The following is a 576,716-nucleotide window of genomic DNA, read 5'->3' on the forward strand; positions in this document are numbered from 1 at the left end:
ATCTTGCCCTATCAGGTTTTCCTTAGAGCAAAGCACAGCAGTGAGAAAAGGTGCTCCTTCCAGGTGGACAGACACAGTGTGTGGGGTGAAGAGTGTCTTAGCTTTACCAGTCTCTGAGGATGCAGCTATAGAACCCAGTCCCTAGATTTACCTGTCTTGGCCACTCTGGAAAAATCGGAGTATCTTCTGAGTAGACATGGCAATCCAGGCACACAGGAGGCCCTGACGCTCTCACACCAACAAAAGGAACATTTTTATTCCGATGGGTTGTTTAGTAGGAGTGTTTTTGGGAGGCAGGGGAAAGAGAAAGCAGGTCTTTTGGTATGCTGGAAATATCCTAGAAACAAAAACTGGATGACTAAAAATTACAAATTTTAATGCTGCTGAATTCAAAGGCACCGATCTTCCAGCAGAGAAGCTCTGGTGGGTTCTACAGAGTGGAAGCCTGAACCCCAGCTCAGGTGAGTGCTGTGGGAAATCACCAACTCAGTCATTTTATAGCTTTGGCCATCAAGAGAAACATTAATAATGCTGGGGGATTTTAAAAAGCAAAAGGATGTTCTTTCTTTCATATTTAAATCTCTATGATGTAGGACAGAGTAAGAATGCTATGTTCGACAAATTAATTAGCTTTCAACTAGCCTTCTCTTACCAAATGAAATATTAGCCTCGAAGAATAACATTAATACAGAGTCGTATGGAGTAACACTAGCAATGATCTATGGCGATTTCAACCATTGACATGAGTCATCTTTTTGACAATTTGGCATTTCATAATGGAAATCAGCTAGGATTTACTCAGGGTTTACATTATGCTATGTTTTTGTCAGAAACTTTGCAAAAATGGAAAATGTTTAGATTCTTTAAGATGAAGCCTTGACAACCAACCACATCATTTATTAACACTGTCCCCTTGGGGCGCCAGGGTGGCTCAGTCGGTTAAGCATCTGACTTTGGCTCAGGTCATGATCTCGCGGTCCAGGAGTTCGAGCCCCGCGTCAGGCTCTGTGCTGACCGCTCAGAGCCTGGAGCCTGTTTCAGATTCTGTGTCGCCCTCTCTCTCTGACCCTCCCCTGTTCATGCTCTGTCTCTCTCTGTCTCAAAAATAAATAAACGTTAAAAAAAATTAAAAAAAAAAACACTGTCCTCTTAATCCACAGGAATCTAAACTTACAAACTAGCATCATTCTAAAATACCTGTCCAATTGACCTCTTAAAGTAGTCTTTCATTTTGAAGACACCTGCATGGCCACTGTCCACTAGACATTTAGAGTTTTTTAAAAGAGAAAGAGCAATGGAAAAGAGAAACACTGCTGAGGATTATTAAAATAACAAAATCTTAATGAATTTTGATCATTTTAATAAATATATATCAAGAAAACCTCACTTTATTACAACAACACAGTCATATACAAGCATCTATCATCTAAGTTTTCAACATCAAATGTTTATCAAATATTGAAAATAAAGGACAAAACATTACTAGACTATTTAGCCATAACACAAGAACATGTTTTAAAAATTGGTCCTTGTGGACATTGTCCAAATGATCCTACTCATACACTGTATGAATGAGACCTATATTTAATATTAATAGCAATAATAAAAAAGCTTTATCTTGGAGAAACTGGGAGGACGTACTTATTTCCTCCATTTGGCATTTGGTTCCTGTGAAGTATTGTTTAAGGAGGCCCGAGTCAATCAGCAACCTTGGAAACTGCAATACAGTGTGGAAGAAGTTGGCTGGAGAAGGGCAGACGGTCAGAGGGGCACTCTGAACACGCTCTTGCAAACGTACAAATTAAAGAAATCACTGAGAAACATGTTGACCAGATACATGGTAGCTATTGCCAGCTGAGTCCCATTTCTCCAAAATAACTTTCCAAAAACTAAAATCTTTACATTCTTTAAGATTAAACCTTATTGATCACCACATCATTTATTAACATTGTGCTTCTTAATCAACAGCAAAAGTCATATATAAAAAACCACATGCTTTCATAATCTAAACGAGTGAAATGATGCAAAACAGATTAAAGTATAATGCATGCCACTGGTTCATGAACTTCATTGGACAAGAAAACAAAACAAAACTAAACAACCCAAAACCCAAAAAACCCAAACCCCAGCAACAGACCGTTGCCATAGAAAAAGCTCAAGCAGCTTAGTGCTGGCTTCTAACAGCTCTATTGTTGCCCCCATCCCTTTCTAAAAATGCCAAATCCAAAAGCAATTGGGCATCAAAAACAAAGAAAGGATAGAGATGTTGAATCAAAAGTTGAACGCAATAGTTTCGAAGTTAACGGTTTCCAAACGATATTGATCCACCCTGTGTATTTTTTTTTTCCTGTTTGTTAAATCCCTGCTGTAACTCTGATTTATCCTTAATTTGCACATTGGCAAAAATTAAGATAAAGTAAGGCACCAAAAATCGCCCTGTATAACACCTCTCTTTAACAGCCGAATCACCCATCACAGGCAAGCCAGGAACTTGCAGGGATCACCCCTCTACACATATTGTTGATTGCCACCCCAAGACTGGTGTTTCATTATGTTCCATCCTCTTTTCATCCGTCACGCAAGACTGTTAAATATAAATACTTAACGGCACCACGAGGCCACTTCATCTAGCTCCCTGTCTTCAGTCTTTTATTCAGAAAAAAAATAGTCACGTAGAAGCAGGCATCTTTTGCTGGTTGGTTTCCTTACCAAAATAACTACCTAATTAGTTGGCGAACATGTTGGAAGTTTCCTAGCTAGTGACAGATTCCTTGGGGGTAATGGAAAGATCACAAGGGCACACTGCCCCCAGGCTAATCTACTGACCTTTTCCATAAGAAAACTAAGGTCTACTTTTAAGCATTAAGTCAGCTGGTTTTTGGGCAAAATCACCACATTTATAAGTAGCTCGCTGATGCCTACTATACAGATGTTTTATGCAATCTGCTCTCCAGGCATTAAAACGACACGGCATGTTCATGGCATAATTTTATCAGTTGTACAAAACTATAAAATCCATTCAAAATAAAATTTATGAGAGCTAATTGATCATGCTGTGCATGCTTCAGAGTTTCGGTGAAAAGATGGCTCATATTTTACTCCCTTTGCTGCAGCACAGTTTGTTACTTGGTGAAGGCTCCTTTTTCCTTAAGGATTTTTTCCAAGACTCGCTCACATTGCTTTTTTCATTATATGCAGTCTCAAAATAATCATAAAATTGGCCTTTGCACTCAAAAGCCAGGTCATTTCCCACAGGTTCATGGCTTATGGGGCCACCATCCCTGTTGGTGTCATGATTTGCCTTCTCATCACTTAAGGTGGCCTTTTCCTGAACACCTAGCGACCTGACATTAGTAACAAAGATTTCATTGGCAGGTATCTGGCCATCACCCTTGTAAATAGGTGCGCTGCCTACGTCAAAATCCACCTGGTGGGAACAACTCGGTAAAGGTAGAGGGGGAGAGGAAGAGGAGGATGAGGAGGAAGAGGGGACAGTGGTGGAGGCACTTCCAACGCTAGCATGGACAGAAAGGGGTACATTTAGGTAGTGACCACCACATTCTTGGTAAAAGCAGCAGGCATGAAATTTTTCACACTCCTCTTTGGCCATCCGTGGTCGTTTTCGGTAGGGACAGTCTTGAGCCATGAACCACTCTTGAGCAGAGGTGCCATTGAAAGAGCAGGCAGGAAAGCACCAGTTACTCTGCATGATGATTTCTCCATGGATCCTTTTCATCAAATTGTTTATCAGGACAGATCTTCGCAGGTATACCTCAGGATCATCGATAAACTTTAGCTTTTCTAATGACATATAAAGGATGTGGGCTCGTTCCTCAAAAATTGAGATGGTCTAAAAGTCAAAAAAGGAAGAGAAAACTTAGGTCATGGGCTACAGGAAAATGTCATCACAGTACATTTCTTTCTTGGTAGTCTCTGGATCTGGGAATACTGGGCTCCTGTTTCTCCCAAACTCATTTAGGGATGCTGTCCCTGGTGTTACTAATGTCTCCCCCCCACCCCCATTCCTGAATCCCTGGTGTGGTCAAGCACCTGGGAATCCAGTCACAATGGAGACCTCAGCAGGGGGAGGTCAGGTTGTTCGCTCTTATATGGCCCTGTGAGGGAGATGCTGAAACACACAAATCTACACTGCTAAAAATCAGGAGAGCAGTTTCTCGGGGCGGGGGTGGGGGTGAGGGTGAGCAGAAAAGTAGTAACAAGAGGCACGAAGAGAGGTTCTCAGTTGCTGGCTATGATGTTTCTTGATCTGGGTGCTAGTTACATGGGTATGTTCACTATGTGAAATCCATCAAGCTGTACCCTTAAGACACTTGTGCTTTTATGTGAGTGTATACAAACACATGCATACGCGCACACATATACTCATACATTACATGGGAATAAATGTCTTTTGAAAGATGGCAAAATGCAGGTCATAATAAGTATACTTCAAACCCTGGCCAGGAGCATGCGAACTGCTTTCAGGGCTGTCCCTGTGGGTTTAACACTTGCAATTATCTTTGCTTGAACGAGGGACAACAGCCTTTCCCCTGAAAGGATCTGTCAGTTGAAGGGCCAAAGTAGGCTTCCTTCTGGAGCCAGGCAGGAGAAGAGATGCAAGGAAGAAATGAGAAAGACTCACTTCTGAGCAGTGTGCCACCATCACCATGTGATGATTGGTACAGAGGCAACTAGAAATTCGCTGCAACCATAACACAAAAACGAAAGAGGAAATAAACAGCTTGTGTCCTGGGGGCCACCTCTTCCAGGCCATAAAAAAAAAAAAAAAAAAAGGAACTGTTAGCATGACCTGAGGAGCTATGAACAAAGCCAGCCCAGGATCAAAGGCAGGAACTATACATTCAGAGAAAAGCTCAGCACCTACCAATGCATGCCGAGGTCATTATGAGCAAGGCCAAAGCCAACACCTTGAAGGATAAGCTTGTGGGGTGGTGGGGAGATGGGGTAACAGGAGACAGAGAGGAAGTGCATCAAAAAATTAAAAATCCTCTCCATGTTTCAGACAACTATGCTTTGGCTTATACCCTCCCTTTTCTTATTTTTAAGTTCATGCACTTATTTCGAGTGAGTGAGCAGGGGAGGGGCAGAGAGAGAAAACCCTAAGCAGGCTCTGCACTATAAGCTCGAAGCCTGAAGTGGGGCTCGAACTTGAACTTTATGGAACCGTGAGATCATAACCTGAGCCAAAATCAAGAGTCAGACGTTTAACCGGGGCCACCCAGAAGCCCTGGGGTTATACCCTCCCTCGATTAAATCTGTAGATAGTTTTTAAAGGAGGATAACCATAAAGAAAAGAAATGGTATTTGAAAAGCTTAGTGGCCAGTTTCCTACTTCTTATGTATGCAAAAGAGTGAGCTGTGGTCTTTTCTTGGGAATGAATTACATATTTTAACAAAGTAAACATATGCAGCCAGTGTACAAGTGCATGTTTCTACTTCCACGCATGCTTTCAACAGATGGGGAGTCCACCTGTAAAGGGTCCTGAGAAGCCCTGGGGAACCGCTCCCAGGTGGGCACCCACAGAAGTGGCACTGGCCACTGGAGCTAGAGCTTGGGGAAGGGGAATGTCAGGATAGAACAAGTGCTTTTCTGTGCACACGTGAAAGCACACACCATTCATAACCATTAATGCAACTTAAGAAAAATCAAATCATTTGTAAAAAAGATGTTCCTTGGATTATGTAATTTTGTTATTTCTGGGTAGAGGAGCTCCTGCTGGCTCTTTCCTCAATTCCTTGTGAAAATAACACAGGACCCAAAAAAGGGACAACGATTAATATGGCTCTGCTGAGAAGTGGCTCATTTTCATTGCTTGGGTGGAACAATTTAATTTCTGGAAATGGATCAAGCAACTGTTACTAAGTATCTTAAACTCTTAATAAAAAGAATGACTATTAAAAAAACATACTTTATGGCTACAGCTGCTGAGTGGTGGGTGAAAATCCTCTTCTTCCACATACTTCCTCTTAAAGTATGTGATCTTGGATGTTGTTATAGGATTTGAAATTCCCCTGTAATGTGATCCTGTGGTAATAAATCAGATATGACAAATGACATGCGGTTTGCCAGACTCTCCAAACAAAATACTTTCCTTTAATTTCCTCATAGAAGATAAGTTGGCTACGTATCTGTCTGTACATGTGGTGATTAAAAATAAACATTTGTCTTAATGGTTGCTATCATACAGAATTGTGACACAGGCTAGGCAAGGATTTCGAGGTGATTATAAAGGAAAATGATCTATTTCAGCATTTACTAAATACTCAGAATCTTAACTGTATGCACAAACAGCTAAATTCATAAAAGGAAAGAACAGTATTTGTTCAAAGTGTTTAATTAAATCCATGATAACATAACACCACTGCTCAAATGTATACATCTTTAACTGTCAGCACTAACAACCAAATAACTTTAAAATGTTATTGGCTGTAGGTAAGGAAGCAAATGACTACCTGCATATTAGAGTTATAATTTTCTTTCTTTCAATAGGTGAAATTAAAAACTTTTTAATTTAAAAGTAAAATTTGGGCTATCCAAAGTCTTTTTCCTCTCAAAAACGTAGTATGTCAGCCATGAATAAAAGTAGGGTTTAAATTTTAAAGAACAGAGCTTTTAATCCAAAACAAACTTCAAAGAGTACTTATTTTACATTATAGGTTTTTTTTTTAAGGGGTACTACACAAAAACCCAAGGAACTTACCTTAAAATATAAGAATAAAGAATCAGGAAGAACATATATCTAGATTTCAAAAATTTTCCCCCTGAATATGAAAGCCAGTTGTGTGCTTAATAAAAAGAAGAGACACACAGCTTCTGGCCCAAAGTGTAGATTCCTTTATGTCTCATGGGATAAAGATTTCATTGTCAAGCTCACCAGGACTTGTGTAGCTCTGAGAGAGCCATGCAGTGCTACAGGGTGAAAAACCAAAACCCAAACTCAAGAGTTCCAAAATCTGGTTTGGTTCTTTTAAAAATATAGGTGCATGACTTATACACGCAGCAGCAGCTTGTGTAGCCTCAGGTCTGAATGCAACTTGAGTATCACGTCTGGTCCCCTCCCAGGAGCCCTGGGCTCACTTATGAGAGGTGTACAGGCAGCCTGGGAAGTCCCTGGAACATGAGCTCTCTCAGCTCAGAAGGGCGCCCCAGACACCACCCCCGCCCACTAGTCTGGCAGCTGAGCTGCAGAGGGCAGCAGGGGAAGGTCAAGGGCAGTACCTGCCAGTGGGGGACCGGCTCCCCGGTCTCCCTGCAGAGGAGCCTGTGCTGGCCCAGGGGGGCTTGGGCCTCCGTAGCTGTCAGCCTCCCATAGTGTCTGGTACCCAGCAATTTCAGCAGCTCCTTCCGAGACAATGGGCTCGCAGAATCTATTCATGGACAGAACCAGAGTCATCTCTGACAGCCTCAGATCTAAAAAAAAAAAAAGAAAGAAAGAAAAAGAAAAAGAAAAAGAAAAAAGGAAAAAAAAAGAGAAAAGAAAAAAAGAAAGAAAGAAAGAAAGAAAGAAAACAGCCCTAATCAAGAATAAGCCAGGGAATGGCCTTGGCATTTTCATTCCTTTGCTTTGGGAAACTTTTACTTCTCAGTCCTCCCCTTCACCCTGAAACATTTGATTATTTTTTCAAAGAAAACCTCAGCAAACTCTCTTGCTGCTATTAGCTCAGCCTCTGTGTTCGGCAATCTGCATTTCATGGGCGGATCTTTAAAATCCCATTTCTTATTGTTCTCAGATTCCCCTCAGCCCTCTTTGAGACAGCTGCTTTGCCTCCTAACACATTTTCCCCCTGACCTTCCCGCACAAAATGTACCCCTCAGAGGCAAGTCCCGGACCCTTGCGCTTCCTTTCTATTAATAAGGCAAAATCAATTTTCTAGTCAGTCCCCAGAGAGTCTCCTTTGATGAAATCCGCTAATCAATCAAAAGGAAAGGGTGGGGAGGCAGAAATCTCCACCATTAATCCCTACTGATGCGCTCAGGTTTGGTCTGTGTGGCTGGGCCTCTTGTCTCCTTTCGGCTGGGCCAGCTCCTCTACAACATTCCGGGGCTCCCTCCACTTTCTTTTCCCAAAACGAAGCAGACAGAGACACACTTGGTAGTTGTTTCCACCAGCCCTGATCGGCCTGAACTGGATCTGCCTCCAGTCAAAACACTGTGAGATGAAGACAGAAAATTGGCTCCAGTTTCTAGCCGGGAGTTGCAGCCCCACAGGAGCCAAGCACAACATCAACGGAGCAGGCAGAATATTAAACAGGAGCCAGGGCTTCAGGGCCAGAGGCAGCCGGCAACTCTTTCCTCGGTGAGGCCCAGACACAAGGCAGAACTTTCCAGGAGGCACCACACCACTGCCCTCCTCTCCAGTTCGCGCCCCTGCCTAGGGCCTGCGGGGAGACTGGGAGCCTCTCTGCTCTGTGATGCAGCGCTGGGCCCCTGCTTAACTCAGGTGGACCAGGCCACTTCCAGCGAGGCTCAGTGTCTCCACTTGGTCCTGAGTAAGGCTCGAGGCAAGGTGAAGAGTGAGTTCAAGGGGGAAAAGGATTTGATACTAAAGCAAAAAGACCTATGGGCCAGAGATCAGTGGTGAAGGCAGAGAGGCCTCAGCACCTTTATTAGCTGCCAATTCCTTTACAAGACCTGAACCTCCACTATCCCACTTTGCCATTTAAAGAACTGTCACAAGGAGTGATGTCAGGTCTGCTTTCTGAAGACTGATTGTCTCAAACATACGCCAAAGGTCTACTTCACGTTTTCCTTCTCCAAATTATACAGCTTGTAATGTTTTGGGGAAAGGGTGAATCTCCTGCTGTCTAGGAGACTGTGATTACCTACATGTTATACGGAGGGTCCACTTCCAGGTAACAGAAGGAAAAACACCAGGGGAAGGGGAAATAGCTTCACTGAAGAGACAATGTCCTCTGGCTAACAGAGCGGCTCTTGGCAGCCAGGACTCCATTCTTTGTTCGGGCTTCTCCTGGAGATCCTAAATTCTGTCCCAACCTCACTGAACAATGAAGCAAGGCCTTCTGACAGACAGGGGGAAGTGTCCACGTCCCTGGACTGGAAGGAGGACCCAAATGATTTGGGCTGCTAAATGACCTACCACTTCTCTTTTACACTGTCCTCCCTGCAAAGAGGCAGCAGCAAGGACTTAGTAAACATTATTAGAAGAAAAAAAAAAAAAGAGGTGTTTGATTAATTCTCTAAAAGGCAATAGTGGGACATACCATTTATTTTGCTCTTGAGTCATCAAAAAATTTAGGGCTACCCTGATTTAACAAACGAAGCTGTTCTATCACCCCTCAAACTCGGCAACCAAACAAGCTATCAAGCCTCACGATGACAGATTCCCTGGGAGACTCTCATAAATGGTCTAATTTCTTAACCTATGATAACAGACAGTTGTTTCAGTAAATGCTATTCCAGGAGCACGCGAGTTATATAGCTTTTTCTCGGTCAGTAGCCCTTTCTCGTTGACTGCAGTGGTGGTTTCCAGCTTGAAATTCACATTCACTTTTGTGCTGGATTCTGGGAATAAGACCCAAGCTTTTTGTCTGTTGAACTTTTATTACATAAAACCAGAGGAGGGTTGACAAATCCACTCCTCTTAAGAAAGCATTTGTAGGCCCCTAGAAGCAATTACCTTTGTTTAATAGGACATTATATGGGCCCTGTGCTGTTTTATGTTCCTAAGAGTTTGTTTACATATTAATAACTTATTGTTGTAGCTTTTTTGGTTAAGGATTTCAGTGTTTCTACTTGTTAGTATTGATTCCAACACATGAAATTCTATCAGTTACACATTTGAACTTGAAACACGGCATAGTTGTCTTATCTTGGCTCTTTCCTTCGTGAAATCTAATTTCTGTAAGTTTTTCCTTTTTGAACTGGAAACCTGTACACACAAATATGCTGAGAAGCTGAGTTCCTTCCATAAGTGATTTATGTAAGTCTGAATAAAATATGAGTGACTTTGGATTATTTGGGGGCTGGGAGAAGATTCTGCAATGGAGTCTTCCTAGGAAGTCTATTTAGAATTTACACCAGGATGTTAACAAATTAAGAAGGCAAGTTCAATGTTCAGGAAGAATTGGGAGTGTGCGGTGCTAAGCGCTCATGTTTCACACGACTATTTGTATTATACGTGCAGATCCAAACTGTCACTATTCTCTGTACGATGAGATTTACATTGTAATTCTGCTACTGAGTTCAGAAGTTTAAATCCACAAATTCATGTGCTGTTATTATTAGATATAACCACAAAGATGTACATTTATGGTAAGATTTGTATTTTTTAACATCAGAGGTGAGTGGATTCAAAAGAAGGTTGTTAAAGTGTGTTTTGTCTACACATGGGTTTAAAAAATAAAAAGGTCCTAACCTCTTATTCCCAGGTTCCTGCAGGTCAGTTTTGTCACCCACCTGGACGTAGCAGAATGACACCTCACGCATTCCCAAAAGGCTAACGACTAAAATGTCGTGCTTTTTCAGGAAATATTCATAGTAAAGTTACCAGGCATTGCTATACAATTTGGTTTTTCCAGATGACTTACGCATGCTTCTTCCTCAGAGCCATGATAACGCTCATAGGAGAGGTAGGCACATAGAACAGTGTGGCTACAGGTTCAGCAGCACCTTGAATCTAAGAGGGGCTCCTGGTCATTCTTTGCCTCCCCCTCCCCCTCCCCAGCATTGGAAATTAGAGAATATTAAAAGCATCACAGCAGTTAGAGATCTGATTCCCACACTGAAACGCAGAGAAGGGCTGGTATGTTCAATGCTGCCAGTCTTAAAATGTGCTGCCCAGGTGGACCAAGACCCCACCCCACCCCCAACCCGACCTCCTCCTTGTCCTTAACAAGATCCCAACAGCTTGTCCAGCTGCCGCTGCTGCTGGTGGTGGTGGAAGGGGCTGAATGGGTGGAATAAAATCCTTCAACCCTTCCGAATAGACAGATGTCGCTTTTCTGCCACTCGCTGCAGTACACCTGTCTGCCCTAGAAGTGCATTTCTCAGCTGTAGCTTCGAGAGATCAGGAGCTTTAGGTCAGGTCCTAGGGCGAGAAGGGCCGGTGCTGGGCCTGAGGGGGAAGATGAGGTGTCCAGGTGTCCGAGCCCTGGCGCCAGGTCTCCCCATCTCAGGCCCAGGGTCGCGACTTCTGGAGAACCGACCCCCCTGCAGGCACCACGTCCGGGAGACTCCGGCACAGACACACCCCAAGGGGTCGGTGCCTGGGCCCCTGAGCCCCTTCTCACGTAGGGAGCAGAGCCCTGCTGGCCGGCGGCCGCAGGAGAAAGTAAACAACACCCCAAGTGTCTGGGAACAAAGGCAAGTTGTCTTTCCACGGTGCGCGAGCCGTGCGCCTCTCCTGAAGAATAAGAGCTATTATTACTCTTTCTTTCTTTTCTTTCTTTCTTTTTTCTTTTTTTTTTTTTTAAACAAGTTTCCTTCTAAGGGAAATAAACACCAAAGGTAGGATTCCAAGGAAATGACTCACAGCGGCTGGCAGGGCTCTGGCGAGGCTGGCCCCGTCCCCGCGCTCCAGTCCGCAGCAGATGCCTGCCCGGCCCTCCCTCCCTCCCTCCCTCGCCGGCCAAGCCCGCTCGGAGCCCGCGGCTGCGGGAGCGCCCGGCGCGGCCGTGGGACCCGGGCGGCGGGGACAGCGCCCGCACCTCCCGCAGGCGTGCGCTCTGTCCGCGCCACCCTGGGCCGGGTGGTGGGGGGCGCCTCTCCGCCCGCCTCCACGGCCCCAGCCGGGCACTCCGGAAAGTTGCTAGGGCCCAGGAGGCGGGAGGGGAGGAAGGGAGGAGAGAGAGGCGGAGGCGTGGACCAGGCGGGCAGCAGCCGAGTCCGCCGGGGAGGTGAGCTGAGGACAGAGGAGCCGCCGCCGCCCGCAGCGAGGCTCGGCTGCCTGGGAGGAGAGTGCGGGGGCGGAGGTGGCGGAGGACAGAAGGTGTCAGCTCCTGCAGCTCTTCCCTTTTCTCGAAGACGCGCGCTCCTGACATCCACAACCCCTCCCTCTCCACCTGCCCAGCGTCGCGGCGACCAGACCCGGGGGCATCCCTCCTACTGACCCCCCGTCCCCTAGGGAAAGGGAAGGAGCGGCCGCCGCGGGCCCTGGGGGCTCACCAGGGCTGCCATCCCCACCCGCTCGCCGAGTCGGCTGGGTGCGCGCGGGCGGCAGCGGTTCCCGCCCCGGTGAAGGCCCCGCGGCGCAAGCCAGCCCCGGGGAAAGCCCGCGCCGCCTCGGCGCCCGGCGGCGTCCCGGCCCCCGCGCTGCCCGGGTCCCGCTCCGGCCGGTGCGCGTCCGCTCGGCGCCCCCGGCGCGGCCCTGGTGCCGGGAGGCCGCGCGGGTGCCACTCGGCGCGCGAAGACTCTGCCCGCGGGGACCGGCCCTCGCCCTCCACCCGCCCGGGCCTCGCCGCCCCCGCCCGGCCCGGCTCTTACCGCGGGGTCAGCCGGGAGGCGGCGGCCGGAGCGCTCGCGCTGCCGTTGGTCCGCTCCGGGCTCGGCGCCAGCCCGGCCGCCGGTGCACAGTCGCGCGGGGCCCGGCCCGGCGGCCCGGTCGACGGTGGACGCTGGTGTGCGGCGGGCGAGGGTCCCGGCAGGTCCCGCCGCCGCGACTGGGGCGCCGCGCCGCCGTCGCTGCAGACGGTTATGGTAATGAGCGGCTCTGTCTAGCGAGGAGCGTGTGAAACCCGTCAATCCTGTTTGCCATTTCCCCGTGGATTTCCGAGGAGAGGTTCTGCAGGATGCCCCCAGGGTGAGAGAGGGAACATGACAAGCGCGCCCGCTCTCCCGCCCTCCCTCTGCTCCCGCCGCCGCCGCCGCCGCCGCCGCTCCTCAGGCAGCACACGGGGCGCCTTCCCCTCACCCCCACCCCAGCCCGCCCCCTGCCTCCTTCCCTCCTTCCCGCCCTCCCTCCTCCCTCTCCTCCCCTCTCTCCCCTCCCCTCCCCTCCCCTCCCGGTGCCCGGGGACACGCGGGCCCAGCTCCAGCCCGCAGCCCAGACCCCACGCGCTCCCCGGCTCCCGCCCTAGCCCTGGGGGCCCGGCTCCAGCCGGATAACGTATTCACTCTGCAACCTTCTGAGATGTCTTCTTTTTTTTTTTTTTATTTGGTTTGGTTCTGTTGTTGTTGTGTGTGCGTGTGATTTAAAAAAAAAAAAAAAATCTGTGCCTTTCCCACCCTTTGAAAAGACTTTCTTCTCCTTTGCCACGGCAAACGGAGATGAGAAACAGATGTCTTTGCAGGACCAAGCAGTTATTCTCCCCTCGCCGCCCGCCCCCGCCCGTTCCCCTCCGGAGCTGCATATGTATAAAAAAGCAACATGGGTCCTACTGCAACTTGAATTGGCAACTCTTTCTGGGTGGGGAGCCTCGAGGGAATACCTCCAGGAAATAAAAAAGTAATAAAGGACGTTGTCCTTGGTCAAGGGAATGTAATTTAAGCCCCGGAATCACATTATTCTGCAAATAGTAATTTTCCCCTGTATTAGTCTCAATTGGAGTTTGTTTTTTGAAACATTAATTCATAACTTCTGTCTAGGGACTCCTCCATAGTCGAGATGGGTCATTTCAGGTGTAATGAACACAGAGGCTTGGAAGGCATAGACCTAATAAAATCCGGGGGAAGGCACCTGCACAAAAGTGTTACAAAGACTATAATGTTTGTTTACTGCTACTATGCCAGATGTGCTAAATATAACACTTCTTTAAAACAGTGATCCTCCGACTGTGAAAAACCAAACCTCTTGCTGCCTGGCTCCCTAGGAATCAAGGAGAGGCACAGACTGAAAATCAGAGAGGGAAGGAGTAAGATCAAGGACGACGATTAGCATCTGCAAATTGAACTCTATCTAATTTGCATGTTTATTTCTTAGAATTGTAATTAAATTTGTGTAATAAATGTTTTCCATTTCATTTGTACACTTAAAATTTGGGTGACTGACATGCAGTTAAGTGAATTTCTTTTCTTTTTTAAACAAATGTAGTTTATTCAATAAAGCGGCAAACAAATATTAGACATAATTAGAACTAATCTACTTTGAAGGTATTTTTGTTGAACTTTGTACACTTAAAGTCTCTCAGAGGTTTTAAGGGTATTAGGAAGCTGAGAGAAGGTAATTATGCTGAAAACAGCCTAACTCCACAGATTTCCAGGAGCATGATTTCATTTTTTCCAAAAAGACATTTCAGGGTTGCATGCCTCAAGTTGGGAATTGGGCAGCCATCTTGGCTTTATTCTGAACCATATTAAAACCATATTAAATTGCATTGGCTCTGAGCACCTAGGTGGCTCAATCAGTTAAGCGTTTGACTTCAGCCCACGTCAGGATCTCAGGGCTCACGAGATCTCATGAGTTCGACCCCTGCATTGGGCTCTGTGCTGACAGCCCAGAGCCTGGAGCCTGCTTCGGGGTCTGTCTTTCTGTCTCTCTCTCACTTTGCCCCTCCCCCACTCATGCTCTGTCTCTGTCTCTCCCTCTCAAAAATATACACTGAAAAGTTTTATAAAAATTGCATCCACTCACATAGGACACTGGCCATTATGAGAATAATTGTAAAGGCGAGGGGGCCCCTGGGTGGCTCAGTCGGTTAAACATCTGACTCTGGATTTCGACTCAGGTCATGATCTCACGGTTCCTGAGTTCGAACCCTGCATTGGGCTCTGTGCTGACAGTGTGGAGTCTGCTTGGGATTCTCTCCCTCTCTCTGTCCCTCCCCTGCTCATGCTCTCTTTTCTTTTTTTTTTTTTCTCCCTTAAATAAATACACATTAAAAAAAAAAAGAATTGTAAAGATGCCATTTTGTGCAATCATTGGGTGTTGCATGCCCAGCTTATGGGCAGAATATAATTTTCATTCGGGTAGAGGGAAGAGGGCAAGGAAACGCACAGGGCATTTAAAGCAGTGTGAGTACTTGAAAATCTGTATCAGTACCTACAACTGGTTAGTGTCTAACTCAAATGAAGAACTAAATGTGAGGGCTTGGAGGCATGGCTTATTATTGTTTTTATCTTCCTATATTAAAGTTTTATAGCATTTAAAGGACTGTGGGGAAATCCCCACATACACTTGGCTCTGTCAAAATACATAAAACCAAAAGGAGCAAATTAAGCATAAAATTGAGAAATAACATGAGACTAAGTATCAGCATGGGTTGCTTTGGCATCTTCTGGAGCTTTGGCTCTGAGAAATGAGCCTTCTGGGAAATTGGCATTGCCCTTGGGTCGGGAGGGCTCTTGGCTTTAATGTTACAACAAAATGACCTCACAACACAAGTATGAAATCATTGTACTTCACAGCACCCTTGTGGTTTTGAGTATGAACTTGATCGTGTCCTGTTCAGATATGTTAGGTTAGCATGTTTTACTAAACAGCTTTCCCTGCCCTAATTTTTAATCTCAAGCTTAATGTTTTCTGAGATTCAATGCCCAACTGTTGACAACATGAACTAATGTCTACAAGCAGAAAAGTCAGTCAAACCTCCATGGAAGGAGAAATATCACTTAAAAGTTTAAAGTGAGTTTCTTGTTGAAGATGGCAAAATGGGAAGATCCTGAACTCACCACCTCCCACAGACACAAGGGATCCACAGCTAAGTGTGGAACAATCTCCCCTGAAAAGAAATCTAAAAACTGGTGGAGTAACTCCTTTGCATGGGGCCAAAGAAGAGGGAAACCACATCAAAGTGGTAGACCAGAAGCCCCATCCCTGGTACAGTGACCCACAGTCAGGAGGGAACTCAACCCAGAGCTTCTGCCGGAGGGTTGAAGTGTTTGTGCTGCACATCAGGCCTGAGTGGGGAAGGAGCAGAGAGAGTGGGAGCGAGAAAATCCCACGCAGACTCCATGCTCAGCAAAGCACGGATGCGGGGCTTGATCTCATGGTTCATGAGCTCATGACCTGAGCAGAAATCAAGAGTCAGACACTTACCGACTGAGCCATCAGGATGCCCTCATCCCAGCTTCTAAGGCTGGCGTCTGAGAGATGACCCCTAAAACGTGTGGCTCATTGCCACCAGACCTAGTTGGCCATGGTGAGCTGAGAAGCAGCTCTTAAAGGGCCGTTGCACAGACTCACTCACCCCAGGGCCCAAGGCAGAAGCAACCCTTTGAAAAACAGCCAGACTGTATGTGAGTGGGACACATTTCCTAATTTTAAAGCATTGATCTGGGGGGGAAGGGGCCTGCTGAGATATTGTCCAGGGTTGGAAGCTGGTGGGTTCCACCTTCTTCCTCTCCTTCTGCCTTGCTAAAGCTTGTCACTGCCACTTGTTTTCCCCTTTCCCATGGGTGCCGTCTTTATACTGCAGCCAGCGGGCACCATTTTGCATGATCTCCCTCTGCCTTGCTAAAGCTGGCGAGCACCATCACTTTTCCCTTCTTTCTTTCCCTTTTTTCATTTTTCTTCTTCCTCCCTCTGTAATTCTTTTCCTTTTTCCCTTTTCTTTCCTTTTCTTCCTTTTCTTTAGCAGGTGCTGTCTTCTCACTCCCCCTATGCTTTGCTCCAGCCAGTGAGCACCCTCTTTACGCTCTCCCTCTTGCTGCACTTACAGAGCCCCAGTATCTCCCGGAGGGGAGCTTCTACATCTGGTGCTCCAGTTTTACATTTGGTACCCCAGTGGTTGTGGCTACCACCCGGAGAATGGCCGTTGATTGCCTGGTCCTGGTGGCCCAGGGGTCTTGCATTCTTGGGTCCCATGGGGCTGCAGCAATTGGAGTGAGAGTTCCTGGCAGACCATCATTCCCAGCACACTGCACAAATCGTAGATAGAAACACTCCCAGTCTTTCTTAGCATGAGGCCTATTTAAGCAAATAGGTCACAGGAACTGTGACCTGAGGGGCAGGCTTCTGGTTTGCATACTTACAGTAGCCTATGGAGGTGCCCTCAGGAAACAGAGGCCAGTGGAACACAAACTTTGCCCTCTCCCTCTGCCTCATGCCAGCTTGCTGATATCGTCTAGAAAGGAGTTTATACCCTGTCTAGTGCCTTGATTTTTGTGGCTGCTGCCAGGGGACATTTCTCCAGGGCCTGGCTCTGGTGAACAGTGGAGCTTATACTTGCTTCATGTCCCACAGGAATGGAACCAACCAAGAGTTCTTAAACAGCTGCCACACCCAGGGCCCAGCAAGAGGCCACAGACCCAGGAGCTCAATCTTTCCATAAAAGAGGCCTATTAGCTCATCATTGTTGTAGCACGAAGGGCAGGCTTCAAATTAAACACACCTCTAAGGGATGACTATAAATATTTCCGGCGACTTCAGAGATGTGAGCATCATCTTTGCATTCTCCCTCTGCTGTGCTCCAGAGCTCGAGCGTCTCTTGGAGGGAAGCTCGTACACATGTCTGGCACCCCAATTTTTATTACTTGTGCCCTGGTTTTTCTGACTGCTGCTCATGGGATACCCCCGGATTGCTGAGCTCTGGTGGGCAGGGGATTTGCATTCCTGGGTCCCAGGGGATTGTAACAACCAGAAAGACGGTTCTTGGCAGACTTCCACCTCCAGGACACAGCACAGACAGCAGACTGAACCAGACACCCAGTCTTTCTGTGAAGGAAGACTAGTTGCTAGTCCTGGAGCTTTGGCTGTAGGGGCAGGCTTCAGGTTGGGCACACATCTAGAGACTTTGGAGGTGTTCTTAGGGCACATAGGCCATGGGACGCCATCTTTGTGATTCCCTACTCCCTCACTACAAGTCATTAGTCTCTCCCAGAAAGGAGCTTGTACACTTGTTTGGAGCTCTGATTTTTGTAACTGCTGACCAGGGGACGCCTTCAGATTGCTTGGTTCGGGGGGCCCATGGGGCTTATATGCTTATGGTCCCACAGGCCTGCATACATGGACATTCTTTAAAAGCTGCTGCCCAACAGCCTAGCTTCCAATAAGCCTGAATCTGGATGCTGACTGACACGCTCTCCTTTGGGACACTGACTAGCCTTGGCACCCCCTCAACTACTGGGACCTATTAAAAATAAAATAGGTGACTTCAAAAATCACAAAGGTTTGGGGTGCCTGGGTGGCTCAGTCCATTAAGTGTCTGACTTTGGCTCAGGTCATGATCTCACGGTTCGTGAATTCAAGCCCCGCATTGGGCTCTATGCTGACAGCTCAGAGCCTGGAACCTGCTTAGGATTCTGTGTCTCCCTCCCTCTCTGCCCTTCCCCCACTCTCTCTCTCTTTCTCTCAAAAATAAATAAACATTAAAAAAATTTTTTTTTTAAATCACAAAGGTTTGAGAGACAACCAAGAGCTAGGGCAGGGTTGAACAATGTTTTATCTCTGTACGAGGCCAGTCCTTCAAGACTAGGAGAGGTGACTGTTTCATCTAATGCATAGAAACCAACATAGTCGAACAAAATGAAAACAAAAGAAAAATATGTTCCAAAAGATAGATAAAACCTCAGAAAACAAACTTAGTGAAATGGAAATAAGTAATTTACCTGACAAGGAGTTCACAGTAATGGTTATAAAGATGTTCACTGAACTCAAGAAAAGAATGTATGAACACAGTGAGAACTTCAGCAAAAAGATAGAAAACATAAGAAAGTTCCAAAAAGAAGTCACAGAACTGAAAATACAATAACTGAACTAAATACACTGGAAGGATTCAACAGGAGACTAGATGAAGCAGAAGAAAGGACCAATGAACTTAAAGATGGCAGAGGAACGGACCCAAATAGTGTAACAAAAAGAAAAAGTGAAAAAAGAGGTGAGGATAGCTTAAGGGATCTATGGGACAACATCAGGGGGACTAATATTCACATTGTAGGGGTCCAAGAAGAAGAGAGAGAAAGAAGTGGGAAACGTATTTGAAGAACTAATGGCTGAAAATGTTTCTAACCTGGATAAGGAAACAGACATTAAGATCCAGGAAACCAAAAAAAGATGAAACCAAAGAGACCTGCACCAAGACACATTACAACTAAAATATCAAAATTAAATAGGAGAGAATCTCAAAAGCAGCAAGAGGAAAGCATCTTGCTATATACAAGGGAACCCCCATAGGACTATCAGCAGGTTTTTTTAGCTAGAACTTCACAGGCCAGAAGGGAGTGGCACAATATATTTAAAGTGCTGAAAGAAAAACATTTCCAACCAAAAACGCACTACCCAGGAGTATTATTATTCAGAATTTAAGGAGGGATAAAGAGTTTTCCAGTCTAGCAAAAGCTAAGGGAGTTTATCACCACTAAATCAGAGAAGAAATGTTAAGGGACTTCTTTACGTTGAAGAAAAGGGGGTGCTAATTAATAACAAGAAAACATATGAAAGTATGAATTTCACTGTAAAGGTAAATATATAGGAAAGATAGTGGATTAGACACATATCAAGCTAGGTAGAGGTTAAAATAGAAGACAAAAGTAGTAATAACTGTAGCTACAATAATTAGTTAAGGGACATAAAAGATAAAATGATGTAAAATATGACATCAGAAACAAAATCATGGGAGGCTACGTAGTAAAAATGTATGACTTTAGAATGCATCTGGGCCTAGTGATATGCAGTAAGATCCACTCTCATGAGGCTGGACAGTGAGCTGCAGCTCCCAATCAGCCATGTTATCATGAGGGTAAACAACTGACATATTTACAACCATTCTGTACCCAACCACCTTTTATACAGTAGTCAATCAATTACATAAACTATGCAACATTTTATTATAAAATCAGCTTTGTGTTAGATGATTTTGCCCAACTGTAGGCTAATGGAAGTGTTCTGAACATGTTTAAGGTAGGATAGGCTAAGCTATGATATTTGGTAGGTTAGGTGTATGAAATGCATTTTCAATTAATAATACTTTCAACTTCATATTGGGTTATTGAGATGTAACCCTATTATAATTAGAGAAAGATCTATACACTGTTATGAGTCTAAGTGAAGCAAAAAACTATAGTAGATACACAAAAGATAATGAGAAAGGAATCTAAGCATAACACTAAAGAAAATCATCAAACCACAAAGGAAGAGATCAAGAGAAGAAGAAAGGAAGAGAGAAACTACAAAACAGCCAGAAATCAACAAAATGCAATAAGTACAAACCTATCAAAAAGTACTTTAAATGTAAATGGACTAAATTCTCCAGTCAAAAGACATGGAGTAGCTGAATGGATAAAAAACCAAACTCATCTATATGCTGCCTATAAGAAACCAGATCTAAAGACACACACAGACTGAAAGTGAACAGATGGAAAAATAAATCCCATGCAATGAAAACCAAAAGAAAGCTGGGGTAGCTGAATTTACATCAGACTAAATAGACTTTAAAGCAAAGACAACAAGAAACAAAAAGAAGGGCATTACGTAATGATAAAGAGATCAATCCAACAAAAGATGTAATAATTGTAAATATCTATGTAAACAAAAGAGCACCTAAATATATAAATTAATCTTAACATACCTAAAGGGAGAAATAAGCAGTAATACAATAATAGTAAGGAAATTTAATACCCCACTTACATCAATGGATAGATCATTCAGCCAGAAAATCAGTAAGGAAACATTGGTTTTAAATGACACATTAGACCAGAGAGACTTAACAGATACATACAGAATATTCTATCCAAAAGTAGCAGAATACACAGTCTTCTCAAGTGCACATGGAACATTCTCCATGATAGAACATATGTTAAGCCACAAAACAAGCCTGACAAATTTAAGAAGATTAAAATCATATCAAGTATCTTTTCTGACCACAATGGTTTGAAACTAGGGGGTTTCTCAGTTATAAGAAGAAAATTGGAAAATTCACGAATATGTAAAGAATAAGCAACATGCTATTGAAAAACCAGTGGGTCAATAAAGAAATCAAAAGCAATATCAAAAAGTACCTTGTGACAAATGAAAACGAAAATACAACATACCAAAATTATAGGAAGAGAGGCAATTTCACAGCGATAAATGCTTACCTCAAAAAATAAGAAAAATATCAAATCAACAAGCTACCTTTATATCTACCTCAAGAAACTAGAAAAAGAAGAACAAATGAAGCCCAAAGATGGAAGAAAAGAAATAACAAGACCAGAGCAAAAATAAATGAAATAGAGACAAAAAGACAATAAAAAAGATCAATGAAACCAAGAGCTGTTTCTTTGAAAAGATAAAAAAGAAAAAAAAAGACAAACATTTTGCTAGATTCACCAAGAAAAAAAGAGAGAGGGCCCAAATAAATAAAATCAGAAATGAAAAGGAGACATTACAATTGATACCACAGAAATACAAAGGATCAAAAGAGACTACTATGAAAAATGTATGCCAACAAATTGGACAACCTAGAAGAAATGGATAAATTCCTAGAAACTTACAATCTTCCAAGACTAAATCATGAAGAATTAGAAAATGTGGATGTACCAATTACTATTAAGGAGATTGAATCAGTAATTTAAAAACTCCCTACAAATAAAAAAAGTCCTGGACCAGATGGCTTCATCAGTGAATTATACCAAACATTCAAAGAACTAACATAAGGGGTGCCTGGGTGGCTCAGTCGGTTGGGTGTCTGACTTCAGCTCAGGTCATGATCTCATGGTTTGTGAGTTTGAGCCCCATGTTGGGCTCTGTGCTGACAGCTTAGAGACTGGAACCTGCTTCAGATTCTGTGTCTCCCTCTGTCTTTGCCCCTCCCCCACTCATGCTCTGTCTCTCTCTCAAAAAAGTAAACAAAAAAAATTTTAAAACAACCAAACAAAGAACTAACATAAATCTTTCTCAAACTGTACTGAAAAATAAAAGGAAAAAACACTTACAGACCCATTTTACAAGGCCAGTATTACCTTGATACCAAAACCACACAAGGACACCACAAGAAAGGAAAATTACAAGTCAATATTCCTGATGAGCATAGATGAAAAAAATCCTCAACAAAATATCAGTAAACAAAATTCAACAATGCAATAAATGGACCATACATCATGATCAAATGAGGTTTATTCCAGGGATGCAAGGATGGTTCAATATCCACAAATCAATCAACATGATACACATTAACAAAATGAAGGATGAAATCATATGATCATTTCAATAGATGCAAAAAAAGCATTTGAGAAAATGAAATATCCATTTATGACAAAAATTATTAAGAAAATGGGTATAGAGTGAATGTACCTCAATGCAGTATGAGACCATATATGAGAAGCCCATTGATAACATCATACTCTAAGATCAGGAACAAGACAAGGATGCTCATTGTCACCAATTTATTCAACATAGAATTGGAAATCCTAGCCACAGCAATTAGGTAAGTAAAAGAAAGAAAAGACATCCAAATTGGAAAGGAAGAAGTAAAACTCACTATTTGCAGATGACATGATATTATATATAGAAAACTTCAAAGATGTCACCAAAAAATTATGGGAATTAATAAATGAATTCAGTAAAGTTGAAGGATAATCAACATACAGAAATTGGGCACATTTCTATGCACTAATAACAAACTATCAGAGAAATTAAGAAAACAATCTGGGGGTGCCTGGGTGGCGCAGTCAGTTAAGCGTCCGACTTCAGCCAGGTCACGATCTCGCGGTCCGTGAGTTCGAGCCCCGCGTCAGGCTCTGGGCTGATGGCTCGGAGCCTGGAGCCTGTTTCCGATTCTGTGTCTCCCTCTCTCTCTGCCCCTCCCCCGTTCATGCTCTGTCTCTCTCTGTCCCAAAAATAAATAAACGTTGAAAAAAAATTTTTTTAAAAAGAAAACAATCTGATTTATAACTGCACCAAAAGGAATAAAATACTTAGGAATAAATGTAGCCAAAGAGGTGAAAGATCACTGAAAACTATAAGATATTTATAAAGGAAACTGAAGAACACCCAAATTAATGGAAAGATATTCTGTGCTCATAGATTGGAAGAATCAATATTGTTAAGATGTCCGTACTATCCAAAGGAATGAACAGATTCAATGCAATCCTTATCAAACTTCCAGTGGCATTTTTTAAATAGAACTGAAACAAACAATTCTAAAATTCATATGGAACTACAAAAGAACCGAAATAGTCAAAACAATCTTGAGAAAGAACAAAGCTGGAGGCACCATGTTCCCCGATTTCAAACTATATTACAAAGCTATAGTAATCAAAACAGTATGGTATTGGCATTAAAAACAGACACATGGATTAATGGAACAGAATAGAGGGCCCAGAAATAAACCCATACCTATATAGTCAATTAATTTACAACACAGGAGAATATACAATGTAGAAAGTAGTCTTTTTAATAAACGATTTTGGAAAAATAAGACAGCAAAATGCAAAAGAATGAAACTGGATCGCTATCTTACACCATATACAAAAATTAATTGAATATGGATTAAGTATTTGAATGTAAGACCTGAAACCATAAATTTCTAGAAGAAAACATAGGTGGCAATCTCCTTTACATTGATCTTGGCAATGATTTTTTTGGATTTGATACCAAGAGCAGAGGCAACAAAAGCAAAAATCAACAAGTGGGACTACCTCAAATTAAAAAGCTTCTTCAAAGCAAAAGAAACCATCAACAAAATGAAAGGCAACCTACTGAATGGAAGAAATTATTTGCAAATCCTATACCTGATAAGGGATTAATATCCAAAATATATAAAGAATTCCTACAACTCAATAGCAAAAAACAGTTTGATTAAAATATGGACAGAGGGTCTGAATAGACATTTTTCCAAAGAAGACGTACAAATGGCTAATGCGTACATGAAACACCACTCATCACTAATAATCAGGGAAATGCAAATCAAAACCACAATGAGATGTCACCTCACACTTGTTAGAATGACTTATCAGAAAGACAAGAAATAAAAAGTATTGGCAAGAATGTGGAGAAAAGGGAACCCTTGTACAACGCTGGTGTACATGTAAATTAGTGCAGCCACTATGAAAAAGAGTATGGTGATTCCTCAAAAAAAAAATTAAAAAATATGACTACTATATGATCCAGCAATTCCACTTCTGGGTATTTATCCAAAGAAAATGAAAATATTACCTTGAAAAGATATAGACACACCCATGTTCATTGCAGCATTATTTCTAATAGCCAAGATGTGGAAACAATGTAAGTGCACATGAATGGATAAATGGATTTAAAAAACTGTGACATAGGGGTACCTGGCTGGCTCAGTGGGTAGAGTATGCAATTCTTCATCTTAGGGTCATGAATTCAAGCATCCATGTTGTGTGTAGAGATTACTTAACATAAACAAACAAACAAATAAATAAAACTGTTATAAATCTCTACATCTATTTAGGAAAAAACCTGGATATACACACATACTGGAATATTATTCAGACAAAAAGATGAAATCTTGCCATTCACAACAATATGCATGAATCTTGATTTTATGATAACTAAGATAAATCAGAGAGAGAAAGAGAGATACTGTGTGATCTCATTAATATGTGGAATAAGAAAAAAAAACAATCTCATAGATGTAGAGAACTGATTGGTGGTTGTCAGAATTAGGGGCTGGGGGTGGGTGAAATGGGTAAAGGGAATCAAAGTATGCAAACTTCCAGTTATAAAATAAAAAGTCATGGGGAAGTAATGTACAGCATAGTGACTATAGTTAGTAATAATGCATTACATATTTGAAAGTTGCTTGGAGAGTAAATCTTAAAGGTTCTCATCTATAAGAAAAACATTTCTGTAATTATGTATGGTGACAGATATTAACTAGACTTATTGTGGTGATCATTTCATAATATATACAAATATCAGCTTATTATGTTGTACACCTGAAAGTAATGTAATGTTGTATGTCAGTAATACCTCAATAAAAAATAAATAAAAATAAAAATTTTAAGTGAATAAGTGGTGGCTATGGCATAAGAAAAGAACTAACTATAAATCAATAATGAAATATTTGAAATGAGTAAATGTAATTTATGAGTTGCAATATCCAACCCAAAAACTATGATGTCATTAATTTTTAGATATGTGTGTATGAAGTTCCAAGACAGAAATCGGATTATAAACCTTAAGATATCTTAAACTGCAAATTCACTGAAGACAGTGAATAGAGTCAACAGAGTGCCAGACTTAAAACTACTGAAACCCATTCATGAAAACTTTTTGTCATTTTTTTTAAGTTTATTTATTTTGAGAGAGAGAGAGAGAGAGAGAGCATGAGCAGGGGAGAGGAGCAGAGAAAGGGACAGAGAATCTCAAGCAGGCCCTGTGCTGTCAGCCCTGATGTGGGGTTCGATTCCACAAACTGTGAGACCATGACCTGAGCCGAAATCAAGAGTCAGACACTTAACCAACTAAGCCACCCAGGTGCCCCAACTTTTTATCATTTGAAAGGGAGATTTCCCAAGTAAAATCTGACTCTTTCAGACTACTGTGGACACTGCCCAATTGGATTAATAAAAAGTCAAAATTACTGGCTTTAAAAAAAAAGTGTAACATTTTTTACAACAAAAACAGGGGTCTATATTCAATCTCTCCAATTCCCCTTCTCTTATTCTCAAACTTTCTCTAATTATGCTTTTCCATTCCATCCACTGAAACTGTTATTGTCCATGTCATTAATGACCTCCATGTTGCTGAATCCAAAACCTTTTCTTGGTTCTCATTTTCCTTGACCTGTGTGCAGCATTTGACCGAGCTGATCACTCTCTCTTCCTTGAAATACATTTTATCCTGCTTGCATGGCAAACATACACACCTGTTTGCCTCCCACGTTATTGGTGACCTTCTCTATGACCTCTGAATGTTAGAATGCTTTAGGCTCAGTCCATTGAAAGTTGCCAATATCTTTTAGCCACTCTCTTGTGGATCTCATCCAGTCTTATGGCTTCAAATACCGCTTATACTCCGATGATCCCCAAATTTAGTTCTCCAGTCCTAACCTCAGTCTTGATCTCCAGACTCCTCTTCAATGTATAATGGACATCACAAGATTTACAGATCCAAAACGGAACCCCTGATTGTCTATGCTCCTTCAACTCTGCCATCCTTAATATTCCCCATTCCAGCTAATAAACCATACTATTTTATTAGTTGCTCATGCAAAAAATGTTGGAGTCATCCTTGACTCTTTTTTTTCCCTTTATGCCCTACATCTAATACATCAAAAAATCCTCCAGGTTCTACCTTTATTTTATTTTTATTTTTATTTTTTTATGGAGCAAGGGTTTGAACTCTTTGAAGACTTATTTATTTTTTTCAGGTTTTTACTTAAATTCCTGTTAGTTAACATACAGCATAATATTAGTTTCAGGTATACAATATAGTGATTCAACACCTCCACACAAAACCCTGTGCTTATCACAGCAAGTGCACTCCTTAATCCCCATTACCTATTTTACACATCCCCCTACCCACCTCCTGTCTGGTAACCTTAACGCTTTGCTAGAATGATCGTTTTTTATCATCCCTGGTCCAATCCACTGTGACCATCTCTCACCTGGGATATTCCAACAGCCTCCTAACTGGCCTCCCTACTTCAGTCTTTGGCTCTTTCTGTCTCAACAGAAAACAATGTCACTTTTGCTAAGATTTTTCCTAAGACCTTTCATTTCATTCAGTGTAAAAGCCAAATCCTTACAATGGCCTCCATAGGCTGGAAGTATCTCTTTACTTTTCTTTTTTTTTTTTTCTTTTCAGAACTATTTTTTTAAGTTTATTTATTTATTTTGTGAGAGAGATTGAGAGAGCGCATGTGTGTGCGAGCGGGGGAGGGACAAAGAGGGAAAGGAAGAGAAAGAATCCCAAGCAGGCTCTGCACTGGTAGCAAGAAGCCCAGTGCAGAGCTCAATCCCATGAACCATGAGATCATGACCTGAGCCTAAATCAAGGGTCTGACGTTTAACCGACTGAGCCATCCACATGCCCCTCCCTTTACTTTTCTGATCTCACTCGTCTCCAGCTACTCAGGCCTGTGCTTATTGCCACAGGACACTTGCACTGGCTTTTCCTTCTTCCTGGAATTCTCTTTCTCCAGATAGTGGCACAGATCAGTATTCTACCTTTTCCAAGTCTTTGCTCAAAAACCACCTTCTTAACAAAACCTGACCACTTTGCTTAAAATTCTAATCATCTCCATATCTTATTTTTGACCACAAGATTTATCACCTTCTAATAGGCTCTATATTTTATATATTTATTCTATTTATTACTATCTCTGCCTACTAGAAATTAAGGCCCATGAAGGCAGGGATTTTGTCTTTTTTATTCACCCCTATATCTCCAGCACAGAGACTGACACACTGAAAACACTCAATAAATATGTGTTGATTGAGCATTATTGACTGACAAGTTTCACATTTGTACAGAATCCCAAAGGCTAAAATAGAGCCACTAGAGTCTATAGTATATAGAATGGTGCAGCAGGCAGTTTGTTTTCTCACTAACTCCTTTGTGTCTTTTAGTGTCTTCTAGAATTCTCTGGTCCAGTGCTTTTACCTGCTTTGCAGCAGTCCAGGACCTGAAGATGTTCCAAGATCTTCAAGCATCCAAATGGTTTTGCGCTGATTTGCCTGCCTGAGGGTCCCCAGTACGATACCTCATCCAAGTGGATGGTGGTGCTCTGGACCAACCCTCCTTTCCCCCAGTGCAGATTTTCATTCATTGCCAAGATGCTTGTCCTAAGCTACAGTCTGAAAATTACGAATTGTGTAAAGAATTGCTCTCCAGGATCCTGTAACATCACTTCTTGGCAAAGCCACCCTTTCAGAAGCCAGGAACTCCTCCACTGTCTTTCTAAACCTACTTCAAAATTTGCTCAGAAACACTTCAATGATTATGTGCATTTTATTTTATTTTATTTATTTTTTTTTATAAATTTTTGCTATTTTATTTTTATTATTTATTTATTTATTTATTTTGGGGACAGAGAGAGACAGAGCATGAACGGGGGAGGGGCAGAGAGAGAGGGAGACACAGAATCGGAAACAGGCTCCAGGCTCTGAGCCATCAGCCCAGAGCCTGACGCGGGGCTCGAACTCACGGACCGCGAGATCGTGACCTGGCTGAAGTCGGACGCTTAACCGACTGCGCCACCCAGGCGCCCCTGATTATGTGCATTTTATATACAAGCATTGAGCTAGGCACTGCAGGTGAAGTATAAATGAATAAGATACTGTTCCTACACTTACAGAGTTGTCAATATTGTGAGTAGCAAAAGATAGGCATAGAAATAACGGCACTATTTAGTAATTCAGGGCATAGTAGATGCCATGGGAGCTCAGTGGTGGGACAAATCAAATCCAGCTGAGAGAAGCCAGAAGACCTACTTAAGAAATTAAAATCTGAAGTTGACTTTGAAGGATAAGTAGGTTCTCAATGGGTGGACATGGGGTATAGATGAAAAGTATTTCAAGTGGAGGAAACCATTTGAGGAACATAGGTTGGAAAGCAAAGGGCATCTTTAGTAAACATTCCAGTTTTACTAGAGTGATAAGGTACGTGAAAGTCAAAGGTAGATGCAGCCATATGAAAACAAGCGTTGAACAACGAGATGAGTTTGATTTTAATTTAATAATCAGTGGGGAACATTTTAAGTGTTTGAACTGGAGAATGCCAGGATCAAAGTCAAGTTTTAGGAAGTGTAACGTGCAGTGGAAAGCAGTGTCAGGAAGCTATTCCAACAGTCTAGGTGAGGGAAAACACTGGTTTGTGTTAGGGTAGTAGCCCTTGATGGGAAGGAGACAGATGAGAGCTATCGCAGAGTTGGAATCTTTAGGGTATAATCACTGATTGGTTGTGGGGAAGGGAAGAGTGAAAGATGACTCTGGGGTACCTCATTGAGTCACCCTGTGGCTAAGTGAACCCATAACAAATGAAGGGAATACAACGTGTTGGTTCTGGCTATGCTGAGAATGAGGTGCTTATGGAATAGACAGATGGAGGGGTCTGGTAGACAGCTGAATGTTCTTGTCTAGATGAAGACAGAATTGAAGAGCAAATTATAAAAATTTAGTATTATTTCAATAACTACTGAGGTTGAAGTCTTAGGACTTAATGAAATAGTTGAAGACGTTACAGAGCATTTAAGAGTAAGGGGTTTAGGTTAGCACCTTGACAAATCTGATAAATGCATTTATTCAGAGATGGAAATAATATTTTGGCTTAGTGTGTGAACTCCTCAGGGATATTTGTATTAATGATATAAAAAGACTTTTGGCAGGGCGCCTGGGTGGCTCAATTGGTTAAGCGTCCGACTTTGGCTCAGGTCATGATCTCGGGGTTTCTAGGTTTGAGCCCTGTGTCGGGCTCTGTGCTGACAGCTCGGAGCCTGGAGCCTGATTTGGATTCTGTGTCTCCCTCTCTCTCTGCCCCTCCCCTGCTAGCTCTCTCTCTCTCTTTCTCTCTCAAAAATAAACATTAAAAAAATTTCTTTAAAGACCCTTTGGGCTTAAATTTGAAAGAAGAAATTTGGGATGGAATAGTAGATTTGGGATAGCAAGCAGTCTCTCCTAGGTGTCCTGACGTCATAATACAATCATGCCTGTATGCTGTGCTTCTTGGTGTGGTTGAAGCTATGGATTCACCATTACAGGTGGAAAGGGATTTGATAATTCATCAGAAAATCCTGAAATAGTCTCTGAAAATATATAAATCATTGATAATGAGCTTGGAGTGTTGTATCTTTCAGAGATATCTGTGTTTTAACAGGAGTCTCCTAAATATGACATAAACCTTAATTGAAGTGATTAATAATTAATGACAAGATTTCAGATATAGTACAAGCCAACAAATATTATTTCTGAATGGAAATCACACAACGTATATGGTCCCTTGTTCAAGGTACTATTTTGGAGGGCCTATATTAGTGAATAGGTAGGAACAGTTTACAGCAAACATACCAATTATTTCTAAAGAGATGTTTTTCTAACATAGTTGGTAATTTTTGCAGTTATAAACATTTCTATTGAAATACTTTTAATGCTGTTAATATTGTATTAGCTGAAAGAGTGTGGCAATTGGATGTATATCAACCTCAACATTTATCCCAAGGCTTCAGAGAAAAGATGGTCCATAAGTTTGGTATAAAAGGTGGGTGGGCCTGGATAACCAGAGAGGAGGAGGGAGGAGCCTTCCATCTGAGCAAGGGATGGTCAAAGTGTGTGTGTGTGTGTGTGTGTGTGTGTGTGTGTGTGTGTGTGTGTGTTGGGGGGTGGGTTTAAACTTCTTACATAATAAATTGAGATGATAAATAAATAAGAAAAATGAAGATATGAATATTTTCTAGGAATATCACCTGTTTTTGTTCTATTTTTGTTTTCTTCCAAAGAGATTTTCCCCACCCATTTGCTTTCATTGGGAGGAAGGGCCTATACAGTTTTTCCTGACCCCAAATCTAAACACATAGGTCCACACTGTGCCAGAGCACTAGCTCAGAAGTATGATTTGTTAAGGAAGGAGACGTAGTGTTTCATCCAAAACCTGAACACAGATTTTGGTGAAGTCCCAGAGAGGCTATGCAGAGTTGTGCAAGGGGATGCAGACCTAGACAGCAGAGTGTATCCCAGCTAATCTTAAGCCTGTTTTATTATTTTATTTTATTTTATTTATTTTATTTTATTTTATGTGCTTTTTTAAGTAATCTCTGTGCCCAACATGGGGCTAGAACTCATGACCCCTAGATCAAGAGTTATATGTTCTACCAACTGAGCTTATTTATAAATTTCACTATATAACAAGGGTGGGCTCCAAAATTCATAATTTTGTCATCCTGTTAAAAAAGACATAAGCCGAGGAGAATGAGACCCCAAAGAGGGGCAGTTTGTGGAGAAACTGTAGCCACTTATAATTTGATTTCAAAATCTCTTCCCTTTCCTATTTGCCTTATCTGTACACTGTTATAAAACAGGTAAGCTGAACATTTTATGAGGCTTATTGCTAGAATAGCAGGATATATTTATGATACTATGCCATCACCCCAAGAAGCATTTATTAAGTGACTAATAGTTGCATTGGCACATGGACAATTAATCTAACATGGTTGTTTCAGGAGCTGGAAGGTTTGTAGGTATCGGCAGTATTTTCTTGGGCTCATCCTTTGCCTTATATCTGTGTAATTTCTAGAGTTCTTTTCATCTTAGTGTATAGATATTCTTTTTTTTTGCATTTTTAAAAGATTAAAGCCTCAAATAAGAGTTTTGATAGCTAACTAAGGCAAGAATATAATCTAAGTAAGTAAAAATTTAAGCTATGTAAAAATTATAGAGATTTAAGTGTGATCCTAATTACATTTATTAAATATTGTTCAATTTGTTTTAAGTATGATACTGTCTCTTTACTAAAATAATCAATACTGGGATTAAGTGAAACGTGTGTACTTTTCATAAGCATGTTTGATTTTGAAAATCAATTGATTTTGAATTGTGGGTCACACAATTTATAAACAGAGACCTAGGATAAGTAAGTCAGTGTTATGAAGACATAAAGCTCTAATTAGGAGGAAAATATAAAAGAGATACAGCATGTGGTGATCATTCTTCCCATCTGTAGGCATTAGCCTTGATTTGATTTAGAGCTATTTCGTATCATGCCCATGTACACAATGCTAATAGAGTAAACAGACTGTATCAGTAACCTGTGTCAGGAAAGGGAATAAGGAATCATGTTCTGGCAGGGGAATGCTTAAAGACAAATTCATGTTTGAGCACTTCATTTTGTATTTCTGTCTTCTGCGTGGTATAAAATGTACAGGCATATCAAAGTTCATAACAAAAACTGCTTATGCCATTAGGAAGACGTATTTATTTTCAACAGTGTAAAGGGAAAAGCACACAATTGGAGTGGAGAGAGAGAAGGAGACAGAGAAAGAGACAGAGAGAGAGGAGACCTGCCGCAGACATCACCTGAGTGGGAAATTACACATCCCGCACACACACGCACGCTCTGCACACACATGCACAGAATTCATTTCTGACAATTTAATTGTTTAATGGTAGGACTAACAAGGAATCCTTTCTAAAGTAATGGCATATAAAGGCTTCCTAGTGAAGTTAATATTCCTGCTGCATTTGATGGGTGTTTCCCATTTGTGCAGTTCTGCCCTAACAGAATCCTCCTGGTGTTTGATGAGGGGAGGCAGGAGGGGCCATGGTGTCTGGGTTCAATAGCAGAATCTGGAGAATGCCTGAGCCTGTGACCTTACCCATTAAAGCAAATAAATCTGGGGCCACGATTGGCACCAGAGCAATTGCTCACATCAGTTGTAATGCCTTGGCTTACAGTCCAAGGCTCTGGTCTTCTTGGACCGATGGCTGGCTGTTTTGAGCACAGAGCCTTTGCTTACATAGTTGTCTGTTTTGCCTTAGTTCACTAGAACCAGGGTTTGGCAGTCATTTGTGCTGAGGTTTTAGGACTTCACTTTGACCAGTCTTCTAGATAATGAAATGAATGATGTCTCAGATGCTAGGATTTGAATTCTCATCTGGAGCCACAGTCTCTTCTCCTATTTCCTTACGGTTCAGACTTTGCTCATTTCTGGGCTTTAATTGGTTCCCTGGGTGGCCTGCCTGTTATAGCCATGTACATAACAATGGATGCTCTGTGGAAGAATAACTGTATCTTAAGAAATATAAAGTTCCCAAAGCAGACCCTCATTTGATAGTTTCCATTCTTAAATCAATACATTTTATATTCATTATTCTGGTTACTTGGCTTTGAAAAAAAAGTTTCATTGCCTGTATCAGAGAAAGCTAGTGGTGGTGGTGGAGATAGAGTTTGACCACAACAGAGAAGCTGGTTTGCTCTGGAGCGTGGTTTCCTGTTGGTTGTGGAACAACTCCCATGCTGTCTGCTCCTCTCACTGGAGCTCTGTGTCTTTCAGTCTAGGAAAAGGCTTAGTAGGCAGAATTGAAAACGACAGACTATTTTTAACACAAGCTTTATATCCCACAGTTCTGGTTCTTACTTCTATTATCATTACTTATTCATAGACTTTTATTCCCAAATATCATTACCCTTTACAGTAATAGGATCAGCAAAGCAACCACTTAAAACAAAACAAACAAATGCAGGAATCCAAGTCTGCTCACAGAAACATTTCCCCCCTTCTTGCCAGTTCTCTGCCTCTCTCTCTGACTACCTGGGGGAGAAGGAGTACATATCAGTCACTCAGAAGCTCTGCTCCTTCAGAAATATCAGTGGAACAGAGGGGCTTGGCAGTAGGTAATGAAATGAAGGCACAGACAGTCTAAGGAAACAGAAAGGAGGTAATGAAATCTGAGAAAAACAAGGGAGGGAAAAAGGAGCGGAGGAAGGTGGGAAGCAGGAAGAAAACTAAGAATACAGTGTGTTCCTGAAATTCAGTTTCAGCAGAGGCAAACCCATCTGAAACAGATCTTATTTAATTTACAGTGACTCTGAAGCAGGATTGTGTAATTATTCCCTATCTAGCAACAACAGCTATATGTCCTGAGGGCCTACTATATGCCAGATGCTTTCTAAATGTTATTTGATTTATACAACTTTTCATTTTTTTAAGTTTATTTATTTTGAGAGAGAGAGAGAGAGAGAGAGAGAGAGAGAGAAAGCGCGAGCAGGGGAGAGGCAGAGAGGGAGAGAGAATTCCAAGCAGGCTCCATGCTGTCAGTGCAGAGCCCAAGACAGGGCTCAATCTCACAAACTATGAAATCATGACCTGAGCTGAAATCGAGAATCAGATACTTAACTGGCTCAGCGATCCAGGTGCCCCTAATTTTTTTTTTATTTTAGAGAGTGTGAGAGGCAGCGTGAGTGAGCAAATGAGTGTATGTATGTACATGTGCACTTGAGTGGGGGAAGAGGGGCAGAGGGAGAGAGAGAGAATCTTCTTTTTTTAATTTATTTTTTATTTTATTCTTTAAGTTTAAATCCAAGTTAGTTAACATACAGTGTAATAATGATTTCAGGAATAGAATTGAGTGATTTATCACTTACATATAACACCCAGTGTTCATCCCAACAAGTGCCCTCCTTAATGCCCATCACCTATTTAGCCCATCTCCCTACACAACACCCACCAGCAACCCTCAGTTTGCTCCTTGTATTTAAGTATCTCTTTTGGTTTGTCTTCTTCTCTGTTTTTATCTTATTTTTGTTTTCCTTCCCCATGTTGAGAGAGAATCTTAAGTAGGCTCCATACTCAGCATGGAGCCCGATGTGGGGCTTGATCCCATGACCCTGGGATAATGACCTGAGCCGAAATCAAGAGTCAGATGCTCAACTGACTGAGCCACCCAGGTGTCCCTATACAACTTTTAATAGTGGGCATGACTGTCTCCATGTTACAGTTAAGGAGACTGAGGCTTAGAAAGGCTAAAAGGCTTGTCTAAAGTTGTATGTGTCATTTGGGTAGACCTGAACATCAACTTAGATGGTATGAATCCAAATTCTCTGCTCATAACCAATACAATTTTTTCAGACTGACTTCCACTGTGTCATATGTCTTGCATTTTATTTGGTCATTTGTCTTTCCACTCATATATTTATTTATTTATGAATACACCACATTGTTCCAGAAATGATTTAAGATGGTGTAAATGCCTCAGAGCTATGCACATATCTAAGCAGCTTACACATGGTTAGGACAGTCTATGGATTTGTTGATTGAGCCATGCAACATCAATTGCCAAGGGTTTAGAGTTCTTTCAATGTGGGGTCCTCTTCCTTTTTTATCTTTAAAAGTAGGCCAGCCAGAAACCCATCTGTGCAGGAAGGCGTGGATACAGGAACCAGAGTCAGGGTTAACTAATCTCCTAAAACCTTTTCTAGAGACACTTGCTTCTCTATTACTCTGGTTTATGGGAATTCTTTCTCTTCAGTGATTACTTACATAAATGTGAAAAGTGAATTGGCAGGAGGAAGAAAGGGTAACATTATCAGGGAGTAATCTGGCAAATACTACTTCAGCCAGGTGTTCAAGGTCAACATCAACAGTAATAAGTCATGTTGATAGCATGTATTCTTGATCCATTGTATTGAAACTAGCACTTTATGGGGCACCTGGATGGCTCCGTGTTGGTTAAGCACATGACTTCAGCTCAGGTCATGATCTCACAGTTTGTGAGTTCGAGCCCTGCATTGACCTCTGGGCTGACAGCTTGGAGCCTGGAGCCTGCTTCTGATTCTGTGTCTTCCTCTCTCTCTGCCCCTCCCTTGCTCATGCTCTCTCTCTCTCTCTCTCTCAAAAATAAATAAACATTAAAAAAAAAAAAAAGAAAATAGCACTTCACCTCTGTGATCCTCCTCCCAAAAACCTATAACTTCAGTCTAGTCATGAGAAAAACATCAGGAAAAATCCCAATTAAGTGACATTATATGAAATACCACACCAGGAATCCTTAAAACTGTCTAGGTCATCAAAAATAAGGGAAGTCTAAGAAACTGTCAGCCAAAAGGAGCCTAAGGAGACAGGGTGACTAAATGTTATGTGGTGTCCTGGAACATAAAAAAGACAGTAAGTGGAAACTAAGGAAATGTTAATAAAGTATGGACTCTAGTTAATTATAATGTATCAGAATTTGTTCATTAATTGTAACAAATGTGCTATACTAATGTGAGGTGTTACTAATAGGGGAAACTGTGCAGGGAATATGGGAACTCTGTGCTACCTTCTCAATTTTTCTGCAAATCTAAAACTGTTCTAAAAAATAAAGTCTATAAAAATATTGACACACACACACACACACACACACACACGAATTGACCAAGATTATTGACAGAACCAATGGAACGACCAGAAGTAGAATGTATGTCTCTGGCTTGAAAAACCTGACCCAACAATTGAGATAGAGAGCTTTTCCTTGAATTAACTGCAATTTAGTTTCCAGTTGGTCCCTGGATTTTTTATTACCAGCTTTTGAATATCTAAAGAAAGGATGAATAAATGCCTCAAGTGAATAAATGCCATGGCAGCAGACACTTATGGAGATTTACTGCCTCTAGGATGAGGATAATTCAAATTGGGTTCCAGACCTTTCAATGTCACCCTGCCTGCACCTAGTTCACTATTCAGAACCCAGCAAGAGTTCCTGAATTACTCCAGAAACTGATCAAATAGTTAATTCAATTCAAAACTCTAATGCCACTAAGAGACTCTTAAAAACTGAGAACAAACTGAGGGTTGATGGGGGGGTGGGAGGGAGGGGAGGGTGGGTGATGGGTATTGAGGAGGGCGCCTTTTGGGATGAGCACTGGGTGTTGTACGGAAACCAATTTGACAATAAATTTCATAAAAAAAAAACAAAAAAAACCTCTAATGCCACACCCTGTTTAGCTTACTATTTGTTGGAAACTCCCAATGTCTTATCCGTAGCCATATCGGTGACTATGTCACCAATAGAAACCACAGATATTTGCATATTGCGTTACAGTTGCTGTCGATATCTCAAAATATCATTTACACTCATCACTACTTTGAAATTATGGTAGAATTAGATTTGCTCCTGTATCTTGATATTTAATGCATTAATAAAGAACTACGAGTATTACTGTAGCAAACATTTAAAAATGTTTTGATAACTGTATTTTCATATCATTGGTTTCCTCTGTAATTCTATGGAGCTTTAAAAATACAATTTTTTAAAAAGACAATTTTTTTCTGAGAAGGGGTCCAAAAGCTTCCGTAGATCCCCAAAGAGGCTCATGGCACAAAAAAAGATTAATCTTTGATATAGTGGAAAGAACTCTGAACTAGGACTCATGAATCCTGAATTGTGTTATCTCCATAAAATCTCTTGACCTCTAGATTCCTCATTTTTTTTCACCACTGTCCACCTTAAAAACAAATCTGAGCAGATCAAATCAGATACCACATAGGGAAACGCCTGTAAATTGCAAAACCATGCACTTGTAAGGAATAAATGTTATTATTATGTTTGGCCATTAGATAAAAATGACTTTTTACCAAGGTTTTAAATGTAGTTAATTGCTAGGAATATTTCTCACTCAATGACTTAGACCACGCTTACATGAGCAAAATGAAGTGGAAAATTGAGTCAATTCTCTGGCTAATAATTCTTGCTAATAGTTTGCTACATTTGCCTGCAACATCCAGATAATCAAAGAAAATGTGTTTTAACTCGAATTATCAGCATAGCTGTATCACATTTCTCAACTCGACTTTGAATGTATAGATTCAAATGCCAAAATTGAAATTTCTTAATACCAAGAGGAGTAGAATTACTTTCAGGCCCCTAGTCTAGTGATACTACTCCAGATGTGCACACTGAAATACTTCATGTGTTTTATAAAAACTGTTGGTTCTTTGTGCATCAGGACACGTGCATATCATTGCTTAGAGAGTTCTTCTGTTTTAGGTAAACACTTTCAATTCCATATGTATTCACAGACCCTAAACCACTGGGACTTCTGTATGATACATATGTCTTAGGATAATGTCTTTTTAGACCCTCAGTAGTTTGTGAGTGGGGAGCATTTTCAATGAAAAGGCCGGCCTACCCTTGTTTTATAGTGTCTGAATCCTAAGCAATCTATACACAACTATGTGCAGTCATGCTTTAAGGAAACTTACAAACCAAACTGTAAACTGAAAGCACTTTTGAATTAGCCAGAAGATCAAGTAAGGAATTCAACTAGAAAATCTTAGTGAGTCTCATCCCTTCCACCCTCTGCTATAAAAGTAAGTTCATTCACTCAGTCTAAAGAAATGAGCACATTTTCTTTCTCTGCTATCTCTTCCTACAACTTGTCATATACAACCAATACAAATGTATAGGTTCAATTTGATTCATGATGCAGTTATGTTGAGAAGATATACTGAAATTAAACTGACTTGCTGGAAAATACTTCCAACAAAAAGAAAATCCATTTCTGAATTAGGTCACATTCTGAGATACTGGGGTTAGTGATTTAACATATGGATTTTGGGAGGGGATGCAATTCATCTTGGAACACACACACTAAGTGTTCAATACATATTTGACACTCTAAGTTTAAAGGTAATATGCTTGTGAAGAGCTAGAGGGGCATCACTTCTTGAGATGAGACACACGGGTAAGCTTCAATGACAGTGTAACTATGTATATAACTCAGCAGCTAAACCAATACAGGCCTCTATTTCAGGATGGATAGTTTCTAGCAGTAGTTTTTAATTTTTATTCTGAAGTATCTCTAACAGTGTCCTGGGGTTTTATCTAAAAAAGATCTACATGAGTTACCCTGGGGTAAACTTGACTTTCTACTGTAAAGATGGGTCCTGCTTACATTATAGTTTCTCATTCCCTCCGGAACACATTGGTTTTGGTTATCACACAGTTTGAGGAAGGGGTCCCTACCACCTAAGGACTTAATGCTTCTGAGAGTATGTCGGATGCAGGGAGATAGACCACTCTTTAATTGAAATAAGTTGAGGGAATATGTTTAACCCAGATTGAGATTCCAATTCAAACTTAAGAACTTTTTTTTTTTTACTAACTTGTTTTCCTTTACTTTTAATTGAAGATACCAATATCCATAGTTTAAAATGTCAAAGTTCTGTAAGACTCAACTAAACCCAATGATTTCTATCCCATCTCTACCCATCTTCAATTATTGCTACCTAGAAACAACCACATGTGACACTTTAGGTCTTTCTTTTGGTACTTACCTTGACATTTCTAAATAATATTTTTTAATGTTTATTTATTTTGAGATGGGGGGCATAACCAGGAGAGAGGCAGAGAGAGAAAATCCCAAGCAGGCTCCACGCTGTCAGCACAGGGCCCAACAGGGGGTTTGAACCCATAATTCATACGATCACGACCTGAACCAAAACCAAGAGTCAGAAATTTAACCGACTGAGCCACCCAGGCACCCCTCTAAATAACGTTTTAAAATGTTCCTTCCTTATATTTTTCATTTTAGTTATATCTATTCTTGGCTGCCTACCATGGAAGGTGAGGCTTGGGTTCTCTCTGAGGTGTCCATATTCTTCCCTCTTCTCACCTCATTTTCTTAATACATCATGATTTTTTTGGTTAGTGGAATATTCATTCAGATTCTTATGTTAATACTTTGCAAAACTAGCCATGTAGTAAACTATAATTACATTTCTTTTTTTTTAAGTTTATTTATTTATTTTGAGAGAGAGAGTCAGAGAGAGAGAGAGAGAGAGACAGAGAGAACGAGTGCGGGAGGGGCAGAGAGAGAGGGAGAGAGAGAAAATCTTAAGCAGCCTTCCAGCTCAGTGCTGATCTTAACTCGGCTCAATCCCACGACCGTGAGATCATGACCTGAGTTGGAATCAAGAGTCAGACGCTCAACCAACTGAGCCACCCAGGCGCCCCTACATTTCCTTGTTTGTAAAGCTTTTCCCCCTCTCTTAGATTAATAATTGCATGGGGCGCCTGGGTGGCGCAGTTGGTTAAGCGTCCGACTTCAGCCAGGTCACGATCTCGCAGTCCGTGAGTTCGAGTCCCGCGTCGGGCTCTGGGCTGATGGCTCAGAGCCTGGAGCCTGTTTCCGATTCTGTGTCTCCCTCTCTCTCTGCCCCTCCCCCGTTCATGCTCTGTCTCTCTCTGTCCCAAAAATAAATAAATGTTGAAAAAAGAATTAAAAAAAGATTAATAATTGCTTGTTATTTTTTTCTTCTTACTTTTCTATGTATCTGTCAATAATGCACCTGCAAATTCACTGCCAGAGTATAAATGTCCTTTCAATATGCTCAAATATATTCTCTCCTCTTTTTTTTCTTTTCTGTTTTTCTTCCCTCTCCTCCTCACTCCTGCCCCCACCTCCCACCTATGCTCTGTCACACACATGAGTGAGGCATCCTTCCTGGATGTCATTCTTATCCAATCAGAGACCCTAGTTGCTCTCTAGGCCTGCTGTCTCCAGCTGTCATCCTGGGTTTTCCATTATCATCATCTTGGGGTTCCTTTACCTCCTTGCTGTGATCAATCCCTTCTCCCTTGTTTTTTAAATCCCATATATTCTTCTAACTTCCTTCTTTCTGATGGATTACATTTTTAAGTGCTTGCCAAGAAAAGGCACATAGGAAGTACATTTTCTGAGACTTTGTGTGCCCGCGGTCAATTATTGTCCCTCTTTTAGGGTGCTGGAGCTGGATCCTGTAAACACCTTTCCTTTGCCAGCCGAAGCAATGTTAGGTTTCATCAATAGAGGGCTCTGGAAAGACACTGCAAGGTAGGGCACAGAAAAGGTCTTCTCTTCCTAGTTCCCATGGGTAGCTGTCAACAAGGGTGCAAGGAACTCATTGGTACCTGCCCTCCAGCAATTTCTCCTCTCCCCTCCAGCAGGTGCCTCCAGTTCTTCCAGTGGTGACTTCTGCTAAGCCAGCTCCATCCAGCTCACTCCTGTGGGTGACATCCTACACATTGGCTTCAGTGTGCCACACCCCAGTGGGCAGTTTCCCATGCAGCTTCGGCCCAGGGCACCCCAGTGAACTTCTCCACCATCCCACGGGCATCAGCAGTGCCCTGTATGAGGAGGTCCGGACCTCAGCCTTCGGGAGAGGAGGGTCTTCCAAGTTTATTCCTTCTTTGTTTTGGGGTACTCGGCCACTACACTTAGTATTCCTATATGCTTTAGGGTTCTCTTTTACCATGTTAATCATCTTCTACTAATTAATAATTCTTCATATTAAAATTTCCCTGCATCTAACAGATCCACTTTGCACATCTGAAAATGTCTCTATCCTCTTATTTTCTTATTTGATTGAACACTTGGTTGGGCAGAGAATTCTGGGTTGAAAATAATTTCCTTCAGGTTGAATACAGTTGCATTTATTTCTAGTTTCCATTGTTATTATTGAGAAGTTTGATACTCTTCTGGTTCCTGTTCTTGTTGTATAGGACATTTAAAAAAAGCGAGGGGTACCTGGGTGGTTCAGTTGGTTGGGCGTCCGACTTCAGCTCAGGTCATGATCTCACAGTTCGGGTTCAAGCCCCGCGTCAGGCTCTGTGCTGACAGCTCAGAGCCTGGAGCCTGCTTCAGATTCTGTGCCTTCCTCTCTCTCCCCAACTCACGCTCTGTCTCTGTCTCTCTCAAAAATAAACATTAAAAAATTAAAAAAAAAAAAGCTGGGAGCGTTTAGGATCTTCTCTTTATTACCAGGGTTCTGAAATTTCATGATGTGTCTTGGAGCGGGTAAGGTGCTGGGAGTGATCTGGAAATTCATGTCACTGAGTCTTAGGATATTTTTTTGGATTATTTCTATAATGGCACCCTCCTCTTCATTTTCTCTACTTATTCTTTTTGGGATTCCTATTGCATGCATGTTGGACATTGTACACTGGTCTTCTAAGCTTCTAAATTTTCTTCCCCGTTGTCCATCTCTCTCTCTTTTTCTTTCCAGGAGATTAAGTCTATCTCACAATCTTTCTCTGCTATTGTGTATTGAGTTTGGGAGCGAGGCACTAAGAAATTGTATGGGAGCCTTTGTGTGAGTGGTCGAGTGGTTGTGGTACTTCTGGAACGGTGGTCTTCATTAGAGGGGGCCCTGCTGGACAGTGTCATAAGTGCCCCCAGCAGTCAGTATCTGTGAGGCTCTCGGTTTGGTCAATTTTCCCAGAGAAGAATCTTCCAGTCTTCTTTTCGGGGGGTATCAGCATGGATGCCAGCATTCTAGGGAGCCAAATTAAAGAAAAGCAATGAAATTCTCACCTTCTGTATGTAGACTTCCATTATCAGGCAGTATCTCTGCCCTTGGCTTCCTGATGTCCTATGTCCTGAGCCACTTGATGGAGCTTCTTCTGAGAGCAAACCAGTCCTGCCCTGGGATGAAAAAAGGTAGTCACTGTGTGGGGTGAAGGAGGGCATCTGAGAGTTCTAAGTTCTTCCTATACAGACTTACCCTATCCTTCCATTTTTAGCCCCACGTGACCAGCACTTTGAGGTATATAATACCTGAAACTTCTAAATTATTTCTAAACCATTCTGGGGTTCTTTACTGTTCTGGGTTATCCTACTTTGCCTTGTGCTGGTTTAAAAGTTTCAGCTTCTCTTATCTGATAAGTATTTTATACTCAGCTGTTTACTTTCTAAATTCTACCAGGTTATAATGCCCTCTCCTTTCTCTTTCTTGTTGCCTTTATTGATTTGTGTCTTTTAGGAAATCCATTTATTTCATGTTGTGAGATTCTGGAACGAAGTAGAGGTGAACACAGGTGTTCAATCTGTCATGTTTGATGAGAAGTCTCTTTTGCTCCTTAAGTTTCATTCTAAGGGATGGGATAGGAAACCATTTTTCCTGTTAGGCTTGTGGGGTTGAACCAGATGGAAGTGTTACATTTTCTGAAAGCAAAGCTTACTACTGAGAAAACAGAAGACTGGAATCAAAACATGAATATAGAATATATGTGAATGAATATAGGATATAGACATTTACGACCTCAAGCATCAATATTTACAGCAAATTAGAAATTCACTGAATTAATAGATGAAAAATATAATCAAAATAGCCAAAATTAAAAGACATTTATATATTTCACAACAACATGCTTCTTGATATGGATGGACTGGCTAATCTCTCCCAAATCTCAAGAGATGATAATTGGAAACAGAAAGTTATGCCCTTGATGTATCTAAATAAGTTTGTGATCTAAATTATTCATAAAAGAGAAAATTGGCTCATTAATTTCTTTCTTTCTCAATATTCCCCATGTTTAGAGATTTCTATTTATTGTCATTTCTCTCAGATTTCAGAGAAAGAGAGAAGGAGAGACATGAGCAGAGGGGAACAGGTTACACACAGTGGCAGATGTCCTCTTGGACCCTTAGGGTCACTCATCAGCAAATGTACACAGCCACCAGCAATGTGTGAAAACTGCATGAAAAGGTCTACTTCTCCTCACTCTCAGCAAGAATATCAAGTCATTTCGGGGCGCCTGGGTGGCGCAGTCGGTTAAGCGTCCAACTTCAGCCAGGTCACGATCTCGCGGTCCGTGAGTTCGAGCCCCGCGTCGGGCTCTGGGCTGATGGCTCAGAGCCTGGAGCCTGTTTCCGATTCTGTGTCTCCCTCTCTCTCTGCCCCTCCCCCGTTCATGCTTTGTCTCTCTCTGTCCCAAAAATAAATAAACGTTGAAAAAAAAATTAAAAAAAAAAAAAGAATATCAAGTCATTTTAAGTTCCTGGATTTTTATTTAAAATGGTTTTTTCTTTGTACATTTGCCACAGATGTAACAATTTTCAAAAATGTAAGCCAATGTTCTTTTACATTTCTTTTAAACATGTGAAGCTTACTGAGGTCTTTACTCTCTGAGTCAATATTTCATTGCTTTAGAGAGAGAGTGTATACCAGCTACAGACACAAACTTATTGCTCAGTTCTGACTGCTAAGTTTTTGTTTGCTTGGTTTTTGCATCTTGAAATGAGAGATAAGTTTTAAAAGCCAGACTTGGTTGAGAGCTAAGTTTCAAGATCTCCCCTCATTTATCAAAACAAAAGCTTGGAGACCTGAACATAAAGTTTGGCATGAGTGAACATGGACTGTGAAACAAAGCTGTGTCTCCCTTCCCCGGGAAGGAATGAATAAGGGGGAAGGATGGAACTGGAGGAGGGAGGAAGATTCAGGAGGTGCAAGACTAGGGTGGTGATACTCTGAGATCCCTGAGAAAGGACCCAGCAATCCTATGCCTGTGCCTCAGCGGTACAGTGTTCTGTACACGTGAGGCTGCAGAAACCCCAGGGCAACTACAGTCGGGGCCAAAGAGACTGAGAATTGCCAGGCGTGCACTTTGGGTTACGAAGGATAAAGTTCCATCTCTTAATTGAGAGTAAGGAATACCATCAGCAAGTTCGTGGCACCTTCCAGTTTTGTCTTCTATTCTCAAACTGTTATTTTTAAAAAATAATTTACTGTCAAGTTAGCTAACATACCGTGTAGTCTTGGCTTCGGGAGTAGATTCCTGTGATTCATCACTTACATACATCACCCAGTGCTCATCCCAACAAGTGCCCTTCTCAATGCCCGTCACCCATTTTCCCCGTCCCCCGATTCCCACCTCCATCAACCTTCAGTTTGTTCTCTGTATTTAAGAGTCTCTTATGGTTTGCCTCCCTCTCTGTAACTTATTTTATTTTAATAGTAGTAATAGGTAATATTAAAGCTTTCTAAATCAGCTGTGGGCACTCTGCTAAGTACTTTACATGGATTAGCTCCTTGTTTTGTTTGTTTTGTTTTTGTTTTTTTTCTATTGTAGTCCTAAAGCACCATTTCACAGAGGGGCTGTGGAGATTTAAAGACGGGAAATACCTTGCCCACAAAGCTTGTCAGTGAGTGGTAGAGCCAGGACACGAATCAAGATCTAGCTGTCCAAGCTCTTAATCTCTCTGCAGAGCTGCCTCTCTGGGACCCACGTCTTTTTTCCTCCCCTCCCTCGGAGCCTTTCTGCTACCCTCCTCCTCCTCCTAAACCAAAGAGGGTAAGCTCTGTAACTAACCATCTGTAGTAGTTCAGAGTCGGGCTGATTGCTGTGTACAGAGCATCCTGACTTAGGATGGTTCGACTTGGGATTTTTGGACGTTATGATGGTGTGAACATGATATGAATTCAGTAGAAGCTATACTTCAAGTTTTGAATTTTGTGCTTTGCCCAGGCTAGCAATATGCTGTACACTTCTCTCTTGTGATGCCGGGCGGTGGCAGTGAGCCACGGCTCCAGGTCGGCCTCATGCGTACCAAGGGCGAGCAACCAATACACATCCAACCATTGTGTATTCACACAGCCATGCCGTGTCTCACTTTCAGTATTTCAGCGTTCAGTGTTCAATAAATTACACGAGATATTGAACTTTAGTACAAAACAGGCTTCCTGTTAGATGACTTTGCCCAACTCTAGAGTAAGAATACTCACCCTAATGTGAGTCTTCCGAGCATGTTTAAGACAGGTTATGCTGAGCGGTGATGTTTAATAGATTAGCTGTATTAGATACATTCTCCACTTAGGATATTAAAAAAAAAATTTTTTTTGATGTTTTTATTTTATTTTTGAGAGAGAGACAGAGTGGAGCAGGGGAAGGGCAGAGGGAGAGGGAGACACAGGATCTGAAGCAGGCTCAGGCTCCAAGCTGCCAACACAGAGCCCAATGCGTGGCTCCAACTCACGAACATGAGATCATGACCTGAGCCAATGTCAGTGCTCCACCGACTGAGCCACCCAGGTGCCCCAACACACTTATGATATTTTTAACTTACAATGAGTTCATTGGGATGTAGCCCCATTGTAAGTTATGGAAGATCTGTACTTGAAACTCATTTACACTAAACTATAAATATTTTTTGACCTCATGAGGTATAAGCTACATATTGTAAAATTCACCCGTATTATGTCCAATTAAATTTTAGTAAGTTTACTGAGCTGTGCAAACATACCTGTAATCCAGTTTTAGAACATTTTCATCACCCCTAAAATTCTCTCATATCTATCTATAATATATGCCTTTGGCTCCCCCAATCCCAGATGGCCACTAATCTACTTTCTGTCGCTATAGATCTTGTCTTTTCAAGACATATATTTTATTTAAGTAATCTCTACACCCAACATGAGGCTTGAACTCATGACCCCAAGATCAAGAGTTGCACACTCTTCCAAATGAGCCCCGAGACAGGCACCCCTGCCTTTTCAAGATATTTCATATAAATGAGAGCATATGTGCCGTGGTCTTCTGTGTGTAGCTTTTTTCCCTTAGCGTAACATTTTTGAGATGTATCAATTCGTTCTTTATTTCTGCTGAATAGTATTCTGTTGTGTGGCTGTACTCCATTTTGTCTGTCCATTCACTGGTTGGTGGACATTGGAGTTGTGTTCACTTTGTGGCTATTGTGAAAAATGCTGCTATGAACATTCATGTGCTCATCTTCGTGTGGACATATCTTTCATTTCTCTTGAGTAGATATCTGGGAGTGGAATTACTGGCTCGTATGGTAAGTTTATGTTGGGCTTTTTAAGAAATAGCAACTTGTATTTTATTTGCATCTCTGAATGTGAATTTAAAGACTTTCCCCTCAGAGGATTTCAACCATCAGTAAAGAATGGTGAGATTTATAAAGTTGAAGAGTTAGTGGGCTCTCACTGTAGGGAACTCTGACTTTATTCTCTATGGATGCTTTCTAGAGTGCCCGAGGCACTCACTGAAAATGGGCCATGTGCTCTCTTGCCACACCGTTCCTTTTTATTTTGGATAAGCTGGCATATGACGCTGAGGTCAAGTCCTGCCTGCTGTGAGGGCTAAGAAAACTTCTGGAAGGGCTTAGCGCTTCACAAGACATTCATCAGCAAACCTTCTCCCTCCGGACACACTGGTAGCCTACAGATTGAATTCAGCCTGCAGGCATGTATTATTGGCTCCCACAAAGTTTTAAAATTTAAATCTGAATGCTTATAGATTGTTCATGTGTTCCCCATTGTACTCATATTTCTCATTACTCGTTATTGACCAACATAAGCACAACACTGGACCCACACTACTTGCTTGCAAAATTTACCATCAAGTTATAAGGATGGGGATTAAGGAGGGCACTTGTGATGAGCACCAGCTGTTGTATGGAAGTGATGAATCACTAAATTCTACTCCTGAAACTAACATTACACTGTAGGTTAACAAACTGGAATTTAAAGAAAAGAAAGCAAAAAAAAAAAAAAGTTTAGCAATTGAGGCAGGGTGGTATTTGGTGAAAGAATGGAGATGCAGATCAATGGAAACAAACAGAAACACACCCACTCTTACGCGGTCAATTGATATTTGATGAAGGTGGAAAGGCAACTCCTCAGAGAAAAGAGTCTTTTCAAGAAATGGTGCTAGAAGAGTTGGACACCCAGATGCAAAAAACCCACAAAAAACAAACGAAACAAAAACTGAACACCTCTTCCTTTAAAAACAAAAACAAAAACAAAAACAAAAAAACAAAAAAAAAACACTTTTAAGAGAATAGAAATATTTACAAAAACATTTCTCCTAAAGGACTGGTGACCACATGACATATATAAAGAACTTTGAAAAAGAAACCCTCAATAATAAAGAAACAAATTACCTAATAAGAAAATGGGCAAAAAATTTGAACAGACATCCAGACATCACACCAAAGGAGATATGCAGATGGCAAATCAGTCCATTAAAAGATGGTCAATGTTATTAGTCTCTAGGGAAATGCGAATTAGAATCACAATGTGTTATCATTGTATACCTATGAGAATGGCTAGCATGAATAACAAAAACACTTTTCGATATTAAGTGCTAGCAAAGATGCAAAGCAACTGGACCCTTCATACATCACTGGTGGGAATGCAAAATATGACAGACCCTTTGAAAAACAGTTTGGCACTTACCATATGATCCAGAAACCCCATTCTGATAGGTATTTACCCAAGAGAAATAAAAATTTATGTTCACATACAAGTAATTATAAATGCTTATAGTTATTTTATTTATAATCAGTCAAAACTGGCGGGGGGGGGGGAATGGCCATCAACTGGTGAGTTGGTACAAAAACTGGTACACGCACATCCTGGAATACTACTCAGAAATAAAAAGGAACAGGCTACCAATAGACGTGATAGCACGGAGGAATCTCAGATGTGGTAGGCTCAGCCGAAGAAACCAGACTCAGAAGCTTGAGCACTATGCAAGTCCATTTATATGACATTCTGAAAAAGGCCAAACCACAGAAAAAAGACTGGTGGCACAAGGGGGTTGAATGTGGGGAAGGGATCGAATGTAAAGAAACATGAGGGGTGCCTGGGTGGCTCAGTGGATTGGGCATCTGACTTCGGCTCAGGTCATGATTCCGTGTCGGGCTCTGTGCTGACAGCTCAGAGCCTAGAGCCTACTTCAGATTCTGTGTTTCCTTCTCTCTGCCCCTCCTCTGCTCATGCCCTGTCTCTCTCTCTCTCTCTCTCTCTCTCTCTCTCTCTCCCTCTCAAAAATAAATAAACATAAAAAAAAAACATGAGGAAACTTTTGGAGAGAAGGAGATGCTCTGTGTCTTGATTGCAGTGGTGGTTATGTGACTGTGTCAAAACTCATAGGACTGTTCACTGTACATTAAAAATGACAAATCCCATTGTATATATTCTTTTTTTTTTACCTTTAGAGACACAGAGAGAGAGTGTGAGTGGAGGAGAGGGGCAGAGAGAGAGAGAGAGAGAGAGAGAGAATCTTAAGCAGTCTCCATGCTCAGCATGGAGCCTGATGCAGGTCTCAAGTCCATGACCCTGGGATCATGACCTGAGTAGAAATTAAGAGTCGGACGCTCAACTGACTGAGCCACCCAGGCGCCCACCCACACCCTGGCCACTATATATATTCTTAAATTATTCCTTAATGAGCATGAAAACAAAGCCCATAGGACTACTTTCAACTCTAACATGTATAAGATAGTAAGCTAACAGTTGCAGCTAACCTTACAATATGGAGACAGTATCTCTTTTTTATTTTCACTAATTATTAAGTATTCGTCGTGAGAAAAGGAAGGTTACCAAACTGAGCTTATAGAGAAGACGTTCACAATTGCTGAGTATCCCCCTTAGCATGAACGTCAGTAAAGCTTTTCTGGTCAATTTATAGGCATGCTCACATTTTTACCTCCCTAATATAGCTGTTAAGAATACAGAATCTTTCCAGTTTCCACCTCAACGATGAGCATTTGTCATTTAAGTCTTCTGGTGTGCATGCAGCATAAAGTCTGTTGTATCACTTTACACCTTTTGTTATTTCTGACTACAACATTTACAAATCATGTTTAATCCTGTTTGCCCAGAACATAACAATGAGATACTAATATATACATATAAATATATATACATGTATTCTATTCACACTTCACACGCTTATAGTAATAGAAGCGACTTAATGCACTTCTGTCCTTTGAGGAAGCTTGTGGTAAAACAGGAGAAACATTATGAATAATTAAAAATAAGATATTTACTCCAGGAGAAAGATAAATCTTTGAGAAATCTCTGCCAGCAGAAAGCTTCACAATCAGGTTCCAGATCCTTATAAATAAATTGCTAGTCTCTTCAAGTGTCAAGGGACTTTACAGTCAGACATTAATGAGATAAAGATGCTCAGCTTGGTCATTAAGGGGGAGCAGAATGAGGACTGAGTTACTTCTTGCTAATTCTTATCATGCTTCAGTGTCGGCTAACAAGTAGGTTCCGGATGCTTAGTGTGGGGCTAAAACTAGAGTTATAAAAAGCGAAGGAGGACCTTAGGCTAAAGAATCAATTCTGAGAGATTCCATTTCAAAATATTCAGACCTTAGGAAATTAGTCTTTCTTCATCATAGAGATCTGATATCGTTTATGTGTTTGGCCATTTGGCCTATCACGCTTTTACATACTATTACAGAAAAGTCTGTATTGTTCTATTATTTTGTTGGCTTCTAAATCAGTCAACTATGGAAAACTAACATAGTCTTTTAATGGGACTATATTAATTAAAATTTGTGATACTTGGATAAGGACCACGTTAAAATTTACATGTCCTTCCCTCATTCTTTACTTCATTCTAATCTTCCTTCATCAAACATTTATTGAGTGGTTACTATACCAGACTCTATAATTTCAAGATAACTCAAAAACACAAAAAACAAAATCCCTGACATTAAGGAGAGTCTCAATCTATCAGGCAAAGCATATAATTTGACAATTATAAAATGATGTGACAATTTATACATCAGGTATGAGGGGAGAATTTCCTTACCTCAGTACTGTCTCTCACACACACACACACACACACACACGCACATGTGCACACATGCACACATGCATGTTTGTTTGAAATGACCATTTCATATCAAATTTTAAAGAATAATTCTGAACCATTGGAGCGTTTTGAAGCACTAGGGTTACATACAGATAAGATCATTCTCATTGTTTTTGAATGCAGATACAAGAAACCTTACTTTCTAAAAAGTCCATATGCTTTTGTGGTTGGTATTAAGAGAAAATGAAAGTAATGAAAACACTTAAAATCTATTTTAGATGAAATAGTCATTTGTTTTTGGTGAAAATAAAGACAGGTGGACATTTTTCATATATTTCTGGCTAGGAATAAAAACTGGTACAACCTTTCTGGAGGGCGATATAAAGATTTATCAGAAGGCTTAAAAATGTACATACTGTGACCCAGCAAGTTTATCCTAATAGCTGAGGATGAATGCAAAGATTCTCCTAGTAATGCATACACATTTAGGATCGTTATGTCTTTTTGTTGAATTGGCCTTTTTATCAGTAGGTAATTGTCTGGCTTTACTCCTAAGCACTTTGGTCTGGGTAAGATTCTGTCAGTGGAGGGATACAAATAAATTCTTATTATAAAAAATGGAAATCTAGAAAAACGTCTTCTTTAACTTACCATTGGAAACAGTTGCTCGGATTCTGCTTGAGCCTGAGCAGGTACATGTTAGCGATAACATGTATATGTAGAAGTAGCATTCTATTATTAATAGTCCGAGATGTATGACTTGTAATTAGGCACAAAACAAACAGTAAACTTCAGACATTGTTTATAATCATATTAGGGATTTACTACCATATAAATTGTGTCTGTAAAATATATATGACTTATGCTATCCCATTGGATACATTTTATTGCTTTCCTATGGTTGTGTGCTTTATCTATTATTTTTGAGCATCGCTTTGAGTTTATATATAGCATTTAAAAATCATTGCTATGAAATAACTAAGCAGAATGCCTGACACAAAATAGAGAAGGTGAGCTACAGTGCTGTCCTTAGACCAAATTTTCCCTACCCAATTATCTGGATATTTTGATGAAAATTAATTGAGCTCAAGGTTGTGCTGACACCTGGTGTCTAAATATATGTGAAGATAGTTTTGCAAAGTTAAAGAAATCCAAATATGAAATAGCCACATCTGCCTCACTGATCCAATGATCTGAATTTTTTCTTAATTGTATTCAATCACCCATTTCACTTTCTGTTTGCTCTCACACTATGTGCTATAGAAAGATGTTCATGTTCCAAGTAACAAAATCATATCATAAAAGTAGATCTCTTTAAAAAAAAAGATGGCTGTAAAGTCTCTGCTATGCCTCCCATTAAGAGATGGAGTCTAGTTTCACTCCCCTTGAATCTGGGCTGGTTATGGTGAGTTGCCAGGTAACAGTTGTAGACCCCCAAAGACCACAAATACACTCAAAGTCTGAAGATGCTTGAAAGTAGACTCCGCACCTGAAGTTTTTATGGGCTACGTCAGGATTTAGCCCCAGGTTCAAGCTACTTCAGAAGAAACACTTAAAATATTTTCAGAGGGCAGGAACAGGAAAGGGTGATTGGTAAAATCACCAAGTGGAGAGGGAATGATGCATGGATCCAGTCAAGACTTAGTTGGCCCTAGAGGTAAATCTAATTCGCCTTTGGGAGGCCTCAGAATGCATCTGTGAGGATGAGGCCTGAAAATCTGTATTTTTAACACTCCTCACTTTCCAGGTGATTCTTAAGCAAGTGAAAATTTGAGAGCCATTGATACTAAGAATTGAAAACCCCGAGCCTTTTTCCTGTCCTTCCCTCCTCTACTTAACTTCCCAAATGCCCTTCAAGACCTTTCACTCTGTTGCTGTCAAAGAGAGAACCATTCAAAACAAGATCAAAGTCAATGAGAGAATCAGAAAGAATTTTATTGGGAGTAAAGAGATTGTGTTTGTAGTGTCAATGAGAAGGCAACCATCCACTAATGGTTTTCAAGAAATAAAGATTAAACAATCTTGAATAATATGAACAACCAAATTCGCTTTCACCTTTTAAAATTTCCTATGTAGCCAACTGATTATCTGTACAGGGTTAAAGAAGGTTTGTTATTTAGAAAATGTTCTCAATAACAAAGTAGGGTGAAATTAAGAATCAATTAAAAGAGACCACAGAACTTTGAAAAATAGGTTAGTGGTTAAAGTTAGGAGGGAAAGCTGAGGAGCTATAGCAAGCCTCCTAAAGATGGCATACTCTAAAATCATACTTAAATTCTTTTCTGAAACAATAAATCCATGAACCTTTCTGTGATTATATTTGCAAGTCTGATACTCAAAAGGTCGTGTATTTCCTTCCTTCTGTAGTTAGTGCAGAGAAACAGTAGATTGCATTAAGGTCTTAGTAATAGATGGTCCCAACTGAATGAATACGGTCCAATTCTAGGCATGCTTCTTGGACATGTAAACATGAAAATTTCTTTTAAAATATTTTTTTTGGGCATTGAGGAGGGTACTTGGGATGAGCACTGGGTGTTGTATGTGAGTGATGAATCATGGGAATCTACTCTTGAAGCCAAGATTACACTGTATACACTGCATGTTAGCTAATTTGACAATAAATTATTAAAAATAAAATAAAATATGTTTTAAAAGTTGAACTTGTAACTATTAACACTGATTTAAAATGTTATACCTATATAGCAAGTACATATAGAAAAACACTCGGGTGAAACCTGCTAATTTTTCACGAATATATAACTTATCTTTTATTAATCAGCTTTGAGTTGTCACTCTCCTGGTACGTGAGATTCTTCTCTGACTGGTCTCAACTAATGAGACTAAACAATCACAACTGATTTTCCACATTTCCATATCATTTCCAATGATTGTTCATTTTTTTCTTGCCTTTCTCCCTTATATAAATGGCAGAGGGGCGGCAAGGAAATATGTACTCAGGATTGATGTTTATAGTTAGAAGTTTACAAGAGAGGAAGCATCTTCTCTATCCCTATAGAATATTCTCCATGCAGTTGGGTATCTCAGATATAGCAGAAAGGTTTATATATTGGGTACTTCCTGGGAATTTCCCTAAAAGTCTGTGTCAGTTATATTCTCCTTCAGATACAGAGTTTAGCAAAAGAGATCTTACAACCAACTTTTAAAAGGCTACCTCTTAGAATAATTAAGCATATAATAGGATTATTATATAATCTTGGATTGTCTTCACAGGAAGTATACAATAGTTGATGGGAAAGAAAAATCAAGCATGCTAATAATTAACAATACTGTGTTCTCATAAATTATTGGCAGATATTGGGGCATTAGTCTGAAATTAGCAGAAATTCTTCTGCCCCTTGCCTGAAAAATTTCACTCTCTCGTTGATAGTGACAACCTAACAGTCAACATAGACAATGCATCAAATTACACATATAGGGGTGCCTGGGTGGCTCAGTTTTAAGCATCTGACTTCGGCTCAGGTCATGATCTCACGGCTCATGAGTTCGAGCTCCATGCCAGGCTCTGTGCTAACAGCTCAGAGCCTGGAGCCTGCTTTGGATTCGGTGCCTCCCTCTCTCTCTGTCCCTCCCCTGCTTGCACTCTGTCTCTCTCTCAAAAATAAATAAACATTAAAAATTTTAAAAAAATTTACACATATAAACAATGTGCTTTAAAAAGTTGAGTTAGAATTCTATATAGGTCCAAACAGTCTTTCCAACATGATGCCTTTGTTCAAAATATTTCAAAAACTCTTTCAGAATTTGAAAGCCTCCACTGCATTCTTCAAAATATGTTAATTACTGTTCCTTGAAAATGGGTTTGGTCTTAGGGAAATCCCTAAAAATATCATTTAGAATCTAGAATTGTGAATAAGATACAAGTTCAAACTACAGGTTAAAGCTAAATCATATCCCTCAACAGTAGGGTAGTAGATTATCTTCGAGATGGCTGCCATCTTTTATCACATCTGCTACATTTGACTTGTACCTGGATAGACCTTTGTCACTACATAAACCAATAGAGAATGGAGGAAATGACACTCTGTGACTTCCAAGGCTAGGTCATACAAAGGCCACACACTCTCCCTCGTTCTTTTGGGGCACTTGCTCTTGGAACCCAGCCACCATGCTGCTGGAAACCAGGAGAGTTGGTGCATAGGTGTCCCAGCAGACAGCACAGTATCAACCACCAGGCACGTGAATGAGCCTTCAGATGATTTTAGCCCTCGCTCATGAATCATTTCCAGTCAGTGAGTTCTCCCAGCTGACATTGTGTGGAGCAGAGATGAGGTGTCTCTGCTAAGTTCTGCCCAAGTGGCAAATTCATGAGTAAAAGAAATGATTGTTGTTCTTTTAAGCCACCAAGTGTGGGGTGGTTTGTTAGCGATAGAGATCTGGAACACATCTTGGTCCCTAGGGGTAGACAGCAGCTGAAACAAAACCTGAAACATGTGGCACTGGCTTGGGGACTGGGAGGTGGGCAGAAGCCGGAAGGGCCTCAAGGAGAGGATTTGCAGGCACCTAAAGGCCCCAGAGACTGTCAGCAGGGGCTGAAAAGAAATTGAGGAACATGTTATTGGAAAGAAGACCTTTCTTTTACAGTGATGAAGAGTTGTGCCTGAAGTCACCTTACATAATATGGAAACTAGTCAATGTACCTAATGCAGTCAATGACCTAGTTAAGGAGATTTGCGGGTGGAGTATTGGGATTGCTACCTGACTTCTCAGGGGCTACACATTAGAAAAGAGGTAAGAGAAAGAACGATTAAATTTATAAGGAGCCAGGAATTGCTGGGTATGCTGTTTCTCATTTTCAGCCTCTCCAGATGGTGAATGATGCTCAAATTAAGAAATAGCTTCTGGGAGGGGCGCCTGGGTGGCGCAGTCGGTTAAGCGTCCCACTTCAGCCAGGTCACGATCTCGCGGTCCGTGAGTTCGAGCCCCGCGTCAGGCTCTGGGCTGATGGCTCGGAGCCTGGAGCCTGTTTCCGATTCTGTGTCTCCCTCTCTCTCTGCCCCTCCCCCGTTCATGCTCTGTCTCTCTCTGTCCCAAAAATAAATAAATGTTGAAAAAAAAAATTAAAAAAAAAAAAAAGAAATAGCTTCTGGGAAAATTAATGGTGTTCCAAAAAAAAAGAATGTGGTCTAAATATGAAGCTAAGGTCATGACTGAAAATCTTTGTTAAGACCTCAGACGTACTTAAGATGGTGCTTTATAAACCTTTTCAAACAGGTAAAAATCTTTCTTAAGATCGTAGGGTGTCATCTCATCGAGAGGATGTCTGTCACAGAGGTTCCTAAATGGAGAAGGGTTTTTCTTAAAGAGATCTGTGATGAGGCTTTTACTGCATGGAGTGGATTGGAAATTAATACAGAAAAAGCCACTGCTGGGACTGAAAGGAAGAAAGATGGTACAAAATGAAAAGAGGCCATTGGAGCCTTAACCTTCGATGGGCAAAAAGTCTGATAAAACCACTCAGCTGCAAGCCTGGGCTTCATTGAAAGGAAATGAAGGAACCTAAACAGAACCTAAAACCTGATGGCAAAGAGTAGGAAGAAAGTGATGCTCCATGATTGCTGAGGCAGCTCATAAAAATGCCATGCACTTCTGCCTTGTTCTCTTGTGATGCTTGTTTTGGAGACCAACTGCCAGGCTTTGTGGAAGCCAAGGCCCCAGCTAAGGTCCCAGATGACAGCACCAACCACCGGGTATGTGGATGAGTCTTCAGATGATTCTGGCTTCTATCTATCAAGCAACCTCCAGTCTTTGAGTCACCCCAGTTGATGCTGTATAGAACACGAAGAAGCTCTCTCTTCCATGCCATCCACAAAATGCAGGTTCATGAGTGAATTCATGGAGTTTTTTAAGCCACTTAGTTTGCAGTGCTTTCTTATGCAGCGATAGGAAACGAACAAGGAGACTGGATACAGAAATTGTGGTATATCCATACAATGGGATATTATCCAGCTATCAAAAGGAATAAAGCACTGATACATGCAACAACACAGATGAATCTCAAAGATCTTATGCTGAACAAAAGGAGCTGGAAATGAAGAGTATGTACTGTATGATTCCATTTATTTGAAATTCGAGAAAAGGCAAAATTAATGTAAGATGAATACATTGACTGGAGGTTGCTTTGGAGTGAGACTAAGAAGTGATACAAGACAACACTCTTAGTGGATGGAAATGGTGGATGGTGTGATAGAGGTGTGTTTATAAAGGTACAAACACTGGTCAAAATTATACAACTATTTGTGTATTTCAATGTATGTAAAATTTACCTTAAAAACTCAAAAACAATTAAAAAATTAAGGGAGTGTGGGAAATATGTATATATATAGATAATGTAGATATATGTATGTAGAATATATAGATAATGTAAGAGTGACAAAATGTTGGTAACTATTAAATCTGGGTGAGCGGTACATGCAATTTTTTCTATTCTGTTTACTTTGTGTATGTTTTAAATTTGCTGCCTATGTCTACATGCCTGTGCTCAATCAGCTACCCCTTCATCCCAATTCTCCAGAGAATGTTTATTTCCCTTTCTAGATTGCATACATGTATTAGATCCTTGTTGAATCCTTTTTGATGTGTCCCCGTCCCAAAGAAGAACCAACCATTACAGCATTTCTGAGCTCTTGGCATCATTTACAGACTTCTACCATTACATCTTTAATGATTATTTTCCTTGCCTTCTTTTCAGGTCTGTTTCCCTCTGTCAGAACACATGCTTCATTTGGGAAAGAACCATATGTTATTTGGATTTTTATCCCCGTGATAGATACAGCCTTTTTTACCCCCTTAAGTTTATTTATTTATTTTGAGAGAGAGAGAGAGCGAGCAGGAGAGGGGCAGAGAGAGGGAGAGACAGAATCCCAAACAGGCTCTGTGCTGACAGAGTGGAGCCCAACACGAGGCTTGAACTCAAAAACCGTGAGATCATGACTTGAGCCGAGATCAAGAGTCGGACGCTTAACTGACTGAGCCGCCCAGACACCCCTGAGATGGAGACAGTCTTAAACACATGGGAGGGGTTTAATAATTATTTGTTAAATGACTCAAAGCCCAAGCAAAAATAGTTTTCTTTGATATTTTACTTCTATCAAATAAGAAAAAAACCTGATATCACAAAAGCGACAGTATAGATTCAGACTATAAATGGTTAAAGTCCTCTGTAAATTATGAAGACTCCCACAAAGAAGACTTTATGCACACACAAATATACACTCTCTCTCATACTCATGCTTCTAGTCTGAAATCCTGTCACTTGTAAAGTTCGTACCCATACTTAATAAATATTCTAGGGTGCAGTTTCTTATGCATATAAAACATACCTCTAGTGGAGTGTAACATTTTTTTGCTGCTTTCAAATTCTCTCGGTATCTACATGTGTGTATGGTATGCAACAGACAGCAACTTTCAGTTAACAGAATGGGTGGGAAACTGCACTGGGGTGAACATCTGCACTGGACTGTTTAAGAGCAACTATAGCAAAATACTGCCCGTGGCTGAAAATAATCCTCAAGATTTTTGTTTTGTTGAAACAAAACTTTTGCTTAAAAGCTTATAAACAGACAAAATTGAGTCCTCGCAGTCATTTTGTGTCTCAAAGAAAAAGCAAGGTAAGTGGTATAAAATATAGAGTCATAAAGTAAGCCCTTATCACATTCTGACTCTCTATAGATAATTGTGTAGAGGCTCAAATGTCACAGAGTAAGAGGATGTTAGGATAGTTCAAAAGGATCTAGAAGATGGAAAAGCTGGAAAACGGGATTTATGGATGGGACTAGTATTATGTAGGACAAAAGTTGCTGATTTAATAATGTCCCTCAAGCATATGAAGTTACTATGCCAAAGCTCACAATTTCCTTTGTTAAGCATGAAAAGATGGATAAAGAAATAAAACAACATAAACACTTATTAAGTAAGTGCTAGATAACCTGAGTCAGGTCACTTAAAACGTATAACTCTGTGCTGATTAAGTCATATCGCCAGGTGAAAAATAAGCCCAGGTGATTAAAAATTTTTCCAAAGACTTCTGGTTTCAGCTCCAACATGTAGTGCTTGGACACTGTCATTCATATTCTTAAAAACAAAAACAAAAACAAAAACAAAAAGCCAAGAAACTGAAAATCAATACTTTTCTTGTTTGGAAATGAAACACACTTCTAAATAAAACCTGGGCCAAAGAAGCAACTCAAGCAAAAATAAAATTTTAAACTAAATGAAGATGAAAAATACAACTTATCAAAATTTGTGGGCTACATGAAAGCAATGCTTAAAGGGAAATGTATAGATTTTAAAAGCATATAGTAGAAAAGACGGAAGATCTAAAACCAATCATTTAAATTTCCACCTTAGGACACTAGAGAAAGACCAATTTAAAACTAAAGCAGGCAGAATAGAAGGCATAATAAAAATTGAACTGAAATCCCTGGAATTGAAAATAGGAAATGAATGCAGAAAAGCAAAAGCAAAAGATGGTCTCAGAAAATATCAGTAAAATTGATAAACTTCTAGTTAGGCTAGAACAGAAATGAGAGAGAGAGAAAGAGAGGGAAAAAGAGGGCATGAGGGAAGGAGGGAGTGAGGAAGGCGAGAGACACAAATTATTAACATCAGGAGTGAAAAAAGGAGTATTACAACAGTTGCCATGCACATGAAACAGATAATAATGGAATATTGTTAACAGCTCTGTGTCTACCAATTTGATAACTTAGATGAAATGGACAAATCCCTTGAAAGACACAAAGTACCAAAACTCACATAAAAAGAAACAGATAATTTAAATAGGCTTTACTCTATTAAAAAATAGAATCAATAATTAATAACTTTTAAGAAAAGAAAGCACCAGGCCCAGATACTTTCACAGACAAATTTTACCCACATTTATGAAGCCAGCATTACCCAGATAAAGACATCACAAAGAAGGAAACTGCAAACCAATGTTTCTTACAACAGATGTAAAAATCCTCAACAAAATAGAAGCAAATTGAATACATAGCAATATATAACAAGAATTATATAACATGACCAAATGAGATTTGTTCCAGGTATGCAAGGCTGGATCAACCTCAGAAAATCAATCAGTGTAATCTATTTCAACAGGCTAAAGAAGAAAAATCACATGATCATTATCAATTGATGCGGAAAAAGCATTTGACAAAATCAATACCTATTCATGATTAAAAACTCTCAGCAATCTAAAAACAAAGGAAAACCACCCCAACTTGATAAGGAACATCTACAAAAGTCTACAGCTAACACATTTAATGGTGAGAGACTGGATGCTGTCTGCCTAAGATTAGGATGAGGCAATGATGTTCTCTGTCATCATTCCTATTCAATGTTGTACTGGAAGTTCTAGTTAGTTCAATAAGTAAAGGAAATAAAATATACACACTGGGAAGGAAGAAATAAAACAGCCTTTGCTTGCAGAGGATGCAATTGTCTATGTATAAAATCCCAAAGAATTGATAACAACAAAAACTCTAGAAACTAATAAGTGAGTACAGCAAGGTCATAGGACACAAGATTAATATACAAGTATATTGCTTTCCAAAAAACCAGTAATGAGCAACTGGAACTTGAAATCTAAAAAAGTACCATTACCATTTATAATAGCACTCAGGGAAAAGAAATATTAGGCATAAAGCTAGCGAAGTATGTGCAGGATCTATATATAGAAAGCTACAAAACTCAGATAAAGAAATCATCTAGAGGTCTAAATAAATGAAGAGATATTTTGTTTCCTGGATTAAAGACTCAATATAATTAAGATGTAAAATATTTCCAAGGTGATCTATAGATTCAACCCAATCCCAGTCAAAGCTGCAACAAACTGTTTTACAGATATTGATGAACTAATTCTAAAGTTTACATAGAAAGACAAAAGACCTAGAATAGCCAACACATTAATGAAGAACAGAGATAAGTGTACTCAGAGTATCCAAAGTCAAGACTTACTATAAGGCTACAGTAATCAAGACACCATGGCATTGGTGAAAGAACAGAAGCATAGATCAATAGAAAACAATAATGAACCCAGAAATAGGCTCATATAGTATAATCAACTCATCTTTTAAAAGGTAGCAAAGGTAATTCAATGGAGAACAGAAAGTCTCTTCAACAAATGGTGGTGATATAACTGGACACCCATATGCAAAAAAATAACCTGGATGCAGACCTTATGTCTTTCAATTTTTCCCCTCAAAATGGATTATAGACATAAATGTAAAATGCAAAACTATAAAACTTCTAGGAGAAAGAAAAGAAAATTATCCACCCACAGTGATGAAGGTACGTCAAAAGGACCCAGGAGCCAAATGAAAGGGTTCCCAATTGCCAAAGCCGGAACAATTTGAACAATGAAATAAACATAGTAGTACACACCTAAAGCATAAAATATCTGTGAGTCCCTATTGATATTAAATAAATAACTGAATAAACAAATGGGAGAAGAGACAAATCTTCTGTACAGAATTCCAAATAATATATCTAGATACTTGGCCTTCAAGACAGTAGAGTGTAACTACTTAAGTAACTCCTCAAGAGTGGGCACACAGAGACTTGCTTCCAAAGACTGAAGAATACAAAAGGAAAAAGGAGTAACTTCATGGTGGGGAAACCTGACAAACACTACCTTAGCCAGGTGATCAAAGGTCAATGTCAACAGTGATAACTGATGTTGGTAGCATGATAAATGCATTGAAAATGACACTTCCTGTGGTCTTCCACCCAAAACCCATAACCTCAATCCAATCATGAGAAAAACACTGAATTCTAATTGAGGGACATTCTACAAAATACTTCACCAAATACTCACCAAAATACTCCTCAAAACTGTCAAGGTCATCAAAGACAAGGAAAAGTGAGAAACTCTCAGTCAAGAGGAGCCTAAGGAGACAGGATGACTAAATGTAATGTGATGCCCTGAAACAGAAAAAAGGTCATTAAGTAAAAACTAAGGAAATCTGATTAAATGATGGATTTAGTTTACTTAATACCATATCAATATTGGTTTGTTAATTATAACAAATGTACCTTACATTTGTTAGTAACAGAAGACACTGGGTGCAGGGCATATGGGAACTCTGGTATTATCATCTCTTTTTTTCTGTAAACCTAAAATTATTCCAAAATAAAGTTTATTTAAAATTATTTAAGTTTAGGGGTGCCTGGCTGGCTCAGTTGGCAGAGCATGTGACTCTTGATCTCAGGGTCATGAGTTCAAGCCCCACACTGGGTGTGGAGCCTACTTAAAAATAATAAAATAAAAAAGTTTATATTGGCTTAGTATTGTTTTCCTATTAAAAGTTATTACTGTGTCAGAAATACAGGTTTTATCAATTAATGAACCAGAAATCACAGAGGCTATGGTGTTTCATAAGTCAAATTTCATGGTTAAAAAAGAAATCTTTTCATTTCAGGGGTTATGAAAGTGTTTCTAAAATGTACTTGTATAATTTTTCTTGCCTTGGTAAATAACACACATTAAACATAAACTTTCTTGGATGATTCCATGCAATTAAAATAAATAACTATAAAAAAAAGACAAAAAGCAAAACACCACCCCCACCTCCTACCCAAATGATTGTATGGAATTAAAATAAATAAATACCAAAAAAAGAAAAAAAAAGACAGTAAGCAAAACACTACCCCTACCCTTGCCCAAACTCTATCAGACAGATTCATTAATGTCTGTTTTGGCCCGGATACTGTTTCATGAAGCTGTGAACAAGCTTCACGACCTATGAACAGGTCAATATATTGTACTGAGAACCCCCAGTCCCGTGAGAGGCTGTGTGGGCTCTTAGCTCCTGTGACTCAGTCATTCCAGTGCTTCGCATGATGCCCCAAACCCCTTCCAGTCTTTACCTCTCTCCTAAATTCCAATCCTTTTGTTTCCAAATCATCGATATCTTCCACACAATGTCATCGGCCGTTTGTTAACAGCACAGCTTCTTCTCTGGACTCCTTTATTTGGTGGTGTCACCCCTCTCACCTGCTCCTCAAAACCACTCTATTTCATTCCATCCCTTCACATGTCACCCCACACTCCAGTTCAATCATTCATCACATTCCAGAAAATCTCCCTGTACAGTCTCACAAATCTCACTTTTTTTTTTAAAGATTTTAGTTTTTTAGATAATCTCTATACCCAGCATGGGGCTCGAACTCCCAGCCCCGAGATCGAGAGTCACATTCTGTACTGACAGTTGCTCCTCACAAATCTCACTTAAAAAAACCCTCTCTACCCACCTAATCTAAGGCTGTTGGTATTATACTCTATATCTAGTGAGTCAATATTTTTAAAACACACGGATTTTTAAAAAAAAAATAGCTTCCTAATTGATCTATCAGACTATCCTTAAACTCACTCATTTATGGGGTTGAGTCCAAAAGTGTTTGGACTGAATTCAAGGTTATTTATTTATTATTTTTTAAACAGTCTGGCTGCCATCTTGCCTCTCATAATGTTCCCGGCGTCTTTGCCTTAATCCTGCTGAGTTATTTACTCGCTGCTGGATTTCTTCCTCCCTTTTCTCTGTTATTTTTCTAATGTTCTTAGTGCTTCACTTCTGTCTCTAGGTTTTGATGCCTAGGTTTTAGTTGCGTCTCTGGCATTCAACCCACCACCTCATCTCTTGGGTCACAGTAAGTGACCTTGTGTCTCTTAGTTTGGTCAAGTTGGGGAGACAAGTATTTTGAATTACTCTTAGTAGCCTTAAAAGCGCTCCTACAAATAACTTCTTCAGGTCGTGGTGGCAGATGGTGTTCCTGAGACCTACCTCATTCTTTGGTTTTGGTTCCCCCCAAATCAGGTGTCAGACATAGTCCTTCCACATACTGTATGCAAGTTTGTCCCTTTGGCCATAGCACCACCACATTTGTCTTAGTTGCTGGCTTGGAACCATGAACTTACTCATTGGTGTTAAGGTAGGTGCTGCTGCAAGCACAAAATAGACCTGAAATCGGTAATAGCTCAAGTACACAGTTCATTTCTTGCCCGTGTAACACTTCTTCTTCTGAAGAAACTGTTGGCTGGTGGGAAGGTGATTCTAGGATGTAAGCTCCTTTCATTTTGTGGCTCCACCGTCCCCTTGGACACTCGTCATCATCTGCAACCAGCTAAGGGATGGGGAAAGAGACCCTGAAGGAGGCATTTGGCCTACAAATGAGGCTTATTACTCCCACTCACATTCCATCTGGCTAGAACTTGGTCACATAGCTACAAATATTTGCAAGAAAGGCTGGGAAATGTAGCGTGTCTCCAGGAAGAGGAGAACAAAGATTTTATTAATTTTTTTTAATGTTTATTTATTTTTGAGACAGAGAGAGACAGAGCATGAAGGGGGAAGGGTCAGAGAGAGAGGGAGACACAGAATCTGAAACAGGCTCCAGGCTCTGAGCTGTCAGCACAGAGCCCGACGCAGGGCTCAAACTCACGGACCTTGAGATCATGACCTGAGCCAAAGTCGGACGCCTAACCAGGCACCCTGAGAACAAAGATTTTATTAAACAGCTTACATTTTCCCTAAGGAAGACATCCTCAAGTCCCATCCGGTGATTGCAATGTTTTCCAAGTCCCATATCTCTGGTGACGCTCTCTCTTTTTCATCATGTTCAGTGACCTGGGAATTTAAAGACAAGTTAACCTGCTCTCCAACTCCACCAAATATATAATGTAGAGCAGGAAGTGGCTAAATACAATCACAATTCTCAATTGAAAAGGGGAATAATGAGAAACATACATCAGCCATCGATTCACAGCAATGAAAACCCCTACTTCTCTCTAGAATAGTTTTTTATTTACTCTGGATCTATCCTGCCTTATCCATTATCTCTGTGGCCATCTGCTCTAGCTTCTGAGAAGGTTTACATGCTATGATTTCATTTGAAGCAGGCCTTGAGAACTACATGTCTCCTTCCTGGGGGGTTAAACAATTTTCATGCACATGCTTCGTGAACATGCAGTTTACCTGAGGTTGCTCTGAATGTGAGGCAACACTAAATAAATCTGATCTTTGCCACATGGTGAGTCCCTTTGTTTAGTTGTGCAGTCTTTTTTTTTTTTTTAATGTTTTATTTTATTTTTGAGAGAGACAGAGACAAAGTGCGAGCAGGGGAGGGCAAAGAGAGAGGAAGACAGAGAATCGGAAGCAGGCTCCAGACACCGAGCATATCTGCACAGAGCCCAATGTGGGGCTTGAACCCACAAACCGTGAGATCATGACCTGAGCCAAAGTTGGACGCTTAACCAACTGAGCCACCCAGGTGCCCCACAGCTGTGCAGTCTTGACAGGCCTTTCTTACTGAATACCACTTTTGGTCTTTTGTCTTAGTATTTGGGGTTCAGAAGCAGTAAACATTTTAAGCCCCCAAGGCACTTAATCTCTGGGCTCTCTCCATTCCCTTCAATCTCTGCATGAAAATCATATACTTCCTGCCTGAGTTTAGTGCTTTCCTGTAATATTTTTCAGCAGAAAACATCTTGAATAAGCTGTTATTCTGGCTCTTTGCATTCATTTCCCCTGAACTACAGGTTCAGTCGTCACATGACCCCCTTCCAAGCGTAGCAGGCAACTGTTCCATCAAACGTTTTGCCCCTGAATACCATGGGTTCCAGTTTCTGCCTGCTGCTAAGCCCATGTAACATATTGCAAATGTTCATTCTCACAGACCGTCTCTGGAAGGTCCCAAATTTGTTTTGGTTTTGATCATTTGTAGTAACAAGTGGACTTTAAAATGTGTAATGGCTCAAATACAATGGAGGGTTTTCTTCTTATTTATGTTAACATTCCAAGGCAAATATATCTGGTTGTCTCTTTCCTGTGAGGTGACTCAGTGACCCAGAATCGTTCTAACTCGTGATTTTGCCATTTCCTTGGCTTTCTGTTTCCTCTGTATCCAGCCAGTGGGAGGTGAAAGGAGGCATGCAAAAGGCACATTTATTTCTTAAAAAGCCTCTTGGAAATTGGTGCGCATCCTGTTTGCTCATATTCCACTGGCTAGAATTCAGTCATATGACCATTTCTAATTTCAAGGGAGGCCAAGAAATGTAAAGTGATCATATGACACAATAGAGGAAAACATGGATTTTGGTAACAGCGGGCAGTTTCTATCTTAAAAGGTTTGTTTGGAAAGTCTTCCCTTAGATATGTCAACATAGTATGTGCCTTCATTTTTTCCTCTAATTAATATGTTTATGAGATTTATTTGGCATTTAATTGCATAGAAGCATTTAGTGTATGATTTTATTATAATTCATTAAAAAGTACGAATCAAGCAAAATCTTTAACATATTTACTGAGACTTTTTATTTTTAAATTGGGAAGACCTTTACTTTCAAATGGGAACCGTGGAACATTTTGATGATCTGTGGAAAGAAAGAGTTGACTTAAATATTATTTTGCATTCCGGATGTCAAAAGAGTTACTACCAATTTGCAATTATATACCTGAATTCTTCTGCAATGATTAAATATAATTTAATGATTTTCTAGTTGGAATGCCGATGTGCCTATTCTGGAATTTCACTTTATATCAATTGCAATTCTGTGAAAGACAGTAAGCCATGACCCAAACGAATATCACTTTTTTGGAGTAAACTCATAAGCAAGTCTATTATTTTTGCCCTTCAACCTTAAATGGTTTAATAATGGAAGCGCAACATATCTGGGGGCAGGGGATGAATTCCGCAGCAAGTACTGGGAAGGGATACAAGTTCTTCAAACTTAGTTTAGATTCAATTATGAACCCATTTATTTTAAGCAGAAATGTTTCATGTTTTCATTGTGTTTCACTAGAGGCAACTCTTGCAAAAAAAAAAAAATAGTTAAACCAGGGAAATTGGGCATTGGTGTTGTACTCTTAAAAAAAGTTAACTAAAAAAGGCTCCCAGTTAATTTATGGAACTAAGGATTCAAAGGCAGAGATTAGATAGCGTAACAACGTTAATTTCTGTCAGTTTTAGGAGCATTGAAAGTTTAAAAGTTCTTTTCAATATGGAAAATAGTGTTTGTTAAGTGTGTTTTTATAAAATCTTTGTTGCTGGAAATAAAATGGACATGGGAATGGAATATGAAAAACATATCTAAACTCAGGGTCTTTGGGAAAATGCCTAGAAAAAAAAGAATTGAAAATCAACAAACTGCTATTGTCAAATACAAAATGATTTTGTTAAACAGATTGATTACACCACTATGAAGTAGGACAAGTTCACGGTAACTCAAAGAGCAAGCTAGGGAACAGGGTATGAGTACACAGAGTCCAGCTAAAGATCCTGAGATCCTTTTAAAGCCACTTCGTTTCATTCTTGATTTATTTGTGAACTTTAAAGGAGATTATTTTAAAATGTTTAAAGTTGTCTGTAATCTATTTTCTTTGGAGGTCACATTTGACTTAGAATTAAAGAAAATGACTCAAACATTTTGATAGCAATATTTTATAGCACATTGAAATGAGAATCCTTTCAAACTGGAGATCTTAATAACATTTACATGTATCGATCCAATATTTGCTTATGTGATCGACATTATTTTGGGTAAAAATCCTATTAATGCTTATTTGTCCATGGTAAGAATCAGGGCTGATTTTTGAGCACGCTCATCTGAGAAGACAGATGCTCCCCATTCCAGGTGAGGGCTAAAAGGTGAAGAGATTTCTTACAGAAAGGTGAAGAGAAGGAACTTTTAAGCCACACAAAAATTTATTCTCTGGAAAACCAAACTGCCATTAAAATCTCCTTGGATTAATAATTTTAACAGTTTGTATATTGTTTACAGAGAGGTCAGCAATTTCTTTATGTAATACAATTATACAAAAGGGAAAAGGCACCGAGACAATCGGTGGGTAGATAGTAGAAAAGTAGACATGAGAATCAAACGCCACATACAGCACATTTTCAATTACATGAAAATGATTAAATATAAGCTCATTCTATAAAATGGGTCATTTCATACACGCATCTGTTTATATTTCTGACCCCAAAAGCAAATGAATTCTGGGACGATAGTACAACACTGTTGATAACCATACAGACACTTGTATATGTTAATAAGATCCATTAACGGTATACAGTCACTAGAAAATATGCTGGAGACAATTTAAGACCAAGGGAAATGTTAATCAGCAGTGCATTTCTTCAGGTTGTTTAACAGAGTTTTGCTCACAGAGCATTTAGACTTCATCACACTGTTATATCCATTATTAGAAAAATAAGTAAGAAAGCTCTGTAGAAACTATACTATTAAGGAAGCTTCTTTGCCTCAAAAAAAAAAAAAAGAAAGAAAATAGGAAGAAAGGAAAGAAGCAAAGTAAGGGATATTGAATATAAGATTCCGCTAACTGAATTTTCCATACAAATTACATTATTTTGAGAAATAAAGCACAATGCAAGAGTACTGAGCAGTGCTGAACATCATGAGTTTTAGAAAAGGAATAGATCCTAACATTTATCAAGACCCTTAAAGCTCATATAGTAACTGGTTCTTCATCAAGACTAACTGAACTGAAAAGGAACTTGGATAACACTTCTTCTTTCAAAATTCTAGTAGAAATCCAGCCAAAGGTTAGCTGTCCTCTCTATGATAGTTTTAAAGATTCCTCAAAATTGTTGCCACTATATTTTCACCACAAAAACAGAAATCATCTAATTCAAATTATGCAGAAACATTATAAATGAACTTTGTAATGCAAGCTGCTATTGGAAACTTTTCTCTTAGTAAATTTAAAGTAATTATTTATAATTTCAAAATACTGTTAGAAGTATCACCATTATTTTCTAGCTGTGCTTCAAATATTGTTTAAATATACTTAAATACTAAGCGAGCCGATTTATATGCAAAGCTACCCTGGTTTCCCCTCACAAAACAAATGTGACGTAATTATAGAATGTCGTAATGTCGTAAATGTTCCCAATATTTATTCGGAAGGACTGCCCCAACAGAAACGTGCCATCTCCACGCCCTCCTCCAACACAAGCCTTCCTATGATGCCATGGTCTTTACTTCAGTTTTCCTTTTTTGAAATTCTGTCTGGTTATCATTAAAACCACAGCTTTTTAAGCGTTCCTCACAAAAATTAAAAAACAAAATGTCCAAGCAAGAGAGAGAAGACCAAAAGGAGGGAATTGGAGGAAATTTAGGCCATAATGTCCTAAAATCTCATTTTTGAGAAGTTGGCTTCCACTCCATTAGGATTAGAATCAGGGTTTATGGAGGGAGGTGGGTGGGGATGGACAAGATGGCTGATGGGCATTAGGGAGGGCACTTGCTATGATGAGAACTTGGTGTTGTATGTAAGTGATGAATCACTAAATTCTACTCCTGAAACCAATACGGCACTATATGTTAACTAGAATTTAAATAACTGAAAAAAAAGAGGATCACTTGTAGGTATTAAAGTTGCCATCCTACACCAGGGCTCTAAGATATTGTTCTTTTAGGCTTTAGGGGTCTTTTCTCCTATTGGTAGTTATGTATTAGTTTCATCAGCACTAATGAAGGTTATGAACAGGAATCACTGGTGAGGACCTACCCCCAGCGTATAAAAGGTTTGGTTGTTACTGAAAACAATAGCGTGTGGAGGACGTGAGCACACTCAGAAACCGACAGACAAGTGCTGGTAAGAAGTTCACAGCCACCCCCTTCAACCAGATGTGAGGCAAGATAAGCAATCAGTCTTAGAGATATGGGAAAATTCCTATTTTTTCTCATTAGCACAGAATAGTCGTATTTAATATCAACTGCTTAGATTTATGGAAATAAGCATTCCAGCAATATCTGAATCTATAAACAAATTTCGTAAGATTATTTTTTCAGTGTATAATGGGGTATTGCATTTCATGTATTGGGTATTCATTTTAAAAACAATGTGTCAGGTGAGAGATCACATGTTAAAGGAATAAACAGAAAGGTAGTAAGGGTTTTCTTTTTAAAGTAGTCTTGAATATTTAAAAGACAAGCTCAAACATCAAATACTGATCAGAATAATAAAGAAAAGGGTGTAGAAGGAAACTCAAATAATAGGACAATTTAAGATACAGACTGTCAGACTGACATTGAAATAATGTCAAAAATCTTGCAAAACTATTGCCATAGCAGTGACTTTGTTTTCAGTTATTTAGAAATATTTATGTGCTAACGGTTGAGATTCCATGATAAAATTATGCCAAACTTTTGTTAGATTAATAATCAAGTTTCCTTCTCTGCCCCCAACCCACACAACATCCTAGAGTACTTCACACTCGTGGAGGCAAAGTACAACAATAATCACCAGAGCAACAGCTAACCTCTAGTGGCTACATATGACCATGCTTTGCTCTCTCTAGTCTTGGACAAAACCTGTCTGATCCCTGTGACTAAGGGAAAAAAAAGTCCAGGTATCACTTTTCGATAGGTATTACTCAGCTTTGATGAACTCTGGTATTTAATGTGAATGCACATGAATGCAAGTGGGGGAGAAAGGCACAGAGGAAGAGAAAAAGAACAATTTTAAAAAGAAACATTACCTGTCTTAAATAAGTAAATAATAAATACAAATAAAATGAAACATACTTGTCTAAATGTGGAGAGAAAGAACAAGTTTCATTTTTGATAATGGGCTAATAATTCTAGTCTATTATACACTTTCACATTAAACTTGCATTATGACCAGACCAAACACAATGATACAGCAGCAGTTACAAAACAGCCCAATTCCATACCACATTATTTCAAATACTCAATTAGCTGCATTTTTCAGTGGGTTAATCACAGATCTTTGTTGGGGGAAAAAACTTCCAACATGTAAAATATATTCATGCAAAATATTACACCAGAGAAGAAGGTACAGCGACATTTTAAATGACGGAAAACAGAAACTCAGATGAACCTAATACACAGCATTTATCTTTAGAGACGAGAAAGACCTGAGGCTGCTGTATCAACTTGATATTTGAAATAAAAGATCCTAAGAAAGAGCAAAAACCATCAAGGAAATAGAGATTAGACAAGAGGTGACAGAAACACTGGTGTTGCCAGTGAAGAATCCAGGATGAGTGTGAAGACAGAGAAGCCATTTAAGATGACAATAAAAGGCAACAGACCTTATTCTACACAGGAATGAAAAATGCCACCACCTTCAGCTGTTAACTACAAAACTTACCTACAGGTCAGTCTCATTTCAAGGAGAATACTGACAGAGAGAGACAGAGAGGCAAATATCTCCTCAGACTCTCTGCCTTATATTTATCACTGTAAAGGCAGTTCACAGGGAAATATTTGAATAATAATCCAAAGTAATTTTCAGGAATCATAAAACCAACATAATAGAATTTATTATACCAAGGAACACTTTGAAAAAGTTATGTTGAATGTGAAAGTACAGGGACTCATGATTAAATATCGCTTTTAATGTTTTTATTAAATATTTTTCTTTTTAAGGAAGCACAAATAAAAGATCAAAAGCACTAATCCTAGTCTTAACGTCACTCTTATTTATCACAGTTACACTTAAATTTAATCTGTGGATGCTGAAACATTGCTGTCAGTAATTCTCTATCATGAGCTCAATATTCTACACCAAGGTAACTCAGGCAAAATTTCCGGGGAAGCTTAATAAAATACAGATTCATAGGTTTCACTCCAGACCAAATAAAACAAAAATCTCTGGAGGTGGGGCTTTGGAATACAAATTAAGCTCTCAAAATAATTCTTAAAACACACGATAGTTTGGGGCACACTATAGTTGTTTCAAATTTTGCCCTTGGAGAGAATATATTCCCTGATGGCAATCTAATCTGTGTTTATTCTTTAAGATCCAACTAAAGGGTAATTTTCTCCAGGAAGATTTTTCTGATCCCATGTTGTACTCCTCTACTAAATGTGTATCATTCTGCGGCTATCTTCTCACCTTCGGATGCAAGCTTTGTGAGGGCAGAGACTTTGTCTATCTTATATACTATCTCTGCATCTGTAGCACTTAGAACAATACGTTGCACATAGTAGGTGCTGTTATAAATATATGTAAAATAAAGGAATAAATAAATCCATGCACTGCATAAAATTCATAAAAAACAGAGACCTATATAACAGTATCATTGATTTCTTCTGTAGGAAATTTAGCTCGATTCAGTATTTATTATGTGCCTACTATGAGCACAGGGCACATAAAGATAGTAAGACAAGGCATTAACTCATATTAAGGGAGAAAGAAAAACATATAATAAAATAAGCTGTAATGCGGTTAAACCTTAACAATGAGTATGTAAGAAACATAAATAAAGTACAATGAGAGCACAGAGGAAGACAGAAGTCATTCCTCTCACCACTGATATGGGCGAGATACCTGCTAAAGGATACAGGATATCTCCTTCATGGGGTAGAAAGGGGATCATATACAATTAAAGTATCTTGGATTCCCAAAACTGGACAAGGAGAACAAATTGATTAACATACTTTCAGAATATAAGCATAGGCTAAACTTGTGGAGTAAATTAATCTCCAAGTCCCTGGAAATCAAAGTCATCTACAAACTATCACACAGAAGTACCATTTATATCCTGAGAAGAAAAAAAAAAAATCTGATCTTCTTTTCTTCTTTGTCTTGTATTTCTCTTTCCCAAGCTCTGTTTTGTTCTTCTCTTTTTCCAGTTCTGCCATTCCATTTAGGTGGGTGGCATTACTGGTGAATATAATGTTCTGTTTTTCTTGCAACTAGTAAAAAGGGGTGCGATTGCAGTATGTGTAGTATAGGTTTTAGAGTAATTTACAGCTGGATTCTAATCCTCGATCTACTATTTGCTTACTGGATGACCTTGGGCAAGTCTGCTTAACCCCTATGCTGCAGTTTCTTCGGCTATAAGATGTGAAAATATTACCTAGTTCATAGCACTGTTGTGAGAATCAAACAAAATAATAAGTTACTATGCTAGAACTTAATTATAGAAGTTACCATTATCTTATTATACATTTTGGTGGGCACAGATGCTACTTTAAAGTTAATTTAAAAAATGTCTCATAATGTATTTAACTTTCTGCTCAATATGGAGTTTGGTGACGATAATGATGGCTACCTCCAGTGCAGGCCATAGGTGAACCGGGAATGGTGAATGGAAAAAAACAAAACAAAACAAGAAATAAAGGCTTTTGGATAATAATTATCAGTGTGAAATAATGTAATAACTATCAATGAGAAAAATCTCTATGAATTGACCATCTAGTCCTTGTGGGCAAACGGCAATTTTATGTGGGTGGATTTGTGTCATTTCTATTCACACCTGGAAAAATTTGATGACTACTGCTCTTACTTCATCTAAAATTTATACCTTCAAATAGCCTCTCAGTTCACTTGAAAAGCTATGATATCATTTGGTTTCCATCGTCATCTTAAAGACCATCCTTAATTCTATGACCTATTCCCCCATTGGTGCTATCTTACTTTGCGGTCATTGATTATGCTTCTGATTCACTTGATAAATAAATGAAAATAATGATGTGGTATTGAGAAAATGATTTAACATGTAGCCCTGGTCATCTGCACTAGGCTGGATGAAACCACCCTACCAGGCCCTACACCTAAGCATGCATATGCTAATCAAGGTAGCTTAGATGTTTTCTTATTGGTTTTTCCTTGTTAAAATCGTGGTCCAATTTATTACTTTTGTCACTAAATACTACATTATTGAGAATTCACTGGATACATAGCAGTAAGATAGTCAAACGGATTTCACACAAAATGTGGACAGTACAGAAGACACAAGGTTACAGAAGAAAGCCTCTGAAAGGTAAGAGGATAGTATACTAACCAAATTTTTTACTGATTTGAAACACACTTTGTTTCCTGGGCAGTAATAAATGACTACGTTTTGCAGCTCATCTGGGAGACAGATAAAGCCTCTAATTCCAGGCTCAGAAGCTCCCTTGAATGCCAGTCAATTGCCATATTTGGACTATCTCACTTTATTAAAGAACTTAGGGGGTTTTAAGAGAACAATAAGAAAGTGGGTTGTCTTTCTCACAAGTTTCTGAGACAACACCTGCTGCCCACCAGTGGGCTCCTATTTGCTGTAAATCACTGAGATATAAGATTTTGCCTTGATGCTTTCATGCAAATTTAAGCACACAAAAGAGCAGTAGTACTGTCTTGTACATTAGATTCAGTAGAGTGAAGTGGGTCTCTCGAGACCTATTTAATCTTTTTCTAAAAGAATAGACAAATTTGGGGGAGTAATTACTCTAAGTTGTGTCAATCCACAAGGTACAAAGATATATATTTTGCTGTGTGTGGAGGAGAATGGCAGCAAATAGCACCCAAAACCAAATTTAATTTCTGGTAAATACAGAGAGGAGAAAAAACAATCCATAAACTTGATCAATGGGTTTCTAATTAATTAGTTATCTGAAAAAGCCAGGGCACCTTCACCTTTTCGTGTGTGTGTGTGTGTGTGTGTGTGTGTGTGTATGTGTGTGTATGTGTGTAGTATGCATGTAGGTGTGTGTGTATACAGATACACGTACACATAATTCATAATCTTTGAGGACTTGGCAGCTGGGGTGGAGGTAGGGTCCTTCATGAAAAGTTTTAAAATTGTTGATTAATTTTTAAGTCATTGGACTTGATATCTACACCAGATAACCCCATAAAGATAGATCAAAGCACATGCACAATTCTGGACTGAGTCTGCAGAAAGACAGATTTAGCAAATAACAGCTAGTTAGGTCTTTCCGTCAGTGAAGGAGAAAGCACCACACTGGTCTCATAATATGTTTGATTATTGATTAGGCTTTGTCACAGCTACAAATATGACTCTTCTCATTAAGAAGATCTCAGTTCTTAGCAATGCAGTCCGTTGTTGTGAAGCCAGAAGAGATACTTGTAGCATTGAATGCTTAAATCCAGTTTCCCAGTAAGGTCTGCGTTCCCTAACCCCACCCCACCTTTAAATCTCTTTCCACTGTTGAAAATATGTATGCGAGAGAGTTCACCATTTGATGCACATTCTAACTTTATAACTTAACTCATCTATAAAAAAACCTGGAAAACACTTATTAGTGTAACAATAAAAGAATAGATCTTTCCCTTTAATGCAACTCTGTAACATACATTCTTAAACCTCATGTCACCCAATATGGCATTTGTATTTTATCTTCTAATTCATGTTATGAATGCATAGAGCTGCCATTTTTTAAACTAAAAAATATTAGGAGTTCACTGTCTTTTTGGATTTCTTTTAAGGCCTTTTCAGTAGAGCCAAGCTGATGTGATAATGTCTATGCATGGTTTTGTTATTGTGGTAATAACAGGTCCTAGCTTACCGTAATATATAGTACTAAGTTGGGTCTGGGAACAATGGCATAGTGCTTTTTGGTAATTGGTAAATAGTATGTTTTTGTCTAGTTTAATTAGAAATCAGAAAGAGAGAAAGAAAATATTTTTCATATATACAAAACATTCTATTTAATAAAGTATATGCATAAAATTATATACTGGGTAAGAAGCGAAATTAAAAAGAGAACAGCTTATAATATTCCTGATTAATAAGAGTTCTAAATATAAAAACAACAAATGGAAACGCCTTGCCATTTAAAAAAATTAGCACATTATACAACTTTTACAGACTTCAGAGGAAATAAAGATCTTGTGACACTGTTCTGAGGAATCTTTACATTTATAAAAATCGAAGGCCTAATTTTGCAAATACAACTTTCAAGCTGTATGAGCAAATTTAACTTACATGAAAGGCACAGGATGACATCACGTTGAAGAACGTATCTGTAAATTTCATAAAATCTAGTCACAAGTCACTAGAAATTTCATAAGGAATCTCAGAACTGTTTTTAATATGATGTTCTGACTCAAACTGAGAACTGGAGAGTCTTTATATCACAAGTACAAATTCAAGAGTGAAGAAGACTGAGAGAGAACAGTTTCTTATTTGAATGCTACCTGCTTTATGCAGTGTTGTTTACGAAGTTCTCAGAGCAGATAATTAAAATTAAAATTCTCCTGAACTTGAATTGTTTTCGATTTTCAACAGCTTATCTACTATTTTTTTTAGTTTGTAAAAAATGTATTTTCACGTTACTACAATTTTAAAGAGTCAGTCGTGGAAAGAAATGTTAAAGTCCTGCTCTATTAGCTTCCTACATTGGAATACAGGAATACAGAAAGTGCTTTCAACAGAAAGTTACGTAGTTCTACAGGACAACCTGTCTAAAAGACTTGCAAGGGACCAGTACAGGGACTGGGTCTCTTTGGATCAGGCAAAAGCAGAGGCAAATGAAGAAATGAGCTTTTTTTTCCAAAGTGACATATAAAAAAAATTCCTTTATGAAAATGAAGACTCGCTTGCACTTAAGATTTAGTGCTATTAAGAAGAACTGAGGCACAAGGAAACTAAGTGCACAAAGGAAAAATATCTGAAATGAAAGTGTTTTCTATGTAATTGAAACCCTTCGCCGTTAGATATGCCTCATGACAGAGCCGGAGACGTACTTCTTCAGATTAAAGAACATTACCAACCCCAGGGACAAGCCAGTCAAAATACGTGTTTCCTGGTTAGCGTTTGCGGGGGTGGGGGCGGCGGGGGGGGGGGGGGGGGGAGAGGACACTACAACAGTGTTGCAACTAAGGATTCTGATTTTAAAAAATCGGTTACGATTTTGATTTTTCATGAAAGTCCTGGCTCTTTGCTAAAGTGAAATTAACTTCAAACCAAAAGCATGTTCTTAAAACTCTGGAGAACTGTTAACTGTGATGATGTAAGTTTCTCATTTCCCAAACAAGCTCTACCAGAGACACATCTTTTCTTCCTTTATGTCGGGATTAGACGCTCTTTCCACACAATTTAAAGCATTCTGGTAGAAGGTTGAGGATGACGCTTCAAAGAACAGCTCTTCTAATGGTGACTAGGTAAAAACAGTAATGCTGCAATCAGAAATAATGCTGCCTTGGACTGTAATTGCTTGTTTATCCTATTCATCATGACTCTAGTAACGCATGCCATCTACACACTTGCTGTCCCTTCGACTCTTTCATTTCAGTCCAGTGATTGAGCTCCTCTTCTCCAGAGCTGTTCAGACCTAAAGAAATCCAGCCTATCATCTCTTTCCTTTTCATGCTGCGCTTGTTATACACAGACAGTATGAGTGTCACATCAGAAAGTTGAAACAGGGCCACTTGAAAAACAAATGTTTCCTTGTATACTGGATTAGGCTGCCCTCTGCGGATGGATGTCTTGCATTTGGACATCTCTTGACCCATGGAATTCAGGAGAGTTAATTTAACATACGTATCTAAGGAAAAAAACAACAACATACCACAAATATCATTTGAAACAAACTCAAGACACCTTACTTGTGACATCTGCCGAGAACATTAAGTATTTATACTTTATAAGGATATGGTGTATACCATGTTTCATGGAATTTCAACTGATTCCATTTTGATGTAGATGCTTATTCAATGTGCCAAGTACAGAGAATGCTAGGTAGGCAGAAAATCTTTTGTGGGTCATAATATCTTAACCTCGCTATTTCTACGTTATGGTTAGAATTTAAAGGTATACCTCATAATCCTTCCTCCACCCTCCCACCCTCCGCTTCCCCTCTCTCCCAGCCCCGCTCCCCAGCCTTGCCCTCCCACTCCCACCCCTGTCCAACCCCATCCCCATTTAGCTTCACTAAGCAGGACGTCATAGCATTAATAAACACTTAGCAAGCTCAATTAGCCACAACACTGTAAAGCATTCCACTGTGTTTTCAGAGAATAAGAATAAACAAACAAATAGAAATGAAGGCAAATGGAAAAGAGGAAAAGAAGACAAGAATGCAAAGATGACATCAAAACAGCTTAGGATGAAATGTCAAAAAAATCTCTGCATGGATGTGGTTTTTAAATATATTTTAAAAACATTTAAAAGGGCCAAAATGAAGCCAAATGCATTAGGGTTCAAAGTTTAGCAAATCAAGTAAAACTTTCTCCTGGTTTCATGCAAGAGTACATTTAATGTGCTTTTTGGGTAGTTAAAATAAATACTACAGGGATTCTTTTTTGGCATAATTGAATGTGAAATTTAAAGTATGGTATTCTTAACTATTTTCATGAATTAGAAAAAAAACTGATGTGATGTTTCGTGTACAGGTGAAACATAACAGTTCATCGCCTGGTTATTTGGAAGATAAACCCTCTCTTCAAACAACTGTGTTTTCAAGTTGGTTAGACTCATGCAAATGACCTTCAGCATGGTGATCCATCATGTGTACTTCATATCAAAATTTCAATTAATTTTAATGACAATTGCAATATTTCTCATGAAATATCTATTATATGAATCAAAATACAATAAATGAAAAATAAAACCTTTAATTTAAAAAGTTTTGCTTATTTTATACATACTCTGAATACCATCATCCATAATCAGAGATAAATTCTAAGTTAGTTTTATTTAAAGTACCACAGATAATAAATGTGCATTTTGTTTTGGAAACCAACATGGTGGACAGCTTCACTGCTGGCAAGTTTTAGGGTATTTTGTTTTTGCATGAAAAGACAACATCCAATTAGCCTCTACAGGAACTCACCTCGGATTATATAAACCTGTCCACCTATCAAGTGTTTTAGACAACAGAACAGTCCATCTGACAACAGGGGGTGGAAAGCAGTAAAAGAAATAATGACCAGATGTCAATTGTTGGGTGAAAGAGGGTCAAAGGTTAGAATTAAAGAGGAAACACTGTTCACTGGGGTGGAAGAACACAAAACTTCAGCATTTTAATTGAGGCAGAGGGCTGAACAAAAGGGTTGCTGGGTAAATTTCATGGAATGAGAATTTTTAAGGTCATTGTGTAATCTTAAACAAAAATTACACTGTTTTAAAGGGGGACATCTTTATAATGATATCCTCTTGGTCTAAAGCACATTGAACATAGAATCATGCAAATTATCAGACTATAAAAGACTGAATAAAAGTCATTATATAATTATTATTATGCTAAGTTTTGAAGTCTACCCATGCAATATTAAATATTTCAAATACTTCTATTACTTTCAATGTGATATAAAGTTAAGTTAAACAAAAGAAAATAGAACTGTCAAAATTTTTGCTCTTGAATGTCCCCATGTTTCTTTCGATTATTCAGTCGATAACACAGTTCAAGGCCTACAACCAGGTATATACAAAGGGTCACCGTCTTATATAATGTATACAGTATACAACAAACTGATACATTACTTTATAAATACTCCACTTCTTACAATTAATTTTAATGTTGACTTTTTTACCTACTAGCTGCTTCCCAGTTAACACCATTAACCACCCTGATGTTGACGATCTAATTCCAAAATAGAATTGTTCTATTTTAAATTGTTTTATTCTATGAATTGTTCTAACTAACGCTCACCTACTCTAAGTTTGGATGCATTATAACCTCTCACCCTGTGTATTATCCACCCCCGCTGTCTTCATTTTAGCTCTGGTTAATGTTTCTCTGTTTCTATCAGAGTGGGTACAGCAAGGACAGAAAGGCAAGCATGCCATTCCATTCTGCTATTTTTTAGTATTTCAAACTGAGTATTTGTCAAAAAATCAAACTGTTAGGTAAAGCACAAATGGCAAACTGATAGCTGCTGGCCGGATGTAACCCCACATACTTATTTTGTTTATCTGTCACAGTGTTCAGAAGTTTTCGATTTGAATGTCTTGAGGCTGGGCATGCATGCTTGCATCTGGCATGTGCCTCACCATGCTCCTTATCTCCTGCCTGCAAAGTTTGTTCATTTAAGGTACTTTCCAGGCCAGGCCACATGAGTTTGCATTCTAAATAGGTATCAATAAAGATAACCCTGGCCACACTTCCAAAGTTGTTTATTCTAGTAATTGCTTCCTTCCCCCCTCTGAATTGGGGGACAATAATAATTCCATCCCTCTTTTATGCACCTTCGTCTGACTTCAGTCTTAGATAACCCTGTGAAAGACACAACCTTAATTTCACATATGAGGAAACAGACTTAGGGGGAGTTAGGTTATTCATCCAAGGGTAGAAATATAAACATAATTTTGGCCTTCTGACTTTTAATTCAGGAAGAGATACATTCCATGATGTCTGTAAGAAGCAAGGTTTCCAATATTAGGGAAAATCAAATATATTTTTATGACTTTTCACTTAAGTTGAAAAGACAATGTTTAGGACATTGGGAGGTAAAGTTCATTTAATTCAAGGGTAGAAAAAGTTTCCCCTCCAATAATTATTTAATACTTGGAGTAAAAGATGGCTTTTAAGCAAGTCTGTGGGAAATCTTTAAGCAAATGTAAGGTGGCCATTACTAGTTAAGATTTCCTTTCAATTGTTTGGGGCACTAACAGCCTTAATTTTAGAGAAGTATAAAGAAGCTGCTACATTCCTAGCTTATTTCTACAGATATCAATAAACATTTAGGGAGGTGTACTGACAGTCTCTCTGTACTCCCATAATCCGCCCCCATGCCCGTGAGCGGGAAGAGAGACAAGGAGAGGGGAGTGAAAGGCATAGGGACCAGAGCAGAGGCATACCTTCTCACTTTCCTTTCCTAGTGTCTAGGGGAAATATCAAACTATTCCTTATTCTGTTTGTCCTGGTAAAGGCAAAGCCACGCCATTTAAGAAAAGACTGCAAGCAGTACCGATTTATAATATTAAGGGAGGAAAACTGTGAAGAAGCAGTTTCTTCTTAAATTATCATAGGGGAGAAAAGAGAAAAAAATATAGAAGTATAAACATTAGTTCATAGTACTGCATGCAGACAGAAAATACAACATCAATCTTAGGTTGACAACAACAGCCATACAGATTCCTGTGATCGTATCTGTGGAATATTCTTAACTTTAAACAAAACCTGTAACTTTTTCTAGCACTGGAAGATAATGGCTATGGTAGGGATAATTTATTCGGCAGGCACTATGAAAAATTAAAAGTCTTGTCTCCTTACAATTAATATTTTGAATTTCAAATTTTTCTACTTCCCAAATGACTGGAAATAGAAAGCATGAAACAGATTAGCTGATGATTATTACACCATTTCATTTTGATCAGTTAAGACTAAATGATAGGACTGAGGCCCTTAACACTGAGAGTCCCATAAGTGCAGAAAACAGAAGAATTAAAAAAAAAAAATTTTTTTTTTTTTTTTTACTCACTGGGTGGTCTGTTTGCTGCCAAGTTTTTGAAGTGGCTGCCTTTTATCACTTCTGCTGATAGTCTGCCAGTTGTGGCATTGTAAAGCAGGCCAATGAGGATTTCTGGAACGGAGCCATGTTCAAGAGACTGGCATGAGGATGTACTTTCGCTACAGGACATTTCTGACATGCTCATTTGGGAGTCACAGCCCTGTAATCAAGAATGAAATCTTTATAGTATTTTTAAAAAAAAGAAAAAAAAAAGATATATTAAGAGATACAGCATAAATGCTGTGTCATTACAATTGGGTAAATCACAATAAAGACACAAAATTTTGCTGCAAGCAAAATTCCCAAAAAGCTAGATTCGAAGTGTTGTTCTTAGCATATTTTAGTCTCTGGATCTCTTTTCACTACACAGCAGTCAAAGAAATAATAGCACATGAGTAGGTTTCATAAATCCCCATGTATTTATATACAGATCAGAAAGGACAAACTTCTTAAACTCATAGGTGTCAGTGAACTATTTTTGGAATGTGAAAAATTGTTGTTTAAAGACTTATTAACCTTAAAGACTGACACAGACTTAGACTCAATTACATTAAGCATAAATGTCTTTACTGTGTCTTTAATGACACAGAGTGGAAAACTTTGATTAAATAAACAAGACAAAAAGTTCTGCTACTTGTAAGTCAATATGTAAAACTGAGATATAGAAAGTTTAAAAGGATGGGAAATTACTTATCATGCAAATAATAACCAAGAGAAAATTGGTATAGATAGATCAGTATAAGTCAAGGTTAGCTTAAAGGCAATAACCTCTACTAGAGAGGAAGAGGAAGCTCAATTTGAACTTTCATTTTACCAGGAAGATAAGGTAACCCCAAATTTGCAAGCACTTAGTAACAGGTGCTTAAAATACAGAAAGCAGAATTTGCCAGAACTAGAAAGAGAAGTAGGCAAATCAACAACTAATGGGGATAACTTGAGCATACTTCTTTCAGTAACTGACCAAACAGATAGACAAATAAATGCAGTAAAAATGTAGAAGATTTGAATATCACAATAAGCAAAACTGACCTAAGGGTAATCTGTAGAACACCGTACCCCACAACTATGAAATATACATTTTTTCAAGCACACAGTGGTAGTTTTACAAAACTAATTACAAAAATAAAGCAAAGAGCAAAGATTTTTAAATGGCAGAACTCTTGCAGGATAGGTCTTTTAATCAGGCAGAAATCAAAACTATCTTCTAGTAAAGAGGTTAAGTGCCCTATATATTTGGAAATAGCCCATGGTAACTAAATGATAATGAAGACAAGTTATCTGAAAAGAGTAATAAAAATGAACACTGGAGAGCCCAATCTAAGAAGAGAGAAGGCACAAAAAACAGGAATGAAAAAGGAGACATCACTACCTATGCTATGGATTATAAAAACATAAAAGGAAGGTAAAAAAAATTTTCTTCCAACAAATTTGAAATTCTGATGAAATGGATAGATTCTTGGAAAACTACTACAACTAACCAAAATGCACACAAGAAGAAATAAAATATCTAAATAGTGTTACTGAAAAAATTGAATTTATAAATAAAAACCTTTCCAAAACAAACAAAAAACAAAACTAAAAAACTTTAGGTAGATGGCTTCACTGGTGAATTCTAATTAATACTGCTAATCTTATGAAAACTCTTCCAGATGGGGAAAGAGGAAACACTCTCCAGTTTTACTTCAAGACTCTAGCAAAACCTTAAAGACAAAGCCTGACAAGGACATTATTTAAAAAAAAAAAAATTACAGGATTTTCTCATTCATGAACTTTGATTTCAAACCCTAAATAAACAACTGGCAAACCAAATCTAGCAATATATAATATCATACTTAATAGAAAAATTTTTGGATGTTTCCCCTTTGAAATTGGGGATGTGACAATAATGCCAACCATTACCACTTCTAGTTAACATTGTAGTGGAGATTCGACTCAGTGAAGCCTTACTAAGCCTTACTAGCCTTACTTAGCTTACTAAGCCTTACTAGCCTTCTAAGGGCAAGAAAAGAAAAGAAGGGAAGGGAAAAAGAAAAGAAGAGAAGAAAAGAGAAGAGAGGAGAAGAGAAGAGAAAAGAGGAAATGAAGGAAAAGGAAGTAAAGGAAAAGGAAAGAAAAGCTATGAAAAAAAGATTTGGAGGGGAGGAGATAAAACTCCTTATGTGCCTATTATGTAACTATGTGTACCTGAAATCTAAACAAGTGCACAGATGAATTACAATTGCATACAAAGATAAAAATTATAAATCAACACATTGTTACATACCAACTAAACTTTGAAAATACAATTTATTCAAAAATAGCATCTGTTAGAACATAAGATATAAAATATCCAGGAATAAATGTACAAATGATATGTGAGGCCTCTACACAGAACACTATGAATATTACTGAGGCAAACTGAGAAGTGCTACATAGATATACCACATTAATGTATTAGAAAGCCCAATTTTGTTATATCCTCTCCAGATTGACCTGTAGATTAAATGCAGTAACAGTCAAAATCTCAATAGGTTTCTTTGTGGAGCTTGACAAACTAATCCTAAAGTGCTCATGATATACACATACAATGCAGGATTATTCGCCCTTAAAAAAGAAGGAAATCCTGCCATTATGTGACAACATGGATGAACCTGGAGGACATGAGGCTGAGTGAAATAAGCCAGGCACAGACAAATACTGCATGATTCCACATACATGAGATATCTAAAAAAGTCACACTCACAGAAGCAGAAAGCAGAATGTTGGTTGCTGAAGGGTGGGGGTAGTGGAATGAAGAGGTGCTGTTCAATGAGCATAAAGTTACAGTTATGCAAGATGAATAAGTTCTAGAGGTCTGCTGTACAACCCAGTGCCTGTAGTTAACGATACTGCGTTGTATACTTATGCATTTGTTAAATGGTGGACATCGTGTTAAATGTCCTTTTTACCAAAATATAATATAATATAATGAAATGGCATGAAATAAAAATACATGGCAGAATGCCCTGTTCTACTGAGTATCTACTGACTATCAAAATTTATTATATAGTTACATCATTTAAGACAATGTGACAAAAACAATGTACAATAGACTACCAGAATAGAAAGACCACAAATTAACCTAGGCATACACAGACACTTAATTTACAAGAGTGGAACCACAACGCAGTGGGGAAAGGATCATAATGAATAGCGCTAAGACAACTGGCTATCCACCCAGAAATCAATGAAAACTAACCCCTACTTCAAAACATGCCAGAAAATCAATTCTGAATCTAAATATAAAAAGAAAAATGATAGGGGCACCTGGGTGGGTCAGTCAGTTAAGCATCTGACTCTTGATTTTGAATCAGGTCGTGATGTCACAGTCTGTGGGACTGAGCCCTGCGTGGGGCTCTGTGTTGACAGTGTGGAGCCTGCTTGGGATTTTCTCTGTTCCTCTCTCTCTGTCCCTTCGTCTCTCTCTCTCTCTCTCTCTCTCTCTCAAAATAAATAAAAAAACTAAAAAAAAGCAAAATGATTAATCTATATGTTAACATAGGGGATCATATTCATGATCGCAGGGTAGGGAAAGACTTCCTACAGAGGTTACAAAAGCATTAATCATAAAGGAGAAGTTTGGTGAATCTGACAAAATTAAAATTAAGAATTTCTAAGCTTCAGCAGAGACTTTTAGGATGGCAAAGAGGCAAACAATCAGTTGTGAGAAGAGGTCTACAACACATATAGTTAACAATCAGCTCAAATCCAGAATATGTAAAGAACACTTATAAATCAATAAGAAAATGACAACGCAATATAAAAGTGAGGAGACATCTGAACCAGCAATTTCACAGAAGAATAGCCAATGAAATATATGAAATGTTGTTCATTAGTAATCAGGGAAATGGAAATTAAAACCATGAGGTGTCAATACACAACAAACAGGCTAAAAAAAGAGTGTGGTGAGTTCACAGAGCACTGGGAACTTACATGTTCCTCTGGTGGTAAAGTAATGTGGCTTTTAAAAATGTTAAAAATACACTTACCTTATGACATGGCAATACATACCCATCAGAAATATGTACCATGTTTATCAAAAGCCATATGAAAGAATGTCCATAGCAACATTATTCACAAGGGCCCCAAACAGCCGAAAGGATAAATAATCTGTGGTGACTTCATACAATATAGCAACAATACTGTACATATACAGCAACGAAAACTAATTATAACTACATTTACAAACATGACTTAAGAGTGAAAAATGCTGAACCTAAACGGATATTTGGCTGTGTAATTTCATTTATGTAAATTTCAAAAACAGCAACCACACACACACAAAAAAAAAACAAAACAAAACCAAAAACAGAAGAACAGACAAAACTGAACCACAGTATTTCCACTGCATGAATAAGTGGTAATACTATAAATCAAGCAAGCAAGTGATTAATATAAAAGTCAAAATTGTGGTTAACTCTAGGGGTGGGGAGAGAAGGTACAGTGATTGGGAAGGGCATGCTGGGGCTAGCTGCGGGTACTGGTAATGTTTTAGTTCTTGCCCTGGATTGCAGTTACATGGGTAGTACATTTCTGTTTTTCATACTTTTCTAAAGTGTGCTGGATTTCAGAAGACAAAGGTTTAATGAAAGAATTATATGATACAAGTATATAATATATACACAAATTAATGTACAGTGATACAAGTAAACATTTAAGACTTTATTTGAAGATTCCTAAGAGGATTAACTCCACAAGTTCCACAAAAAAAGATGATAACGCTTTTTTCTATAATGGACTTCCATATTTAAAATATATTAGATGTAGATTTTCAGATTTAAAAAAAATCTAAAAATGTTTTATACAAATCCTCATGTCTGAGTCTACAGTTGGCTATATAAGTAATTAAGGAGAATTAATACACACCTGGAAACTGAATTAACTCCCTGGACTAGTATTTAGATGGAAAAGTCTCATCTTTTCAAATTTAACTCTAAATCATAGAGGAGAAAGTCAAAAGGAATATACATCTTGTATTTCTAAATCATGGGTACACAAAACACATAGTTTGGTATGTTTTCATGACAGTTGGAGGAGGAAACATAATTTTAGTAAGTTTCAATTAGGATATATCATCACTTATGAAAATAGTGTCAAAAACATGCTCAAGCACATTTGGTGCATTTGCTACATTAGGCTATTACACTAGCAGCATCTGTTAGAATATTGTGAGATACATTTTTCATAATATAGTATTTTTCACATTAACCTACTGTCAGATATAATAAGATGTGAATCTAATATTTTCTTATTAACACAGAGGTCACATTGCCCATTTTGAGCAACAAAGCAATGTACCAAGAAAGTCCTGGAAAAGGCTTTTCTTGCTTCTAAGGAAAACAGCCAACTTCAGTCCTCACTTTACTGCTATAAAAATGTCCTTGTCTCCAAGCCCAACAGAAAAGCAAGAGTGATAAGATCCTTGGTGATCACATTCTATTTTAGTAAGCCCCGCTGAAATACAGTAGTGTTTAACACAAAAAACAAAACCAAAAACCAAAAACCAAAAACAAAAAACCAAACCCCAAAACCCTCAACAACCACTATTGTCTAAAGGAATTCATTCTGAATTTATTTAGCACCTTAGGAAAAGTGCCAATCTCAAGGTCCTCCCATCGCCATCGGTGTAATGCCTATCCAATACTGGCACAGGTGTGGCAGTCCAAGGAGATCACGGAGCACATCAGAAACAGTGTTGAGTAACTATATAAACAGACTAACTGCAGCAAAGGCAAATTAAATACAGATACTACATACCCCAGTGGCATCTTTCCTCTCACTGTCCCTCAGGGCATACTGCTCTGTTCAGTGTGTACTCAGGAATCTCTACTCTCTCTGCAGAACCCATCATTAATTTATAATTGGGGCTTGCCCAGGTTGAAGTGACTGCAGGTGATTAACCCAAAGTCAAACAAATCCCAATCATAATTAGGTCTACTTAAAGGAGTCGTCCCACAGGCTCCCCAAAGTGAAAGTATATCTTCTTTCCACCTAAGATAGTTTTTTTTTTTAATTTCTTTTTCATACTTCCTCTCCTTCCCCCTGAGTCCTCTGCCCTAGGGTGGAGGATTATAAGCAATTCTGTGAAAGTAGAAAAAAGTCTATTTAATTTTTCAGAGAAATGAATAAACTCTATATAATGTTTACCATAAGCAGAATTAGTGCTTATGACAGCCATCACACATCCTTAATGGTGTCAATAGGTTAAAATTAGGTGGGAGCTTGCAAAGATAGAGGAAAAAAAACCCTAAGATTAAAAAACAACATAATTCCTATTAAGGAAATGTACTGGGCTTTTTATTAATACTAAACTGATTCCATCTTACTTGGAACCACTTAAAGTATTTTTAAAGTAAAACTGCTGAGCTGAGCAATGATAATTGCTATAAATTTGAGTAGTTTGTTGAATTTATTTTCACTGTGGCTGGAAGATATTCTCTAGTTTTTAATGTAATTTGCACATGAAAGCGTTTCATGACACTTTTCTGAAAATGGGGTGATGAGGGCACAGAGGGTGCTGACGTGTGACAAGAAGGAAGTCACCTACTGCAGGGTTGGAGCCGGCTGGTGTCAACTCTAACAGCACCTTCCCTCCTCAGGACCCTTTCCCAGCCCCGGTTACTCAACTTCTATCAGGCTAGGTAAGCCAGAGGCAATTGCAGCAAAGAGAAAGCAAGAACAGCATAACCGCTCCAAACCTTGCCCCAATCCAGTGTAAAGGAGACCCATGCTGTGTTCTAGTAGCGGTAAAGACACCAAGTGACTCCAAAGGATAACTTACAAGTGAGCTGGGGATGGATGGAGAGCTGAAATTTCAGGGTAGTGTTGGAATCAGGATCCTTCTGGTTGCAAGTGACAGAAAATTCAGCTTTAACTTAAGCAGAACAAGGGAATTTATTGGCATCTGTAACGCAACAGTGAGTAAGGTAGCTTCAGGTACTCACTGATCTACACCTTAACCTTGGTCCCTAGGAACTGGTTCTCCTTATCCGTTTTTCAGCTGTGTTCCTCAATTTGACTTTACTCTCAGGTGGACACTTTCCTTCCTCGTTGCCAGGTAGTGTTCAGCAGCTCTGAGTGTTGTAGGAAAGAGGAAGGCAGCATCCTGACTGCTTCAAGCAAAACTCCAGAACTTGCTAGTCAGGGCCCATGAAGATTTAATTCCAGCGCTTTGGAATAAAGTTACTTCATCAGGAGTACAAGGGCAGGCTGGTCTCCCAAGCAAGATCTGGATACTGTGGCCGCAAGAAGAGACATGTACGCTAGGTTGTTTGTGTCCGCTTTTCCTCCGCTTGGCCCCTCTAAGAGGATGTTCTAAGAGGAACATCACCCATGCTACTGAGGAGCTGCTTATGTTGTTGCTGTTGCTCTAATTGTGACTACCTCCCTCATGATCTTTGCTGGGTTCGGTCTGCAGTCATCTGGCTTGCAATAGCCAAGCAGGAGGAAAAGTGGTTCAGTGAAAGGGAATGTTACTACACTCCTGGAGCACAGCCCTGACATTCAGGTTAGATAATGGAGAGTGGAAGGAAAAGTGGTAAATACGCATTTTCTCTTTCATAAAGTTTTTTTCATATCAACACTGAAAACTTAATGCATTGAGGTTTAAGATAAAAGGAAAATTAATTGTAAAATAAAAACAAAATATTTTATATTAACAATACCTGACTACAGCATCATGTAGAGATGGTCATGCAAAATTCCTGCTCTGATTAAGATGTATGTATGGGTACACACATGTATGTACATATATGCACATATTATTTTTCTTGCTGCATTCAATATGAACATATGTAATTTGGCATTCTTGTATATATGCTTGTGAGATTGGCTTATAAAGTTTATAGATTTTTCTCACACTGTCAAATAACTCTTATGCCATATAAACTATTTCAGAGGATGCAAAGGAAAAGTACTCAACTTCTCTTTTGAGACTTGTATAATTTTGACATCAACTAGACAAAAAGAACATAAGAAATTACAAACCAATCTCACTTACAAACATACATGCAGAAATCCCAAATTAGAGATTGTTGAGTTTAGCAAAAATATATACTTATGCACATATACATATATAATCATATACATACACACACACACACATATGTTTTTTATCAAACTGGTATTATTCTGGGAGAGTTATTTCTTCAGTGAAGTTGGGGAAAACTTGCCTCTGAAACTCAACCATCTTTTTTTCTTTCTCTCTTTCTTTTATGAGAATCTTTTTGACTACTGATTGAACTTCTTAATAGTAGTAAGATCTTTTCTATGATCCCTAAATCACTTTTTAGAAATCTGTATTTTTCAAGAAAATTGCTCATTTCAGTAAGTTTTCATATTTGTTTTCCTAGAGTTGTTCTCCTTATGATTTTAAAATTTCCACTGAATTGGTGATTATGTTCTCCTTTTCATTTAACATATTGTTTCTTTTTTTTTTTCCTTATCAATATCTCCAGGGGTTTATCTACTATATTAGTAATTTCAAAAAACCAAATTTTCTTTCTGTTAAACTACTTTACTATTTTTCTTTCAATAATTTGTTTTTGTTTCAAACTTCTTCAGGTGGAAGGATCTGCACTCTTTTTTACCCTCTTACAAGTATATTTAAGGCTATCCATTTCCCTCTAATATTGCTATAGCTGCACCATACAAATTTAATAATGTTTTCATTTGTTTGAGTTTAAATACTTCTAATTTCCATTATGTTTTTTTTTCCTTTGACTCTGAGTTAATTTAGAAAGTTTTTTGTTTGGGGGTGCCTGGGTGGCTTAGTCAGTTAAGCATCTGACTTTGGCTCGGGTCATGATCTTGTGGTTCATGAGTTTGAACCATGCATTGGGCTCTGTGCTGACAGCTTGGGGCCTGGAGCCTGCTTTAGATTCTGTGTCTCCCTCTCTCTCTGCCCCCCACCCCCCCAACTTGTTCTCTCTCTCTCTCTCTCTCTCTCAAAAATAAACTTTAAAAAAAGGAAAATTTTTTTGTTTGAGTACCTAAATATACAGAGTTAAGGGGTGGGAGTGGTAGGAAACAGCCTCTTTTAACCTCACCTTCTAATATGCTACTTCTCAGTTATGGAGTTCTAGCTAAATGGGCCTCTTTGCTATTCCTTGGAGCATCACACATACTCTGGGCTCTCAAGATTAGCTGTTCCATCTTCTTACAATGTTCCTTCCTCACATACGCACATGGCTAACTCCTCATTTCTTCCAAGTCTTTGCTCACGTGTTACACTCCCAATGAGTTTTATCCTACCTCTTATTTAAGTAAGCTTCATGCCCAGTGCAGAGCCCAATGTGGAGCCTGAACTCATGCTCCTGAGATCAAGACCTGAGCTGAGGTCAAGAGTCAGATACTTAAGCTACTGAACCACCCAGGCACCCCATCCTACCTCTTATTTAAAATTATACCTCCTTGAGACCAAAAGTGACAAGTAAAAAGGCAAGAAACACACAAGCAGTAAAAATGAATATTTCTGTAAAAATCAGTCAAGGAACTCACACACAGAAAAGGATATAACATATAATAACATATACCTAAAACATGGGAAGGCGAGGAGAAAAGAATGTGTTGAAACTTGAACCATCAACCTAATATAGACTGCTATTTGCAGAAGAGGTTATATACAAACCTAAAGGCAACTAGATATCAAAACCCACTAATAAACATGCAAAGAATAAGACAAAGAAATTCAAACATGTCACTAAAGAAAACCAGCAAAACATGAAAGAGAAAGACAAGAAAGGATCAGAGAAAGTCTCCAGAAACTATGACAAAACAAGTAATAAAATAGCAATAAATATGTATCTGTGAATAATTACTCTGAATATAAATGGATTAAATACACCAATCAAAAGATGTAGGGAGTCAGAATGGCTTAAAAACAAACAAACAAAAAACCCCAAGATCCATCTATATGCTGCCTACAACAGACTCATTTTAGACCTAAAGACACTTGCAGATTGAAAGTGAGGGGATGGAGAAGCATCTATCATGCAAGTGGATGTCAAAAGAAAGCCAGAGCAGCAGTACTTATATCGGACAAACTAGACTTTAAAACAAAGACTGTAACAAGGACACCATATAATCATAAAGGGGACAATCCAACAAGAAGATATTATAATTGCAAATATTTATTCACCCAGTATGAAAGCACCCAAATATATAAAACAATTAATAATAAACATAAAGGGACAAATTGATAATTATACAGTAACAGGGGACTTTAACACTACACTTACATCAATGGACACATCATCCAAATAATAAATAAATAAGGAGACAATGGACACACTGGAGCAGATGGGCTGAACAGATATATTCAGAACATTTTATCCTGTAACAGTAGAATACACATTCTTTTCAAGTATACATGGAGCATTCTCCAGAATATATCACATATTAGGTCACAAAAGAGGCCTCAATGAATACAAAAAGACTGAAGTCATACCATGCACCTTTTCTGACCACAATGCTATGAAACTAGAAGTTAACCACAAGAAAAACATCTACAAAGACCACTAATACATGGAGGTTAAACAACATGCTACTAAACAATGAATGGGTCAACCAGGAAATCAAAGAGGAATAAAAAAAAAATACACGGAAACAAATGAAAATGAAAACACAATGGCCCCAAACCTTTGGGATCCAGCAAAAGTGGTCCTAAGAGGGAAGTATATAGTAACACAGGTCTACCTCAAGAAGCAAGAAAAATCTCAAATAAATAACCAAATTTTATACCTACTGGAGCTAGAAAAAGAACAACAAACAAAGCCTAAAGCCAGCAGAAGGAAGAAAATAATAAAGATTAGAGCAGAAATAAATGATATAAAAACTAAAAAAAAAAAAAAAAAAAAAAAGAACAGATCATTGAAACCAGGAGCTGACTCTTTGAAAAAAATAATGAAATTGATAAACGTCTACATCTAGCCAGACTTATCAAAGAGTAAGGACTCCAATAAATAAAATCCCAAATGAGAGAGGAGAAATAACAACCAACACCACAGAAATACAGACAATTATAAGAGAATATTATGAAAAACTATATGCCAACAAACTGGACAACCTAGAAGAAATGGATACATTCCTAGAAACATATAAACTACCAAAACTCAAACAGGAAGAAATAGAAAACTTGAACAGAGAGATAACCTGCAAAGAAATTGAATCAGTAACCAAAAAATTCCCAACAAACAAAAGCCCAGGACCAGACGGCTTCACAGGCAAATTCTAGCAAACACTTAAAGAAGAGTTAATACACCTATTCTCAAACTATTCCAAGAAACAGAAAAGGAAGGAAAACTTCCAAATTCATTCTATGAGGCCATCATTACCCTGATATCAAAAGCAAATATAGACATAACTAAAAAAGAGAACTACAAGCCAGTATCCTGGATGAACACAGATGCAAAAATTCTGAAGAAAATACTAGCAAATGGAATCCAATAATATATTAAAAAATTTATTCACCACAATCAAGTGGGATTTTTTTCTGGATTGCAAGAAAATTTGCAAAACAAACAATATGATCATTTCAATATATGCAGAAAAAGCATTTGACAAAGTATAGCATCCATTCATGATAAAAACCCTCAACAAAATAGATTTACAGGGAACATACCTCAACATAATAAAGGCCAGCTATGAAAACACCCACAGCTAATATCATCCTCAATGGGGAAAAACAGAGAACTTTTCCTCTACAGTCAGGAGCAAGATAGGATGTCTACTCTCACTTTTATTCAACACGGTACTAGAAGTCCTGGCCACAGCAATCAGACAACAAAAAGAACTAAAAGGCATCCAGGGGTGCCTGCCTGGCTCAGTCAGTAGAGCATGTGACTCTTGATCTGAGGGTAATGAGTTCAATCCCCACGTTGGGCAAGGAGCCTACTTAAAATAAATAAAATTAATTTAAAAAATAAAAGGCACCCAAATCAGCAAGAGAGAAGTAAAACTTTCACTACTTGAAGATGACACAGTATTATATACAGAAAACTTGAAAGACTCCACCAAAAATCAGCTAGAACTGATAAACGATTTCAGTAAAATCCCAAGATACAAAATCAGCGTACAGAAATCTGCTGCATTCCTCTACATCAATAATGTAGTAGGAGAAAGGAATTAAGGAATTAATTAATTAATTAATTAAGGAAATTAAGGAATCATTCTCACTTACAATAGCACCAAGAACAATAAGATAACTGGGAATAAGCATAACCAAAGAGGTAAAAGACTTTACTCTGAAAACTATCAAACACTGATGAAAGAAATTGAAGACAACACAAAGAAATAGAAAGACATACAGTACTCATGGATTAGAAGAACAAACTGTTAAAATGTCTATACTACCCAAAGCAATCTACCCATTTAATGCAATCCCTATCAAAATATCAACAGCATTTTTCACAGAACTAGAACCAACAATCCTAAAATTTGCAGGAAACCACAGAAGATCAAATACTCAAGGAAACTCTGAAAAAGGAAAGAAAAACAAAGCTTAGAGGCATCACTATTCCAGACTTCAAGTTATATCACAAAGCTGAAGTAATCAAAACAGTATGGTACTGGCACAAAAATAGACACATATATCAAGTGAACAGAATAGAAAACCCAGAAATGAACTCATAATTATATGGTCAATTAATCTTCAACAAAACAGGAAAGAATATCCAGTGGGAAAAAGAATGCCTCTTCAAAAAATGGTGTTGGAAAAACTGGTCAGCAACATGCAACAGCATGAAACTGGACCACTTTCTTATACCATACATTAAAATAAATTCAAAAAGGATTAAAGACCTAAACGTGAGACCTGAACCCATAAAAATCCTAGAAGAGAACACAGGCAGTAACTTCTTTGACATCAACCGCAGCAACTTTTTAGATAGGTCTCCTGAGGCAAGGGAAACAAAATAAAAAATAAACTATCAGGACTACATCAAAATAAAAACTTCTGCACAGTGAAGGAAACAACAAAACTAAAAGGTAACCTAAGAAATGGGAAAAGATATTGCAAATGACATATATGATAAAGGGTTAGTACTCAAAATATATAAAGAACTTATAAAACTCAACACCCAAACAACAAATAATCTAATTAAAAATAGGCAGAAGGCATGAATAGGCATTTCTCCAAAAAAGACATCCAGATGGCCAACAGACACATGAAAAGATGCTCATCATAACTTATCATTAGGGAAATGCAAATCAAAAGTACAATGAGATATCATCTCATGCCTGTCAGAGTGGCTGAAATCAACAACACCAGAATACAACAGGTATTGGTGAGGATGTGGAGAAAGAGGAACCCTCTTACACTGTTGATGGGAATGAAAACTGGTGCAAAAACTCTAGAAAAAAGTATGGAGGTTCCTCAAAGAGTTAAAAATAGAACTACCCTGTGATCCAGCAATTGCACTACTATGTATTTAACCAAAGAATACAAGAACACTAATTCAAAGGAATACATGCATCCCTATGTTTATAGCAGCATTATCTACAATAGCCAAATTATGAAAACAGCCCAAATGTCCATCCATTGATGAATGGATAAATGTGTACACACACACACACACACACACACACACAGGAACATTACTCAGCCATGAAAAAGAATGAAACCTTGCCATTTGCAATGACATGGATGGAGGTAGAGAGTATTATGCTAAGTGAAATAAGTCAGTCAGAGAAAGAGAAATACCATATGATTTAACTCATATGTAGAATGTAAGATATAAAACAAATGAGTACAGAGGAAAAAGAGAAAGGCAAACCAAGAAACAGACTCTTAACTATAGAGAACAAACTGATGGTTACCAGAAGGGAGGTGGGTGGGTGGATGAGTGAAATAGGTGATGGGGATTCAGGGGGGCCCTTGTCTTGATGAGCCCTGGATGATGTACGGAAGAGTTGAATGTCTGTATTGCACACCTGAAGCTAATATTACACTGTATGTTTCTAACTGAAATTTAAATAAAAACTTAAAAAAAATAAAATTATGCCTCCTTTCCCACTAGCATTCCTGATTCTGCTCACCGTTTCTTTTTTCCCCCCCGTAATACTCATAACCTTCTCACATACTGTATTCTTATATTTATGTTTATTCTCTCTCTCTCTCTCTCTCTCTCTCTCTCTCTCTCTCTCTCTCTCCTTCTCTATAATGAGTTAAGTTCCATGCAGGTCAAAATTTATTTGTTTTTTTCATTAATGTACACCAAATAGCTAGAACAATGTCTGACAAAATATGTGTGCAACAGATATATGTTGAATGAATTTCTGATTTCATTGCAATGTGGTCAAAGAATGAAGTTTATATGATATTGATTCTTTGATATTTGTGGAGACTTCCTTTGTAGCCTAGCATATGGTTGACGTTTGTAACTGCTCTACATATGCTTAAATTTATTAAGTTGAGGTCTCATATATAAATCAGACTTGTTAAGTGTTACTCAAATCTTCCATATCCTTACTTGTATTTTTCTGCTTGCTCTATCTATCTCTGCTTATTTAGATTTTCTACATGTTTAACAATCTCTTTGCTCACCATCAGTTCTTCCATCTTTTTTCTTACTCTGAATTCAATGTTCTTCTTATAAAAGTATAATGCTTTAGTAATTATTCCAGCAATGATCTACAAGTGGTAAACTCTCTTGGCCTTTGCCTGAAAATATCTCGAGTTTGCTTTCTCCCCGAAATGATATTTAGGTGGTGATAATATTCTAAGTTGGTAGTTCATTTGCCCTGGCACCTTAAAGATACCATACCACTGCCTTCTGGTCCTTACAGCTATTGTGAAGCCTTCTGTTAGATGAATAGTTTTCTTATATTTTCTCTGTGGTTACTTTCATCATTTTGTCTTTGGTGTTTTGTCCTCTCCCTTGTAGCTTTTATAGGCGTGCATTTGTTTTGATATTCCTGTGTAGGACCTGTCTTTTCTCAATCTGATGATCTAAGTATTTCAAACATTGCCTCTCATTTTCTATAGTCTGTCATTCTGCAGTTCTTATAAGAAAATATACTTAACATTCTCCTTCCACCCTCCCTATTCCTTACACTCTTATTCATATTTTTCATTGATTCTATTTTTAATGACTCTATTTTTCATTCTGGAAGTTCCATATGGTCATTATTTAAATCTGTCTTCTTTTCCATATTGTCTTGTTCTTTCCTTGTGGTTTCTATTACTTCCTTAGCTCTTTATTCATTTAAAACATATTTGTTGTATAATCTCTTTCACAGTGTTCTATTAGTTTATGTCCTAGAGATGCCAATATACCTATCTTTGGGGTCTACTAACTATCATTCATGGTGGATCATTTCTTTGTGCTTGTATTTTAAAAATGTGAATCTTGGGGGGATTATTTTTTTTTTTGTAGGAATTCTGTATGGCCTAGGTTGACTACCTGAACAAAACAGAATGTCATTTAAGGAAAAGAAGTAATAGGGCTATAGCATACTGGTAGAAAATTAACAGTGTCCATCACACCATCATACCTAATATTTATATTCTCAGTTTGTTTAATGATTTTGAGAATCACTCATATTCATCTCACAGTCGTGATTTATTTGTGACCAGAATTCAGCTTAGTCGCAAAAAAAAATTAAATAAGCTTATACTGTTTCTTCTTACTAAAGGAAACAATACAACAGAAGCAAAACAGCTATCTGGGAACTCAGCAGTATAAAATTTTATTGAATGCTTGTTCTTTTCAAGGCACTGTACTAGGAAAGAGATTCACTGATTTGAAAGCAGACTATAAAGAATGCCTCGAGAGGTTTTATGGGGGAATATAGGTGGATATGACTAATTCTGGGATACCAAAAACTCTATTCCTGAGAAGAGGTATTTGAAGTTGGCCCGAAGGAGGTTTCAATAGTCACGGTGAAGGGCATTTCAGAAATAGAGTTTGAGATAAGGCCCAAACGTAGACAGCATGTTTGGTAAGTGTAAATTGATCTGGTATGGTTGGTGTATGTGGGGAAAGGGGTAGAAAATGTAGCTAGAAAGGAAAGTTGAAGCCGTATTTCAGTCACTTAGCACTATTTCCATCAGAGACGTGTCACATGGCCCTGTAACTGTTATTTTGTCTGTCTTTCCTACCAGACTGTAAGTCCTTTGAGGGCAGAACCTTTGTTTTATTTATCTTTACATGTCCCCAAATGTCACGCAGCAGGCATTTAATAACTACTGTTGAATGAAAAGAAAAAATGGTGAAAGGCATGAAATGTGATGGTAAGAAAAACTGGGCCTGCTCTATAAGCAGTGGAAAGTAGGAGAGGTATTTTCAAGAGGAGAGTAACATGCTCAAATCCGGGTCTTAGAAAAATAACCCAGGGCCAAACTGAGTGCTTGGGCAGGGGCACAATTTACTCTGTTGTGCTAGTGATGGCCGAGTCTTTTCTTGAGACCGCAGTCATGGTCTATCTTTATGTATATTTTATGTCTTCAAGCAAAAAATCTGCGATTTTTTTACCTTGTAGCAAAACGTAAGACTTTAAAAATCTGCTTTATAATATTTTATCTTAGAGATCTAGAAACATGTTATAGTGGCAGTAATCACATGAGATTTCAAAAAAATTGGGGGGGGGGGGCGCCTGGGTGGCTCAGTCAGTTGAGCTCCTGACTTCAGCTCAGGTCATGATCTCATATAGTTTGTGGGTTTTAGCCTCATGTCATAGGCTCTGTGCTGACAGCTCAGAGCCTGGAGCCTGCTTCAGATTCTGTGTCTCCCTTCCTCTCCCTCTCTCTCTCTCTCTCTCTCTCTCTCTCTCTCTCTCTCCCTCAATCTCTCTCTTTTTTAAAAAATTTTTTAACATGTATTTATTTTTGAGAGACAGAGAGAGACAGAGCATGAGAGGGGGAGAGGCAGAGAGAGACACACACAGAATCCGAGATTTTTTTTTTAATGTTGACTTATTTTGAGAGCATGTGTGTGAACGAGTGGGGGAGGGGCAGAGAGGGAGAAAGGGGATCCCAAGCAGGTTCCATGCTGTCATCGCAGAGCCTGATGCAGGGCTCAGTCTCATGAACTGTGAGATCACGACCTGGGCCAAAATCAGGAGTCAGATACTTAACTGACTGAGTCACCCAGGCATCCCTCACGTCAGATTTTTGTAACCTAACAGCTTCAGCACATATTAAGAACTATGATTTTTGTTTCACAATTAATGTAGCTGACTTTCTTGTCTTCTTACTGGTCTGTCACATTTCTGAAAATTGCAAAAGCTTTCTCTGAGATGTCTGAGTCACTGGCAACGCAATTGGGTTGCTAAGGTAGTAAGGACTGTACCCTAGAAATTCCCTCACATATGCATGTGGGGAGGCGTGAGCTTTTTAAAACTGGTCACTAAGCTTACAGAGTGCTAGAATCACAGTTACTCCTATGCAAATTAGTGTATTCCAAATGTGTTAAATGTTCCCTTTAATTACTTTGTTTTAAATGAGATGATTTGAATCTGTGTTTTTAATAGAAAAATATATTTTTAACTACTGGGAAACTGAATGGAATGACAACTAGAAAACAGCAACTCCCTCCAAATTATTTCTAAATGCCTTCTAAGTTGTGGATTATATTCTAATGTCCATGTGCTACTGGTTTTCCAACTGTGGTTAGTGGAATCTATTGAATTTCGCTTTGAGAATAGAATTTTATCTATTTAAAAATGAAAATAACAGTAATATATGCACATAAATGAGCATTAAAGAGGCAGTACAATGCACTGGTAAGGAAAGGAAAATTCTGGAGTCAGATGATCAGGGTCAGTCAGTTATGGGAATGGAACTGTTGGGTACAATATTTACCATCTCCACCTAAAAAATGTGGAAGAATAGTCTACTTCCTTAGTGGTTATACACTTGTTAACATACAAGAGAAGAATGCATTTATCTGTATTGCAGGTTTCATTCAACATTGCTTGCATTTTGGACTAAACATTTCTGTTTAATTGAGAAATAGTTGGGGATTGCAGAGTAAGCTGTTTAAAAAGAAATACCATTTCTAACTCCTTAGCTGTGTGAATCACATTCTTCTCTATATGGTGTAATTTCAAAAAAGAAATAAACTGTATTCAGAGCCAAAGTAAGACTAAAATGTATTATCAGCAATTGTAGGTAAGCTCTGACATTTTGCCATCTGTGTGACTTTGGGCATTTTTAAAAATTTGCTCAAGACTCAATTTCCTTATCTGTAAAAGTAAGATAGAACTAATACTATCTTAAAAATTTTATTCTAAATATTTTGCTCATTAAAACAGCTCCATTCTTTTCAGTGTTTGATGTTGTATGAAAATATTATAAGATTTCTGCTTGTAAAGTATCGCTATTATCTGCTTTATATATTTAGGTTAGAAATAATATTTCATTTGAAACAAAGGGTGTGAATGCTTGAGAAACCATGTACTACACTATCTTTATATCTTTCTGTTTGTGAATGGTCCATTCGATGACCAAATTTTAAACACTGTAAGACTGTGCTGCCCCCTGCTGATCTGGTTTCTCCAACATATTTTGAATCTTCTGAGAAGTCAAAACTTAATACTTTAGTATAATAGTTAAGTAACCCTAAGGTAGGCTAGAAGACTATAATAATACAGACGGGAAACTATTAATGTAGCTCTAAATAATATATGAAATTTGTCAAGATACTGAAGTACAATCTCATGGTGCGAACAAATAAACATAGTAATATGCTCCCAACTGTGTCATCTTTAACAAATTTAGATATCCCATTCCAAATAACCACTATAATTGCTATTGTTTAAAGTGCTGCTGACACCTTGTGGAAAATTAGCAAAATATATACATTTTGGCTTAATTGATTTTTTAATATTTTAATGTCTATTTATTTTTGAGAGAGAGAGACAGAGACAGAGACAGAGAGCGAGCAGGGGAGGGGGAGAGAGAGAGGGAGACACAGAATCCAAAGCAGGCTCCAGGCTCTGAGTTGTCAGCACAGAGCCCAGTGCAGGGCTGGAACCCATGGACCGTGAGATCCATGACCTGAGCTGAAGTCGGTTGCTTAACCGACTGAGCCACCCAGGCGCCCCGATTTTGGCTTAATTTAAATCCTCAATAATTATTTCCCTGATTCTTTCACTGAATTAACACCAACTTGATCTTTATTTCCCTACATTAGAATAGCATTTGTACTTTGACTAGTTGCAACATACTAAATTTATACTTTTCATGCTAGAAATCTTGGGCATCTTCTCTCTTTTAATCTCACATATACAACCAGACACATCTTGGTGATTTTTCCTCCAGAAATCACCCCAAAATTGGCTCACCCTTACTATGAAGTCTCCTCTAATAGAGTCTTATCACCTAGTAGTGTAAAGAGTACTTGACAAAAAATCAAAGAGGTAAGAACAATGCTACCTGTTATTAGACCTAAAACATTCAGTAAATTACCTATTGAGATCTAATTTTTCCTCATTGTAAAATAGAGATTCTTTTTCATGTCCTGTCCAGCTATAAGATTACATGAGTTAACATATAATAAGTGCTTCGAAAATAAATCACTATAAGATAACTTCATTTCTATAATGCAACAACATCTTAGTTAGCTTTTCTATGATCTATGTACTCTGCCATGGATGTATGGAGTTGGAAATGGAGGATGGGAAGAATGGGAAGAGAGCAGGCACAGAAAAAAATCTTCTATGCTCAGTTAGGTCAAGCTCCATGTCCACTCAGTCTGTTATTTACTTTTGATTCTTTGAGCTTTGGCCTTACAGCTCTCCTCTATAATGTTCTTAGGTCTTACTTAATTGGATGACCACTTTGAGTCAGCTTACCAGACTCTATCTCCATGCCAGAGGAAAGACACCAGACACTGGTAAACAAGACTTCTACAAAACTGGCTTTGAGGGACACCTGGGTGGGTCAGTCAGTTAAGCATCTGACTTTGGCTCAGGTCATGATCTCACAGTTCATGAGTTTGAGTCCTGCTTCAGGTGAGTTTGAGCCCTGCTTTGGGTAAGCACGAGCCTTGGTGTGGGTGATCCCCACTTCTCTCTCTCTCCCCTCTGTCCCTCATAGGATTCTCGTTCTCTCTCTCTCTCTGTCCCTTGTTCACTTGTGCCCTCTCTCTCTCTCAAAAGAAAAAAAAAAGGAAAAAATTGGCTTTGATGATGATGTACCTCTTCTCAAATACAGTTAAGGGCAGAATGGTGAAGTAAGGACCTCTGAAAATCTGCTCCTTCATAAAAGTGACAAGCATACTGGCAAAAATTGTCAAATCAACTTTTTCAGAACTCCTACTTAACTAAAGGCCTATAATAATCCAAGGAGTGTTTGTGTAAGAAAAATGACTGAATATCAGTGAGAACATCAAGCTTTGTGGAATTTTTAGTGTACCCTATTCCCATCCTCCACTCCCTAGTACCATGGTAGTCTTAAAAACTGACAGTCACACATCCCTATGGTAGCTGTTAAAACCATCAGCCTAGCAGACAGTGGAGTGATAAAGAAAAGGTTTGGAGCTTCCCCAAAGCCCGGTTCCCAGAGAACTATCATTACTTGACTTGTCTGACCGGTCCCTGAAAAGCTTCATTCTCAAGCTTTGTTTTGATTTGAACGTACTCAGAGCTTGATATTTATGTACAGTTCAGCTGTATCCTAAGGAAATTTGTTGGAAACAATTAGTGGCAACTGCTTAACATCACAGCTGCCTGAGAAAGCAGTACTAGTTGGGGCTAACAAGAGGTTGATGAAAAACACTGAAAGGAAAATCTTAGGAATGAGAAGTTCATGGGAGCTTTGATAAACTCCAAAACATTCCTAGAAATCAAAAGTCCACGCACATGTGTAAGGCTATGCATGTCCCAGAAAGACCTGGGAAGGTCCTACATTCACTGCTAGCTGACTCTGAAGCTTGGTGCATGCACAAAGTGAATAGTTGTGCATGCACAACTATGAACTTGCTGGAGCACTGAAGGCATGCCTAACACAAAAATGCTGGGAGATGTTATACAGCCACTTAAGGAAATCTTGGGAAGGGCTGGGAGATTTATACAAGGTATTTAAGGAAATTGTGGTCCAATAGCTGGCTGACAGCTAATCTAACTGAACAGACTCCAATGGATGGACATGACAAATACTACAGATCTTACAGAATTAATCCAGGAAAATCACCAAACAAAGAGCAAAAACAGCAAAAACAGCAACAACAAGGATTTCCAGAATTGGAACAATATAGTATTTTTAAATATCCACTTTTTCAACAAAAAAATTATAAACCATAAAAAGAAACAGGAAAGTATGGCTCATACAAAGAAGAGAAACTTTCCCAAGTGATTTCAGATAATGACTTAATAGATAAGCCTTCAAATCAGATCAGTTCTTTTAAATAGGTTCAAAGAACTAAAGGAAACCATGTCTAAAGAAATATGAAAACAATGTCTCACTAGAGAATATCTATAGAGACAGAAATTATTTTTAAAAATCGATATTCTTGAGTTGAAAAGTATAAAAACTGAGATGAAAAATTCAATAGAGGAATCAACAGTAGATCTGAATTGACAGAAGAAAGAATTAGTGAATCTGGAAAGAACTCATCTGAAATTATGCAGTATGAGCAGAAAGAAAAAATGATCAAGAAAAAGAAAAGAGCCTCAAAGATCTGGTGGAAGACAGCCTCAAAGGTCTGTAAGACACCATCAAGCATTCCAATGTATGCATAACAGGAATCCCAGAAGGAGAGGAGACAGAAAAGTATAGAAAACATCTGAAAAATAATGACTGGAAACTTTCCAAATTTGATGGAAAACATTTAGTATGCCACATCCAAGAAGCTCAAAAAATTACAAGTAGGATAAATTAAAAGATATCCAGTCTAGCCATATATAGTCAAACTGTAGAAAGTGAAATACAAAGAGAGAATCTTGAAGGTAGTGAGAAAAGCAAGTCATTTCATACAAGGTATCCTTAATAAGATTATAGCTGACTTATAAAAATCATGAAGCCAAGAGGAAATGGATGACATAACCAAAGGGATGAATTCAACATCTGGCAAAACTATCCTTCAAAAATGATGGAGAAAGCAAGAAATTCCCAGAGAAACAAAACATGAGATAATTCGTCACTAGTAGACCTGCCTTACGAGAAGTATTAACAGAAGTCCTTTAGGGTGAAATAAAGGGACACTAAGTAATAACTCAAACCACAGAAAGAAACAGAATCAGTAAAGGTAACTATATAGATAAATATAGAAGACAATATAAATGTACTTTAGTTTGTAAAGTTGTGGTGTAGGGTGAATAATGCCCCCCTCAAAAGGTTCTAACCTCTAGAACCTATAAATATTACCTTATATGACAAACGAGACTTTAGTTGGGGTCAAGTTCAGGAGCTTGAAGTGAGGATATTATCCTGGATTATCTGAATGGACCCAATGTAATCACAGGGTCCTTATAAGAGGGAGGCAGGAGAGTAGGAGGCAGAGAGAGAGGGGAAAATGTGAAGATGCTATGCTGCTGGCTTTGAAAATGAAGGAAGAAACCCATGAAGAAATGAAGATGGCCTCTAAAAGCTATAAAAGGGAATGAATGAATGAATGAATGAAGAAGGAAAGAAAGAAAGAAAGAAAGAAAGAAAGAAAGAAAGAAAGAAAGAAAGAAAAAGAAAAAGAAAGAAAGACCTTTCTTTAGTGCTCCCAGAAAAAACACAGCCCTTCTGATATATTTTGGACTTCTAACCTCTGGAACTGTAAGATAATAAATTTTTGTTCTTTTTAAGTTTGTGGTAATTTGTTACAGAAACAATAGTATATGTATATATAATATATATATATGTATATGCATGTAATATATATATATGTAATATAATAGTATTATAGTATACTAATAGTATATGTATGTTTATATATAGTGTATATATATGTAATATAATAGTATTATAGTATACTAATAGTATATGTATGTGTGTGTGTGTGTATATATATATATATATACTATATATAAAATATAATAGTATAGTAATAGTATATGTATATATACTATATATATGTAATATAATACATAACTCTTTACTATTTAAAATACATGAAATAAAGAATAAGTATAATCTAATTTAGATTAATACCAACTTAATTTCAATAGTATACAAAAACTTTAATAAATAGTTCCACTCCCTTTCTCCCTCCTTTATGCTATTATTGTTGCACAAATTATATCTTTATACATTACAAATTCATCAACAAATTTTATACTTAGATTATTTTAAAATAAGATGTTAATTGTTATCCCCAAATATACCATTAAGAACTTAAAAAAATAGAGTAAAAGAAACAAGGCAGTTAAAATGGTATATTAGAAAATAACTATTTAACATATAAGAAGGCAGTAATGGAGAAATAGAAAAAAAAGGCATAAGACATATAGAACATAAATAGTAAAATGGCTGTTTTATTAATCAGCAATTATATTAAATAGTCCAATCAAAAGGGAGGGGTTGGCAGAATGGTTTTAAAACACATGACCCAATTACATGCTGTCTACAAGAATCACAAGTTAGATTCAAAGACACAAACTGAAAGTAAAATGCCTAGAGAAGATATACCATGCAAACAGAAACCAAAAGGGAGTTGGTATGCTTATACTAATGTCAGACAAATAGACTATAACATAAAAATTAATACTAGAGACACAAAAACATTTTATAATAAAAGAGTCAATCTATCAAGATCATATAATAATAGAAACATATACGCACCCAATAACAGAACCCCAAAATATATGAAGCAAAATCCAACAGAATTCAGAAGAAAAATAGACAATTCAGCAGTAGTGGTTGGACACTTCAATACCTCATTTTCGATAGTGGATAGAACTAGACAGAAAATCAATAAGGAAATAGAAGATCTGAACAATATAAAGCAACCGTATCCAAAAGATATGTATGGGACATTCTATCCAACAAGAGCAGAATACATATTCTTTTCAAGTGCACATGGAACATTTCTTTATGGAAAGGCCATATGTTAGACTAAAAACAAGTCTCAATAATGTAAACCCTAAAGTCATCCAAATTATGTTCTTGAATCAGAAAGAAATTAAATTAGAAATCATTAACATAAACAAACTGGAAACTTACAAGTATGTACAAATTAAACAACACAATCATAAATAACCAATAGGTCAAAGATGAAATCACAAGAGAAATTAGAAAAAAAAAAATGGAATAAAACCAAAACATACCATATCAAATCCTATGGGATGACATGAAAGCTAGCTTAGAGGGAAATTTGTATCAGTAAATGTATATATTTAGAGAGAAGAAATGCCTCAAATCAAGAACCTAACTTTCTACCTTAAGAAACTAGAAAAGAGAACTAAACTCAGAGCAAGGAGAAGGAAGGGAATTATAAAGACTCGCATAGAAAGACGAGAAAAATGACAGAGAAAATCAACAAAACCAAAAAGCTATTCTTTGAAGAGATCAACAAAATTGATAAACCTTTAGCTAGTAAGACCAAGAAAAAAGGGATGGGACTCCAATTACTAAAAATAGGTATAAAAGAGAGGTCATCGCTACTGAACTTCAGGAAGTAAAAAAGATTATAAGGGAATATTACCTACAATTAAACATGTTAGATAATCTAAATGAAATGGAAAAATTCCTAGAAAGACATGGACTACTAAAATTGACTCAAGAAGAAAAAGAAAATATGAATATACCTATAACAAGTAAAGACTGAATCAGTAATCAAAAACTTCCCAAAGTAAATACCAGGCCTAGATGCCTTCACTGGTAAATTCTATCTGTTGTGGGTTGAAAGTGTCTCCTACAAAGACGTTCAAATCCTAATGCCTGTTACCTACAAATGTAAAATTATCGGGAAACAGGGCCCTCTTATTAAGATGTAAGTTAATAAGTGGTCATACTACAATAATAGGTGGATCCCTAATCTAATATGACTGGTGTCCAATAAGAAGAGAAACAGAGACACAATGACACACAGGGAGAACACCACGTGAAGATGGGGGTAGAGACTGGAGTGATGCAATTACTTCAGGCCAAGGAATGCTAAGGAGGGCAGTCATCACCAGAAACCAGGAGAGAAGCATGGAACAAGTCTCCCTTGGAGCCCTCAGAAGGAACTAACCCTGCCAACATCTTAAATTTGAACTTCTGGCCTCCAAAACTATGAGAATAAATTTCTGTTGTTTTATAGCACCAACCATAAACTTTGTTGTGGCAGGCCCAGTAAACTAATACACTGCCAAATATTTAAAAACTCTTCCAAATAATAGAAAAGGAGATAATATTCTCCAGTTCATTCCTTGAGGCCAATAATACCAAAGCCAAGAATAGACATCACAAGTAAAGAAAACTATAGATCTAGATATCTTACGATATCACAAAAATCTTCAATAAAATATTAGCAAATCGAATCTAGCAACATATATAAAGGATTATACATGATAACTAAGTGAGATTTGTTTTAGGAATGTAAAGTTGGCTTAACATACGAAAATCGGCCAATGTAAAACATCATAGTAACAGAATAAAGGACAAAAACCACATGATCATCTCAACAAATGCAGAACAAGCATATGACAAAACCAAATACCTTTCATGATAAAAAACCACTCAAACTAGGAATATAATGGAATGTTCTCAACTTGATAAAGGGCATATATGAAAAACTTATAGCTAACATCATACTTAGTGCCCAATGACTGAATACTTTCCTCCTAAAAACAAGAACAAGAAAAATGCTCTCACCACTTCCAATTCAACATTATACTGGAGTATCTATCAAGACAATTAGTAAGAAAAATAAACAAAAGGCTGTTAAAAATAATTCTGACCCTGGGGCACCTGGGTGGCTCTGTTGGTTAAGCATCCGACTTTGGCTTAGGTCATGATCCCATGGTTTATGAGTTCAAGTCACACTTTGGGCTCTGTGCTGACAATGCAGAGCTTGCTATGGATACTGTCTCCCTCTCTCTCTCTCTGTCCCTCCCTGTCATGCCTTCTCTCTCTTAAAAACAAATACATAAACATTAAAAAAATTATTCTGACACCTGTTAATACAGCAAGGAAGACTTTGCAAGTATACCTTGGAGATATTATGGGTTAGGTTCCAGACTACTGTAAAAAAGCTAATATTGCAATAAAGCAAGTCAAATGAATTTTTTGGCTTCACAATGCATATGAAAGTTATGTTTATCCATACTGTAGTCTATTAAGTGTGCAACAGCATTATTTCTAAGATAACAATGTACATACCTTGACTAAAAAATACTTTATTGCTAAAAAATACTAACCATCATCTGAGCTTTCAATGAGTGGTACTCTTTTTGCAGGTGGAGGGTCTTGCTTTGATATTGATAGCTGCTCAGTGATAAGGTCCTGGTCGCCAAAGGCTGGGGTGGCTCTGGCAATTTCTTAAAATACGACAATGAGGTTTGCAGCATCCAGCGACTCTTCCTTTCATGAATGATATCTCTATAGCATGTGATGCTGTTTGACAGTATTTTACCCACAGCAGAACTTCTTTCAAAACTGGATTTTAGTCTTCTGAAACTCTGTTGCTGTTTTATCAACTACATTTATGTAATATTCTAAATCCTTGGCTGTCATTTCAACAATCTTCACGATATCTTCACCAGGAGTAGATCCCAAGAAACCACTTTCTTTGCTCATCCATAAGAAGCAACTCCTCATCCATTCACGTTTTATCATGAGATTGCAGCAATCCAGCCCCATCCTCAGGTTCTACTCCTAATTCTAGTTCTCTTGCTGTTTCCACCATATCTGCAGTGACTTTCTGTACTGAAGTCTTGAACCACTCAACGTCATCCATGAGGGTTGGAATCAACTGCTTCCAAATTCCTGTTAATGTTGATATTTTGACCGCTTCCCACGAATCACAAATGTTCTTAATGGCATCTAGAATGATGACTCCTTTCCAGGTTTTAAATTTACTTTGCCCAGATCCAACAGAGGAGTTAGTCTCTATGACAGCCATAGCCTTATGAAATGTATTTCTGAAATAATAAGGCCTGAAGTCAAAATTACTCCTTGATCCATGGGGTCCAGAATGGATGCTATTAGCAGGCATTAAAACAAGATTAATATCCTTGTATATCTCCATCAGAGCTCTAGAGTAACCTGGTACCATTGTGAACAAACAGTAATATTCTGAAAGGAATCTTTTTTTCCTAAGCAGTAGGTCTCAACAGTGGGCTTAAGATATTCAGTAAACCATGTTATAAACAGATGTGCTGTCATCCAGGCTTTGTTATTCCATTTATACACCACAGGCAGAGTAGATTTAGCATATTTCTTAAGGACCCTAGGGTTTTCAGAATGGTGAGTGAGCAGTGGCTTCAGCTGCATTAGCCCCTAACAGAGTCAGCCTGTTCTTTCCCAGTACATTAAGAAATCTGATGCAGTGTGGCTACCTTCATGGATTATCTGAGCTAGATCTGGAGAACTTGCTGCAGCTTCTACATCAGCACGTGCTGCTACACTTTTCTGTTACAGAGGCAGCTTCCTTCCCTAAACCTCAAGAATCAATCTCTGCGAGCTTCAAACTTCTGCAGCTTCTTCACCTTTCTCCGCCTTCATACAATTGAAGGGAGAAAGGGCTTAGCTGGAGAGTAAGCTCTGGCTGAAGGGAATGTTGTGGCTGGTTGGATCTTCTATACGGACCACTCAAACTTTCTCCATATCAGCAATAAGACCGTTTCACTTTCTTACCATTCATTCGTGCATTCAGTAGAATAGTGCTTTTAATTTCAAGAACTTTTGCTTTGAATTCGCAGCTTGGCTTTTTGGTGCAAGAGGCCTACCTCTCAGCCTATCTCACCTTTCAACATACTTTCCTCACTGAGCTTAATCATTTCTAGCTTTTGATTTAAAATTTTTTTTTTCAACGTTTATTTATTTTTGGGACAGAGAGAGACAGAGCATGAACGGGGGAGGGGCAGAGAGGGAGACACAGAATCGGAAACAGGCTCCAGGCTCTGAGCCATCAGCCCAGAGCCTGATGCGGGGCTCGAACTCACGGACCGCGAGATCGTGACCTGGCTGAAGTCGGACGCTTAACCGACTGCACCACCCAGGCGCCCCCTAGCTTTTGATTTAAAATGAGAGATGTACACCTCCTCCTTTCACTTGAACACTGAAAGGCCACTGTAGAGTTATTAACTGACCTAATTTCAATATTGTCGTGTCTCAGGGAATAGGGAGGCTGAGGAGAAGGAGAAAGATGAGGGAACAGCTGGTTGATGGAGCAGTCAGAACACACACAACACTTATCAGTTAAGTTTGCAGTCTTCTATGGGTGTGGTTTGTGGTACTCTGAAACAATTACAGTAGTAATATCAAAGGTCGCTGGTCACAGATCATCATAACAAATACAGTAATAATGAAAAACTTTGAAATATTGTGAGAATTACTAAAATGTGACACAGACATGAAGTGAGCAAATGCTGTTGAAAAAATGGAGCCAACAGACTTGCTCGAGGCAGGGCTGCCACAAACCTTCAATTTGTAAGAAACACAGCATCTGGAATGTTGTGCAGATGCAATAAAAGTGCAGTGCAATAAAATGAAATATACCTGTATTCAGGACTATCGAAATAGGTGTCAAGACTATCACAACTGGAGAGAAAGTTTAGGCTCAGCTCCAAATACAGCAGAGACAAGTGGGGATATAGAGCCAATGAGTAGAGTGAGGGGGTCAGTGAATGAAAATTTGCAAAAAGAGAAACCAAGGATGGGAAAATTCTTACTAAACTGACTTAACAGCATTTCTACTGGCAGGTCAAGGACTATTACATCAAGGTGGGGTGAGAAACTGGATCAGATATGAAAAGTGGGGGGGATTTGCACTGTACTGACTTAGCAGGACTCTTTGCTAAGACTGGATTGTGCTGGGCTGGTCAAAGACAGGACCACCGTCAGGTTTGAGGTCTAGTCAAAAAGAGGGCTCAGGGGATCCTGACTAAACTTTGTTCAAGAAGAGTTTTTGTCAAGGCATTCAGATTGTGGCGGGGAGTGGGGGAGAAGGAAAATTTTCTCTATTCATAGATGACATGGTCTTGTATATAGTAAATCCTAACATAACTCAAAAAACAAACAACAAACCCTGTTAGAACTAATGAAAGCATTAGTCAAGGTTGCAGGATGTGATCAATATACAAAAAGCAATTGTATTTTTATACATTAGCAATGAACAATCTGAAAACAAAATTAAGAAACAATTCCATTCGCCAATAGCGTCAATGAGAATAAAATTCTTAGAATAAATTTAACAAAAGAAGTGTAAGATTTATACAGGGAAACAAAACATTTTTTGAAAGAAATTAAAGACAACCCAAATAAATGAAAAGTCATTTTCTGTTAATAGACTGGATTAATTATTATTAATATTTTTTATTATTTTTAAAATCATGAATTTCATCTTTTATTTACTTATCTTTAAAGTAATCTCTATGCCTAACATGGGGCTCAAACTCACAACCTCGAGATCAAGAGTCCCAGGCTCTACCCACCGAGCCAGCCAGGCGCTGCTGGAAGGCTTACTAACATTACAACACGGTAATACTTCCCAGAGCAATCGACAGACTCAGTATAATCCCTATCAAAATTCCAATGGCAGTTTTGGCAGAAACGGAGATGCCAATTCTAAAGTTCATGTGTAGCAAGGGGCTTACAGCTAAATCAATCTTGAAAAAGGTGAGCAAAGTTGGAAAGACTCACATTTCCAAGTTTAAACTTAGTACAAAGGTACAGCAATCAAGACAGTGTGGTACTGGCATAGGGTAGATATATAGATCAAGAGAATATAAATGAAGAGTTCAGAAATAAAACTTGACTTTTGTGGTAAACTTTTTTTGATGAGTGCCAACCCAATTAAATGGAAAAAGAGGAATCTCTTCAACGAATGGTGTTGGGACAACTGGATATCTCATATGCAAAAGAATTAACCTTAACTCCTACCTTACACCACATAAAATAATTAACTAAAAACGGATCACAGACCAAAATTTAAAAGGTAAAACTATAAAATCCTTAGAAGAAACACAGGAGTAAATCTTTGTGACCTTGGATTATGCAATGGTTTCACAGATATGACACCAAAAGCACATACAACAAAAGGACAAATAAACAGGACCTTCTCAAAATTAAAAATTTTGTCCTTCATAGGACATCATCAAGAAAGTAAAAGGACAACACACAGAATGGGAGAAATATTTTCAAATCACTTATCTGATGAAGGACTTGTTTCCCAAGATATCAACAATAAAGAGACAAGCCAATTCAAAAACGGACAAAGGATTTTAATAGAAATTTCTCTAAAGAAGATATACAAATGGCCAATAACCACATGAAAAGATGCTCAACATCATCAGTTACTAGGGAGATAAAAACCAAAACCACAATGAGACTGCTTTACACCCACTAGGATGGCTAATATATATATTGGTCTTTTTCTGTCTCTCTCTCTATATGTACACACACACACACACACACACACACACAATAAGAAGTGTTAGAGAGGATGTGGAGAAACTGGAACTCTTACTCATTATTGGTGGCATAGTAAAACAGTGTAGCTGCTATGAAAAACTGGCAGTTTCTAAAAATGTTAAGCATAGAGTTGCCACATAGCAATTACGCCACTAGGTGTATACACAAGAGAAATGAAAACATATGTCCATACAACAACTTGTACACAGATCTTCATAATGCCATTATTCATAATAGTCAAGAATACAAACAATCCATATGTCTATCAGTTGATGAATGCATAAAAAATGCTGTATATTCATAAAATGGAATATTATTAACCCTAAAAAAGCATGAAGTGTGGATACATGCTGAAACGTACATGAACCTTGAAAACATCACCTTAAGAGAAAGAAGCCAGACACAAAAGAGCGTATATTGTATGATTCCATTCATATAAAATGTCCAGAAGAGGAAAAACCATAAAGACAGAAGGCAGATTAGTGGTTGCCAGGGGCTGTGATGGGTCAATGGGTATAGGGTTTTCTTTTTGGATGCTAGAAATAGCTTGGAATTAGTGGTGATGTTGCACATCTCTGTGAATATTCTAAACACACGATTTGTATATTTTAAAAGGGTGAATTTCATGGCATATGAAGTATATCTCAAAATAGTTGTTATGAAAAATTATTTAAGGGCTCCATATATCAGAATGATACAATTTTAGAAATAAGCTCAAAGAAATTTAATCCAGTGGTTTTCAAAAAACTTACTAACAGTACTCTTTGAAAAAAATAAAATCTTATTCCAAGTTCAAACACATGAAATAGATAGATGTAGCGTTCTACTGGAATGCATTCATTTATTTATTTATTTATTTATTTATTTATTTATTTATTATGTTTATTTATTTGTTTATTTATTTAGAGAGAGAACATGAGCAGGGGACGAGCAGAGAGACAGGGAGAGAAAGAATCCCAAGCAGGCTCCACATTGTCAGCACAGAGCCCGACGTGAGGATCAAACTCACAGTGAGATCATGACTTGAGCCGAAATCAAGAGTTGGATGCTTAACAGACTGAGCCACCCAGGAATCCGGGAATGCACTTATTACTGAGTTCTAATTTACAACAGGCTATTTTGATATAAACAAAATTTAGACAGTAAGTTGTGGGCAACAGTAAAGTCATGTATTAGGTTGGCATCCAGTGTTTGTGTTTCATTTTATTTACAGTATCAATAAAGTCCTGATGAATTATGAACTACCTTGCCTTGCAATATCAGAATATTAATCCATTTAACTGACTGAGAAAACTGAAAGATAAAGTTATGGAAAATTAAACTTTTCAGTTAAGTCAGTAATGGTATCTAACAATTACTTACATTTTAAAGAATGTGTGGCCTTGAATTTACAAAAATCATTAAAACTACCTGATTACTAGGTCACAGCATAAGCACTGACTAGTATTGACCATAATGCATCAACTTAGTAAAACTGTTTTGGGCAGACATGGATTGGACCACATTAACCAACATATCAATACCAAGGTACAATGTTCCTAAGCAAAGACATAATTACAAGAATTTCAAATATACAGAGAAATAGGACAGGAACAGCTTTATTAGTGAATCTACAGGGGAAAAAAGTACATAGTGTGGATTAACATGTTAATAGCTTCCAGTGGATTAAAACTGAGTACAAAGCAAGTGTTTGTACTGATTTTTACAATCTTAAATTATACTCTCATTTTAAAATGAAATTTGAAGCAAACATTTCCAGAATCCAAAAAGTATTTCTACAGAACATGGCTCAAATCTACCTATTCTACCTAATTATGCTTATTTTAGAGACAAGAAAAGTCAGTTCTGGAGAGGCTAAATATTTAATTTCTCAAAGTTTTATATCCAGCTATTCTACAGAAAATGAACTAGTTAAGGTTTGGGATTCTGAACTCAGGATTCTTAGTGCCATAGTCACATCTTACTACCAAGTCTAAATTCCCCATTCAGGTTTTCTTTTGTTTGTTTTTAAAAAATTTTTTAATGTTTATTTTTTGAGAGAGAGAGAGAGAGAGAGAGAGAGAGAGAGAGAGAGAGGCAGAGAGAGAGGGGGAGACACAGAATCTGAAGAAGGCTCCAGGCTCCGAGTTGTCAGTGCAGAGCCTGACACAGGGCTCAAACTCATGCATCACGAGATCATGACCTAGGCCGAAGTTGAACGCTTAACCGACTGAGCCACCCAGGCTGGTTTTCAAGGATCTCTATTATCTTGATTCATTCTAATATTTTTTCCTCCATGATTTGTAAGAGCAATGAGGTCCCAACATTTCTACTGGAGAAAGATGGGGAGCAATTATTGGAGGTATTAGTGGGGGTGTGCCAACAGCTCATCAAGAAAGCAAACAAGAGCTGGAGGCTGTGTCCTGTGCATTTCCCTCTCAAACGTGGGGCCTGCAGCCTCTTCCTCTTGAGAGTTTCTATTATTATTTGAGACGGCTTTCAGTGGGGACTGACAGAAATTATGGAATACGATAAAGTCCCCTCAAGCCTACCCTTAACACTGACACAGATTTATTTTTTATAAAATTTTGAAGTACTTCCAGAATCCCTGACCCATTTCTGTACAACATGTTTCGGTGTGAAGCTCCTGCCATCTGACTGCATCATCCTTTCCCCTCAGCCGCGTTTTCCACTAGGAATCATCTTGAAAGGCCTGCTCATTTACTGAAGATTTTCAACTGGCTCACAAACTGCCTTTTTACCCCAATCTCTCTTTGACTTAAGGTGCATTAAATTTCTACATGAATGACCCTTCTAATACCTCTGGGCACTAAGTTGTTCGATTTTTTCATTTCTAATGATTTCATCCTTCCAGTCTCATTATTTCTTGGATCTTATTAGCATCATCAGAGGCTGTGGTTAGGTCTTCACCAAAATGACTAAGTAAAAATCCCAAGTGCATTATAATTAAGCACAAGCTCTTATCCATCTGATCTGATTACTCAACTACTCTCACAACATCACTATGATTGGACCTCCAGTCTCCTGACACCATACTTTCTGTTCATCAACCTCATTCTGTACTCACTTCCTCCCCCATCAACTTTAACCTCCAAGATCCATCATTTCAATCATTCTCTTGCCTTAAACTTCCTTGCTTCTCTATTCAACATATTCTACTGGCTGGCAAAATGCTAACCTTGCATAAACTTGACAACTCCTTCACTGTACTGGGGGTATGACCACACAATGGGGTGGACTGTAACTTTGTCTGGGTCATCATCTGGTTATATATTTAAATCTTGTTATACTTTTCTAGTAAATTATTTTTCCATTTTCTCAATGATTATAAATCTTCTATTCACCTGACCCCATCTGTTTTCTCCTTCCTTATTTTTGTCTCCTACACACACTCTCTCTCTTTCTCTCTCTCTCCCTCCCTCCCTTGTGGAATGTTCCTCAATTTTTTTGCCAAAATATCTACAAACTTTTTTACATCCAGATCCTCTGCTTCTTTCTTACCACTGTTCTAAGAGAAAGCATTTCTATTTCAGACCAATTTCTCCACATGTCTGGACTCTATGTCCTCAAACTTTCTTAAAAATATGGTGTGCCTCTATTTTTCTCATATCCTAAATATTTCTCTTCACTGGATTATTCTCACCCATATTTAAACATGCTTACGTCTCACTCATATTTTTTAAAAACTTTTTTTAGATCCCAAACCTTCTTCTAGATACTCTATTCTCTGTCTCCCTTTCTTTTCTATCTTTTCCTCATTCAGTGTCAGACTTGGTTAAAGAGTTTGACTACATTAGCATCATACACTCAGCTCCCACTCATTTCTGAGCTCATTATGCTCCCACTGCTCCACCAACACTACTCTCATTAAGATCAACTAGTGAGCACTTCATGTTAAATCTACTAGGTTTTAAGTGTCATCTTAGTCAACCATTTAGTAACATTCAATAGAGCGAATTACTCTTTCTGTTTGAAATCCAATCGTTCCTTGGCTTCTGTGATACCACTCTCTCTTGAACCACCTTTTCTTTTCTTTTTTCTCTTCCTCTCCTTTCCCTTTTCTTTTTTGTTTCTTTTCTTTTCTCTTCTCTCTCTCTCTTTCTTTCGTTTTCTATTCCTCTTCCTAGTTGTGACAAAGACTGCTAATTGTCCACAAAAATCTATTCTACTTCCTTCTGGGCACCTGGCTTCAAGGTTTTTCAGCTTCTCATGGAGTTATGTATGGACGTGTGACTGAAAATGGAATGTAAGTAGGAAAGACACATGCTTCCTCTACGTTGGAACCTTTAGACATTGGGCAAGCCTCCTCTCTATCTTCTTTTTACTTTTCTCATCACTTGGAACCCAGATATAGTGCAGATCAAGCTTTGAACAATAACATAATGGCAGTGCCCTAGAGTAAGAGTTGGTAAAGTACAACTTGTGGGACAAATCTAGTCTGTGGCCTGTTTTTCTATGGCCTGGAAGCAAAGGATAGACTTTACATTTTTTAAGGTTGTAAAAAACAAAAAGAAGAAAAAAAAAGATGAAGACACGTGACAGAGACCATATGTGTCTGGCTAAGCCTAAAATATTTACTATTTAGCCCTTTACAGAAAAAAAGTGCTGACCTCTATCCTAGGGGATAGGTGGCAGAGAAACATCATGAAAGAAAAACTGACTCCTGAATGACCATGTGGAGCAGAGGCTCCCTCTAATCGGATCTGACTGGCAGGCAACTAATGTGGGTCTATCTGCATTGTCTCTATGGAACTTGAGGGCAGGGGATTTGATGCTAATCTGTTGATGCTAATACTGCTTACTATGTCGAGGATAATAAAGTCCTTTACTACCAGCATCCCTGTGGCAGGCTAATTTATCAGCTAGAGTAGGTTAAATTCTCAGCCTCTTCACAGTTAACAGTTCTACCTTTTGTTTTAAATATCTTTCTTTGAATCAACATAGTTTTCAAAAAATTCCTATGAGAATCTTTAAAGTATTTAGACCATTTACATGTAACATTATCACTGTGACATCATGTTCTGCTGTGCTTTCCACTTTTACTATCTATTGATTTTTCCTTCTTACTTTCACATTGTTTTTGATTTTTAGATATCAACTTTATTGGAGAATAATTTACATGCAATGAAATTAGTGTAGCGATTTTAAATGCACAGTTCAATAAATTTTTATAAATGTACACATTTTTGTGTAATTACCTCCCAATATATGAACATTTAAATCATCACAAAGTGTTCCATTGTGCATCTTCCCAATCAATCAATTCTCCCATCCACCCCAAGCAACCACTGATCTGATTTCTATCACTATAAATTAGTTTTCCTTATTTTAAAAATTCATACAAATGTAATCATATGGTATATACATTTGTGTATCTGCCTTCTTTTGCTCAGCATGTTTCTGATATCCAACCATATTGCTGTATCAGTGCTCATTAATTTTTATTATTGATTTGTATTTCATGGTAGGACTATTCGATATTTTGTTTACTCATCTGTTGATGGGTACCTGGAATATTTCTAATTCTTGGCTAATACAGCTTCTATGAAAATTCAGATACAAATCTTTGATAAAATTTTTTCAAATTTCTCTCAGATAAATACCTAGGAATCTTATGATAAGGGTAAGTTTAAAAAGAAATAAAGTGATTGTACTATTTTATATTCCTACCAACAGTGTATGAGAACTCCAGGCACTTCACAGCCCCAGCAACGCTGAGTCCTTTTTAATTTTGTTATTGTTAGTATTTTTAATTGTTAGACTTTAAAATTTTAGACATTCCAGTGATTGTGTAATAATATCTCCTTGCAGTTTCAATTTTCATTTTCCAAGATAATTAATGATACTGACAACTTTTTTCATCTGCTTATTGGTCATGTACATACTTTCTTTTGGGAATTATGTGTTCACATTTTATGCCCATGAATTATCATACTGTTTATCATTTTATTATTGTGTTTTATTCCTTCTATATCCTTGATACAAGTCAGACATACGTGTTGAGAATGTTTTCTTCTACTCTGTGAAATTTGTTTATCTGTATACTTAATACTTTTTCTGAAAAATAAAGAAATCCATCCTACTTATAACATCATCAAAAACAATGAAATACATAGGAATAAATTTAATCAAGGAAGCGAAAGTCTCTAATCTGAAAACTACATGATATTGATGAAAGAAATCAAAGAAGACACAAATAAATGGAAACCTGTGTTAATGAATGGGAAGACTTAATATCATTAAAATGTCAAGACTACCAAAGTCATCTATGGATTCAGTACAATCCGCATCAAGATTCCAATGGCATTGTAAACACTTGTAAAATTTATATGGAACCATAAGAATCCCAAATAGCCAAAGAAATTCTGAGAAAAACAGAAAGCTTCACATACTTCCTGATTTCAAGCTATACTATAAGGCTATGATAATTAAAACAGTATAGTACTGGCATAAAAATAAAGAGACCAATGGAACAGAACTGAGAACCCAGAAATCAACTCAAACATATACAGTCAGCTATTGTTTGACAAGGGAGCCAAGGATACTCAATGAAGGAAAAACAGTCTCTTTAATAAATGGTGCTGGGAACACTGGATACAGGCACACCTCATATACACGTGTATTTATATAATCTCACTTACATGTAGAACCTAAAACCATTGAACTCATAGAAAGAAGACAGTACAGTGGTGGTTGCTAGGGACTGAAGGGTACAAAAAATAGTGAAATGTTGGCCGAAGAGTACAAACTTTCAGTTATTAGATTAGTATGTTCCAGGCATTAATGTACAGCATGGTGACTATAGCTTACAATACTATATTGTGTACTTGTAAACTGCCTTGGGGGTAGAGCTTTAATGATCTCACCATAGCACCAACAAAATTCTAAGCTTATGAGGTAGGAAATGTATTAACTAACTTTATTGTGGTAAGCATTTTGTGCTATATGTATATCAAGTTACCACAATGTATGCCTTAAACTTACACGTTATGTCAATTCTGTATCAACAAAGTTGGGGGAAAAAATACAAAAATCTCAGGAACAGGTAACAGGTATAGTTAGATCTGTAACATGGAGGAAGATTCAAGCCAGCTATAGGAGACTCCAAAGACAGACCAGGAATTTGTTGGTACCATGGAGAGTTCCATGGCTCAACTTGTTCCTCTGTCTTTAATCCCAGAAGGCCAGAAATTACACCTGGTTGCAATACTCTGAATTTTATACCTGGTGGCCATTTTATAGACACCTGTAAAAGATAAATATCTCAATTATTTGTGACATAGAGAATGGTCACATGTTATGCATTATTAGCCAATGTAAGTTAGCTGCTATCATCATCATCTCTGACCTCACTGAGGGACTATCAAGTGATCAATAATTTACAAAAATCTATTAAGTCCAAGCAAGATGAGGAGGGCATCCTCATAGACAAGCAGCATACCAGCCTGGGCAGGGCGAGGACTGTGTCTTTGCTGGGAGCGGGGCAGAGGATATGAAGTGGTGACACAGAACCCGGATGGACAGCTAGTGGCAGCTACCAGATCCAGCACAGAATGAGGAGTGGTCTAGCCTGGGGTGTAAGAGCCCCCACTAGCTGGGTAGGAATGACATCCTGCTGAGGGCATTGAGGGGTAACAGAGAATAAGCTGTCAGAGCCTCAGCAGGGTAAGCGTATCCATTCAGAGAAGTGGGTCAATATGAGGTATCAGACTCTCAATAGGGTGAGGAGGCTGTTTCCACAGAAAGGAGGTCCACTAGGGGGTGCCACAGCCCTAGCAGAGTAAGGCAGGTGTCCCTGCATCAGGGGCAGGGGGTGGGGCAGACTGGAATAGGTGTTAGAGGTCAAGCACAGTGAAGACCTTCTATGAAGGAGGAGCAAATGGACCCAGGGTTTTGGAGTCTGAGTTTGGGGAGAAGGGTGTGAAAATAGAGTAGGACATGGCTGTAGTGGAACATGAATTACCTATAAAAGGACTGATCAAATAAATTAATGCATTAAGGACAGTAGGAGCCAGGCTTCTCGCTGTCAAAGGAGTAGGTACACATTAGAATGAACCCGGTGGTGCAGGACAGGTACTGGTGAATTCAGTATGAATGCATGGCTTTCAATAAACAGAGAAATAAATATAAATGTAAATATGAATGCCTACACACACATTTGAGAGAATAATACTACTCAAAAAGAGAATAGAATATTTCATGTGTCTTGTCTCTATGAAAAAGTTGTGTAAACCATGAAAGACAGTATGATCTTTATGGTACTAGTGTAAAATGAAAACTTCAAAAATTTACATTTCTTTCATATTTTATAACAAGTTCTACATTAATATGACTATCTACATCCAAAGGGAGAAATTTTTTTTTTTAAAGTTATCTGTGTATGAACATAAGGAAAGGGAAACAAAAATCATATAAAAACAGGGAGGGGGACAAAACAGAAGAGACTCATAAATATGGAGACCAAACTGAGGGTCACTGGAGGGGTTTTGGGAGGGGGGATGGGCTAAATGGGGAAGGGGCACTAAGGAATCTACTCCGGAAATCATTGTTGCAATACATGCTAACTAATTTGGATGTAAATTGTAAAAAATAAAAAATAAAAAAAAGACATTAAAAAAAAGTTATCTGTGTATCATGTTAACAAGGACAAAATGAATTGCAGAGATAATGAACTGTGTGGATTCTCACCAAAAGGAAACCAAACTACTGTATTTAATTTAACAGGTAAAACCAAAGGGGCAGCAGTAATGAAGGTGTGATGCTGATGATAATATCGGTACAGCTAAGAGTCACTGAGTGCTTACGAAGTCCCAGCTACTGTGTAACTACGCTAGGGCATTAGGAAATGATGGCTTCAGTTTAAATTTACGAACACCTTCAAGTTTCAAATTTCCTTTCTTAAACTTTAAAATGGTAGTAACAATTCTCTTATGCCACAAAACAGACTATTTGAAGATTAGTTCTGATTCAAATGTTGGATGTTATGAATAACTTAATGACAAATGAAACAGCAAAATATGATTTATATGTTCATTACAATATGAATATAGAAGGATATTTCTGAGAGTCTTAATTGACTTCACAATGAATTCTCTTGTTACCTGAGTTATTCCACATGATGTTATTACTGTTGTTTTTGTTCATATCCTCATAGAGCATTCAAAGCAGTTTTCAGGAAATGAAATGTTAAGAGCTATAGAAATAGCAGTGCTTTTTATTTCACTTTATCACGATGTGTACTATTTTAGAACAAAAATTTTTTATGTTATTTTCATTTTACAGCGTGATCTGAAGATAGTCCAAGTGGGACTACACTATATAGAGATGGCCTTGAGGACTCTTAATAGGCCACATGGCATATTTTCCCAAATTCACGTTCCTAAAAGACCAATGAGGCCCAGGAAATGCTGAATTTGTCAATTTCTAAAAAAAAAAAAAAAAAAAAAAAATTTACTTCCAACATCTTCAGTGCTACAATAAACTGTTTAAATAAAACTGAATCTAAAGAAAATTTAATCTGTAACATTCCAAGGTTACATATAATGAATGTTTTTTGGTAAAATAGTTTTTCTCATGGCCATAATGAATTTAATCCCCTTTAACATGTTTTTCGTATTTTTCTTTTTTTTTTTTTTTAATTTTTTTTTCAACGTTCACTTATTTTTGGGACAGAGAGAGACAGAGCATGAACGGGCGAGGGGCAGAGAGAGAGGGAGACACAGAAACGGAAACAGGCTCCAGGCTCTGAGCCATCAGCCCAGAGCCTGACGCGGGGCTCGAACTCCCAGACCGCGAGATCGTGACCTGGCTGAAGTCGGAGGCTTAACCGACTGCGCCACCCAGGCGCCCCTCTTTTTTTTTTAATTAAAAACATTTTTTAATGTTTATTTTTTGAGAGACAGAGAGAGACAGCATGAGTGGGGGAGGGACAGAGAGAGAGAGGGAGGCACAGAATCAGAAGCAGGCTCCAGGCTCTGAGCTGTCAGCACAGAGCCCCACACGGGGCTCAAACTCACGAGCCATGAGCTCATGACCTGAGCTGAAGTTGGATGCTTAACTGACTGAGCCACTCAGATGCCCCTCATCTTTTTCTTTTTTGAAAACATGTCAAGCTTCTAATGAATCAAGGAGATAATTTCAATATTTTATAATATATCTGAAATATAAAGTTTTGAAAAAAGCCAAAGGCAATGAAAGTTAACACTTACTAGTGTGTATAATAACCATTTCTTCCTATTCAGGCCTATTTCAAAATAATTTATAGAAATCCAAGTTTCATTCCAAGTATCTGAAATAAAACTACTTGTACTAAAGGTGATTTTTAATAGTCTAATTGGCTGCAGTTTGAGCAGACAGTTTTGGAAAAATATTTTATACTATTAATAAGTAGAGTTTTCTTAACGATATGGTTAGCTTCATGTTAAATCTTATCAGATGTTCCAAAACTTGGCAAGGACTCATTTTAGTCCTATGGCTATCCAGGAAATAACAGTGAAGAATGAGATGTGGAGATAAGATAGATTCTATAGGACAATGATGATCAATGCTATTCAGGCACTAGTGCCTCCTGCAGAGATTTTTAAAGATATGAATAGCCTGGCCCCATTCCTTTAAATTTTTGATTCAACAGGTCAAAAAGAAGTCTATTCATCTTTATTTTAAAAACTCCCCAAGTCATACTAGTGTAATCAGGCTTAAGAATCACCATTTTCAGAACTGAGCTCATAGCCAATTAAGCAGATCAGAAAGACTGTTTAACACAGAACTCAATTCCTAAAACAATATGCAGAAAAGTATGCTGAATTCTGAGATATTATCAAATTGATTAAAATAGGATTTCACCCATGGTATGTCTAATCACTAAAGTTTTAGTAATTTTATTTTCAAGAAATTTAAATAAACACGATATTGGACATTAGCTGGTTATCTCCTTAGCATCCATTTATCACTTCCTTTCAATAGTGAATGTACTCCTTTCCATCTCTTCTCTAATGTAGTTTGGAAAGTGACCCATTGCCCAACTCTAGGGCTTAAGCTGATCAGTGCAGCCCATCCCTGTGACTGGTTCTGGGATGGGCATGTAACCTAGTGGGACACAAGAAGTTTCAAAGGGCAACTATGTGCAATCTGATTATGAAGTTGACACACAGAAGACAGAGTGTGGAGGCTAGAGGGTGGTGGAAGGAGCAGAAAGAGAGAAATCAGGACTTCAGTGGTGCTATTTCGGTCACTGGATCAAGCCATGTCTGAAGAGAGGGCTACTCTCTAGAAGGTCCTTTACTGCTCAAGCCATTTTGAGTTAGTTTGCATTCACTTGAGACTGACTGAATCTTAACAGATGCAAATATTTACTCAGTGTAATCTCTGGGTCTTCATAGGTAATTTCAGTTAATTACATGAGGGTGTGGAATTTTCTACAAAGGGAACTTTTCATATTTTTACTACAATTTCACTGACACATTTTTGTAATTCTACTCCCCTTTTTTTTTTAACTTTTATTTTAGAGAGGGAGAGCGTGTAAGTGGAGGAGAGGGGCAGAAGGAGAGAGAGAAAATTTCAAGCAGTCTCCACACTCGTGGAGCCTGACATGGGGCTTGATCCCATGACCCTAGGATCATGATCTGAGCCAAAATCAAGAGTCGGATGCTCAACTGAGTTAGCCACCCAGGCACCCCTCCCTTAATTTTTTTTTTTGACTGTCCAAATAATACACACTTAAATACTTGAAAAGGAAGCCAAAGACAATAAAAGATGAAAAGATCTGATGAAATACAGAAAACAGACAAAACTTAACCCAAAATACATTCCTCAACCCACTCATATCCACAATGTTTTTTTAAAAAACATTTTCTATTCCAGTGGCTTTGAAATGTTAGTGTATTTAATGACCCCTTGGGGAATTATTTAAAAGAAAAATTACCAGGGATTCTGTGATTACTAGTGATTTTGATTCAGTGATTCAGTGAATCTAGTATTGAGCCCCAGGAATTGACACTGTTAAGAAGTATTCCAGGAGATTATGACACAAATGACTATGAGAGTTCACTCTGAGAAATTCTGATTTTTATACTGTAGGGAAAAATAAATACTATATGTGAGCTGTAAACTTCTGCTTGCTTTATTTAACAGAATATTAAGACAGTTGTTTACTGGTGAATAGACTACTTTTATAAATCTACCTTGAAAAAAATTAATGGTCATATACAGGATCTAAGTAGAAGCCTATTCATCTAAAATCTAATTTTAATTTAAAATCTAATCAGATTTTAAATATGAAATATTATATATTCAGAAAGAGGAGAGAAACTTAAAGGCAAACTCATTCATTTTATGAACTTTCTTCCAAAAAGGTAAGTTTATGTTACAAGCATAAATGTGAACTCATGTGAACTCATGAACACGTAAACTTAAAGCCTGCTATCAACGTCCTTGGTTGTAAGCCACAGTGAACATTGTTGGTTTCCTACACAACAGTTATTCTCAATCTGTATAGTTTTAAAAAGCCTTTTCTTCTGTGATTGTTCCTTCTTTAGAATATTCCCTCTATTTAAAATGTATATACCTTATTAAATCTTCCTGAAAATACTAATCAGAATTAGTTTTTACTTTTCTTCTCATCTCTGCAATATGTACTCTTCCTGGAGGGTAAATTTTTGTTTATCCTGGGTTTCCTCTTTCCTGTTGGAGGCCTTCTTCAGAGTCTCCTGAGCTATGACTGTCTCTTCATATTTAAAAATGCATCACTGGGGGCGCCTGGGTGGCTCAGTCGGTTAAGTGCCCGACTTCGGCTCAGGTCATGATCTCGCGGTCCATGGGTTCGAGCCCGTGTCAGGCTCTATGCTGATGGCTCAGAGCCTGGAGCCTTTTTCGGATTCTGTGTCTCCCTCTCTCTCTGACCCTCCCCCATTCATGCTCTGTCTCTCTCTGTTTCAAAAATAAATAAACGTTAAAAAAATTAAAAAAAAAATAAAAATGCATCACTAAAAAGCTGATAAAACACTGTATACTTTTAAACACAGTTTGTTCACTGATTGGTAAAAAAAAAAATGTGATTAGATGTGGACTAGGTAATTTCTCAGGGGAATCTCTAAATATCACTATGAGGTGGTCTTAGCTTGGAACCACTGAGTTTTCCAGAGAAGAAATCCATGATATTTACTGCCCGGATATAGTCACAAGCCTGGCACTATTCTTCATGCCAGAGAGAAATATAACTGCACTTTTTACTGGCTTGCAGTGGACTCTCACTTTTAATCCCTAGACTCATGCTATCCTCTGCTGTATCCTGAAGTAAGTATGGTTCTGCAGATCAGATCAATTCTCTCCTTCTATATGCACTTTTCACTAGATTTCCTCCCTTCTGCTCAATCAGCTGCCAGCCTCCATCCACACTGTTTTCCAGAACCTGATTGCTCACATCTGCTGATGCCTTCATTCCAGTTCTGTTTGAGCTTGTGGGAATAAATGTCAATGTGTGTGTGTGTGTGTGTGTGTGTGTGTGTGTGTGTGCGCGCGCTTATTTTTTTAACCAAGATACTATCATTTAAGTAAAGATTACAGGAAGAAGAGGAAAGAGACAAATGTGGTTAATCCACTATCTTTAACTCGAGGAATAAACTAACTATTCCTTGTATTTTCTTCTGGTACTGCCAGTTTAGACAAACTTGTTTAATATATACTAAGACTTGTCATATATTTAAGTTTTTTTTTTTTAATTTTTTTTTAACGTTTTATTTATTTTTGAGACAGAGAGAGACAGAGCACGAATGAGGGAGGGGCAGAGAGAGAGGGAGACACAGAATCGGAAGCAGGCTCCAGGCTCTGAGCCATCAGCCCAGAGCCCGACGCGGGGCTCGAACTCAAGGACCGCGAGATCATGACCCGAGCTGAAGTCGGACGCTCAGCCGACTGAGCCACCCAGGCGCCCCAAGTTTTTTAAGTCCAATAATATTTTTATAAATTAAGAACCTGAAATCAGAAATTGTGATAACTGGACAAAGCTAAGTATTTAGGAAAGACTTTGCTATGCAAATTTATTATTTAAATAAGATTTAAAAGAGAATGTTTATCCCGAGAGAGCAAATTTTTTTATACTTAAAAGCAAAACTTTACTTATAAATTACCGATATGCAATTATAAATAATGTTAATCATTAGATGATATTAATCATAGCAAATCTCTGTATGACATTTGATTCACTATCATTCACTGCCCCTTGTTGTTGACATTACATGACTTGCTTTAGACCAGAGGTCAGCAAACTACATGCTCAAACTGAATGCTGCCTAGGGCCCATTTTTTTACAGCCAGCATGCAAGGAATGGGTTTACATTTTTAAAAAGGCATTCTAAAAAAAGAGAGAGAGAAAGAGAGAATATGCAACAGAGGCCATTTGTGGCCTGTGAAACCTAAAAAAATGAACTCTCTAGCACTTTATAGACAGTTTGCTGACCCTTGCTTTAGACACGGAAATGTCAGTGGAGGTGGCATGTGTTAATTTTAGGCAGAAGCTTTAAGGAACAGGGATTAGTTTGCTACATCCTCTGACAACCCGCAAAGTTTCAGAGGTCTGGATCCCAGAGAGAAGACAAACGAAACAGAGCCATAACCAACCTACAATGGACACGCAACACAGTGAAAAAGAAACCTTTGTTGTTTATAAGCCATTAAAAGTTTCAGGGCTTTTGTCATCTCAGAATCACCTAGGCTAAACTGCCTCGTATGCTTTGCTGATGTCATATGAGTTATCCAACATGACTGAAAATAACAAAATTACACTTATTGGAAGAATATTTATAATTCAGACTTTTTTTTTTACCTTTATTTTTGAGAGACAGAGACAGAGCACCAGTGGGGAAGGGGCAGAGATAGAAGGAGACCCAGAATTCGAAGCAGGCTCCAGGCTCCGAGGTGTCAGCACAGAGTCCAATAGGGGGCTCAAACCCACGAACTGTGAGATCATGACCTGAAGTGAAGTCGGACGCTTAACTGACTGAGCCACCCAGGTGTCCCTATAATTCAGACTTTTAAATAATTATTCAAAAATATATCTCTAAAAAGTGGTATCTTTTTTTTTAACGTTTATTCCTTTTTGAGACAGAGAAAGAGAGCATGAGAGCATGAACGGGGGAGGGTCAGAGAGAGAGGGAGACACAGAATTGGAAGCAGGCTCCAGGCTCTGAGCTGTTAGCACAGAGCCTGACACAGGGCTCGAACCCACAGACTGTGAGATCATGACCCAAGCCAAAGTCGGACGCTCAACCGACTGAGCTACGCGGGCGCCCCTAAAAAGTTGTATCTTAAAAACATTCAAGGCCTGAATTAGATTTAGCGACTTGTATTGTTGGATTAAATGCTTTTTACACTGTTGGATTAAAGGACTTTTACCTTTCTCTTTTCCAGATTGCTAACATTCTTCCTCATTTTGAAACTTGAAAAACACAATATAATAATTTTTATTTATGGACTAGCACCAAATGAAGATTACTACTGACTTAGAACACTAAATTTATCCACACATAAATAAGACGAAATAAACCAAATCACTTAACAGTATCAAGGTCCTACTTTGTGCTAGATGATGATTTCAGTTCTGTACATGGTTTCTCTCCTTTACTTGCTGCACATATTCTGAGGCAGCCATCATTGCTACTAGCTCCTTTTACGAACAAATGAATGAATGAGGCACAGAGGGGCTGAGTACTCACCCAAGAACACAAATCAGGATGAACTGGGGAACCAAGATGTGAGGCCAGGGACTGCAGAGCCTTTGGGCTCCCAACCTGGATGGTACACCAACCCACCCAAATACAAATGCACACTTTGTCTTGGATGTCTAACAATTTCGACATTAAAACTGTAGATTCCCACTACCCAGCAATTCTTTAGTCTTTTATGAAAAATCACAAATGAGTTAGTATAGAGAAAAATTTTTTATAATGTGAATACAGCTTAAGGGATAATGCCAGGGGCACCTGGGTAGCTCAGTCTTAAGGTTAAGTACCTGACTTCAGCTTAGGTCATGATTTCACGGTTCATGAGTTTGAGCCCTGCATGGGGCTCTCTGCTGTCAGCATAGAGCCCTCTTTGGATCTTCTGTCCCCTCTCTCTAGTCCTCCAGCCCCCCTAAATAAATACTGAAAAAGGGACAATGCCGGCTTTCATTTTAAAGAAAAATATACCCCCAAATTAAGCTGACTAATATGAATAATGTACTTATAATACAGGCTATTTTCCATGAACTAGATAATATCTTATTGTTTGAAAAATAAACCAAATTAAAGTTCAATTAGCTCACTCTATTTTTTATTGTAGATTATGGAAATATTAATATAATTTGATTATATATAAATTATATGCTTTGATGATATATCAGATAATTTAAAAATTATGTGTACCAAACTTATTAAGTCTTTAGTTCCTAATCAGCAATACCAGCTTCTTCTACTAGAAAACATGCAATTGGTACCATTCTAGTCACCAGCTGCCCAAAGTGACAGACTATAAGAGGACCACTGTAACCACTAGATAGATAGAGTTTATACGAACATTCTAGGTCTAAGATTAGACAAAGGAAAGATAAGACATTGTTTTTTTTTGCAAGACAAGAGAGTATCTTATACAACGTTATTAATGGCAGAATGATTCATATTAAATTAAGGATAATCTATTTTATTTCAGGTTAACAACTAGCATTTCTGGTCTACAAAGGTTTTCCCATAGATCATCTCCTTTACTCATCCCAACCTTGTGAGGGAGTCAGGTCATATATTCCAGTCGTATCTCAGGCACTAGCATGTACACTATGGAGAATTAGGCTTTTCCCAAGAATAGCTTTGCATGCACAACCCTTAAAAATGTGCATTTCCCTTGAGCAGGAGCTTCCAGTAATGAATAAGCACACAACGTATGTGCAGGACTATGCTCATTTTCAGTGACAGAAATCATTTAAATATATCTGCCTAATAGGAACAGCATCAGGAACTGATATTCAGGCTTATCATGTACTATCAGTTTTTGACCAGAATTATTCTTTGCTCTGAGTAGAATTAAGTAAAATGTAACTGTCAAATGGATATTTTTTTCTGGCTCCTAACAGGTCCCTACAGAGTCCATAGAACAAATGTAATGATTAGACTGAAAACTCACTAATAATAGATTTCCTTCAACCTTAATTTTTAAAAATTCATTTCTTCTGTCCTAGGCCTGCATTCGGTATTTAAAGTCGTATTCCACCATAAGAACATAGATGCATCAACTACAAAACTGCTTCTTTTCTACACTAAATTTCAAGTTTTCTGGTGAAAAAAACATTTTTGTAATTAGGATTTTTCAGCTCTCTTTAAATTCACACTCTATGCCTAAATAGACATTACTCTGAAGGTAGCATTAAACTCTATCAACTTCAAAATAAATGTCACAGCAGATAAATCCACAGCTCTTTTGGGAGACGCATCTTCAATACTAATTCAGATGAAAAGACTATAAACAATATAATTACCACTGGTTGGTTTCTAAAATATATTCTGATAAAATACATTTTTTTATCTACCATGTTTCAAAATTAGAACCATTTTAATAATTTTTCCAGTAAGAACCTACTATTTGAAATTATCTGTCAAGATTTTAAATGTGAAAATCCTAAAATTAAAGATTTGGGTTTTGAAACAGATTTGCCCACTGGATACTGCCCTGTTATTTAATATGAACATGATAGGGGAAAATGACTAAGAAGAAATTAAATGTTGCTTCTGTTTGCTATTTCTTTTATCTGTAAAAGGTAGGCCTCAAGAATAACCTCACTCAATGTTATTATTCATTATCAGCCACCCACCACATGACCAATAAGCACAGTGGATATAACTATTCTATTATTGTGCAACAACCCAGGAAAAAGGGAATTGTTCATGGTAATGTAGTAAAGTACACCTGTAAAGGAAAGTATGTATAGCTTCTGGTTGGTATTAGTGAAAAAGGCATGCATTCAGGGTGTCTAGCATCTAGACGCTCCAAATGAAAACTTTTTAAAAAATAATGGTCACTATTTATAATTTGAACTATTTATAATTTACAGGAACTTTCCAAATGTTCCTGTAAAGAACACTATTTTATCCCCTCTTGCTCTATTTAATGCACTTTAGAGTGTTCTTAATTATAGAATATGCTGTCCTCTTAAACCTAAATTTATCTGTCATAATCTTTAATCCACTCTAAATTGATCAAATAGTACTGTCTTTCCATAAAGCATTTGTTAATTTCTCTCATTAGTAGTGCAAACAATTGAAATCAGGATGTTGGAAGAGTTAATTGCATAAGATAAAATACAGCAGAAAAGGAAAATAATACCTGTACTTTATGCTTAATTCTTCAATTTTCTGGCTCATTTTTGAAAAAAATAATACAAGAGCGAAGTACAGGCTGGTCCTCAGTAGTGTATCGTTTAGCACATGGAGGCTTCAACTCAATGAATCCTAGGTGAGTTGTTTGCTGTTCCCTATACTCGATATGCAGAACGAACAGTTTTAGCTACTAAGATTCCATTTTTTCCCCACTCAATTTTTCTGCATGTTCAAAATTTCTTGAGACGTAGGATCTAAACTTGACTTCTTTTGACCCTGTAAACTAAGAATCTGATTTAAACAAAAAGATTCCTTTTGTTTTCTAATTTAGATTCTCTTTCACTGAAAAGATTTATCTAATAACAATTCTTCCCAGACTAGAGCTATTCCTCTCTACTGATAATATATGCTTACCTACTCTGAATAACTGTCTCTAAATAGGTCTGTAACTATTTAGTTTTACACTAAAGTGAGCCATGACTCATACTGGTGTTATTGTCTAGGGAACTGAATTATACACAGGCAGCTTTCTCCTTCACGTAGTAATTTTTAACTGTGATCATTAGTTTATCATGAAGCTCTATTTTTAATTGCTTTAGGATTAAGGAGTGTAATGTACATTTTCTAAATGTAGATTCTTCACAATGGTAGTATGTGAATGTCGTGAATATGAAAACAGGTGAAGCTAAGTTTTAGAAGACACTTGCTAATAATACAGACTAAAGTATGATTCTTAGGAGGACACACATTTCAATTACAGAGTATAAGTAATAATTTACCTGTCTTAAAAATAACAGTCACAGTATAAATATCAAACTAAATTAATTCAATCTATTAACAAAAAGATAGGCTATTTTTGAGACACAGGAATTTTAAGAATTATAGGTTCTAAGGTACCTAAAAGAAGATCATCATTTTAGTAAGTCATAAGGAAGTCTGAAAGACTGTGGCATTATACTCTTGAATGGGAAATTACATAAGCATATATGTCTCTAGTTGATTATTATTTAAAAATAAAACACTCTGTGATGTGTTCCTATTTAATTACCCTACGAGTATACTCACTGGATTCTAAATCATAAAAGATTCCTAACAGGGCTGTTTTGATACCTAGCAGGGAATAATGAAATAGACCTTAGTAAGAATTTTTAAATGATTAGGCTTACCTGAACATGTTGACGAATCAATTTAATAGGTATTCACTGAATACCTATGTTCTAGGTTCTACGACAAGTAAGTATAACTAAAACCATACAAATCAAACACACACAGTCTCTATTCTTAAAGTATTTAAAATCTAGAAGGGCACAGAACAAGTTCAATAACAAGAAAACCTATGACTAGCCACAAAAACAAGCATCAGAGGCAACAAGTCAGAAATAATAGGTACCACATGCACCTACTCATCCATCCATCCATTCAACATTCATACAGCAATAACCACTACTAGATATTTGGTATACAAAGATAGGTAAGATTGGGGCACGTGGGTGGCTCAGTCGGTTGAGCATCTGACTTTGGCTGAGGTCATGATCTCACGGTTTGTGAGTTCCAGCCCCACATTGGGCTCACTGCTGTCAGTGCAGAGCCTGCTTTGGATGGATCCTCTGTCCCCCTCTCTCTCTGCCCCTCCTCCACTCATGCTCACTCTCTCTCTCTTTCTCTCAAAACTAAACATTTAAAAAACAAAGATAAGATCAACTAATTTAACTTTATATTAGAAACAACGTAACAAATTTCTATAAAGATGGGATTTCAATTAGACTTTATATAAAATCTGAGATTTAAATAGATTCAAATTATAATTGGGTTTGACATTTCAGAGCAACCTAAATGAAGGCAAATCCCTGATGATATTGGCTACGTCTTTTACTTTAAGACATTATGTTCCTCCTTTTCTGAATCTCTTCACTATGCCTTCTGGTACTCCTGATCTATGATAAACTCCTCCAGAACTTCAGGTTCTTCTATGAACCCCCCAGTGCTTTACTTCAACCAAAATCCAATTCTTCCCTGAGGATACATCATCCTCTGCAGACTTATCCATCCTGGTTATTCCCTCATACCTGAAATGCCTTAGGGTCAAAAGCAAAGTTCTCTGCTGCTTTCTCAAACATTCTTCCTCTGAATTTATAGACAAGAATAACTATTTTTCTTTAAGGCTGATATCATCCTGTCTTCATAGATAGTCTGTCCTGGGCATTTCCTTTGCATTCCTCAAGAACACTAATCTTTCATTCAATCTTCTTTTGTACTTTACTTTCTGCCAGGATCTTTTGTGACTTCAGTGTGCAGGTGGATAAGCCAGCCACCAAGAACCTGGTCTCTCCTGACCAACTTATCCATCTCCGGCGATTGTGCCTCTTATTCTATCTCAGATACTCACTCTGGACCCTTGTCGTCCATCACTGAAATTAACTGAAAGCAGTCTCCTCTCTAACTACATTCCCCTGTCATTCCACACTTCTTCAACTCCTCCTGTCTCATCTGTTCCTTGATATCCTTGGGATTTTCAGTCCACCAGCCTTTCTCCTTCCACTGCCTATCAGTCCCTTTCTAGCTTTACTTCCGTTTTTCTTCAACTGAGATTTCACGGTCCACAATTTAAAACATGTCTTAAAAATACTCTTAACATTTTTGCCTCTCATCATCCCAAATGTATCGGTTAACCCCCATTTTCAATTTGTTCCCTGATACTGTACATCATCACTGATTACATCGTTGGCATCAGTATTCAAAAAAAATTTTTTAATGTTTTATTTATTTTTGAGAGGGGGAGAGAGAGACAAAGTGCGAGCAGGGGAGGGGCAGAGAGAGAGGGAGGCACAGAATCAGAAGCAGGCTCCAGGCTCTGAGCTGTCAGCACAGAGTCAGACACTTAATCGGATGAGCCACCCAGGCACCCCATTGGCATTAGTATTTAAGTGTGCCCATGTTTCTCCTAACCTCAAAAACATCTTTCCTAAAGTCCTCTTCCTTCCTACTTCCATAGCCAAATTTGGCTTAAAAGTTGTCCCCATGATTACCACTCTAGTTTGGATTCTGCCTACCCTCTACCCCATCCAAACTGGTCCCACTAAGGCTACCCATTACCTGAATATCCTGAATTCAACGAGCAGTTAGTTTTCTTTTTCTTTTTCTTTTCAATGTTAATTTGTTTTTGAGAGAGACAGAGACAGAGAAACAGAGCATGGGTAGGGGAGAGGCAGAGAGAGAGGGAGACACAAACCCACAAAGTGGGCTCCAAGTTCCGCGCTGTCAGCACAAAGCCGGACACAGGGCTTGAACTCACGAACTGTGAGATCATGACCTGAGTTGAAGTCAGGTGCTCAACCAACTGAGCCACCCAGGAGCCCCTCAATGGGCAGTTTTCAATACTTAGATTATCGGTTCCATTAGTAGCATTTGACAAAGTTAATTATTCCTTCCTTCATAACTGATTCTTGGCTCTTGGGATATTTTAGTATTTCTTTCTTCCTACCTTACCCCTCCTTTCTCCAGTCTTTAAGTCTAGGAGTTCCTGAGGATCTCCTTCCCTCGGAGACAAGCCCACCCACTCCCACATCTACTTACTATAGATGCTATGCATTCACACAGAAATATGACATGGAGCCAGACTGAATGGAACACAGATGTCAAGGCACATGTTAAGCGCCCTCTATTGCTAAAGCTTAAGTTTCAACACACTTTCTGTGGTAGGAAGTCCAAATGAGCTCAGCTGGATTCTCTACTTAGGGTCTCATGAGACTGAAATCAAAGTTTCAGCTGGGCTGGGCTATTATCTGGAGGCTCTGGCCAAGAATCTACTTCTAAGCTCATTCAAGGTGGTAGCTGAATTCAGTGCTTTGCAGCTATAGGACTGAAGTCCCCATTTCCTAGCTGGTCACACTGCATACATTATGCTAGTTAAATAGTGTCTGTATAGGAAGGGTTGTGAGAGAAAGAACAAAGTCTCATTATTAATAAATCATAATAAAAAATCTAATATTATTAAGAAATCTAGTAGCTGAATGAGAAATACAACTGGAATTAAGAAAGGGGGAGAGGTGGGGTGCCTGGGTGGCTCAGTCGGTTGTGTGCCTGACTTTGGCTCAGGTCATAATTTCACTGTCTGTGAATTCAAGCCCCACACTGGGCTCTTTGCTGACAGCTCAGAGCCTGGAGCTTGCTTTGGATTCTGTGTCTCCCTCTCTCTCTGCCCCTTCCCTGTTCGTGCTCTGTCTCTCTCTCTCAAAAATAAAAAAAAAAATTAAAAAAAGTGTGGGGGGGAGATGTCATTCCAGGCAACTGTTATACAGAGTAATATGGTGTTAAAGATGCAGGTGAAGAAAGTAGCTGGGGTTATATACCAGGAAAGAGTGCCATACGAACAAAGATGAGTACATGAGAAAAGTTCCGGTAAGAGGGGTACACCGGGGCAGGAAGGGTAACTGGTAACATTCTAGCTGTTGAGTCTGGCTTCAGAGACGACTAAAACAACTAAATAATAAACCATATGGCTATTTCAACATTTGTCAGTCAGTGTTCTTATCTGAAAACACTGGAAGCTAACATTAAACGGAAGAGTAATTTATTAAGGGAATCAGGATGACTAGAGAATAGGCTTATGGGTACGCTTCTCAAGAACAAAAACTAAAACTACGCTGCAGAACTGGCCCGGTGAGGAAATTGTGCCACTGCTCCCCATGGACACTCATGTGCCAAGGTCTTTTCTCTCCTGCAACAGTCACTGTCAAGCACACATACTATTTCTGCACCAGCAAAGCTAATTCAGAATTACTACGGACTCTGAGTATCAGATTCCTCCACCATCAGCCCATGCAAACATGATGTGAGTGCAGCCCCTGCTTCTCTGTTCAGTCTGTACTGAGGTTTCCTGGACACGAATAGGACTAGAGCGCCTCGTGAGCGTGGCTCTGCCTGAGCTACCAGTCAGGCTGGGAAAGTGAACTTGCCCTCAGGGAGGTGGGACTATTAGTTGGGACTTTCTCAGACATTAGAAGACAGTTGAAAATATATGGAGGAGTGAGAAACCATAATAAATATCCAAACAAAATGTCATATATTTAGCCCACCAAATGCATCTAAATTCCACCCATTTCTGTTCTTACCTAATGCCTTTCCCAAAATATATTAGTAGAATCATAATATCAGAGATAGATGGGACATTTGGTTTAATTCCCTCATTCTACTATTAAGAAACCTGATGCCCAAAGTGATTAGATAATTTATCCAAAGTTACAGCCACAGCTAGTTAGTACAAAGGACTCATGCTTTTCAACTCTGTATGTTTTCTATCATTCAGTGATCAAACTGAATCTTTATCTTAAAGTTCAACTTAAATTCTACCCTCAGGGAAACTCAGGGTTTAGTTCTCAGTCATCCGGTGATAGTGATCATTTTTTCTCTCAATGTACTGATTTGATCAGTTCCTGAATATAAAGTTAAATTTTCCATTGTAGAATTCTGTTTTTCTATTATTACCCATGAAAGTAAACTGTTATTAAACTTCAAATATGTTTAATCATAGTATATCAATTTTTGAAGATCTTAAAACTGTCCTTTACCTAAAGGCTAATTAATATTCTTGCAACGACATCAAGTAATTATTCAAAAGCTACAAGAATAAATTGTTTAATTATGAGAACTTCTCACTCATTTATTATTACATCTTATAAAACTAAAGCTAAAATCACCCACGTAATCTATAATCACATGATTTTTCTATACGGTTAGTATCAAACCTTAAACAAAGAGAACATAAACACTGTAGCACATACAGAACACATACATTCTAGGGGTATTTTATTGTTATGACAAGACAACTGATAGAATTATGAGTCTTGACCTCAAAATTGTGGTGTGCTAAATTGTTTTTGGCACAGAAGCCAAAATATTTTGGATTTGGAGAAGGTGGAGCGGGAAAGATGGAAAGAGAGAGGAACAATTAAACACAGGCAGGAAATCTGAAATGGGTGGCAGTGTAGAGAAAAAATTCTCCCAGAGCAGTGGACAGTTCTAGTCAGATTCTTAGAAGCTATTTGTCTAGCACTTTCTTCTTTCTGGGAACATGCTTCAGAAATTTACTGTACTGGTTGTCAGAAATATAGAATCAAGGACTACAAGCCAATACATGTAATGTAGGTATATACAGAAATAATTTAGTTGGACCAGAGATGAAACCATATTATTTTCTGTTGCTTCATTTTGTTTGTGAAATGAACATAATTAACACAGAGTTGGAAATGGATCATTTGAAGTAAATAAATACAAAATACATACCTCATGATGATACGGTCATTCTCTTCCAATTTAAATCAGGTATATTTCTCTATAAGAATGTGTTTTCACAGATTAACTAGTCATCACTCAGACCAAATCATGAAAAAGTTTACAATCCTATTAAGAACTGCCAAATATTCAATTTTACAAAAAAAAAACCTGCTTTTTCCAACTCTGAAATACTGCCTGGACTTCTTTTCTCTCTCCTCTAATAAACTGCTGGTATTATATTTTTAAAAGGGACATTTCCCCATAGTGGTAATTCTGCAATTTAAAATTGTAACAAGTTATCAATAAAGGCTAAACAGTATCCTACAAACCCGCAGGGATACACTATACTTACTATGGCCTTTGGCTTTAAAAATGTTGAAATCATCCAGCTGAAATGGTATGGTGAAAAAAAAAATCTAATGTGAATGAGGGTCCTATAACATCCAATGCTTCCTGGTATAAATTCTCTGATCTTGAACTTATGCTTACACCCTTTAAAAGCTTAAAAACAACCCTCAAATATTATACCTTTATTTAAAAATAAACATCCATTCTAAAATCTCTGTATTTATATTATAAAAATGCTTTTAATTCAATATAGTAGAGAGGAATAAATACGATTTGTAATTTACACTTACAGCATATCACAGATTTTCTCATAATCTAAATAAGTATGTGACATAATGTATCTCCGGTTTAAAGAAGCAGGTCAACTCTCCTGTGATTTGCAATGTCTTGCGGGAATTTACTTAAAAATATGGAGGGAGAGAGGGAGAGAGACTTATATGTGATCAGAACCTGGAGCAAAAAAGGGAAAAGAGATACTAGCTCATAGACGAAACTGAAGTATTCTCCCCAAACTACTGCAAAACCTTTGTTTAGAAAGGGTACAGAGTATAACAAGGCCAGATTTTCTTTTGAACCTTTAAAAATAACTTCATAGCAGTTCTGGAAAGATAATTAGCCATGACCTGGGCAGCAGTACATATTCTATCAAAGCAAATGATTTCTGTGGCATATTAAACAAGATACGGGGCTAGATCTTACTGTACCACTTAGTTTTAACCTGGAAAGGAAACAATACAATCTGCATGGAGTTCGTTTGATGTCATAATCAACCATCTAATAAATATTTAACACAGGAACAAATGTGTAAGACATTGGACTGGACTCTGTGAAGGATTAAATAAAATACATAAGTCACATATAATCTTCAAGGGCAACTTTTCTAGAATGAGAAAAAATTAGACCTACCTATCCAGGGCTTAGAAATTTTGTAAAGGCATGATTATTGCATTTAAAAAAGACTGAAAAAGTGGCTGGACTGGTAACGGATTTTAAAAACTCTCTAGTTATATATCACGACATAAAGCATAGTCAGGCTATTTGATCAGATACTCACAGAATGATTGTAAGAAGGTTCCAATATCACAGGTAGTGACATTTTCCCTTGAAGATTCAATTTCGTCAAATAAAAAATCTTTTCCCCCACAATCTTTTCCTTTTTCATACGGTGCACACCATACAGTCTAAACCGAACCGCGTAATTTCCAATCATCTCGGATTCAACATGATTGAACTTGAATGTCTCTGTGAAGACAGGGCATGGTCCTCTCTGGATGCTGGTTTTTGCTCTCTGCTTCTTTATAGGTAGAAGAACAAGGTGTACTTGCCATGAGTTGCCACCTGTCCTGTTATATGTTGGGATATCGGTGACAGCTGTCACTGTTACCAGAAGCTTCTGTTCTTGTGAGTCATAGTCAAAAGTCACATCCAGTGTGCCATATTTAGCTTCTGGCTCAGGATCAAAAGGTTTGGGAAGCTGTGAAGATGATCCTTGAGCTGACATATCCTAAGAAAAGCAAATTCAAATGTTTTCAGTTTTTAACTCTAGTATTTAATCGAGCATGTAAATAAACATCTGATACTGCTTTAGGAGGAGGATGTGAAAACTGTCACAAAGAAGGTAATAATAAGTAACAGTCAACTACGATCAAAAGCTACTCCACAAGGTCAGAGGAGTAAACGTGGTAGGTTAAACTCAAAAGCTTATCATAATACAGACAAAGAATTTAGTATTCCCCATCACAATTTTGAGAAAGTTGGATATGTTTTTATAATTAAAAATGCATGCTTCAAGATGTATCTCTCTTCCTTTCGTAGGAAACTACCAAATTGCACTTTCAACATTATAAACAATGCAACTGACAGCTCAATATTAGGCTGGATAGAAAGATAATGAATACAAGCATAATGCCATTGAAAAATTTGGTCCCCTTTGGAAAGTTTGTCCTAAAACACCCCATCTGTAACAGAGTGTAAGCACCTTGAGGCTTGGAAATCAAGGGAAATGGGAAATATGAAAGTATAAGTACAGAGGCCTCAAAAATACTTGTGGCCAAATACTTATTTTCCATAACACATACATTATTTACACTTTAATTTTTAACCTCAATTTAAAACTACGTATTATTTTCTGAGGTTACTGTTGAAAATCGCTGACTACACGTTTCAAAACTTCCAGAAAGACCAAAACTGTACATTTTAATGATGAGGCTGGAAGAAGCTGTACCTGTTTTACCCAGAATTGTCTCAAATTCCTGCCAGCCTAAGTCCCTGGAATGTAACAAGAGGGTTGGCTACTTACCGACTGTGCCAAACCCAGGTCTCTGACCTTTCAACGACACCACTTTGTCCCTTCAAGCATTTTAACAAGTCTTAAACATCTTAAAATGATGGACATTTTAAAATGTGGACCAATTTTATAATTTTCTGCTTCTGAACATGTCCTTGGTGCCTATGGTAGCAGCCACTCCTACTAGTCCCATTCTTCCCTTTTTGCATTTCTGAGAAGGACTACCAGAGTTGAGGCAGAAACACACTGTCCCGCAAGAGACTGCCCTTCAAAACTTTCCTTGTGGCAGCTATGCTCATGAGACTTGGCTTTGGTCAGTGGGAAGCAAGCAGGGTTATGTCTGAAACATCCAGATTAGGTTTATAGAGGAAATTACTTGACCTTCACTCTCTTTTTTTGTCAGGCTTCCCACCAGCAGATACACAGGTAGGATGGGTGGCTCTGCTTGGACCATGTGGACTAAGACAAATACTCCAGGGGACGGCAGAGTGACAAAAAAAACTTCCGCCCTGCCCGCCGCCCCCCCCCCCCAAGCCCCTGAATGATGCAGAGCGAAGCCACCTACTCCCCTAGACTGTCGTTAAATGAAAGACAATCTTCTGTGGTTTTTAGCCATCATACTGGTCTCTTGTTAAAGCAGCTGAACACAAACTCTAACTGTTGTACTAACCATGTGCCAGGCTGTATTTTAGTTGGGGAAGACTCAGCAGAGAACCAAAAATACTCAGGTCTTTTACATATAAATCTTACATGTCTACCTATGGGTGACCCTGCTTGGTACCATGTATGAAAAAAAAAGAAGAAATGAAAAACAACACTTAGGGAGAGGGAACAGACTCTTAGAGAAGGATTCGGCTTTTTTTTTTTTAAATGGAATACGATGAAATCAGGATAAACATATTCTTATTCTGTCAAAAAAAATTGACAATCTAGAGCAAAATGTTTTAACGTATGCCACTTCATAATTGGCAATCAAAGATGATTAATTACATGGCTTTGATTTTTCAATGAAATACTTTCTAAAATAGTATCATAATAGCTAAGATTTACAAGGCAGTAAAAAATTTCATAACGTCCCAGAGAGGGTTAAAAGGGTGGACCTTTATAGACAAAAATTACTATTTGTGTTCTCTAAACAGGCTACTAGAAAATAATCCCTCCTTTCAAGGTGTCTACATTTGAATGACTGTCAGCTAGTAACAGGTCATCAGTAGAGTTTTTGACCTTCTTGCCAGGGAACCCTCACTGGAACCCTCACTCCTATCCCAGTTCCGTTGTGTGTGTAGATGGGCACTAACATAGCTATGCCCTGAATTAAATGAAGAGGAAAGTAAGACTTTTCTATTTGATAAATAGTATCTATTAAAGGAACAGTAGAAAGCAAAATAAATTTGAAAAAACACAAGAGTGGACTTTATACTAACAGAGGCTATAAAAGCATCTAGATATTGATACAACATGCACTTGCTGTAGAGTCTGAATATATTCAATTCTGCTACAGAGACACAAAAACAACCAGGATAGAAGAGACTAAGTGTCAACAGACAGCAAGCTGGCAGCTTCTGAAATATGGGCAAAACTCAACGCCTGTGTTAACTATAAATAATGAATAAGGAAGTAATCTGAGAGGCAAAATTCAGAAGATACAGTAAATACAGATAGTAACTAAATTAATAACTTGGAAGATATGCCAAAGACAGACATAATGAATCAAAAATATAGAACAAATGAGTACTGCCTAAAGGAAGGAATGTAAGGCCCAAGCCATGATCATGTCACCTCTGAGCTAAAGCTCTGTCACCCATGTGTTCCTTAGTGGAAATAGAACCTAGGTTGACTTAGTAGGCTAATTGGCAAGTTTTACTGATGACAGGAGTAATTGTCCCTGCATCTCTCCCAGAAAACAAGTATATGTTTTTGGCCCCTGGCACTGTTGTTTATACCTCAACTCTTGGGGTGCCTGGCTGGCTCAGCTGGTGGAGTATACAAGTCCTGATCTGGCGGTTGTGAGTACAAGCTCCACGCTGGGTGTACAGATTACTTTAAAAAAAAAAACAAAGGGGCGCCTGGGTGGCGCAGTCGGTTAAGCGTCCGACTTCAGCCAGGTCACGATCTCGCGGTCTGGGAGTTCGAGCCCCGTGTCGGGCTCTGGGCTGATGGCTCAGAGCCTGGAGCCTATTTCCGATTCTGTGTCTCCCTCTCTCTCTTCCCCTCCCCCGTTCATGCTCTGTCTCTCTCTGTCCCAAAAATAAATAAACGTTGAAAAAAAAATTTAAAAAAAACAAAAACAAAAACAAAAACAAAAACAAAAAAACTCAACTCTTGTCCCTGTTACTACAACCGTATATAGGGAACACTGATGGGGCAGAAAGAGTGACATAGGCCACTTGGGCATTACTTAAACCAAGACTTACACAGTGTATTCCTACCACCTGTACCTACTGGCATCCTATTCTAAGTGTGTTAACCTACCTCACCTTGCTCCTCTTCTTACATTATATTTGAAATAGGTTAAGACTCCTAAAAACTGAGAATAAACCGAGGGTTGATAGGGGGTGGGAGGGAGCGGAGGGTGGGTAATGGGCATTGAGGAAGGTACCTGTTGGGATGAGCACTGGGTGTTGTAATGGAAACCAATTTGACAATAAATTTCATAATTAAAAAAAAAAAAGAAAAAAAAGAAATAGGTTAAAGCACATGTGCATGCACACACACACACACACACACACACACACACACACACACACACACATGTGATCTGAGCATCTGAATTTGGTCCATGAGTTCTCTGAAACAGCTTGCCTGGTAGGGTACCGGGCAAGGGAGGATACCATGCCAATGATCAAAGTAATTTCCCACACAACGATTTAGGTCAAGAAAGGCAACAGAATATAGCTGTTAAGAGCACTGCTTTTGCAGTCAGACAGACCTGAGTTTGCATTACAGTTCTACCATCTAATAGGTGCTTGTATGTGGGCAAACTGCTTAACTCTCTGAGTCTTAATATTTTCATTTGTAAAACGGAAATAACTTCCTGAAGATGAGGTTGCTAAAATTAACTGAGCTGACTATAAAGCTTATAGCAAAATTTCTGGCACAACTGTTGACTGCTATTGTTATTGTTAACTCCACAATCCAGGCTCCTCCATTAACTTGTTGGCTATCTATCCAGTGTGTAAACCTACAAAACAGTGGTCTCAAATTTGTTCATGCACAGAGCACAAAGAAATAGTCTTTGTGGAAAACCATGAAATACGGACGTGTTAAACTTAAAATTCCAATGTGGAATTTTCTTCTAAATTAGATACTATATTAGAATACTAGAAATAGTAGAAACATAGTGACAGATAACACGTGTTTTTAGAAATTATGTAAGAAAAACTTAAAATTGTGGGAATTCTGTTCATGGCTCTACTTCCATTATTTAATTTTGGCAGTACATGGAATTCACCTAGTGAGAACACTGACATAACTAGAGTACTACTATGAAATGCTGTTTGGGACAAAAGTTGTAAAAAGCTGCAGTCTAAAAGAAAGTAAGTCCTAAAAGTACATAGTACCTAATGGAAAGCTCAAATTACTATTACAGTGTTCATCATTGTTGAAAGATTAAAACAAATCCTTTTAAGAACATGGAAAGACTTCAAAAGTTCAACACATGTATTTTTGTTGTCATTTTCACTTTTTTGCTTCAAAATAGGAAATAACTTAAAACACAACAAACAACTCTGAGTGATGCCATGAATCCAAATGTTGTTAATAAAGCTGAGCATCACTCTTCCCTTCCATATTCCATCACATAAAAATGCAAAAACATCATTTTTGAAAAACCTATAAAACATCAGTGAGCAACCTCCCAGAAGTAAAAATATCCAAACTAAAAGAAGTTTAAAAATAAAAAACACATAATAGGAGCCTCAAGATGGAAGAAACAGGTAATTCCAGAATGTTTGGTGTACAATGTTAAGATAAAAAAGACCTATCTTGAGGTGGAAACCTGGGGAAGACAATTTTCCAGTATCTTGTATATTGCTCTCATTTTTAGCTACGCATCCTCCTTTTGGGGAAAAGGGGGTGGGGTGGGTGAAGGATGGTCGAGACAGTCCTGACATGTCTGCTGGATCAAGATTAGATCAAGATTGGATCAAGGAGAACACGGGTACCTTAAGCCACAAAGGACAAGGACAGTAATGAAACCGTCTTACCAAAAGAAGCACAGGATTATTATCCTCCAATAACGTCCATTTAAAAAACTCTATGTGCTTTTTTACTTACTTCTGGGCTCAGGACTGCAGTGCTGTCACTTGGAACGTCTTCTTCATATCCTTTATTATGAAAACTTTCTATTTCGTGACCTGTGCTTCCTTCACTTGGGCACTTGTTATATGAGCATCGTGGACTGTTGCTGCAGTGGGAAAATTCACATTTACTGTCCCCAATTTCTGAGGGCGTACATGAGAGATGGGGAGAACCACTGTCATCCTGATATGGTGGTGGCTGCAATTCATCCAGTGGGGGTGTTCTTCTCATTCTCTGAATGCAGTTTCCTGACAATGATTAAGAATCTGGTCACTGTTTCCAATTAGCCTCAACATGCAGTACCGTCCACAATAACTGTAAATAACTTAAAAAAAAACTGGATTAAAAAATCTGTGGCAACATAATTGTTAGATTCACTCATGAGTTTCCTCCTTCCCTAATTGAGAGACACAGAAATAAAATAGCCTGGTTTTCCACTCCTCTCCTCCTGCATAATAAGATTAGGAAAGATAAAAGTCATATTCTCGGAGAGATGCTGTCATGTACCATAAAAATGGGAGAGCGAAAAATATTAGTGCAATAGCTTATTTACTTAGTTCTTTCTTTCCAAACAGTCTGGAAGCATACACATTTTACCTACTCCCCTATGACGAGTGGCTCCTCTAGTCACAACAGGTGAGAAAATGGTGGGTACAACAAATATAAGACATCATTTATTTTCTCCAATGACTGAGACGAACTTAAACTAGCATTTAGCTCAGAACTATTCTTCCACATCCACCCTAGATCCAGAATCCTAAATTGAGGTGCACCGTGAATCTAGGCCTAATCCTTAACACTGAACAGAGACGTAAAACTGCATTTCACCCTGTCTCAACTACCCAGCGGCCACTCACTGCCCCACTGCACCATGTGTCCCTAACTCCTTCTAAAGTTCAGCTCTACCTTGTCTATAGTGCGCATTGCTACCTGCAGCAATTCATTTCGAACCATGTTTTCTTTCAGCCTTAAATTATCCTTTTAATTTTTACCTCAATGATCTATCTCAGTAACCCAGAATAAATACGTCTCTGAACAGGACACAGGTGGGGGGAGGTGGATGATGTAAAAAAAAAAAAATAGTTGAGTACGTAATTTAAGAACAGCTAAGTCTCAGCTAAATCCTGAATGCAATATCAGATATTAAATTTAAACACTGCTCATTTTTTCTTTTAATGGACTGTGAATCTCTGTTCTCAAAAGGGACCCTGAGAGGAGGTATTTTGTATTGTAATTCTTATAATGGAGTTCAGTTCAAATGTTCAATAGGTTTTCTGTTCTTCCTAAGACAGAAAAACTTTACATAAGAAAAACAAAACTCATTTAAAAATTTCCACAATGCCTGGTTCAAATTAAAATTTGCATGAACTTAACACAAATTTACATATTTATAGCTCAGAAGCCCAAATTTTAGAAAAAGAAAACTAAATGTCTTACCTAGTGAGTCTAACATTTAGTTGATAAAGCATAAGCAAAAAATAAACAAGTTACTGAACTAACATATTTGAAACTAAATTTGAGAAGGGAAGATAAAGTTGATACACTGCACTTAGCAGCAAATAAAACACAACACCCCAGGTTTCAGAGAGGGGTTTCCAGAAAACCTTTGGTTTTCCTGATAAAAGCAGGCCCACTCAACTGGCATGCCCTTTTTGTCCACTGGCCTTTCTCCTTCCTCCTCCTTGGACGCGCTGCAGCCATTTTGTAACCATGAAGCAACAAGCGTGACAATGAAAGCTAAGGATGGAGAAGCAGACAAATAGAACATATCAGGGTAACTGAAACATCGCTAAGTAGCTATGTCCAAACTTCCTGAAGCCTGAAACAAATCCTGCTAGGTTAAAAAGTACAACAGCAAGACACTGATAGTTGGTTATCCTGTGGTTTCCAAATATATTCTCTACTGACAGTTTTTAAATTATTTAACCAATGTCCTCCCCTCATTAAAGATGTATATTTAATCAGTCACTGCATTATAAATTAAATGGTAATATCTAGTATTTACTGTAACATAAAATCAATTAAAAATTTCCCAGGGTCGTGGTTTCAGGAGTCAGAATACCGTCTTTTCCTTTATCTTTACCTATATATATGTTTTTTAGAAGAGAGGTGATCTTTCTCAGCTCTCAGACCTCAAATTGCTCAGCACATAGTCCCACGGACAGCACTGACAGAACTAGGTACATATCTAGTCCTGAACCCATCTCAGGGGAATGGGATTGCCATAATTCACTCAGATTAATCAGAAGCCATCAGAGTGAAGGTGGAGATGGAGTCAGCTTCAATGTCCATACCTACGTGGAAGAGAATAGGTGCCACCCACCCAGAAAAAAAGAGAAAGGACTCAAATAAATAAAATTAGATATGAAAAAGGAGACATTACAACAGATATAACAGATACAAAGGATCATGTAAGATTAACAGGAACAATTATGTGCTAACAAATGGGACAACCTAGAAGACACAGATAAAGTCCTAGAAACATACTAGCTACCAGGACTGAATCATGAATAGAAAATCTGAACAGACAAATAACCAGTCAGCAATCAAAAACCTCCCAGGGTGCCTGGGTGGCTCAGTCAGTTAAGCATCTGACTCTTGATTTCAGCTCAGGTCATGATCTCATGGTCCTGAGACTGGGTCCCAGTGGGCATGAGCCTAATTAATATTCTCTCCCCCTCTGTCCTTTCCCCAGTCTTTCTGTCTCTAATAAAACAAAACAAAGCAAAACAATGACAACAACAAAGAAATCTCCCAAAAAACAAAAGTTCAGGACCAGATGGCTTCACTGGTGAAGTCACCAAAACTTAAAGAAAAATTAATACTAACTCTTCTCAAAATGTTACAAAAAAATAGAAGAGGAGGGAACACTTCCAAACTCATTTTACCAGGCCAGCATTACCTTGATACCAAAGCCAGACAAAGACACCACAAGAAAATTACAGGTCAATATCTCTAATAAACACAGGTGCAAAAATTCTCAACAAAGTATCAGCAAGCCAAATTTAACAATACATTAAAAGCATCATACAGCATGATAAATTGGGATCTACTCCAGGGATTTTAGGGTGGTTCAATATCTGCAAATCAATGTAATACAACACATTAACAAAACAAAGGATAAAAATCATAGGATCATCTCAGTAGATGTAAAAAAAGCATTTGACAAAATTCAACATCCATTCATGACAAAAACTCTCAAGAAACTGAGTACAGAAAGAACATTAGTCAACACAATAAAGGTCATATATGACAAACCCACAGCTAACAGTATATTCAATAATGAAAAGCCGAAAGCTTCTTCTCTAAGATAAAGAACAAGACATGGATCTGACTCTTACCACTTTTATTTAATATAGTTTTGGAAATCCCAGCCAGAGAAAGAAAAGAAATAAAAGGCATCTAAATTGGAAGAGAAGTAAAACTATCTCCTTCCAGATGATGATATTATATAGATAAAAAACTGAAAGAATCCACCAAAAAACTGTTAGAATAAGTGAATTTGGGGGCCCATGGGTGGCTCAGACTGCGATTAAGCATCCAACTTCGGTTCAGGTCATGATCTCACAGTTCCTGAGTTCAAGCCCCATGTTGGGCTCTGTGCTGACAGCTCAGAGCCTGGAGACTGCTTCGGATCCTGTGTCTCCCTCTCTCTCTGCCCCTCCCCTGCTCATGCTCTCTCTGCCTCTCTCTCAAAAATAAACAAACATAAAAAAGCAAGTTCAGTAAAATTGCAGGATGCAAATCAATATAAGAAATCAGTTCCATTTCTTCATAGTAACAACAAAGTATCAGAAAAGAATTTTTTTTAATTCTATTTACAGTTGCTTCAAAAAGAACACAATACCTAGGAATAAATTTATCCAAGGAGATGAAAGATGTACCTGTACACTAAAAACTACAAGATACTGAAGAAAGAAACTGAAAAAGACACAAAATAAATGGGAAGATATTTTATGCTCACAGATTGGCAGAAATAAATACTGTTAAAATGTCCATAAATTGGGATGAGCACTGGGTGCTGTATGTAAGTGATGAATCACGGGAATCTACTCCTGAAGCCAAGAGCACACTGTATACACTGTATGTTAGCTAACAATAAATTATATTAAATAAATAAATAAATAAATAAATAAATAAATAAATAAAGATTCAAAGTGACCCTCTATCAAAATTCCACTGGCATTTTTCACAGAAATAGAAAAAAACAATCCTAAACTTTGTATGGAACCATAGAAGACTCCAAAGCCAAAGCAATCTTGGAAAAGAAAAACAAAGTTGGAGGTATCACACTTCCTGATTTCAAATTATATTACAAAGCTATAGTAATCAAAAGAGTATGGCATTGGCATAAAAACAGACACACAGATCAACAGAACAGAGAACCCAGAAATAAACCCACACATACAGTAAATTAATTTATGACAAAACAGCCAAGAATACACATGGGAGATGATAGTCTGTTTAATAAATGATGATGGGAAAACTGGACAGTCACATGTGAAAGAATGAAACTGTATCATTATCTCACATCACACACAAAAATCAACTCAAAATAAAGACTTGAATATAAAGCTTGAAACTATAAATCTTAAAAGAAAACATAAGGAATAAGTTCCTTAAAACAGTCTTGACAAGATTTTGCCTTTGCTAGAAGCAAAGGCAACAAAAGCAATAAATAAGTGGGACTATATCAAAATAAAAAGCTTCTGCATAGAAATCCATCAAAAAATTATAGGCAATCTATGGGATAGGAGAAAATATTTAGAAATCATATACTCAATATTTAAAGAACTCATACAATTTAACAGCAAAATAACAATCTGATTTAAAAATGGGTTGAGAAGAGGTGCCTGGGTGGCTCAGTTAGTTAAGTGTCTGACTTCAACTCAGGTCACGCTCTTGCAGTCCTGAGTTTGAGCCCCGCGTTGGGCTCCGTGCTGACAGCTCAGAGCCTAGGGTCTGCTTCAGATTCTGTGCTTCCTCTCTCTCTGCCTCTCCCCTGCTCATGCTCTCTTTCTCTCTCAAAAATAAATAAACACTAAAAAAAAAAATGGGCTGAGGAACTAGAGATTTCTTTAAAAGGAAACATCCGAATGGCCAATAGGTACATGAAAAGGTGGTCAACATCACTATCATCAGGGAAATGCAAATCAAAAGCATAATGAGATATTTCACACCTGTTAGAATGTCCAATAACAAAAAGAATGCATAACAAATGCTGGAATAGGATGTGGAGAAAAAGGGACCCTTGTGTCCTTTGGGTGGGAATGTAAACTGGTAAAACCACCATGGAAAAACAGTACAGAGATTCCTCAAAAAATTAAAAATAGAATTACCATAAGATCAAGCAACTCCACTCCTGGGTATTTATCTGAAGAAAATGAAATCACTATTGCAAAAAGATATCTGCACTCCATGTTCCCTGCAGGATTCTTTATAATAGCCAAGACAGGCAAACAACCTAAGGGTCCATCAATGGACGAATGGATAAAGAAAATGTGGTATACACACACACACACACACACACACACACACACACACACACACACTGGACTATTATTCAGCCAGAAAAAGGAAGAAAATCTTGCCATGTGACAACACAAATGGACCTTGAGGGCATTACACTAAGTGGAATAAGTCAGAAGGCGAAAGAAAAATACTGTATGATGTTACTTATAAGTGAAATCTACAAAAATCTGAACTCATAGATATGGAGAACAGATTGGTCATTGCTAGAGGTGAGGGTGGGGAGTGGAAGAAATGTGTGAAGGTGGTCAAAAGGTACAAACTTCCAGTTAAAAGATAAATAAATCCTGGATGCAACATACAGCATGATGACAGTTAACAATAATGTACTGTAGATTTAAAAGTTGCTAAAAGAATAGACCTTAAAAGTTCTTATTAGGAAAAAATATGTGTAACTATGTGAGGTGACTGATGTTAACTAAACTTATTGTGGTAAATCATTTTGCAATAAATACATGTATCACATCCTATGTTGTGCTAATACCTTAGACTAATACAATGTTATGTATCAATTATATCTCAGTAAAATTGGAAAAAGAAAAGAATGACTAAACACTTCCCTTACAAAAGCTTATACACTAATTGAGAGTATAAAATATATATATATACACATGAAACAAAAGGAAAAGAAACAAACCAAAAAGAGTATATGCCTAAAGCATACAGGGTCCAGGGAGGAAGATAAAGGACGTTGGCTAGAAAAACCCGCATGATCAAATCCTTGTCTTCCTTATCCTTCAATCTGATTTCATATTCATCTTGATTAAAACATCTTCTCTGTGGTCTTTCTTCTTCAACAGCTGCTTCACTATATTAATCCTTGTCTGAACTTCCTTCTCATGTGACCAACACAATCTAATTTCTGTCCGGTAATAATCTAATACCTTACTTCCATCAGGTCCCAGTTTAGATGTCAGCCAACCAGGATATATTTACACAGCTGAGCTCTAGTCATCTGGCTCTTTAGTGTAACTGCTCTCCAGGGACTAAAGCACTAGTTACCCAAAAGACACTTAGTGATATTTAAAGATGCTAAGTAGGTTCCATGAGGAGACTTCACTAGTGTTTCTGATTTGAGAGAAACAGTTTTAAAGCTGTGAAATTTGGAATATACATATTGGAATATATAAATTATATATATAATTTACATATTATTTATGTATTTATATTTTCATGTAATTATAAAATATTACCTAAATCCTCAAAGTTTTGAAAACAATAATACCATACTTTTTACTTTTCACTTTACTTTTGCATTTTACTTTACAAAGTGAAAGAACACCAAAATGTACCTGGAATAGTTATTTCATTAAAAAAAATTTTTTTAAGTGTTTATTCTTATTTTTGAGAGAGAGAGAGACAGAGTGTGAGCAGGGCAGGGGCAGAGAGAGAAGGAGACACAGAATCTGAAGCAGGCTCCAGGCTTTGAGCTGTCAGCACAAAGCCCAAAGCGAGGCTTGAACTCATGAACCGTGAGATAGTAACCTGAGCCGAAGTCTGATGCTTACCCATCTGAGCCACCCAGGCACCCCAGGAATTTCATTTTTAAAAATGCAGTTATGAAGATTTTTCCTCTTTCAAACTTTTGCAACAATATATTCTTTCTCTAATTGGCAACTACTTCTTATAGTCTACACAGTGTAAAAACTAAGAGTTGGCTAAAATTTAACTGATACTGCAAAATTTTTAAGACAAACGTTTTATAAAATAACACAATTTATACTACAGTTGTTAAATTACACTGTAAACATCCAACCTTAAGAGGAAGCTTCTAGTGGAACTGCCAAACACCAAAATGATGATGCCCTGTTATTACTTTCCCCCTTGTTTTACAACCTAACTCCCCACTCTATTTTGTGGAAATGATATATCCATAAAAGGGTTCATGCATGGATATATTTAAAGCAATTTCATTTACCATCTGCATATTGTAGAGCACTTACAAAACAAGACAAGGTCTCTTCCTACCTTAAAAAAACAAAACAAAAAACAAAAAAACGAAAAAAACAACCAGGAGTCTCAACAGGATAAGAAGGTTCCCGATGGCGATGCCTGGCATGGGGCAACAAAGCCCAAAAGGGTGAAGAGTGTGTCTACACTGAAGGAAAAAGGAGTCAAAATCGGAGTAGGATCCAAGCCATGGTGGGGGCGGGGGGGGGTGGTGGGGGGACAGGCGTGGGCTGTGAAAGCCTAAGAGGAAATCCACACAGAGGCATACCTGGTGAAAGAGGAAGGCATCAGCATAGACAGTTGGCCTGACACAGGAAATCCATGAGTATCCATGAGTGAAGGTCACCTGGAGTGTGGTGTCAGAGCCCAAGTGGGTGAGGAAGACAACTACATGGGGACAAGGGGGAGTCCTAGAGCATAGTGTCAGATTCCAAGCAAGAAGCCAGAGCTTTGGTAGGGTGATGAGGCCATCCAATGTGGATGGTAAGCTGGTCTGGAGTGTCACAACCCATGTTCTGAGGGTCATGGGGACATCCACAAGTAGGAAAGGCTGCAGGGTATATCAGAACCCAAATAGGGTGAGGGAGCATGCGTGCAGACTGGGGTGGGGCGGGGATTGATCAAATAATAAATATGTGAAGTTTAATGGAAGCCAGGTCTGTCTCTCAGTGTTGGAGAAGGAAGTTAGAAATATGGAAAGGGAGAAAAAAAGAACTCTGGTCTTGGATTAGAACCGAGGATATCAGTGTGAAAATGAACTCAGTTGTTAAATAATAAGTAAACACAGCATAAATATGCATATAACACACACACACACACACACACACACACACACACACACACACACACAGACTCATTCCTAAATATCCTAGCTCTGTCTCCTGAGAGGATTTAAGAACAACATCTCAACACCAGTGTGCACACCTAGTGCCCAGATCTTGGCTTCTAAATCTATTATTTACTGAAAGGAACCAGGGTTCCATGAAGAAATAGCAAATTTCAGAGCTATGAAACCAAGCTGAAAATTAGATTGTATTCAAAGAATGATGGGGACATGTCAAAAAGGCAAAGAAGCCACGTTGAAGAAGTTTGCACTGAACAAATCCCACAATTTGAGCTTCCAAATAAACAACTGAAGTAACTGATTATAACACACTGAAGAGAAGAAGAAAACATGAGTCCTTCTAGATATAAATACATATATGAACAAATTGAAAGAATTCTGAGGAACAGATTGTCTGCGTTTTTACAAAGCACCGGCTGACAAAGTACTTAATTATCTAGCACGGATACCCCCTTAATGAAGACATCAAAGCGAACATCGTAACAGGGCCAATCAAAGTGTGCATCACCTGACAGGATGCAATGAGAGGACTACAGCACCACTGCCTTGGTCCTCCAACTAAAGATGCTTAACCCGAACCTAATCATGAGAAATATCAGACTTATGCAGATATTCTAAAACACGGCCTGTCATCTTCAAAAAGGAACGGCTGGAGAAGCTGCTCTGGCCGAAAGGAGACTAAAGCAACACGACAACGTATGATTCTGAACTACATATCCTTTTGCCGTAATGGATATTATCTGGACCACAGCAGGCAGTGAATGGATTCTGAGGATTAGATGGCAATAATAAGCCAATGTTAAAGTGTTTACTTAGATGGCTGTGTTGTGGTTATGCGAGAGAATATTCTTTTTTGTAGAAAATATACATTAAAGTATCTGGGGGTGATGACAAATCAGGCCAGTGGGCCACTGGCTCTGATATAGCTCAAGGAGTAAAAAGGAGTTGTACTGCTTTTTAAACTACTTTTTCAACTTTTGTTAATTTTCTGAATGTTTAAAAAAATTCTCCATAAAAAAGGCATCATCATATCTTTTGAAAATCAGATGATTCACACAAATTCCTAAAGAAACAAAACCTAGACAGATCCAAGAAGACACAGGAAAATTATATAATCTTGTATCTGTTACAGAAATTGAATGCATATTTTAAAACCTTCCTAACAAAGAAGAGTCCAGGCCCAGGTCACTTCACTGGTAAATTTACCATTTAAGGAAGAAAAATCACCAATTTTACACAAAATATTTTTGATAGTATAAAAAAAGATGGAACACTGCTGAAATTATCTTATGAAACCCCATAACCTTGACACCAGAGGCTGATAAATTATCTTACAAGAAAAGAAGAAGCTGATCCCTCTTGTGAACACAGATACAAAAATTCTATACAAAATACTAGCAAATGAAACCCAGAGTCATGCAAACAGAGTACTACATCATAACCAACTTGGGTTTATACTAGGAATATAAAGTTATGTGCAAATGCACAGTGGATTTACTAGTAGAAAATTAATTTATCTAACGTATTGCATTAAAAGACTAAAGTTAAAAAGTAATGTGATAACTGTAATAGATTCAAAAAGGATTTGAAAAAAAGTGTTTGATGAAATTCACTGTATTCATGATAAAATCTCTGCTGTGTACAAATGAGGAATAGAAAGCAATTTCTTTAATCCCATGAAGAGTATATTTGAAAGTCCTACAGCAAACATCGTATTTAATGGTGAGATGTTGAAAGCTTTACCTCTGATACTGGAAATGAGACAAGGATAGCTATCATCCCGTTCAACAAGGTATGGGAGTTCTAGCCATTGCAATAAGGTGAGAAAAACACGTAAAAGGACTGGAAAAAAGAAAATTGTTATCACTCTCAGATGAAGACACTTTAGAAGTAATCTATTAGAGTTAGTAAGTAAATTTAGCAAGGTCACTGGATATGGGATCAATACTACAAAAATCAATTAAATTTCTACACACATGAATGAAAAGTCAAAAAGTGAAATTTAAAAACAATCCCATATATAATGGTACCAGGTAACACCAACTACCCAAGAATAAATCTATAGAAATCACCTTGCTGTTACTTTTCCAGTTTGGGGACTCATAACTAGAATATACTCTTAGCACGGGCAGAATCCACATTTTGGCTTTCTAAGCAGTGGCTGTATGATATGGGAAGGGACTCCTGCAAACCACTGGAGTTTACTTTCTCCAGCAGCAAGGCATCCCAAGAGAAAGAGAGATTAGTCTACCATCAGAGACTTGAGAACTGCAGGTTTGGCAAACGTATTTAGTTTGGTCACTGTAAAAATTAATAAGCTTAAAAAATGATGGCAGATTATCATTAACTTCTAATTACATGACTTTAACTGCAAGTGCCACTCCAGATGGAGTCTTCTTATTAAGCAAATTAAAACAGCCTTGGTATTTGATACGTAGCTTTTACTTAGCAAATGCTTTACCCTTTGTAACAGTGAAGAGGGAACAAAAGTAACTTGTCATTTTCACCTTGCAAAGACAGCAATACTTCTATTTCCCAGCTTCAGGGAAACCTATAATAAAATATTCTCGTTCCATGCCCCAAGCTGCTCTGCAGAGACCATTGCTGCCTCAACATTCCATACTACATTGTCTCGATCCTTCTCTGGATGACAGCAAGCTATTAGCACCTGGAGAGTGTAAGAGCTGAGAGATGAAGTGCCTTGGTAAAATACACATGTGTGACAGAACTGAGAACTCAGTCTTACGAAAATACAGGGGCTTGCCTCCTCAATAAAGTTCCTGAGGGTGCAGGAGTATGATGGAATATTCCTTCCAAAGTCAAAGAGAATTTACTATCCCTTGTCTGTGCCCCACTAAGGAGACAAAAATTTTGGTTGGCCTCTTTACATTCTGAAAGCAGCACATTCCATATTTGAGTATACAGCTATGATCCATCTACAAGGTAAAATAAAAAGCTTTTCAGCTTTGAGTAGGACCCAGAGCAAGGTAAATCTCCGGATGATCCAGGGTACAGCGGAGTAAGCTTTACACTTGACCTTCAAGGACTCAGCAAACCAAATGGTCCTCAAATGTCTGTAGTAGGCGATGATGGTCAAAAAGTATTGAGAAGTTTTGATGGTAGAATTGCATTGGAGGACTCTTTTTTTTTTTTTTTTCTGGCCATATCTTTGCTAACATTTTTGCTTCTAAGATTTTAAGTCCTATTGCTTCTCTGATGGGTAAAAGTTGGTATCTTGTTTTAATTTGCACTTCCCCTTGTATGTAGGGAGGAGCACACCTTTATCGACTACTTCTATTTTCTCTATATTCCCCACTAGATATTTACCTCTTTGAAGCATTATAGTATCCCGTTTATATTGAACAGTGTTCATACATTACTGGTATTCAGTGCATGCTACCCAAAGCAATCTATATATTTAATGCAATCCCTGTCAAAATACCCACATTTTTTCACAGAACTAGAAAAAATAAAACTAAAATTTATACATGAAACCACAAAAGACCCTGAATAGTCAAAACAATCTTGACAAAGAAGAACAAAGTTAGAGGTATCACAATTCCAGAATTCGAGATATACTACAAAGCTATAGTATGGTACTGGCACAAAAATAGACATATAGATCAACAGGACAGAATACAGAGCTCAGAAATAAACGTGTCTATACTTACATGGTTGATTCATCTACAACAAAGGAGGCAAGAATATATAGTGGGGAAAAGATACCTCTTTCACAAATGGTGTTGGACACCTACATGCAAAAGAATGAAACTGGACTATTTTCTCGCACCATACCAAAATAAATTCAAAATGGATAAAAGACTTAAATATGAGACTTGAAACCATCAGACTCCTAGAAAAAAAAAAACTAGGCAGCAATTTCTTTGACATGGGCTGCAGAAATATTTTTCTAGATACGTCTCCTCAGGCAAAGGAAACAAAAGCAAAATTAAACTATTGGGATTACACCCAAAGAAAAACATTGTGCACAGTGAAGGAAATCATCAACAAAACAAAAAGGCAACCTACTGAATGGGAGAAGATATCTGCAAATGACATATTTGATAAGGGATTAATATCCAAAATATATAAAGAAATTCCCCAACTCAACATGAAAAAAAACAAAGAATCTGATTAAGTTGGGAAGAGAACCTGATTAGATTTTTTAAATTATGGCTTTTTTGCAGCTCCTAACATATTTTATTTTTTTATTTTTTATTTAAAAAAAATTTTTTTTAATGTTTATTTATTTTTGAGACAGAGAGAGACAGAGCATGAACGGGGGAGGGTCAGAGAGAGGGAGACACAGAATCTGAAACAGGCTCCAGGCTCTGAGCTGTCAGCACAGAGCCCGATGCAGGGCTCGAACTCATGGACCACGAGATCATGACCTGAGCCGAAGTCGGCCGCTTAACCGACTGAGCCACCCAGGCGCCCCTAACACATTTTATTACAAGACAGAGCCCAGATTATTTTTGTACCATGACTTATAACTCTTAATCTTTCTCACCTTATTTTCTGGATGGTTTAAATAATCCCTGAATCAAACTATATTTCACACGTAGCTACTTTCTACCAGTACAATCTTATTCAGTACATGTATCTTTTAAAAAAAATTCTTTTTTCCAATGTTTATTTATTTTTGAGAGACAGAACGTGAGTAGGCAAGGGGCAGAGAGAGAGGGAGACACAAAATTCAAAGCAGGCTCCAGGCTCTGAGCTGTCAGCACAGAGTCCGACACGGGGGCTCGAACTCACAGACTGTGAGATTATGACCTGGGCCGAAGTCGGACACCCAACCAAGTGATCCACCCAGGCGCCCCACTAAATCAATTCACTATCTCTCATTTCTTGAGGCTCAGGGTTTTGTTTTTTGTTTTTTGTTTTTTCTTAACGTTTATTTATTTTTAAGAGAGAGAGAAACAGAGTACAAGCAGGAAAGGGGCAGAGACAGAGGAAGACGCAGAATCCGAAGCAGACTCCAGGCTCTAGGCTGTCAGCACAGAGCCTGATGCGGGGCTCAAACTCACGGTGAGATCATGTCCTAAGCCTAAGTCGGAAGCTTAATTGAGCCACCCTGGTGCCCCGAGGCTTAGGTTTTGATAAAAGATCATACTCACTTCGAATGAAATGAAAAGTGGTTTATTTTTGAGAAACAACTCCTGGCCTACTATTATTATCAAACAGAAACTAACTGGAGGATCAAGAGACACGAGATAGCTATGCGATCCAAACCGTGCATGTGATCTAGCTATAAAATTGGCGTGGTCAAGCTGCACTCCCAACATTAAGGGAAACTAGCAGATATTGGATGAAAACCAATTAGGCTTTGAAGGCACAGGCAGGTATATATGCCTGCTGTATCTTGCTTAACCTGCATGCATAGCCTCATGAGTACCTATGACTCACACAGTGAGGGTTAAAAACATTATGTCTAGTGACAAGTGGAATGTTCCAGTATTATGATTATTTCAGAGGAGGCCCTGAAAAACAACATGAAAGGAAAATCTTCTCAGTGGATAGAATTTAGTAGCCCATTTGGTTTTCAACTCTGCTTAGAGTAAGAGTTGATCTCAATTACTGGGCTGCCAAAGGTCTGGCTGGATGTAAGGACTTGAGAGGAGAGAGACTGGCAGATCGGTGTCATCTAGAATGGCGGTAGGGTCTGAACATATTTACATCCCCAATATAATTTAAAACACACATATGCAGCAAATACCTGATTTCTAAAATTTAACTCCATATATTGTAAGTCAAATTCTTTTCCAAATTGAAAAAGGCAAGACTATTCATAAGTTAGACTCTTAGATGAATTTTAAAAGCATGCCCAGAATTACAATGTCAATTTCAAACAATATTTTTATCTGTCATTTTATCTTTGTGTTCAACGCTATTCAGTTTTACCTGCAGAAAATATTTCATGTTAATGAATGATTAAAGATAATATCAAGGAATTTCTGTTTTCATGCCCAAGGGAGTAAACGGTATCTAGTCAGCCCTCCTGCTATAAATAACTACAAAACTGGACAAAGTACAAGAAGCAACTCTTTTCAGGTAGTGGACAACACACAGCGTGAAAAGGAGCACTCACAAGGTGATCCCGTCAACTGACCAACTCTCTGATTGGGCACAAGATCCTGCCTACAGCAGAGAGAACTGAAGTCTGGGCAGGGCAAGAGTCACCTGAGCTGAGGAGGCAGAGGTTAAGGGTTTGAGGCGGCTGCAGCAACTGGAAAACTGTGGGGCAGGGCACTGAGCAAGAGAAAGCTCTACAGAGAAAAGGAGGCCGCAAAAGTCTGTGTGTAGGACCCCCACGAGTCCCTGGCCAAGAGTTGGCTGGACATGTGCAGAGACAGACTGCCCAACGCTTACATGGAGGTATTAGATGCCAATCAATGCTGGGGGAAGAGCTATGCTCAGATCATTCAGAGTGTGTGCTACTCGTAAAATATATTTTATTATGGTATAATTTATAGACAATAAAATCATCCATTTCAACGACTTAACCACCACACAAAGGAGATACAGAAAGTTTCCATCCTCCTAAGTTCTCTCATGTTACTTTGCCTCCCATAAGTCCAGCCACACGCCAACCACTGACCTGCTTTCTTTCACTGGAGTTATGCCTTTTAGAGAATTTCACACAAATAGGATCATGCAGTATATAGTCTTTCGTGTCTGGCATTTTGTACTTCCTGCAAATGCTACTGCCATTCATCCACGTTGTTGCATAACTTTTTGTTAAGTTGTATTCTACTGTAGAGATACAATTTATCCTTTCAAACTTTTCCAGGAGGTTGTACAATTTTGCATTCAAACTTGGAATGTATGAGAGTTCCATTTATTCCACATCCTCACCAAGATTTAGTCTTGCTGGTCTTTGAATCTTAACACGTCACTGGCTGTGTAATCATATCGCTGAGTGATATCTCATTGTGATTTTACTTTGCATTTTCCAAATGACTAATGATTTGAGCATCTCTTCATGCATTTATTTGCCATTCATAAATCTTCTCCAGTGATGCATGTGTCCAAAAATGTGCACATTTTTAATCAGGTCGTTCACTTCATGTAATTGACTTGTAAGAGTTCTCTGTGCAATCTGGATATAGTTGTTTACAAAATGTACATTTTCTCAGTCTTTGACTTATCTTTTCATTTTCTTAATAGTGTCCTTTTTTTTCAATATATGAAATTTATTGTCAAATTGGTTTCCATACAACACCCAGTGCTCATCCCAAAAGGTGCCCTCCTCAATACCCACCCCCCACCCTCCCTTCCCTCCCACCCCCCATCAACCCTCAGTTTGTTCTCAGTTTTTAAGAGTCTCTTATGCTTTGGCTCTCTCCCACTCTAACCTCTTTTTTTTTCCTTCCCCTCCCCCATGGGTTTCTGTTAAGTATCTCAGGATCCACATAAGAGTGAAAACATATGGTATCTATCTTTCTCTGTATGGCTTATTTCACTTAGCATCACACTCTCCAGTTCCATCCATGTTGCTACAAAGGGCCATATTTTGTTCTTTCTCATTGCCCTGTAGTACTCCATTGCGTATATAAACCACAATATCTTTATCCATTCATTAGTTGATGGACATTTAGGCTCTTTCCATAATTTGGCTATTGTTGAGAGTGCTGCTATAAACATTGGGGTACAAGTGGCCCTATGCATCAGTACTCCTGTATCCCTTGGGTGAATTCCTAGCAGTGCTATTGCCAGGTCATAGGGTAGGTCTATTTTTAATTTTCTGAGGAACCTCCATACTGTTTTCCAGAGTGGCTGCACCAGTTTGCATTCCCACCAACAGTGCAAGAGGGTTCCCGTTTCTCCACATCCTCGCCAGCATCTATAGTCTCCTGATTTGTTCATTTTGGCCACTCTGACTGGCGTGAGGTGATACCTGAGTGTGGTTTTGATTTGTATTTCCCTGATAAGGAGCGACGTTGAACATCTTTTCATGTGCCTGTTGGCCATCCGGATGTCTTCTTTAGAGAAGTGTCTATTCATGTTTTCTGCCCATTTCTTCACTGGGTTATTTGTTTTTCACGTGTGGAGTTTGGTGAGCTCTTTATAGATTTTGGATACTAGCCCTTTGTCCGATATGTCATTTGCAAATATCTTTTCCCATTCCGTTGGTTGCCTTTTAGTTTTGTTGTTTGTTTCCTTTGCTGTGCAGAAGCTTTTTATCTTCATAAGGTCCCAGTAGTTCATTTTTGCTTTTAATTCCCTTGCCTTTGGGGATGTGTCGAGTAAGAGATTGCTACGACTGAGGTCAGAGAGGTCTTTTCCTGCTTTCTCCTCTAGGGTTTTGATGGTTTCCTGTCTCACATTCAGGTCCTTTATCCATTTTGAGTTTATTTTTATGAATGGTGTGAGAAAGTGGTCTAGTTTCAACCTTCTGCATGTTGCTGTCCAGTTCTCCCAGCACCATTTGTTAAAGAGACTGTCTTTTTTCCATTGGATGTTCTTTCCTGTTTTGTCAAAGATGAGTTGGCCATACATCTGTGGGTCTAGTTCTGGGGTTTCCATTCTATTCCATTGGTCTATGTGTCTGTTTTTGCGCCAAGTGTCTTTTTTTTTTAACCTGTAATGTATTTTTTATTTTTCTTTTATTTTTTTATATTTATTTTATTTTTTTAATGAAATTTATTGTCAAATTGGTTTCCATACAACACCCAGTGCTCATCCCAGAAGATGCCCTCTTCAATACCCATCTTAATAGTGTCTTTTTTTTTTAATTTTTTTTTTCAACGTTTATTTATTTTTGGGACAGAGAGAGACAGAGCATGAACGGGGGAGGGGCAGAGAGAGAAGGAGACACAGAATCGGAAACAGGCTCCAGGCTCTGAGCCATCAGCCCAGAGCCTGACGCGGGGCTCGAACTCCCGGGCGGGAGATCGTGACCTGGCTGAAGTCGGACGCTTAACCGACTGCGCCACCCAGGTACCCCAATAGTGTCTTTTGAAGAGCAAGTTGTTCTTTACTTCAATGTACTTACAATCATTCTAATTTTCTTTTAAGATTCATGCCTTTTGATTCCTGTCAATAAAATCTTTGCCTAATCCAAAGTCACCAAGATTTTCTAGCTCTTCTAATAATTATGTAAGTTTTAGCTTTCACATTTAGGTTCATGATCCATCTGGAATTAATTTTTGTGTATGGTGTGAGGCAAAATTGGACACATTATTTTTCCATATGGATTTCCGGTTGTTTCAGCACCACTTATTGAAAGCTGTTTTTTCCTCGTTGAACTAACTGGGTACCTTGTTGAAAATAATTGTTGTGTGTGGGTCTGCTCTGTAGACTCTCTCTTCTTTCACTGACCTGTATGTGTAGCTTTGTGCCCAAATCATACTTTCTTGTTCCCTGAAGCTTTACACTAAATCTTGCAGACAGACAGTTAAGTCCTTTTACTGTGCTCTTCTTTTCCACAGCTTTTTGACTATCTATGCCCATTTCATTTCTATAAATATTGTAGCTTGTCATATGATATAAAAAAAAAGAAAGAAAAAAAAAAGGAAGCCCTCCTGAAATTTTAACTGGAATCATCTTCAATCTATAGATCAATTTGGGAAGAACAGGCATCTTAACAATATGCAGTCTTTTAACCAATGAACTTGATGTACCACTACATTTAAGTCTTCTTTACATTATCTCAAGTTTTGTGATTTTCCGTGTAAAGACCTTGCTTATTATTCTCATTCCCAAGAACTGTTTTATGATACTAGTGTAAATGATATAGTTTTCTGAAAAGTATTTTCCAACCACTTTTGCTAGTATATAGACATACATGTGATATTTGTATATTGATCTGGTACCCTAAAAAGTCCTTGTAAATTTCTTAGAAGTTTCTACATAATCATGTCATCTGCAAATAAAGATACTCTGATTTCATCCTTTCCAATCTCTACAACTTTTTTTTCTTGCCTTATTGCACTGTCTAGACCTTGATTAAAACACCAAATAAAATAGTAATAAAGAGGGAATCCTTGCCATATACTGAGGTAAAAAAAAAAAAAAAAAAAAAAGAAGCAACTCGAAATTTCACCCTAAGTGTTAGCCTTATGGGATGTTTAACAATTTTATTTTGTTATGTTTTGTTAGCGCCTGTAAGCAGAGATTAAGAAAGTTTGCTGGAAAATTTTATCACGAACAGAAGTTGGCATTTCTCCATCAAGTGTCGTGGAAGATTATGTGATTTTCTACTTTATTCTATTATGTGGAGAAATGCAACAATTGATCCTCCAATGTTAAACTAAATCTGTATTCCCAAGATGCACTCCACTTGGTAATGATGAGTTATCCTTTTTTGTACTGCTGGATTTAACTTATTAGCATTTTTAAAGGATTCTGCATCTAGGCACATGAGCAACATTGACCTTTCTGTCTTTGCAATGTCTTTGTTTTTGCTGTCGTGGGAATTCTGGACTCATATGATGACTTAGGGAAATGTTACCTCCTCTTCTTATTCTCTGGAAGAACTTTTGCTGAATTGGTAGTATGTTTCTTCTTAAAGGTGGTTAGCAGAATTCACTGATGATGCTGTCTGGGTCCAGAGCTTTCTTTGTGAGTATAGACCTATAAATAGAGGTCAACTGAAGTTCTCTCTTCTTGAGTGAGGTTCAGTTATTTGTGTCTATGTGTCTATTTCATTAGGTCATATTTATTGCATAAAGTGGTTCATAATATTCTCGTATAATCCCCTTATCCATAGGATCTGCAATAATGTACCTATTTCATTTTTGATGTTGATTATTTGTCATTCTTTTTTTCCTGGGCAATAGGGATAGAGACTTATAAATCTGATTGAGTTTTCCAAGAACCAGATTTTGGCTTCACTGGTTTTTTCTTTCGTGTGTTCATTTGCCAATCTCATTGATTTCTTCTCTTACTTTTATTATTTCCTTTCTTATGCTTAGCTGCTTTTTTAATTTCCTAATTTCTTATAGGAGTAGCTTATATGACTGATTTTCAACTTTTCTCACTTTCTACTATTAGCAATTAATGTTACAAATTTCTGCCTAAGTACTGCTAGCTGCATCACACGAATATTGATATACTTTTCTTTCATTTTCATTCACTTCAAAATGCTAATTTTTCCTTATGATTGCTTCTCTGACCCATATTTATATGTTTTTTTTTTGATGGCCACATATTTATAGATTTTCCAGACATCTAACTATAACTGGTTTCTAACCTAATTCTGTTGAGAGGGAATACAGCCTATGGGATTTCAATACTTTAAAACTTACTGAGACTTTTTTTAATGTCCCAGAATATGAGGTCTCTTGGAAAATGTCTATGAACACTTAGAAAGAGTATATAGTTTGCAACTGTTGAGTGGAGTGTCCTATCAGTGTCAATTAGGAAGAGTTGGTAGATTCTGTTGCTCAAGTCTTCTGCAACCTTACCAATTTTCTTTCTACTTCTCCCATTTATTACCAAGAGAAGAGTACTGGAAATCTCTGAATAAAATTGTAAATGTCTGTCTCCTTTGCCTCAAGTTTATTGAAGCTGTTATTTAGGACTGTTATGTCTTCTTGATGAATTGACTCATATTTTTGTGAAAATGTTCTTCTTTCTCCCTGGTAATAACACTTGCTCTAAAGGCTTCTCTGTCTGATATAAATATAGCTATGTCAGCTTTCTCTGCAATTCATGTTTGTCTACCCTTTAACTTTTAAATGTTCTATGCCTTTATATTTAAATTAGGTTTATATTTAAATTAGGTTTCCATATATTTGGATCTTGCTTTTCTTCTTTTTTTCTTTGTTTTTAGGAGAGAAAGAGTGTGAACAGAAAAGGGGCTAAGAGAGGGAGAGACAGAATCTCAAGCAGACTCCACGCCTAGTACAGACCTTGACATGAGACGACCCCACAACCATAAGATCATGACCTGAGCCAAAATCGAGTCAGATGCTTAACCAACTGAGCCACCCAGGCGCCCTGGATCTTACTTGTATAAGCAGTCTTGCTTTAAAATAAAAAATATCTCATCTGACAACCTATGCTTTTTTAATGGGCACATAAACCATTTATATTTCATGTAATTACCTGTATTGAGAACTGACAAACTTTCTGTAACAAACCATATGATAAATAATTTAGACTTTGTGCCACATGTAGTGTCTATGACCTGTTTATGTGTATCTGCTTCTGCCATTTACCAGATTTGTGACTACAGGAAATTGATTTACATCTCTGACACCTTTATTTCCCCATCTATAAATCGGGAATTGTAATAGCACCAATGTTATTGGGATTTCTGAAAATTAACTGAGGTGTCTTAAGTGCTGAGGATAGTGCTTCATAGAAACAGTAAATATTACTATGATAGTCATTTTATTAGCACTGACTAATGCAATACCCCCATTGGATAGGTGAGATTCAGGGTAAATGAATTAGGCCCAGATATTTTTCATTTTTTTAGTATTCTTGAGAAAAAGCAAAAGAACTTCTAAATTTGTTTGCAGATTAATTTTGCAGGAACTCTACCCTGTTAAAGTGTACAAAACATTACACCACCTTACTTCAACCTTGTAAAAAAAAAAAAAAGAGGGCATAGCAGAAAGTAACCAAACAGGGAATTTTCAAAAATCAAGGTAACAGGATTACTGCTCGTATCATGTCATTTAGCAATGTACTCCATGCCATCTTTATTAGCATGATCGTCTTAATTTGTAGATTTTATTTGGATCTACCTAGTAATCAATATTAACCGTGACCCTAAATTGTCATTAAAGATTCAGTTAAGGTAAGTATAGGGGTGCCTGGGTGGCTCAGTTGGTTTAGCATCTGGCTGTAGCTCAGGTCATGATCTCGCAGTTTGTGGGTTCGAGCCCCAAGTTGGGCTTTGTGCTGACAGCTCAGAGCCTGGAGCCTGCTTCAGATTCTGTGCCTCCCTCTGTCTCTGCCCTTCCCCCACTTGTGCTCTGCCTCTCTCGCAAAAATAAATAGACATTAAAAAAAATTTTTTTAAAGCTAAGTATAAAACACAAGAAAGAAAGGTTTCCATTAAAAAATTAAAGAATTCTCATGCTTAAGGAAGTGAATTCCCAGTCATCTCTGAGGGATGTAGGTAGCCAGGGGTTTACAGTATTCAAATTACATCAGAGATGCAACAAATCTAATAAAATATAGCTGACTTTATTTCTGAGCTCAAATTTTAGATACCTGGTACTTTCTCTGGTCTCCCTCATTTTATATACTCCTAGAATTTTATAGCCTTCTGTCAAGCAGCACATAAAATATGCTCATCAGTAAATGAGTAAAAAAATAAAAGTTAAAAAATCAATACAATGATATTATCAAATCATATCTGCTACATTTTCCATTGTATCTTATTTCATCTATATAAAAGAAGATAATAAATAATAGCTTTTTTCACATTTCTGGTTTTTTAAAAAAAAATTAATGTTTATTTATTTTTGAGAGAGAGAGAGAGAGAGAGAGAGAGTGCGAGCGAGCAGGACAGGGGCAGAGAGAGGGAGACACAGAATCCAAAGCAGGCTCCAGGCTCTGAGCTGTCAACACAGCGCCCAACATTGGGCTTGAACCCACGAACCATGAGATCACGACCTGAGCTGAAGTCAGATGCTTAACTGATTGAGTCACCCAGGTGCCCCTTACATGTCTGAGTTTTATTTTAAATCAATCAATAATCTGAAATATTTTAGCTTTATTTGCCTTGTATGATGTACCAACTCAGAAAATAAATTTTTGTAAGTGCTATATATGCAAATAATATACTGTAATTGATATTATAATACATACCAAAGATTTAATTTTAGAATCAGCTTAAGCCCTGTTGAGATTATACATTACATTTTTTGCTATGAATAATTTGGTGAAAAGTTTTTATATTTGATTTATGAAATGGAAAAGAACCAATATTCTTAGAAAGACAAAAAATGTAATTCACTTGTGGCTTGTAGAATATATACAGGTTTATACTGGAGGATGTTAACAATGCAGTCTGGTGGTAGTGGGGTGGTGATGGTGGTGGTTATATACTAATAAAGACAAGAATGAAAACAACTAAGTAGCTTTTACTTATGACATAAACTGGGGGTGTGATCTCAATTCTCTGAGGATAAAACAATAAGGCAGTATTCATTCCATTTTGTTTTAAGAGACTTCAGGCATTCGTAGGACTTTTTATTTTTTCATTTTTATCACACCAACTAACCAGACATTTCAAAAATAGATGGTTGAAATAGTAGCAATTTAGGATTATGAAGCTGTTAAGTGCTTCACAATGTTGATGTAATATAGCGATTATAGACCTTTGTAATTCAGCAAAAAGGCTTTGTTTTCTTGTTACTCATATTGAAACAATATCATAAGAATACCTCTTTATTTTCACAGAAAAGGACTCAAAATTTTAAAAATCTTTGCATTAATGTTTTGACCACTGTTATGAACTCACCATTGAAATTTATTATTTTGTAACTAAAAATAAAATGAAGCACTAAGGGGGAAAAGGTTGTATAATGTTAGAATTTTGATTAGCAATCACAGCTGCACCAGAATTAGTTTCTATAGCAACAGGAAGAAATAATGTGTTGAATTGCAATGCAATACAAGATTATTCTTTACAGATTGCAATTCAAAAGAAAATCTTTAAAGAATTTTGTCTTAAAAGAGTTATTAATCTTTTAGCCATCATAATTCCCTCACAGAAAATACTTAATTATTCTAGTCTACTTTCCATGACTCTTGTTTTAACTCATTCAAATTAGTATGTTCCAAAAAAGATTGAAAATTGAATATACCTGAACAGTAAGAATTTTGGCTACTGTCTTATTTGCATTTTAAAATAAAAATGCATAGACTCATTTTTGCACACTGTATAGACAGAGGGTATTATTTCCTAGGCCCATTAGAATCTACAAGGAAAAGGGTCTTGTTTTGAATAAACTATATTGTAGGAATAAGAACTAAAAGTAATAAACAAATTCCACATTTGTATCAATATGAAACTAAGCCTCCCTTTTATCAATGTGCACACCCACGTCCAAATTATGATTAAGAAACTATGCTACTGGTGAGTATTCAGAGTGTACATCTCCCTTACTTTAGTGAGAGAAAAGGCAAGCGTTAAATTTCACATGCTGCCCATACCATTTCTAACAATGAAAAATATTATTTTGTGGCATCCTTTCCAGTCCTAGCTATTTTTGGAAACTAATTAAAAGCATATGCCTGAGCCTTTTATGTATTTTGCCCTTATAATGAGACCTATTACTGTGGCTTACTCTATCCATCGGAGTTCCAAAGTATCTTTGGTGTTACCATGGATACCAGTGACAAGCATTCTCCCACAACTGCTTTATGTGTCTCATCAAACACAAGAAAACTGACATGGCAAGAATCAAGCCATCTAGACACTATGAATTTCTAATTGTACTAGTATTCATGCTTTTTAGAAAATAGAAATATATATATATATATTTTTTAATTAAACCAGATGGAAGCAAGTTATGTAAAAAATCTGAGTAGACATCAAATCACCAGGAAAAAAATAAGAGGTTATAAAAGAAAAGGTACAAACATTAAAACGGACCAATACAACAGTCCATCAGTGATTAATAGGGTCCAAAGTGAAACCTGAAGCCGAAAATCAACTTGGGTTTTGAGATCGTCAGGATTGAAAACTTCTAATTATCTTAAAGACAACATATAATAGGGACACTCACTTCATACAGCCAATAATAGAAAATGTCAGAAGAAGTCATTTATGAAAACATATAGAATGGCCAAGGTTAACTGCTGGCTGTTGGCAAAAACATCACTGCAAAATTGAATAGAATGCTTTTTTTATTATCAGGCAAAATTACCAGTAAAAATTATTTAGTCTACATAAGAAATCATCTCATTTCATCTGTACTTTTTTCTTTCTTACCGTAATAGTCTAATTTTTCTTAAATTAAAATCTTTTACTAGACATCTTTTTAAAAAATCATGAATTGAATATCAAACTTGACTTCTAATAAGAAGTATTTTCAGCATCTCCTTTTGTGACTTACATTTTAAAAAGCAGTATAAATACGTAAGGAGTGGTGAGACAGATTTCCTATCAGAGTTGTGTGATTTTTACTTTTTAAAACAAATGTATACACACAAATCCTAAGTTTCATTCTCCTCACACAAAATAATTCACAAGAATTATATTATTAAATGCATATAGATATGCCTTTTAATGAATGTTTAATTATTCTAACTTTTACGATTAAAAAACTTCAGGGCTCCTGGGTGGCTCAGTCAGTTAAGCTTCCAACTTTGGCTCAGGTCGTGATCTCATGTCTAGGCTCATGAGGTTGAGCCCCGTTTCAGGTCCTGCACTAACAGTGCGGAGCTTGCTTGGGATTCTCTCTCTTTCTCTGCCACTTCCCTAACCCCACCCCCAAATAAATAAACTTAAAAAAAAAAACAAACTTCAATCTAGTAATACATATTATTCCATCTACAAGGACTTGTGACTCAAAGATCATATAGATTAAGCAAATACAATGTTTTCATTGCCTAATATGTGAATATATGATTTACTAAGGGAAAGCTCTTAAATTTATAAGCAGTACACATAATATACAAATTCAGGGGAATAATAGAGGGGGAAATAATAGAGGGGGAATATACAAATTCAGTCTGATACAGTGAATTCCACACAGAGGTTCCAAGTCAAACCTCTCAATTCCTCAATTTCTCCATCTATAGAGGGGGAAATAATCTTTTATAACTACTGAATGATTATAAAAAGGTTCTAAATAGAAATCATAAGAACAGTTAAAGGAAATGGGATTATTCTATTTAAATCACAATTAGCTGAGGGAAAAATAATACATCTCTGAAATTCTTAAAAGGACTTAAAGGAAATGTTCAGTATCTGTTTTCCTTATCATTAAGGACTACAGCAAAAGTCTGTAGAAAACATTATATTCTATTCTTGTTGAATTTAGTTGAGCAGACAAAATTCACGCACCTAAATCAGATTCTGTCATCATTGGTGCAAGAGACCCAAAGCCATCTTCTGTGAAGAGTGGTTTCGGGAAATAACACGTAAACCTCTACGTAGAACCTCTACGTAGAACCTCTACGTAGAACCTCTACTGTAATGAAGTGCAAACCACCGAAAACAGACCAATTCCAAGTTCACTTTTCTTTCTCTCCCAGGACAGGGTAAACTACATGGCATTATTTTGGTACCTATTTTGTGTTAGGCAATATGCAAGGTACTAAAATGCTACTGGTACTCAGAAGAAAACCTAATTTGTGAAGCTTTTACATCAGAGATAAGGAGGGGAACACTGAACAATGAGGGAGAAAACCTGGGTGTGAGTCCATAGTCCACTACTAAGAGCTAAGTAAGCATGTAAATTCTGGGCCTGTGTTCACAAAAAGAAGAGATTAAGCTAGATCACTAAGACCCTTGCAATAATAACAATAAAAGCAAGATCCCTGCAACTTTGCTATCAATCTGTAATATTTAACAGCTCCATTTTGGAATTAGAATGAAATAAGGGATCACTTTTCTCAACTAACAATTCAATAGATTAGGAAAGGCAACTAGACAGTGTCCTTTCTTGTTTTACCTTTTGATATCTGAGACGTAGACCTTCCAGCGTAACTACCAACTCTCAAGATCCTATCTAGTTTGTGATTCAACAACTAAACACATGGTGATTGCACAATGCAAAGGGAGATGGAAAACAGGGCACGAACGATTGTTGTAAAGATTAAGAGAGGAAAATGGTGCGCCTGGGTGGCTCAGTCGGTTGAGTGTCTGAGCCTGGAGCCTGCGTGGGATTCTGTGTCTTCATCTCTCTCTGTCCCTCCCCTACTCACCCCCTGTGTCTCTCTCTCTTTTAAAAATAAACATTAAAAAAAAAAAAGATTAAAAGAGGAAAAAAACTTTTCTTTCCTGAGAATAAGATTTTATTTTAAATGTTTATTTATTTTGAGAGAGAGTGAAGGAGGGGCAGAGAGGGAGAGAGAGAATCCCAAGCTAATAGCACAGAGCCCAACACAGGGCTCAATCCCATGACCCTGGGATCATGATCCGAGCCGAAATCTAGAGTCAGAAGCTCAACTGACTGAGCCACACAGATGCCCAAGATGTTTATACCAAGTAATCTAAGTGACTACTAAATTTTGCAGGCTTTTTACATTAATACTATGCCAGATCTTTTAAGTAATTTCAACTTTAATATGAACAATGTTTTCTTTGAATGTTTCTAAATTCCTGGGGCACTTGGGTGGCTCAGTTAATCATTCAATTCAACTTGGATGTGAGATCCAAAGATCGTGAGATTGTTGAGATCAAGCTCCACATGTAGCTTAGCATTGATACAGTGGAGCCTGCTTGGGATTCTCTCTCTCCTCTCAGTCTGCCCCTCTCCCTGCTCACATGCTCTCTTTGTCTCTCTGCCTCTCTCAAAATAAATAAATAAGCTTAAAAAAAAGTTTGAATGTTCTAAGTTCCTAAAGTTGTTTAGAATATTTACAAATAGATCCTTTTCTGAGGATATTTCTAGAGACATGCCATCAAATATAAAGACCACCAAAAATTTCTGCACACTACATTATGCTCTTAAAAATCACATCAAACAAAGGCATAAAAAGGGAAGACAAGTAGCACAGAAAAAGTGGGGTGAAAAGAACAAAATAAAGCAGCAGAAGTGAATTCAGACATATGAAGAATATATTAATAAGTATTAAAATAAATATATAGGAGCTGAAGTCTAAGAAATATACTTAGAACTAAGAATACAGGAAGGCTGAATATATTAAAGCATAGGAAAAGACATATTTGACAAATATTAGTAGAAAAAAGCTGTATAGATAGGTACACTATATCAAATGAAATAGATTTTGAGACTCTTCTTCAAAAAGCATAAAAACAAAGGAAAAAAGAGCATTAATACTATGTTATTATAGATGAGATGATTTATCAGAAATATAATATATAAATTTAGGGGCACCTGGGTGGCTTAGTTGGTTAAGCATCTGGCTCTTGATTTCGGCTCAGGTCATGATCTCAAGGTCTGTGAGTTCGAGCCCTGTGTCAGGCTCCATGCTGACACTGCAAAGCCTGCTTGGGATTCATATTCTCTCTCTTTCTCTCTCTCTCTCTCTCTGTCTCTCTCTCCCTCCCCTTACCCCTCCCCTGCTCATGTGCTCTCTCTCAAAAATGAAATAAACTTAAAAAAAATAATTAAAAAAAAATGGACAGAACCCCAAGAGAAAAAACTGACAAATAAACAATCATGGTGAGAGACTTAACACATCTCTCTTACTGAGTAAAAGGTGAAGCAGAAAAATATTTAGGAAGAATACAGCAGATATGAACACAGTAAGTTTGACTAAATGACATTCAAAGAACCTTGCAACCAAGAATTTAAAAATACATATTCTCTTGATGGACACATTGAACACTGACAACCTTGTCCTTCCTCCGAAATAAATACATTAGTTACAAAAAAGCAAGTCTTAACAAATGGCAAGAGTCAATATTGTTATGTGATTACAACATGATTACTTAGAACTCAAGAACAGTAAGTTTTTTTTAACTCAAAAAATTTTGAAATTTTCTATGCATTTGAATTTTTTTTTTTAAATTTCAGGGCAGGGCAGGATAACTAAAAAAGAAATCATGATAGAAATTAGGAAAATTATAAAAAACAAATGGAAATGGAAATAGTATATACTAAAATTCATGATACAGTTAAACAATAAGAAGAAATGTATATCTTTAAGCACATATGTTATTAAACAAAAAATATCTAACTGAAGATGTTAAAAGCCCAAAAATAGAAAAAAGAAAAATAAAGAACACAGCATGATGAAATTTAACAATATATTCAATAATTCAAATTCAAAACCCAAACTAGGTTTCTTGAAAAAAACTAAGGAAAAAAAAAAAAGAAACCCTAATAAGATTAAGCAAAGAATATGATTAATAACTTCACTGCCATGATTTGAAAACTTATAAAATAGAGAATTCTTGGAAAAACACAATTTACCAAAACTGACCCAGAAGAAATAGAGAACCCAAATACTCCTACAATATTTAAGTACTGAATAAAAATCTACCCACAAAATAATCCTAAGATACAGGTGGATTTTACAAATTGATTCTGCCAAACATGTAGAGAACAGACACTCTCCATTTCATATAATGTTCTAGGAAAATGAAAGAGGAAATAATCTAAATCTCATTTATGATTTAGTAAAACCTTGATCCTAGGATTCAAACAAGGTCAAAATGAGAAGGGACAATTTTACAGTAAACTCCTTTAGGAACATAGTTGGAAAACCCCTAAGGAAAAGAGTAAACCAAATATACGATGACAACTTTGATTCAACTGCAGGAATGCAAGGTTGGTTTAACATAAGTATATCCTTTAATATAATTTACAAAATAAGCAGATCAAAACTTAAAAACCATATGATCTCATAAGATCAGAAAAAGTAATTGATAACATTAAGCATCAATTAATGACTAAAAATACAGTCTTAGAAAACTAGCAACTGAGGAAAATTTCCTTAACTCAATAAATGAGATCTTCTAAATACCTACAACAAACATCATTAAAAAGAAAACATTAGCAGCATTCCCTCTAAAACCAGAACAAGAAGCAGCAGTCACTAGCATTCAACATTATACAGACATTCTTAGCCAGAGCTATAGGCAAATTACTGGAAATAATGAACAAAATGTCTTTTCCAATAATTTGCCTATACAGTCGCTTTCTTTTTCTAAGAAGACAATCACATCATTTCCCAACAATGCCTATTTTGTTTATTTCTTCTTTTCATATCTTCACAGGTTTCATTTATTTTTCTGTCTTATCTGTTATTCCTAGGGACGCCATCACAATGTTGAATACCATCTACCAGATTGCCAAAAATGCATAAGCCTGGCAACTACAAGTGTTGATAAATATATATAAGACTAGTAACAATGTTTACAACTGTTACTGGAGGGTGATTTTTTTTTAATGTCAAAATGCATTGGAATGATAAACACCAAATTATAGGCAATAAAGATGCCTATAGAGATCTGTAAATCTACTTAATGTCTCATTTCTTTAAAAAAATTTTTAAATGTGTATTTATATTTGAGAGAAAGAGAGACAGAGAGTGAGTGGGGGAGAGGCAGAGAAAGAGAGAGGCACACACACAGAATTTGAAGCAGGCTCCAGGCTCAGTGTCAGCACAGAGCCCAACATGGGGCTTGAACCCACGGACCATGAGATCATGACCTGAGCCAAGGTCAGACACTTAACCAACTGAGCCACCAAGGCACCCCATAATGTCTCATTTCTTTTAAAAAAAGGTTTTGGAATATAGTAAAATGTTAGAATCTAAAAAAGCTAGAGAACACACACACCATGATGAAATTATCTGTATGCTTAAAACATTTAATTTAAAAAGAAATTAACAGGTCCCTGGGTGGCTCAGTCAGTTAAGTGTCTGACTATGGCTCAGGTCATGATCTCACGGTTCTTGGGTTCGAGTCCCGCATCAGACTCTGCACTGACAGCTCAGAGCCTGGAGCCTGCTTCAGATTCTATGTCTTCTTCTCTCTTTGCCCTGTCCCTGCTTGCTCTCTCACTCTCTCTCTCTCTCTCTCTCTCTCAAAAGTAAATAAACATTAAAAAAAAAATTAAAAAGCAATTAATAGGAAACCAACGTGCAGCATGACATTATAGGGAGCTCTGCCTGTGTATGCCCAGTGAAGCTGGTAAAAACTATATATTAAAAGGAAGACCATTTAAAGCCACTGGAATTGAACAGCAAATGAAGAAACATCTATTCAAGAACATCTGTGACAGTTCACTAAGAAAGACAAGGACCCATGGTATTTGAACCCAGACTACTCTTTCCCTCACCCCTCTTAGCTTAGCAAGGTAAAGACTCTACTCCAGATTGATGCAGCCAAGAACAAAAAGCTTACCTCCCCTTAGCACCCAGATGGAAGGCTTTTTCCTGGAGGAGCAAAATGCCAGCTCTTTATTGTGTCTCCAGCTACCTGTTGCTGAGGCTAAGTCCCAGGCAAGTGCAACTGAGAGGTAGGCTTCTTTGTTCTGCCCAGCCCTCAATCATGGAATGAGAGCCTAACCTTGGGCACAGCATCCTGAGAATAATGTAGCTCTGATCCCCTTTACCCCACCTGTGAGCCATAGTTCCACACTGGGAAAGGCACCTAAGGCTGCTGCTTCCCCCACAGTGAATACTCAGCTCCCAGAGCAGGAGTGTCAATCAGACAGAAGCTTGTTCCCTCCTCCATCGCCAAAGCCCTGGCTCAGAGATGTTGCCTAGGGGGAGAAACATGCCATCTCTCTCTCCCCTACTCTCTCTCTCTCTCTCTCTCTCTCTCTGTCTACCTCTCTCTCTCTCTCTCTCTCTCTCACACACACACACACACACACACACACACACACACACACACAGTGGAGTACCATTTAGCCATAAAAAGGAATGAAATTCTGATACATGGTGCAACATGGAAGAACATCAAAGATACTATATAAGTGAAATAAACCAACACAAAAAGACTAAAATTGTATGATTCCACTTATTTAGGTTCTACTTCTATGGGGTAAATTTTCTGCCATGTGCATTTTATCACAATAACAAAATTAAATTTTAAAAGTTTCACTAGAGTGAGAGAGTAAGAATCTGGCCTCAAGTGACTGGAAGTAATACCCAGTGAAGATAGGCAGGTATTGTTAACTAGCCTTCAATGGAACTCATAAGGAAAGAAAAGAGTGTCAGTATAGAGTAACTCAAAAGATAGAAGGATGTTACCTCAATTAAGTTGATTTTTTAAAAATACTTTAAAAAAACCCACACAGATGAAGATTAGAAGGATGGACATTGTTCATGTAGAGAGACCTAGGAATGTTTAAGAAGAGAAGCAAGTGACTCACGGAAAGAATTAAGTTGCACAATAAAAAAAGATAAGTGATTGCTGGTAACACCCCAACTAAGGCCAAATGGAGAACACAGCAAAGGCAGAGGAAAATGATTAGACCCCTAAAATATAAAGTAGAGATGAGGGATAAAAATAAAAAGGTATTTTGATACGTAAAGAAGGGGCACTGAAAAACTTCACATTGGTGATTAAAATCAATGTTAAAAAGAAATCAAGAAACACTCTTGATAAAAGGTCAGCGTGATCCCAGTCAAAATAGCATGAAAATTCTTCTAAAGTTCATCTGGAAGAATTAATGTAAAAGAACAACAAGAAAAAATTTGACAAAAAATAACATAATGTTACAGTGTATCAGTAGACACTGTAACAGAGGAAGTAACTGAAACAGAATAAAGTTCAGAAACAGACACAAATCCAAAAAGAAATTTAGCATATGATAAAAGTAGTATTTTAAATTGGTTAAAATATTACACTTTTTCAGTAAATAACAGTGGTAAATTTGGAAAGGAAATTTAGTAATTTGTAAGAAGAAAGCTAAATCACAACTTCATTCCTTACATCAAAATAAATCCCAGCTGGATCAAAGATTTACATGTAAAAAAAAAAATGAAACCATAAAAATACTAGAAGAAAATATGAAAAAAATTTGCAAACCTTAAAATATGAAAGGTCTTTCTAAACATAACATAAAATCCAGAAGCCATAAATTAAAAAACTAAAAAATCTTAATGAACATAATATTAAAATTCTGGGTTGGAAAATCACTATAAATAATATAAAAAACCAACTACAAAAAGATTTATTAACATACAAGAAAGGCAAATTTTCTTAATATCCATGAGCTGTTATGAATTAGTAAGAAAGATAACATCAATGCAATAGAAAAATGAGTCTCATTTACCAAGTCACAAATACACACATACACACACATACATGTAATATAAGCACACTAACTTTGGAAACCAAACACTGAGTATCAAACTCCAGAACTAGCAGTTCTTTTCACAATTAAAGAGCTTTATGGCTTTAGAGAAAATGTCTATTTAGAAATATAAAATATAAGTGTCAAGGATATGGATTGTCCTGAGAATTGACTGGTTCCCCCCCACCCCGGCCCCAATTTCCACGGGAGTGAAAGGTACAGGATTTTATGAGACTAGAATGTCAAGTTTCATTTGTAAACTACAATGTTTAGTTGTGCCCACTGCAATTCTAGAATTCAAAACGGACATGCTGATGGCAGGGTGCTATAACTAGCAATAAAAATCTTCTTGCTTATTTATTTTAAAAAGAGAAGCGGCATGCCTGAGCCATCAACTCATAATCTGTGAAAGGTACTCCTTATTCACTTGTGCATTACTGTGTTTTGTTTTCTACTGTCAAAAGTTCACCAAATTAGAAAAAACATCACTGACCTAGTACACTTATCAGATAGCATCTTTTTTATTTGTAATATACAAAACAAGTTATTATATTGGCAGTCAACCATTTGCAGAGATCATCCCTGTACAGTCTTACACTGTAAAAATCAAATTTCCAAATATGCACTTGGTTATTAGTTCTATTTTTAACCTGCCACTCACATACTGTCATGTACTTAAAATTCAGAACATGTTTACATTATCCATCCAGCAGGCTAATGCAACTGCACACCAGACAGTCATGCATAATTCAAATCAATATCCTCAGGCTTGCAAATCTAAGTCAAGGCTGCCTTTAAAAAAGCTAGGGTGTGACTTTAACATGAATAAAGTATATCTAATTTTTCTTTTTATGTGACAAATTGATACTTGCTGCAATGGAATGCCAAAAATGCAAAGCCACTGTATAATATATCTTTACGCTATTGAAAAATGAGATAATTGAAAAAATAAATAAGGCAACTACAGTAGTCTTAGGAAATTAATTCTAAATAGTGAAAGAGATCAAGCCGAACAAGATTCAAATAGCAAAGCTCACAATATAACAATAGATTATATGAAGTTTTGCCAACAATCAGAATGTACATAAAATTACAAAATCAAGGATCTAAGTTACGCTGTGAAATGGAAGTTCTTTTTACACTTACATTCAAATTACAATTTTAATATCTGTAAAGTTATTTCATTTAAATTCCTTAAATAAAACCTCTACTACTGAATTTCTATAACTAGTCATATGTCTAGAAATGGCTTAAGTCTAGAAAAGCTTGAGTCTATCAAATTTAAATTGAGGTTTATTGGCTAAGTATGTCAAGATAGAGCCCCGAATCTCTACTGTACCTGACTCTACTCTCTGTCACCTTTATAGTTGAGATCTGACTTTTTTAAAAATAAGAAAGATAACTGGTCTTATCTACAAAGGTCTACTTTTAATGCTACTAAAAACATAAGTATTTGCCAATAACTTGAAATGTGACACATAACTGATCTGGATTAAAATTCTCATAAGCAAAAATAAATGTATATTTTTTGATATTTCTTCCTCTCAGAAGCTTCAAATTTGACTCATCATTTAAAGAAACCCTCCAGATATGAACGACATCATTGCTCGGGCAACTCAACTCAATTATGAAAATTTCATATTAGTTCTATTCAATATTACAGACACACCAAACATAATATCCTTTACAATGACAGTCCATTAATGTCAAGGTGCAATAATATGAAGGATGAAATTAATGGGATAGAGAGAAAGGATTCAATGGTATCTGAGATAATGAAAAAAAGATTAAATGGCAGACCTTGGGGAAATACAGTAAAGGCATAGAAGTCCTTTCAATGAAGACAGAGGATCTAGTTCAGGTACAGAGAATGTATCGTTTCAGTTTTCTTGTAGAGATGGAAAATTTAAACAAAAGTTCAGATGACAGAGTGGATAAATCAAAGATGTCTTCATTGATTAAGACTTGATTTAATTAGGAGCATATAGATAACACTGTTAGCCATATCAGTCCAAAAACTATTCGGCAAGAAAGCAGTAGAAAAAAAGTTTTACAGCAATTCAACCACCAATTAATACCAAAGAAACTGATTCAAAGAAATTCAAAATTACAATAGCAATAACAAATGAAAAACTGCCCTAAAAAAGTAAGTTCAATCTCACCTAGCAATAATAGTGGCATGAACCATGCATGGACTGAATTCTTCCCCCATTTCTTCTGAGGATATATCCCTTTAAATTTCCAAAGTTCTTGCCCATAAATGCAACCATGTAACATTTTTAAGGCTCTCCAAAGATATGAGATCAGAGTTTTCTTCTTTTATTTGCAAACCTACTTCGGAGAATATATGTGGTATAGTATAATCATTTAAAGAGCACAAAAGTTCAAAGAGCAGACTATTTTCACATTAATTTTGAAAGAGACTAATGATAGATTTTAGAAAAGTACCCAGCAAAAAAGAACTAAAAGAATGATTACAGACTATAAACTGCATACATAAATTATTTTTCATAACTTTACATATTATACTAAAAATTATGAAGTCAATAACATGAAATTTTAATAATTCTACTTAGGAACATATAAACTCAGAATGTGAGATTTGGGATGAACCTTAGATCATTCTACCCATTCTATCATTTCTTTTTTTCTTTTTCTTTTTTCTTTAGGAAGATTAGAAGCCATGTTTGACACTTACAGGGTTGCTGGGTACACACCTGTTCACCCATACATGGTGGCTCTCTAACCACTTATCTGAAGTAGGTTTAAGCAAAAAAAAAAAAAAATTGCATATAAAGTGCTAATGATAATATAGATATAACAGAGGCCAAAGTTGGACTAGAGTTTAGATTCAGGTACAGCTCATAGATGAATTAGATGAAACCCTGTATCACCCAACTTCCTCAATGTCCACTCTCCATACCCCCATGGATCTACTTGCACCCTTGATGTATATAGTGACTTATGGACAGTGTGAGAAGCCTCCCAGGAAAATATCTTAAGCTAAGACCAAATGGAAATATGTCTGGCATATTAGAGGATGAAGTGCATGTGACACCCAAAATTTCTGAGAGGAGTGGTAAGACTCCTGTCATTCACAACAAGGGAGGGAGAGCTCTGCCACAGGAAGCCATTCTAAGCTATAGGGCCTGAAGTCAGAGAAAAGTAGAGACTCTCATGCAGGTGACAGCCAGTAAAAGAACCCATCCTGACGAACTACTGTGGCTACATGGGACGACAACATGCTGTGCATGAACTGAAAGGAAATCTCTTTAGATTCTCACTTCAGAGCCCAGAACTCCGGCAGAAGATTCCCCAGACTAACCCTAATGCACAAGAATTTTTTCTCCCTTGCAAAAGCATGCTGAGCTGTCATGTGTCAGGGATAACTGAGTGCCATGGTAGCAGAGGCCAACTAATGCACTTAGGAAGAGTGTTGATAACGTGTCTTGGCGGAAGAACTGGTGAATGAAGAACCATTTAGAGCCAACACAGGTCAAGAAAGGGAGTAGTAACCCAGCCTAGCCTGTGAACTGATGAAGGCACCTCTTGAGAGCTTTCTGAAATAGTTGAAGGAATGGGCTATACAAGAGATTAGAGTCTCCATGAGTAGGTAAAGCTGGCACTATTAAGATATAAACATTAATATTAATGTGACCCTATTCATGTTCAGAGGATGTAGAAACCTGTCAGTGTTTGGGTTATATATATACAGGTTTACGCACACACATGCACTATTTCTCTTATCAGGTTAGCAAGGGTGAATTAACACACCTTGTTACCACTTTCATTCACAAATTAAGAATATGCTCTATATAACTCTAATGGTGTGTTTCATGAATTACAGATTAATATAGCTGGTTTTTCATGATACGCTATGTTTGTATTTATTTACATATATTTGACATACACTAAAGCTGTTTATTACACAGTCTCACTTCAGTGGAATATGACACAAAGCAGCTAGTCACTTTAAACTCTATCATTTAATTGTATGAAATTAAATTTCCCTACAGTCCCCTTGACTTGACCTTAGCAGGGTTGACCCTCAGTCTCTTTCTGTTAGTACAGAATCTCAAGCTAGTAGAATTTTAAAATTCCATCCCCAGCTCAAACTCAAATCTTGACTCTCTAAGTTCTGTAAAACAGAGTTAATAATAATCCATATTTCATAGAGCTGTTAAAAGATAAAATGAATTAGCTAAAGAGCTTAAAATAGTGCCTGTTAGATAGTAAGCACTGTAGCCCCTTCCCCCCCCCCCCCCTTAAGGATGCCAACTACGCTTTTGTTCACGGAACTTTGGGAGACAAAATGTGGTCTGCACTTTTCTCTTTTTGTCCTTTTAATCCCCTTCATCTATTTCACATATCACCTCACTTACCTCCCCTCTGACAACCATCAGTCTGTTCCCTGTATTTAAGAGTCTGTTTTGTTTGTTCACTTTGATTTTTAGATTCCACATCAAAGTAAAATCATATGGTATCTGTCTTTATCTGATGTATTTCACTTAGCATAATACCCTCTAGGTCCATCCATGTTGTTGCAAATGGTAAGATCTCATTCTTTTTTATGGCTGAGTAATATTTCAGAGTGCACATGCATCTGTGCGTGTGCATGGATGCGTGCACACACACTACATCTTCTTTATACATTCAATTGCTGATGCATACTTGGGTTGCTTTCAATATCTTAACTACTGTAAATAATGCTGCAATAAACACAGGGGTGCATATATCTTTTTGAATTAGTGTTTTCATTTTCTTTGGGTAAGTGTGGTCTGCACATTTAATCCTCCTACTCCAGCATTGGTCACCCAGTTCTGGGATGCTTTCTTCCCTTCCCTCTTTCAACTCTCAATACTATGATGTGCTGGAGTAGGGAAAAGGAATAGCAGAAATTGCTAGGACTGGGGAGCCTGAGTGGCTCAGTCAGTTAAGCATCTGACTTCAGCTCAGGTCATGATCTCACAGTTTGTGGGTTTGAGCCCCATGTTGGGTTCTGTGCTGACAGCTCAGAGCCTGGAGCCTGCTTTGGATTCTGTGCCTCCTTCTCACTCTCTACCCCTCCCCTGCTCATGCTCTGTCTCTCTCAAAAATAAATAAATGTTAAAAAAAATTGCTAGGACTGCCTTATTGGCTGCCTTATTGGTGGTGGGAAGGTACCCCAAACCTCACTTGGGTTCGAGTCACCTGTGGTAGCTTTTGCTGATGTGGTAGTTTCTTCACAGGTGATGCACATAATTCATTTGGAGATGTTCAGCTTCATCTCAGCCTCCCCAGAATATGGCAGTCAGGTCTTCCCTCCCCTGTGATCAGCAGTCCATGCCCCCAATGCCCTTATTAGATTGGGTGTCTCCAGGCTTTCTGGTTGCCTGATTTGTCCCATAGCACCTATCTCCTCTTCTACTTTCCATTCTCTTTCTCATGAAGCCCCCAAAACATCTCTATGCCCTCCAAGAATTTTAAGTGCCACTGAAGGTAGGATAGGCACCCCTACCATATCCTAACTTTTAACCTCCAACTCTCTTTTCTTTCCTTTCTCAGTCTCCTGTTTATCTGATATGGGATGGAAGTAGAAATGTGGGAGATGGAACAATATTTGGGGGTAAGAGAACCAGTCTGGACTACTTTATAATAAATACGTAGAGAAGTGTCTGACTCACACCGTCAGGGGGTGTTAGCTCTAGATTTAACAGAGGGGATGGGGGAATGTAGTACTGTCACTTCCTCACTCCATCTTTGGGTCCTTCATCACCAATCCCATAATAACAAGTCCCAAGAACAGTCGCACTAAACAGCCTGACATAGGAACAGAATATCTTACCCAAACATCACGATAAACTGTTGTTAAGTACAGGCCCTAACACAAACTAAAGAGACTAAATGTCTATGTGAGCACAGGAAGGGACAGAAAGTTTATGTATTCTATGTATTCTTTTTTCCTCCCAATGTTTATTTACTTACTTTGAGAGAGGGGAGGGGCAGAGAGAGAGAGAGAGAGAGAGAGAGAATCCCAAGCAGGCTTCATGCTCAGTGTGGAGCCAGATACCAAGCTCAATCTCACAAACCGTGAGATCATGACCTGAGCTGAAATTAAGAGTCACACACTTAACTAACTGAGCCACCCAGATACCCCTGTATTCCACGGATTCTGAAAAATGATCCTCTTTACCCCTAGTCACAAGAAATCTGCATATGTAAAGGAGGAATCTGTTGTCAAGCTATATGGAAGCAGGAATATAGCTGTCAAACATGAGTGATTTATCCCATTCATGGGCAAATCAAGATAAATACAAAATAAGAAAAAACATATACAAAGAGTCACACTCAAAAAGTCCAAATATATAAATCATTAACAAAATAAATGCGTCATGGTAACAAGGGAAACAGCAAGCTTTTAAATGGGAAAATCAAGTTCATTACTTTGTTTCAGTTAAATACAAAAAATTATTGATTTATGGTTTGCCTCCTTGCCTCTCTGTTTGTAACTATTCTTCCCCTGCCCCTTCCCCCATGGTCTTCTGGTAAGTTTCTCAATTTCCACATATAAGTGAAAAGATATGATATCTGTCTTTTTCTTTTTCTGACTGGCTTATTTCACTTAGCATAATACCTTCCAGTTCAATCCACATTGCTGCAAATGGTCTGATTTCATTCTTCCTCACTGTCAAGTAGTATTCCATTGTGTATATAAACCACAATTTCTTTATCCATTCATCAGTTGATGGCCATTTAGGCTCTTTCCATACTTTGGCTATTGTTGAAAGCGCTGCTATAAACATTGGGGTACATGCGACCCTACGAATCAGCACTCCCGTATCATTTGATAAATTCCTAGCAGTGCTATTGTTGGGTCATAGGGTAGTTCTATTTTTAATTTTTTTTTCAATATATGAAGTTTATTGTCATATTGGTTTCCATACAACACCCAGTGCTCATCCCAAAAGGTGCCCTCCTCAATACCCATCACCCACCCTCCCCTCCCTCCCATCCCCCATCAACCCTCAGTTTGTTCTCAGTTTTTAACAACAGTCTCTTATGCTTTGGCTCTCTTCCACTCTAACCTTTTTTTTTTTTCCTTCCCCTCTCCCATGGGTTTCTGTTAAGTATCTCAGGATCCACATAAGAGTGAAACCATATGGTATCTTTCTCTGTATGGCTTATTTAACTTAGCATAACACTCTCCAGTTCTATCCATGTTGCTACAAAGGGCCATATTTCATTCTTTCTCATTGCCACGTAGTATTCCATTGTGTATATAAACCACAATTTCTTTATCCATTCATCAGTTGATGGACACTTAGGCTGTTTCCATAATTTGGCTATTGTTGAGAGTGCTGCTATAAACATTGGGGTACAAGTGCCCCTATGCATCAGTACTCTTGTATCCCTTGGGTAAATTCCTAGCAGTGCTATTGCTGGGTTATAGGGTAGGTCTATTTTTAATTTTTTGAGGAACCTCCATACTGTTTTCCAGAGTGGCCGCACCAGTTTGCATTCCCATCAACAGTGCAAGAGGGTTTCCATTTCTCCACATCCTCGCCAGCATCTGTAGTTTCCTCATTTGTTCATTTTAGCCACTTTGGTGTGAAGTGGATCTGAGTGTGGTTTTGATTTGTATTTCCCTGTTGAGGAGCGATGTTGAGCATCTTTTCATGTGCCTGTGGGTCATTTGGATGTCTTCTTTGGAAAAGCATCTACTCATGTCTTCTGCCCATTCCTTCACTGGATTATTTGTTTTTCGGATATTGAGTTTGGTAAATTCTTTATAGATTTTGGACACCAACGCTTTATCCACTATGTCATTTGCAAATACCTTTTCCCATTCCGTCACTTGCCTTTTAGTTTTGTTGACTATTTCCTTTGCAGTGCAGAAGCTTTTTATCTTGATGAAGTCCCAATAGTTCATTTTTGCTTTTAACTCCCTTGTCTTCGGAAATGTGCCGAACAAGAAATTGCTGCTGCTGAGGTCAAAGAGGTTGTTGCCTGCTTTCTCCTCTAGGGTTTTGATGGTTTCCTGTCTCACATTTTCTTTCATTCATTTTGAGTTTATTTTTGTGTATGGTATAAGAAAGTGGTCTAGTTTCATTCTTCTGCATATTGCTGTCTGCTAAAGAGACTTTTTTCCAGTGGATACTCTTTCCTGCTTTGTCAAATATTAGTTGGCCATACATTTGTGGTTCCAATTCTGGGTTCTCTATTCCATTCCATTGGTCTATGTGTCTGTTTTTGTGCCAATACCAAACTGTCTTGATCATTACAGCTTTGTAGCAGAGGCTAAAGTCTGGGATTGTGATGCCTCCTACTTTGGTTTTCTTTTTCAGTATCATTTTGGCTATTAAGGGTCTTTTGATTCCATACAAATTTCAGGATTGTTTGTTCTAGATTTGAGAAGAATGCCAGTGCAATTTTGATTGGGATTGGATTAAGTGTAGATTGCTTTGGGTAGTATTGACATTTTAACAATATTTATTCTTCCAATCCAAGAGCTTGGAATGTTTTTCCATTTCTTTGTGTTTTCTTCAATTTCCTTCATAAGCTTTCTATAGTTTTCAGCATACAGACCTTTCACATCTTTGGTTAGGTTTATTCCTAGGTATTTTATGGTTCTTGGCTACTGTAAATGAGATTAATTTCTCGATTTCTCTGTCGCTTCATTACTGGTGTACAGAAATGCAATCGATCTGTGTACATTGCATTTGTACCCTGCGACTTTGCTGAATTCATATATCAATTCTAGCAGCCTTTTGGTGGAGTCTTTGGGGTTTTCCAGTAGAGTATCATGTCATCTGTGAAAAGTGAAAGGCTTGACCTCTTCTTTGCCAATTTTGATGCCTTTTATTTCATTTTGTTGTCTGATTGCTGATGCTAGGACTTCCAACACTATGTTAAATAACAGTGGTGAGAGTGGACATCCCTGTCATGTTCCTGATCTCAGGGGGAAAGCTCTGAGTTTTTCCCCATTGAGGGTGATATTAGCTGTGGGCTTTTGCACATATGGATTTTATGATATTTAGGTATGATATTTAGGTATACTTCTATCCCGACTTTTCTTGACGGTTTTTATTAAGAAAGGATGATTTTGCCAAATGCTTTTTCTGCATCTATTGACAGGATCATATGGTTCTTATCCTTTCTTTTATTAATGTGATATATCACATTGATTGATTTGTGAATACTGAACCAGCCCTGAAGCCCAGGAATGAATCCCATTTGATCATGGTGAATAATTCTTTTTATATGATGTTGAATTTCATTTGCTAGTATCTTGAGAATTTTTGCATCCATGTTCATCAGGGATATTGGCCTGTAATTCTCCTTTTTTGTGGGGTCTCTGTCTGGTTTGGGAATCAAGGTTAATGCTGGCTTCATAGAATGAGTCTGGAAGATTTCCTTCCGCTTCTATTTTTTTGGAACAGCTAGAGAAGGATAGGTATTAACTCTGCTTTAAATGTCTGGTAGAATTCCCCTGGGAAGCCATTTGGCCCAGGACTCTTTTTTGTTGGGAGATTTTTGATAACTGATTCAATTTCTTCACTAGTTATGAGTCTGTTCAAATATTCTATTTCTTCCCATTTGAGTTTTGTTAGCATGTGGGTGTCTAGGAATTTGTCCATTTCTTCCAGGTTGTCCAGTTTGTTGGCATATAATTTTTCACAGTATTCTCTGATAATTGTTTGTATTTCTGAGGGATTGGTTGTGATGAGTCCATTTTCATTTGTGATTTTACCTATTTGGGTCCTCTCTGTTTTCTTTTTAAGGAGTCTGGCTAAGGATTTATCAATTTTGTTTATTTTTTCAAAAAACCAGCTCTTAGTTTCATTCATCTGCTCTACTGTTTTTTTGGATTCTATATTGTTTATTAAATACAAAGAACAAACTGAGGGTTGATGGAGGTGTGGGGGAGAGGGGAAAATGGATGATGGGCATTGAGGAGGGCACTTGTTGGAATGAGCACTGGGTGTTGTATGTAAGCGATGAACCGCGGGAATCTACCCCTGAAACCAAGAGCACACTGTACTCACTGTATGTTAGTGATTTGACAATAAATTATATTTTAAAAATTATTAATTAAATTTGTATGCAGTAAGCACTCTGTGAGAAACTGGTGATTACACTGAAGTGAAGTAAAATACATTATTGTATATAACAAAAGAACAAACCAAAGCATTAGAATAAAGAGTTACAGAAGTTCTGAGAATAGAAAGATCAAGATGTGGGAGTGTTAGTAAGAAAACCTCATGGCAGGAGCCAGTCTTAAAATACAGAGCTAAATAGAAAGAGATGACAGTTGGCACAAAAACAGACACATAGACCAATGGAATAGAATAGAAACCCCAGAACTAGACCCACAAACGTATGGCCAACTCATCTTTGACAAAGCAGGAAAGAACATCCAATGGAAAAAAGACAGTCTCTTTAACAAATGGTGCTGGGAGAACTGGACAGCAACATGCAGAAGGTTGAAACTAGACCACTTTCTCACACCATTCACAAAAATAAACTCAAAATGGATAAAGGGCCTGAATGTGAGACAGGAAACCATCAAAACCTTAGAGGAGAAAGCAGGAAAAGACCTCTCTGACCTCAGCCATAGCAATCTCTTACTCGACACATCAGCAAAAGTGAATTACTGGGACCTTATGAAGATAAAAAGCTTCTGCACAGCAAAGGAAACAACCAACAAAACTAAAAGGCAACCAATGGAATGGGAAAAGTATTTGCAAATGACATATCAGACAAAGGGCTAGTATCCAAAATCTATAAAGAGCTCACCAAACTCCACACGTGAAAAACAAATAACCCAGTGAAGAAATGGGCAGAAAACATGAATAGACACTTCTCTAAAGAAGACATCTGGATGGCCAACAGGCACATGAAAAGATGTTCAACGTCGCTCCTTATCAGGGAAATACAAATCAAAACCACACTCAGATATCACCTCACGCCAGTCAGAGTGGCCAAAATGAACAAATCAGGAGACTATAGATGCTGGAGAGGATGTGGAGAAACGGGAACCCTCTTGCACTGTTGGTGGGAATGCAAATTGGTGCAGCCGCTCTGGAAAGCAGTGTGGAGGTTCCTCAGAAAATTAAAAATAGACCTACCCTATGACCCAGCAATAGCACTGCTAGGAATTTATCCAAGGGATACAGGAGTACTGATGCATAGGGGCACTTGTACCCCAATGTTTATAGCAGCACTCTCAACAATAGCCAAATTATGGAAAGAGCCTAAATGTCCATCAACTGATGAATGGATAAAGAAATTGTGCTTTATATACATAATGGAATACTACGTGGCAATGAGAAAAAATGAAATATGGCCTTTTGTAGCAACGTGGATGGAACTGGAGAGTGTGATGCTAAGTGAAATAAGCCATACAGAGAAAGACAGATACCATATGGTTTCACTCTTATGTGGATCCTGAGAAACTTAACAAAAACCCATGGGGGAGGGGAAGAAAAAATAAAAAAAGAGGTTAGAGTGGGAGAGAGCCAAAGCATAAGAGACTGTTAAAAACTGAGAACAAACTGAGGGTTGATGGGGGGTGGGAGGGAGGGGAGGGTGGGTGATGGGTACTGAGGAGGGCACCTTTGGGGATGAGCACTGGGTGTTGTATGGAAACCAATTTGACAATAAATTTCATATATATATAAAAAAAAGAAAGAGATGACAGTATTTCAAACTGGGGTACAATATCAACAAAGGAGCAAAGGCAAGAATAAGTGTGATGACCATAGGGAACAATAAAAAGACTAGCTAACTGGAGAAGGTGTTAAACAATAGGAGAAAAGGGAAAGACTGATTTACATATTTTTGTTATCTTATGCTCAAATTTGTCTTCAAATCTTCTGATTTCAACCGTCAACTCTATTAACCAATGGTTTTCAAAAAAACCTTTTTAGTTACAGAATCCTTTGTTCAAATAAAATCTAACTTATTTAACCCCCCCCCCCCCAAAAAAAAAAGAGATAAGGAGCTGGATCTCTGTTCTCATTTTTATTCCTCACACTTATGTTATCTTACTCTTAGGGAAACCACTACCAAGGATCTACAGGATCCATTCATGGAGGACAGGTTTAAAACTATCATAGGGGTGGCCTGGGTGGCTCAGCAGGTTAAGTGTCTGACTCTCAGTTTCAGCTCAAGTCATGATCTCACAGCTTGTGAGTGTGAGCCCCACATCGGTCTCTATGCTGACAATGCAGAACCTGCTTGGGAGTCTCTCTCTCCCCTTCTCTCTCTGCTCCTCTGATGTGCTCGTGCACTCTCTCTCTCTCTAAATAAATACATAAACCTAAAAATAAGTAATTAAGTAAGTAAATAAATAAGTAAATAAATAATCTATTATAGGAGTGCTTGGGTGGCTCAGTGGGTTAAGCATCCAACTCTTGATTTCGGCTCAGATCATGATCTCGTGGTGCACGGGATGGAGCCCTGCATTGGGCTCTGTGGTGACAGTGTGGAGTCTGCTTGGGGTTCTGCCTCTTCCTCTCTGTCTGCCTCTATCCTACTCACCTGCTCCTTCTCTCTCCCTCTCAAAATAAATAAGCTAAAAAAAAAATAAAACTTAAAAAAATAAAACTGTTATATATTTTGGGTCTCAACTAGATTTCTATCATTCCAATTCTCATCTAGTATCAGGCCCTACAGATTCCTTTACTCATGGTTTCACAGCAAGGTCTGGAGATACACCAGCCCCATAAGGCTAAATGTTGGAACTACTTGTGACTACAACTTTCGTGACACAAAGATGTCATCAAATGCACTTTACAGAACATAAACGTAATGAAAATAAGCCCCTGGGTCTAACGTATCAATATTTTAAATGATTTGAAAATAAGCACATTTTGCCTCTATCGGTGTAATTCCAGAGCTTTTACCAAAATCCAGGTTATTCTTAGGCAAAAGAACAAAATACTTTTTAAATATAGCATCAAAAATCTTGTTTGTATGGTGTTTTTATATGTTCTGTAAAAAGAAAGACCTCATTTTTAGAAGTGGTTTCTGAAAGTTTTGTCAGAAGTAAAGTGGCAACAATCACTGGGAACTCAATTTAAATTTTAACTGCTACCTAACCAGGAGCTGTAACTGAAATCGACTTTTTGGATGGAAGACAATACTGTTTTTAAGAGTAACATTCTGATAGGAAAAAATGAGATACTCCGCCTTCTGACTAATAAAATATCAATTTAAAAAGCCAGCTGTTACAATGTTTTAGGTAGTCCAAAGTTTATGAACTCTATTTTTCTGACAAATTAGCATTTCATATATGTATGTATATGAAAATAAATAAAAGAAGATTTGCAGTCATGTAGTAGACAGACATTGTATAAAACTGTAATACTGGAAATTGTAAGAAAATCCAGAGAAAAGAGGAGAATAGGGCATTTAATGATGCACCTAAAACAAAGGTAACACACGGACTGAATTTTTTAAAAAGTAAACTATATAAGCTTTAAATAGACAAGTGGAATGATTTCTTAATTAATTAATACATCTCATTAATTTCCTGTTAAGACCCTGTTGAATGGACCTCTAAGCATTCATAATTTTTCCTGCGTGTCAATGTTTTAATATTTCTTAAGTTGCTTAAGAATGCCATTGTTTTCTGTGCTTCTGTGAGAGTTATTAATACCTAATATTGGTTCTAAATAGTTTGCAATGGGGGGATATAGAGAGCCTAAATTATAAAATTCTGTAATTAAAGTTCAAATAAATTGCTCCTAAAGAGTAACTTAACAGACAAGAGCTTGAAAGGAATTTAGTAAATCACTGTTAGCAATTTGTCTGGAACAGTGCTCCTAATGAATTCAGTTCAGAATACAAACCAAGAAATTTGGCTGTATAAACACAAAAGGATCCAAAAGTTAGCATACATAGAAGACAACAAGAAAATTAAATCTGCTAAAAGCAACTAAGATACAGTTAATAGTCTCAATCTTATTAAGTATAAGGAAAACAAAGGAACAGATATAAAGCTAGTCTTTCAAAGAAATTTTGTATTAATATTCTACAGAAAGTAGTTTGAAAGGTATTTCCTCTACTCAAGAGTGCAACCTACTTGCCAATGTAAAAAAGAAGCAAAAAGATCTTTACGACCTCACATGGAGTGATTTCCAAGATAATTAAGCAGCAAAAGCCAAGAGCACACTGTATACACTGTATGTTAGACTTGACAACGTATTTAAAAAAATTCATGCTGTAAAAATAAATAAATAAATAAAAATAAGAGATAAAAAAGGAAGATGCAAAAGAAAAATACACATATCCTTACATACAGTATACTACCTTTTATATAACAGCAAAGGAGAGATAAAGAAACACACATGCTTATTTTCACAAAGCAAAACACAGAAACAAAAAATACAAACTGAACTATATTTATTCCAAATAGATAACTAACTGCAATAAAGAAAATAAAAAGAATTCAGGTAACACTTGCACACGAATACACCTTTTGTGGGATCTACTCTAAGGATAAACAGAATGCAAAAAATTCTTGCATTTGATTTCATAGGTTTATTGTTGCCAGTAGGAATTGTGTACCAATTCCTAAGCTATTTTGTGTGCATTGCAGAACTGAGCAAATGAATGTTGTTGGGAACCACAGTTCCTACCATGGGTGAGAGGAGATACAAATATTGAATGGGGAAAGGAGAGGAAGTCTGTGGTGTTGGATTCTACATTGTGGCATCAGAATGAACTCTGTCCACTGAAGAGTCCAGACTCAATGACACGTGACAGTAGCAAGCAATCTAGATCTTGGTTTCTGAATACCATTCCTCACAAAAAAGAGCCAGGGCTGCTTAAAAAACATGACTCATTCTTGGGCTGGTCAAGGAAAATATAACAGAAAAATAGAACTTCTTCTGCTAAAAAAGATTTAAAGTTAGAAAGTGCTCAAGGTCTGATGGGGACATGTTAAAAAGAGGAGTCATGTTAAGCATACCTTTTCATGTATCTGTTGGCCATCCCTATGTTTTCTTTGGAAAAATGTCCATTCAGGTCTGAAAAGATATATGCACCCCTATGTTTACTGCAGCATTATTTATAATAGTGTGGTGTGGTGACAGACGGTAGCTCACTTGTGATGAGCATGGCAAAGGTATAGAGAAGCTAAATCATTATGCTGTACACTTGAAACTTACGTAATATTGTGTGTCAACTATACAGAAAACAAAATTTAAAGGGAGGGAAACCAAGAAACAGATTCTTAACTACAGAAAACTGATGGTTATCAGAGGGCAGGTGGGTGGGAGATGGGTTGAATGGGTGATAGGGATTAAGGAACACACTTGTGATGAGCACTGGGTGTTGTATGTAAGTGTTGAATCACTGAATTCTGCACCTAAAACAAATATTATGCTGTATGTTAACTAACTGGAATTTAAATAAAAACTTGAAAAAAAAAAAGATAAAGGAGTCAGCTTGAATGAACAACCAAGAGCCAAACTGGGGACGACTTGAGCATCCAAATGAAATATAACAGGAATGGATAATTAACAATGAATACAAAAAGAACCTATGAGTACTAATAAAAATATATATATAATAACTAATTTAGGCAAGAATCATCAACGAATCCTAAAACCACTGGGTGCTGGGGGACAGGATATTCACATGGTATCAATGTACCAACCAAGAAATTATTTGCTCCCTAGAAGGTGGAAAAGGATCCTTTAAAACGGAGCAATCTAGCGGACACCACCCCATTTAAATCAAACAAAGTCAGTAGCACCAATAATGACACAAACAAATCATGTGGCCCCTAATGTAACACACTGAGGACCCTGCATCCATGGAGCAGTCCTGCAAAAAAATACTGCCCTGGAAAACGTGAGCATTTTTGTTATCTATGTTTTGTATAATATGTAACTTGCATTTCCAATTCTTGAGCTATAGTCAACCTATGTTTGCCAACCCATGTTTGTATTTTAAGACACCTGAGATATTCTTAGTATATTTAACCAGAAATCTATTGAAAGTATGATCTATATTAAATTCTTCAAATTATGATATATAGAAAAAAAGTAAATAATAAAGACAGAAAAACTATACCTAAAGCTAGAGAAAAATCTAAACAATGTTTAATTTTTATTTGGCTACATTAATTCAATGCACATTCATAGGATACCTTTCCTTCTATATGATATATAGTCTCTGACAGGTGCTAAGAAAAGAATATGGCAAAGTACCTGTCACTTTTACTCTTTTCATGAAAAATTTTTAGTCATAATAAATACAATGAAAAAGAGTTTTTACCTAAATTCTGGTTTAAAAGGGTTATATAACGGAGGATCTAAATTAGAACCATCATGTAACTGCATCAATCAATATAATAAGGCCACAGTAATATAAAAGAAATATTATATTCACTGATTAATTACAGAGACAGAAAATACAGTGATTACAAACAAGGGATCTAGAATCCTACTTCCTGGATGAATTCTGAGCCCAAAGTAAAAGGGGATGATAAAAATATCTCACTTACAGAGGTGCTGTAAAGATTAAATGTGTTAATGTGCATGAAAAGATCTTACCATACTGACTGGCAACCACAAAGTCTTGTATGAGAAGATTCGTGGCAGCACTGTTCGTAATAGTTAGAAACTAGAGGGGTGCCTCGGTGGCTCAGTCAGTTGAGCACCCAACTCTTGATTTTGGCTCAGGTCACAATCTCAATGATTCTTGGAATCAAGCTCCATGCTGGGCTCTGTGCTGACAGCGCAGAGCCTGCTTGCCTCTCTCTCTCCCCTCTCTCTCTGACTCTCCTCCCCCGCAAAATACATAAATAAACTTGTAAAAAATAGTCAGAAACTAGAAATATGATAATGTTAATCCATGGATGGATGGACAAAGAATATATATGGTGTATCTACACAATGAAATACAATTCACTAATAAAAAGGAACAAGTTCTTGATAAATCTACATCAGCAGATGAATCTCAAAAGCATTATGCTACATGAAAGAAGCCAGACACAAGACACTACATATCGAATGATTCCATTTGCACGAAATGTCCAGAATAAGTAAATTTATAGAAAGTAGGTTGGTGACTGCCTAAGACTGAGAGTGAGAAAAGGGACTTCCTGTAAGTGGGCATAAGAGGTCTACTGGGGAAAGAAACTGTCCCAGAAATGATTTACAATGATAGTTGTCCCACTCAGTAAAGTTACTAAAAATCACTGAATTTATGATATACTTAAAAAGAGAAAATATTATATGTAAAATAATCTCACTAAAGCTGTTTAAAAAATACATACTTAATGTATGTATATGTTCAATGTTAGTAATTATTATTCAAATAAATCAAGTAATTTTCTTTCCACTATGTAATTTATATTATCAAATAAGATTATTTCCCAAGGACAAATAGAACATAAAATAAAATTTGCTAAATATTTGAGAATTAAAGTATAATGATAATTTTCTAAAGATTTAGATGTTCTAAAGGCATACAGAAAATGCTCTACCTAAAACTGAAACAAAGAATATAAAATAGTCCCTTAAAAACTAGTTTCTGTTTTAACATAACATGACTTTAGTGATTTATTATTATATTCAATTTCATATACACAGAATCTACTACTTATTACTAATAAGTACATCTCCAAAATGCTCCTTACAAATGCTATTATATTTTTTTAATTTTAATTTTTGTAACAACTTTGAGGTACAACTGATACACAAAAAAACTGCACATTTTTTGGATACAATCTGTTGAATTTGGACATATGTATATATCACGAAACCATCACCAACATCAAGGTAATAAACATATCCACCACCTCCAAAAGTTTCCTTTTGCCCCCACTCCTCCCTTTTTTTGTAGTAAGACCACAATAGGAGATCTTTAAAAAAACTTTTATTGTTTTATTTAAGTTTAATTAAAAAAAAACTTTTATTAAGATGCTATTCTAAACCAAAGTTCAGGAAGATGAGAAATTGTGTTTCATGTGGTAAAAATCTCTTCTTGCTTATTAATGTAACTTCACTATTACTTGAGAGATGTGAAATGGCCAGAGGAAGCTTTTTTCAAAGGCTTCACCTCAGAGGGAAAAGTATTCCTCCAAAAATGCTTATAGCATTATTCTGTTTTTATTTTATCTGAGTGCCAAAAAACAAACACACACACACATACATACACACACAGAGTATGTCCTCCCTTAAAGTATACTAACCTTATAAATTTTAAAATATGTTAATTTGAAATATAAGGTTCTGAAGTAAATGAACTTCAAATTAACTGCATTGAAAGCATCTCATATATTTTTTATAGAAATCTAATTAATTTGGAAAAAGCATTTGTATTTAGCACTATTTTGAATAAACAGCTCTCCATCTGACAAGGTTTTATAATACATTAGGAAAATATTTTGTGGACTAATTTTTACTGATGAAATTAACTCCCATAATTTTTACTGTATTAGAAGCTTTCAGCTGAATGTGTGTAGTACTGAATGTTCTTATTATTTTAAAGTCTAGGGGTGCCTGGGTGGCTCAGTAGGTTAAGCATCCAACTTCAGCTCAGGTCATGATGTCGCAGCTTGTGGGTTTGAGCCCCACGTTGGGCTCTGTGCTGACAGCTCAGAGCCTGGAGCCTGCTTCAGATTCTGTGTCTGTCTCTCTCTCCCTCTGCTCCTCCTCTGCTCTCCTCTCTCTCTCAAAAATAAATAAACATTAAATTTTTTTTAATAAAATAAAATCTAAATACGTAGAAAAAATTAAAAATATGCAGTAAGAAGATGTACTATTAGTAAAGAGAATCACTTTCTGGAAATTCCAAGTAAGGGGAAAACTTTTAAGATACTTTTATCCTTCCTTAGAATGAACATATCTGGACAGCAAGATATCTTTAACATCAACACAATCAGATCTAGAAAGAGTAAATCTACTACATTTGTTAGAAGAAGCACCCTGGTAAGTTTTAACACTGAAACAGAAGATTCCCATGGACTTGATTCACTAAAGGACTATTTCAAGCAACACAATGACTAGAGGCTAGCAATGACTTAAATGGGAAAAAAAAAAAATGCAGGTGCAATTTATAAAGGGCCTAAAAAGATTATCTAAATTCATTACAGAGCTTCATATAGTAAAAAACAAAGAGCGCTACAAATATTTCTATATTAGTTAGCAATAGGAACTAACCAGAGCTACCATAAGCCAGAGAAAATAAATGTATAAGAAAAATACAAGGATAGGGGTGCCTGGGAGGCTCAGTCAGTCAAAACTCTTGGTTTTGGCTCAGGACATGATCTCATGGCTTCGTGGGTTTACACTTCGGGCTGTGGGCTGGCCGGGCAGAGCCTGCTTGGGATTCTCTCTCTGCCTCTCTCGGTGCCCCTCCCCTACTCATGCTGTCCCTCTCTCTCAAAATAAATAAACTTAAAAAAAAAAAAAGAAAAACAACAGGGATATATGTAATATGATCTTAGAAATAATTGAAAAACTAAGCCTTATAAAAGGCATTAACCAGGATCCCTCCAGGGACCCAAAAGTAGAAGTTTATGCACCTCCTCTTTAAAACATTGAACCAACCAGCCCACAGCAACAAGGGTAAGGTCTGGAAACAGAGACAAAACTGCTGGGCGTCCAGGCCTAGAAATTAGAAATAGTTGCCGGAGAAGGGAGAAGTGCTTTAACCTAAGAAGCTGAAATAAAAAAGAGTTTAAGATTAAAACAAAAACAAAACATACTACATGTCCACATTCCTAAAATTTACCCTGTCAATATTATCCTAATAAAAAATCTGGAACAGTCTGCCAGGCAGATTTGATTGCAATATAATTAAAATAATAAACAAGTATTACTAATATAGAGTCCTTGGTTTTAAATGCCACCTATATACAATAATAATTCCCAATTTCATATTTCTAGCCTGGACCTTTCCCCTAAGTAATCAGACTCACCCAGCAAACTATCAACATGTTATTTTAAGTAGATATCTGAAAGTTGTTTGAATATGTCCATAAAATCCTTATTCCTGCCCTATTCCTTTTTTTAAAAAAAATGTTTATTTATTTTTGAGAGACAGAGAGAGGGAGAGAGAGGGAGGGAGCATGAGTGGGGGAGGGGCAGAGGCGGGGGGAGAGAGAGGATCCCAAGCAGGCTCCACACTGTCAGCGCAGAGCCTGATGTGGGGCTTGAACTCACGAACCATGAGATCATGACCTGAGCCAAAATCAAGAGTTGGACACTTAACTGACTGAGCCACCCAGGCACCCCTGTCCTACTTTTTCTCATACTGTCCCCAGTGATCAACCAAAGCTCTAGGAATCTATCCTAGATTTCTCACTTTCTATTACCCCCATATTGAACCCAAAATTTGTTGATGCTCCTTCCAAAATGTGTCTCAAAACTCCCTACTTCTATCCCCAACACTACTCCTGTAATCGAGAAAACTATGATGTGCCACCGGGATTACAGTGCCACCATCTTCCTGTCAACACAACTTCTGCTTTTGAAAAAAAACAGTCAAACATCACTCTTTGTATGGTTAGGTTCCCATTTCACCGTGCTTTTGGTTTTTAGGGAGTATATTTCAAAATTTAATTTCCTTATAATTATGTAAAATAAGGTCTGTCGGAGAAGTTGCTTCCATCCTTCCCTCACAGATAACGATTTTTAAAAGTTCTGGTTTTCCCTTCCATTGTTTTTAAATATAAGCAAATACAAACATATATCCCCTTTCTTAGAGAAAAAATAATATAGTATGCAAAATTTTCTGCACCTTGCTTTTTTTTTTTTTTACTTAATATATGCTGGACATCTCTCAACAGAAGAGTAAATATTAAGTATTCATCTATTGTATACACCCCCCTCCCATACACACATACACACACTCTTCCCCTAGGAATTAATTTTCTGGCAAATTACAGGGCTTCACCTGTTTCACTAATTATCAAACCATAAGCAGTGACCAGCTCAGGGCTGACACTCAGCCACAGAGCTTCAGTATAGTCTTAGTTTCCTCATTGAGAAACTTCTCTGAGGCTGGTTGGTGCCTAAGCAAGGAGCCGCCACAGGTCCTACCTCCTGCACATGGTAAGGACTGACCGAAGGCCTCCTATCTGGCTCCCTGTGGAGCGCTGGGTAAAGGCCGGCCTAGCATCTACCAGGGCTCCAGGTGCTATCCTCACATATGCCCACAGATGCCATAGAAGGAGACAGCCTTGGCACTGGCAGCCCAACGGACAAATGCTCAATGTCCATTTGGTCTACTCAGGTTGTAGCTACACGTTGCCTGTTCACATGCTCCCGTGTTGCTCCTTATAGTGACCGGAGCCTCTGTACAACTGGCTCTGAAAGATCGAAGGACCACAGAGGAGCGGGTGGTAATGGAAGTCACCACAGGCACTGTCCTGGTGCCATACAGCAAGCACTCCAGTAACAGCATGGAGATCAAGGAAGCCTCGTGACTTAAGACTGGGAAGATGCCCTGGATAGAGACCCCCTTTTTAATACTCTGCCGGGTTTCACCAACTCACTGAATGTCCAGCTAACACCAGCATAATCAATTTTATTGACTTTACCAATAAAAATGAGAGTTAACCTTACCTATTGTTTGTTCAGTGAACGGCACTGTTATATAAATAAATAGTAGCTATTCCGATATTATATTTATTATTATCATGTCCATTTACCAGATAAGAAAATAGCACAGAGAGTCAGGATTCAAACCTAGAGTCGAGGGTTCACCACTTTTTTTCCTCTTTCCTCTATCCTGAAGGATTATGTCTAACCTTATTAAATATGAAATTCCAATCAATTATCTGTTTGCATTTGATGTTACTAGAGATAGTGGATATATAAAAACACCTGTCAGTATGCCAGGTTAGGAAACATTTTCATGTAATTGTTCAGTTGAGCAGAGGCTGATAAAGGATTCTGTATCATAAACAGTATCATGACTACTTGAGAAAGACTCTAGTTATTGTCACTACAAGTCAACTAGTGACTGCAAACTGAAGGGAAAAATAACTGGACGAGTTTGAAATAGCTCCCAATGTCAAATCATGGTTCGGAAAAGCCCATCATTTAGCTGGCAGTAGCAGCAAACAAAAGATCACAGCAACAACTTCTAAAAATAATGAAATGATTCTGAAATCACTACAATAACTTGATAGTTCTTCCTACAACTTATACCCTTTGGTAACTAGTTTTATAATAGATCAATTTTAATTTAGCTAGATAACAAATAAATATATTCAAATTATTTACTCTTGATTCATATATTAGTTTATATTTTCATACCAGTTAAGTACTTTAATATCACCTGAGTCCATATAATGCCCTCACAAATGTACAGCACCCTGAGTTATTTACAGCATAATACAAAACACAAACATGCACAAATCACATCCAGACCTTTTATTAAAAACATAAGCATAGAATGAAAAGAGCTCCTTTGACCAGTGAGAGTCAAGTCAGAATTTTGAAGCAGAAACAGAAAATGCCAGAGCATGGGGTAGAAAAGAAGTCGTTTTAAGAAATTATTAAGAACAATCTTATCCATAGGAAAAATGAGAAACAGACTAAATTATCAGCAACGAAAAATTGCTAAATATATACGGTACACCATGTAATAATATGTTGTGCAATTTGTCTATGTGATGTTGTAGAAGCATACATGTTGGCAAAAAAGCTATATTTTTTAGTGGAACAAAAACAGATTACAACACTACGTAAGAAAACCATTTTGATTTAAAAACATATATGCAAATAAAAATGTCTATGAAAGAATACAAAAATAGAAGCAATTGTATTCCCATGATGAGAATATGAGTAATTATTCTTTTTGTCATCTGTAATTTCTGGCTTTCCTATAATGAAGATGTATTACACACATTAAAAACAGCAATAAAGAATTTATTTAGGTGTAAAACTTACATAAAAAGACAGACTTTCTCACAAGACATTATCCAAGGTATTGCAGTGGCGAGCTTCAGGGTGTTAGCTCTGAGGGCAGATGACTTGGACCTGAACCCTGGCTTTCTCATACACCTGCTATGTAACCCTTCACAAGCTACTTACCCCTACGGTACTTCAGTGTCCTGTTTGGAAAATATGGACACCAACAAAACCTGTGTCTTAGGGTAACTGTGAAGATTAAAAGAATTAATTTATGTTAAAGTGCCTACAGTAGCGTCTACTATATAATCATTCATTACATTACAGCTAATGTTATTTATGGAACTGTAATTAACCTGTTATCAATGTAGTAAGTATATAGATTTTCAAACTTCAAAAATATTTTAATCCATCATCTTGAAAACGCTATTCATTATGAAAATTTTTAAAAGATTATAAAAGTTTATAAATATTTTCCTCTAGATTGCTGATACTTAATTAAATTTATACTTACAGGCATTTCCCAAGTTACCACTGACCAAAATCCCTTAATATGTTTTTCCCTTAACTACTAAAACAAGGTACAATGAGTAAAAGATTGTGTAAACTGTAAAAGGCAAAAGACTTCATAACTATCTAGACCTTAAATAACTAAGATTAGTTTTAGTTGATGGTATTGTTGAATACCTCAAAGATTTAAATATAACCAAAATTTCTAAGAAAACATTAATCTTTATGAGTACACATCAAGCAAAAGCAAAGAGATATATGCCAAGGCATCAAAAAACCTCTCAGCTACCAAAGGTAATTTTTGACTCATTCATCAGAGATTTTAAAGTAATTTTTTTCTCATAGGCAGGAAATCTCAAAATGAGAGCCCCACACCGAGACTGCTTAGATGAAAGATTTTTCAGAATTTTAAAATTAAAGTACAGGGGTGCCTGGGTGGCTCAGTCAGATAAGCGTCTGACTTCGGTTCAGGTCATGATCTCCTGGTTCTTAAGTTTGCGCCCAGTGTTGGGCTCTGTGCTGACAGCTCGGAGCCTGGAGCCTGCTTCAAATTCTGTGTCTCCCACTCTGTCTGTCCCTCCCCCGCTCACGCTCTGTCTCTCTCTCTTAAAAATAAAATAAACATTAAATAAGTAATAAAATTAAAATAGAACCTCAATTTCATTTTTTCAAAAGCTGTTAATTAAGTTGTTACTTACCTCTTTGACACAGCTCAGTAATTATTCAAGAAGAATGAAGCAGGAAGAGTACCTACATGCCATGATGCAGAACTTGTGTCACTGTGTCTCTAATTTAACCTTCACCGTCTCCCCCCATTGGCCAATGAAAGTTTACCTCCATTCAGGCCTCTTTTCCTTTTGCTTCTCAAAACTCAAACTGTGATTCACCTCTGTCCAAACATGGGGCAGACAGGATATGTTCTTCTGATACTATCAGGTAAACAACTTAGTTCATGCTTTCATTGTCATAACTGTCTCCTTTGTTTCCCTTTCTTAACTCTTATTCTACTTTGTGTTATGGCAGAAACTGGAAAGGAAAAGTATTTGAGTGATATCACCCCAAACTGAGGTTCAGTTTCAAGGCAAACTCCTTAAAAAAAAAAGTGTTAAAATTTCAGGAGTGTTTTGAAAACATTTAGAGAATATATAAAAATAAACTTAGTACAAACAATTAAGTCTATATCATGTACCACGTGCAGAGTGGGAAACATGGAAGAAAAATGTTGGAAAAAAGTACAGAGAAATTTATCAATTTCTAATGATCATCTTCACAATAAAGCTTTTAATAAGAAACCAACAGCATCGATACATTCTTCAGTTCCGGTATTCATTTGTAAGTATTTATATTCTCTTTCTCAGTGATAATTTTTTTTTTACTGAGCAGTACAGAATCAGTATCACTTATAAAAAAATGTGAAAGAAAGATATATGAGGAATTAGCATCATAAATAAGCAATTTTGGGGAGCCTGGGTGGCTTAGTCGGTTGAGTGTCCGACTTCAGCTCAGGTCATGATCTCCCAGCTTGTGAGTTTGAGCCCCATATCGGGATCTCTGCTGTCAGCAAAGAGCCTGGTTCAGATCCTCTGTCCATCTTTCTCACTGTCCCTTGCCTGCTCATTCTCTCTTTCTCTCAAAAAATAAGTAAATAAACTTAAAAATAAGGCATTTCCCAAGTTAAATAATTATGATTTCATGTTTTAACACTCTGATAACATTTTCCTTTCCAATTTTTTAAGACAACAGTTTTAATTTAGAAACTTCTAACAGTAAAGAATCTGCCTACTGGTCCACAAACTACAGATTAATTTAAAACAATCATCTAAGATATAAACTCACCCCCAAAAATTAGTTAATGGATTTAATCAGATTATGTTAGGCAAGAGGGGATAGTAGGAAAGGGGCAGAAGACTCAGTCCCTAGTCTTAAGAAGTTGAGAAACTAATGAAGATTTTAATTTTATTCAGCCTATTCTGTTAATTGATATTTCTTGACTTCCTTTCATTTACTGTCTACTTTACTCCTTCTTCCCAAGAAAAGAGGAACATTGTATCTTCAATGAGTTCATGATAAAACCATTTATGTAAGTTCAAAAACACACAAAAGTATTCTGTGAGCAGCTTGTGTGTTTGTAAAGCATTAAAACAAAGAGTGGAAGGATATATACCAAACTGACAATAATGCTTCCCTCTGGGAAGGGGGAAGGGGACAAGATAAGGAAACATTTAACTATCTAACAGGTTAAACTTTTGAAGGAACATGTATTCATTTATTACTATATACACTGTTTTAAGTTGCAGCCATAAAAAATTCTGGGAAAAAAAATACTAAAGTATGAATGGTGGTTGATTCTGAGTTGAACATGAGTGAATGCCATTAACTTCTGTGTATTCACTGTTGATGTTCCTACCAGTGCATCACAAGGTAAGGTGTAGCTTTTTATTGGTTGACTAGTTTATGCCTACTAGAGTCCATATTTACAACATTGAACTATACTTGAGTATCATACTGATGGTGGTATCCTTAATTACTGCTGAGACTGATACAAAGACTTAAAATATTAGATGGGGCTTCTTAAATCTCCTATAATATACTTTACAGTTTTATTTTTATTTTTTTTTTCAACGTTTATTTATTTTTGGGACAGAGACAGAGCATGAACGGGGGAGGGGCAGAGAGAGAGGGAGACACAGAATCGGAAACAGGCTCCAGGCTCTGAGCCATCAGCCCAGAGCCTGACGCAGGGCTCGAACTCACGGACCGCGAGATCGTGACCTGGCTGAAGTCGGACGCTTAACCGACTGCGCCACCCAGGCGCCCCTGTACTGGGTTTTGAGGATAAGAAGTTTGCACATAAACTCTAGGCCCTTACTGCTCTGTACAGCTTGCAGAAGGTCTGCCCAAGTATTTTGTTAAATACAACAGGCATAATAAGTGCTTCATTTCTGAGTCCAAGACCAAAACCCTGGATCCTTCCCAGTTGTATGGTTCTTTTCCTAGAAGCAACGTCTTCACAAAATTCTCTGAGAACAATGAGGCATCATTTTTTTGGAGAAAAAAATAGTTTCTTTATCCTGGTACTAGGTAGGAGAGTACCTGATATGGTATGTTATACTGGTCAAGCACCTGAGCACGGGAATCAAATGAAGGTGTATTTGCACCCCAACTGTTAAAGTAGCTGTAAACCGTAAACTTGGGCATCCTAATGGACCTCTCTAAGCTACTGTTTTTCTAAAACTGGGATACTAGTTAAATAATCAGATAAGTAAATAAAATGAGGGGCACCTGGGTGGCTCAGTCAGTTAAGCATCTGACTTCAGCCCAGGTCATGATCTCACAGTTCATGAGTTCGAGTCCCACATCGGGTGCATCAGGCTCTCTGCTGTCAGTGTGGAGAGCTCTGTCTCTCTTTCTCTTTCTGCCCCTCCCCCCAAAATAAACATTAAAAAATTAAAAAAAAATTTTTTTTAACGTTTTTATTTTTGAGACAGAGAGAGACAGAGCATGAGCAGGGGAGGGGCAGAGAGAGAGGGAGACACAGAATTGGAAGCAGGCTCCAGGCTCTGAGCTGTCAGCACAGAGCCTGACGCAGGGCTCGAACTCAGACTGTGAGATCATGACCTGAGCCGAAGTCGGACGCTCAACCGACTGAGCCACCCAGGCGCCCCTAAAAAAATTATTTAATATTAATAAAATGAAAAAATTCTGTGAGGATAAAATGAAATGTTTCACACAAAGACTTTAGCAGTGTCTGAAGGACAGTAAAAATAAATGTAACAATAGCCACATTTAATCAACATCCCTCTGGCTTGTGGGCTCCTTCGTCCTGAGGCCTATGCACTGTACTGTCCTCCCGAATTCCATCCCATTCTAAAGCAGTGATGGTTGTCCTTAGGCGGTAGACCTGATAGGCATGTTAGGCACAGTTTTTAGAAGTAGCTTCAAGTTTCTATTATACCTCCCTAAGGAGAGTATCTCACATGCCGGAGGACAAATAGAATTGCACCTCTCTCATTAGGGATAGTTTCCTATGAGATCTGCTTCATTGGTAAGCTTGAACGTACAGTGAATACAGATACTCCAGTCAGTTTAAACCACCCACTGCTGCCCTCAGGTAATAAGATTATTATCAGTCCATTTGTGACTCTATGTCATGCTCCCTAACTATACTTGAGACTGACTTCCTATAGACTTTGCTAACAGAAGCCTGTAGATAAAAGAGTCAAGTCTACATAAATGCAAGACTGTTATTAGCATTATTCCTCTACTTAGCAGACATACCTCAACCCCTAGCAAGGGACACAGCCTGTATTCAATTTATAGTGCATCTCTTATCTATTTACTTGGTTACTGAACAGTCCTTTTTTAAAAATCTATTTTTAATTGAAGTATAGTTGATGCATAATTTTATATTGTTTCAAGTGTACAATCTAGTGATTTAACAATTATATTCACTACGAAATGCTTACCACCGTAAGTGTGGTTACCATGTGTCACCACACAAAGTTATTACAATATTTATTGACTATATTCCCTATGCTGTACTTTTCATCCCTGTGACTTATTTATAACTGGAAATCTGTGCTTCTTAATCCCCTTCATCTATTTCATCCATCCCCCTACCCACCTCCCCTCTGATAACCACTAGTTTGTTCTTTATATGTATGAGTCTATTTCTCTTTTTTGTTATTGTCATTTTTTGTCTGAATAATTCTTTTTAAAAGCATTGACCTGTTGGGGCGCCTGGGTAGCTCAGCTGGTTGATGGTGTGACTTCAGCTCAGGTCATGATCTCACAGTTCGTGGGTCTGAACCCCACGTCAGGCTCTGTGCTGACAGCTCAGAGCCTGGAGCCTGCTTCAAATTGTGTGTGTGTGTCTCTCTCTGTCCATTCCCCGCTTGTGCACTCTCTCTCTCTCTCTCAAAAATAAATAAACATATAAAAATTTTTTAATTAAAAAAATAAAAGCATCAACCTATTCTCTGGTTACAGATGCTTACAGCTTCAGTTTTGCCATTAGCGAATTTTATGATCTTAGTAAAATCACATGTCTCTGGGTTTCAGTTTTGTAATCAATCAAGGATATCTTTAATGACTACCATTTAATTTCTATCATTCTTGCTAGCTGCTACCAGACAAGTATCTCAGACAAAGAAAAAGAAAAAGAAAAAGAAAAAGAAATGTGAAGGATCAATATAGATTCACCATGGAAAACACAGAAACTTCAACAATTTATTTTAAGACGGGAAATCCTGAGAAACGTAACAGAAGACCATGGGGGAGAGGAAGGAAAAAAAAAAGAGAGGGAGAGAGCCAAACCATAAGAGACTCTTAAGAAACTGAGAACAAACTGAGGGTTGATGGGGAGTGGGAGGGAGGGGAGAGTGGGTGATGGGCACTGAGGAGGGTACCTGTTGGGAGGAGCACTGGATGTTGTATAAAAACCAATTTGACAATAAATTTCATATTAAAAAAAAATATTGGAAATGTATAAACACAGGTGCTCAGGGCCCTGTGTATGGTTGTACAGTCTGTGCACTGCAAAAAGTTACCTAATGGACGGGGGTACTGAAATATAGCCTGTATTGGGTTTGCCAAATCTTATAATTGGAGGAAGGGATGCCTTTTTCTTCTTCAATAGGTGCTATCTGATCATGATGTAGTCCCTACTCACAGATGATACCTTTTTCTAACTCCCCCACATAGCAGGCTGTACCTTTATCTAAACTGTACAAAGACATCTCATCGTAGGTCACAGGCAGCCTGCAAAAGTAGCCCTATAAAAGAATTCTATGCTACTGCAAACGTAAAAAGATCTCCAAAACACAAGGATGCAGAGGAAGTCTTTAAGATCAATTTCTCTTCAAATTGGCCATGTTTAAAGCTACACACACACAATTCTTCAGAGGAAAAATGAGCATAAATAAAAACTTGAAATCAAACAAAAAGTTCATCAGAGATCTAAGCAATCCATGTAATATATATAACTTTCACTGTTTTAAGACATTAAACATTTTTGTGACAAAGGCATCTGGAAATACAGACAGAATTTTTTTGTTCTTGCCTTCTTCACAAAGATATTGTGAAAATTAACAGAATAATGTTTATAAAGCAGCTAAAATGGACTTAAAGTATAAATAATTTATTATTCTTAAGTATTAAATTATTTTAAAAGTAACATTTAAATAAGATGAACAAATTCAATATGTTTTAATGCCCCTAATTTTGAGATAACATCAAAATTAATAGCGTGAAACTTGAGAAGCAGCTGTAAGAAAAAGAATGACAGATGTATGTATATATATATGGGCTATATACCCTAAGAAGTAAGTGGTGCTAGAAATTATTTTACATAGCATTTTCAATTAACTCACCCAAAATAACAACATATGATTTTAGTCACAGAGCTATGCCATGATATAGAAATATAGGCTGGTAATCTCTATGGTGAACTAAGAATGAAAAACTATAAATAATAGACATTCTAATAATTTTACATTAAATTATCTTCATATAAAATCATCTTTAATAGGCTTCTCCTATCTAATATATAAATGGAAAGTACTAATTAGCATGAATGGGATTTCAGAGGTTGGTCTATCTTACCAACTCTTAAATAAGATATCCCCAACCTATTATTTAACTCTGAAACCTTTTAAGAATAAAACAGGATTATCAGAAAATGCCTTAAATTTTAAGAACACAGTAAAAATAAAATTAAAATTATAAACAAAGGAAACTGGATATTATTTTTTCCTGGAAAAATGTCTTACAGATATCATTCCCTATTGTAGTTGAAAAAAATGGAAGATTAATATGGCCACCTAGAGGAGAAAACATAACAAATACACCATCACATTCTTACTTTTGCTAGAATATCAGTTTATGTTTTAAAGGACTCAACTGAAGAGGTTAATCATGTATGAAAGAGACTGTAGTTGGATACTGCAGTAGCAGGGATGACCTAACAGAAGCTAAAACAACATTCATTTTGCAGTGGACCTGATAAGTATAGTTTTTGTGACTTACCATGTGGCCTTAAGTTAAAAATTACTAAAATCTCTTCTCACTTTTGTGAAATGGGGATAATCTATCTACCACAACTATTTGCAGTGAAGATTAATAGTATGGTGTATACAGAAACTAACAGTGTCAGGTACACAGTTGGCGCTCAATATGGTAGTCCTTAACTATCTGCTCAGAAAATCCTGCACTGTTTTCTCCTAGTCCCACCCAGGCCCTCCTTGACCCTCTCTGATCTTACACATACTTCCAGTACTGGCTGTTCCAAAGCTTCTCTATGAGAAGTAGTCAGTGTTGAGAAATGGACTAATGGTTTCTTACCAGCACTAATGAGGTAATAGTATGTTATGTAAAAAATGTACATTTAAGAATATGTTTCCTCCTACCCTGGAATTCCTTTTAGTTACCTCAACCTACACATCAGTTAATTTTGATCCATATAAACTTCCAGAATAATATGCAGAATGAAAGATCAGAGCAATAAAGGAAAGCATCCATCCCTCAAATCCCACCAAGAGTACTATACTCAGCAGTCCTCTTCGGTGAGCAGCCATGAAGTGAGCAGTACTTCTGCTGAGTCAGCTACGCAGAGGAACCACCACCTGGTGGAGACTCAAAGGTGTATCTGAACCAAATCCCTCTCCTTCCCAAATATATGCCAGAGGAGGGTTTCCATTGTTGGGCTGGAGGGAGAAGGGGAACACTGGTTATAATCCCCTTCAACTACCTCTCTTCCTCAATTCCACAAGTTGAAAAGGAGAGAGTAGGTGTAAGAAAGTGCAGGCAGCAAACGTATAGTTTCTGACCAGTTATTCTCTCCTCAACAAGATTCAATCTAACTTAACTATTCTAAGCAACTAAAACTTTAATTGAATGTTACTGATCACTTGCTATTGGACAAAGGAGGTTGCATGAATTCTTATCCTCCCCAGTCTATGTACAGCATTCAAAACTCTCCAGACAACATTCTCCTGATTCTCCATTTTATTGCCTTTACTTTCCCTTCTCTATTTAAGTGACATCCTTAATTCTCCTGCTAATGAAAGAAAATGATTCCCTGATCTTTTCTCTCCATATATTCTCCCTCAACAATTAAATCCATTCCCATGGTTTCTATTTTCTTAGTATGTATCATCTGAAAACATCTCTCTCTCCCTAACCTCATTCCTGATTTCAAGCTCCATGGCCATTTCCAATGACTTAAATACCCTTGTTTCATTATATATATTACATGTAACATATATAATTACACATATATTATATATATAATTAATCATGCATATAAAACAACTTTTATGTCCCACCTCTAACTATTAAGGACTTCATCATTCTCCTAGTCACAATGCTGGCAACCAGTGTCATATTTGTTCCAAATATATTCAGCTCCTAAATCTGATCAATTCTACCTCTATATCTCTCCTATCCTCTTGTATTTCTATGACCTCTACTGTAATTCAGATTTTTACCATTTTCCACATAGACTACTCCAAAGACCTCCATAATTGGTGTCTTTTTCTAGTCTTCCTGTTGCTAATCTAAGACACATTCCATTTCATGGGTTCTTTGATGAAAAACTTTCAGTGAGTTCTCACTGGCTAACAAATTAAATACTAACTTTAGGCTGGGAAGCACTCCAGGCTATAGATTTCACCTTTCTTTCCATTTTGTCTCCTACTTCTATCTATCTATCTATCTATCTATCTATCTATCTATCTATCTATCTATCCATTTATCCATCCATCCATCCATCCATCCATCCATCCATCCATCCATCAATCCATGTTGGAGCCAAGTGGACTTTACTCCATACTTTGGGGTTTATGAAGTTCCCCCTATCTAAAATACCTCATCTTTTCACCAACTTTACACCCATTCTTCAAAGTTAAACCCAAATGCCATTTATCTAAAGAACTCTCACACCTTCCCAACAGATATTTTACTCCCTTCCTTAAAACTTTCTGGAATTTTATATGCACTTCTGCATCTTTGTGTGTGGGCATGTTCAGAATTTACTATCACTTAAAATTGCTTTTACCTAAGATCTTGAGCTCTGAAATCTCCCATACCAGTAAAATTTGCCTTTCTTCCCCTACTCCACTGATTCTACCTTGGGCTCAAAGCAATTTTTGACTTTTTAATAAGTAATAATCTATAATACAAAGCTATTCCCCTAATCTATTGCTTTCTTACATTATCACTCGGTCATCTCTCCATCCTAAATTGCCACGACAGCATTTTAACAATAAGGGTACCCATCTCCACTGGGATATTCCAGGCACTTCAGATTCAGCATGATGGAAACTAAATTACCCCCTTCCACACAAACTTACTTCTCTAATACTCTCTAAACTAATTTTAAAAATCTTGATTCTTCACTCACTGCACACATTCAATCATTCAAGATTTATTATCATCCTTAAATCTATGAACTTTGTCCCCAAACTCATTGCCAATAAAGATCTCATCACTATTTATTTATTTATTGTTTGTTTATTTTCGAGAGAGAGACACACACACACAGTGTGAGCAGGGAGGGGCAGAGAGAGAGGGAGACACAGAATCCAAAGCAGGTTCAGGCTCTGAGCTGTCAGCACAGAGCCTGACGGGGGGCTTGAACTCATGGACCATAAGATCATGACCTAAGCCAAAGTCAGACACTTAACCCACTGAGCCACTCAGGTGCCCCTCATCACTATTTACTTAACTAGTCCTTTCTACCTCAGTAGTCCGACCTCCAATTTGTTTTGTTACAATAATTAAATAATCTTTCTTAAATACACTGATCTAAAAGTGCCACACTGTCCAGCTTAAAAATCTCCCTGGACTCTAGATTTCCCATAAAACAATAAACTCCCAAGCATGGCATGCGATCGTATTATCTGCCCATTCTCCAAACACAGATCCTAAGTTAAAGACACTAAAATACACTGTCTTCTGCTTTCATGCAATCACAATTCCATGGTTTTGGAAACAGTTCTTACACAAGTCTAGTTCATCTATTCTGCGAAGTTACATTAGATTTCCCCATATCCCCACCTCCCATCTACAGCACCTTCTTCATTAAAGTAATAGGCCTCTTATCACACTATATTACACATATGGCCAATGATCTTCCTCCTCTAGTCTGTGGGCTCTTTGAAACAAGCATATTTTATTCATCTTTATGTCCATGGTAGCTAGTATGGCACACAAAAAGTTTTCAACAAATGTTTATGAAATAAATAAATCTAAATTTGGAATGTCTAAAATCAATCCACCCTGGGTATTTTATCAACTAATTTAGAGTAGAAATGGTAGAAAAGTGAGATGGGTCCTAAATATATGGATAAAATGAAATGTGAAGGTGACTCCAGGACATTTGTGTCAGTTCTAGAGGTTAGGGCAAGAACTGAAGAGCCACTGAGGTTATGCCCTCTCTTGTCACTGCTTTTCCCCCAGACTATAGAGCCATTTGAGGATAACAGGACTATAGGACAGAAGCAATCAAGACACAGAGAACTGTAGGGAGTGAGGGGGCAGAAGCAGTGAGGAGGAAAAAATAAAAATCCTAAACTGAAGCTGCAGAAAGGTAAGTGTTCAGGGTCATAGACGACAGATGCAGGGCTCCTTCATGACTGCTCACCCTCATCCCCACTACTGTTTTCACTACCCTCAGCTACAATGACCATTTATTGGTCACTTACCCACAGAGGCCAGAACTGTGCCAAAAAGTACCACACATACCATTTAATGTTCATGACAACCCTATCAGAAAGGTATAATCCACAGTTTAGAGACAATGGAACAAACCTAAAAATAATTAACTATACTGCCCCAAGTTTGTAGCTAGTATGTTAAGTCATAGAATGTGAACAAGGATCAGGTTCAAATCCCATTCTCTTTCGGTTCTACTATGCATGTGATGGGGTATAAGGGTGTACATATGTTAGGGACTGGCTTTACTGCTTTGCATTACTCAGTTATCTTTGTAAGCACGTGTTGTTGTTGTTGTTGTTGTTTTTTAAGATAATTTATTTATTTTGAGAAAGAGAGAGAGAGAGAGAGAACGGGGGCAGGGCAGAGTGAGAGAGAGAGAGAGAGAGAGAGAGAGAGAGAGAGAGAGAGAGAATCCAAAGCAGGATCGGTACTGTCACCACAGAGCCCAATGTGGGCTCAATCTCACACACCATGAGATCATGACCAGGGCCGAAATCAAGAACTGGATGCTTAACTGACTGAGCCACCCAGGCGCCCCATGTAATCACATGTTTTATTTTCTCTAGTACTAGGAAAGGTATTTTTGAGGGTAGAATCTAATATTTTAATTTCTTTCCTAGCATCTCATAATGAGTTTTCTGTATAGTAATCACTCAGTATTTGATTGATTTCTTACTATAAATTGTATACTAGTAGAAATAAAAAGAAGGCACACCAATAATCAGTTAGCATTAAGCCAATTTTACTTTTCTTAAAGATGCTTTAGGTCCTTTGACAACTCTATGCGCTGGGGTAAGACTTTAAGGAATCAGAATAATAGGCTCTTAAACACAAAGCACGGCTATAAAATTAAAGATAGTTTGTGTCTGATATAATAATAAAAATGCTGTCTAAGCTATACTGTTCTTTTCCTCATATCTGGGTATAAAGATAAAATTACTAGGAGTAGTCATACATTGTATGAAGCATGTGAGCAACCTACCTAAAATGTGAAAATAAACATGCTTCAATTAATGGCAAGACCTCTTTTATTTCCCTTATACAAAGATGTAAAAACGTGTTAGAGTGGACGTGTATGTCCTACATAGGTTGAATTTTAAGTCAATGCCAGTACATGAGGCAAAAATCAATTAGAGATAAAATAATCCTCGAAAATCCCTTAAGTTGCCCTTAAGCAAAGTATAGCACAGTACCAGCTCTCAATAAATCCATCTCAGACACTTTTTCCCCCTGCACAGAACAGGTCACCACTTCTGCTGTGTGCCACGAGCATCTGGCTCCTGTTTAGGTGCCATACTCAATGAAAGAGCGTGCATTTACACTCCAGGATCACGGCCAGCACTAGGAGATCCTTAGACTCTGTCAGTTCCTCTAACAGGTATCTGGGGACTGATTCCACGTGACACAAAGCAGATTCGCATCTTCTACCTCACGCTTGCATTGGGAAAAGAGAGACAGAATTACTACGGTCTTTAAATTACTTGGCGTTTTGCTTTTAGGTGTTGTGGGTTTTGGCTTCGGTCCAGAGATCTGGATTTCAATAGATTACGTTCACGGAAACGTGACTCTGTGAGCCATCTCTTGTTTATCGTGCGGCCACAGATGCCTAGAATTTTAGGCACAAATAATCCAATACCACAGCGTATGAGCCAAAATAAATAAATAAATAAAAGAAGCAACCGATCTTACCTTCATCTATCGATGCCTCACTACTGTAGCCGTCATACTCCGCAGACAGAGGACTGTACTTCTGTCTTGTTTCCCAAGCGTAGTTCTTTTGTCTCGAATCTGCCAACGGAAGTCTGGAATTGTGTGTTCTGGACAAGGCCTCATGGTATTTACCCAGCGCTTCATCTTCACTTTCAGAGGATGAACCGTGCTCATCTTTGTCCATGTAGGAATTATCTATTTGGAGTGACAGGGAGAGCAAATCAAAATTTTAATACCATAAAGTATTATGAATTTGATATATGCACACACACGCACACACATATATGCACAGATGTTATGTCACATATATCCATATACACACGAATATACATATACATACACAATCTGAATTTTCAGCTTTAGAGAAGTGTAACGTTTTCACTTAAGAACCCGAAGCTTTAGGTTTCCATGTTTTTAATAGAAAAAGATCAATCTGTATATTCTAATTACATAATAATGTTGCAGGGATTTTCCAACCAGGTTACAGATAAAGGAAATAACAGAGCCTGCCACCTTACACAACTTTTTTAAAGGGTCAGTTGCACACAAAGAAACTCAGAAGTACTGCTGGTACATATGGGCCTGATTCAAAGAATTCATGTCACAAGAGACACCCTGGTTATCATGTTGGTCCAAGTTTTCAAAAATGATAATCCTTAGCGCCAGAAGTTCAACAGAGAATGGGCAGATGTATACTATTGGTAGTATTCTCATTGGTACAATGCTCCTAAACAGCAGTTTGGCAATACATATCCAACTTTTAAATCTGCATAGTCTTTGATTCATTTCTAGGAATTTACCAATTCTATTTCTAAGAACTCTAAGAAAATAACAGGTGAGCAGAGATATGTACTTCAGACAATTCGCTGCACTGTGTTTAACAGCAACAGAAAACAAAAATAAAACATAATCTAAAAGTCCATCCCTGGGCCTAGGTTAAGTACATTATGATAAATCCATACAATGATATACTATGCAGTCACTACAGATTAGGAGGTGAACTTACAAGTACTCACAGGTAAGAATAAATACAACATCATGTTAAGAAAAAAGAGGTTATAAGACAGAAGGCATACCTATGTCTTATTTAAAACATACACACACACAAACTTCTACATGTAATATACACACACACATGCAGTGTATGTTAATATGCACATATAAAAATATGAGGAAGGATATACACTGATTTTCTGTGAAAGGTAGAATTACTAAGAAAATTTTACTGAAGTATATTCAAATGCAAATTTCAGGCCACACAAAATTTATATTATTCCTTAAAAAACTAGTTATTACCATTTTTTAAAGTAAAAATTTTGAAACTGTACTATATTGGGGTTCATTTAAACTAAGATGCAACCCTCTTAGAATTATAAAACATCTCTGGAAAGACAAAGAGACCACAGCAGGTAGAATTTATTAGGTCAGTCTAGACATTTTTCTCTTTATACTCTGCTCAGATCATCTGTAGTAAAGGAATCAAGGTTTGACATTCAAGTGGGGAGACACAGACTAAGTAATTTAAAATACGATAGATGGTATGTTTAGAGTTAGAAGTAAGGGAGCTTTGATGTCACTAGTCCAAGCCTTCCTTTTCAGTCAAGAGAAAACCATGAATGGCTAAAACTATAAGCACTGTCGTATTCTGCACTGGCCAAAATGTCATTACTAGCCACTAGCCACATGCAGCTATTTAACATAATGCAGTTTAAAACCCGGCTTCCCAGTGCCACCAGACACGTTTCAAGTGCTCAGGAGCCATGTGTGGCTAGTGGTTACTACACGGACTACATGGAATGTTTCCATCATTACAGAAAACGCTATTAGATGGTGCTGAGGTGATGGCTGATCTGGTCCAGAACCTGGGAATTCTGACTCCCAGTTGAGAGCTTTTAGCACTTTGTGGGATTGTGGGATACCATGGTGGTGGTGCTCTAAGGCTGCAGAGCTCTGAGGAGGGTCACCAGAAATTCTGCAGTCACACTTCACCTATTACAAAATATTACCTAAAGTAACCTCGTATTCAGAAACAGAAAAGGAAACTCTTCCTTCTCTTTCTATACCCTATAAGCCCTATGAAAGAACCTAAAATGCAGGTACTAGTTATTTTGATATTACTCTCAGTGTTAACTAATAATATTACAGTTCAGCTATATGACGAGGTAATCTATGGGTCAAAAGATTTTCAAATGATTTTTAGAACATAGTCTGTTTCAGTTTAGGGGTGCCTGGGTGGCTCAGTTGATTAAGTGTCCGACTCTTGATTTCAGCTCAGGTCATGATCCCCAGGTTGTGGGATCAAGCCCTGCACTGGGCTCTGCATTGAACATGGAACCTGCTTTAGAAAAGATTCTCTCTCTATCACTCTGACTCTCTCTCTCTCTCTCTCTCTCTCCCTCTGCCCCTCTCCCCCACTCGTAGTCTCTTTCTCTCTCTCAAAATAGAAAAAAAGAAAAAGAAGAAGAACACAATATGATTAAGTTTAGTACTGACTATAATCTAGAATACCTGAGAGATACTTGGGTGTTTTAGGTACCAACATGCTTCTGAATGAAAACAAATCAAAACAAAATTAACTCTGTACTGTTACTTGTGTAGCATTTATTACTAGTGTCTATTCTGTTATTTTCTGAATAAAATATGTAAACTATTCTATTTTACTTCTTTGCTTATTTCTGCTACTGTAAGTAAGATGGCTAACAAAACGAAACAAAGGCTACCCAAAACTACTGAATTTGACAATCAAAAATCTGCTAGAAGAGTAGACTCCAAGATGGACGTATTTCCAAAAACTGGCTTCCCTTTCTAACTAGTCTAGCCATCCTGGATCGGCCTCTATTATATCAGTTAAGGACCATTAATATAATCGATAAATAGCAGATCCCGATTGTGTCTGATGTCCTGTAGCAGAACCGAACGTCTTCCTCACGGCTACTGCCACTCAGATTTTTGTTATTTTGTGAGAATCTAAATTTATTTTTTAAAACGTCAGATACATATTTTTAAAATAAAAGCCAATGTACTTTTGGTCAGCAATAAATGGAAATGACGAAGGGATTTTACCAGAAGCAATTACCAGCAGGTGCAGAGCAATTCTGTACCCAAACCAAGTCACCGTCAGCTCCTTGTTTTGAAAACTGTCACAAATACTGTGGCTGAAAATATAAATGCTTAGCTGGAATCTTAATTCTACATAGAGAACTCATGAAAAATAATAGATTATTCACATATACTCATTATAAACACAGAAGTCATATACAATTCTTAATACGTGGCTAAATGAATGGACCTATTCTGAAGACTGTTATGCAATAAAATAAACTCTACTGCTCTAAAGGAAAAATATAAGATACTTGATATCCCTCCATCACTCAAGATTCTTATTGGGAATGACTCGAAGAGCAACACAGTATAAAGGTCTCAGGGGTTAATTACAAAAATATAAAATGTTAAAATTCATTAAATAAGTTCCAGCTAAGTAAAGAATGCACACTACTTAAGAAAACTATGGAGTTTCAGGTTGTATAATAAAGAAACATTAAGAAAAATTAGGGCCACTGAAGAAGTGGCCAAATAATGAAGGGACCAGGACAATACTTAACTTAGCACAAAGAACATGAATGCTTTCAAAATAAATGATCTCCCCCCCCCCCCAAAAAAAAGGATGACCTTAAAAGTGTCTCCCAGTAAGAGGATTCAGGAAAATCTTTTTTCTTTTAAGTATATTCATTTATTTTGAGAGAGAGAGAGACAAGCAGAGACAGAGAGAGAGAGACAGAGAGAGAGAGAGAGGCAGAGAGAGGGAGAGAGAGATAATTCCAAGCAGGCTCACACTGTCAGTGTGGAGCCTGAGGCAGGGCTTGAACTCATGAACTGTGAGGTCATGACCTAGGCCAAAATCAAGAGTCAGGCGCTTAAATGACTGAGCCACCCAGCTGCCCCCAGGAAAATCTTCAATTAGATCTATAGACATGTAGTGGAAAGTTTGGAAATTTGGATGATGTTTTCTTAATTTAAAAAAAAATCAAGAGAAAATTTTATCACTCAAGCCCACATTAGGAGGAGACCTCACCTTTTCTTGGTATTATCTTAGAATATTTTTCATCTTTACTCTTTGCTGTTCCTTTGTTGGCAGAAATGGCTTCATTTTGCTTTGTTTTTATGTCTCCTTTCACTTTGTAACACGTTGTTGGATTTATTTGTTCTTTGTGTTTTCCGTGTAACTTATCTTCAGAATTTGCTGATGGTGCTGGATACATGTCTTCTTTCATGATGGGTTTCTGTATCGTATGTCTGTTGCTTGCCAAAATATCTTCTGGAGAACACTCATTTCCTGACCACTCATTCCCTTTGGATCCTTTACTTTTAATACGCTTTTCAGTCTTCTTTAAATGATTTTCTTTCATTTCTTGATCTCTTACCTCCTTTAAATCATTCTTACCATCATCAGGAATTCCTAATCCATTTTTTTTATATCTGTCAGTACTTTCAAGTTCTTGACAAGCAGGTATAGCCCTTGCATTCTGTTTGATAATTGATACCCCTCCATCACTCAAGTGCCCTTTCAAAGAAGAATCACCACCAGCATTGTTACTTTCTTGGTATTTGGACAGAGTCTGTTGCCTATCATTAACACGTTTAAAAATTCTTTCTTCGTTTATCCCTTGCTCTTGCTTTTGTGAAACTGAAGTATTGTAACAACTGATCTGATTTGCTCTGTGCTCTAAACTAGACTGTGTTTTCTGACAATTATTGTCTTTGGAGACTTGTGGTGACGTGGCAGTTGCTGGCTTAGCAGTATCTACAGCTTCTGCTACTGCAGAGCTTTCTTCTTCTGGGCGGAAGCCACTGATCATACTGGTTACCTGTTCAGCCACTGAGTCAGTGAAAGCATAGCTGACTTCTCCAACAGCAGCAGTCAAATCTTCTACAGCATTACTGATTGTGTCCACCAGAGAAGACACTGAGGGCAGATTCTGCTGGAAATTTTTGAAAAATGCCATTTTCTAATTCTTTATTCCTAACAGATGCAATAATGGAATTTTCTCTTCTCGAAGTATCAACCACTTTGGAATGTGAATTTAAAATTTACTTAAATGTTGTTACTCATGAGCTCAATATTATTATTTTGCATTGTAGCGTTTAATCTTTCTGTAAATGCATTATGCATTGAAAGAAATATGTTGAAGCAAAGACTCTTCCAAAAAAAAAAAAAAAATCAAACCACTTGTCTTAAATGTAATGAAATTTTTTCCCACTCCATAGCTATCATAACAGCAGCAAGACAATAATTTCCCCTCAAACACTATCGGTTTTTATTCTATACCTGCAAGAAGAAGTATAAAAAGGATTTTTATTATGGACTTTTAGTTTATTTATTAATAGTCTATGCAGGGGAACTACCCTATATTATTAACAAACTAGCAATATCATTTCAAACTAACAAATATATTATAGGGAAAATACCTACACAATTTGCACAGAGGTTACAATAGAGGAGAGAGCAGAGGGTGAACATCTGCTGAACGGCTACCAGATGCAAGGCATTGTGATTTACAAGTTTATCTCCCCTGATCCCACAACAATGCTAAGAGGTAAATATTATTATTCTTACTTAATAAGTGAAAAAAAGAAGGTTCAGAAAAATTAAGAAGGCTCCCCAAACCTTTCCAAGGGATCCTCAAGGTAAAAACTATTTTTATAACGATAAAGGGATATTTAACTTTATCACTTTCATTTGCTCACAAATGAACACTGGAGTTTTCCAGAGGCTACATGACAGATTGACTACAGAAGCAGACATGAGAATAACAGCTGTTCCTTCTATGCCAGTCATTTAAAGAGATTTGCAAAAAAATATAAAACAATGGCACTCTTCTCACCATTGGGGGTGGGGGAGTAGAAAATATATAGGTTTTTAAGTTAAAAAATGTTACTTACGTTTAACATGTATGTAATAGCCTCACTGATTTTTTAAGCAAATAAACTGATAAGAATATTTTTTAAATTTTCTCAGTTTTACCTTCTAATATGGTACATATTAATAGATATAACTCACATAAACAAAAGCTGTTTATGAGTGTTTAAGAGGGTTAAGGGGTCATTAGACCCCTCCCTCAAAAAACAAAAACAAAAACAAACAAACAGAAAAACAGAAATGCTGAACCAGGGAATTCTTGGAGGCTGCCCAAAGGGCTATCTCTAAACCAGTTCATTCTATACACATGATCCAAAAGCAAGGTTGAAGTATGAGAAACACTAAACTTAAGTCAAAATCACATAAAGTACTATAGTTTCCCAATGCAAAAGTCACAGATTTAATTCCATAACCAATAGGCTGTATAAACAATGATGCTACTGCTTTTTAAGTTACCAGAAGAGAAAAACATCTCTCCAACACAGTGCATAGACAAGAAAGGCAAGGTTTTTCTGCTAATGCTCTGCAACACTGTTCTAAATTAGCACCTTGCTTTTATAATTCGCAGCTTGCTTCTGCTATCATTTAAATAAGCCAGTCTCTGGAAACAGGAAATAAAGAACTCTTATAATAATATTAAAAAAAAAATTAACACCAGGGAACACTTTGCATGAAAGAAAGAACAAGATTACAGGCCTCTGCTAACACCTAGCAGAAGTAAGTGATATAACGTGATATAATGCCTATAGTACCAAGGGAGGGAGAGGAACCCTAATTTTTATAACCAGACTTTATCTATACACTAGGCTGACAGGCAAAACTGCTTTCTCCAAACAATAAAATTATCCACCAGCTGAGAATTCAACAGCAGATAAAAAAGGGTGAATTCTTTCAAAAGTCTTTTGAGGACATAGAGAAAAAGCCTCTCGAGAGAGTTATTTGGACAGTATGATTCAAGTTACGATTTAAGCAAAAAGATACTCCTTCTTAAAGCATATCTACTCATAGCAGAGGCCCAAGAGCATGCCTTACATATGAAAAATAAAAATGTCATTTTCTGATAGTATGCAGTTCATCTTTAAGCAATATGCTAGCAATTCATGAACAACAGAAAGATAATGGAACATAATTTACTTAACAAATGTTTTCCTCACAGAAAAGTGCTCAAATGTGAGTTTACAATGTCAAAACCAACCTTCTCATATATATTTAAAAAAATAAAATAACAGAATGGCACAGGAAAAAAGAACAAACAAGAGAAGCAGCGGTGATACTTACAAATTTTATCTTGTGAGTTCTTCCTTGTACTGTATCCTGAACCAAGATCTGGAAACCCGCCAACATTTTCAAAACAGAACTTCTTATTAATATAGAGAAAAAGGAGCAGCATCAAGATAATAAACACCCCAACAGCTGACAAAAATCCAACTGCCTCTGGAGATACTAGAGAAAAAAAAGTCACAGCTGTAAGCATTTATTCCTCTTTAAGCTACAAATAAGAAGGAAACCCCCACACATATGTTAGATTACTGCCTTATTTGAATTATACTTTTTTAATTGTCATAGTTCACACAGGTTTACAAGAAAAAACAAACTGCATGCTTTAATGAGCTGTTCAATTCATTCAACAGTATTTATTCAAATCTAAACGTTTCTGCATAAAGTATGTTGGAACACTCTTAAAATACAGGAGTCTGTAACATAGGCAGCTATATATTTATCCATTTAAGAGCATTACAAAAATTTTAACCCAAGAATTAGAAAAAAGTATTTCCCATGCATGGGTGTATTACTTAGCAAAATTTATGAGAGCATACAGTAGTAGTAAAATCTCGAACAGCTTCAATGGCCCATTTTATTTAATAAACTCTAGACTTCTTAGCATTCAAAGCTCCAGCCTCTCTTTTCAATATCACACTCCATTCAAATTGTTCCACTCACTGCCTCAAAATCAACTATATGCGTTACCTCACGCCTTGTCTTGGTTCATCCTCTTCCCTTTGCCTGGAATGACCAAGTCTCCTTTCTACCATATCCCACTCATTCATTCCAGTCAACAAATATTTTAGACTAGCAGCCATACACCAGGCATTATCACATACACAGTTTCTGTCTTCCAAGAACAGTCTGGTGAAGGCAGTTACAACGTGGTGTAATAAAGACTATGAGTGGGGAAGAACAGGGTCTATGAGACCAGAGAAACACAAGCCAGTGTTGAAGGATCCAGTAGACTTTTCTGAAAGTTATGGCCTCTATGATTATATTGTAAGAATAATAAAGAGTTAGCAAGTTAACACTATTCCAGACGGAAGAAACAGCAAGTGCAAAGGTCCAGTGACAGGAGATACTGTATATTCCAGAAACTCAATGAGAAACTTTGTTATGATAAACCAGATTCTCAAGAGGATCTGATCTCAAGAGAATTCATGAAATCATACATGGAGATTTTGTACAGTGAGAACAAAAAAATCTCCGACTTCTCCAACCCTCAGCAATCTCTCTTTCAACATTTGCATTATCTGTCACTATACCAGTCATTTGGAGTTTAAATAGAAACTAAATTTTTCATCCCTAATGCCTTATATCTAATACTCAAGTACTAGCTGAGAATGAATGCTAAGCCTCGACTATCCTGCACAACCTATAATCTACTCTTTGTTCTTCCACTACTCAAGCAGCAGCTAAAATGTCATCTCCTCCAAGATTCATTCTTCAATCAGAAGAGCCACGGCAATTAGCATCCTTAACTCATTTGTTTAAGATGAAGTCACCAACCAGTCTAATGATGAGTGTTTTCACCTCCTGGCTTTTCATTATTTGTGAAAGTCAGCCATCGCAGGTGTAGAAATGATATCACATTATAGTTTATTCAAAGCTGGATCAACAGTATTGTGATAGAGGACGGAGCAGAGTGACATTATAAGGGAAAAGGTGACAGTCTGAATGGAAGAAATGCAGTCCAAATATCCAGCCCAGGAACAGATCCTGCTGCAAGAACCAAGAAGTTATGCTCAGACATTAGCCCAGACTGTCTCATTTTCAGGCTAGAGAACAGTCAGGAAAGGGAACAGGATTTTAATTTAAAACTCTAAGCTATATTAGCAAAAACAGTGGTGTGCGTTAAGCCTGAAGGATGAGGTAAAAATGAAAAGAGAAGAATTATCACCAGCATTTCTAATGGCTAGGAAAGCCAGAAGCAGGACAGCATCTGGTATGAAGAGGCAGAATGCTCAATAAACTTATATTCAATATTACACCATAAGGAGCACATACGTATAGGAGCTTCTCTTCTAGCCCAGGTCCAAAATACATTAGAAAATTTGATGCATTGAAGTGAATAGACAGGGTTAAATAATACGCACCCTGAAACTCTCCCATCTCTTAAAAGACTAAATGAGAAAGAAAACATAGCTCACTCCACTTAAGAAGGCTAACAAAGACAGCAACAAATACACACAGCACATACGATGTACTAGTGACTGTTTTAAGCTATTTACATCTATTCCTTTTTTTATTTTTTAAAAAAATTTTAATGTTTTTATTTATTTTTGAGACACAGAGAGACAGAGCATGAGTGGGGAGGGGCAGAGAGGGAGACACAGAAGCAGAAGCAGGCTCCAGGCTCTGAGCTGTCAGCACAGAGCCCGACGCGGGCCTCGAACTCACAGACTGTGAGATCATGACCTGAGCTGAAGTCGGACGCTTAACCGACTGAGCTTAACCCAGGCGCCCCATATGTTAACTTTTTTAATCTTCACAATTATACTATTATAATCCCCATCATAAATCATGATATGAAGATTCTAAATTATGTGCCCGGCTCGTAAGTGGAAGAGTCAGGATTCAAACCGTGTCTGGCTCCCGAGTCCGTGTTTTTAGCTACTGCTCACACTACTTCTCCCGTATTCCTTTTCTTGTTGCCTCTTCCTATCTCATATCTCCATCCTTATCTCTATGTTCCTCTTTTCATCTCCCTCCTTCCCATTTTAATAGGTTTGTGTTTTTTTTTTATTTTTTTAACGTTTATTTATTTTTGAGACAGAGAGAGACAGAGCGTGAACGGGGGAGGGGCAGAGAGAGAGGGAGACACAGAATCGGAAGCAGGCTCCAGGCTCTGAGCCATCAGCCCAGAGCCCGACGCGGCGCTCGAACCCACAGACCGCGAGATCGTGACCTGGCTGCAGTCGGACGCTTAACCGACTGCACCACCCAGGCGCCCCCCTCCTTCCCATTTTAAAATTTAAGCTAGTGTCGGGGGGGGGGGGTGGGTAATCAACTATAAACAAGTATAATATAGTAAGTACTATAATAGAGGTAGGAATATAAAGTATTACTGGAACACAAAGAAGAAATATTACCTGGGGGAAGTCACAAACGCTACAGAAAGGAGATAACACTTGAGCAGGGTATGAAAGATTAATAAAACTCTATCAAACAGCGAAAGGGCAGATGAAACAGCATGGTAAAAGACACAAAACAATGTGCATGGCATTCTATAAGCACCCATGGGCAACAGTCATGTGTTTCATTTGCTTCCGTGTTCTCAAAGCACCTGGCACAATGCCACATACCTGACATTGTATAAACATTTGCAAGTGACTGAATGAATACATGTGTGTTCAGGAAAGATCAAGAATGTACCAGAAGAGCTCAGACTGGAGATAAAGGCAAGATCCAAAATGTCAAAGAAGCTTGAATGCCATCGCAAAGATTTTGCATTTGTAGAACTACATCGCTTAAAACAACTGAGACACTGGATTATATGGTAGGGAGTGACTGGTGGCAAAACATGAGTTCTTTTTTTTTTTTTTTCAATTTTTATTAAAAATATTTTTCTTTAATTTTTTTACTATGTTTTTCACATTTAAAAACATGAGGAGTTCTTAAGTGAAGAAGTAACAGTGGTGACAGAGTTCCGGTTCTTGTTCAGGGAAAAGTGATAGTAACCTAATCGATTAGATGTGGAAGATGAAAATGAAGTTGAGAATAATTCTAAAGTTTCTCCCTTGTGTGGATGAGTTAATAGTTACACCACTGACCAAAATGAAAAAATATAAAAGGAAAGGGATACAGTTTAGGGCACGGGAGTAAGAGGGACTTAGAAAGAGAGATGGATAACTAGGTTAGTTTTTGACATGTGACATTACAAATGTCAGCAGAAAATTTCAGTGTGGATGCCTAGTAAGGAAAGGGAAGTATGCGTATAGTACTCTGGTGAAGGTTGAGTTAGTTATAAAAGACTTAGGAGTTTTCCCCTTTTTGCTCATCCTATTCCAAGTGAAAGATTTCCCTGGCTAAATACGATGCCAAACTGGCATTGGTAATGGTAAATCTTCATAAGATTTTAGAAAAATACATACTGTGACTTTCCCCACTAGAAAAAAGATAAATACTGACCCAACTCCTTTTATATTGCCCCACAAAATGTCCATTTTCCACTGAAAATATTTTAGGTCCTTAAACTTTAAAAACAGTAATATGGCTGTAGACAAGAGAAAAAAATTTCTAATTTAGAAATACTAAAAAGCTTCATCCTTATCTCAGGATTAAAATAATATTATTTCAAATGACATGATACTGTAAGTTCTAAGCATAAAAACATTTGACAAATCCTACTTGTACATAAAACTGCAATAGAAAATACCCTAAAATCGGGGTGCCTGGGTGGCTCAGTTGGTTAAGTGTCCGACTTCGGCTCAGGTCATGATCGCACAGCTTGTGGGTTTGAGTCCCGCATCGGGCTCTGCACTGACAGCTCAAAGCCCGAAGCCTGTTTCGAATTCTGTGTCTCCCTCTCTCTGCCCCTCCCCCACTTGCACTCTGTCTCCCTCGCTCAAAAATAAACATTTAAAAAAAAAAGAAAATACACTAAAATTAAAGATATGAATTCTATACACCATCAAAAAAACTAAACAAAGTTCACTTAGATCTCATTAATATAAATATATATTTTCATTCAGTGTAAGAATTTACCTCTAAAATCTTATTTATATTATCTGCTTATAAAGCCATTCTGCATAAGTATTTCTAGGATTATGGTTAAATTATCTGTATATAAACCTACTCTTTTCCAAAATTCTAGATTAGCTGTTGCAAGCAAGTAAATGCTATTGCAAAATGCATACTATCTTTTAAGGACATTCAAAATCTAACAGCAAACAGATAATTAGTATATACATTTGAAGAATTTAATTTGCTGAACCAAATTTGATTTCAGCTAATCAATAACTCAAAATTCACTAATGCATTACTTTCCCATAATCCAAATTTGTAAAATTTACATGTGATGAACAATAAAATTAGCAACATCAAATATTTAAAAGTGCTTATTGTTTGCTAAGGGCTGCTTTTTAAAAAATTTTTATTTAGGGGTGCCTGGGTGGCTCAGTCGGTTGAGCGTCCGACTTCGGCTCCGGTCATGATCTCACAGCTCGTGAGTTCGAGCCCCGCGTCGGGCTCTGTGCTGACAGCTCAGAGCCTGGAGCCTGCTTCTGCTTCTGTGTCTCCCTCTCTCTCTGCCCCTAACCCCCTCGCATTCTGTCTCTGTCTCTGTCAAAAATAAATAAACATTAAAAAAAAATTAAAAAAAAATTTTTATTTAAATTCCAGTTAGTTAACATACACTGTAATATTAGTTTCAGGTCTACAATATAGTGATTCAACACTTCCATACAACAGTCTGTGCTCATCACAAGGGCGCTCCTTAATCCCCATCACCCGTTTCACCCATCCCTCTCTCCCTCTCCCCTCTGGTAACCATCAGTTTGTTCTCTATAGTTAAGAATCTGTTTCTTGGTTTGCCTCTCTCTCTTTTTTTCCCCTTTGCTCATTTTAAGCATTACATTTAAGAGTTAAGAACATTATCCAATAGATTCCTCACTATAATCCCAATTTTACAGATATATATATTGAGGCTCTGAAAGAGTGAAGTCGAATTTTCAAGATCTTAAAATTATTACTCAGTGATAGAGTCTTGATTTGAATGCAGGCACACTGACTCTTGAGCCCAAAATGTTAAACACCAATCCCTATTGCTTCCTATTTGCCAGGCATTTTTTAAAATCTCTTTTGTTTCAAAATTTAATGATCAAGGTGCCTGGGTGGCTCAGTCGGTTAAGCGTCTGCCTCTTGATTTCGGCTCAGGTTATGATCTCACCATGAGATTGAGCCCTCCATGGGGGTCTGAGCTGACAGTGGGAAGCCTACTTGGGATTCTTTCTCTCCTTCTCTCTCCGCCCTTCCTCCAATGACACTCTGTCTCTCAAAATAAGTAAACATTTTTTTAAAAATACGAAAGTAAAATTTAATGATCAAAACAATTTTATGATAGGTAAGCACTATACATCATCTTAGTCTTTAGATTAAACTGAGGCCCAGAGACTAATGAACTTGTCTAAGGCCACAAATGTAGTAACACGGTAGAACCTGAATTTGAACCCAGACATTCTAACTCCAGAGCTCATGCTCTTACACATCAAGCAATACTGCTTCCTTACATGTCAACCTGCAATATAAAAAATAAAGGAAAGCTGTGATCAAAGTAATATAGCTTACTATATACATTAAGAGAAAATATCTTATGATATAGATTTCATATATGTTAAAAAATGACAATGGATTCAAGCTTTCTCCAAGTAAATATATAAATTATAAAAGTGGAATAATTTTTCCTATTCAAGGTACTTTCCTCAATATGCTAAAATTAATTACAGAACTATGCTTCGAAACCAAAATCAGTGGTACATCCTTGTATTATATGCAATGTTCGAAAAGTTAATAAAATAAAATTTAAAAGCTAAATGTATCCTATGGAATAATAAGCTTGATATTCATTAGTAATGCTCAGTAAAAATACACACCAACTATATAAAGTCCTATATAAGGTCTCTGTGAGTTACATGATCCCGTATATGAACTATCTAAAGATTATACTGCAAAGTAAAAAGGTGTAATTTCTTCTAGAAAATACAAAAAGTTTACCTTGTCCAAAATTAATAATTACTTATATTACATATAGTTAACTGGCTTTATCTTTACTATACATTTAGAAATGAATATATATGTATATATATATATTTATAAAAGATAAATAAACCCATTTTTTGTCAAAATTCAACTTTCATAACAGTAATAAAATTCACTTTAATTTCTACAGATAAATTGGTCATAAGAAGAAAATGATAAAATTATAGTCTTATAAAGTAGAAGCAGGAACAAATCCATTTTGACTCTGAATGTATTGCAGAATTCACCTAAATTCTACTTTTCATTTTGTCATAAAGAAAACATTTTCTATGTAAGTTTTATGAGAAAAATACTAGGATATATATAAAAATAAGTATAAGGGAGATATTTATTTATAAAACTCTCATATTTTCAATATTAACTTATTTATGCATTAATACTCATCTCTAAGTACCGTTTCTTTGTATTAAAACACATTAGTTACAAAAGTTATATTTATATTTGTAAATTAAAACAAATTTTACAAAACTATTCTATTAATTATATTTCACACGCAAAATTAAATAACAAGTACCCATGCTTCTTAAAATTCTTTAAGAAAGAAGGATTGAAGAGAACCACTTACAATTTGTATTATAAGGCCTGTATTGCAGATCTGTCTTACTTGGCATGAAACACTAGTCCTCCAATGACATGTCATGGAGACTTAATAATTCATTTAATAGATGTAATTCTATCTCTTGAACAAAATGTGAACTGTACAAGAAGTCAACTTTCATTTTAAGAAAAATACCTGCTTACTAGTTAAGAAGTCCTGATATTCTAATCAGAAAAATTCTGCAATTTGTGTTGCTCTTGTTTGAACAGAGAGAATTTATCAGTATTTCTAAGAATGCAGGAAAATAAAAGATTTGACATGTTTAAATTTCCTTTTATACTATCTCAGTTGCTTCCACAAATAACATCTTGAAATTCTTAGATTATGATATAAATAACACAAAACTGGAAAGATTACATACATATATGTGTGTGTGTGTATATGTGTACATATATATACATATACACACACACACATATATATATACCTATATAAATATATCAAGAAGGGAATATAATAACACGTAACTATTAACTCTAGATTTCATTAAAAATTGGTAAAAAACAAAACAAAAAGCATTTACTTGTAAGTGACATAATTCACTGCTGAGTAACATAAAGGGACAACAAGAGGGGAAGGCACAGATAATGATGTGGGACGTGACCTAAAATCTTACAAACAGAACTGCCCTCTGGGAGAAAGTTACCTGACAAAGTTGATAAAACATGCCATCCAACTTGTTTCAAATGCCAAACCATCACTAGATTGAACCAATATTTTCTATAAGTAACATGTGATAAATTGAAATTTCATTCCAATATCGTAACAGTGAAAAATCCTAAATCAGTCTTTAAAAAAATTGGAAAAAAAACCCCCAAATATTTATTAAGTACAGAGACCAAATACATATTTAAATCATATGCCTCACACTTAGACTTGATAATAATATACTTAATAAACCCTTAATAAACTTATGATAATATATTTAAACCAAATACTTAATATAAAAACTCTTGTCAAACATTCTCTGAAAGATGTTTTTCTTCAAGTATACTCTTAACAGAGGCTTCAAATTACAAATGCAGTAAAGGTTATATAAAGACAAACTCATTTTCCCGGCAAATCTCCATATAGCAAAGCACAGTCATTTTTTTAAACAATAAATTAGGGTTAACTGCCTCAAAATTCTTCATTGTCCATTCAATGTGTATGAATTCCTCCAAAATTATGAGTGCTAAATGGGGTACCAGCAAATACAGGCATACTTCCTCTTGCCTTGTACTTTTCCAAGGATTCTTTGCTCCTCCTTTTCAGTAAGATCTTCATTGCTAAGCTACTATAAATAAGATTTTGAAAAGTCAACACCAACTGCAGAAGAATCTTCTAGTTAAAGCCAATTTGTGATGACACTGGTCACAGTGGCTAAAATGAACAACTCAGGAAACTACAGATGCTAGCGAGGATGTGGAGACACGAGAACCCTCTTGCACTATTCGTGGGAATGCAAACTGGTGCAGCTGCTCTGGAAAACAGTGTACAGGTTCCTCAAAAAATTAAAAATAGAACTACCCTATGACCCAGGAATAGCAGTACTAGGAATTTATCAAAGGATACAGGAGTGCTGATTCATAGGGGCACATGTACTCCAATGTTTATAGCAGCGCTTTCAACAATGGCCAAATCATGGAGTCTAAATGTTCATCAACTGATGAATGGATAAAGATGTGGTTTATATATACAATGGAATTTTACTTTAACAATGAGAAAAAATAAAATCCTGCTATTTGCAGCAACGTGGATGGAACTGGAGAGTATTATGCTAAGTGAAATAAGTCAGTCAGAGAAAGACAGGTATCATATGTTTTCACTCGTATGTGGATCTTGAGAAACTTAACAAAAGACCATAGGGGAAGGGGAGGGGGAAAAATAGTGACAAACAGAGGGAGGGAGGCAAACCAAAAGAGACTCTTAAATACAGAGAACAAATTGAGGATTGATGGGGGTCTGGGGAGACGGGAAAGTGGGTGATGGGCACTGAGGAGGGAACTTGTTGGGATGAGCACTGGGTGTTGCATGTAAGCCAATTTGACAATAAATTATATTTTTTTAAAAACCAATTTGTGATGTCAAACAGGTTTCAGATATGCTTATTTCAAGCTTTAATTCTAAATCATTAAATTCTAATAAATACAAACTGGTTTATTTCTTTCAAATCTTTAAGAGAGACATCACCTTCCTCCTATATCTTCATGTTATGTCAATACTAGCTCTCCTCTTTAAAATTTTTTCTGTTCTTATACGTCTTTTTCAAACTTCACCGAGGTATAACAATTGAAAATTGTATATGTAAGGTATAACTTGATGATCTGACATGCAGATTATAAAACAGTCACAAGCTAATTAATATATTCTCATCTCACACAGTTATCTCTTTTTTTTTTCCTTTTTATGGTGAGAATGCTTAAGATCTATTCTCTTAGCAAAGTGAAGATACCTTGTGTAGTTGACTCTAGTCAAATCACTGTATTAGGTCTCCAGAACTGATTCACCTTGTATAACTGAAATTTTGTAGCCCTTGACCAACATCTTCCCATTTCCCCCAAACCCAGCCCCTGACAACCACCATTCTATTCTCTGCTTCTAAGCGTTTGACTATTTTAAATTTCACATATAAGTAACATCATGCAGTATTTGTCTTTCTGTGTTTTGCTTATTTCACTTAGCATAATGTCCTTTAGGTTCATCCATGTAGTCACAAATGGCAAGATTTTTTTCTTTGTTAAAGCTGAGTAATATTCCATTGTATATATACACATTTATTTTTCAGTTCATCTGACGACCGACATGTAGGTTGTCCCCATATCTTGGCTGTTACGAATAAGGCTGAAATGAACATGTTAGTGCAGATGTATTTTAGAGATTCCGGGCTCGCCTCCTTTGTGTATATGCCCAGAACTGGGTTTGCTGAATCATAAGATAGTTCTATTTTTAATTTTTTGAAGAAACTGCACACTGTTTTCCATAATGGCTATTCCAATTTACATTCTCACTAACAGTGCACAAGGATTCCTTTCTCTCCACATCTTCCCTACTTGTTATCTCTGTCTTTTTTTAGTTTTTTTAAAGTTTTTATTTATTTTGAGAGAGAGAGAAAGAGAGAAAGAGAGAGAGAGAGAGGAAGAGAGAGAGAACAAGCAGGGGAGAGGCAGAGAGAGAGAGAGAGAGAGAGAGAGAGAGAGAGAGAGAGAGAGAGAATCCGAAGCAGGCTCTGTGTTGTCAGCACAGAGCCTAATGCGGGGCTCAAACTCACGAACTGCCAAGATCATGACCTGAGCCGAAACCAAGAGTCAGAGGCTAAATTGACTCTTAACTGGCTTAACTACCCAGGCCCCCCTTTTGTCTTTCTGAAAATAGCAATTCCAACAGGGATGAAGGGATATCCTGTAGTTTCATTTGCATTTCCCTGATGATTAGTGAAGTCAAGCACCTCTTCATACACCTGTTGGCCATTTGTATATATAGAGAAATGTCTACTTGATTTTTTTCTCCATTTTCAAAGCAGGTTATTTGGTTTTTTTATTGAGTTGTATAAATTTCTTACATATTTTAGATATTAACCCCTCATCAAACACATAGTTTGCAAATATTTTCTCCCATTCCATACTGCTTTTTTACTCTGTTCATTGTTTCCTTTGTTGTGAAGCAACTTTTTAGTTTCATGCAATCCCACTTGTCTGCTTTTTCTTTTGTTGCTTGTGCTTTGGGTGTCATATCCAAAAAATCATTCCCCAGACCAATGTCAAGTCCCCCCCCCCACGTTTTCTTCTAGTACTTTTATGGTTTTCGGTCTTATATTTAAAAGCCTTTAATCCAGGGGTGCCTGGGTGGCTCAGTTGGTCATGAATCTGACTCTTGGTTTAGGCTCAGGTCATGATCTTGCAGTTGAGTTTGAGCCCCGCATTGGGCTCTGCACTGGCAGCAGGGAGCCTGCTGGAGATTCTCTGCCTTCTCTCTCTCTGACCCTCCCCTACTTGTGCTGTCTCTGTACCTCTCAAAATGAATAAGTAAAAACTTTAAAGAAGAGTCTTTAATCCATTTTTAATTGATTTTGGTATATGGTGTGAAGTAAGAGCCTAAGTTCATTCTTCTGCAGGTGGATATCCAATTTCCCCATTATTAAAGAGATTATCCTTTCCCCTTTATGTGTTGTTCTTGGAACACATTCTAAACAACAATTGACTGTAGATGCATGGAATTATTTCTGGACTCTATTCTTTCCATTGGTCTGCATGTCTTTTTTACACCAATACTATAGCATTCTGATTACTGTAGCTTTGTAATATAGTTTTAAATCAGATAGCTTCCAGCTTTGTTCTCCTACCTCAAAATTTTGTTGGCTATTTTGGGATTTGTGTGTGTGTGTGGTTCCAAACAAATTTTAGAATTTTTTTCTATTTCTGTAAAGAATCTCATTGGAATTTTGATAGGGATTGCCCTGAATCTGTAGGTCACTGTTGTAGTATGGACATCTTGACAATATTAATTCTTCCAATCCATGAACATGGGATGTCTTTTCATTTATCCATCAACCCTTGTACAGTGTAAATGTCTTCTTTAAAATCCTTCATCAATGTTCTTTTTATTAAAAAAATTTTTTTAATGTTTGTTTATTTTTGAGAGACAGAGAGAGAGCACAAGCAGGGGAGGGGCAGAGAGAGAGGAAAACCCATAATCTGAAGCAGGCTCCAGGCTCCTAGCTGTCAGCACAGAGCCTGATGTGGGACTCAAACCCACAAACTGTGAGATCATGACCTGAGCCAAAGTCAGACACTTAACCAACTGAGCTGCCCAGGTGCGCCTCCTTCATGAATGTTCTATTTTCAGGGTACAAGGTCTATTTTGTCTGATGTAACTATAGTCATTCCTTTCTTTTCTTATCATTTGCATGAAATACATGTTTCATCTCTTCACCTTCAGCCAGTATGTGTTTAAATCTAAAGTTTCTTGCCAATAGCATATTGCTAAATCTTGTCTTTTTATTCACTCAGCCACTCTATGTCTTTTGACTGGTGAGTTTAATCCATTTACATTAAAAGTAATTATTGACAGGTGAAGACTGAGGAAATTTTGTTAATTATTTTCTATGATGCAGATATTTTGCCTCTATTTTCCATTCTTGCTGGCTTCCTTTGCTATCTGATCATTTGTGTAGTAATTTGCTTTGAGTTTTTTCTTTATCTTTTTTGTATCTATTACAGGTTTTACCTTTGTGGTTAGCTTGAGACTAGCATAAAATACCAGGTAGTAGAATCATTTTTTTAATAAAGTTAGCAATTTAATTTCAATTGCATACAAAAACTCTATACTCCCATTTGTGGGGTTTTTTTTTTGTGTGTTTTTTTGTTTTGTTTTGTATTTGGGGGTAGTTTTTTTGAGAGAGATAGAGAGCACCAATGAGCGAGGGAGAGAGGCAGAGGGGGAGAGAGAGAATCTTAAGCAGGCTCCACGTGCAGTGAAGAGTCTGACATGGTGTTCAATCCCATGACGCTGGGATCCATAAGTCAAAATCAAGAGCGGGATGCTCAACCAACTGAGCTTTTTATATAGTGTATCCATTAACAAAATTTTTATTTGTGCTTTCATATACTTTCATGTTGACACTTAGTATTTACATCAGTTTGAAGAACTTCCTGAAGTATTTGTTGTACAGCAGATCTTGTGATGACAAACTCCCCTAGTTTTTGTTTGTCCAAGAAAACATTATCTTTCCTTCATTATTAAAGAATAATTTTTTCAGCCCCTCCCCAACATGAGTGTATGCTCTCTCTCCCTCTCTAAAAACAAAAGAAAGAAAGAAAGAAAGAAAGAAAGAAAGAAAGAAAGAAAGAAAGAAAGAAAGAAAGGAAGGAAGGAAGGAAGGAAGGAAGGAAAGGAGGAAAGAAGAAAGAAAAGAAAAGAAAACACAGGATGGCTGGGTGACTCAGTTAGTTCTCTTGGCTTCATCATGATCTCACCGTGGGAGGCAGAAGAATATATGGAACACCCATAATGCATATCTTGTTTCCTTCATGGTGTCTCAAAAATCCTATAGACTTCCTTCCCTGTTATTCATTCTTTCCCTTTTTTCTTTTCTGACTGGACAATTTCAAATACGGCTGGAGTCCTCGTGCTGTCCCTTTCCCTAGAGTGGGGAGGTTGTAGTCAAGGGTATCTCCTGGCACTGGGACACACACGAGTTCAGCAGTGGTACCAGTGTCCAGGGCATGGGTGTGCCTAGCACATACATGGCCGTGTCAGTGCCTAGGGTGCAGGTACAGGCAAATCAGCTGCAGCACCAGCATCCACATGCACAGGGAATGGCTGTGGAGCCAAAATCTGGCACACGAACACAGCAGCAGCACCAGGATGGGGAGGTGGTGGTGGCTCCAGTCTGGGAAGGGGTAGGAGCCAAAAGGTGGCTCTACTCTTGGGGCTTGGGGGAAAGATGTAGAGGTGACTACTCCAAGGGGACTCAGCAGGGTAAATTCCAGACAGCTTTGTCAGGCTGGAGTCAGTGTTGGCAAAGATTCTAGAGGTCCCAGAGGCAAAAGCTGAGGGTGTCCATGACAGTGGCAAGGGCTACCAGGTTCCTCACTGGCAGTGGTGAAAGCTGCTGAAGTCTTCCTGCTCTTCTTTTCCCCCCTGAGGGGAGGTCACAGCTGAGGGGATCCCTCTTGGCATCAAGCTGTGCTCAACCAGGAGATGGGCAATGCAAGGAAAACGCTTCCTATGCTTTTCTGCGAGGTACTTCTCCACTGTTCCACTGGACGGCTGCAGCTTCTCCATTGTATTCCAGAGCTGTCCTGAAGCTATTTTCATTGGGAGTTTTTAATCATTGTTTTTGTTGGGGGATGAGTGTTGGGATTTCATAGTCCATCATCTTGCCAATGTCAATCTCGCTACCCTTCTTGGAGTGATTAAAACATCCTTTCTTCGCCCTAAATTTGATCCAGTTTGAGGAGACGCAGTCTTTGCCAAAAACACTGCACAATTTAAGACATGGATTTACTGTGTCTGAATACATATGGATTCAAAAGTCCACTCGCCTTAACAGCATACTATGTTTTCTTATTGCCACCGAACAGGTCCCACACTTTAGTTAGTGACGATAAGGGCTCAACATCATATTGTGCTATTTCCACACAGCAATTTGCAAGCAATGTACACCACCAAACAGAAACAAAAACAAAAACAACCAAAAAAAAAAAAAGACACCTCTTTCAGTAGTGTTATTTTTGGTGGAGATTTAGGGAAATATATAATTAAACTGATAATGAAACAAAATTTTCTGGAATTAAAAAAATAAATGCACTTTAAGAAACCTTCATGCTTTCAGCAATTATCTTTGTGCACTCATAAGAGATAGATGTTCTCTTTTTTGTCAGTGGAGAAGTCTGAGAAGTACTAACTGTACATTAATTTATTCAATAAATATTAAGGAATAAGAATGAAGTCTGAACAAGGTAAATGTAGTTCCTGAACTCAGAGACTTAATAAAGTACTACAGGGGAACCTGACCTTGACTTGGGAGACAGGAGAAGACTTCCTGGAATAAGTGATTCCTAAACTGAAATATGAAGAAGCTAGAATAAGAAAGAGGAAGGGGCAAAGCAGGAAAAAAAAAAAAAAAGAAACAGCATTTACAGTGAAAAGGCCCAGAAGCAAGAGATGATGACACCACTAAGGGAATAGAATAAAAGGTACAAAGTGGTTAAGAGATAAAGCTGGAAAGTAAGCAAGGGCAAAATCATGAAAGACCTTGTAAAAACTGTTAAGGAGTTTGAACTTTATCCTGAAGGCAATGGGAACTCAATAAAGCATTTCAAGCACGGAAATTATAGTATCATTCTGGTGTACAAATAAGAATAGGAATGAAGGCCTAGCAAGGCACAGTTTATGAAGCAACTGCAGTGATGACAGCCTAACAAGCTAGATGCCTCAACTGAACAGGCTGGAAGGTTTTTCTTAGAGCCTACCTTTTAGGCTGTCTCACATATACAAATGTAAATATAAAAACACACATATAATGTCCTATATTAAGTTTTAAAAAGCTTTCTGTGTAGTTGCTCCATTAAAGCTTATATTTCAAGTGATGAAGAGAGAACTTCCAATTTGTGGCATTATTATCACAAATATAGAACAAAAAATATTATTGATTTTATGAATATATTAAAAAGGTATAAGTCTATTCACATGCTTTACCAAACAATCTTGCTTCTATAAACACTATGTTGATATACAAGCAAGTGAAAAATAAACTATGGTTTAAATGCCAAAGACTATTATTTTATAAGAACCATGACAGTTATATAAGAAAATATTAACACAAGTTATCAAAATACCAACTTTTAATTATCTAGAAAAACACATGACACTAAGCAGCAACCTTTATGTCTCGGTGAAACGTCAGATAACTTATTCATTTCTTTCTGTCAAAGAATGACTCACTATGTAGACAAGGAAAACACGTATGATGTCTGGCTTTCTTGAATAAATCTCACAATTTTCTCTAAAATGAAATTTCAATTTAATCAACAAACTTACAGATAGGATCTAGACTCTAGATGAAAGATTTGAAATTACAACAAGGAAGTCACTTCATGGTAGGCCTTACCACATAGGCTATCTCTCAGGCATGCACTCATATTAGATCTGGTTTTGTGTTTTTTGTCTTGTCCAACCTTTGTAGGTTATCACATTTGCCTTTATTGATAACTCGTCTAACGCCAAAGAGGCCATCTGAGTCAGAGCCTCCCCAACTAAATTTTCTCTTTTTCTGATATAGCAAATTGAAGTCAGGGAATAACAAATAGCTTAGATAGAAAGAATACAAAAAAGGATGTAAGATTACATCCAAAACTCAATTACTCATGGTCAGGTTAAAGAGAATCACTCTATAAAACTGTGTTACTTAATACCTTTACCTAACCTGAATGAAGGAACTGAGAATATGTTCATTAATTTTGTAGAAGGTTCTAGGAACTAGGTTGGCACAGTTGCTAATTCACTCAAAGATATGCCAGGGACCTCCATACATTAAAGAAATAATACATCAAAACAAAATGAAGATCAATATGGATAATTCCAAGTTACTACCCCATCAATGGCCAAACACTGACCAAGGTTAATTAATATGCTCCCTCAGTAAAACATGTCAGGAACAAATGTTTCTAACAGGTGAAAATTAAGCCTTCTATTACCCTATCAGATTCTTATTAAAGCAGTATAGTCTCCAGTTTCAAAATACAACTGAGAACACTAAAAAGGTTCAGAGAGGAACAATTAAATTCACTACACAAATATTAAAAGCCTTATGCCAAAGGTGAAATTACTTTATACTATAGAAGAAATGGCAAAAAAAAAAAAAAAAAGGTGTTCATCTAAGGATTTAGTAGACACACATCAGCTGGACCACATAACACAGAACTCTACGATTACAAAATATAGAAAGTGACCTCTAATGATATCTAAAATGTTGATTACAGAAAAAGTATTTAACTGTGAGAATTAAGAACTGAAACAGACCATCAAAAAGGGCTAAAGGAGTATAAAATATACAGGACTGAGATGAACAATTTGCTTGAGAGAAAGGCTAAGAAGATCTTATTTTAAACAAGTCCCAAGTGGCTATGGTTATTGTGAAGATATTTAAAAAATGCATATTCATAAAGGAATTTTGAGAATTTTCAAAGTGGCAAATAAATTAGTGGTGATAGATAATTATAATTGTATAAAAACACTAAAGTGGATCCAGTAACAGAAAAGTTAAAAAAGTACACAATGGATATGGGGACTACTTCACAATGAAGAATACATCAAACAGTGGAAGAAAACAAACAGAAAAAAAAACATGTCAATGAAACTGAGTTTATAAAGGAAAAAAATATTAATAAAGAAAACTGATTTGTAAGAGTTTGGCAATATTTACTGAATTTTAGGGGAAAACTGGTTTGGATGTCATAGTAGAACACAAATAGGATATAGATACAATATAGTCCCCTTCACAGAAACTTCCAGATTACTAAAAAATGTTTGGTTTGTAATTTGGAATACCTGCTGCAGGGAGTCTAAAGTTCTAGGTCTTTGCTAGTGTAAACAAAGACCTAAAGTCCAGGTCAGGTCTCTGACCAACTCTGACCACTAGGTTAAAGGGAGGAATCAACTCCTCCTGTCTTATATTCTTTCCTCTTTTAAGTCTCTCCCTGTCAGTCTTCTATAAATTCAGGTGAGTGACAGCCAAAATCATTTGAAAAATCATTTGAAAATTATTTCCCATCATTTTGCTCCTCTCAACATATAAAGATGTATGTATTCTTCTACTCAGCCTTTAGCTTCAAAGCAGTGAAACATTACTAAAGGAAGGATAATATTTCTGAGAACTAGATTTGAACTAGCTTTGATACTTTTTGGAATATTACTTTGAAGAAGTCACTATCTTTTAGTTAATGGATTACTGAAGTTAACTAATGAAGTTTGCCATATTATCCCCCTACATCTTTAGAGTGAAAAGATCAAGAGAAGAAAGGGATTGGGATATATAATAAATAGTATAGTAATTCCTTTGTATGTTTTATATGCAAATAGTCTTTACAGTTAAAAGAATCAGAGACCCTGAAAAATCATTGTTAAAAACGAAAAATAGCTTTTACTAATTGTCCTTATGATAAATTGCTGATTACTCTCCACAATCAGGAATGGTGATTTCTTTTTTTAAAAAATAAATAAATCCCTTATATTACATTTACTATTTTTTTTGATTAAAATTTTTTTTAAGTTTTCTATTCTAATTCCAGTACAGTTAACATACAGTGTTATATTAGTTTCAGGTGTATAAAAGAGTGAATCAACAATTCTACACATTACTCAGTGCCCATCATGGTTAAGTTACTCTTTTTTTTATTTATTTATTTTTTTTTTAACGTTTATTTATTTCTGAGAGAGAGAGAGCGTGAGCTGGGGAGGGGCAGAGAGAGAGGGAGACACAGAATCCAAAGCAGGCTCCCTAATCTCCTTCATCTATTTCTTTTTTTAAATTTTTTTTTCAACGTTTTTTATTTATTTTTGGGACAGAGAGAGACAGAGCATGAATGGGGGAGGGGCAGAGAGAGAGGGAGACACAGAATCGGAAGCAGGCTCCAGGCTCCGAGCCATCAGCCCAGAGCCTGATGCGGGGCTCGAACTCACGGACCGTGAGATCGTGACCTGGCTGAAGTCGGACGCTTAACCAACTGCGCCACCCAGGCGCCCCAGCCTTCATCTATTTCACCCATCCCCCCACCCACCTCCCCTCTGGCAAACATCAGTTTGTTCTCTATAGTGAAGTCTATTTCTTGGTTTGCCTCTCTTTTTTTTTCCCCCTCTGTTCATCTGTTTTCTTTCTTAAATGCCACATGAGTGAAATCCTATTGTATTTCTCTTACTCGGACTTATTTCGCTTAGCATTAACTCTTTAGTTTCACCCATGTTGTTGCAAATGGCAAGATTTCATTCTTTATGACTGAATAATATTCTATTGTATATATATACCACATCTTCTTTATCCACCTATCAATGGACATTTGGGCTGCTTTCATAATTTGGCTACTGTAAATAATGCTGCAATAACATAGGGGTGCATTTATCCCTTTGAATTAGTTTTTTGTGTGTGTGTGTGTGTGTGTGTGTGTGTGTGTGTGTGTGTGTGTGTTTTTGTAGTTTTGGGTAACTACAAAACCTAGTAGTGTGATTGCTGGATCACAGGGTAGTTCTGCTTTTAACTTTTTGAGGCACCTCCATACTGTCTTCCACAGTGGCTGCTCCAGTTTGCATTCCCACCAACAGTGCAAGAGGGTTCCTTTTTCTCCACATCCTCTCCAACAGTTGTCTCGTATTTTTGATTTTAGTCATTCTGACAGGTGTGGAATGATACCACACTGTGGTTTTGATTTGCATTTCCCTGATGGTAAGTGATGTTGAGCATCTTTTCAAGTGTCCATTGGCTATCTGAATGTCTTCTTTGGAGAAGCGTCTGTTCATGTGTTCTGCCCATTTTTTTAACTGGATTATTTGTTTTGAGGGTGTTGATTTGTATATATTCTTTATATATTCTGGATACTTTTATCGGATATGTCATTTGCAAATATCTTCTCCCAAAGAATGGTAATTTCTAAGATAGTATTGTTGATTTATAAAAAGTGCCATAATACTTCCAATATGTCCCAGGCTCTTCCTTCACTACAAGTTTCCGCACATACTTGCTAGAACTCCCCTCCTCTGCCTCCTTTCTCTCTTCACTTGACCTTGCCAATATAAATCTCGTACTTTTCTGGATCCTGCTCATATATGGACTTATCTGGAAAGCCCTCTTAGACTTTAAGAATGGACAAGAGGTCCTAACTACATGCCCCCATGGTGCCTTGAACATGACTCTTTCATAGCACGTATCACAATGGATCAAACTGCAGTTTACTTGTCTGTCTCCTCCAAGACAGCTCCATGAAGGCAGGGACTTTCAAACACATCACTGGTTCCCTTCTGAATACCCACTACAATACCCAGAATATGGCAGTACTCAGTAAGTTATTTGTTTTGTTTCATAAAAAAATTATAATCTAGGGGCGCCTGGGTGGCGCAGTCGGTTAAGCGTCCGACTTCAGCCAGGTCACGATCTCGCGGTCCGTGAGTTCGAGCCCCGCGTCGGGCTCTGGGCTGATGGCTCAGAGCCTGGAGCCTGTTTCTGATTCTGTGTCTCCCTCTCTCTCTGCCCCTCCCCCGTTCATGCTCTGTCTCTCTCTGTCCCAAAAATAAATAAACGTTCAAAAAATAATAATAATACTATTTAAAAAAAAAATTATAATCTATGCCCCAAAAATGCACATTCACACATTTTACTTACCAATCCTGACACTGATAAGTATGATGTAATGGTTTAAAGGAAGCCAGTTAAGGAGCACTGCCAGCAAATGATTGGCCAGCAAGCAGCCTTCTAGGATAGCATTATCTTTGACGAGTTCATCACTGCAATATCTGTCCTCATTTTTAGAAGTCAAAAGCCTGTCTTTTATCAGGGCCTAGAGGTCCTATATGAGGAAAAAATCAAAGTAGGCATACAGGTGGGGTACCTGGGCGGCTCAGTCCATTAAGTGTCCAACTCTGGATTTCAGCTCAGGTCATGATCTCATGGTTTGTCAGATGGAGCCCTGTGTTGGCCTCTGTGCTGACAGTGTGGAGCCTGCTTGGGATTTTTTCTCTCTCCCTCTCTCTTTCTGCCCCTTCTCTGCTTTCTCTCTTAAAATAAATAAACTTTAAAAAAAAAAAGTAGGGGCGCCTGGGTGGCGCAGTCGGCTAAGCGTCCGACTTCAGCCAGGTCACGATCTCGCGGTCCGTGGGTTCGAGCCCCGCGTCAGGCTCTGGGCTGATGGCTCAGAGCCTGGAGCCTGTTTCTGATGCTGTGTCTCCCTCTCTCTCTGACCCTCCCCCATTCATGCTCTGTCTCTCTCTGTCCCCAAAATAAATAAACATTGAAAAAAAAAAATTAAAAAAAAAAAAAAAGTAGGCATAGAGGCAATCAATCTATCCTTTCAATCTGGTACACAGCAGCCAAACTCAAATAGGGATAGGATACATGAACAACTTTTAAAACTTATACTGGAGAAACTCTTTAAAACAATTTTTTTTTATTTTTACATTTATTTATTTTTGATAGAGAGAGACAGCACAAGTGGGAGAGGGGCAGAGAGAGAAGGAGACATAGAATAGGAAGTAGGCTCCAGGTTCCGAGCTGTCAGCACAGAGCCCGACGCGACTCAAACCCACAAACCGTGAGATCATGACCTGAGCTAAAGTCGGACGCCCAACCTACTGAGCCACCCAGGCGCCCCTGGAGACACTCTTTTAAAATAATAGGAATGTTTACAGAATGTAACAGAATGTTACAGAATGTGAACGTTCCTCAGGACACTCATCTTGTTATCAGAGTACCTGCAAAGCTGAACTAAAACGTTGTGTGGTGAGCACAGGATAAAAACCTATCTGGTGATTCTGTATCAGACATCAAGAATTAATTTGAAACTAGAATTAAATTCAAGTGGTAACGGTACAGGGACAGAAAACAGACCAATAGTACAGAACAGATGGGCCAGAAACAGACACAGGTGCATAAGGATTCTGATGTATGACAAAGGTGGCTGCATAGCAGTGGAAAGGCATCACCTCTTCAGCACGATGTTCTGGAAATATGAGGGGAAAGAAGAATTTACATACGAATCAACTCCAGGCAGATTACAGACCTAAATGTGAAAAGCTTTTGCCAGTCAGTCTTTTAGAAAAATGCACAAAGACCTACCCTCACAATCCCGAGGTAAATAAAGATTTCTTACTAAACAAGATACAAAAAGAACTGCAAAGGAAAATATTGATAAACATGACTACATTAAAATTTAGAATTTCTGGTCATCAATAGATATCATATGATGAACAGGCAAGTTGAAAAATGCAATGTGTCTGCAATATATATAAGGGGGAGAGGCTCATGTCTAAAATATACAACAAATACCTACAAATACATACATACATATATATATATGTAAAATACATACATACATACAAATACATACATACATATATATATATATATATATATGTAAACATAAACATACAATAGATAAAAAGTGGACAAAATCTTGACCATGCTTATCACAGGGGATGAAGTAAAACTGGCCAGTAAATATACGTAAAGTTGTTCAACTTTGTTATTAATCAGTAAAATGCAAATTAAACCATGATGCAATACCCCTACTCCAAAATGATCAAAATTTAAAAGTCTGTCAATACCAAGCATTCACAGGAAAGTGGAGCAACCGGAAACACTGCAGACAAACTAGTAAAAGTCTGATGATCAGTAGAAAACATTAAAAACAAACAAACAAACAAACAAACAAACAGACAGACATGGTACAGTCCCTGACTGACAATGGTTCGACTTATGACTTCTCAACTTTATGATGGTATGAAGGGGAGAGGCATTCGGTAGAAACTGCACTTTAAACTATGAATTTGGATCTTTTCCTGCCCTGGTGATGAACGGTACGATGCTCTCTCGCGATGCTGGCCAGTGGCACATGACCACAAGCGTAAGCAACTGGTGCAACCGCTGTGTGCCCACACGATGCTGCTGCTTTGGACTTTCAGTACAGTATTCAGTAAGTTATGTGAGATATTCAGCACCTTACTATAAAATGGGCTTTGTGTTAGATGGTTTTGCCCAACTGTAGCCTAAATCTAAGTGTTCTGAGCACATTTAAGGTAGGTGAGGGTAAGCTATGCTCAGGAGGTTAAGTGTATTAAATGCATTTTTACTTGCAGTTATTTTCAACTTATGATGGGTTTCTTGGGATACAATGCCACTGTAAGTTGAGAAAGACCCACATATTCACACACCAGAATACAGTGCAGCCATAAAGATGAATGAACCAGTTACATGTAACAAAATGAATCATAAAAACATGAGGTTGAAAAAAACCAAAAACAATAACAAAACAAAACAAAACCAGGAGGGTGAGGAACAAAAGCAAGGCAGAAGAGTACATACAAGATTCCAATATAAAGTTCAAAACAGGGAAAACGAACTAGATCTTTCAAGGATGCACACTGAGGTAGTAAAACCATAAAGAAAAAAAACAAGGAAGTAATTTCCATAAAAGCAGACGGGGCGGGGGAGGAGGTGATAATCAGGAAGAGTACATGGGACTTCTGGAGGAACAGCAACATTCTACTTCTTTATGTAAGTAGTAGTTACACAAGTGTTTGCTTTAAATACTATTTTTATGTCCATTATGTTTCAAATAAAAAGAGAACTAACATAATGGATAGCTCTCAGGGGCAGTTTATGGAGGTTATGGTGATACCTAATAAATCTTTTCAGTTCTGCAAGAGCTCCTAACTGGACCCTCTACTTCCAATCCTGTCCCTCTTGGTCCATTCTCACCACAGGATCCAGAACGAGCCCTTTAAAATTCAGAATTAACTGTCTTCTGCCCAAAACTTTGGGATGGCTCCCCATTTCCTACATGATCTGGCTCTCTGTTACTCTTCTGTCCTCATTTCGTACCGCTTCCCTGCTAGCTTATTCTGCTCTAGCCATGCACGACACTTTGATGTTCCTCAAATATCAGCCAGCTTATTTTTCCCTGATTGTTAACTCTGCTTGGATGGCATTTTCCAAGCTATTCACATAGACCATTCTTTCGTCTCCTTCAACTCTTTGCTTAAATGTTACTTACCTTCTTAAGGAGAACAACTTTGTCCTATTTAAAAAATGCAACCCATTACCACCCACACCGCTCTCTTTCCTTGATCCGTTTTCCATATCTATCTTCAAAAGTACCAAGTAATTTAATTTTGCTCTTTATTGCCTCTCTTCCCAATGAGAATGTAAACTCCAAAAAGGCAACACGACAAAGGACTCACAGATCTGTGAAAACAAGTGCTTATTTTTGTGTGAAATTTGGGGTGGATTGTTATGGAGCATTCCTGCAACAAGATTTGGTCTCTGTTTGTGAACATAAATGTAAAAAATTAACATTAAAACCAAATCCAAAAATGCATGGAGAAATACGTCAAATAGCAAACAAAATGAATGGTAATACATTATAACCCAAAGTAGTTATTTTAAAATTAGGAACACAGCAAAGCTGCCAGCTATCACGGCATATTTTCAGCACTGAAGTAGGAATCTTAGGATGTCTCAGATTCAAAACATTAATTTCTAACTTCCTTGACTTTCAGTGAAAAGAAGAATCATTGATCTATGATATCCCATCTCCTTTACTTTCACAAATATATCCTAACAATAAAACTTCATTCTTGGAGGATAATGAAAATGTAATTCAGTCTTAAATGTTGTGTTTTTAATCACAAAAGGATGAATATTATGAAGCATTCAATTAAAGAAGTTTTAAAAAGAGGGCATAATATGGCCCTAAAGAAAGTAAGAGGAGAAAATAAAGATAAAAGCATCACATAATTAAATTACTGATAAAAGCAATAGAAGAATCTAAGAACTTTTTCTCAGATTTTGGTGGGGGGGGGGCGGGGAGAAGAAGGGCTAAAATAAAATGTACAAATCTTTACCAATCTAATCAATAATTACAACAAAACTAGTATTAATTCAAGGCTTACTCTGATCACGCACTATGCCAAGTATTTTACAGGGAATATTTTGCTCAACTTTCGTAACAACCCTACCCTTGCAGAAAAACAAACTCAAACTTGATGAATTGAATAATTGGCCCAAATTAGCTGAGTTGTAAGTGGCAGAGCAAGGATTCAATCAAAGGCTTATTTAACTCAGATCTCATTGTGTGAACCAGTATATTGTTTACAAATACAGAATATTATACCGGAGAACAGGGATATAATCATAGATAGAGATGATATTTAAAATTTTAAAGGCTAATATTTTGTAAGCCTTTAGCACTATCTGTAAGCACAGATAGTTTTCCAAATGTCTATGAAATATGCATAAAATACAAGTTTTAAGTATCAAAGAACTACCTTAAATTAAAGCAACAGGCCTAAAAGAATATTGTACAAGAAGTTTTCAAATATGTTCTAGGACATAAGATGAAAAGCTTCCTCATTCATTTTTCAAAGCTAGCCTAATTCTAGTATCAAAATCTGACAAAAAGAACACTACAAAACATTATATATTAGGGGGCAAAAACTCAAAAACATTCAGAGTCAAGTGGGTAAAATAAACGTGTAATTCAAGTTGTATAAAAGAGTATGATTAACAAGACTGACAAAGAAAATGAAAGAAGGCTCAAATTACCATTATCAGGAAAGAAATATATCACTATACACCCTGCAAATATCATAAGGACAATAAAGGCATGCTACAAATAACTCTGTAAACATAAATTTCACAATATGGCGAAGTGGACCAATTCTTCAAAAAGTATACACTATACACAAATTATTATACAATAAATAATCTGAATAGCTCTACAGCTATTAAAGAAATTGATTCAGGGGCGCCTGGGTGGCTCAGTCGGTTAAGCGTCCGACTTCAGCTCAGGTCACGATCTCGCGGTCCGCGAGTTCGAGCCCCGCGTCGGGCTCTGGGCTGATGGCTCAGAGCCTGGAGCCTGCTTCCGATTCTGTGTCTCCCTCTCTCTCTGCCCCTCCCCCATTCATGCTCTGTCTCTCTCTGTCTCAAAAATAAATAAAAACGTTAAAAAAAATTAAAAAAAAAAAATAAATTGATTCAGGGGTGCCCGGGTGGCTCAGCCAGTTAGGCGTCCGACTTCGGCTCAGGTCATGATCTCGCAGTTTGTGAGTTCAAGCCCCGCATCAGGCTCTGTGCAGACAGCTGAGAGCCTGGAGCCTACTGCAGATTCTGTGTCTCCCCTCTCTCTCTGCCCCTCCCCATTTGCACTCTCTCTCTCTCTCAAAAAGGAATAAACGTTAAAAAAAGAAAAGAAAAGCTAGCAATCTCTTTCTGGTAAGACACAGGAACTCTGAGGTGATTTATGTGGTACTTAAGCTGGGAATTCATACTTTTTTTCCCCTCACTTTCAAAGCAATAAGCCTTATCATTATATGTATTAGTCTGACAATAATATTCTAAGATGTTAAAATATATGGTCACCCAGAATCTTGCCTCTTAAAAGTATCTGAGTATACACTGGTGAGAATTTGCGTATCACTATTGCCATATCATGCCATGAACTATCAAAGCCCTTTTTACTACTGAAAATTGGAGTATGTAGCTTTCAATCAAATCAGATTAGGAACCCAACTGGAGAAGCCCCAGAACGAATTCAGAAAAATCAGTCTTAACATTCTGTTCCTCTAGAACCACTCTCAGTAACAACACCTGTATTAGGGTTCTTCAAAGAATCAGAATCAATAGGCTATACCTAGAGAGATTTTGAGGAACTGGACCACATGACTGCAGGGGCTGACAAATGTGAAATCTTCAGGATAAGCCAGCAGGGTGGAGCCCCAGGGATGAGTTGACATTGTAGTCTTGAGTCAGAAGACAGTCTGCAGGCAAAGTTCCTTCCTTCTGAGCTGGGTCTCAAGTCTTTTCTCTTAAGGCTGTCAGCTAATTAGATGAAGCCCATCCATATTACGAAGGGTAATTTGCTTGGCTTAAAAGACTATGACTTAAGGGCAGCGGGTGGCTCAGTTGGTTAAGTGCCCACCTCTTGATTCCAGCTCAGGTCATGATCTCACAGTCATTAGATCCAGCCCCACATGGGGCTCTGTGCTGGGCATGGAGCCTGCTTAAGATTCTCTCTCTCCCTCCCCCTCTGCTCCTCCTCCTGCTCTTCTGTACACTTTCTCTCTCTCTCTCTCTCTCTCTCTCTCTCTCTCTCTCTCTCTCTCAAAAAAAACAAAAGTACAACTTAAACATTAATCACATTTCAAAAAAAACCTCACAGCGGGGTGGCCTGGATCAGTCAGTTAAGCATCTGATTCTTGATTTCAGCTCAGGTCTTGATTCGTGAGATCCAGCCCTGTGTCAGGCTCTGTGCTAACAGTGCAAAGGCTGCTTGGGATTCTCTCTCTCTCTCTCTCTCTCTCTCTCTCTCTCTGTCCCTTCCCTGCTTGTGTGCAAGCACATTCACCTTCCCTCTTAAAGACTTTTTTTAAACAAAAGTAATGTTCATTCAGGTCACTGTGAAGGAATATTTACCAGTATTAGAGGTTTGTTTATAAGAATTCATGGTAAGGCACAGAAAAAAAATGTTGAAAACATATAATGAGGTTTTACTGATGGAGATATTAAAATGTATCACCAAACTGCAACTAAATAGTATGATATTAACAAAATGGACTACATAAAAAGCATAATCCAGTATACACACAAGTTTGTATATAATAAAGGAGGAATTTCAAATCAGTAAAGAAACCATCAATTTACTGGTTGTTCAAGAAACAGTGCTGCGGTATCTGGGTATAGAGATTATATGTGATTTTTAATTTTTTCTTAATCTCTGTTAACCAAATGTTCAATAGTGAATATATAGTTGTTTTATAACTAAGAAAATATATATTAGCTATTTGAAAAAGTTAAATGAAATTTTATGTTAGGTAAAATTTATACATATAAACCATACATAAAAATAATTACATTTTTCCTACATACAAACATGAAAATTCTGTGTATCAAAAGATACCACAAATTCAAAGTTAAACAACAGAGAAGGGCTATAATTAATATATGGCAAAAAAAAATTATCACTCAACACATTCTTAGTACTTTTAAACAAAGAAAATTACTAACCCTACAAGAGTAATTTCCAAAGGACATTCACCAAAGTATTATAAATCATCATTAAACATGAATATTATCCAACCCACAGTAATCAGAGAAATGCAGTATACAATGATATACCAATTTCACAAAGTTTTTTTTTAATGTTTACTTATTTTGAGAGAGAAGAGACAAACAGAGCACAAGCAGGAGACTGGCAGAGAGAGAGGGAAACCCGGACTCTAAAGCAGGCTCCAAGCTCTGAGTTGTCAGCACGGAGTTCGACATGGGACTTGAACTCAAGAAACATGAGATCATGACCTGAGCTGTAGTCGGATGCTCAACCGACTGAGCCACCCAGAGAGCCCTCATAAAGTGTTTTTTTAACCAAGCGATGAAAAGAGCTTTGTATCTGATTATTATCGATGTAAACTGCTACAGATTTTATAAAAGACCTTAAAAATGAGGATATTCTTTGAGCCAGATAGTCTATTTCCACAATTTTTTTTGTCCATATAATAGACTTCTTTCCGAAGGAAATAATCAGAGCTATTACAAACATTATAAAATTTTTTATAATGTTTATTTTTGAGAGAGAGAGACAAAGCATGAGTGGGGGAGCAGCACAAAGAGAGGGAGCCACAGAATCCGAAGCAGGCCCCAGGCTCTGAGCTGTCAGCACGGAGCCAGACACGGGGCTCCAACCAACCAACCACAAGATCATGACCTAAGCCAAAGTCAGATGCTTAACCGACTGAGCCACCCAGGCGCCCCTATAAATTGTTTGTACTCACTGAAGCACTATATTAGTAATAGTAAAAGAATTTGTACATTTAAAATTCCAGAAATAGCATACTGGCTAATAAAAAAGTGTGCCCATACAATGGAAAACCATGCCATCACCTAAAATCAGATAAACAATAAAACAAAATGACAAACAGTCAATAATAATGGTCATAATACAATATTAGGTAAGTAGAAATCCTGTATAAAAAACAATCAACAGAATGTGTTTGTTTAAATTACATATATATGTATATAAAAGGCCATATGTTAATATTCTAAGTATTAATATTTGTCATTTGTGGGAGGTACAATTATGTGTGCTATACATTTTCTAAATATTTCTCTTCATTTTCTAAATTTTTGATAATAAACAAGCATTTTTATATAACCAGAAAACAAAAAAATTATTTTATTAAAACAAAAAGAAAACTACATATATATGAATATAAATATGAAAGATTCCTTTAATATTAAAAATGGAATATAGAACAATTCCAAAAATAAGGTTATAGAGCACAAGATCGACAGGATTTTAACACGTGTTTTGTTTTTGTTTTTTTAAAGGAAAACAAGGGGCCCATTATGAAATATGTTTAGGAAATACGGGGTTGAACAGAGTTAAGCAGTCTCCTCCAGTGCAGGACTTCTAGAGGCTTCAATTGCTAATTTTTCCAAACTTAGCCACCTCCATGACAGCCTCTGCAGTGGCTCGACCGAAATTGAAGATTCTGGAGAACCACTTAAAGAGTGCCAATCTAGTCAATCATTCTCCTGTTCTGAATATCTTTTATAAATGTAACCAAAAAAAGAGGAAGAGAGGGAGGGAGGAAGAATAAGTTCTGTCTACAACAGAAGTGAGGTTCTATAAGGCATTAAATTCTTAAGTACATATGGGGATAAGGAAGAGGGAACAAGAATTTTAAAAAATAGCAGATGAGATGGGAAGGTTTGTAAACTTGAGTTGCTTGTTATAATTGGTTTTATGTCTATAAATTTAATTTATATTGAATATAACTTAAAATATGCTAATTTTATACATATGCCTTCAAATGGGAGAAAAATCAGATACTGATATAGTTGAATTTTAAAAATACTATAAATTGAAATGAAACTATACATATACCTTAGTGTTTAATAAAATTGTACCTGGGACATTTGAAGCACCAAAGATTTCAGTGTTAAATTTAATCAGCATATAAACAAACTGCTAAGCATTATGCTATTTATTAGACAGATTTTCATATTAGCCATTAGATGGCACCATATATCTACTAATTAACATAGTTTAGTATGCTAAACTAATTTTCCCCCACATGCTTAAACAGAATTATAAAATATATTCAACCACTAAGTACACATGATACATGTTACCTTTTATCATGGTTACAATTTAAGTTTTGAAATAATGAAAACTGAAATAAGCAACTACATTTGTCTCACCGTTTCTAGAAAATTATAAGCAACTACATTTCTATCACCATTTCTGAAAAATTACTACTTAAAGAATCCCATCCCAGAAATCAAACTGGAATACTCTAACACAACTATTCAAAAGGTAAATGTCAGACGGCTAGAGAATGTTTTCCTCTAAGCTAAATCTAAGATAAAACTAATTGTCTACCTTAATAAATTTTTTACTTCCTTTCAGTCATAAACCTACATTGTCCAGTTTCTAATTCTTAGTAATCAAATTTCTGTCTACTCTTCTTAGCTAAACTTCATCATTTCTTGTTCTCTAATCCAGAATCTTTCAATTCTTATCAACTTAAAGTACGGTTTCCTAGTTTCTATCCTAAAATTCTCTGCTCCAGATTTTTGTATCATCTATTTACGTACGTACCAAAAATGACCCCATTCTGATCATCACTTTTGCCTTTTCCAGTTAAAATAGAGTAACAGGGATAAGATTTACCCTACCATCCTAAAACATCAGACGAAAATATGAAATAATGGCACCAAGACACTGGACATAGGCAAGAAAGGACAGTGATCACAGACAAAGAAAAATAAATTGTTTTCCAAGCTTACCACCTGGACAAAGTTTCCAGGCTGCAGCAGCAAAGGGAGGGGGACCCAGGCAGAAACCTAGCTGTCTCCCTGAGCTGAGCTGCGGAACCTGGGAGTACAAAGAAATGAAGGGGGGCTACAGTTTGCGTGGCTGAAACCCAGAGAATAAAAAGCTGTGCAGACAGAGAGCTCCAGATACCCACACTGAGTCACTTACGAGTATACCGCTAAGAATTGCTCAGGACGTTCATGTGAGGAAATGATCAGGGGTTGAGAAAAGAACTCCCCAAAAGAATTAGAGGGATCCAATCTCACATAGGACAAGAAACAGGGCTCATTCTCAATATTAAAAATGAAAAATCTCAAATCTTATGGGGCACTGATTACAATATTAAGAAGGATCTTGCTCAGAAGGAAGGAAAAATTAACGCTAGAGAAAATGCAGGCCGGGTCCCACCTTAACACATTTAACAGTAAGAAGAAAATGAACAATATTTTCCTAAGTAACAGCTTATTTCAGAACAAAGCTCAAGAACTAAAAATACTCAAAACACAAGGGAAACTTCACCAAGTCTGACATGCACTAAAAAATTATCAGGCATGCAAAGAAAGGAGGAAAAAGTGGAGAAAAAGAAATCAATCAAAATTGACTCAGAAAGATGACAGAATTAATAGACAAGAATATGAACAGTTTTTACGATGTATTCCACGGATTCAAGAAGCTGAAGGAAAGATTGCATGTGTTAAGAAGAGACATGGAAACACATTTCTAAAAACCTTATTCAAAATTCTAAAGATGAAAATTACAATACCCAAGGTAAAAATACACTAGAAGAGACCAACAGCACATTAAATACAGCAAAATGAAGCGTTAGTCAACTTAAACACTTATCAATAAAAAACATGTGAATTAAAACAAAGAAAAAAAAATTGAAAAAAAAAGAATAGAAAATCAGTAAACTGTGGGACTTCAAGCGGACAAACATATGTGTAATGGGAGTCCATGAAAAATGAGACCAGAGACTAAGCAGAATCAAGAAAATATATGAAGAAAAAAACGGTCAAAATTTTTACAAATTTAATGAATACTACCAACAAAAAGAAGCTTATTGAACTCCAAGTACAAAAAACATGAAGAAAACTACAGGAAGGACATCACACTCAAATTTCTTAAAACCAGTTATAAATATAACTTTATAGTTGCTTTAAAATCTTCAAAGCAACCAGGAAAAAAAAAATTATGAACAAAGGAAAAAAGATAAGGTTAACAACAAATTATTCTTCAGAAACACTACAAACTAGGAAAAAGTGGGGCACCATCTGTAGAGTATTGAAAGAAGGAAAAAAATTGTTAACTAGAATCATTTACCAGTAAAAATATCTTTGAAAAGCAAAGATAAAACAAAACAAAACAAGTGAGACATACAAATGCTGAAAAAAAATTTTCACTAGCAAACCTGTTATGAGATCTGTTAAAGTCCTTCAAGCGGAAAGAAAATGACTCCAGATGGAAATCTAGAGCCACAAAAAAGGAGTACAGAGCACTGGAAATTGTAAATGCGTGGGTAAATATAGTTTTTGTCTTGTTTAAATTTTTTTAGAACATAAGAGTAATCTCACAAAAAATGACGGAGTAGGAAGCTTGAAGGGTTGGTCCCTCCACCCAAACAAACTTTAAATGGGAAAAAAAATGATCAGAATCAACTGTTTCTGTATTCTGAAATGGACACTTAACAGCAACCAGAGACACAGCTGATGAAGAAGCTTCTGAAACTCAGTATGAGAGCAGTGTGCACAAACCAGCTATCATCCCCCATCTTCAGCCCTGCTGTGGCACTGGGGAGAGCAGCTGGTTGGTACCAGGGCTGGCACTAAATACCTAATTCTCCAAAATGTTGGGGTTATGCATTTGGGCCATTTTAGCAATTCCCTGAAGGACCAGCGTAGATCCTTATCTTTGTTTTGCCCTCCTCAAGCTATAGCAACTTCCCTGACAACAGTTTAGACATACATATCTTTGGTTTTGCTTCCTATTTTGGATACAGACACATAAGGAAAACTCTGTAAGGTCACTGGCTGAACACAGATTACATATACAATGGAAAAGAAGCTTCAGCGACCACACATAAAAAGGGAATACAGGGGCACCTGGATGGCTCGGTCAGTTGAGTGTATGACTCTTGATTTCGGCTCAGGTCATGATCCCAGGGTCATGGGATTCAAGCCCTGCATCAAGCTCTACACTGAAGATGGAGGATCCTTTAGATATTCTCTCTCTCTCTCCCTTTGCCCCTCTCCCCCAGTTGCGTGCTCTCTCTCTCTCTTTCTCAAAAAAAAAAAAAAAAAAAAAAGGAATGTAGACTCTTCAAAAATAGTCTGGCAAAGACACTAAGAAGCCAACTGCAGCATCCCCCCCACACCAGGCAAAAATCAGCAATCCCTGAAAAGCAGGAGAATGTGATTTCAATATCACATTATAGTATTTTAAATGTCCAATTCTCAACAAAAAATTAGAAAACATTAAAAAAAATAGGAAAGTATGGTCCATTAACAGGAAAAAAAACATTTTGAAGAAATTATCTCTTCTAAAGGAAGCCCAGAGATTAGAATTAATAGTCAAAAATGATAAATCAACAGTTTTAAATATGCTCAGTGAACTAAGGGAGACAATGTGCAAAGAACCAAAAACAGTCAGGAGAACAATGCATGAACAAATACAGAATGTCAACTAAGAAATAGAAACTAATAAAAGAAAACAAACAGTAATCTTAAAGATGAAGATACAACAACTGGAATTATGCATTTTGACAAGTCAGAAAAAAAAAGAATGAAAATGAACAGAGCCTAGGGGACCTATGGGACACTATTAAGCGTGCCAACGTATGTACTATAGGAGTCCTCAAAGAAGAGAGAGGGAAAGGGGCAGAAAAAATATTGGAAGAAATAATGGCCCAAACTCCCAAACAACAAGGCAAAGATATCTGTTCCCAAATTTGTGGAAAGAAATGAATGCAACATTCAGGAAGGTCAAGACATTCCAAGCTGGATAATCAGAAAGACCTGTTCCTACTATTTCTACTCAATATCTTACCAGAGGTTCCATTCATTACAGTAAGGCACGAAAAATAAATAAAAGGCATCATCCAGATTGGAAAGGAAGAGGTAAAATGATCTTTATTATTCACTGACACGATCATCTACATAGATATTCCTTTAGAATCTACAAAAAAGCTACCACAACTAACAAAGAGGCAAGCAAGGATGTATAAGATCAATATGCAAAAATCAACTGTGTTCTTTACATATCCCCAATGAACAGCTAAAAACTTAAATTTAAAAGTTCTATTTAAAAGAGCATTAAAATTATGGCTTATATAGGGATAAATCCAATAAAATATGTATAAGATATGTGCACTGGAAACTACAAAATACATCTGAAAAAATTTAAAGAAGAGCTAAATAAATGCAGATATATATACTATGGTCACAGATCAAACAGGTCAATATTATTAAGATACCAATTTCCCCTTATTAACAAGTTAAATACAACCCCATTCAAAAACTCACATGAGTTTCCTGTACAAACTGAAAATCTAATAATGAAATTCATATGGAAACACAAAGGACCTGGAATAACCAAAAGAATTTTAAACGGAAAACTGGAGGACTCACCTGACCAATAATGGACACAACCAAATGGAAATTTATTCCATGTTGATGGATTAGAAGAATTATATTGTTAAAATGTCTACACTGCCCAAAGCAGTCTACAGATTCAATGTAATCCCTATCAAAATTCCAATGCATTTTTCACAGAGATAGAACAACTAATCCTAAAATTTGTGTGGAACCACAAAAGAGCCGAAATAGCCAAAGCAATCTTGAGAAAGAACAAAGCTGGAAGCACTGCACTTCCTGATTTCAAATTATATTACAAAGCTATAGTAATCATAACAGTAGGTCCTGGCATCAAAAGGTTCTGGTTTTCAAATAAGTGCTGGGAGGGGCGCCTGGGTGGCTCAGTCGGTTAAGCGTCCGACTTTGGCTCAGGTCATGATCTCGCAGTTTGTGAGTTCGAGCCCCGCATCGGGCTCTGGGCTGACACCTCAGAGCCTGGAGCCTGCTTCGGATTCTGTGTCTCCCTCTCTCTCTGACCCTCCCCCGTTCATGCTCTGTCTCTGTCTCAAAAATAAATAAACATTAAAAAAAAAAATAAGTCCTGGGAATGTAATGCACAGCATGGTGACTATAGTTAATAACACTGTACTGCATATTTGAAAGTTGCTAAAATAGTAAACCTTTTTTTCTCCAAATTTTTATCTAAATTCCAGTTAGTTAGCATATAGTATAGTATTAATTTCAAGAGGAGAATTTAGTGATTCATCACTTACATACAATACCCAGTGCTCAACATAACAAGTTCCCTCTCATCACCCATCTATCCCATCCCCCGCCCACCTTCCTCCATCAATGCTGTTTGTTCTCTATTGTTAAGAGACTCTTATCTTATGGTTTGTTTCTCTCTCTCTCTCTCTCTCTCTCTCTCTCTCTCTCTCTCTCCTTCCCTTCCCATATGTTCATCTGTTTGTTTCCTAAAGTCCACATGAGTGAAATCATATGGTATTTGTCTTTCTCTGATTGACTCATTTCACTTAGCATAATCCTCTCTATCTCCACCCACGTCATTGCAAATGGCAAAATTCCATTTTTCTTTTATGGCTGAGTAATATTCCATTGTATATAGCCATGTTCCACCTCTTTATTCATTCATCTCTCTATGGACACTTGGGCTCCATCCATAGTTTGGCTATTGTTGATAATGCTGCTATAAACACCGGGGTGCATGTAACCCCTCTGAATCTGTATTTTTGTATCCTTTGGGTAAATACCTAGTAGTTGCTGGATCATAAAGCAGTTCTAATTTTAACTTTTTGAGGAACCTCCACTCCAGAGTAGCTGCACCAGTTTACATTCCTCCCAACAGTGTAAGAGGGTTCCCCTTTTGCTAAGAGAGCAAATCTTAAAAGTTCTCATCACAAGAAAAAAAATTGTAACTGTATGATAATAGATATTTAGAGTGATCATTTCACAATATACACATATTCCAAACCATTAAGTTGTAAAACTGAAACTGCTATGCTATATATACATTACATCAAAATTTTTAAAGACTAGGGGCGCCTGGGTGGCGCAGTCGGTTAAGCGTCCGACTTCAGCCAGGTCACGATCTCGCGGTCCGGGAGTTCGAGCCCCGCGTCGGGCTCTGGGCTGATGGCTCGGAGCCTGGAGCCTGTTTCCGATTCTGTGTCTCCCTCTCTCTCTGCCCCTCCCCCATTCATGCTCTGTCTCTCCTGTCCCAAAAATAAATAAACGTTGAAAAAAAAATTAAAAAAAAATTTTTTAAAGACTAATAATAAGCTAAAATAATCAAGACAGTTATGTATCAACAACAAGGCAGACAAACAGATCAATAGGGCAAGATAGAGTATACAGAAATCCCCATAAATATATGAGCTATTGATTTTCTACCAAAGGAAAAAGGCATTTTCAGTGGAGAAAGGCAACAATGCTGAAACTGGACATCCATATGCAAAAGGTGACTTTGATCTGCATGTTACATCATATACAGAAATTAACTCAACATGGCTTTCTTCAAAATATGCCCTTCTTTGGCATTGACTTTCTGTACAGAAAGGAGTCAACATAGCAGGTTCAAGGCTGCTATCCTTAGAAAGACCTGTTTTTCAAGGCCAGCCTTTGGTTGGCATTTGGGAACTGGGCTCTTGGAGTACTCCCAGTCAATAATGAACTGGTAAGAATGGATCCCTGTGCCAAGACTGTTTGTATAGACACTCTGTTTTAGGCTGAATCTCTGCTTTCCTTCTGGGAGTCTGGAATTTTGCTACAAGAAGGTACCTGTGTGACCAGTCCCATATAAAAACCTTGAGTTCTGGGGGCGCCTGGGTGGCTCAGTCAGTTGGGCATCCGACCTCGGCTCAGGTCATGATCTCATGCCAGTTCAAGCCCCTCGTCGGGCTCTGTGCTGACAGCTCGGAGCTTGAAGCCTGCTTCGGATTCTGTGTCTCCCTTGCTCTCTGCCCCTCCCCCACTCACACTCTCTCATTCTCTCTCTCTTAAAAATAAACATTAAAAAAAAATTTGTAAAACCCTTGAGCTCTGAATATTTATCAGTTTTTAACAGACAAAAAGAAACATGGCACACACATTATCGCATGTTCTCTGCTGTGGGAAGAATGCCCTCCATAAGGAAGGCTGTGCGAAGATTCCCCCAAATTCTACCCATGTCTTTTTTTTCTTTATGCTCCAGCTGTGTATTTTTGTTACACTGTTGTAATAAATCTTAGCCATGAGTACAACTATATGCTAAGCCTGGGAGTCCTAGCAAATCTTCAAACATAAAGGTGGGGTTTGCAGACCCTCAATAGCTATAACACAAAAAATATTAAATCAACACGATAGCATGCCGTAGTATGCAGAAAAATGACTAGATAAAAATAAAAGGTCCCATTCACAACAAAATATGTAAAATGCAATAAGAATAACTTAAAAAGAAATGTGCATGCCTATGAAACTGTACTGGGAGATACAAGAGAATGGAAAGAAATGTATTTAAGAAGTAACCCAATTTCATTAGGATTATTTTAGAGGAAGGGAGTGGGACATAAGTTACAGGAAGGGATATTTGACAAGGTGATTCCAAAGTTCACCCGGAAAAATAAACATAAGAGAATAATCAAGGAAATTTTTTAAACACACATAATACAAGAAGCCCTTTTCTACCAGATAACAAAAGCCACAATAATAAAAGCAATGCACTAGTGATTCCAGAAAAGATAGATCAGCAAAAGAAAAAAATCTAAATTTTTTTTTTAACGTTTATTTATTTTCGAGACAGAGAGACAGAGCATGAATGGAGGAGGGTCAGAGAGAGAGGGAGACACAGAATCTGAAACAGGCTCCAGGCTCTGAGCCATCAGCACAGAGCCCGATGCGGGGCTCAAACTCATGGACCGCGAGATCATGACCTGAGCCAAAGTCAGACGACCAACCGACTGAGCCACCCAGTCACCCCAGCAAAAGAAAAAATCTAAATACAGAAAGTGGTCCATGTAAGCCCAATAATATAGTATATGATAACAGTAGTACTTCAAATTAGCAAGGAGAGGATAAATTATTCAGCAACTGGTATTTGTATAACTGTTTAATCAGTTACAGATAAATGTAAAAGATGGGTCTGTCCTTCACACCTCAGACTGAAATAAATTCCAAGTGGACCAAAGACTTAAATGTTTAACGATGCCCACTCACATTTTACACTAATTAGAGATTTGCTGAGCTGAAAACTGATTCTTTGGGGAAATCATCTCCAAATCGAAGCCATATCACTAGATACATTACCCTAACTTTGTGGATATATTTCTTAAAAGGTTTCTCTGTGCTTATCTATCTTTTGGGATTGAAAGGTGGAAAAAATGAAGCATATTTTTGCGGATGTATGGAAACTGTCCTCTGCAGATATTTTCCCTCCTCTTGAAAATGGTCACGGCCAGCATAAATAACCAGAAATTGTAATTTATTGATCAAAAGAATCACCAATAAACATTTTTATGCATGAAGTTCATGAAGTAAAGTAAGTACTTAAACCAACATTAATTAGTATATATTCCACGTCCACCACGTAAGACAGTAATTTAGTCAAGATGATATCAAGAATCATCCCTAATCCTCTTCTCTCAAGGATTAAAGAAAGGATGGGTAATACGTTCTGGACGTCCCCATTTCAGATCAGTGAGACATGTACCCTGGGCAAAAGTGTGCAGAGACTTTTTACCCTGCACCAAGGGCTGGGCAGTTAAAAACATTCCAGTCCTTCTGTCCTGGCACCAAATAAGTGAACTTCTATTCCTTTCTCAGGGTCAGCTATTAAAGAGTATGTAACACAGCTGAATCATGCTTGTGGGCTGGGAAAAACTGAAATAGGGTTTAACTCCCTGGAGCTGGTCCATAGATGCCATTCTTTGAAACACTTCAGTTTTATACTTTAAGACTCCAACTAATACAGACTTTAGCAAGAGAAATAAGGGAAAAGAGAGAAAATGGTACTTTCAGACAGAAGTACTTCAGAGAAAGGTAGGACATGGTGAGGTACAGGACTTGCTCTCACATAGTCGTCACCAGAATTTTGCTCTCCATTTTTATGATGATTACTCCAGATTCTTGATTCCAGAATTATTACCTGAATTATTATTACTCCAGATTATTTCCTGAAATCCAGGGTCCCCCCTTCAAACACTGACGGTCTGCTTTACTTACTTAATGGTGACATTAACATGCAGCAGCCTGAATTTGGAATATAAAACTAAAAATAACAAGTGTGAGTCAATGCAGTAGGCTCTTTTCCCTCTGGGGTGCACATAAACCTCTCATTAAGAAGTTCAAGGAAGCTGAGAATGAATCAAAGAAAATATAGTACCATGATTTCCACCTTCTATTAAATTGTAAATGAAAGTGTCATTGTAATTATAGTAGCAAACGCCCTATTCTTTGTTACCATCAAGGCTCTATAAATTCACAACCTAATTGAAAATTCTTGAGCCAGGAAAAAAAAAAAGAAGCTTAACATGTACTCTCACAGAGCAGCTACAAAAATCTGTCGGTCCCCTCATTTCAAGAGTGTCTCTTATTATCACTTTCTAGATGTCACTGCGCTATATGTCAAAGGGAAAGAGATCTACCCTAAGAACCAAAAAAAACGAAAACAGTATCGTTAGAGTAGGCAGTTAGGAAGGTTCTAATAGGATACCTGGAGGCTAGCAAAGAGGAAGTCATGGCCAGCTGTCTAGAAAGTCAGAGGCCTGTCCTGGCAGCACTCCACAAGAAACCAGATCAAACCAAATGGGCCCAAGATGGCGGGTATCATGACAGGAAACTCCTGACCAAACAAGGAAGAAAAGCAAGGAAACCCTGCTTCCAAGAAAACTGCACCTCAGTTAATGAATATTCTACCCCCTAATTAAAAACTATCAATAAAAGCTAAAAACTCATATGTGGATCCTGAGAAACTTAACAGAAGACCATGGGGGAGGGGAAGGGGAAAAAAAAGTTAGAGAGGGAGGGAGCCAAACCATAAGAGACTCTTAAAAACTGAGAATAAACTAAGGGTTGATGGGGGTGGGAGGGAGGGGAGAGTGGGTGATGGGTATTGAGGAGGGCACCCATTGGGGTGAGCACTGGGTGTTGAATGGAAACCAATTTGACAAGAAATTTCATATAAAAAAAAATAATAAAATAAAATAAAATAAAATAAAATAAAATAAAATAAAATAAAATAAATAAAAGCTAAAAACTCAAACCCCAGGGTGCACAGTTCAAGCTCATTCTCTCTCTTGAGCTCACCCATTCTCACATCCTGAGAGTGTAATTTTTCACATTAATAAACTTCCCCACTAGTACTGCTCCTTTGTTGTGCTGTGCCTGTCCCTGAATTCTTTCTCAGGCCAAGAACTTTCAGTGCCATCTGTGGGATGGGCTGGGCTGGGTTACAGCCAAAGGGCTCAGGGTCTCCTCAGTTCACCCAAAAGTAGTATAAATGCGGAGAACTATTACAACTGTAGATGTTTTTTTAAAAAAAAATTCAAACTAAATTATATATACTAAAAGCACACTATTTATAACATAGTGTATAGTCCCAAAGAATAAAGTAGAGGAGTATTACAGATGCATGATTTTTATATAATTTTTCAGTATTTTACATTTGAGTGTTGATCTTACAATAGAAGACTATTAATTTTACTGGATTTGCACAGATATTGAACATGGTTCAGTCAGTTAAGCATCAGACTTTGGCTCAGGTCATGATCTCATCGTTCTTGAGTTGGTGCCCCACTTCAGGTAAGTGTGAGTCCTGTGACCTAAGCTGAAGTCAGACACTTAGCCACCCAGGGGCCACAAATATTTAGTAAATTGTATTGGAACTACTGGTTATCCAGAAATAAAAAGTGAAATTGGGTTCTTATCTCAACCATATAAAAAATTAATCAAACAGGGGCGCCTGGGTGGCTCACTCAGTTAAAAACGTCCGACTTCGGCTCAGGTCATGATCTCATGGTTAGTGAGTTCAAGCCCCACATCAGGCTCTGTGCTGACAGCTGGGAGCCTGGAGCCTGCTTCGGATTCTGTGTCTCCCTCTCTCTCTGCCCCTCCCCCACTCGTGTTCTGTCTCTCTCAAAAATAAAACAAAATTTAAAAAATTTTTTAAAATTAAATAGGACTTTAAAATTTAATACAAGACGGGGCACCTGGGTGGCTCGGTTGGTTAAGCGTCCGACTTTGGCTCAGGTTATGATCTCACGGTCCGTGAGTTCAAGCCCCGCGTCGGGCTCTGTGCTGACAGCTCAGAGCCTGGAGCCTGTTTCAGATTCTGTGTCTCCCTCTCTCTCTGCCCCTCCCCTGTTCATGCTCTGTCTCTCTCTGTCTCAAAAATAAATAAACGTTAAAAAAAAATTTTTTTTTTAATTTAATACAAGACTTTAAACTTTTAAAAATAATATATTATTTGCCTCAAAAAGTCTCAAAGAGAGAGAGAGAAAGGAAGAAAGAAAAGAATGAGGGGCGCCTGGGTTGCTCAGTCAGTTGGGTGTCTGACTTTGGCTCAGGTCATGATCTCACAGTTTGTGGGTTCGAGCCCTGGGTCAGCTCTGTACTGACAGTTCAGAGCCTGGAGCCTGCTTCAGATTCTGTGTCTCTGTCTCTCTCTGCCCCTCCCCCAATTCGTGCTCTGTCTCTGTTGCTCTCTCAAAAATAAACATTAAAAAAATTAAAAAGAAAAAAAGAAAAGAAACTGGGGTACCTGGAGCTAAGCATCTGACTCTTGATTTTGGCTTCAGTTATGATCTCACGGTTCGTGAGTTCAAGTTCCATGCCAGGCCCTGTGCTGATAGCAGGAAGCCTGCTTGGGATTCTGTCTCCCTCCTGCCCTCCCTGTCTCTAAAATACATAAACATTTTTAAAAATAACAATAATATAAAACTACTGTCAGAAAGAGAAGTTCATCCTAAATCTGAAAAACATTAAAAAATAAATAAGTAATTGAGTAGATTATAGCACAGGCAAAGAACTTCAAAGTGCTTATGAGTTAAAGGGGCAAGCATAATTGAAAAGGGTAATCAGCAGCCTTTATAACTTAGTTTCTGGAAAGAAAAAACTGCAAAGAGAGAAAAGAAAAGGCCTTTGGCAACTGGGTGGAGAAGGGGAGAAGAAAATAAGAGGACAGCAAGACAAGAGAATCACAAAATCAGAGCATTCATGATCCCTTCCATGCTCAAACAAAATACAACAAAACTCTACTATATCTTCCCATATCGACCTCTTCTACCTAGCCTGAAATCCTTTCACTGAAATCACATCTTGCAGTTAAACAACTACATCTAGAGAGAATTTAGCCAGATGATTACCATTAACATAAACAGAACACATAAGACTAGGAAAAGGTGGGCATATATTAAGGTGGGTTGTTTGATAAACGCGAGAACGTAGAACGCACTTTGGTACTTCTTGGACTCGCTGGATTAACACCTCCATGCCTGTTATGAGGTCAGATGCAGCCATGTGACTGAACTACTGGTGGGATGCAAATCTTAGGGAATGGGTGTTGCTTCCAGGCTTGGCCTGTAATAACCTCTTCCGGAGGAATTCTCATTTCCCAGTCACTCTCCTCCACCCTCTGCTGATGCAGAGGAACCCAGCAGCTTCTGAAGCCACATACTGAAGATGCCACAGCCACAAGATGGAGGAGTCTGGACCCCTGAATCATTGCTCAAAGGAGCACCACGTGGCAACGTGATATACCTGATTTAGACTCCACACAAGAGAAAAATAAACCTTCATCCTGTTCAAGTCATTATTTGTTTGGGATTTGCTTGGTAGAGCAACTAACAGTATTATAAGTAATAAAATATGCTGGCTCATTATTTCCTAGGGAGGCAGAAAAACTTTAATGATGTATGATATAGAAGAGGTATATGTCAATATGGGGGGTGGGGAGAAGAGTGGGAACAGAAATAGAATCTGAATGACAGAAAAATCGCCATGGATTCTGAACTCTGGTTAATGAGGAATTGAAGTGGGTGCCTGAAAGTGGACAGTCAAGACAGAGAGTATTTTAAGAGGAGAGGTGAAAGTTGTACAAAAAAGAAAAGAAAATATAATTGCTGTATAATAAAGCTTTACTACAAATAATACTGATCATAAAAATGTAAATTCTGAAAACTGACTTAAACAAAACTGAAATATAACTATACTAGAGAAATGGGATGTGGACAAATGAATGCGCAGGATGAAATAATATTTTAGAGGCACCTGGGTGGCTCAGTTGATTAAGTGTCTGACTCTTGGTCTCAGCTCAGGTCATGATCTCACGGTTCATGAGACTTGAGCCCCCCATCTCGGGCTCTGTGCTGACAGTGAAGAGCCTGCTTGAGATTCTCTCTCCCCCTCTCTCTTTCTCTCTGACCCTCCTACACTTGCTCTCTCTCAAAAAAATAAATTTAAAAAAAATAAAAAGCTCGTTTAAAAAATATTTTATCACTTTCATAATGATTAAAATTATTTTTTTTTTAATTTTTTTTTTAACTTTTTTTTAATTTATTTTTGAGACAGAGAGAGACAGAGCATGAACGGGGGAGGGTCACAGAGAGAGGGAGGCACAGAATCGGAAACAGGCTCCAGGCTCCGAGCCATCAGCCCAGAGCCTGACGCGGGGCTCGAACTCACGGACCGCGAGATCATGACCTGGCTGAAGTCGGACGCTTAACCGACTGCGCCACCCAGGCGCCCCATGATTAAAATTATTAATTTTATTATTGACTTTGGTTTTACTCGATAAATGTACACAAGAACCTATGAAGAAGACAATACTGTTATCCCATTTTATAGATAAAAATGGTTAAAATACATAAGGGCTCAGCAACCCGCCCAAGGTCACAAAGTTATTAAAGTGGTAGAAAGGCAGTATTAGAACCCAGGAGTCTTGACTCCAGAACCACATACCTGATCACTATGCTGATCTACCAGCACTAACTCTTAACCTACCATAGCAGAAAAACAAGATGTCTAAATATTTTCAAAATCAAGAAATCACAGAGAAATTTTATTTACAATACGAAGATAAGCAGGAAAAAAAGCTAAAAGGGTTGAAAGCCTTTGCCTCTGCAGAGTAGGATTAGTGTGAAGGACAGAAGGACTAGGGGAATGCTCTTAGTAACTATGTAAGAAGTATTACTTTGCTTTAAAAATCAGAACTTTCATTTTTAAAGAAAGAGATAATTAAGACAAACATTACATACATCATAATTTTGCATGAGTCTAGATTTTAAAAGTGGATCTAACACAAACTAACACAAGTGTCTTGTGTAATAGAACACTTCAAGGTGTAATTCAACTATACTATTTCTATTCTCACAGTATACAGACTATAGCTTATTACATTACCTACTCTAAAAGAACCACTATATTAAAATCAACTGAGAACATTTATTTATACTTACAAGATGCTTTTAGTTGAGAAAGTCACTGAAAAATCAGTTAGCCCTAGCAGAATGCAAGACAACTACTGTCTTTTTAAATTCGTTCCAAATATAATAAACTCCTTAAGATAAAAAAATTAATCACGTTCAACGCTCAACAACTACAACATAAATACCTTCTAATTTTCAAGTGTAAGTCATGTTAATGCTATACTTGGTGGGTCATCTTTTCTTTCTACCTAAGCTCACTTCCTGGGTGATCTCAAATAGCTTCATGACTTAAATACTAAATACCCCCTAATTTATCTCCTATACTGAACTTTTCCCTGAATTCTAAATTTAGATATCCACCTGTCTTCTGATATCTTCAGTAAAGAGGTATCTCAAAGTCAACAAGTAAAATGCATAAGGACAGGATTTTGGCAATTTGTGATACAATTATGTAAGAATTACTCTTTGAAATCCCACTTTTCAGAATCTACCTAAAAGTAGACCACAAAATTCACTGTGACACTATTTTAATAGTAAAAATTTTACAACAAAGCAATTTCTATTGCTAGGCAATTAGTTGAACAAACTATGGTTGTGTTCACATAATGAAGTACAATGAAGCCAGAAAAAAGACTGAGAGATCTATGTTCTTTCTGATTTAAATTTGACTCTAAGGTACACAGTTTTTTGTTTTTTTTTTTAACATTTATTTATTTTTGAGACAGAGAGAGACAGAGCATGAACGGGGAAGGGGCAGAGAGAGAGGGAGACACAGAATCGGAAGCAGGCTCCAGGCTCTGAGCCATCAGCCCAGAGCCCAACACGGGGCTCAAACTCACGGACCGTGAGATCATGACCTGAGCTGAAGTCAGACGCTTAACCGACTGAGCCACCCAGGCGCCCCTAAGGTACACAGTTTAAAGAAAAAGAAAAACAAGACACAAAACTACATATATAGTATTTCACCTTTTGTAAAAAGGAGAATATATATAATTCTTATTTGTTGATCTTATATATATTTCTTACATCTTATCATACATATGTCATATATTTTTCTTATCATATATAAACAACTAAACAAATCCAGAACTGGAACGTTTAAAAATCTACTACATTAGGCTCTTAAAAAGTATGCACAGCTGAAGCAAACACAGAAAATAAATATAATTTGGGGGGGGCACCTGGGTGGCTCAGTTGGTTAAACATCTGACTTTGGCTCAGATCACAATCTTGTGCTTTGTGAGTTCGAGCCCCATGTCAGGCTCTGGGTTGACAGCTCAGAACCTGGAGCCTGCTTCAGATTTTGTGTCTCCCTCTCTCTGTGCCCCTCCCCACTCATGCTCTGTCTCTGTCTCTCTCTCAAAAATAAACATTTAAAAAAAATTTTTTGAAGAAAAGAAATATAATTTTTGAATTTAGGTGGGGAGTCCGTGTGGGTTCACTACCCTATATCTTTTTGGTGTGTCTGAAATTTTTATTAATTAACAAAAGGGAAATATAATTCGAGATATATCAATACCTTTCAATGGCTTCCATTTCACTTACAAAATACCAAATACGTTCATGACCTGCAAGAGCCTACACAATCTAGTCCTCCATTACTTGTCTGGCTCTATCTATTCCTTTCCCTGCCATTCTTGTTACTGACCTTCTTTCTGTTCTTCAGGCAAGTCAAGAGCATTCCTACCTCAGGGTCTTCACACTTGTTCCTTCTGCCTGGAATGCTCTTCCTTTAGATAATGGCATGGCTTACTCCTTTCATTCCAGTCCCTATTCAGTTTCCATGGTCTCAAAAAGGCCTTCCCTGACCACCCTAAATGGCTGAAGAGGTTAAGCTGCAAGCCCAATTTCCTTTACCATGATTTATTTTTCTCCATTATCACTTCTCACTTCCTAAAATATGCTTTACTTATTCTCTACTTATTATCAGTCTCCCTCCTCTAGAAGGTAAGCTCCACGAGGGCAGCCCTTTCTGTATGTTCTCCTCTAGCACCTTTACCCAGCCTTGCACATACACATTAGGAAACTTTAAGAATACATCAGGAAAAACAAAACAAAACAAAACAAAAAAACAAAAAAAAAAAAAAAAAAGAATACATCAGTGATCATTACGTCTTATGAACCCTAACTTTCATTGCCCACATATATGCAGTGTAAACAGCACCTCTCTTTTGTGACTTGTCTCATTTACCCTGCTTATAGTAGCTCTTATTATATACAACTTTTAAAATTTAAAAATGGTAAAATTCATCAACCTTTTCCTTTAGAGATTGTACTTTCTGTGACTTGAGAATTTGTTTCCCACCCTGAAATCATATCATGATTTCAAATACTCTCTTAGAAGTTTTTAAGTTAATCTAAATAGTATTTCAGTTTATGACATGAAACACGGACCTACTTTTATTTTTTTCCATACGGATAACCAATTTTCCCAGCAAATCCATCTTTACTCTGACCTGTGATATCATCTTTCATGTAAACTAAGTTTCCCGTGTATAAGTATCTGCTTCTGTTCTGTCATGTCTCATTAGAGTATATGCCTTATCTGGGCCAATTCCATATAATTTTAATTACTGTAACTTTACAAGAAGCTCTGGATAACACTAGGGCAAGTCACCGAAGCAGAGATGGCTGCCAGCTACCGTCCATTCTCTCTCTCTCCTCTATCTAGATATGGAATCAACTTCCCAGATTTAGCTTGAATGGACACTTGGCAGAACTAGTCTCAGCTTCCCTTGTAGCTATGTATGGCCATGTGACTAAAATCTGGGCAATGACACGTGAGTAGAAGTCATTTGTTTGCAACTCTGGATCACATCCTTAAAGAGAGCGGCTTTCAAAAAAATAAACAAATAAATAAAAGAGCTACTTTCTCCCCTTCCGTTCTGGTGACTGAAGGTGGACATGGAACTTCAAACATGCCAAGGAACACAACACTTTAGGGCCCATCACAGGAAGACAGAAGCAGCTCAACAAGTAGAATCACCCACCTCTATCCTATCAGCTTAGCCTTTTCCATTAAAAGAGAAAAAACCTTTCTTGTTCAGTCACTTGATCTCTGATAAAGCAACCAAATGAATATTTTAATTAATATATACCCACCTCCCTACTATGTTCCTTTACTTCAAAGCTATCTTAGTTTATTCTTGGCTATGTACTCTGCCATATACATTTCAGAACTAACGTGTACATTCCCTGAAAATTCTTGTTGGGTTTTAGGTTAGAATTGCATTAAATTTATAGGTTAATTTGGAGAGTACTGCCAATTTAAACATACTGTATTTCTACCCATAAAAATTATTTATCTCTTTATTTACATATTTTCTTTTATGTCTGTAGATAAAGCATTTTATTTTCTCCGTAAGAGTCATACACATCTTTTGTTCAATCTGTTCCTGGCTATATTACAGTTATCACAATACTCTAAGAATCTTCTTTTATTGCATTTTCTAATTGTTTGTTGTCTATTATATATAAAAGTGTGCCTTATTTTTATATAGTGATCTTGTATTAATCAAATTTATGGAACTCTCTTAGTCTAGTAATTTGTTTATAGAGTCTCCTGGAGTCTCCTGGATTTTCTACGTAATCAATATCACCTATGAATAATATTAGCATTATCCCTTCCTTTTTAAACTTATACTTACTATTTCTTTGTCCTGGCTTACTGTACCAGCTAAGATCTCCAGTATGAGGCTGAGTAGCAACACTCATGCTTTTAATATTTCATCATTAAGTATTTGGTTTATTACCTATTTTTGACATATGTCATTTATTAGGTTAAAGAAGTTTTTTTATATTCTTAGTATAAAGGCTTTTATTACAAATGATAATATATTTTATCAAATGCTTTTCCTGCTTCTATTGAGATGCTCACATGACTAACATGGTAAACCTTATGAACAGATTCACATGCAACATTCTTGGGATGGTCCAACTTGTCATATGTTTGTATGTTTTCCTCAACCATTGCAGTATTTGTTTTGCTAACACTTACATTTAGATTTCTAACTAAGATTGGTATGTATTTCCCTCTCGTACTGTACTAACTCTGGTTTGGTATCAAGGTTATATTTTAGTCTCATTAAATAAATTGGGGGGGATGTTCCATTTCTTTCAGTCTCTGGAAGTTTTTATAAGATTGGGTCCTTTTTTCTTTGAAGACTGAATGGCAATTGCCTGAAAAAAAAACACTTATGATTAATTTAACTTTTCTATTAGTTTAAATTATATTGTTCTCTGAAATTGTCCATTTCATCTACAACTTCAAGTTTGTCATCAAAAAGTCGTGAATACTTTTAAGATTTTTTTAAAGCTCACTGGTAAGTGCAATTATACCCCTTTTATAAGCCTAACATTATGTACGTGTGGCTTCTGTATTTTGTCTTTAATTAACCATGCTAGAGACCTAGCTCATACCTTCCAAAGTACTGGCATTTTGGTTCTGTTGATCTTTACTGCATCGCCATCTTTGTAGTCATTCCTTCTTTCTACTTCTCTGAGCTTATGAGATAGCTCTAACTTCTTGCACTGAACGTCTTCTCATAAATTTTCATTCTCTTTTTTTTCTAACTTAAGCATATATGGCAGTGACTTTATTTTAACGGCTACAAACTCTTTGGCACTATCCCCATGAAGACTCTCCTCCCCTTGAACCCAGGCCGGCTTGTAACTGCTTATATGCCAACACAGTACAGCAGAAGTGACACCAAGTACCTCCTTCTAGGTAGATTAAAAAGTCACACAGTATCTACCTTACCTGTTAAGTATTGGCCACCATATGAGAAGTCTATGACTATGAATCTACAGCTCTAGTTTTCAGTTCCTGTTTTTTTTTAATGGCTTTATTGATACATAATTCACCGTAAATGCCAACCTTTTTAAGTGTACAAGCTTCAGTGGTTTGCAGCATATTTGCAGAGCTGTGCAACCATTACCACTGTCTCATTTCAGAGCATTTTCATCACCCCAAAAAGAAACTCTGTACCCCTCGGCAGTCACCCTCCATTCCCTCTTCCCCTCAGCCACCGGAAACCACTAATCTGCTTTCTGTCCCTATGGATTTGTTTATTCTGGACATTTCATATAAATAGAATCATATAATATGTGGCCTTTTATGTCTGCCTTCTTTCACTTAGCATGTTTTCAAGGTCTATCCACATTGTAGCATGCACCAATACCTTACTCCTGTCTATTGTTGAGTAATACTCCATGATATGGATATACCACATTTGGTTTATTCATTCATCACTTCACGGGTATTTAGGCTTTTTCCACTTGGGTTATTATGAATAATGATGCTATGACTATTACAATACAGGCTTTTGTATGAACATAAGTTTTCAAATCTCTTGATTACACACCTAGGAATAAAATTTCTGGGTCATCTGGTAACACTATGTTTGACTTTCTGAGGAAATGCCTAACTGTTTTCCAAAGTGGCTGCAGCAATTCACAATACCACCGGCCACATATGAAGTTCCGATTTCTCTACATCTTCATCAACACTTGTTATTGTCTTTTTTATTTTAGCCATCCTATGGGGGAGCGGAATGGTATCTCAACATGGTTTTGATTTTGCATTTCCCTGATGACCTTGTGTATTTTTTTTTCAATTTTTTTTTTAACGTTTATTTACTTTTGAGACAGAGAGAGACAGAGCATGAATGGGGGAGGGGCAGAGAGAGAGGGAGACACAGAATCCGAAACAGGCTCTAGGCTCTGAGCTGTCAGCACAGAGCCCGACACAGGGCTCGAACTCAGGGACTGCAAGATCATGACCTGAGCCGAAGTCGGACGCTTAGCCGACTTAGCCACCCAGGCGCCCCTGACCTTCTGTATTTTTAATACTGATGGTTCCCTAACTTTTATCTGGGCTTAAAAATGCATTTAATTTTTTTTTAATGTTTATATACTTTTGAGAGAGAGAGAGAGAGTGAGCAAGCATGTGTACCACGGAATGTAAGCAGCCCTGGACAGAAAAGATAAGGAAACAGATTCTCCCTTCAAGCCTCCTGAAGAAAAGCTTGACCTCAGCCCAGTGAAACTGACTTTGGACTTCTGGTCTCCCAAACGGTAAAAGAATAAGCTTGCGTTGTTTTAAGCCCCCAAAGTTGTGGTAATTTGTTACAGCGCTGTAGGAAACGAATACAGACTTTAGTACCTGGAAATGGGGTGCTGCTGTAACAAACGTGTAACGTGTGGTAGTGGCTTTGGAATTAGGTAACGGGGAGAAGTCTGAAGAATTATGAGCAGCATGACAGCAAAGGCCTAAATTGTCTTGAGAAATATTTATTGCCTTTTAATAGAAATATGGATTCTAATGATGATTCTGCTAGTGAAGACAGAAAAAAATAAGGACTGTAGTAGGAAAAAAAGCCTATACTGTCTTAGGTCTAGAACACCTAATCAGCCATAAAGTGACCACTGTAGAAACAAATGTTAAAGGTGCTGCTGGTGAGAGGTCAGAAGGAAAGGAAGAGCATGTTATTGGAAATGGGAGAAACAAGATCCTTGTGGCAGAGAGCTTGGCTAAATCGTGTCCTATAGTTACATGGAAATTACAACTTGTAAGCAATGAACTTGGATATTTAGCTAAGGAGATTTCAAAGAAAAGTGCTGAAAGGGGGCCTGCCGCTTATAGTAAACCTTGGGAGAAAACGGATAAATTGAGAGAACTTATAAGCAAAAAGGTGCCAGGCCTTCATGATTTGGAAAATCCTCAGCCTATCCAGATTGTAAATTATGCTAAAATTAAGTACTCAATGTCAAGAAAGCATGCTCTGGAGACAAAGCCAAGGGTGTAGCTAAACAACCTTTTGCCAGTGCCTCAAAATGAACAAATTCAGTGACACAGAGGGCTCTCCAGAGAGATTAGACTTATGACTCATGGATCTCCCCTGCCATCTCAGTAAAAGCCAAGTACGGAGATGGAATTATCCAGGAAAGAGCTGTGGAGAGGCATGTTGTCTAAAGGAACGAATCCCCATGACATAATGAGAAGACTCATGAGGTTTTTGAGAGTATATATAATCACTGCCAGCTTGAACTGAAAGGGTCAAGAAGACGAAATGAAAGACTAATGGCCTCCCCAAATCCTACAGGCAGAAAACCAGTGCAGACATATGCTACCTTCCGAGAAAAAGGAAGGATGACTCCAAGGGTACAGTCTTAAACCTAAAAGGTAGACAGCCTCAGACCTCAGGCTGAGTTTTATTTCCAGGCCACGAAACTTACAGGTTTTTCCCACTTGCATTTCAAAATTGCTTAGTACCAGTGACTCCTTTCCTCCTTCCATTCTCTCACTTTTGGGGTGGCAACGTCTATAACTGCTATCCTATGTCTCTTCCATCGCTGTATTTGGAGAGCAGGCAACTTGTTTGCTAGTTTCACAGGTCTGCAGATGGACAGGAATTTTAAGCCAGGATGGATCATACCCAGAGTTTCACCCATACCTGATACAAACGATTTTAGATGAGGAGTTAATGATATTTAGGTGATGTTTTGGACTTTGAGTTGATAATACAACATAAGGCTTTGTAGATCAGGGTAAGGCACTTTGATTTTATTCCAGGTATAATGGAAATCCACAAAAGTGGACATACATTTAAAACCTGATTTAATAAAAACCTGATATAGATTCAATACATGTAAACCTGATACATACATATAATATACGTACACACACACACACACACATACATACATACATATATTTTCTAAGTTTGCTTATTTGGAGAGAGAGAGCCTGCATGCAAGCAGGGGAGGGGCAGAGAGAGAGGGAGAGAGAGAATCCCGAGCAGGCTTCCTGCTGTCAGCACAGAACCCAACAGGGGTGGTGCTTGATCCCATGAACCACGAGATCATGACCTGAGCCAAAATCAAGAGTCAGATACTCAACTGACGGAGCCACCTGGGAGCCCCTAAACCTGATTTATACTTACATCATTGGTATGTACTGTAAGGAGATACGAGTAGAAGCAGGGAAACCTGTCAGAAAACTACTACGGTTGTGTAGACAAGAAAGATAGGAACCCAGGCTACAATGATAACAGCAGGATGGGAAAAAGAGGATGGTTTAAAATTCTGAAGGCAGAAATGGCAGAGCTGGCTAATATATTAAATGGGAAAGACAAAGTGAAATACGCAGCTATTCCTAAATTAGGACCTGAGCAACTGGATAGACTGTTTTTTTATTTGCTGAGATGGGGAAGACTGAGGAAGGTATGGACTCACGTGAGAAAACCAAGACTTGCATTTTCGACATGTCAAGTTGTTGTTCTGACGGACATCCAGATAGAAGTACCAAGTAAGTAGGGGATGTAAGACCGGGAGCTCAAGGACACCTTGGATGGATACATTTGTGTGGCATTTAAGAGAAAACTAAATAAAATCAAACAGAAGGAAAAGATGGAAAAATGAAGTAAGCCCAGGACCAAACTCTGATACATTCTGGTATTTGAAGGTCTGACAGAAGAAAGAAGCCAGAAAGGAGACAGACAGCCAAACAGGTAAAAAGAAGCTGAATATGTCATGAGAGATGCCATTTTACCAGAATCACTGATACTAATTACAATTATTCTACTTCATTTAACCTCCATATCCTCTACTCTATGAAAGTCCAGCTTAAAGTGCAAAAGCTTCAGCTCTGAGCATTAATTTTGAAATATTTAAATATTTATGGAACATCCATCCACTGAGATAGGGCACTGTACTGGATGTTGAGGACATACACAGAGATTGAGACACTTTTTTCATGACATGGCTGCTGTATAATTTTTCGAAATTTTAATCACATACTTAAAATTCCATAGGAAAGCAGGACGAAGTGAAAAAGCTGGACTATTATAATGGAGAGAAATCTGGGCAAAGCATTATGTGGACAGGAATCGAGACAGCAATAAAGAGTAAAAGAAGAACCATAATAAAAAGGTATGTTCAGACCATCATCTATCCCATCTGTTCTCTTCTCTGCACTGTAGCGTTAGGTTCCCACTGTAGTCACAAAAGACCCTCTGAGCCTTTATCTTCCTCTCTTCTAGCTGTCTCTATTCCTGTCTTGATCCTCATTTCACCTGACTCCAGCTTTAACAGCTTTTGATTCCAACTGCTTTGTACGGTGTCTTCTGCTGTCCCGCCAAATAAGTTCTGTGTTTTAAAAAGTTTTGGTGGGACAAGGTAATAACTGTAAAATTATTTACCACATCTTCAGAATTTCTGGGCTAATGTATTATAGAAGAAGATTTCAAAATGTTGACCTAGAGGAAGAAAACAATGTACACATTTGTCCCCTCTCTCTCTCTCATTTTAGGTAAGAAGTACAAATCAACAATGATGATAGCATGAACACCGTAATAAAAAAATTTGAGATTTCGGGGAATGGACTTCGATTTTCTCCTTTGTGTTACCAGAAGAAAGGTAATATAGATAAACTACACTTTAATCAAGGAAGGAGACTGTTTTTAAATGGACAGCAATCACAGGCAGTGACACACAAACCATAGCGTGACCACGTCAATAATGTTCACACAAATTCCCCTACAAAGGATTATAAATTGTTTTCAACTCTAAACAAGCTGAGGCTTTCAGACCTGTTGAAGACTTACTGAAAATATGCTCAATTTTCCTGGCATGCCAGGAAGACTCACCTAATACAAATACTGACACCGCCTCAAACCTCCTTAGGGTGAAATATTAGGGACAAAAGTGCTGCTAGTTGGCCAGACTCGGGAGGGCGAATTCAGTTTTTAAGAGAGATGTAAGAAAAATAAAGTCTCCCAAGCTTCAAAATAGAAAAGAGTATGGAATTTATAAGGATTTCCTCCCCTGACCTCCCCAGGTATACCTTTTCCTTTCCTCACAGCACGTCACCGATTTGGGATTACTCATGTGTGTGGGGACTCCCAAGGTTCTCCTGATTCTTCCAAATCTAGAGAATACCTGATTGCTTTCCTCCCACCTAATAACTGAATTACCTTTCCTGGGGCCACCTTGTTGAACCACCCAGTTGTCAGGTGGCTCCTTCTAAGGAAGCACAGACAGTTGTTGGTGTCAAAGGATGTTGTGGTCTTTGGACATGATCCCGATTTGAATTTCAACCAACTCCTCACATCTCTCTGATGGGGTACAGTAATAGAACAGAAGTCAATGGGAGATCAGCATGCACTCAGATTCCAGATTCTGAAAGGGAACAAAAATCAAACCCTCCATTCTTTGCCTCTGCACCATGTCTAATAACCAACATGCTAAGAAACCAGGCTTTATCAGCCCAACAAAACTAAACATAAAGTAACAACTCTCAATAACCACATAACAAACAACAGGTACTTTATGAATGCTTAAGTCTAATAAAAATAACAAATTAATATTTTTAAAATTTTTTTAATGTTTTTATTTTTTATTTTTGAGACAGAGAGAGAGAGAGAGAGAGAGAGAGACAGAGCACAAGCAGGGGAGGGGCAGAAAGAGGGGGAGACACAGAATCCGAAACAGGCTCCAGACTCTGAGCTGTCAGCACAGAGCCTGACATGGGGCTTGAACCCACAAACCATGACATCATGACCTGAGCCAAAGTCAGACACTTAACCGACTGAGCCACCCAGGCGCCCCAAAAGTTAATATTTATTAAACTGTATACTTTCTAAGTCCAAATTATCTAACATCTTACTAAAATTTAACATACACTGTGAAGTGTCCATTTTGTATCTGAATATCCATGCAGAGGACTGACTTACCTTTTCTAATACAGATCAGTTCATGTACGCCACAGGTTCTTTCTCCACCTGTTAAAAAAAAATTTGTTAGAAGTTAAAAAGAGGACATAATGTGAATGTGACTATTACAAAGAACTGTTTTAAATTAGCTTCTACCAATGACCTCAGGGAAAAAAGGTTACTAATTTTCCTTAAACTCAGCTATATAACTATATTTGGAATTTTCCCGAACCCATAAATTAAGATCTTATAAAGTCTTGGAATGAAGACACTTCATTCAAGTATGTTATTTTTAAATGGCAGTCTTCTCAAGAACAAATATCATATCGCCATTTCCTAAGTACCTCTTCACACCACCTAGAAGAAACACCGTAGGACCCACTTTTGTACTTGAGGTTTAATATATACAGGTAAATTACTATGGAGGGACCAACCTTGTAAAGACACTATAGTTTATCACATACATGGTATAAAATGAAATGTAACCTTTCCCCATTCTTCAGCTACCCACTCTTATAAGTCTGTAAAAAGATACATTTAAAAAATAGGATGATAAAAACAAATTTAACAAAAAGCTTACTTTGAGTATAATTAATATAAAAAGTATTCTATCATAAAATTAATATTATTGGTCACTGTAGAAATAGATATTCCTTCATTCTGAAACAGAATGCCCCTACTTTAAATGAATGTAAGCTAAATGAAATTTTGTAGTGTTCTATATATGCATGACCTTATAATTATGCTGTGAATTATGTTTAAACTTTGCATAATAGAAATATTAAATAATTTAATCTTAGCTCATTACAAAAGTTAAGTTATAAGAAACAGAAATATCTTACAGCAGTAACATGAGGTAAAATCCATGATATCCACTAAAAAAAGTAGGTCATCTGAGAAGCAAGGTAAAAAACCAGAAAACAGTATTTCTATTGCTAAAGTAGGTTAGATCTACATTCTAATTTGGTTGTAACAACGCCGTGTTTGTGATTATTATCAACACTATAGACTAATCACCAGTTATCAGGAAGATAGACTTAGCAAGAAGAAATACCTACCTTAAAGCTCTGATTATAAAATGCCTATTATTCAGCAAATCTCAGTGTAAATACATTGGGTCCTTACTAATTAGAATATTACCAATGAGCAACCACTGATTACTTGCTGAAGGGCAAGAACAAGCTGTAACTGTATACTACATATCTTTAATATTGAGAAGACACTAGTCAAAAACTAGAAGGAGAATGTTTACCAAATTACAGAAGAAACTACTTTCAAGAGATTTGGAAGAATCATGTAACAACAATAAAATAACTATGCTGATGCCATCACTGATGTTTTCACAGGCTACATAAAAATATTTTTTATATGGTCATTAAGGCCTATTCTCCAGAAGATAACACCTACAACTTAGTTTGCCTTATGTATTTAATTCATGTTCATAAGACTGTACTTGTTAAAGCCTGTATTTAAAACCAGACTTTCAGGGCACCTTGGTGGCTCAGTTAAGTGAAGCATCCGACTTCACTCATATCATGAACTCACAGTTTGTGAGTTCGAGCCCCATCTCAGGCTCTCTGCTGTCAGCACAGAGCCCACTTCAGATCCTCTGTCCTCCTCTCTCTCTGCGCCCCTCACCCCTCTCAAAAATAAACATTAAAAAAAAAAAAACCAGACTTTCCCCCATATTTAATGCAAATCAGTTAGGTTTTAGTATACACATCTAATCTCAAATATAAGCGCATAGTTTGTACAGCCTAAGTGCTAATGGTAACATAAAACTATTAACAGTAACATAAACTATTAGAACCTAAGACTTTTCTCAAAACTATAAAATGACAAGGAAAGCTAACTCCCGCTTTTAAATTATTCGATTCATCTATATCAAATGAAAGAACTTCATAAATAAAAAACTAAGTAAAATAATTACTATATTTTAAATTTACAGCCAATAGATAATTGTCAAATGTGTCAAAGTAGCACAAAAATCACATAACTAGAAAAAGTGAGACTGTGCTCTACTCTTCCTGATATTTGTCCCAAAAATTCTAACCAACAAGGGAGATCTCAGTGATGTACATGTGGAAGTCAAGAGCAATCACTATTATTACTGAAATGGAAAGGAATATTAAGGACAAATAAATGCCAGGCAATAAAGTAAAATTTAGGAAAAAACAAAAAAAAAAAACCCTCCCTTTTAAAAGTACAAAAGAAGAAACACAGAAAGCTAAATAAAATTTACTATATTACTGGACCATGAAATCGATATTCCTTTGGTTTTCAATCCTTTTTGAGACCAGTAAGAGTGTTTAGGAAAAAATATGCATTCTATATGCTAAATGTGTATGTTTTAAAGTATGTGTTTGAGAGTCAAAGGCTTAAATACTTTTTCAATCAGAGATAGTGAACCGTGTATAAACTTTATGCCTTGTTTTAAAATCTCTAAAAATAAATCTGAAAAGTTTCCAAGTGAGTCAAATTTGCAAGCAAAAGGCAAGTCATTGTAGGCATAGCTTGACTTAGATATGGTGGCAATTCAAAAAGTGGTTTACTGATTTTGAGAGTATAATGCATAAGGGGAATGATTTTTTGAGGTAGATACATATGTATATATATGTATGTATAGATACATATATAACAAATATGTATATCAAATATATAGAAGAATGATTACTTGTATATCAAATACATAGAAGAATGATTATTTTTATTCAGCTATTATTGGCATATAACACTGTGTAAGTTCAAGATGCACAAGCTGATTTGATACATTTACATATCGCAATGATTACCACCATAGCATTAGCTAACACCTCTATCACATTACATAATTACCAGTTGTTTGTTGTAGTCACAATTAAGATCTAGTCTGTTAGCAATTTTTAAGTTTATAACACAGAATTGCTGTCTAAAACCACTATACTGTGCATTAGATCTCCAGGACTTATTTATCTACAGGTTGCAAGTTTTTTCCCTTAAACATCTTTCCAATTCCCCCACATCTCCCAGACCCTGGTAACCACCATTCCACTCTCTGTTTTTACAAGTTCAGCTTTGGTAGATTCCACATTTAAGTGATACTATACACTATTTGTCTTTTATTTTTATTTTTTTGGATTTAAAGGAATTTCTTTCTTTTTTTGTCTTAATATGAAATTTATTGTCAAATTGGTTTCCATATAACACCCAGTGCTCATACCAACAGGTGCCCTCCTCAATGCCCATCACCCACTTTCCCCTCCCTCCCACCCCCCATCAACCCTCAGTTTATTCTCAGTTTTTAAGAGTCTCTTATGGTTTGCCTCCTTCCCTCTCTGTAACTTTTTTTCCCCTTCCCCTATGTCTTTTATTTTTAATGTTTACTTATTTTTGAAAGAGAGGGACACAGCATGAGTGGGGGTGGGGCAGAGAGAGAAGGAGACACAGAATCCAAAGCAGGCTCCAGGCTCTGAGCTGTCAGCACAGAGCCCAATGAACCCACAAACCATGAGATCATGACCACAGCTGAGGTCGGACACCCAACCTACTGAGCCGCCCAGGCGCCCCACTATTTGTCTTTTTGTAGTGAGTGACTGAAATAAGTGACTTATTTCACTTATCATAATGCCTTCAATCAAGGTCCATCCATGTTGGCAGGACTTCCTTCTTTTTAGGTCTGAGAGATATTCCATTGTATATACATACACCACATTTTTATCCATCTATCCGCTGATGGACACTCAGGTTGTTTCCTTATCTTAGCTATTGTGAATAATGCTATAATAAACATGGAAGCACAGATACCTCTTCAATATATTCTTTTCATTTCCTTTGGATACATACCCATTTGTGGCACTGCTGTATCTCATGGTAGTTCTATTTTTAATTTTTTAAGGAACCTCCATGCTGTTTTCTGCAGTGGCTGAACGAATTTGGAGGAATGAGTACTTAATGTAATAAATTAGCCAATCTCTTTTTTTTTTTAATTTTGTTTTAATCTTTATTTATTTTTGAGAGAGAGAGAGTACAAGTAGGGGAGGAACAGAGAGAGTGGGTGACATTGAATTCGAACGAGGCTCCAGGCTCTGTGCACAGAGCCTGACGCAGGGCTTGAACTCACGAACCACGAGTTCATGACCTGAGCTGAAGTCAGACACTCAACCGCTCAACCGACTGAGCCACCCAGGCACCCCTAGCCAATCTCTTTAGAAAGAGATGTCTTCTGTTAAAATGAATAATTATCCCCCAAATGAACTCATATAAATAAAAATTTTCAGACATCAAATTTACTTCAAAGACATAACAATAATGAAGACTTGGAGACCATAACAGAATGACAGAATATAAAAAGGCTAGAAGTCAGAAATAAAGTTGTCTAGCTCAATCCAGATAAACAAACTGAACCACTAAACGTTAAGTAGAGTTGCCCAGGGTCACTAGTTTATTGCCAGAAAAAATAATTAGTACACTAGGGTTAACACAGTAAGAAATTTAAATATCAATTTTTCTTCACTTTTACAAATAAAACAAAAATTATGTAATTGTTTTCTAACCCTCTCAGGTAATTAAAATACAAGTCAGTTTCTCAAAACTATTCTTGGAGATAATACCAGCATTGCTCTTGAAATAATCATCTCAGCAACATGGAAATGAGAGATAGAAAATGACAAGCTTAGTCAAAGTTACCATCTTTTCCCTCAGGCAAACCCATGTAGGAGCATAATATAAACTGGCAGAATCCTCTACAATTGGCGTAAGTACATAGTGTAAGAGGAAATAGATGTGTATGGGCACACACACACATACATACATGCTGCGAATGTGCGCATGTGTGTGTTTGTGTATGAATGGACACATGATTGAGAGTGTGCCTGGGAACTAGGAATTTCTTTTTAAGTGGAGACGAGGTGGGTGATAGGGACTTACAAAGTATGTACTTTTCCATATGCCTACATAAGGAAAACATGTGGGGAGCCTGGGTGGCTCAGTTAAGCATCTGACTCTTGATTTCTACTCTCTGGTCATGATCTCACGGATTCATGAGATCAAGCCCCATGTCAGGCTCTGTGATGACAGCACAGAGCCCGCTTGGGATTCTCTCTGCTGCTGCTCTGCTTGTGCGTGCGCACACACTTGCTGTCTAAATAAATAAATAAACTTTAAAAAAAAAAAAAAGAAGGAAAATATGCAGTGATGCTCTAGTCCCATCAAAATATGGCCAGGTATACAAAAATGCAATTAAACCCAAAGATTTAGTTCATTGAAAATGGATCTAGGAGTCCTTTCTGAAATTGACTTTATTTTGTCTACCATGCTAACTTTGACCAATAACCTAAGTCACTACAATTTACAGGCAATATTAACTTCTCAAACAGCACAAGGCTACTTTAGAAATACCTTAAATTCTACCTTATCTAAAGATCAGCAAAACACATGCATTAAAGTGGTCAAAATTAAATTAATGTCTAGCTTACACTGATAAACTGTTACAGCTAATTGTTATAGCTATATATAATAAGCATGAAATGTTAAATATTTCCTGTTAATGTTGCCAACTACCACCTTCCCCAACCAATTTAACTCATTTAGACCACAGTCACTAATCTATAGATACTTTTCAGTTTTAACCCTAATTAAGTTATTCAAGGAATGATACCAATTTTGGTGCCTAATTGAAAGCACAGTATTATGGAAAGACCATGGTTTCTGAATTGAGTCAGGCTTCAGTTTTCAAGTCAGCATCACCTAGTATTGTCTTTGTAAACCTTGTGCCTGCAAGAAAAAATAAAAATAACTAAACACATTTGTAAAGTAGTAATAATAGTTAACTCCAGGATGGAAAATAGCTTTCCTATCGTATACCAATTCTGGGCTATTAAAAGTAGCTGCTGGCATGGGGTGGAGGGCAATGTTGAGGATTCTGAAACAAAGTTGATACTTGGTAGGGAGATGTTAAAAAGACACTTGAAGGAAACAGATGACTACTACAGGAGAAACCGAGAACAGTGCCATGCATTTGCCGTCCACACTGTGATAATGGATAGATGATGCCTAGCCCATGGTGAGCACCAAAAAATGTTAATTCCCTTTGCATTCCTCACAAGGACAAAACTCAAAGAAAACTTAGACTTATGCCTAGAGACAGAAAAGATTCTGTATGTTTTCTTCTCTTCTACAGCATTAGTTACCAGTTAATTTCAAACACTCTCCTGTGTAAATATTCCAAAATAAACATTAATCTTCTCATACTTCTTAACTTATCCTCTTTTTAGAAATTTTCTTAAAAATAACAACAACAACAACAAACTTTTGGGCCTCCAGTCCTCTGGGAGTTATCCTCCCAAATTGGAATTCTTTTATTTTTTATTGTTGCTACTCAATTACTAGAGTTAAAATAATCTGAATAAGTATTTTCTCTCTTTTTTTAAAGTGTTTATTTATTTATTTTGAGAGAGGGGTAGAGAGAAAGAGGGAAGAGAGAATCCCTGTCTCTGCACTGTCAGCGCAGAGCCCAACACAGGGCTCGACCCCAGGAACCATAAGATCATGACCTGAGCCAAAATCAAGAGTCTGATGCTTAACTAACTGATTCACCCAGGCGCCCCTGAATAAGTCCTTCCTATATTTACTTTTACAAACTCTTTTTATTTATAACATTCCTATACCATAGCCTAAGTTTTGAGACATATATTCAGCACCATTCCAGCATCACACAGAACAACCAAGTGTACCTCTTTTCATAACAATATCTTAGAGTACTTTATAATTTGCAAATCTTGCTAAGTATATCTTTTGATCCATATAAGTTCCTATAAATTTATTCAATAATTTTTTTCCAGGAGGTACAAGTTTATCTTATAAAAGTAAATTTATTGTTCACAAACATAACCCATTTTTCCTACTTCTGAGCCACTTTTACTTCAGTTTTTAAGTTAATTAAGTTTTTGACTGTTTAGATGCTCATTAAGATAACACCATAAATCCCTGAATAAGTATATGCTCAAAAAAAAAGGGAGCATACTACTGGGGAGCATGAGTGGCTCAGCTGGTTGAGCGACCGACTTTGGCTCAGGCCATCTCAGTGTTCCCGAGTTCTGTGCTGTAGCCCAGAGCTCGCTTCAGATCCTCTGTCCCCCCTCTCTGTCCCTCCCCTGCTTGCAGGTGCATACTCACTGTCTCCCAAAAATAAATCTAAAAAACTTAAAAAAGGTATTCTACTTAATTTTCTACTTAAAACACCTGTGTTTTGACTACTCCACCAGTTCATTTGTTAAAATTACTAATATGCATTATTGTATTAGTAAGTTCAAAATGCTGAAGATAATTTTTCATTAAAATCCTCTATCTCCTGATGACTCCTAATACAGCCTTACAACTGTAATGTTCTGAATGTACATATGGATCTTAGAAGTTTGTTTTTAAATAACTTCCTAAATAAACAAATTCCTGATGACAGTTTGCTGCGTTGTCACTATTCCTTCTTAAAAAAAAAAGTCAATCAAGGGTTCCAATTTTTTAGGTTTCAATTAAGATTTTACTACACATACATACGAAATACGCACATAATTATCTTATTCAAAAGTCTACAATGTTTCATTGACAGTAGTTTGCTGAATCTGACGTTCTCCCCCACAGGCTTGTCACGTTAGGTATAAACTAGGTAGGACTTGGGAGTGGAGGAAAGAATGAAGTCAGCTAACTGGAAATCTTCGAAGACAGTCTACTATGCTACTACACATATGCTATGGACAAACACTACAATCACTTTAAAGAAAACAATAACGCAAGCAGCATTACTCAACAAACAAATAAGCCAACATGTGGTTCTCTGGCTTTCTATGCCGGCCTGTGCCACTGTGTTCTAACACTACCTAAACCAATGAAAAAAGGAAATGTTTCTTAATGCAACTGCTTCTCTAATGTTCCCTAGGTTTTTTCTAATTTGGTTTAGTGAGTTAGGACAGAAACCTTAAATAGACTGTAAATTATTCAAGAGTAATTACAGAGAGAGGTCTCTGAACAAACATACCTCACATCTAGACATATCCTAAATCTCTGCAAAACATCAGGAATTTTATACCTGCCGAAAGTCAAAATATCCCTTTTAGGAATATCATTGGTTACACTGAACTGTAAATCCTCCAGAAATAAACTGCTCGATAAACTGTCTCATTCTGCCACAGACTGCAGACAGGCATGACTTTCTATCATCCCCCATTACATCCTAATGAGCTCTTACAATAACATGGAAAGTAGGAAAGGAGTGTGATGTTCTCCCTCAGGACTTGTAGCAGAACATGTTTGTATTGGGATTTCTTAATTCGATACTTCAAAAGTCCAAATTCTGCCTTGGAAATCTTAGAGTCACAACAAACCTTCAAAAGCACCTCAGAATTGTACTGATGATTAAAGAAGTACGTATGTGGAAGTGTGTGGTAAACGACAAAGTGCCTTATGAATAAAAGGTATACATACACACACACATACACACACAGATTCTTTCTAATATAGTTTTCTTTTATAACTTTAAAAAATGTTACCCAGAGAGGTAAAGTAGTTAACGTTGATATACAGCACATTAACAATAACAGTGAGTACTTTTACCTCTATTTTGATAATCCTATGGAAGTCAGAAAAATGTGGAGTGAGGGAAGGAGGGGCATAGGTCAGATCATTAAAGGCCTGCTCTAACCTGAGGTTTTAAATAATTTATATGTTACAAAGATAACTAGCAACAGTTCAGAATATGGGTTGGAAGGAACCCTAAAACTGGTGCTAACAAGAATAGCTAGGAAACTAATACAAGCCCTTTAATGAGGGGGAATAAACTAAAGTATAAGCACGAAGCATCATAAATTCGTTTGAGATGTAGACTTGGCAGGACTTAGTGATCAACAAGATGTGGGGGTGAATTTTAAGACAAGGTTGATTTCCAGATTTCTATCTCAGATGTCTGGTTACTTAAAAATGACACTCAGATGGTAAATTTGCATAGAGTGGGGATACAGAAACTGGATGTGGTGGCTGTGATGACAACTTTAGGACATTTTGAATGTCCCAAACTAAATATTTTGGATTGTTGTGGAACACCCATGATATCTAGCTACTATCTGATAATATAAATTAGTAAAACTCTGTGTGCTTTTATTAACAGTGCACTTTTATTTGCTTTTTTAAAGTCTACTTATTTGGGGGTGGGGGGGAGAGCACAGAGTCTGATACAGGGCTTGAACCCACCAACTGTGAGATCATGATGTGAGCTGAAACCAAGAGTCAGATGCTTAACCAATGGAGCCACCCAGGCGCCCCAACACTTTTCATTTTTTTTAAGTTTTTATTTAAATTCCAGTTAACATACAGTGTAGTATTAGTTTCAGGGGTACAATATAGTGATTCCACACTTCCATACATCACTCGGTTCTCATCACAAGAATTAATAGTGCACTTTTAATTTACTGCTCCAGAAAGCTGAACTAGAAGGACTAGTAGATAGACAGAAGTTAATGAATGGCAGATTTTTGGTCAAATACATCTGGGAATCAATGCAATCAACATCTATAATTTACAGAATTCCATTATAACTATTCAAAAAATATTTGTGGACTATATACTATACTCAGATACTGTGTAAAATGTAAGGAGTAAAAAAATGAAGAAGATATTACCTTCTGGAATTGACAGGAAAGACAAATTATAAACAAGTAATTACAAAATTACTCAATATGTGCAATTACAGCAGTATGTGGAGAAGATGAGAACAGGATTAAGAATGGAAACACAGGGGCACCTGGGTGGCTCAGTCGGTTGAGCGTCTGACTTCAGCTCAGGTCATAATCTCATGGTTCACTGAGTTTGAGCCCCGCATCAGGCTCTCTGCTGTCAGCACAGAACCTGCTTCGGATCCTCTATCCCCCACTCTCTCTGCCCCTCCCCTGCTCTCTCTCTCTCAAAAATAAATAGAAACATTGAAAAAAAAAAAAAAAGAATGGAAACACAAAGAACATTAGGCAAAGAAGATGAAGGAAAGACTGAGAAGTAATCAAGAGAGAGGAGACAATTTCCTAAACACAGGAAATGGTTAACAATGCCAGACTGACAAAGGCCAACATTACAAGAATTAATACACTGGATGAAAACTATAGGTCTTGATAGGCTAGAGCAGACCAATGATTCCCAACATGATTACCACCAGACCTCTAGGGTAACAATAAGGATCTGTAAACTATTCAATATTTCAAAATGCTTTCTCAAAATTGTACTTTAATTTAAGATAGGTGGGGTGCCTGGGTGGCTCAGTCGGTTAAGCGTCCGACTTCAGCTCAGGTCATGATCTCACGGTCCGTGAGTTCGAGCCCCGCGTCGGGCTCTGTGCTGACGGCTCAGAGCCTGGAGCCCGTTTCAGATTCTGTGTCTCCCTCTCTCTCTGACCCTCCCCTGTTCATGCTCTGTCTCTCTCTGTCTCAAAAATAAATAAACGTTAAAAAAAAAAATTAAAAAAAAAAAGATAGGACTAAATTCTTTTTTTTTTAATGTTTATTTTTGAGAGAGAGAAGAGACAGAGAGAGAGAGAGAGAGACAGAGAGAGAGAGAGACAGAGAGAGAGAGAGAGAGAGAGAGAGAGAGGAGGACACAGAATCCAAAGTAGGCTTCAGGCTCCAGGCTGTCAGCACAGAGCCCAACATGCGGCTCAAACTCACGAACCATGAAATCATGACCTAAGCTGAAGCTGGACACTTAACTGAATGAGCCACCCAGGCACCCCTAGAACTAACTTCTTTACCTCTGACTGGAATTATATTAGATCAGTGTGGTAACACCATCATCGTATATTTGTCTGAGTCCTGACTAGCACTTACTTTCTGATAAAAGGAGGAAGTGAATGATTACTTAGTACGTACAATATGGGTTTTACATAAAGGAGGAAATAAAAGTAACCCTCAGTACTTAAAAATCTAAATTCAAGGGCTAAAATGTGGAGCCAGAGCTAGGAAGAATATGCTTAACAGATACAAATGATCTGTTCTTTGAGTCAAAACACCGGTTTGCTATGCAAGGGACTGAAGACACCTGATGTGAAAGAAGTCCAGGTGAAAGAGACTCTATGGTTTTGGTTCATTTCAACCTCATCTTGAGCCAACATACAGTTCCAAAAAGGCTATGCTAATATTAAGCTACATTAATAGGATTATGCACAAGATAAGAAATGGCAGAACAGTTTTAAATGTATGCTACTCAGCAACCCATCTGGAATGGATTTCATTTCAAACTTTAAAACATACATACAACTATACACCATCCAGAGGAAGAGCTGGTTATTCTGTCTAGAAAGTGTTCAAAAGTTGTCTTCAAATGGCAGAAGGGATGTCATGTATATAGGGAATAGAGGGCTTTTAATTTATTGCTCCAAACGGCAGATCTAGGAGTAGTAGTTAGACAGAAGTTACTGAATGGCAGGTTTTTGGTCAAATTCAAAGACCTCATGAACTGTAAGAATTATACTTCCACTTGGCAGACATTGTTCAATGTCCACTGGCACATGAGTTCAATAAATTCATCCCCATTGAGTGTTTTTATACAAAAGATGATTCATCCTTTGTTGTTCACACCGTATTGTAATTACATGACTAAAATTATCTGTCTCCCCAACTAGAACATGTGCTCCTTGAGGGAAGGAGTGCAGTCTTAGTCATCTTTATGGCCCCATAGAGTCCAGCACAGAACACTGAGTACAGCTAGTGCTCATTAAGTCTGCTGAATTAACAGGTGAATGAAGGGACTGAATGTTTTAAGAACCACTTCATTGGGAAGAAGGTTGAATGAGATGCCCCCTTGGGCCACTAAAATCCTAAAATGTCTCTAGTACAAAGCCATCATCCAGAGTTCATTTTACTTCATAAAACAGCATGGGAGGGGTGCCTGGGTGGCTCAGTTGGTTGAGCCTCTGACTTCAGCTCAGGTCATGATCTCGCAGTTCGTGAGTTCGAGCCCCGCATCAGGCTCTGTGCTGATAGCTCAGAGCCTGGAGCCTGCTTCAGATTCTGTGTCTCCCCCTCTCAGTGCACCACCCCCCTGCCCGTTCATGCTCTGTCTCTCTCTGTCTCAAAAATAAATAAACATTAAAAAAATTAAAAAAAAAAAACAGCATGGGAATGTGCTGGGTGGAGGGTGCGGGGGGCAGGTGGTGGCTCGGTTGGTTTTAAGCGTCCGACTACAGCTCAAGTCATGATCTTGCGGTTCATGAGTTGGAGCCCCATGTCAGGCTCTGTGCTGACAGCTGGGAGCCTGGAGCCTGCTTCAGATTCTGTGTCTCCTTCTCTCTCTCTGCCTCTCCCCTGCTCAAGCTCTGTTTCTCTCTCCCTCTCAAAAATAAATAAACATTAAAAACAATTAAAAAAAAAAAGTGTTCCGGTATGTAATAAACAGCACAGTTAGACTAACCTGACCTGACATCTTTATTTGAAATGCTAATACTAACTTTAGTCTCTATACCAAACTAGAAAAAGTATAATTTCCAATCTTTATATTAAGAAGACTTTGACAAATGTTTAAGTATTAAAAAACCGATGAGAGTATCTAAAACACAGAAGAATCTCTAGGAGAATTTCAAAAATCTTGTTCCTTAAACATACTAGTAGTAAAAGGCAGAACAAAATGCCATCAGTTAACATAAAAAAAGGAATCAATCACATTTAACTGTGGGGTAGGAAAGACTGAGAAAAAGAGGAAAAACTAAAATATATCAAGAAATTACAAGTTACAAGATCATATCCAGATGCTATTATACCTTCCGCATAAACCTTTTTAGCTTTACCACATCATTAAGAAATACTACCACAAACTGGTTGGGGAAATAAAGTACGAAACATTAATCAGTGGATTTGGTTGCTGGATTTTTAACCTCTAGTAAAAAGTACAATAAGGAAAAGAGTTTGAAAGTACCACTCTGGGTAACAGGAATATCAAAGGTTATGAAATAGATCTTGTTCCCAGTGCTAGCCATAGTTTTGGCTAAAGTAGCTATTTGAAATGTGTGAATGTGTCTGAAATGCGTGTCTTGCATATAATAGGTAGAATCTCTTAAATAAGCATAAACACAGCTAAAGTTATTTTGGAGGATGCAGGATCTGACAAAAAGGAACCCCCAGAGCTGCATGTTACTGGTGATGAGTCAGTCACCAAGATGGGAAGTGCTCTGAAAAGTTTTGTTTACGAGGAACACACATAAAATCTGAGCTAATGAGGATACAGCCAAAGGTACCTCGAACATCTGTACAGATGATGTGAATCTGTACACACGGACGTGCACCCAGGTAAATTTTACAAACTACTTTCACTGTCTGAGTTAAGCTCAGAAGGACACAGGCTGGAAGATGGTGCAGTCTTTCACATAAACATCCTAGCCGTGTGATACTAATTTTCACAATATCCTCCTTAAAAGCAAAGCAAAATACAGACACTTCCAAAAACATGGAACAAGAAGAAAATACACTCTGATGGCAACTACCTCATCTGGCTAGGTGGTAAACACTAAGTATTTCGAAAATACGAGTATTGTTGACACTAACACTTAGTGGACTGATACACACGCAGGATTCTAAGAGCGTGCGTTTGTTATTTCAGATGTATTTACTTCTCTTTCCCAGAGAAAAAGCAGTTTTGAGTGTTAGGGGAAAAAACACTTGCGGAAATTAACTTCATCCCAAATTTCCTAGCCCCCTAACAGCAGCAGAGGGGAATGGACGAAGAGTGCGGTCCAGCGTCAGCTCCAGAGCAGGGACTAAGAATGGTTAGGACTGGGACAGCAAAACTGGACTTCCAGTTTGGCAGCAAAGCGGGTACTTGCCGGAGGAGGGGGTACGGGGGGTGGGCGATGGAAGGGGCTAAGCCCCGCGGTCCCTCGCTCCCCGGGCCCGTCCCGCGGGGCTCTGCAGGGCCGCACCGGAGCCCCACTCGGCGCCGCCAGGCACCGCACCTGTCAGGCGCACCGGCTCCTCCCCGCGCCGGGCCCCGGGCCGAGGCCGACTGGACCGCCAGGGCCGGAGCAAGTCGGGCGGACCCGCGGCGCCGCTCCGCCCACCCGTCTCCCGAGACGCGGTCTGGACCCCTGCGCCTCCCCAGCCGGCTCCCCTCCCGCAGGCAAGCGCCCCACCCGCGCCACGGCCTCCCGGGAGCCTCGGAGCCCCGCTCCCTGGGCGTTCCCCCTCCTCCCTCACCGCGGCCGGCCTCCACTTACCTTCAATCGCCATGATGTGCTCGCCATGGACCGCACCAACTGGATGGCGGGGGCGGCGGGCCGGCGTGCGGGCGGAAGACGCACGGAGTCCGCCAGCCAGAGGGGCGGGGCAGGCCCCGCAAACGCCCGGCTGCGCAGCCCGGAGGGGAGCCGCGGGCGGGGCGGGCTGGGACGGGGCGGAGGAGGGGCGCCCCGAGCGTCCGACTGCTGGCCGCCGAAGAAATGGAACCTTCCCGGGCTGCCGCCGCCGCTGGCGGCACGTGACGCCGCCCCGCCCCCACCCCGCCACCCCCACAGCGCCTCGCGCCGGGATTCAAAATAGGTGCCCAGTCTGGGGAGCCCCGGCACCTTCGCCAGAGACCGGCCCGAGGCGCACTGAGCATGTGCAGGAGGCTCCGACTCGCTTGGCCCGGGGCTTCCCCGGGCCCAGGACCACGGCGGAGGCGTACGCATCTCGGGTGCTGGCAGCATCCGTAGCCGAAGAAGGAGGAGAGTAGGGAAAGGATGTGGTCAGGACCATGGACAGGTCTCCTCGCTTGAAGACTGGGCTCGGGGATTCCCACCCAATGACTCCTTGTTTAGGTAATCTGAAGGTCTGTTTTGGTTTTGCTTTGCTTTGCCTGAATCAGCCAAGTACTCGCCTCAGATCTCTGCTCTGGGGTGAAGAGACAGCTAGTTGGCAAAGAGCAAACAGGAGAAAGGCATCCTAAGGACAGCAGCTTCCGTTGCGCTCCCCCTATCTCTGTTTCTCTCTTTCTCTCTCTCTCTCTCTCTCTCTCACTGTCTCTGTCTCTGTCACACGCACACACACACGCACACATTTCTGATAAAGCTTGCCACTACCCTGAGCTTGGTTTCCACTTTGGAAATAGGAGTTGATATTTATCTCCACATTATAAACCCACCTTGAGGCCATACAAAAGTAGGGATCAGACAGTTTTGATAAAGGGCCTGAAAAGCATGTCACATGCAGCTTTTTAAAAAATCTACAAACCTGTGGGTGTTATGAACAGTTACAGGCCAATCTAGAACACAGCAACACTTAGCCCCTTCATTTTTTACCTAAAGTACTTGAACCACTCAACCATTTACCCAATTCCCAACTTCATTTGGTACTGAGAGTCTGGACAATCAACAACATTGAGGAATATGGACTTAACTGATTCTGAAATGAAGAGAAAATGATAACTCCTAGCGCCAAATAGCTATATTGGGGACTGACACAAAGAAGAAAAGATTTTGCACTTATGTAAGTGAGGTTGGACTGTAAATCTAGAGCAGAACTGTCTTTCATTGCTTTTATATAATCCCTCCCTCAGTCACAGCTTATGTTCAATTAGACATTCATTCTTTACCATTTTCATTAATTCAGTGAATATTTACTGAACCAGGAACTGTATACTAAAAGCAGGCTACAAGCAAGAGTTGTTATTTAAGGAACAAATTGTACCCAGAAAATATTTAAACGTCCATATTTCAGGAAAGCTGTGTGTGTGTGTGTGTGAGAGAGAGAGAGAGACAGACAGATTATCTATGAAATATAGGTAAAATATGTATAGTGCCAAAGATATTTTCTCCAGGTAACCTCCCTTAAAAATGTCTTGAACTCTAAAGCATGTGTTTGAACTTGAAACTGACAGTTCTGAGTTTATGGTTTCTGACTGGCTCTGAGTAATCCAATTGTTCAACCTTTTTAAGAATTTCATATGGAAAGTCAGAAAGACCTAATTATTATTATTTCATCACCAACACACAAGTTACTATATATATAACCAAGTTGTGTGAGCTTCCATGCCCAGGTTAATATCACCATAGTTTGCTCAGGAAATTAATTTGTACATGTGTGGTGCATTTGAGCTTTAAACTTGTTAAATTCAGGAATTTAGGCCAAGGCTATTCAGCACTGATGACATTTTCCCCCAGATTAGAATACAGAATTCCCTTTGCCAACATTACCTTTAAAACAAAACAAAACAAAACAAAAAACTGTGCTCTCCAAATTTCTAATTGGAAATTTTCTATGAAACCAGTCATGGACAATATCATATGGCTTACCTTCACTTTCCAACATTCATATAGCTGCTAAGTTTGCTTATCTGCCATTTGGAATTGAGATTTATCTTCTTATACATACAATCCTATTTCTGAAGTATGCTATGGGTTTGATACTTTTAATTTGATACTTACAATTACATTACAATTTAAATGTTTTACATTTTGGGGTACCTGGCTGACTCAGTTGATAGGGTATATGACTCTTGGTCATGTTGGATGGAGAGTTTACATACAAAATAAATAAAATCTTTACAAAAAATACATAAATGTTTTTTATTTTACTGATTACCTACTGACATTATTTTTTCTAATTTACACCTGGTACCTCTAAATTATTTAGTCTATATACCTTTATGCACTAGGGGATATTCAAGAACTGCTTCCTTTTAAATTCTTCATTCTTCTGAAGCAGGACCATTTTCCTACACCATACACAAAAATAAACTCAAAATGGATGAAAGACCTAACTGTGAGGCAGAAAACCATCACAACCCTGGAGGAGAAAACAGGCAACAACCTCTTTGACTTCAACCACAGCAATTTCTTGCTCGACACATCTCCAAAGGCAAGGGAATTAAACGCAAAAATGAACTATTGGGACTTCATCAAGATAAAAAGCTTCTGCACCGCAAAAGAAACAATCAACAAAACTAAAATCCAACCGATGGAATGGGAGAAGATATTTGCAAGTGACATATCGGATAAAGGGTTAGTATCCAAAATCTATAAAAAACTTAGCAAACTCAATACCCAAAAAAACAAATAATCCAGTGAAGAAATGGGCAGAAGACATGAACAGACACTTTTCCAAAGAAGACTTCAAGATGGCCAACAGACACATGAAAAGATGCTCAACATCACTCATCATCAGGGAAATACAAATCAAAACCACATTGAGATACCACCTCGTACCAGTCAGAGTGGCTAAAATGAACAGCTCAGGAAACAACAGATGCTGGTGAGGATGTGGAGAAATGAGAACCCTCTTGCACTGTTGGTGGAAATGCAAACTGGTGCAGCTGCTCTGTGGAGGTTCCTCAAAAAATTAAAAATAGAACTACCCTACAACCCAGCAATAGTGCTACTAGGAATTTACCCAAAGAATACAGGAGTGCTGATTCAGAGGGGCACATGTACCCCAAGGTTTATAGCAGCACTTTCAACAATGGCCAAATTATGGAAAGAGCCCAAATGTCCATCAACTGATGAATGGATAAAGAAGACATGAAAAGATTCCATTTACAATGGAATACTACTTGGCAATGAGAAAGAATGAAATGCTGCCATTTGCAGCAACATGGTTAGAACTGGAGAGTATTATGCTAAGTGAAATAAGTCAGTCAGAGAAAGATATATCATATGTTTTCACTCATATGTGGATCTTAAGGAACTTAACAGAAGACCGTGGGGGAAAGGAAGGGGAAAAAATAGTTTCAAACAGAGAGGGAGGGAGGCAAACTATAAGAGACTCTTAAATACAGAGAACAAACTGAGGGTTGATGTGGGGGACAGGGGAGAGAGAGAAAAATGGGTGATGGGCATTGAGGAGAACACTTGTTGCAATGAGCACTGGGTGTTGTATGTAAGCAAAGAATCACGGAATCTACCCCCAAAACCAAGAGCACACTGTATATACTGTATGTTAGCTAACATGACAATAAATTATATATATATAAAAATAAATTCTTCATTCTTCTTTATTAATAAGTTTATTTGCAAAATAGTTTCCAAACACATAGTTCAAGCAGTTACCCAATTTTCCCCACCATGTGTTGTGCGGACAGGGGTTGAGATGGGAAAATAAAAATAAAAGAAGTCAATGTAATTCCCTTACTTGTGATTCAGAAATGGAAATGTGTTCTTCGTATTTTAAGGTTCAGCTTAAAATTTCACAGAAATATTATTTAAAATTATAGTTGACTTCCAGGAATGCAACAAAGCTTAAATATCAGGTGGTGTGGCTAAACATTAGTAAAGTGAATCATGTGGAAAGGTCAACTCAAAGGGAAAGTGAAAAGTTACTTCACCTACATTAGTTAAGTAGCATTCATGTGCCAACCAAAATAACCTACCACCATTGGGGCACTTGGGGGGCTCAGTCAGTTAAGCATCCGACTTTTGCTCAGGTGATGGTCTCATGGTTCATGGGTTCAAACCCCACATCAGGCTCTGTGCTGATAGCTCAGAGCCTAGAGCCTGCTTTGGATTCTGTGTGTGTCTCCCTCTCTTCCCCTCCCCCACTCGCTCTCTGTCTCTCAAAAATAAACAAACACTAACACAAAAAATAACCTGTCACCATTAATAGCAACAATATCTTAATGGAAAAGCATATTCTAATTTATAAAAGTTCCTGGTTCATTCTTAAGAAACAAATGATTTTTAATCTTTTAAGGATTTTTTTTAAGTTTATTTTTGAGAGAGAGAAAGCACAAGCTGAGGAGGGACAGAGAGAGAGAGAGGGAGTGAGAGAATCCCAAGCAGGCTCCATGCTGTCAGCACAGCACAGGCCTAGGTGGGGCTAGAACCCAGGAACCATGAGCTCATGATCTGAGCTGAAATCAAGAGTTAGACGCTTAAGCAACTGAGCCACCCAGGCACCCCATGAAACAAAATTTTTTTAAAATTTATTTATTTAGAGAGAGAAAGAGACAGAACCAGCGCCGGGGGTGGGGGGAGGGCGAAGGGGGGTCAGAGGAACTGAAGCAGGCTCTGTGCTGAAAACAGAGAGCCTGACATGGGGCTTGAACTCATGAACTGTGAGATCATGACCTGAGACGAAGTCAGATGCTTAACCCCAAGAAACAAACGATTTTTAAAGTTGGAACCTTCCTTTATCTTTTTTATTTTTTATTTTTTTGGGTCATGAAACAAGAACGAAATTTATTTCCATGAGGCTAACACCTGGAGGACGCAGACTAGTGTCTCAGAGCCTCTCCAAAGTGCTGACAATCCTTCCAGGTTTAAGTCAGGAGAATGTGGGACAGAGGTCAGCGGATACATGCAGGTGGGCCGTGAAGGTCAGGTTGTCATGGTCATGCGGTCAGTCACGGGGGTCTTGCTGGCTCAGGGCAATCCTTGATGCTTGAGGGGGTAGTTTCGCCTCCCATAGGGGATACTGTGCCTGCAGAGCTCCTGCTTGGGTTCAGAGAGAAGTGATGTGAAATGTTGGGGTCTGGGAGCCAATGGTGAAGAAAGAATTCTTGAGACATCTTCTGTGCAAAAAAGTGGTTTTATCAAAGCACGGGGACAGGACCCGTGGGCAGAAAGCTTAAGCTATTCAATAGAAAAAGACTAAAGTCCGGGTGCCTGGGGGCTCAGTCAGTTAAGCATCCGAATTCAGGTCATGATCCCGCACTTCGTGGGTTTGAGCCCCACGTTGGGCTCTGTGCTGACAGCTCGGAGCCTGGATCCTGCTTCAGATTCTGCATCTCTTTCTCTCTCTCTGTCCCTCCTCTGCTTGCACTCTGTCTCTCTGTCTCCCAAAAATAAATAAATATTTAAAAAATTTAAAAAGACTAAAGTCACTAAAAGAATGAAAAAAGAATTCTTTCTAGCAATATATAGTTGCATATATAAAAATGGAGACTTTAAACAGAGAACTCCCCTCAAAATCAACAACATAAGTAAAAAATATAAATATAAATAAAAATAAATAAATAAATAAATAAATAAATAAATAAATAAAGGACACTTAACAAGTACCTATACAAAAAATTACATTTTGGAAAATTTAGTAGGTGTTAAGTTATGTTACCCAGGGATGTTGAATCTTTGAGCAAGGAGACATTTTTAAACTTTAAGCTTTGTTAGCAGTTGCAATTATCCAAAATGTAGCTGGATATAAGGATCTAGTGAGAAATCTAGTTAACACCATTAATACTGAATTTCTTCCATGAACCATAATGTCATGGAAACAGTTATAATATTAGTTATTTGTTCTGGTAACTTTGCCAATGAGAGAAACTCAACTTGAAATAGCTTAAGGAAAATGGAAAGTTAATTATAAAGACAGAAGTATACAAATAAAGCTGGGCCTCAGTATCTGCTGGATGTGGGAGCCTGAATGCTATCACTATACTTTCTGCCTGTTTTCTCTACCTCTTTCTGCATGTTAGCTTCATTTTCCTCGCTCACCACAGGATAACTTTATCCCTATGGTGGGAAACATGACCCCTGAGAAATTCCAAGCTCTATGACTCACAGATTCTGCCAATGTTCTGGGCCCCAAGTCCATATATTCCAAAAAAGGTGGGGTGTCATTGGCTCTACTTAAATAAAGGATCCTGTCCCAGACCAATCAGGAGGCCAGGTACTGAAATTGACCAGCTTGGGTCAGATGCATACCTCTGACATAAAAACCTCTGTGGCCATAATGACAGGGTCATAGAAGAATAACAGTAGCTCCATGAGACCCACATGGATGAAGGGGAGGGGAGGGAGACAGTTCCCACAGGGGATTTTCATACCGAGAAATCGTAAGTAATGGCTACAAGGACACTCTACCTTGCCACATTTCTTTGAGGTTCTCTTAGAGCAGAGCTATTTGGAAGAATTGTCTGTGACAATGAACACTTTCTATATTTGTGCTGTGCTGGGTACTATGGTGCCCAGCCACATGCGGTTAGCGCCTCCTATATTGGACAGCACAACCTCAGCGCTACAGAAATGACACGATGCTGTTCAGGTAGGGACTGCCAAGTAAGATTATCTAACGGGTACTTGGTGGGATAAACTGTAATGTCTCTGATCAGAGGAGAACAGTAATTTCCTGTGTGTGGATACTCTACCTTATCACCCAGTATGGTAAGAAATGTATCCATCAGGCTGTGTGGAAGTAATTAAAGACTGAGTTGGGAAGAAAAAGATAAAAAATAAACAGAAATCAAAATAATTATTTTTACTCTTTCATTGCCTCCAGCAATTATTTTCTTCAAGATTTGCTCCCTACCCCATTATAGGCAGCACAGTAACAACTAAGAGAAAAACTAAACATGCATTCTAGAATTTTTTTTATTCACTTAGATCAAATGGTAGTTTTCCCTCTTGCCACCTCAAGTTTTCAAGATACCGGAAGCTCTATCAGAGAAAAAAAGAAGAGAGCAATTCACACAGACACGAATTATTACCTTATATTTTCCTTCCATTATATCTTCTAAGACTTTCCTGCAGACTGAAGGGCCACCTACATTTCTCTTCCTTTTCCTCTCTAAATATAATGTGCTCTTGTATAATCTCTGCTATAATTTCCTATTGATCAATGAAGTTATTGCTGTTGGCTAAATGCATGGAGCAAGTACCCTCTGGTTTGTTGAGAAACTACCACTCAGTATGATACAAGCCTGTCAGCATGGGGACTGATCAGAACTTCCAGTCATAGAGACTAACAACGCAAAATGTGCAACAAACACATGCTTAGTAGGATACAAACTACCTTAGCTAAACTTTATTCCCAATGAAGAAATATATTATTTTGTTCTAAGTAGGAGTACTCGATTATATTTAAAACCTTTTTTCACAGCTGGATGTTCCCATAATGACAAGTGATCGTTATGTAACAATTTTCACTCAAAGGTCAGAAAGTATGCCACAAACCTTTTAAATGCCATAAATATGTCACACACCGGTAAATACAGCCACCCCTCATGTAGAAGGCAGGAGGCGACATATAGAAGGCCTCAAGAATGTACAAATGTCAGAAGGAAATTGAATACTAAAGAAAATTAGTAATCTGAGTTAGATGAGAAAATCATCTTCTGCTGGAAAAAGTCATTTAAATCTCCTCAGCTTATATAACTTTAAATGTGTGGACCTGATACAGAGAAGGTCACTAAGTGCTTTTCTTGCTTAAATTCATCAAATACAAGAATGCCAACTACAATTCTTTGTATGAAAGTAGATACTCAATTAATTTTTGATGAGTGAGTAAATAAATGATAACAGGCTTAGGTGTCATGGGTCCTCTTATTAGTCATTTTTAAACTTTAATGTGTATATTGCATAATAATCTGATAAAATAGCCATTGATGATTGTGATAAAGAGAAATTTAAAAGAACTCTGAAAAACCTGAAGATCACTTTATCTATCATAGTGTTTCTTTCTACTTATCATCTTCCCAATTGCTTTTTCCCCAATATAGACTTTCTCTTTGCTTACCGTTATGAATGAAAGAGGAAATTTCCACAGAGCTTAACATGGTATAACATGCCATGTTCTGACATTAAAAAAAGAGTTTGCAGGTATTTTTTTATTTTAAGGTGGAATGATTTATTAAAGGAATTATGGGACATCTTTTGAGGATTCAAACTGATGGGCCACAACAATCAATCATAGGACAATGATTTGTAAGAGTACAATTTGAGTTTTACATGATATGCTAAGGTTTGAAAGTGAATCATGAGCACAATTTGTTTCAATCACTACCATAAAGTTTTCATTTCATAAAGATGCTCACTAAATTTCAAAAACACCACAAGGGGCGCCTGGGTGGCTCAGTCGGTTAAGCGTCCGACTTCAGCTCAGGTCATGATCTCACACTCCGTGAGTTCAAGCCCTGCATCGGGCTCTGGGCTGATGGCTCAGAGCCTGGAGCCTGCTCCCGATTCTGTGTCTCCCTCTCTCTCTGCCCCTCCCCTGTTCATGCTCTGTCTCTCTCTGTCCCAAAAATAAATAAACGTTGAAAAAAAAATTAAATAAAAAAAAATTTAAAAATACATAAATAAAAAACACCACAAAATCTGATTTAAAAGACACTTGCTTAGTGACTCCCTAAGTAACCAATTTCTCTCTCCTAAAACAATATGCACAAATATTTTAACTTTCAATAGAAAAGGTTATGTAAAAATAATAGATATAGCTATTAGGGTACTTGCTACTTCTATCATTTTTTGTCTACTGCATTTTATTGTTTTAATTTACATGGGGAAAAGATGTACTTTTTTCAGATGCTAACCCCCATCCATCTTTTTTCTCCTCCACTCAGACTCCTCCCCCAACCAAAATACACTTGGTTGAGTTTATTCCTATATTACTAAATATTCATCCCATTTAACTCCAAAGGTAGAACTTGTACCTAGGGTAAAATCAGAAAGCTCTAAAGAAATTTAATGTCTGCCTAGGAAGAGGTAAGGCTCCTAGTGTTGACACCCCAAAATAATTCCCTTGCTATTTCAATACACTAGCTATCTATGTGATTCAACCTAGTCCTTCATTAAGAAATACGAACAGAGGGGCACCTGGGTGGCTCAGTCAGTTAAGCATGTGATTTCAGCTCAGATCATGATCTCATGGTTCATGGGTTCGAGCCTCACGTAAGGCTCTGTGCTGACAGCTCAGAGTCTGGAGCCTGCTTCAGATTCTGTGTGTCTGTCTCTCTCTCTCCCCCTCCTCCACTCATGCTCTGTCTCTCTCTCTCTCTATCAAAAATAAAAAAATAAATAAACATTAAAAAATATGAATAGAGAGGCAAGGATCTCTAGACTTTGAAAAGAGCCTAAGTGAACAACTGCATAAATGATCCCAAGGGAAACTCAGAGAGTTTCAGAAAGATATTACAAGCTGTTAAGTAAAGGCTGCTATTGAAAGAATAAATAGAGAAAAATCCAAGAACAAGGAAGACTTACTGAAATTTTAAAATATGATTGTTGAAACAAAACGTTCATTAAAGGGGATGAAAATGGCATCAGGACTTTGGAAAACAGTTTGGCAGTTTCATAAAAAGTTAAACACACACCTACCATATGATCTAGTCATTCGTCTCCTAGATACTTGTCCAAGAGAAAGGAAAGCATATGTCCATGCAAAGACTTGTACATAAGTATTTATAGCATCTTTATTTGCCAAAACTGAAACAACCAAAAAGTTCACCAAGAGGTGAATGGATAGATAAGCCGTGGCATAACCATACAATGGAATAATACTTAGCAATTAAAAAGAAATGAACTATGAATATACATAGCATCATGGGTGAATCTAAAATAATTATGCTAAGTGAAAAAGTCAGAGATAAAAAAAGAATACATACTGTACAGTCCCATTTATATAAGTCTAAAATATGCGAATGACATAATATATAGTGACATAAATCAAATGAGTGGTTGCCTGGGGGAAAGGAGAAAGATGGTCTAGGGAGGACAGGAGGGAGAGATTACAAAGGGGCAGAAGGAAGCTTTTGGTGGTGATGGATATGTCCTTTATCTTGATGGTTTCATGGGTATAAACATATGTCAAAACTTACCAAATCACATGGGGCACCTGGGTGGCTCAGTTGGTTAAGCGTCTGACTCTTGGCTTAGGCTCAGGTCATGCTCTCACAGTTTGTGGGTTTGAGCTCCAAGTCAGGCTCCACACTGTCAGCTCGACGTCTGCTTGGGATTCTTGCTCTATCCCCCTCTCTCTCTGCCCCTGCCCCACTCATGTTCTCTCTCTCTCTCTCTCTCTCTCTTTCTCTTTCTCAATTAATAAACTTAAAAAAAAAAGGACTTACCGAATCATACACTTTAAATATATGCAATTTATAGTTTGTTAAATATGCTTCATCAAAGCTATTGGAACAAAGAAAACAACAGAATATGAAGAAAACAAAACAAGATGTAGAAGAGAAAAAAAGAAAATTAATGGAAAATATGAGAAAAAATTATAATTCATTGATCAGGGGTGCCTGGGTGGCTCAGCCAGGTGAGCATCCAACCCTTGATTTCAGCTCAGGTTATGATCCCAGGGTCATGGGACAAAGCCCCGCAGTGGACTCTGCACTGAGTGTGGAGCCTGTTTAAGATTCTGTCTCTCTCTCTCTGCTCCTCTCCCCCATGCTCTCTCCCTCTCTCTCTCTCTTTCACTCTCCAAATTAAAAAAAAAATAATAATTCATAGATCAACTCTGGAAGTCCAGCATTTAGCTGATAAGAATTCAGAGTGAAAGAAAAGAGAATATGAAGCACAGATAGTTAAAGAAACAATGGAAAGGTATTTCCCAGATCTAAAGAAAGCTTCTGGACTTTAGATGGAAAGAGCCCTCCAAAAGCTAAATAAGCTCTTGAATGAATAAAAACTCATATCTAGATACATCCCACTGCATTTCAGAAGAGGAAGGATAATGAAGATTCTTAAAGCTTCCAGAGATGGAAAAAAGGCAAATCAAAACAAAAGGTCAACTCCCCCAAAATGAGATTCAGGCATCAGAAATCCCAACAACAAAGTGAGTGTTAGGAAAGGACGGAGCAATGCCTATAGATTACTGGGGGAAAAATGATTATGAAACTTGAATTCTTTGCAAATCAAACTCAATCAAGAATGAGGGCAGCAGCACCTGGGTGGCTCAGTCAGTTGAGCATCTGACTCAATTTCAGCTCAGGTCACGATCCCAGATCATGGGACTGAGCCCTGCATTGGTCTCTGCACTGAGTATGGAGCCTGCTTAAGATCCACTCCTCTCTTTCCCTCCCTCTCTCTCTCTCTCTCTGTCCCTCCCCTACTTGCACTCACCTCTCTCTCTCTCAAAAAAAAAAAAAAAAAATGAGTACAAAATCAAGTCATTTAAGGAATGCATGAATTCAAAAAATCTACTGTCATACACATTTGATTAAAAAAAATTGTTTAACTTGATGATATAGCCTAATAAAATGAGAACAGATTCCAAGGAAGTGGAAGCTAGGAATCTAAGAAACAATGAAACTAACCTATGAATACAATGAAAAGAAATCATAGGATGACACTTGGACAGCAAGCCTAGAAAGTAACACATTCAAATTAGAAAACAAAGTCTAAAGAAGATGTTCAGGAAGAAAATTCTTTCCATTCAACAATAAATATACTACAAAGCTGGAAGATCTTATTATTGTCATGAAAAGGGCATATATTTCTTCTCTCATTGGAAAAAAAAAGGCAATTAGATATTGTAGGGGGGAATCCATATGGTCTACACATGAAGCAAATTAAATATGGCATGATTTTGAGTAGTTCTTTCGGACAAGAAAATCCATTTTATCTAGACATTTGGAATATTCTCTTTCGGTCAGCACTGATTTAGCAAAATAGTATTACATTTTCCAATTTAGAATTCTAATCATAAAATTTGGGTCACAGTAAATAATATTTATTTAATCATAATATTATAAATATGTGTTCTAAGATGTTAAATAAAGTACAAAATCCTTAGTGTACAGAACAGAATGTAAATATTATCAATCTTGACATCATCAAAGGAAGAATATAGCCATCAGTGAGGCTAAAAAAGTGAAACAAAGGGATGAGAGATGAAAGTTTAGGGATGGTAATTTCTCTCCTCTTACATAATGGAGAATTTGAAGTTACTTTTTAAAACTGATGGAAGATAAGGAGAAGTTTTATATATTTTTAATTGATGTAAATGAATAATAGAATGTATATATATCATATCGCTCATATATATATCACATTGTCCATATGTAATATATCATGTTTGCATATATTATACCTCATTTTATGTATATGGCATAGCATTGAATATATATTTAGGAGGAGAGGGAAAGGGAGAAGTGGTGGGAAATCCCTCTGCTTTCATAACCTGGAATCAACAGGTGTTGTCTAAACTTAGAAATCAAAACACAGAATTATAAGTATATTCTGTAGGATTATGGTGATAATTGCAAGAACCAAAAACATAAACATATAAAAGAAGCTCTTGGGAATATGCTAGGTACATGGGGAGTTCAAATTGGGAAACATGTATTTTTATTTTGTTTTATGCCATTCTATACATGAGTATGTTTTACTTTTATTAAAAACAAAAACATAAGTTAAGTGAGTCCCACTTCTGCTGCCTTCAGGAGGATAAGATCTATACTTACAACGTGTTTGACAATCTAGTTCCGAATGACCTGTTCAATCTTGTCTCCCAGAATTCATGCATCTGACCACCTCACTTTTTTCCTGAAAGCGCACTGCTCTTCTGTTCCTTCATGCATGTCTTTTGCACATGACTACCTTTCTGTCTTAAAATGGAAGATAGGAATCTGCTTTGCTGGGGAAAGTTCTACTCAGCATTTATGAATAAGATCAGCAAGAAATCATGAAAAGAAGAAGGAGGAGGAGGAGGAGAAATTTGACTACATAAAAATTTATTTTTTTTTAATTTTTTTTTCAACGTTTATTTATTTTTGGGACAGAGAGAGACAGAGCATGAATGGGGGAGGGGCAGAGAGAGAGGGAGACACAGAATTGGAACAGGCTCCAGGCTCTGAGCCATCAGCCCAGAGCCTGACGTGGGGCTCGAACTCACGGACCGCGAGATCGTGACCTGGCTGAAGTCGGACGCTTAAAAATTTAAAAGCTCTGTATGGAAGAAAGACACTGTAAACAAAGTTTGATGACAAATACAAATTGGGAAAAGAAAGATTTGCAGCATATATGACAATGGGTACAGCATGGACGTAGCCAAATGCCTATGAGCAACTGACTCTACCACTTACCAGCTGCAAGATCTTGAGCAAGTTATTTAACTTTCATGTGTCACACAGTTTCTTTATCTGTAAAATGAGAATAATAATAGTACCAAATTTATAGGATTTTTGAGGAATAAATTAATTAGTACATGTAAAGCATTTAGAACAGCACCTGACATATATTAAGTGGCATATAAGTTTGAGATTTTAGTATACTGTTGAAGATTTTAAAGAGCACTTAAAATAAGAAAACAGTATCTTAGCACCTATTAGGAAAGTGGTCATATAGATAAGAAGGGTCAAAAGAAGAAATACTAATGGGCATTAAGTATATGAATTTGCTCAAGCTTGCCATTTATAAAAGCAATGGAAATTAAAACAAGCGAGATGTCTTTTAAATATCAGATTGGCAAAGACATAAATGATTGATAGTGCTGAGTTTAGGTAAGGTTATGGACAACTGGGCATGATCTCAAATGTGAGGATGGGAGAGAAATAAATTGATAGAACATTTCCAGAGAACAATGTGGCAATATTCATCAAAATTAAAGATAAGTAGTATATTTTTGACCCAGTCATTCTAATTTTATGAATTTCTGCTAAATAAATAAGTTGATAAGACTATCTTTGTTTGTTTGTTTGTTTGTTTGTTTGTTTGTTTGGAACAGGAAACAATTAGAAACAACCTAAATGTCCATCAATAGGAGTCAGTTAAATAAATTAGGATTCATCCCTGTAATAGAATACTATCCATTTATCAAAAATGGATGGAGTGGAGCCACATTGATTGACATACACAATAGCCACAGTGTATCAGGTACATCAGAGAATTGCCTATTCTCTGGTAGGCAATTTATCTGCAACATTTCATTTACTTCTCATCACAACTCTGTAAGTTATATCATGTTATTACATCAGTATTATAAAGAAGGAAACAAATTCAAAGCCCTTCGGTGACTTATCAAGGTCACAACTCAAACCTAGGCCCACTGACTCTGAAACCCATGTTCTTAATGTCAATGCCATAATGCAAATAGATTATAAAGCAGTTCATACTCTGTAAGCTGATTTGTTATATATAATAAATACGTAATGTGGTTTTATGTGTCAACTTGACTGGGCCATGGGGTGCCAGATATTTGGTCAAACATTATTGTGGGTGTGTCTATGGAGATTAATATTTGAATTGGTAGACTAAGTAAATCCTTATCCAAGCAGCTGAAGAACTGAATAGAACAAAAAGGCTGAGTTAGAGGGAACTCTTCTTGCCTGACAGCCTTGAGCTGGGACATCTGTCTTTTCTGGCCTTTGAAGGTAAACTGAAACATCGGCTCCCCTTGGGTCTCCAGCTTGCCAGATTTTGGATTAGAACTCACACCATCAGCTCTCCTGGGTCTCCAGAGAGCCAACTGCAAGACATAAAAAATAGCCATAATCTGGGGATTTATAACCATGTGAGCCAACTCCTTATAATCCCTCACTCTCTCCCCATCCATATAGAGAATATATATATATATATATACACATATGCATATATACATATATATATACACACACACACACATATATATACACATGTATATATATATACACACATGCATATAAAGAGGATATATCTCCCTGGAGAACCCCAATACATATGTAATAACACATTTTTAAGGCACAGGAGTATTGGATGGATATACACCAAACTGTCAACAGCTGTTTCCTCTGGAGGGCCAGAGCATGGAATAGGCTCTCACTTTATATTTTATCATTCTTTGGTCTTTGAATTTTTCACAAATAACAAGAATAGCATTTAAGGTTAAAAGTATATAATTATATTCTGAAAATACAACTTCAAATGGCTGCTTCACCTCTCTGTGATTCCTTCCAACCCTCTCTCCCTGAATCAGAGGTAAGAACTCCCCTGACATTTTGCCTTTACATATATTAGAAAATTTAGAGTATCTCTTTGTCATTGAATAGGGCCTAGACTGAGTCCTAAATACTTACCCTGTTTCATTCATCTTCCTGGTCCCCTTTCACTGAGAAAGCTAAAATGGGGAATTCCTCAAATAGATTTGGTTTGAGCTGGACATGGTAAGCTAACCTGAAGGAGGAGGTATGCATTCAACCCTCTTTGCCTGTGTTCCCCTTCTCTTTGTTTTCCTGAAAGGATTTTACTGGTCTCTGTTAGGGACTATTCCCTTTTGATTTAGCCTCCTTTATGTCTGAGGCTTAGTTATATAATCACAGCTGAAGTTCTTTTTTCTCCCAAATTTCCTATGGAGAGCTTTTCTTTTGATGCTGGTCATTGGGAAGTCACTTAATGTTCTGAGCTATGCCTCTGCAGAATGGGAGAACCTAGATCCAGGGGACAATTTTAAAGAAAAGTTTTCACAATAATAGGAAGAATTCACAGCCCAAAGGAAACACATGAGTATAAACACTTCCAATTGTCCAAATTGGGGGCAAAAGTTGGATTTATACACTTCTCCTCTCTCTCCTTACTGTCATGGGAAGATTTGAGAAATATCCCAGTCTTGTATTCTGAACTCCCTCGCTCTGACTATATACCATATAATGACTATCGTTTTCCTTTGTGCATCTTAAATAAGAATATACACTTGTGTAGTTGTTTGTGCAGAATATAAAAGTACTAACTGTAAAACTTTGTTTTGTAGTTAAAATGGCCAACACCTGAACGAAGCTACCTGATCTAAGTTCTTGGATTATCCAAAGCAATAAACTAGAGAGGAGACAGGATAAGAACTCTGTCCAGAACACTATACTATTTGTGCCGCACTTACACAAACCTGAGAGTGAGTGCCTCCTTAAATTTTGCACCTTGGACATTTTGCTTACCTCATTCTTAGTCCTGACCCAGGATCCTGCCATCTCCAGCTTCCGCAGGTCACAGCCATAGGAGAGGATCCCAGTAGAGATATATTTTTCCCACTCCCAGTGCCACCCACAGTGGTTCCTTATCAGTAAAAATGTAATTAATGAGAAGTCCTCAATAAAGTCTTCCAGTAAATGAAAGAAAACAGAATAGAGAAGACCTGTGTCAGAAGGAGCACAAGTGGAAAGGACTCGAGTTTTCATTGAGGGTAAGTTTAATTTTCACATAAGGGCACCTACTAAAATTCCTAATGTGATTTTAGGTTGCAATTTTAGATGTTTATTATCTATCACAAAGAAAGCAATAATCCCATTCTCCTTTGCCCTAGTAAGAAATATCTGGAGTGAATTCAGCAGCAAGATATTTCTAATTATATTCTATGAGAAAAGGTTAAAAAACTGATAATGTTTAGTCTGAAAAAGAAATGACTCAGGGACTCCATGGTAATTGTTTTCAAATATTTGAATAGTTGCCAGATGAAAAGGGATCAGGCTTATTCTGTATGGTCACAAGAGTCAGAGCCAAAACCAGTGCATGACAGCTGCACAGAAACAGATCTTAGCTTGTTATAGGCCCTGGTGCCCAGATTATTATTGTTACAAATAATCCCTCTTGGTTTAGTGTGCAAGATAATTGGATTTCTTACCACAGTAAACCAGATTGCAATCATACCTTACATGTAAGCTCTATTGGAACAGAATTATGCTAACGGGCCCAGTCAACAAAAACATTAGATGGATGGCTGATTTGGGAAGCTGCCATCCCTCCTTTCTTCCATGCTTTTCCCCTCAGACTCACTTGGCTTTTTTTTTTCTTTTCACCCTGTGTTGGTGGAGGCCCTTGGGATAGTTGGAAATGGTGAAGTTTTCCCAGGTGGGTTTTCTTCTTGCTACAAGACTTTTCCTGAAACCTATTCCATATTCTCTCCATCCCTTCTTCTCCCACAGTCCAGATCCCCAGAAGCTTTCACTTTAGCCCAGATACGTGCTTTTAAAACCCTAAGGACCATCTGCTGGTTTTGTCACATGGACCAGACCTTAGACCTTGCACTACCCCTCCTCTTCCTCTCTCACTTTCCCTGTCTTTCTCTCCCTCTCTTCTCCCTTCTCTTCTTTTATATTCTTGTTTTAATCTCCAAAGATTCACCTCTAGTTTCCCTAAGATCAAGAAGATAGAATGGTGGGGTGCCTGGGTGGCTCAGTTGGTTAAACGTCCAACTCTTGGTTTCAACTCAGGTCATGAAATCCCAACTTGTGGGTTCAGACCTAGCATCAGGCTCTGCGCTGATGGACAGAGTCTGCTTCAAATTCTCGGTCTCCTTCTTTCTCTGCCCCTTACCTGTTCTCTGTCTCTCTAAAAAATAAATAAACATTAAAAAAAAAAAAAACAAAGAAGCTAGAATGGAGAACAATTGATACTCATATACAGACTTTCCATCTCTGAGACTCTACGATTTTAAGACATGCTTGGGGTGGAAAGGAACATGGTGTGCTTGAAGGATGGTGATATTTGCAAGATACAGGAGTTGAATTAGGGAATAGTAAGAATTATATTAGAAGATCCTGAACCCCAGACTGAGGATTTGAGACTCCTCTGAAATCTTGCAGGGCCTTTAGTAAGAAAGTGATATGTTCAAAGTGATGTTCTAGTCAGAAAAGTATAAGATGGAGTATAGGATTAGTTGAGGAAGGTTGGGAATAAAGGCAGAAACTCATTAGAAGATGCTCTGTCGTCCAGGAATAAGATAATGGAAGTATGGACAATGGTAGCAGATATGGGAATAAAAAGAAAGAGTTGGGTTCAAGAGGCATGTTAGAAGAATTTTGACAATACTTTATGTATTAGATGGTATTGTTTTATCTGTCCACAAAAATATATCTCTTATATATGGCCTTTTGTAGCAATGTGGATGGAACTGGAGAGTGTGATGCTAAGTGAAATAAGCCATACAGAGAAAGACAGACACCATATGGTTTCACTCTTATGTGGATCCTGAGAAACTTAACAGGAACCCATGGGGGAGGGGAAGGAAAAAAAAAAAAAAGAGGTTAGAGTGGGAGAGAGCCAAAGCATAAGAGACTGTTAAAAACTGAGAACAAACTGAGGGTTGATGGGGGGTGGGAGGGAGGAGAGGGTGGGTGATGGGTATTGAGGAGGGCACCTTTTGGGATGAGCACTGGGTGTTGTATGGAAACCAATTTGTCAATAAATTTCATAAAAAAAATAATAAAAAAAAATAAAATATATATATCTCTTCTTCTTTCTTTCTTTTTGTTTTTTTTTTTTTTTTTTTTTTTTTTTTGGAGCTGCCCATCTCCCACTCCAACCACATGATCCTGGAGATGCTGAGGTGTAGCCATGAGAATGCCCCTCATAGACCTCCTACTGCAGGGAACACAACTGACTAAGGGTCCCAGCTGCTGTGTTTCATAATCCATCTCTGTGTTTGCACGGAGGCCACACTTCCCACACGCTGTTCTTGCCACCAATTGAGTATGACTGGAACACCAAGGTAGATCTGTTCCTGGGTGATGAGGAGACAAGGGACTCCTTTTTCAGCCAACTTTGGCTCAAGAACTACCCGATAGCTTTGCTGAACTTGCTACAAACTGTAGAAACTCTCTCTCTCTCCTTCACTCAGGGTCAGACTGCATCACCTAAAGGCTTCCCTTTACATCCAGCTCCCTTACATACAGGCATCTCCCCAAATAAAATCCTTATGCATTTAATCCCATTTGGGCATCTGCTTCTTTCAAGGGCATGAACTAATATAACTGCCAATCCCAGAGTACAGCATCCCACAAGTCCCAATGGTTGGTCCAAGAAATAGGCCTATGACTCAAGCTGGACCAAAGGAATGCCTTCTTGAGACTGGCTGAACTTAAACTGGAGGCCAAACTCAGTTTTTCCTCGTGCACACTGAGCTGTAGGTGTGTGACATCAAGGCTTCTACTGGCTCTCAGCCTTGTGGAAAATACCCAGCAAGTTTAGTTACTGTCCAGAGAGAAAGCACATTCTTGCTGCACCAGTTTGCTGGCTCTAGTTCCAGAGGTTCCTAGACCTAGTCCACTTCTTGCAACTCTTGCTTTGATTCTGGGAACTATCTTTGGATCCCCCAGAAAATTCGCTTCTTTTTCCTTAAGCTAATTGGAAACTCCACTGCTTGCAACCAAACGAGTCCTAACTAACACGTATAGTGACAAAACAGATTAAGTACAGGAAAAAGCAGAATTCGTCCTGAAGTTATAAACACAAGAGACCAGAAATATGGGAATTAGAAACATTTTACGGAAGATGATTCAGGCATGACAGGATACCAAAATCAAAATGTTCTATAGATTACTGGGGTTAGTATGATCAGAACCTTAGGGAGAGGTCTTAGGCAAGAGATACAGATACTGCACGGACTTGCCAGGTGATAGTGGAATGTAAAAAAAGGTAATACATTGGGCTTTTGCACTGTAATGAGATGATCATTTGCCCTATTTTTATTTTGCATCCTTGTACATAACCTATATGGAAGTGTCACTAACATATATATCCTTCCTCATTAATGTAACTTGGTAATTAGTTCAAATTAACTGTTTTTTTAAAATTTGTTATAACCAAGTTTAAATGAGGTTAAAGCCGAAATAATGGTTAAACAACACAGAAGCTGGCTTGTACTATAAATATTTTGTGTGTGTGGGGGGGTGCACAACCAAATTACAATTACTTTGAATTGTAATTACAATTAAAATTAAATTACAATTAAATGACAATTAAAACTACAATTAATAATTTCATATATCCAAAAGAATATGAATGAAGAGCAGAAAAAAATCCTACTGATGTGTCATCACAATTGTTGAAAAAAATAAAAACTAGAAAAAAGAAGAAATTGAATGCTAAGTCATTCTACAGCTAAGTCAACATGGATTAACTTTTTTAAAATTTTCCTCCACAAATCCCTTTTCTGAGTCACTTGCCTCGTAAAATTTAAGTCCAATGTCACCGTTACAACAGTGATACATTTGAGGACACAGAGAATTTGAAAATATATGACTTCTCTTTAAGAGATAAGAAACCTCTTTCCCAGAAAATTGATTAGGCCAGTAGGTGATGAGGTGGTTGTGATAATTATGATATTCTGCCATGCCCTCATTGATCTGTGTTCTCAATTTGAATTTTTCACTAAGAACTTTTGGCAGCAACCTTGTAACTCTTGCCAAAAATTTGCTCTGGTGGCCATCCAAACTAGTGAGTTAAGCAAAACATTCCACAATAAGGTGTTAAATAGCTGAACCTTTCTTTTATATACCTGCCTTAATAAATTCATGTGTTTCCTTGACTCCTGAAATAAAATCAGATTTTTTTTTTTTTTTTTTGGTAACAAGCATAAAAAAGGCCTTCTCTACAGGTGTTTCTCAAAGTGTGGTCCTTAACATCACATAAGTACCATCTAGGATTTGTTAAATATACAAATTTGTATGCTCCATCTCATATCAACAAATCAGAACTTTTGGAGTTAGGACCTGAAGACACACATCTTTAAAAAGCAGCCCCCTCCAAGGTACTGTCATGTAAAACAAAGCTTTACTCCACAAAGACTGGTCTGAAAGGAAAATTTTCCCTTCTATAGATTATTTTAAGTTCAGTAATCTAACACATACTGAAGTGTTTCAAGTAAAAAAAAGTATTGAAGAATACTTTCTTGGTATCTCAAGAAGAAACACCAGAGAAACAAATCTTTTAGGAAACAAATCTTCCTGCTTATGATACATCTCTTGTTTCTGAGAACAGTCCTCCCCACTATCTATAGTGAGACCCAGGGAGTCATGTTTAGTATAGTCAAATATGGTATAGTCAAGTATAGTCTACTTACTCTTTGGTTCTAATTGATTGAGCTAATTGATTGGGGTAATACCTAACTGAAATGGACCAATCAATCCCAGTCAACCTCATTCTGTAATTTGAACTGAGAAAGCCAAAGAACATCACAGTTGGGACATCACCTTAAGGTCTAGCATGGGGTTCACTAACTTCCAACATCCAAAAACCCCAGAGCTGCCCTGTTCTCAGTCTTCACTTAGGCCCGAGATAAAGAAGATATTTCAACAGTGAAACAAGAACAGGATAAAAAGTAACAATTAGAGAATACAAAAAAAGATTTTTGAAACTAAAAATAATATAAATTTAAAATTCAATATAACAGCTGAAAGATATAGTTGAAGACATCTCCCAGAAAGTTGAGGAAAATGACCAAGATATAGAAAATAGGATAAGAAGGGGTATCTGAGTGGCTCAGTTGGTTAAGCATCCAACTCTTGGTTTTGGCTCAGGTCATGATCTCACAGTTCGTGAGATCAAGCTCCATGCTTCAAGTTTGGAGCCCACTTGAGATTCTCTCTCTGCCCTTCTCCCTCTCTCTCTCTCTCTCTCTCTCTCTCTCTCTCTCTCTCAATAAATAAGGAAATAAAACTTAAAAAATAGAGAATAAGAAAAGAACATAAGGTGACACAGAAATTCCAGGGTTGCAAAAAAAAAAAAAAAAAACAGAAGAAATCATCAAAGAAAAAATCTAGAAAATTTTCTGTATTTGAAGAACAAGATTTTTCAGATTGAAAGGCTACTCTGAGTGCCTGGTACAATTGAATGCCTTGTACACCAGAACACATCTCAGCAATTTTTAGAATTCCAGGAAGGCAAGAAGATCAGAAATCAGATGTATCACAAGGATAAATATAGAACAATCTGATTACATAACAGTAGCTCAATAAACTATAAACTAGAAGGCAATAAAGAAATACCTTTAGGGGCGCCTGGGTGGCTCAGTGGGTTGAGCGGCTGACTTCAGCTCAGGTCATGATCTCGCGGTCCGTGAGTTCGAGCCCCGCGTCGGGCTCTGTGCTGACAGCTCAGAGCCTGGAGCCTGTTTCAGATTCTGTGTCTCCCTCTCTCTGATCCTCCTCTGTTCATGCTCTGTCTCTCCCTGTCTCAAAGATAAATAAAACGTTAGAAAAATAAAATAAAATAAAAAAATTAAAAAAATAAAAAAGAAATGCCTTTAGAATTCTGCAGAAAAATTAATTCCTAAGCTTCTATATCCAACCAAGTTAAAAAAAAAAAAAAGTGGAAGGGTTGGGGCGCCTGGGTGGCTCAGTTGGTTGAGCATCCAACTTGGCTCAGGTCATGATCTCGCAGTTCATGAGTTCAAGCCCCACGTCAGGCTCTGTGCTGACAGCCCAGAGCCTAGAGCCTGTTTCAGATTCTGTGTCTCCCTCTCTTTCTGCCCCTCCCCCACTCTCTCTCTCTCTCTCTTTCTCTCTCTCTCTCTCTCAAAAATAAAGATTAAAAAAAACTAAAAAATTAAAAATAAAGTGAAAGGGTAGAATAAATACAGTTTTAGACGTCTATGGTCTCAAAAAAATCTTACTTCCTATGCATCCTTTCCCAAAAACTTACTTGGGAATGTTCTCCAACATACTAATTGAAGAAGCCAAAAAAGGGAAAGATATAGATTATAGGAAACAGGAGCTTAACATGTAAGAGAAACTCTTAGAATCCCAGGAAGATGATGATAAAGGAAGAACCAGGAGACATCTGGACACCACACATAGAAGGCAATGAGTTCTCACGGGCCAAGTCACAAGGCTCCAAGAGAGACACTTCCTCATGAAGATGAATGAGAAAGAACACTTAATGTGCCTCAACATCTTGACAGGGTATTTAGATACATGAGCTTGAATCAGTGATGGGCACACAGAGACCTAGGAAGCTTTAAAAAAAAAAAAAAGATAATGATCAACTTCAATTTGTAGGAAAATAAAGGTAATCATATTTACTACAATGCTTACCTCTGAATAACAATCACTTAGTCATCACATGTAAACACTGAATATTGATCTAACCAGAGTGTAAATTAACACTTTGAGAGTATAAAAACTATGGAAAGTGTGCATATGAGTGGTAAGAGTAGGGGATGGAAAGAGAGCTAAATCCTAATCTGTAGTGGAATAGATCGTGATTAAAACAGAAAAATTAAGTAGCAACAATACAACCATGATATTTGAAGATACGTAGAAAGATACCAAAATAATCAGGTAAACAAGGGGAAATAAATGTCTATTAGAAGGAAATAATTGGGCTGCCTGGGTGGCTCAGTCAGTTAAGCATCTAACTCTTGGTTTTGACTCAGGTCATGATCTCCTGGTTCGTGGGTTCCAGCCCCATGTCATGCTCCATACTGACAGTGCAGAGCCTGCTTGGGATTCTCTCCTCTCTCTGCCCTTCCCCTGCTAGCTCTCTCTCTCTCTCTCTCTCTCTCTCTCTCTCTCTCTCAAAATAAATAAATTACAATTTTTAAAAGGGGGAAAAAAAGAAGGAAGAAATTGTGGGAGAGGGCCAGGAGGTTTCTCTTTTTTATTACAAACCTTGTAGGACTGTTCTGCTGTTTAAATATGTGCACATTTCTTTTTTTAAAACTGAGCTCACAACATGGCACTATTCTTTGAGAGAGCAATTTTTTTTTAAGTTTATTTATTTTTTTGAGAGAGAGAGAGAGAGTGCGCACAGGGAAGGGGCAGAGAAAGAGAATCCCAAGCAGGCTCTGTACCAACAGCTCTGAGCCCAATGTGGGGCTTGAACTCATCAATCATGAAATCCTGACGTAAGCCAAAACCAAGAGTTGGATGCTTAACTGACTGAGCCACCCAGACACCCCTGATTCTTTTTAAAATGAGGGTTTATGAACTTGAATCATAGAAATGCACAAGTTGGGAAGGTCTCACAATTGGTGTGTCAGTTTGAGCCCTCTGGGAAGCAATTGTCGAGGTAGAATCAGAAGCACAAGAGGTTCATTGAGGCTAATGCCTGTGAAAGAGAATGGAGAAAGAGAATAGGAGTAGGTATGGAAAGCCTCAGACCACAGTGCAAGTCTGACCTCTATTAAAGAAGGGGCAAGATGGGGATTGGGTAGAAAGAGCTTCAGACTGTGGTGCAACTCTGAGAAAGTTTGAGTCAGTCCATTAGTGAGCTCCAGAGCAAATACTGCCTCTTGGAGAAATTTCCCTCTGAGCAGAAATGGTCAAACTCTAGATGCCCCACCGCATTCAGTCTTCAGCTCTATCTCTTCACAAAGAGAGCCCTTCCTTGCCTTGAACACTGCAACATATCCTTCACCATCTCCATGGTTCATACAGGCTTTCTTCCAGTAGAGAAAAGCTTAGCAGGAAATTAATGAGATAAGCTATAGCACCCATCTCTACAATTGATTGTAGGGTTGCAACTGGTACTCATTATTTTCTTCTTCCACTATCCATTCTAAATTTTACTCACACTGAGCTATCACTTCTGGAGCTGTTGGCAGGTTACAGGGTGGTGTGGCCAACCCACATTTCTGAGGAGTCTGAGCCCCTGACTCCTTCATCAGGTCAGAGTTGCTGCACTTCTCCATTCACAGTCACAACTGGTCAATAGAGCACCAAGAAGCAAGCAAGAAGATCCTCTGCATTCCATAGATATCCCTCTCTGCCCTTACTGTATAATGGGAGACTTACCTCCTCCTGATAATCAGAGCTAATTACCTCTGACAAGATGGTGACTCTTTTCTCTCTTGCTCTCTTGATCGCTGGACACAGGAGTCCAAAGTGGCCAGTGGCAGTTTTAGGTTATAGTTCAATAGGACCCCAGCAATAGTGCTTCCTCTTTGAGGATCAAAACCTATAAGCCCTGTAGAGAGCAGAATTGTGGGAACAGGAATCACAAAGCCCCCAGTGGGTCTTTAGAAATGATGGTAAGTGGGGCCACTCACATTTCCACTCCATGGTTCCCAAGCCATATGTAGAAACCTGACTAAGGGTAAAGTACATATACTCCATCCTTCTGAAGTATGTTCCCAGGCTGGTACTCAGTTGTAACTTCAGCGGGTCATTCAGTACTCTGTCAGACCTGTTGCTGCTGGGTGGTGTGATAAATGAAATGCCCAGTAGATCCAATGGTCATGGGTCCCCCTCCTGCAGCTCCTTTGCTGTGAAGTTGCTCCCCTGGTCAGATGATAAAGGTGACTCCCAGTCACATGGATACTGTGAGTGATTCTATGCTTGTGAATTGGGCACTCCATAATGAATGTCACAATGGCACTGGCTGAGGCTCTATAGGCAAAAAAGGCAAATTCGTACCTGGAGTAAGCTTCTTCTCCTGTGAAAATGAATCACTGGTCCAGGGTAGTATGCTTTAAACTGAATGGTCAGTTGGTCTCTCAAAGAATAGTGCCATATTGTGAGCTCATTATCACTCTCTGTTGCTGGCAGATTGGACATTCAGAAGCAGAGGTAGTTATATAGGTCTTGGTAAGTAGGACTCCATGTTCTCGAGTTCATGCATAACCTCTATCTCTGACACCACTATCACTTTGTTCATGCACCCATTGTGCCAGTTCTTGGGTTCCTGATGGTAAAGGCAGGCTGAGGTCAACTGGCCAAGTCATTTTGTCTACTAGGTTGTTCAGTGCTTCTTACATGTCCAATGCATGCTGATGGGCCTGCCTATGCCACCATTATAACAGGAGAGCCACAATGACACTTTAGGTTTCCAGGTTAATTTCCTATGTCCAAGAATCCCCCCAAATATCCGGGCATTCTCCTTTCTCTGAGTAAATGCCTGAAGGTCCTTTTGGGAAGGACTAGAAGAATCTTTACCTTATATTTTTGTGGGTACCTATTCACATTTTCAGTCAATAGATTTGGGGTCTGAGAATTGGCATAGGCCCAATTGGCTTAGGAATTAAGCAAGGGGTCACAACTTCCTACTGGGGCAACTGCCCTCAACCTTCTGCTTACCCATTCTTGCTTTCTCCTGATTGTATGAAGCAACACCTTTGTTGGTTTCCCATTTATTTTTGTCCCTAGGAATGCTCTGTTCGCTTAATAGTCTCCATAGCTCCCTTGTTGATTAAGTCTCCTTAGCTGTCTCTCCATATTTATCGGTCATTACCATAATTGTTTTCCCTGACTTTTGGCAGCTAAGGGCCACCTACTGGCCTCTGTTGTTGCAGAATCCCACCGTCCCGACCACTATTGATGAGACTTGTTCTGTGACTGCATCACCTACCATCAGCCCTGGCCTACAGAAAAGAGCCAATACTTGTCTTGGTGAGACTGGGTGCCTGTCTCATTAGCACATTCCTGATAGTTTGGGAACTGATGTGACTTCTAGGCTCTCTTATAGAACATAATCCTCTGGTGGGTCTTCTGACTTCACATAACATATATTTTCCAATATGGCCACTTTCTTGAGCCTTTAAGTCCCTTCTTAAAGCCTAGTGATTAACCTAGCAGCCAGGAGAAGAAGAAATAACTCCTCGTGTGCAGTCCCTGTGCTAGTTACTAAATGCTGGAATGGGCCACTTAAGCTGCCCAGCCACTTCTCAGTTTTTCCTTTTTCTTTCTTTTTTTTAATGTTTATTTTTGAAAGAGAGAAAGACAGAGCAGGGGAGGGGCAGAGAGAGAGGGAGACACAGAATCCAAAGCAGGTTCCAGGCTCTGAGCTGTTAGCACAGAACCCCATGTGGGGCCCAAACCCACAAATCGGGAGATCATGACCTGAACTGAAGTCAGATGCTTAACCGACTGAGCCACCCAGGTGCCCCTGAGTTTCCTCTTTCTGATAATTTCTCCAAAATATTAGTTATTTCTAAAAGTTCACCTCATAAATTTACTTAATTACATCCTATATGTTTTACAAAAGAATTTCTTAAAAACACTACGATGGGGGCGCCTGGGTGGCCCAGTCGGTTAAGCATCCAAGGTTAAGCGTCTGACTTTGGCTCAGGTCATGATCTACCAGTCCATGAGTTCAAGCCCTACATCAGGCTCTGTGCTGACCGCTCAGAGCCTGGAGCCTGCTTTGGATTCTGCGTCTCCCTCTCTCTCTGCCCCTCCCCCCTCCATTGGCGCTCTGTCTCTCTCTCTCAAAAATAAACATTAAAAAATAAATCCACAGTGATGGTAAGAGGAGAGTGAATATTTGGGGGCTAAGTAATCATCATTGCAATATACGTCATAAAGGTATGTTCCCTGTTGATAAGAATTTTTCTAATTACCTGTTATCGTACACCACAACCGAAAAAATTAGGATACTCTTCTTAGAAGAGTGTCTTTATCTTTTTTCCTTAGCAATTTATATTATGACAGCAAGAAGAGCAAACAAAAGTGCATCAGTGCCAAGTACTCCCTCTCCTCCTCATTTCACTAACATCCACTGCTCTCCAGCAAATATGCATATAAATAAAAGACCTACCAAGAAGATGTTTTGCCACGGAAATAATGAACCAAAACTACCCTACTGGGTAGTCACAGGGGATTTTGGCAATCTATCTTCCAAATGTGTGCAGCTGTATTCTAAGACAAGGATAAAATATTAGAAAAGCTTCACTTCATACTCATTGGCCCTATATTACACGTCCCCAAATTCTACTTTGCTTTCCAGTGCAATAGTCCACTAATGACAATCAGAGTAATCATGGGACCTTATCCCTCTAGTCAGTAATAGTCCTTAGTCAGTCAAAGTATAATAATAGCTATCATTTATTGAACACCTACCATATACCGCATCATTTAATCCCCAACACCACATAGATATTATTATATCCATACACCTTCATATTACACCTATATACCCATATAGGGGGAGGGGACTGGTTGCTGTAGCCTGCAAACACAAAACACTATTTGTTTGTTTGTTTAATTCAACTTTCCTCTTCCATTGTATATATGATTCTGGAAAGTCTCTTCCAATATGCTATAGAGTGGAGAGTAGTATAAATACACACACACACACATAAACCCATACATGCAAAAATATTATGAGAGGGTCTTAAACATAGTTCAAGGAATCAACACCTGAAATCATTATTATACTACCTGCTAACTAACTTGGATTTAAATAAAATTTTTAAAAATTAAAAAAAAAAAAGGAATATCAGGGGCGCCTGGGTGGCTCAATTGGTTAAGCGTCTGACTTCAGCTCAGGTCATGGTCTCATGGTTTGTGGGTTCGGGCCCCATGTCGGGTTCTGTGCTGACGGTTCAGAGCCTGGAGCCTGCTTCGGATTTTGTGTCCCCCTCCCTCTCTCTCTGCTCCTCCCCCACTCACACTCTCTCTTTCTCTTTCAAAAATAATAAATAAACATTAAAATTTTTAAAAAAAGAATATCATAAGGAAAAAAAATACATTTTTAGTATTGTACTATGTTAAATCCACGTGTATGTAAGTGGCCCCAGACAATTCAATCCCGTGTTGGTCAAAGGTCAACTATGTTTCATATTCTAAACAGTCATCCTATAAAATGAACCGTGGAATATAACCCATTTTTAAGTAAAAAAAAAAAGGAATCAACACCGTTCAAACAAGTTACTTGTATGTTTGACTCAGCAGTTAGGCCTAGTTGCTATGTAGCATTTTAACAAGTAATCATATTGATTTAATTAAGTTGCTAGGGGAGCCTATTAACAAGTAATCATATTGGGGCACCTGGGTGGCTCAGTCCATTAAACGTCAGACTCTTGGTCTCAGCTTAGGTCATGATCTCACAACTCATGAGTTTGAGCCCCACATTGGGCTCTGTGCTGACGGCGTGGAACCTGCTTGGGATTCTGTCTCCCTCTCTTTCAGCCCCTTCCCACTCTCTGTCTCAAAAATAAGTAAATAAACATTTAAAAAAAGAACAACAAGTAATCACATTAATCTTGTGTTTGTATATAAATTTAGTTTTCAGTGGGCTAAAATATGAAACTGTGATTAAAATATGAAACTTCGGTTCACATGGTTAAAACATGAAACTAACACGTGTTCAGTCTTAGTTAGCTGCCTCTCCATGCCTTTCTAAATGTTTCTACCATTCTACCCTGAACGGTAGAAAAAATACTCCACCGGCCACTGTGCCTCTGCCTGGGCTGGCTCCCTGTCCCTCCTGTCTTCCTCCCCTTGTTCAGAGTGTCTTCTATACTGCCCACAAAGGCACGGGAATGAAAGGTTACTGTGAAGAGAAAACGGAAAGGAATAAAAAAGAGGAAAATCAAGAAACTATTACCAGGAGGAGATATACAATCAAATTTCAAATGGAAAGCTGTAGGGCATTGGTATAAATGAGCACATGTAAAATATATCCAAATAAAATACAGATTTTACACAAATATGCAGACTAGACTGCTTCCTTTTTTTAAGATTTTATTGTTATGTCATCTCTATACCCAACATGGGGCTCAAACTTACAACCCCGAGGTCCAGAGGCATATGCTTCACTGACCAAGCCAACCGAGTGCCCCCTGACTAGACTTTTTCATAACGGTATTTTAGGGTCTTGAGGAAGACTCTGCGAATAGCACATGAGGTTAAAGCATGGAATTTATCATTATATCTGGGATTTAACTGAGTCTTCGTCCCAGTAAGGCAATATTTTAAGCGATATTTTTAACATTTCTCATCCTGAATTTGTTCAAATATTAACTCCTTTTAGCCAGATATTTAGTTGCTATAAGCTTTTATCTCTCTGAAACAAAATGTAGTGATAACTTATAGTGATATTTTAAATAAACCCAAAATTTTCTTGTATGAAAAATGTCTCAAGGGGGCTTTATTTATTGCTTGAGGTATAGGCCACACTATTAATTGGAGAATTTCTTATCCTCTTTGTATAAATTTCCTTTCATTAAAAAGCAATTGGATATCATTTCAAAACTGTAGGACATAACCTTAATGGCGTTTATGAACACTTGTATTTATTTGCAGACTAAGTAAATTAGTCCACGAGCAGCGCTTTGAAAAACTTAAGGAGCAACTTTTCAAAATACATAATGTTGTGAGGGATGACTATTTTGTTCGTTAACATTTTTAGGGTTTTAATAATTTAAAATGACTCCTTCTCACTGGAAGTTCATGTTTTGCGATATAATGTGAATTGAAAATAAATAGCAGTTTCATACATTGTTTTCGCTTTTATTTATAGAACTATCAGCAGCCGAAAAGAAAACTAGGATGCGCTGTTTTGCAGTGCCAATTTGGCATATGCATCCTGGATTGGCCCCAGGGCAGCGAGGTAATTCCACTCGTTAAAGCTGAAAAGTAGGTGAAAACACAGGACAATAGAAATACCCCAGGTGCTGCTGGCCTGGGACTATCCACACGCTCTTTGTATTGGGTTATTTTTTAGGCATTGTAATCCTATACACCCTGTTCCCGTTTCCCTCTGGGTTTATGGCAATGCGGTTATGAACTGTCCCTGCAGCTGTAGTTTTTTCTCATTATTTGCCCTCCACCACTCCAAGCTCAATCGTGCTGCCCACCTGGATTTCTGCAGACCCTAGAGCGAGGCGTCCTGAATTTAGGTTGGCATACTGGGGATTCCCAGAAGAAAAACCGGGGTGGACAACTGCCTCCAGAAGGGTTATTGGAAATACTCTAGGGAGACATACCTTGAAGAGACTGAAAAAAGCAGGACTGAGCAGAGGCAGAAAGTGACCCATGATGACCCCAGTTCCAGCTTCCTACAGGAAGGCAGGGAGGGTTGGCCTTTACATCCCCTCATTCAGCCAGTCCTTGGCCATGAGCCACCCCCAGCAAGCGATGTGGCCTTGGGCATAAAGTTCCCTGCAGCTGAAGGCACTTTTCCTGTGGGCACACAGCTCTGAGACATCAGCAGCAGATATTCCCATACCCCAGAGGCCGGAAGATGGTTGCTTTGGACCAGAGGAGGGAATCTGGGAGGAGTCGTGCTCAGTTAGCTCCTTGCATCCCTCAGGTTCACTTGCTTCCTAGAGTAAGTTCTCCCTGGCCAGAGCTTCCCCAGAATTAAGAGGTGGAAAGTTGTTCACCAGGTACCGGAAACAGTAAAAGAGAACTCTAAGGTATCAGGGAGTCAGCAATAGCAGGAAGCACTACCACCTTAGGGCTAAAGGACCAGAGGGAAGAGGGTGGGGTTGTTAAATCTTAGAAACTTAAGACAAGCTGCTCTGAGGAAAGAAAGAAAGAAAGAAAGAAAGAAAGAAAGAAAGAAAGAAAGAAAGAAAGAAAGAAAGAAAGAAAGAAAGAAAGAAAGAAGGGAGGGAGGGAGGGAGGGAGGGAAGGAAGGAAGGAAGGAAGGAAGGAAGGAAGGAAGGAAGGGAAGGAAGGAAGGAAGGAAGGAAGGAAGGAAGAAGGAAGGAAGGAAGGAAGGAAGGAAGGAAGGAAGGAAGGAAGGAAGGAAGGAAAGGAAGGAAGGAAGGAAGGAAAGGAAGGAAGAAGGAAGGAAGGAAGGAAAGGAAGGAAGAAGGAAGGAAGGAAGAAGGAAGGAAGGAAGGAAGGAAGGAAGGAAAGGAAGGAAGGAAGGAAGGAAGGAAGGAAGGAAGGAAGGAAGGAAGGAAGGAAGGAAGGAAGGAAGGGATACAGGGTGCCTGGGTGGCTCTGCTGGTTGAGTGTCCAACTCGTGATTTTGACTCAGGTCATGATCCCAGGGTCGTAGGATCTAGCTCCACATCCAGCTTTGCACAGAGTGTGGAGCCTGTTTAAGATTCTTTCTCTTTCCCTGTGCCCCTTTCCCCTACTCTCTCTCTCTCTCTCTCTCTCAAATAAAAAAAAAATGGGATAGACAGCTGTAAGTGCCCTTTGAAATAAAGAATAAAAAGAACTCAATGAGCCATTCTGGAAAACAGTACAGAGGTTCCTCAAAAAGTTAAAAATAAGACTACCCTATGATTCAGCAATTTCACTACTAGATATTTACCCAAAGAATACAAAAATACTAATTTGGGGCACCTGGGTGGCTCAGTTGTTAAGCATCTGACTGTGGCTCAGGTCATGATCTCACAGTTTGTGAGTTTGAGTCCCACATCAGGTAAGTCCGTGCCTTGCTTCAGGTGAGCCCTGCTTCTCTCTCTCTCTCTCTCTGTCTCTGTCTCTCTGCCCCTCCTGGGATTCTCTCTCTCTCTGCCCCTCACTTATTTAAGTCTTCTCTTTCTCTCTCTCTCTCTCAAAAAACAAAACAAACAAACAAACAAAAAACAAAACTAATTTGAAGGGATATATGCACCCTGATGTTTATAGCAACATTTTCAACAATAGCCAAACTATGGAAAGAGCCCAAATGTCCATCAGCTGATGAACAGATAAAGAAGATGTGGTATCTGTATAACAATAGAATACTACTCAGCCATCAACAAGAATGACATCTTGCCATTTGCAATGATGTGGATGGAGCTAGAGAGAATTACGCTAAGCGAAATAAGTCAGAGAAAGACAAATACCATATGATTTCACTCATATGTGGAATTTGAGAAACAAAACAAATGATCACAGGGGAATGAAAGAGAGAGGAAAACCAAGAAACAGGCTCTTAACAATAGAGAACAAACTGATGGTTGCTAGAGAGGAGGTGGGTGGGGGGATGGGTAAAATAGGTGATGGGAATAAAGGAGTGCCCTTGCTGTGATGAGCATTAGGTGTTGTACATAAGTGTTGAATCACTAAATTGTACACCTGAAATTACTATTATGCTGTATGTTAACTAACTGCAATTTAAGTAAAAACTAAAAATACAAAAAAAAAAAAAAATGCAATGACTAGGTGTGTTGATCCCTATGGAGGATCAAAGAAAGGGAGAAATCATTAAACAGGCTCCCTATTCAAATGGAAATACCCTTGTCTCCTCATGAAACCCTGTTAGTGGCTTTGTGCCCGCCTAAGGAGATCATTCCAATCATCAAAGAAGTATGTTTTAAGTCAATATTGAGGTACTGCTTTAAATACACTTACCCATCAACTATTCACTCAATAACTTACTTTTGCTAAGTACAATTGAGGTTGCGGTCAGTGTGATGTGATATACACGCACACTGCCGGTGGCAGGGTAAACTAACATAGCCCTTTTGAAAAGCAATATGGGACAGTTATCAAAAATGGGCTCAATGCTTACTGCTTTTGACTTAATACTTGAAAGTTGAAATACACAGGAAGAAGTTAGGAATGTACAGGATACCCCTACCACCTTAGACAATCTTAGGGACAGTTGCTTCTAAGCCACAAACTGTCCTTTGGCAAAAAAACTGGTTTGACCCAGAGCTCTTGTTCTTACTTTTTGCCCTGAGTCCTGCCGATGAACCGGTGGGCATTTTGTTAAACGGGAGTTACACAGCTGACCTCTAACAGAAGGCACCTTTCCTCTAGCTCCTTGTCCATGTGGCTAATCAGAGCCTTATAATTTATAAATGTATTATAAATTATAAATGTGTGTATAAATGTATAAATTCCCTCAGTTGAATTATGTGCTCTTCCAGAAACATCATGATGGATCTGCTATTTAAAAGCTCCCTGAATGACTCTGGCTCCAGGCCCATAACTTTCTAGTACTAGGTGTGCTCTGGGCTCTTTCCTTCGGTTTGTCCTGCCTTGTTTCCCTCTGCTTCCGCCTCACAGCTCTAGCAAAGAGGAGCGACCACCTTTCAAGACTGCCATTTTCAGCACAGCTGGAATTCAAAACTCTGATTCAAAACTCCGTCCTGATCCACTGATCCACTGCAACCGCTCTTTTGGCTGTGGCTTGCCAACCTCTGTTGACACTTACGTTGAAGAAGTAAAAAGGATGCAGTGATCGTTTGTTACGACCAAAGTGATACACTAAAAAAATGTGTTCTGTCGTGAAATGTTAAGGTATTATTCAAGTTATGTTGATGAAACAGTTGAAATCTGGGAAACCTACTTCCCTGTGTAGCCTTGCCTCAAATCCATACCCTCCACGTCCTGTCACCTCCTCCATGAAGGCTTCCCTGTCCTCTTTACAGCGTGAGAGGGGTATTACCTCTATGTCCCCTCAGTGTGTGGGATATCGCTATACTGTAAGCATCTCTAGGTAGTACGGGAGAGGCAGAACGTTACCTCTGCTCTCTTATGGTCTGTGGCTGGGCCTAAGAATTAAGTTGATATGGGGGCAGATTGACAGGAGAAAAGCATACAACTTTTACTGAATATTTTTCCATGTACATGGGAATCTTCACAGGAATCTGAAGACCCAAAAAGCACCTAGGCCTAAGTGTTTATATACTAGATTGAACAAAGAATAGTAATTATGGAAAAGTAACAAAAATATGTGGGGGGGGGGAGGCTACAGGAAGATGAAGGTTATTTTGACAAGGCCTATTCATACAGATTTCTCTTGGTCTCAACTCCCCATCTCTGGTGATAAGACTGTTCTTTTCCTCCTGTGGTAGGGAAGGTGTCTTCCACGTGAGCGTTTGGTTTCCTGCTTTTAGAAGGAAAAAGGGAAGTCAGAGTTCTCTTCCTGTGTCTGTTGTGTTTTTGTTTTTTTTTTTAAGAGCCTCTAGCTCAATATAATCAATATACCAAAGTGGCACGTTCTGCTTCTCTCAGTAGCGTACGTTTAGGTACTTAAGTATTTGCTGAATGTTTGTTGAATGAATGTGTCCCTTTGTGCAACTCTCCCACTCAATCAGCGTCCAGGCTCGTAGAGGGGAGAGGGGGCTTCGGCTGATCTAAAATAATTGACAGTTCTGAAATCCACATTCCCTGATTCGAAAGGCTTTGCACACTCAGTAATGTAGTCCCACACCCACACTGAAACAGCTGGACTGCTAAGAAGAATTTAGAGGAAGATGTCAACAGTTGCGGACTCCCTGCAGGGTGGCTTAGCTGGTCACGGGAAACAATAAAACTGGTGTGGCGGACTTTGCTCCTCCGGAATGCCTTTACACCAGGCCCCCCCACCCCCCACCTCCACCCCGTGGGTAAATATCTTTCTGTCAGAGCTGCAGGCTCACAGCTTCACTGTATTAAAGTGGCAGGCGATTACTTATATCCTATATGCCTTGACACCAGTGTAAGCTTAAGAGGCACAAGAAATAAGATTGAAGAAGTAAACTGACTTTGCTTACCAGGAGGGCCTTGAGTGCCATACTCAGGAATTTGAGTCTGAGGAGCCAGTGAAGGTGTTGGAGCAAGAAAACCACGTGAAATGTGGCTTGATGAGGATCCTTGGACAGCACTGTGAGGGTGTGGGGAGCAGGGAGAGGTCACTTAGGAAGGGGTGAGGAAAACACGTGAAGAAGGAAATCTCTGAGTGGAAAGAGAACACGTTTGTTTAAGGCAGAAAGGGAAAAATGAGGAGTTGGTGCTACACGCAGTAAAAACTTCCTCAAATCGAACTGTGTAGTTGGTTAATCTTCAGAGCTTCGTAAACTTGCTCTGCAGTTTCCTGCAAACTTTTTTTTTTTTTTTTTTACAAACTTTCTCTGTCAACATACAGTAAATAACTCTAGGCTTTGCAGGTCGTACCGTGTGTCAAAACCTTTCAGCTCTGCTCTTGCAGTGGGAGAGCAGTTGTACTTGTAATAACGAGCATACCTAGGTTCCAATACAACTCTCTTCATAGAAAACCAAAAACCAGCTGGTGATCAAGGGCAGCAAACTGAAGCAAGGCCAGGAGAGAGTTCATTTTAGAGGGCCCACAATTTCTCAGGTAAGAGGGAGACCTGAGGAGAGGGCCGTGAGGTTTCGTCTTTGGGAGAGCAGTTGAAACCGATGCAGTGGGGAATTCGAGTGAGCTGCTGAAGTCAGTGCCACGAGGGCTCTGTAGCCAGCGAGACTCTTGCCTCAGCAGGTGCAGCTGCGAAGCTGAGAGGCATCTGCTCTGGAGAGGAAGTGAGAGAAGACAAAAAGCAAGTCCCTGGGACCAGGCGTGACGGCTCTAAGCATCTCCGCTGTACCTTGTGAATTGCCTCTTTGTTTTTCTTGATCTCTTTTCTGCTTTCGAGGACTCAGCAAGGACATAGCGAGTCCTGAAGTCCATGTTTATTCATCCAGTTCCTGTTTGTAGAGTACCCAGTAGGCACAATTCACTGTTCAAGGTGCTGGATATGAAGAGTGAACAAATCCCGGGAATGATTGAATCCTGCTCTCACAGCACCTACATTCTATTTGGGGAGACAAACAACGGAGAAGCCAAAAAAAAAAAAAATTATAATTCTGCACACTGGTATGTGCCGTGGAGAAAGTAAATCAGGGTAATAGGACAGGTCTGGAGGAGGCATTGTTTGAGCTGGTGGTCAGGGGAGGCGCCTCTGAGAAGACAACGGCTGAGCCAACATCTGAGACAAGAAGCTCCAGCCTGTGCAAACCCGAGAGAAGGCCTGTCTGGGCAGAGGGAACAGGTGCAGTGGCTCTGAGGTGGGAGTGAAGCTGGAGAGCCCGAGAGCCAGTGTGGTTGGGACGCAGCAACCAACGCGGGGAGGGTCAGAGTTGGGTTTGCGGAAGTGGGAAGCAGAAAGATGCGACAGCCAGACACTGGCCAAGGCACAGGGAGACTAAATTCTCCTCCAGGCTCTGCCACTAATTTCCTGTGGGACCTAAGGACACTCAGCCTGGGTCTCAGTTTCCTTGTTGCAAGATGTGAGGCTTGGACAAGATGATATGCATTCAGGCCTGCCACAGGCACTCAATGCTGTTTGTTTAAAAGGAAGATCTTTGGGGAGCCTGGGTGGCTTAGTCAGTTAAGTATCCGACTCTTGATTTCACCTCAGGTCATGCTTTCACAGATCATGAGATTGAGCCCTGCATGGGGCTCCCAGTACAAAGCCTGCTTGGGATTCTCTCTCTTCCTCTCTCTCTGCCCCTTCCCTGCACACACATGCTTTCTCTCAAAATAAAGAAAGAAACTTAAAAAAAATAATAATAAAAGAAGATCTTTAAAGTTCTTTCTTGCCTTTGTTCTAGGCCTAGTGTTGCTCAGAGCCTACCCTGTATAACAGTATTCCCCCTACCCTTTAGGATTCTCTAGCTGGGCCGTTCTCCTCCTCGTAAACACAACATAACACTCTCTGCCCACCTCCCCAGGCCTCCTTATGTGCAACACCCTCCTTTCTGTTTTCTACCTGTTCTCATCTATTCTGAGAGCTCCAGATTAAATCTCACTTTGCTCATAAAGCTTCCTTTGACCACCCATTCTCATGAAGTCCAAGGCAGTTTATTCCTCTTCATTTATGTGTGATCACCTGTTACTCATTGTTTTCCTTTGTACACATTTCAATCTTCCCAATGTTATTCTGTCCTCTTAAGGGTCATGTTATTAGTCATGGTTCTCCAGAGAAACAGAACCAGTAGGATTTGTGTGTGTAGATATAGATATAGATATAGATATAGATATAGATATAGATATAGATATAGATATAGACATATATGGAAAGAGATTTATTTTTTTAAATTTTTTTCTAACGTTTATTTATTATTGAGAGACAAAGAGACACACAGCATGAGCAGGGGAGGGGTAGAGAGAGGGGGAGACACAGAATCTGAAGTAGACTCCAGGCTCTGAGCTGTCAGCACAGAGCCCTACACGGGGCTCAAACTCACAAACTGCAAGATCATGACCTGAGCCGAAGTCGGTCGCTTAACCGACTGAGCCACCCAGACACCCCAAGAAAGAGATTTATTTTAAAGAATTAGCTTATGCAATTTGGGGGGCTGGCAAATCTAAACTCTGAGGGCAATCTGGCAGGCTGGAAACCCATAGAAGAGTTGATGCTGTGGTCTCTCTCTCTCTCTCTCTCTAGGTTGTAGGCTTGAGTCTGAAGGCAGCCTGGAAATAGAACTTTCTTTTCCTTAGGCGACTTCAGTCTGTTCTCTTAAGGCCTTCAACTGGTTAGATGAAACCCACCCACATTATAGAGAGTAATCTGCTTTTCTCAGTTTCTCCTGACTTAAATGTCAATCACATCTAAAAAATACTTTCACTTTCAGCAACATTTCAGACCAGTGCTTGACTGAACAACTAGGCACCAAAGCCTGGCTAGGCTGACACATAAAATTAGTCATCACAGGAGGGGATGGAGCTTTATGAGTCTTTGTAGGCTTCACTGAGTTTAGTACAAATGTACTGTGTGCAGTAAGCATCTGATAAAGACTTAACTACAGGGCTCTGATTAGTGCTGTATATCCATTCATTTAGCAAACACTATATTTAATGAGCACCTACTTTGTGCCCGATGCTGCCATAAGGGCTGGGGAAATGGCAGTGAGCTAAACTAATAATAATGAAATCCGATTCTTTTCCATTCATATGTTTGTACATCTTACAGACCCAGTCTGAGAGTGTTTTTGTTTGTAGTTTGTTTTGTTTTGTTTTGAATTGGCTGGTGCTGTAAAGTTATAATAAGTATAAGTCCTTGGTAGGTCTAGTCATCAAAGCTATCAGAGTAGGATTCTAAAAAACCTGAGGCCAAGGGGCGCCTGGGTGGCGCAGTCGGTTAAGCGTCCGACTTCAGCCAGGTCGCAATCTCGCGGTCCGTGAGTTCGAGCCCTGCATCGGGCTCTGGGCTGATGGCTCAGAGCCTGGAGCCTGTTTCCGATTCTGTGTCTCCCTCTCTCTCTGCCCCTCCCCCGTTCATGCTCTCTCTCTGTCCCAAAAATAAATAAACGTTGAAAAAAAAAATTTAAAAAACCTGAGGCCTATAGATATTAGGTAACTGCTTACTTGTGTTAGAATATGTGGCAGACAAAATTCTAAAAATGGCTCCTTAATATTCTAGCCTCCTGGTTATTCACTCCAACAGTGATCTAAGTGGTGCTGAGGAAGAATTTTGTAGATGTAACTAAAATCTCAAGTCAGCTGACCCTGAAATATGAAGGTTATCCAGGTGGTCTGACCCAACAGATGAACCCTTTAAATGCCGAGTTTTCTCTAATTTGCTGCAAAAGAGGAGATCAGAGATTCAAAGCTAAAGAGGACTTCTGACACATCTTTGCTGGCTTGAAGAAGGAACGGTCCATGTGTCAAGGATGTGGACAGCATGAAGGAACTGAGAACTTCCCCTCACCAATAGCCAGCAAGGATACTGGACCTCAGTCCTGCAACCACAAGAACCAAATTCTGCCAACAACCTGCATAAGCCTAGAAGCAGATCCTTCCCCAGTCCCCCAGACAAAAGCCAAATGGTCAACCCTTGATTTTGGCCTTACTGGGTAAAAATAACAAAACAAAGAAAAGAAAACGTAAAGCTCACACAGACTCTGACCTACAGAAGTATGAGCTAATAATTGCATTGTTGCTTTCAGTGGTTGCTTATGGTAATATATCATGTAGCAATAGAAGATTAATACAGAGTATACAGCTGAATAGTGACAGGGCCCGCCTTAAGATCTTGGGTTTTTTCCTAAGTGGTTGAGAAAGCAAAACTCTTTCTCATTTCAGTAATTTTTGACACATTTGCATAAAAGAATAATGTTTTTGTTGTTATGTGGTCAGCAGCTATTTATCTGAAAATACTGCAAATCTGAGACAGATCTGTTCTGTTTTGAGTGAAAAAGGTCTGTGGTAAAGTATTAAGCTATTATGCTGAAAGCAAAATAAATTAATGAGGATCCATAAGCCATATCCACTTTCATTTGTGTAAAATATTTAGTATCATCTTTATCACATGTTATGAGGATAAGTGATAATATGGTCAAACTCCTGGTGTTAAACACCCCAAGGACTAACGAACTTATGAAGGAAATGAATAATTTGTTAATGCTTTGGAAATGAGGGCTTTAGGCAAGCAGAGCTGAGTTTCCTGTTCTTAATAAATGTAGATGGATGTGTTTCATGATAATTTAATATGCCTGGAATAAACTCCCACTTTGCATCTGGCAAGTTTCTCCCTTTTTATTTATTAGATTTTCCCTCTAGATTCACTCATCTCCCAAAACCTCTCAGAACCAACAACACACCCTGAAGGCAATCCAGGCCCAAATAATAACTTCTGAATATAAATAGAATTTGGGAGCAGGAAGGGTGTCAGAAATGGTCCGGATCAAAACACCCACTATTCAGATGAGGAAAGTGAGGCCCAGAAGAAGGCTTTGTCCAAGTCGCAGGACTTTGGTGATGGGAGTGGGGCTAAAACCTCATTTTTAAGATGGTTAATAGAAATATAAGGAAAGCTGACTAGCTTTCCTGGACTAACTTTTGTCAGAATTAACTTGGTTAATGTGTATGAGCTATTTCTGACAAAATTAGAATAAGCAGTTTTTAGTTTCAAATTCTGGGTCCTTAAACAGAAATTACAAAAAGAGTCTCCAGCCTCCTACTCTTTGTCAACTGTAAAATGAATAAGGTTTCCAGCGACAGGCCATCTTCTGTAGGTTGTTAGATAGTATTTGCATGTGTGGCTTAAAATCACTGAAGGTCAGCTGACCTGTGAAAATAAGGTTAGTTTTGATATAGAACAAAGAAGCAGAAAGCTATGCAGAAAGTCCCTGACCTAGTAATGGAGCCAGTAGTTCTGCCCCTAAAATGACCCTCTTTCTCCCTCTGGATTCTGACTGTTAGATAATACACGTAAGAACCACTAGACAAAAGGGAACAAAAATATCAGCTTTATTAGTGGCTTGGCAAGGACCCAATAATCTTCACATTACAGGGATCTATGTACAACTCAGAACAGAGAAAGCTGCTAAGAACTGATGTCAAAGTGGGGGCCTCTCACTTCCACACTGGTATCTGGGCTCTGGGATAGACCATCCGAGGGGTGAGGTGGAGGCTTGGGTATGAATGGCGCCCACTAAGCAAACTGCCATGAGGTTGAGCACTGTCGATCACACACCTCATCATGAGAGGGTAAACCCAGTTCTCTGCGCTGCAAAGACAAGGGAGGTGCAATGAGATCTGCTCTACCCAGAAGGGAGACAGATGTGGAAGCCTACGCCAGGTGACCTGCTGGGCCTATTCCTCTTTGAAGCTTGAAGCTAATAAGCCTTCTCCCTATGAGAAGTCAGGAATTAATCATTTTTTCCTCTCCAGGGATGAACCAGTAGAGAGTAAAGACTCGGACAGTTGGTGGACGTCACCTCCTCTAGGAATAGGTGAGAACGTACAGAGAGTAATAGAATTCTCCCTCCAACAACAACAACAAAAAGGCTCTTTTCTCTTCAGATGGAGTTTGAAACCAACATTGTCTCAATATTTCAGAGAACTCTGAACCCAGAAGGACCAGTGATAGAACTTCTGGGGTAGGGCAGATCACCGTTCCTCACCTTGGCCTAGTACTTAGGAAACCTCACCAGCAGAACCCTGAGCAGGAAGAAAATGTGGTATTTGGAGGAGGACCCCACTATTCACAGGCTGTGCGCCCCTTGGAAGCTCTTCACTCATAAAATGCAGATCAGCTATCTTCCTTTGACAGTTGTTTCAAGAGTGATAGCAAATACTAGGCACTCGACAAATGGCATTATTAAGGGCTCTTGATTTTTCTCTAGGTATGGATATTAAGAATACTAGAATTAATATTATTATAATTTGTAAAATGGATACTAGAATAAAGGGGAAAAAACATATTCGAGTTAACTGGGGAAGAAACCATCCTGGCTAAAGAATGAAATTATACACCCTCTGTCCAGATTTTAAAACAAAGACTCTTAGTTCGGACCTGGAGCTTTCTCTCTCTTTTTTTTTAATGTGTTTATTTATTTTTGAGACAGAGAGAGATAGAGCATGAGCAGGGGAGGGGCAGAGAGAGAGGGAGACACAGAATCTGAAACAGGCTCCAGGCTCTGAGCTGTCAGCACAGAGCCCGACGCGGGGCTCGAACTCACAGACTGTGAGATCATGACCTGAGCTGAAGTTGGACACTTAACCGACTGACCCACCCAGGTGCCCCTGGAGCTTTCTCTATCCATATGCACACACATGTGCAAGAATGTCGCTGCTCTAATATTCCCCTAATTGCTTTAATGCTAAATACTAAATGTATTTAGCATGTGCCAGGCCTTCTGGTAAATATGGTATGGATATTATTTTGTTTCTACCAGGAACCTGGCACATAGTGAAACTCCAGAAAATACTTGTTGATGAAATGAATAAATGTTCCACATACTAACATTAGAAAGTATGTTTTATCTCTATTTTTACAAATGAGGAAATGAAGTTAGATATGCAAAATAACTTGTCCGAGGTCACACAGCTATCAAGCATCAGAGCTAGGATTGGAAACTGGTCCTGTATGATTTCAAAACCCTACCACATGCACACACATGCCCAGGCCCACACACACGTGAGGCTGTTCATACAACACAAACTCCTGACTTATACACTCTCCTTTTATGAATCTCTGTTGGCATAGGGACTCTCTTTCTTGCTGCCATGGTATGGTACATTTCTTTTTTTTTAACCACTGTCAAATTTAGTTTGATAAATAAATAGGGGTTCTATAAGGAATAAATAAATAAATAGACAGTTAATATCATTTATGTGGCATATATATACCAGGTAAATATTCATTGTAGTAGGCCCCATGGAAGGTACAAAGATAAATCAATCTGTACATATGGGGTCTTTAAGGAGCCTCCAGTTTAGTGGGGGGGAAATAAAGTAAATATATAGATATTTATGATGCAAGGTGGAAAGATATAAATGCCATACATAGATGTAAATATAGTGTTATGGGACTTTAGAGTAGAGGGAGATTGAATACATGTTAACCGGGAAGATGAGATTTGACTTCATGAAGGAAGTCAGATGAAATAGGTCTTGGAGGATGGGTTGAAATAAGAAATGTGTGGATTTAGGAAGGGAATCCCAGGAAGGTGACTAGCAGGGGCAAAGGCCAGAGGTGGGAAAGCACAGGGTGTATATATGAAATTGCATTTTAGTTTGATAAGGGATAAGAAGCAAAATGCAGAATGAAGATTAGGAAGATAGGCCAGGGGGCCTGATAGTGGGGAGGAGGGAGAGAGGGTGACATTTAATGGTAGGCCAAGAAGTTTAGATTCTGTGGTGGGGAACAATGAAAGATTTAAAACACAAAAGTGACTTGAGGCCTGTGTCAAGGGCTGTTTTGGGATAGGAATTCGACACTGATCCGTACAATGATTGGCCTAGGGAAAGCCCGGAGCCAGCAAGTTCAAAGAGGAAGCTCTCACAGCACACTAGGTGGGCAGTACTGAACGCTGGCCATGAATGGGGCAGTAGCAAGAGGGCCAGGATGGTGGGGTTGAATGGGCAAGAACACTGGGTGCAGCTGAGGGACAGGGCCAAGACCCAGGAGGCAGTGTGGGGAAGGAGGAAGAGCGCTGGGTTCCAGTCCCATAACTGAGACATGAGAAAAGAGTCAGCTCTGTGCCAGCTCATAGCCCTTTAAGGCCTGTGGTATTATCCCCATTTTACAATCAAGGAAACTAGACTCAGAGTAATCTGTCTGAGGTCATGCCCCTGACCTCCATGGGCTTCAGTTTCCTCATCTATGAAATCAGAGTGGTGGCTGATTCGGTGCTCACCTCGGGTGAATGAATATGTGACTCTTTGGTGAGTCACAGGGTGACTGACCCTGAGAGAATCAGCAAACCTGATAACTAATTCAGTGTTGGAGAAGGGGGAGGGTTGGTAGGAGGCGTCCTTTCAAGAGGACACACATTTCTATGCTGGAGTGATTGGGTGGATGGCGAGGTCAGTAACAGAAACTAGAATAGCAAAGGTCTGGAGGGAAACCTGAGTTCATATTTGAATATGTTGAGTTAGAGGGGCTGGCAGGACACGTAGGTGTAGATGCACTAGTGGGAGATCGCACAAACACACACCGGTCCAGCTACCCTCTCATTTTCTACTCTTACCCTTTCTTCTTTTCTTGTGTTCTATGTTTTCCCTTCTTCCTTCCTTCCTTCGTTCCTTCCTTCCTTCCTTCCTTCCTTCCTTTTCTTCTCTTTTCCTTTTCTAATGTTTTCATCCTTTCTCTCTTTTGCTTTTTCACAATTGAGTTAAAAATATTTTAAACCTTTTAAACTGAAAAACAATCAAAATACAAGCAAATATTATTTATATTCTTTCCCCTCTATAACAGTGCTTCTCAAATGGGGGCATTCTTCCTCCCAGGGGATACTCGGGATGACGGAAGACATTTTTGGTTGTCATAACTGGAAGGAGGTGATACAGGCATCTAGTGGGTAGAGGCCAGGAATGCTGCTGCCCTATAGCACACATAACAGCTCCCAGCAAACGTCAGTGGTGCCACAGTAGAGAAACTCTGCTCTGTGCTTTAGGTTTGGCAGTGGCATTGCAGCATTGCTGGGTTCTACTGGTAGCTTTAAAGTTTATCTATTTATTTATTTAGAAAGAGAGAGAGAGAGAGACAGAGACAGAGACAGAGACAGAGACAGAGCTGGGTAGGGGCAGAGAGAGAGAAGGAGAGACAGAATCCCAAGCAGGATTCATACTGTCAGTGCAGAGCCCGATGCAGGGCTCGATCTCACGAACCATGAGATCGTGACCCGAGCTGAAACCAAGAACTGGACTCTTAACCAACTGAGCCACCCAGGGGCCCCGGGCTCTACCAGCAGTTTTAGTTTAAGGCAGTGAGGACTGACTCGTTCAGTCAGAAGTCAGGCCATTGTAGATGGAGGCATTTAGAGATTTTTTCAGTGGATTGTTTTTCAAATGCAAAAATAATAACTAACATTTATATGCCCTTACTAGGTACTAAGCATTCTTCTAAGTGCTTTATATTTATTAGCACAGTTCTTCCTCCTAACCATCCTTTTAGCTAGAACTAATAAGTTTACACAGCAAGTAGACAGCCAAGCCAGGGAACAAATGCAGACAGCCTCGCTCCTAAGCCTTCTCTTAAATACACCACCACATTGCTCAGTATAACAAAGACGACACTCTTAAGATGTTTGGTCCATTTCTGTAACAGTTTTCCCAACAGAGGCCTAGATTATAAAACACGATACTTCCTCATTAAGGCTTGCTTTTCTTAAGCTACTCATGATTTTACCAGGACTAGATGGGCTATATACTTCTATGGTCCAAAAATAGAGATGTTTCTCTTTGCAAAGCTAATTAATTGACTGCTAATGGATCTAATTTGGCCTCATTAGTAACATAAATGCTTTGTGCCTCAGTCTCCTTACCTGTAGAAGCGAGGCATTAACTGCATCACAGGATTTTTACGAGGGCTAAATGAGGTAATACGACTTGCCAATATATGGTCTGTGAATGGGTTGCCAGTCTGAAGATTTGTTACTGGTCCATAGGAGAGATGAGTACAGCGATTAAGAATAAGCATTTATACTGGGGCGCCTGGGTGGCGCAGTCGGTTAAGCGTCAGACTTCAGCCAGGTCACGATCTCGAGGTCCGTGAGTTCGAGCCCCGCGTCAGGCTCTGGGCTGATGGCTCGGAGCCTGGAGCCTGTTTCTGATTCTGTGTCTCCCTCTCTCTCTGTGCCTCCCCCATTCATGCTCTGTCTCTCTCTGTCCCAAAAATAAATGTTGAAAAAAAAATTAAAAAAAAAAAAAGAATAAGCATTTATAGCCATTTGCTGGAGTAATTTTAAATCTGTTAAATCTAATAGTAAAAAAATGATCAAAACACACCTGACCTTGAATTTTGCATTTTTAAAAAAAACCTTAACTTTTCTAGTAATGACTTTTTATTGAAAATTTACAAAAGCATTTGCCCATGACAGATAGGAAATTAAAAAGCATACTGACTCATCATCACAGACACCAATACAGAAACACTGAGTTTAACATGTATAAAACACTTTAAAAAGCACCTGGCACTTAGTAAACGCTTAATAAATGTTAGCTAATAGCAATAACCACGCTGTAGTCTAACAAAATGACCTATCTGTCCCGAAGATGTATGTTCCTGAGATTTATCTTCCATGTCATTGTAAGTTCATCCTCAATTCTATTAAGTTTCCTTCCTACAGTGTGAGCCATTAAGGGAAGTGCTACTATGCCTCTCACTCATTCATCATATATTATCAGACGCTAAATATTTTAACAGCCAATGTCTGCCATGGGTCCCAATGGGAGTATAACCAACATAGTCCATAGGCCATTCTGGTTGTCATTCTGCCACAAAAGGTGACAGTCTTACAGCGTGGCCCAGGTGCCGAGAGATCGGTCCCCCTGACTCATCATCCGGGAGGCGTCGAAAAGAACCAGAGTGAAAGTGGTCCAAACAGAGTTTACTCAGGATTGTTACGAAGAGGCAAAGGAGACCTCAGCGCAGAACCGGACTCAATTCCAAATATAGCATTGGCAAGTGGGCGTTTAGGAGCAGGGTCAGGCTGGGTGGATAGAAAACTACACACAGAAAAACCAGGAGCTGGGGGATTCTGGCTACACGACCTGCTAGGAAGAAACCCGTGGGTGATCAGACATCACCTGGGCAATGGTGGAGGCTGAGGATCCAGATCAGATATCAAAGGTCAGGGGTTCTTGCTAAATTGACTTAGCAGGGCTCTTGCTAAAACTGAATGTTACAAGGAAGGGTACAGATGGGCCTACGGAGAAGGCCCAGAAGCCTGACCAAGGTTCCGTCAGCAAAGAATCTTTGTGAGAGGAGGACCACCCACTCACCCTTCCTTCACCATCCTTCTATGTGCCAGTGGCCCTTTCCTAAGGAATTACACCATTTAATAGTCCAGGCCTCATTACATCACTCCATTTGTCCCTCTGTCTCCTTCAGGATCTGTTACACCTCTCTCAGATGCGACGGATAGCCTGTAAGTTTGCACTGAGTGGATAAATGAAAGCGGGAGGAAAAGTAAAAAGAAAATCCGCTCCGTGCAAGCAGTCCAGCGCATCCAAACCGCGCACTGACTTCCCAGAACTGCAATTTTTCCTCTGACCTGCTCTGTGCAGGCTCTTGTCTCTTTCCTCTCTTGAACCATCAGGCTCACACTGCCTGCTCTTCCGAAACCCCAGCTGTTTTACAAGGTCTCAACTCTAGCCAGTCCCATTGTTCCTCCAAATTAATGCTCTATTCCGTCTGGCTTAAGAATCTCTGGAGAATGTCGTGATAGCCTTTAGAATAACCAAAGGCACAATGAAGTATTGGAATCACAACACAAGGGCCTAGAACAATTTTCCTAAGGAGACTCAGTTGGCTCACCAGGCCGGGTACCAAGCTGCAACGTCCTGTGGAACAGTTTGTTGTGTGAGTCCTTTTCTCCAAGAGCTTTTCATCTTGAATGGGAGTCAGACCCCTTGGGGAGCTAGGACACAGGGCTCACACATTTCCTCTTTATTGAAGCTCGGAGGGAGGGCCCTTTGCCCGCTTAATCATTCACATCATAATAAAATCTCTTTGCCCCAGAGGAACACGACTAGATTTCTTTTGTTAAAATCTCATTAAAGACTGCCTCAGCCTACAATAATTTGTTAATAGATGGCAGTGTTATTTGGCTGCTACTGGGCTTTCATTCATGTCTTCTCAGGTCTCATAATTGTTGCCTTATCTCCCAGGCATTTGGTCGTCACTGGAGTGTAAAAGGTGCTACAGCCACCGCAGACGGCTTGGCGAGCAGCCCACATTATCCGTGAGGAAAGAGATGTCTCGTTAGTTTCCTCCCTTCCTTTTTTCACTTTTTGAGATTCTTTCTGTTCAGATGAAAAATATGGCGCTTCTTACAAAGCCAGGCCAAACTCCCAGGTATTTTCCCTGCCAGTGATTTGAGTGAAGCCTCTCTGCCCCTGGTCTCTCCCTCCAGTTGCGTTGACGCAAAATCACCAAAGCAATTATTTTCCGTTTTAAAAAGCTGTCTCGTGAGTGTCCACCCAAATGGCAGCAACTAAAGCCTTTCCAGAGGCGCGTGACAGTCTGTCTGTGGGTGGGGATGGGTCACTGTGAGAAGCAGGTGAGAGCACGGACGTGGAAGGACGTGAGAAGCCGTGGCCCACAGAGATGGAAGGCATGGAGTGATTACCCCAGATTCTGACTGAGCGTGGAAGGCTCTGGAGGCGCGAGCCTAAACAGAGGCGGGAAGTACTTTTACCCAGCACCGGGTTTACCGGGCCATGAATTCCCTTTATCAAATATACAGCAGGGTGGGGTGAGAAGGAACGGGCTGTGTGTTTTCATTTACACCGTGTACCTGTCAGTTTCCGCCACCGATCGGAATGCAAACGCCACTGCTGAGTCACGCAATCTTCCCGTATGGGGGTACAATCCTTCTGACGATTCGATAAGGAAAATGGAATTCTAGAAATATTCCTGCTACTACTACTAGTAACAACATCAACAGCTAATACTTAGCAAGCACTGACTCTCTGCCAGACACTGTTCTTAGACAGAAGATCTTTACTTGTATTGATTTCTTTCCTCTCACAACAACCTTCTGAGAGAAGTATATTACTTTTCCCCTTTTAAAGATGAGGAAACTAAGGGTTAAGTGATGAGCGTTAGAACCCAAACATTCTGATTCCAGAGACTGCTTCCTTGTCTACTTCAGCCCTTTATATTAGTTAAGTTAAAGTGTATTTCCGGGGCATCTGGGTGGCTCAGTCGGTTGAGCCGACTTCGGTTCAGGTCATGATCTCAGGGTTCAGGAGTTCGAGCCCCACATCGGTCTCTGTGCTGACAGCTCGGAGCCCGGAACCTGCTTCGGATTCTGTGTCTCCTTCTCTCTCTGCCCCTCCCTCACTCACGATCTCTCTTAAAAATAAACATGAAAAAAAACCCTATATTTCCATGTATACTAGAAATACAGAGTCAGTCCGCCTTCATTATGTCAAGCCACCATAATGGGCCTTAGATTGAGAAGACAGTTACTGGCCAGCTATATCACAGTTATTGTTCTACCCTAACTTCAGACCAACCAGCTAGGGAGGGAGGCCCTCTTGTAAAAAAAGTTACTCACAGAGCACCTGGGTGGCTTAGTTAGTTAAGCTTCCGACTTCAGCTCAGGTCATGATCTCACTGATCAGAGTTCAAGCCCCACACCAGGCTCTGTGCTGACAGCTCAGAGCCTGGAGCCTGTTTCAGTTTGGGTCTCCCTCTCGCTCTCTCTGCCCCTGCCCCACTCATGATCACACACACTCTCTCTCTCTCTCTCCCTCCCTCTCTCTCTCTCTCAAAAATAAATAAACATTAAAAAAATTTCTTTTAGAAATTTAAAAAGTGACTCAGGAACATTAGGGTCAATGAATGGCAGAGGGCACACCATGAATAAGAAATGGAAGCATAAAGAAGTGTGGTTGGCCTAGAACATGCCAAGGGGGGAAGTGGGATGAGGCAAGGAGGGGTTTTCACCAGAGATAAAGTTGGAGTGTTAAGCTGAGACACTTTGTGGGCTACCTCACAGGCTGTCCTAAGAAGCTTAGAGCGTATGACGAGGATTTTATTTCATTTTTTAAAGTTTGTTTGTTTGTGTAACTAATCTCTGTACCCAATGTGGGGCTTAAATTGATGTCTAGGCTGCATGAGCTATACCTTACAAAGTACCCAGTTAAAGATGGCCGATCGAGAGCTGCACAGTCTTCTGACTGAGTCGGGCAGGTGCCCTTGTATGCTGAGGATTTTGAGCAGGAGGATAACATCATATCTGCCTCCTGGGAACCATTCTGTGGTAACACTGCGGGGAGGGAAAAAAGGACAGCTCTTACTACTGGAGCAATGCAGAGAAAGATCCCGAGGGCCTAAAGTGGGGTGGGAATGCAGAGCAATGGCAGAGAAGAAGAGGGGTCAGGAACAGAGACAGTAAGAAGGTAGAAGATTTTGCTGATAGATAAGGGAGCATAAGGATAAGGGAGAAGAAGCTGTCTGGAAAGGTTCCAAGGTTTGTGGTTTAAGCTACTGGGGGGCTGCTGAAGCCAATACAAGACTCTGGGGCAAGTTCTAAATGGATTCTGTTTTGGACGTGCGCAGTGGGTCCTGGATGGACAGCACCAAAGTGAGACTGTTGAGTGTGTAGTTGGATATGGAGGTTTCACGCTCAGAAAGAGCTGCTTCCAGAGATGGAGACATGGAAGGTTCCAGTTAAAGATGGCTGATGAAGTGGGATCGTGTGATGATCTAAGAAGAAGAGAGGGCCAAGGACTGAACAGTAACAGGGAGTATAAGCTGGGGGCTGGGGTGTGGGACAGTGACCAGGAGAACTGAGTAAAATTCTGGGACCTTGGTGTTCACCCCATGTTTGTAACATCTTTGTATCCTGGCTGTTTCTTCCTGGTGACAACTGGTTAAAAAACCAAAGAAGCCTCTGGGTTTGTCTTTGAGGATGACAAAGGAGAGTGTAACTGATGAGCGACTAACCGACTCAGAACTTAGTCTTGAGGAGAAAACAGGTATGAGAAGTTGACAGAGGTCCCTCAGCCCTCTGAGGGACATCTGTGATGGGAAGGGGCATCTGGGAAGTGACGGAAGGCGAACCGGGGCTGAGAGAAGTGCTTGCCTGGCAGTAGACCCCCATGTTTTCTGACCTGGTGGTCTGAGCTGAAGGAGCTGCCTTATTGTCTCCTAGGGAATTTGGATAATTTCATGAGATGACACAAAACTGACTGCTACACATGCCCAGTTGCTGCCAAGGGGGGCTCCGTGCTGTGGTAGACATGGCTTGATGGGCACATGGAGGAACAGGGAATCTCAACGTCCCTTCCTTTAGGACTGCCTCTGGACCCCTGTGTTGGGAAAGAAGAGGTGGGTTTGTCTCACCTGAGAACCCTCCCTTCATTTCCCCTTTTTCCTTCCCACACTGGAGAAAAATATACCATGAAGATACTTTGAAGCTTACCACATTGGCTTTGTGGAGACCTGATGTCTAGGCTGCATGAGCTATACCTTACAAAGTATCCTAGACTTGTAAGCTCCCTAATGACAGGGATTGGGACTTCTGCTTATTAAATTTTACTTTGCAAGAGCACGAAATAGGCAAAATTTGTCTTCAAATCTACTTTTTCTTAACTTTTCTGGAACCACTAGTTATCCCCTCTCTGCCTTGCGTCTAATGTCTTTCCTCTCCACCATGTCCTCCCAGAGTCTTCCAGTTTTTCACCATCCCTTCCATCCAGAACTCATTCACAAGAAAGAGTTTCAAATCATTCCTGATTCAAATCATTCCTGCAATGCTTCAAGGGCCACCATATACAGTTGCGCAGGTTGGCACTGTATAATTCTGAGGCCTAATGTGTAATATTTCCTAGTGATATCTTTCACTGGGCAAAGGCAAATCTCAAGCCAAGGAATGAGCCTGAAATGGTGGGATTTTAGTCATCAGTGAAGCAGATAAGAGATGCCCGAGGAGAACTAATAGAACCTTCCCCCAGTCCCTGCAATCAAGCAGGCAGCTACTTCTCCCAGTGACTTAGAAGATTATTCTTGCTCCCAGTGTAACCTTACATGCAATTAAAGTCAATCCTATGTCGCCATTGAAAAAAAGCCAATCAACGTCACGTTGAAAGACGGCATGTGTCAGTCATTTGCCCTGGGTTGCCCTCTCTACAGACCTACCGCTTTCCCCCTCGACTAAGGTTAACTTGCCCGTAGAGATTTTATACAAGGCAGAGTCATTTGTGCTCATTGTGCTTGTGGGATTTTTCTACTTCTCAAGTAAATACTTTTGGTGAAATAGGTCCAGCTCTTTGGAATACAAATCCTTAGCTCGGGGTTGCTTGAGTGGAAATTTTTAACAAGCAGCTCCCTCGGCTACACAGCCATGCAAAATGTGATTTCCTTAATGCGTGTGCTCCCACAGAAGCTAATAAATGGACATTACTCTGGTATGGACACATCCTATTACTCAGCTTGATCCTAATATCACTGGCAAAAAACCCATTTGCTGCTCTAGCAAACAGCTGAATTCATTATGTCCAGCTACATGAATAATCCCCAGACAAATTCTTGTTGACACAGACAGAATGCTGGTCTCTGAGGGACGACCGAGCTGCCAAGCAGAACAGCCAGTGTTGCCATGGTCCCTCCTGCTGCTCTCAGAGTATCTCACTAATCAGAAGTCACCACTTGCTACTGATAGGGTGATGTATGGCAGACTCATGACATCTCGTTATTTCCGAGACAAAGAAAAAAAGGACACCGGGAAGGAAGGAAGGAAGGAAGGATCTCTAGGTTGAGGTGGGAGGAGGGGATGGTGACACACAGCAAGAGAGGAAGGGCTGCTGCATTAACCACACGTGCTGCCACACAGGGAGCCGAAAAATAGGTCATCATTATGCAGCCACTTGCCCTCGATAATCCTTGACTCTCAGGCTGAATGGGCTCAACTGAAGGACATTTGGTCTCCTCCCTGCCTTGGGGCTGGATCTTCCCCACCCACACCCATGACACCCTGGGCTGGGAAGACTTTTCCTGGAAGAAGAACTGCGTAGTCACCCTGTCCCTCACTCTGGGTAGGCATGACCCCATAGAACAGAGTTAGGGACGGTTCCTGGATTGGAGGAACGACAACCCTTCAGAAAGACAGTACCTGTCAAACTCTGTGAGAATTCCAGTGACCGATGGAGTCCTGTGGAGCATAACCGTGACCTACCAGGCAGTGCCCCCGGCAATCCTTTCTTGGCCTGAAGCTACCTCCATTTTCCTGACAATTCCCAGACTGGTCAGAAGGTAGATAAAATCATCCTACCAACCCACACACATGCACACATCTGATTGTACTTTCCATTTTATTCAAGGGAGGTTAATTGTTAAGAGTATTCATTCTTATAAAATGTTATTGTTCCAGCTGGTTATGTCCCCTGTTGGTTCTCAGCAAAGTTATTTTCCTCCCCAGTTGTCCTAGAGCTCCAGGCAAATAGTCCACTCACTCTTCGTTGAAACTTCCATGAAGCTCTTTCTAAACCAAATCTTTCAACCTAATGTAATTTTCTCCTCCTTTGTACCCCTATAGCATTTGTATCCTATTGTCACTCCACTCATTCATTCATTCATTCATTTATTCATTCAAGTATGTACTGAGCACTTACTATATGTAGACGAGGCACTGTTTTGGGCAGTGAGGGCAGTTAGGGACAAGACAAGTAATGTCCTGATCTCACGGAGCTTACAGTCTAGCAAGAGAAGCTATCCAGTAAACAAGTCCCACTAATGTTGCCGAGAGTAGGGTCAAAGATTTTTACAGCTGAAGAAATAAAAATTATAATCTCTCCAAGTTATCTGATTTGGCCTTGACTATAACTATAGGTCACAAAGATACTTTATAAGACTTGGGTGAAAAGAATATCTTAATGAACAGTATCCTTATGCTGTTCAAAGTGCTTTCCTGAGGCTGCCAATCTCCAAAATTGTTTTATGATCCAAAATTCCCTACTTCTACTTTTCCAACCAGAATCTTTATTCTTATAGGACAGCTGCTCAAAAGCTGCTTAAGGTACGAGAGAGAAAGCAATTTTATACTAATGTGTGAACGGTTAATTCACACATAATCCTCGCAGTGTTTTTGACTTTTCGTACGAGAATCTTTACTAGCCCCAAATAACTAGATTTTTCGGTCTTCAATATAAACTGGAAAAAAGAAGGCAATATGGGAAGTTTCTACTAGGTTGTGAGCTGTCCATTCCTTGAGGGCAGAGACCATCTCATTTCTGGGTCCTCAGTTACTCAGCCCAATCAATTGGGTATCTAATCAACATGCATTTAATTGAGAAGAATTCAACTGAGAAAGGGGAATTCAACTGAGAGGGAGAGGATAGGAGGAGGGTTGACAGGAGGAGGAAGGCTTGGAGGAGGGAGGGAGAAGGTAAGAGAGCAAGGGAAGTGAAGGGAGAAAAAAGATAAGAGGGAAAGAAGGAGGAAGGGAGAAGGAGGGAAGAAGAGAGCGAGGAAATCAGAATGAGAGAGAAAGAGAACTACATACAGCCCCAACTGTGGTATAGTTTCTGATTTCTTTTGTAGTCAAGGCCCTCAGAGAAACTGTGGCAAGGAAGAATTTATTCTAATAAAAAGGGGGGAAATGTTGCCACTTCAGAGTGCCAACAAGAGAATGGAGCCAGGAGATGCTGAGCCCTAAGGAAAGATATTGATCAAAGCCATAAATTTCTATTTTCCAGCATGACAGAAATGACTTGTGACAGATGACTAGCCTCCGTCAATTAGCCTCCCTGAGGGACCCCTGTACCCAGAGGAATGGGGCCATGATCATCTAACAATCACAGGAACTCAGGGACTAACCCTGTTAGAGTTATAAAAATTGATCTCTGTAGATTCAATGTAATTAACAAGGCTGCATTCATCCATAGAAGGCTGCAGTGGAATTTTCCACTGAAATCGAACTAAAATGGAAACTTGAGAGAAAAGTGGAGGTCAGAAGGCAGGGAGCCAGGACCACCAATTTTCTTTTGGGTCTCAGGAAATAAGAGAAGAATCTATCGAGATGCTAAAGCAGCAGAGTCTGGCTACAGAGAACCCAAGAGACCAAATGTTCCAGAATTCAAAGAGAGATGGACTCAGATACCCTGAGCAATGGGATCCTAGAGCAAGATCAGCCCAAGAACCAAAGGGAATTGGCATTATTTTTGCCAAGATATACCTTAGGGAATATAATCTATATACTCTGATTGGCCTGCTCTAGACAAGTATATCAGAAATGGTTCTGCTCAGTTCACAGCCAGTAAAATTATATGCATTTAAATGCCTGTTTCCATCTGTACAAACAATGAAAGCATGCTGTCTGGATTTAGGGTCAAACAGAGTCCTGACCTCACCACTAACTGGGGTTATGACCTTGGTCAGGCTACTTAAGCTCTCTAATTCTCCATCTCCTCTTCTGCAAAGTAGAAAACTCTCTCTTTCTTTCCCTCTCTCTCTCTCTCTCTCTCTCTCTCTCTCCCTCTCTCTTGCTCTCGCTCCCCTGTTTCATGACTGTTTTCTGTTGCCAGACACTACGCACTCTACACATTCGATCTTCTTTACTCTTCACCAGCACCTGAGGAGGTAGGTATTGTTATTGTCTTTTTATATTTAAAAAATTTTTTTTATATTCATTCATTTTTGAGAGACAGAGAGAGACAGAATGTGAATGAGGGAGGGGCAGAGAGAGAGGGAGACACAGAATCCAAAGCAGGCTCCAGGCTCTGAACATGGTCAGCACATAGCTGGCCATGGGGCCTGAACCCATGAACTGTGACATCATGACCTAAGCTGAAGTCGGACGCTCAACCGACTGAGCCACCCAGGTGCCCCTTGACTTTTGACAGGTGGGAAAAATGAGACTTAGACATACTGTCCCAGCTTTTCCAAGGTCACTCAGCTGGGAAGTGGTATAGCTAGAACTGACACTTAGTCTAACTTCAGAGCCCACAGTCTCAAATTGGGTAGCATTGCCTCTCCAACTGTCCTAAAACCATGGGGCTGAATGAAGATGCAGAACTTCCATGCTCCTGTCCACATATGATGGAAGGAGCACCCTCCTTCCCCATCACAGCAAGATCTGCAAAAGGGAAGCCCTCCTCTGCTTATTTTTCAGTTAACAAAAGGCAAAGGAGCTTTTCCTGGTTTCAGTTTTGGTTTTGTCTTGGTGGCACTGAATGATCCCAAACCTACAAACTGGGAAACACAAATCTCAGTCCCCAGGTCTCCAGGGAGCAGACTTATTATAAGGAACAGCCATTTGTCGGTTTTCCTTGGTACCCTCCACAGGGCAAGGGCATTGCCAAAACATGGTCCCTGTTTCTGAGGACTGTTAGCGGCTGCAACCTTGGAATTCAACCTCTCTGGCTTATTAGAACAACAAATTACCCAACATGAGAACTGCGGAGTGCGTTCAGATGGAAAATGGTCTCTTTTTTATGAAGTGATTTAATTAGGAGCCACTTTCCCATCAGCTCAGTTATAGCAGCACGGCTGGGGCAGCCATTGAGAAGAGCATTTGGGCTCTGTCTTCCTGGCTCCCTCCTTTCTGCTGCTGCCTCTTGGAAAAGGAGGAAACTGAAACCATGCAAGGAAAGAACAGTGGAAGCGGGGAAAGGAAACAGATCAGGCCTGAGGGCCATTTTTTAAGGTCTTCTGAGATTCCACCCACCGTCTCAGGCTGTGATTCTTCAATCTGCAGCCTGAGTCCTCGGTACAAAGATTTTTAAAGGCTTTTGCTTCTTGTGCTTCTCCCTTCTGCTCCTTGCTCCTAGCCATGACCTCCTGCAGCCCCAGTAGTTGAGAAAACAAAATGAATTTCAAAGGTATCCTTGCTGGAAGCCTATAGCTCTGAAGGACATTTGCGGTGGAGAGCTAGCGGGAGGCTGAACCCAGCTGGGGCCGTGCTGTCCAGAGGCTGAAAAGTTTCTAAAATTGCACTGGAAATCTAATTATGTATATTTTTTAAAAGCCTGGGTCCCATTCTGGACCAGCTTGATTTTGACATTTTTTTGTTGCTTTCCTATGTTTAGCACTCAGATATACAGAATTTTGATCTGTATGGATGACATATCATTCTACACCATGCACATGAGCCTCTGTCCCCACTCCTAGACTCTGGAATATGAGGGCAAAAGTCCTTCAGGCAACAACGGGAATCCCCCCCCCCCAATTTTCCTGGAAGGAAAGGGATAAGGATGAGGTTTAGGATTAGTGATGAAATATATTGCAAAAACGTGTATCCATGTTGAGGAGATCAGAGCTCAGTAAGTTTAGACTGGAAAGAATTCATGCAGAAAGTGAGTTTTGAACATGGTTGGAAAATATCTGACAGGTTCATGACTCCCTTTATGCACATTTAAAATTCTTTTGCCCAAGAAAACCAAATAAATAGCCACAAATTCTTTCTACTCACCTATGAAAAGTGGCACAGAAATGTAATCCGTCAAAGGGAAATGTTTGCTCACACTGTTGTAAGAAAGCATTCCTTTCCATTTGGTGTATGGTTATGACAGCATATGAGTAATACTGTCACCTAACACAGTGTTTATCAAAAACTGAGCTGAGCTGAAATCTTTTAACGGGTTGTGAAGCCAATTGAGTGGGTCATGACCAGCACTTTTTAAGAGGAAGTAATTAAACAGAAAAGAACAGAAAACACCAGCTCATAATTGTAGGTGTGCTCTTGGACACACAGTGAGTCACAATGTAAAATGCAGTCCTTACTGTGGCTCCTGTAGAGTTCTAACTTTGGCATCAGAAGACCTCAGTTCTAATTTTGGTTTTTCCCTGAACTATGTAACCTTAAGCAAGCGCCTAATGTCCCTTCTCTAATCTTTCCTTTCACAGCATCTGTAAAATGAAGGGGTCTGGTAAAATCCTAAGCTTCTGTGATTCCACAAAATATGAAAAATATAAATTTACTCTCGCAAAAATGCACTACATCCCAAAGTCAACTAGAAACGGACTGAGGGTGTTTTGAATTAACTCCATTGTAGCGCCTCCAATCCACGTAGCTATTCTAGATTTGACTAAGACAAGCTTTTTGATCTACCTAGCCACATCGGCAAAGGAACTTCAAGTTTGCCGCAGGTTTATGGAAAGGGTAGATCAAGTCACGGTGACGTTTTAGAAATAAATACGTCACACACCGAAATCTGGGCACAATAACTTGCTTGTGGTCAAAGCATCTCCTCTACCAAACACCTCATCTCCCTGAGAAAAGAAACATAACAAGTACAAAGCTTTGTGGAGTTGAGGGCCGTGCCTTGTGAACGTGAAAACACAGCTCTTCCATGTGCTTCCCCTTCCCCCGGAATGTCACATGCCACGTTCCAGAACCAGAAGCTCTCTTCACAAGTTCTGCGTCACAAGCTACTCCTCGCTTCTTTGCACTGGAACAAAGGTCCGCCTTTTACCACACCTGGCCACCCCTCGGTCCTCAAGTGCAATCTCTCATGGCATTGCTCCCGGACCAGTCCCAGTCTGAGTCAGAACTTGCCTGAGAGGTCACAGCCATCACTTCTCACGGGAATGCCCTGGAGATGGCTCACCCCAGTGTTCTGTGTATCCTATACGGGCTACCCTGCAATGTCCTTGAACCTGGTCCTCTCTTGCATCTCAAATCGGGATGTCATGGAACTTGATTTAAGTCTTGGTAACCGATCATGGCACAATTATGGCAGTTACTGCAATGTTCTATAACGATGTAATTGCTGCATGCCTCTTTCATTACACTGTGGACGGCTTTTGGTTTGGTCCTGTGGATTGTTAGATTCCCCGACAGTAAAAGCACCACCTGGCACAGTCTAGGCTCTCAATAGATGCTGAAATTAAATTTATCACTGGAGAAGAGAGAAGAAAAGATGCTATCTAAAATAACGACTAAACCGTTGGTGTATTATATTTGGGGTTTCATGGTTAAATGTATTGTGTATGTGCTAGCAAAGAAATTCACCTCTAGCCTAAGGGAATTATTGAGACTTTACAGGACTTTGGAGATCATCGAGACCTGGGTTTGTGGGTCGAATTCAGTCCGCCACCTGTTTTTATAAATCAAGCTTACTTGGAACACGGTGACATATTTACTGTGCTGCTTTCATGCTAAAGGTGTAGAGCGAAGTAGTGACAGAGACCACATGACCTGCAGAGCCTAAAATATTTACTCTCTGGTCCTTTACCGGGGAGGATTGCTGACCCCTGGCCTAGACAGAGCACCACTCTCATTTTATACGTAAGGAAAGTGAGACCAGAAGGAGGAAGCCACTTGCCCGGTCTCTTTATGGTGTCGGTGCTGTTGAGAGGGTGAGAGCATACTCTATCTCCATTATCCTGTTTCTCTTCTTGAATATCCCATTCTTTGTTCGCCTGAATAACGAAAGCTCTCTTTGAAGATCTGACTCAGAAGAGCCAAGAACCTCTCCCATGTGCTCCTCGGCTTTGCCATGTAAATATCCGTGAGCTTCCTGTCAGAGCTGACTGGTAACGGCCTGTTTTTCATGCGTATCCATTTGAAGGAGTGACAGGATCTCAGCCCGGACCTAAACTTTGCTCCCCTTCCATTCAGGCATCCTTGCGTATGTTTGGAGAATCATGGCATTGGCCTCCTAAGAGGCCTTTCCCGTGAGCCTCCAGGAAAGAGTTCATTTAAGGAACAAAAGGAAGAGCTGCATAAATCTGGGTTCACGCGAAAGGAGCAGAGAAATGCAGGGGGCTCTCCCTCCGGGCACTGAGGACGCATGCCCGAGTCCCAGAGAGGAAGGGCTGCAATAAGGAAAGAATGAAAACTACGTTGAGTTCTGGCAGAGGCATGGAGGGCATTAAGACTATACAGGGGATCTGAGGGCCTGTGCTGGTGGCTTTGGCACAATGCGTGGTGGTCCGTGGTTGTTCCAGGAGGCTGTACGAGCATATGTGACCTTTATAACAGACCTCAGCCCAGCAAGCTGGGGCAGAACTGGAGAGAAATGACAGATGCTAGTGACAACCCAGACTATTCTACGTATCCACGTGCAGTGCTCCTTGGGGGAGAACCAGCAGAGAGAGCTCTGAGGAGGCTGGGGGCTCACAGTAGCAAATGGGGCTGAACAATAGAAATGCCGTTTTGTTTTGTTTTACCTTTGTGTCCCCGGCCGGTGCAGCAGGTAGCAGTGAATGAGCCACAGCCTCAGAGGTGGACAGTTAAGCCTCCAAAGCTCTATTGCTGAGTTTATCAACCCTGGTTCAATGGGGGCAGGGATACACTCCAAGTCAGTCGACAAGCAACTCCCTCCCTGTCAGATACTGGTGGCCTAGAAATACAGTCACTGTCACGGATGGCTCTGGCACCCCCAACCTAAACTTGAGTGGGGCCCAGAGAAATCGCTTTTGGTCTGTGAGGGAAAAAACAAAAAGAAAACAAGCGCTTGTTTAACAACCGCGATTTGCCCTCCTGCCAGGAAATACTGGCTTATAAATCTAGGGCTTTTAAAATAAGGCCGACAGAGAGGTGGGCCTATTCGTTCCATGCAGGTGGTTATTGCCGTGCAACTAAAGAACGCGGAGGAAGGGTTAAAAAGGGCAAGAGAGTGCGGGGAGAAAAAGTAAGCAGGGTTTTACAGTTTGGGTTAGATAACATCTTCTGGAAACCATGTGCTGGGCTTACACGTGATCATGTGTGGTGATTTATTGGCAAATGGTGTCTCACAAAGAGTGAAAATGTGTGTTAAGAGAAATCATTCCACAAAAAGAAAAAGAAAAAGAAAAATCATCCAATGCTTGGAAATAATACCAAAAATATTCTGTGTGCCATCTGATGTCATGTCATCCCATTGTCTAACAAGCCCACGTAAGGGATCAGCCAGTGCTCCAGGGGAGGAACTGAGATCTGATTACTTTCTTTCTCTCTCTCTTTTTTTAAATAAATGTTTATTCATTTTTGAGAGAGAGAGTGTGTGTGTGAATGGGGGAAGGGCAGAGAGAGAGGGGAACAGAGGACCTGAAGCAGGCTCTGTGCTGACAGCAGCGAGCTCGACACAGGGCTCGAACTCACGAGCTGTGAGATCATGACCTGACCTGAAGTCAGACGCTCAACCAACTGAGCCACCCAGGTGCCCCAAGCTTTACTAATTACTAACGATGAGGGCCCCAGCTCTGCAAACATAGATGTTACCTTGAGAACACCTCCAAGTTGCAGACGATGTTTATTCAGTAGACGTGCAAATGAATTCCACCAGATAGCAAACTAACCCCAAAGGGGGCTGATCTTATCATTGCATAGGATGTTAACCAGTTTTATGGAACTTTGCAAACCTCCTTTCCTGTCCTTTCTTTCAGTGATCATACAAAACAGCCTCCTGTATTCTCCCTTGGTTTGGCTTTGGCATCCTACTGGTTCCCCCACTAATGAATTGAATAAATCTATGACTATATGTCTGTGCGAGAATCATGCCTTTAACATTTTATAGAAACCCCTCTCCCAAAATTCACCGTGGGCCTCCCTGTCTGCAGTTAGCCACCTTATTTTCCATGCCTCGCAACAAATGGGACACATCTGGCTTTCCTTTCTCGGCTGGCACATTAGACAGAGTCTCAGTTTTCAAAAGTGAACGTTCCTTTCACTTCTACTTCGAAGCCAGTTCAGTTCAGCAAGTTGCTTGCTGTCCTTTGGGTCCAGCGTTGTGCTGGTTACTCCATGAATTACAGAAGAAAGTCACTGCCCCTGTCCTTACATACCTTACAGGCCAACTGGGGAAATGAATCCCATGCATTTTTTAATAATAGTCTTCTGTGTTGAGACATTGCCATCGTATGCTTAGACCAGTTAGCTTATCTGAGTTTATCGTGGGACCTAGAAGAAAAGGTAGCCAGAGAGATGACTGTGGCTGTAACAAATTTCTGCCTCTCTTGGCGCTCGCCCAAACTAATCGGCCTGGGAGATTGATTTCCCCTCCAGCCAGCATCTTGTTCAGCATTTCTGCTCATCATGCTTCTGGCATTGCTTTCTCAGAGGACTGTCCATCATTCCTAAACTCTCGCCGCTCCCCTTGATAAGTCAGCAGACGGATGTTGGGGATGCAGAATGGAAATTCAGAAAATATGCCTGATTTACAGACTCATTCCTTCCTGCTTACTACTTTGTTTTCTCACATCAGAGAGAATCATCAGGCAGTATGGCTGTGAACCGGGAGGAGTGTGCGTGTGCATGTGTGTGTGTATGTGGGTATGTATGTGCACATGCGTGTGTGGGGAGGGGGCACCTGGAGTAAAAGGAAGAAGATTCCTGGGATGAGTTTGAGGGGAGACAGCTCCAAAACAGGCTGTCCTCTAACCTCTAAACTCTTACATGCCCATCTTTGAGAAATATTTGGGAGAATGATGCTGATTTTACAGTCTCTTCAAGGTCAGAGACAAAGGCCAGGGATACAGAGAGAGAAGGAGGAAGGAGAGGGTTGTGGCACCCACATGTTCATTTGGGTAAGAGGTAAGGAGGAGTGGAGCAGGGAGGAGGTACAGACCAATCTGGCCACTTCTGTGAAACTACTTCACAAGTGAAACCCTGCCGGACTCTCCCCGCTGCTGCAGATCCAGATAAGGTTCGTTTGAACTATCTGGATTATTCAACAGCTAGACCCCTCTCCCAAATTTCTGTGAATTACTAGCGGGTCTGTATGATCTTGTTCTGTTCTGGTGCCAACATTCTGTCCCTGCTCAGTTCTTGTCCTCTGCCCTATCTCATGGCTGTTCCTTCATTTTCACCCTGGCTTTAAACCAAGCACGGAAGAACTTGGCCCCCATTTCACAAAATAACCATTCAGACATGGAGATGAATGAGATTTCTGTACAGTGACATAAACCATTTAAAACTGAGTGGTAGAAATGGTGCTGGGAAAACTGGGCAGCTACATGCCAAAGAATGAAACTGGACCACTATCTTATACCACACACAAAAAGAAACTCAAAATGGATTGAAGACCTAAGTGTGAGACCTGAAACCATAAAACTCCTAGAGAAGAACCCAGGCAGTAACTTCTTTGACCTGGGCCATAGCAACTTCTTTCTAGATATGTCTGCTGAGACAAGAGAAACAAAAGCAAAAATAAACTATTGAAATAAAAAGCTCCTGCACAGTGTAAAAAACAGTCAACAAAACAAAAAAACAACCTACGGAATGGGAGAAGATATTTTCAAATGACATGGCCAATAAAGGGTTAGTATCCAAAGTATATAAAGAACTGATACAACTCAACACCCAAAACACAAATAATCCAATTAAAAGATAGGCAGAAGACACGAACAGACATTTCTCCAAAGAAGACATATAGATGGCCAACAGACCCATGCAAAGATGTTCATCATCACTTATTGTCAGGGAAATACAAATCAAAACTACAATGAGATCACCTCACACCTGTCAGAATGGTTAAAATCAACACCACAAGAAACAACAGCTATTGATGAGGATGTGGAGAAAAAGGAACACTACTTGTGCACTGTTGGTAGGAATGCAAACTGGTGCAGCCACTGTGTAAAACAGTATGGAGTTTCCTCAAAAGGTTAAAAATAGAACTACCTTATGATCCAGCAGTTGTACTACGGGGTATTTGCCCCAAGAATACAAGCACACTAATTCATACAGATACATCCACCCCGATGTTTATTGTTTATAGCAGCACTCTCAACAATAGCCAAATTATGGAAAGAGCCCAAGTGTCCATCAACTGATGAATGGATAAAGAAGATGTGGTATATATATATATGTGTGTGTATACACACACACACATATATATATATACCACATATGTACATATATATGTATATATATATATATATACATACATATATATATATATATACATATATATATATATGCATGCAATGGAATATTACTCAGCCATAAAAAAAGGATGAAATCGGGGCGCCTGGGTGGCTCAGTCGGTTGAGTGTCCGACTTCGGCTCAGGTCACGATCTTGTGGTTCACGAGTTTGAGCCCCGCGTCAGGCTCTGTGCTGACAGCTTGGAGCCTGGAGCCTGCTTCGGATTGTGTGTCTCCCTTTCTCTCTGACCCTCCCCCCATTCATGCTCTGTCTCTCTCTGTCTCAAAAATAAATAAACGTTGAAAAAAATTTAAAAAAAAAAGAATGAAATCTTGCCATTTGCAATGACGTGGATGGAACAAGAGAGGATTATGCTAAGTGAAATAAATCAGTCAGAGAAAGACAGATAGCGTATGATATCACCCATGTGTGGAATTTAAGAAACAAGACAAACAAGCAAGGGGAGAAAAAAATGAGGGAGAGAAAGAGACAAGGCGAGAAACAGACTCTTAACTATAGAGACTAAACTAATAGTTACCAGAAGGGAGGTGGGTGGGGGGATGGGTGAAATAGGTGTGAGAATCACGGAGTACACGTGTCAGGTTGAGCACAGGGTGATGTATGGAACTGAGTTACTACACTGTACATCTGAAGCTAATATGACACTGTATGCTAACGAACTGGAATGCAAATAAAAACCTAAAATTAAAAAAAATAATAAAATAAAATAAAACTGAGTAGCAGATATTCCTTCTCTTAAAAGTCCTTTGGCCACTCTGCCTCATTGCTCTACTATCCCCCAGACCCTCATGTTGTTTTATGCAAAGGCAGGTGGTATAGCACTTGGGAGGATGGATGCCAACCCTAGAGTTCCTGTTCTGGCCTAATCCTCATTGGCCGTCAACCTTAGGTCAGCCCCCTCACCCCTCTGCACCTCGTTCTTCTCCTCTGCAAAATGGAGATTCATCATCCACCCACCTCACGAAGGAGTTGTGAACATAAAAGATCCACAAGCCGATAAGCACACTGCAAGATGTTTGCCACCATTAGCCATCAAGGAATTGCAAATCAAAACTGTGATGAGATAACACTGCACACCCACTAGGACGGCTAGCATAAACATTTCAGATAATAATAAGTGTTGGTGAGCTTGTAAAGAAATCAGAACCCTCTGATTGCATTGCATCAGAAATGTTAAATGGCGCAGATGTTTTGAAAAACAGTCTGGCAGTTCCTCAAGTGGCTAAATATAGTTACCCTATGACTCAGCAATTCCATTCCAGGAGAAAGGAAAACATAAAAACTTGTCTACATAAAAACTTGTACCTGAGCATTCACAGCACCCTATTCATAACAGCCGAAAGGCAGACACAATCCAAATGGCTATCAACTGACGAAATAGAAGGCAGTATATCCATGTAATCGAATATTATTCCTCCACGAAAAGGAATCAAGTACTGATCATTGCTATAATGTGGAAGAATTTCATAAACATTGTTACCCAAAAGAAGCCAGTCTCTTAAGACCGCATGCTATATGAACTTGTCCATAGGAAATGTCCAGAATAAGGCAATCTATAGAAAGAACACTGGTGGTGGATAGGGCTGAGGGGCGGGGTGAGGGTAGGGAGTTGATAGCTAAAGGAAATGGGGTTTATTTTTGAAGTCATGAAAATGTTCTAAAATTGACCGTGATGACATTTGCACATATCTGTGAATACTCTAAAAACCTTTGGATTGTATACTTTCAGTGAGTGAATTGTATGATAGATAAATTATATCTTAATAAAGGTGTTTTTGAAAAAAACAAGATTTTTAACAATGTGTAGCACATAGGAAGAAGTTCAGGGTCCTGAGATGGCACATTTAAATGAGTCGTTAAGGAGAGATGAATAAAAGGTGTCTCTTCCCAAAGGTGCGGGCAGGGTAGGGGAAGCCAGCAGGGTGGTGTCTACTCCCAAAGGTGCGGGCAGGGTCAGGGGAAGCGAGCAAGGAGGTGTCTCTTCCCAAAGGTGCGGGCAGGGTAGGGGAAGCTAGCAGGGTGGAACAGCCCACGGGCAAGGGAAGGGGATCCAGAGAGTGGGCTGCGGAAGGGCAGGGGTGCGCTAGAGAAAGCAGCCACTGACTACCTGCACAGAGCAGGGAGGACCCAGGAGAATGAGTGCCCCCTGGTGATCACTCTCCATCTACTGGGACTCCCCATCACCAGAGCCCACAGGATGAACACTGAGCCGTGCACTGAGGAGCCAAGGAGGTAGTCCATACAAGTTAGCCCCCAGGGCACAGGCAATTATTCTGTGGACCAGCCTAGCCTTCCCTTTGTTTTGTTCCCTCCTAACTACCCCACCCTATGGCTAGTCTTCTAGGGCCAGCTTTTCCTACTAAATGGTCTAACCAGGTAGTTTCTTTTCTTTGTCTTTTTAAAGTTTATTTATTTATTTTAGGGAGAGAGAGAGAGAGAAAGAGAGATCATGAACAGGGGAGAAGCAGAGAGTGAGGGAGAGAGAGAATCCCAAACAGGCTCTGCACTGTCAGCACAGAGCTCGATGCCAGGCTCGATCCCACGAACTGTGAGTTCACGGCCTGCGTCGAAATCAAGAGTCGGGCGTTTAACCAACTCAGCCACCCAGGCGCCCCTAATGAGGTAGTTTCTTCAAGATTATTTGCTTATTAAGAGATGTGGGTATTTTTTTGTTACAAAATATTTGCGGCCTTTGGCAAAGATGCCCCATAAATGTTTCCTTAGGGTAGCTAGAGAAGGAAAACTAAAATAATAGAATGTTTCTCCCAGGCTCTCCACGGAGAGGGCTGACTTATGGGACTTGCGGGCACCCTTGCTGTGCAGCCCAATGTAGGAAGTAACAAAAGTGTGTGTTGAAAAGAGGCAGATTCTCGATTTCACTTTGTAGTAACCATACCTACAGCTGCCTGTATTTATTCCTCCCAGAAGTTATTTCCTCCAGGAGGTGTGGCACCCTCCTGATAAATGGGTGAATCCATATTTGAGTTAAGTTCTGAGTAGAAAGGGAGTACGGCCACCCATTATGGGGTGAATTGTGGCTCCCCACCCCTGAATCCGTATGTTGAATTCCTAACCCCTGGTACTTAGAATGTAATTAATTTGAAGATAGGGCCTCTAAAAAGTAATTAAAGTAAAATGACCCACTATGATTTTTGTCTTTGTCAGAGGAAGAGATTAGGACGGAGACAGACAGAGAGGAAAGACCCCGTGAAGACACAGACAGAAGGCAGCTGCAGGCCAACGAGAGAGGCCTCAGAAGAAATCAACGCCATGGACACCTTCATCTTGGATTTTTAGTTTCTGGAATTGAAAACAAATTTCTGGGGCGCCTGGGTGGCGCAGTCGGTTAAGCGTCCGACTTCAGCCAGGTCACCATCGCGCGGTCCGTGAGTTCGAGCCCCGCGTCAGGCTCTGGGCTGATGGCTCGGAGCCTGGAGCCTGTTTCCGATTCTGTGTCTCCCTCTCTCTCTGCCCCTCCCCCGTTCATGCTCTGTCTCTCTCTGTCCCAAAAATAAAATAAAACGTTGAAAAAAAAAAGAAAAAAAAAAAAAAGAAAACAAATTTCTGTTTAGGTGACCTGGTCTGTGATGCTTTATCATGGCAGCCCTAGCGTGGTGGTGATGGTGGCCGTGTGAGTGGAGGGGGGATCTTTGCAATGCCCTTCCCAGTCTGGAAGAAGTAAGCCCTCAGAATTCTTCCCCTTGAGCTGCTTCTGCCTCTTCTCCTCCAACCCTGGCCTCAACGTCCTCCACCTCCAGGACAGGCCAACAAAGTTCTCCTCCTGGAAGAAGTTACGTCACCTCTGCCCCAAAGCTCCCCAAGAAAGACCTGTTAACTTCTTAGCGGGAATTTGCAGGAACATTTATAGCAATAAAAACAGCACAAATTAGTGTCATCCCGCTTTGTTTTGATGGAGCCCAAGGAAACTACCACACCCCCTTCACTCACAGAGCCACATTTTTATCCTGGTCCAGCTGGAATTCTGTCAAGGAAGGGGCAAGGACAGAGCTCAGCTGGCATTTCCTCCTCTAAGTTCAGATTCCTGTGGGGGACATCATTCTTTGGGCTGCTGGCAGGCATTCCTTTCCACGCCCCAGAGCCTCAAGCTGGTTTTCTGACCAGGGAGCTGAGTCAGCACAACTAGATTTAGTCTTTGCCTCAGGTTTCATAACTGAGAGAAAAAAAAAAAAAACAAAACAGGAAATCTCGCTATCCACCCACAGTGGCCAGGAAGAACTCTGACAGGTGCTCCCCATCCATCCCTCCTCCTGCCGACACCTCTTCACCCTGTGTGATTGGAGATGGGTAGGGGAAAATGTCCAAAACTCCACTTCCAGGGTACAGAGTGGCTACTTTCTGGGAAATGATTAGGACCCCGGGGGGAAGCTGCATTCAGACTCTGAGTATCTAATGAAAAAGGGTGCTCCGTGGTGCCAGAGTAGGGGTGGGTGCAGGTGGCAGAGGAGCTCAGCAGGAGCAGTGAGAGCCAAGCAGACTCTTTCAGCCACTACATGCCCTTGATGTACAAGCCTTCATTCCAGTGGCTCCTAGAAATCCAGCCTCCTGCAGGAAGCCTTCTTGGGCTTTTTAGAGAAAAAAGAACCAGTATCCCTCCTGCTGGAAAATATAGGTTTTCCCCTCCTATCAGCCTTCATTGCTACCTCTAAGATACACACACACACACACACACACACACACACACACACACAGTGTGATGTTTCATTTTGTTACTTGTTTAGAAGATTGCTCATTCGGCCCCCTGTATAGGTTCCAGGATGCCTACCCCCTTTCCCCTCACTCTCTCAGTGCTCACCCTGAGAATCTGCCACGTGGGAACTGGGGTGGTGCTTGGGGTGACGGTGTTAGTTTTTTCTTTCTCTTTTATTAAAGTTTATTTGTTTATTTATTTTGAGAGAGACAGAGAGCGCAAGTTGGGGAGGGGCAGAAAGAGAGGGGGACAGAGGATCTGAAGCGAGCTCTGTGCTGACAGCAGACAGCCTTATGCGGGGCTCGAACTCACAAACCATGAGATCATGACCTGAGCCGAAATCAGACACTTAACCGAATGAGCCACCCAGGCGCCCCAGGATATCCAAGGGACTTTCTTGAGGATGGACAATGGTTTGGAGAATGCAGCAATGAGCAAAATAGAGCAGTAGTCCTCAGCCCCACAGACGGATTTAGACAACCGATGGGAAGTCTAGAGGAAGGCATGATTAAGTTTGATAGCGAACTGTGATGATTTCACAAAGACGATCATTTCAAGGGGGGCTTGAAAGATGAGCAAGAGTTCAACAGGGATGGAAGTGGGGATTGGGCATTCCAGGCAAAGGAAACACGATGGCCAAAAATTGCTATCCACTGACCTTGTTTTCTTTTCTTCCAGCATTTAGCACCATCTGCAATTATATTTTTATGTAGCTAATTGTTTACTTTCTGTCTCCCGCATGGATCTAACTCTCTGAGTGCAGGAAGCATGTTTGTCCCATTTATTGCTCTAAGTGCCCAGAAGCATTCCTGGCACATCGTGGGCACACGTACATATTTGTAGAATGAATGAATCAGTGGGCGGTCCAAGTGAAAGGGAGAGAAGAGAACTTTAATAAGCTCTGCAAATACATATGTGGTTTCGTTTCACTCTTAACAATACCACTCCCCCCAAAAGACATCATTATCTGCACTTCGCAAATAGGAAACTGAGGTCAGACAAAGGTGAGCAAATTTCCAAAGATCCCATACCCAGGAAAAGAGACCAAAGCCTAGGCCATCTGGTTCCAAAATCCGGAGTATACCAGGGAGAGGCTAATAAAGGCCTGAGTGAAGTCACACTGTGGGAAGGGGTGTAGAGGGGAGAGCTCATGCTCAGGAGCCACTGCACCGATAGACCTGACCAGACCTGGCCGCAGACCGAAAGGGACAAATCCCCATGCAGGTTCATCTCTATCCCAGCACTGACCTCTCTCCCTCCTGGGGTCAATCACATGCGGATGACAGGAAAAACATATGGCTTTGGCCACTAACTAGCTGTTTAACTTGGGGAGAAATACCTAACTTCTCTGAGTATGTTTCCCCCACAAAATGGTAACAGGTACTAGCTTTAGGGATGTCACAAGACGGTGTGGGTAAAGCATCCAGGACAGTTCCTGGCCCGTAGTAGGTGTTCAGCCAATATAAATTCACTTAGCTTTTCCCACGGCCTCCTGATGTCGACTGGCCTGGGCAATACTGTTCCTGAGAAGACCAAAGAGGGAAGAAATGTTAAGAGGACATCTGCCCTGGTACAGGTGCTGGAATGGGACAGCGTCAAGAAGGAAGTGAGTGACAAGCTCGGCCTGGGAGAGGTGGATGGATAAGGGGCTCAGGGAGTGTGCGGCAGAGAAAACTTCCCTCGCCGTGAGGGAAGCTTTGGTCCCTCTCGGATGATGGTTCAGACAAGTGTCCAGAATTCTAAGTCTGTGGTTCAATCTCTAAAGGTGCTGCCAAAGCGTGGTGAAGGGAGCCAGGGAGCCACGTGGCTTGGGCCTCATGTTTGCAAATTTGGTTGGAGCCCCAAAGGAAGTTATTCATAAAGTTATAATTTAGTGTTAAAAATGTTAATTTTTTTTTCAACTTTTATTTATTTTTGGGACAGAGAGAGAGACAGCATGAACGGGGGAGGGGAAGAGAGAGAGGGAGACACAGAATCGGAAACAGGCTCCAGGCTCTGAGCCATCAGCCCAAAGCCTGACGCGGGGCTCGAACTCACAGACCGCGAGATCGTGACCTGGCTGAAGTCGGACGTTTAACCGACTGCGCCACCCAGGCGCCCCAAAAATGTTAATTTTTAAAAGTTATTTGCTGGGGCACCTGGGTGGCTCAGTCAGTTAAGTGTTTGATTTTGGCTCAAGTCGTGATCTCACAGTTCTTGGGACCAGGCTCTGTGCTGACAGTGAGGAGCCTGCTTGGGATTCTCTCTCTCTCTCTCTCTCTCTCTCTCTCTCTCTCTCTCTCTCTCTTTCTAAATAAGTAAAAACATCTAAAAAATAAAAATTAAAAAAAAATTTTTTTAAGTTCTTTGTGAGTTTAATTATGAATTGCACCTACTAGAGATTTACCATTTCTTAAAACATCACGCACACTGCTCTATAGAAATTGTTTCCTGAAAGAAACACACTATCTGGAATTGTTTTTATACCACAAGTTTTTGTAACTGTCTTTGAATTTCTACATTTCCTACGTATTGGAGAGATGGAAAGGAAAGGAAGGGAGGGAGGGAAGGAGGAAAAGAGGGAAGGAAGGAAGAAAGGAAAGAAGGAGGAAGGAAAGGAGAGAAAGAAAGGACACACAGAGACAGACAGACAGACAGACGCGGGTCTCTGGGTCTCTCCAGCTCGGGAGAGAGCACAGGACAGCAGCAGCCCCGAGGCAGCCAGGAGGTGGGGGAGAGCCCACTACTGCACTTGTTTACTGCGCCCCCTGGTGTTTACAGCTCATAAAAATTTCAAGCGGCTTCATCCTTCAGAGCTGAAATTTGCTGAGCAAAATCCCCACAGCTGTCTTATGAAACATTCTCAAAATCTCTTCTTCATTTACATGAAAAGTATGAGTCTTATAAGCAAGAATATGCCTCACAGCTTTCCTTTGTTTTTGTTTAGCTTCGTGATGTGGAAGGGAAGGTCTGTATGTAATACTAGTTAAGTATTAACTAACTATTAACTAAGTAATACTAAGTTAAGTATTAACTAACTAAGTATTAACGGAGCACTGACTATGTGCCAGGCAGTATTCTAAGTGCCCAGCATGGTAATCCGTGTAAGTTAGTTGTAACAACTCTAGAGATAGGTATTATTATTATTATTATCATGCCCATTTTACAGATGTGGCAATTGAGGTACAAAGAGTTTAAAGAATTTGCCCCAAATCACACAGCTATAAAGTAGCAGAGATTCAAACCCAGGCAGGCTTGCTGAAGTGCCCATGATTTCAACTAATATTATGCCATTTTTCCATGTAGGTATGTGTTCAAGAAAACATACCTTAATTTTTATTTGGCCTGATATTAAGAATCTAACTTCTCTGTGTAAATCTTGATGGACCGAGGATAAACAAAGCAGCAAAGAAGTGAAAAATATGCCTTCAATAATCCTCTGCTATATGAGATATTAAGCTTTTCAGAAGCATAGATTCTTTTAGAATATCATAGAACCCAGAAGGATGACATACAAAACAACTTAATTAATGTTTGTTTATAATAATTCCAGGAAAATATTATAATCCCCTCAGCCCTTTTAAGGGTCTGACAATTTAGGAGAGCTCTTCGTTAAGGAGAGTAATAATAATTACAGCTACTATTTATTGAGTGCTTGTTTTTCATTTTAGGGAAGCAATTATCTATGGACAGTACCTGACCTATAGTGGTTTGACTTGCAATTTTTCTTTTTTTTTTTTTTTAATTTTTTTTTTCAACGTTTATTTATTTTTTTGGGACAGAGAGAGATAGAGCATGAACGGGGGAGGGGCAGAGAGAGAGGGAGACACAGAATCGGAAACAGGCTCCAGGCTCTGAGCCATCAGCCCAGAGCCCGATGCGGGGCTCGAAATCACGGACTGCGAGATCGTGACCTGGCTGAAGTCGGACGCTTAACCAACTGCGCCACCCAGGCGCCCCATGACTTGCAATTTTTCTAATTTACCCTGGTGCAAAAGCCATACGCATTCAGTAGAGACCACGCTTCGAATTTTGAACTCTTCCTGAGCTAGGAGTGTATGGGAGGATACCCAGCCAGAATGATGGGCAGTGGTACCTGTCTGTGGCTCCCAGTCAGCCACCCAATCAGGAGGGTAATCAACCGATGCACTTACAACCATTCTGTGCCCACAACCATGCTGTTCCTCAGTACAGTATTCGATTACGTGAGACTCCTAACACTTTGTTATAACATAGGCTTTGTGTTTGAGGGCTTTGCCCAACTGTAGGCTAATGTAAGTGTTCTGAGCATGTTTAAGGTAGGCTAGGCTAAACTATATTTGGGAGGTTAGGTGTATTCAGTACATTTTCAACCAGGACATAACCCCATTCGTAAGACAAGGAAGATCTGTAGTGAAAAAGTGTTGGTTTGGGGATCACACTACTTGGGTTCAAACCCTGACAGTGTTACTTAAGAAGTCACTTCGTATCTCCAAATTCCAAATTTCTTCTCTACAGAACGGGGAAAATAATGATGCCTACACTTCAAATAGAGGTATCAGAATTAACTGATTTAATACACATGAAGAGCTTAGAAGAGTTTTTGGCACATAATAAGTGCTCCAAAAAGTGTCACCTTATAGTATAATGTGCCAGGCACTGTGCTAAGCAGAGTACAGATTCACCTTTCTAAAAATTTAATTTTTATTTTAGAGAGTAAGCATTGGGGGGAGGGGGGGAGAGGAGAGAGAGAGAAAGAAAGAGAGAATCCCAAGCAGACTCATCCCTGCTCAGTGCAGAGCCAGACGTGGGGCTCAATCCCATGACCCTGGGATCATGACCTGAGCCGAATTCAAGAGCCAGACACTTAAACTACTGAGCCACCCAGGTGCCCCCAAAACCACCTTTTCATGCAAGTGTCCCTCTATATAAGCTGTTAGCTACTATTATTATTATAGAAAATAATCTTTATAGAAAAGATTCTTGGTGGAAACATATCAAGATATTAATAATAGTTACCACCAAGTAGGTATAGTTTTGACTTTGTATTGTTTTTCACTGTTTTACTTCTTTTTGTGGAATGAATCAGGGTTTTTTTTTTTAATTTTTTTTCAACGTTTTTTATTTATTTTTGGGACAGAGAGAGACAGAGCATGAACGGGGGAGGGGCAGAGAGAGAGGGAGACACAGAATCGGAAACAGGCTCCAGGCTCCGAGCCATCAGCCCAGAGCCCGATGCGGGGCTCGAACTCACGGACCGCAAGATCGTGACCTGGCTGATGTCGGACACTTAACCGACTGCGCCACCCAGGCGCCCCTGAACCAGGGTTTTTTAATAAAAAGACCAAAAGTAAAAAATTTCTCAGGAAAAAAAAAAATCATTGAAGGAACCACCAAGAATGAATGCTTAGCTTGGAACTAGGAAGTCTCAAGAGGACAGGGTCGATGTCTTCAAATAGCTGAGGATTAACAAGTGGAAGAAAGGCTTGTACTGTGTAACCTGAGACACTGGGCTAGACTAACACATGGAAGCTTCACAGAGTCTTCTGCTGTCTAATCGGGGCTGATTAGAAAAGCCACAGTGAGAAAGAAGTACCTCATCCTTGAAAGCATTCATGCAGAGGCCGAAGACCACCTCTCAGAGATGGTCTACGGATGACGTGTGGGCCAAGCGGCAGACTGGATCACAAGACCTCCAAGTTCCTGCCGAACTGGGGATCCTAGTTCATTACCTAATTTTGCCTTGAAACACAGAACAGATAAAAGGCAGGCGGTCATCAGCTTTCAGAGAGCTGAAGTCTGTTTTCTTGCCAGTGATTTTTCTGCCACTACCAGTTTCCATGAAGTCCTAGGAGGAGACACTTGTCTTCCCTCAGATTTATGGATCTGCATGGACAGGTGACGGCAGTGACGGTACAAAGTCAGAGGCACCTTAGCGCTCACTCCCCACTGTCATCAAGGGGTCAGGTATCCACCCTGAAGTACAGTACTTATGGTGGATCCTGCAGAGAAACAGAAGAAAGAAGAGGCAAAGTCTTTGGACTTCAGGACTCTGTGATCCCATTTTTTGTCCTCGGCATCAGTTAGGAACGGCTAACAATAGAGGCCTGGCCTCAGTGGCTTAGATAAATTAGGGATTTGGGTCTTCATCTGGAGTGCCAAGGGAGAACACGCAGGACTGGTATGGGTGGCACCTTCAGAATGTGATCAGAGAACCAGGCTACTCGGTCTTTCTGCTCCGACACCTTCTGTACAGAGCTCCCACCAAGAGCTTCAGCCGTCACTTCGGTGTTCCAGGTAGAAAGGGGGTGTTCCTCTCAGGCTTAAAGAGTGCTCCTCCAATGAGCAATGGTTACGGCTCGTTTCCTCAGCCAGACCTGTAAGGGGGGCTGGGAAATGTAGGTTTAGCTGGGCAGAACCCCAATAAAATACAGGGTCCTGTTAGTAGGAAGTAGGAGGTGACTACAGGGCAAACAGCAGCCTCATCCGCTTCCTCTCAGGTCCCGATTCTTCCCTACTTTACAAAGATGAGAACGCTGATGAAGGGAACCGTGCAGAGCCACAGCAGGTCAGTGGTGAGGTCAGTCTCAGCACCCAGCTCAGGGCCGGCTTTGAAAAATGACAGAGAATGCAAAAAGCAGGAACCCATGAAATGTCTGCAGGCAAACACCAGCTGCGGGCCCAGGACCATTTCTCTGCAGGGAGCCACACTGGCATGTGAGACGGGCTGCAGAGGGCAGGGAGGACGAGGGCTGCAGGACACTGGCCTACATGTCATTCCCTGGGCTGGCAAGAGGTAGACGGCTTCGGCCCTGGCTCAGCTGGGAGAACAGATGGGCAGGAATTCAGTGCGGCTTCCAAATCAGCCAAGCGGCAGAACTGCCTTCCTTCCCCGTCAGCCAGGCTAGTTCCCACCTGGTCACAGCCAGCTGCAGAGACCCAAGACTGAAGGCCAGGAGCAGCCTAGGAATGAGCCATCCCTCACCCGATGTGAGGGGCTGTCATGAGGACAAGTGAGTGCAGAGGTTTGTTTGTCCCAGCAGCGAGGGGGACAGCCGCTCCCACCAGGAGCGGGCAGACTTCTCTGCGTGGGGCGAACCAGCTCTCTGGGGAGCACAGGACCCTAACTGTTGAGACGGCCTGTCTCACTGAGGCCTGGAGCTCTGTTCTTTCTCGTGCCTTCACCTCCCACAGATAAAATGGCAATGTGGCCAGAGAGGTCAGGGGAATCCGGGAATTATGCCGAAATACACACAATGAGAGCAGAGCCGACTCCTTCCCACATCTGAACGAAGAAAGCAAAGTCCTCAGAGCAGGGCGATGGAAAGAAAGCAAACTTGACCTCAGGGGACAGAAATGCATGTTCATTTGCAAAACAGAATAGAAAATGCACAGAATTTTATTGCAACTCTGATGAGAGCATATGGTATAGGAGGAAGGGCCACAAATTTTTAGAAAGAAACACGACTTTCCTCTGTCAGCTGAATGTGGTTGGGTTCACCAGGGAGGGAGTGGATAGGCCCAGAGGGAAGGAGAGAGCTCTCCTCTCTTTCGCCTTCCAAAGACTACAGCAATTTTGGGTTATCTGTGTATCTGCTCCCAATTCACAGACTAATTAAAAGCTGACTGAAATTTGTTTAGAATTCTATTTAGCTAGGCCTCCAGAAAAGCTTTTTAAAATAGTAAGTCGGGAGTAGGAACACTGATAATAAAAATCACTACCATAAGCCCTTTAAAGACAGAGAAATTGGGGAAGAGATTGAAAGGACAGGGGCAGAAGGAGCAGACGGACCAGCTGTGAAGGCCATGCCGCTTGGAAGATGCTCCGGGAAAGGTGAAGTTGATGCGTTTCCATTACATTCCTCTTCGGCAAGCTGCAGGCACCTCACAGCCACCTGCTGGTTGCACAATGAGACTCTTCAGATGATTATAAAGAACTTCCAACTCCTGTTCCCTCACCCCAGGCCTTCTGTCATCTTGAGGCCCTCGACTCATCAAATCTAAACTCTGCAGCCTGAAGATCTGTTCATGTGGCCTTGGGAAGGCTGGGCAGAAGGCGGCCAGCAGGCTCCCACACCACCTGCCTTCCCCCTCCTTCCTCAGCAGCCTGGCTCCTCACTCCCACGAGGGCATGATCAGGGCCAAGAGCCTTCATGAGCCCCCCCCCCCACCCCACCCCTCCTGGCCCTCTGGGGTGCAAGGAGTCAGCAGGGATATGCTCCCCATCCCGCCGGGGCCATCTGCACCAATTATAAGCCCTTTGGAAGCCAGCAGAGGGCTGTTTAGCTGCTGGTTCTCTATGATTAGCTAGTTCTTGTTTTTTGAATATTGCACATGGTGCAGCCAGCTGTACGAAGCATTCATGATTCAAAGCTTTTCTCCCCTCAAAAAGAAAAGTGCTAAGCTAGTTGTTACTACTATGGGGAAGGAAAAAAAATAAGAAATAGCAAGATGGTATGTAATTCCAGCTCAGGCATTATTATCCATAGTCCAATAAATTCTCTTCTCTCCCTTATTTGGTGTATGTGAGAGATCTGATGTTAAGGCATCCTTTTAATGGAACCATTCCAGAGAATCAACTTTTTGCAATCAACTCAGGAGCCAGGGCCAGCTACTGAGGCTCACCTTCTTTCCCAGGTACCGAGCCAAGAACGAAAGAAGTACTTTGTTCACACTTGAAATCCTCCGTGTTCTCACAGGTGAGAAGCAGTTGGCTGCCTATAAGCCAGCACTAAAATCACTAGGGATGCTTAATCAAATGCAGATTCCTGGGGCTATCTCATGGACTTAAAATCCAGGTTCACACGTGCGTAGAGACCCAGAGAAGCCGCAGCTCTGGGAGTCTTGTAAGCAGTGGTAATGAGAGCCATGAGATCAGCTACAGTGCAGCATAATGAACACAGAAATAGAAGAGGGGGGGCAACCAGAGCCCCTTTTTCCTCCTATCTCTGAACCAGGCAAGGGAACCCATTTCTTTTCTCATAATATACATGCTCCATGTATACATGGTAAACAGCAGCACAGATAGGCCAATAACACACAGGACACTCTGGGGATATAAAACGGTCTTTGTAGCATTGGTTTGGGCAGCTTATGACTGTCACCTCAATTTTCAGAACTTTAGGAACCCATCTGTCTATGGAATGAATAGTTCTACTTTCCCTGTTGAGGAAAGAGAGAAATAAAAATGCCTATTTAAATACTTAGCAGGAAGACTACCCCAAAAGTGATTTTACTTGTTTTTGCTAAGCAATTTTAAGTGTGTCCAAGTAAAAGAAAATCTGTACCAATTACGGGCTGTTCCATTGAGGATAATGGGAGCCACATATCTCACTGTCTGAGAAGGAAGTTACAACTACAGACAGGGAGAACACCGGAAGGCGTCCGTGGTGTCAAAGTGTGGTGTGAATTCATGGTTTTCAATACATGGATATAGAAATAAATTCATATGCTGTGTGTGTATACACGTCCACAATGATAGTGATGGATTATAACCCATTGAATAGAAGATGAAACTACAAGCCCATACTGACGGAAATTAACAAATAACAGGAAAAGAGTAACTCCATACTGGAAAACCCTGGCAAACAGTGCCTTAAACAAGTGGTCAGTTAGCGGGGCATATGGCTGGCTCACTCAGTAGAGCATGTGCCTCTTGATCTCAGGGTTGTAGGTTCGAGCCCCACAATGGATGTAGACACTACTTAAAAATAAAATTTTTAAAAAACAATTTTAAAAAGACAAAAGAAAAACAAGTGGTCAGTTAGCATCATCACTGACGGGGCACATGGACACTGTGTGCCACCTGAGGAGACGGGGTGAGGACACAGCAGTGCTTCAGTGTTCCTGCTAGTGGTGCGTCAACTAAACCTAATCAAAGGGAAACATTACCCAAAATAATAACCAGTCTGTAATCTTCAAAAATGTCAAAGTCAAGAAAGCCAGCAAAAAGCTGGGGTAGTCTTCCAGAATAAAGGACACTACAGAGGTACGACAATGAAAGGCAACATGTAATTCTCAACAATCTCCTTTTGCTATTAAGGACATGACTGGACCACTTGGCAAAACCTGAATGGTGGCCAAGGATTAGACGGCAATAAGTATTAATGGCAGTTTCCTGATTTGATATTTGTTTTCTGGTTACATGGAAAAATGTCCTTGTTTACAGGAAATACACACTACATCCAGGGGTAATTTTTACAAATGATAGGCCCATCAAGTCAGCAACTTATTCTCAAATGGTTTAGGTTCAGGACTTACAATTTTTCTGGGAATATTTCAAAATAAAAATGTTTTTAGAAGTGTGATTTTCATTTTTATCTGTATAGGACTTAAAAAAGGGCCACCATAATAATGAAGACAGTGACATGAAGACAGATGTCATGACACCAAGAGTCTCACAAAATTATTTCTTGAAACAGAGTAAAGATTAATGTTATTTCAAATAACACGATTTTAAGTGTATATTTTACAACATTTACTATTGTGAGTTAAAAAAAAATCAGTGAATGTATTCTTCTAGGCTGAATTAAAATAGAATATTTAAGATTTTAAAAAGTTTGGCTGGGGAAAAATAATAGTTTTGCAAAACACGTGTGATCCACAATTAAGATGATATTCAGCAGCAAGAAGTCTCCCAATATTCTCACAACCAATTCTCACAAGCAATGACATGTATGCCTTACTTTAAGGAAGCATCAGACAGAAATAGGCGAATCTGAAAGAATTTACCAAGTGTAATAAATTAGAGAATAAAATAACACCAGAAGAATTTATGGCTTACAAAAAGTTTCACAAGTAGAACGTTTTCCTTCTGCCAACCTCTCAGAGTTCTGTTAGCTCCCTCCTGATCTCTGAAAGATGTGCCCAGAATCTGGTTTACATTTAACTTTTCAGGGACGCATGACCTAAAGAGAAAGACGTATCCGCTCCGCTGCTGCCCGGTGCTCCTTCCTGGAGCAGTCCTTGCGTAAGTGATCAGAATTGGGTCCAAGTGGCACAGAACCAAGCATCAGGTATCCCGCCAATACCGTTTCCTGTCCAACAAGTTCTCATCTTTCTCCAGTAATGAAGAGGTGGACGTTCTTGTGGGACTGCAGCATCTGCGCAGCCCGCTCCACGCCAACCACAGCAGCCAACCTCTGGGCGTCGTACTTGGAGTAGAGGACAGTGCAAGTCCAGGTGGCTTCCTCTCCTCTGCTGGTGGCTCTCAGCATGTTACAGACTTCGCTGTAGAAGTGGGGATATGTTGGCAGTTCATAGAAAATCAGGTTCCTGATCCCTTTTATGGTATACCTATTAGGAGGGGAAAGAGAGGCTATATCTCCTTGAGAACATTTATGGAAAAGCTACCTGAGAGTTCGATAGGGGCGTAGCTCCCTCTTGCTGCTCCATGCTCAAGGAGGAAGATAATGGCTCACCATCCGACAGACCAAAGGTTATTTTGAGTTGGAAGGGCTTATTTTGTGACAACATGTTTGAATTCCTAATGTTTGGCTTGAGATAGTGATAAAACAAATTTGCATTTCTTGAGCCTACTCTGGGTAGACCAAGGTAGGATGGGGAAGAACAGTAGACTAGGATTAAAGATCTGTCACAGAAAATTTAAAAAGTAAACACAACTTAACGTTACCCTTATTATAATCGGGCAAAACAGAATGTCCTGTGATGGCAATGAGGTCAGACCCAGGTCGTAAAATGAACTGCATAAACTGTAAAGGAGTTCCCATCAGTCTTCTCTTGTCACTCTGCAGACATGCTAACTCCATGGCAGATGTCCCACGTTCACCCATTTACAAAATCCTGACTGAGGACCCATCAGGCATTACGGAAAAGCAATTAGTTTCAACAGCTCGTGCACTTCTCTCCCTGCTGCAGCGCTGTATGCAGTGGGGGGGGGGGGGGGGGGGGGGGGGGGGGGGGGGGGGGGGCAAGGTGCGGACCTTAGGGACTCACTGTATGGTTCGGGCCCGGGTCAATTATTTCCTCTGGGGCCCCATAACAAAAGATTTTATAGTTGACAAAGTTCTGATTTTTCCTGCTAAAGCCCTCTCATACGCTGCTGATGTAAGACTCACTTGGGAATTCTATTTTATTCACAGAGGATCCGCTTTCCTTGTCTTCTTATCCCACAGATCGTCCTGATCTCTCTGGAGACCCTCATCTTGCAAACTGTAACTGCAACCCACTACTTGGTTCACTTTTCCACATTACCATCAGGAAGGAATTCCAATGGCTAATGAACTTGAGTACACTGTTCTACCTCACTAGTTATCGAAACAAACAAAAGCAAACACCGAGTTCCACTTGCGCTTTGTACGTAGAAAACTCAAGAGAGCACTGCTTCCACACTAACCAGAAAAAGCCACATAACCTATGTTCCTTTTCCCAGCACGTGTCACAAGGCAACCAAGTGAACTGATTCAATGGTATGCTGGTGTATGTTTAAGAACTGGTTCTCAGTGGGGACGAGAGGGTGCGGATTTGAAGCAATTGCCAAATTCTGTGGCGTAAATACTCCCACCGTGGCCAATTTCAAGCTACCAACGTTATGTTGCTAAACTTGGGAGTCGGGAAGAGATGGGCAAGCAGATCTCACGAGCCAGCCCACCACTGACTGAATTCCAGAGTGACAAACCTCTCTGAAGAGAGAGTTTCTGGCAGAGCACAGGAGGAAGAGGGCAGCTGCCAAGAAAATGGGGAGCAAGAAAAGAGCTGCACAAATTCTTAAAGGGCAAGTGTAGGCCTGTGCGACAGTTCAGAACCCTTGAGACTGGTGGACACTCCTTTAGCTCGCGTTCACTCGTGAGCTCTCTTCCACAGGCCTCCGATGGGGGTCGTGGAGAAAGGTGGGAGGCGAGGCAGGAGACCTGAGAGAGACTCCTCGGTGCAGACATGAAACCTCACTCACTTCCCAGACCCATATGTATATGAAGTAAAATCTGAAACTGCTGAGAGAGGGGCAAAGGTCAAGAGCTGGGGCTGGGGCCTGAAAGGCCCACCCATGCTTCCTCACCACAAGACTTACGCCCAGTAAAAAGCAGCAGCAGACTGTCCCTGGGGAAAGAACACAAAATCCATTCAGCCCAAGATCCTACACTGACATAAGCACAGGTCTGCCACCACCGTGGGAGAAGCAGGAAGTTCTTTCCTACCAAGATCCCTCACAGATTCAAGGTAGGGTTCGGCTGCCACGGAGTGGGCTGCAGGAATGCTGACCGGGCCCCAGCTCCGCAGCCTAGGACCAACAGGGCCCGCCTCAAACCAAGCCACACGGAGAGAACCCCAATCCCACCTCAAGCCTCACAGGGAGTAACAAGCAAGAGCAGCCTGCTGCCGCAAAAGGGGCTCGAGTGGGGAGAGACCCCTCCTCTGTCACAGGGGCACAGGGCTTGGTGGAAGCCGAGAGAAGATGGACACTGAGAAAAGACCTGCCCGTACCCCAGGCCCTACACTAAGCACTGACTGCTAGAGGAATTTGAAGTCTGTGGTGCATGGAAGGTTAGCTACAGTAATAACCAAATCCTGACTCGATTCACAACTCCCACACAAGTGGCCTGAAGAGTAAGAGGTATGCCTGATTGTAAGTACTACCCATCTCAGCCCCTACATTCAATTGACAATTACAAACACACACACACACACACACACACGCACACGCACGCACGCACACATGCAAGACTCTTTAAAAGACATTAACACACTGAGGAATCACTCTGGCTATCAAGTCACTGGCAACAAGTGGGGTTTTGCAGAAATAGGCTAATGGAGTATAAATTATTGTGTGTGTATTTTGGGGAGGGAGAGAAGATATGGGGAAGACAGAGGGAGGGAGGAAAGGGCAATGCATAATAAATTTTTCAATGCATACAGTTTTTGAGCTAACAAGTTTTCCTGCCTAAATTTATTCTAATAAAATAACTAGACAACTATGCCATCAATTATGCACATAGATGTTCTTGGCATTGTTGCATATAATAGAACAATTTTTTTGGAATCTATATACCCATGAAAAGGAAACTGAGCTACTTATATATCCATACAACATACTATATGCCATTTAAAAGGATGCAATACACACCTCATAGCTTACTTATAAATAGAAAAGGTACTTTTACAATGAAGAGATCTAGCAGATACACTTTGACCAAGTGATTACATTCAACATCACCAAAAATGATATAAACCGACATTATGTGCCTCTTGACAAGACAGAGTGGAAAGTATACAATATCCTCTATGTGGAGTTCTCCCCAAAAGATGTTTAATCTAGTCTGAACGTCACTGCACTATGAATCACCTGTCTGGTTGTGTGCCTGAAATATCTGTGCTTCGCTCCCATCCCCAGACACAGGGATTTAATTGGCACTGGGGTGTATGCCTTGGGTATTTGGATCTTTAAAAGCTCCCCAAGGGGATTTTAATGTACAGCAAAATCTGGGAACCAGTGATCTGAATAATAAAACAAAACAACCTGAATAATAAAACAAAACAATTATACAATCTAGGCTTTGGGACATTCTGTAGGAAACTGGATTGGCTCTTCAAAAAATGTCAAGGGAAAAAAAGCAACAGAACTATTTTAGATCAAGGTTTCTTAACCTCCACACTATTGACCTATTGAGCCAGATAATTCTTTGTTGTGGGGCTATCCTCTGTACTCTAGGGTATCCAGAAACATCCTGGCCGCAATCCACTAGAAGCACTAGACCACTAGAATAACCCTCCAGTTTTGACCACCAAAAATGTCTTCTGGAACAAAACTGCCCCCAGCTGAGAACTACTAAGACAGACTAAAGAAACATTAACCAAATGTAATGTATGATCCTTAACCGAATCCTGGATTATGGGGTGTAACAGCTACAGTGGTCATCAGGACAACAAGGAAAATTTGAATACAGACTATGTATCAGATGATATTACTATAATAATATCAAGTGGTTTGATAGTGGTATTACCATTAGATAAAATAATATTCTTGTTTTTAGGAGCTACATGCTGAAAGATTTAGGGGTTCAATGTCATGAAGCCCCTGAACTTGTTTACAAATGGTTCAGAAAGAAAAATTAAGATGTGAATGGACAGAGAGAAGGAAAGACAGAGAACAGGGGTGCATACAAATGTGGCAAAATGCTAACAGCTGGTGAAATCCCAGAAAAAGGAGCTATCGACGTTCACTATTATAGTCTTACAATTTCCTGTGAAATGAAATCTTTCCAAATAAAAAGCTGGGGGAAGGGAGGACATGATAGAGCTATGTATGTCAACTTAAAAATGCACCCATGATACACAAATACATATGCCAAAATGTTAACATATTAAAATTCTTTTTCAATGAACACATAAAATGCATAAAAGAAAAAACTCCCAACGAGTACAATGTAATCCCAATTTAGTTAAAAAAAAAAAAAATGTGTGTGTGGGGGTACACACGTTTGTACATGTGCACGTATTTTTCACATTAAAAAAACACACTAAAATGGGTATTAATATCAGGGCAGTGAGATTCCATTTTGTTTTTTTTAACCTACATTTTCCAAGTTCTCTACAACAACTGTCTAACACTCTTAGAATCAGCATACTTATAAAACAAAACAACAAAACAAATTCTACTAAGTGCTGTATTTAAAACCCAAGAAGATCTTTCTCAGTTTCAATCTCCCACAACAGACTAGGTATCTCCTGGAAACAGTGAACGTGGTGACAGCCTCTTCAGAGGGACAGTTACTGTCGATTCTCCATAATGTTCAGCATCCCTTCCCCTATGTAGCTTCTTCCTCCCCTGGAACAGGTTTTCGGTCTTCAGTGACCCCTAGAAATAGGACTCAATGGCTGGATGGGAACTTTAACTAAGGACAAAGGACATTCAGATGTCGACCTCACCTACCAAATGTGAAAGATAAATGAGGCACTCACAGCTGATTTGAAAGGCTGGCTTCTCCACATTGTCTATAAAGTTGGTCTGCTATTTCCAGAACTGGGGATTGTCACGTAGGGGCTGGGAGTAGTCAGAAATATCCCAGTATGCCTGGGTGACTCAGTCGGTTAAGCATCTGACTTTGGCTCAGGTCATGGCCTCATGGTTTGTGAGTCTGACCCCGTATCGGGCTCTGTGCTGACAGCTTGGAGCCTGAAGCCTGCTTTGGATTCTGTGTCTGTCTGTCTGTCTGTCTCTCTCTCTGCCCCTCCCCTCCCTCTCTGCCTCTCTCCTGCTGGTGCTCTCTTTCTCTCTCGAAAATAAACATTAAGAAAAAAAAAGGAAGATAAAAGAAATACCCCAGCAGCCTTTCCCAACCCCATAAATCCCACCTCCAGAGTTTCTGACTTGTGCCCTGGTTAAGAATTCTCCCTGCTGTAGCAACCCAGTGATAAAGCTCACAGAAAGGACTGTGAAGCATCCCATCCTTCGGTGGGCCATCATGACCAAAGGCCTGTCCAATCCTAAGATTCAACTCGTTTCATCCCCCAATCCCCACAAAAAAATGAATCATCTTATGGATGAAAATGTTTTGCTAGCTCACAAAAAAGCAGTGGTATTTCTAACACTGCCTACTTCTAGAGAATATAAATACAGAATTTCAGAGCTGGATTAAAGTTTAACATATGTTTCCCAAGGTCAAATCGAATCACAAAGGCATTGCAGATAAAAGCACCTATCATCACTTTGATGACCTTTCAAGCAAAAAATCTAGAGCTGGAAACTTTGAGATAATTAGCAGTCGCAGAACACTGAAGCACATTGTTTCTATTCATCTTCAATCCAGGACAGGATATACTCACCAACCTGGTCCAGGGTATAAGGCAAGTGGTACATGCTTGATTTGTCTTTATAATGATTTGGGGGCTAAATAGTTTGGTAAATACAGTGGTGTAAGCCAGTGGATTGTGCTGCCTACTTAAGACACCATGCCCTCTCCTTGAAAAGCTGCTATATGAGAACACTCTTTTCCTCCCGGCTTAATTCATACTTGCTATAGACCATCACGCTGGGAAATTTTCCAATCCATACACTTCATTTAAAAGGCTTGCTTTCATGTGTCAAGCTGACAGAAAATTAAGGGCTCTTAAGACCTGCCGAGTGCAAACTCCCCCAAAATATCACTTTCCAACATGAATGAAAACAACAACTCACCGGAACAAAGCAAATAACGATGCCAAAATGCATCAGCACTCTTTGGCCAAACAGCCCTGTGTAGGTGGCCCAGAATGGAGCCCAGAGAACACAAATGTAGCCGTTTCTCCTCTCTCCACTCACAGATCACCTAATCAGCAGAATAGCCAAAGAGGTCATGTCATGTCAGCTCAGCCCTGGTGGGATGCTAGATTCCTCCCTCCCCGTCTTAGTAACAAGAACATGTCTGGGGAGCACATCCTAACATCAGGATAAACCAAAAGGCAAAGCAATGCCAATGTGCATCATCAAATATGCTCCAAAGCCTAGAAGAGTTCTTACGTGTTTGGAGTTCTCTGAGAAAAAGTGCCCCTCAGTAGTACATGTGACTGAGAATTAATAAAACGGTAAAGGCAAAACGTAAATTCACTGAACATTATTGTGAATCAGGAAAGAAGAGATAATAGGATGCAATTTTCCCTCTCTCTGTAGATAAGGGTTTAAAAAGGGCTTTTCACTTGGCAGCAGAGACAAACTTGGCAAAACAATAAAATACCTGACTTCTCGGGGCACGAAAGGTTGCAAATAGTAACAGAAAGCCCAATATTACTAACACTCTAATTAGAATTTTTTAAAAAAGGCCAATCCAGGGGTGCCTGGGTGGCTCAGTCAGTTAAGCGTCCAACTTCGGCTCAGGTCATGATCTCATGGTTTGTGAGTTCGAGCCCCACATCGGGGTCTGTGCTGACAGCTCAGAGCTTGGAGCCTGCTTCGGATTCTGTGTCCCCCTCTCTCTGCCCCTCGCCCCCCACCTCTCAAAAGTAAATAAACATTTAAAAAAAAATTTTTTTAAAGGCCAGTCCAACTTGTTTTGTCAAAATCACATAGTGGGGAAGCAAAGCAAATTCTGAAATCATTAAATATTCAGTTGTAAGCCCCTCATCTTTTGCCTCCTACAAACAAGGGGCCCCTCACTCCTAGTCTCCTTGGTCAGGAAGTGTGTGTGCACCTCTTCAAGACACACTGGAACTTTCTGAACACTGACTTTGTGCTCAGCCTCCACCTCTGCCTCCACAGACCACACAGTCCCTGGTATTTTGGCTTTGCTTCCATGACAGGGCCCTCTGCTTCCTACAGTCACTTCAGTTGTGCTATCTAGAGTTGTTCAACTCAGTCATGTCTTTCTTGAGGTGTACAACCACAGCTACAGGAAGCATCCCCAAGTGTGGACCCACTCTAGACCCACACAGATTATACTGTAGTCACTCATTTGTTTCTACATTCTCCAACAATGCCCATTTGGGGAGGAAGCCAACCAACCAACCAAGAAGAGCCTGTCCAGTTCCAAAACTCTCTGGCTCCTCTACAAAAGGTAGACACAAGAGGACCTCACAACACTGCAAAGCTTACCATGCTCTCAGAAGTAGGCCATGATCCACACTGCATTTTCCCCTCCTGAGAGGACACTCAAAACCTGGCACTACTTTACCTTTTGTAGAAATGGAAGCGTTCTGTGAGGAGCAGAAACTGCTTCTCTCCTTGAAGGAAGAAGTGTCTGGCCCTGGAAACACCAGACTTCGGGGTGTACTCGCAGATGTGGGTGAAGTTCAGTTCTTCCTTCTTGAAGTAATTTCGGAGGCGCACAAAGTCAAAGTAGGAGGGGACATAGATGAGCGTGTGAGACATGACTGCATCACGATACTGAGGCAAAATCTTGTTCACAAAAAAGTTAAACCTGATTTGGAAAAGCAAAGGGCAAAGTCAATGACCGAGAGATTAGCCCTCAGTGTCCTCACTAACTGGGTTACCCTGAGCAAGTCACAATCTCCTTCTACCTCCCCCAAAAGGCCAGTATGGCCTACCTCATCACAAAGAGATTATATAAGGATAAAAAAATAAGTGCTAACACTATTCATTGTAACAAATAGATGCGATGCCAGTATATCTCAGAGAATTATTCTAGAAGTACATACACAAACCATTCACTCACGCATTCATTCTGTTGTCAATCAACAAATCATCACTGAACAACTCCCATGGTCCCCTGACCAACACCATGAGGAGACAGGGAAAATGCAGAGAGAATTAAAAACACTGGAACCTTGATGTCTGCAGGAAGCAAAAGGTGAAGGGCTTAGAGTTGAATATTTAAAGGTTTCAAAAATAAAAAAAGAAAAAAGTAAAGGTTTCAGTGTTCGCTTCTGGGCATTAATTCCTGCTCTGAAGGGCTTAAAATTAAGTTGTTGACATAGAACACTCTGCAGCATTAACCAGTGTAATGTAATTAAGAAATGCCCCAATCTTGTGGAAAGGCCCCGATCTGCAGTACTAATGCTATCACTAACCAGCTGGGGAACTAGGACAAGGTACCATTCCTCTCTGGGCTTCAGTCTCCTCCTCTGTCAATGATGATCAGGTTCAATTATCTCATCTCATAGGCCAAAGCCAAATCCCTCTCTCTGACCCCCAAGTGTCCAATGGGACCAGGAAGGGATAGGTACCTGTCATCAATCACTGAAGCTAGGTTTTCAGCTTCCATCCTCTGGAAGACATGTGGAAGCTGCACCAGGACATGGCTGATGGAGCCTGTCATTGGGACGTTCCTCACAGCCACCTGTCAGGAGTCAATTAGAGTGTCAGGAGGCCAGCCATCCCCACTGCTGACCAAATGCCATCTTCTCCTTATGCCTCATGACCCAAACAGTACACAGTGCTTCATGAAGACCCAGAGAAACAAGGAGAGAGCCCACCTGGCCTTGCAGATTGACACAGTACTTGTTGAACACGGAGTTGATCTGGGCATCCTGCAGGGCCCCGAAAAGCAGTGTCTGGCGATAATACTTGGACCAATTATTGAGGCTCCACATCCTCACTCGAGAGAAGTCCACCCCATGTGAATCCAATGGCAGTAGGTTCATGTGGTTCATCAAATGCTTTGAACAAAAATAACTACCGTTAATTTTTATTCTGGATGTACCTGTTGGGCACTGCTAAGCATTTTATAAATCTATCATCTTATTAACCCCATGGGCTATGTACAATCAACCTCCAAATCACACCAGAAAATCAAGGCCCAGATGGGTGTGAATTGCCCAGTTAGGTGAACACTGCCAAAAGGAAGGTAGGCTAAAACTGACCATCTCTTGGATCTTTCAGAAAGGATCAAAATGGTACTTGCAGGAATATTCCTTTAAAAGGAACTTCAGAAATGTTGCCTGGTCACTCTATGGGTTCTTCAGTCCCAGACTTGGATAAGAAGAGAAATGACATGGAAAACAGCTGTTGTTCTTCAGTGACTTAGTTCTCAAACATTAGGAGATCCCCAGAGACACAACACCTGCCTTTCCCTCAAATTAAGAAATAAGACTCAGCTATCAACATGCCTTTTCTATCTTCATTATATTTTCACCTGGAAATCTATATTAACAGATAACAAGTACTATAAATGTATTCCCTCCTTTATGACTAAATGCTCCCCTTTATCTGCCCCAACCTTCCTGCAAGCCCTGGGACTACAGAAGCAAGTTCTCATGTGCCTGTAAAAACCAAACCTATGGCTCTGTGATAAGGATTATTCCAAAGCAAAAATGGTCAACACTGCAGAGTATGTGGGGAAGGAGGAAAAATTACAGCATGTTACAGTAGGAAGATAAAGACCTCCTACATTTCTCTGTAAAACAAGATCACACATTAAGAAATCCTGAGCCACATTTCCCATTTCCTCTGAAGGCCAAACAAGAGAGAATGAGCATAACTGGTAGGAAGAATTAGTCAGGTAAAGACCTTCCAGGTTAAAAGGAACCAACCTACCAACCAGCCACTCAAGTGGTCTATTCACAGAAGTGACCTCTGAAGGGAAGAAATCTTTGCTGGAGATATGACAATACTGACAAGAATTTTTATTTCTCTGCATGATTATTGACCAATCTGTGGGTAGAAAACGGGACAACAGGCTTTTTCAAACTGGAAAATGTGAAACATTTCCATTTCCAAACTGAGTTCTCACTTGGACTTAAATAGCCCTTTAAGAGTTAAACCACTGGTGTGCCTGGGTGGGTCAGTGGATCGAGGGTCAGACCTCAGCTCAGGTCATGATGTCACGGTGCATGGGCTTGAGCCCCATGTTGAGCTTTGCGCTGACAGCACAGAGCCTGTTTCACATTCTTTGTCTCCCTCTCCCTCTCCCTCCCCCACTCACGCACATGCTCTCTCTCAAAAATAAGTATTAAAAAAGAAAAAAAAAAAGGCTTAAACAACTCTCCCTAAATGTGAACTTTGTCACTCTGAATGTAAATGACCACCATTACCAGGACATGCTCCCAGTTCTGCATCAGGTAAATGTCAGCTTGATCAATGATGAGAAGCTCAATAGAAGACAAAAAGTCAAAATCTCTCTTCTTCTCTCCTTCTCCACCAATGATGGTCCTCAAGCCCAGCGGGGAGGCAATGAGGATGTCGGAGGAGTAAAAGGGGGCATACAGTCGGATGCTCCTCTGAAGGATTGCCACTCCTACAGGAAACAGCCAAGTGCACATTACTTCATTAGTTCCCACCAAGCCATTGGCTTTCACCCTCTGATGTATGTTGTACCTTCACATCTTTCCCTTAGCACATAACCATGTTCAAGTTGTTTCACTTACTAAAATAATAATAATCTTCCCTCTCTTGAGTCTATGGTCCCATCTAGCTCCCCTTCTCTTCTTTTCCTTTAGGGCCAACTTCCCCAGAGGATGGTCTCCACTTAGAAACCTCCCACTCATTCCTCAATGCATCACAATCTGGCTCAATTCTCAGCACTCCACTGAAATGACTCTTGCCAAGGTCACCAATTCAATGACACTTTAGTGTTTCTTATCACAAATGCATAAAGCAGCATATTAAACCAATCTTCCTTGAAATGTTCTTTTCCTCACTTTAATACTCCCTTCCATTTCTATACCTGACCTGGCCCATATCAATCTTTCCAGATCCAAACAGCTCTTCCACAAATCCCTGATTTGGCTGTAAGTTCTACTTTCACTCTACCTAAGTTTATGGGTAATAAATGGGTATTCACCATTTACCAATAAATTGGTATTCACCAACCACGACTGTAACATCACCTCTACAATGATCTGTATTTCCAGCCCACATCTCTTTCCTGAGCTCAAAACTGACATCATCAGCAGCTTGCAGGACACTTGCACATGTTTAAAACTAAACATCAACTCTTGGGGTGCCTGGGTGGCTCAGCTGGTTGGGTGGCCAACTTTGGCTCAGGTCATGATCTCATGGTTTATGGGTTTGAGCCCTGCATCAGGCTCTGGGCCAACAGCTCAGAGCCTCGACCCTTCTTTGGATTCTGTGTCTCCCTCTCTCTCTGTCCCTCCCCTGCTCATGCTGTCTCTCAAAAACAAACATTAAAAAAAATGTAAAACTAAACATCAACTCCTGTCCCGTTTCACCTGACACTCCAGTCCTGCTAAAGCCTATATAAATCTTAGGTCATGACTGGCTTATTCACCCTGATGCCTCTGCACATGCAGTTTCCTGTCTGAAATCTTTTCCTGCATGCTGACCGCCCCTCTTTGTAACTTTCTGTAAATGGCACCTCCACCAGGAGGCCTTCCCTATCTTGTCCTCGTTTGGAGTACAGAAATTGCTTTAAACACTCCCAGAACATCCACTGCATCCTCTGATCAGTACTTATCATGATCATTCTGTATTGTTTTCCCATGAGGCTGGATTTCCTTAGCAACAGGAACCATAACTTTTATTTCTGTATCTCTAGCTTCCTAACAGTACCCGGCACCCAATAGATGCTTTATAAATGTTTGTTGAATGAACATTTTCCCAAGAACATTACTCTATCAATACACAACCAACCAAGTATATGGGAGTTGAACGAGACAAGCAAACACAAAACAAGTTGAATGGCAGTTGGTAAGTCCTGAGTGGAGACAATTCAGGGGTAGGCACTCTACATGGCCAGTAGGAGGAAAGTCCACCATTATGCGTAGACACTCAGTTTATTTAGCCTCCCCCGAGGGACCCACTCAGCCTGTGTCACTTCCAACTCCCCTGTAGCATCAACTACTAGCTATGGGTGTGCTGAGACATTTGTTATAAATGTGCACGTATCTTTATATAAGAGCTTCAGAGATGCTCCACCCTTAGCCCAGCGTCCACCCCATTAGCCAAGCAAAACTCTCTCCTCTGGCAGACAAGATGTTTCAAATGCACCCCACCCCTGTTAGGAGGACATCTCAACCCCCTGAGAGAATGCCTAATTCCAGGCTTCTAGTCTTCGGCCATGAGAACCTCACACTGTAGGTCCCTTGGGGTCTGAGTTCTGACAAGGAGGAATTACCAATCCGAAAGTGGTCATCGATGTTGCCGACAAACACGGCTTCATAATCCTCAGGCCTCTTCAGGTTGGGTGGTCTCTCCTCAGGATCTGAGCCATACTCTCCCTTAAACCTCTTTTTATTGCTCACAATTATTTTCTTCTTGCTGTCGCCCTCGAGGAGGCTGATGAAGAGCTGGACCACCCGTAGAGCAGCTTCCCGGAAGGGCACCACTATCAGCACCTGTGGAGGAAGCCGCAGCAGCCTTGGTGGGACCAGGGGAAGGATGGGCAGCTGCAAGTCAGCCTGCTGAGGACATGGAGCTCAAGAACCCTCCACAGAGCGGCAGCCCCTGGAAGGGCTCATATCTAGATCACCCCTTTTGCACAGGACCTGGCTCAGTACTAGAAGCTGAGTACCTCTCATATCCACAGACTGTGTCCTGTGGACTTTAAGCTCATGGCCCCACAGGAGGCATTTCTCAACCAGAATGTCAAAATACCTTTCAGGATTAAGTCAATGCCTTTAACAGCTGCCCACTAGCAAAAACCCAATAGAAACATACAAGTGGCAAGGAATGGTACTCATTTCTGTCTCCCATAGAACTTAGTATTGGTATTTTTGTCCATAAGCCTCAAAGGGTAAATATATAATGAATAAATAAATGAATTAGCTGTAATAAGTAGAGAACAAATAAAGCTGGTAAGGAAAAGGATTAATGAATCACTACTTTTCTAGAATGTTCTTTAGTACATTTTTCAGAAATGATGATAAAGCATTTCTGCAATAAGATCATATCTCAATGGAAAATTAAGTTTTCCAAACATTTCCAAAAATGCTTAAAGTTACAACTGTTAAGAATGAAAACAGAATATGCTTGATAAATAAATTTCTAACTAGCCTTCTGTAAATATCAACAATGTGAACAGCCCATCAGATCACACAATCCATCAAATTCTAAATGTGCTTCACGGTTAATCTGCTTCATTTTTCTCTACAACTGTAAATGGAAACAGATAAATCTATAATCCTTATGTCCAAGATTCAGTTTCCCAGAAAGGGAACCAGCACAGCTGGAGAGGTGTCATGATTCAGCCTGGTACAGTGCAGCAGTGAGGACCCAAGATTGAAGAGGGCCAAGTTACTGGCCTAGTAGCCACGCTATGTAAGCGTCCAGGCTTCAATTTCCCCAGCTTTCAAGTAAGGGGTTGGACCAAGAAATGTCTAAGATCCGCATCAGTATTAAACCCTAGAATCCTACTAAACTCAGTAAAACAATCTAAAAAATATTTTTAGATTCTTCAATATGGAGGGATATAGGCTAAGGGGGTATAGGAAATGGACGACACAAGATGTAGCCACTTAACATGAATAACATGAGCACAACTAAAACACATTTCTTCCCAAAGCCCCCAAATCAACTGGAACTTATGCTTATGAACCCACATAAATGTAATAGTTTTAGGCAGTAATAACTATATAATGGAAAAATAGGAATTTGTTTTCCAAGGTTTACATATGTATGTGGCTCAGTGAAGAGAATCCTTGGTTCTAATCCCATCTCTGCTACTTTAGCATCCCTGGTTCTCTTTAGCAAGGTCCTCTATGAATCTGGGTCTCTGTTAATAGCTTTAACATCCAGGGATTGGATAAAAAGGCTTACTAAGGTTCCATCCAGCTCTGACAATCACCAAGAGGAGATTTACAATGAAGTGTCATTTACACATGTTCAGGGTTATCTTTAAGGAAAACTATCACGGAAGTACCTGTGACTTACAAGTTTCCAGTTAAATCCACAAATATGCAGCTAGACACAGTCCACTGAGCTGTCTACTGTACTGCTCTGACACTACCTGGCCCAACTAACATGCTCACTCTTGGACTCATTAATTATTCCAGAATTCGTATCATTAAAATAGTCGAGTACCTGCTAAGTGCGAGGCAGTGCCCATATGGCAGTACCTATATGGCAGTGCCTTGCAGCCTCCTTCTTGAGGACAAAGTCCTCCTGCTGTCACTCACCTTGGGCCTTGTTAGCCCTTGGTCTCTGAAGTCATCATCGTCACCCACCCCAAGTTTCTGGCTGCGGCGTCTGCTATTGTTAGCGAGCACCTGGGCGTTGGCTTTGAGGACATGATTTATTACGTGCAAGCAGTACACATGGCGGATCTCCTCCCCATTCTTCAGGGCAGTCCTTTCTGGGTAGAAAAGGTCCCGGTAAGAATTCATAATTAGGAAGAGCTCTTTCTGGAGGGGTGTGAAGGGGCTACTTGATTTAGGGGAACCAGAGAGGAACTGGCTGTTGGTCTTGGTCCAGGTGGATTCCAGAGGCTTCTGGAGATGAAGTGACTTTAAGTCAATGTCCTTTGATGGTTTAAATGTTTCCAACTTCTGAAACTTCGATGAAAAGACAAGCTGGCCCAATATGGGCCACTAGGAAAGAGACAGATCAAGAGCTAAGTTAGAAATGCAAAAAATAAAAAATAAAGTTAAATCAAAAAAAAAAAAAAGAAATGCATTATACTATGTTACACTCACACAATTCCTAATCTACCAAGCTCTCTCTGATTTACAAGATCATTTTGTTTAATCCTAACCAACAACCCTGCAAGGTAGATGCTATAATGCTCTTCTTACAGTTTAGGAAAGCCAAGGTTCAGAGGGGTTATATGATTCAGACAAACTTTCCAGGAGAGAACAGAGCTAAGAGCCAGAGCCCAAGGTTTCTGACTTCCAACCTGACCTCTTCACTGTGTCAGTGTGTCCCAAACTATTCTGTGGAATATGTTATAGGAAATCAAAATTCACTGCAGAAGAGAAAGGGCTCCAAGGTCAAATAACTTTGGTAAACATCACAAAAGCTAATCCTCCTCCGGGAGAGTCACAATGTATATTAAATACAAAAGGTTCTGGTGAGTCCTGTGATAAGAATTCTGTTCTATTTTATTTAACCTAAAGTTCTCCAAATTTACTTGGACATGGAATAATTTTTTTTTGGGGGGGGGGGGATACAGCTATTAAAATCCTAAAGTATATTTTTGTGAGACACCAGTTTGGAAATTTTTGCACTGTAACAAAACTGATGACCTGGGGTGGGAGGTGGGGGGACAAAAAGAATGATCTCAGCAATAAAAAGAATCATTAATATGCACCAACGATTGGGATGAATCTCAAGGGAATTATGCAAAGCAAAAAAAGCCAATCTGTAGGATTCTTTTTTTTTTTAATGTTCATTTATTTTGAGAGAGAGCGCACGTGCATGCGTGCATGCATGCAAGGGAGGGGCAGAGAGAGAAAAGAGAGAATACCAAGCAGATTCCATGCTGCCAGCACAGAGCCCCACACAGGGTTCGATCTCACAAACCATGAGATCCTGACCTGAGCCGAAATCAAGAGTCAGATGCTTAACTGACTGAGCCACCCAGGCATCCCAGGGTTCTTTTACATAACACTTTTGAAATGACAAAACTGTAAAATGGAGAACAGATAGTGATTACCAAGGATTAGGAATCAGAGGCAGGGAGGGAGGTGTGATTTTAAAAGGGCAAGTGGGAACAAGAGAGATCTTTAAAGTGCTGGAAATGTTCTGCATCTTGACTTTGGTGGTGGATAGAGGACACTTAACACAGTACAGAACTTAACACACACACAAAAGAGTAGGAGCAAAACCGGGGAAAGTTGAATAAGACAGAAGAGCATGTCAATGTCAATTTCCTGGCCCTGATACTATACCACAGTTTTGCAAGATGTTACCAATGGGGGAAAGTGGGCAAAGGGCATAAGGGGTGTCTTTATTTCTTACAATTGAATCTATAATTATTATCTCAGTAAAAATTTCAATTAAACAAGGATGACCAATTCTTATAAACAGCATGAGCTGGTGAAAAACAAAAAACACAAAGAAGTAAAAAATTGCTCCACGTTTGCATTACTTAGTTGTGAACCTATCTCAGATTATTTCAAACAAACAGCAGCAGTAGCTACTGTTTTACTCAACACTTTCTATGTATCAGTCAGTAAACTAAATTTCTTCATTTTGAGATAAGCACTGTTGCCCCCCTCTAACAGATGAGAAGAGTGGAGATCAAAAAGGTGTATTAACTTGCCTTACATCATGCAACACCTCTCAGATGCTGATCTAAACCCTGGTGTACCTGTCTCCAAAGCCACTCTTCTCTGGCTCCCACACTCCAGCTTCCCCAGGCCTTTCTAGCTACACCTGTGCTCCCCTAGGCTCTTCCAGCCTTCCTAGGTTATGCTCCCCTGTCCCATCTACCACCAGCATGTATCATATGTTCGAGGAGACCGCCAAAACCCAAGACCATTGCTTTACTTGGAGCTTTACTTCGTTTGTGACCACTAACCAAGCAACACTTACTTTTAGCTGGTGAGTAGTTTTGGAATTTGTGGCAACAGCTTGAATTTCTTTTTCTTTCAGTTCTTTGTTCACATGCTGTAGAAATGGATCTAATTCAGAAATCCAGAATGTCAGAACACTTGGAGAAAACAGGTGTTTTCTTGGTCTTCCCTCTAAACAACACATTTCTTTCCATGGTGTTAACTCATCCTTTCTCCCATCTGATCTCCCCACCCTCTCCCCCAGCTCAAAAGTTTCCAATGGGTTCCTTTTCCTAACACACTTCTCTAATCACTTTACTTCCCAGCTCAAAACCCTTGAAGAAGCTTCTCAGTCTGAAATCTGGGGTGCTGCAGGATGTACAACTCCAATCTACTTCTCCAATACAATCTTTGAATTACATGGCCCTCAAACTCTTCTGCCACTGTGGGATTCCTTCCTTCGATGAAAAATTCTATTCTGTCCTTCACCTCATTTTTGTATGTCCAAATATTATCAGTTTAATGTTATCTCCTGACTCACAATAAATATTTCCCTGGAGCCTACCGTGCCAGGCACAGTGCTGGTTCCACTAACAGGCCATCCTCAGTGCCCTAGGGACAGCACCCCCACCCCATCCCTACCCACCCACTGCAACACATATATGTGCAGACTTGTCTCATACACTAGACTGTAAGATCCCTGACAGCAGTTCCATGTCTGACTTATCTAACACTGCAGGACATGCAGAAATGCTCAATACTCAACTGAGTTGAACAAATGATCCAAATGGTAGCATCTGTACTTGGGGTTATCTCCAGTCCTCTGAGCTGCCCACGCAACCTTGTCTTCCAGTCCCACTCATTAAGAAGCAGAGAAATGTTGGGGCGCCTAGGTGGCTCAGTCAGTTGTGTCTGACTTGATTTCGGCTCAGGTCATGATCTCAGTTTGTGAGATCTAGTGCAGGGCCTGCTAGGGATTCTTTCCTCCCCCACTATCACACACATGTGCTCTCTCCCAAAATAAATAAATAAACTTCAAAAAAAATTTTTTTAAAGAAGCAGAGAAAAGGTAAATGACCTATGCAAGGATCCAAATGGTAAAACTTCAAATGCAATGCACTTTCTACTAAACACCTAAGACAGAACAATAGGACATAAGAATTCTAGGTGCTTATATACCCATACAGGCAAAACAACCAGAGAAATTTTGGGATAATCAAGCTTCCTAATGTCACCTCCAATGTTTTTGAAGTTTTGATGGTTCAGAATGGGGTTTGTGCCCAAATTCTACCTGCTAACTTCTCTTTCTCCAGCACAACATCCAACGGAACCAAATAAACCAAATATGGATCAAAATTTCAGCTTCAGTAATTGTAGAGCTAAGTTGAAGAAAGGCAACGGGGCCAAAAAGGCCATCAGAGCAAAGAACAAGACCAACCTGACTTGCCTGCCAGGCACAGGCTGACAAAGTGGAGCTGAGAGAGAGAGCAGAGACCTACCTACCCCCACCACAGCCAGGCCTTGTCCAAGTCACTGCCACTGGGATACAGGCATGGCCAAGAGGCTGAGAGAGACTGGAGAGACAGGATGGAGCTTTCTGGCCCCTCAGGGGCTCCCTGGTAATGAGGACCAATCAGATTAGCCAGTCCTGAGTCTACAAATCTGGAAAACTCCTGCTCCAATAACAAAGAGCAAGTGAAGGGCAGAGAGAAAAGCGCAAAATACTTTTCTCCTTTCTCTTCCTTCCCTGCTTGGGGAGAAAATCAGAGGTCTTCCCCTGACTCCCAACTGTGGAGATCCGGGATCCGGGGAACCGGCCTTCCTACTATCACTCTTAGGCGGTTTGTCTACTAAATAGCCTCCTGATTCCCAACACTGCCTAACCACTGAAAACCACAAAATACCTTTGGGAAATATTTCTTTCCAGCTCTAGATGGAGCTGCTAACCCGTTTTTATTGCTGCTCATGCCAGTAACCAGAGATTTAACGGGGTGTATTAGCCCACAAGCCTCCATGCTAAGCACCTGGTGAAACGGAACAACACACACTGTGCTCTGACCTTGTGATGCATTCAGAGAACACGTGCCTCCACTCTCCTCTTCAAGAAAATTGGTTTCCAGGCTGAAGAGTGACTCGTGTTTTGCATCTGTAAACTCCTCGGAGGATTCTTGTGATGTGCCAAGTGGCCCATCCCCACCTTTTCCCTCAGGGTCAGGAGGACCTGTCATTTTGAGAAACATTTTATAAAATTATTTATGCATAAATATAATTATACTTCTGTGGACCAGTAAAACTTAATTCTTTAGCCTAAATCAACACTGATATTCATTACTATTATTTATTTTTAAGCAAATTCAAGTGGAAGACTTAGGTTTCAAAATTAAGCCTGACCGCTGACTCCGTTCCAGTTAGGAATTTATTGTAAGATGATAACTGGACAAAGTACACTAAGATGAACATGTAAGGATGTTTAATGCAGCACTGATTATGACCAGAAATAACTGGAAAAATTGATTTCATCCTTTTCTATCAATGGAGTAATAATTAAGTTACCACATAGCATTGACAACGAAATACTGTGTAATTAAGAAGCTAATATGAATCCACAATTACTCACAGAGAAAAGGACTGTGGTATACTATTAAAGAAAAAAAGTAAATTACAGAAGTGTATGAGACCATTACACACACACACTTCTACTCACACTTGTATCCATAAAAAAGTAATCTGGAGGGTTACATAAAACGCTAAAGGTGTTTATCCCAAGGTAGTAGAGATACAGGTTAACTATACGACCCTCTTAAGTTTTATAATTAAAAAAAACAACCTCACAAACTTTTCATTTTCAAAAATCCAAAACAGGAAATAAAAAAAAAAACAAAACAAAAAGCCCCCTAAGTCTGAGGCAATAAACTTTCATCCCAGGGAAACTGAATTAAAATACTAAGGATGGTGAATGACATCTTAGAGAGAAAAATACAGCTGTAAGGAAAATAGGCCTTCAGATAGTGAGATATAAAAAGTTACTCAGATACACTGACAATGGGATATTACTCCAGCAATACAAAGTCATGAATTGCTAACACATAAATGACATGGATGAACCACAAAAACATGAGGAGCCAAAGCAGCCAGACACAGGAAGGTATACACTGTATGCTTCCACTTACGTGAATTTCTAGAACAGGCAAAACTAATCTGTAGGGAAAGAATGCGGGTCGGTGGTTGCCTGATGCCAGCAGGGGGAAATGGACTCTAAAGAGACAAGACACCTTTTGGAAGTGTTGGAAATGTTCTGAATCTTGATTTTGGCCATAATAGCACGGGTGTACACGTCTGTCAGACGCCTCAAGTTGTATACTTAAGACGGGTACGCTTTATTGTACGTAAATCGCAGCTCCATAAAGTTGGTTTCAAAGTGAGAGGAAAAAAGTCACCTGGAAGTCCGAGAGAGAGAATTCCTTTGAACTTCCAATCTCAGCTCTTCCCTGCAGCTGCCCCCATTTACTCCAGCACGCAACCATTTGGCGTTTCTCCCACGCCTCACAGCTAGTTGTTGCGTACAAATCTGCTGCTTCAAAATGTTTGCATTTTCATGTCTGTCTCCCATTAAATTTGGTTTCTCTAAGGGACAATGATCTCTCTAACTGAAACTGTCACAAAAACAGAATTATGTCCCCTTTCCTCTGAATCAAGAAAACTTTAACTAGGATTGATGAAGACCTGGAAATTATAAGCAAAAATATTACTTCTGCATTTTTCTGGCCAGAGGGTCCCGTGTTTTCATCGGACTCTCAAAGATATCACTGAACCAACCAAGGTTAAGAGTCTCTGCTTTGGATCCATGTGCTTTCCCCCAACTCACTCAGTACAGGGAGGGCACTGTGCTCAGGGGGCAATCTGTCCCGACACAGAGGATGTCTGAAGACACCTACTCTCCCACACTTTGGCAGACTCGGGCGCTGTCTCTTCCTCCACGGTGACATCACTTTCACCATCATCATCGTCCATTTCTGCCTCATCTACAGCACTGTCTTCTTCCACTTCTTCCTCCTCCTCCTCTTCCTCTGAAACATTCTTTAATGTGGCGAGTAGTCTGTGGTACCCAGAAACTTGCTCTGGTTCGCTCTCCGCTTCACTTTCAGAACCTGAAGTATCTGAACTCTCTGACTAAAAGGAAAATGGGAATTTTTGAAACAGAAACAAACCATTCGTTTCTACCCTATGATTATTATCATTAGACCAAAAGTATAACAGGTTCAGACTTTCATAAATAAAAATCAGTTTTTCTGTAAATATGCAATCCTATCTATTCAACCATGCCCAACAACAGTTATTTTATTTTTTTTTAGAAAAAAAATTTTTTTACATTCATTTATTTTCGAGAGACAGAATGAGACAAAGTGAGAGTGGGGGAGAGGCAGAGAGAAAGGGAGACACAGGATCGGAAGCAGGCTCCAGGCTCTGAGCTGTCAGCACAGAGCCCGACGCAGGGCTTGAACCCCCGAGCCGTGAGGTCATGACCTGAGCCAAAGTCAGATGCTCAACCAGTTGAGCCACCCAGGGGCCCCAACAAAGTTATTTTAAAAAGGTAGATTGGCTATGATTCTAGGAACTTTCACCTTCTTTGAACTGATAATGTTCCACATGGGAAGAAAGCTGACTAAAAACAGAGCTTTGGGTTATGAGAACTAATTTTTTTATAATTATTTTTAATGTTTATTTATTTTTGAGAGAGAGAGAGAGAGAGAGAGAGAGAGAGAGAAGGTATGTGGGCACGGAAGGAGCAGAGAGAGAGAGGGAAACACAGAATCCAAGGCAGGCTCCAGGCTCTGAGCACAGCACAGAGCCCGACGCGGAACTCGAACTCATGAACTGCAAGATCATGACCTGAGCCGAAGTCAGATACTTAAATGACAGAGCTGCCCACAGGTCCCAGAAGTTAAACTAATCTATGTGTTAGATACTTGGCACCTTGAAAGGAACAACAAGAAAATTACAATACAACAAAAGAATTTAGTGGGGGGTTTTTTGTTTTTTGTTTTTTGTTTTTAGTTTGTTGTAATGAGTTAGGACCCCTGTTCAGTTTGCATTGTTTGTGGCTCCTTTTATGTTAAGCAAACAAGATACTCCTTAAGATTCACCAAGAGAGCCCTCTAATAAGCCTCCTTACCAGGTTCGAACAGGCTAATCTCTCAGGAGAGTTTCAAACTCTGGTTACTGTATTAGTTGTCACAATGACATTTTAACAGACATCTGCATTCAAAAGTACACATTACTAAAATAATAGCTTAAGTCTAAAATCGAAAGGAGTGGAAATGTAGCCAGACTTCATCGTTATTATATACAATCTTAAAACAACCCAGAACCAACTAGTGTAAAAAAAAGTATAAAGCATTACCGGTTGATAAATCTGTGGTTTTGCTTCCTTTCCTGAAACCCTGAGAAGAAACAAGTTATGTTAAACTCTACTAGCATGTAGCAACTAGTAAAAAGTCTAATGATACAACTTTATTTTTTATTTGAGAGAGACAGAGCGAGCGCATGCGCAAGCTCCAGCAGGGGAGAGGGGCAGAGAGAGGGAGTGTTAAACAGGCCCCGAGAGAGAGGGAGTGTTAAACAGGCCCCATGCTCAGCATACAGCCCAGTGCCAGGCTCAATCCAAAGACCTGAACGGAAATCAAGAGTTGAACGCTCAACGAACAGGCGCCCATAATGACACAACTTTAAGTGAAAAAAGCAGAATAGACCATTATAAATACATAACTATAGTCACGTAAAAACTATGTATGCTCTTGGACAGGGATTGTAAGAATACAGCAAACTGATAATTGACAAAAGCTTAACAACATCACAATGACAAACACAGTACCTGGCTCTCATCGGAAAGAAGTATCAATTTAGCAAATAAAATACCTTTTCTAGCACATCGCTTCATTACAATGTCCTCAACTGCTGATGAAGCAGCCCTAAGTGGAGTGGCGGGTGAGGACTAAGATCATAACTGAGAGTCCGGACACTCAAAGGAAACCACAACTACCGATACACTGGTTTCCTCATTGTAAGTGGATAAATCAGTAATGTCGAAAGGCCCAGACAACTCTTTGAAAACACAAAACACCAAAATCAATGTTAGAAAACCTCTGACAGTACGAAAAGCAGCCCCCCACCCCATAGGGAGCGTGCGGTCTAGCATAAAGCTAAGGGCTCAACAAAAGGCAGGAAGACCCACGAAGAACCCCATCCCAGGCGGGATGCCACCGAAATCCTCCCAGGCCGCGGGGGAAGCGCGGGAAGCGGTGGGGAGCGGGGGGCGCCGCTCTGTCCCGATCCCCAGGGAGACCAGCGGACCCAACCCGGGAAAAGCCACGGACACGGCTGGCCCCGGCAGTGCCCCTCCATACCTGTCATAGAAGGGATGCTCCTCGCCGAAATCCCGAAGATGCTTCTTCTGCTTTTTAGTCAGGGTGTTGAGCAGCTGGCTCTGGCTCCGGCTCCCGCGTTTGCCCATAGCAAAAACGTCAAGGTCGCCCACCTTCAAGAGCCGCGTTTCCCACCTGTTAGCTGTCTCAACTCACTCACGCGAGGTCGCCCACGGCGCTTTACGGCGGAACCAGGTTGCCATAAAGCAGAGCCGTTTTACGTCGCCTTGTACGACAGGCGTTAGAACTTCCTGGTCTCGATTCCGCCCTCTAGCGAGACCCTTTGGAAGCACATGCCCGCGTGCCTATTTGTTGGTCTGAGTTCTAGAACGTTGGCCGGCCAGCTTGGGACCGCGGGGGTGAGTAGACGGGTGGGCGTGCTTTGTGCTTCCGTTTTGATTGTGGGAATCCTCCCGCGTAAACGTACAGGAGCGGAGGTGGTCGAATGCCCTGACTTTATGTTATGCTATAATAAAAAGACCAACCAATATTTAAGGGTGCCGGCACATCTCACTTCATTGTCACAGCAGTACACACACAAAGGGGTCCTGTTAATAAGCCCGATATTGTAGATGAGGAAATGGATGCTTAGTAAACGTTGCACACTAAAAAAACAGCAATAATAGTAACAAAACGTGACACACTGGCAAAAGAGGATGGGGAACTAACTTTGACGCCACCACAGGCGTTTACCCACTAGAATCGGCCACCTGCGTATGCTGTATCAAGAATGGGGACCTAAGGCTGGGATACCAGCGCCCACTCGACTCCCTTGTTTTCTGAAAGTACTGGAAGAGTCCCTAGAAATAAATGTATTCCTTCATTTATCATGTTAGAAGAGCAGAAACATATCAGGGGAAGTAAAGTGACTTTCCTAAAATCAGCCAGAGTCAGTGTTGGAGAATGCCATAAAACTGGAGGGTCTCAACTGAACTTGGACGAAGGGGATGGAAAAACTTTTTTAAGGTGGTGTGAACATTCTATATCTTGATGGTGGCAGTCGTTATGTCTTGTATACAACTACAAAAATTGTACAGTTAAAATTGGTGAGGTTTTTTTTAAATGTTTATTTATTTTTGACAGAGAGACAGAGCATGAGTGGGGGAGGGGCAGAGAGCGAGGGAGACACAGAATCTGAAGCCGGCTCCAGGATCCCAGCTGTCAGCACAGAGCCCCACACAGCGCTCGAACTCACAGACCGTGAGATCATGACCTGAGCCGAACTGGGACACTCAGCCGACTGAGCCACCCAGGCGCCTCTGGTGAGTTTTAATGTATGTAAATAATAACCTCAATAAATAAACAGAAGGAAGCACAAAACAAAACTAGACTCTGTACTTCAGCAACAGGCACAGGTGTGCGGGGCTTCTGGAATTCATGGGATAAATATAGCAACTCTTTTTCCCCTAGTAATAATATAATATCATGTTCTAGAAGAACAAAGTGATAAATCAGAGATTGCAGAATTCATCTGAATATTTACGGTAAAATGGGAGCCATCAAAGAGAGGGTTCCCTTGGCTCTGCTATTAGGGGTGCTTCTGTGGGAACATTTGAGCTTTCGCTGATATCACGTCTCCCATGGGCAAATTGTACTAGAACTACTAGAATCCTATTCTTGGTTCTAGTGACCATCTACTGCTCCCAATTAGATTCTGGGAGGTTGGCGTTGGGTAGGGAGGGCAGGGGAAGGCCTATCAAGAAAATGTGCAAACAGCCAGTGGTGTCAGCAGCTGGCCCAGCCAAGGCAACCAGAAACAAACACATCTGTCTTCTAATTTGAAGATAAAAAGGTATACTTATGTCAACAAAAGGCTGTTTGCAAAATGTCATCATATATTTTAAGGCACTAACCACAGTATAATCTGACTGTAACAATAAAGTCATACTTTATTTTCCCTTCCACCCTGTCCGGAGCGCTCCAGCTTCTCTCCCCAGCGGCAACCAGTTCCTTGGTGTTCTTCCAGAGATCTTCTATAAAAAGCTATACTCTTGAGCACTTGAGATGACTCCTTACTGTCTCCTGGTTTCCACGTCCTTGTGGTCTTGTGGACAGGTCTAGACTGTTCTCGGGTTCAGGCAAAACTGTGCCTCACCCCACCCAAACAGTCTCATTGCTGGCTCACTAGACAAGGAAAAAAGACTCCTTCTTCTCCTATAAGTATTTATACTAGCCTTTAACAACATGAAAAGGAACCCTGAGAATCCAAAATTTAAACATTTTTTTCATGCCTTCAGTGAAAGTTCTCCTAGTAAAAACCCACACAAAGAAGATGCGTGAGCCAAATAGTGAAGGATGTGGAAAAATCATAATGAAGCCCAAATTTGTTCTCCTTTCTTCTTCCCATACTCAGCCCTTACTTTTCCCTCCTCCAAGGTTTTCTTTAATGTTTATCTGCAGGCATTCAGTATTTTCAGAGGTAAAGACAGCCCAGGAAATAATCTTTTAACTAGTGTGCAGAGATATTAATGGATTAATGTAACTTTTCCCAGGATATTTGCAATTCCCCAGACTCCCTAGGAGAATGATCTCAAAAGGTGGGAGAGAAGTGGCTGTCCCTTAGGACAAGAATATCAGAATATTCAGGAAGGTTAACACCTTTAGAAGAAAAAAACTTATTCTTTGGAAAATTTCAAGTATATACAAAAGCAGACAAAATGGTATAAGGTACTCACACGTACCCCATAACTCAGCTTCAACAATCGCCAACACAAGGCCATCTTATTTCACACATGCACCCAACCATTGTCCCTGATCTCCCTCACCCCCACATTATTTTTGAAACAAATCCTAGACATCATATTATTTCATCTGTAAATATTGTCATATGCATTTTGACAAGATAAGGATTCTTTTCTTTAAAAATAGCCATAATAGAGGCGCCTGGGTGGCTCAGTCGGTTGAGCGTCCGACTTCGGCTCAGGTCATGATCTTGCGGTCCGTGAGTTTGAGCCCCGTGTCAGGCTCTGTGCTGACAGCTCAGAGCCTGGAACCTGCTTCAGATTCTGTGTCTCCCTCTCTCTCTACCCCTCCCCTGCTCACACTCTGTCTCTCTTTGTCTCTCAATAATAAATAAAGGTTAAAAAATTTTTTAATAAAAAATTAAAATAGCCATAATGGCATTTCACCTAAAAATGACAATTATTTAATAACATCGTGTATCTAGTTGGTGTTCAAATTTTTCATTGTTTCATAAATGTCATCCTGTTTTTCTTTACACTTTCTTTGTTTAAGGTCTTCTGTTCTCTATATTTCTTGCAGATAGGTTGCTGGACTTAGAATTTTGATCAGACTTCATTATAGTTAGTGTTTTATGCTTCCTACAGGAGGCATATAATGTGATTTTCTGTTATTTGGTGCTACCAGCCATTGGTGCTTAATGTCTCAATTCATTAATTCATTAGAGGTTGCATTCCAGTTCTATCACAGGGGTGATATCCTAGTTCTGTTATTTCTTCCTCACTCCCTTGCTGAACTATCTCTATGAAGACGACTTCTCCCTTATCGAAACTTTGGTGACCCAGTGGTACAGTTTCTATAGGAAAGGCAGAATAAATGGTTGATTCCCTCCCTTCATTTTCAAATTTTCAACACAAGGAGTCAATTCTCTGTTTTCTAATGGTAATTAGTCAAGTTTTTGTTTTATTTTTAGTACCATTATGAACTCACGGAATTATACAAATTGATGTGTTTTCACCGCTTGCGTATATTATGGTGTATATTGTTTGAAAGAGATTATTTGATATATAACTATATATTTTAAGAGACGAATAAACAAACCACTTTCTAATGCAAACTACAAAAAGTTAGCAGAGGTCTATCTCAGATTCTCAGTGGGGTGGGTGTGGAAATTAGGAGGTGAGTGGGCCGGGGGTGTACGATTTGAAGCTATAGATCAGATACTGAAGATATTTGAATGCTGCAACTAATGTGATAACTTATGTAATAGCAAGGACACATGGATTCAAGATACATTGATAGGGAGCCATATGTAATGCAAAGGTATGCCTTTCTAATGACGGAAGTTCAGACATCTCAACTACTTATTTGGGAGGGCTCTGGGGAAAGTTCTTATGCACACCCACACATTTATCTCCTCTCCTCTAGAGGGCTTAAATCAGATAGTTTCCTACACACAAGACCAGCTTCTCCACCACATGTATACACATGCGTCTATATACACCCCAAAGCATTCCAGCCTCTCCCTGAGAATGCTGAGAAATTAGTATCTCACTACCCTTATAATAAAAGGAGTTTATTCATTAAAAAATACATAGACTAGACACCACATGCCAGGTCTATGCTAGCAGCTGAGGCTAGGAGAAAGAAAACGGTCCATGCTGGTCTCTTAAAGGAGTTTGCAGTCTGGTTTAGATATGGATAAATATGCAGATTATGATTGCAATACTCTGTGATAAATGCTGAACCAAGAAATGCCGATGCCCAGGAAGCAGCCAGGATGTTGTTTTAGGACAGGGTGGGGTTTGGGGCCAGGGTGGGTCTGCTACCATTGAGCATTTGTCCGTCAGTCACATTCATTGACCATTAGGATTGAATTCCAAATTGATCTAGATTCTAGATCTTAGTCTGTATGAGTTGTTTCGGCTGACTTCATGGACAGCGTGTGCATGTGTGTGTGTGTGTGTGTGTGTGTGTGTGTGTGTGTGTTCAAGACAGGATATGAAGGATATAGGACAACAGGAAATTAGAAACCTGTGTAGTCATCGGATTCCACAGCATTTATTGTGTATGGAGCAATACATTTTCAAGGTGGAGCACATTTTAGAAAATGCAATTATGTGTGAGAAAAGAAAAGCTTTGTAATGCACTTAAGTGTAGGTAGAAATATAAAATATTGATATATATAGTTCCTACCCTTTCTGTTCATCTGTACCCATAACAAGTTCCCATTGTCAAACCCAGAGCCTGGAAGATAGTGACTTTTAATAAATATGTTTCCTCGGGTTTATTAGAGATTCATTTATATTAGGTCAAGCCTAAAAATGAAATACTTTATCAGATTATATTAATCTGATTGAGATGGAGCCTAAAATGCTATGCTAGAGGGGAGAAAGCTTTACATATCCTCTTCTAGTGGAATATTGGTACAACTATACTCTATTTTTCATATTTTGGGGCAGGGCTCTGCATGCACACATTCACTCATTTATCAAACATTTACTAAACAGTTGCTGTATTCCAGGCATGATGCTGGGCATCAAGGATTTTATTTTATTTTATTTTATTTTATTTTATTTTATTTTATTTTATTTTATTTTTAATATAGTTTATTGTCAAGTTGACTGACATACTGTGTATACAGTGTGCTCTTGGTTTTGGGGGTAGATTCCTGTGATTCACCGCTTACATACAACACCCAGTGCTCATCCCAACAAGTGCCCTCCTCAATGCCCATCACCCATTTTCCTCTCCTCTCTGCCCCACCCCCATCAACCCTCAGTTTGTTCTCTGTATTTAAGAGTCTCTTATAGTTTGCCTCCCTCCCTCTCTGTAACTATTTTCCCCCTCTCCTTCCCCCATGGTCTTCTGTTAAGTTTCTCAAGTTCCATATATGAGTGAAAACATATGGTATCTGTCTTTCTCTGACTGACTTATTTCATTTAGCATAATACACTCCAGTTAGACATCAAGCATAACACTCCAGTTAGACATCAAGGATTTTAAAAGCTCCAACCTCAGACTTTTCCCTTGAAGATCTCATAGTCTATCTGGAGAGACAAAGCAATTAAATAATTGCATCATCATGGGCTAAAATCTATATTAGGAAGTACCTGGCTGGCTCAGTTGGAAAAGCGTGTGACTCTTGATCTTGGGATCATGAGTTTGAGCCTATGTTGGGTGTGGAGACTACTTAAATAAATAAAGGTTTAAAAAAATAAAATAAAATCTGTATTAGAAGGATGTAGAAGGGGTTCTAGGAACCCAGAGGATAAAGAAACTCATTCTTCTGTGGAGGGAAGGGAGAGGGTCATGGGGAGCTGCACAGAGGCTATGCTGAGTCAGGGTTTCCCAGGTGAGCAGTAGGGAAAGAATACTCCATGGAGACGGAATAACACGAGTAAAGGTGTAAAGATGTGTTTGGAAAACTGCAAGCCCATGTTGCTGGGGTGCATTGTTGAGAGAGGAGTAGTTGGTGAGGCCAACAGGGAAGGTGGCAGTCCGTTAAAGGCCTTGCACATCTTGCTGGGGGGTTTAGGCCCAACCCCACATAAGCTGAGAAGCCATTAAAGCATTTCAGGCAAGGGAATTATGTGATCAGATTGGGATTTCAGAGAAATCATAATGTTTGGTGTAGGGGACAAGGGTATTATATCTTCCTTTTTGATGCCTCCCCTAAGCAGTTATTTTGCTATCCATGCTGCCCACCAAGACTTTGGAGACTTTTTCATATTTTTACCAAATACTTCCTTACACTTCTCAACATTTTTGAAACTAGCATCTCAAATGTCCCCGATAGAAGCATCCTAAGTAGAGACTATAGTGAAGTAGGTTTATGAAATCCACACCCACCCATGCTGGTCCCTGTGCAGGGCCTTGTTACAACACAAGGGCATCCACTGGGCCAACCTAAGGGTGTTGCTCCCCACAGCTATTAACTTCTTCTGTTCTGCCTTTTTGGCCTCAGAGATCCTGCACCCATGTATCTAACAAAAAAAAGGTCATTTGCTTCACATGTGCTTGAGAATTTTATTAGACATCCAAGTAGAGAGATCCAAGAGGTAGTCAGAGATGCACAGAGATGTGTGCATATCTGCGCTTCCGGGGAGAGATCCAAGATGCCAGGAGGCCCAAGCACATCTGTGAGTGGTCAGCATATGAATAAGACAGAATTACATCACCTAGTGTAAATACAGAGAAGGGGTCTGAGAACTGAGCCCTCAGGCCCTGCAAATTTAAGAGGCTGGGGGTGGGGTCACTGTTGAGGAAGAACAAGCAAGGTGACTGAGAAGGAGCAGCCACTGGAGAAGGAGGAAAGCTGATACTTTCTTCCATTTACTGACTGATCCTTCTCAGGAAAGGTAGGTTTACAAAGAGGATGAAAAAAAAAAAGAGGCTAAGACTGTGGATACTGGATTTAGATGGACTGGATTCAAATCTCAGTCATATTAAGTACTAAATGAGTTTACACTTTATATGTGTCACTGGGTCCAGAATATCACCAGGAGGGTATCTGCTTGTTGAGTAATCATTGTGACCACTGCACTCTGGGAATATACTGAGTGCCAAGGCAATTCATGTGAAAGAATCAAACGAAAGCCCTAGCTTCAGGGAGCTCACAGTCCAGAGGGAAGGGGCAGCCCTCAAAGTCATTCTCCATGACATCACGACATGATCAATTCTTTAATGAAACTATGAGCCATGCACTGGGAGAGCAGAAAGGGGGAATGATTAATCCAGCCTGTGATGGCCTGACTTAAAGGTGATGCATTTTTTTTATCATTTGTCTTTTACATGTCAAGTTGCCCGAGAAAATCTTGACTCTTCTACCGCCAGTCCATCTATGTGACAATTTATGAGAATTTTTTTTTCTTTTGGAAAGAAGAAGCATAGATTGTGGGCACAGATTGTGATCCTACTTTTTGACAAATGAAGAATTACCATCTCGAATGAAATTGAATCCATAATTGCCTATTAGTCCAAATCAACAGCAGCTGCTCTTATGTTTTCCCACATTTGACTGTTACCCCAGTGTAGCACTCACATCACAGGCTAAACCGGGGAGCCTATCACATCTGGTGTGGTAGGCTTCAGTGATCTCAATCTTTTTCCTTGGCTGATGATTTACTTTCCATTTGGGGGGGCAGATGGTTTCTTCAAATAGGGAAGCCCCAATAAACATTGGCCTTTCTCAGATTTAACAGCCATACATTTCTCATGAACAAGATTTCTAGCATCTTTGTGTGCTTTTTATTACTCTTTGCTTTCTTCTCTATGCATTCATTCTGGTTAAAACTGAAAGCTTGAGACCTAAAATTTGTAACTGAAGATGTCCTTCCATGAATTTATTGTAAAGTCTGGCAGTGAAAAGTCCACCAGGGCAGATTGCAGAGCTGTTTGCAGCTCAGTGTTGAGCACAGTGGGCTCTTCTACCCTTCTTCTGCAAACTTGTAGGTCCTCCAGTTCTGCCTGAAGACAGGGCTGGAGTTTGAGAGCCAGATGAATGTTTGGATCACTGCATCCTCCAATCCTAACGTAACTGTAACAGCAATCCTTCTGGTGGTAGCGTGGATGATGGTGAATGTATTTGGGATAAGACAGATTCCATTGGAAAGGGAAAGGAAGGTAGCATGGGTAAGGGTTGAGCATTGGTAGCTGAGATCCAAGGAGGAATTTTTTTCAACCGCCCAGGAATATACCCTGAAATCACTCTTTGCTCTTCAGAAAACAAAAAGACCTTGAAAATCATTCAAAGAAAAGAAAGAGAACTGTATTCTTGATTTTAAAATGAAGGATAATCTACCCTTTTCTTTTAGGAAAGATTTGTTTCTTAAGTATATTACTTGAAGAGCAGTCATTCTTCAAAGTTGTTCCTGTGCTTCAGCCTTTACCTAAAAGAAGGAATTTCTTTTAATATAGGAATCCCAGTGATGCTGAGGACAACGGACTGAATGTTTGTATCCCCCCAAAATTCATATGTTGAAATCCTAACCCCCAAGGTAATAGTATTTGGAGGTAGGGCCTCTGGGAAATGATTAGTTCATAAAGGTGGAGCTCTCATGATGGAATTTGTGCCCTTATAAAAGAGACTCCAGAGAGCTCCCTCATCCTTTCCACCATGTGAGGACAAAGCGAAAAGATGGCCAAGAAGAACCAGGAAGCCGGCTGTCATCAAACTCCGTATCTGCCAGTGCCATGATCTTGGACATCCCAGTCTCAGAACTGAGAGAAAAAGATTTCTGTTTATGGTATTCTGTTATAACAGCTCAAACAGACCAAGACATCAAGCTTCTACACACGTACGTTAGCGGGAAGTGCAGTCTTCCCCCTGATTTGGCCAAATCTCTCAACAGTTCAAACACAGCCCAAAGGGTCAGTCCTGGTTACACTGATGTTAAGCGGTCACTGCTGAAGCCTAGCTGTGTTCCAGGGGGCAAGAGCAGACATTCTTCCTGCCTTCCCCTTCCCTGACCTTGGCTGCCCCAATTTGTTACAGTCAGCCTTACGCATGCCATGCCAGAGTTAGCTAGCTCCCAATGGTGTAGCCCTTCAGCAGATAGCCACTTCCCCAGGGACTCCCGCAGTGTCAAGCTGGATGGGTTGGAAGGAGGCTCCAGCATCGGCCTCATGTTGTTCGCAGAGTCAGATCTCCCCTCTGATGGGCTCTAGGCCCTTGGACACCAGTCCCGATTCTCCCCTGTCATGGTGAACGCCATTTCAGCAGCCTAATTGCAACTGTCTGTCATTGAGCCCCTGTCAGGATACCCTAAGTTCATCTGACATGTTCTGCTGACTCTGAATCTCAAAGAGACTAGATCAATAATAATGAGCTGTTGTTGTTGTTGAGCATTATTTACTCTCTAAGTACAAGTTCCTATTAAATTAAATGGAATGAAACAGGAAGGGTGAGGAGGAGTTGGCTCTGCCGTCCCAGATGAGTATATGCGTGTGTGTGTGTGTGTGTGTGTGTGTGTGTGTGTGTGTGCATGTGTGTGTACACGTGTACTGTGGGGAAAGGAGCTGGTTATAATGACCAGGCCCTGAGGGCATATTCTTCTGGAGTCCAGGATTCTTCTTTGTTCTGATTTCCTAAGGAGCCTAGGGTAAGGCCGATACAAAGGTATTGAAGACAGATTTTGGGTGATGGGGAAATTTTATAACATCTCACTAATTTGCCATCATCAGTCTACAGTCTAAAATTCTTGAACTTACAGACAGTTTGGGCAGTTGGGCAGTTTGCACTGCCAACAGTAACCATATCGGACGTTTCTGTAAGTTTTGACACTCACATAGCAGATCAGAGACGAGTCATATGTTGGTATGCCAGGAAACCCAAAAGCTGTTTAGAGCCCTGGGAATCCAGAGAGAGACAGAGATGTTTCTTTGGCCTAGCACAGACAGATTCATTTGGCACAATTAGTAATGCTGAGCACCTCCTCTATGCTAAACCTTTAGAGAAGGAAATGCTGTGGCTCCTTCTGTGGAAGAGATGATCGCCTCCCTGGGGACAGCAGGAGGATGCAATCCTAGAAACGGTTAAGACCACAGACTCTGTTCAGGGCCTCTGGGCCTGGCCTTTAGCTGCCCTGGCTACCATTGTGTGACCAGCTACCTCTGCAGGGAAATGCTTACGTGTCCTCCCACATAGTCACTCTGCACAGTGGCAACTGATTCTTCGAGTCAGGGAAGAGTTTGCTCCCAGTCGTCAGGGCATTTGGGTTGAGAGAGGCAGCTGACATCCCTTCTGTCTGGTCCAGGACTCGGGTAGAAATAGTAGCTTTCCGCTTTATCATTCACCGAGTGTTTTCAACCCAGGAAGGTAGGCACAGACGTGTCCCGGGAGAGGGTGGCTACTGTGCCCAGAAAGGTGGATCCCTTGTCGTGGTGATGAATCATCTGAAAAGGTAAAAGCAAAACAAAACCAGAAACAAAAACCAAGTCTAAGTCAAGGTGGGTGGTACTGGGGACCGGGGCTGGCAGGGACATCTACCCTAGTGCTGGATTAGAAGAGGTTGGCCTTCTCCTGGGAGAGCGAGGTAGGTATTTCTTACAAGAAGTGAGGTCCCCCAGTTTTCCACAGGGCTATGGGAAAAATTGCTTGTAATTATGTTAATTACAACAACAGAGCCCTTCACTTCTCAGGAGGGCTTTTCATCTTCAAAGGGGCTCCAGGATGGAGCATTAATACTTGACATGAAAGTCTTTGGAGTTTCAGAACTGAAGGCAGAGGGGCCCTAGCTATGTGGGGGCTGGGGCACGGGCGCTGTCTTGGAATGCCAATGCCCAAGGAATTCTCTTGCTGTAAGGTGGGGATCAGGTTAAAGCAGGGATACATCCCAGAAACTGGCCCTCATCTCACTGAAATTGGAGGGGTAGAGGGACTGAAGTGTCACCTCACTCCCCTATACTGGGACTCCCCGTTAAATTTGAATTTCAGATAAACACTAAAAGCACAAATGCACTACACAATTTGCTTATACACGCCCACACACAGCAAGTGCCATCAGAGGCTGGGCTTCCTACCTGATAGACTCCTACCAGAGAGGTCAGCAAATCCGGGCGTGTTCCCCCCAGGGCCATAGGGAACAAGGGCTCCTCAGACCTGCCCAGACCCAGCCTCTTTCCCACCCCCGTGTGGGAATGCCAGAAAGTCCTCCTTTCAGCTCTGTCAGGGCTAGAACTCAGGGCTGGGCTGCTGGGTCCAGTCCAGCCTCCCCAACTCCTTTATTTACCTTGGATTTGGGATGAAACAGCCTCAGGAGTGGAATGTCTCAAGCGTCCCCTCCCCGCTTCTCTCCCGTCTTTCCTTCTCTGCACCCTGACCTCCACCCCACCACTCTGTAGTTTGAGCGAGACATCTGTGGCCGCCCACCCCCAACTCCCAAAACTGCTGGAATCACAATTCTCCCGTGACAAAAACCAGAGCAAGATGGTCACTGGGCTGAGATGAGCTTCCAGCCTCGGCAGTGGAATCCAGGCTGCCAGGACGGGTCTGGGCCTGAACTAGAAATGCCGGAGGGTTCCTGGGCTGGGCGGGAAGGGGAGACAAGCTGGCACTTGCCACAGCACAGAATAGTAACTGGGAGGTGGCAGTGCCTGCTCTGAAACAGAGCGAAACTCTCAGGGCCTCCAGACACAGGCACACTGGTTCCCAGGCCCCTAAAGCTCCAGAGCTGGCCCCCGGGCTCAGTCAGTTAGGGTCAAGGGCAGAGCATGTTGCCTTCTTCACGCCCCCAGGACAGACAGATGGTCACACACATTTACATCCTGGGATATTACCTCGGCCAGTGGGCACGATTAACATTCCAAAGCTTCGGTTCCCCCTCATGACCTCATGGAAAGGGCACGAAGTCAGTCAGATAGGGCGGGTCAGCTTCCCACTCACCGTTTACCAGCTGAGTGACCTCGGGTAAGACTCTCTTAACAAATTTTTAAAAATGCCCCCGATGTACTTGAAACTAAAGCCATTTAAGGAAAATGGTGGTGGGCAAGATGAACCTGGCCGATTGGCTGGCAGTGCTGTATAGAAGGCAGGGCACTGAGCTGCAGCTGTTCCTTCAAAGTACAAGATGCTGGGAAGATTCCAGAAAAGCTAATATTGGTAAATCACTCTTAGAATCGTATTGGGGAAGAACAACTTTCCCCTCTGGATTAAACATTTACCCCTCTGGGTAAAACATGCTAGTGTTTCTTTCCCTCCTCATCCTTTCTTAATGAATTAAAAGTACATGAATATATGAACGGAGTATGACACACTCAGTTCATGGGCATCATTCAAATCATGACCTGCACTTCCAGAAGTATGTTGAGCCCTGCACAATAAATGTTTGTTGATTGACTAACTAACCTGTCTGATTAGATGAAAGGGCAGAAGCAAGGATTGATTTCATGTCAGCTGAGTAGATCTTCTTAGAAATCCTGCCTCTTATTTTAGAAGCTTCAAAGATTAGTGTTTTATTTCCCCAAATCCCCACTCACTGGCTCTACTATTTTGTTACCTCCTTCCATTTCTATTTATGCAGCAGCGATGCCCGGCTCTGCAGATAATGTTTTGTAACTAGTGAACTAGAACAGCAAGAGTGTTGAAGATACTTGGCTATGCTAAGGGATTTGTCAGCCAGGCACCTGGCCAGGGAAGGCCTGGTGGGTCCTTCCTTGGATTTGAAAGGCCAAGGAGAAAAGCTGCTACTGTTAGCAGCCCAACGTTATGCAGATGTCACTGTGCTGGGGAGGGACAGGTGGTGTGTGGGCTGCCTCGTCTCTAATTCCTAGGTCTGAACAAAATAGGGGAAAAAACAGTCCCAACAGAGTGGGATCGGAAGTATCCCAGGGGAGTTAAAACCAGGTAGCGCCATACATGAGACTTTGATAACAAGTGGGAACAGCCCTGGGATAGGGGGTGGTGTAAGGGACAGACGAAGAACTGTTTCTACTCTTAATTGATCTCTCCTATGAGTCATTTTATCTCATTTGAAGTTCAGAGATTTGCTCCTGAGCCAGAGTATGGCCACTTCCCGTGTGATCTATTATCCTCGATGAGCCTCAGTTTCCTAAAGTGTAAGGGGGAATACTAATACCTAACCCCTACGTATGCACGGAATAAATATGTATTGAACACTTACTGTGTGCCAGGCCCTGTGCCAAGTTCTCCGCTGAGAACACAGTGGAAACAAGACAAAGTCCCTATCTTCCTGGAACTCATTTATACTCCAGGGCAGAACCCCCCCAAATAGCAGCTCCCATGGAGTGTTTTATATGGCTCATGTAATTAAATTTGTTTCTTTAAATGTGTTGCAAACGTATACAAAGTTTTACATAAAGTCTAGATTTCCCAGTGGCAAGGCTGGGCCTGTCTTTCTGCATGGCAACTATCAGCCAGAGCTTAGTGTCTGCTTCCCTTAAAAGGAAAGCATTTTCTCCAGGTAGCCACATTCTACACATTTCCAGGCACTCTTATCTTGCTCAAACTTAATACTTTTATTTGTTTGTTTAGTTAAAACCTTTCTATCCTCCCTGACTATAAAGAGGTGAAAGCCTGGCTCTTGGATATGACATTCAAGGCCTTTTAGGTCTGTTTCCTGCCTGATTCGTCCCTACAAATACTAAAGCTCCGGCAAATTGAAACCTCCTGACCTTCCCACATGGTACCTCTGACCATTTGCAATGTTATTTTCTCTGCCCAAATGTTTTTTGCTTCTATTTTTCAATCCAGAAAATTGATACTGACCTGTCAGGGTCATTTTAAACATAACTCTCCCCATTTGTTCAGACTTTCTGTGAGGAAGTACCCAGAGAGTCACATGGCGTGGAGACCCTCAAAGATAGAAATGGCCCATTTGAGACCTGAGGGACAGCACTTGGTTTTTTACATCTTACAGTTGGGCCCAGGGACCTTCCCAGTTGGTGACAAGTTGTAAAAAGCCTCAGCTTTCCCAATAAATAGGAACAAAATATAAACATGAAATGAAATAATGTCTGTGAGTGACATCTGGTAATATTTCAAAAACCACATTTGACTGGAGTTATTGACGCTTAATAAGTAACAGCTATTGTTCCTGTTGTCGTATTGATATTCCAAGTGGTGGTAATTTCATCGAGAATGGTAGGCCAGCAGCTGTAATGTGTGCTCTGGGAAGAGTCTATGAGGGCTGTAGAGTTGTGAAATGGTTAAGAGATGTGGTTGGAAAAGCAGGCTAGGGTGAGAGAGGGGCCTTCCAATTAGACTCCCTGCTTGGCCTTTTTCTCCATTCTTCTTATCTTAAACACAGCAGCCAGAGCGATGCTGCAAAACAAGTCACACCTTGTTGCGCTTACTCTAAAGCCCCTAGTGGCTCCCTATCTGCCTTAGAGTAAAAGCTAAAGTCATTACCTCTCACACCTTGTATCCCAACACTTTCCCCTCACTCCTTGCTCTGTTCCAGCCACTGAACCTCATTCTGACCTCCCTGACCCTCCTTTAATGAGCAAGTACGTGCTTACCTCAGGATCTTTTCATTTGATCGCCCCTTTCAGGAACCATCTTCTCTCTGCTATCTACACAGCTCCATCCAACACTTTCTTAGATCTCTACTCAAATGTCATCTTCTCCCTAGTTAGTCTATCTAAAATTTTACTTCTTCCCTGCCCCCTCCCCTCCCTAACCTCGGTTGCCTTATTGTTCTCCTTGGAACTTATTACCAACCAATGTGCTTTACTTGCTTCACTTATTTATCTTGGTTATTTTGTCTCTCCCCACTAGAATCTAAGTACTATGAGAGCAGAAGTTCTTATGTGTCCTGCTCACTGCTGTATCCCCCAGAACCTAGAACAGAGCCCGGCACATAGTAGATACACAATAAACATGTGTTGGATGAGTGAATAGTGCTTTGATTCAATAAACCTTGGGAAGTCACAGAATGTTTTTGAGCAGGAAAGTGAATGGGGTCAGAGCTCACAAAGGACTGCAGGATAGATTAGAATGGGGCTGGAAGCTGGCGGATAGGAGGTAGTTACAATAGCAGAAGGACTCATAAGTGAAAGTTTAAACAGAGGGCTTCAGTACCAATAGAAGATGACAATAGGAGGTGGTAAGTTTCATGAGGGCAGGGAATTTGTCTGGCATATAGTAGGTGTTCAGTAAATATTTACCGAATGATGAATGAGGGAATGATGCTTGTGTTTTTCATGTGGGATGGCCTCAGGCCTCTGGTCTGGGTCTGTGTGAGGAAAGACCTGAACCTTCTTTGCTCTTGACTCTGGGGTTCTCCTGGCCAGGAGTTACATGAGATCAACACTTAACTCTTACATCGGTATGTACATCTTCCCTTCCTCCCTTCCTGCTAACCCCCCATGGCATCCAGTCACCTTTTAGGCCTCAGCTTAACTCAGACAAATTGGGGTTCAGGCTGTGGGAATTGAGGTGGGGTTCAGGCGGCAGGTTTCTACAGGCAGTGACCAGGTCAGATGAGCTTTTTGAATGCTATACAACTAAAGCCTTAGGTGACGTGGATAAATTAGTGTGGAAATTGGCGTGCCAGTCCAGAGCCCCTCAAGAGCATGGAAATCCCTGTGGACATCATCCGTACCTTTTCTGCAAAACCACAAGTTATTGGATAGGAGGCTGATCTAGGTTGAGGCTGGGTATGTGGACTGTGTTAAGAGAAAGTTCCCACACTGGAGGGGGGGCTTACAGAGGGTGGAGGGGTGTGAGGTGGGGCTGTTGCTTGGTTAAAGAACCTCTCATTTATACCCTCCCTGGTCTGCCCTTCTCCTCAAAGGAATTATTCACTAGGCTCTGAGATCCACACTTGGACCTTGCCCCTAATCCAATCAACAGAAATGAAGGGCTTCATATCCTCCCTGCCCCAAGAATAAACATACAGTAACTCGCTTCTGAATTTTCCAGGTTTCTATGAAGTGAATGCCTGGTGCCCAGAACCGCACCAGATCCTCGCCTAAAGATGGTGGAGAAAAATAACATTTGCATAGACTTATTCTTGTTTTATTTATTTAATTTGATCTTCTTGTCAATCCTGTGAAGTAGTATCCTCATGTAAGAGATGAGTAAACTGAGGTCCAGCTCGTTCATACAACTAGAAGTTGAGAGAAGGGAAATTTGAGACAAGTTTTGATTCATCCCAAACATAGGTTGTTTTTCTGAGGACATCAGCGCTGTCTCTAGAATTTGACCACAGAACTAGGAATTGTTTGGACGAGAAGGTGCTTGTGGAATTTGCTCAGGTCCTTCCCACAAAGGGGTTCAGGCTCAGACAGCAACAGCCACAAACCAAAAGAATGGTCTGAATGCCAAAGAAAGGTCTGATAGTCAGGTCCCCTGACTCCCACGTGCTTTTTCTTTTGTCTTTAAAAATATGTGATGATAATATCATTCTTAAATATTATGTTTATCTGCCTTAAAAATCAAATAGTACTGAAAGCTTTATAACCAAAACATTGGCCCTCCCCACTCCTTATTTTTGTTGAGAGAATATTTCATCTCCTAATATTTTTGTTGAAATCTCTCATACCTTCTTATCCTACCCCTCCCCAATGTTTTTTGTCCTCTTCTTAACCTTGTGGTTGTACCAGAATGGTGGGGGGTGGGGTGGGGAGGGAAAACAGATAAAACACATTTGGTCAATCAGTCTTATTGAACAGAAGTCCAATTTCTTACCACATTGCCCTCCCCCCCCCCTCCCCCGCCCATAGGATTCTGTATCCCCAGATAACTCATTTTGCTGATATCAACACATGTCCAGTGCTCAGGTAGCTTAGCCTTGAGCCTGACACTGGTAGGAACTCCTGGTTCACGAGAGCTCCTGTCTGGTCTGTGCCTTGCTGCCCTCAAGTCCCCTTGCTGCCCTCTGTCCCCTTGCTGCTGAGGCCAGAGATTGATTTACATGAGAAAACAGAGTAGATAACCACAGTGATGATCCCTCCCATCCACACTTGACCAAGTTCAGAAAGCTTTTGTGCCCACAGTCTCATTTTACAACAGCATAACATCATGGGATATGTTGTTCAGTACTGCCCATGAAGTCAAAATTGGGCCACTGCTCTGTCCTGACAGGGCAGCGTATTTAAAATCAGGACTGTGATGGGGCACCTGGGTGGTTCAGTCTGTTAAGCATCCAACTTCAGCTTAGATCATGATCTCCCAGTTTGTGGGTTTGTGAATTTGAGCCCCCTGTGGGGCTCTGCTCTGACAGCTCAGAGCCTGAAGCCTGCTTCAGATTCTATGTCTCCCTCTCTCTCTCTCTGCCCCTTGCCTGCTCTTATGTGTGTGTTCTCTCTCTCTCTCTCTCTCTCTCTCTCTCAAAAATAAATAAATAAGCTTAAAATAAAATAAAATAAGATCAGGACTGTGAATCTTCACATTCATGGCAGTTTCTTATTTGGCTCTTATGTCTGCAGGGCCAGTGGAACCTTCTTTTGCCGGGGGTGCGGGGGGTGGGGCCTGGGGAGGGGTGGAAGTGGAGTCTCTGACTGACACTGGAGGGGAGGAAGAATGATGGGGAAGGAAGAATGACACTGGAGGGGACCTCAGGGAGAGAGCTTACTTCCAAGTGATTTACTGGACCTTGTTTTTCCTCCTCTTCCCACATAGATCCAAATTTGGAATAAAGAAAACTATTCCTTTGAGGACACTTGCCAGCACTTGGCTTAGTTCAAGGATAAAAAGAGAGTCAGAAACTAATAATTCTGAACACTTTAGTGGGGAATTCACCTAAAATCTCAAACTGAAATCTGTTTGATTGCCTGGGCTAGAAAGTGAGATTCATTTATAAATTATTTTTGCTGCAGCTTCCACTACAGAAATCTCAATAAGCCTCGAATTTGGATCACATTCTGGGACCCTCTATACAGGGTAAGGAGACAGAGGAAGGGGCAACAATTCAGGCTACAGTTTAGGCAACGTGTTAGGTTCATCTGTAGCCCCAGTACCTTGAAACACTTGGATGGAGCCAGAGATAAATCAGGGTAGGACTTGGGCTCCAAAATGCCTTCCAGAAGGCTGGATGGGGTCTGAATTCCCCCAAATGCCAATTGATGGGCTCCAAAATGCCTTCCAGAAGGCTGGATGGGGTCTGAATTCCTCTGAGAGAGACCAGAATTGTATTGTTCAGTTTGATGTCCTCACCCCCTCTTCAACAGACCCGCTGACAAGTAACCCAGCCTATTGCTGTTACTGACTCCAGGGACACTAAATTCCCCACTGTCCTGAACCACTGGGAGCAGTCCCAGTTGCTATGCACCCTGCTCAGCGGAGAAGAGTGGGATTTGGGTCACATGGCTTTATTGTCATATGTTTGGTATTGTTGAGGTTAAAGCCTCTGGGTGGTGAAAGAGTCCTCACCAAGTAAGAGCTGCCTGGGAGCAGGAGAGAGGAATTCCCAGATTCCCTGTAGCTATAAATCAATGCCTCTGTGTTGAAACATACATCTCTCAGCCTGAAACTCAGACTCACAAATGAGTCAGCAATGCCTTACTTGAGCAGGGATGGAGGGCAAAGCAATGGAAACATCACAGGCCCAAGCCACATTGGGGATGTCTGAATCTTAGGAGTGCTCTTTTGAGAACATAGAACTGATTCCTCCAGAGCCTTTGGGTTTTCTTACTCCCCAGACCAAGCAAGTGAGGTGTATCTCAAGCAAAGAAGACTTCAGGGTGGTCTATTGCTAGGTCTCATCATTCAAAGGACCCAGAAGTTCCTCTTGATCTCTACCTTAATTCCTCCTGCTTTATCCCCTTTCATTGATTCCTCAGTAGAGGGACACGAGAGTTGGGACTTTGTTTGCCATAGTATCAACAGTGCATGGATACATGCATAATTAAAAAATAATAAATTAACAACCAGTACAGCCATCAGTCAGTATAGATTCTGGTTGGGATGCTGAGCAGGGTCCAAGTGGAAGGGACCCTGGGCTTGGGTTCTAGTCTTGACTTTGTGTGTAATTTGCTACATGATCTAGAGCAAATCACTTGACCTCCTTGGACCTCAGTTTTCTCATCTATAAAAAGGGGGAATTTGGACTAGAAGTTGTAAACTCATATGCCTACAGGGTCAGACAATTAAAGTAAATGAGTGAATCCGGTAGGGTGGGGTTGTCCTGATTTTAACATGTGGATTCCATCTAAATGAGCAGCTGTTGTCAGATGGAACTGCTGAGCCAGGCTGTCTAGAGCCTGTCTTCAAGAGATGCTGAAAACCTAGATGTTTATGTGAAATCTCCTGGTGTTTAAGATACCATGTGGGTCAAACAAACAAACATCTCTAAGCCAGTAATAGCCCTAGACCAGAGGATTAGAAGGTCCCTCCCAGCTTGAATTTTCTGATTCTAAAGTATGTGTCTTCTAAAGAAAATCTTTAAGAAATCACTTTAGTTATAGGGATTTCTGCTAGTGCGTAAGTGAATGCCTGTGTGTGGGCTCATACTTGTATGGTGTTGGGCTTTTGGCTCCCCTCAAATGATGCTCTCCTGGTGGTCTTTCCCCTCATCCCTCACACACACCTGCAGTGGACTGTTTGCTTGGTCTCAAGAGCCAAGCCCTGGGCCACATGGGAGATGCTGCTTGTCCAGTGAGCTCATCAGCAGTGAAGAGCAGGCTTTGCTGATGAGATAGTCCTTCCCCTCATGAAGGGAAGAGTGGCCACCAGCAGCGGCTGAGCCAGAGGCTGGCTGAGTCAGGCTTGGGGACTTGCTACCCTCCCAGCCTTCGCTGGATATGTCCCCAAGCATTGGGAATCAAGTTCCCATGATTACCAATCCGGAGCTCTCCAACACACCGGTATTAGTCTGCTAGGACCACTGGAACTAAGTACCACAGACTGGGTAGCTTAATTAACAGAAATGTCTTGTCTCACAGTTCTGTAGGCTGGAAGCCCAAAATCAAGGCATCCATAAGGTTGGATGCTTCCCAGGGCTCTGAGGGAAGGGTCTGTTCCAGGCCTTTCTCCTTGGCTTGGAGATGGCTATCTTCTCCCTGTGTCTCTTCACATCATCTTCTCCCTCTGTGTCCAAATTTCCCTTTTCTATAAGGACACGGGTCAAATATGATTAGAACCCACCCTAATGACCTCAATTTAACTTGATCACCTCTGTAAAGACTCTATGTCCAAGTAAGGTCCCATTCTGAGGTACTGGAGGCTCAGCATCCGAATTTAGGGGGTGAGGGGACATAATTCAACCATAATATCACTCCGTTATGGTCTCTCTCTCATTGCTTTAAACTTCAAAACCTAAGTACCCATAAGCATGTCCCTTCTTACCTGTGACAGCTCCATGCTTCAGGGTCTCATGTATTGGTACACAGCTCACTGTAAGCATGTACTCTGTAAGGACTGGGGTTCATTGTAGTGGGACAGGAGAGTGAACTCTCATCAAACATCTGATAGGGGACATACTGGCCTTGAGTTTCAAGTAATAACAGAAGGTGTCACCTTATTCTGTGAGGCACTGTCTATATGCTTTTTATCTTTATACCAAAATTTCACTCAATAAGTACCAAAATACTGTTCCAAATACTTTATATGAAGCAATTTATTGAACCCCCACAGCACTCATTTGAGGTGGGTACTCTTGTTTACTGCATTGTACTGATAAGAAACTGAGGCTCAGAGATCTTAAGAACCTTTGTCAAGTCTGTAGTAACTGATGAAGTTGGAGTTTGAATCCTAAAAGTTAGCTCCTGAGGCCACGCTTTTAATCATTACCAGATAGTGACCGGAAAAGGCAGTCTCTCACATATCATTCTCACTGAAAAGACAAGAAAAGTGAAACCAAGAAGCCAAGTAACTTACCCTGAGTCACTCGGGTAAGAGGCAGAATAAAGGCAGAATCCCTGCCCTGAAAGCCACCGAGCTTCTCCTCCATGGGATCAAGTGTCCTGAGTCCCTTTCCCTTATCCCACTCACTTACACAGGCCCACGGGTAGAACGGCCTGCCCAGAATCTCTAAACCCTTGTTTGTGGTTAACTATCTCCAAAACCGAAGGGGAACCATGGGGTACGAGGAAAGGCGGGGGGACCCTCTCGACTCAGATCTGACCTCCCAGGCGCTCCCAGTTCCCAAGACCACCAGCCCCGAGGCGTAAGGTCCAGCCTCGAGTCTGGGAATTTTCTCAGCCAGAGTTAGAAGCCAGAGAGCGAGGTGGGGAAGCGGCTGGGCGGCGCGGGGCCGCCCAGGAACACGGAGTATCAGATTTCCCGTAAGCCGCCAATCCTGAACGCGAGGGGGCGTGGCCACACCTGGGAGGCGTGGCCGGACTGCGGAGGGGGGCTGCGGCGTCCTAGGGCGAGGCGGTGACGTGAGCTCCGCGCACCTGGGCCCGGCAGGTAAGGGCCGGTGCGGGACGGAGAGCGGAGCTCGAAGAGTCTACCTGCGCAAACCCAGGTATTGCTTGCTGACCGGTCAAGGATTGCTGGGGACTTAGTTCGGGGGACGACCGCTTCTTGTAGCAGGATTGAGAAAAGGTGAGGACGCTAACTTCTGAACACTAGTTTTGGGGGTAGGGGGCTGGGGACACACCCGCCCCAGAGTTTGTGGGGTTAGGAACCTTGCTTGAGGACATCTGTTTGGGGGGGGGGGGACTCTCAGGGGCTGGATGCTTGTCGCCCTGCTTTAGGTAGCTTTTGGGCGGTCCTAGCCCTGGAGTACGGGGCCCCTCCCGACCCCACACTTCTCTCTACTCCCTTTCCCTCCCTGCCCTACTGGAGCGTGCCGCTCTCGGCCCTTATCCACCCACCAGAGGATAGAGCTACGTCGCCTCCACCCCTCCGGTGGAGGCCCAGCTCGCTGGGCCGCCGGCCCCAGTGTCCCAAAGGGGATTTCCGAGGCCTGCGGGCCCTTGGTCCTGGTGGGTATTTGGGGAAATGGAGATGGGGGCGGCCAGGCGCTTTAGCCAGTTTGTTTTTTCTCTTTGAATTTGTTTAGTGCAGCCAGGCCCCTCGCCTTGGGCCTGGGAGACACCACTGGCTTTCCAAGTAGCCAAGCTTGGTGTTGGGGAGGGTGGTGCAGGGCGTGGTTGCTCTGGGGGTGAGGCCCTCTTTGCCCAAGGGGATGGAGGGTGGGTGTGGAAAACTGGGGAAAGTCTCCCAGGCCCAACTGGAAAGGAGGCCCCGGGTGCCACTCTTTCCGGGGAGCCTGCTTTGTAATGAAGGGGTCACCTCTGTCCCGACCCTGCTCTCCTGGTGGATGTCAAAAGTGGAAGCCAGGGAAGGGAGAGGGAGAAGGCGCTTGAGTAGGAGTTGGTGCTGACCCAGGAGAGTAGTTTAAGGTTAGATGTGTGCATAACACATAACAGCAGCACCATCTCACCAGCCCCCAACTTCAACCCAGCAGGGAGGAAGGGCATGGGAATCATGGCACAGAATTTACCTCTAAGCAGGGCTAAACTAAAGGGAAGAAAGGCTGGGGAACTGGGAAGATGGCGTTCGGTTCCCTGCAGGGGAAGGAAAAAAAGCAGGACTCCCTGGCAAATGCTTTTTACTCTGAGCCAAACCATTGACAGCCCAATCTCGAATCTCTACTTTGAGGTAGTGCTGCCCTTGGAAACTCGTCTGGGCAAGGGCTGCAGAGGTGGCAGTGGGGGTGTTTATAGAGGGCCTGCTCCCTGGAATGGGGGTGTGAGAGAGGAGAATTAGTGCCTGAGGGAGGTTGAAAGTATCCCAGCTGGATGCCCAGCGTGAGGGGAGTGGATGGGTTAGCATCTTTGTTCTTTGGCTGGTCAAATACCTATTGGAGACACAGGCCTTAAATTTCACCATGATGGCAGCTGGAGATACTAGGGCTGACTTCAGCTAGGCTAAGTTTCTGTGGGCATTGAGATTTGGGCGCTGAGAATGTTTTGGAAGAGAACTCTGATTTAGGTGTGTTTGGTGGCAGGTGTCATGCAGTCTTCTCCCTAACCACTTCCTTGGCCCTTCATGCTGCTGAGATCTTGTGAATGTTTTTGGTTTACTCTCTTAGTGTGTAGAAGAAGGGAGGGATTTGGAAGGCAGGGTTAGTGGCAAGATTCAGTACAGCACACTCTGATGAGGAGTGGTGGGTCCAGGCCCCAGATAAAGCACTTTTCTGGGTCTCAGTTAACCCAGCTATAAAATGGGGATGAGGGGCGCCTGGGTGGCTCAGTCAGTTAAGCCTCCGACTTCGGCTCAGGTCATGATCTCGCGGTCCGTGGGTTCGAGCCCTGCGTCGGGCTCTGTGCTGACAGCTCAGAGCCTGGAGCCTGTTTCGGATTCTGTGTCTCCCTCTTTCTCTGACCCTCCCCTGTTCATGCTCGCTCTCTCTCTCTCTCTCTCTCTCTCTCTCAAAAATAAATAAACGTTAAAAAAAAAATTTTTTTTAAATGGGGATGATAATACATGCCACTTCCTGATCATGAGGATGAAATCAAACACGGTAAATAAAAGTGTATATAAACTTTGTAAAGTCAGTGTAGACATGAAGGATTGTTGGTACCATGCTCTCATTAGCTGAAGAACATCATCTTTTATACCTTCCAGGGGCCAAGAAATGTCTTAGCTTCCTAAGCTAATATTTTTTTTTGGTTGAAAAAATATTACTTGTAGCTTTTTTATTATTGTTATCATAAATTGAAACATGTCATTGTAGGAAAATGTGAATCATATACACAAGTATATGAGCAAGTATAAAATTCACTCATAATCCCATCACCAGGTAACCATTGTGAATATCTTGTTACATTGATGTATTATCTTTTCCTTTTTTAAATTATGTGTGTATGTGCCTAAGTACCCAAGTGCATGTTAGTTACAAGGTGAAGATACTAGTCTACAGCCAATATTGTATGCTGTATTTTCTCCCTTAACTTCATGTTGTAAACATTTCCCCAGATCCAATAAAAATTCTTCAGACGTCCCGTTGTTAATGACTGCTTAATATTGCAGCCTATGAATTAGCCATTTTCCTCTGTTATTTTGGTTGCTTCCAGCTTTTCCTTCTCTGCCAGTTTTTAGAGTCTTAGTTACTGGGTGGCAGGTAAGGGAAATCTTGGCTGACTTCCAGAAGGTGGAGAGGGTTAGCAGTGAGGGAGGTGGGGCATGGAGGAAGGCAGGCTGGGGCGGGGTTGCTCATGTGTGGTGCCATCTTGAGAGAATGTTGAGAACCCAGGACTCTAGATCTTAACAATCCATCTCTATGGGTGGCTGCTTCTCCTTCACTATCACTATGTGCAGTTCCCCATGTTGGCTCCGTTGCTTTAATTTTTTCTTGATGAGCTGTCAATCAGCTAGGATAAGCCCTTGTCTTCAAAGTCCATCCAGACGGAGATTTCACATGTCTGACAAGCATAGACCCAGCATTTACTGGTACTGCAAAAGTTCCTTGCAGGGTTGACCAACGTGTCGTCCATGTCCCTATTCGTCCTTTCCTTGCCCCATCCCCTTTCCAGTAGCCTGGGACTGAGGAGGAGAAGGTAGAACTTGCCCTTAGGAGAATATGCATTCTCTACTCCTTATAAGGTAAATGTTCTCCACGGTTTGGTGGCTTGACTTGCTGCCCTTCCAAAACCATGGCCAACAACATGGGGATGGGGCGGGGGACAGTTGAATACTGCATGCCAACCTTGCCTGCCCACTGTGAGCTGTGCTCCCAGGGGGAAGGTTTCAGTTGCAGGACTTGTTAATTGGGTCAGAAGGCTCAGGTGAGAGCAGGTCCTGCCTTGCTCTTAAAGTGCCAGAAGCTGAGTTGGTTTGGGTTTTCCCTGTTTGTTGGGTGTCTGGCTGGGGAAGGAAGTGGTGGCTGAGGCCACCCCCTCAGCTAAGCTCCTCTGAGTGGGAGCCTTCAGCTGACTCAACTGGTTTGGTTTCTGAACTGTGATCCAGGTGGGGATCTTCCTGGGTGTGAAGGTGACTTATTTATCTTCCTTTCCTCAGGCCACTGTGGGGCTTGAGCACTTCCAATGTGGGTTTCTTCAGGGAGTCTGAGGAAAACTATGTGCTTTTTAACGGACATAGTGCTGGACACACAGTAGCTGATGAACACATATTTGTTGAGTGAACGCTATTTTGCAGGCCTCCCTTTTTCACCTGAAGTAAAAACAAAGTAAGATGAGAACACCCAAAAAATCTAAACACAACATCCCAAGCAAACAGGTCTCTAGTGACTGACTAGTCTTTCCCAAAGACACCCAATCTGGGCAGGCCTCTGTTTCCTGCTGTGAGTGCTGGCTGCTGCCGAATGTTATCTGCTGTGCCCGTGTATTTTTATGAGAATCAATCGCAGACTTTACCCAGGCCAGCTCCTGCAACCAAAGAGGTCACTCTAGCCTTCGTGTGGAGACAAACAGACCCAGGTGGAGGAGGCTGCCTGAGCAGAACAGAGCCTGTCTTATGATTGTGGTTAGCAGCCTAAGTTTAGGAACTGTAGCATTTGATTATTCTAGGGCTCTTGGACTTTTCTGGACTCAGGTGCAAGAAAGGGTCCTCAGAGCCTTTGCCTCCCATGTTCCCTAGTATTCTCCCAGCCACTGGATTGTCCTGTTGATAACCAACTCAGACCCCTTTTTTCTTGCTCCAGACTCTTTGGGTGGTCCAGAGAAAAGGAAGCTGACCTGAGGTCCAGCTCTTCAGAACCCCGTGGAGACACTGCCTGCTCATCTCTGTAAGTGAGGATGTTGGAACCAGGACCTGCCCCTTGTCTACTTCTCTCTCACCACAATGGGGTCATTTCTTCCTAAAATATTCCCCACTCGCCTTTAGTTCTCTTGTTGAAAAAGAGAGTGTGCTTCAAATTCTTACCCTGTATCTTTGCTGTTTCCGTACCTTTTTTTCTTCCTTTTCCTGAGATGAGATTGAAAAGAGCAATTCCAAGAGCCCTTGGTTCTTCAGGAAGGACTGTGTTCCAGCAGGGATGACATCATCTTTTTTCTTTTTCTGCTTCAGGATTTAAATAGAAGAAATGTGATCCACTTACATGATAAGTCTGATTTGGCTAGAACATGAAGCATAAATGGCTTTGGAATAAGAATCAAAAGGACCTTTTAACCTCTTTTCTTTTCTTCCTTACCTGGCACAGTGTATTCCCATATTTAGTTTCTTTGCTGTAATCTAATGAAACTGTAGCTCTATCATACGGGAACAGTGGCTGGGAAAAGTTCCCAGAGACTGGCCTAATTCTCCTGCGCTCTCTACTCTTTACCCCTCCACCCAGATCATGGCCCTCCACCCCCGCAGAGTTCGGCTGAAGCCCTGGCTGGTGGCCCAGGTGGATAGTGGCCTGTACCCTGGGCTCATCTGGCTACACAGGGACTCCAAGCGCTTCCAGATTCCCTGGAAACATGCCACCCGGCATAGCCCCCAACAAGAGGAGGAAAATACCATTTTCAAGGTAAAGGACTTCTTCTACCATCGGACCGGTTCTGTCAGACCTATGTGGATGTTTTTGGTTGTTCTGTTTTCTATTTTGGCATGGGGATACACTAGATCCAAATGCTCCTGCATCAGAGAGAATGTTTATGAAGGGGGTGCCCAAACTTAGGCGTAGTAATTTCTCCTGCTGGGGCATGTCCATAATGTTTGAGGCCGTTTATTCTTTCCCATTGGTCGAAGGAGCTCGACTCACATCCCAAAAGATCCCAGGTGCAGTTGGCTAAACTACAAATGATTGGACTGATGGGGTTGTTCCAAAAGCTCCCAGGGTCAGCAAATAACTCTTGTTCTTCATTCACTCAGGGTTCTTGCTATGGAGAGAGGTGCTTGGGCCAGGGACAGCTCTCCAACCCAGGACAGAACTACTGAGTGTTAGCAGGCTCCTAACATAGACCGTAGGATGGGTGTAGAGGGTTCTTTGCAAGTTTTTCTTTTGGTATTAAAATCCCTTACCCAACCCATCACCTCTGCTTAAAAATGAGAGATGATATAGTGCAAGCTTTTATTCTACAAATATGTTTTCTTAAATAAAAAATACCTAATATGAGAATTGTTTTACTTAACTGGAAACCAGATTTAATCACTGGCATTTTACAAAATCTCGTGAAGCCAAAGCTTGACTTAAGACAGACGTAGGTGGGAAGCTGGTTGTGGGAAGGAGTGTTATGTTGTTTGTAACTCTGGAGCCTGTGCCTCTGCTCCGGACCAACTGCTCTGTGCTGGCCAGTCTTCTGTGTCAGCTGCTGGCTTAAGTTCCTGCCTCTCCAAGTCACAGAGAAGTGAGTTTAGCCTCTTCTTCCCTCTCTAAGCTGGAAGTCAGAAGGAAATCCGGTCCTTACGCTGGGCCCCTCAAGAGTGACACCCCAAGTTCTTGCTGAGATTGGATCAGAAAAGGTGGGCTCGCCCCTCAAAGGAGAGCCATCTGAGAGATGTTTCCCAACTCAGTTATATCAGGTATAGACCCAGGTAGTGGAGAGAAAATTGGTCCGAGAGCACTTAGAAAGAAAGTAAAGGAGCACTTTTAATTTACCAATTAAATAACGGTATGAAAATGGTAGGGAAGACATCTTGAAACCAGTACCAATTGCTGGAGTTGGCATGGAGGGAGGAATTGACCTGCCCTGGCCCAGCTGACTTGTGGTTGTGGCCTTGGTCTGAAACTGGATTTGCAGTTGGTGGCTGGGGGTAGCTGGCCATGGGGGAAGAGGCTGGTTCCTGAAAGCCCTATTCACGAGAGCAATCTGTGTGCTTCGGGCTTGAGAAAAAAGTGGCTGCAGGAAGCTTGTCTTATTTATATCTGGATCTCTGCTTGTGGAATAGTCAGGGAGGGCCTTTAAGTCAGGAGAAGAGTGAGAGTGCTTTCACCCATCCCAAGCTCTGACAGGTCTTGGGCAGGTTGTGTGGGGGGAGGGGGAAGTAGCGGGGTGCTAGCATTAAATGGGTGTCCATTATCTCACTTAATTCTCAGGAACTCTGTAAGGGGGGGTATTCCTCTTATGTTGTAGATGCAGAGGCTGAGTCTCAGGGTGATTAAATAATTTGCCAGAATCACACATCCAGTAATGGGTGTGGCCTGGATTTGAACCCAAGCCTATCTGCTCCCCCATTATCATACTACCTCATTCTGGCCAGGAATTGGAAGATCTGATTTCAAATCCTACTACTATCAATTGCACATATGGTCTTGAACAAGTCACATAGTCTCTTTGGGTTTTAGCTTCCCCTTTGGTAAAATGGAGACGAAACCAGTCTTGCCTGCCTCAGAGGATTGTCATGAGAATTGAGTGAAATAACGTATGGGGAGAAATAGTGAATTACCATCAAAATACAGAGGTTACTTCCATTTCTGGAAGGGGAATAGGGACCTCCACAGTGACCTGAGTGTCAGAAGCAAGACTCAGAATGGGTTTGAGTAAGTCATGTTTATAAATCCCAGTGAATGCCATGTGTCTGGTACTGTGTTCTGCTGCATCAGCCCTGGCCCTCTGAACCTTCTGAGTGGGTCCTGAGGAGGAATGTCTGTGTTGTGAGCAGTAAGGCTGGGGCAGTGCTTCTGGGTTAGTCTGGCTGCTCTCCATGGAGGGGCAGGGATTTAGGGAGCCACAGAAACTTGAAGACCCATGCCAAAGTCAGCACAGTCCACGCCAGCTGGGTGGGGCCAGAGTGGGAGAGGGTACAGGGGATCAAATAAACGGAAAGGTAAATGTGGCAAGGCAGCAGTCAGGCACAACTGGAGATGTGCTTCCCAGACCCTAGGGATCAATGAAGTTGAAATCCCCTGTGGGGAGCTGTATGGAATGGTGCCAGTGCAGCCACCTAGGGCAGACCTCTTCATCCTATAGTGCGAAACAAATGCAGGTGCCCCCAAGCCTGAGGAAATGGTAAGAAGTGAGCTGGAATTAGAAGATAAGGATTTAAATTAGTTTTGGAAGAAACTTCCTCGTGATGGTCAGGTTCTGCAGGGAGGGACTGAGGGAGATCAGAGATCTCAAAGGATGGGGCAGGACATTTCCATTTCAGCTTGAGGTCAGAAGCAGAGGCAGAGAGTTGGGACTGGACGTGTGCCCTGTCCACTTGAACAAGTTGGTGTGTGCTTCCTGATCTTGACTACTCTGCTAATGACATCCCCCTTCTCTGCATCAGAACGTGATGTCCTGAAGAAAGCATAGAGATCTGAGACTGTATTAGCAGCCGGGGAGAGTGGATATCCCGTGAGTGGAAACAGACATGCCATTGGACCTGGAAACTGAAAACCAGAGTGGAGGAGCCAAAGTGGTTTTAGCTCATGCCACCAGCCCCTGGTGTTTGCAGCAAAGTATTTCCAGTGAAGTGGGACTTTGAGGAACTAGGGAAGGGCAGGGGGTGGGGGTTTACTAGGACATGGGGTCAGCTGAATGAGGCCCTCAGTGTTCAGCTGAACTCCCAGAGTGTGCTTCCTGTCCTCCTGCAGGCTCTTATTCCTAAAGGTACTTGTTTTCTACAATTATTTAAGCATCAGATTGAGGGATGTAGGGGGGAGGGAACAGCAAGGCCAAACTCTTCATATCACATGCCGTCTCCTTCTGTCTTGTAAGTAATTAATGTCAAAACAAATAAGCCAAAAAAATTTACCTGAAATCCTGCTATCCAAAGTTACCACTAGCATTTTGGTGTATACAGTTGACGTTTGAACAATATGGGTTTGAACTGTGCAGGTCCACTTATATGCGGATTTTTTTTGACAAATATAGTACTGTGTATTTTTCTTATGATTTTCTTACTAGCATGTCTTTTCTCTAGCTTATTTCATTGTAATACAGCATATGATATACAAAATATGTGTTAATCGACTGTTACCAGTAAGGCTTCTGGTCAACAGGAGGCTAGTAGTAGTTAAGTTTTGGGAAGTCAAAAATTATATGTGTGGATTTTTGGGGCACCTGGGTGGCTGAGTCGGTTAAGTGTCTGACTTGATTTCGGCTCAGATCATGGTCTCATGGTTCATGAGTTTGAGCCCTTCACTGGGCTCTGCACTGACAGTGCAGAGCCTGCTTGGGATTCTGTCTGTCTGTGTGTCTGTCTGTCTGTCTCTCTCTCTCTCTCTCTCTCTCTCTCTGCCCCCTTCCCCACTCGCTCTCTATCTCTTTTTCAAAATAAATAAAAAAAAAAAATTAAAAATGTATGTGGAGTTTTGACTGTGCAAGGGGTCAGTATTCCTGACCCCTATAGTGTTCAAGAGTGAATTGTATTTTTTTCCAGACTTTTCTTTATTTTCAACCCTCGTTACAGCCACTCTTGACAGGTGGTGCTGGCATCAACACTTAAGATGAGGCTCCTCCTTTCAAAAGATTATGTTTACTTATGGCTTAATTTCCCTCAGGCCCTGCTTTGCCTGGTCCTGAGGGTGGTGTTTCCTGCTGCAGGCTCTCTAAATTGGGATTGGGATGGTGGGGCAGCAAGGCAGGGGTGTGTGTGCATGTGTGTCTGTATGGGAGAGGGTGAGTACACTTTGTACTGGGCAACAGCAGGCATTCACTACAGTTTCCTATTCTTCAGGCCTGGGCTGTGGAGACTGGGAAGTACCAGGAAGGAGTGGATGACCCTGACCCGGCTAAATGGAAGGCCCAGCTCCGCTGTGCTCTCAACAAGAGCAGGGAATTCAACCTGATGTATGATGGCACCAAGGAAGTGCCCATGAACCCAGTGAAGATATATCAAGTGTGTGACATCCCCCAGCCTCAGGGGTCAATCATTAACCCAGGTGAGGCCCCAGCTGCTGGGGAGACGGGGGGATAGTGAACCAGGTTCTGGGCTAGGCTCTTAAGGAGATAGTTGGGGGCGCCTGGGTGGCTCAGTCGGGTTAAGCGTTGGACTTCAGCTCGGGTCACGATCTCATGGCTCATGAGTTCAAGCCCTGTGTCGGGCTCTGTGCTGACAGCTCAGAGCCTGGAGCCGGCTTCTGATTCTGTGTCTTCCTCTCTCTCTGCCCCTCTCCTGCTTGTGCTCTGTCTCTCTCAAAAATAAATAAACATTTAAAAAACTTAAATAAAAAAGAGATAGTTGACTTGAAAATCTCTTACAAAGTTTAAGATTGGTAAAGCAAGAAGGCCTTTCCCTAAGAAGGACCCAGAGAACAAAAGATGTAAAGACAACAAAATCTTCTTGTTCACTTAGGGGAATACTCACTAGCCTGACTGCTTAAAGCATTAGAATATAGAGGCTATGTAGATTCCTACTGTAGGAAGAGCTTCCTTTGGGACTCACCACTGAGAGGAGAGGTCAAGTAGTTTTGAAGATAGAGGAATTAAACCTTAGAAGGTTTGAGTTCTGAACCTGGCTCTTATCACTTTGCTCCTTGTGAAACATCGAATCAAGTCATATGAACTTTGAGCCTCAGTTTCTTCAATGGTAAAATCTGGGTTCTCATCGTTCCTGCCTACTTCAAAGACTATTGTTAAGACTCAACTGACATGACATTTAAAAGCTATTAAGTTCTCTGTAAATGTTGGATGAGTGATTATTTAATTTGTAGGATACTTTTTCTAAGCGAATATCACCTGATCCTCCTGTTTACCCAATGCCTGGCAAGTACCAACTAAAGGCCAGACAATTTAGACTTGTCCTCCAATGAATCTAGTGAGCCCCTGCCAAGAGGGAAGCATCTGTCCTCACTTTAAGCTTAAAGGAGAGAAGTTAGTGTTCTTGAGTCCTTAAAAGCGATGCTAATGTGTAGCAAAAGTAGGAATTAAGAGATTTCTAGGAAAGGGGAGTAGGGCGTGCAGGTCCTAAGTAGGGGAGGGGAAGAGAGCTCATGTTAGGGCTCAATAGGAGTTGGAGCCAGAGGTTAATACAGCTTTGGTTCCCATTCTTTTTGGCTAGGATGTGGAGGGAGCACACTGAACCCGGGGAACCTCTGTACTAACAGTACCTAATATGTACAGTGGATCAGCAGCAAGGATGGTGGTGCAACCTGAGTGGCTCACTTGGCTTGTGTGTCTGTTTCTCGGGTAGGATCCACTGGATCTGCTCCTTGGGATGAGAAGGATAATGATGTAGATGAAGAAGAGGAGGAAGATGAGCTTGACCAGTCACAGCACCATGTTCCCATCCAGGACACCTTCCCCTTCCTGAACATCAATGGTGAGTGGGGGTGATAGGTGGTACAGAAGAGTGAGGAGGATGGAAGAGGCTTTGCCTTTGCAACTGCTGACCCCTCGGCCCCCATGGCACTGGGAGCAGTGACCAGGTCCTGTGGCCAAGCTGCTGGTCCATTAGCAAGTAGGGGTCATAGACAAAGAAACTGCTGGCCCAGTTATCCCAGAGGGTGGCTTCCAGGCCTAGAGAACATCTGAATCTTACACATAATTCAGAGAAATTAAAAATTCAAATTCGTTCTCAATCCCATATACAAACACATCAGTTATAAATTTCACTAATTTTCCTTAAGGCCAAGTGCAGCAGATACCATTTTTATGAATTGTAGGCAAACTCTTTCACTATTTCTCTTGGTATGAATTTTGTGTCACTTTCTTAACAGGGTCTACTTTGCTAGGGCTATATCATGAGAATCTTGTGGTTTCTACATCTCTTAATACTAGGCTTTGATAGAATTTATCTGCAGGAGATTTTTTGCTTCCTTTATGGACTTTTTGAATTCAGCTTCCCAGGAAAAATGAGAGATTGGAAGGTCACTGTGACAAGGTAGGTCGTGACTCTGCCACTGCACATTCTGAAGAAGCTCAAACACGAGGTGAATTGCTTTTCAGCATCTTCACTTGGACTGTCCATTTGACTAGGAGCAAATGCTATGCATTTAGTTCAGAAGCTTGTCACTGCCTTTCTAATTCCATCTGGCTGCTACAGATCAAATGAGATACTTGTGCCATTTAGAGAATTTAATATATAGAGATGATTCCTTTGCTCTTTTGGAGTACCCTACTCTAGGTGATTCCCTTGCCTTTGAGAATCAAGAAACAACCCTTATTGTCTGTTCACTTGCCCTCCTTCACTTAACCTGCCATCTGCCATTTATATCTTTACAACCAAGTGATGCGTAAAGAAAAATATCATTGAGCTTTTTCATGGTCCGTTTTGCCACGTGCTACATTCCCACTTAGTGATTTGAGTTGCATGCCTGGAGATGTGAGATCCTTTCCCAAATCCTTGACTGACTTATTCTATTATTCTTACCCCTGAAAAGGATGCAACCCATTTCCAGGATCTTGATTTCCTATTTCTGCTCATATTTTACTAAACTAAAGTTGTGTGGCCTTATGTAACGGGCTGCCTTGGATCCTTTTTGGGAAGATGTGGGACGTCTGTTAAAAACAAAAAAGTAAAATGGGTACATAGATTTAACCAGGCTTGTGCACAAAGGGTCAAAGAAACATTAACTTCTATGATTTCAGAGCTGTTGGGGCAGAGGAAGAATTGTTGAAGGATAGATGCCTAAGAGGTGAGGCTAGGAGGAGAAATCTGTAGACTTTGGAGTGAGTCAACTCTGACAAGAGCAGGAAAATAGGATGGGTGTTTCACTATCTTTCTTAAAAAGCTTTGATTAGATGCTTTTGAATAAATAGTGGTCTTACGTGGTTTAAAATTCATGATGGTACAAATGAATCAATTTATTGATTATTACAAAGGTAATCAGTTAAAAGGCTTTCCCTCCTTTCTGTCTCTGAACCTCCTGCTCAGCTTCCCTGGAGGAAAGAGATCCTTTCAGGTTTTGGGGTATCCTTTCAGATGTTTTGTGTATCTAAAAGTATTTGTTTGTTTTTAATGGAATTTCTATACACTGAAAACTAATCAATTAATTCAGTTGAGTTCATTTTATTGAAGACAGCCAACTCCTACTTAATTGCTGGGGTTGAAATCTGCAACAGGGAGCCTCTCACTCATGCCCATTCTAATTTAACCCCAGAGAAGACTCACATGTCTGTTAATCGTCAACAAATGCAGGTTTTCTGAACGATGAGTTTATGGGAGAACTAATACGATTAGGAAGCAGAAGAAGGAGGGGAACCTTATTATCATGTTAGTTGTGGGAATCATTCATTGATGGGTCGCTGCCACGCCAAGTTATAGTCCAGTGATGTACGTATGTGGTACCCCTGCCTGCTCACCCGCATCCTTCTGTTCTAGGTTCTCCCATGGCACCAGCCAGTGTGGGCAACTGCAGTGTGGGTAACTGCAGCCCTGAAGCAGTGTGGCCTAAAACTGAACCTCTGGAAATGGAAGTACCCCAGGCACCCATACAGCCTTTCTATAGCTCTCCAGAGCTGTGGATCAGCTCTCTCCCCAGTAAGTGAGCCTTGATCTTTCTAGTTGGGTCTTTAGCTCCTGTTATAGTCCCTTCCCTGCCCCACCTTCTGCTTCCACTTATTTGCCATGTATAGAGTAGCTACCTATCCTCCAGGCAGCCTCTGTCTGGTTCCTGGCTGGCCGATGAGTCACCAGGGAAGAAGTAAAGAAACATTAGTTCATATCTACTTGCCCATGGGAGTGCTCTGATTCATTGCAGCTCTAGGCTACTCACCTCTTAGGTGGGTAGAAAGCCTAGGTTAATCAGTTTGGCTAGGAGATCTGGGGACAAGGCCAGTTGTGGGATAAGAAGATGAATTAACATGGATTCAATAAAGAAGGCTCTTAGAATTTGAGGGGCTGCTGAGTGGGAGAAAATGTTTCTGAATTGAACACAAATTGATCTCAATGAAGAATCAATGTCATTGTCCCATCTCCCTTTCACAGTGTACGTGGTGGTAGTGGGGATGGGGTGGGGGGTGGGGATGCAGGTGCTAGCATTTTGTCCAAGAGGCTAATATCTTTGATAAGATCTATAAGGTTCAATGGAGGTTTGATGAGTGAAAATTTACTTTGCTGTGAACTGTGTCCTTTTATGATAAATTGTTAGAACAGATCCACAGAGTGTGCTCATATGTTTTCAGAAGACGGATTGGTATTTTTTATTATTCCTCTGGGATAATTTCTTTTAAAATGAGCCAAAAATGTGACACAAACCAGATACTTTGGTTTTTAGCTCTTTCCAATGCTTACTGATGTGAAGACTTAGTCAGTATAAGTGAGGAGACTGGCCCCAGAAGTCTGCCTGGAGAAATTCTAGCCCTTAGGGTGTGATGATTAAACAGAGATCATATACATGGACCTTGAACTGTCTGCTTTAAGGCAGCCTTTTGACTGAATATTCGAGGAATAGGTTGATGTCTCCCTTTATTACAGGAAGGATAACTATGGCAGTGACCTTCCTGAATGCTGGTTGAAAACTGGCCTGATCTTGATGGACTTGTATGAGTCTCAAGGATAGACAGGCCGAGCAGCAGAGCAGGACTCTCACTGTCCTCTCTCACCTTGCAGTGACTGACCTGGACATCAAGTTTCAGTACCGTGGGAAGGAATATGGGCAGACCATGACGGTGAGCAACCCCCAGGGCTGCCGGCTCTTCTATGGGGACCTGGGTCCCATGCCTGACCAAGAGGAGCTCTTCGGTCCTGTCAGCCTGGAGCAGGTCAAGTTCCCAGGTCCAGAGCACATCACCAATGAGAAGCAGAAGCTGTTCACCAGTAAACTGCTAGATGTCATGGACAGAGGACTGATCCTAGAGGTCAGCGGTCATGCCATTTATGCCATCAGGCTGTGCCAGTGCAAGGTGTACTGGTCTGGGCCATGTGCCCCATCACCTGTTGCCCCCAACCTGATTGAGAGACAAAAGAAGGTCAAACTATTCTGTCTGGAAACATTCCTCAGTGGTAAGTCGTTTTTCAGAAGGTTGATGGTTGGGCACTGTTCCCTGGAAGGTTTTCCTCCTTGCCTTCCCCACACCCTTCTTGGATCTGCAAAGATCTTAATTAAAAACAACTTCTGGAGGAAGTCAAGGGAACTTTAGTGCTGAAAACTGAAAGTGACCTGGGCAACAAAGAAGGGCTTTCCACTCCAAAGCTATGTACTTGGAAGCTATTTTTAGGTTGGTTGTGGCTGTTTTAATAGCAGAAGAGGGAGACAGCCTTGTCATTACCACCAAATGCCACCAGCTTATCCTTAACTTTGGAAGGTGACATCATCATAATCAGCAAAAGATATACTCTTCTCATTTGGGAAACATCTGAGTGGCAAACTCAAGCAGACAAATTTAGGGAGAATACTGAAATGTGGATTTTACAATATAATTTGAACCTCAGGTCTCGTTCAGTGACGTCCAACAGAACCCTCTGAAATGATAATGTTGTATATTTGTCTTTCCACTATAGCCCACATGGGGCCATTGAGCATATGTGACTCATATGACTAAAGAACTATTTGATTTTAATTAATTTAAATTTAATAGCCACATGTGGCTAGTGGTCACCATATTGGACAGCATAAAATATGGTATTAACTGAGTGGATATGAAATGACCCAGTACACCAAACTTGCTCTTCCACCTTCTACAGATCTCATTGCCCACCAGAAAGGACAGATAGAGAAGCAGCCGCCATTTGAGATCTATTTATGCTTTGGGGAAGAATGGCCAGATGGGAAGCCCCTGGAAAGGAAACTCATCTTGGTTCAGGTGAGGAGATAAGGATGTGTCAACAACTCTTTGCCTTTTCACCAGTGCTTTAGCCCCTAAGACTAGGGTTGTGCTGAGCAAAGGTCCATCAGCTTACGTGGGTTTTAATCCCATCAGATAGAGTAGCCGACTCAAGCTTTGTTTATTGCAAGAACCAAGTAGGTCCTATTAAAGCAGGGCCAAGCTGGAGAATACAAGGTCCTCAAAGTGGGTGACTGATTTAGTGAAGATCTTCTCTTTCATTCCCTCACTGACATCAGAATCTTGCTGGGAAGGATATAATCCTTTCCATCTCTTTTAGAAAAACCTTTTTTTTTTTTTAATTTTTTTAATGTTTATTTATTTTTGAGAGAGAAAGAGAGAAGAGGGGAGGGACAGAGATAGAGGGAGACACAGAATCTGAAGCAGGCTCCAGGCTCTGAGCTGTCAGCATAGAGCCTGACATGGGACTTGGACTCACGAACCATGAGATCATGACTTAAGTCAAAGTCAGAGGCTCAACTGACTGAGCCACCCAGGTGCCCCTTAGAAAAACCTTCTGAGTTCCTTTTAAGAATGTAACTTTATTCTAATAAGTGGCAGCAAGACCACTTGCGTTTGGTCCCTGGATTTGTACAAAAAGGCGACAGAGGAAATGTGGGTAAAAGTCTTGCTAAATAAGCAGCTGTTTGCTTAGGCATGTAGTGTGATGATACATACAGGTTTTTTTTTAATCTTCTAGAGTGAATTTTGGCAGGATGGTTCAGAGGCGTACCCTTATCTAGACATTAGAGTTGGGACTTCTCCAGGGCCTCCCTGGTCCTTCCTTAGATCTTGAGTCCCTCCTGCCATTTATCTGTTTATTTAATTTTATTTATTTATTTTTGACGAGGGGGAGGGGGGGAGGGGCAGAGAGAGAGGAGGAGAGAGAGAATCCCAAGCAGGATTTGCACCGTCAGTACAGAGCCCGATGTGGGGCTCGAACTCACAAACTGCAAGATCATGACCTGAGCCAAAATCAAGAGTTGGACGCTTAATTGATTGAGCCACCCAGGCGCCCCCTCCTGCTATTTAAAAATTCCTTTTCTTCACCAGATAATTGTGTGCTCTGTGTCCTGAACAGGTCATTCCGGTGGTAGCTCGGATGATCTACGAGATGTTTTCTGGTGATTTTACACGGTCCTTTGACAGTGGCAGTGTCCGCCTGCAGATCTCAACTCCGGACATCAAAGATAACATCGTTGCTCAGCTGAAACAGCTGTACCGCATCCTCCAAACCCAGGAAAGCTGGCAGCCCATGCAGCCTACCCCCAGCATGCAACTACCCACTGCCCTGCCAGCCCAGTAATCATGAATGACATCTTTTTTTTTTTTTACAGTATTGTACATATGGATATTTTTTATTCAGATTTAACCAGCTCTTAAACCTCTCCTTTCTTACGATCTTACAATGGTCTCCAACTCTCCACATACGCTTGACTTTTAAAGTTGATTTAATTTATGGAAAAATCACCCTTCATATCCCCCCTTTCTTTTTTAAACCTCCCCATGTTAGTGTAATGTAGTAGGAGATTTGACCTGGGAGTTTGGACACCAGCCTTCTAGCTGCACCTCTGCTTCAGTGGTATGACCTTGAACTACCGAGTTATTTAACCTCTAGGCTTCAGATTCATTACTGTAAAATGAAGGGGTGAACAATGCCTGAAACAATGCCAGCTTTAAAACTCTGGCCTCATGACTTCATTCTACGTGTACAAGGCAAAAAAACTGCCTGGAACAGAACCCTTCTGCATTGTTCTAGCACTATTTTTTTTCCTTTTATTAAAGTTCCCTCAAGCACTGATTTGTCCAAGATTGATCACCGTTTGACCTGTTCTGCTAGTATAGTAAGCTTGGCTCCCTGACGGGGTAAGAGAGAGGGAGGGGAACTGGCTAGTTGCTTAGGAACCAAGCTTGATATCTAAATAGAAATATGTGCCAAAGTCTGAAAGTCACCTGGTCTGTGGAGTAAAGCCTCATAAACTGAGCTTCTAAAGGGAATCTGTCAACAGAAGGCCTAGGGATTGTGCAGAATTGGTTGTCCGGTATCTACCTTGCCACCACTCAAATAACACTGTGGGGGGGGGGGTGTGCAGGGGCGGGTGTAGATAAGAGTATATGACTCAGTGGTACTCTTCAGAAAAGATAGAGCTCTTTTTCCTTTTTTTCTTTGAGGAAGACCTGGGAGTGCGCTGGGCCGTGTAGGACAAACTCGTGACTACAACAGGGACACTTCGTTCTTGTTTGGAAACTTTTACAATTTTACTACCCTTTGGATTTTTTGCTGTTGGAAAAATGGGGTATTCAGTTTTAAGGCCAAAGTGAAGGAGGACTAGGCTGTGCTCTTCTGCAAAAGGCTCACCTGGCCCAAACCTGCTTGTCTCCCTTCTTGTGGAGGTGGCTGGGCGTGAAGGACTCAGGTGAAGAATGGTGTAGAACACTGCAACTATAGCTGCCACAGACTGGTCTTTTCTGTTAACTTTTGCTCCATCCCTGACCTCTCTGTCCTACCCCCCAACCTTTTTTTTTTTTTTTTTTTTTTTTTTTTTTTAAGACAAGCATAATTGAAACTCTAAAACCTAAATGGAGAACAAGATGTTACTCTCTGGTTGCAGGCCCCTAACCCTCTTGAATACTGATGCCTATCCATGCCAGGCCATAATAAGAAAACCCCTGTCTAGTGTGCTGCACTTAAACCATGCCATCCCCCATTTGCTACTGAAGTTGGGCTAGCTGAAAAGTCAGGCAGCTTCAAAAGCCTTAGGCTCAATTCAGTCACAGGTGGCAGTGGGACTTATTTAGAATGCTAAAGCTGTGGTTTTAGGGTCTCTAAGGGACCTAGTGGGATCTGCTGTTACTAAAGTATGACCAAGAGAAATCTGGGTAAATGTCAGGTGTTGATCTGTGAGCAGAAGTTGGGCTTCTAGAAACTAGAAAACATGCAAGGTATAGAACCTTTATATTTTTTGATCATTTTGTTGAGTGGGTGACGTGAAGGATTTGGTCTTTGTGTCTGGCTGCCTCTGTCTATACCTGCCCAGCTCAAAGTTAAAAAGAACCCACTGTAGGTAAACTGGGAGGGCAACTGCTAGATCTGGGTAGTGCTTTTCCCTTATTCTTGGAGAGACTAATAGCCAGTCTGTCCATCTGGCTGGGGGTCCAGATAATATGAGCTGGCAAAGGGGTTGAAAATTGTGTTTTGAAGGGCCAAGAAGGATCAAACTTCCAGTATGTGACTGTAATAAAAAATTCACAAACATGTCAGAGGAATGGATGAGTGGTTCTATGTGGTCTTCATGAGACAGCCTGGTTTCTTCCATGTTTTCTATTGTTTTTACAATGCTGGGAGAGTGCAGTGCTGTCCACTGATCTCCCTCAGTTCTCCTTCTCTGGTCCCGATGGATTGATAGATACGAGGTGTATCTTTCTTGGGAGAGTCTTTATCTCCTTTAGTGGCGACACACTCTTAATGTGTTCTACTTCCTTGTGTCCACGTTGCTCAAGAGTGGAAAGGGAATTAGATGGTGTCACCAGCTCTTCTTTTTGTTCACTGTCCACCCCACCAAACCAGGTTAGCTCAAAGTTCAAAACCAAACAAAACACAACACTATAGGCAAATTGGGGGAGCACGTGTTGGATCTGGGCTGTTCCTTCCCTATATAATTAGGTATCTTGTTTTATGTTCCCATATCATCCTATACTTCCTTTTGCAGAATAATCTGTTCCCTGGTAATTGCTCAGCATTTGTGTCTTGCTCGATTACAAAATTGCTGAAAGTAGGGACTGTTTGTCTTGGACTTTGTTGCCAGTGCCTGGTACATAGTATGTTCTCAAATATAACATCCTTGAACAACACAAGTTTGAACTGCATAGGCCCATTTATACTCAGATTGTTTTTTGATATAGTAGAGTACTATAAACGTATTTTCTCATATATTTTTTTAGCATTTTTTCCTCTAGCTTTATTGTAAGAATACAGTATATAATACATGTTGCTATAATAAAAATATGTGCTAATTGCTTCTATTATCAGAAAGCCTTCTGGTCAATAGTAGGCTATTCGTAAAGTTTTGGGGGAGTCAAAAGTTATACACAGAGTATCTCCTGTGTACAGCACCCCCGAAAACCTGGGTTGCTCAAGGGTCAACTGTATTTGTTGTTAGAATAAATGAATGAACTAAGGAAGCCTTTCATCTTACAGATGTATTGCTAAACCACCATGGAAAATAAAATAAATATGGCGAAGGAAAAATCCTCAAATTAGTTCCTAGTCTCTGTTTCTGACTCCTTCTGAGCTAAGGACCAGTGTTAGCCTGGGGGTTCCTACATGCTGGCAGGCCTCATCCTTACTCCATAGTTGCCTCTCTTCACCGGCTGAAGACGCCGCCACGGTAGAGCCAGGAGTGCAACGTCCGGTGTAGGAGCCCGCAGTTCCTTCTGCATCTGTCCCGCCCATGGAGCATGGAGTCTGGGCCATTTCCTCAGATGAGCTTTCTCAAGAAATTCTTAGCTGGCGGTTAGGAGCGTTAAACCTTCAGCGAAATCACACTTTCTTCTTGTTGAGCAGATTGAAAAGCCTCTGCATGTCTGCTCTTATGTGAAGTCAGGAAATTGAATTCCTCTAACTTGAGCTCCGGGAAGGTGGGGTTTTTGTCTATTTTGTACGTTGTAAGAGCGCCAGCGCCTAGAATCGTGCCTGGCACACCTTTGTTCAGAGTGAATAATGCTCATGCCCTTCACACCCTGCTTAGAGATGACAAATCTTGGGCAGGACAGCACTTGTGCAGCCACTTCTAGGAATTCAGCGTCTCAAATTTAGGATTTAGGGAGGTCGAAGTAAACCAACTTTGCAGCGCCACTCACAGGTGAGGTGTAAAACATGTCGCTTGCCACGGGATAGGCTTCGTTTGGAGGGGGGGAGCGCATTTCTCCAGACACAAATCAAAGGGTGTTTTTGCGTTGCGTGCCTTCCTAAGGCTTCTCAGCCTGAAAAACACACAGGCTGGGCACGACGCGAAGCCACGTGAGGGCAACGACAGGCTGCTAGTTTCACCAGGTCCCGCCTTCCTTCGTGCACTTCCGCCCCTCCCCGTTCCTACTCAGAGGGGCGGGCCGGCTTCTGTCTGGCCGGAAAGGGCCTGGCCTCAGGAGCCCAAACTTCCGGCACAGACTTGCCAGAGGTTCTAACGCGAGGCGCGCGAGGAGAATGGGTGACGTCACGGAAAGCGGTGGGAGGGCTTGTGTTGGGCAAGCGCGGTAGGCCCGTTTCGCCGACTCGGAACTCAGAGCGTTGAAGGGGTTTTCCAGCATTGCGGCGGAGCCCACGGTCCTCGCCGTGTCCTCGGCAGCCCGCGCGAAACTGGAAGGCATTTCTGAGCCTGCGAACCTGCAGCGGAAGTGGAAGCAGAACGTACGTGTGTGAAAGAGACCTGCCTCATTTAACAAATCACTATAGTGTGCTCAGGACAGGGTGGGGGGATTGGAGTTAGCCCATCTTCCGGGGGTCCGTCGACATCGGCCAGAAGGGAAAGGCGGGGACCACAAAAGTAAAACACAGCCCTCCTGCAGTTCTAACAGGTTTTATTTATTTACTTTTACGTCTCAGGGTGCAGTGGTTGTAAGTCCACATTCTTGTGTGTATTTAATCAGACCGCTGTTCCTAGTTATTGGCGGGAAGATCAGAGGAAGCTGGCAATGGAAACCTAGAATTTTGGAACCTAGAATTTTACCTCAGAAGGGCGATTTTAGATGAAATGCCCGGAATTTTGCCAAAGACAGCCCTGCCACTTCTCCGCCCCAAACTCCTTAAGGTTTGAATCCAAGAAAGTAGTTTACAACAGGTAAAATTTAGAAGAAATCAGAGAGAATATAAATCTAGCCATGAGGCCTGAAAGACGCATGAAATTTGGGACTAAGGGAGACTAAGGCAGCCTTAGAAATGAGTTACGATTGATGATCTCATCTTGTCTGGTCTGTATTAGCATTTCAAAGCAGAGGGAGGGACAAAAAGATCTTTGGAAGATGCTGTAAAATTTAGGGGAAGGCTGTTGGCAGGTTTCCTGATGTGTCACTGGCTGGTGTTAACAGTCCCTGCTACTGCTTTGTTTTTAGGCCCTTCCTCAAGTGACTGGAGCTTACAGATGCGGTCCAGGGCAGGGAACTGTGGCTAGGTAAGGAGGCCATGCTTGATGTTGCTTCCAGATCCCATGTCAACACCAAGTCCTCAGATGCTGGTGGCAGCTGCTCAGCAGACCCTGGGCATGGGAAAGAGACGGGGCCCACCCCGAGCCGTCTGCCTTCACCTAGCTGGAGAGGTGCTGGCCGTGGCCCGGGGACTGAAGCCAGCCCTGCTCTATGATTGCAGTTGTGCAGGGACATCAGAGCTCCAGAGCTATCTGGAGGAGTTGCAGGGCTTGGGCTTCCTGACCCAGGGACTTCACATCCTTGAGATTGGAGAAAACATCCTGATTGTCAGTCCTGAGCATGTATGTCAGCGCTTGGAGCAGGTACTGCTTGGTACCATAGCCTTTGTGGATGTTTCCAGCTCCCAACCTCACCCTTCTATTTGCTCCCTGGACCAACTTCAGGATTTGAAGGCCATAATGGTTGAGATCATCACACATTTGCAAGGGCTGCAGAGGGACTTATCCCTGGAAGTCTCCTGCAGCAGACTTCGTTCTTCAGACTGGAATCTCTGTACTGTGTTTGGGATCCTCCTGGGTTATCCTGTTCCATATACCTTTCATCTGAACCAGGGAGATGACAACTGCTTAGCCCTGACCCCACTACGGGTTTTCACTGCCCGGATCTCATGGCTGCTTGGTCAGTCCCCAGTCTTGCTCTATTCCTTTAGTGTCCCAGAGAGCTTGTTCCCAGCCCTGAGGGAGATTATAAACACTTGGGAGAAGGACCTTAGAACTCGATGTAGGAGGCAGAATGACTTTGCTGACTTGAGCATCTCCTCCGAGATAGTCACATTGCCAGCTGTGGCTCTCTGACTTCAGCTCTTCACTCATGTAGAAGATACTCAGTAGATGATCAGCTCCAGGTTAGGGATGGCATCTCAATGACCAATTCTGAGCATCTTGAGAAAATTAGGGAAAAATTCTGCGAACAGTTGTCCTCATCTCAGTGGGCATGGGAACAGGTGGTAGTGGTGTTGGTTGTACATAGCTGCCATTTCTATAGTAGGGAGTCCTCGTGACTTAACTGAGATGTCTGTTCATTTTTCACTGGATAGGGGATAGAAGAAAGATTGTGGAGACAGGCGGTGGAAGTCAAGTAGTCTGTTCTTGTGTGGTGGTTGTAAATATACCTGCCCCAGTGGGCAGTGTCTGCCAGAAAGTAGAGGACTAGGTAAGTTTTACTGCATGTTTATATACCACCAACTGAATCGGACTAGGGAGAGTAGACCAGGATTCTCTAATGTCTTATGATTGTGTTGTGATGTGTCTGTCATTCAGGGGTAAACTAAGAGTTCACAGGAACAGAAACTTGTTAGGTGAAGTTTATTTTACAGTAGGTTAAAAAAAATAATAAAGTCAGAAATCTCTGTGGGAAAACCCACACTCTAAAGTATGTAAACATTCTGAGTTTTTTGAGTTTCTTGCTTCAGATTTTCACCCAGGCAGCTGTCCGAAGTGATTCAGATCATCAGGCTGTCCTTGTTGGCCAGGAACACTGCCAGTGCTATAGCAATCATTACCATCAGCATCGAGAGCCATTGGCCACATTGCCTCTGTGAGGAGGGAAGGGGAGAAAGAGAAAGAGGCCATGGGTTGTTTGGAGAAGATACAGACAAAAATAATCTTCCTTCTTCCCATTCCAGCCCCGTGGAAAACCTTGGGTCAGTAGAGGAGAAAAAGCTTTTTATATCATTATTTCTCTCACTTGCTCACTTCCTTTGGGATAAGACCACTTTACTGCTGGTTACTGGTCCCTAAGCCCAGGATCACTGGCCTAGGGAACCATACCCAGCAAGGGCCAGATACTTAAATACTGGTTAGAGTAATCAAGGATGGAAAATAACTTAGCAACACTATATTATTCTCTATTCATATTCCATAGTACTTTTGCTCTCCTTACTCTTTTTTTTTTTTCTTCTCTCCTTACTCTTGCCACTAGCTCATAATAGGCTAAAAGAACACCATTTAATACTTTAGCTAATAGTAGGCCTCTTCCTTTAGGCTCAAGAGTTCCATGAAAATTAGGCTTGGTTGCATGAGCAAGTGTTTCCCGACAGTTGTTACACTCAAGTATATAAACCAAGCTGAATGGAATGGGCTGGCCCAACGTTGGCGCGGGTTGATGAATGATCTGCAAGATTTAACTAAAGGAGGACCTGTCCCACCATCATCCAGGGCGATATGGGAGGATAGACCCTCTTACTCTGGGAAGCGGCCGTGGGCTCTGGTTCAGCTCTTCTCGACAGTGCTGCAGCTTACGCAGGCAGGAGAGATACTCGTCACTGAGGTTGTCTAACTCCAGATGCAGTTCTCTGCACTGGGGGGGAGAATACCACCAACATCATCACTACCAGTTCCTTCTGGGATAGAGCTCAGGTCGGGGAGAGGGCCCTATGTGAGTTACCCCTTCATTCATTTGGAATTTTTACCACCATCCTCCCTTTCCAGCCTTTACTCAGAGATTTCAGTTTATCTTCTGGCTGCCTTACTTAGTTTGCCTGGAACGTGTTCATTTAAATGATTGATTATAATGCATATGATAATACTATATATTATACATGTTAGTGCTTTCATGTGATTGTGTATGTGCAAGTGCTTTGTAAATGTGGACACCAAAAAATGAAGTTCTTATAGCACAAAAGACCTGGGGATGATCTTAGTACTGGTGAAGAAGCATTTTAACAGGACCTAGTTGAGTTGCATGTGAATACTCTGGGAATATGTAGGTTTCTAAGTATGTAGATGGAAAGAGTTTGTTACTTAAAAGACACTATATAAAGTTTTAAGATAACTCTATGTAGGACAAAGTTTGAGGAGTTAATATGTTTATTAAGTGTGTTTTAGTTTAGGCTGACTTTGTAAAAGGTAACTATTTAACAAAACCTTGCATAATGGTTGGTATAAATGAAGAAAGAAAAAGATGGACAAGTTAGCCTGAAAGCAAAGTGAATACCTGCTGGCATCCAATCACAATTTAAACTTTGAAATCTCTGCTCCCTGGCTGCCTCCCAGCAGTTTTCCCTACCATTGTGGTATGAGCCCCTCACTACCTTGAGGTCACGTTCTCACCTCCTTTTCCTTGGCCTGGAGCTGCAAAGTCTTCTTTTGCAGCTGGTCTCTGAAATCCCGTTCTTTCTCCTTCCCTGTACCCTCAGGTTCCACTTCCTTATGGGAGGGCTTTGGACTCCACACAGGCAAAGCCTGATCTAAAAAAGCAGCCAGATTCTCAGTGATAGTGCGGTCCACGCCTCTGAGGAAGGGCCCTATCACTGAGAGAAGTCTGGAGTGAGGGGAAGGGAGGGGAGAGAACAAGAGAGGTCCTGTCCCTGACTAGACTGCATGGAGTAGAATTTTCTGACTTTCTCCCATTGGGACCCTGCTCAGCCTTGACACAGCTGGAATTTGAGCCGCGTGAGGGCAAGGTTGGCCTCTTACTTTTCTTTGTATCCCCAGTCCCGTTTAATGGCAGATATTTCTAGAGAATACTTACTAGTCCAATTTCTTTTGTTGTACTTCTGGTAGGTTTGCTGGATGCTTCAATAGAACTAACCCCTTTCCCCTTCTGTCCTTATTTCAAAGTCAATGAGAATGGCTGTCATATCATAGAATTCACCTTCATGTGGTTAAAAGTGGTTTCTGAGCCACGCAGAAGTCTTAGTGTTGGTGAAGAGGGCACTGAACTAGGAGTCAGAAATTCTGGATTGTTGTCTTAGCTGCGTCCTTAATTTTTATGACCATAGATTTTCATTTTCTTGCTTGTGCTATGTGGGTATAATACTTTCTGCCTTATATTTTACGTGGTGATTGTGATGAGAAAACAAAAGACCACTTGGAGTGCATACATGAGGAACTTTTGCCCCCCACCCTCAGATACATGATGCATTCTTCTCAGGGAGTTAAGGCAGCAGACTCTTGAGGGCTAAGAGTGAGGTGACTGTTGCATGCAGCATGGTGTGGAGGTGTGGACTTGGGATGTGATTTGGAAAGTCAAATGTAAAAATTGACATTAAATCCTGAGTTCAAAATCAGTTTATTGAAATGTTCAACACAGACATGTTTTCAGAGAGAGTAGAAATTCTTTTCACAGTTTATGTACCTCTCAGGATAGGAGGCTAACTAGTTAAAGTGTTCTCAAAGCCAATGATCAGTCCTTAAAAAGCTCTGCTAGATCCCTGACCTCACAGACTCCTAGAACTGCATGGGACTCCAAGAGGTCATGTAGTCCATTCCTCTGCCTCTAGGCAGGCAAGGAAAGACCAGTATCTTAGAATTTGTGGAAGTAAATTTGCTGACCTTTCTTTGTTAAGAGTTTCTCCTGTTCTTGAAGCTGTAAGGATTGATTCTGAAGCAGACCTGTGGGAAGACACAAGGAACTTGTCTGTATGTTGACTGTAAACAATGTTTTCAGAACTTTGCTACAAACCTTAATTATTCAAGATGTTCCTATCTGTTATTGGCTGAATTGTGCTCCCCCAAATTCATAGGGGGAGAGTCCTAACTCCTAGTACCTCAGAATGTGACCTTATTTGGAGACAGGTTCTTTACAGAGATAATCAAGAATTTTAGGACATCAGAGTGGGCCCTAATGTCTTATGACTGGTGTCCTTGTAAGAAGGGGACATTTCAACAGACATCCATAGATAGAAGACATATGAAGAAACATAGGGTGAAGAAGGCCATCTACAAGCCAGGGAAAGTGGCCTGGAACAGATCTATCCTCAAAGCCTTCAGAAGGAACCAGCCCTGGCAACACCTTGACCTTGGACCTCTAGCCTCCAGAAAAAAATAAATGTCTGTTTTTTAAGTCACACAGTGTGTGGTATTTTGTTGTGAATACACTGTCCTTATGTCTCTTCCTTCAATGTCTTTACCTTTAAGTCTCTGCTTAAATGTTACCTTAGAAGACTTTCCCAGATGACCCTGTATGAAATAGCAACTGTTTTCCCTTTAAGCTGCTTTATTTTTCTCCCTAGCAGTTATTACTGCCTGACACATACTTACTTGTTCGTAGAAGCTCCATACTTTATTATAGAGCTTAGAGTGTAAGCTTCATTAGGGAAGGAGCTGTGTCAGTTCTCTTCAGCACTGTGTCCTCAGTGTGTATGTCTAAAGTGCCTGGTGCTTAGTAGGCACTCAGTAGATATGCACTGAATAAATAAAGGCATGGTGTTGAAGTGATTCCTGGTCCATTCCGCTCCTGCCCTGTAGGCGTTTGGCATCTACTGCTGGTTGCCTTTCTCTGTTAATACTAATTACACAAGACATCTCTGTTGGGGTAGCAGAGGTTAAGGCGGTGGGCAGCCAGCAGAGCTATTAGCTGAATCAGGTTCTCTAGCTTTTCAGCAATGGCCTACTTTTCTTCTGAAAAGTCCTTTTTCCTCTTTGGCCCCAACAGGTAGTTTTGAAATGGACTGAGGCATATGTAGCGTGAGCTGATTTTCTGAACCATTCCTAGTGACAGAAGTCTATATGACATACTCATGTACATAATAAGTTACAATATATCAAATAACTGGCTTAGAAAACCCATTTTTTAAAATCAAAATTGAGGGAAATGGCAATTCTGGGGGAAATTCAGGTGGTTGTCATTGGCATGGGAGGAGAAAAGTAGAGAAGAAAAGACCAGGCTAATACTAACTTGTGAAGAGCTATGTAAATGACCTCTTATTTCCCAAGAAGGTCTGAAAATGCACAAAGGTAAAGGACATGTCCAAGACCGGGCCCCAAAGCCCTTTGTGCGGCAGGAGCCCCAGGAGCACCAAAGAGCCAGCTGTGCTGCTTGAGGATCTGGAAAGGGAACTTACTCTGCAGCTGCTGTACTTTGGCCACCAGGGCGAGTTTCTCCTCCTCTGACCTCTTCAGTTGATCTGGAAATGAAATAATGCAAACCGAAATAGACGAAACTAAGACTTCATGAACCTGACACCCGAGAATGGGACCTAGTAGGCCTCTGATGTGTGTCAAGTGGAAATTGCTCTTTCTTCTACTTGTCCTAGTTCTGAGACGGGTAAACCAGATCCCAAGTGCCTTGGACTTCGTCAGCATCGACAACGTCAGGTTGAATTAAGAGTTGTATTTGCACACGATTTGGTCCTCTCAGCTGACACAGAAGCTGTGATGGGAAACCTTCAGGGCGCCTTGTGTTTCAACTGACCTTTCCCTTTTGAATTAGAAATGCAGCCTTGGCACGTGTGACTGAAGTAGGAGTGCTGCAACGTGGCTCGGGGGATGGGCCGGAAAAGCAGGCTGATAACTACAAGATCTGCTAGTGCACTGCGATTCATTTTCAGTCTTGGATGATTAAAACAGCCTTGCCTGTCCCTCCGGGTCAAATGAAATCACAAAGCCAACCAAAGACTGAAGCCGCCTTCTCTACCCAGCTTCCTTTCTTGGGCTCACTTGGGCTCACTGAGCCAGAGGCCTCTGGGGAGAAGGGTACCTTGTAGGTGCTGCGTATCCGAGCTGTACAGGTCTCTGTCCCCCTGCAGGTGTTCAATCTTGGCCTGCAGTTCCTGGTGCTCATTCTCCAGAAGTCTCAGAGCCTGGTTCATCTGTAAGTCTCTACTGTCTGCTCCCTGTGAGGAGGAGGAGGGGCCGACACAGAAGCCAGTCAGTGCTGGGGTGGAGGATGGGAACAGATGCCATGGAAGAGGAAAACTAGAATTTTAGAGATAGGAGTGTTAGGAAAATGGGAAAATTGGGATTTTTAGTTCTTCCTTTGCTATGTTCCTCACATTTAAACGATGCATTAGACTTTACTATTCAAAGGGACTCATTTGAGTAATACCCAAATTGAAGAACACCCATCACTTTTCTAGGTGTCTTCACATTGTCTTTACTTCTCATTCTAACACTGTCAACTTTTTTTTTCTGTGGTAGGGTCATTTTTCTCAAAGAATTAAGGTTAAAAAGAAAAAGACCTTCATGGGGAGCCTGGGTGGCTCAGTTGGTTAAGCGTCCAACTTTGGCTCTGGTCATGATCTCACGGTTCATGAGTTTGAGCCCTGTGTCAGACTCTGCTGACAGTGCGGAGCCTGGAGCCTGCTTCAGACTCTAGATCTCCCTCTGTCTGCCCCTTCCCTGCTCGTGCTCTCTCTCTCTCTCTCTCTCTCAAAAATAAGTAAACATTAAAAAAAAAAAAACCTTTAAAGAAGAAAAAGATCTTCATCAGAGTTGCCTTGTAGGTGACAGGAGGAAGAAACAACAAATGTGGAGATGTGGCTGTAGTGCACTGACCAGCTGGGTTCACACCTTCAGTAAGACTAACGTGACCTGTCTTATTAGTTTGGCTACTCAGGTTTCTGCTTCAGTAAAATTATAAAGGCAAATTATAAAAAAATTATTTTAAGTTTATTTATTTATTTTGAGAGACAGCACAAGCAGGGGAGGGGCAGAGAGAGGGAGAGAAGAATCCCAAGCAGGCTCTGCACCATCAGTGCAGAGCCTGATGCAGGGCTCGAACTCACGAACTGTGAGATCATGACCTGGGCAGAGATCAAGAGTCGGCTTAACCGACTGCACCACCCAGGTACCCCTATAAAGGTAAATTTTTGATGTGGGTCTTCAAAATTTCATACCAAGTAAGTAAAATCTAAAAACAAACAAACAAACAAAAAACCGCTAATATTTACGGAGGCTGGTATATGCCAGGCATGGCACTAAGTGCTTTGTATGGATTACCTGACTCGATCCTCCCAAAATCCCAACAAGCAATGGAGGTACTATTATTAACCTCCTTTTGGAGGTGAGGAAGCTGAGGCTCAGGAGATTAGTTAAAAGTTTACAAGGTAACACAGGCTGGAAATGATGGAACCCTTGAGAATGCCAAGGGTCTCCTGTAATTGCTTAAAAATTACATTGGCAGGATGTTAGTTAATACTCAAACTGTAAGTAAGTTAGTGACCTTTGTTCCGAACTGGATGCTGTGCTGGGATGGGATGCAGAGAGTGGGCTGACAGTAGGCTGATGAATATTCCAGTCCAGCCCTTTGCATTTGGTTGGTGTCATTCAGTGAACACTTGGTTCATTTGCATCAGCAGTGCAGACATCCTTGCTGAGCTCACAATTAGATTTCAGGGCCCCAGCAGTGAGTCAGGTCCAAAGTGGCCAATGAGTGAGGAACTGAAAGCCAGATGCTCTCAGCTGCCTTTGGAATCCCCTGTCTCACTAGCAGCTTCTCTCCTCACTGCTGTCACTGCCCCCATAAACCCTGCCTTTTCTCCCCACGTCCCAACCCCAGGGCCTGCTACCTGCAGTTTGGACTGAAGCACATGGAGTTGGCTCTCCAGCTCTCTGTGCTGGGTCCCCAGGCTCTTCCAGTCTTCCTTCAGAGCTTCGTACTGGCTCCTCCACTCTTCACACTTCTGCTCAGCCAGAGCCAGGGACCGCTGGCGGGTGGGGGGTCAGACAAGAGGAGCAAGGGGAGGGTGCCTTGGGGGTTCCAGGGAGTTCTGCAGGTGTCTCCCAGGCTGCCCAGAGGCTCCCCCCTTCCCCCCCACCCCGGGGTCCCAGCCTCAAGATTACACAGCACGCCCACACCTGCGCGCTCTGCAGTTGCTGCTCTGCGCTCATTTTCTCCTCCAGCACTTTCTGCAGCGACTCCTTGGCTTTCTGCTCGTAGCTGTTTTTCTGGTCTTCCATCTCCAATAACACCTTTTTCATTCCCCAAGGGGAGTATTTCTGTAAATTTGATGCAATTCAACAAAACATATTGAGCTTCTGTGTGCTGAACCCTGAGATGGGATAGAGAAATGAAAAGAATTGGGTCCTTGCCCCCAGAGCAGAGATACCAGTAATCTGATGGACCTTCTTCCAGGCTGGAGGGGAGCAGGGAGAGGGTCCCAGGTGATGAGGGAGGTAAGCAGGGATAACAAACAGTGTCCTGGCATGGTGAGCATCCCCTCGGCCTTCCAGGGGTGTTTCAAATTCAACATTTCCAAAGCAAAATCATCTTCCTCAACCTCCTTTCTCCTGGGTTCCTTATCTCAGTGACCAACATCATCACCTGCTCAGTCTCCCAGGCCTGAGACCTGGGAGTCATCCTTGATTTCTCTCACTTTCTCCCAGTAATCAGTTGTTCCTTGAGCTTTGTCAAATCAAACTCTTTAACAGCTCATATCTGTCTCTGTCTCTTCTCTGTACTTCCTGTCACCTCCTTAGTTGCGACTCTGTGGGTCAATGCAATATTTTCTCCATCTTCAACCTTGTAGCTGATCGTGTCACTCCCTGTTTAAATCTCTCAGTGACTAAGGATCAGGTCCAAATTCCTTGGCATGGCTCCCACATGTACCTCAGACTTTGATTCTATGCTGCTTCTACCCAAGCTGAATTGCTTGCAGATCCCCTAACCACTGTGCTTTTGGGCCTCTGCCTTTGTCCATCTAGCTTATGCCTAGAGGTCCTTACCTACCCTTTTCACCTGGTTAACCTCTACTCATGCTCAAGGTTCAGTTCAAGAATCATGTAAGGTCTGATAAATCTTGACCAATCACCCCTATCCCCCAACTCATTATGAGTTAGCTAGCTTTTCTTTGGGTTCACGTAGTATCCCTTGTATGTCTCTATCTTCCCACACTGTTGATTCATTTTTCTCCCTCATGGGATTGTAAACACCTTCAGGTTAGAGAGCTTCTAACTCTCTAATAATAATAATAAATGCTAATAATTATAATAAATAATAATAAATATATTATTATATAATATATATATATTATATAATAAATATATAATAAATAATAATAATAAATGCTAATAATTATAATAAATAATAATAAATGCTTCTTTATTATTATAATTTTAAGTGTTTAAATTATTTTTGAGAGAGAGAAAGAGCGAGCAAGAGCACAAGTGGGGGTGGGGCAGAGAGAGAGGGAGACTCAGAATTTGAAGTAGGCTCCAGGCTCTGAGCTGTTAGCACAGCTCGAGCCCATGAAACGTGAGATCATGACCTGAGCTGAAGTGGGATGCTTAACCTACTGAGCCACCCAGGCGCCCCACCCACCCTTTTCAAATGTTTGTAGTTTCAGAGATCTGAACAATCCCCAGCACTCTCAATGTTTTTAAATTAATACATTTTCATTTAAAAAAAAATTGGCTTCATGATTTAAGAAAAGAGCAACTTTACAAATTCACTTAGGGTCTTGCCCTCCCCATCCCTTTCATCTTTTTGCCCTGTGATTCTGGGGAAGGCAGGAAGCTTTTACTGTCAATTCTGGGTTACCCCACTGTGTAAACAGCAGTCCAGATCATGCAAATTTAGGGATCCATACGAAGTCATTTCCATTTAGTTTTGGGACCATCTGAAAATTTGGATTTAAATGTGACTGGGTCTTATGTTCTTGGAATTTCCATTAGAAGCCAGATCCAGGAGCAACTGGCTGAAGTCATACATGGGTATGTCCCAGTTAGTGGACTTAACCATGCTGGCCAGCTTTACCCGCTCCCCCACCCCTCACCCCTGCTGAAAATCAAGAGACTGGCATTCTGGATTATATGTTGGTATTTTATGAGCTGGGTTGACATTATTTAGTTCATAAGAGTCTGACAAAACAGGCCATACTGAAAAAATAAAAGTTGTGGGTCAGCAAACCTGGTTATAAACTCTGTTCCCCCACAAGACCCCAACCGTCCATCATATCTCCCCAACTCCACATGCTTCACCTCATTCTCTTATCTGACCCCTCACCACTTGTCATTTCTATCTCTTGTAATCCCAGATCAGGTCAATGCAGAGTTTAGTGAAGATGGGTAACAATGCCATAGAAAAGCCAAGAGTCATAGCCTTTTACTTTCTCCCAGGGATTGCTACTAGACAAAAGTTGCCCGTGGAATGGAAACCATTTTGTAAGGCTTTATTATAATATCCAACACTTCTGTTCAAAGATTGGGACCTGTGGAGGTCTATCTGGGTGGTGTGAATCTTTACCTCTCCTTACAGTTCCAGGTATTCCTAAGGTTTCCCTGGAGCTGGCAAAGTACTTGATTTGGGGGTTCCTTCTCAGGGTACAAAGGGAAGGACACGAGGAAAAAGGGAGAAGAGGGTGGATTGGGGACCAAAATGAAAATGGCAAAGCCAGAACTGGGTGAGTAGGAATGGGTACATTCATCTTTGTTGGGTGTCCTTTCTAGAGCATAGGATTGAGGTTCAAGCATTCTCCTTTAATTCTAGATTCCTGGGCTGGAAGTGTCCTCCAGAATGCTTACCTGGGTACAGGTGTACAGCTGGTTTTCTAAAGATCTCAGTTTGCACTTCAATTTGTCTTCATTAAGCTGGCCCTGGAGCAAATGGGATGGCTTAATTAGTCTGGGCCAAAATATAGCATGCAAAGAGTTTTCTTCTGTTTTCCCAGCTTACTGCCTAGAACATGGTCTGTGCTCAAGCAATGTTTGTGGAACTGAACTCTTTCAGGAGGTAGGAAGGAGGAAGGATGTCAAAGGATGTTTAGGTAGAAGAGGATCTTTTCTTCTGTTTCTGGAATAGGAGAAGGAGGAATCGGACTGGCCCCAAGTCTTCTCTGTATCTTGAGGTCCTCTATCCAATGGCTCAAGGTATGATAATAGTTCACTCGAAGGAAATCTTCTAAGCTCTTCTTTTCTTTCCTCATTACCTCTCTCTCCTGTCTGTCTAGGCACTTCTGTATTCCTCACCCCCTCAGTTGTGTACAGGATCTTTACTTCTAAAGTATAGGCCAGTAAGACCAAAAGGGTCTCCACATTCCCTTCCTTACCTCCATCATGGGCTGAATTGTGTCCCCCTTTGCTCTCCCCACCCCCAGATTTATACATTAACATCCTAACTCCCAGCGCCTCAGAATGTGACTGTATTTGGAGATAGGATCTTTAAAGAGATAATGAATTTAAAATGAGGTTGTTAGGGTGGGCCCTAATCCACTATGACTGGTATCCTCATAAGAAGAGAACAGAGCACTATGTGAAGAAGACACAGGAGAAGACCGTCATCTGCAAGCCAAGGATAGAGGCCTCAGGAGAAACCAACCCTGTCAATACCTTGATTTTAGACTTCTAGCTTCCAGAATTGTGAGAAAATAAATTTCTTTTGGTTAAGCCATACAGACTGTGGTATTTTGTTATAGCAGCCCTAACAAACTAATGCCTCCCCTCCTTGCCTCCTTCCTTCCCCTAACACACACACACACACACACACACACACACACACACACACACACTGGACTCAAGATGAGAAATTCTTTAAGAAAGCAGGACATGGAGGAGAGAGATCAAGTGAGGCAGGGTATGTGTATGTGGGGGGTGGTGGTGGTGATTAAAGGGCTTCCCAGAAAGTCACACATAAGTAGGGTCAGTTGCGTGACATTTTGGACATTCCAAGAGGGATGCTAATCTCAAGGATGGGAGTGGGGAAAGGCAGGCAGGAAGAGCCTTATCTGTTTCTCAATTTTTCAGTATTTTAGCTGAGTAGCTAACAACCTCCTTGCTGCTTTGTTCTTCCCCCTACCTGTAGTTGTCTCTTTTTACCATGGTGGGGTTTTGTTCTTCCAGGCCTGAGTCTGACCTAAGTTTGTGAGAGGATCGGAAGAGAGGAGGGTGTGGGTCTCTAGCAATAACCAGTTTTCATATCCTTTTTCTGGCTTTTTTTTCCCAGTAGGCTTTGCTGGACACTTGGGAGGTCTAGAAATTACATTTCTCTTCTGGCCTGAGATGCCATGGCCCTTCTCGGGTGGCTTGGGTGTTTGGAACCCTCATAACGTTTCCCGTCTGTAATGGCCTGGGTGCAGAGGAGGGGACTCTGTTTTGAGGTCTGTCCCCTTCTGAGTTTCAGGGCACCTGGGGAGGGCGCAGGAAGTGGTATCTCACAGCTCCTGTTTTGATCTTGTTTGGCTGATTCTTCTGACCCTGGGAGCCAGGGGGCGCCCCCACCCTTTCTGCTTCCTGTATTACTCAGCTGGGCCTTGCAAAAGCAAAAGGCTTTGCCAAAAATAATTTTTCAAAGTGTCTCCTGCTATTAATGTTTTTCATAATGTCTCGTGTGAGAGCTGAGAGTCTAGGATTTGGCATCTACAGAAACCACAGGGCTTTGGGACAGATAAAAGAGATGGACAAAGACTTCCATTGTTCTGGGCTTTGGAGTAACTGGTAAAAGGGCTGCATTCCCCTGAGTGAGTGTCCTGTTCATTGTCAGTCCACAGGTCCTGAAATCAACTCCTTCTGCACCCCCATTTCCTGGTTCAGATCTCTGCATTTTCCTGTGCCTAAACTCTTGCCACGGCAGAATGTAATCAAGCCCACTGAGTTTAAGGTTTATCTTGCTGTAGTTTGGGAAGAAAACGAACAAGCCCAAAACATTACATCCTTACATTTCCCCCCATATACTCCCATTTTTGGGTAGCTCCTCTCTCCTTCCTTACTGTGGTTTTAATTCAATGTTTTGCCTCTTCCAACTGTTTTTGTATTTTAGCCGTACCCCAGATTACTTTTCCATTCACAATGCAATAAAAGACAATTCAGGATAGCCCCTTCAGTGGGGATGAAGGGCCACCCAAGTCTGGGGATTGAAAAAAATCTCTTGTCCACAGCTCCACCTTCCCAGACTCCCTGAGGCAGGGAAGAAAGTTGTAGCCAAGTTGTTGCAAATGGGGCATGTAGTTTCCTGGTCTGAGCCCCAGCTACCCCGACTGAAACCCAGTGGTACAGTATGTGGGAAGAAGCACCCTTTACGGGCCTACCGTGGACCTTTTTTTGGCAGTCGCCCCCCCTGCCAGGAGCCCAGGGCTCAGAGAGCACGGGACCCCCAATGGGAAAAGGGAGCAAGGTGGAGGCCGTACACACCTGGTGCTGGTCCGAGGGCTTCAGCTCCTGCTTCTGCTTGGCTTTCCCCGGCCTCTGATCTGTTCTCCAGAAACACTACCGCCACACCGCAGAAGCGCCAACCCACAGCTCATCTGTGCTCTAGCAGAGGTTGCTTAGGGCTTGCAGCCAATCCCCCGCTGTGCTGTCATCTCAAGATCTCGTTTCCACTTTGCAGAACTTAGAACCCAACTGTGCCCCACTCTTGTTTTGGTATTGCCCAATACTGAGAGCCTGCTTTCTCGACTGCCCAAACCATCTCCCCTCTGAAGGTTGGACCTAGCTCAGGAGTATCAGCAGTGCCCCAGGCCCCACCACATCCAGTAGGCCCAGACTTAGCTTGGAGGTAGAGGCAATGGAGGGAGCTCCTCCTTGGGGTTCTCGCAGGGTTTGCCGTGGGCTGCCCTGCATGTGAAACTGAGAGATTCAAATCATGGAGGCCAAATGGAAAAAATAAAAGGTCTGAACTGGGTTGAATGTCAAGATCCCCGTTTGGGTCACATTCTTCCAGTTGGTTTTCCCAAATACCACAGTCTGGGGCTGCTCTTTCATCCAGGCTGAGGTCTCCACGGCAGGGGTAGAGGGCTGGATGATTTTGTTTTGAGGGAAGCAAGAGCCCTTAACTGACAAATCTGACTATTTTTGTTAAAAACAGGAAGCTGGGGTGCCGGTGGGGAGGAGGGAGAAAAGAAGCGTGGGTATGCAGAGGGGTGGGAAGAAGGGAGGGAGAAAACCACAACCAAAGGAGCTTCTGCCCGCCTGCCCTGCCCAGCGTGGAGTGAAACTGCCCGCAGAGGTGCCCTGAGAAGTGTGTCCTGTCCTCACTGAGCTCCAATGACTCAGGCTCTGACTGCACCTCAGTGCCTAGGACGTCACCAGAGATTTCGCCGCTTCCACACCCACCTGGAGCCCAGGTCCTCACTGTTGTCAGAGACCATTTCAAAGCACAGATCGGATCATTCATTCTCAGCTCAGTTCCGCAACTATTTCAGCCTGTGTGCTGCCGAAGAGAGCACAACTCCACAGCCCCTGACTGAGCTGCTTGTGAAGATGGGCGGAATCTTGCTAAGTGTAGGACTTTCAACCCAGATGCAGCGCCCTCCCAGTGCTACCTGCTGACCGCCTGGAGCAGCGTTTCTCACATGGGTAGCATGTGTTCTCACGGACCTGTGACACATATGCTTTTCCTTTAGGAAGGAGTCTCTGTGTTATTTACGTTTGACATACCCCATCAGTGGAAAAAGTTTAAGCTTCATAATTCCAGCGTCTTCGGAACTCCTCTGACATGATCCCTTCATTTCAGCCAAACTCAGCTGCACCCAACTGCTTGTTACACAGAGGCCTTATAATCATTCCGATTGCTTTGCCTTAAATCCCCTTTCCTTTCTGCTTTTTCTTCCCCATCATCATTCCTACGTCTGCAACTGGTAGACTGTGCATCCTTCCAGGCTCAGCTAAAATGGTCCCTTTCCTTTGGATCCTACCCTGTTCCACCTCAGGCAGAAAAATTGCCTCCTTCTCCTTCCTCTGTGTCACTTTGTAGAAACCCCTGTTACGGCTTTTCCACGCTGGGTTCGTGTTGTTTACTACCCATCTCTCTCTTCCTGGCTGAGACGCGAGCTCCTCAAGAGCAAGAACCCTACTTTTTGTCCCTGGAGCACAGGGCTCAGCACATAGTTGAAACTTAATCAAATGTCTGTTGAATAAATGAGATGATCTCAAATTAGTTCAGCACCGGAAACCACCTGGCATGCACAGCTGTCTGTCTCAGGCTTCTGCTCTGCTGATGCAAACGACCTTCCTTAACCACCGGGAGCCCCGAAACACAGACACTTAAATCCTGGTACAATGATATATGAGGAAGGAGGACCGAGCTTAGAAAGCTTCTTTTACATCACTGTAAACTTCTCAGTTTTGTTGTACACTGTCCCATCCCATCTTTCTGTCTAAATAGCAAACCATCTATGCTGTAGGGTTAGATGTCCACGGAGGCTTGTGAGTGTGTACATTCTCTTTGTACTCGGTGCCTTATGCCCCAGTGGCATAGCTCCCTGAACATAATATAGTCTAGAGGGTTTCCATGTGGTGTCTGAGGACCCCTGGGAATCCCTAAGACCTTTTCACTGGTTCTACGAGGGCTTCCCTTTTCCAGCTACGTATCCGTATGAGGCTGGATTTTCCTTTTCTACGCTTCAATGAAAACAATGTATTGCAACAGATGGAATGCAGAAGAAAATATGTGAATCTAGCTGTCTTCTGTTCAGACTTTAAAAAGACTTGCAAAAGTATAAAACAATGCTATTTCTCTTACTATGTTTTCAAAAAATGTACTTATCTTTCATAAAAATATGTAATTTAGATTCACACGCAATGGGTTTACTATTTTTATTTTAAAATTTATACATATTTTGAGATTCCTATTTTCACTTCTAATATAGTAAATCTCAATATGGTAAATAGAAACAGTTCTTTGGGTTTTTCAATAAACTTTTTAAAGAGTATAAAGCAATCTTGAGATTGAGACCCATATCGTGCCTCTGGGTCTTTCCTGTGCTGTATTTCCATCCCAGAATATAGTTCCCACTTCCACATTTGTCTGGAAAATACTTATGTAACTATAAATATTCCCTGGTTTTCCTATTCTCTGGATTCATTCCTTCCTTCTTGTGTGCTATTATATCCTGAAAAACATTTATTTCTGATGATATCTCTGCATTGTTTAGGCATCTGTCTCCCTGACAAAACCACAAGCTCTCTAAAAGCAGGAACCCTGACTAATTAATCTTTTATTTCCAGTGCTCAGTACAGAAAACACGGTCTATGAATATTTGTTGAACAAATGGACTAAAATAAGGAGGTCTGAATTTTAGTTTCAGTTCTGCCTGTAACTAGCGATGTGACTTTGGGCAAGTCACTTGACCTCTCTGACACTCAGTTTCCTCATTGGTAAAATGAGAAAACTTAGACTATGTGATATCTAAGGTCCTATCTCACTTTGACATTGATGTCTAAGCTGAATCGTGGGTGCATGATAGCTTGGCATTAATATTGGTGTGAATCCCATATAAAAATAGTTGACATTTACCACAGTTAGTAATAGCAACTGTATTGGGATCTTCCTCCTTTTATTCCAACATATTAAAAAATGGGAATTCTTTCCAATTTTGGTTCTGGGTCTTCCCTGGGTATGGAACAGCATCACCCCAGCTAATGACCATGGATTTAGCTGAGCTCTCCCATGTATGTAACATCTTTGCCCTTTAGGCCTCAGCAACCCCCCCAACCCCCCCACCTTGCCTCTTCAGTAGTGAGAAAACCCCTTGTCTTGCTGGGCTGATGTGGAAAGAAGAATGAGATGGGCACCCATAGAAGCCCATGAGTTTTGTTCAAGCAAAGATTTCATTCCCTTACCTTCCAAGAGCTGTCAGAGGCCCTTATCAGAGTGGACAGTAGGTCTTGGAGAATCACCATTTTCTGTTTTAGAACCAGTTCCCTTTGGAGGGCCTCCTGGGGGGAAAAAATGCAAGAAGGTAAGATTAACCTGGAGGAAGAAGGAGTAGATGGGTGGAGGAACTGAAGAGAGAGTTCACATGTTACTTACTTTGAGGTACTCAGAAAGCTGGATGATTTCCTAGAGAGAAAGAAAAAGGGTATTCAAGAAGACTCTAGGGGTGCCTGAGCCCCACCTCAGACTCTACACTGACAGTGTGGCGCCTGCTTGGGGTTCTCTCTCTCTCCCTCTCTCTCTGCCCCTCCCCCACTCATGCTTTTTCTCTCTCTCTCTCTCTCAAAATAAATAAACTTAAAAAAAAAAGAGGGGTGTCTGGGTGGCTCAGTCGGTTAAGTGTCCAACTCTTGATCTTGGCTCAGGTCATGATCTCTCGGTTCATGGGATTGTGCTCTCATTGAGCTCTGTCCTGATAGCATGGAGCCTGCTTGGGATTCTCTTTCTCTGACCCTTTCCTGATTGTGCTTTCCCTCTCTCTCAAAATAAACAAATAAGCTTTAAAAAAAAAATTAAAAAAAAAAAAAAAAAGAAGGAAGACTCTAGGTTCCCTGAAACCCTGGAACATGGAACCAGAGCCAGGACTGGTTCGTGTCAAGTAAATTTCTTCCTTGGCTCAGAGTCCCTCCAGGCCCCTGTCCCTTTGCTTATCCAGGAAGAAGGCGTCCTTCCATCCCAGCTGTATTTACCATAGAATTCCAGAATGTCAGAACTTGGAAGAGCTGAGATATCATCTGAGTCAACCCCTTCAAAGTGAGGATTTTCTTACCTTATCTAGAACTGCAACTCCATAACTGGGAAGAGAAGAAATAGAATAAAATGACAATGGATCAAAGAAAAAAAAGCACATCAGGAGCAGTGGGTCGATTCCTTCTCTGATCTCTTCTGAAGAGCCAGTAGGGTAGGGAAGGTCTTTCTCTCAGTTAAGGTGGGCATGGAAGTTCATCATGCTCCTTCTCCACACACTGGGTGAGGGTTCAAGCAGAGCTTATCAGAGTGGAATGGATGGGATGTAAGGAAGCTGGGGTCACATGGAAGTACTCACTTGGTTTGCTGACTGGCATCATTCTTAATTGTTGGCTGGGCTTCTTCTGCCTTTGTCTGAGTGCCTGAGCAATGGAGGATAAGGTGATTCAGAACCCATGGAGGAGGAAGTGGGAAGGGAGAGGCCTCTCCACTGCCAGCAAGCTGAGCCTGCTGTGGCAAGGTTTTCTGCAGGCTCCAGTGAGGGAGGGAGGCTCAGCTCTTACCACGGTGGTGTGTGGGTGGCTTCTTGATGGGAGAGTCCTGTGGTGAGAGGCCCCCAGCCTGGGAGGAGAGGTGAGCCAGATCCCTCTGGGTGCTTGAGGCAGGGTGACGCTGGGTTGGAAAGGCGTCAGAGCTGGTTCCTGACACCTGGAAAGCAAGTAGGGGATGCTGAAAGCCTAGAGCTTCTTACAGCGTGATTCTCCAGCAGATTGCAGAAAGATGAACCAGTGATCAAGTTTCAGATCCAGAAAGCCAAAGTAGCCCATTCCAACCTTCAAAACTACAAAGTTGTCCCTGCTCCTGCCCTCTCTCGTCCTGGTTGGTGGGTATGGTTCTCCACAGACCAGGCAAATGGGGAGCTGGGCTTGTCTCTACTTACTGTCTCTAGAATCCCTGATCTACCTTGTTTGGTTTTAGCCATTTACACTGCCAGTATGGTGATGTGGAAAGAGGACTGGTCTTAGAGTGAGGGGGTCTGGGTTAGATCCTGCCTTTTCTACTAGGTCTTGGTCTCCTGTTTGTGTATGAGTGTGTGTAATGTGGATGATCTCCCAGGCCCTTTCCATATTGGAGAGGTGGCTTCCTTCCTCTCAGTAGTAGCCGGAATACCACTGAGGTTTTGTGTGAAGAGACGTTAGAGCAGGGAGGTATGGGGAAGAGTGTGGTAGTAGCCATCACAATCTAGTCTGCTCTTTTTTTTCTTTTTAAGTATATTTATTTATTTTTGAGAGAGAGAGAGAAAGCATGAGCGGGGGGAGGGGCAGAGAGAGAGGGAGAGAGAGAGAATCCCAAGCAGGCTCTGCACCGTCAGTGTGGAGCCTGATGCGGGGCTTAATCTCATGAACCATGAGACCATGACCTGAGCTGAAGTCGGACACTTAACTGACTAACCTACCCAGATGCCCCTCTAGTCTGCTCTTTTTGTATTTTCTTTATGCAAACTCAAAAATTCTAGGATTGTAACAGAACACTAAAAGGCTAAGAAATGCCTATAGTATCCAACCATGCAGACTGACTCAATCTCAGTAAAACTTTAAACAACCGATAGGCATAGGTAAAGTTTTTTAGTTAAATGTGTTTTCGTTCTTTTTCTCCTTAAAAAAAATTTTTTTAAACAAAAAGCTTTCAGAAACCTCTTGCCTTAGAAAGTACACAGTTGGTTTTATTTTACAATTGGGCTCAAGGATCATTTTTGTGAACAGCACCTTCTATTGTGGCTAACAGATCCACTGGTTAAGAAGCCCTGAATGAACTTCTACTCTGGGTACGGAACCAGGCCAGGCACTTCCAGGGAATACGATGGACCCATCCCTGTTGTCAACATGCTCAGAACATGGATAGGAAGACACAGATGGTTTGCTGGCTGAGATCATCTCAGCACACCCTGATTTTTGCCAGCACTGCTCCTTCCCAGGCCAGAATGATGGGTGCTCTAAGTATTATTACACAATCTTAGAGGATTTATAACCTCATAAGGACCGCAGAGAGCAGAGGTGGCCTGGAGAAGCCAGAGAAAGCTTACTGGACCACGCAAGACCTTTACTGAGTGAATTTAGTACAAATGGAATGGTCCAAGTGAAAGAGAAAATGTAGGTGGGTGCAACAGGAGGGGTGTGTGTGTGTGTGTGTGTGTGTGTGTGTGTGTGTGTGTGTTTCTGAGAGGGGGCATCAAGAAGATGGGCCTGTGTCCCTGGCATACAGTAAGCATATACAGTATATATTTGTGGAATGCTGGATGAATGAATGCTGTAAAAGATATGTATAGATTGCCTAAATTTGAACTGATAAGTAGGAATTAGCAATGGACTTACTTTCTAAATTATTTTTTCTTCCCTAAAAGGCAAATGCAAAACAAAAAAATACCTAAGCAAACAAAGACCCAAACAATAAAAGTCTCCGAATGAGTAAGTGGCTAAGGCGGACTGCTATATGATTAGGGAAGAAGGAACTTAATTTCAATCGCTTTTTAGTGACCTTGAGCCCACCCACGTGCCTGCCACCATCCAGAGCAGTGTGTCCCTTGACATGACCCACCTGCTGCCGGGGGGAGGAGGAGATCCTGCTGGCCCAAGACAAGGGCTCCTTGAGGTCAGTTGGCTGGCCTGGCCTCCTCGAGGGACCGTGCTCCTTGGCCCTGGGGCTCTGTGTCTTGCCTTTCTCCTCCACCTGCAGGTTCCTCCTCCTGAAGAACTCCTGTTGTCGTGCTCTCTGGAGCTGCTCTCTCTGCTGGGTCCTCAGCGCCTTCCCCACCTGGCGGCAAGTGGTCACATTGGGGCGGCAACGGCGGCTTTCACGGGTCTCTTGCCGGCGCTCACACTTGGCCTCATAGCTCTCGGCCCACCGGGCCAAGCCAGGGGAAGGCCTGGGGTCCAGGCTGATCATGATGACCTCCTGAGCACCTGTTGTGCTTGGCTTCCAGTTCCTGGAATAGCTGCCTGGGTCTGCCAAATGCCAAGAGGGAGGAGAAGGGGAGGGGTCAGGAGATGGGCAGAAAAAATGACTATCTCCCAGGACCAGGGGGCAGAAATAGCACAGCATCCCATGCATGTAGGTTGAAAACTGAGGAGGTGATGGTGTTGAACTGGGAATCAGGACTCCCGGGTTCAGTCTCCATACTAATTATGGAGCTTTCCATACTGCTTCCCTCTGGCCTATGTTTCTCCCTCTGCAAAGTGGAAAGATCTCTCTGGCTTCCACTTCTTCCTTGACCTTCCTTGATCTCACCCTGCCTCTAAGTCAGGAATAATTGATAAAATTGTCATGTGTGTATAGCCTTTTGGATAGCAGCTAGGGATGTGTTCATTTTCCAGAGACTTCTAGAGAACCAGGTAAATTGGATCCTTGTTCTTCAATCTAAAAGAAAATAATCTTTACTGTTCTCTTGGCCCAAGTTGTTGCTAAATAGGTGAGTGACTCTTGGCAAGGCCTGGAGGGATAACCAGACCCCCCCCCCCCCCCCGCACAAGGTGTGGCCAGTCCTGTGACCAGCACCCACTGCTATCTTTTTGGCCCTTAATGACTGGCTTCTGAGCCTGGTCCTGGGCATGGTTGAGGAGGGAAAGCTCACCCGAATTTCTCCAGTCATGAAGTACTGACATTGGTCCACTGACATCCACTTCTGGCCCAGGACTGGGCTCTGACCCTCAGGAGCAGATCAACTCAAACCAGTATCAGCTGAGTACCTGCCCTCTGTCCAGTGTTGACTGAAACCCATTTCAGAGCTTCCAGCTCAATAGCCCTCCAAGCTGAAGGTTCCATGTTTTAGAATCTCCTCTCTGTTAGGGCTAAGTATGCCGCCAGGTCAGCTCTCCTTGGCCCAAACAGAGATTGTGCCATCAAAACTAGCAACTACACGAATTACACCTCAATGAGGCTATTACAAACAAAAATGAAACAAAGGCAAACAGTGTCGACAAGTCCGCAGGGAACCAGGCTTGGTGAAGAAGCCACACTTGTTGCCCCTTTACATGGTCCTACCTGCTATTCACAGAACCCCCAACTCTAACTCCTTCTTCCTTCTCTGTGCCCTTTTCTCTCTTTCCTACCCTCCCTCACCTACCTTCTGCAAATAAGTTTATTTTCCTAGAATCCTCTCTGGTAACTTGGCTGAGTTGGGGCTGGACTTGGCTGAGCTGGTCCTGAGAGCTGGAAATTCTGCGCCCTGCCTCCACTGATCGCTGGAGTCAGCCCAGTGGTTGATGAAGGAAGAGGGACTCCTTCTGCAGCTTCTCCTCTGTGTCCTGCAACTTCACTACCCACAACCCGAGAACCCAGTTCCTGGAGAGGTCAGAGAGGGCATCGACCAGCAGGCAGTTACCAGCTCTGGCCCCTTGATTTTATTTATAGGCCAAACAGACTCAACAGGTAGCAGACTCTCTGTCCTTTTATTGGAACTTTCCTGCCCATCTGGCTCAGTCCAGAATTCTCTGCAGGATCCTTGCTCTCTCCAGGATCATACCACTTGTTCCCTGGGGTCATTCATGGGTGGGGCGGTCTCACTCCAGGAGAGTGGTCTTACAAGGTCAAACCTGGCATGCTGTCAAATGCCTGACTCTCCAGGCTTGGAGGGGCATCCTCCGGCTGTGGGCAGTTGCAGACCCTAGGCAGGACTGTGAGGCTGTCAGTGCTTGTTCTCTCGTCCCACCCCTGGGTGGCTTTTCTCTTTAGGCTTTTCTTCTCGTTCCTACTCTGTAGGTGTTCCCTGACTTCCCACCTGCTTCCTCTGTTATCTAAAACCTTAGAACAGTATCCAAAAGGCTCACTCATTTTAAGTTATACATGACTGAATGGATTATGTACAGGTGAACTCCATGTCCAGAATCTATGCCTGTGGTATAGGAAGGTATTCTGCCTTTGATGGGGGAGGCAGAGAACCCTGGCTCTGGACTCAGGCCGTGTGGATTCATATCCTGGCTCTGTCACCCACTACCCCTGTGCTTTTGGACAAACTATTACACATCTCTAAGTCTTAGTCTTTTCATTTATAAAACGGGGCCACAGCCTCCCTTGTAAGGTGATAAAAATGAAAGAGAAAATGCACATCAAGCATCTGGCACATAACGCACAATAAATGTTAGCTTTTTACAATACTAAAGTGGGATGATTATTACCCCTTTCTTGCTGATCTTAGCTATTAAAGACTCAGTGCTGTAAGACCAACGCCTCCGGCTAGACTAGCACTGCAAGACCAAGAGAATGCCTCATCCTTCCGTCTCCCACCCTCTTCTCTTTGAAGGAGTGCTGTTTACCACATGGAGGGGATGCTGGCCTCGGGTTGAAATCATATTTACTGCTCTGGTTCCTCTGACCTCTGCGTGTGGGCTACAAGGCAAAAGGGCTTCTCTGTGGTCTGGACACAAGTGCCATCGCGATTGGGCCCAGCAGAAAGGCAAAGAAGAGGCGGGGTAAAGAATCGGTGTCTAGCGTGCCTGCATCCCGCCATTAAAACGTGGGCCGCTAGGTCCCCTCCCTGTAATCCACAGGCTTTGTAGAGGAGGCAAAGCCTGTGATTATGGAGAATCCTCCCACCTTCCTGCCATGAGGAGGAAAGGGCTGCGGGGGAGGAGATGGAGCCTGAGGTAAGGTCTTCCCCCGGACTCTGCCAGGCTGTCCACACCAGTGGGCCACTTCGCTTAAAAATACGGCTGCCTCACTCTGCTTCCTGAGGGGCAGATGCTGGGATCCGTTACTCCAGCAGGGAGTTGCAGTAGAAATGGCTCCTTAGAGAAGGGAGCGTTCCCAGACCCCCAGGCCCTTACACCCCGGAGGATTAGGTGCGCACAGCTGAATGGAATCACATCCAGCTTTCTGGGATGTTTTGACTATTCTGATTTGCTTAAACACAAGAAGCCATGTGGGACGGCTGACTGACAGGGATAGGCTGTAGAAGAAAAGGGAACTGGTCCCTGTGTGGTTCAAAGAAAGGTCACCGGGCCACTGCCCAGGCTTTCTGGCATCTGTGGGGTGTCCCTTGGCAGTATGACAAGTCCCATTGGAGCTTGGGGAGGAGGTGGTATGGCTGAGGGCATCCTGCCTCAGGGAGAGGTCAGGGTGGTGCCCTCACCTGACAGGGGTTTGTTGCTGCCTTTCCAAGTCTCTGCTCCTACTTCCTGCTTGTGTGTGCAATGAATGGCTTCCTGCCCGGGTCTGACCGCCCTAGTGCAGAGATCCTAATGCGAGGTGAGAAGGCAAGGGCCTGCACCTACGTGCTCTAATGGCAGCTTGTTGTCTGGGGGGGACTCCTGCTTTGAAGGGAACTGTAAAAGTTCATTTAATTCATGCCCATCACTGGGCAGCCTGGACCCTAAGTCATTTGACTCACTCCTAATCTAATCTAATGGATGGAGCAGAGGAGCGACAAAAGCCGTACCCTTGTAGTGTGGCTTGTGCCCTCGGGAGCCAGTGCAGGATGCTTTCTTGCTTACCCAACCCCCCCAACACTCTTCAACTAATCCATCTGCTTCTGCGTCTCCCCCTTCAGCCGAGGGAAGCTTCAATGACAGATCACCTTCTTCCCCACCCCAGAGTTGGAGGTCCCCAACCTGGACACAAAAGCATCCTCCTTCTCAGTTACCTTGGGTCCCAGGCTCCAAACCAAGCAGCTCAGGAAAGCATTCCAGCTGCTGGGCAGATCTTGGCTGTGGTCTCAGATGGGGCAAGGCAGCAGCTGGGTCAAGTGCAAGCTGTCAGTCCATGGCCCTGGGCCCCCTTAGCATTTTCCTTCTTCGTACTGTCTTTCTTTCTGCACAGCAGCCTTGCTGAAACAGGAAACAGACAAAGCCACAACGCTTGCTCACCCCAGTTCCTCTCTCTTGCTCTCTGGCACAATCTGAGTGGGCCCCTGAGCCCTTGAGGCCTCTGGGGCTGGGCACAGGAGCTCCTCCCATCTTTGGGCACCCCTGCCACCCTTTTTCTTGCTAGTGGGTCAGTGTGAGCTCTCAGTTGGTTTCAAATCAAGATACCTTTCTAGAAGTAGACAAGGATGGGGCTCTGGGTCACATGCAAACCTTGCAGTTTCGATGAGGGGGAAGATGCCTTTTTGGCCTAGATGTTCCCAGGATAGGTTTGCATGTGTATCAGGTAGCTCTCCGTGTAAGGATTTTCTCTTTCCTCTGGTTACCTCTTCCCAATCCTAGAGAGTTGTAAAGAGTTTCTGCTTTTCTGGGGGCACCTGGGTGGCTCAGTTGGTTAAGCATCTGACTCTTGGTTTCGACTCAGGTCACGATCTCACAGTTCATGGGTTCGAGCCCTGTGTCGGGCTCTGTGTTGACAGCGTGGAGCCTGCTTGGATTCTCTGTCTCCCTCTCTCTCTGCCCCTCCCCTGCTTATGCTCTCTCTCTCAAAATAAATAAATAAAAAACTTAAAAAAAAAGTTTTGCTCTTCTGAAGTACTTGGTGTCTTTTTCAGAATTCAGGAATGAAGCCAGCTCTGAATCTGCTCCTTTCTGAAGCAACGAGGGTGTAAAAAGGTGAGGGATGTGTGGGCTGGGGAGCGGCACGACAAATAGACAGAATCTCATAAAAAGTTCCAACCAGGGGTGCCTGGGTGGCTCAGTTGGTTGAGCGTCCGACTTCGGCTCAGGTCATGATCTCACAGTTCGTGGGTTCGAGCCCGGCATCGGGCTCTGTGCTGACCGCTTGCTCAGAGCCCGGAGCCTGCTTCGGATTCTGTGTCTCCTTCTCTCTCTGCCCCTCCTCCGCTTATGCTTTGTCTCACTCTGTTTCTCAAAAATAAATAAATAAAAAATAAGAGTTTCCAATCAACTGGGAAATTTGGGCAAAAACTAAAAAGAACTGATCTGTGTGCATTAAAAAGAACTATTACAGGGGTGCCTGGTGGCTTGGTTGGTGAAGTGTCTGACTCTTGATTTCATCTCAGGTCACGATCTCATGGTTGAGAGATTGAGCCCTGTGTGCGGCTCTGTGCTGACAGCAGGTAACCTGCTTGGGATTCTCTCTCTCCCTCTCTCTGCCCCTCCCCCGCTTCTCTCTCTCTCTCTCTCTCTCTCCCTCTCTCTCTCTCTCTCTCTCTCTCTCACGCGCGCGCGCGCTCTCTCTCTCTTTCAAAATAGACACTTAAAAAGAAAAGAAACTATTACAAATGATATTGTCAGGAAATTCACAAGAAGTTCAGGATCAGAAGGTGGTGAGGAAATTGGATCAGGACAAATTAACTAAGTAGCTTTATAACTATGCACAATAAGCCTTGAATGAATGGTCCACTCGGTACAGTGGTTGGATGATTCATAGGCTCCTATGAATTCTAGTCTTGACACATGTGAAGTATGTAAGGAGACTTTTAAATAGCTGTGATAAGATAACAGTAACATGTAGGGAGTATGTCACAGTCTTCTCCGCTGCCTACTACTTACCCCGTTCTCTGAGGAGGAAACAGACAAGAAGAAGGCAGGGGAAAGGACAGAGGATGGATTCTCCAGCACTGGAACTGAAGGCAAACAACATTCCCTCAGGATAAGAGACAAGAGCTCAAGGTCCTGGAGCCTGACACAATAGAGATGAGAATGAGCAGAGACGGAGAAGTTGGGGAATCCAAGATGAAGGAATAAGACATTTTTATTGGCATAGCTGACAAAGAGGGTTCTGGTGGTTCAGGGCCCTAGGGAATACAGGTCGAAACAGAAGTTCCTATGGATCAACTATTTGGACTCTATCAAAAACCAAAAAGAAATGTGTATGAAGATCAAAATCCCTTTTAGGCCTATGCACTCAATGAGATACCACACCCATCATCACGAAAGAGGTAAGGCCATTACCTTTGTTTTCAGCCAAGAATTCTGAGAGCCTAAATAATTGTGACTGTACTCACTAACACGCTAATTCTGGAGATATTTGCTGTTTGGTAAAATTAGTAGTAGTGTTATCTTCTTGCTGAAACTGGCAGTTTTCTTTCCTGGTTTAAACGGTCATTTCTTGCCACAGCCTTGATTAAGTTATTCCCATTATGTCACAGATGCCTCACATTTCAAACTTAAATATCCTCTCGAGCCTTTTCTATACATTTTGCACATTTTTATACTTACTCTTCTGATATATTTTTAAATTTTTTTTTTATTTTTTAAGTAACCTCTACTCCTAACATGGGGCTCAAACTCACGACCCTGAGATCAAGGGTCTCATACTCTACTGACTGAGCCAGCATTGCTGATCTATTTTATACTCAGAACAATCTATTGTTCATAACAGAGAACATTTAAATTGATGCAGTAAGATTGAACAAAAACTGATCTCACCAAAGTTCTGACAGATTGCTGTCAGCCTGCTCTGCAGAGAGCATTTTAGGAGCACTCTTTGAAGACTAATAAGGCAGATTGATGGAGAAATGGGTCAGAAAGCATTCAGATTTTCTTTTTTCAGCTTTATGAAAACCATTAAAATGACTTTTAAAGTAGAAAAATAAACAACTAGGGGCGCCTGGGTGGCGCAGTCGGTTAAGCGTCCGACTTCAGCCAGGTCACCATCTCGCGGTCCGGGAGTTCGAGCCGCGCGTCAGGCTCTGGGCTGACGGCTCAGAGCCTGGAGCCTGTTTCCGATTCTGTGTCTCCCTCTCTCTCTGCCCCTCTCCCGTTCATGCTCTGTCTCTCTCTGTCCCAAAAATAAATAAACGTTGAAAAAAAAAATTAAAAAAAAAAAAAAAGAAAAATAAACATCTTAATCCTACTCCCCAAACACAAGTTCCATATTTTTCACATTGCCTTCTAGTTTTTCTTTCCTTCCTTCTTTCTTTCTTTCTTTCTTTCTTTCTTTCTTTCTTTCTTTCTTTCTTTCTTTCTTTCTTTTCTTTTCTTTCTTTTCTTTCTTTTCTTCTTTTCTTTTCTTTCTTTTTTTCTTTCTTTCTCCTTCCTTCCTTATTTATTCTTTCTTTCTTTTACATATTTTAAGCGTAATGAACCTACAATTATGTTTGTTTTCCCACTTGATACTATAGTATAATTTTTTTATATTTTTACTTTCTTTTTTATTATTTCCTTATTAATTTCTAGTATTTAAAAATAATTTCATAATTATTATTTTTATAATTTTTATATTTTATATATTTTATATATTTTACATTTTTATAATTTTATAATTATTATAATTTAATAATTATTATTTATGATTTTTAAAATTATTTCCTTAATAATTTCCTTATTATTGAACAGTAGCTATGTCTACCTAATGTTGCTCAAGATAATTATTAACCCCTGGTAAATACAATTTAATAGCCATAAGAAAAATGAATGAGTTATAATAATTTTCTGTAATCGCAATAATTGATTCAAAGCCGTGGTAACTTTCAACTTTATAACAGGATTACTTTGTATATCACATCTGTCACCTGCTTTTCAGGGCTACTGCTCACTCTGAAGCATACTGCCTGAGTGGTAGCCTGGGTCAGTAGATCAGCAAGAGCACTCAGAAAGTAGGGCTGCCTGGGTTGGAAGCCTGGCTTTGCCATTTACTTCCTGTTTCAGTTTAGTAAGTTATTTAATGTCTTTGCATCTCAGTTTCCTCCTCTGCAAGATGGGATTAAACTGTAGTGCCTGAGTGGCTCAGTTGGTTAAGTTTCCAACTTTGGCTCAGGTCACGATCTCACCATTCATGGGTCCAAGCGCTGCTTTGGGCTCTGTGCTGACAGCTCTGAGCCTGGAGCCTACTTTAAATTCTTTGTCTCCCTTGCTCTCTGCCCCTCCCCCCCAAAAAAATAAACAAAAATTTTAAAAAGATGTAAGATGGCAATAATGATAATACCTACTCTACATTATTATTTTAGAATTATATGATATTATAACACACTCAATAAATTCCAGCTATCACTGTTGTTATAGTAACATCTGCAATTTTGAGCATTTGCCCTTGTGACTTATTAATGGTTATGATGGAATAGATCCTCAGTCAGACATGCAGCTGTATGAAAATGAAGTAGTTTCAGTGCATCTGTGTGTTTTATCTGATATAATTTCATAAGTATATACATGGGTTAAAAAAACATTCAAAATCATCTCTTTGAAAGAATAATAAACATAAGGAACTTGTCTATCCATGGAATGATGGCATTAGTTCAAATATGTAAGTTTTTAAACTCACCCAACTCAAGTCAACTGACCAAGTTCTTTTACAAATGTGTATCACACAACTCTATATGGAAGAAAAATAGTTGAGGTGCCTCACACTGTTCCCTCAAATAAGTGTCTTGTGGGCCATTTAACTTTTCTTTTCTATCGGACCAAACCAAATGTGTTCTGAAATAAGTAATGGGAACACAACTGCACCTATCTCATAAGACTGTTTTGAGGAATAAATGAGTGACTTTTCATTCCGTAGAATAGTGCCTGAACATGATTTAAGTCCTATGCTTGCTAATAAAGTGAAATAAAAAAGAACAAATCATCCCAACGTGCTGAGACACTTCTTAGTATTTGCATGATGTAACTGATCATTTGTTTCATATGGAGATTATATGGAGGAATTTTTTTTTTTTACTTATATGGAGACTTTTGTCATTTCTAAGTTTTACAAATAGTACTGCAAATGAGCACCTTCGTGCAGGCAATTATGTGCTTTTCTTCTTTTGAAATATTTCCTTTCGGATAAAATCCAGGAGTGGGTATGCTGGAGCAGTTTCAAGAAGAAGCAGTTTAGTTCTGATGAGGAAGTTTTGCAGGAAGTGGACAGGAAGGAAGAGAGCTAGGGTTTGGGCATTGCTGGAGACGGCAAGGTCAGAACTGCCAAGAGGTGGAGGGCTCTCCCAACAGGCTGAGGTGCTGCTGGGTGTTAGTAGAGAGGCAAAAACAGGATGGTGTGGGGAAAAGAATAATGGGCTGGAATCTGATGAAGTCACTTTTAGATCCATCTATACCTCTTCTTTGAAATGAAAAGTTGTTTTGTCCCCATAGTAAGCCTTTCCCAGTATTAGGGTCTAGAAGTCCTTTATTTCTCAAACACCTTATACACACGAAATACCTTATACACATGAAGATCTGTGTTCAGAATTAGGGATGCAACAATAAGTAAAATAAAATAAATACCTTCAAGTAATTACATAAGACAATTTTATTTTTTATTTATTTATTTTAAGCTTATTTATTTATTTTGGGGGGGGGGAGGTGCAGAGAGAGAGGGAGGGAGAGAATTCCAAGCAAGCCCTGCACTGTCAGTGCAGAGCAAAACATGGGGCTCGAACGCGCAAGCCCCATGAGATCACGACCTGAGCCAAAATCAAGAGTCGGGCACACAACTGACTGAGACACCCAGGCGCCCCTCATGAGACAATCTTAAAGGTAAATTCAAAGCATAGTGAACTAAAGTGATGGACAGATACAGAAAATAATAGAGGCATGGGGTGCCTGGCTGGCTCAGTTGGTAGAGCATGTGTCTCTTGATCTCAGGGTTGTGAGTTCAAGCCCCACATGGGTGTGGAACCTACTTAAAATAAAGATAGCAGGGAAGGAAGGAAGGAAGGAAAGAAGGGAAGAAGGAAGGAAGAAAGAAAGGAAGGACAGACGGAAGGAAGAGAAAAAGAAAAAGAAAGAAAGAAAGAAAGAAAGAAAGAAAGAAAGAAAGAAAGAAAGAAAGAAAGAAAGAAAGAAAGAAAGATAAAATTATAGAGACGTGATAGGAGTGGGAGAGCACTCATCCCAGCATTGAGGATAGGCCTTGGTGGAAGGGAAGACACTTTTCCTAGAGGTAATGGCAGAGTGGAGTCTTGAAGGATGAGTTGGAGTTAAACTGACAATAGGGAGAGTGAAGAGAATTCTGGGGAGAAGAGATAGCATGGAGCAAACGGCTGGTGGAAATAGAAGGGTGCCTTCAGAGGACCAGCAGTTCTTTTTCCTTAGGGAATCAAAAGCAGGACAGGTGGCCTGAGATGTGGCTATGGAGGTAGCCAAAGTCCTTGGACATCACTGTCAAGAGTTTGAGTTTTCTTTGTACCACTGTACTCAAGGATGGCTTTGGATATATTCTAGCTTCCAGTGGCAGCCAAGAATGGGCCTTGATTTACCCATTCCCTTACATTTCTTTCCCTGTGAGGCTCACAGCACCTTGCTTGTAAGGTCAAAGCTAGAGTGACCACTAGCTGTCGCTATTGAACAGATCTAACCAAAAGCCAATGGTGTAGATGCCCGAGCCCCGCCTCGCCTCCTGTAAGGTTTGTTCAACCGCCCTAAGCAGTGATTCAGAGAAGGCACGCTGTGAAGGAAGTCGTGGTAGCTCTTGCCGACCCGGCGCCACTTGCGGGGAAGAAATTGTGGTGAAGTGCCCTACACCACGAACTGTCAGTCACTGGGTGGCGCTGCCACCCTGATGGCAAAAACGCAGGCTTGTGAAAAGGAAAAGTCTGGTTAGGATGGCCTGGCTCTTTGTTCTTGGGGTGGGGTAGCTTTTCAAGCTCTCTGTTACAGAGTTCAGGGTGCCAGGAGACTGTTCAAGGACAGTGTGAGGGAGGTCCCAAAGCATGCCAACCCAACAGTCCCAGGGCAGCCAATCACAAAACAGACAGACCGGGGGCGCCTGGGTGGCGCAGTCGGTTAAGCGTCCGATTTCAGCCAGGTCACGATCTCGCGGTCCGTGAGTTCGAGCCCCGCGTCGGGCTCTGGGCTGATGGCTCGGAGCCTGGAGCCTGTTTCCGATTCTGTGTCTCCCTCTCTCTCTGCCCCTCCCCCGTTCGTGCTCTGTCTCTCTCTGTCCCAAAAATAAATAAACGTTGAAAAAAAAGTTAAAAAAAACAAAACAAAACAGACCGACCCTAGCACCGCTGGCCTCGTGGTCTTTCAGACCTCAGCTCTGATCAGTGTGGATCTTTTGAAACCCTCTGGTTACTGCTCCTACGACTTGCCAATGTGCCCTCACCTTTGGCTTCTGTTCTGTGTCCTCTTTCCCAGAAACTCCTATCTCCAAAGCCTCCCCAGCTGAAGCGGTTTATTCATCTGGCACTTTCCTATTTTTTAAGAATTCATTTCCCCACCCTCCCTCCTCTGGCTTTACCTTTTGCTCTAGGTTCTCGTCCTCACCCCAAGTGTTCTGGATCTGTGCAGACTTCTGCTTCTTCCGACGTTTTTTGCCTGTGGGCACTGGGGTTCTGTTTTATTTTTTTGAAAATTCTCTTTTTCTCATCTGCCTTTCTTTTCACATTTGCCCTGTTTCCATCCGTTTCCCCTCCCCCCTCCTTAAAAACTAGAGAATTTAGACACATTCTAAGTCTAACTAGAAAACGTGTAAGACTAACAACTAGAGAAGTTAGGTTAAAAATTGCTGAGTGGGGAGGATCTAGCATGTAAGGGATATCCTGATTTTCCTGAGTGGTCTCCATGAACTGGTGACTGCCTGGGGGGTGGGATGGAGATCTAGGGGTGCTGAGATGTTGACAACAAAGCAGAGTTGCTAGAGACATCGTGAGACATCATGAGCACTGTATCAAGGTGGCAAATATGTTTTTCTATTCCCTTCATACTGCAAATTACTTTGGTTTGAATATTTCCCTGGAGAAATTAAGGGATGATTCTGGGACTTGATTAGCATATGTTGCCCAGTGCTCTAGGCAGGGCACTAACCAAGGGCTGGCTAGAAGCATAACATATGCTGACTTCTTTCTCTAACACAGCTTTAGAGCCATGGTCTCCAGCATGTCAGAGGAACCGCTGGATATGGGGAGATGTTCAAATTTCTATTTATGTTTTATCTTATCTTTTGAAGATTTCTGTTTTTGTATATGTTTCATGTTAGTAAATACTACATGCATATATTATGTAATAGTCACTGTATATCTGTTAGAAATATACATGCCTAATCATTTTTTAATAACAAAGTATGTGATCAAAAGTTTTGGCGACCGCTGCTCTGGAGAATCTTTGAAGCCATGGACTCTGGGGGTGGTCTGAGATGCTGGCCCAGAGCAGTCCAGCCAAGAAGAAAGGCCCAGCCTATGTGGACGGACATAGTGGTGAGGTGGAAATTAATTGTCCCTGAGAGGGAACTCTCCAGGAACAATGTGAGTCATTGCCTCTGGGGTCACCTCAGGGCTCCCTGCTACTTCTTTTCTAGGGTCTTTCATTATACTCTTTACTAAGGAGAGGGGATCATAGTTTTTCAAAGTGAAGTTTGGAGAGGGAAGAGCCTGGGATGTTTTTCACCATGGAGGGAGCTGGAACTAATGAGACCTTGCAGGTGGTCAGTGGGACTGGACCCTGTCACCATGGTTAGGAACCTGGCATCTTAGGAACTATGTATGTCCTTCTTCTCTGACTCTAGGTTTCTTTGTTTCTGTCGTGATTTATGTTTGTGACAAACACTTCTTGGTGCCTAACAGAACCCCAGTTTTGTTTGGGGTGAAAATGCACTCAGCTGAAAGCTCCATTTCTCAGCCTCTCTTGAAGGGAGAGGTGATCACATGACATGACTCTGGCCCACAGGATGGGAGCTGAAGTCCTGGATGGGGCTTCCCAGTTTGCTCTGTATCAGGGCTCAGATACCGCTGGTCTGCATCTGCTGTCCTTCACCTTTTCCTTTCCTGAAACCCAGCACAGAGCTGAGGTAGAGCAGGTGTCTTGTGCCCCCACAGTCACAAGGAGGAGGGTGGTTAGCTGAGTGGAGGAAAGACAGAAGGACTCCAACTCCCAGAAGCCCTGGTCTGCCCCTCCTAGATTTTTGGTAACTGGTGGAAAAGTAATTTTTACTTGATTGAGCCACTGTCAGTGGGTTTTTCTGTTACTTCCAGGGGAATTCAATGCTAGCGGACATGAAGGTCATCTTTGGGACTTGCACACAATTAAGGCTGTTGACTTCATGCAAAGTCAACATGAACTTGAGTTCCAGAATATGAGGATCCCTTGTCTTTGGGAGCCCTTGATCCCCCACCCTCTCCAACAATGGTAGAAACAAACTGTTCTGTTACTTTCAAGTCCTTGGAGGAGGAGAGAGGCATTGAGCTGGGCCTTTAAGAGTAACTAATTCTGTCAGAATGTGGAATGTGAAAGTCAGGGTGGTTGCTGGAGGAGGCTGTGCAGGGTTGAGAGAGCCCACGGTGTGTTCCTGTTCTGTTACACATTCAGTGAGATGACCTGGTGGCTTAAAAAAATCGACTATGCTGAGAATGTTTACCTCAAGGAAGCAGGCAAAAAAAAAAAAAAAAAGAAAGGGGGGGGGGAAGCAGGCAAATGTTTTGAGTCAGGGCTTTCTTTCTTTTTCTCTCTCTCTCTTTTCTTGGACTGCCAGTTAAACATTTACCAACACATCCTTGGAAAGACCAAAGGTTTAGTTTATTAGTTACATAAATATTGTTACATAGCTTCTTGTTTTCCCCAGGCCATAAATCAGCAGAATCAGAGAGCAGCTGATTTATATGAAACATGGGCTGAAGTCTTAATGTGTCTTTGGGTCTAAGGAGAATCTTAAAAGTTTAGGCTGAAGGCAAAACTAATTTGAAGCTGACTCTGGCTGTACATTTACCATTTGATCATGCTCCTGTCTCGGCATTCACCTCTTTCCTTCCTAATCATCCTCTCGCCCTCATCCTGTCACAAACCTGGTTCCTTGCCCCATTTGTGTCACCTACAGACGCACCTGACTCAGGGACTGGCACGTGTGTGTGGACACCTGGACACCTGGACAGGTGTGCATGTGTGCATGTGTATGCTGCTGTATGGTCAGAAATCTGTCTTCACATTTCGGATCTATTTTCTTGCACACTGTTGCAGTCAAGTCTTTCCTGCTCCCTTACACTGAGCATAGTCTGGGAAGAATCTCTTTCTAAGAAAAGCCCAGCCATATTCACCCTCAGATCTAGCTCCTTGTTCATGTGGCCGGCAGGCTTAATGGGTTCTAGTCTGTTATGCTGCCTGGTCATTTAGATGAAGAGATGAGAAAGGGAAATTTTCCCTGTGCTTCCAAGTCTTGTGTCCTAGCATCACTTATCATGGAAGCCCTACATTGGGGATGTTGATATAAGCCCTACATTTGGGGATGGGATATATCACCCTAGGACATTCTCCATCCTTTCCTACCCTGCTCTGTGCATGAGTAAAGCTGTGAGGTTATATCATCTGCTGCTCCCTTACCCCTCTGTTTAGCTAATAGAAAATATTAACAAGAAATCAGAGGGAGGGAAGAGAGTGAAGCGAGGGTGTTTGTCCCTCCAGATCCTTCCTGTATGGTCCTGGGTGTGCTGGTGGCATTCCTTAACTGAATGTCATAGCTCCTGTTCTGTGATGCTCTCCAAACAGTTTCTCTCTCTGGGTTCTCTATAATGGTTCTCTCTTCTTATCCCTAAGGTGGGACTAGTCCTGAGATACTACTTACTTGATCCCTTGTGATTGCCCTATAACCTTGTCCACACTTTTGTCAATAATCTCTTTTTTATTAAAGTCTACTAAAATTAGGGGTGTCTGGGTGGCTTAGTCAGTTAAACATCTTATTCTTGGTCTCAGCTCAGCTCTTGATCTCAGGGTCATGAGTTCAAACCCCATATTGGGGTCTGTGCTGGGCATGAAGCTTACTTTAAAAAATAAAGTCTACTAAAATTATCTAATTTGCTATCTCTTACCTGTTGGAGACCTAACCAATAAAAGGCTTTGCTGAATTGTTAATATAGCTGATTTCTGTTTCCTATTTGGTTGTAGTTAGGTGATGCCTGGCAAATGTTTGGTAAATATCTGTTGACTTAATAAATGATTAAATGAGTGGCAGGATCAAACTCCACTTCTTTCTCTCCAGACTTATAGTACACAGTTGAAAGTTCACATGTAAAGTGTAGACACTTGATGCAGTCTGAGAGCACTAAAGTATGTTGGTTCTGTGGCTCAAGTTTCCAGGGACTTCCGCTTCCATGGGTTTGCCCTAGTGATTTATACCCACCCTGGTTTCCTCCTTCCCAGAGGAACAATATAAAATAATATAAAGAATATCTGAAATATACAATATGGTATGGATGTGATGTCCTTTAAATGAAGAGTAGGGTGATTTCTTCAACTCAAGGACAGAGAAAATGTTCAGGCCACAAGATAAGATATGAACACTGAAAAATTTCACTTGTATAGGTTTTGAAGGAACCACACCAAATGAACCTATAGCTACAAATTATGAATTTATATAGTAGATATGACCTTTATTATAATTAATGTTTTAATTATCATAATATTATTACATATGAGGTAAACTTGATAGAACTACCTTTTAATTATACCTACGGTTATCAATTTCATGACTGCAGGTTGCAGTGGCTCATGACATTCATTATAATTACATTTCCACTGTGCAAGTGTTAGAGGAACTCCTTCAAGCCATGACATGTGATGTTTCCAACTCTCTGGGACCCTCACTTATGTCTCCAGGGAGATGCCTTCATGGGTGGAGCTCAGATAAATGTCAGGAAGAACAGTCCCAAGCTCTCTTACCATGATCCACCTTAAGGAAGTGCTTAGTTGATTATAAACTTGTCCAAACTATAACTTCTTAAGAAGAAGAGTTCCAGAATCTTCCTCCCTGGATTTCCCAGCAGGAGAGCTGTCCAGACTGAGTTGTCATAGTACACTTCCTCTTGGCGCAGAGCTCCCCCTTTGATGATCTCCAGGGCACATTCTTCCTTTGGAGATGCCTCCATGTTGACTATTCCAGAAATGGCATTCATGGCTGTGTCTGAAGAATGACAATAGAAGAGTGGGGTTGTCCAAGACTAATAGAGTCTACATGATGGAAATTCTGCAGATAGCCACAGCTTCGCTGTTAGGGACTGTTTGCCAGGGTTTGCTCTACAAGACCCTGTGGGCCCTATCAGAAGACCAGGTATATGTAGGGCCTGCTGGGCAAAGAGAGGCTTAGAGTTAATGTGGGCTCTGTCTTCCTAGATGAAGATTTGTGGGGAGTGCTGTTAGAGGTGATTAATTGAGAGATTTAAATCATGCCTCTCTCTTGGGTGTTTTGGTTGAGGTGAGGGAGTAATAAAGGGCAGTAGAATGAGGATAGAAGTTATATCAAGACCCAGTAGCTAATGGAAAGTGTCAGTGGGCAAAGCAGAGTGCTGTATGATAACGCTTTACTAACTTGTAAGAGGAAGAGATGGACAAGAACCCAGGCCTTTGCTTTCTGTCCACAGTAGCCACTTTTATTTGGAAGGAAAGTTACCTTATCTTCTCTAAATTTTTATACCCTTCCTGCACAGTTTCTTTCTCTCTTTCTATCTTTGTTTCCCTGTGTGTCTTAATCTCTCTTGTTCTACAACTACTACTCAATTTACTCAATTACTCTTTTTTTTTTTTAAGTTTATTTATTTTGAGGGAGAAAGAGAGGGAGAGAGATTGTGAGCAGAGGAGGGGCAGAGAGAGAGGGAGAGAGAGAATTCCAAGCAGGCTCCATGCTGTCCCTGTGGAGTCCCACATGGGGCTCAAACCCACGAACCATGAGATTATGACCCGAGCCGAAATCAAGATTCAGGTGCTTAACTGACTGAACTGCCCAAGTGCCCCTCAATTACTCTTTAAATAAGGTTTTTGTATTGAACCTATTTTAGATAAATTTACATTTGGACTACAGACAAATTGTAAAAATTGTGCAGAGTATTCCCTTATATCCTTCACTCTCCTTCTCCTAACTATAACATTACACATAACCTCTGTACAATTGTCAAGGTACAATATAATTGGGACAATTTTACTAACTAAAATATAGACCTTATTTTTTTCACTAATACCCTTTTTATGTTCCAGGATCTTAGCTAGGATTACACTTAGTAGTAATTTCTTCTTATTTTCTCTCCAAACTGACAGTTCTTCATTCTTTCTTTGTCCCTCATGGCCTTGATACTTTTGAAGAATATTGATCAATTGTTTTATAGAATGTCCCTCAATTTGGGTTTGTCTATTTTTATCTCTTTTTTTAAAGGAAATATTTTAGGGGTGCCTGGGTGGCTCAGTCGGTTAAGTGGCCGACTTCGGCTCGGGTCATGATCTTGCGGTCCGTGAGTTCAAGCCCCGCGTTGGGCTCTGTGCTGACAGCTCAGAGCCTGGAGCCTGTTTCAGATTTTGTGTCTCCCTCTCTCTGACCCTCCCCCATTCATGCTCTGTCTCTCTCTGTCTCAAAAATAAATAAACGTTAAAAAAAATTTAAAAAAAAAAAGAAAAGATTTTATTTTTAAGTAATCTCTACGCCCAACATGGGGCTCAAATTTACAACTCCCAGATTAAGAGTCACATGCTCTACTGACTGAGATGGCCAGTGACTCTGTCCATTTTTCTATGATGATTGGAGTCAGGTTGTACATTTCTGACAAGTATATCACAAAAATGATGCTGTGTCTTTCCCAATGCATCACATCAAAGGGTTCATGAGGGGCGCCTGTCTGGCTTAGTCAATAGAGCATGAGATTCTTGATCTCCAGGTTGTTAAGTTTGAGCCCCACACTGGATGTAGAGATTACTTATTAAAAAAAAAAAAAGGTTGGTGGCTCAGTCAATTGAGTGTCTGAGTTCGGCTCAGTTCATGGTCTCACGGTTCATGAGTTTGAGCCCTGCATTGGACTTGCTGCTGTCAGCACAGATCCTGCTTCAGGTCATCTGTCTCCCTCTCTCTGCCCCTCCCCTGCTTGTACTCTCTCTCTAAAAATTAAATAAACATTAAAAAAATTAAGAAAAAAAGATTCATGATGTTGATATGTCTTATTACTAGTAATATTATTAAGAATAACAAATTTGTATTCAATAAGCCTCAAATGGGAAAGTAATGGCCGTTGAGTGTCCCTGAGGAAAAAAAGTGTTCAGAATAAGGTCAGGTGATGAGTCTGTTTTCACTTGACACACTTGGTGGTCAGAATGGAAAGAAGAGTCAAAGAATAGTCCGAGGCTCCACTAGTGACAGAAGTGCTTCATTGCATGGAGAACCACTGCTCTCACTGGTTTTTTTGTGCATTACACAGGAGTCAAGGAGTTCAGTACCTTTTTTACCCACAATGGAAACGGCAGAAAATCATCTGCAAGCTGTTTACTCTCTTCAACTTACCTGTGTTTATGAGGCCGAGGATACAGAGAGTGATCGATACATTAATCTTGGCCACTGAATGTTCCATCCTGATGGAGGAGAAAAACCCATCCAGGGCAAACTTGCTTGCAGAATAGGGCGCAATAAGTGGACTAGCCATTTTCCCTAAATAATAAGGAAATGGGTTAAGAAGGTGACCCATTTTAGCTTCTTCTGAGATGATCTTTGTTGCATCTGTAGTAGGATTTGTAACCCCTGTGGAGTCCTTTTACCCTTTGAGGCATAGTTTCTCTCTACTCCCTATAGAGATTATCATGCTGTGTTGAATTTCTGAAAGAAAAAAAAAAAGATCTTTAAGGTTTCAAAGAAACTCCCCTTGAAGAGTCTGGGTGGGGGATGGGATGGGCTGCAGGAAAGCCTTCACTGAGGAGAGATTGGTTTGATTTTAATAAGGATGGTAAATAAGTGGGAATACAAAACAGCCAGGTAATCCCACAGCTGCTACCTCTGACTCAAAAGAGCTGAGATCCAAGGGTTTAGCAAGAAACCTCTGCCAATACAACAACCAATCATTGATTTACTTTCTATACGAGGGAAATGAAAAACCCTCTCTTTCCTTTTCTTCTTAAAACTATTATTCTTACTTTTATCATCCTGGTTAATTCTCAGTCTGGTTGTTGGGAGGACATGTGGACATATGCCTCATAGGGTGATCTATTCATTATACCCTGTCCAGGAGGAGGGATTAGAAGTGGCCTGAGACCTTAGATTCTTTGCTGAACAAAGAGTTATAACAGCTACTTTGATATTCCTGTCTGCTAATTCTACAATAGGAATAATTTAAGGGTTGATCTCCACTGACTGCCTTTCCTCCTGAGTATCAGTCATATTTTCTATTCTTGTATGTGGAGTAATTTTGCAATGTATTCTTGACATTGTGAATGATACGTTGTAGAATCTCTGGATTCTGTCATATTCCTCAAAAGAGTATTGAGTTTTGGTTTTGTTTTTTTTTTAGGTGGGCATTTAACTTGCCTGAAATCTAGTGTCTCTTGCAGTAGATTCCAGCTAAAATCTCTGTTGAATTATTTAATCTTAATTGGGCTTCTTGGTAACTGCACTGCCCATGAGTAATTCAGGGGACAAACAGATTTTGAAAGAGTTTACATACAGAATGTGGCACTCTTCCACTGTGGCTCTTTCCTTTCCAGGATGCCCCCCTCCACTTTCTGGCTGCTACAGAAATCCTAAACTCTTCTTTCTAGTTCTTCAAGGTAGTAAGATGGCAGATGTCTATTCCAGATACAACATTGATTGTGGCCTGCCTTTAGGTATAAGCTATAATATTGGGAAACTCATGTAGTGTCAATTCCTCCTTTCAAGTGTCAACAACTCTCCAGTTTCTGTCAGCTTTTGTTTTTTCTCTCCAGTGCTTTCAGTGGTTGTTTTCTATATTTTGTCCAAAGTTTGATCTGGGGCAGGCCGATATATTAGGTACCTCTCTGCCATTACTGGAAATGGAACCTCTATAAGTTCTCAAATGAAGTTGCTTGCCAAATAAATGAATAAAGAATGGTTCATTCAATAAAGATGCTGGGGAGTTTGGTTAACTCATTGGAAAAAATTGTTAGCTGCTTGTTCTATATCATATATCAAAAAAATTCTAGTTGGAAAAGTATGGCAGACGTTGTCTACCCAATATCCATTCCCTCCCTTAATAATCAAGTTTGATTTTTTCAGGACAGCAATGTGTTCAGATAAAAATATTTACTTCCTCAAGATTCCCTTGCTCTTTTGTGTGTCCATGTGACCTAGTTCTGGCCAATGAGAAATCTAACAGATGGGGTCTCCAGGAAAGATATTGATTTCCTGACAAAATCTGTGGATTCCGGTAGCATGCAGTTTTTACATTTTGCCCTTCTTCTTTCATTCTAAATGTACTTCAGATGTGATGCCTAGAAATGCAGTGGTTGTTTGTGAACTTGAGGAAAAGCTACATATTAAGGATTATAGAACAGAAACATGGAATGAGATTGGATTCTTGAAGATCTAATGAGTCCACCAAACCAACCCTGAAGTTATGACCTGAGAAAAAGGAACCCCTGTTTAGTGTTAAGTGATTGTAAGTGGAGTTTTTGTTAAATGTGTAGCAGAATGCATCTTCTGACTGATAAAAAATAATTTAATCAGGAAAGAATAATATAGGTGAGCATTTATCAGATCCTTGGTTATGAAAGATCATTCTAACAGAAAAGTAAAAAAAAATATATGTAAAGGTAAAGAATATTTAATAATATAAAATGCAAAAGTTCTGTATGTGAAAGCAATAACTAATAATATAACTATAAAGGTTAAGGGTAAATGATAAACTAGAAAACAATTTAGAACATAGTAGACAGACAAAAGCTTAATATCTTCAATACAAATATCTTCAATTCTTATTTTTTAAGGTGCAATTTTATTTATTTATTTATTTATTTATTTATTTATTTATTTATTTATTTATCTATCTCATGACTTGATCATGACCTGAGCTGAAATCAAGAGTCAGAGGCTTAACTGACTGAGCCATCCAGGCATCCCAAACTTCAATTCGTAGTGTATTAACTCTTAAAAAAAATACAAACAAATATTTTTAGGGAACCACTCCAACTCTATTCTCAATCATGAGTTTTGGCTTGGAATGACTCTACAGCCAAGTTCCAGGAATGGGTGTGTGGCACAAGATGTCCATCCAGAGTATTTGATACCACTATGTTGTTGACTAGTCTAGGACTATATCAATGACTCCATCAGGGCTGCAGGACACATTGTTGGTTGTGTAACCAGAATTTATTTAGTTCCCCCTTCTTCCTCCGTAACAGAACCCCAGTTGAGTTCATGTTTCCACCTGTTCTAGAGACTACTGGCATTCTCTCTGTATCTTTTGCTCTTCTTGTTTAGTAGTGTAATCTGTGATGTGTATCTGGGCAAATAGTTATATGGGATAAAGTCCACATTTCTCAGCTTTTTTCAGCCAGATGTTGCCAGATGACTAAGTGTTGTCCAGTGGGTTGTAAACAGAAATGTATCATGTGATTTCTGGGATATGTCCTTAAAGACAGAAATCAGTCTCTTCCTTCCATTCCTTCTTCCTTCTTGGTGCCTGAAGGTGGGTATGATGGCTGTGGCTCCAGAACTATCTAGAACCATGAAGTGGAAGCCACATGTTGAGAACAGCAGAGCATTGAGAGAAGAGGGAAACTGGGTGACCATGGAGCCTCCATCCTAGCCCTACCTCCAGATTAATGCCTACCTCCAGACTTGATTTACCTTGTAACTTATTTAATCTACTGCTATTTTAAGTTTTCTGAATTAGAGAGCTGAACCTAATCCTTACTGATAGTACTTCTTACTTTTATGATGCCCATGTTCCAAAAGAAAGTTGATACTGTTTCTAACTCTAGGGGTGGGCTTATATAATTGATTTAATCCAATCTTCTGGCCCATAATTGATACAGAAATGGGCATTTGGCCAATTTTGGCCAATGTGACTTGAGGAGAATTTTGTTGGAGGGTCTGAGAAAATCCTTTCTTATTCTGGGAGAGTTTCTTAAAGTAGCATTTTGTTTCTCTTCTACTGGACATTTTTGTGCTTGGATATGGGGGCTAGAATTGCTACAGCTATCTTACTATCAGCCTAGGGATGAAGTCACACATGGAAGGAAGCAGAGCCAAGAGAATCATGGGGACATTGAACTTGAGCCAAGTCAACTGTGAAGCCCGTTCTAAATCTGGACTTCCAGTTATGTCAAAAATGTTTCCTATTATTTAAGCTAAAAATAGACCCAAATTATTTCTATGAGTAGCATAGTGGTTGAAAGTATGAGTTTGACAGTCAAATGACCTGGGTGTGAATCCCAAGTATGCCATTTCTTAGCTGTCATATGTGGATAATAATACTGCTAAGCTGAAATAATCCATGTAATATGCCTAGCACAAACTCTGGCACATAGAAAGCATTTAGTAAATGCTATTGTTATTAGTATTCATGTTTCAAATTAGTGAGAAAAGTAGGAGCTACTCGGAAGACTATGTTGGGACAAGTAGCTAGCTACTTGGTGAAAAGAAAAGTGCCCTTGGGATAAAAGAATTTAAATTATATTAGAGAGTATACATGGAAAGTAAAATAAAAAAATATGGGCCAATGTATGATCTCAAGGTAAAAGCTACTGTTTTTTGTTTGTTTGTTTTGTTTGTTTGTTTGTTTGTTTAGAAGGGGATGGGGCAGAGGGAGAGAGACAGAAAATCTTAAGCAGGCTCCACAGCCAGTGCAGAGCCTAATTCAGGGCTTGATCCCATGACCCTGAGTTCATGACCTGAGCTGAAATCAAGAGTCAGCCACTCAACTGACTGAGCCACCCAGGTGCCCCAAGAGCTACTTTTTAAAGCATGAAATCAAAGGCATACATTATGAAGGAATATATAAATGGGTTCGAATATATACAATTTAAAAGGCTTCAGTATTCTAGAAATGCTCACCATTGCCTTCCTAGACACATCACCTTCAAAAAGATTTTGCCTTTCCAGGGGCACCTGTGTGGTTCAGTAGGTTAAGCATTAGACTCTTGATTTTGGCTCAGGTCATGATCTCATGGTTCATGAGTTTGAGCCCCGCATCGGGCTCTGTACTGACAGTGAGGAGCCTGCTTGGGATTCCCTGTCTCCCTCTCTCTCTGCTCCTCCCCTGCTCCCTCCTTCTCTCTCTCTCTCTCTCTCTCTCTCTCTCTCTCTCTCTCTCTCTCTCTTTCACACACACACACACACACATAAATAAATAAACATTTACATATTTAAAAAAAGGAAACAACATTCCTAAATTTATAAAAAAAAAAAAAAAAGATTTTGCCTTCCCAGCCATGGGAGGTCAGGCCAGTAATAGTTAATGTACACAATCACTTGAACATACATTGTAGTCTCTCTCTCAAGAAATTGAAATAAGTGGTGCAAGGGTTTTAATTAGCTGCTGTTGGATTTTGAACTAAAAAGTCGTGTAAGTTTGGGACTGGGGTAGCCATCTCTAGCCATTGAAAAGAATAAACAAACAGACGAGCAGACAAACAAAATAAACACAAAAGTTGGAGTTAAATAGGAGCTAATATTTATGTAGCTCTTACGTGCTAGTCTCAAGGCTAAATAATTGCCTAAAGCTGCATGGTTAATGAGTCAGAGAACCAGGAGCCAAATCAGGATTCAAATTTGACTCTAGTGGCCAACAATTTCAAGCAGTAGCTGACATTTCCTCAACAGAAGCACTGTTCTTTTTCTTTTTTTTTTAAATCTTAATCCCAGCCTAGTTAACATACAGTTATAGTAGTTTCAAGTGTACAATACAGTGATTCAACAATCCTATATATCACTCAGGAAGAAGCCACTGTTCTTTATCTGAATATTTTTGGGGAGCCACGTGTAGAAATCAGCCATCCTGAGTTGGTGAAGATTCTCTGCTTGACCATTAAGACCCTAAATAGGCAAAATTTATGAATAGCAAAATTATTTTCACTTCTAAGCTGACAGATGAGGCTACCCATAAGTAGAGAGGGCTAGTCACTACCTGTCCCTTTGTGTTAGTTTCCCAGGCCTGCCATAACAACAAATTACCACAAACTTGGTGGCTTGAGGCAACAAAAATTTATTCTGTCACAGTTCTGGAGACTAGAAGTCCAAAACCAAGGTATCAGCAGGAACACATTCCCTCTAAAAGCTCAAGTGGAGAATCCTTCCTTGTCTGCTTTTAATGTAATGTCATGTAAGCTTTTAATGTCTGCTCCCAATCTTTGGCATTCCTTGGCTTACAGAGGCATCATTCCATTCTCTGCCTCCATCTTCACATGGCCTTCTCCAATTTTGTGTGTGTTGTACTCTTCTTATTAGGATACTTGCCACTGGATTTAGGCCCACCCATATAACCTGGGATGATCTCACCTTGAGATCCTTACCTTTATTATGTCTGTAAAGACCTTTTTCCAAATAAGGTCATATTCATAGGTTCCAGGTTGACATATCAGCCCACTATACCCTTCTTGATATTAAAAAAGATATTGACTGTGGCATTTTATGTATCTTTCCAGGTAGCAACAGGGATGAAGAAGCAAGAGACCATGTGAACCCCCAGTCTGAATTCCTGTAGCAGTAATTTTTGTCTTACTAAGGGAACTTAAGTATATCCCATTTTCTGTCTTTAATTATGTCTTAGACTGTGCTCAAAGTACAAAAAAGATTCTGAATTGTTTTGCAGGAGAAATGGAGAGATTTTGTTGTTGGTGGTGGTACTTTGTTTGTTTGTTTGTTTGTTCCAGGGAGGAGGGTGAGAGAAGAGAGAAAGGGAAAGGGGAAGAAAGGAGAGAGGGAGAGAAGCAGCCAGACATGGCAGAAAACTTCCTGAAAAATTCACCAGATAGATGCATGGCTTAAAAAGACATTTTTAGGAGCTCCTGGATGGCTCAGTCGGTTAAGTGAATGACTTTGGCTCAGGTCATGATCTCATGGTTTGTGAGTTCAAGTCCTATATTGGGCTCTGTGCTGTCAGCACAGAGCCTGCTTCAGATCCTCTGTCCCCCTCTCTCTCTGCCCCTCCCCTGCTCATGCACGCTTTCTCTCTCTCTAAAAAAAGTTAAATAAGTATTTAAAAAATAAAAATTAAATTAAAAAATATTTTTAAATGGTGAAGAAAAATACTGAATTATTAGACAAGGATCAAGATTGGACAAAGACTGTTGAAAAATTGTTAACCTTTATTATGAAAGCTATGCATTAGGTACAGGGTAACATAACTACCAATGGGAACTGTCAGTTTCTCAGCTGAAGACTGCTTCATTATAACCATATTTTATCTCTCAAATTTTGTGAGTTGCCATTGATGTGCAAACCTTTAAACCAGTAGTTCTCGAATTCAAATATGGAGAGATGAGGCACCTGGCTGTCTTAGTTGGTAGAGCATTCAACTCTTGATCTTGGGGTTGTAAGCTTGATCCCCACATGGGGTGTAGAGATTACTTAAACATAGTAAAATCTTTAAAAAAAAAACCCGAGTCTGCAGAGAACCTGCAGATTTGAGTCCACTCCCTCCCCAGAGTCTTCTAGTCTGTATGCTGGGGTAGAGGGCTATGCTGAAGGGTTCAGTAGGAAAGAGGGTCTTTATCAATAAACCATACTTATGGTGGGAGGAGGAGATTCATGATGACATAAGCTCCTTAAACCTGATCTAGGAATTCCCAGAAGAAATGGGGAGGGGAGGTCTTTGGAAGGGGCTAAAGTCTTATGACAATAGTTGGGTGAGCTGTCATTAAATTATGAGTCATTGTGTCTCTTTAAAGCCCAAGCTAGTATGGCTTGGTCCCAAATCTAAACTCGATATTCAGGTGAAAAAAGATATTAGACTAACCAGGAAACTTCAAACTTTACCTCTAGGAGGTAGGTTGTGAACTCTGCTCTGATGAAAGAAGGTACAGAAGGGCCAGGAAGGTGAGGGAATAGCTTGTACAAGGACTAGAGGTGGGGATGAGTTAGTTATAATGAGAAGCTAGTAGATCAAGAAAAATAATAACACTTTATTACATTTTCTCCTCTTTAGAAATATAGGCTTTAAGCACTTGTCCAAAACCAATAGGGCCTGATGTGTTATGGAATTCAGATTTTTTTTAAGTTTATTTATTTTGAGATAAAATAAAGAGAGAATCCCAGACAGGCTCCACACCATCAGTGCAGAGCCCAATTCAGGGCTCAAATCCATGAACTGTGAGATCATGACCTGAGCCAAAGTTGGGCACTCAACCAACTGAGCCACCCAGGTGCCCTAGAAATTCAGAATTATTTTTGGATTTTAGGAGGTGGTATGGGGCTTATACTGTATATTACATAACACTTCCAGTAGGGTCTGGGGAGGCATGCTGCAAGCAAACACATAATTTCTTCAGTAAAATATTTGAAAGTTCACACTGAGATAAAGGCTTTAAGGCCTCCCTTCAGTTCAAGTTAAATTAAGTACAGAGAATTAATTATGGGGGAAAATCCTTAGTATTCAGAGCTTTCCTCACCCATAGCTTATTGGGTTTTGGAATTGCAGATAAAGGATTTTGTGAACCAGTCTAGGCTCACTAAAGGAAAGTTGAAACTAGTCAAAGAGTAGAAAAAAGAGAATAGAAGTGAGGAAAATCTCCTAGGTTCTCACTATTCCAAAACAACCTTGGTGCATTTGTTAAAGTCTGTTTTCTATTCACACAGCTGTTCTTAAACATTTTCCCATATATCACTCCTTTGCTTGTGTGAGGAAACCTCTGCATTCTGTCCTATGTAAAATATATTTTGAAGTTTCAGAAAGCTGAAAAGGGCAGTGCCTCTCAAAAAACCCAGATTTTTATTTTTTGGAAAGGTTCTCTGAGGCTCTGGACAAGATGGAATAAATCACATGTAACAGGATGTTAAAAATTGACTTCTCCTGCTCTAGTTTGTTTTTTTTTTTTTTAATTTTTTTTTCAACGTTTATTTATTTTTGGGACAGAGAGAGACAGAGCATGAACGGGGGAGGGGCAGAGAGAGAGGGAGACACAGAATCGGAAACAGGCTCCAGGCTCTGAGCCATCAGCCCTGAGCCTGAACTCGGGGCTCGAACTCCCGGACCGCGAGATGGTGACCTGGCTGAAGTCGGACGCTTAACCAACTGCGCCACCCAGGCGCCCCCTCCTGCTCTAGTTTTAACTGAGGTTCAAAGGCCTAGAACATAGTAACTGGCCAATGCTTCCATCTTCTGAGGGGAGGTTCCAGATTGCCTATGTCCTTACCCAGCTTGTGGTAACACAGATAAGCAAGAGAACCAAAAATCCAGAACAACAATGTGGTTGCAACATGTATACTAACCATCCTGAGGGAAAGAAGGGCTGAAGGCGAAGAGGACAGAGGGAATGGAGTAGGGAGAGGAAACGAGCAATGTCTCAGCCATCTTCCAAGAAAGAAGGTGGGCCTTCCCCTCATGTCCATCCTCGTGAGAGGAACTCTAAGGGTGCCTCATGGAGACCTTGTCCCTGGGAGTTTGAGGGGGCACCAAGGACTGGGGAGCTACCCCAGAGGCTCTGGTTATTATGGGCAAGGCCACCATGGAGCTGGTGCAGATTGTCACACACAAGGGAACTCCCTGTAGGAAGCCTGACGTCCAGCCCACACTCTCCTCACCACCCTATGGGCTTTGTCCTGGGGCCTGTCCCTTCTTCCCCAGAGTCATTTCCAATCCTGTCCCAAAGGACAGCCCCAAGTGGTGCATGTATCCTCCTGTATTCCCACTGTGTTCCCAGGGCCTGAGGGAAATAAATCACATAGGCAACTTCTGCTCAGATCACAAGGAGAGCTAACAGTGTTCCAGCAGGGGCTTCCAAAGGACCCACAAAAACATCCAATGCAAGAGTCAGATTTGGTCATCCTCCCAGGTCAGAAAGCATGAACTTTGAACATTTGCTGTGGCCAAAGTTTAGTGGTATATTCGCCAGGTGCCAGCCAAGTAAGACCTTACCTATCCTGAACCTCCCTTCATCCCCATGTGCCCTATTTTCTTTTAAACAAGAGGGGCCAGAGGGGGCCTGGTAAGCAGGGAGGAGATAGGGAATGGGAGGAAGAGCTGATCCCATTTCTCTTTCCTACCCGGGAGCTTGATGAGGGGAGAGAAGCTTCAGTTAAATTACTTGTGGCCAGACATTTTAACTACCGAAGTGAGACTTTTTTTGAGACTGGAAGCAGCCAGAGGATCTTTTATTACCCTAGAGTGTGTCTGTCCACCCACGATCACATGCAGGTTCAGGGGTGAGCTAACCCACAGAATGGGTCTGAGGGAAAGAATAAAGTTGTTTTCTGATTGTAGCCTACGAGATTCACTTGTTCAACTAGCAGTTAAAAAATATGCCAGAGTATGAGCTTAATTGAATCAAATGAGCAAGTAAATAAATGTACTAATTTGCATGAAGCGGTCATGAAAGTTAGGGTGGAGAAGGCTGGGTGTTTCTGCTCAAGGTTAGGTTTTGTTTACGTGGGGAGAATGGAGCCATCCCAGCAGAATAGATACATGTCGTCTCGATTTCTCTCCTGGGAAGTTTTAGACCATAAGGAAACAGAGCTCTGGTGATCATATTTTCTGAAGCAAAATATGGGACATGGAGTCTGACAAGTAAGAGTGCAGACTTGGTGATGAATGGGACATACTGTTTGCAATTAGCTCTGTCCCAGAAACGCTGGGACTTAGCCACTGTAGAAACAGCAAGAGCCAGAGGGCTGGCAGCTAAGCTGTGCGCTGGAGCTTGTTAGCTGAGAAGAAGAGGTCAAAAGCAGGCCTCAGTGCTTTTGTTCATCCACTCCACACCCTCCATCCCCAACTGCCCTGCTGAGATTTTGAAATTACAGTATTTCCATTTCAAAGGCAGATTTTAAACTGCCTGAACTGAGAGCTCAGAAGAAAGTGTGCAGGATTGAAAAGCTTCATTTCTGCCTGCCTTCAGACTTTCAGAGTGACCCCAGGCAAATGTGCCACATCTTCTACTGAGCGAGCCCCAACTTGGGGTTCACCACGCCCTGATGGCTTTGAGGCAGGGAACTCATCCTGGATCCTGCCCCTTCTATCCAGCCTTTCCTAAAAATATTTCCTTAGCTGGGCCCCTCAGGGTCTAACCTCTTTTGTTGCTTGGGTTGAATCAGGGTCTCAAGATAAACCCATCTTCCTCTTCCAGGCTTTGGAGAACCTGAGGTATCATTGTTAGCATTAAGACAACCCACAATCCATCCAGTGGTAATTGAAGCAATGGGAATGGGTGGGAATGCCCAGGAAGAGTATGTTGAGCAAAAAGAGAAGAGGGCTCAGGATGGAAAGAATCTTAAGGAAACCAACAGTAAGACTTTGAGGGGGATGAGGAGAACTAAGGTGAGGCATGCAGGGCAGCCAGAGGACATGACACCCAGTGGGGGTGTTTTGGCTGAACACAAAAGAAGAATGTATAGTGTTGAAACAGTGCAAAATGCTGCAGAGATAAGTAAGATAAAATCTGTTACTAGGTTTTGCAAGATGATTTTGGCAAGAGCTTTCCTGCACAGGCCATGAAATGTGGCTCCTGCTGTCGTGAGCATCAGCACGTCTTCCAAGACGAGAACAAAAGAGATTTTAAGAGCCCCCAGAGTTGAAGGGTGGCCCCAGCTAGTTCCACCAGCATTACCTAATCACGCATATCCAGCCTACATAGTTATGTTTGGAAAAGGGAGAATTGTCACTGTCTTATATGCTCATCCACTGAGGGTCAGGGAGACAGTTGCATTCCCTTCACCGTAAGCCCCACAAAAGGAGCTTTAAGATTATTTAGCCACCTTTGCAAGTGTCCAGTGGAGTTTGGGAACTAGTTGGGTGCATTGTGGGATCAAATATATCAATAAGCAGCAGGTTTCTCAGACACCAAATGTGGAACCTGTAGAGGGGAAGTTGGCCTGGAGTCATCTGCCCAGGGATGGTGGGGTGGCCTGGGCCAAGGGGGATGGGCTGATCAAAACCTAGAAGCTGAGGAAGAAGCTGAGAGGAGTGAGCTGGAGGAAGTACTAGCATGTTTCCTGCAGGGGATCTCCAAGGAACCCACGAGAAAGCCCCACAAAATCCATCCTCATATGTCATCCAAGTCACTAGACCCCTAGGATGGGGATTTTTTTTTCTCTTTTGAAATAATTCCAAACTTATAGAAGAGTTGCAAGAATAGTACAAATGACCTCCCCCACTCTTTCTGAACCATTTGAGAGTAATTGCTGTAATTGAGGTAATCGCCAATCCAATGTCCCACCACCCCTGAGTATGTTAGTGTGCATTTCCTACATATAGGGACATTCTCAGACATAACCACAATGCAACTACCAAAATGTGGAAAGTCATTTATTGGTTTCCTAGACCTGCCGTAACAAATTACTACAAGCTAGCTGACTTCAGGCAACAGAAATTTATTCTTTCACAGTTCTGCAGACTAGAAGTCTGAAATGAAGGTGTCGGTAGGGCTGTACTCTTTCTAAAGGCTCTAGGGGAGGGAGGGAGAATCCTCCCTTGATTCTAGCTTCCAGTGGCTTCAGCATCCCTCTTGGCTATATCGCTCCAAACTCTGCCTCTATCTTCACCCCACTATCTCCTTCTATGTCTTCTCTTCTGTCTCTTACAAGGACACTTGCCATTGGATTTAGAGCCCACCCAGGTCATCCAGGATGATCTCATGTCAAGATCCTTAACTTAATTACAGTTGCAATGACCCTTTTTCCAAGTAACATCACATATACAGGTTTGGGGAGTTAGGACATAGACCTATCTTTTTGAGGATCACCATTCAACCTACTCCAATATTTTATAGGATGGTACTTAAAAAACAACAACTATCTTAGCCATTGTTAAGTGTGCAGTTCAGTGGTATTAAGTACATTCCTCTTGTTGTGCAATCATTACCACCATCCATTTCCAGAGCTCTTTTCCTCTTGCAACACTGAAACTCTATGTCCATTAACAGTAACTCCTCATTCCCTTCTCCCAGCCCCTGGCAACCACCATCCACTTTCTGTCTCTATGATTTTGACTACTCTAAGTATCTTATGTAAGTGCAATTCTATAGTATTTGCCTTTTTGTGACTGGTTTATTTCACCTAACATACTGTCCTCAGGTTTCAACCATGTTGTAGCATATATCAGAATTACTTTTCTTTTTAAGGCTGAATTGTATGTATATACCACATTTTGCTTATTCACACATCTGTTGATGGGCACTTGGGTTGCTTCCATGATTTAGCTATTTTGAATTATGCTTCTATGAACATGAGAGTACAAATATCTTTTTGAGGTGTGCTTTCAATTCTTTTGAGTATGTACCAAGGAGTAGACTTTCTGGATCATATGGTAATTCCATTTTTATTTTTATTTTTTTTGAAGAACCTCGATATTAGTTTCCATAGTGGCTGTGCCGTTTTACATTCCCACCAACAGGTTTCCAATTTCTCTACATCCTCACCACATCCTGTTACCTTCTGTTTTTTGGTTTTGGTTTTGGTTTGGTTTTTGACAATGGCTATCCCAACATTTGTTAGGTGATATCTCATTGTGGTTTGGATCTACATTTCTCTGATAATTAGTGATGTTGAACATCTTTTCATATACCTGTTGGTCATTTGTACGCCTTCTCTGGAGAAATGTCTATTTAAGTCCTTTGTTCCTTTTCGAATCAGGCTGTTCTTCTGTTGTTGAGTAGGGTGGTACTTTAAGACTATGTAGATACTGTGTTTTCTATTAAACTTTTACCCACTAGTTTTGGCATCCATTGATGATTTCTGGCCAAATTATTACTATTCTTTTCAACTATTACTAATTATTTCTAATTTCATCACTCCTTCCATATTTATCATTTAGCTTTCCGCTCTATGGAAATGCCTTGTCCACTCCCCATTTCTTCATGTGTTTGTTTATATCATCATGGATTTTTATTGTATCTTATGGGTTATTACCCATTTTTATCGTTATTTATTCAAATGTCCCAATGGTCCCAGGTTTGGCTAGTGGGAGCCTTTTAAAAGTTTCTATGTCCTAGAACATGTGCCTATTATTCTTTGGGCAGTTAAAAAAAATTCTTTTTAATGTTTATTTATTTTTGAGAGACAGAGACAGAGAGAGATAGAGCACGAGCAGAGGAGGGGCAGAGAGAGAGGGAGAGAGAATCCAAAGCAGACTCCAGGCTCTGAGCTGTCAGCACAGAGCCCAATGTGGGACTTAGACCCCTGAACTGAGAGATCATGACCTGAGCTGAAGTCGGACGTTTAACTGACTGAGCCACACAGGCGCCCCTCTTTGAGCAGTTTTAAAATCACTGGCACAGGTTGGCTCATCTTATACTATTTCTACCATTGCCCTGGAATCAACCATTTCTCCAAGAATACTTGGTTCCTTTTAGTGGAGAATGATAGTTAAAAAAACAAGATCTGGGACACTTGGGTGGCTCAGTTGGTTGAGCAAACAACTTTGGTTCAGGTCATGATCTCATGGCTTGTGAGTTCGAGGCCCACATCGTGCTCTGTGCTGGCATGTGAAGCCTGCTTGAGATTCTCTCCGTCCTTCTCTCTCTGCCCCTCCCCAGCTCATGGTTTTTTTTCTCTCTCTCAAAATAAAGAAATAAACTTTAAAACAAGTAAAAATAAAAACCAAGATCTGGACGCTAAGTGTGCTCCCAGATCCTCTCACTAGATAGAGCTAGGGAACATATGCATACATATATAGACATACATATGTATATTTCCATATCTATTCATGGATATTAGGAATGATTGGTTCCTAGACCCCCTACACCCAATCTAATATCACAGGGTTCATTCCAATTTTTTCCTTTTCATGTTTGTTAACTCCGGCAGCAAGAACCTGGCTTCCATTATCCTCGGTATGTGTTAGTTATTTGATGAATGCCCCTCGGATGTGATTATTCTTCACTTTTTTCTGAGTCCTCTGTGTGGATGTCTTCCTCATCCCGCCTGGGCTCTGGTACTTCCTACCAGGGCACACGGGTGACCTCTTCCCTCCATATTGGGAAGGAATATGGCACCATATTGGCACCTCAAGTGGTGCCTCCTTGGCCCACTTGAGCTCTGAAACTTGACACCAAGCTACCATCACTGCCTCTTGTATGGATGCCCTCCTCATCTCATTTCAGTGTTGATATCCCGAGCCAGGCTGCCAGTGCTGCTTTCTGTCCTGTCCCAGCCTGCCCAAGTTTGACAACCTGTGCTGACAGAAGCAGTCTTTAAGGAAGATTATCCAAAGGTTATGCAAATGACTCGAACATGTCTACCATTCTCTACCCTGCTTCTACTCCAACTCTGTCCTTCCTGTGGCCTCACTAATTAGACCTGAGTCAATGATTGTGCCTCTAGACTGGTCAAGTCATGCATAACTTGGGGGATTCACTTATAAAATTCAGCAGAGCCAATTAGATACCTCTTCTGTGAGAGGATTTGGAGTTGGGAGATTGAGAGACCAAGGGAGCTGGCAATGGGGCAGAAGTTAAAAGCATATTGAGAGATGTTAGGCTGACAAAAGGACAGTGGCAGTCAGGTTGAACTAGGTGCCAAAGGAAGCAAAAGCTAATGGAGAGAGAAGGAGAGCAAATGTGCTGAGCAAAGCAGGTATGGCAGAACCATGCTATCTCTGGAAGATCCTGACCTGGCCTTATTTCCTGCCACTGTCTCAGCTGCAATTCCCACAGGACCAGCTGTCTTCCCAGGGATGGGCTGAGACTGATGTACGTCCAATGTGGGCCAGTCATTTGGCACCCCTTCAAAATAATATTCTTCAAATATTGTTTAACTAGAGAGTACAGGGAAAGACTAATTTTCTAATGCTAGAAATAAAGGATTTATTATAGGCACTTATTAAATGGGAGTTCCTGAACCAGACAACTTCATGGGAAAATAGGAAGTAGTTTACAACCCATATAGTAAAACGGACTATGCAATAATTGGATCCCGACTTTAAGTCGGCTGTGATGGCTGACTTCAGGCACATGTCAACTGGCTATTTTCAGTGTGGTGGCTTTGCTTGCAGATTGAAAGACAAATTGAAAAAAATTCTACAGTAAATGTTTTTGTACATCCATCTGTGACTGGATTGATGATTATATCTTGATAGAGTCTCAATATTATGTTTGCGAAGTGAAATGATGGGAACACTTTTGAGGCTACGGACACATATTGCCAAACTGCTTAAGAGAACATGAAAAATAAAGGACTAGACTTTCAATAATCAATGGTGGAAACGAGTTAAAATTAATAAAAGAACAATACTCTTTCTTACTAGGTGTATATGAGAGTGCCCATCTCAAACCTACTCTGTGGAGTTAACAAAGTTCTCAACAACTGACAATTTTGTAGGCAAACAAACAAACAATACAATAGTCCACTCCTACCGTGGCATTTAGTGGTTTGAATTTGGTAACGTAGTATTTTTAGTCACTTGAATTTGCTTGTTGCCTTGTGAGGTTGGGCACAATCTCTGTCCCCACCTCCCCCCAAGTCAGCCATCATGAGAGGAGAAACATTTTGCTTCTGGTTACCATATAGAATTCCATCTCTTACTTTTGTTTTAAAAATTATTCTAACTTTTCTAATTATTCAAATTATTCTCAGCTCATTGTACAAGAAACAGCTCTGAAGTCTATAGGATGAAAGGCAAAAGACTCCTTCTTTAAATACAGTTGTGGTCATACTATATGTACTGTTCTCTAAGTTACTTTTCTTTTAAAACATTATGATTTTATAGTCAGTATGTGTAAAAATTTATAAAGCATTTCACTATAATTTAGAAACCTATCACTAGTGGTGGACATTCAGATTGCCTTCAGTTTTTCATGACTGTAAACAATGTAACGATCATTTACACTGGAATGAGGGCTCCACGGTAATGCACCTTGTCTCGCCTTCCTCACTCCCTGACAAAGCCCTGGCATCGGCACAGTGTGTGGCTCAGAGTGGACCCTTGATTTATATCGTTTGAAGATGAATGAATGTAATTTGGGAACATTTTTGCAACTTTATGTGTAGAATAAACTTCTCAGATGTAAAGTTATGCCCTCTCTCCCCACACATTCCTAATCTTGAAGTACCTTAGGTGGTCTTCTACTTACTGAAATCAATACTTATTTCAACAGGAATTCTCCTTGGGTCAAGCCCAACTCTCTCAAGCTATATATTCACACCATGCCAAATTCACTTTTCACTTTATTAATTTTATATCTAGCTGTGTTTCAAACATATGACTTTGCCAATGTTTGCAACAAGAAGCTGCAGATAAAATCAATTAGGTGTCTTTATTATTAGAAAAGTTTTGCTAACATCTCAATGGGCAGGAGCATGGGGAAAAATTCACAGAATAGAGAATATAAATATCCTATAAACACATGAAAATGAAATGAATTCAATCATTACCTGACTTTTGTTAAATATCTACTACATGCCAGATGCTATCGTAGGAAGTAAGGATTTTATGGCAACCAAAAATAAAATACTACTGCTCTCAAAGAGACAGGGACCTCACACGTCCCATTTCACAAATAAAGATTTTAAAATTTTAACTACTAAACTCCTTTTTCTTTTACCTACAAAAATTGTCAATTGCTGAAAACTTTGTGAACTCTGCAGAATAGGTGTGAGAGGAACACTCAGGTCTATACTCAGAGTGGGAATGGGGCATGATGCTTATACTCATATAAATTCTTTTTTTTTTATTTTTGTGTATTTAAAAAGTCTAGTCTCTTATTTTTCATTGTATCTAAGGCAGTTTGGAAATACAGCAATAGCCTTAAAAATGTTTCCATCATTTCACCATCATCATTTCATCATTTCACCCATCAGTAAATCTAGTGCTAAGAATTTATCTAGGAAATAATCATCAACTTAGTGACAGGCTAACATATAAGACATCTATTGCAGGGTTTTTAAAGGTTTTTTTTTTTAAATATTTATTTTGAGAGAAAAAGAGAGAGGATGTGCACATGTGGGGGAGGGACAGAGAAAGAGGAAGAGAGAGAGAGAATCCCAAGCAGTCTCCATGCTGTCAGTGCAGAGCCCAACGTGGGGCTCCATCTCACAACCATGAGATCATGACCGTGAGACATGAGACCATGATCTAAGCCAAAACCAAGAGTCAGAGGCTTAACTGACTGAGTCACTAAGAGGCCCTGCAGGATTTTTAAAATAGCAAAACATTGGAAGTAACCTAAATATCTGGCAGTAGGAAAATAATTGCCCTATATCTATATCTATCTATATCTGGAAAGAAATTCTCCAAAATATTGGCATGATTATGAATGACTTATTTTCAGTTTTATACTTTTCTTCATTTTTCAGATTTTCATAATGTGTGTGTATAATTTTTAAAATCATAGAAACTTTAAGAAACTTTAAGAAAGTTGTTGGGCCATTGCTCTTTTCATTACTTTGTGCCTTCAATTTACAGTCTTTTATTTACGAAAAACAGTGTTTTATGAGAAATTGATTACAGATACTATTTGCTTCCTGCAGTATCTCTTTCTTTTGCCTATAATCTTATCTATATACTGACCTTATTCTTTTGTTGTTGTTGTTAAGAAAATTTAAGAGCCAAATTTGAAACTTAAGCACAGCAACTATGTGGAGTCTAATTTTGGCACTTTTAAATATTCTTTTCTTTTTTTGTTTTTCGAGTTTATTGAAGTATAGTTGACACACAATGTTACATTAGTTTCAGGTGTTCAACATAGTGATTTGATAAGTTTTATCTTCTTTTCTTAAGACCTAGTTTTCTACTTGTGTATTCCCAAATAGAGTATATTTGTTCTAAGCCTTTTAAAAGTCCTTGGTGAGTAAATGTAGACATGAAGGATGCTGGAACCCTCCTATTTTCACCAGGAAGGGCACCTGAACAAAATCAATTGTCTAGAAGCATTAAGGAGCTATGACTCCTTAAGCCTACCCACCCCCACCCCAGCCTTTCAAGGGGGAAAGTTGGAGCAATGGCTGTCCTGGATAGCATCATGTTGTTCTTAACCTATACTAAGTTGTTACTATCTTCAGCAGGGAGTCATCTCTCCCCCTTCAAATCTCTATGTGCCCCTCTTGCGGGGCTGAGTCCCAGAACCTGAAGATGAGTCCAGCAGGTTCTGTCTCAGTCCTTCATGTTTGCCTAAACACAATCTCTTGAATTTAGGCAACAATGACTCCTGAAATTTCTATGTCCAGGTTGTTGATTCTTACTTGAATCTCCTTTTTGGCCTTCTTCCAGACCTTGTAGATGACATCTATAAATGTACATACCTCCTCTCCCACTGTCTCTCCCCATTCCCCTCAAAACAGTGCAAATCTGCAGCAGCACCCGCCTCCTGCCCATGTAAACACCTCTATTCACATATATAAACACTTCTACTCACCTTGGAAAGTATGGTTCCTGAAAATGATTTCTGAGGTAATTGGATTTAAGGGTAAAGATTCGTCTTAGAAAAATATAAAGCAATTGGGTGAATGATAAATCACCCCTTCTTATTCTAACTCCTAGGCCCCTTTGCATCCTAGACATTGACCTTGACCCTCCTCTCCCCACTGCACTCCAAGGCATATCCATACATTGAGGCATTGTTTAGGGCTTTTTAGGAAAAAGTAGGTATACAGAGCTGAAGGGAGGGATGAGATTAGCATCTGTATATTCTTGTCTTGATGCAAAACACCATTATGGGTATTCCAAATCCTGTTAGTTGATATGTGTAGTTGAGAAACCTGGTTTCCCCCCCACCCCCACTCCCCCTCTTCATAATGTTGAATTCTTGAAACAGGTTTGGACCACACAGGCAGCCCTTAACCGACAAACAGGTTAAGGTCCAACAAGTGACTTCATACATTGGTTTGAGTTTTCCCACAAAAGCATTGTCTTATGAGGTATTTGCCGCTGGCTACTCATCTCATAATATGCCTGAAATACTACACATCTATGTAAAAAAAAATATATGAAGCAATTCTGGAAATGGATAAACCAGAAAAGGAATACATTTGAATAAGACTTAAAAAATATATACAGAAAGTTGATCATTTTAAAAGAGGACTTACTTGGAGAATCATGAATAGGTAACTGGAGACCCTTATGGAGCTCTCAATGAGAGGTCTGAGCATTCACAGTTTATTGGCAGGGTTCTCTTATTCCTTTAGTTTTTCATTTTGAATATTTAAAGAAACTCAGTCTTTTGTTATGTCTAGTTGCACTTCAAAATATGTCTTAAAGTTTTTCTTGATATAGAAGAATTAATATCCCTACATTTATCCTGGTCCAGTGTGGTTAGTATTTTTAGTATAACTGTTGTTAGTAGTATTTGTATCACCAAGAGAGCCAAAAAAGGGGGGGGGGGGAAGAAGTAGAATTTTAAAGGTAATTTTCCAAAATGTAGTAGATTAGAGGAAGAGGAAATGTTTAAAGGGCTCTGGTGATAGCTGGAAAGAACTTCATGTGAAGTCAGATTCTTAAGAGGAGAAAGAAGCAGGGAATCACAGTTTGTCTATGATAAAGGAGGGGCGGAGAAGCAGCATTAGAAGTTGGATTCTGGCTGTCACGTGTGTAACTGATGTGATGGGCCATCGTTACAGGGTTCACAGAGCCAAGGGGCATGAAAATGGAATGACCTTTACTTTTTGAAAACTGAACCTGCCTCCAGAAGACCCATTTTGATTAATGGCAGATAAACTTTTTCCAGATGTTTTCAAATGTTCTTTGCCCAAACCAGTGATTTCTTTTCCAGTTGCATTGGAGAATTAATATCTTTGTTTCACAAATACCATCTCGACATTCTTGCCCCATTGCCTCCTGTACTGCTGCCTGATGGAAGGGGTTTTGTGTTCATGATGGATCTTGAATCTGGAGAGATGGAATCTGGAGTGTGTATATGGTATGCAGTAGTCACATGGGATGGCCTAGAGGGAATACCGCCTTCTAGTCTTGTATGCATCTTGGCACGGATGATGTGGGAGACACTGTTAGTTGTTTATCAACATCAGTGTCTTTTATAGACACTGGTTTTCAGTTGGACACAAATCCACTTTGAGTAAAGACCACAATTGCAGCCAGCTGTGGCAGAAGAGAAGTATACAACTTTCTTTAAAAAAATTTTTTTAATGTTTATTTATTTTTGAGAGAGAGAAAGAGAGACACAGAATGCAAGTGGGGGACAGGCAGACAGAATCTGAAGCGCGCTCCAGGCTCTGAGCTGTCAGCACAGAGCCTGATGTGGGGTTCGAACTCATGAACGACAAGATCATGACCTGAGCCGAAGACGGATGCTCACCTGACTGAGCCACCCAGGAGCCCTGAAGTATACAACTTTCAGGTTTTATTCTTCTTTCTCCATTTTCTCTAGCTAGAATTCTGATGTGATAGTGAACCATCCTGGGCATACAGGTGAGGATAACATCCCAGGGATGATGGTTCTGAGATAGAGAGTTTCCTGGACAACTTCGTGGGGGCAGAACTACCATATCAGCCTTGGACTGCTTATTCCAGGCTGTTTTATGAGAGAAAAATAAATTTTGATTTGTGTAAGCTAGCACTGATTTGGGTGTTTGTTATAGTAGCTCAACTTATAGCCAAACTAGCATGTGGTAGAAGGAGGGGAGACTAATCAGTGTAATAACTAGATTATTATATATCCATAGAAACTTGATCAGTAGGTGCCCCAAATGGTGTTGAATGATGGGTAGATGTGGACTGTAAGGAAATTCCCAGAGGCAGCAATACTGTTTTGATGCTAAAGCATATTTAAAGCTGAGGCTTTAAAGAATGTATTAAAAGTATAGGATTTCTATGTACTGCAGTACCTGGAAATGCATTGGAGATAACAACAATTGCTTATCACCATAATTCAATAAGGGACTTAATGTATTCCCTGAAAGGAATGATTAAAAATTCATCCCAATACTCTTTGGCTGACCTTAGGATCTATTTGAGGATTAGCATCCCATGTTTATGGAATTCAGATTTTAAGGAAGGATTAATGACCATGTTTGCTGAATGTTTAAAAAACAGCATAGGAAAGAAAAATTCTTCAGTTAGGGAGAGAAAGCAAAGCGTCTGTACTTTGCAAGTTCACAGACATGCTTCAAAGCAAACAGGCTGAACTTTTTGGGCTACACAAACAGCAGACATGAAGGATAGTAGTTCAACTAGATTTCCACCTCTGAGTCCACAAACATTATGAAGCGACATTTAGTAGGTATGGAAGAGGTGTGGAGGAAGAGGTTATCAGACTTTCATCATGCCCTTGGGCTCCTACAATAATTCTTATTCTTTCTGAGAACATTAAGACTCTCTGTACGTTATAGAAAGTTAAATTTCTCTAGCCAAAGATCAAGAACACTCTTTGCCTAGAGTGGATATATTATTTAATCAACTAAAATCATTAAAGCCACCTACACCATGACTGATGTGAGGGTTTTGGCCAATGCCCTAGGATGGATTGGGGATGTGCCCAGCACCCTCCCACTCAGTATGCATCCGGAAGCTCTCCCTTCCTTTCAGCCTGGAGAGAGGCTGTGTCTGGGGAGGGGTGGGGAGTCTGTGTTGTCTGGGAAGCACAGGGATGCATATCAATCACTCTGTTTGGCGGGTAGCACAGACACACTGCCCTTTTATCCCATCACTATGCAGGCCTTTCCTGTCCAGGAAATAGAATTCTTTACAACATAGATGGTGTTCTTAGTTACAGTAATACCTAATAATAGTTTGGGAAATATTTAAGAATTTACAAAGTCTTCAGGTTATTTGTTTTTTTGTTATTTGTTTTTACAGGAACCACTTTTAAATGGCTCGTTTCAATCCTGGTGTTTGCACCTTCCAGTCACATCCTTCTGACTAATCAACAAATACATGTGGGACTTCTCTCCTGGATGCATGAGAAAAGTGGGCCTAGGAATCCCTCAAGCTGGAAACTCTCTAGCTTTTTATTGGTGATAACTTCTGATACTGTCACCATCCAAAGCATCAAGGACCTTTCTTGGTCACAGTGTTCTCTTCATGAATATTTCTCTGTACACGCTCTCTCCCTACCCTGTTCGTTGTTTAAATAGAACTTTTAAGGTAGTAAGTTCCGATTTTGGAGAACATCCCCAATATAGGCAGATCTGTTAATGATATGATGTGCTTGTTTCTGTTCTTTATTTCATTTAGCGTTAGTTTAATCCACTTATCAGACAACTGTATGTTAAAATATTTCACGTCTCAGTTCTACCTTTGTATCATCAACGAACTTTACCAACCTACAGTTCTTGGTCATGGCAGAAGCAAGATCATGTTTATCCATCATGACCAGGTCTCTCCCTTAGTATCAGAATGGGCTATTCCTCCGCAGTCTCCCAAAGCCCCTTTAGACTTCCATTTCTAGGTCACAAACCACCAAGCTTCTCGTGGGCACTCTGCATTACTGCTCTTTCTCTGTTACTCCCAAGGATCTTGTAGCCCATCTACCTTTAACAGCCCCCCATTTCTTATGACCCAATTTGTTCTTTAACCGTGTCTCTTTTCCTCAGGATGTGTGCTTCTCATTGAGTTTACACACCCAAGCCTCATATTCATATGTCTGCCTATTCATGTATAGGGTCAAGCTGTTAATCAGCTTTTGCTTAATATCACTGTTTGTTATTTATTTATTTATTTATTTATTTATTTATTTATTTATTTATTTATAATTTTTCCCACTGTGAACATTGAAAATTCTAGTTTATATTGTGTTACTTTTCTGCATGGAAACTGACAAAAATTCACATTCACTGCAGAGCCCCCAACACCATCCCTGCTACTTCTCCTACTCTTACCTTCCATCGTGGTCCCTGCCCCACTCACCAGCCTTCGAGGACACGACAACAATGCTTCCATTGCTCTGCTTCAGCATAGGCAAGGCAGTAGCACTCAGGACCACATAACTGAGGAAGTTGACTTCCATGCTTCTGCGCACGATGTGGATATCACCACTAAACAGATTCATAGAAGTGTTGGTGATGTGGTTGAGAATAAGCATGTCTAGTCCCCCTGCAAGAGATGGCTGTGTTGAGAGAAACTGTCTGGGGTGATACCTTTCCTCTCAACCTCCCTCCTTCCCTAAAGCTCCCTAGTCACCCCTAGAGCAAAGTCAAGAAGAGGAGGGAGGAGAGCAGCCTCACCCATGAGCTTTCCAGCTTTGGCAACAAATTGCTCTGCGAAGGTCATATTCTCCATGGTGCCAGCAATGTAGTGTGCTGAGGCTGCTCCAAGCTCCATGCAATGGGATACTATCTGCGGGGACACAGCAACAATGGTGTCAGTCTTGGCCGTAGACTTTGGGAGCAATCTCTGAAGTAATGGGGGTTTAAGTGAGAAACCGCTCACAAACCTGTTTTGATAAGAAATGGTAGGGATATGTGTGTGTAAGCATGAGTTCAATGAATGTGTGTGTGTTGCTAAATGCAACCTGACATGATCTTTGTCTTAGGCTGTAAATTAAGTAAATCATCACTGTGCTAGGGTTTAAGTTCATGGCTTGTGCTTATGAGTTTCTGTGAATAGATGTATCTGAATGCGTTATTGGTATGGATGCTTGTTTCCATGTGGGTAGCCCTAGGTTTGTAAGTCTGAGTATATGAGAAAACATGTGTCTGAGTCTGCATGGGGATGAGAATGTGAATTTGTGAGTAGGTACTAGAATTTTGGTATCTGAGCACATATCTATATATCTGTGATTCCATGTGTAAATATGGGTGAATAGGCATGTCTATGAGCATGTATAGCCCAAGAACTTTGTGTCTGTATGTGTGTGCATGGGAATGAATACTTAAATGCATTATCTTTATATTCCTGTGGGTGTTTGAATCTGTGTGTGTGTGTGTGTGTGTGTGTGTGTGTGTGTGTGTGTTTGCATCTATGTATGGACGTGTCAGCTTCTGTGTGTTGGCATGTGTATGTGAGTATATACAATACATCTGGACATGAGAGAGTACATGTGTCTGTGGGCACAGAACCCTCACCTTCTTTAGATTTTCTTTAGACCTTGCTGTCACCACCACATGGGCTCCCATCTTTGCCAGATGATAGGCCATCTGTTCTCCAATCCCCTTGCTGGCCCCTGTGACAATCACTTTCTTTCCTTGGAGCATCTCTGTGAAACCAAAAGGAAGTGAGGACCATTCCTAACTTGGCAGCAATATTCCTTCCTCTCTGGATGTGGGCAGCCTTATCTCAATGTCTAAAGGTTATGAGCCCAGATCAACTTTTCTCAAACTGTATATATCAATGAAGGAACAGTTCAAGTTTCATAAACATGCTCTGAAATGGAGGTTTAACTTGATTGCTCAAAACAAGCCTTCTTGCTGTCCTTTCTAAAAATGTTCATTGACAGAGGTTTCAGCTAAAACACTAGAGTTCCAGACATTTCTGGACTCATCCAATTTTGCTCAATTGAAATAAAACCCAAAAAGTCATCAAAACACATGTGCTCATAGAGATTCCAGGGATTTTCTCTCACTTCTATTTAGTCATCAACTCCAGAATCCTTTCTTGCTTCCCACTTATCAGTCTCTCCTTGGAGCCCAATTATCTGGCTGTGTTGTAAATTTTGGAATTACCCTCATTTTTGTAAGGAATCTGAAATTACTTTCCATTAAGGGTGCCAAATAAAGCATGGACTATTTGGCAATCTGTTGGCTACATGATTACCCCTCCCCATACTCTATTACCCATAGCCCATGTCTAGAAGACACAGAAATACAGTCCCACCCCAGGGTTCCTCTTGTTCAGCAACTTTGGGGATCAGGAACTCATCTGGATCCTCAGAAACACTCCAGCCACCCCTATGTTTTTTTATCTATTCCTCCAGAATTAGATACATTGGTACTTACCTGGTCTGAATTCCTCATTCGCAGAATAGTAGTAGTAGGCCAAGAAGATCCCCAGAATGGGGGGGAGATATTTTTTCATAAAAGCCATCAGACACAGACCTGGCCCGAGGAGCCCTGTAGGACACACAGAGAGAACCTACAGAGCTTTCTACAACCTCCCAGTCAGGCAGCAGCCTCTGAATTGTGACATCAGGGACGGGGGAGGCTGGAGTAGTCTCAGGCAGTGCTAGCCAATTTCCCTGTCAGAGCAGCGATTGGCTTTGGGTGGGATCCCATTCGTCCCTGGCAGCCTGTGTGGTGGATTTCATAATGGACAATGTTTACTCCATTTCATTGAGCAAGAAGAGACTTCCAGATGGCCAAGCTCATGACTGTACAGGAGTGGATTCCTGAACATCCCTACCCAGAGCCCATCTTCCTCTTAACACCATTTATGCCAAGAATCAACGGCCGTTTAAAAGTGGTACGTCAAAGGCAGAGAGAAAGTGTGTGCGGGGCTTCTGGGGAAATGTGAGTAATAGCAAAACAAGCCAAATTCAAGCCAAATCTCACTCTTGGCCCCACCTCCCAGTCGGAAGCAATTAAAAATAACAGCACAAAACAGAAAAATAAGCTTAAGAAAAAAATGTGCACATTTGGGGGGGGGGAAGCAAACAAGCCCTATAAGCCCCACACTCAAGTTCAATGAACAAGTATTACAACATCAAAGGGGAATGCAAGCCAGCAAGAACCCAGATGGCGGGAAACCCAAGACCAGTTCAAGACTCTCTCTCAGGCAAGTGCAACGGAACGTACACTTATTACTTTAACAGCAAATAAAGAAGAAATAATGAGTGCCAAAAAAAAAAAGGCACTAAGCTATTAAAATGGGTCTTGTAAATGCTATAGAGGCACAAGAACTGTAAAGATGCAAAGGAGAGGAGACCTGGTCCAGAAACAGAAGGAATTAGCATTGTTGAAGCAAAATTTGCCCCCCAAGGTCTACATCCGGCTAAAGACGGATCTAGTAACAATCAAAGGACCAGGGGAAAACCCCCTAGTTATTTAGAATGTGTCACAGAAATATAGAAATAACCACTTTGGTATGTCTGCAGCAAGAACTCAGTAAGGAACAATCCTCCAAAAAAGAATTTGAGAGATATTATTGTTAAGTTTTTCAACTTAAAAAAACAAACTAACCAACCATAAAAATTCTCTCATCACAGAGCAAACCCAAAATTCTGCAAATTACCAACAGAGCCAAGAAAAACCACTTAAATGTTAGGATAAGAATGGGTATCTGTGTTTTGGGAGGATGAATATGGTTTGAGGGCAGGAGTTGGGGGCTCACACAAGATTAAGAGAAATTGACTTATGGCCACAAGTACAGTATGTGGAAACACTCGGTGAGTTTTCACTTCAGAGTAAGGGAAAACAATTTAAGACCCAGAGGAGATGAAATAATTTATCAACAAAGGCTCACAGCTGTGAAGTTCACATCCAGGAAACAGTGGCGATTTGACAACAGTTTAGGGCTAGCTAGAGCTCAAGGTTATGGAGGACAAAATAGAAAAAAATATATAAAGAAAATTCAAGTGGGAAATTACATTACATACTGACAGAATTCCAAGATATATATGCATCATTTTATCAGGGGCTTTATGCTGCCAAGACATGTTACATACTAGGCTCCATTTTCATCTCTGGAGGGAAGGAAATTGAAACATTTCATTTTTCTTAGTACCATCCTATTAATAGTAAAATTAGAGAATACAAGGAAAAATTGCTTTAAAATATGATGCTGAAGTGACAGAAAGATGGACAGATGAGGGAAGTTTATAGTCTGATTAAAAAAAGACTTAAGGTATACTACAGAAAGCATACACTTAAAGCAAAAGTAATAACAAGTGAGATAGGGTTGATGGAACATAAAACAAATGCATCAACTATTGCTGATTGTTGGCTAAATGAAAAATGAAGTCCACATTGTGCTGCTTCAGAAGACACATTTAAACACAAACAGGCACACACAAAAACACACACAGACATTTTAATAATTAGCTATTGTGCTAGAAAATAAGGATACAAAGAAAGCTTTCAGTAATTTTTGTGAAATAGATGAAATAATTTTTAACCAATAAAATGCATTAATAAGAAATGAGGACACCATATAATGGTAGATGATACATTAAGTCTGAGCAGTTCTTAAATTTTTTGGTCTCAGCATCCCTGCACAATCTTAAAAATTATTGAGGATCTCAATTTGTGCATAGAGGCATATTTAAGAGATATTGTGGATTCAGTTCCAGACCACCACAATAAAGCAAATGGTACAACAAAGTGAGTCAAATGAAGTACACACAAAAGCTATGTTTATACTATACTGTAGCCTATTTAGTATGCAATAGCCTTATTTCCAAAACATGTCTATACCTTCATTAAAAAATACTTCACTGCTAAAAAAAAATGCGAACCATCATCTGAATTTTTAGCTACTTTTAATCTTTTTGCGGGTTGAGGGTTGTGCCTCAATATTGATGGCTGCTTACTGATCAGGGCGGTGGTTGGTGATGGTTGGGGTGGCTGTGGCAATTTCTTAAAATAGGACAACAATAAAGTTTGTCACATTGGTTGACTCCTTTTCCTCATGAAAGATTTCTCTGTAGCATATCATACCATTTGATGGCATTTTACCCCCAGTAGAACTTCTTTCAAAATCAGAGTCAGTTCTCTCAAACCCTGCCACTACTTTACTATGTTTATGCAATATTCTAAATTTTTTGTTGTCATTTCAACAATCTTCATAGCATCTTCAGCAAAAGTATATTTTTGAAGAAACCACTTTGTTTGCTCATCGGTAACAAGCAACTCCTCATTCATTAAGTATTCTCATGAGATTGTAGCAATTCACTCACATCTTCAGGCTCCACCGCTAATTCTAGTTCTCTTGCTCTTTCCACCACATCCACAGTGACTTCCTCCACTGAAGTCTTTGAACCCCTCAATGTGATCCAATCAACTTCCAAACTCTTGTTAATGTTAATAGTTGAACCTTTCCCCATAAATCATGAATGTTCCTAGTGGCATCTAGAATGTTTCGATTCTAGGTTTTCATTTTACTTTGCCCAGATTCATCAGAGGAATCATTGTCTATGGCAGCTATAGCCTTATGAAATATATTTCTTTAAGGCTTTTTTTTAAACGTGTATTTATTTGTTTTGAGAGAGAGCTAGCGAGCATGCGTGTATGAGCGTAGGGGAGGGACAGAGAGAGGGAGACAGAGAATTCTTAGCAGGCTCCACACTGCCAGCACAGAGCCCTACGCTATGCTCAAACTCACAACCTTTGAGATCATGACCTGAACTGAAATCAAGAGTCGGATGTTTGACTGAGACACCCAGATGTCCCTGATATGTATTTCTTAAGTAATGGAAAGTCAAAATTACTCCTTGATCCATGGGCTGCAGAATGGATGTGTTAGCAGGCATGAAAACAACATTAATCTCATTGTACATCTCCACAGAAGTCCTTGGGTGACCAGATGCATTGTCAATGAGCAGTAATATTTAGAAAATAATTTTTTTTTCTCTCTGAACAGTAAGTTTCAACAGCGGGCTTAAGATATTCTGTAAATGGATGCGCTGTCATTCAGTCTTTTTTGTTCCATTAGTAGAGCACAGGCAGAGTCGATTTAGCATCATTTTTAAGGACCCTAGGGTTTTTGGAATGGTAAATGAGCATTGGCTTCAGCTTAAAGTCACTAGCTGCATTAGCCCTTAGCGAGAGAGTCAGCTTGTCCCTTGAAACTTTGAATCCCAGCATTGATTTTTCCTCTGTAGCGGTGAAAGTCCTAGATGGCATCTTCTTCCAATAGGAGGCTGTTTTGTCCACGTAGAAAATCTGTTGTTTAACGTAGCCACCCTCATTAATTACCTTAGCTAGATCTTCTGGATCACTTGTTGCAGCTTCTACATCAGCACTGGCTGCTTCACCTTGCAGTTAGTTTATGTTATGGAGACAGCCTCTTTCCTTAAACTTTATGAACCGACCTCTACTCCTTCTGCAGCTTCCTCACCTCTCACCCTTCATAGAATTGAAGAGTTAGAGCCTTGCTCCTGAACAGGCTTTGGCTTAAAGGAAGGTATGGCTGTTTGATCTTCTATCCAGACCACTTAAACTTTTTTCATATCAGTAATAAGGCTGTTTTGGTTTCTTATCATTTGTGTGTTCACTGGAGCAGCATTTTTAATTTTCTTCAAGAACCTTTCCCTTGTATTTACAACTAGGCTTGTATTTATAACTGGCACAAGAGCACTAGCTTTCAACCTATCTTGGCTTTTGACATGCCTTCTTCACTAAGGTGAATAATCTGTAGCTTTTGATTCAGTGTGAGAGATGCGCGCCTCTTCCTTTCCCTTGAACACTTAGAGGCCATTGTAGGTGACTAGTTGGCCTCATTTCAGTATTATTGTGTCTGAGGGAATAGGGAGGCCTGACAGGAGGGAGGGAAATGAAGGAACAGCCAGTTGGTGAGCAGTCAGAACACTATTTGTTGATTAAGTTTGCTGTCTAACGGCACAATTTATGGAGCCCCCAAAACAATTACAATACTAACATCAAAGATCACTGACCACAGATCACCATAACAAATATAATAATAATGAAAAAGTTTGAAATATTGTGAGAATTACCAAAGTGTAGCACAGAGACACAAAGTGAACAATGTTGTGGTAGACTGGCTCGATGCCGGGTTGCCACAAAACTTCAATGAATAAAAAGCCCAATATCTGCAAAGCACAAAAAGCAAAATGCGATAAAATCAGGTATGCCTACATGTGGGTTTTACTGCTGATATTGTTGTATTAGAAATTTAGACCGAGAGGGTGCTTGGCTGGCTCAGTCAATAAGAGCATACAACTCTTGATCTTGAGATCGTGAGTTCAAGCCCCATGTTGGATTGAGAGACTACTTACAAAATTAAAACAAAATAAGAATGGAGGATTCTTTAAAAGAAATTGAGACAGAATTTTAAAGAGAAATTTTTAATGTTCTATTTTATATTTGAGGAGAGAGAGAGAGAGAGCATGAGCAGGGAGGGGCAGAGAGTTGGAGACAGAATGTGAAGCAGGCTCCAGTGTCTGAGCTGTCAGCACAAAGCCCGATGAGGGGCTTGAACTCCTGAACAGTGAGACCATGACCTGAGCTGAATTTGGACACTTAACTGACTGAGGTACCCAGATGCCCCAAGAATTTTTTTTAAGTAAGCTCTATGCCTAACATGGGGCTCGAACTCACACCCTGAGATCAAGTGTTGCATGCTCTACCCACTGAGCCAGCCAGGCACCCCAAGACTGAGATTTTTTTTGAAACTCAAGAATACATAAGTATACATTGCTTTGTATTATCACACATCCTGTAGCCTCTAGAAAACTTGTGAAAGACTGACAAAGAAAGAAGGCAAATAATGTCTTAGTATGATTATGAAAATAGTGGACCTTTCAAACCTCCTTTCAAGAGGGTCTTAGGGATGCATTTGTGCCACACTTTGACCACGTTATGTAATAAACATTGATCCACGGTATGTCCATATTTTCATGCCTGGTTCTCTCATTAGCTTGTAAGCTCCTGGAGGATGTGGAGTGTGTCTTTTTATCTTTGTCTCTCTCCATCTCCCCCTAGCCTGGCTCCAAAATAGGCATTCAATGAACTTTGCTGTTTTAGTGTTTCCGAGGTGCTGCAACAATGAGAAAATTGCTATCTTTCTGCAGCCTGATTTAATCTAGAGAAATCACTGGGATTCAGCATTCTAGTTAGAACCTATCAGCCCCATTCCCTACTCCTCTTCTAGTGGTTCTCAACAAAGTTAAAAAAAAAAAAGACAAAAGGAAATATGACTGTTTAACCTAGCATTCGTTTTGAGTCAAATTTTCATCAGTCAAGTAAAGTTCCTTTCCCTGCCATGGCAACAAAACTAGCTATCCACTCCAGTCCTTCACGCTGGCCTTCCTTTGTAATGCATCGACTATGTACACTTTAGAGCAGGCTTTCAATGAAATAGGTAAACACAAGCTGGAAATTTTCAAAAACTCAGAGTGGGTCCACTCAGCTGGAGGTGCATGTCCCAGCCCAGCCAGGAATTCTGATTTGATCATTCTCACCTGAATCAATGGCTCAAGAAATAACAAGGTGAGAAGATCACGGCATTGAATGGGAAAGGGACCATGAGGGATGGGCCAGATCCAGTAGGACTAAGAAGGGGGTGGCAAGACTGTGGGGAGGGGCAGCCAAAGAGGAATTTTCATGCATTTGGCATAAAAAGTGGATCATGAAAGGTGCACCTGTCATTTCTGAGGCAGCAGCAGCTGTGGGGCTTTTCAGGACTGTTTAGTAGCTTTGTTAAGTGGCCTCTTCTTTTTGAAAGCTAATCCTACCAGAGGTAGAGTGGGAAGATCTTAGAGTAAAAGGTGGTTGAACCCTCTCATTTTGGAGATTCTCCCTTTCCTGAGAAAATACTGTCAATACGCTGAGACAGGAAAGGACCTTAGCATAATATTAGAATGAATAAAATTCTCCCTTTCTCTACCCTTGGCACCTGCCTCATTCCAGTTTCTCAGTTCTGATTTTTTACGAACTCCTAAGTCTATGCCATGGCTGCCAAAATCTGTTCCTAGCTATGGAAACAACCATCATTTTATATCATTTTATCTAATAACATGGGTTCCTCCCCACTCCCTCCTTTCTTTTCCTTCTCCTGCATATCTGATGAGGTGTGGGGGAGGAGTTCTTTGTCAACCTTCTGCATGGCCCCACTCCTAATGGACAGATTTTCTCATTTTCTAACGGAATCTCAAGAGAGGGGCAAATGAACTAGAGATGGGATAAAGTACCCTGTGTGTGTTTCCTGTCCTAACCTGTCACATATAATCTGTGGCAGGGGAACTCTTGGGGCAGACTACCTGGAATCCATTTGTGTGGGAAAGCCAAGAGCCTCTTGGGAAAGAACGGGTACCTGATGAGACCCAGAGCATGGTCTGATCCCTGCCCCTCAGTGGGAGTGGGGCAGATACAATTCTAAACATGCTGCAGTTGCAGTTTTTCAGGTTTTTCTCTGGCCTAGCTCCCATGGATTTGCATCTGAGCAAGGAGGAGAGATAGGGCCCATCTACAGTAACTGAAAAAGTTACTCCCTGGAAACTTTGGTAAAACACTGGTAGCACGAGGAGCAGTGGAAGAGGCCCACACAGCTGAAATGGCTGACTCCAGCAAAGTCACCACATAGCCCACACAGTTTTGGCCCATCTAGCAGTTTTTTTCTTGGTCATTCAATCCAGCTTTCAGGAACACATCAAGATGGTATGGCAGCTTCAGCTGGGTGAGTTTCTTTAGGGTGCCAGTGCCTTCAGCATTAGACAGAAGCCACTTCCCTTTGGTGGAAAGTAGGTTTGCCAAATTAGCAAATAGAAATACATGACACCAAATTAAATTTGAATTGCAGAATACATTTTTTGGAATATATATAATTAACAAATATATAAGAACCATGGATATATGTAAGCAACAAATACATTTTTGGGCTATGTATAATCTCAACTATTGTGTTAGGAGGAAAAAAAATTTCCTATACCCTTTAAAGTTCTTCTAGCTGGTCTAAGAATGAAATTGGCCTAAGACAGGTTAACAGGAGAAAGTCAAAGAAAAGTTTAATAACATATATACCTCCTATATACATGGAAAAAACCCAGGAAAACTAACTCCCTGAAAAGGTGAAGCTACACCCAAAATACCATCTCCAGCTAAAGACGAAAGATGGGGTGGGGAGGGTCAGCTATGGGAAGTTCCTGGGGAAAGTACCATATTCAAGGGTAAGGTTGTTCTGTAGGTTTATATCTAAGCTTTCTCTATTGATAACAGTTTCTAGAGAATTAGACTCACCCCTCCTTCCTAGTATTGAGGCAGATACCCTTATAAATGGAGATTTCCCTTATACATATAAATGTCTCTTGAAAAAAGGTAACTTCTACTTGGTTTTCAGAGCTTCTCTTGTGTCTGCAGTTTATTAAAAATAACCAACTTAGAATAATCAATGTGCCAAAAAGGCATATCTTGGGGTGGTAAAATTTGCTTTCTTACAATTGAATGGGATATACTTATACTAAAACTGTATAAATGTCTCTTGAAAAAAGGTAACTTCTACTTGGTTTTCAGAGCTTCTCTTGTGTCTGCAGTTTATTAAAAATAACCAACTTAGAATAATCAATGTGCCAAAAAGGCATATCTTGGGGTGGTAAAATTTGCTTTCTTACAATTGAATGGGATATACTTATACTAAAACTGTATTCATTGTTTATCTGAAATTCAGGTTCAACTGGGCATCCTGGAACTAGGAAACTGGGCCTTAGATGTGGACAAAACATTCTTGATCATGGCTACTGATAGCAGAGGGCAGACTACCTCATCCACCCTCATACAATGAAACCCAGCAGTCTGGCCACAAACAGCCCCAAAAGGGCTCTTAGTAGCAAGGAGGAAAAGGGACATACATGCCACATGGTGGCTAAGGGGAGATTTCATCTACTAACATTTATTTAGTACTTACTATGGGTCAGGTCCTATGAATGAAAAGCAAATAAAATGCTTTCTAAGTCTCAAAAGAAGACATACATGGAAGTAAATGAAATAAAGAGTTACCAGTAATATGATAGAAGTCTATGGTGGGGGCTGTGGAGGGTGGGAAGAATTTCTTCTGCTCTTCAAGGTCCTTCTAGCTGTACTAATCACCAAGTTAACATCAGATACATTAATGGGAGAAAATCAAGTTTGGTTTTGTATGTATGGGGAGTCCACACAGACATGGAATTCCAAAGACAGGCAACATGAGGCTTTATATGAGCTAAGGGGAGGGGTGGGGGTCTGAGGATAAAAAGGGGAGGAAAAGCATTAGCAGGAGAGTGAAAGGAGATGTTTGGAAAACAAAGATTGCCCTGTTATGCAGATAAGTTTCTTAGGTAAAGAGGAATCTAATTTATAGCTCTCTTCCTGGTACAAGCAAGCAGTTGAGGGGGAGACAAAGAACTTTTCCTGGATTTTCAGGGTTTTCACTGCTTTGAACTCAAAATAATGTTCATGCCCAAGTGGCCCATCTTGGGGCAGTCTGCCCTTGGCCCCTGTAGTTCCCTCCTCTGAAACTTCCCTGACATTTCACACATTAGAAGTTGAGCTGGTAGATTCTCCTGGCTCATTGAACCAGTCCTGGCAATAAGTCAGTTTAGTTTAACTCATTTCAGGAGGTGGTAATTCAGGTGTGTCCTCAAAGTTAGGCCTATGGTTCAAGCAATTAAGCATTAAATAAGAGGCATTTCTATGGAAACAAAAGAAAAACAATGGCTAATGTTTGGATCAAGTTATAAACCAGTTTCTGAGTTTTGAGGGTAGAGAGTAGATTTCTAAATGTCAAGCTTGAAGCCTCTTTAGATAGTGTGAGAGCATCCAGTGACAGATTTTCCTGGTTTGTAGTTTGAATGTCTTTGGTGATATTTTTGCCCACAGAGCATGAAGATTGCCTATACATGAGCTGTTGTGGTGATTTCCCTCAAGTTTACATCAACTTATTCATACTTAGTGTGCAGGGCTTCAGGAAAAGGGGCATTTGTTTTTTTATTTTGTTTTTTTATTTTTTAATTTTTTTAATGTTTATTCATTTTTGAGAGACAGAGAGAGACAGAGTGCAAGTGGGGGAGGGGCAGAGAGAGAGGGAGACACAGAATCTGAAACAGGCTCCAGGCTCTGAGCTGTCAGTACGGAGCCCCATGTAGGGCTCAAACTCACAAACTGTGAGATCAGGACCTGAGCTGAAAGTCGGACACCCAACTGACTGAGCCACCCAGGCGCCCCAAAAAAGGGCGTTTTAGATATCAAATGACTCTAACTCAGGAAGTGGGAGAAAAATTGAAAGCACTAGTTTGGAGAGTTGTAGCCAGGCATTGGAGGATGCTGGAAGAAATCAGGATCTAGTCTAGTTTATAATGAACAGGACTAGAATCTAATATTTACGCAGGTCTGTTATTGAAACCTATTTTCTCTCTATAATCACCCCCATTTCTATCAAAGATAGCCAAATTAGTAATTCTCAAAATAAGTCTAGTTTCAAAAACAAACAAGCAAACAAAAACAACCCCACTTGGCCTGATTATTTACATAAGCTCAGCAAGAATAGCAGTTGACCACACAAGCCTGCTTTGGGGCACCTGGCTGGCTCAGTTGGAAGAGTATGTAACCCTTGATCTTGGAGTTGTGGATTTAAGCACCACAAGGACTGCAGAGATTATTTAAATAAATAAAACTTCAAAAAAATAAATAAAAATCTGCTCTGCTGTAAGTTTTCATAACAAGTATCTAGACTGAATTTTTAATAGTCGTTTGAGACCAGAAGCCAAGTCAAATACTTGCCATCCGACTTTGCCGGCAATACCTGTGGATTTGCGTTAATTCCTCTCTTCTTGAGGTACCCAAAATATCCTGAGGTTCCTCCTGAGGAAGTGAGTTTATTCACCTTGTAAGCTGCTGGAAACTCGGGCTGATATTTCCAAGGGGCTTTATTGGCTCCCTCATGTCAACCTTAGCTCCCTAAAGCTGTCTGGTCATATCTGAGTCTATGTGGGTCTCTCTGAAATATGACATTCCAGTCAAAGCCTTGGTAATATAACCAGTGTTTCCAGTTGTATCTTATTATAAGGAGAACGGCCTCTTATTGAGCTTATGCAAATAAATATATTGCCATGAAAATATAAGAATACTCTCTGAGAGGTTTTAAATTCTGGAGGGACCCGGTAGGGAGGAAAAGATAAATGGTTCAATTCTGCTTCCAAAGGTATAATTTATCACATTGCTATAGGTTACGTTTAAATTAACTTAGTTAGCTTAAGAGAAAAGGTTTCCTTATATCTAGAAAAGCAAAACATTGAAAAATGTCAGTGATATTTTCAACAAAAATTGTAAAAATTACAATGATCTTCTTTATTCAGTCTCAAGTTATTAATTCTCGCTCTGTTTTAATCCAGTTTTTCTACTAGTTCTGGAAATTCTTACCTCGTTCAATTTTATGATCTTAAAATTATCAGAAACTTGTACTCAGAGTTTTTTCTGAGTCTCACTTAAGATGAAACACATTGCAACATCATGGGAGTAGAACAGTAACTGTAAATGACAAGTCTTAAAAATGATCATGATTAAAGATCTGATTAGACTTAATTACAAGGCAATTGACAATTTGGTTATTTCTGTGAAACACAGCACTCCAAGATAATAACACGCCAGATTTCTAGGGGTTTCATACAACTTTTTAGGACACTTAGTTTAATAAAATATCTGCAAAATATACCCAAAATATCTACAAAAATATAACCCAAGAGGGCTTAGTATCACTTATTTGACAATGCTTCCCATGTAATTTGACATGCCAAATAAGCCTACTTAATTTAATTTCTCACAAAATCTTTGAAATGTTCCAGGAGTGCTCTGGAACACCTCAGTTAGATTGTGGTCCAAAGATTTCTTTTAGAATTTCATTTTGGGACGTATGTCAAAAAGTATGAAAAGATTTGAACATTTGATTAGATAGGATCATAAATTATTATGAAACAATATTAAATTATCTAATTAACCAAATCAACAATAGAATATTTCAAAGGCAAATACAGAAAGTTAAATAGTTGTGAGCAAAATTTAGCTTTTTTAATATTAAGGCTCAGTTTTCTTAAGTAATCAGACTTGATTAATGTAGGAAATTATTTGGCAAAACAGAGTGCTTGTTTTCCAGGCAGATGACTTTAAAGGCAAAGAAAAACTTTTGTTTACAACTTCTTATTAAGAGCAGACCAGTAGTTCAAGAAAACTTTGTCCTTTTACCAAAGAGAAAGACAAAATTGTAATTGTGCTTCAGTGTATTTTTAATATTAAGACTCATTTACTTACTTAAATTGATTCTAATCTTAGCCAGTACTAACCACACACGAAATTCCTTTCCAGATTCCTTTTTCATAAACCTTCTGCAACATTAAAAAAAATTGTTTTTAATGTTTATTTATTTTGAGAAAGAGAGAGACGGCAGGAGCAGGGGAGGGGCAGAGAGAGAGGGAGACACAGAATCCTAAGCAGGTTCCAGGCTTTGAGCTATCAGCACAGAGCCTAATGTGGGGCTTGAACTCACGACCTGTGAGATCATTACCTGAGCTGGAGTCAGACACTTAACCAACTGAGCCACCCAGGCACCCCTGCAACATTTTACATTCAGATTTTGTCCTAAGTTTTCCCTCTTTAAATAACCAGTTTCACTTTAGGACAAAATTATTTTCTTTTCCCTCAACAAAAATGTATTCCCCTTCCTCATGCTTCTTTTTTTTCCTTTTATCCTCAAACACACATTCTTACTTTCCTTGCATACAAAGTTATTTCCTTTATTATTTTAAGTAGTCTTAATTATATTTATTAAAAATTTTCTCTTAGAAATCTTGACTTCTAATGAAAACTAAGTAGTAAGCAATTTGTGAACTATCTGTTATGCCAATATTCTTTAGATTGGCAAATTTATGAATACATTTTGTAATTCCTAGAAATGTGTGGTTTTTCATAGTACAATCTTTCAATAATGCACAAACCATGTTTATTAACAGACCTGAATTTATCTGTAGTTTCTCTGTAATATGACAGAAGTAGATAAGCCTATGTTCAGTACTTAATGTTTTATTATTTTGTCTTATTTGGAAATGATGTAGATATTTAATAATTTTACAACTTATCATTTAACTTAGCAAAACTTTATAAAGTTCCATGTTACAAAAGATTTAGGAAGCTACTTAAAAGTTTACCTACAGACCTTCTTATCTTATTTACATCTATTCAATTTACTTGTTCTTAACAATTATGTTTAGATTACTTGCAAAACATTATGAGGCGCTAGACAAAGTCAATGATTATTTGAAGATTTTTTTCTTTTGACAAATTTTGCAACAGAGATATAACATGAACTTATTTGACTTTCAGTAAATATAGATGGAATAAAGGTTTTACACTTAATGCTGATAACTTTAAAGACATGTCTATTTTAATTAAACCAACAACTTTAAATAGCTTTTTAATACTGAATATTTTCCCAGATCATATGAACTTGAAAAACATTTGGGTTAGTTTCTCTTTATGAGTTTTAGATTGTCCAGTTTTTGCAAATGCTGGCCTTCAAGCCAACTAAAAGAGGTCTTTTGCAAATTAATTTTAGCAATACCACCTAGAGGTAGAGAAAATATCTCATATTTGCAACATATATGGACAGACACTCAGATACAAACAAAATCTTACAGCTTTCTTTTTGCTAATATTTGTGGAGAGGACATAAAGACCCATTTTTTTAAAAAAAAAGTTTATTTATTTATTTTGAGAGAGAGCAGGCATGGGAGGGATGAGGGCGGGGTGAGGGGGGTGGGGGGAGGGGAGAGAATCCCAAGCAGGCTCCAAGCTGTCAGCCTGGAGCCCAGTGTGGGGCTCCATCTCATAAACTGTGTGATCACGACCTGAGCCAAAATCAAGAGTCGGATGTTTAACTGACTGAGCCACCCAGGCACCCCAAGACCCAAATTTTAAAATAACTCCCCCTTCCTTCCTTCCTTCCTTCCTTCCTTCCTTCCTTCCTTCCTTCCTTCCTTCCTTTCATTCTTTCTTTCTTCTTCCTTTCTTTCTTCCTTCCTTTTTCTTTCTTTCTTTCTTTCTTTCTTTCTTTCTTTCTTTCTTTCTCCTTCCTTCCTTCCTTCCTTCCTTCCTTCCTTCCTTCCTTCCTTCCTTTCTTTCTTTTTTTTCCTGATAAAAAATTCTCTGAAGTTTGTATTTCAAAGAATGGCTCTTCTGTCCTAGGGAAGGGGGTGTGTGGAAGGGGGTGGTGGTGGTTAGAAAATTTGCATCACAAAGGCACAGAGTAAGTATCCAAGTATTCTCCAAGGTGGAGATCAGAGCATAAGCGCCTATTATCAGAGGTGCTTGGAGTCTTGGCACAAGAGCCATTTTAGCGGTTTTTATTTCAAAAAGGCCTCCCCCACTCCCTTTATTTCCCTTCAGTCTCAGGTGATGATGGACTGTATTTACTGTTTGAAGACATGGTAAAATTTATAATTTTTAGGGACAGAGAAAGAATGCAAAGTGTTTTTTCTCCTCAAATTTCAGGGTAATTGTTATCAGAAATTTACTTTTTTTTTGAGTACAGGAGAATTTTTTTCTAATATTCTGTTTATAATATCTACAAATATTTTGAGAGGAATAGGCAAGGTTTGGGGATTAGTAAAGATGGGAGGGCTTGACTTGTTTCTAGAGTTGCATTTCTGGTTTTGTAGAGATTTGTAAAACAAAGTTCGTTGTTTCTAATCCCCCAAAGAACTGGATTACAGCCTGAATATCAAGGGACTAGCCTGCCTTTTTAACTAAATTTGGTTCGTTCTATTAGGGGGATTTTTAACTAAAACTGAGAATCAAAAGATTTGTGCCCTTGTATAAAGTATTTTGGCTTCTATTAGTCCCTGATATTAGCCTTTTGAGATCATGTGTAGGAGGGCTCAGGAGAAATTTGGGGTCCTGTTTCCTCTGTGAAAGGGAGGTTGTGAATACTCATGAACCAATTCCTCTCTAAAGTTAGTAAAATATTCTGGGGGGAAAAAAGGCTTTATAATTTAGGAGATCTGTTGCTGTCTAGGGGAGAGAATTCTTCTGCAGTGGGGGACCTAGGGTACACCTGTAAAGGACATTGCACAGGAATGCCTACAGCTGGCAGATCCTGATTACAGATCCCTGGGAGGTAGGATCAAAGCCAACCTCACTGCCAGTCTTGGGTGCTTTTGTTACATTCATTTCCTGGCATTCAGCATTTACATGAGCAACCTATATTCTTTGAACCTAGAGAATAGGCTGGTGTGCTCTCTGTACATCTTGTAAGGAAAGAGAAATTAAAACGGGGAGATTTTAGGAAACTGTACATTGGATGTGGACTTTTATTTTTGTTTTAATTTCTAATTAAATTTGTCTAATTTCTGTGCTTTAATCTTGTCAAACGAGTCCTTAGGCTAGTTATTATACTAATAAGACAATTGAGAACTCTCTATAAAGAATATTTTTCTTTTAAATATAGCCAATTTAGGGGCACCTGGGTGGCTCAGTTGGTTAAGTGCTCGACTCTTGATTTCCGCTCAGGTCACGCATGATCTCATGGTTTGTGAGTTTGAGCCCTGCATTGGGCTCTTTGTTGACAGCACAGAGCCTGCTTGGGATTCTCTCTCCCTCTCTCTCTGCCTCTCCTCCACCCCCTCTCTTTTTCTCTCTCAAAATAAATAAATAAACTTAAAAAAATAAATATAGCCAATTTAAAGGATCCATCGTCCAGCCATTGAGGAGTAGAATCTATTAATAGCAACTCAAACCAATAAGCCTTTTAATGACTTAAGACACAAAGGCATTCAAAGAGGGCATAGATGATGCAGTCCCCATGATCCAAAAGTTTACTTCCAAGATTAGTCTAAGAAAGCAAAGGTCTTCATTGCACAGGCAGTAAGGATGGTGTGCTGAAAATGGTGTCTCTGGTCTCCCACAAAATCACAGACCACTAATCTGTGACACCAGGGAGGTGCTACTGGAATGAGACTTTCCAGCATTAATAAGCAATGATGGTTGAGAGGACAGAGGTTCCTATGGGCTAAAGCCTCTCATGACTAACACCACTAACAAGGCCTGGGGTGAAAGGTGGGGAGAGAGAGAGTGTCAGAGTTAGATTCCCAGTCATTTCGACTGGCCATCAAGGTACACCCTGGTAAGTGCACCCTCTGGATGACAGAGACCAAAGGGAATATTCTCACTGGTCACAAAGCCAGCTCTTAAGACATAGAACAAGACAAAAGGAAAAATCTCATATGTACCTTAACAGCTTTAGCTAAAGCCTTGAGTCTGGAGCCATAGTAATAATACCTAGGAGAGATGTGCCACAGGGTTGGGGACTATGTGCTGTTTTATAGTGTACCTCATTGCAAGGAAGTTGCTGAGTGACCATGTCAATATCACTCATTCTATGATCAGTCTGGGAATCTTCTTGAGGTGGCAAACACTCTAACAACGTTTAAATGTTCAGCCTGTGCCCACCAATTTTGTGGCTTTGGCTTCTAAGATGTCCCATAGCAATTGCCATTAAGTTATGTGCATATTAAACTATGGTAAAATTTGTCTAAATAGGTGTTGGTCTGGTGTGAACTGTGAACTCACCAGTCTATGAGGCTGGCTCCAACAGCAGGCTTGTATGGTCTATGCCTGTGTTCTGCCCTATGGTAACTCCTTCTTATGACAAAGGACAGAAAGGATACAGACAAAGGAAAACAAAGACCATCTGTGGAAGGAAACAGATAAGTACTTAAAGAGTAGTCTACCAAGTTTAACCAGAGTTGCTAGACCCAAGGAACTTGTTCCACAGATATTTTCTTCTGCTAACCTAAATTTACAAAGAGAAGAAACGGACTCACCACTCTCACTCCATTAGACTCTGCAGATAAAGATTCTGGGGAACTGACATGGTAAGAAATCTTACCTCTCCCAGCTGTATGTCAGATGTCCCAGGATCTCTGAGCAGCAGGAGTGTCTGGGGTGAGTAGTGTCCAGAGAATGAAAGTATCCTGCTGACTATGGCAGCTGTTGGGAAGGGAGAATTTTCTCTGCCCTTCAAGGTCCTTCTACTGGACTAAGAATCAAACTGACAGGATACAGAGTAACAGAAAATCAAATTTAGTTTCAGGCATACAATGAATCCACACAGACATGGAATTCCAAAGATAATCAGGCTTCAATGAGCTAAGGGGAGTTGTAGGGGCCTGAGGGTACCAAAGGGAGAAAGACCAGGAAGGTAAAAGGAAATGTTTAGAAAACAAAGGTTGCCCTCTTATGCAGATAAATTTCTTAGGTAAAAAGGAATCTCATTTATAGCTCTCTTCCTGGTACAAGTAGGAAGTGAAGGGGAAGATAAAGAACTTTTCCTGAATCTGCTGGGTTTTGATTGCTTGTAACTCAAAATAATGTTCGTGCCAAAGTAGCCCATCTTGGGGTGGCCTGCCCTTAGAGTTCCAAGGGTGTAAAGAAGGAAATATGCTGTTCCATGTGGGCGATGGGCAAGTAGGCAAGGCTTCAGAGGCAAGGTTAACCTTGATTCATATTGAAACAAGAGGAGGAATGCTCCAGGCAAATGAGGAAGGGTAAGCATGGACACTGAGTTGGGTTCCTGGAGTGTGTGTGGGAGAGGGGAGGGCTGGTTTGTAGAACATTCTATGCAGAGAAAGCTGTGTGAGAAAACAGAAGGAGATGTGAAAGAGAATGGCATGTTTGGGAAACTGCAAAGGATTCCATATGGCAGGATCACTGAATTTAAGAGGTGTGGGGTTTTGTGGTTAGAGATCTGCCTGGAGAAGTAAGCAGGAATCACATCTTTGAGAGCCTTGAATATCTACTGCTGGAATCTGTAGTTGTGGCCACTTCCAGACTTGGAACCTCTGTACCCTGGGGTCTCTTTGTCCTTCTTCCAGAGCTCTATTTACTGGCCTTTTGTATTCCCTCATTGCTTTATGTCAAAAATTCTGGGTCCCCTACATTCCTCAGGCTCATCAATCTGGCCTCACTCCCTCCATCAACACGTCACTCCTTCTGCATGCTATGCCTGATCCTCTGGAGGCTTTTGGCCTCCTGGAGCTATGGCCAGCCATGTTCTTGGGCTCCCCAGCCCTGCTGGATTTTTCTACCATGACTTCTACTGGTTGGTTCTGTTTATACTTACCTGAGTTCTCAGTAGCCTTTCTTCACTGCCCCAAAGCATCTTTTTCCCTTGGATTCTGTCTATTTATATTCTCTGGGCTTCCTTCTACTTCTCTGACTATTTCTTCTCAGTGTTCTCTGTAGGCTTCCCTTCCCTTTCGGATTCCTTGAATTTTCAAGTTGGCCTTGATTCTGTTTTCACTCTTTCCTTCTCTCTCTTCCCTAGGAGATTTCCCTCACCTCTATGGCTCCAATTGGGAGACATAGAACCTCCAATTGGGGTTCTATGTTGATGAATCTTAAAATTCTCTATCTCCTGTGCAGCACTGCCTCCTAAGCTTCAGGTGGTGTAACCAACTGTTTACTCAACCTTGCCTTTTTAATGCCTCCTAAACACCTCAAACTCAACATGCCAAAACTGACCTGATTTTTTTAAAACATTTTTTTTAAGTATAATTTATATGCCAGAAAATCATCTTGTGGTAAGTGTACAATTCAACAATTTTTAATAAATTTGCCAAGTTGGGAAACCATCACCTTAACAGAAATTTTAGGACATTTCCATCATCCAAAAAAGATCCCTCTTACCCATTTGCAATTACTCTCTGTTCCTATCCCCAGCTCCATGCAGCCAGCAATCTTCTGTCTTTCATATTAGTGGAATCACATGCTATATGACAGACACAGTGTCTGACTTCTTTGACTTTAGCATAATGTTTTTGAGCTTCACCCATATTGTAGCATGTATCAATACTTTGTTCCTTTTCACTGCCAAATCATATTTCATTATATGGGTATGCCACGTTTTGTTTATCTAGTCACCAATACACAGATGTCTGGAATTTTCCACTTTTTGGCTATTATGAATAAGTGCTTCTGTAAACATTGGTGTCGAAATCTTTGTCTAGACACGTTTGTATTTCTCTTGGGTATATACCCTGGAAGGAGTGCATTGCTGGGTTGTATGGAAAATTTATGTTTAACTTTAAGAAACTGCTAAACTATTATGACTTCGCTATTTTTTATTTATCATATCCTAGGGACCTCTATTTCAATGAATGGCTACACCATTCATCCAATGAATACTCCAGAACCTTGGAACTCCTTCTTTACTCCTCCTTGTCCATATCCCTAAATTCCATTTCTCATCAAGTCTACTCAATTCTACTTCCTAAGTGTCTCTAGACCTATCTCCCAATTTTCACCTTTACTATGAACATCCTAACTCAGGCCACTGTTATTTTCTGCTTTAGGAATCTCCTCATTCTTCTGTCTATCTCACCTCTAATCTATTTATTTAAAAAGAAAGGCTGTGAAACATTTGATGTGCACAAAAAAACAAAGAAGCCATAAATAACTTATAAAGTGTAATAATAGAGTGAAAGCCTTATGCGCCTACCATCGACATGACCATTGCTAACACTTGACCACTGCCAACACTGTGGATGTGCCCTGTGAGCTCTACTCCACCCAGTTCTTCTTCAGTGACTCCCTGTTGTTCTCAGGATAAAGTCCAAACTCACTATTTTATCTTTGTAAGTTCTTCATGAGTTTTGAAATCCTTTCCCAGGGGCCCCTTATCACCACCCCCCAATTCTTTTCCTTAAGGTTCCACCCTTCAAAATCAGTGACCTCCCTGCCCTCCCTTAGACCATGTAAGGAGCTCCCCAAACACTGGGCATTTCTCTTATCATGGCTCCCATCACGGTATTCACAGGTGCTCATTTGCCTGTTTTTCCCAAAACCTAGCTCTGGGACAACAGAGGCCTGGTCTGTCTTGCCATTGTAGCTCTAGTATTTAGCATGGTGTTTGGCACACACTATGTACTCAGCATTTTTTAATGTTTATTTATTTTTTAAAATTTTTTTTAATGTTTATTTATTTCTGAGACAGAGAGAGACAGAGCATGAGTGGGGGAGGGGCAGAGAGAGAGGGGGACACAGAATCCGAAGCAGGCTCCAGGCTCTGAGCTGTCAGTACAGAGCCCGACGCGGGGCTTGAACTCACAAACCGCGAGATCATGACCTGAGCCGAAGCTGGACGCTCAGCCGACTGAGCCACCCAGACGCCCCAGCATTTTTTAATGTTTAAAGGAAAGTGACTTCTATACATCCAGATAAAGATGGCTGGTAGGTATTTGGAGCTCAAGAGAAAGGTCTAGGCCAGAGATGTAGATTTGGGAGAATTAAATCTTGTAAGTTAAAATGGAAACCGTAGGAATAAATGAGACCGTGAGGGAGAGGATGAAGAATAAAAGGGGGGATAGTACACTAACATTTATGGGTTAGGCAGAAGAGGAGAGCCAGTGAAGGAGGGCAAGAAGAAATAAGGAGCACGAGGACCTGAGAGAACAGGGGCAGAGGGTCTCGATGCGATGGGAGAGGTCACAGCCTTGAAGCTCTGGGAGGTCAAGGAAGATGAGAAGTGGCAAAATACCTTGAGTCTTGCATATAAGAATCCCTGGAGACGGTGTCAGAGGGTTCTGAGGAGCTAAAGCCAGGATGCTATGGGTTGGCGAGTAAGGAACATGAAGAAACACCCTGTTTAGTGTGAGCCTGGGGGTACTTTTGAGGAGCTTGAGAAGTATGCAGATCTGAAGGAAGATTCTGATTGTTAGGATGGCAATGAGTTAAGCTTTCATTCAAATGTTTCCGAGCACTTTCCCTGTGCCAGACACTGTGTTAGGCTGAGCATATGTTCACCTTATGGGAAAGATACAGGAGTCCACAGACAGGTATGATTTACACAGCTCTGAAAAAGGGGACTCGAGGAAGCACAGTGAGGGTGGGTAGTGAACCTGTGTCTTCTGCTTCCAAATTCAGTGGGCTCTTCAGTCTAAGATGTTCCTTCCCTTCGATTTTTGGGAGGCAGATGGATGTGGCCTTCCATATCTCTTGGCGGAGGGGGAGGAAGAAGGTGGGGAGAAGAACTCCTCAAAGTCTCCTTTTCCTCAGGCTTGACCACAAATGTACCTCTCACTGTCATCTCTGCCTCTCCTGCTCCCTCCTGATCTTTAGATATCCACACAAGTAAGGCAAGAAAGTCTTTCCCAGGTTGGGTGAATTTTCCATTTTCTGTCCGACAGGAAGGTTCCTGAAGTATGAGGCTTGGAAACTACCCAGGGAAAATGACCTCACAGGAATGGAAGGAGTTTCTCGGTTTAGGATGTTAAGAGTTTTAACAGGCTTCTGCCAGCAGAGGGAGCCCCAGGGTTGGGAGAGGAGGATCCGACAGCAGTGTTTAAAATGGGATGGGGAACTCGTTTCTGGCAATGTTTTTAGCAGTCTGGAGGTATTTATGCATTAAGTTCAGATAAAAGGGGATGAAAGCGGGAAGGAGGGAGGGAGGAAGAGACACTCATAACACACTTGCATATACACAGAAACAGTCACACAGACACACACAAAAAAACACCGTATAACCCCCGCCCCCTCACCCCTCCCTATACGCACTCACAATTTAGGCGCTAGTCCAGTGGTTCCTGAACCCTGCCGCGCAACTGGATCATCTGGGGAAACTAAGGGCAGATTTCCAGGCCTCCTCAAGGCCGCTTCAGTCAGAACCACTAAAGGCGCGACCTAGGAATCTGTATTTGTACAAAGCTCCCCAGGCGATTCTGAAGTAAATGTGGACTGGTGAGCTGCTCTTGGTAATTAGGTAAATACTTTATAGCTCGTTCAGAGATTTAATTTAATGGCTCCAGGCATCAACATGTTGACTGCTAGATCCAATGTAATCCAGGGGAGACCAATGAATAATTAATGAATTTATTAATGAATAACAGAAATCCTTGTTCCTTTCTTCCCCATGCCCTAGTCTCATTCTAAGGCAATTACTGGTTTAAATCTTTTTTTCCCCCCTCTGGGAATCAACTCCATATTTTTAAACAATATGCTTTCATTGTTATTTCTTGATTTTGCAATATTAGAAATTATTTATTTGATTTCCTACTAAGGATTCTTAGGACTTTGCTTTTTCTCACAACATATGCAGACAGACATTTCCTTCCTTCTAGATTCCTAGTACCATTATGTCACAAATTTTAAGTAAACCAATAGTCAGTGTTTATATTGTTATGACCAACTGTTTATAGCACAGCAGTACAATGCATTGCAATGTCATCTCTTCTGATCTCCCCTTCCCTTCTGGGAGTTAATAACCACCTCATTTTTGTTTGCTTACTTCGTTGTCCATGGTCTCCAAATCCTCCGACAAGAGCTGTAAAACTCAAATAAGTTGGTCAAATTCATTGGATAATTTATCCAATTTTTTTCTTTGGAGACAACCCTCCTGGAGCCACGACTCATTCCGTGCCAGTCTGGACTAGGAGCTTGATAGACTGTTCTCTGGGACATTTCCTTTGCCATCCACCTGGAAACTCAGACTTTTTTCTCTCTTGGCTCACTTCCTTATGCATGGTGAGGAAATGTTTTTCAGACCTTGGATGCAGGAGTGATGTTTCACATTAAACATCTTTTTGTGGCATTCATCCATCAGACCTTGGCCACATAAACCCCAGTGAGGCAGCTCTGTCTGCTTGTCTTTACATTCCCCTTGATTCATAGTTTGGGTAAGGATTTCTAGATTGAAGGTTGTTTTCTCTTGGAATGGGAAGACACTGCTATATTGCCTTTCGATTTCTAGCTTCCAGTATTGATACTGAGAAGTCCAGTTACTCTCTGGATTCCTAATCCTTGGTTTGTGAACTATTTTTCTTCTCTTTAGAATTTTTGGGATCCCTTTATTCCTGGGGTTCTAACATTTCTAATAATACACTTTGGGGAGAAGTGGGTTTTTTTTTTTTTTTTTCATTCGTTGTTTTGAGTACTCAGTGGATCCTTTCAATGTGGAAATTAAAATCTTTCATCACAGGAAATTTTGGAGAAATTATCTTCTTTAAAAAATTTTTAATTAATTAATATTTAAAGAAATTTTTATTTATTTATTTTGAGAGAGAGAGTACATGAGGGAGGGGCAGAGAGAGAGGGAAACAGAGAGAATCCCAGGCAGGCTCTGAGCTGCCAGTATAGATCCCCACATAGGGCTTGATCCAATGAATGGTGAGATCATGACCTGAGCCAATATCAAGAGTTGGATGCTTAACTGACTGAGCCACCCACGTGCCCCTGGGGGAAGTTATCTTTTTGATTAATGTATTCCCCTCCATTTTCTCCTGCTCTCTTTTTGGAATTCTAATTAGAAGGTGTCAGAGCTCCTTGACTGATCCTGTAGGTTTCTTACTGTTTTTGTCTTGTTTTCCATCTCTTTCCCTTTTTATCCTATTTTCTGGGATATTCTGTCAATTTTATCTTCCAGTGTTTTGTTTTAATTTTTCAATTTCTAGTTGCATTTTTATTTTAAAAAGCTCTTTCTTGTTCTCTAGTATTTTTAAAAAACAGTGGCTTCCTGATCTTTATTCATGGATGCACTGTCTTCCCTTATCTCTGGGGAGATTTTAATGTTGCCATGGCTGTTGTTAACAATTTCTTTTGCTCTCTGGATGTTGGAGTCTCCATCTTCAATGCCAGAGGCTTTCATTCCATGCTTGGTAATGCTTGGAGTCCATTCCTTGGCTGCTGGAAGTTTTGTGTGCAAGGGCAGGGCTTGCCAATTGCTGGATTCTACTACAAGATAATCCAGAGAGTGCTTGGCAGTTTCATTGGCAGACCCCATTGTCAGTGTCTGTAGTCTTCTCTTCTTTGGTTGGGCACTTTCTACAAGGAGCAATCGTGAATTCTTCTGGCTAGTGCGGGCTGGAGTAGGGTGAATGGAGACGGGGGTAAACTGCGCAGTTCGTGTTCTGGGAGCTGGGCCAGGATAAGGGGCTGGGGAATCTCATCTTTCAGTATTGAATCTTTCTGTAATCCTTCTGTTTCTAGATCTGTGCCTAACCCCACCCTTTGCTCTGCCTGGTGTCCCTGTGACTGGTCCCTCTTGGCCAGTTTCTCCAGAAAATAAGCTTTCTTTTTTCATTGGAGGGCAAGAGAGGGAATCTGGAGTGTCTCTTATCCTTCCCCTCATTTCTCTGGCTGTGTTCTAAGGTTCCCAATGCCCTGATCCCCGAGACTCTCCTGTACTCTGTGGCCTCTTGTGGGCTTCCCATCATGGGTACTTGGGCTTCAGCAATCACTGCTTTGCTAAGTCACTTATCACTCATCCATCCACTTTGCATCTTCCAAAGGGTGTTGACATCTCTCATCTGCTGTTTCTATTCCAGTTCTCTTTGTCCTTGTGGTTTATAGGATGCAAATTCTTCTACTGTGATCAGTGCATTTTGTCAGGAAGCAGAAACTAATGTTAGTTCAACTGCCACATTTAACCCTAGACAGCTCCTTTGAGTAGTCTGTCAGGCTTGACATGATGGGAAGCTTATAGCAGTGACATCTTCTATTTCCCCCCGAGTTACTCAAGAGTCAAGAACATGTAAATGAGACTTTTATGAAATAATTTTAATGGAAGAAAATGAGGGGAAATATTTCATTTGTTCATTCATCCATCCCCCACCCCCCAAACATTTATTGAGCACTAATATATGCCCAGACTGTGCTAGGTGCCAGGAATATAGAAGCTGAGCAATATTTGGTATCTTCCTTTGAGGAAATTATAGTTAAGTATAAGGAAGGTAAGCAAGTAAATCAAAGTTCATAATAGCATAATAATATGCTATAATAAGGGTGTGCAAAGGGTATATATGGGAATATAGCGGTAGGGTATCCAGATCAGTCTAGGACAGTGGGAAAGTCTTCCAGGAGGAGGTGGCCCTGGAGCTAAGTGTTGAAGGACAAATACAAATGACAGAGATGAAGAAGATGGAGGAAGGGCATTCCAAATAAAGAGAACTGCATGTGTTCAGACAAGGAGTCTAGAAATAGCATGATATGTCAGAGGAACCTCAAGTAGATTGAAATGGCCAGAGCAAGGGTCTCCGTTGGGGAGTGGCTTGAGTGAGAGTATAATGGTCATTGAACTATAAATATCTATGTTAGTCTGGAGCATGATCCTGGGTCTACCGATGAGAGATGCAGAAATAATAATAATATCCTATTCCCTCTGTGAATTTGAGCAAATTTTTAAAATGTCATTTGTAAAATGAGACTACTATGAGATTATATAAAGATATGAAGTATGCAAAATTCTGGGTCAGTGGTAGGAATTTAAAATATTCTAGTTGTCTTCTGACAAACCTGCCTTAAATCTTTCTACTCTCTCTAGTCCCCTAACAGTTATAAAACAGATTCTGGAAAAGCTTAACTGTTAGGAAAATCTTTTCCTTCTTTCCATTTCTGCCAGGCAAGGATTACATGAGCATCTTTTAACTGAATATTTTTTTAATCAGCAGATGCAGTGTTTATGAATTCTTGGGTGTCTGGGGGCACCTTCCTGTAAAGGCTGGGTGGTTATTTTACAGGGCCCTTGGGTAGGACCAGAAGAAATGAGTTCCAGTCTCCTCTCCACCATGAACATATATGTGACCTTGGGCAAGGCCCTTTCCCTGTCTTGGCTTCGATTCCCTCACCTGGCAAACAAGAGGAATTAAATTAGATTATCTTTAAGATTTATTCCAGCTTAGAAATTGGATGCAGGGAGGTTTTAGCTGTACTGATACTAGGAGGGAGGGAGGATTTTTGGATTTTACTTTCATATCATTTATTTTCATATCATGTAATATTTTCACATATCATGAAAAGGGAAAGGCAATTCCTGTCCAATCTCGGCAAGCAAGCAGAAGTAAGATTCTTTAGAATCATCTCTCCTTACCTCTCCCACTCTCCTTTCAGCTTCTGACTGATTTACTCACACAAACCCCAAAGAATGATGCTGGCACCAAAAACAAAACAAAACAAAACCGCCCCCCCAACCCCAACTTCCATGTGCGTCCTTCTGAACTGTTACGCACTGTTGGAAAGGTTGGGGGACAGGGACTCTTAAAAGCCAACTGTTGTGAACATACATCATCATTGCCTAGAGGTGCTTTCCAAAGCATGAGTCCAGCTCTCTTAATCCCTCCAAGTGACTGGATCGGTCAACTACAACCTTCTGGATGGTACTGTCTATTGATGGCAAGTGACGGTTTGGGTAAACGGTGGGGGTGGGGAATGGCATTTCCTGTTCCTGTCGGTTTCTCCAACCGACCCGAAAGAAGTGCCTTTGAATTGTCCCCAACAGGCCCTTTTAAGGCTCACAGGGTCAGTACCCTGAGCATTCAGGCTGGACGGGGGCTAAGGCATAGGTGAACAGCACGTGGAGATTTTTGATTGACAACTTTAAGCCTCCCTTGGTGCATTGAACAAGACTTCTTGAGATAAAATGAGCCTTCCTCAAGGCTCCTGGTTTCAATATTAATAATATTGAAGGAGCTGATGATCGGATGCAGAATGCAGATATCAGCATTCTCAGCAACTCCCAAGATACAGCCTGGTGTTTGTGCTCTGTCATCGGTTTAAAGCCAATTTTAAAAAAAAATGCTTACGACCTGCAATCTTTGTATGATTTCAAAAGAACAGGCAGAGTTTTTAAAACAATTTTTGCAACTTTTTGTTCCAACTTAACTTTCTGTCCCAAAATGATCAGAATGCTCTCAGTGCCAGTAACAGACGCCTGGTTCCATCTGCGTCTTATCATATCTTCCCTCCTACACATTTCAAATCTCATCGGGCATTTTTTTTTTTTGACCAGCATTTGACATTGAAATCTTTCTTCAGCCCAGCCCTCCAGTTTATTCCAATAGATGCATTACTTCAATAGCGTTTTCTCGAAGACCTACTACGGACTAGGCCCTGACACAAACAGTGATGCTATCATATATAATGTGATTTTAAAAAGTCTTACCTTGAGGTTTCAACCAAGTGTGACTTCTTTTTATTGATCTCCTTTTTCCTTTTGCTTCTTTTCTCCCTTTCCCTCCTCCTCTGCTTTCCCTTCTGTTTCATCTCTCTCTTTCTCTGCGGTTTCCCACTCTTTGGGGAGGGGCAGGATTTCCTGCTCTGAAGTTGGTTGGTTTCTGGGAGGAGTCAGAAGACCTGATTCGGGACTGGAACCAGCTGGTCTGCCACCTGATACAAGAAGGTGAAACCCAGGCCAAGGAAGAAGGCTCTTAGGCTAGGACGGAGCTTGCAGCCAGGAGGCGCTGGGAGAGGAGCCCCGAAGGGAAGCCAGAGTGGGCCAGTCCTTGCCGCAGGCAGGCGGAGAGTCCAGGGTTCCCCAAGGAAGCCCATGGTGGGAAGGATTGAAAGTGGTCCTGGTTGCCCTGGAGACTTATCCATTACTGTTGTTAGCTCCCCACATGCCAGAGGCACGCTAGGCAGAACCCCGTCCCACCCTTAGCAAAAGCTCACTCTCACATTCCTGGCTTTGCCTCAAAGGAAAGTACTGAAACAAGACCTGGGTTTGGGCCGATTTTCCTTCTCTACCAGGAGAGACTCTAGGATCCAGTGTGCTCTGTGAGACCTGTGTGTCTACACATTTCTCAATTATAAACTCCTTAGGAAGTCCTCTAAGGACATAAACGATTATGGTGATCACATCAGCAGGAGCAGAGCATAGACGGTAGAGGGAAAGACAGGAACCTGCAACAAGATCTCCATGGGGTTGGGGCTCCGTATTATTCCACAATAATTCCAGCCTGATTCACACCAATTAATGTTGGAGGATCATACTCCAGTTTAGAAGTTTTGTTCTTTTGGAATAAGGCATGGACAACAGTGTGCCAATTAAAAAGTTCACTTTCTTGGGGCGCCTGGGTCACTCAGTCGGTTAAGCAGCGACTTCAGCTCAGGTCATGATCTCACAGTTTGTGGGTTCCAGCCCCACGTCAGGCTCCATGCTGACAGCTCAGAGCCTGGAGCCTGCTCTGGTTTCTGTGTCTCCTTCACTCTCTCCCCTCCCTGCTCATGTTTGCTCTCTCTCTCAAAAATAAATAAACATTAAGAAAAATTTTTTTAAAGTTCGCTTTCTTTATCCGCTCATTTATTCACTATTCAACAGATATTTAACGAGCACCTACCCCATGCCAGGCATTAGTGTAGGATCTGGGAACAGAGGGCTAGCCAAACTAGACATAGCCCCACCCTGATGGAGAGTATGATTGACATGGTCAAACAGTGGTGTCTCTGAGAGTAGGGGGCATAAATTTAAAGGAAGGACTGGAATTGTTGGGTGCTAATGTCTCTCTTGGAACAGCATCACTGGACAGATTTTGGACAGTTATCTTTCTGTTTCTTAGTCAAATGGGACATTGGTTCTTTCAACAATGGTTTTGCTTGCACTAACTTTAAGTATCCTTATCTATAGGCTCCCAGGTTTGTTTTTTTTTTTAATGGTTATTTATTTATTTTGAGAGAGAGAGAGAGAAAGAATGTGAGCTTGAGCGGGGGGCAGGGGGAGGCAGAGGGGCAGAGAGAGGGAGAGAGAATCCCAAACTGTCAGCTCGGAACCCCACGGGGTAAGGTCATGACCTGAGCCAAAATCAAGAGTGATGCTTAACCAACTGAGCCACCTAGGCAGCCCTAGGCTCTCAATTCTTAAAACATAGAAGAGTTTTTTTGTCTTGTTTTTCTTTCAAGAGACAGTGTTCGTTTTATTTATTTATTTATTTATTTATTTATTTATTTATTTATTTATTATTTTTTTATCTAGAGAACCATACGTGCTATTGATTTCTAGCTTATTCACCCTCTAAGGCTCTCTGAAACTGTTTAGCCCCATATTGGACATTTGGGATTATTTTTATCTCTCATTAAATCCCCTAATTTATATTTGAGCCCTAAGAGAAAGAGATAAGAACTGAAAAAGACAAGTCTCCTTTACTTCAACTGTTGGGTCTACTCCAGAATACTCTGAAAATTTCCTGAAGTCTGTTTTCATTTTTATTTAATTTATAATTTTAAATCTTTGTCCAATGTACCTTTAAAAGAAAGGCTTCTGGAATTGTCTTTTGTACTGTATTTTTTTCTTGCTTTCTTAAGGCACTTTTTTTTCTTTCATTTTACATGGCTGAGTTATTTAAAATTTTTTCTTTCTTCCCTGCTGCTTTTAAATATTTTTTCTACAGCTGAAGGACTAACAATTAATTGATCAATTTGGTACAGATCTGTAGCCCAGAGCAATAAGTACCTAATAAAATCCTGAATTATTTAACAAATTTCTCCCTGGCTAGGTTTGGGAAACTCTTTAATTACAACTCTTAATATGGCTCCAGACCAGGTTTTAAATTTAGCTCGTTTAAAAAATATATTTATTTATTTATTTATTTATTTATTTATCAAATGTTTATTTATTCATTTTTGAGAGAGACTGGGGGCAGGGGAGAGGCAGAGACAGAGGGAGAGAGAGCATTCCAAGCAGGATCCACACTGTCAGTGCAAAGCTGGATGTGGGGCTTGATCTCACCAACCATGAGATCGGGACCTGAACCATAATCAAGAGTCAGACGCTTAACCGATTGAGCCACCTAGGCACCCCCAAAATTCAATTTATTTAAATCAAAAAACAAAAGAAACAAACAACAAAGCCCTCAAAACAGGTCACCCAACTTCTTTAGGACTGCCTTCTGGTTTAGCAATTTTACAGTGTGATGGCTTTTTTTCCCCAGAGAAAACTCTGATAAAAGTATGGTCTATATAGAAGCAGGTAAAGATGAGTAGAAAGAGAGAAATGAAATGAGACTGGGTGTCAGAAGGTATCAGAGTCTTTGAGTGAGACTCTGCTGGAGTTAGAATTTTCCTTTTTAGGCCTCAGCCTACCATTAAAGAAGCAAACTACTGACTCTAGATTTCTGGAGTTCATCTTAAATGCCTTAATTTATCTGGAGTTCCCCCTAAATGAATTAATTTACTGATTTTGACATGTCAAAAGTTCCTCCATGGTGGCCATTGTTATTCTAACTCAGTTTTTGTCCTTTATCAAAGTAAGCACAAGAGTTAGGATCACAGGGCGGCTTTATAAGGGAAGTAGGAGTTCTTCCAAGAGGAGGTTGCAATTTTGATGTAGAAGAACCCAAGAAAGACAAAAGAGGCTGTTTAGTAAGAGTGTGTGCTTGGGTGCCCTTTCTAAGCAAAGGTTAGGAAAGGGCCATGCAGTCAATGACCTGACAATGTTTGACCCCGGAATACAGACTAAAAAATGACCTTCTTTCACATGTTGACCAGACAGAGAGTACTCTCATGAACGTTTTGTAGGGGACCCAAAGCTAAGTTTGGCCAATTGCCTTTTCCTGAATTGGGCATCCGTCTAATGGATCTGCAACTGTTATCCCTTAGGCCAGCTTGGACTGGATTGGCGGCTTATTGAACCATTCCCTATGAAACACTCCCTTATACCTATGTTAGAAATAAGGTGCTCCAGAACAAAACAAAAACAGTTTCATAAGACAAGACTTTATAATATAGACAAACAAAAGCAAAGGGAAAGTGAGCAGCAGGGGAATAAGCAGTTTAATGATAAAAATAGTTATCAAATGGTATATCTCCCAAACCGAAGGTCTAATAACCTTATACAAAGGCCTAGGTATAATAATTTACTAGCATGTACACCTGTAAACTAAAATATCGAATTACTTTGTACAAACACTGAGGTCTAATGATTTTATACAAAGACCTACTTGGTTATAAATCATATAGGTGGTGAAAAGTCAGTGAAACCACTGGAGTTCAGATTGTCATTGGAACTGACTTAACTGGCAGCAGATAGAAGGACAGATAGAGTTTGGGCACAATGAACCCAGTAAGCTCATGTGTTGCCTTCTGGGAAACAAGAAAGTTAGAGATTGGCGTACTTTCCCAGACTTAAGTGGGCTGACATCACCTATAGAAGCATATTTACTTGTTGACTGCCTGGCATTCTGAAATGTATTTATGGGGTGAGTCATTTACTGATTGGTTGACCCTCAGAAGTTAGGGACTATCACTGACTGGTTAGCTTTGTAAAAGTGTGTTAACTGAGATGAGTTATCATTCATTGAGCCAATGGATTTAAAACTGATTCTGGATACTGTGATTATAGGAACAATCAAACTTGTCCTAAGAATGTGGCAGTTAAAAAAAAAAACTATTTAATGTTTATTTTTGAGAGAGAGAGAGACAGAGTGTAGCGGGCAAGGGGTAGAGAGAGAGGGAGACACAGAATCTGAAGCAGGCTCCATCCGGGCTCAAAGCTGTCAGCAGAGAGCCCAATGTGGGGCTTGAACTCACGGACTGCGAGATCATGACCTGAGCGGAAGTCGGATGCTTAACCCACTGAGCCATCCAGGTGCCCTGAAACTTTTTTTTTTTGAAGTTTATTCATTTATTTTGAGAGACAGAGCAGGGAGGGTGAGAAAGGAGAGAAAATCCCAAGCAGGCTCTGTGCTGTCAGTGCAGCGCCTGATGCAGGGCTCAAACTCACTAACCCACTAACCCTGAGATCATGACCTGAGCCGAAACCAAGAGTCAGACCAGACGCTTAACTAATTGAGCTGCTCAGGTGCCCGTGGCAACTTTTTAATATTCTCACAGTTGATACCAACTATTTGTCTTCACTACAACAAGTGTAAGTTGAAATTTGATACAACAGAAAATTACATATTTACTTATATTAATAGATCGGAGTTTTGTGGTGTTTTGTAAAGAGCAACGTAACTAATAAGTGTTTCACTATGACGAAGTTTGAGAACCATTAGATACCACCACTAGATTAGGGTGTTTCCTAAGAGGCAAAAGTATTAGTTAGATAACTTAATCAGGAAATAGTTTATTTTTTGAATTAAATTCATTATTTTTAATATTCATCCAGCAAGAAGGAAAATATTTGGCAACATGCTGAGAGGAAGAACACAGACACTGGAAACATAGAGAGGGTGTGTGTGTTGGGACCTCAAAGGTCATAAGACTAATCTCCCTCCAAGTTCAGAAATCTCCTTTCCAATTTATACCACCCCTCACAGATGATTTCCAATCTCTGCTTGCATGCTTTAAGTAATGAGGCACTTACTACACATCACAAAGAAACTCATATTTTGAATTATTCTGATTTCTTAATGACCTAAGATCTGCTTCCTTGTACTTCTATCTGACAATTCCAGCATTTCCAAGCCACATCAAATAAATCTATTTTACTGACTTTATTGGGTCAATATGGAAGCACTTCAGATATTTGGAGGCAATTGTTATGCAACACTAGTGTATTGTAACTCTAGTGGTCTATTCAATTGTTCTGTAGGTGACAGGGTTTCTGGATTCTTATATGCCCAAGTCACTCTGATCTTAGCAGGTTTTTGTTTGTCACGGTGTCTCTTGAAATATAGCAACAACTTTCATTGGCTGAAAGCTTACTGTATGCCAGGTAGTGCTGTAAGCACTTTACATGCATTATCTCATTTAATTAGCAAAATTATCCCACAAGGAAGGCACAGTTTTATAGATGGGGAAGGAACTTAACTAACCTGAAGCGGGGAATTTATAAGTAACTTTTTCAAGGTCTTAGAGCTAGCAAACAAAGGAGTCAGAATGCAAACCTAAGCATATCCAGGCAATCTTATTTAACTTCTTTGGTTTCCTGCCTGCCAGATTATAAGGTAAAACAAAACCTCCTCCTCATCCCTTTTGCTTGACATTCCACTTCTACTACTAAGATGCTAGGTTTTTTAGCAGGCCTTTGTTGGCTTATATTGAGCTGGCAATTAGTGAAACACCTAGGTCTTTTTCACGTGATCTGCTGCTAGAATAAACCTTTATAATTCTGTGGCCATGCAACTGGATTTTTGGAACTAATTCTGTACTCTTTCTTCTTCCCTGTTCAGTTTCAATTGGTTAGCTTCAGTGCATGGTACTAACCTGTTGAGCCGTTTTGAATCCTGACTCCACTGTCTCAGCTCTGCATCAGCAACAGAATCAATACCTTCTGTCACTTCTCCTAGGTTGATGATAAAATTGCCAATCAGGATAGGGCCAAGGACCATTTTTGTCCCTGTGTTGGGAGAGAGACTTATATCTGACCATAGTCTTTCAAGATCACCTCAAAACCTTGACTCTGAAACTATTAAGCAAACCCTTTTTCCTTCCTTTACTTTAACCTGGGGTTTCTCAACCTTAGCCCTATTGACATTTTGGACTAGAGAATTCTTTGTAGTGGGCAGGGGGACCTGTGCATTATAAGATGTTTAGCAGCATTCCTGGCTTCCTTAGATGCTACTAGTAATGCCCTTCCTCCCCTACCAGACAACCAGAAATGTCTCCAGACATTTTCAAATGTCTTCTGGGTGGGGGTGGGAGTGGGGGAAACAGAACAAAATTGCTCCTTGTTCTTTTGAGTATCAGTGCTCTAACTTCATGAATTGATTACTTGAGCAATCAAGTATTTATTAAGAACCTATTATTTGCCCAGGACTTGATACTTTCAACAAACACTAAAGAGGAAGAGGAAGATAAGGACCTTGATCGTGAGAAGATTATACTTTTTCCCCGGAGGAAGAAGACTCGGATGGGTGTTAACCAGCCTTTTCTCTTTCTAACCTGGAGCTTCTCACTATGATTTGAGTTGATAAAAAGGAAGGTTTGGTAAAGCTAGAGATCCAATTAGCCATTCTTGGCTTGCTTTCTCTTTTCCTACCAGCTGGGAAGCTGGTGCTTCTTTCCTCTCTCTTTCTTTTATTAAGATACAGTTAGAAGAGGGGTGCCTGGATGGCTCCTTCCATTAAGCATCTGACTGCAGCTCAGGTCATGATCTCATGGTTCCTGAGTTCAAGCCCCACGTCAGGCTCTGTGCTGACAGCTCAGAGCCTGGAGCCTGCTTCGGATTCTGTGTCGCCCTCTCTCTCTCTCTGCCCCTCCCCTGCTTGCGCTCTGTCTCTCCCTCAAAAATAAAATCAATATTAAAAAATATATACAGTTAGAAGAAAGGTATCAGTCATAGGAGGCTCTGGTCTGGTGTGAGGTGGCAAATAGCCTTTCTGCCCTAGAACTAATCTGTATCTGCTGTTAGTGTGCTGTAGCTCAGAAGTTGATTTATCTTTTTTTTTTTTTTTTTTTTAAGAAAGACAGACAACCACGTGCAACACCTCATTTGGATGTGTCTGGAGTCTTGGAAGCTTGACTACCCTACGTTCTCCTACAAATGGACCTCGAGAGCTTGTTTGGAGGTTCTAGCAGGGGAGCGCAGCTACTCGTATACCCTTGACAGAAGAACGGTCCTCCTCTATCGGGGAAGGTCGTCCTCTTCGACCGAGCGAGCTCACAGCTTCAGGAGGGACGCACATGGAGCGGTGAGGGAGGAAGGGGACACCCGCCTAGCCAGCCAGATCAGCCGAATCAACCCTGGCGATCAATCGGGGGACAGATGTTGTGGCCAGATCGCCCTCACATCTGAGAAGTTGATTTATCTTCTGATCTTAAAATGCTAAGTCTGATGCAAGGTATAAAAGTTTCTCTCCTGCCACCCCTAACATGAAACAAAAACAAATCTTCAGCATACTTACAAGTGTGTAATATGAACATCAGGGTCCCTAACAGTGAAGCAAACGCTGACTTGGCTTCAGGGAGCTGCTCTTCCCACAGTGCTCCTGCCCCTTCACCAGCATGCTCACCCTCCTTGCTATCTCTCCACCCCAGGGAAACATGGTCAAGGAATCAGATACTGAGATATAGTATAAAAAGATTTTTATTTCAAAATGCAAAATGGTGGTCACCGTAATAATAATAATATAAAAAGCATTTCCCCTCCTTCCACCCTAGTGCAAAATGGTAGATGCACTCAGATAGCTCAAAGATACATAGTTTTGTATGTGTCTTCCTGCAGTGCTGCACAGCAGCAAAACTCAATCCCAAACTCCTTTTGGTGGATCCGTGTGGTAGTTCAGTTCTAGAAGTCAGTGGCTTCTCAGATGTAAGTCCAAACAGCACAGGACTCCTGCTCTCTCCCACTTGGGCCTGACCCTACGCGCGCTCTCTTCTCACACTCAGGCTATCTGTCCCCTCCCTCTGCCGGCTCCCAGGGGTCCTAGGAGGCGTGCAGCCGGTTGGAGAGCGCCCGGCTGCAGAGGACGGCCTCCTGCCGCTTGCCTTTCTCTAGCGGGGCCTGGGTCTCCAGGACCTTCCGTTCCCGGGCGGCCTGCAGCTCGGCCACCGCTGCCTCCCTGTCCCGCAGGCGGCTGGCGGCGGTGAAGGGGCTGCACACAGTCTCCACCAGGCCGATCACCACGCCGAAGAAGGCCAGCACGCTGCCCAGCACGTACAGCTTCACCAGCTTCCGATTGGGCTTCTGGGCCATCATCTCCCTGGCCAGCGGGATTAGCTCCTGCACGGTTTCCATCTCGGGGGCGGGGATGACCTGCGGGAGGAGCGGCGCAGGAAAGGGGCCCGTTCAGCCACGGAAGGATGGCCACGGCCTTCCCGAGCACCCTTCTCTCGGGTGTCCCGCAGGAAGGGGGACCCGCCCCAGACCCCGCCCAACCGCGCTCTGCCCCGCGGGGCTCACCTTGGAGGCGCAGCGCGAGCGGGAGGCAGCGCGAGCGGGGGGCGGCGGCGCGGCGGCGGTCAGCGCGTCCGGGGTCCGGCCGGCCTCTGCGCTCTCCTCCTCTTCGGCAGCCGCGGCTCTTCCAGGTGGAGACTCCGCAGCTGGCACCTTGGCAGCGTCCCGGGGCCGCTTATATCTTTCCTCTGAGACCCGCCTATCGGGCTCCCAGGGCCCCGGGCCAGCGCAGTTCTTGCCAGAGGAAGGAGGGGTGAGGAAGGGGAAGGGGCGGGGCGGGGGAGGGGAGGGACCGGGAAGGGCCCAGGGGAGGCGGCCGCGAGCAGTGCACCTCCAGGCGGTGTGAGCTGCGAGTCCCGGGCAGGGGAGACCGCGGCGGGGGTGCGGGGTGGGGTGCGGCCGCAAAGCAGGAGGTCCCACTCCGGGTCCGCACAAGGGTGAGGACCCGGCACCCTGGGTATCGTGTACAGTTCCGACGTGACTCCTCCTTAAGAAGTGTGGGTGGGTGCGCAGCTTCCCTTGTCTGGGGCGACCCTAGAGGGACCCCTATGAGGACATGGGTTGGGGGCGGGGGAGGTTCTACCTAACCGGAAAATCTTTAGTTTTTATTCCTAAGGGGTGTCATCTTCCCACAGGTGTGGGGATCGGAGGGGAGAAGGCAAGGGGAGGGATCATGGTTAAGGAACGGAACAGGTCTCCAGGCTGTGTGTGTGCTTGTGTTTCTTTCCGGCCTGACTGGTTTTATTCACAGGTGCTTGCATTGCTACGGTAACTTGATAGATAACTATTTATCGAGGGTACCCTTTAATTGCAGGTGTATGTGTGATACGTCTCTGTGCTTGCCTCTGTTGGTGTATGTACTTCTGTGTCAGGGAACTACCATTAAATCCAATGATCCCCACTCCTACTTGAGAAGTGCAGTTTGGGGGTTTGGGGGGACCTGAAGATGGAAAGGGGCTGTTGATAAATTTCCTCTGTGGGTCTGGAATGCAGTTAGTTTATGCTCTCAATAATTATTTGCCACTTCCCTGGGTCTGGGGGTGCCATACCACAGAGCCAGTTCAGCTTAGGGAAAACAGGGGCGGAAGGGTGAGAATAGAGGGTTTGGGTAAGAGTTAAAGAGACAATTCTTGGAGGGCTCCCGGCTGGCTCAGTTCAGAAGAGCATGTGACTCTTGACCTCAGGGTCATGAGTTTAAACCTGACTTTAGGAATAGACATTACTTAAGTAAGACTTAAAAAGAGAGAGCATTCTTTGAAGCAAGTGTGAAGAGAGTAAGATACATTTTGGCCTGGGTGAAAACATCCTCACCTTGGAGTAGGGTGTAAGGATAAAACTTTGGTTATCCACTTATCCGAGTTAGCTAGCAAGAGGGGAAAAGCAGAGGTAATTGGGCCAAAGGGCTGCAAGCAGTGAAGGGAGAGGGCAGGAGGAGGAGGGGGAAATCAGACTGGCCAGAAAATTGTAAAGGTCAGTGATGCAATCTTGCAACAGTTTGTCATAGGCTGAGTGCTGTGAGGAGGGACTGGGTAAAGGGCGGCTTCAGAGATCAAGTGTTTGAGTCCTTGCAAATTTTAACAGTAATCTTTTTTTTTGGGGGGGGGGGGTTGGTGCTGAGGCAGTTTCCCAATTTGGTTAAAAAAGGCAACAATAATAACTACCCTATGTCGTGGCTATTAGTATTTCAGGTAATAAGATCTATATATGCTTGCAGATTGGGCAAGGTTACTTAAATAGCTTTTGTAAAATTCTACATTTTAGTCTGTACCCAAGCAGTCAAGGTGACGTGGGGCCCAACAGGGGTTATTCCTAGACGGTGGTGTCCTGGTGCTTATTGTTCTTTTAATGTTGTCAGACAGGAAATTTGCGCAACAAGGGACCAATTTGAGATTAATATCAATCTTGGCATTTTCTGTGAATCTTCCTTACAATTTTGGAGAAGTCTCCAATACCTGGCAGAAATGATACATGAGCTTTCTCAAGATTTGTGAGTGTTCCAAACATTGTGGCCTCTGGAAGAGTGTATGATGTGTACCTTAATATCAGAGCTTTCACCTGGTTTCTTCTCTGAAAGTGAGTCAGCCCAGCTTTGGACCCAAAACTCTGAAATTGACTCAATAGTAAGCATTTCCGGTATTTCTGTAAATCAAAGACGAAAACCACATGTCTTCCAAGGTCGGCAGACTGTAATTTACCTACAGTTCCCCTTTCTTGTGATTTGCTGTGGCAGAATACATCAGCATCTCAGATAAGTTCCTCTCTTCCCCTCTTTGATAATCTGACTTTGATCCCCAGACCCCACCAGCTTGCTGGCCAGACGGAGACAGACACAGCAGCAGGAGGTATGGATTGGAGTGGCCAGTGCATTTGGTGCTTCTGGTTTAGGTGGTAGCTGGGGCTGAGTGGGAGATGGTGGGAACCGAAGGCTGAGGAATCCAGGGCCACCTCATGTTTAGGAATTTCTGATAGCTCCTCTGTCTAGTGGGGCAAGAGAACCCAACTTCTAGGGTAGCAGGTTAGGTAGGGCTTGAGAAACTAAGCATGTGCTTTGTGCTGATGTCACTTTAGAGATGTAAAGCCTTGTGTTGCATCACACAGGTCAGACACAGGTTATAGCTCTGAAGGCCGGACCAGCTACAGGGTCATCAACCATTTCAGTGTGCCTAGGGCTAAGGGGTTTCCCTGAGTGCAGGAATTAACAGGGCTGAGAGTGGGACAGCTCTGGGTAAACTGGGATAGTTGGTCACCCTACCCTGGAGTCTATCCTAACATTTAATTCTGCCATTTCTGGGAAGGTAGGAAAGGCTAGTTTAAAGTGTGTCTGTTTTCAGGGGGCCTGGGTGGCTCAGTTGGTTAAGCGTCTGTCTCCTGATCTCAGCTCTGGTCATGATCTCATGTTCGCGAGCCCCACGTAGCACTCTGTGCTGATGGCATGGAGCCTGCTTGAGATTCTGTCTTTCCCTGTCTCTCCCCCTCCCCCATTCTCTCTCTCTCTCTCTCTCTCTCTCTCTCTCTCTCTGTCTCTCTCTCTGTCTCTCCCTCTTTCAAATAAATTAAACTAAAAAATTTGTGTTTACAGGGGTGCCTGGGTGACTCAGTAGTCGGTTAAGCATCCGACTTTGGCTCAGGTCATGATCTCATTGTTCATGGGTTCAAGCCCCGTGTCGAGCTCTGTGCTGACAGCTCAGAGCCTGGAGCCTGCTTTGGATTCTGTGTGTGTCTCTCTCTGTGTGTCCCTCCCCTTCTTGCACTGCATCTCTCTCAAAAATAAATAAATGTTACAAAAAATTTTTTTAAAATTTTGTTTATTTTGCTTTCCACATCCCTTTCTCCCAAACATTAAAATACCCAGAGCCATCTGCAGAGGAAACAGTCACAAAGGTACAACAGGTAGTCTTAGGGATAAGTGCAGAGGTGGGATAGAGCTGTCCCAACAACTGTGCTTTGGGGATTGAAGGAACAGGAGACCGAGGCCTTTTGGATGATTGGTTGTATATGAACTTCAATGATTAGTATTATTATTTTGTTACCAGCTCCTTGCTGCCTAACTGCTCACCCCTGGTATTCCAGGAGGCAGGAGGGAGAAGATCATCCATCATAGAAGATAGGATAAAATCATTTGTAAATCTTACGCTCAGTCCTTAGAGTTACTTTCATCTCATGTATGCTAGTTGGAGAGGTTTCTCATCTCTCAAATATCAACGGATGATTTTTATTTTATTTTTTATTTATTATTATTTTTTATTTTATTTTATTTTTATTTCTATATGATTTTAAAATTTATACATGATTTTAGTTTAGTTTATTTATTTTTAAAAGTTTATTTATTTATGTTGAGAGAGTGAGTGGGGGAGGAGCAGAGGGAGACAGGGAGAGACAGAGAATCCCAAGCAGCCTCTGCACTGGCCCCAATGAAGGGTTTGAACTCACAAACCTTGAGATCATGACCTGAGTCCAAGTCAAATACTTAACCAATGGAGCAACCCAGGTGCCCCTTAACAGATGATTTTTAAATCTACGCTCTAACCTTTATCTTCCTCTGGTTTTGTAGATTAGAGTTCTAGAGGCTAGACATTTCTGTGTGAATCTCCTGCTTTTATCAAAAACTTAACACACTTTAAACAAGACTCCCGATATTCTCTGTACTCTTACAAATGAAGTCACCTCAGTATCCTTGTGGCTAGCAGTGCATCTCCATTTTACCCATTCTCTGGGCCTGAGATACTGTGGCATTTTCTTAGAGAGGCTTCTTTCCTGACGGCTCTATCCCACCATTCCCTACTTAGTGTCCTATTTATTTTCTTCATAGCATTTAGTACCTGATTTTATATTGATGAACTGTTGGTTTGCTTTTGTGTTGTCTTCCATGTTAAGCTTCAGTGAGGGCTGGGACTTTGTTTTGCTTTTCACTGTGTCCCTAGAACCTTGTATGATTGTTGACATGTAGTAGGTTCTTAATAGGTAACTATGGGATTAATTAATGTCTTCTCCATTGGACTGGCAAGGGAGGGACTATGTTTATTAAGTTTGCATGCAGTCAGATGTTTAGTGTATGCTCAAAGAAGCATTTAGGGTATTTTTTCTTTTTCTTTTTTTTTTTTTTTTTTTTTTTTTTTTTTTTTTTTTTTTGGTAGGCTCTAGGCCCATCATGGGGCTTGAACTCACAACCCCTTGATCAAGAGTTGCAAACTCCACCTACTGAACCAACCAGTAGGCATCCCACTGTTTTTGGGTTTTGACAGTTTTCTTTTCTCCTTGTCCTTCTTCTCCTTCTCCTTCTTCTCCTTCTTCTTCTTTGCCTTTCGTCTTGTCCTCTGTAATCCATTTCAAACACTACCACCAAATAAATCTTCCTAAAATTAGATTTTTATTCTTAATGCCTGTTTAAATCCCAGATCATTTCTCATTGCCTACATGAACCTGGATTCTGCATATTGGATTTACTTGATCAGTATTCCTGGAATCTGATACTTCTATGATCTGCCCTTCCCTACTCATCTCCATTCCATTCTATTCCATTATATTCCATTCTCCAACTAGAACCCTTTGCTCCACAGATGGGTTTCTCATAGCCCGAGTCCATTCTCATTGTGGTTGCCTCACTTTTGCTCATAATCCTCCTACCTGAAATGCGGTTGTCTTTCTCCTCTGTCTTCCTTCCTTCAGTTCATGTACTCAGAGAAGCCACCAGCACACCCTGATCTCTCTTTTCTGTGAATTTCAGCTGCCTTTGTGGCTCATTCTGCACGGGTTGGCACTGCATTGTGTACTGTTCTCTACAGCTCTCTCATTGTTCCCTGTGGGCTAGCCCTGTCTCTGTGGAAGACCAGATCTTTGTACCTTTCATGGTGCTAATGTATAATAGGGGCTTAGTCAATACTAGTTAGATTGACCTGAAAGTCAGTATTGAGACAGAGATTACAAAATGATCAGACTCTCTTGGGATGTCATTTTAGGCACAGTAGCTTGTCCTTGGCTCAGAGCCTTGGGGTCAAAATTGCCCAAGACCTGGCAACTTGGCTTAGTTCCTTCCACTCTGTCTTCCTCACCTTTCACTTCCACTCCCAACATAGTGTCTGACATTGCAGGGATTGGCTTATTCTGGGGCACTCCTCCAGCCTGCTCCTGGGGCCTCAGGGTCTTGGCAAATCAACACTGATGAGCAGACCCTTGGTAGACATTTTGCTTTAGTCCCTCATGGCCTCTGGCCAAGCAGAGTCACTATCTGCTGGGCCATGCAGGATGTGCTGGGAGCAACACCCTACTGCCCACATACCATGTCTGAATCGCACTGCTCTACTTTGTAAGGTTGAATCAGCGCAGGGAATTTTTCTCAAGCTCAAATCCCAGCTAGACTTAACAGAATAGGGTTCTGGAGTCAAACAGACTTGGGTTCATTCAAGACCTGGCTTCTCTTACCAGGGTCTGACCTTGGACAAGTGACCTAACTTCTCTAGTCTCCATTTCCTCATCTGTAAAGTGGGGTTGATGATAACACCTATGAAATGAGATGTGATAAAGACTGGATGAGCTAGAGAACTGGAAAAGGCTTAGCAGTCTGGCACAAATGAAGCAATCAATACATGTCATTGATTCAGTCATTACTCTGTTGTCTTTGCCCCCTGCTTGTGTCAGCAATTCTTGTAGTCCTTTATCCCAGCCCAGGTCATTCACATTCTCTAGGTGACATATAGTCAGCAATAAGATCCAAAAACACTTGTTGAAGGGGCGCCTGGGTGGCTCAGTTGGTTAAGTGTCTGACTATTCGTTTTGGGGTGCCTGGATGGCTCATTCCGTTAAGCATCTGACTTAGGCTCCGGTCATGATCTTGTGGTTCATGAGTTCAAGCTCCACGTGGGTCTCTGGGCTGACAGCTCAGAGCCTGGAGCCTGCTTTGGATTCTGTGTCTCCCTCTCTCTCTCTCTGCCCCACCCCCCCAAAAAAATAAATTAACATTTGGGGGGAAAAAAAACCAAAAACATTTGTTGAAGCCAGCCATGTATCCATTACTGTGTTAAGTATAGTTATAGAAAGCAAAATACAACATTGTTTAAAAAATATATATATTTGAGAGAGAGAGCAAAGGGGAGGGGCAGAGAAAGAGGGAGAGAGTGTGGAGCCTGATACTGGGCTCGATCTCACGATCATGACCGAGCTGATATTAAGAGTCAAGACACTTAACCAACTGAGCCACCCAGGTGCCCCAGAATACAACATTGTTTTTGCCCTCATGAAGCTCACAGTCAAGTAGAGGACTCAGGCATTAAATAAATTATTACAATATCCTAGGATAAGCACAATAATAGAAATATACACCAGGGAAACAAATAGAGTAGAATGGGTACTATATTGATTCAGTTTGGGGAGGAAGTTGTCAAAGAAGGCCCAAGAGTGGATGATGCCTGAGCAGCTGAAGGTATTAAAGGATGGATGATGTTCATCAGTGACTCTGGGAGTAGGGGCTCAGGGTTGGGGGAGGACTGGAATGAAAGAGGGCTGCATATAGAAAGGGTAGGATGTATGAAAATACATTTCAGTGTCCAAGAGAAGTTAAGCAAAATTGGTGTCAGAACATAAAGGATGGGTTTTGGGAAATGGCAGGAAATGAGGAGGAAGTAGTAGGCACAGAAACCATAATGAACAATTATGCATATGGTCACCTACACATGTGATGTCTAGTAACTAATGACCACTCCCATATTCTAGAAATACATTCTTCTTGGCTTCCATGTCATATTGTTCTAATTTTCCTCCTATTCTATTCTGGACACTCTTTAGTTCTTTTTCTCACTTTTGCCTTTTATACAACCTCTATACGACCTCTTTTTCTCACTTTTGCCTTTTATACAACCTCTATACGACCTCTTTTTCTCACTTTTGCACTTCTCAGGACTCAGTCTTGGAACCTCTTTTTAAACTCTACACATTCTCTTCAGGTGATTTAGTTTCCTTGCAAGGCTTCCATTATTGTTCTGTAAAGATGACGTATACATCTGAGCCCTAGACCTCTGTATCTTCCTGCCTAGTCTACATCTGGACTTGGATATCTTGCAGGTATCGAACTTTTCATATCTGAAGCCAAAATTGATATTTCCACCTCCAAAACTTGCACCACCATCTTTCCTGGTCAAGGCTTCACAATCTATCTGGTAGCCCAGGTTGTAAGCCTGGGAGTCATCCTTTTCTCCTCTCTCTCTGTCACCTCTCATACATGATCATCAAGACTTGTTATTCTGGGGCACCTGGGTGGCTCAGTCATTAAGCATCTGACTTCAGCTCAGGTCATGATCTCATGAGTTCACTTGGTGAGTTCGAGTTTCACATCAGGTGAGCACAAGCCCCACTTTGGGTAAGCACAAGCCTGATTTCGGGTGAGCTCCAGCCCCACTTTGTGTAAAAACATGAGCCTTAAGCCCTGGGTGAGCCCCACTTCTCTATCTCTCTTTTTCTCCACACCCTCCCTCCCTCTCTCTCTCTGCCCCTTGCTCACTTGCCCCCCCTAAAAAAAAAAGAGTTATCATTCTGCCTCTTAAATACCTCTTGACTTTGTTTGCTATCCCCCTTGCCACCCTCCTAGTCTAAACCCTCATCATCTTACCTGCACTATTGCTGTGGTCTCATAACTGGTCTCTCTGCATTGGGTCTTGACCTATCCAATCCAGTCTAAGCCAGTCCAGTCCAGTCCAATCCAATCCAATCCAATCCAATCCAATCCAATCCAATCCAATATAATCTTAAAAAAAAAAAAAGCAAACTTATCATGTCATTCTTCTTTTTAGAACCCTTCGATGGCTCCCCATCTTGCCCTTTGCATAATGCCCTGGATTCTTAGCATGGTGTATAAGTTCACTCATGACTTTGTCCTTGCCTTTTTTTCCAGTTTCATTGTATATCCCTCAACCCTTACTTTCTAGGTGCCAGCCCCACTGGTCTGTTCCTTCATAACTTCAGATCCTTCCTCATGTTGTTCTCTCCACCTGGAACACTCTCCTCATTTCCCTTAATCTGGTGAACATTTACTCATCCTTCAAGTGTCACTGTCCTCTCACTGTCTCAGAGAAGCCTTCCCTGCTGCTCGGATGAGGGAAGCACCCTGTGCTGCATGGTTCCCACAGCCATTTCACTTTCCTTCTCATGACCGTTGTCTGTTTCTATTGCAAGACTGTCAGCTCTATGAAGGTGGCAACTATCTCTGTCTTGTTCAGTACACTGTTCTCAGGGCTAGCACAATGCGAAGTCCACTGAGTTATTTAATCATAGCTATCAATTTATCTTATATTGAATTGGTTATCCTGCTGGCAGTCAGAGAAATTGATGGATTTCAGACAGCAGCACAGTTCAACAAGTTTGGCATTTTAAGTAGATCACTATTGGAGTGAAGAATACATGAGTGGAGCAAGATGAGAGGCAGCGAGTGGGATATTTTTAGAGTAATTCAGGTAGTCATGGACTAGGCTGAGATAAAGGTAATGTGGATAGAGGGAGACAGATTTGAGTGATGAATTGTAGGTAAAGCTGGAAGACTTAGTGCTGTAGAAGAGAAAAGGAGTTAGAGGTGACTCCCAGGTTTGGAGAGAAAAGAAAGAAGAACACGTTTGAGGAGGAAGAGAATGAGTTCCATTTTGGTTATAATGAGTTTGGGCTGTTTGTGAGACATGCAAGCAAAGATGGTCATTAAGTGGTTGTATATGAATCATGAATCTGGAGCTCTGGAGAGAGATTGGGTTGGGAGTTGAAGATTTGAGAGGTTTCAGTGAGTTGAGAGTGGCTGAGATCTTGGAAATGGGGAAATACCCCATGAGAGAACAGAGACAAGAGAGAAAGGATGGGAATATGGGGACTGTGGAGATATTGTTTGTCTTGGGCTAGGGGTGAAGCAGAGCAATAGGTCTTATTCCTAAATCAGCTTATGGAGTAGTTGTTCTAAGAGTATGTATCACCAAATCTGATTTTCTCCCTTCACATCCAGACTCTAGACCAGGAGCCCTCTTGGAATAAAGGGCTCATTTCTTTATTTCTTTATTATTTTTAAATTAAAATTCAACTTAGTTAATACACAATGTAGTCTTGGCTTCAGGAGTAGAACCCAGTGATTCATCTCTTACATATGACACCAAGTGCTCATCCCGAAAATTCCCTCCTTAATGCCCATCAACCATTTAACCCATCCCCCACCCACCCACCACCCCTCCAGCAACCTCAGTTATTCTCTGTATTTAAGAGTCTCTTGTGGTTTGCCTCCCTCATTGTTTTTATCTTATTTTTCCTTCTCTTCCCTTATGTTCATCTGTTGAGTTTCTCAAATTCCACATGTGAATGAAATCATATGATATCTGTCTTTCTCTGACTGACTTGTTTTGCTTAGCATAATACCCTCCAGTTCCATCCACGTTGTTGCAAATGGTAAGATTTCCTTCTTTTTCATCGCCGACTAGTACTGGTAGAATCACATCTTCTTTATCCATTCGTCAGTCAATGGACAGGTCTGTCAGAGTGGCTAAAATTAGCAATTCAGGAAACAACAGATGTTGGCAATGATGCGGAGAAAGGGGAACACTTTTGCACTATTCGTGGGATTGCAAACTGGTACAGACACTCTGGAAAACAATATGGAGGTTTTTCAAAAAACTAAAACTAGAACTACTGTATGACTTAGCAAAGGACTCATTTCTAATGTGGTAGACAGAATTTTAAGATGGTCCCTGATGTACAAGCCCTTTAAAACCCCCAGCATTTATGAATAGGATGGGATAGTGCCCCCATGATTAAGTTATATTATTGGACAGATGATTTAATAAAATTAAAAATTCTGGTGTACCTGAGTGGCTCAGTTGGTTAAGTGTCCAAATCTTGATCTCAGCTTTGGTCTTGATCTCAGGATTGTGAGTTCATGCCCATGTTGGGCCCTACGATGGGCATGAAGCCTACTTAAAAAAAAAAAAAAAATCAGTTCATCAGTCACCTGAATTGCATTTCAAGCATTCAACAACCACAACTAGCTAGTGGCTACCATATCGGACAGCACAGGTATAGAACATTTCCATCACTGCAGAAAGGTCTATAGACGCAGAGCACTGGGTCTCAATCTATGGAACGGTAGGAAATCATCTGGGAAGTGGTTCTCAATTCTGGCTACAGATGCTGCCTGAATTCTTTGTTCCTCTTTATAACTAAAATTGTTTATTAACAGTTGTCTACAATCACTATATCTATTTCTTCATCAACCATTCACTCTTTTGCCCATGTCCATCTGGCTTCCATTACCACCACCCCACCAAAATCCAATGGGATATTTATTGAATGAACTGGGTTTTATCATTCAACAGATAATAACTATTTCTTCCTTTTAGAAACACCTTTTCTCTTTGCTTCAGGGACACTGCACTCTCCTTTTCTTCATTGTTTCACCTTAGTTTCTTCTTCCCAGATTTCCTTCATTACATCTTTCTTTTCTATCAGTCAGTGGTTCTTAATCTTGAACATGCATTAGAATCACTGGGGAGCTTTTAACATTTCTGAAGACCAGGCTAGATCAATTAAATAAAAAATCTTGCCAAGTAGGACCCAAAGATCAGTAATGTTTAAAGGTCTAAAGGTGATTCCAATGTGCAGCCAAGGTTGTGAATTACTCTCTTAATGCTGGGGGTTTTTCCAGAGTCCTACCATGATTCCTCTTCTCTATCTACAGTATTTCCCTAGGTCAGTGGTTCTCAGCCCTGGCTCCACTTTAGAATCATCCTGGGAGTTTTTAAAAGCCATCATTGCCTGGGAGGTCCCCAAGGTGGATCCACCTTAATTCCTGTGGGTGATTCTAGTATCTCCTATGGCTTAAACAAGACTTGAGAGGTCCTAAGCCCTGAAAAGATTGAGCTTCCCCCCCTGCCCATGTAAATAAAAATAATAGCATTAAAATTTAAAATATATATTGGGGATTTACATACAGCCTTCTAATTTTGCCCAAGATGTTTACTTCCATATCTTTAAAAAAAATTTAAATATAAAAATTTGTAAAAAAAATGTTGGTACCTCTACTTTGCTGGCACCTTAAATACACATTTAACCTCCCTTTGGAAGTCCAGCCCTAAATCTCATCCCAAAGGTCGCCTCCTTGGAGAGACTCCTCTTATCCATCCTTTCTAAAGTGGCACTCCCAATATCCTGAGATCCATATCTACTATATCATCCCATTAAAATAATATTTCACAAAAATGGTGAAATTTGTAATTGTCAGATTTAGTCTTTGGTTTACTTGTTTATTGTTTACCTCTTATCTGTCTTTTTTGCGGCTATCTTGTTTGTCCTCATCTAGCACAATGCCTGGTACAAAATAAGTGTTCAATAAATATGAACAGAATGAATGAATGAATGAATGAATGAATGAATGAATAAATGCTGATGTATAGCAAGTAACAGTGAGTAGATTAATACCAAGGCATGTAGGCCACCTTGGGTTGTTACCCGTAAAAGTCTGTCTTCATGGGGTGGGATGGGAGAAGTGAGTCCGTGAAAAGGGAGGACCCTGACTGGTTACATGGAGGGAGGCCCTTGGCTCCAGTAACCTGGTCAAGGCTTAAAGCAGTAGGAACATGCCATGATGTTGGGTGAATTCTGGGGCTGATGAAAACTAGTATTTATTTTTAGGTTGTAGTTTCCTGGTGTCACTTCCAAATTTTCAGTACAAGTTCTTAAACTCAGCAGCTATGTGTTTTGTTCTTTGAGGAATGGAGGAAGGATTGTGTCTTTGGGTTTGAGGTCAAAATAGGCCAGAGAGATGGTTAAAAGAAAGCTATGAGTATTTGAGGACAAACGGCAACTAGAATGAACTTGTATTATCTGCTAGCATTTCCCTAGAACTGTCAGCATTATGGTTTTTTTGATAGTAGAAGAAAGGGTGATTTGGATGGCTAAAGAAGTTGAGATCACTGTTGTTACATAATTAATAAATTATTTGGTAATTATGTGTTTAGCATCTGTGTCCCATGAGACAGCAGTCTCCCTCCAGACAGTGATTCTGTCTGACTTATTTACTACTGGTCACTGGGTGCCTTGCTTGGTGGATGCTCAGTAAATATTTGTTTTGTGAATGAATGGTTCTGGGTGTTTTTGTGTTTCTGGGTCAAAAGTCAGAAGAGTCTGCTGACATGTGATGAGGAGAGCCGGAAGAAAAGCCCAGGCTCTGAGGATGAGGAGCCGATAGAAGCTGGGGGTGGAGGGGTGTTATGTACACAGTCTGATTTGCTGGGAGGGTTCACATCCAAGTCCAGGCTGCCAGGACAGCTGGAGGGATAACAGGACACTGTTGGCCCTAGTTAATGAACTTCGAGAGACAACTATTCTGAGACCCTTTGGGTTGTGGGAAGGGGTTTTTTAGTGTCTTAGGCTTGGTGCTCATTGGCCCAGGGTTGGAATGGGCCTACAAGTACCAATGGAATACATTATCTTTGGCAGCACAAGGACAGGTAGGGGCTGACAGACCTTAGGCTACATATGTTCCCTGATTCTCTGAGAGTAACAAAGAGTTCTTAAAACATGTTGAGGAGTTCTTGTGTCCTAAGAACCTCTCTCCACTTGTGCCCTTTCCTCCCTTGGACCCACATTTATTCCTATCATTGCCTCTGACTATTCTAAAAGCTGGGTCTTATATGCCTTGAGTGGCCTGGGTCCATAGCCTGAGCACAGAAGTATTTCAGTTCCCCAAACCAAAAATACTGCCATTTTGATTCCTGGCCTTTCTCTCCCCAAGTACCAACCATGGTAGATGGAATAGGAAGCCTAACTTTGAGAACCTGTTGATCAGCAGATTGGCTCATCATGAATTTTCTCGGGTTCTAGTTCTTAGGAGAAAAAAATATTTACTTTTCTCTCTATGTTGTCCTGAAAGGGAATCATGTGTCAATATTCATGGCAGCATATTTTTCAACACTTTTTGTTAGGTTTTCCCTTGCCCTATGGATCCATACTAATAAATCAATATCTGTTTTTGAGCACCTACTATGTACAAACACTGGGCTACGCACTCATTAGGGGATAAAAAGAATGGCCAAGGGTCATTCCTGTCCTCAAAGAGTTTACAATCAAGATTTGGGGACAAATCACAAAATAACTAAAATTTGAATAGGTGTTAATATGTAAATTTGGTGTAGAAGGGATTTACAAACAGAACAGTGCTGATTGTTGCTTGAATTGTATAAGTAAGGTCTGCTGCTGGGACTTGGGAAGGATTTACAAAGAATAGCTGAGAAGTCATCACTGATCCAGGAACCTGATCCAACTCTTGGATTTAGAATTTATCCAAGTACACAAGAGATGGAGATGGCCAGGCAGACAGGCGGAGCTGAATGAATTGAGCCTAAATATGGTCAAGGGAGTGGAATGGCTGGATCAGAGCACTTGTGTGAAGGTTGCTGTTTGAGATAAGGTCAAATGTGCAGCTTTTTCAGCAGCACCTGAGAGTCTGGCTGTGGACTTGGTATTTTAATCTGGAGATGATGGAAAGCGTACAGGTCAAAGTGCGTACCAAATCCAGCTCAGCAAATGGAGCGCTAGGCGAGTGCTAATAAGATGAAATGTACACTGGAAAAAGCACAAAGGCATGTGTGTGTGTCTATGTGTGTATGTGTATGTGCATGTACCTCTGAAGAAGGGCAAAAGTTCAAGGTGTAGGCCATGGTTTTAACAGTATTTGATTTGAGACAAGATAGAGATGTTAATGTGTCTATAAGCTCAATATGGGTCCTTGGTGTGATTTGGCTGGGAAGAGCCTCCTGTACTTCAGGCTCCGACAGCAGGATTAGAGTTGCCAGAACAAAAGTTGTACTGGAATGCTGTTTTCTTTCCCTAGGTCCTTGAAGACAACTGCTTTGATAAGATGTCTAATATTCATACAGGAGCTTCGCGAGCTTTGATAAGATGTCTAATATTCATACAGGAGCTTCGCAAGCTCTTCCCTGGGGGAGAGTCTTATTCTCATGTGCTATTCCATTCAGGTTTTTCTAGGACTCAGAGCCAACTTCACTTTCTCGAACCATCGCACATCTTCATGCAGAGTTTACTGAGCCACCTGATGTGACATGTTCAAAACCTGTCTGGGAGAAGAAGTATCGATGTACAACCAGGTGAGCAAGCATTTGTCTGAGACAAAAGAGTGTTCTCTGAGACATAGAATTTCTGGGGCTAAAACAAGGAGAATCCTGGAAAACTGCAGTGGTTAGTCACCCTACAACATACCAGAATCTTTTCCTTGAAGATTCGCCCCCAACCCCCGTGATTTTTCTCTCAGAAACTAGAGCAACCTGCCTGTCTCATAGATATTTATCCTCTATCTACATCTTGTAGAGATCTCACGGGCTATGTTTCTAAGGTTTTCCAAGGGGATACCACTGGTGATGCTTTAGGTTTTGCAAATCTAAAATATTCACCAGGCCATTTTTTCCTATCACTTTCCTTGAGATGTTGTATTCCACAAACTATTCCATGTGACTTTTCCTTTTTGTCAAAAACAGATTCCCTTAATCTTGGGAGGACCAGATATGCAATGGAAAGAATTTGGATTTTTGGAAACTCAAAGATACGCTGATGGATTCTGGTTTTACCATATACTAGTTGTGGTAGACAGTGCTATTTGTTCACCACGCTGTATTGCATTTTCCTTTTCTGGGCACAGAGGAAGATCACTTAGGCGCCCTCTGAGCAGTTCTGGCCAATAAGTTGTAAGCCAAATGATGGTGTCACTTTAGAGCTGAAGCATGGAATATGGGAGAACTTCTCCACACTCCTCTATCCTTGCTGTCATGATCATTAAGGACATGTGTCCTTGTTGGTGTAGCTACAAGATGGCAGAAGTCCCTGAATGGCTATAGAACAGAGGACCTCTCCCCTCACCATTGTCTCTCATTTTACTTTGTACGAACAACAAATAAATGTTTGTTGTGTTGTGCTGGTGAGGTTTTGTGGTTAGTTTATTACTGCAGCATAACCTGACTAAAATGCTAGTTCTGTGTCTTCATCACCTTGGGCTACCCAAATAATATACCATAGATTGGGTGGCTTAAGCAATAGACATTTATTTCTCACAGTTCTAGGAGGCTAGAAGGCCAAGATGATGGTGCTAGTAATCGGGTTCCTGATGAGAGCCAGCTTCCTGGCTTCAGACAGGTGTCCCCTTACTGTGTTCCCACACAGTGGAGGCAGAGCTCTGGCGTCTGCTCCTCTACTTATAAGGTCTCTAATCCCATTATGGGGACTATACCCACATGACCTCATCTAAACCTAATTACCTTCCAAAGGCCTCATCTCCCAATACCATCACATTGAGGTTAAGGTTTCAACATATGAATCTGGCGGGGGGTGGGGGGTGCAGACATAGTCAGTCTCTAACACCTCGTAAACTTTTCAAGCTACCTAATAATGCTGAGGCTATAAAAAAGGGAAATAATATCTCCTTTAAAGAGCCACCTTCTAGGGCTTCTGGGATACATAAGTGAGATACTGTAGATGTGGTGTTTAGAATGATTCCTTATACATAGCAAAAACAGAAAAATATTTTGTTCCCTTCTGTTCTTTCAGGGTAATACATAGCTATTTCTTTCTGGAGTAATACTTAACCAAAGGAGTAAATGCAACCTCTCATGTCCAGGGAAGCATACACAGAGTCTCCAGATGATGCAGGTTGTTTAGTTCTCTATACTGTTGTTTAGTTCTTGGTCTTTCACCTGGAGAGGTCTTTGATCAAGGGACTCATGCCCAGAGCATGCCGCCATGATGTCAGACATTGGACACCAGGACACCCGTGTTCACTTCTAAGCACCATATCTTAAGAAGATTGCTGACAGATGGAGGAACTTCTAGAGGAAGGTGTGCAGGTTAGGAAAAGTCTGGAAGCCATGAGTGAACCATCTACTACAAGTAAGTTTGCCAGATTCAGCAAATAAAAATATGAGAAGCCCAGTAAAATTAGAATTTCAGATAAATAATGGATCCTGTTTTAGTATAAGTATGCCTCATGCAATCTTTGGGGTTCTACTTATACTGACAACGTGTCCCTTGTTTATCTAAGATACAAATTTAACTGGGACCTCTGTATTTTATCTGGCAGTGCTAGCTACAAGGATCGTTGGGGACAGTGCACACACATCAGATCGAGAGATGCAACATCACAGTTAGGAATCCAAATGTGTGATTATACTTGAGCACTGGGAGCTGCTGGGTATGCAAATTTCCGAGTGAGCAGTGGGGAAGTTCAGAATTAGGTATGTTATTCTGGGAGAATTGCATGGGAAAGGCAAAGTTGGGTGAGGGTGGGAATTTTAGTTATCCTCACTTCCTCTTTCCCCTCAAAATATAGATAAACCAGAACTGACTCTTTCTTTCTTTTGATTTGCCCTTTCTTTCTTTTGATTTGCCCATACAAGCAGGAAGATAAGGTGCTGGTAGTTACTTGTTACATTTGCTGCCCTCCCTCTCTTTTTGTCTGTTCTTCCTTACACGTTTATTAGCACATACATTTATTGAGGAACTATGCTAAGGGCTTTCTTGACATAAGAACTCTAACAGCCCCAAGAAGCAATCTTTATTAAGAAAGGGAAGCCATATCTTACAAAATCTACAATGATTTAGAAAATTTGTAGTGAACTCCTGCGCGGTCCCTGGGTATAGTGGTTCAGGGCAGAGGAGGGAGCAAAGAGAGATGGATTAATAGTTTGTAGATGAACAAAAATTACTGTCTTCACCCTGACGCTTTTTACTTTATGTTTACTGATTATTCTAATAAAATATGCTCATTATGGAAGACGAAGGCATGCAGAGAAATAGAAACAGACAGGAAGGGGAGCCTGGGTGGCTCGGTTGGTTAAGCATCCCAATCTTGATTTCTGCTCAGGTTGTTATCTCACAGTTGTGAGACTGAACCCCGTGTCTGGCTCTGCACTAGGTGTGGAGTCCGCTTGGGGTTCTCTCTCTCCCTCTCTCTCTGCCCCTCCCCTGCTGGTTCCTCCCTCGCTCACACTCGTTCTCTCTGAAAGAAAGAAAGGAAGGAAGGAAGAAAGGCACCTGTGTGGCCCCAGTTAAGCGTTCGACTTTGGCTCCGGTCATGATCTCACGGTTCGTGAGTTTGAGCCCTGTGTCAGGCTCTGTGCTGACACCTTGGAGCCTGGAGACTACTTCAGATTCTTGTCTCCCTCTCTCTCTGCTCCTTCTCCATTTGCACTCTGTGACTCTCTCTCAAAAATAAACATTAAAAATTTTTTTAAAGAAAGAAAGAGACAGGAAATATTAACATGGCTATTTCCTCTGTGTCTTCTCTCTGAATATTAGTTTTCTTTCGAGTTAAGTAGATTTTATGTACGTTTATTTTCTAATTCTCCACCCCCCGCCCCACTTAACAGTATCCCATCAACTTTTCCCTCTTTATCAGTATTAAATCTCTTATCAGTATTTTAGATCAGAAGGGAGTCAGTTTTGACTCACATTTTCAGGGGAAGGAATGAGATTGGATAAAGACTCATCACCCTTCTCTGCTGGGATATTGCCCAGGCTTTGATCTGTGTAAAACAAAGGCCCCAGGAAAAGAAAGTGCCTTTTATCTATCGCCCTCAGATTTGCTAGGCAGCTGCCCTGAGTTAAGAACAAAACATCTGCCCAGACCAGCTTTGACTCCTATCTTTATCAGGTGTTGGACTCTGGTTTTGCTAAATCTTGATGGCCATAAAACAGTAAGTCTGTTTATCCTTACACTTGTTCCTCTGCCCTCTATCCTCTGTTTGTAAACACTCCCTGCCCTCTACCCTCTGTCCTTCCCTGTGCAGGAATGCTGGGAGCATCGCCCTGCTCTCGGGAGCTTAGCTCGTTGGCCCCCAGAGTGTCCCCTCATCCCTTCTGGTCCAAGTCATGGCTTCTGAGGACTTTGCAGCCCCTAAGGAACAGAGTGGAATGCACAAAGCACAGATTTTCGGGTTGGGCCCTGGGGCTTCCGTGGATGGCCTGCTGCCCGGTAAGTGAGCTATGAAATATCTGGATGGGATTGATATTTGCATTTTGATAAGAACAACTGCAGATTCTGCTTATCATAGGCCTTGACGCCTGCATGTGATGTGCACGTGAGCACAGACATCTTTTATAGAGGACGCACCTAGCCAGGCCACAAGTTTGCATTGTTTCCTTTAAACTTTATAAGGATCCACGAGGCAGATGGCTGATATTCCCATTGTAGGCAAGCCGTTTTGGTTGTGCAAAAGCACACAGCTGGGGGTGCAGAGTCAAGACCTTCACCTTCACCTCGCTCACCTTGAGGTCCGGGCTTTAACTGCTGTCCACCCTGAGAGCAGAACATTCTGGAGCTGGAGAGGGCTTTAGGGGAGATTCAGAAACATTGAATGCCCCAGCCACTCTGCAAGCCAATTAAATTTGGGGGTGGTGCCTGGCTTAAGTCTGTGATTTTCTAAGTCTTGCAAGTAGTTCTGAGGGACAGCCTGGATTGAGAACAAGTAAAATCCAACACCTGTATTCTCAAATGATGAAAATGAGACCCAGCGAGGGGCTTGCCCTAGTTTACACTTTAGTTGAGTAACAGAGCTGGAGCTAGGACCAGGATTTCCGGGATGCTCCAGTCCATACGTGGACCCTATGCGGCCACAAGCACTGCAAGGAGGTGCTGATTAAAAGCCTTTAGTTGGGGCTAATTCCAGATGTGAAGCCAGATACACCGATGCCCCCCTCCCCCCTCAAACCTCGAAGTGCTCACTTCCCCATACTCCGGCAACAAACGCCAGTTTGAACATTTGGATGTTCAGTTTGTCGGCCTACTGGCCCTTTCTGGGATTGTATTTAGAAGTTTGAAGTCCTGTTTGGCAGCCCTCTGCTAGCTCGGGGAGCAGATCTCCTGAGGCAAATGCCCACAGTCCCCCTCCGTGTCTTCCCCAAATGCTGCTGACCTGCCGCGTGGCTGCACGTTGCCCCCTTCAGGCATCTGTCTCTCTCCTCTCCGGCTGGGCCATGGCCACATGGGGAGCTCCACATGGCATCTCTGTGGCCAAAGGTCACAGAGGTTGGGTGTAGATCTCGAAAACCTAATACCCTGAGGACAGTGACTGGACAGCAGAGGTAGAGGCGGTTGGGGTGGAGAATGCTTGGTCATGAGCTGGCTTGTCTGCTAGAGGAAGGTCAGGAACCCACAGTACAGGTGGTAGAAATGCCAACATATTCTTCCCTCTTCTCTGGGAAGCCAGCCAACAATGGGCCAGGCATAGGCCAGCTTTCTACTCTAGCAAGCTGCAGGCTACACTGAGCTGTACCCCTCAGGAGGGAAGGGTGGAGCATTTGGGGGTGTACCCAGGGAGATAGAAGGAGCTGAGGTGACCCAGGAGCCTGACCTCAGGGGAGGGGATTCCCCCTTCCTGTGGCGAGGCAGAAGTTGTGTCATCCTGTCACATACACTGTGTTTAGGTCACTGTGATGTGTTTCCGGCTACTTTCTCTCTCTTTCCATTCCTTATAGGGTACTCACGTCCTCGGTCAGAACAGCTCCCTGTCAGCATGGTGGGGAAACCCTACCAGTATGTGCCTGAGCCTCTGAGATGGGGAATTTGGATGCCAGCCCCTTCCTCATCTCTACCCACACAAGAGAGCATGTCAGCGTGGAAAACAAACAGGAAGGAACTTAATGGTGTCTGTTCTGGATGTTCCTACAGCATCATTGCCTCCCCAGGAGCCCCCAGCTAACACCAGTCCTCCGCTGGAACCAAGTTCCTGAAAGTATGCCTCATTTTCTTCATCTGCATAGGAAGGATAAGTGCCATCCTCTACAGAGATGTAGTGAGTGTTAAATGAGTTAATACATAAAAAGGGTGTAGAACAGCGCTTCCTGAGCACTTGGTAAAATGTTAGCTGTAGTTATTTTAAGTTGACTGCCTGATTTCTCCTGGACCTCAGGCCCAAGCTAATGTGTGCCATTGTCCTTTGGGCAGACATTCAGGCTGAGGAGGTGAGGGTAGGGGAGAGAGAAGGGCACGAAATAGAGTCAGCCCCTGACAGGCATCCCAGGCCCCTGTTCTGCTGGCCTCTGTCTGAGGCTGGGTTTTTGCCTGTGCTCAGTAACATAATAAACTGTCTCTCTCTGGTTTTGGGGGAGGCGCACGGAAGAGTGACCAATGTCTGGGCCACTGAGCTATGGTGCAGGTGTGAAGGGCCACGCCAGCTTGAGTCACGTGGCGAATCCCCAGGGCTGTTCCTGGAGCCTACCCTGTCCCACAGACGAAGACTCAGCCATGACTCACCATATTCAGGTGGTGCCTGGGCCTTAGTCACCTGGGGCCTCTTCCTACCGACACCTGTGATCCGGCATCCACAGCCTGCACCAGGCTCTCTTATCCACCTTAAACTCCTCTCCTTTCTTCTCTCCTTCCCTCTCCTTGCTCCCTATCCCTTGATCTCTCATGGATCAGATCTTGGCTGATCTCCCTGACAATTTGGATGGGTTGAGCCTGACAGATGGATAATGGAGACTGGAGATTCTAATGCCACCCCCACACCCTGTCAGAGACATTGCCAGGAATGACTGATAAGCACACAGGATGCTGCCTACATCAACATGGTGACATTTATGTAATCTGGGGGTAGGTGCCTCCAGAAAGACCCCCCTCTCTGCAGTTGACTGCCACAGGAATTTCCACTATAAGCCGTCCATTCCGGTGACTAGAGGCCCAGACTGTCCCCTCTGAGAACGCAAATACACCCACAGTGCATGGGGACTCCTTAAACTATATCCCTTATTTACACTTCGGTGTGAACCTGTTCGTTACACAAAGAGTGAGCCCTTGCTAGGTGCCAAGCACTATTTCAAGGCACTTGGAAAACAGTAGTGAACAAAAGGGACAAAAATCTCTGCCTTCTTGAACATGTCAGTCTGGTGGAAGGAGTCAGAAAATAAACGTGATTAATAGGTAAGCTATATAGTTGGTAGAAAGCTGGTAAGTGTTGCACACCACAACCAGAAAGACCCAGCCCACCAATAATGTAGGATAGGTGGGGTTGGGAGTGCTGGGGGCTGGGGACAGGGATTGGGCAGGGAAATTGCTTGTCATTTTAAATAGGGTGGTCAGAGTCATTGAGAAAGTAACATTTGAACAAAGACTTGAAAGAGGTAGGCCAGTTAGCCTTGTAGACACCCAGGGGACAGTGTTCCACGGGGAGGAAGTACCCAGGCAAGGCAGCAGAGTCCTAGGAGGGAAGCAGCCTGGTGGTTTGGAGGCACAGTTAGGAGGCCATGCCCCTAGGGTGAAAGGAGTGAGGGGCAGTATCAGTAGAGACAGAGGAATCATGGTGGTGTTTGGATCACGTAGGGCCTCGCAGATGTCTCTAGGGGCTTTGGCTTTGACCCTGACCATAATGGGGAGCTAGTGCAGGGTTCTGAACAGAAGAGGGTCTACTGAAGACCAGTTAGGAGGAAGAAGAGGAAAGTTCGAGGATTTGCAGAAGTCTGAGGAAGAGAGGCTCAGGCCAAGAGGGTGGACGTGATTGGTTCTGTTTGCCTTTGGAAGGGGAGCTAACAGTATTTCCTGATAGGATGATGTGGGTGCAAGAGACACCGGAGTCAAGGATAACTTGAGTAGCCATTTCCCTAAGCTCAAGTTCTAATGAGCCAGGGCTGGTGGGAGGGGGGTGTGGGGGGTGTTGGTGGGAGGGTGGTGGTGCTGAGGGCTCCAGAACGAGATGATGGGAAGCAGTTAGAGAGGGAAGAGTACACAGAAGGGAGGCTGGGGCATTGTAGTGATGCCCCCACCTGCCCTTTAACCCTGGCCAGGTCCTAACCCAGCCTCTGGCTCTATTTTAGGCTTCTTGTCTCTAAACAAATTGGGTTCTGAAGTTCAAAGCCTGTGCCTGGGGCCCTGCCATCCTGAGGGTTCTAGATCCCCTTTGGAGAGTGCTCAGTATCCCTGAGGAGTGAGGCTGACAAGCCTACCCTGGGGGTCTGCAGAAACACCGTCCTGGATTTGGCCCAGAGTGTGGGGGGTGCCCAAACGGAGCAATTGCCATTTCCCTCTGTAAAGCGAAACCACTCCTGGGGCCTGCCCCAGCCTGTGAAGTCTGAAACACTAACGGCTTATTTACCCGGGCTCCTGGCCTCATAAGGGAGGAGAAGGAGGGGGATTTGAAGGGCCCCAGCCACTCAATGTGCGGCCCACCACACACCTGCCCCACCTCGTCTGACAGTCTGGGATTGCCACACCGGCTCCTTCTGCTGGTTAACTATTAATGAGTTCTTTGTCACATCCTCTTTCCTGGTGGTGGGCAAGGGATGGGGCAGTTCCAGGAGGGTGAAGACTTCCTGGAAGCTTAGAGTTCAGGGAGCTGGAGAAGTGGGGAGACACAGACCAGGCGGGTGGACTCTAAGCCCCAGGAGGTGGGGTGGGTGTCAGCAGTGACCTTTCTCTGGAGGATGTGATGGGGCTCTCTCTGTGTTCTTGTTGCAGAGGCTGGCCCATGTAGGGCAGCTGTTCGTACTGACTCTGGCTTGTTGAGTTAAACCAGATTTCACTGGAATTCTTATAGGGGTCAAGACACTAACATTTATTGGAGTGTTTGTTATGTGTGTAAATAACTTATTGCCCATTTGCTAATTATAGTACTTCCCATGCCCACCTAAGCTTACTGGACTAAATTAGAACCTAAGATTAGAAACGCCCGGTTTAATCCACAAAATTCTACATTTTCCCCTTAAGGTTCTCTAACCAATTTCTTGGACTTACCCCTCAAACTGTAGAGAACTTCTTGCTTAGGAGACACTGACAGACTGGACTGGATAGTTAAGAGTCTCCTTTAAATAGAAACTTTGAGGCAGCGAGTGGTGTTCCAAGACAATGCCAGTTCAACAGTGCCAAGATATGGGCTGGGTGACCTTCCAGATCTCTCTAAAAGCCCTCTCTGACCCTAACCTGGGGGATGAGTGTCCTCTGAGACCAGCCTTTCCATTTAGGTCTGTTACTGCCATTTACAGTGGCCCTCAGCCCAGGGGCCCTAAGGCAAGGGTGCACCCAGAATCCCACAAAAGAAGCTGTGCTCTCAGGCCTAGTGGGGGGAGGGGGCAGACAGGGGAAGTGGGTCTAGTTGTGGTTAACCTTTTCTTCCACCACTTGTGGTCAGGTCTGTTTTCTGGCCCTGCAGGCTGGCATTCCTGCCCTGGAAGGGTGGGGCCCCGAGACCAGCCCTTACTGAGCTGGGGGCAGTGACTCACAGGTAGTTACCTGTCCTGGGGCTCCCTGCCAACCTGCAGAGGGAGCCGGAGGGTAGGCATTTAGAGTTTATTCCTGTTTATTCCCCTTAAGCTTTCCTTGGGCTTTGACCCCTTCCTGATGAACCTAAAGGGTCTGCAAATTCCCCACGAAGTAGGGTTTTTCCACTTCCCCTCCCCCCTCCTTGGGAGGGGTCTGGTGCTTTCCAGGGTCCTGGATGTTTAGTTCTCCTCCCCTTGTAGCCCAGTGACAGGTCTGGGCAATAATACCCTATATAACAGCCCTGACCTTTGTGTCCTCTGCTTGGTCTTCTGTCCAAGGTGGTCCAGGACACAAGAGGAAGCTGACCCCTATAGGCCTTGGGAAAGTGCCAAGTGTGGTGTCTATCACAATGTGAGTGCCGTTCCCTGCCCCCCTGGAGTCACTGACATTTGCCTGGTGCTTTCTGTTTGCAGTGGCTCCCTTCAACCACCCCCCACCCAGGACACCCATGGGCAGCCAGGGACTGATGAGCTCGCTGTGAGGCCTCTGAGACCGACCCACTTGCCCAGTCCTGTCCTGGGGGGGTGGGGGTGCTGTGACGGCAGATGGGCGTGCCAGCCGCCAGATTCCTGAGGCCCGCCCTGCAGCGGGCTACGCCCAGCCAGGGAGTCTCCAGAGGTGAGGCCGTTCTTTAAAAACTGGGAGCCAGGAGAGGAGCCCCCACATTCAAGGGGTGCTCTCAGAGGCCATCTGGAGAAAGAAGAGCAAGCAGCACGGAGCAAGGTATGTTACCTGTCTTCACCTGCCTTCACCTGCCCGGTGAGGGCCAGACGCAGGGGGGAAGGGCTGTCTGTATCTCTGGGTGTCTGGGGCCTGGCTACAGGGCCTGATTCAGTTCTTCCTGGGAGCTCACCCAAGCAAGCAAGCTCACCTCCAAAGGCTAGGTTAAATGTCTGCCATTGTTTGGGCTGCATTTTCACATCTGATAAGAGTCTCCGTGACATAAAAAAGCAGCTTCAGATCGGGGTTGAGCACAAAGAGTAGTAGAAAGTGTGGGCTGGCCCAGCTAGAGCTCTTCCAAGGGCCACTCAGATGCCTAGTCTTGGAAGATTCTAGCCCGGGAGTGGAAGCACAGAGATAGCACTGGATGAAAAACCAAAAAACGAGTCTCCTCTTAGGCCATGATTAGCTGCGCAACGTCAGGCCACCCATCTCCTCCTGGGGCCCCTGAATCTTCTGGGAGGGATTGGAAAACAATTTTGATGAATTAGGATGTATAATTTAAAAATGCCAGGAGCGTCCCCAGGTTCCTCTGTGGCCATGCCTTGTCCTGCACATACCCCCACCCCCCGCCTCATTCTTCCACCCCAGCCAAGGGAGTTTGTGGCTGTCACTGGAGCAGGGCACACATCCAAACGAAGACAGAGTTGGGCACTGCCTGAGCTGGGGTGGGGCTTGCCTCAGCACAGTAGGCCTGCCTGTCCCCCGGAGGGACCCTTTGAGTATCCAGCCTCAGCCTCCAGAATCCCCATTCTGGGGACTCCCTCCTGCACAGCCCGGGCCAAAATGGGAGACATTTTGAGTTGCTTTCAGTTCAGATGAAATCGTCATTCACTTTTTAAATTCTGCCAGGCTCCCCTTTCTTCCCATCACATCCCAGCTACCTGCTTAGCCCAGAATTGTGGCCACCACAGTCTCACCCTTAGGGTGGCCTGGGTGGTACTGGAGACCATGGCAGTGGCAGAGAGAGCTCGCTTCCAGGCCCTCAGTCACTTTGACCCACTCACCTTTGGGCCTGGATGTTGGGCCAAGCCCTGAGAAAGGCCAACTCTGTTTCTTGGAGTAGTAACAAGGCCTCTATAGCTCCTCTTCTGCAAAGGGCCCAGCCCTTTTCTGCTCCCCACGATTGTGTGGGCAGGGTAGGGCCAAGCCTCTTTCCCTTCCATCTCAGGGGGGAAGACGAAGTCTGTAAGGTGATGGCATTTTCCCAGGTTATGCTGTGAGACACACGCCAGCTCAGACTTGGGTTCAGGGCTCTGACGTTTTCCAAGCTTTTGGCTACAAATGTACCTGCTGCTCGGAAGTATCCTAGGTCAAGACCCTAGGTAAAGGGGGCTAGTATGCCCCAGAGGTTTTATGGATTTTTTAAATCCAAGCTGCTTTGTTCTGTCCCAGGTGAGGTCCTCTGTGGGGATTCCCCTATTGGCTGAAAATGAGGCCACTCCTACTCCTGGGTTTTGGTAAGTATCCATTCCCGTCTTTCCAAGCCCTGTTATATAGCAGGGAGGTGACAGCCATGGGTAAGAGGATAGCTTACCAAAGTACGAACATCATCTGTCACCCTGTAGTCCTTGAGCTTGGAGCACTTGTCTACTGGGGCACCCATAAGGTTTCCCTGCTCATTTGGGCCTTTAGAGAAGATGAGAGGTTCCTAAGTGTCTTCTTATTTCTACCTGAGGGTGGCTCATGGTTTCCCAAGTGCCCTGCACAGCTAATTTCCTAGCCTTTCACTCTGGCTGGTTCCAGAGCCATCATGGCTTGATTTTACAGTGGTCTGTAACTGGGCACTCACTAAGTACGGCTGGGTCAACTTTGCAGATAAAGGAGTAGAAAGAATGCAGGCATCTCCTGGTGTTGCACAAATGGCCAGCAGCCAGCCCTGCTCTGGTTGCTGACAGAGGCCAGGCTGCAAGTGAAGAGATTGAGGAGTATGTCCTGGTGGCTGAGCATGTGCCTGCAACTTGACTCTAAAAGCCACGTATGGATGCCACATTTCAGGATCATCCAGGGTTTTTGGTTGCCAGTGTTTCCCCTCCTTTCCTTTTTAAGTTATGGGTTATGGAACATGAAATCAGGGTTTTGTTTTGTTTTGTTTTGTTTTGTTTTGTTTTGTTTTGTTTACCTAGCAGCATCAGGATTGCAATCCTCACCACCACCACCAAGTGGGAGCATGCTAGTCTAGCTGATTTATGCTTCCCTGGGGGATACTGGGTGGCCTGGTGGACCCTCCTCTCTCTAGGCTGTATCTTAGCACCCTTGTGATTTCAGTCTTGCCCAGTTTCCTGTGTGCCCAGCAAGCCTGCTCCCGTGGGGCCTGCTATCCACCCGTTGGGGACCTGCTCATTGGGAGGACCCGGTTTCTCCATGCTTCATCCACCTGTGGACTGACCAAGCCTGAGACCTACTGCACCCAGTATGGCGAGGTAGGCCCTACCACCATGGCCTCCAGGGCTGGAAAAGGCAAGATTGGGCTGTGTGTGAGTCTGCCATTTGTTCACAGAATGCCTGGAATGTACTTGGTATAGCCCCAGCTTCATGCACTGTGGAGAATGCAAGAAACATATAAGGCCAGATCACTGCCTTGACAGAATTTTCTCCTTCATTGGGCAAGAGAAAATGTACTCAGAATTAGCGTGATGGCTCTTTTCTTCTTCTGCTTATAAAACTGAAATCTCTCCCTAGTCCTTGGGCATGGGCAGGACAGGTTTTCAAGTCTTGAGAACAGACAATGGGATGAGTATTGATCCTTTAGTATGTAGAGTTTAACATGTCTGTGGTAGATGAAGTCAAGGCTGATGGAGCATAGGTGGGGGGATGTGTGCACTGGGTTGTGTTCTTGCTGTGGGATGAGCTAAGTTGTGCCATGGTTACTCGTTTGCCACCATCTCTTTGGCCAGTGTTGGGATATGAGTGGACAGAGCTAGCAGGACAATGTATGATTATAAGCTGGAGTTTACCTTCTGTGTTTTGCAACTATCATGTATGAAGAGCCAGCTTACCTCTCAGCCTCGTTGGTCCACTCAGGCAAAGTGGGAAACATCCCAACTGCTGTTGGAGAACATAAATCAGCAGGATAGACCAAGAAGTGATGAGGCCAGAAAGGAGGTTTGGCAGCTCAGCTGATAAGTCAGAACACAAGCTGAACAAATCCAGAAACTCAAACACTAGGACCTGTCAATTGACATTACCTGATTAGGAAACTGAGTTTTTAAGAGAGCTTTTGTGTTTTTTTTTTTCTTCTACATGCCTGTGGACCTTTGTTGTAGGAACTTTGGCTTTCTTTTCTTTTTTAAACTTTTTTTTTAATGTTTATTTTTTGAGACAGAGACGGAATGCGAGTAGGGGAGGGGCAGACAGAGAGGGAGACACCAAATCTGAAGCAGGCTCTAGGCTCTGAGCTGTCAGCACAGAGCCTGACGCAGGGCTCGAACCCACGAACTGTGAGATCATGACCTGAGCCGAAGTTGGACGCTTAACCGACTGAGCCACCCAGGCGCTCGTCTTTTCTTTTCTCTTTAATAAGGTGGGGATCATTCTTGGTGCCTTATGTTTACCAAGGTTGAAATCACTTAGCATTTTCTTGTTTCCCAGCTGCAGGTCTCATTTGGCCATCTTTCTGCCCCAAAGACAAAGATTTGGACAAAGGAGTGGGTGAGGAAGTGGTTTTCCTCGAATCTCTAGTCTTTTCAGAAAAAGAGAGAGAGAAACAGACAGAAGGGGAGTAAGAGAGATTGATTGCCATGAAAGAGACTTGGGTTCACAGAGAGCCTGTGGTGTCCTCTTTCCAGACAGTCCTTGTCCTTGGGATGATGGAGGTGGCATCTGATACCGCCTCTGGGCCTCCCTGGCCTTCTTGTCACCAGTGTTCTCTTGGCTACTTTTAATGACAGATGGTACTGGGTAGTGGCTTTGGAGGCACTGAACAGAGATGGCTGTGGTTTCTGCTGCTCACCCAGTTGGATATAGGAAACCCTGTTTGACAGTGTTGGGTAAGATGGCCAGCATAAGACAAGTACTCCCTGTGGGCCCAGATTACTCCACACCCATCAGGGGACCTGGAAATATTGAGCTTTCTAGGCAACAGAATGGTTTTAGCCACCCCCTTCCTACACACCCTCAAAATATCATGCTACTAGGGTATGTCTAAAAATTTCAGGGAGACTTCTGCTGACCTCCTTCCTCAGGCTGGCCTGCCTTCTGGAAGGAGAAGCAAGGAGAAGTCAGAGCCCCTGTCCTGGCATGTCCCCTCAACCCCAGCCCTGTCTGGACAGCCTCTGTCCCCAAAGCCTTGGGCTTTTGGCTTCACCTTGGCCGGCCCTCTGCCTCTCTCAGATGCCCAGGGTGCCAACTCCCTTCCCTGCTCTTAAATAGCCCCCTGAGAGCAAAGTGGTGCTTGCAAAAGAGAAGTCTAGACTTTTGCAACCCTGGGGATGGATAAATATCAGCTATTTTGCCGCTGTGAAAGTTGAGAAGGATTGGCTTTTTTTTCTCCTTTTCTATAAGGGGGAATAAAGCCATGCAACCTCTTTTCAAGAGTAGAGGATAGGGCATCTTGAATGCAATGTGTAGTCCCAGGTCTGCCACTAACTTGTGGCAAGATATTACCCCTCTCCAAGACTTCCTTCCTCTTCCATGAGTGAGTGTTAGATGAGAGTGTCTGCAGGTTTGCTCCTGGCCCCAACTTTCTCTGGAAATGAGCTGACTGTCGAAAACCAGCTTCTCTCCCCCTACCTTCCACTCCTCCCTTATGTCATTTCTCATCCTCTCTCTTACCTGTCTCACCTCCTAGAGGCTGTTGGGTGGCAGCCATGAAGACATACACTAAAGAAACACACTGGGTGCTGTGGTGGCTGTGTGATGACAATTAGGAATCAGTGTTTTAACTCTGCTGAGTTCCAATTCCAGTTTTTAAGTTTAATTTATTCTGTTATCAAATGGTATGTATAGCAGCTATAATTTATTAGGCACATATTATGTGTCCCAGACATCATAGTAAGAGGTTTATATAAACTATCTCAATCTATTTTCATGATACTTCATGTGGTGACACTTGTTATCTCTGTGAGCTATTGGGAGGGTCTGGGTGTGTGCTGGGACCCCAAATTTCTGATGGAAACACACAGGTGTCGAGTTTTCTCAGTACTTAGAGATGGGGGGTGTCCTGGCCAGCCCTGGCTGGAGATGAGACATGATGCAGAACCTCACTGCTAGTGCCCTCCCCTCCCCCTTCTCCCCCTCACCCCTTTCTACCAGCTCCTGCCCTGATATACACACCTGCCTTAAGTCGAAGCTTCTGGTTAGTGCCTCTGTTCTATTTCTGTGACATGGCTAGCCCTGAGCCAATTACAGCCTTACCCAGCACCTGCTGCCTGCCCACTGATGTGGCACGAATGCAAGCTCTCATTGGAGATTTATGACTCTTGGACATTCTGCACTGCTCATTCCCCTGCTGTCCACCCCAGAGGGACTCAGTGGAATGGGAATTGCAGGAGCAGTGGGGACTCCTTCCAGTTCCAAAATTGTCTCTCCCAGCTCCTGGTCTCAGAGTGTAGCTCCTTTTTTGTGTGCCAGTCTTTGCCTGTTGGCATCCTACCTCCTCTCCCTGATTTGGTTTCAGTAGCTAAACCCCATCAGCCTCAAGAGCTTGCTTCTGAGATTTTGGGGTCCATATTGCATCCCTTGCAATGGACATAGGACTTGGTCAGCTTGGCCTTATGGCACCCCACCCCCAACTTTGCCCCTCTGGTCCTGACCTTTAACTATCTAAGCTTGGGCCCAGGCTGTTCTTTACCAGGATGGCCCTGTTTCCTCGCTCTCCTTCCTCTAGCTCCTAGCTAACCTCTGGATAAACTCACTGTTCCCTAAAGCTCCAAGAACATCTGTGTTGCCCCCTTATCCTTCTTTGCTTCTGTGCTCTCCCTGAGCGTCAGTTCCTCATTGGAAAAATGAGAGTAATGACAGCACCCACTCCAATGAGTTGTTGTGAGGACTGTACAAAGGAATGAGCAAAGTGACCATGGCTAGTGTCTGCAAGATGCTAAATGTTCCATCCCCTCTTCCCTTACACACCTGCCTACTGGCACCTGTGTCTGCGTGCAAAGGCTGCCTCATCTGTGAATCATACTCCTGAGCATTTCTTCCCTGATTAGGACACACACTCACATACTTATGGAAATCAACCCATCCTTGGGCCAGCCCACTCTGCTTCCAAGTGGCTGCTGCCAATCTGATTTGCAGTGGACTGTTGGAGACTCTGGAGACAATTATGGTCAATGAAGTCACCCTGACCGGTAGTGAGGACTCTCTGGTTCTGATCTGGGCTGTGACACTTAGATTAGGGATGGAACCTTACTAGCCCATGGGTTCCCTCTAGACCACCACTTCTCCATTTGCGAGATAAAGGAGTTGGGTTAGTTGGCCTTCATGTTTGCTTAGCTTTAGCATCTCTGCCTGCTTCTCAGAGATGGCTGGGCTGTGTGTGACCCTTTAGGTTCCTCACGGTCTCTCTCAGGCAAGTACTGGCAGGGGCTGAGCCATGCCATGTGATCATCTCTGGGCTGGTGCAGGCTCCCCAGAAACCAGTGGGTTTTGCCTGGAAGCTTCCCAGCCCTGATTTCTGCTTCTGACAATGTCTCCTCCAATGTTGTGTCTGCTCCCCTAAATGCTTATTTATCTCCCACTCCCTCCCTTTCTGGGGAAAACTTAATTACTCAGCTGCCTTAATAACAGTTTTACATAATGCACACCTCAGGTTAATTAGCTGTGTAAACGAAATAGCTGTCATTTTGATCTCTTGGAAACAAGCTGAAGAGCAGTAGCCAGTTCACATCCCCTCCTCCCCAACACACACACACATACAGGCACACACTTGCACACATGCATGTAAGTGCACCCACACCTACGTGCACAAACCCCAACAAACACTGACTTTCTTTGACAATTGTCTGTTTTTTTAACCTTTGGCATGGCTAATGTGTAGACAGAGGATATGTTCATATATATCCTGAGATCCTTATCCTGTGCCCACAGAAGACTTTGAGACTGTCTCTAACCAAAATGTCTGCCTTCCCGCTTCCCAGAAGCTCTCAGACATTCTGAAACTTCCAAAGCTCCTGCCATTGGGGATTCACTCTTTTGGATGAAGCATTGTTGAATTCCTTGTTTAAAATACAAACGCTCTTGGGAAAGGCACCATATCATCAACCATTTATATTTCAACAAGGGTTTGCTTGTCAGAAAATGAGCTGTGGCTTTTGAAAAGGGTTCCAAGAAAGTGAAACCCAGGATGGGTAAGTTTTGAGGGCTAGAAGGAAATGGATAGGGACACTGGGGGATAATGTTGCTAACAGAAGGAAGAAAAACCCGGGTTGGCGGAATGTGAGATTCTGGGTGCCTGGTTGTTATGGGCTGGGAAGCACAGCTTGTAGGCTAAAAGTACAGAAGAGGAGGGAAAGATGTGATGGGAAGGCCTGGACCAACCAGGTGGCCTCAAACTTTGCTGGCCTGGTCTCTCACTCAATTGCTTTTGGGGTTCAGGTCTCTAGAAGTCTCTAGGCAACATTTTGCAGACCTACTTTACTTCTTTGTCTTTGGAGGCTATAGGAACCATTGTTACTGGCAGAGCCCACAGAGGTCCAGACAGGCAAAGGATTCCCTGCACTCAGGTTTAGGGAAATATCTCTGTTTCTGTAAAGGTCCAGGCTGGAGCTGAGGCTGTCCTTTCCAGGGAAGAAGGGAGGGAGCATCCTGACAACCAACTCTGGTCCCTGCCAGTGGCTGCCAAGTCACCACTGTGTCCCTTGGATCAGAACAGGAATAGAAAATTTAAAGGCAGATACTTTGGGACAGAAATCCCTGCTTCATCTCTTCCTAGCTTTATGAACTTGGACACATTTCTTAACTCTCTAAGACTTGCTTTCTTATCTGTCAAATGAGTATACCCATCATTTAATGTAAAATACCTACCTCAGAGATTTTGGAAGGATGGAAGGAGATAATGTATGCACAGTGCTCAGGAGAGAGCCTGGTGCAGTGTAATTTCTGGGTGTGTGGTGCACATCATCTTTAATCAGCTTCAGAAAGTCAGCCTACTGAACTTACTTTGGATGGTGATAAGGGCAGTGCTTAAGGCTTTGGTGAAGATGTTATTTCATGATGAGAGAAGATGAAGTTGAAAGTGCCTTATAGAACTGGGCTTTCCTCCCACTCAGCACCATAGTGGAACCCAACTTTTGACCTTTACTGGCAATATCCACGAATGTAGAAAGGCTGAGGCTTCTGGATCCCAGTGGGGTTTAATGGAGGCCTTGCTGACCAATGACCTTAAGGGCTCCTTCTTCTGCCCACTTAGCTGAGAAGAGTATTGCTCTAGTACAGCATCTGGTCAGTGTCTTTTTTTTTTTTTTTTCTTCCTTCCTTTGCATTCTTGTTTGGAGTGTTTTTAAACTTCTGAGCAGATTAGCTGGAGTAGGGAAGAATTCTAATAGCATGTTAGAGCAAGAGGGAACTTCATTATCTCATTCCACCCCTGCATATTACCAATGAGGAAGCTGAAGTGGAGAGAATGTCTTTTCTTGCAGGCAGCTGGATTTTTTTTTTCTTTTCTTTTTTTTGGTCTCGGCTTCCTTTCTTTTGGCCCTGGCTGGCAGCCATGACCCTGATGATATCTCCTTAGATAGACACAGGCAGCCCTGGCTTGCTCATGGCAGGGAACTGGGCCATGAAAACCAGAGGCTGTTTTCCTATTTCCCCCTGGAGTTAGCTCTGTGTTCTACAAAGGCACAGAGCTTTGATTTGCGTTTACCTTCCTTTTCCCACCCATTTCCACTGTGATTCAGCCAGCTCCTGCTGGCTCTTGCTCTCACCTTTGCTCTCCCCCTAGCTCTCTGGGAGGGTTTCTCTTCCCCCCAGACTGCTGAGCTTCTAGAAAGCTCTAGGATGAGGGAAGAGGCCCAACCTTTCCAGATGGAGAGTAAGTAGGAGCCAAACTGGCTGGAGGCCTGACAGGCTGAACTGATAATACTGCCGCGTCTCTGAGGTCGTGCAGCCAGGAAAACGCTCACTAGTTGACCCCAGAGGGAGGCTGCTGCAGCTGAGACCTTCCACCCCTGGGAGAGATGGAAGCGCCTGACACACATGAGGGGAAGAACCTCGCGTTGATAATCACACACACACGTTTATACACGTACTCATATAAGCATGCAAGAATAGATAGAAAGGGAAACTGAGATTCAGAGGAAAAGAGAAAGTTAGCAACTTGTCTTCACATGGGCTTCTGCCATAAGCTGCTCTATTTCAGGTCTCCAGCCAGCTAGCTAGTTGACGAGCAGAGCTACTTAAAATACCTGGCCCAAGCCTGTTGGCTTAGCCTGTCTCTAAGGATTGTAATAAATCCCTCCTTTAGCTATGTTACTAGGATAAGCAGCACGTAGGTTTTAAGCCCACGAGGGTATCTGATCTTCCATCAGTGTCTGCACACGTGGAAGGGAAGTGGAGCAGGCACTGGGTACCCCCAGCTGACTCCAAAGACTGGGCCAGGAGGCAGGGTAAAAAGCCCATACTGAACACCCTGGAGATTTTTAGTTTGTTTAGTTTTATAATGTCTACTTTCCTGGGCATAAAAGTGTGTGCGTGTGTGTGTGTGTGTGTGTGTGTGTGTGTGTGTGTGTGTCTCCAAGGTACTAAAGTTTAAAATTATTAAAGAATAACATATAAGGAAAAGAGTTCCTTATTATCCTATTACCCAGATATATTAGGTTAAATTGCATGCCATTGCCATTTTTGTAGGTCAGATTGGCTGAAGTAATTTCATCTGTTCAACCTGATCTGTTGGTATATGTCCTTCCAAACACTTTCTATTCCTTTAAAATATATATATATTCCTTTTATATTATATTTATTTATATTTATATTATATTCCTTTAAACATATATATGATATATATATGATATATGTATACATCATATATATGTGTGTATATATATATATGATCATGACCTATATACATTTATTCCCAACTGTTTTTCTTCATAAAACAAAATATGGTAAGCATTTTCCCCATGTCATTGAAAACTTCCTGTGACCAATCTTTTTAATAGTTACATAATATTTCATCTTTTGGGACCATGAAGGTCATTTTTCAGTTCCAGGTTGAGTTGTTCTAGCCCCTGTGCCCCAGGCCCGAGGAAAGAAAGAGCCTTGTTTCTGGTGCTCGCTTGGCCGGGGAACAGGCTGGGATCAGGTCCCAGCAGAGCTGAGGAGAGAGCTCTGGTGACAGGCGGCCGGAAGGCAGCTGGCCCTTGTCTCTCTGCAGGACATGTGCTGAGTGTAGACGGAGGATGGGGAGTGGAAAAGTTTGCCCCTGAGAGGCTGCGCAGAGTGGGGAGAAGGGCATGCTCACTGCCAGGGACCAAAATAGGATTCTGGAGGAGAGTCAGATTCCAGCAAGAGGCTTCTCTTGCCCAGAAAGGATTATTTTAAGTGCTCAGGTATTTATTTCAGCCACTGACACATCTACAGTTTCTGGGTTAACTGAGCTGGGTCAGCCTGAGAAACCAGCTTTCTTCCCAAAGTGCTTTCTCCACCTTACATTCCCCCATGGTCAGCTACACGGTGAGGCCAAGCCCTTTGAGTGAGACAGAGATTGTCACCCTTTACTGTGCTTCCGTGATGTCTGTGGACCCACCTGGCTTCCTAGCAGAAGTGAGAGGGCAACATTGATGGAGGAAGGGAGAGGGAAAGAGGGAGAGGAGGGGGGGTTGGTAGGGGACCCTCTCTGGTGTTGTGTTGGTGCCGACATTGGCTATCAGCAGAAAACTCACTAGCCTTTTGAGCCTCATCTTTCACAAATGTAAAATAGGAAAAATACTCCTTATTACCTGGGTACAGTACCTAGCCCACGGTAAGCTCTCTGTCACGTAATGTTGATGTTCTATTACCTCCTCTCTTCCCCACCCCTCGTTTTAAACTCCATGACTGCAGTAAGGGAATGTTTAGTAATAATAACAGTGTTAGCAGTCATTGAGTATTTGCTATTCATTAAGTATTAAGGCCCTACTATGTGCTGGGCACTTTTTTAAGCACTGGGAATACAGGAGAGGAAGCCCTCGTGGAGTATATATGTTCAGCAGAAGGAGGCAGAGGGTAAACAAACAATATAAGCAAATAAATAGACAATAAATGCCCAACATTTCATTTTTTTTAATATATGAAATTTATTGTCAAATTGGTTTCCATACAACACCCAGTGCTCATCCCAAAAGGTGCCCTCCTCAATACCCATCACCCACCCTCCCCTCCCTCCCACCCCCCATCAACCCTCAGTTTGTTCTCAGTTTTTAACAGTCTCTTAGGCGTTGGCTGTCTCCCACTCTAACCTCTTTTTTTTTTTTTCCCTTCCCCTCCCCCATGGGTTTCTGTTAAGTTTCTCAGGATCCACATAAGAGTGAAACCATATGGTATCTGTCTTTCTCTGTATGGCTTATTTCACTTAGCATCACACTCTCCAGTTCATCCACGTTGCTACAAAAGGCCATATTTCATTTTTTCTCATTGCCATGTAGTATTCCATTGTGTATATAAACCACAATTTCTTTATCCATTCATCAGTTGATGGACATTTAGGCTCTTTCCAAATTTGGCTATTGTTGAGAGTGCTGCTATAAACATTGGGGTACAAGTGCCCCTATGCATCAGTACTCCTGTATCCCTTGGGTAAATTCCTAGCAGTGCTATTGCTGGGTCATAGGGTAGGTCTATTTTTAATTTTCTGAGGAACCTCCACACTGCTTTCCAGAGCGGCTGCACCAATTTGCATTCCCACCAACAGTGCAAGAGGGTTCCCGTTTCTCCACATCCTCTCCAGCATCTATAGTCTCCTGATTTGTTCATTTTGGCCACTCTGACTGGCGTGAGGTGATACCTGAGTGTGGTTTTGATTTGTATTTCCCTGATAAGGAGCGACGTTGAGCATCTTTTTATGTGCCTGTTGGCCATCCGGATGTCTTCTTTAGAGAAGTGTCTATTCATGTTTTCTGCCCATTTCTTCACTGGGTTATTTGTTTTTCGGGTGTGGAGTTTGGTGAGCTCTTTATAGATTTTGGATACTAGCCCTTTGTCCGATATGTCATTTGCAAATATCTTTTCCCATTCCGTTGGTTGCCTTTTAGTTTTGTTGGTTGTTTCCTTTGCTGTGCAGAAGCTTTTTATCTACATAAGGTCCCAGTAATTCACTTTTGCTTTTAATTCCCTTGCCTTTGGGGATGCGTCGAGTAAGAGATTGCTACGGCTGAGGTCAGAGAGGTCTTTTCCTGCTTTCTCCTCTAAGGTTTTGATGGTTTCCTGTCTCACATTCAGGTCCTTTATCCATTTTGAGTTTATTTTTGTGAATGGTGTGAGAAAGTGGTCTAGTTTCAACCTTCTGCATGTTGCTGTCCAGTTCTCCCAGCACCATTTGTTAAAGAGGCTGTCTTTTTTCCATTGGATGTTCTTTCCTGTTTTGTCAAAGATGAGTTGGCCGTACGTTGGTGGGTCTAGTTCTGGGGTTTCCATTCTGTTCCATTGGTCTGTGTGTCTGTTTTTGTGCCAAATGCCCAACACTTCAAGTGGAGATCTGAACCCTGAAGGAAAATGTAGCTGGGCAAGGAAAGGACAGGGCATTGAGTGCTCCATACAGAGCATGCGTGCCAGCCATTATTTGAACATTAAACACCCAAAAATTATTGTTTAATAAAACACGTTTGGTCGTGATGAAGAAACCTCTGAGCAGCAGGATGGGTGACAATTCTCTCATATGCAGGTGAGAACTGGAACGTGGGGTGGGAAGTAGAGTTTCCAGGAACCAGGACTCCTGGCTCCCCTTCTCCTTCTGCCCTGTCCCAAGCTTTGTCAGCCGTGGGGAGGGAGGATGGGTGTTGGGCAAGGAGTTCCCATAACCCCAGGCACAGGCTCAGCATATTAACTCAATCCCTTTGGGACTGACCTGTCACGTTAATTAGTGCAGGGGACACTACCCGTTCTAAGACATCACATCAGCCTTATTGGCTTATCACCTTTCCTGGTCAGGCTAGAGGTTCAGGAGCAGAAAGGCCTTGGACAAACCAGAGCTTTCCCCTGGTTCTGGTGAGTAGAGGCCTTAGGGGAAAGCAGAAGCATGGGTGTTTGGAGATACGGTTGTCCCAACCCAGAAGGAGATTCTTGTCCAAGCCTTGCTTCTACTTGTGGATGAATATGGAGCCTTCCGAATAGTGTTCTCTACTCTGGGCACAAGGTTTGGTGCCTTGGTTACTCAGAGAAAACAGAGTTTATTTGTGTTGCATGGGGGAGCTGGGACAAGGTTGTGCTGTCTCTGTGGGGGGGGTACGTGTGCATGCACACATGCGCACATACGCACACACACATAAACTTAAAGAACAAGGGTCATGTTCTATGGCCCTATTCTTTTGCTTGCTGGTCTCCACCTGCTGTGGAGTCCATGGGGTTCAGTTCTTGTGTCACTTGTGTCACCCCAGGGCTTGGGCAGGCCGAGGAAGGTGTGATTTGGGGCGGAGCTCCCCAGTGAGGCTGTTTCCTTTTTGGCTGCCTCGATCTTCATGTGAGAACTCTTGCCCTGAGCCCCAAGGCTGCAACATTCCTGGCCTTGGGACCACCTACCTACAAAGCTCCACTTGGTGGGGGACCCTTAGATTCTCTCCTGTGGGTAGGGAATGCCAAACCTGAGAAGGGTCCTCAAGTCTCAGATGTCAGTGCTGGAAGGACTTTGAGATCATCCAAATGTTACTAGAATGTTGGCTCTCTGAGGGCAGGGTCTTCATTTTGTTCACTAGTATAACTCCAGGGCCCAGAGCGGGGTCTAGCACATAGTACACACTCAGTAAATATTTGCTGAATGATTGAATGACTGTATTCTAACCTCCACTCTACCTGCACAGGAGAAAACTGAGCCTAGAAGATGGGGTAACAGAGCTAGGACTGGAACTCCAAATTCCCTTGTCCTTTTTTTGCTGTGTCCCCTCTCCCTCATGCTCAGAAACCCAGTTTTCTCCAGGCCTCCAGGATTAGGTCAGATGAGATCTAAAACTCTCCAGCCTGTACCTAGCACACAGAAGATGCTACATTCATGCAAATCCCTCATCTTTTCTTCGTTTTGCTCTTGGTACTCTTTCCAAGTTTTTCTTTGAGGCAATGTTCTGTACCAGAGTTTGCTGCTACCTCATATCTCTTTCCTAGCAGTAACACCTATTTGCTATTCACTTTGCTATGTGTTAGGAGGAAGACAAAAGAATTAAAGTCAAAGATGACAATAGCCTTGTTTTAAGAGGCTAATCCTTCCAAGGGTATTAATGAAATCAGTGGATCCCTGGGGGGTAGGGTTTCACAGAGGGAATGTTCTAGGCTCTCAGGACGTAAGGGAGAGTCTTCCCTGGACCCCACTCACAAGGTTTCTTGTCTCCCTGTCCCTCAGTGGCGGATGAAATGTTGCAAGTGTGACTCCAGGTTGCCTCATAATTACAACGGCCACCGAGTGGAGAATGTGGTTTCATCCTCAGGCCCCATGCGCTGGTGGCAGTCCCAGAATGGTAAGCGCCAGCCGCCTGTAAGGGCATAAACTGGTGGAGGCTCCCACAGTGTGGGCGTGGCTGGAAGTTTCCTGGGAACCCTTGGGGTGTTCTAGGCATTTCTTATGGAGGTGGGACATGTGTGGTTAACAGGCAGTACCTACCGCCTCTGTATTTGAGAACTTTTGAATGCTGTAGCTAGAAGAATTTACTGGAAGTCAAGGAATGGGTAAAAGGAGCAAGAGAGAAATGCCTTTATTTCACCCCATTAGTTACAATGAGCTCGTTGAAGGAATGGGGCTTGTAGAACAGACAAGTTGAAATCTCTTAGTGTGTTAGGGTCATCAAGAGATGATGGGAAGGAAACTTGGCCAAGGACAGATAGGATCTTGAGTAGGAAATATAAGTAAAAGCATGCTGGTACCATTCCTCTCCAAGAGGAGAATTGGAGGATCGAGGTTTCTGACTTCCGAGAGCTAGTGGAGTCCAGAGCCTTCTTCAGGGCTGGGAAGGTAGAATTTCCTGGTCTAAAGTTTCTACTTTTTGTCCTTCCAGATGTGAATCCTGTCTCTCTGCAGTTGGACCTGGACAGGAGGTTCCAGCTTCAAGACATCATGATGGATTTTAAGGTGTGCTTCCTAAGGATGGCAGTGGATGGGAGAGGGGGACCCTGGGCCATTTGGGCTTGGGCTTATAGGAAGCACAGCGTCCTTGTCTCCCTAGGCTTAGGGTGATGGCATCATATGGTAGGTAGGCGCCACTTCCCTAGGCTGAGGTGACACTTACCCTGAATCTCTATCATGGTGACAACAGAGGCCCACTCCTGGGAGCACAGTGGCACCTCCAGGCTCCCTGTCCTGGCCTTGCAGTGGATATATATCCACTTTCTCTCTGCATCCCCCATCCTCGACCCATCTAATTAATTCAGCTCTGCCAAGTACCAATTCCGCTTGGCCCAGTCAATTATTATACAGGTGTATATTCTTGATGTGTTTAATAATTTTGCAGATGAGATTGAGTTTAATAAAGGCCAATAAGTGGCCCATATCCATGAAAGATGTGCTCTTGGAACAGCCCTCTTGGTGGACAATCTACTCACTCACTGCTATTACTTCCCAGAATACTTTTGGATTCTGCTTGTATACTAGCATCCTGAGATACTCCTTTTGGAGGGAACATTTTTGTTCATTTGTCACAAGTCATTTTTTTTTTCAGAGAAGATTTGATTTTATTCTTTCTACAGAAATAGTCAAATACTTAAAGATCAAGCTTGGTCAATAAGATTAGATCAGGAAGGGTGAAATCATTTTCAGAAGTTAGAATGAACCGTGAATAAGATGCAATAGGATCTAATTTCTTACTTGACTCAGAAAGTTAACTTTGAGAGCCTCTCCTCAAGAAAAGGTCAAAAGTATTTTGAGAAATGGCAGCATCATCTGAATAAATGCCCAGTCTCTAAAGGTGACAGCGTTGAAGGGCAACATTCATCTGGATGGATATTGTTAGTCACATTGCTTTTTCATTACTCACTCATTCCTTTGTCCATTCTTGCCACACACATATTGAACACTGGTTGTATGTTAGGTTTGGTGCCAGGTGTTAGGGATAAAAAGATGAACAAAGCTAAATCATGGTTGTCATGCTGCTTCAGTGTATGTCAGGAAGACAAAGGACCAACAGTGAGATGATGTGTACTCTGATTAGGAAGAGGTGCTGGGGAGCACAGAGTGAGGCATCCAATTTGATCTGTCTTTGGGGAGTAAGTCATAGCATGTACCCAGGAAAAGATGAATCTTTGCAGGCCACTGATAACCAGGTAAAGGGCAAAGTCCATTCTGGGCGAAAAAAAACATAAAGTGCAAAGGCCTGGAGGCAAGAGGCAAGAAGGTATGTAATTGAGGACGGGGCAAGGGAATGCACACAAGGTCTGGAAGGGAAAATATGTATAAGGTGGTGAGAAGTCAGGATGTGGAAGGCTACCACCTGGTGAGAGACGAGTTTGCAGATGTAAATGGGGAGGGAGGAAGAAGACTAAAGATTCATCCATTCTTCATTCAACAAATGACTAAGTGCCTCCTGTGTGTTAGGTGTTGGGGGTGCAACTGTGCACAAGACAGACAAGGAGGCCTATGGTTTACTGTAGTGGTTCTCAATTAGGGGATATTTGGAGATCTGGAGACGTTTTTGGTTGTCACAACTGTGGGTGTGACTATTACACATCTAGTGGTGTCTAGTGAGTGTCAGGGATGCTGCTAACCATCCTGCGGCGATCAGGATGGCCCACACAAGGAATTATCCAGCTCCAAATATGGACAGTGTAAAGGCTGGGAAACCTGGGCTCCCGGAGAGGAAGAAAACGCAGGCAGCCAACAAATAAATTATTAGAAATTGTGGTGATATTTATGAAGGAAACAAAGTAAATTCTGGAATGGGGTAGAGTGGGCAGGATGTGGGCAGAAGAATGCATAGGTATGAAAAATCTTGTGGGGAAGTGACATTTAAGCTGAGAACAAAAATTGAGAAGGAACACACCAGGGGGAGGAACATTCCAGGCAGAAGAAACAACCCGAACAAAGGTCTCTGAGGAGGGAATGAACTTGGTATGACCCATGGCTTGAAGGGATGGAGGTGCACAGGGCATGAGATGAGGTGAGGAGACGGGACCCCTTCACCTTTGGTGAGGGGTTAGGATTTATTCAAGAGTAGCAGGCCGAGGACTTGAGTAGACATTTCTTCCAAGAAGATGTACAGATAGCCAGAAGGCAAATGAAAGGGTGCTCAGCACCATTAATCATCAGAAAAATGCAAATCAAAACCACACTGATATATCACCTCACGCTTGTTAGAACAGCTAGTCTTAAAGGACAAGAAGCGCATGTTGGCGAAGATGTGGAGAAAAAGGAACCCTTATGCACTGTTGGTGGGAATGTAAATTAGTGCAGCCACTAAGGAAAATAATATGGAGGTCCCTCCAAAAACTACAGATAGAACTACCATATGATCCAGCAATTCCACCAGGGTCTATATGGGAAGGAAATGAAATCAACCTTCCGAGGAGATATCTGCACCCTTATGTTCACCACAGCATTATTCACAATAGGCGAGACATGGAAACAAGCCCAGTGTCCATCAGTAGACGAATGGACAGAGAAAATGTAATCTATAGCTATATATCTATACACAATGGGATATTCAGCTATAAAAAAGAAGGAAATCTTGCCTTTTGTGACAACATAGGTGGGCTTTGAGGGCATTCTGCTAAGTGAAATAAGTCAGGCAAAGAAAGACAAACACCATGTGGTCTCCCTGATATGTGGAATCCAAAAAAGCTGAATTCAAGCAAACAGAGTAGAATGGTGGTTGCCAGGGGTTCGGGGGTGGGGGAGATGGGGAGGTATTGGTCAAAGGGTGCAAACTTCCAGCTGCAAGATGAGTAAGTTCTGGAAATCTAATATACAGCCTGGTAACTATACTTAACAACACCGTTCTATACCTGAAAGCAGTTAAGAGTCTAAATCTTAACTTTTATCACCACACACACAAGATGGTAATTATGTGAGGGGCTGGATATGTTAATTATTGCAGTATTCATTTTGCAATTTGTGCATGCGTCAAAAATCATCATGTTGGACACCTTAAACTTACATATACTAGAGGTCAATAGGATCTCAATAAGCTGGAAAAAAATAGTGGGAAGCTATTCTAGGGTTTTTGGCAGAGGAGTGACACAGTCCATTTTATGTTTTAAAAAGGACATTCTGTCTGTAGGTGGAGGGCCTAACTGAGGTGAGAGTGAACAAGGAAATCAGGTGGCGCCTACTTGGGAGATCAGGGGGCTGTGCGCTGCCACAGGAGACAGGGCCTGGTGTGGGTCTGTTTGGAGGAAACGGTCCAAGCTGGGAGCCGTCAGCACGAAGACCGCATTGAAAGCCACGAGAAGTGGGTGAAACCACCGAGGGTGGAAGGACACAACGTGTCATGCTGAGAGGCTTGCATTTCATCTCTAGCTAATGCACATCCACTGAGGGGCCTGGAGCAGGAGTGACATGGTCAAGTAGTCATCTAGAAAGACCTCTCCAGTGACGTGGGGAGAGAGGTTTGGGGGGCCCAGACAGCTGACTGTGGGAAGTACCGTGGGAGAATGTTCTGGCCTGGCCACCTGCATGGTGCGCTGAACTAGGATCATAATCATGCCTTCTGGAATGTAGATCACCGTTCTCCTGCTTTCCACGGTCCCCCTGGGGAAAACCCGATGGGGCTTTCCAGTGTTGGCCAGGGTGTCTGCCGTCGGACCTGGATGCCCTGAAGCCCACTCGCTCCCTCTCGCCCCGTTCTCCTTCCCTCACTGTGATTCTCAGGGACCACCAGTGCATCTTTAGGAGGCTTTTTGGTGACGATGTCTCTGCAGTGGCCCCTTCTCTTCACTCAGGCCCCCACCCTGTCTGTGCCTCTGCAGGGGCCCTTGCCCGCCGGGATGCTGATTGAGCGGTCCGCAGACTTCGGCAACACCTGGCAGGTGTACCAGTACCTGGCTGCTGACTGCGCCTCCGTCTTCCCCCGGGTCCGTCAGGGCCAGCCTCAGAGCTGGCAGGATGTTCGGTGCCAGTCCTTGCCCCACAGGCCTAACGGGCATCTGGACGGGGGGAAGGTAGGTAGAGGGGACTCGGAAAAATAGGCACGGGTTGGTGGGGGAGGGGAGGTCCCTGACATCACATTTGCTCGCACGGTCACCCAGCCTCTGGAGAAGACGTCAGTGCACCTTGCTGTTTTTCCTGCTCCCTCCAATAACGACCTCTCTGGCCGCTTTCAGAATACTTGCTGTTTGTCCCCTTTGCTACTCAGGAGGAATATTTTAAAACCACATCTAGGGCCTGCATAATCCAACCATGCCCTCTTCCCCTCTTCCATAGCCACCGCTCCCAGCTCGTTGGCACAGTCCCCACGGTGGAGAGGGTAAAATTGACTCTGCTTCCGTGCAAGGACTTTGAGATGTTGTTAGATTCACATGAGCAAAGTACACACATTTAATATGATCTCTGGTTTCACCTTGGTAAAGTTTAACACCAGAATGAGCTTTCTCAGTTTAATCCCTCTGCCTCTCCTTTGGGGAAATTCAGGTAGAAGCCGGGGCTCTGTGTCACCAGAATTTAACCCTGAGCTGGAACGGAGAAACTGCTTCTAGAAACGGCTCAGAACTTTCTCCCCAACTCGACTCCTCTCACCTGGGGTCAGATTCTTGCATTTCTTTCGTGACTGCCTTTCCTCTCACCACCCAGCAGCTGCCGCTGGAGGGCTGCTGTGTTCTCTGTCCTTCCTTCTCTGGTTCAGGCTCCAGCAGCCTTCAGAGCTGTTCTCCTGGGCACCCAGTGCTCAGAGTGCTGCCCTCCCTGTGGGCGGTGCCTTGTTCCTTCCCCAGAGCAAGTCCTCCTGGGTTACAGCAGACCCCATCTGCTTGTTAACCACATTCTGGAGACTCCAGATTCGAACACAGGGCTTTTTCCTGATTCGTGGAAGGTTGATATGAAAACTCTGGAATATGCAGATGAATTCCCATACAATCAATAGGGTTTTTTGGCTTTTTTGTTTTTGTTTTGTCTTGTTTTGTTTTTTTTTTAGACACACACACACACACACACACACACACACACACGTGGATGAGCAGGGGAGGGGCAGAGGGTGGGAGAGAACCTTAAGAAGCCTCAACGATCAATGTGGAGCCCGATGCAGGGCTTGATCTCACAAACCTCAACATCATGACCTGAGGTGAAATCGAATCTGACGCTCAACCCAGGTGACCCCGAATGGTTTTTATTAAAGAGGAAAAGCATAGTTAAAATTGGGGTTGTCTAGAGTGTGGTTACCACATCTATGAATCCTTGGGCCCTGGACCTTCTCATTCATCCTAGGTGTTTGGAAAATTAATATTCCCTAAACCCTCACGTGCACATTATATACCTCACCATTATTTTTGACCCAAGGAAATCAGGAAATTCTTGGGATATCTGTATTTTTAAATGGAGAGGTGTGGTTGTCTACACACACACACACACACACACACACACACACACACACACACATTTAGGGCCCAGTGACCATCTGGCTCCCTCAGTGCAGCTGGCAGCCCTCACATCCATGGTCTACTCAGGTTCGAGGTGAGAAGGGCCTCAGAGCAGTCTGACGGGGGTGGAGCATTGGTGGAAAGGGGCGTTGGGGGCACCCCATTTACCTCTTCCACAGGCCTTCCCTTTCCGTCTCTCTGTAGGTTCAACTTAACATCATGGATTTAGCATCTGGGATTCCAGCAACTCAAAGTCAAAAAATTCAAGGTCAGTGTGGTAACTTCTCCCCACTGCGGGTGGGGAACAAAACTTGGAACTTGGGACTTGCCATGGTTGGTTGGTTGGTTGGAACTTGGGACATAGAAGTTGCCAGGTCTTTCCTATTTCTGTCAATATGGTTGGATTTAATACTCACCCTGCTTATTCCATCAGGCTCTGTGGTAGACTCAGGAGGCCTGGGTTGGAGTGCAGGGGTCTTTCCTGCTGGGGAGGGTTGAGGGCTGAGGAGGACGGCCCCTCATATAACCTATGGAGGCAGGGAAGACCAGATGGTGAGATCAGAATTTCTTTCCTTATCTGTCCTGCCCTAGGAGACTATTTGCCTCTAACTTCCTTTCTTCATTTTCCCTTCCCCAATCCCCTCCCTCCGTGTTGTTTTCCCCCTCTCAGAGCTGGGGGAAATCACAAACTTGAGAATCAACTTCACCAGGCTGGCCCCTGTGCCCCAGAGAGGCTACCACGCCCCCAGCGCCTACTATGCAGTGTCCCAGTTGCGTCTACAGGGGAGCTGCTTCTGTCATGGCCACGCTGACCGCTGTGCCCCTAAGCCTGGAGCCTCTTCCAGCCCCTCTACCGCTGTGCAGGTGACAGCCCTGGGTGGGAAGGGCTGAGGGGAGAGAGCAAGACCAAAGCAGACTGAGGACATTCTTGGGGCGCCTATAAAACAAGGAGGGCACTGAATTTAAAACTTGGGTATTTAACCTTTTAGCAACACTGAAAAAGAGTCTAATTATTATTTCAAAGATCAGAATTTTGTAGCACTTCTTTAAGCCTGCCTTATGGTTTGTAATGGTTTGTTTTTCAGTTACACATAAGCAAATCTGTGGGTCTTGCCTGGCGCTTAAGGTGATGCTGCTTAATCCTGGCTACACGTTTTAACTTCCTGGGGAGCT

General features: G+C 40.7%; 10 protein-coding genes and 3 long non-coding RNA genes across 50 annotated transcripts in view; 4 read left to right on the top strand and 9 right to left on the bottom strand.

Annotated features, from left to right (window-relative positions):
* Window positions 1-1,343: 1,343 nt before the first annotated feature.
* SERTAD4 (SERTA domain containing 4) lies at window positions 1,344-12,599 on the bottom strand. 3 transcript variants are annotated; one of them, XM_045048803.1, is made up of 5 exons: window positions 12,464-12,599; window positions 7,241-7,432; window positions 5,931-6,046; window positions 4,643-4,762; window positions 1,344-3,850 (listed from the first exon to the last, which is right to left on the bottom strand). In XM_045048803.1, the coding sequence occupies exons 2-5, from the start codon at window positions 7,413-7,415 to the stop codon at window positions 3,089-3,091; spliced, it is 1,173 nt and encodes a 390-aa protein (XP_044904738.1). In that variant the 5' UTR covers window positions 7,416-7,432; window positions 12,464-12,599; the 3' UTR covers window positions 1,344-3,088. The 3 variants fall into 3 exon arrangements, with proteins under 3 accessions (XP_044904738.1, XP_044904736.1, XP_044904737.1); XM_045048801.1 differs by lacking the exon at window positions 12,464-12,599 and adding an exon at window positions 11,514-11,529; XM_045048802.1 differs by lacking the exons at window positions 4,643-4,762; window positions 12,464-12,599.
* LOC109495656 (translation initiation factor IF-2-like) lies at window positions 11,505-14,246 on the top strand. The gene is made up of 3 exons (XM_045048629.1): window positions 11,505-11,838; window positions 11,883-12,779; window positions 13,740-14,246. The coding sequence occupies exons 1-2, from the start codon at window positions 11,505-11,507 to the stop codon at window positions 12,695-12,697; spliced, it is 1,149 nt and encodes a 382-aa protein (XP_044904564.1). The 3' UTR covers window positions 12,698-12,779; window positions 13,740-14,246.
* A 26,639-nt stretch (window positions 14,247-40,885) lies between these two features.
* SYT14 (synaptotagmin 14) lies at window positions 40,886-286,021 on the bottom strand. 7 transcript variants are annotated; one of them, XR_006591459.1, is made up of 10 exons: window positions 217,022-217,155; window positions 213,899-215,152; window positions 209,806-210,021; window positions 141,821-142,092; window positions 136,313-136,762; window positions 79,765-79,954; window positions 63,140-63,243; window positions 62,535-62,740; window positions 60,435-60,541; window positions 40,886-41,675 (listed from the first exon to the last, which is right to left on the bottom strand). XR_006591459.1 is itself a non-coding variant. In XM_023248113.2 (10 exons), exons 4-10 carry the CDS (start codon window positions 217,131-217,133, stop codon window positions 75,574-75,576), a joined length of 1,611 nt encoding a protein of 536 aa, XP_023103881.1. In that variant the 5' UTR covers window positions 217,134-217,186; window positions 270,890-271,094; window positions 271,649-271,696; window positions 285,840-286,021; the 3' UTR covers window positions 66,301-75,573. The 7 variants fall into 7 exon arrangements, 5 of the variants coding, with proteins under 5 accessions (XP_023103881.1, XP_023103879.1, XP_023103880.1 ...); XM_023248113.2 differs by lacking the exons at window positions 40,886-41,675; window positions 60,435-60,541; window positions 62,535-62,740; window positions 63,140-63,243; window positions 213,899-215,152 and adding exons at window positions 66,301-75,887; window positions 77,175-77,231; window positions 270,890-271,094; window positions 271,649-271,696; window positions 285,840-286,021 and having other exon boundaries at window positions 217,022-217,186; XR_006591460.1 differs by lacking the exon at window positions 62,535-62,740 and having other exon boundaries at window positions 40,887-41,675.
* A 13,103-nt stretch (window positions 286,022-299,124) lies between these two features.
* On the bottom strand, window positions 299,125-308,042 carry LOC123382855. Its single transcript, XR_006591929.1, has 3 exons — window positions 307,985-308,042; window positions 302,159-302,319; window positions 299,125-300,720 (listed from the first exon to the last, which is right to left on the bottom strand). It is a non-coding gene; the product is annotated as an uncharacterized LOC123382855 (long non-coding RNA).
* A 53,094-nt stretch (window positions 308,043-361,136) lies between these two features.
* On the bottom strand, window positions 361,137-388,158 carry UTP25 (UTP25 small subunit processor component). 4 transcript variants are annotated; one of them, XM_045048669.1, is made up of 12 exons: window positions 387,934-388,158; window positions 386,931-386,970; window positions 385,465-385,699; window positions 383,589-383,750; window positions 381,570-381,658; window positions 379,214-379,624; window positions 377,215-377,434; window positions 375,173-375,375; window positions 373,616-373,798; window positions 373,367-373,479; window positions 372,355-372,600; window positions 361,137-361,653 (listed from the first exon to the last, which is right to left on the bottom strand). In XM_045048669.1, exons 1-12 carry the CDS (start codon window positions 388,038-388,040, stop codon window positions 361,641-361,643), a joined length of 2,022 nt encoding a protein of 673 aa, XP_044904604.1. In that variant the 5' UTR covers window positions 388,041-388,158; the 3' UTR covers window positions 361,137-361,640. The 4 variants fall into 4 exon arrangements, with proteins under 4 accessions (XP_044904604.1, XP_003999491.1, XP_019677426.1 ...); XM_003999442.5 differs by lacking the exon at window positions 361,137-361,653 and adding an exon at window positions 364,474-365,050 and having other exon boundaries at window positions 387,934-388,157; XM_019821867.2 differs by lacking the exons at window positions 361,137-361,653; window positions 386,931-386,970 and adding an exon at window positions 364,474-365,050 and having other exon boundaries at window positions 387,934-388,070.
* A 1,033-nt stretch (window positions 388,159-389,191) lies between these two features.
* Window positions 389,192-444,518, top strand: IRF6 (interferon regulatory factor 6). Of its 5 annotated transcripts, none has more exons than XM_045049141.1 (10): window positions 389,192-389,213; window positions 413,649-413,732; window positions 414,282-414,458; window positions 418,535-418,739; window positions 419,990-420,118; window positions 422,120-422,278; window positions 423,350-423,742; window positions 424,424-424,542; window positions 425,645-425,865; window positions 443,290-444,518. In XM_045049141.1, the coding sequence occupies exons 3-10, from the start codon at window positions 414,285-414,287 to the stop codon at window positions 443,318-443,320; spliced, it is 1,431 nt and encodes a 476-aa protein (XP_044905076.1). In that variant the 5' UTR covers window positions 389,192-389,213; window positions 413,649-413,732; window positions 414,282-414,284; the 3' UTR covers window positions 443,321-444,518. The 5 variants fall into 5 exon arrangements, with proteins under 5 accessions (XP_044905076.1, XP_019677429.1, XP_003999378.1 ...); XM_019821870.2 differs by lacking the exon at window positions 389,192-389,213 and adding an exon at window positions 409,362-409,582; XM_019821871.3 differs by lacking the exon at window positions 389,192-389,213 and adding an exon at window positions 409,444-409,502.
* On the bottom strand, window positions 404,095-409,280 carry LOC109495657. 2 transcript variants are annotated; one of them, XR_002151230.2, is made up of 3 exons: window positions 408,911-409,280; window positions 408,380-408,498; window positions 404,095-404,201 (listed from the first exon to the last, which is right to left on the bottom strand). It is a non-coding gene; the product is annotated as an uncharacterized LOC109495657 (long non-coding RNA). The 2 variants fall into 2 exon arrangements; XR_002739316.2 differs by having other exon boundaries at window positions 408,380-408,518.
* CF1H1orf74 (chromosome F1 C1orf74 homolog) lies at window positions 429,718-435,553 on the top strand. The gene is made up of 2 exons (XM_019821881.3): window positions 429,718-429,970; window positions 430,672-435,553. Exon 2 carries the CDS (start codon window positions 430,749-430,751, stop codon window positions 431,556-431,558), a length of 810 nt encoding a protein of 269 aa, XP_019677440.2. The 5' UTR covers window positions 429,718-429,970; window positions 430,672-430,748; the 3' UTR covers window positions 431,559-435,553.
* TRAF3IP3 (TRAF3 interacting protein 3) lies at window positions 432,054-455,652 on the bottom strand. Of its 6 annotated transcripts, none has more exons than XM_003999331.5 (16): window positions 455,393-455,651; window positions 451,354-451,760; window positions 449,322-449,466; window positions 449,117-449,180; window positions 448,841-448,865; window positions 448,168-448,197; window positions 447,978-448,073; window positions 441,948-442,019; window positions 439,284-439,424; window positions 438,995-439,132; window positions 437,185-437,320; window positions 436,550-436,612; window positions 435,039-435,098; window positions 433,815-433,951; window positions 432,949-433,062; window positions 432,054-432,298 (listed from the first exon to the last, which is right to left on the bottom strand). In XM_003999331.5, the coding sequence occupies exons 2-16, from the start codon at window positions 451,699-451,701 to the stop codon at window positions 432,206-432,208; spliced, it is 1,662 nt and encodes a 553-aa protein (XP_003999380.3). In that variant the 5' UTR covers window positions 451,702-451,760; window positions 455,393-455,651; the 3' UTR covers window positions 432,054-432,205. The 6 variants fall into 6 exon arrangements, 3 of the variants coding, with proteins under 3 accessions (XP_003999380.3, XP_019677427.2, XP_044905074.1); XM_019821868.3 differs by lacking the exon at window positions 455,393-455,651 and adding an exon at window positions 452,879-453,075; XR_891269.3 differs by lacking the exon at window positions 433,815-433,951.
* An 11,235-nt stretch (window positions 455,653-466,887) lies between these two features.
* On the bottom strand, window positions 466,888-521,960 carry HSD11B1 (hydroxysteroid 11-beta dehydrogenase 1). Of its 11 annotated transcripts, XM_019821874.3 has the most exons (9): window positions 516,464-516,706; window positions 511,796-511,957; window positions 499,887-499,982; window positions 495,217-495,330; window positions 494,347-494,477; window positions 493,507-493,618; window positions 493,190-493,375; window positions 469,801-469,944; window positions 466,888-467,445 (listed from the first exon to the last, which is right to left on the bottom strand). In XM_019821874.3, the coding sequence occupies exons 4-9, from the start codon at window positions 495,302-495,304 to the stop codon at window positions 467,228-467,230; spliced, it is 879 nt and encodes a 292-aa protein (XP_019677433.1). In that variant the 5' UTR covers window positions 495,305-495,330; window positions 499,887-499,982; window positions 511,796-511,957; window positions 516,464-516,706; the 3' UTR covers window positions 466,888-467,227. The 11 variants fall into 11 exon arrangements, with proteins under 11 accessions (XP_019677433.1, XP_044905078.1, XP_019677434.1 ...); XM_045049143.1 differs by lacking the exon at window positions 511,796-511,957; XM_019821875.3 differs by lacking the exon at window positions 499,887-499,982 and having other exon boundaries at window positions 495,217-495,352.
* A 7,413-nt stretch (window positions 521,961-529,373) lies between these two features.
* LAMB3 (laminin subunit beta 3) overlaps window positions 529,374-576,716 on the top strand; it is a 64,548-nt gene continuing 17,205 nt past the window's right edge. Inside the window, exons 1-12 of one of the 7 annotated variants that reach the window (XM_045048485.1) lie at window positions 529,374-529,391; window positions 544,933-545,061; window positions 548,749-548,933; window positions 550,436-550,752; window positions 554,624-554,933; window positions 556,326-556,390; window positions 557,199-557,353; window positions 569,392-569,506; window positions 570,041-570,114; window positions 573,942-574,133; window positions 575,748-575,811; window positions 576,214-576,407. In XM_045048485.1, the coding sequence (XP_044904420.1) occupies window positions 556,363-556,390; window positions 557,199-557,353; window positions 569,392-569,506; window positions 570,041-570,114; window positions 573,942-574,133; window positions 575,748-575,811; window positions 576,214-576,407 (822 nt within the window). In that variant the 5' untranslated portion in view covers window positions 529,374-529,391; window positions 544,933-545,061; window positions 548,749-548,933; ... (1 more) ...; window positions 554,624-554,933; window positions 556,326-556,362. Of the gene's footprint in view, window positions 529,392-530,563; window positions 530,700-530,778; window positions 530,884-530,928; window positions 530,948-544,932; window positions 545,062-547,071; window positions 547,195-548,748; window positions 548,934-550,435; window positions 550,753-554,623; window positions 554,934-556,325; window positions 556,391-557,198; window positions 557,354-569,391; window positions 569,507-570,040; window positions 570,115-573,941; window positions 574,134-575,747; window positions 575,812-576,213; window positions 576,408-576,716 lie in introns of those variants that run through there. The other 6 variants (XM_045048489.1, XM_045048490.1, XM_045048486.1 and 3 more) reach the window with 6 other exon arrangements.
* On the bottom strand, window positions 529,619-530,287 carry G0S2 (G0/G1 switch 2). The gene has a single exon (XM_011290970.4). It carries the CDS (start codon window positions 530,285-530,287, stop codon window positions 529,976-529,978), a length of 312 nt encoding a protein of 103 aa, XP_011289272.1. The 3' UTR covers window positions 529,619-529,975.
* On the bottom strand, window positions 540,254-553,747 carry LOC123382707. Its single transcript, XR_006591482.1, has 3 exons — window positions 553,686-553,747; window positions 540,765-540,873; window positions 540,254-540,443 (listed from the first exon to the last, which is right to left on the bottom strand). It is a non-coding gene; the product is annotated as an uncharacterized LOC123382707 (long non-coding RNA).

This window comes from Felis catus, chromosome F1, assembly GCF_018350175.1.
Source record: "Felis catus isolate Fca126 chromosome F1, F.catus_Fca126_mat1.0, whole genome shotgun sequence".
In the NCBI taxonomy this organism is placed as follows: domain Eukaryota; kingdom Metazoa; phylum Chordata; class Mammalia; order Carnivora; family Felidae; genus Felis; species Felis catus.

What these genes read in the sequence shown, in the direction of transcription:
- SERTAD4 (XM_045048803.1), bottom strand. Translation starts at nt 7,415, where the DNA reads ATGACTCTGGTTCTGTCCATGAATAGATTCTGCGAGCCCATTGTCTCG. An exon ending in AGCCGGTCCCCCACTGGCAG is followed by an intron (nt 6,047 to 7,240) that starts GTACTGCCCTTG and finishes TTATTACCACAG; the next exon opens with GATCACATTACAGGGGAATT. An exon ending in TCAGCAGCTGTAGCCATAAA is followed by an intron (nt 4,763 to 5,930) that starts GTATGTTTTTTT and finishes ATGGCCTGGAAG; the next exon opens with AGGTGGCCCCCAGGACACAA.
- LOC109495656 (XM_045048629.1), top strand. Translation starts at nt 11,505, where the DNA reads ATGACTCACAGCGGCTGGCAGGGCTCTGGCGAGGCTGGCCCCGTCCCC. An exon ending in GGGAGGAGAGAGAGGCGGAG is followed by an intron (nt 11,839 to 11,882) that starts GCGTGGACCAGG and finishes CGGGGAGGTGAG; the next exon opens with CTGAGGACAGAGGAGCCGCC.
- SYT14 (XM_019821860.3), bottom strand. Translation starts at nt 214,829, where the DNA reads ATGGCATTTTTCAAAAATTTCCAGCAGAATCTGCCCTCAGTGTCTTCT. An exon ending in TAAGATAATACCAAGAAAAG is followed by an intron (nt 210,022 to 213,898) that starts GTGAGGTCTCCT and finishes CACTCCAAATAG; the next exon opens with ATAATTCCTACATGGACAAA. An exon ending in ACAGGTTTATATAATCCGAG is followed by an intron (nt 75,888 to 77,174) that starts GTGAGTTCCTGT and finishes TTTTTTCCTTAG; the next exon opens with ATACGTATGTTAAATTAACT.
- UTP25 (XM_003999442.5), bottom strand. Translation starts at nt 388,040, where the DNA reads ATGGGCAAACGCGGGAGCCGGAGCCAGAGCCAGCTGCTCAACACCCTG. An exon ending in GAGCATCCCTTCTATGACAG is followed by an intron (nt 386,971 to 387,933) that starts GTATGGAGGGGC and finishes GTTTCTTCTCAG; the next exon opens with GGTTTCAGGAAAGGAAGCAA. An exon ending in AAGGGCTAACAAGGCCCAAG is followed by an intron (nt 377,435 to 379,213) that starts GTGAGTGACAGC and finishes CTTCCTCCACAG; the next exon opens with GTGCTGATAGTGGTGCCCTT.
- IRF6 (XM_045049141.1), top strand. Translation starts at nt 414,285, where the DNA reads ATGGCCCTCCACCCCCGCAGAGTTCGGCTGAAGCCCTGGCTGGTGGCC. An exon ending in CCCCTTCCTGAACATCAATG is followed by an intron (nt 420,119 to 422,119) that starts GTGAGTGGGGGT and finishes CTTCTGTTCTAG; the next exon opens with GTTCTCCCATGGCACCAGCC. An exon ending in TCTGGAAACATTCCTCAGTG is followed by an intron (nt 423,743 to 424,423) that starts GTAAGTCGTTTT and finishes CACCTTCTACAG; the next exon opens with ATCTCATTGCCCACCAGAAA.
- CF1H1orf74 (XM_019821881.3), top strand. Translation starts at nt 430,749, where the DNA reads ATGTTGCTTCCAGATCCCATGTCAACACCAAGTCCTCAGATGCTGGTG.
- TRAF3IP3 (XM_003999331.5), bottom strand. Translation starts at nt 451,701, where the DNA reads ATGATCAGCCTGGACCCCAGGCCTTCCCCTGGCTTGGCCCGGTGGGCC. An exon ending in CCTCTGACAGCTCTTGGAAG is followed by an intron (nt 442,020 to 447,977) that starts GTAAGGGAATGA and finishes CATTTGCTCCAG; the next exon opens with GGCCAGCTTAATGAAGACAA. An exon ending in AGCAACTGCAGAGCGCGCAG is followed by an intron (nt 439,133 to 439,283) that starts GTGTGGGCGTGC and finishes CCCACCCGCCAG; the next exon opens with CGGTCCCTGGCTCTGGCTGA.
- HSD11B1 (XM_006942808.4), bottom strand. Translation starts at nt 495,304, where the DNA reads ATGGCTTTTATGAAAAAATATCTCCCCCCCATTCTGGGGATCTTCTTG. An exon ending in CTAAAGAAAATCTAAAGAAG is followed by an intron (nt 493,619 to 494,346) that starts GTGAGGGTTCTG and finishes GTGTCCCCGCAG; the next exon opens with ATAGTATCCCATTGCATGGA. An exon ending in CCTCGGCCTCATAAACACAG is followed by an intron (nt 467,446 to 469,800) that starts GTAAGTTGAAGA and finishes GTCATTCTTCAG; the next exon opens with ACACAGCCATGAATGCCATT.
- G0S2 (XM_011290970.4), bottom strand. Translation starts at nt 530,287, where the DNA reads ATGGAAACCGTGCAGGAGCTAATCCCGCTGGCCAGGGAGATGATGGCC.